Below are 523278 nucleotides of genomic sequence, written 5' to 3'. Positions count from 1 at the left end.
GGGCGGGGGGTCTGCCCCTTGGCCCGACCTGGGAGCCGTGCCCGGGGGAAAGCCGCTGGGGCAGGGGAGCAAGCTGGGCTGGGGGCACAGCCGTGGCCCTCGTCGTGGCAGTGGATGCAGTGTGCCTGTACGGGCACGGGGTGTGAGCCCCCCTCCTGCCCTGTCTGCGAGGGGTGCCATCATCAGACACCCAGAGCCTCCTGTTTTGAGGCTTCAAGATGTGTATAGCGTGTTATGTGAGGCAGTAATGAAGGGAAACTGCTTTGTGCCAAAGGACCCGCGGGTGCGAGCCATCAGCTCTTCGTGGTGTTGCCTGTGAGCTTCTGTATGTTCTTAACTTGGTATAATGGTTGGGGTGGAGGCAGCACAGTTGATACTATACTTAACCTCCTTCCAGGTTAATTAGTCCCTTCAGTGGGACGGCATTGGCGTGGAAACAGAAGCATGCCGACTTGGTCATATTGCCTTTGGTTCCAGAGCCAGCTCCTTCTCATAGCCTGACCTCTTCACCGTGCTTTACCAATGTTGTAAAGCTCTTGATTCTGCCTTTAGCCAGCTCCTGATTCTGGCTGCATTGTCATCAGTGGCCACTGGTCCATTAACAGAGCACAACCTTTCAGTAGTCAGGAGGGAAAAGCAACGTCTCCTCTTTTTTTTAATTGCAATTTTTCTCATGCCACCTGTTTTTCCTCTTACATTTCTTCTTCCCTTACAGAAACTGCTAGGAAAAGCGTGGACGCTTGAGGAATGCTGTGGGATTGTGTGCAGGTGAGAAAGCATGGATGGCTTTTTGTCTTCCCTCAAGTTCTTGAAACGAGAAGTGCAATCCATGGCCTAAGTCCTGCCCTTGTTTCTGTTGCAGTTAATAATAAAGCTCCAATAAAAGAAGGAGCAATGAGAAAAAATGTTGAGAAACTGAGTGTTTCCTAACTTTGTGATTTCATTTTACATCTTGCAATATTCTGATTTTTTAATAGTGCCATAACTACTGTGATTATAAAGTAAGTGAAAATCTTAGCTTTCACTCAAAAGCTAAAAAGGCTTATCATGAAAGCTTGAGAATTTGTGACACAAAGCATACATGACTCAAAGGCTCAAAAATGAAAACTCAAATACAAAATAAAATATATAAAAGTAATTTGGAGGCCCTGGATCCTGATAATTATATTTTTTAAATGGTGTGGATGGACAGTATTGAAGACCATATCTTTGAAGGACTTCAGAGAAAGTGAATTTAGGGAAGGGTACCAACACAGTTCTCTCCCTCAAAGTGATGAAAGAAAGTATAAACACTGAAGAAAACATTTCTTATGAAGAATTCAACATGATTTAAAAAAGCATTTAAGCAGTAAAAACTTCTTAAATAGATTGTCAGTTTTATAACAGAAATAAAATATTTTAGAGAACACAACTTTTGATTAATGTACTCTCCTGGTATTTCGGAAACACATCTGAGGCAGGAATGAATCAACAGTGCTGTAGAGTGTGTCATATTTTATCACTTCGTTTGAGTATTTGTCTTCTTGATCTTTCAAACCAACTGTTGCCATTTACTTGTGGGTAGTTTAAAGATAATCCAGGTTGGAGCTGATAGGACAAGAAAGTAGTGGGGTTCTGGAGCATTTGTTCTGTGGGACTTTGGATTCAGTTAGTGTTAGCAGTAAATGAAAGATCTTAAAAATTCTAAATGATCAGTGAATTTCGTGAAAGATAAAAATCATCTCACTTTCTCAGTGATGTGGCATTTACAGCAAAAATAACACTCTGGGTTTTGCCCACAGGAAGGAGTCAGTCAGGAAGCTGCTGTGGCAACAGGCTGGAGATGTGATCCAGTAAAGCACTGCACAGTGCAGAGCATTTAGGGAAATAATGGAAGCAAAGACTTTTGGGGAATAATTAATGTGGCCATAGAGAAAAAAAATAGGCAAAGAAAGAGACTTCTTATCCTTCCCCAAAATTTGCCACCTTCTCCTTTTTTTACAAGGGCTTGTAGGAAGATAACAAGGGGTAATGGATTAAAATTTAAGAGGGGAGATTTAGGGTAGACTTTAGGAGGAAATTCTTTAGTGTGAGGGTGGTGAGACACTGGCATAGGTTGCCCAGGGAAGCTGTGGCTGCCCCCTCCCTGGAAGTGTTCAAGGCCAGGTCGGATGGGGCTCTGAGCAACCTGGTCTAGTGGGAGGTGTCCCGGCCCCTGCAGGGGGGTTGGATCCAGATGGTCTTTAAGGTCCCTTCCAACCCAAACCATTCTATGATTCTATGAAAAGTCTTCTTTCAAAAAGCAACCAGGTTATTTCAAGGCATGGCAGGAAGAAGTCTGAACAATTCTATTCGCTAAAGGAAAGCACCCAGTCAAAAGCTGCAGGTTCTCCATCCAAGAAAATCCCAAGAATGTATCTCCTGAGAGCAGCCCAGACTACAGGACCTTTGGGTAAGTTTTTACTCTCTGTTGTTTGAGATGTTCCACTTTTCAGTTAAGTAGGGGAGAGAGGGAAAGAGTTAACATGTGGCCTAGTGATTTGGCTCTTATCTATGAAGTACTGTTATTTCATTAATAATCCATTAATTAATGAATTAGTTACTGGATAAAATATATCAGCATTTGGTGGTGTAAGGAATGGAACCCAATTCTCTGCTTCCCTTAGATGCCTTCATCATTGCTCATTCTCACTCTTTCTGTTTTTTCAGCATGCAGTCTTTCTGTCCCAGTGAAATTATTCCTGTGAAAGATGAGCCTTTGAATGTTGTAGTTCAGGGATTGAACTGTTTCTACTACTTTGGTGAATGTTCCAGCCTCTGGGCCACTGGACAGTTAAGATCTATGCTTCCGATCAAATTTCGTTCAATAAGGTAAGCACAGCAATATTCTTCCTTAGCATTGCCAGTATTGATAAAGGTTGCTTCAAAAATGGATGTCTAAACTGCAAAAGCAAGAATTATGTGTGAAAGAGCAAAAGGACTGTCCTTGGCTCAATGCAAATGCCAAACTTACACATGAAAGAAGGCCTTGGGGTGGGCAGGCTTACAATGGATTCGTTGGCTGTGCCTGGGTTAGCAAGCACCAAGGCTGGTCTGTAGATCAGAAGTGCTGTTGCTGAGGACCTGGTATCCACACCATACTCAATTTGTTGTGTGGATTTCTTTTTCCTCAAGAAAAGTTCTTATCTGGCCCCATAGACTAAATGCTCCTTAGTGGTTGTACCACATGCAAGATGCTGCTGGGATGCATATTCCCCCTTAGTTTCCTATGACAGGAGTTGAGTTTCTGTGCTCTGAGACTGCTCTGAGATGTGAACCAAAGCACAGTTAGTGGGAATGATCAAACAATTCACTTAATAGGCAGAGTCCTGACCTTCACCAAAATGCTATGTAGATGCAGCCATCATCTCCTTGCAGAAGGAGCTGAAACAGAGCACATGTAGCTTTTTGGTAAAGGACAGAAGTTGTTGAAGGCAGCGGGAACAGAATGCGGAGTCACTTAAAACTTTGGAACAAATTCCAGTTTTCTTCATCATTGTCAGTACTAGTGGAGATACAGAAGAGAAGGGAATGACAAGAGAGGTCTGCTCACAACAGATGAATTTGCAGTAGTACCCCTGTCAGTTACCAGACTGCAGGAGAAAGACTGGCTTGAGAATCAGGGAAGAAGTATTTGATCATGCCATGCAATACATTGCTGAGCTCTTGCACTGAAAAGTGGTACTGAGGATTTACCTGACAAAATTAACATAGCCCAACAGTGAGGTCAGAATGACTTATCAGAACCTTTTCATTTTCCTCTCTGACTTGTCTGTCACTTAACTGATTTTGACAAAGATCCAGCCTTATCCTGAAGCAAACTGTAATCCCAGAGGGTTCAGAGGTAAAAAAGAGAGAGAGACTGAAACGAAAAAAAGTAGGAAGAATTTCTGCTACAGCTGAAGTGGTGTCTTCTGAGGAACACAGGACATTAATCTTACTAGGCTGGGACCCATGCTGCTGCTTACCTATTCTGCCTTGCAGCAACTTTAATAGCCTGCTGCTTTAACCTGCTGAGAAGGTGTAATTAATAAAACTGGTTGGGCAAAAATCCACAAGAAAATGTTCAACTCTCATTTTTTTCCCCAAGCCTGACTTCTTTTTCCTTTTATAAATCAAAAGTGGAGGACCATTTTTCCCAAAATGCTATTGGACAGAAACTCAGTATTTCCTTCCAAAAGCTCAACTTTCTTACCTTCTGTCTTAAAGTGTCTCAGCAGAAGCAGAATTTTAGAGTGACAGGATGTTGGGGAGCAGATAACAGCATCAGGGCTTAGAGAACACTCTGCACTTTTGACAGTTTAATGCACTCTGTTTTGCCTGTTTAGATAATGAAGAGTGGTTCTTGGACATACTATGTGAGGAAAATAATATTGTATATATCTACTATGAATATTTATCTATATTGATATGTAATATGTGCTGATGTTGAGTAATACTCAATAGTTTATGCTGCACTTAAAACTGACAATGAGTTTATACTCATTGTCCCTGTTTCTGTCAGGCAGGTTGCAAACACCATTGCATGAATCCATTTGCTTTGATTGCATGATTTGCTGGTTTTCATTTAATTGTATAGAAATACTAATGTTGTTATATCAACAGTTCTGATGTTGTGGAGATTTAAATGTTTCAGTGGGCCACATAAAGAATAAGGTATTAATCAATATGAGTAATGGGGACAAATTTGCCTTTAGTAAGAGGCTTGATGCAAGTTATTTTGAACTGTTGTTTCATTTTGACATGGTTATTTTTCTTCATATTCAAGAAAATATAACAAAAATTTGCATTATCTGAATGAATTTTTAAAAACTATTCTTGCAAAATTCCATTCCTTATGCAGCAAAACCTCTGGATTATGCACATAATGAGTCAGACACATCAAAATAAAAATCCATTGACACTTTGGCAGAGGAAGAAATAATCAAGGCTCTTTATAACTCATATTTTTTCATCATAAAGATTAATGATTATGCACTGAAATAACACAAATACATTAGAAAAGCCTGTGGTGTTCCAGAAATACTATTCTTTAAGTCTCTGTCCTGATGAAAATATGGTCTGTTTAGAAACACGGACAAATAACTTGAGTTGCAGTTTTATTTTTCACTGAAACTGCAGTTGAAGAAGAACTATTTTACAAAGGACTTATTTGTTAAGAGTTTCTACATGAATGTTTTCATCTAAATTCCTTCATCAGGAGCATATTATTCTTAACAAAATACTATGCAGCAGTTACCTTTTTTCTGTAAATTTAGACAAAATAGAATGTTATTGTCAATTTCTTACTGGTTTAATATTTATTAATAACTTTATGAAAATCTAATTTGTGATAATTATTTTTAATGCAATTTTTTACTACAGCAGCCAGAATGCCAAGCCAAGACCCAAGCCTCATTGTGCAGGAGTGAAGAAGACAAGAGTGAGTTGTTTGAATTGCTTGTGTTTAATATTATGTATATTTAAAGGAAGATCAAGTCAGGATCCTAACTGATGCATCTGTGTAAGGACTAGCTAAGACACTAAGAGATCTTGGTTCCTGAAATTTTCATTTGAATGTCTCTTTGAATTTTAACAATGGAAAAGTAATAAGACAAAGAATAAACTGGTCGGAGGGAAGCAATTTATACATTCAAACACTCCCACATAAAACAGCATAAGCATTGAGAAGGAAGTGCAGTGAAATGATTTGGCACCAATCCTGATTTCCTAAGATTAGAAAAAAATTCTGGAAGTAATAACCTAGGGTAAAAAAGAACAAGCTATGGGTAAAGTGAAAATCTGATGTATGTCTTGCTCTTATCCTTTGAGTAGGTTTTTTTACTTGGTGTTAAGGAGTGCCCTTAACCAGAAACAGTCCATGAAAGATGGGGGGAAAGGAAACCCTTCAGTGTGGAGGTGTGTTTATATAGAGGCTGTATCCACAGCTGTGCACTGCCAAGACACAGCACCCTGCTGGTGGAAGTGCCTCTTAGTCTTCTTAAATGCATCCCCTTTTCCCAAGGATCTGCCAGCTAGCCCTTCACTCCCATTCCCCAAACACTGGCATCAGAAGCAGCCACAGTTGAGCTCATTATACACAGATCAAGATCGTGGGCCAAATTCTATCTGTGGAATAACATGTAAATTCAGCTGGCTGTGTAATTGCATTTCTTTGTTGTATGCACTGGATACAAAGGGAAATTGCTGTAAATAAAGGGAAATCATTCTTGGGTAAATACAGAATGTTGTGCATGACAATCTAAACGATTTGTCATTGCACCCTGAACTGAAAGATTACTTCGTGAAAAAAAATTAATGTTAATAAGAAAATAATATTAATAAGAACCGTTAACACTTTGAAGAGTTAACATTCCATTTACAAATAATATTTGCATTTTTCAAGTACTTTTAGTTACTTACCTTGTGTCATAAATTGCATATAGTTTTTTGTTCTCTTCAACTGCATTCCTAAAAAGAGAGAAAGAGAGAATATCATTTCCATGCCCTCTATCCATTGCCAAAACAAAACATAGTTTAGGGCCTTGAAGTTTTTCAGATCATCACTGGAGAACCTAGGGATGGGGAACAAAAGATCTGTAAATTGACTTGTTAATCCCTGACATGACAAGATGGTAATAATAATTTGGAAATTGTCTAAGTGGATTTTTAATTATAGATCCATGACTCTGTTGCCAAGAAATGAAAAAGGGAAAAAAATAGTCAACTGCTTTTGTGAAAACCACAATGCAACATTATGGCTTCACTACAGCTATGTGAATAATTTTCAGAAAGGGTTTCTAATTGAGCCAGATGAATGCTATCCAATTCAGTTATTTCATTATTTTTTTATAAGCCAAACTAAAAAAATACATTGACGTCTAATGCAGTGTATTCAATCTAAAATGAAATACTTTATATCTGATGTTTTGAATACTTTTATGTGTTTTTAGACATTGAGAGACACAGAAAAAGGCATATTGAAAATTTCCTATTTTATTTTTTTTTAGCTTTTTCAGTTGAACTCCATGTGTCTTTGTAGAATACATTTTGGAATATTTTTAATTAGAAAAAAGAGATATTTTTTTCTTCTACCTGAATTTTTTTGTTGGATTATTTCAGAACACATAGAAACAAAGGACTCTTCTGAAACAGTGCCACTGATTTAAGGGAGAGCAAGAGGAGAGACACGATACTGTTTGAATGTCTTGGCTTTGCTGGAATCAGCAATAAAATACAAGTTTTAGCTAAGTAGTTTCTGAGAGGGCGTGATGAATGGAAGGGACACTCCATAATAAGTATTGATTTGTATCTTCCAAACTGATTTATGTCTCTGTGCATTACTTTACCTGTCTGCTTAGAGAAGTTAAAGGGAAGCAACTAAAAGCATGGGGTAAATGGTCCTGAGTTTGAATGCATTAAGCTTCACTTACATGGGAAAGGTAGATCCTGGGTTTGGTCCCTGTTCCCAGAGTGGTTATGCATTTTACATTAAATATGCACTGGCTAGAGGATGTTAACAGCTGAGTATTGTGAACGCCTGACTCCCTTGTGCACTGGGTAGGGAACTGTGAGGCCTCTCTTATGTCTTGGATCCCCTGGAATTAGCCACCCATCTAAAACAGAGCTGTCAGGGCTGGATAGGGCTCAGCTGAGATGCCACCATCTAGTCCATGTGAGATGGCCTGAGTTACTTGAGACACTGCAAAGAGCTTTGAGTTACAATGTAGGACCTATGTCATACCCAAGCTCTACTGGAGAGGCAACTGGAGTCCGAGGGATAACTTGAAGCATCCCAAAAACGCAGGATACTTGAGTATGGGAACTGGGTTGAGCCCCTCAGCTCAGATTCCACCAAAGAGAGGGACCCCCAGCTTCCTAAACACTTTCTTCATTAACTGAGTTGTTTAGATCTCTGTTGACATAATGGGAGCTCCCAGTTCTCATGTAGACACCTGCATTGAATCTTCAGATGAATCCTCCTCCAGACTTCATAATATCTTATGTTAATAGTTCTAGGCATCAGGAATCACGAACCACATTGGTCTGGATTTAAACATCATAGTATTCCATGCTTGCAGTCACTCCTGAGCATGCTTCTTTGTGGTTTGATTGATAGTCCCCAGTACAGTTTCATCTAATGTCCACACTTCTTAGTTGTCTGGTCCTCTGTGACTCAGTATAGGTTTAGGGTAATTTCTGGAGTTCAGCAAAGGAGACAGAAGAGGAGGAAGAGCATCTGAAGCTTCAACACTGACCCAAATATATATCCCTTGACTACAGTCACATATCTCATATTGGTAGAGTCACATGGTCAATATTGAGATGAGAAGATGGCTGGGCTCTTTTCTGAAAGGCTGCAAGGTATTGCACTCTGTATTTGCAGAGGCTGGGTAGAGAGAGTTAGGGAGCATGCTCAGCCTTCGTCTTCCTTTGGGACTATGCTGCCAAACATAGCCAATGGCACCTGAGGGACAGATGCAGCTCACCCTGAAACCATGACAACTGGCATGGGATTTATAGCAAATTAGCTATGGGTGGAAGAGGGCACAACTTCCAAATGAACGTGTACAGTAGAGGTACAATAAGTGTCTGTTTTCAATCCCCTTCCCTAAGTATTTCCATACCTATAAAATTAACATAAATTTTCATATACTAACAGTTTCTTTTACTATATTTGCTAAAATTTTCAAAAGAGTGCAAAACATCTAGTTTGGAAACCCTGTGTTTATTACTTTTGGCATCCATCACCAAAAATGCCAATGGCAGGATAGAATTAACTTAGCTTACTTTTTTGGAAGAGAGATGATACCAGCAAAGGGAGACCAGGAAAACAGTTAGGCAAATGTAACAAGAAAGCATCAAATTTCATCTTTTAGATGTTGAAGTTTCACAATTGGCTTTTATTCATACTGATAATGCATACAATTTTATTCTCCTCTTACAAAAGTATAGACACATCTTGATGTTGAAATTGTCTTATTCAGCAGAGTGGTAAAATCCTTTGGTCTCTGCATTGAAAAATGCCTCCTTGTGAATGATGAATAAATGGAGCTCATTTCTTACAGAAGTCTCCTGCTGGCACCAGTAGAAGACACGTTTCTGAAAGTATTACAAAAGTAATTCCCCCATCACAAAAAGTGCCACATTAAAAGTACTTAGATTAAAAGCATTTTTTTGTATATGAATACCATTATATAATTGATTGTTCCCATTAAAATGCTTTGCATCCTTATCACAGCTTTAATAAAAGAACAAAACTGCTTTGAATATTATACATGCACTAGCCTAGAGCTACTATTAAGCAGAGAGGCTCTATGTGCAGCCAGGCAGTTGTTGATGGTAAATCAAATGGAGGGCATATGGTTTTCGTGTCACTGCTGGTGGAGTTTTTCTTGCTAGAAAGAACTAATATTTTGCATTTAGGATTATTAAAGTAACAAAAATAGTAACTCATCTTTCCCTCTTTTTTTTTTCTTCCCAGCTCTTTTGAAGACCCAATATAACACAGGAAAATATATTATGATTCTATGATTCTATGAACAACCCATACTGGTATGTTAGGACTTTCCTGATCTGCAAAATAATAAGTTTGTGTGCTTTTTAAAGCCTGCACAGTTTTGGGATGGTACAACTCAGAATGTCTCTGATTGGGATTCCTTGCTGATGTAAGCATCAGAAATTAAATGTGTTTGAGCCAGTTACCATGGGGTACACTAATAATGAGGATGAGGTGAGGGGGAAGCAACCTGAAGACTGAAACCCTAAAGGCTGAAAAGTAGTGTACATTAATCACTCTCCAGAGGTACCTCATCACTACGAATGTGGCCTGTACGTGGCTGGACATCTAACTTTTGGGTATGTGATACTGCATAAGATAAATGCCCTCCCTGATGATTTAATGGGAAGGAAGGCTAGATCTGTTTCAGTACATTGAGTCTATTGCCCTCCAAAAGCTTAACAGACCAAGATGTCTTATGTGTCTTTAGGTTGCAGTGCCATGAAGAATATCTCTGCTAATGGAAAGTGGACAGCAAAGAAGCAGGAAAGCTGCTTAGTTGGTACTGTATTTCTGGAATTGCTAGCCTTTTAAATAAATGTAAGTTAAATTTTAAACACTGACCATCACTTTGTGTCACACATTTAAATCTTACAAGATAATGTAGAAGCAGAAATTAAGTTAAATATCATATTCATTTGAAAATAATCTTTAGGAGAGTGAAATGTATTAGCTATTTCTGGCTTAAGGCCAGGACACAAAGCAATGCTAGTGAACCACAGAATGCTTAAGAAGTACTTGAGATGTTTTGTATCTAACAAAATGTTTCAGCATGAAAATGTAGAAACAAGGCTAATATATATAGCTTGAAAGATACTGGTAACAATAAGAAAGTGAGATATTTCGGCTTCAGTTTGTGAAAGCATCTGAACATGGAATGCCACTATTGAGAAACAATATGTGATTTTTCTTCCCTGGAAAGAACTCTGTAAACCTCACACAAAACATTTACAAACAGGAAGAAAAACTACTGTAGTGCTAAGTTCCTTCTCCATAGGCTTAGAGAACACACACCTCATCATGTCTGAGCCTTTTTAATTTTGAAGTTAAGAAAATACTTTTGTTGATTGACCCAACATACTCAACAGAGACCAAATTAAGTCCATACTACATGGCTTTGCTGCAATAACTACTGGTTGTGACAGCTAGATGCAAAACCTCAATATAAATTTTCCTCCCTGGAATAGCTGCTTCTGGGCTTCTACCTCAAGATTGCTCAACTCACCTTGCAAACCTTCCCTCTAGAATCTCCAGAAGCAGTGAGGAACCAGCACCAATGAATTAATAAAATTCACTTTCCTTTCTCCTAGGAGGTTTAACCCGTGCTAACCAAGTTAGGTATGCAAGGATATCATTGTCACACAGCATGATAGGCACAAACAAATTATTTTTAGTACTAGAAGCCTATCAAGAAAATAAGAAAGTACAGACTGAAATGCCAAATGCAAAAATGGGAAACTGTGTTTAAAACTCCCAGGATATTATAGATACAGTTATTGAATTACCATTGTAGATCTGCTGAAACCTCAGTAAACAGCAGATGATGGAAGTTTCTGCAATGAATATAAGATTCACATAGCTATCTCTTATATTTTTAAGTATAAATTAAGTGGATGCGAGCCAAGCTTGATAAATAATGCCAAAAATGTTTATGTATGAGAAGCTTAAACTATGTGGCTCTAGCTGAAATAAATGTTTCAGTGAACAAGATTTTAAACATGATTTATTCAAATGTTATGTTAAGTAAGCATTCAGTATGCTTTTATGTAATGCTGATGCCCAAGTTACATGTAATTATGATGACATTATAGCATCCTTGATCTTTCATAACCTTTCTAGAAATTCATTTTTCCCAGCATCAAGCTCTACAAATAGTATGGAAGTGACAATGTCACATAGGATAAACAGTTACCAGAACAATACTTTTCAGGTCCAATTCTATGAGAGCTAGCCAGTCTTGACTCCTTTTGACATCAGCCAGAGATGGGAAGTTTAGCATTGCTCAGAAACATGCCAAGGAATTAGCAAGTCTACAAACCTGTTCTTTGGCATTTAAGAGCAAGGTAGGAAGGACAAGGTGAGAATATGTCAAGACATGGACATGTATTTATTCACATTTTAAATCACTGATATTCTGATGTCTAGTTACTGATACACTGTATTATTACACTGATACTGAAGATGTCTAGTTCTAGTTCAGATGCAATAGGTTCTATACCATTATTTTAGTCCACTCGTTATTTTTTTCTTTTTCTTTTTTAGTGCATCCTATTTCCCAATATAAACAATAAATAGGCATAGGGAACTCTATCAAAATACACAAAACAGTGTTGGATAAATTTTCCATTATCCTTACAGTAAAGATCTCAGAGTCACTGCAGATAGTTCAGTGAAAGTCCCAGCTCTGTGTAAACAAGGTAAACAAGGGCTAAGAACAACCAGGGAATTTCTAGAATGAAACAGGATTTGTACAGTATTGTAAAAATCTGTGGTCTGCCCACATCCTGTAAAACTTCATGCAACTCTCTTCCATCTCAAAGAACTTGATAGCTTGGTAAAGGTATAGGGAAGAGCTACAGGGATGATAAGTGTGAAATGGCATTGGTAGGACAGAAGAGGCTTAGGCTGAGGCTCTTAAGACTGGAAAGCAGATGAGGGAGGAGAGATAAGATAGATGTATATGAACTCATAGACTGCATAAATTATTATTTATTATTGTTCATACTACAGAAAACAACAGAGCACTCAGATAATCAGGTGGTCTGTTTAAAGCAAGCAATGTGAAGCCCTTTTTCACACAATGGATGATTAAATTGTGGAGCTCATTGCCAGAGGAAGCTGTAGAGGCCAAAGTTATAAATGGGTTCAAAAAATCCATTAGACAAATGCATGAAAAGGAGCTCCATCAATGGCTATTAAAATCAATGTTGTGAATGCACCCGCTGGCTGAGGCAGTCCATAAACCTCAGTCTGCTTGCAACTGGAAGGTTATACCTGGAGAAGAATTACTTGCTATCTGTCCTGTTTGTTATGCTCCTTCCAAATTACGTGCCCATTGTCAGAGGCAGCAAACTAGACAGAAAACTAGATGCAACCTTGGCGTGATCCTGTACAGGAGTATTTAAGTTAAATGCAATCAAAAATACCTATTTCTGATTTACTGTGACTCTGGACTAAAATAATTTTCACATCTTAAACTGTCCTGCTGTTTTTATTACTATACTCTCCACAAAGAAACCAGTGATTTTGCTTCTCTCTCCTTAAGTCAGTGGTCCTTCAGAAAATCATTTAGTTGCATATTTTGAATTTCTGTTCTTCCATCCCCTAAAGCACTTGGAAAGAGGCCAGGGTGACGAAGTTGCTAGTGCCCCTGTTAACTGTCGTGAGCTACTGGAGTGCTGTTGCAAAACACACACGTTTTTTTCAGAAAGAAAAACTTTCAGATGCACTTAATGCTCATGAAGTCCTTTAAAAAAAAAACAACAACCTCTTCACACTTTCACAGACCAGAATATGTTTTCAACAAGTCTAGCCATATTATAAAAGACATGAGATCTACTTCTTGGTACAAGGATTGTGGACCCTTAATGTATTTTGGAGTGCATTTCCATTTAGGTGGCAAGAGAAATTAAGGCTTAGAAAGAAGCCTACTCTCAGCCTCTTCAATTTCTTTTTATCCTTTTCAGTATTTTTTCATTTTTCAGAATGAAAATTAATAGTCTGGGCAAAATTAAAAAAAAAAAATCATGAAGAATAATTGATGACACTTCTGAACGTCTCATGACTGAAAGGCCAGTTCCCCACAGAGGGATTTAGGTTTTTTATGCAAAGTTACATGGGAGGCAGAAAGGAGCCTGGAGTTGTCATCCTGGCATCCTGGTGGGCATTGTGTATGTTATCAAATTGCCTGTATTACAAAACGCAAGAGGTCACCTGGACCCAACATTGTGACAGTTTTGAATGAAAGAGGGTGTCACTGACTGTGAGGAGCCAGTCTTCAGGAAACCTCAGTGTAGCTACTTGAACAAAGTCTTGTTTGCAGCCCCAAATTTCTGCCTGAGAAGTTGGAGACAATGCTGATGGCCTGTATATGGCCTGTGGCCTGCATGTACAATGGCTGAGATAAAGACAATGATCAAGGTGTGGAGGGGGCAGAGCTCCACTCCAGCTGCTCAGGCTTATGACTCAATCACACATGCACATCCTTGCAAAGCAATAAAACAGGGGGCTGCAGTGGTGGGCTTGGGGAGCCTCAATGACACCAACTCTCCCTCGTTGGCTGGCCCAATGCTGGATCCAGGATGGGTGATTTTCTATTCTCTATCTCTCTAAATTTTTCTTCTCGTACTCTCTCTCTCTTCCTTCCCAAAATCATTAAGTAACGCAAGGCCTACCCACGATTTTTTTCCCAGGTTGTGCAGCTTAAACACGTATTGTGTGTTGTACTCTTGTGATCTAAATGCCAGCCTTTATGATCATGCAGCTTAAGATAATAATTGAAGTATCTGTATTCCTTCCATAGTTTTAATTGAACCTAATATTCAAATACAGACCTGGAGTGTCGTTTCACCTTAATCTGATCAAGGGGTATTGGACGGTCGAACATTTCCTTGGCCTGTGACATTTTAATCACTCTCCCTGGAAGGGCCAGGGCTGAGACACAGGTTGGATCCAGCTGCACCTGGGCTCCTTTCTGAGAAGGAGTTTAGAAAGCAAGGGGGTCCAATCTGAATCTCCCTGGGTTGCCCTCTCCAGGTCATGACACTGACATGCTCTGCACTGTAGGCAGCATGATGGTGGCACAGCCATGCCAATGAGCACGTCTGTTTGACAGGGCCCATGAGTCTGTACCCCTCAGGTACTTTTAGTGTAGCAATTTGACGTGCCCTTTGTCACCAAAGAAGTTAGGGTTTCTGTGGATCATTCCTTGGATTTTGTAGGCACCACAAAAAACCAAAACCAAAACCAAAACCTTTATTTTTTTAAGAAAACATATATTGGGGGGGTGGGGGGGGGGGGTGGGTGGGAAATTGAGAGAAGTCATTTCCATGAAATACTCAAGTATTTCAGTTATTTGAAAAAAATATAGCGAGGAAGAATAATTTATTGATTCACTCTAAACCTCGTTGTGAGTGTCTGGATTGTTATCCACAAAGAGATGGAATAGGGTTAGGAATCCCCCTGACACACACATCCTCTGACTGCCTACTTGTACAGACAAAACTAGTTTCCAAATTGTGCATGGATGAACAATTTCAAGATGGCGAAAACATGATCAGATTAAACAATCAGCTGGATATGTACATGGTAATACTTTCTCCTAGGTTGCTACTGCTTTGTAGGTACAGATCAAAATAATTATTCTAAGTGAACTTTAGCTCTTTTGGTTGTTTAGCTAGAAAGTCTTTATAAATTCAAAGGCTGTCAGCCCATAGTGCATCTAGAAACTTGAATTTAAGAGCCCAGCCCTAACTTTTACATTCCTAGGTTATGTTTCTGAGTTGGTTGTAGATGTTGAGATGTTGAGAACATTGCCTTTGGGACCTTTAAGAGCATTGGATCATAGCCTCAAGCTGTACTTTCTTTTATCCACAACTCTTCTTTGAACATCAGAATTTTGTATTTCAAAAAGAAACAAGCTGGGAACGGAGCATATGCAGCTCTGCATTTTCCTAACTTCACATCAAGCATGAGGCTGAGAGAACTGTAAAGTATAGTTAAATAGTCACAGCAGTCTATGAAAACTGGAAATGTGCTATGAATTGGAAAACACATAAATGTTCTTTGCTTTAAAAATGAATCAGGAGAACTAATACCATTTCTATTTTACAGAGTTTTGAGGTGCAAATTTGTACACTTAAACTATCCCGAATATACTGGGACATCCCACCATCTGTTGCAATAGTGCTTTGTTCTAAGTCAGTGCTTTTAATAGACCTCAGTGGAACTTTAGCAGCTAAAACATTTTTTTCTTTTTTTTTCTTTTTTAAATGCAAGAGGAACATCCAGTGACACTGGAATGCTCTTCGCTCTCCTCTTGACTTTGCTAAAAGAGGACACACAAAGTTTTAAAGAATGAAATTGTTTACATGGCTTTATTCAAGTGATGTTTCAAAAATCTCTCCATCTTTATTTTACAACACTGCGAAGTACTGAAGCATGAAAAAAAAGACTGCTGACAATCCAAAGCACGTTTCAACACCTCAGCTTATCACAAATTTTATAAAGACTTTTGGATAAGCCTGAAATACTTTTCTACTGCCAGTAAACAGCAACAAAAACTATCTATTCGTACTCTTTATTTATTCATATTAATTTTGTGTTTACTCATCCACTAGCATCTCCAAATTGCATGGCTTTGTTCATCATAATCTTTATAAATGGTGCTATGGATGCAAACTGGCTAAAGGGCTCTAATGTAATTTTTAACTCTATTTGGTGTTTTGCTTTCCAAAGTTCCCAAAAGTTGTGGACACATACACTAGACAATGTAAAACTGAGGCACCTGGCACCTCAGAGAAGAGAGTAGTTATTAATCTCCATTCAGAAATCTCACTTGAGGAATATGAGGCAAACACCATGGAATGAAATTATTTATCAATGTCATGCCATGAGTTCTGGTTCTAAGGTTTCCCTGGCAGGCAGGGAAGAGAACCTTAGTCTCCTAATACCCAGTACTTTGTTTTAACTTCTAGGAAATGTAAGTGGTGTTTTCCTCTATTGAAAGCAGCTCTACAGTCAATGGTGCTTCAGACAAAATAAATCAATTAGATATCAATTTTATAGTGCTTCAGACATTCTAATACTCTTCCTTCTGGCTTGCATAACTCTCACCTATAGATTTATTATACATGATTAAATATAAATTAACTTTTAACTCTAAACTGCAGATTGCTGGAACTTAGGAATTATGGTGGTGTTGACTTCCTACCGAGCCCTGGGTGCCAGAGAATGCAATTTTGGTCCTTTTACAAATGAGATACTAATTCCTCTACCACCAGAAAGTTTTTGATTATTCCCAAAATATCTGCCTGTATATTTTTTCCTTTCACTCTCCCCAGCCCCTTAAAATGTTGGCATGTGGACCCCAGGCAGAGTGGGGACTCCGACGGTGACCCAGAGCAGACTGTGACCTCAGCAGGAGAGACTGTAAGGCTGGACCCTCTCGTGGCCTTCCCAGCCCTTCATTGCTGCTTCAAGAGAACTGCCCTCTCTTTTTCTGGCTCCATAAGTATTTGTCCTCTTCTTACTCACTTTCTCTAAGTTCCTGTGAGGAATTGCTTAACAGGATATTTTGGTCTGATCCTGTCTTCCCATACTTACATGTTTATTTGCCATTTTGAGAGGTGTCTGTAGCAGTTTTAAATCGTAACAGAATCTCTCAATAGAAATGTCTGTAATGAATATAAGGTATAGTTTGCTGACCTTGAGATCCCTATTAGCTTTAGAAAACAAAGTCCTGCTGTGCTTTACAATTTTTCTTGCTTTTCAATATATCTATACAATCTAATAACTTTCAGAAAGTTTAAAACCTCATTCTTTAAAACAGTAGCAAATCGAACAAAACATATTTTGTCAATCTTTATTCCTTCCCTAATATGATCTCTTCAGTATTAAATTAAAATGCTGCAGGTCCACTGTAGTTGGTGCTAGACTGAAAGAGGAACCAGTGGAGCTGACAGCTTCTACATTTCAATATGGTATGGTCTGGTGTCTTTTCCAGTTTCCCTCCTGGAAAGATTGATCTAGCTCTTGCAACATAAATTATTTCTTTTAATGTCATATTTCTTTCTCATTATTTTTCGTTGATGTTTGTGCCTACAGTCTGCTTAGAGCCATAATTAAAAAGCAATAATCCTTAGAAAAAGAAAACCTTGTCCCCAGTAACAACTTCCTCTTTGTTTTTATGCTAAATTAAGGGGCTTACATGAAACTCTAGGCCAGATTGTGCCTCACACAAACATGCCTACTCTGGAGATTATGACAAACTGCACAGCCTGTTGGGAGCTCTGGAGCACCATCAGGCACAGCAGAGATGCACCAGATGCTGCACCTTCTCAGATATACAACGTGCCCTCTTCTGGGGGCTTGGCCAGGGTAGAAGATGGCTGGGTTTTATTTTCCTGTCTTGGAGAATGGTTGATAGAGCAAGAATGGGAGGGCAATGCAAACACCACCCTCAGTGACGTGCCCAGCTCTGCCTTGGAAGAGTGCAGGAGCATACACACAGGTATGTGTACGGCCCCACCTGCACAGACACACCTTAAGTGTTGCAGTCACCCTCCTTGGTCCAAGAGGTGGCTAGCATTAGGTCAGCTTTTCCCTTAGGAAGTATCTCATGGATGTTTATGGATGAATCCTAGTGCTTGAGATTACCATCAGGTTTAAACTGTGATCAAACCAGAGTGTTTACGGCTTTATCCACATGAGGGTGGCACCGTTTTTAAATTTGGTGGGACTTTATCTGTTGATAGTCGAAGAGCACCCCAAGTTAAACTGAGAAGTGACCGTAATGTTGCCCCCTTAAACCCAGAGAGCTGTGAGCCTGGGTAATGCCATGGAGTTCACTGCCAGATCTGGGGGCATGCCAGGCACCAAGTCTTCTCTTCTTGTTCTCTAAAATGTATTAAATGGCAGGGCATGACTTCTCTGCTGCATCCAGCCTCTGAGCTGTCACTTAGCCCTGAGCTGCTGCCCAACACTTCAGTGATTAGAAGGGTGCTTAGGTATGAAGATAGAGAAAACTCAGCAAGGAGGAGGGGGAACAGCTTGAGCACTCTGGCCATTCCATCACAGGGACCTGGGATGAGCCAGAGTAATGATATCCCAAGTGACAGATAATTTGGGGCAAGTCTCTGCAGCTCAGGGAAGTAGAAGAGGCCAAAAATATCTGCATAAGTCCAGACTTCAGAAGAGCCAACATGGAGGAGAGTGCAGTGATAGCTTAGCATGGGTACAAGAGCCATTTACCTAATTAATTCAATGGGTGAAAAAACTTCCTTTGTTTATCCTTTGGAAAGAACCCCATCATACTGTGGTACTGGGTAGCAGCATCTACCAACTATTTCTATACTACTGAAAGTAGGTTAGCGTGAACTGTGGGGAACCCCAGTCACCTCTGAAGACTCTGATGTTCCATCTGATATGGGACCTGGGTTATTTTCCTTAGGATTAGATAACAGGAAAACTGTATAACATAGGCAGCATGTGATGTTCTAGGGGTTTTATTTCATATATTCATTAGCATAAGTCAGAAGATTTTACCAAGAAAAGCATTTATCTAACATCTGGGACAGACAGTTTAAATTTTGTGCCTTATCAAACCACACAGCTATCCTTATTAATATTTCCCTCCTACCACTCAGAAAGACTTGACCACATTATAGGGTGTGGAGGATTAGTCCATTTGTTTTTGTAAGGTGCTTATCTATTTTCATGTGCAGATATGGATACCTGAGTTTGCTTTTTTCCCCCTTCCTACTATTCTGCTCTATTAGCTAGCTATGTGCTGGCACTATTAAAGAACATTCAATTCATGATAACTGACATTTTCATTAGAAGAGTCTTAAATAGGGAGTGGACAATTCAGTTTCCAGCTAAGAAAAAGAATAATAAATAAATAATGCTGAAGCCATCTTCTTGTTCGTCCCTAATGGGAGGTTAATCGTTAATCTTTTAGCCACTGGGGAAATAGATGTAAGGAAAGACTGGTAGGAAAATAGTCATAATAATAATAATTTAAAAAAAGACTAAAATTAAATTACCCATATCAGCAAAGTTACCAGTATCATGGAGTATCTACATGCAATAGAGGGAATGTCAGGGCAGGCTTTCATTTTCATCTGAAGGCCTAAGAACCATGTAGTAGCAGCCTATCTGGTTTGGGGTTTTATTCATATTTTTTTAAAAAGATAGAAAGTCTTCTGAGTGATTCAGGCCCTTTATAGAATATGGAGCATTGCTCAGGTTTCCATCCTATCCTAAGTCTGTCCTTCCAAATACACTCAACTCCCTCTGTGCATCTCACCAGAAGCACTTACACAGCAGAACTTAACAGCATCAACTCCTTTGCACATCAAATTGTTGTCTTTAAAACATAAACCTGTGTGCAGTCGTAGCTGGGTTAAATAAGCCACAATTGTATAGCTGCTGCTTACCACCACAGGTTTTGTTGAGTTTAGGCATTATTATTGCGATAACCTCACTTGCAGAGCTGGCTCACAGCTCTGTATTATGACTGGTCCTGGAGTGGTGGGAGGTGGTACATTCTCCCTCCATGCAGGTTTTTCCCTGGTCTCACTGTGTGACCTTTTCAAAGTACATTCTGTGATATGAAAGATGGCAGTGATCTCTCCTTCCCCTTAATCTCTTTCCTTGACACCAAGAAACAGACATCAGTGTTTCAGATTGGTTTTGATTACAAGCATCAGGGTGCTGTTCCAGGAAGATGAGAGTTTTCTGTTTAGCTCCAAGTACACCCAGGTTACAATCATTCCGATATATTTCAGCACTGGAATCCTGATAGTTAGCATGGTCCCTGCTGAAATTTGGCTTGTTCATCTCCTACCTCTCAGTGGTAGCATTATTTCAGTGGCCACGGGTTTTGTGGGAAATCATGGTAGGAGACTTTTTCCAGTGTCAACGGTGCTTAAAGAAAAAAGACATTTTCAACTGGCCTCTCTTTCGTGGTGGAGCCTACATGAAAACTCACATTTGGATCATCCGTCCTCAATTTACTTGGCTGTGTTTTCTAATACCTAGGTGTCTTTTGAGACGTCTTTGGATGTAGACCTAGCCAATAGGAAACACTAAGCAAAAGATACTAAAAGAAATTGAGGCCATCAGATTGTTTCAGACAATAACGCAAAGGGTGATGCACTTCTGGCAAACTTTTCCTGAGCAGCAACTGCTGCAGTTCCCAGCCAGCTAAAGATTTCTTCACTGAAATCTCTTTTACACTCATCCTTTTCATATGCAAACTATTTTTAAAATGTTTTCAATGTGCAAAAGCAGATGTTTAATTCATAAGTGACTAGAGGTAACTGCCATCCCTAACAATAATTCTGAGCCTATTGTTTGTATCCTGCTCGTGACTGGTAGCAACATTTGTAAAGTGAAAATAAAACCTGAAGGACAGAGTGTTTCAAACATTTTTCTACTGAGTTAATCACAGCAATAACTTTGCATATGGGTTCAGTTGCAATGAATTCACATGCTCAGAGGGGCACCAGAAAGAGGTGCAGCCACACAATTCCTTCTGAGCATGTGCCTCTACATTAAATAGTTGCCACTAATACATTCCCAGAAGTTGCTGGATCATCTGTGCCCTCCTCTGTTTCTTTCCCAACAGATATTTGAATTTATTGTGTGACTGAATCTCTTATTTTCCCTTTTTATTTTTACCTAAAAACATGGAAGAATTCTGCCTTTCACCTCTTCCTACTTGAAATTCTTAACTTCCTCATGAAGGTTTTCAATACAAAAAGCAGGAGGAAATGCTTTTAAGATATAATTTTTAAATATTCTTTGAGGTCACATACTGCTTTGTTTACAGTATATTCTTATTATGTCAAATAGATCTCACATATCACAGATGAGAATATCAAGTAAACATCTAGAAATGTGTGGAGTTAGAAAACAATAAAACATGCTCCTTTACTAGACACGTTGAAAGGCTGTTAGTATTATGCAGTGGATTCTTCCCTTTTATGTCAAGACTATTTAAATTATCACTACTCTAATTTGATATGCCCTAATTTTAAATCTAACATCACCAAGTGGGACGGAGATTCGACCAAGAGATCTGTGCATATTCTGTCTTGGCAGGGCTTAGATCTCCTTCTGGATAGAAAAAGAAGCATGACTACAACTATACTCAAACAAGCCCTGTCAGGGGACTGCTGCACTGACACATCATATACCCAGATACGAAATAGGGGATGACAATTCAGATCTCTGAACAATGTAATTGCAAAGGGACATTTGGCAGCTTGTTTGGGGGATTGCACATGTTTTTCGCAGATGCGATAGCAATGGTCTGATAAGCAGTTAGATGGCAGGGTAAACATGCTCAGACTACTATCATAAAGTTGGAGTTGAAATGTTAGCATACATGTGCAGTGGTCCTCATGGTTTTCCTTGTTGTTTTCAACAGCAAAAATCTGGTTGTTAAAAAAAAGGAGCCCTTTGGGGGGATTTTACTTGTATACAAAGAGAGAGCCACCATGTGAACAAACTGAACACATTTTCTACCCTGCAATTGATCTGAGAACCCAGAAAAATGCAATATAAGAATGGGAATATGTTAGCTTGGTCAGAACAGACACTAAAAAAAAAAAAAAAAGAGGGCAAGATTGTTTTCCCTGGTTTTCAGATGGAAGTAATGGCATGTGAAGAATGGATAGATGTGCACAGTTAAAATGCTGTTTTTTAGTAAAACTTTTATGGTAGGGTGCAAGCTATAAACCTCATGTGCCTGCACAGAAGAGAGTTGCATTAGTAGAACATGATGATCGTTGCCAAAATTAAGTGCTTTAAAGCTGGAAAACACTGAAGCCTAAATTCCTGTAAATCAGTATTAAGATTTTTTTCTTGAAATGTGTCTTTGCCTCTCATTTTTTCCCCTAGAGAGCCCTTTATCATTCATTACACAGGGTAAGTTGGTACTGATTACACAGTACCTACTGAATAAGCAGCTACTTAGAAAAGTAATCTTCACAAGCCAGTTAGCAGGGCCTTGTTTACTGCACATGCAAAGCCTACAGTAAATAGAGAATTATTCATTTTTTCATGGTCTTTTCTGGGCCACTCATCAGTAGTACTTGCATGCCTCAAGAACACAGATGAATTTATCACTGCCGAAAGATAGGAGACCATTATTATTATTCCCATTTTATAGCTGAAGAGATAGGGACTTGCCTGGAGCTACACAGTGAATTAGTGGCAGAGCAAGGATTGAAATTCATGGCTTGCAAACCCTGTGCACATTACTGGAGACCACTCTGCCTTGCAGTCAGAGGTGCTGAGAAACCACAGCTCTCACCAACTTTGTCTACCACTGCAAGTGCTCTGTAAGCCTTGGGCAGCCCAAGTTGGTCATCCATAAAAAAAGACACACAGTTCATAATCAGCTGCAAGAATATTGGCTTGATCATCACAATAAGAAGCTAAGACTTGAGTCCAGTGTTTATGGAAGGGTCTTGAATCTGGTTCACCCACACCTGGGTGGATGCTTGAGCTACTGGGTTGCTGGTGGTTCCAGAGTGGGTAATTTACTTTTCCATGGTGTAGATGCTGGAACTTGAAAAGCTGTGATAAAAGCACCATAGCCTGATTTCAACAAAATGGCACTTTATGATGAAACACATTTAGAGTGGAAAACTACCTGACAGGCTTAAGGTCTCTTTTCTTGGATTATTCACCTGCAACTCATTCCCTCCTGTGGCCTTGAGCATCCCCAGGGTTCTGCCCCAGTGCTCTCCACACAAAAACCATCTGATCAACATTTGATGGATCTCCTTTTTTTTCCTTTTTAGTAAACTGGGAAACCACTAGGAGATCAAACTGTAACCATTCCAGCCGTCACATTTTATTTAAGTTACTTTTTCCTCTTTGAAGCTAGTCTTTTGATCCTGTTCTGTGCACCTCGAGATGCTCTGTTCAATAACCATTCCCACTCTTTGGCTGCTAAAGTTAATATGGGCATTAGCTCCTTGGATCCACAGGTGATAGTGTTTAGACAAGCAGGCTAACTTTCTTGTACACAATTGACCAACAGCCTGTGATTCAAGTATAAACCCCCATGTTTGACACTAATCCACAAGTTTTCAGTTGCTGAAGGTGAAAGGCATGGTGATAAATCCAGTTCATCTTACTTTTGCAAGCAGCCTTGTTTCTCCAAAATGTGCAGCCAGTGGAATTGCTGTGGACTTTAAAGAAGGACCAGACACAAAGGTGCAACCTGGAGAACTGAACAGTGTGGCTGTTTGCTTCCTTTAGAAACTACAGCACAGGGAGTCAAGGAAAACACTGTTCCTGGCACTGACCTTGGATCTGCTACACCCTAAATATGCACCTTGGAGGTAGGATGCTTTCCATCCCTCCAGGCAAAGCCCCACTGAACACTCAATCACTTCTGTAAAAGTGGAAGAGTTTACGAGGAGAGAAAATCCATAGAGTTCCTGATGTCCAAAAAGGTAATGGCTGCCCATAGCTGAGAGTCCATCTGAGTCTCTCACAGCCAAAGAGAATATTGGAGCATGGGCTGTATGATGACTCCTCTCTGCTGTTCTTAACTCCTTCTACAGGTATATCCTCCTCTTCCCTCCTACTGACTTTCTTCAGAAATACTAAAGCCACAATGCTCAATATATCCAGTGTTTATCTAGTGATTTACTCAACAGTTTTTCCATTGACCAGTACAAATTGCCAATTTTTACCATGCTCTGCAGTTGTTTTGTGAGCAAGCCACCTGCATTTTTCAGCGAATAAATTACTTGCCAAAAGAAAAAAAAGTAAAAATTACCCTAATTAATAATTGGCCAAACCTCATTAATCAGATTCAAACAAACTCTCATTGACTGAATCATAATTACTGGGTCACACCTGAGGCATAACCTCAGCTGATGTATGGGCATAATTCCAGTGCCCTGTCTCAATTTATACTACATGAAGATCTGACTTACTGACTGATACATATAATGTATATTATTATTTTTATCCTTCTGAATTCTGCTGCACTGGGACCAACAAAAGGTTTTCACAAAAAGCTGCAGGACTAACATCACCTGCAGTGCTGGTATATTGCAGTGCTAGCTATAGTTCAGTCATTATTATTTAACATCCCATAGTGTTACATATAGATCATTGTGAAATCCCCATCAATATCTTTTCCAAAACAGGTAATTTTCAGGATATTTTCTTTTTCTTGTTTTTGTTTTTGTTTGTTTGATTGCTTATTGTTTTGTTTTAGTTCTGTCCAAATGTTAATTCTAGATTGAACAATTTTAAAACTTCTTTTTCTTGAAATATAACTCGAATATATGTTACACAAGTTAAATTTAATGGGATTTGGAACTGTTAAAAACATATTTGCCCCTAATCCTCGCCAATAAATTCAGCTTGAAAATCAGTATATTGCAGATTCTAAAAAAAAGGTAAGTTGTGTCTACAGTTTTCCAAAGGGTATGCATTAATGTATTTTTTTTTTTTTGTAGCAGCAGCTAATTATTATCATGAATCATTACAGTGGGTGACTTGAAAGCAGTTGTAAAATTATACAGAAAAAGAAGCTAATATTTGTTGGTATCTGACAGCTACGTGTGTTGATCAGAAACAGAAATGAGTTCTGTCAGGATGCCCAGCACACATATAAACAACAGAGAAATGCAGTAAATATGGAAACTATAGCAGCCAAAAAGACCTGAGTTCACCACAACAGCTTAAAATGTGCTAATCCAATCTTATCTTAGCCTTTATGTAGCCAGTTGAAGGGTAGCCTTGGTATGTACATAAAGATATCAACAGGCATAAACATTTCTATCTTATAATCTAAGAGTTAAGCATACAGATATGTGTATAACAAAATTCAAAGGTGTACTGTCAGATTTTGATACCTCTTGACTGTAACCCATTTCTGCACTTCAAATACTCTGTTGTTAACATCACTAAGTACAGTAGGTGACTATAGTCCTATACTGTCTATGGGTACACTCACATTCCACCCATGATAAATATTTGAATATATATTTAAGGAAGAATTTATCACCACCAATTCTTCCAGCTTACTTCAATGAGTTTCTGTGTTGTTCCTTCTAAGATTTGTTCTCTCCTTCCTGTGATGAAGGAATTGCATGTGCAGTAGCATATACATAAATCCTTGAATATTGATTACAGAACTTGCATGTTCTAGTTTAAGCCTGCTCATTCTTTCTTGATGAAACAAATGCATGAAACTGAATCACTGTGTTAATTCTCCACAAAGTGGATGCTTCAGAATACAGAGTAAGTGGGGGGTTTTTGCTCAATTATATCATTAAATGTGTGCTCTGTCCTGACAAGGAGTGCACTGACAGAAAAAAAAAGTGCACCCAAATCACCAGACTGAGGCCTTGAGGATGGTGGACAGTGCTCTCCCCATGACCCATTATTTTCAAATACATATATAACTGCCACTCTGGATAGCTCAAATACTGACCAGTAAATGTAGTCACTTTAAAAAAATTAACTAAAGGTATTTTATATATGATAGGATCATAAAGTTCCAGTTCAGAGGTTTTCTGAGCTGATGCCCACTTGTGTGCAATAAAACCCTCCTAAGTTTACACAGAAAACTGGAACATTTTAGATGTAAGCGGGTATCATCAGTGTTTAAGATAGAATAATCTACTTCAACACATTAGAACACTTATCCTTTATGTTATTATTTCTTCCTATGCAAAAGTATGGTTTATATATTCATGTTTAAAAGTTAAATTCTGGACAATTACAAGATCCACAGGCAATTGCTTGGGAATGTCAGGGTACAATGACTGCCACTGCTGAGTAAGCATGGAGAGGGAGAAGACAAAATGTGTTTCTCTTTGCTCTGTATAAATCTGATTTGGGCTTTTGAATACACCTGCTTCTCACTAGGCTAAGGAGCTTAAGTACATCTAGTTGCACTGTCATTCCCTTACTGTTTGCACAATGTCTATGGTTGCAAAGCAGGAAACCTGTAACTGGTCCAGCTCAGAGGTGGGCAAAGTGTGAACTTCACTTCAGTATCCATTACATCCATATAGGTATATTAAATCAATATGTTGATTTGACCCTGAACATCCAATCTAAGAGCTCTCAGGTTATAAACTTTGATTAGGTGACACCATTATTTTAAATCTCCTTCTACTTGCAAAGCCCATCTCACTAGTCCACAATCTTATCTCTGCTAAAAAAGCTCTGCCAATCAGGGAAGAAACCAGGTAAGGTAACAGCAGGCACTACTTTATGGGATATAACACTCATGGAGGAGGTGACTTGCTGCAGAGTGTATGGATACCCAGAAAAAAACCAGCCTGTATTCTCATAAGGCAAGAGGAAAGTGATCCAGAAGGTCACAGTTTCTACTGCTATGGAAAGCTGTGATGCCAGAGGGATTGCTGCTAGGTAGTCCCCTCCACCCCTTGAATATAAGACCATGATGAACTAGCAGTTCAGGATGTATTGCAAATCCCTTTGGCTTTCAGTTTTTACATCTCAAAGACAGACTTTGGTAGACTGTGCAGGGAGAGGGAGAAGATTTCACATCTGAATCTGGCAAGGACGTGCATAAACCCTCAGTTCTTCCATGGGAAAAACACGTGAGCAGGTTTGACCCCACGCTCTGACTTTGCATCCCTATCTGCTGGTGTGAAGGAAATTCTGTCTTCCAGAAGAGGAGAAAAATGCTATCTCAGTGGCAAGCTGAACTGATAGGAGTGAACTATTGAAAGCTGCCTGTGCACAACATTTTGCTGCAAAGGCACTCCAAAGGCAGTGCCAGGCCTGAACTTCACCAGCAGCCCTGGCCCTACACTCCTCACTGACCAGGTCCAGGCTTTCAACAGTTATACTCATCTCAACCACACAGGTGGAATTTAAACTGTGTGAATCTGGACCAGCTGGGTTAACCTGTAGGGAGGATAGGAACTAAAAGGGAGAAGGGAATTGTAGGGAATTAGACAACAGGGTGGGCTTGGGGAAGAAGATGGAGCCTCTGTATGTGTCTTTATGCAGAAAGACAGAGATGTCATTGTAACTAACAGACAAGTTTGCTTCAATGCTCTAACCCAAGCATTTAAAACTTTACACTAGACTGAAAAAAAATCTCAGAAATATTCTCCACTCCTTTAGATGAGGGAGGTATATCTAGATAGAATTTCCCTGGTCTAATGTGTAAAGTGTCTAATACAGATTGAAATTCATTTAAATTTCTTGCCAGCCTCTTCTGAGAAATGGGGCTGCCAGCACCTGAAGCTCTAATTTCAGAGTCGGGACCTCTGTGAGATGCCTAGAGTGGTTTCCAGAAATCCCATGAAGCTTTGAGTATGTTATAAATCCATTACAGCAGCGTTCAGACATACCCTCAGCATTCACTCAGCTGTTAGGCTGACAGGTGGGAATGGACTGAAGGTTGCCCACAATAGATAGGATGAACAGCCAAACAGAAAATTTAGCCTTTGGTTTGTTTCTAAACTGAAGATACGCAGAAATCAACCCGCTCAGGATTAGCTTTGGATGAAGTATTTAGACCTTTGAACCTGTAGATATGGGAATCACAACAAATAGCAGGCAGAAGCATCAATGTTGCTGGCTGAAGAAACCGATTTTCACAACCAGCTGGAATTTTGCTGGGACAGGGAGGACAGCCACCTGCCTGTCTCTCCTGGTGGCACCACCGATACAATCTGTGTCACACAAAAAGTGACCAGCTCCAGCTCTGAGCAATCCTTCTGAATATTACTCTGCCCCAAGCTGCCTTTCACAAAGCTCCATTAACTAACTTTCTGTTTCCACCAGGACACACAAACTACCAAAACACCAGGTCCTAAATGCAGCCCTGTGGGCAGCATGGCCTGTCAGACAAGTGGTATGCAGGTCACTGACCACGTTTTACTGTGCATGGCTTCCTAGAGGGGGCATGCATGAGGGAAAGAGGAGGTTTTTTGTATCACTCCTTACCATTCAGAAATGCATCAAGTGCTTCAAAATCGATCAGACTCTAATACATCTCAAATCAGCAAGGTCATTTGTATAATTTCACTACCAGATACAGTTGTGGAATAATTTGGAGAAAGAATCGTTTCACAGGATGACACTGTTTTCGTAGCTTGAAGGATCACAGGCAGGCTGAAGCTGGAGGACACTTCTGGACATCAGGTAGTCTCTCCTGCTCAAGCACAGTCAGCTACAGCTGGTTTCCCAGGATTGTTCCCCTTCAGGCTTCTAGTATCTCCACAGCTGGAGACTTTGCAACCTCTCTGGTCAACCTGTTACAGTGTTCTGTCACCCTCAGAAGTGAAAACACATTTTTGTGTGCTCAGACCATACTTGATGTTTTTTAATTTGTGCCCACTGTCCCTTGTCCTATCAGTGGGTACCACTGAGCAGAACCTGGCTCCTTCTTCATTCCCCCCCATCAGGTGTTTATACAGACGGATTAGGTCCCCTTGAGCCTTCTCTTCTCCATGCTGAGCAGTCCCAGCTCTTGCCATCTCTCCTCATAGCAGAGATGCTGCAGTCCTTTAATAATCTTCTTTGCCCTTTGCTGAACTTTCTCCACGTCCATGTTTCTCCTCCTAGGGAGCCCAAAGCTGAACCCAGCACTCCATGTGTGTCACACTAGGGCTGAACAGAAGCCTCTTGACTGTGATCTCTACAAATACTAAGAAAGAAGAGAGTGGAAGTGAGACTTTCACCCTTTGTTCTGATCCAGTCTCTGTACTGAGAGAGGCCAAGCTGGTGGTAGTTGATGGTTAGGGATTCATGCAATGACTGATTAATTCAGTCTGGTCTCTGCTGAAAAAGGATTTGTGTCACCAAATCCCTGTCCCAAGGGCTGCATTTTGTGGAGCCTCAGGAGGCCAAAGGCACAAGCTTTCAAGAAAACAGGCAATTGTTCCCACAAGGTTTCAGAAGGTAAGTGTTTTGGCAGAAGAGAATGCCTCTGGAGAAGTGCCTATGTCTTGGGTCAATACCCACAGTGCATCACACCTCCATGCAGCTTCATGAGCTTTCTGCAGATTTCCTGGGAGAAGGAACATCTTGGCTGAAGACAGAGATGCCTGGGGAACCAGGTGATTTTGCAACACCGAGTGTGACTCTGTTAGGACTTGGTGTGAATTTCCTGGTGAGCTCCATAGCGTGTAAGTACTCACACATACCACGGTGAAAATCATGGCACAACGTGCCTGTTCTGTTGGTTCAGTCTCGTGTAGAGGGTGATCTAGCTCAAATGCATGTATCTCTGCTAATAGGCAACATTACTTAACAATGCGGGAAGGAGAAATGTCAGAGAGGGACGATGCAAAACTTCTACCAAATATTAAAGAAAAAAACCCCAGTAAATTAATTCTGGCAGGCTATGTTGGCTTTTGCTAAGCTCCAGTGCAGAAAGCAACCAACCAGCCAACCAAAACTCTTCCTCGATCACAATAAAAAGCAATTGTTTCACATAGTAAATCCAACATATCCTTTAAAAACAAACAAGGAGGCTAAGAATACAAACAGTGCAAGTGGGAATTGCAAGGGAGTGCCTAAAAAACCACACAGCGGAGGACACGTACAGCACTGTTCCCTTCAAAGCCAAGATCTTTCTATCGCTTGTGGTAACTCCGCTGCCGCAGGTCAAAGCCACCACCCTGCAGGGCTCCGATCTGAAAAACGAGGCGATGCATGTCAGGCAAGCTCTCAAGGAAGCACCTCTGCCCAGGAGTGAATACCTCGCCTTGTGAACAACAGGTTTCAGATAGACTGCGCCATGAACTATAATTAGACAGCAAAAAAAAAAAAAAAAGAAAAGAGAAGCGGATCTGTACGACACCGCTCCCGTCCCGACAAGGCTACAGCAAGACAAGCCACCCGCCGCTGCGGTGGGGAGCATCCCCGCGGGTACCACCGCCCTCCAGCGCTGCCCCACACGCTGCATCCCCTCGACCCCTTGACTTGCGCGGCGCTTCGAGCGCCGCACGGCGAGCGCTGCCTTCACGGAGGCTCTCCCTGGCCAGCCTCTCGGGCCGCGGCTTGGCGGGACCCCCCCAGAACCCCCCTTTGTCCCCCGGGGCGGGTGCTGCGGCCCGCGGGCACCCCCGCCCCGCTCCGGGCGCCCCTCGGACCCCGCGCCCTGCCCGAGCCGCTTGCGTGGAGCTGGGCCGCCCTCTGGCGGCGACGGGAGGAACTGCGTCCTCTGGCCCAGCTCCCCGGCCCCGGCGACAAGTGACACGGCAGGGGGTCCCGGTGGGGCTCGTTTCTCAAGGGGAGCGCGGCTCTCTGTCTGGCCCTCAGGTGGGCTAGAGCCACAGGAGGACAGAATCGTTTTGGCTGGAAAAGACCTTTAAGATCATAAACTCCAACCGTTAACCCGGCACTGCCGAGCCCACCGCTGAGCCGTGTCCCTCAGCACCACATCTGCACCTCCTTGCATTACCTCCAGGGATGGTGACCACCACTTCCCTGGGAAGCCCTTTCCGAAATTCTTTATTCTCCTAAATATTTGTTTTCTTCTATTTTGTCTTTTCCTTGCTCCATCACTCCCCCCGCATCTGAAATGCTTGCTCCCTCGGATTCTGTGAAGTGGATCTCCAGCATATGGGCTTTGAAGGAGAAGATGTAGCAAGTCAGAGGAATCAAGGCTGGGTACTGCCAGCTGGAGAGCTGGAGCAAGCAGACAGTGTGCAGCTCTCAGCCTCTCACTTGGGAAGTCTAGGACAATATAGCTACGGCTTCCTTTTATAGAATTACTTGGAGATCACATATTTTTACAACATCACCTATGCGGAGATAGAAATAGTTCATAGTAGAAATCCAAGCACTGTAAAAACTCTTATTTAAACACTCCTAGGCAAGAATATTATCATGAGAAACTACTGGGGCTTCATACGACTTTACTCAGATATTTTTAAGCACTAGGAAAGCTATTCTGATAGCAACATTCATTCACAACTTCATATTTATTGATGTCACTGAGGAACAACGTGTGTCATTGGCTCTGCGTTTAAGATCATAAATCATGGCTGGAAAACCTGAATGCAGCTAAGCGTCACATCTCACAAAAAATAAGAAATAAATTGAAATTTCAAATTCATAAGGATTCACTTGAGTTCATTCAATTCAAACTGTGTAGAGCATGACCTAGGCACACGTCTAGCAGCACCCTGTATGGCAATATCGATTTCAGGAGGCATTAATTTCATAGAGCTTTCTTACGGATCTGGAAAAAGACAAATGCCTCATTGATCCATCACGTTGCCTGACAGACAGACATTACCCTGTTAGATCTGTTAATTTAGTAACTGAGTTTGGAGTATTATTTCATGTGAAGTATGGTCACAGCAGTGTATGTTGAAACCGTATTTATCCCGTGTAACAGGCGCCTGTCACAACATGTTGCACACCCTGCAAGGAATCCGCAGGACGATACAACACTCAGCTCATCTCTTGGAGAGCTCAGGATGCACCAAACCTTCCACACCTGCAAAGTTTGGACACTAGCAAGTGTCATACTCAAAAGAGGTACATCGCGTCTGTGAAGCAGTGCATCCCTGTTTCTGGAACAGCGCTACGCACAGCCAGAAGGAAACCTTGAAGTTAGCGCAGTTGTCCTGAAATGTTGATGAATACCAGTGCAAACCGTGCATGCCAAACGATGAGGACGCACAAAGAGTTAACGCTGCGGGTACAAATCCCCACTTCAGCATTTCGGAGTTACCACGCTTTAGCTCGCGGCCACTGGCTGCGGGAGAGGAGCACAGGCACGGATCTGCGCGCCTCGGGGTGTGTATCTACATGCACGCCTATCGGCGTGTGCCAGGAGGCGATCTAGCGACGAGCCTCGCCGCTGTAGGGGATGCCCTGCCCCACGCTCCCACCGCACCCGCACGGCCGGGCTGGCCCACGAGCTCTCCCCGCTGAGAGCCGGTGCGGGGGGGGAGGGGGTTGCAGCCGGGAGGCCGGTGCGGGGAGCCAGGGCAGCCCCAGCACCCTTCTCGGGAGAGCCCCTGCCGGCGTCCCCGAGGGGCGGGCGGGCGCGCCCCCGCGGAGCGCCCCGCGCTCCCGGCCGCGGGCTGTGCGCGGGGGCGGGCGCGGCGCTGCGGCGGGGCCGCGCCTGCCAGCGGCGGGGAGGTAGCGCCGCCGCTCCCGCTCCGCTCCCGCTGCCGCTCCGCAACTTTCGGGGGAACACCGCCCCCTCGCCCTCGTCCTCTCGCCGGCGGCTGGTAAGCGCCGGGCTCCCGTGCCGGGCCGGGCCGCCCGCTGGAGGGAGGGCGGGAGGGCGGGCGGGAGCCGTGCCCGTAGCCCCTCGGGCAGCCCCCGCTGCGCCCAGCGCCGCGCACATGGCCGCGGGAAACTTTGGCGGGCGGGCTGGGGGCAAACCCGGAGATGACCGGGGAAGGAGGGAAGGGAAGAAGGGGCGGCGGAGCGGGCGCGGGCGGGCAGGTGCCACCCTCCGCGGTGCGGTGCGGTGCGGAGCGGGCGACAGTCGCTGAGCAGGTGCGGGCGGGCCGGGGCTGTGGCTGTGCGGATGGGAGCGGCGGCCCCGCGGTGACCGGTGCGGGTCGGAGCGGAGCGAGCGGTCCTTTCGCCGCGGGGCAGCAGTCCCGGGGGGCTGGCTTTGGGTTCGGGCTTTTCGCCGACGGGGTGGGGAGAGTAAGTTGCGGAGCGGTGTGGTGCGGGGGGCGCGGGGTTCAGGTGGAACATGCAGGCAGCTCCCCTCTGGGCTTGATTTCGGGGGTAGTTTTTATGGGTTTTGTCGGGTTTGATTTGAGGGGGGTTTGGGGTGGGGGAAGGTGGATTTGTCTTTTGGGTTCTTTGGTTTGGGAGGACCGCGGAGGGGGGGGGGGGGGGGGGGGGGTGTCGTCCTTTTTAAAATTCTTTTAATAGGGCACAGAGGGAAAACATTAGTGCACAGTGTTGAAACTGGTGGTCTGGTCTCTGAGGCAGGTACCCGAATAAGTGGCAGCCACTGGAATAGCTCCATTCCTGTCGTTCTTCAAGCTAGCACGAGGTCTATGTGCCTTTGCAGGGAAGGTCACTTTTTACTCACCCCCCCAGCCCCCTCCATGCCCCCCCATCCCATCCTCTCTTTTGCTAAGCCGTGCCTCAGCAGCCTGAATTCCAAGAAGCAGTAGGTGTTTCTTGGCATTTCAACTGGGATTTTGGAAAGGGAAGACGGGTATTTAATGGGAAAAAAATTGCGGTGGAAGGAAAGGATGCGGAGGCTGCTCACAGCCCTGGGTTTGCAGGCGTGTGGAAGTTGTTGAAATAGGTGAAGGGTCAAAATTGGCAGTTGGGAAATGGTGAGTACTTCTTGGGTTACGTACATGACGGACAAGTATAAGGGGAAACTGGGCCACTAAGAATTTTTCCTGTTTTGCAGCTCGCTGTCAGCAGAAGGTGAAACATGTCCTTGAAGATATACAATTTTACATAAACAGCTGATGTTTACATAAGCCTAGATAAGTTTGCAAAAAGCACAGATAGCAGAAGATGCGGTGTTAGCTGAACTCGGCCATCCTGCTGTTTGCCCGTGTCATAATTTATCACTCTTTGTATTGTTGCAGTGTAAGAACAAAGTCAGCAGCAGCACCTTTACCAAAGCAACCACCTGCATTCCTCCTCTCCTCTGGAATGGACAATGGGATGGTCTCTGGCTTTATCATGATCAAAAACTTCTTCCTCTTCTGCATTTCCATGAGTTTAGCCAGCCACTTTGGGTGAGTTGCCAGTCACGTTAGAATTTTTGCTGTGGGCTTTTTAAGGAAATGAAAAACCTTGGCTCCATGTAGTGTGGAGCAGCTGAACAAAACAAGTGGGCTTTGCGTTTTTATCTTAACGTGCTGGTGTCAGGGGGAAGGGAGAGACTGGCTTTCCTGCTCATGTTCACTTATCAGTTCTTTATGCTGCAGCGGGCAGGCTTGGTTGGGGGTTACAGGGAGCTCAGACCAGGCCTGCAGCTGCTGAGTGCACTGACCTGGGTGCAGCAGATCCTGGGCTGCAGTGTTCCCTGTCTGTGTGGCTTGCACCTTCCTCTTCACCTGGGCAGTGCAGGCTGCAGGCAGGAGTGCACAGCTGCACCAGCAGGACCGGGTGCACGCTGCTACCTGGTACAGGCTTCCCTTCTGAGTAAGCAAAGATCGTGACTGCTCAGAAGGATGGCTGAGTTCTAAACTTGCTAGAATAATTAGAAATTGTGTTTCCCTGAAGCAAAATGCAAGGAATCCTTTTCCCTTATTTTTTCTGTTTTGGATGCTTTCCTGTTGGTGACGTTCTGAAAGCTGTATTGAAGAAATACTCCTACTATAGCTCTTAGGAAAAAAGACAACTCACAAACAACCCAAAACCCCCTTTTTTTATATGTTTTTTTCCTAGAGCCAGAGATCTTAAGAACTTTCCAAATTTAGGCTGTGCAATGGAATCTAGAAAAAGCATTTCGCAAGTGCTGTGGAAATGTAGGTTGATACTTTTTTGTGGAGGAGAACAATTATTTATGATTACACCAGAAAAAAAAAAAAAAAAGAATCCTCCCAACGTGCTGATTCACAAGCACACCTCTCAATCCCTTGCTATAAGAAGATACAAAATGGAGATGCAGATCAGTTTCTTATTTTAAGCGAAGTGATTTTTTTCCAGATTGGAACTAGGAGAAAGACCAAACATTTGAGTGATGACTGTCTATGCAGTAAACAAAACAGCCCTGACCCCTCCGTAGGCAGGCAGATGCCTGTGACCACAGTGGATATATAAAAGGTCATAGCATTGCACACTGCAAAAGACGCAAAGAGCTGCACAGTGATTTATTTACCTTGGAAAACCTTGATCTTGCTTTCACTGTGGTCTAAAGCAAAACTTCCTGGACTTTGTGGTAGAAATGAAGAGGGCTTAGATAGTGTAGGACTGGTTTTAAAGTTGCCTTGCCATGGCTGTAATTCAATAAAGTATTACCACGTTGAGAAAATCTTGAGGGCTGTGACCATATGTCCTTCCTGATTGTCCATCATTCCTGCAGAAGGCAGCATATTGCAATCATTGAGCATGACTTGTTTGGTGTGGGGTCTTTTTTAACTAACAGAAGAGTAGATAGGTGAGGCTGCAAAAGAAACCCAAACTCTCCCTTTCGACACCAAAGCAAACACTGAATCTAAGTCCCAGGCAGGAATCAGTGTGACCTGTAACCTGGCAGGTAATCAGAACAGGACAGTCAGAGGAAACTAGGACGCTTGTTTTCTGTGAGTTACTCCAAAAGGTTTTGTGTACTAAAATGAGGTAATAACCTCCCTCCTCTGCCCCTCATTTATCACCTAGTAATTTTATTCAGGACCTGCAGAGATAAGCAGCTCCAATTCACTGCACCATTTACACACTGCCTTAGGACTGAATTTTGACCCTGTGCAAAAGACAGAGGATGCTCCAGTGCTTCTGTTTCAGAGGCAGAAGCAGTTTCAGAGCGTAATTTGCTAAGTGCTTTGGGACTGACTCTTCAGGACAGAACGGTACAATATACATGGAGGCTGGTATATTAGCTGCAAGAATCTAATACTGTTAATACTTGCGATTGCTACGAGGTTTTTCTTCATTAGCTTCACCCATGTACGGCATGCACTGCTACGTTGCAATGTGTTTTGCAATGTGCTAGATAAAAGTGATTGGTCAAATGAGCAGAAATTAAAAAGCAAAATACTGTAGGATATTACAGATGAAAGCAGAGATTTGTCTATGATTCTCCATAGTAATTCCATATTTATATTAAATCATAAATACAGGTCTTGCTGACATAGCCAAAGCCACCTTTGGGAATTTTGATGCAAAATGCCTGGTAAAAGAAACAGAAATTATGTATCTCAGTCTCTTAGGCTACTTCAGAAATCTCAGCAAAAGTCTGTGATTAACATTCAACATAAATGGGAAATTACTACTGAGAGTTACCCATATCAATAGGTACTGTAGGCATAGTAGGTAGAAGTTATTTAAAGAAAAATCACTGAATTAAAATGCAAAGATAGAGAAGAAACGAGGAGGATGCAAAGCCCCTTGTTGGTGTAACAGTGTTACGAGTGTTCTTCTGCAGAAACGGTCCAGCATGCCTCAAGGCTTGTTCAGGCTTGCTTGAATTCGGCCTTGAGTTGTAAAATGCTCTAACAAGTTCTGGTATTTTACTGAAGTATTTCAAGGTAGTTCACACTTTTCTTGAAAATAAACATTCATAATAGAACTAGAGAATAATTAAGCATAACTGTGAGAAGTGAGACGAGGCTGATTCCTTCCATTTGTCTTATGTGAAGGATTGCACTGAATTCAGTCTTGATTTCAGGAGTGCAAGGCCCACAGGGTCAGCCTGACAAAACCAAGCAGAAGGTGGGTGCTCTTCTGGCTGGAGGTCATTAGAGAGGCAAAATAATTTGGACTCTGCACCCTTCAGACTGATGCCTGCAGGAGTGACTCTGTGAGGCTGAGTGCATCAGGCAAGGAAGGAAGTAATTGTATGCCAATGTCCTGTCCTGCCAGACTCTAGGGGTGCTGGGTTCTTGCCCAGCATCTTGCACTTTCCAGCCCTCAGAGAGCCCAGGCAGCGAGGGTCAGTGTAGTGGGTGACTGCCTACCAGACCTCCCTGAGAGAAGGTAGCATGTGGCCAGGCAACCTGACTGCATCCTGACTTTTTTGCAAGGTCCAGACTCTCCACTGGGACATCTTCAAGGACACACAGTCCCTCTGCGTTTCCATTTTAGACATGCAGTTTCAGAAATCTGTCTGAGAGCCAAAACCAACGGCAATGGACGCTGTTGGTGTAACCTCAGTGTAGTTGTCATCTGCTATTACTGTTTGTAGTAGTAGAAACACGTAAAACAGAAGATCCCATTTAAATGTAGCCAACACAGAACTTCTCTCTATGCTGTAAGAATTTGGCCATGGCATGTCTGTAGTTTCACATACTTTTCCACTATCTCACAGCCCCTTATCACTAAGACCATAATCCTGCTGTTTAGGCTAAACATACCTTTCCTTCAGGCTTTTATTTCAAGTTAGTATCTGCAACCCTAAGCTGGGTTACTGCTTTCCAACTACTTGCAGATGCTGCGGAGTTCTTCCTCATATATTTAAGACCAGTGTTGTAGGAATTATCATATGCTTATGCAGTCATGCTTATCTATTTTTTCCTTTTATTTTGGTTTACTTTCCTTCATGTCTCCAGATAGCTTTTGAACCCATTAGATGGTTTTTATAATTGGAAAACTAAGGGGATACCTAGAGGTGCTTGGAGGAGGCCAACAGACATCAGTCAGTCCCTCTGCTGAACAGAAGGCTGTGGCTTCAGCATCTCTGTTTTGCTTGGCCTGCTTGCTGACCACAGGGCAGGTGCATACCTGCAGACCACCCAGCCTATGCTTGGTGCAGGATCAGCCCTGGCACCTGTTGTCTCCCAGTGAAGCTTCAGGTTGGTGACTTGGGGAGCTGAGAGGACTGGGAGGGTGTTTAGTGACTGGGAGAATTCAGGATATTTAAAGAGGCGTTAAGGTGCAAGGGGGTGAGGATGATAATACTATGAGAAACAGGCTTTCATTGCACGGCTCACAAATTGCTTGTTCCCAGAAGGTAGTAAGATACTGCTCTTGCTAAATAAAATAATCAAATTATTCTATGAGGATCTGCCAAGATGATTAAAGTCTCATTATTTTCAGCCAGTCCTGTCCCCTGTCTCAGTCATGTGGAAGAATTGAATCTTCATTGCACACATTCACAAAATATCAGCATTTTAGTATCTCAAGAACCTGTAAGAAAGGGTTGGTAAGAAGTTAACTTAGAAAAGTAAATCCTTTGGTATCTGGCCAGCTGTTAACATCCAGAAGTATGCAAGTGCATTCTCCATTCTCTTTTCCACAAACTCTTAAATTTGCCTGAAGTTCTGGTATAATTCCAATCCTATTAAAGCAAGCTATTGGAAACTCTGCTTTTAAGAGAGAGAGTAAAAAAAAAATACAGCTTACACTGGCAAAATACTCCCCAGTTATTTTTCCAGTGTCTTTTTTTTTTTTTTGTTACAGTTTGGGAAAATCATGAAATATCTACCATACGTTTTCCTCTTATTAGAACTAAGCTATGAACAGTACCTGTCATGACTTTGACTAGATGGCAAAAAAAGACAGTGATGTTTAAAATAGCAAACGATGAACTCCTCAGAAGACGTAGCTGAGCATCTTTAGAGAGTTATTGTGTTTTACACTGATGTGCCTCTTCTCTGGCTTATGATTTTTTTAGTCACCCTGAAACAGCAATATTAGATAAACGTGATGAGAACTATTCCTGGTTGGTTTAGTTTATGTTTGATAATGAGCTTTAAGTGTAATTGTCTTTGAATTCTCTTAGCATTTCCTAAGGTTCTTTCCTAGGCTTATTTTTATTCATAACTGGAAGGATCTGCTATAAAAACATTTTTTGCTTGCAGAGAGGCAATAATGTGCTTACCTGCTAATGTGTTGATAAAACCTGGTGTTTAGCTGTGTGGGAGTGATTAGTTTAGGCTATCACCTTTTTTCTCTCTCGACATAGTGCTACAGTATCTAATATATGCAAGTGACTTTACAAATACAGTTTAAAGGTCTCGTGTCATCAAAGGTAACCTCAGCACTTACTCCAAAAACATGTATTTTACCAGCAATCTCAAAACCAGAAATTCAACACCAACTTTTCTGTGAAAGAAAAGGTAAGGCTTTGCATTAATGACAAACAATAATCTATCTACAAATGCAACTTCGCACAACACTGACATTTCAGCATCAGATGCCTTCTTTTTCGGGTGAAGCGATCTGCCAAATCTAAATTGGATTGCAGTTTTGCAGATGGAGTGCAGACTTTTTGTGAGTCTTCACCCTAGTTGTTTCTCCATCTTTTTCATCTGTCAGTTAGCTTTGCTTGTGGAGATATTCAAGTATTTCAGTATTTGAGGTGTGTGTATGATGCTTGTGAAAGATGTACATGGCTGAGATAGAAAGGAGCAGCATCAATTATTCTTGTTAGAGTCAGAGGAGCAGTTATGAGAAGTAAGTATATTTTTGTCCCATCCCCACAAAAATAGTTCAGTGGAAATCTTCCCTCTGAGTTCAGTTGGCTTTGAATTCAGCCATAAGCACTAAAAATAACAAGCTTTTTCAAGAGCAGAGAAACTAGTGAAGCTTTGAATCCTGTGCCCCCAGCACCATACCTTTGCAATAACCCTGGCTCCGCATTTGGCATCCCTTGTTCTCATCTCCCATTGCAACACCTACATTTTACCTCTGCAACCCTTTTCTCCCAAGATCTTTCCTAAGCACCCTGCAACTGTCCTCTATCTCTCTTAATTAGCAGAGGGAAGGTGGGCTGGTTTTGCTGAGGCTGTTTGTGAGCTCCATGTGTGCTCGCTGGCCCAGTCAGCGAACCAGAGGCAAGAGATGACTGCTGACCTCATATTTTTACTTAATGAGGCACTAATTTAGATAGCTCTCCCCTTGTCTAGTCCCTGCTTCTCATGAGACTTGTAAGAATGAAATGAAGTTTGATCTCTCTGCTTCTTTGTCAGATGCACTGGAAAATGAAAATGGGTTCCTACACTGATACAGTGAAGCAGGCAGACAGCATGATTCATATCTCTTTCTTACGCAAAGAAGAAGCTGAAGTAAAGGAGAAAAAATCTAAATTGTGTTCTGAGATTTTCCAATGCGTTAGTTCTGGTTGCTGCAGAGAAAGAAACTTTTTAACTTCTGTCTCCTGTTTGCATCTGTTAGGCTGCTGCTTGTAAATATTCGTCTTTACACAGTGAAACCCTTTGGTTACAATTGACAAAAAAACACTCTTTGGCCTTGAACAGTCTGACCTGCAAGGATGTCTAATGTTCCTGTAATCAGTTTGCATCTGCTGGATTAACTGTCTTTAATGATAGTCAAACATGTCTGCAATGTTTTCTGCCTCAGTTACTGGCTAGAAGTTGTGGTCACAGCATAGAAAACAGAATTGATTTGGTCCTTTGACCACAGAGAGATGGGACAGCCTGAAAAATGGATGAGATTTGGGGCTGTACCTCTGCCTGCTGTGAAGGAGAGCTCCTTGATGGCCTTGGGCTTTCCAGTATTGAGCTTGTTGAGGGTCTCAGCAGTGCTGAAGGCACTCATGCCATGAGGAGCTTCCTCAGTCAGCCATTTGCAGGTGCTTCGGTGTTCCTGGGAATTGGAGCTGTGCTCTCACCACCTGGCCTCACTGCCCTTTGCTGAGAGGCTTTGTCATCCTTTCCTTGTCCAGCAGAAGCACAGAAGCTGTAAAAGGAACAGGCGTGGGACTAGGGGGGCCTATGTCTTTCAGGGGCTACGGGGCCACCAGCAGCTCATCGTGAGCCAGGTCTGGTGTCACTGAAACTTCCAGACCCATTATAGGGGTGGTAGCAAGGTCCCATTAGTGTAAACCTTGCACAGATAAAACCAGATTGAGGTTCCTCATCTGTCTTCATATAAATCCTGTTCTGTTAGGTAAGCCCAACACAAATGGAAGAGGCATTCTGCAAGGCAAACTCTTCAGAGGGATGCTTTGAGGTTGTTTGTTTATTGACTCGTGTATTTCCCTGAGAACTGGAAGTAAATAAACATGGATTCTCTTTTTTTAAATTATTTTTTTCCCTCTGGGTGATTTGCTTACATAGGTTCAGGTTGTGTGAGTGTGTTTCTGGTCTGCTGGCAGAGTGCACAAGGTAAGGTATGGTTCCCAGTGGGGCAGTGTGTCCTGTTGCAGCTGGAACATTTGTTGGTGATTTCAGCAGTGACTGAAACTTGAATAAGCACTGAGCTTGAGCAGACTTACTGTTTTAGGAGATGATGCTCATGGCTTGCTGCAGGTGAAGCACGCTTATAGATAAACTTATGTGTCTGTTCTTTAGGTAAGCAAAGGCATTAGTAGGCAGGGGATTCTCCTGAACATTTTTAAAAGAAAATTAAATGGACTTAAAAATGCAAGTTAGAGTGGTGCTGTGAATGGAGATTCAGCTTCCTAGGTCTCAGCAATGGATGCCTGAGCAGACAAGTTTAAAGTAAAAAAATGAGTGATGTTTTTGTGGGCTGAAGGGACCATATCTGAAATACTTAAGTACAGAGAAACAGAGTTCAGAATAAAAACAAATACAGCCCAAAAGATACGGAATAAGGCCCATTAAACGTTGTTATTTGCATACTACAAGGGAGGACTATTTTATGCAAAAGAGAGAGGAGGAATGAGGAACTGTTTTCTGTACTGCAGTATGTTTTTTCAGATACCCCAGTCATCAGGGGTGGGATTTTTGAATGCAGTTGGAGTTTGTTATCCTCAAATGAGGTTAGAATTCATCCTTTGTTCTGGCAATAAATTACATAAACTGTGGAAATTAGAAGCTGTTTGGCATGTAAGAATTAAAGGGTACCTTTAGGCAGACTTGCAGCAGTGTCCCCAGGCAAACCCATGCTGCTCATGCAGCTCCCCTGCCAGCTGGTGCAGTTCCCAAAGATGGGAGAGCTAACTTGGAGACAAACCAGAAATGGCTTTTTCTGGCCCCATGAACTGACCTTGCTCCCAGTAGGGGTTGGAGACATGCCAGTGCCAGGGACGTGGTGGGGCTGAGGTGGGGCAGGGCAGAGCAGAGCGTAGGGATCTCCCTGCATCAGTAGGGTCCATGGGCTGCCACATCCCATGCTCCAGCACAACAGGGCTGTCCCTCTGCGACACGGGTCCTTCTTTGAGTCCTCCTCCAAGAAGAGCTATTTTATGATTGCTTATAGCAGTGGTGAAGTTGTTGCAGCTCCCTGTGCTGCTTAACTGGACCTTCAGGAGGGGGTGAGAAGCTCAGGGGCTCTGTCACAAAGCTCCCTTGAGCCTGAAGCCCCTTGAGGCTGGCATGGCTTTTGATGTGTTTCTTTCTGTTTGCATAAAATAGCTTCTCGCAGACGCCAACAGCATCAGGAAAAGAGGATGCCAATGATAACATCACTATATTCACCAGGATCTTGGATGGTCTGCTGGACGGCTACGACAATCGACTGCGCCCAGGACTGGGAGGTAGGATAATTCATTTGGTGTGGCCAGTCCCCCATTAGGCAGGACCATTGTCTACGTGATGGACTCTCCAACAGGTGCCTCCACTCGGGCCTTGATGAGGCAGTTGTGTTTGATTAGCTAAACAAAGCCCAGAAAGTACATTTGTCTCCTGGCAAAAAGGGCAGAATACAAAGGTCACTGAAAGTCCTCTTCTTTCAGTCCCTGAGGTCATCTGAGGTTGGGTTAGGAGAGCAAGTGTGATGCTTTTTTCTTTTTTTCCTGTAATTGAATACAGTTTGGGTTTCTTTTCTTTATGATGCTGCCTAAGCTAAGTGAGACAGGATGCTAGCAGGTGGCTGCAAGGTTTCCTCACTGGTCAGCATGTATAAAATTATGCTGGTGACAAAAATCTCAGTTAAAAACAGATCCCCAAACCATCCAGTTTTAGACAGCTACAGCAAATCTGTATTGCTATGTCATTTTGATAACCTCTACAGCAGCTATTTTAGAATCATAGCATGTGAATAGTTGCTTGCCATCCTAACCTTGTTGAGCCCTCCTTCAGCTCTGTATCCTCCAGATTTCTCTCATCTTCTACCCATGTGTAAACCATCTGTTATGTTTCTTCCTGGCCCTTTTTAAATCTGACTACCCCCCTCCCCTTCCTCTTGTGAGACCAACACATTGCTTTCATCCCTTTCTCTCCTTCTCCTCTCACTTTACACAGAGATGCTTGAAAATAGGGCTCGATGCTCATATCTTATGTAACAAACTTCTGAAATTTCTGCCCTTAAATTAAATTAGTCCTGGGTTTGAAAAGATGCCAGAAGGCCTTAGGGTCTCGAGGGTAGCATTAATTTCACCTAACTTTGGACATCTCTAATATAGTTATCTGAAGTTGGGCAGATCAGCCAAGCCAGCAGAGGGCAATAGGTCCTTCCAAGATACACTTAATCGCATCTTCTAGTGTGTATTGAAACCTGTCTGTCAGGGGAATCACATCTTCAAAAGGCCTGTTGCTTTCCACTGATAATAAGCAAAGAGCCTGGCTCCCAGAGGTTGACATCTGCCTTTGATCAGGGACTAAATTCCTCCTTAACGTCTTAATTTCAGACTTTTGTGGATTTTTGAATTATTCAGACATTGTTAATAGAGAAATGCATCAGAAGCACATGTTTGCAGTGAAGCAATTGCTAATGCAGAGCCTGTATTTATTACAGAGAGAATCACTCAGGTGAAAACAGACATCTATGTTACCAGTTTTGGTCCTGTCTCAGACACAGAAATGGTAAGTTTGAGCACGCGGCTCTCAACTCCATTGTATGTACTTTGCTGAAGTACTTTTTGGAGCCATCACTTCTATTCAGAGCCTGCAATACCTTGCCTGTTTCTTTGTGCCAGGAATACACAATTGACGTGTTTTTCCGACAAAGCTGGAAAGATGAAAGGCTGCGATTCAAAGGCCCTATGCAACGCCTGCCTCTTAACAACCTGCTCGCCAGCAAGATTTGGACCCCAGACACTTTTTTCCACAATGGCAAGAAATCTATTGCTCACAACATGACCACCCCAAACAAACTGCTGCGCCTGGAGGATGATGGCACTCTGCTCTATACCATGAGGTAATAACTGGCATCAGTTTCTTCTGATGCTGACTCCCAACTAGCTCTGCAAATACTTGTGGGGAGCACCACTTCCCCCTCTCCTAGTAGAGCCAGGCAACCAATCCCTCACACATATTTATGTAAATATCAAGAAAAATGGAAATCATAATCACTGCCTACAAGTACCAATTAATTTGCAGCTTCTGAATACTGCTAGTGCTTAAATATTTCCTTTGATTAAATGGAAGGCATACTCTCAACAGATTTGATGATTCAGTCCAGCTTTTTTATGAAGATCTGTTATCTCTCACTGTTTGCATTTGCAGCTGCATGCTGATTGCAGGAGAGCTGTCTCCAAGGCCAGAAACTGAGATCTTGTTCTGGGGCAGTCCATCTGGAACCCTTGGAGATTTTATTTTTATTTCACTAATAGTGCTGAAAGACAAATGATCATAGGAATAAATGAAATAAGCTAGCAGCACTGTGAAGCTGCATTAGCAAGTACTTTGCTGAAAACAAAGCTGGCACATAATATTGGCAGAAAATCCAATTGGTGGCTCAGATCTTCAGGGTCGTGCACCTCATCTGATTAGAGGATGCTGTCAAGTTTCATCATTGCATAACCCAGATATAATATTGATGATGGTAGAGCATTGTCTGAAATTCTTCTCAGGACAAATCCCATGCTGATGTACGGCAATTTGCTCATTAAATGTAATTAGCCTATAGTAATTAAGACTGCTGTCTATCTTCAACAAGGTTTTTTTTCTCCAAGAGCATAGTTACATGGACAACACTTGAAAAAAAAGATGAAAGGAAAAACCTACCTAGCAACAAAATGTTATTCTGAGCTTTTCACATACGAGCCTGGAGTTATGTCTGAGACCCAGCGTGAGCTGAGCTCCCACTGGTACCTTGTCCTGCTGTGGGGCTCTGCCCCACAGAGCTGAAAACCACCCAGTGCAGCATCTGGGGTGGGTGAGCCATGAGAGCGCTCCCGGAGCATAGTGGTTAAGGCTTGTTTGGACTCAAGGGGATTACACTTTCATATGCGGGCACCAGGAGCTTCCCAGGTTTAAGTTCCTATTTTCCTGACGTATTTTATCTATGTATTTATTTATTTTGGCCCTAGCCTTCAATCCCTTCTTCTGAAAGGAAAAGATACTTAGGAGAAGCAAGGTAACCTTACGGAAGTCTTTATAGTTGTAACTGCTCTAGTGCCAAAAAGACTTCAACGTGATAGAGGTTGTGTTTAAAAGAAGGAAAGTATCTTCTGGTCTTCTCTTCTGCTAAGTGTATTGCTGTTCTTAATAGCCCCAAGTTTGTGGTCTCCACAATAATAAGCTCCTGAAACAACGTGAGGATATGCATACATGCTTAAATGAATAAAAGTCAGCATAAGTGTCAGAGAAACCTGTATTTCACAAAATTACTGGTAATGTTGGCCTTGAAACAGTCTCACTGCCTCTAGAACTACACTAGTACAACTCCAGAGACTGCAGCAGAGGCAGTTCATAATTATCTGTATAAATTACCTGTGTAAGTAAAGTCCAGACCAGGCTAGCAGTCAGCCTGGGGCAAAGCACTACGCGGTGTGGCGGGTTGGCAGCTGGAATGCTGTTGCTGGGCAGGCAGTGCTGAAGGGATGCAGTGAAGCACTGATTCATGAGGCAATCAGCTGAACTATCCGAGATAGCAGAGCTGAACTCCTTGCCAAATCTGAGCTGCTCTGGGAAGGTACCTCTCTGGCAGGTATTGTCACGTTAGGTGTCACAAGCTATAGGTATAATGAGGAAAAGACAGTGCCCTGCTCAGCATGTGCATCTGGAGGAAAACTTGGGTTTCACACAGCCTTTCTCATCGTCCCACTCAGTCCCTTTTACCCTGGTTTTCATGGGAGGAAAGCTCTTTGGGATTGATGTTTTTTAGGCTACAGAAAGACACAGAATGCTTTTGTAACCTAAAAAAACCATGCAGCATAACTTTTTTTTTTTTTTGGTAGAGTATTGTATGTGGGTGTGCATGTGTGTGGAAATAAATTCCACCATGGTGAATGTGATAAGAAATGGAGCGCAAAGCTTTTTAAATAGCTTGCCTTCCAATACTGCAAGTAATAACCTTAAAAATAAAAGAATGTCCATGCTATTCTCTCTAAACACAAGTCAGGAGACTGCTTTTGTCACAGAAATGGAGCTGTGCTACTTTAAGGACAGCAGTTTTTCATGATGGGCATTTCAGCAGCATGAGTGATGCTTTGCCATGGCTTGAGGATTCAGTCCCAACCTGTGCAGAGGTGGCTGGGACATGCAGCCAGCCCCTTCAGCTGCTTTTGCATGTCCCAACGAAGGTAATAGCTCAGCAGTGCTACCTAGCATGGCTTTCTGTGAGAAGAAAGGCAGCATTGGGCTTTTTGAGGTGAGAGCTGCTTGTCTCAGAGGTGGTGGTTGAAGGTCCTGGGTGTTAGATGGGGCTTGAGCCCCATCTCCTGTAGCTCTCATTGGGCTTAGTCAGTGCTCAGGCTTTGGGGATGTGGAGACAACCCTCTGTTAGTTTTGCATTTCCCTCATTTCCAAGGAGGAATTGTGAGCTTCCCAGACTGTACGTAGGAGTAATCTGTGCAGGGAGGATTGGACCCTCTGTCATTGACAGAGATGCCTGAATTGCTTTCACAACCTTGCATCTGGCTGCCTGAATGAAGAGGAGGGAAGCAGCCAAGCCAATGCTGACCTTCCATCTTATTTGATTTCCAAATATACAGAGTATGATCAGCTGAGCAAACTTCCAGCTTTAGCACTTGTCAGTATATACATTTTCATGATACATATGTTTACTTCTAAAGAAAAATGTGTTCTTGGCATATTTCATTTGATGATGTGTTGTCTAGGCCAGAAGTTGATGGGATATACGTTGCTAGGAAAATCTGATAAGCAGGCCTCTATATACATCCAGTAATAAAATCTTTCTGCATTAATGTAGGAGCACAACATGCTCCTGTACTTGCAGACAAATTTCATAGGAAGCAGCGTTCTCTGCAGGGAACGACTTAATAATTCTGGTTGTTTTTCATTTGGTAGGCCCTAATTGTTTTGTTTTGCTAATGTGGTTTACAAATGATGCACTGTTGAATCGAATGTTGCAAATTCTGTTTCTGCCGCTAGAGGGAGGCACTGCCTGTATCTCCTGCTTTTAAATGAGTTTGTTTTGGGTTTTTTTTAGTAAGAGCAATGTGGTAAAAAAGCACTTGCAAATCTGCTTCTTATTTCACTAATCTGTATATAAAATAGCTTTGTGAATGGTGGCAATATTTAGATACTTTCCCTTTCCAAACTTTGAAGGTATTTAGTTTATCTTTTCTGAGCAATAGAAGAAGAAAGCATAAAATGCCATGAAACTATTCTGAAAAAATGGGGGCAGTGACTCATTCAAGCAACCTTTTCAGGCTAAGAAGAGAACCAACATGTCTCAGTGAGCTGCATTTTTTCACTCAATGGGAATTGGCTACAAACACAGAAGCTCTGATAAACTTTGCCGTAGAATGCCAGGAAAAAAGCTGCAAAGAAGCCAGAAATTGTGTGAAGTAGAGCATGCTCACTATATCTAAGCTTTTGGACCATACATTAGCTTTTTGCCAGCAGCCCATAAGCATTTTAAAATTATTTTCTACCAGCTTGTAGATACTGAAAAATCTTTCTGTGTCCTCACAAGGGCTAGATTCCTTAGAACCCCATTCTCACGGTCATTTTTAAAGAATCCCAAACCCCTTTTGCTACCACTAGAACTGCCAGGCATCTGATGTAATTTGAGATTTTAAATGTGACATGGTCTTATATCTGAAGAGTGTACAAACAGATTTTTCCCGTGGCATTATGACGACTGAGGGATTGCCAGAGAGTGGTTTTGGTTAAATCTGTCGCCATAATCTGCAAATGTATGATTTATCAGCTGGAGACTGCAGACATTTGTTAGTATAGTGTTAAGAATCTCCAAAATTTTGAGTACAGCCCTGAAATGCAGTTATCTTTACCGCTCCTGAAAGACCTTTGAAATTCAGCAGTGTGTGGGCTGGTTTTCCGCTTGATGGCAGCATAACCTCACTGCTTGCTGTTCTGCAGCGACTATGCAGGCTTGTCTGTGCTGAAAATACTGTTTCTTACATTAACGCTGAGCATTAAAACTGTATGTGCAAGTGTACACGTGTCCTGGGTGCATGTTAGCACAAAGTCTGGCCTTCTGTGAAGCACTTGATTAGCACGCTAACCAGTTATGCTGTAGAGCTGCTGATTATAAAACCAGCTGACTGCCTGATACGGGGCTGCTTTCAAGACTTCCATTGGGAAAGCCAGGTTATGTTTGCATGGGTTTTTTTAAGAGGAAATTATGCTATGAAAAATGTGTGGGTTCTCAGCACTGACTTTGCCAGAAGGCGGCCTTTCCCAGATGCAGGTTGGCTTGTGTGGCCCTGAGCAGGGAGTAACCAGCCAACCTATGCTTTAAAATCAACTTTTTTCAGTCAGTCGTCTAGATGGGAACATTTCTGTTCAATTTCAATATGTTGTTCTATTTCAAAGGGAAGGTTTCATTTATGCATCCATTTATATTTCCAGAAAGGGATCTGTCAATGCTTTTGGGCATTGTATAAACATAACAGAACTAATTAGGAGCTATCAAGCCATACAACTGTATACTTCCTTTCCCTGTGTTAGACTTGCTGCCTTTTCTTTCATATTCGAGCCTCAAACTGACTGAAGCTGGAAGAAAAAACCAATTTCTTCACATGGGGCTGAGTCTTGCAGAGGAATGAATAAGTGCCGTGGTGGCAAAGACTCTCAGCTGCTTTTCATCCATGCAGATTTTGACAGAGTGAAAGAAAATAGTGAAAGGCCCTTCCCTGAGGATAGCAGCAGGATTCTTGTTTCAACACCAAGCCTCTCAGTACCCGTCTCTCTGCTTTGATTGCACGTTGCCCCATTTCTCAAAAGTTATCCTTCAAGGAACCAAGATTTGTTGTTTTGAAAAATCCATGGCTGGAGTTACCCACCGGGAGCAAAAGGCATCAGAGGAGGCTGTGGTGTAATACATTCAAAACGAGCAATTATGGCCTGCCCAAATATAGTCCCTGTGTAGACTGCATGACAATAGCTTATTCTGCTGGTAATAAAAGTGGGCAGAGCCCTGCAGAGATCTCCATCACAGAGATGGAAATTCACACGGCAAGGGCAGAATTGATTAAAAGACAAAACCCAAACCAGAACCAGCCATCCTTAGATGAGAGAGATGCTTGCCTGGAATTTGAGGGGTTACAAAAGGTCCATCTTTAGTTCCAGGTCTGTGCTGAGCACAGACCACAACTTCATAAGAATGAACCAGCAAAGACAACCTGATGTCCCTAAGGGTTCATGGAGGGCGCAGGGTGATTGAACAGAAACCAGAGGGCCCTGAGGGGTGCAACCTGAGCACCCCCAGGAAAGCACAGCTGCATTGGCAACTCTCTCTTCACCCAAATCTGCAGACAGGTCCCAGCTTCTGCTGCTGGTGGGCTTCAGAAGTACTTGGTAGATGCTGAAGAATTGTTACGGCTACGCTATCTTTGTTTATTATCTGGGGAGGATAACATTAAAGTGAATTCCCTAGTCATTTCTCTTAGACCGAAATTAAAATCTTCATCCACCTAATCAGAAATACAGTCCCCTGAAGTACATTTATATTTGAGCTGAAAGATCAGAGCTGCAAATAAGTAATCTAGAATACACTGTGGTGGAGTGCAATAGGCAGGACAGGTGGCATTCACCTCAGCTGATTTTAGTTATCTGTAATGTTGGTGGCTGCAGCTGAGCCTCTTGGCTCAGAATTGCTTCTAGTGCAGGGGAGAAATGTTCTTAAGGAGTTCAGTGTCTACATTACTTCAGCTGTCTAGTTTAGTATGAAAGATGTCTTTTTCTCTCCACTCACACTTATGGGAGTTCCTGTTTTTTTTTCACTGTGGAAGAAAAGGAGCACAGGGTAACAGCTGTTACTGTTGATGTCTGTGTTTTGTTATGAGTCCCATCCTACTTACTTATTTCTACTGGTGTTTTCTACCCCCATACTTATGTAGTCTGGAGATGGGTAGTGTGCCAGCCACCTTAAGCAATGGACTGTTCTGGCCAGCAGCTGGTTCTGTAGCTGTATTTTGAAGGACTTGCACATTTTCCTTTCCATGAGACATAAAGCTCAAGGTTGCGCATGCATAGCACATGTGAGTGCACTTCAGTTGGGTTCAGTTCTCCACTTTTGTCTAGGTGGGTGTAGGAGGGAATATAGTGCACCTTAGGAGAAGCTCAAGAAACCCCAATAAATTGGAATCTGCCTGTGCTTGTTTAGATGAAAGAAAGAGCCTACACAATGTTGGTAAGGAAAGGGCTGTCTAGCAAGGGATTCCAGAGGCCAGGTAGCTGTTGGTGGGTGCTACGTACCTATGGCTGAGTCAAGAGTGGAGGATCAGGAAGATGCATTGAGGGCCTAGGTGAGATGGGATTTTGCAAGGGAATTGAGGTAGAAGGGTTTTGAGGAGCAGGATATTTGGTACTGATGATTGTCACTCAGGAATGACCTGATATAGATATCTGAAGCAGTCAGAAAGTAAAAGCATGAGTGTGAGGAATAAAGGGCTTAGGAAGGCTGGAGAGCTTCTCGAGGCTGCTTCAGAAAAGAAATCACCAGGAGCCTGATCTAAGATGCTTCGGAAACGTCTGATCCAATAAACATACCACGGTGGAGTTAGAAGTTAATCCTGGATTGTGTTATACCAGTTACCCTGTAGGAAGTTTTTTGCCTTCTCTGAACGTTTCATCTAATCAAAATACGAACATATATATAGCTGAGTAAAGTCGTGCAGTGGGCATGGACAGCAACAGCTGTCAGCCTGGAGAAGAGAAGGCTGGCTCTGTGGAGACCTTATAGTGGCCTTCCAGTACCTGAAGGGGTCTACAAGAAATCTGGGGAGGGACTTTTTGCAAGATCATATAGTGGTAGGACAAGGGGTAATGGCTTTAAACTGGAAGAGGGTAGATTTTGATTAGACATTAAAAATAAGTTTTTCACTCTGAGGTGATGAGACACTGGAACAGGTTGTCCAAAGAAGCTGTGGCTGCCCCCTCCCTGGAAGTGTTCAAGGCCAGGTTGGATGGGGTTTTGAGCAACCTGGTCTAGTGGGAGGTGTCCCTACCCATGGGAGGGAGGTTGGAACTAGGTATTACTCTAACATCCTTTCCAACCTAAACCATTCTATGATTCTGTGATTCCATTCCTTTCTTCTTGACTTCTTCAGCCCTTCTACAGGAAAAGTGTTTTGGTGTGATGGTGCAGATGAAAAAATGCCTTGTCATTTAATGAGTAGTCCTCTGTGCCTGCTTCTAGTCTTTAGTCTACTCTGTTCTATAGGAGCCTTAAGACACTGCCTTTGGATAACTCAGTTTCTAAGATATCCTATTACATTAGCTTATCTTATATTGATGTTCAGCCTGACTTATTCAATTTCCCACTGTAAAATTAAAATTTTCTGAAACCACATACACAAATTTGTGTCTTACAATCATATTATGTCATGCAAGAAATTCCAAAGTGTTATTTCCATCTAGTTGCTCTAAATTATGAAGCAGGTCTTTTTCACTAGGCTCTGGCTAAAATCCTGAGGTTGTGTCCATTATATGCACTATAACCAGTAGAAAACCCTAGGAAGAATTTCTGCAAGCAAGGCTGGCCTTCCCTGTGCATACTCCTCTCAGGGGTTTGAGCCAGGAAACTTCGGGACCAGAAGGGATGATAAAACCCTGGATTATTTTAATGTCTCAGTCAGACTACATAAGGTTGTCTCATTGCTCCACAGTCATCTTTTCAGTGGCTCATGCACTCAGATGCCTTGTCCATGTAAAAAAAAAAACAAACCCACAACAGAAAAAAACCCCCAAAAACTATGTTTTGACTTGGAGGTTCAGCTAAAATATAAGGAAAAATGGCAAAACCTCCTTAGTCAAAATAATAAATACCTACTATGTTTTCGCTGTTATCTTTGCATCCTAAAAACTTCAGCAGCAATTAAGCCACTATCTCTAGGTTTGCTCAGTCCAGTGTTAGAATACAGTAGAATACTTATCTCTCCTGTTCTACCTGCTTTTGCTTTCCTATCTCTTCTGAAGGTGTCACTGAGGTATAGACACAGCTTCAACCCTGTTTGTGTGCAAGGACACAGAGGGCATGCCCTGGGGGAAATTGTGCCCCACTGGTCTCGGTAGGAGCAGGAAGCTCCCATCCAGCTGCCTAACTGCGTCTGTGTCTTGGTGTGCTGGTTTGGTTTGGCGGGATCTTTGGTAGCGAGGGAAGGGCCCCAGGGGTGGCTCCGGTGAGAAGCTGAGAAGCTGCCCCTGCTCCAAACCCAGCCAAGAAGCCATTAGAGGGACAAGAGATGCACCTCTGCCATTAACATACGAAAGAGCTGAGATAACACCTGAGCAGAGAATGACTTAAGGGAGAAGAGCTGAGCTGGAGAGGCAGAGGTGGCTGGTGAGGAAGAAGGGGAAGAAGGTGCCCAAGCAGAAGTTCCCCTGCAGCCCATGGCGAGATGGCAGCTGTCCCCCTGCACTCATGGAGGAACGTGGTGGAACATTCCCTGAAGGTGCCAGGAGGGGGGAACTTGGCCACTGGACTTGGATGTTGTGGCCAGAGGATTTGCTGCCAGTGGACTCTGATTGCCCAGCTGTGGAAGACCCCGGGGCCAGGGGAGGTGGCTGTTCCCGAAGCAGCCCCTGACTCTGTGGGAAGCCCAGGCTGGAGCAGCTCCGGACCTCGTGGGAAGGACTCATGAAGGAGAGGTTGGTGGAGGACTCTCTGCCATGGGAGGGACCCCGTGGGGAAGCAGGGCAGGACTGTGAGGAATCCTTCTTCCTGAGGAGGAAGGAGCAGCAGGAACCACCAGCCTGTGAAGTGACTCTAAACCCCATCCCCTGTCCCCCTGTGCCGCTGGGGGGAAGGAGGGAGAGAAACTGGGAACAAAGGGATTTGGGCCCGGGAAGAAGGGAGGGGTGGGGTAACATATGCAAGCCCTGCTCTGTGTCCTGGGTGTGTTTGATCAGTGTGAAATTACATTATTATTTTTCCCCAAGTTGAGTCTGTTTTGCCTTGGACCTTAATCGGTGAAGAACCCTCCTTGTCCTTTGTCTTGATCCAGGTCTTTTTCCTCCCTATCCCAGAGTGTGTGTGGGGGGGTTAAGTGAGCAGCCTTGTGGCTGGTTCTTTGTTGTTGTGTTGGGCCCAAACCACAACACCTGGGGAGATTTGGGTGGAAAGAAGGAGCCAAATACATAGTTGAACATGGTTTAGTATGGGGGACCGTCAAATGTCACTCAGATTTGGACCTTCCTTCTCTCAGGTTGACTATAGCAAGCAGGTGCTTAAACCTGCAGCAGGTGCTAGTGCTGGTGGTGGTATAAATAGGAAACAGATGGTTAATTGAGGTCTGTTTAATGACCACTTATGGTGTAAAACAGCTGAGGGATCAGAGGGTACTTTGTCTGGAGCAGCAAGCACCTACAGCCTGCCCATTTTTCTGGGAGTTCGTGGCTGTATTGTTCAGGAGCTGTAGCATTTCTGAGGTAAGGCATAAAAACCAGACGATAATGTCCTGCTTGAATGGCTAAACAACCTCCTCCGCGTATCAACAGGGGTACATAAAATTGGCATGTGTATGTGTTTCCCTGTGAAAGAGAATATCGTCAAATTGTTTGATGCATGTCCCCTTCACTCAGAGGCGTGGAGAAGCATTGAAGTCACACAAAAGGCAGGAGATGTTGATGCCTGGTGATCTGGGAGGAAGACGTAGAAATGTGAAGTGAATAATAAGAGGTTGGGGTTAAATGCAAGTTGCTGAAAGGAAACTGGTGAGGTATTTTGGGAGCTCTAGATTGTTAGTCTGAACTGTGGAAAACAACCAAGGATCTCAGCTCTCTATTTAGGGTAGCCAGATTATAATTCTTCCTATGTACCCTCCCATGTCTTTGCATCCCAGTCTAGATGTGAGAGCCCTAACAGGCTGGTACTGCCTATCTGGTACCCCTTGTGCCTTGTTACTTTCTAAATCCAGCTCTTTTTTTCTCTGTAAAAAATACTGCGTGCAGTTTTGTGCCTGTCCACACAAATACAAAAGTTGTGTGAACTGGGAGGAGGGAGCAGGGAGGCTGTGCAGCCAGGTAACCCTCATCCAAGGGAGAATATATGCCATACTGACAGGCAGAAATGGAGGAAGAATAGCCCCTTTGGCCAGTCAGAAAACCTGCAGCAAGCAAATTGTCTAACAGGTGGTATCAAATGGAGGATGGGTTCACTGTGCTGTGTCCATCATAGTTCTTATCCTCCATTGCTGAGGGCGCCTGCAGGAGCTTCCTTTGCTCCCTTCTCCCTCATGTACTTGGGTTTTCTTCCACTGAAAGGGAGGGTGGATGAGCCTCTGAATGGGTGGCATTGCTGTTGCTGGCTGGTTCTGCCAGTAGCTGGGGCTGGTCTCTCTTGAGAGCAAAAAAGAAGCTCAGAGCTCTGTCTTACACAGCACTTCAGGGATAGTTGTATTAATGGCAGTTAGCACATAGTTGAACATGCGACCCAAGACCCGTGCTGAGGAAATCATAGTCAAAATGTGCAGCATGTGCAGACTCAGGGCAATATGTGGCATGGCATAATGAATTGTGACCTGGTTGAGATGTTGTTTCCCATTTTGCCTGCATGAACAACTGCATCAGCTTCTCAGCATTGCTAGTACTAGTTAGATTTTTGGTTTTTAGTTCAACAGTTTGGTAAAAATAAGAAGCTACTGCAGAGGAGAGATTTGAAGGCCTTCCTCATGGGGTTTCAAGGGCAGGTCATTATGTGTAAGAGACCAGCAAGGAGAGAAAGCTTGGAGAGGTTTTTTAATGAAACTATAAAATAGATGGGTGTGATGTTGTGCTATAGCATTTATAGCTGCATAGCCATATTGGTCTAAAGTTTCTTTAGGAAAGTAAGGTAGGCAGATCACCTCAAGAAGGAGTTTGGCTGCCAAAAGGCTTCGGTTTTTTACTGCACCAATTGGTCTGATAAGAAACAGAGTTTCTTCCAGCAAGTTTTACCTTGCTTTATGGACTTCCATTGAGGGAAACCACAGAAACAGCAGGGGGGCACTGGAACCCCTTTAAAACAAGCATTTGCAGGACAGAGTGCCTTGGGCTCCCCTTAAAGCACGCTTGCTGCAGGTGACTGGCTCCCAAACATCTGCTTTTAGTTCCTTGCCATGTCCTTGAATTCAACATCCTTGATTCTAACACCTCCTTCTCCCCCCACCTGTTAAAATGCAGCAGCCTCTGGAAAGCATTGTCTTACTTAATTCTCCAGTGGAAATTGTTGAAGGTGACTTTTCTGGAGTGAGGAACTCTTGCTGCTTGCATTGTGCTTTTCTTAGATGGGTATTCACTTACGTGTCTATAATTTGTGGAAACAGAACATCAGTAATCACTTTATGTTCTATGTAAAGGCTATACCTAACAAAGCTTTGATTAAACTTTCATGTTCAATTATGGATGATAATTTGTAGACTTAACTTTTTTTTCAGATACTTAAGGTATGCTATAGCATTGTGGTGGTTGATTAACATTTGGATAGCAGTTTAAGTGTTTGGAGCATTATGAAAGTGCAATTTTGTTGTTAATATTAGAGCAGCAGCTGTAACCAGGGTTTGTTACATATTTTAGGAGAATACTGGCCCCATTGAAGTCAGGGAGAATTTTGCCATTAACTTCAATAAAATCAGAGTTTCATCCTCCCGTTGTAAAGGACCTTTAACAACCACTTATAATCTTGTTAAAACCTCTGTTTGAGTGAGATTAATCCCATAGGGCTTTTATTAAGCAAGAATGATGGTGGAGGAGGGAAGCTTTTAAATGCTTCTGCTGGAAAGAACTGCAGTTTGAGACTGTCTCTAGCTCAGATAACTACTGCAGCAAGCACAGCAAGATCATTCTGGAGTGACCATATTAAAAGGATTGGCAAAGGCTGTTTGTTATATGCACGCCAAAACCTCCTTTCTCTCCATAAATGCAAACTGGGAGTAATTTGGTTATAATCAGCTGTGTCAACTAGGGTATGCAAAGGGTACCTAAGCTTTAACACAGTATTAAAAGCTAAAGTGTGCAAATATCACCCCAGGTGGGTTTGAAACACCCAGGTGGTGTTTGAAAGAGCAGACCCAGATACCAATGTCTTTGTGACTCCTGCAGCTATGATGTGAATATGTAGTTTGTACTCTGCACCTGGAAGCAAATCTGTGTGCAGTGACCCATGCTTCCAGCCCCCTGACTGTAAGAGATGGCTGCTGTGCTGCCTTTGTTTTTTTCTGTGTGTGCAATAGAAAATCCAGTCTCTTTGAACCAGGAGTCAGTTTAGTGACTCTGTTTTCACTCTGTCCTCACACACTAATGAGAAACAGCTACTCTTTGTCACAGTGAGCTCTGCAGTAATTGAGGGTGGTGAGATTTACATGGTGTATCAGAACCCACAGCCAAGTTTCCTGTTGTGTTGCCCACTGTAAGACACTCCACAAGCCTCAGGTAATGCACACTTTGTAATAAGTAGCTAGGAGAGTGTTCACTAAGCATTTTAAATATATGTAAGAGGCTCGGCTACATGCTTTTCAAGAATAGCATGTAAGAAATAGGTATAGGCAGTTCGTTTGTTCAGGGTGGCCAGACTAAGGGTGGCCCCAGGGTGGAGGCAGGGGGAAACTGAAGAAGCATGTAGATACAATTTATAACAAGCAAAAGGAACTTTTTCATCCCAAGAACTCATCCTAATGAAAAGAAAGGCTGAATCCAAACAGTTGCTAAACTCAGTTCTCTTTACCAGTAGGCTAGACCCAGAGGACTGCAGCAGGCACCATCCTTTTAAGGGATGTGCTGCCTTTTGCTGGATGAGGGATTCAGAGAGGGCACAGGAGCAGCCCTGGCACCACCAGGGTCTTTGCAGCTTCTGAGACAGGTAGTGGCAGCCAAGTGTCCTCCAGCTTTTTGTGCTACTTTTTCATTTAAGACAGGCAAAAATAATTTCTAGAGGGACTCAGTTAAATTTCACTAGGTCACAGTCACTGTGCACCTCATCTTCACTTCTCCACAGTTGAGGAATATCTACAGCCTTCCTCATTACACACAAAGGTTATTTCCAGAGATGCAACTGATAGGACAATTAGGTGAAACAGAAGGTTTTATTCACAATTCTGCATTAAATTGTCCTTCAGTTTCTTATTCCATAGCTGCTGCCTTGGTAGGATGGATATAGAGATCCTTCCTTTGATGTTTGCAAAATACAAGTATATGTATTAAAATGTTGTCAAACTGCAGCCTTTGAAACAACATACTTGAACTGTTGTTAGAGACAGGAGATGGACTGCAGTAAAACACACTGGCTTTCTTATGGCACTTTGAGCAAGGTTCCTGAATTTATCAAGAAGATTACATTTGAAATACTAGGTACAGAAAATATAATTATGTGTGGGAGAGACGGTAGCCTTTCTTTCAAGTACACATTAGAGTGATTTTTATGAAAAGGATGAAAGTTCTGGGCAGGATAGTACTAGAACCAGCTTGTTTAATTCATCCCTGTAGCACTCACAGTGACTGTGGCTTTGCTGGTTTTGGTGCCCAAGGGTAGCCCCTACTGCAGTCAACTCCATATTTTGGTGATTTTGAAATTTCTTTTACAAAAATAAAAGTTCAAGAACAGTTTTGCCTAAGGGCAGGTATTTCAGTCCTCACTAATTTGTTTTCTGTATTGTGAACTTCCTGCCTGTTCTCAACAAATGATCTCTGTTCTGAGCTGGATTTTTTTTTTTCCTTCTGCTTCGTACTGTGTATTGTCTTTATATTTTCTATTAGTCTTTAGGATTTGCCTTTTTCCCCTCTCTGTTTCCCAGCTCATCCTCATTATATGAACTCAAGCCATTGAATCTGTTGCATTTCTCTGTGCTTATTTTGCCATTTCCAGCTATTGGTAAAGCTCCAGAATTTCTGTGTGTTGGCAGAGAGTGGAGCTGTTTCCCCCAATTTATTGTCCATGTAGCTGGAGTGCCCCAGCAAGGCATCATTATGTTGTATTGAATAGGACTGGCTGAATGCTGTGCCATCTGTACACGTACAGATTTTTACTCTTTATGATCCTTTGGACAGAAGATCATGTAGCAAGAATACTCACTTTGGTGTGATCATAGGAGGTGGTAAGTGTATATAGATGGGGAGTATGGCTGCGTGTGCCTGTTGTGGTAGGAAAGGGTACTTTTGCATTCTGGTAGTAGAGTGTTATGGATTTCTTTGCAGATATTTGCCCCTCTGGGCAGCAGTTTGGTAAGGAACCAGGCTGCCCTCCAGCAGAGCCCTGCATCACCCCGGCACTGGGCAGTCTGTGAAGCTGTGGGTATCTCTGGTCTGTTGCCTCTGAGGCAGAATAGCAGGGTGAGATGAGGAAGCCTTGAGGGTATTCATAAAGTAAAATGGGATTTGCATCCTCACTATCCTGAGCAAACCATATATATTATGCAAGTATCAAAATGGATTCTGATTGTGGTATCTCTCCCTCAACTCTGCTCTCATGAGAGCCTGGAGTGCTGTGTCCAGTTCTGGAACCCCCAACATAAGAAGGACATTGAGCTGTTGGATTGCCTCCAGAGGAGGGCCACAGAGATGATCAGAGGGTTGGAGCACCTCTTCTGTGAAGACAGGCTGAGAGATTTGGGGTTGTTCAGCCTGGAAAGAGAAGGCTCTTGGGGAGACCTCATAGTGGCCTTTCCAGTATCTGAAGGGGCTACAGGAAAGCTGGGGAGGAGCTTTTTACAAGGGTTGGTATTGAGAGGACAAGGGGTAATGGTTTCAAACTGAAAGAGGCTATTTTTAGATTAGATTTTGGGAAGAAATTCTTTCCTGTGAGAGTGGTGAGACACTGAAAAAGGTTGCCCAGGGAAGTTGTGGAAGCCCCATCCGTGGAGGTGTTAAAGACCGGGTTGGATGGGGCCCTGAGCAATCTGGTCTAGTGGGAGGTGTCCCTGCCTATGGGAGTGAAGTTGGAACCAGATGTTACTCTAAGGTCCCTTCCAACCTAAGCCATTCTATGATTTATGTGCTGCGTGCACCTAGAAAGGTAAGCTTTGGCTCCCTTGGTGTATTTTATATCACTGTAACTAATACTGCCCTGCTCTGAAATTTACCTCCTATTTTAATTTGTGTTCAGCTAAATCTGCCAGTCATGCAGAACGTCCATGGGATGTGTCTATTTTTTTCCCAAGAGTTTTTCCTTCGCTACCCCTATGTCCACTATGGCTCAAGAATTTCTGGCAGGACAGTCCAGGATAGAATTGCTTCCCCAGGCAATATGCTGGGGAAAATGACCCTGTTGTTTTTTCCTGACAAGGTGCCCATGTAATTCACAGTATGTGAAACTGAAATGGTCTGCCTGGATACCATGTGATTTCCACAGAAACTAACTGTAGTGCTATATAAAGTAGTATATATATGTCATTGACTTAATATAGAGCTGTATATATCATTATATGTATTTATAGAATATACTTTTAAAATAAATAAATATTTTTGTATACTTAAATAGTTACATCTATATATAAAGTAAGTGCTGCTTTATGTCTGTACCAGTGCTATACTCAGGAGTCAAATTCCTAGTCCTGTTGCAGTATCTACAGCAAGTAGGTAAGTATAAGGTTTCTGGCAGAAGCTCCAGCAAAGAACTTCCTTCCCATGCTAGTAAGAAAGAGTGATCTTGCTGGGACAGGTTACATAAATAAAATCATTTAGCCTATCTCAGCATTACTAGATAAGGCCTGTGGCATTCACACAACAGTGGTCCACCTGGCTTCTCTTCAGTTTAACAGGGGGTTGCTGTGATTTCAGCAGGAGTAAGGAGCCTTTATGAAAAGCTTGCTTGTGTCAGCACTCATCAGAATGCCTAAAGGGAAGGCACCAGAAAAAAAACTAATGTGTTTTCTTTTTACTCTCCCACAGATTGACCATCTCTGCTGAGTGTCCAATGCAGCTTGAAGATTTCCCCATGGATGCACATGCTTGCCCATTAAAATTTGGAAGCTGTAAGTTCTCTTCTGAAATAAGAACTGGAAAAATCCATTGTTACCTGGCTTTTCATGTTCAGCCACATCTTGTAGAAATCGTTCACCTTTCCTAGCCCCTCTCCCCTTTTAACATTGCTCATTAGCACCCCCAGTCTGCCACCCCTGCCACTATCCTGCTCCTCATTTTCCATGAGTGTGCTTTATCTGGCACTGCTGCTTTTCAGCTCAGCTGATGGGTGATATGTCTTATTTATCCACATCAAGTGTAACAGCCACTATTAGGTGGAGCAGTAGGTACAGACAGCTAAGTTCATAACTTGGTTTTACATTTGTAGAAAAATGGAGCTTTCATTGGACAGTATCAGCTTGATGTGCTCTTGTGGTATTTATGTGACTCAGACTGCAGTGCAATATCTCTACACTGCACATTTTAAAAGAGATCTAGGATATTAAAAGAGGAAATATCTTTCCATTTGGCTTTAATATATCTAGTCCTGTATCTTGTTACATGATGTTCCATACACGTGTATATATGCACACATTATTCTAAACAAGCTGAATGATAATTTTTCCTCAATTCCAAGCCTGTAATCCACCCCACTGCTGCCTTGCTAGAAGATTACTTTAAAAATAACCTCAGGGGATCAAATAGTTATATTTAAATACAAAGCTCCTAATTAAAGTACAGATGAGACTACTACAATAGACATTTTCTTATTTCAGTAATCAAATCAGAGGTTCCAGGTGCAATCAGTGTCTCTAAAGACACTTAAAAATTACCAGGCAAGGCACTTTGCTAGTCCCCAAAGCCACCTAAGTTCAGCATTTTCCAATGTTTTTTTCAGTCATATCAATTTAGAGTCACTAATCCTAGCAAGATTAAGTTTTGCTTCTCGTCTGACTTAGCCCTGGTTTAATCCTGCCTAGGCATTGTCTTCTAGTGATCATACTAAGAAATAAAAACAGTATTTACATTTACGATTACCAAATCACCAAACTTGAGATGAACCTGATTTCACTGCCTTCTTCCAATAGAGATAGACCCAGTTTCATCTAAATAGCCACCAATATTTTCCAAGGTCACTGCAGGTTCAGCTGTGTCCATTTACTTCAACAACATTACAGCAAAGCCAATCTGACTTTACACTCAACTTAAAAAATGCCATGCAAACCATCCATTTCATTCCAAACTTAGAAATGGGAAACTACCTCTCAGGAAAGTATCATTATTTCTATACAGAGTTAAACAAAAGCTACTGCAAAGAATTACAATGAAGAAGAAAAATAAGTTGTTCTTCCTGGTATTACATAGTCTTTACTGATGGAAAAAGCTGAAGTCATACCTGTTGATCTCTAGTGCAGACTGTGGAACTGGGATGTTCTCATCCCTGGAATGCCTCATCCCTGGAAGTGTTCAAGGCCAGGTTGGATGGGGCACTGAGCAACCTGGTCTAGTGGGAGGTGTCCCTGCCCATGCAGAGGGGTTGGAACTAGATGATCTTTAAGGTCCCTTCTAACCCAAACCATTCTGTGATTCTATGATATGTTGGATAGTTTTATGAAATCTTGAAAATTATACAATATAAAACTAAAGATACAAGTTTAAATGAAGAGCCTGATGCAGAAGAGATCTGAAGCTCAACCTTAAATGGATGCTTCAGTGAGTTAGTAGATTAGGTGCTGTAAGGTGCAGGTTCCAACTTTCCGTATAGTAAGACACACACAAAAACCCCAAACATGCAAGTGCAGAAGATAACATTACTATAAAAGCTACAAACTTTTAGAAGGAGTACAGTCTTCAATAGTGTTGACAAAAATCCAGCAGTTTGTCTGAATGCAATTTTATGTTCTGCTTGGGCCAAATGTGTTACACATTAATCAGCTGTTAGGACACAGGTAGTTTTAACCCAGGGAAAAGCCAACATTTATAAGAGATATTTTAAGCATGTGAAGACTGAATATGCTTTTAGTCCATGCTCTTTGTCACACTCAGTATACAATCTTAGAGTATGTTTTGTAAGTTACTACAAGGCTAAGCTCTTCCATGGTGTATAGACATGAAGCCATTTGGCCTGTGCTAGTCCACACCAGTAGCCTCTGCAGTAAGTGAATATATAGGGGCAAGCTATAGACAATGTTTCAGCCTTGGCAATATCTGTGTTACTGATCTGACAGCTCATTAATAATTTATTATTATTTAATATGCAGATGTTTGCACAAGTAGCAGCCTGTAAGTCAGGGTTTCTTGAATTAGCCCAGATGTATTTTAGGAAAATAAAATATTTATTCCCTGTTTACAGCAATATGGATTTGCATTAAGTCATCTTTAAGCTTTTGCAGCAGGACAAAGCCTACAGGAGTATTTATACACGAGCACATGCCCTTTTTGCTTTAGCCTTCATCTCTGTCTTTCCCCAAAGGGTTTCTTTTTAACAGTCTGCGTACCAAGAAGGACTTTGAAAAGCCTCAAGGAATAGCATCAAAGTAAATGTTAAACACATTATCAATAGAGCAGGGAGGGTGGAGAGGGGACGAGTGCTGACAGGTCAGAGAGACAGGTGGAGAGAGCAGGGCAGTGAAACCAACCAGCCAGCTCAGGGGCAGACTGGCAGCAGGAAGTATGCCAGGAAGCGACCATCACAGGCAAGAGCAGTTTATTTTTCTGGCTGCAGGAGCGTTCACTGCACTTGGTATAATTTAGCAAGAAAAAGGGAAAAAAGCCCTGATGTTTTCCTCCAATATTGAAGAGAAGGAATGTTAATCTTGCTCACAGAAATGAAGGGAAATGTTGAATTCTTATGTCCCATTTGGCTGGTTTCTTGCTATGTTAGAACTGTGGGAGGTTTTACGGGCTTATGCGGCGTTATACATATAGCAACAGAATATTTTTTAGAAATAACTAAAAGCAAGGTCAGATACGGGAAAAGGGGTATAAATTTACATGCACACACCACCAGCCTAGATACCTGCCAAGCATTTAAAATGCCATCTACAGAAACAGTACTTCTTAGTGCCCTATGTCACAACATGAAAACCTATGCTGGTGAGAAGGCTGAAGTTCAAGGATGGCATCTGCTGAACTGAACAGAGCAGGCTTTAGTTGTCCTACTCTTAACATATAATGCCTCAGTGCTCAGAGATGGCAAGATCAGGTGGATCTGCTCCACGAGGTTCTCTCTCTCCAGGCTTGCATCCCTGCTAGTGATAAGGCCACCTACAGAAATTACCCTGCAGAAATCTCATGTAGAGGTACAAGGGAGCTGGAGATGGTGCAATAGGCTCCACTCACTTTGAATGGGGTGCCCGGTGGGGATGGCCGTGGCAGCCTGTGCATTACCTCGTGGTAGCATGGGAAGGATGTTGGTTTCTTCCACAGCCAAGCTTCAAATAAGCTTCCCATTGCAGTTCTGGCGCTGACCTGAACTCTTAATAAATTTGCTGATTAAACAGCATCTGATGAAATGTTCTAATGCCAGCCACAGTTTGGCTAGCAACATCTTAGCCTAAGAAATTCCTCCTTTCCCCCAAGCTATTTCCAGTGTTGGGAAGAGGAATTAGGTAAGACAGCAAGAACATTAAAACTAGGAAACTTAAATGTTACACCTTTTCCATTGATAGGCCTTAAAAATACAACAGAAGTATTGTTTGGTACATTTTCCAGGGACCCACATGTCACCAGATAGGTAAGTATCATTATCTCTAGGGCAGCTGAGGCAGAGAACTTAATTGACTTTCCATAAGGTCAGACAGCAAATCAATGTCAGAAGAAGGATTAGACTCAACTTCTTTGGTTGAAGAGACAGATGTCTAATCCACTAGACTGTGAAGACCTCTGCCCAGACAACTGACTTAACTCCTAAATCTCATTTTACTCATGCATTAATTGTATCAGTTTTACCTAGCTCACAGGATTGCCCTGAAGATGAATTAGTTAATTGCTTTTAGTGAATGTTAACCAATGCTTTGACAATGAGGAGTCTATTTATGGCAACTGTCTCTTGAAGGCATAGTCTTAGTATGCATAGTTATCATATCTTGTATTGTGGAACAGATAAATGCATGAATCTGCTGCCCACTAGTCCCTTGGCTGTGAAAAAAACCTCCTATTTTTAGAGTAAGTGGAGAGTCTAATGAATATTCTGAAAACAATGAGTTCCCCTAGCTCATGAGCAGGGGAAAACTGGGCCTGGTGTTTATTGCTGATTAATTTAATTTGGCTATGAGGATGGTGAAGGTTGATCACTGTCAGCCCAAAAAGGAGCTTCCCAGCTGCTTGTGAGAAAACAGCACTAGGTACAAGTTGTAGCATATGAAGAAGGTAGTTGGCACAGTTTCTGTACATCTTCCTTTTTGACAGCTGAAACTCAGGCACAATGCCTGCTGTGGTCTTTGATAAAAGATTTATCTATGGGGTATTTCTGTGGCAGGAGGCAGGCTCAAATTATTTTCCTCTAAGGTTGCTGGTGAAGTCAGATCAATGAGGAGACAATAACTTCACTATTATCCCAAGGTTTTATTGCAAAACTTAATATTAAGGCACTCACTGTTCACAAACTGTCCGTGCACCTGCAGCCACTGTGGAATTTCTCCAGAAAAAGTATTTTAAGAAAATTGCCCTGACGGTGATGTTTTCCTGTAATGCTGAGAATTAGCTAAGGTAGCACTGAGGTGAAGGCACCTACAGGTTTCTTGATTTTGTGCTTCCCCCCATTAGCACCTGTGAAGCTGCAGGAGAACTGCAGGCGTGGAGGGAGAACTTCAAAATAAGATCCTTCAAAACAGACTCTAATCTGGTTTAGTACAGTGTCATAAAGAATGTATTCAGCCTCTCAAAACCTGTGGGTAGGATTCTTGTCTAAGAATACAAATAAATGAATAATAAACAAAGAGAAATGTTAACTTTAGTAAAATTTGAAAGGGGGAAATGGCTCTTTGGTATGTTTTCCTGGGTTGCTCCCAGGAAGAGCTGGAACAGCAGTCTCACATGTACAGGCAGAGCTGTTCTCTTACTCATCTCTTATCAGCTGGCCAGAAGAGGTTCCTAAGCCCATCCCTCAGAGTGGAGACAAGCAGCATGGCTTGTTGACTTTGGTGGAAAAGTGTTAGTTCCCTCTTCATGCAAGGGCACGTGGAGGGAGTAAAGGACGTTCTCTTTGAAGTGCTGAGTGGCCAAGTTCAAGACTAAGTTGTTATTTTGCAATTTAAGACAAAAGCCAGGTAATATAGAAATTACAGGTTTGGCCTTTATGCAGTGTATTTAAGTTTTACTTGAAGTCAAGTGTTTGAGCTGCTCACTCATGTGATGTATCCTCTTACATTTTCTCTTTTATCTTACGTTATAGCTTATGTAGTCATCTCTGTTGCAATGGATATTGAATGACTAAAATAAGGTGAAGATAGATGAGTACTAAAAATCTGTAATCTTAAGATATTGGATGTAATTCTTTGGTCCCTCTTCCCTGCTACATTTGACCACCAGTTACTAACCACCACTTTGGTTGGAATTCTTCTCCCCTAATTTTTAGCTCTTCAGAAGACAGGTATACAAACATATTGAAAGAGATGCTTGTGGAAGCATCAGACAGGCAGTCTAGACAACTAGCTTGGACCAAGGGTGTAATTTTACTTAAGTTTAGCTAGCAAAGCATAGAGTACAACCCTTAGAGTTAGTGGAGGAGGTGGAGACCACCTAATGGTATTGCTGTTACTAGCCTCTATTTTCCTTGAAATTGTGGACACATAATTAGCCATGGAGCTGTGTTGTTTAAAAAATTCCATTTTTTCACTCTGAAGTTTTTAATACACAGACTGTTGACTGAAACATACTCAAAAAATCATAGGGATTCATTAGAGCCACAAGGCTCCATTAGACTCCTCAAATCTACTGCTGCTCTTACTTGTTCTGGGACATGGGAATGCTCTGCTGCAGAATGAACATGGTGGTTTGGCCCATATCAAAAGTCCTTGCATCAATAGTAAAGCCTTGGCAATTTTAGATAGATAGATATGTCACATTTAGTTATCTAGACTCTCTTTATGGCCATTGAAAGGAACTAAGTACTTTTGTAGTGTGGTTTATTAGAACTATTTTTGATACCTACTGAAGGATGAAATGAATCATACTGTAGAAGTTGCTATTTTTCTGCAATAGTAGCTCAGATTTAGATAAGTGTATTGTACCCTGGTCAGAGTAACTTGAGTCGATTTTTCTCAACATCACTAGCCCAGAAATACATACTTCCATTGTACTTTGTTCAGAAACAGTCACTGCTATAGATGAGTTAGGTGTTACATGTGTTGGTGGTGAGCTTTTGTATCTCTCCTCAGTACTATTTTAGCTATTTCTGCTGGAAGACCCATTTTTCAAAGGATCTTAATAAAACAGTCAGTAGAACTCTTCGGTATAAAGACTTCACCATTTCTGCAAGCATCTGGGTGTGAGCTGTGCTATTCCTCCTGCGTTGAGTGCAGTGGGTTATACCAATAGATACTCAAACTTCCTCACAAGTGGTTCAGCATAGCCTGGACTTGTTTCAGATGCGTATTTATAGCAATATGAGCACCTTTTTAGTTCAGTGTTTTGAGCAGTCAGTGCTGTCAGCAGCTTCATCCTTGCATAAAATCCTGTAGTCAGGATGGAGAAATGCAGCCTTGGAGGATAATGTCCCGGAGGGCAGGAGATTCAGCAAGCATGGTGCATTAAGTATTTCAGAGATCTAAGAAGCTTTCTCATTAGGAATCTACTTAAAAATTAAAATGCAGGGCTCTGGGCCTGAACCGTGTGGTGCAGGTTTCTGCAGCAGCTGTTGTTCTTGGACCCCAGTCTGCATCACAACATGGAGATGAAGAAGGACTTGGGAGTGATGGTGGACAAGAAGCTCAACAGGAGGCAACAATGTGCACTTGCAGCCCAGAAATCCAACTGTGCCCTAGACTGCATCAAAAGAAGCATAGCCAGTAGGTCAAGGGAGGTGATTCTCCCCCTTTATTCAGCTCTTGTGAGACCCCACCTGGAGTACTGTGTCCAGTTCTGGAGCCCCCAACAAAAGAAGGACATGGAGCTCATCAAGAAAGTCCAGACAAGGGCCACAAAGATGCTGAGAGGGCTGGAGCACCTCTTCTACGAGGACAGGCAGAGAGAGAGTTGGGGCTGTTCAGCTTGGAGAAGAGAAGGCTCCTGGGAGACCTCGTAGCAGCCTTCCAGTGCCTGAAGGGGCTACAGGAAAGACAAGGAGGGGCTTTTTACAAGGGTGTAGTGAGAGGACAAGGGGTAATGGATCAGAACTTTAAGAGGGGAGATTTAGGTTAGACATTAGGAGGAAATTCTCTAACATAAGGGTGGTGTGACACTATAACAGGTTGCCCAGGGAAGTTGTGGAAGCCCCATTTCTGAAAGTGTTCAAGGGCAGGTTGGATGGGGCCCTGAGCAACCTGGTCTAGTGGGAGGTGTCCCTGCCCATAGAGGGGGTATGCAACTAGGTGATCTTTAAGGTCCCTTCCAACCTAAACCATTCTATGATTCTCACTCATCTGGTGGGTTTCCCAGAGAAGAGATACCTTTTAGTTGGACAAAAAGGGAAAAGGACCCTTTCTTGAATCTCCCTAAAATTATCAGATCAGTCAGTTTTTCTTCACCCATTACAAAATGAAACAACTATTCAAGACTTTCCAGAAAAAGCTGGAGAAACTGTGCCAGTATCCTCTTTAAGTGTTTGCTGTTGCTGCCATTAAATTAACTTTTCAAAGACTGTCAAATATACATGGTTATTGTTTGCACTGAGATAATTCTAAAAATACATTAAAAACATGGTGTTTGCTACTGTCCAGTGGTCTGGGTGTGTGACTGCTTCCCTGTGAGACACTGTCCAGCTCTGGCTCCGCCACTTCCTACTTCTGGTTGCCTCCTGTTTAGAAACCAGAGATTTTTTTTCCCCCTTAGGTTCATAACAGAATGAAAAAGGGAGTTTGGAAACAACAATTGCTCACACAGAGCATTTGCCATGTGATCCAAAAAAGCTGTTGTCTTCGCCACTCAGCTTGCAGCCAGCACTAACCCCAGGCTTCAAACCCTGCCTGACATGCAGCAGGAAAGGGGTTGGCTCCCTACCAGCCTGGAGCAGCCATTGAGAAGGCAGGAATGCCTTTAATGAAACACTTTTTTTGTATCATGAGGGCACTGGTGGCAGCTTTTGCAGAAGCTGCTGGGAGCCCCTCGAGCAGCTGCTGTAGGAAGGTAGCGAGCGGCCTAGCCAGAGAGCATCCTTCTCACTGGGAGGTGGCCCACGTGCATCAGGCTTTTTTTTGGGGAAGCTCATCCTGTGCCATTTTCAAGCTCAAGGAAAGAAAAGTTCAGGAAGGGGAATGAATTGGAGATACTCAGTGGTGGGTGTTTTTTTTTTTCTTGCCTGAAAGAGATGTAGATGTAGTTGTGGCAGAGCAGTGTGGAGACCCAGACGCTTTGCTGATGGTACAAACATCTTCACGGGTATCCCACTCTGGAGATTTCAGCCTAAAATTAAAGGCTGTGCAACTGCCTGATTACAGGAAAACAGTGATGCAGTTGGAGTTGCCAGCAGTAGAAAGCAACACGCAAAGACTCTGTTTTTAATGTGTTTAAGCTTTCAAATGACCCCTAGGTGCAAACCTGCAAATACATTGCAGTGCCCATAGTGCCCCAAAAGGCACAGTGAGGGCTCATGGTTGCCAACCATTAATCATGGGTTTGTGCCACTGGCACATGGGATATTATTTATAAATGGGACAAATGGGTGAATACTGCTCCACTGCTTTATAAGCCAAGTTTTTTAATGGCTATTGTTTTCTAAGGTGGCTGTTTACATGGCTTGTAAGCATTTCATAAACGTCTCTGAAATCATTCTCATGGTGCTGGTATGAGGTTGGTAGGTCTCTGCTGCCTGCATTTTGCAGGTGGGGATAAAAAAAAGGCAAGAGCAATTACAGTCTTTTCTGAGCAAAGATAGAGTGGTTCATTACTTGCTTTTATTGCCTCTGTTGTTATGGGTCCCTAGGTTCAATTAGAGCCTCCCGGTGCTGCTGCAGTGCATTAATGACAAAACGACTTGCCTAGGGTTTGTTGGGGTTTTTCAGGGGGGAGGAGGGTGAAAGCTGCAAGGCTCTGCTGAAATTTGGATTTCAGTTTCCAGCCTGACAGCTCCTCCATGACACCTCACTCTCTGGTGGGCCAGGGAATCCTCCCTCTTCATTGCAAGATCCTGCATTAGCCTCCTCCCTTTACATAGAGATGTTAGTCAGAGCTGTGATCTAGCGCTGCTGCAGCCCGAGCTCTGCAAGCTTCTTGAAAGGAAACAGTTACTTTGTGTTGTCTTCCAGAAGGAAACATGAGGGGAGAAGGAAAGCCTGAAGGGCCTTCTGTTTTTCCCCTGTTCCTGCATCATAGCCACTGAAAGTCTCCTCACGGCCAGCCTAGCCGCTTTGCTGAAGGCATCCCAGCCATAAATCTGTCAGCAAAGCTGGGATTCCTCCCTCCTAAATTTATTTCTGCAGGGTAAATATATACAGCTGAGCCGATCGCTCTCACTCTCTTCCAGATATTTTTAGGCTCAGGTTAATCTCCTCCTAAAGCAGATCACTAAAATAGGTCAGCTGATGGCTGCAGCTAAGATGTTTTACTTTTGCACAGGGACCGTGTGCACCTTTGGCCATGGGTCTCTGTGACTGGAAGGGGCTGATTCCCAAGACTGGGGCATATACTGGGGTGCACAGCAGGTGAAACAGTGCCTCTGGTCAACAACAGCTCACCTCAGAGAGGCCTATTGTATCCATCACTGAGTTAGGGCAGCGTGAACTGACAGCCTCGGTGGGGTTAGTCCCCTTCTCTGAAATACGGGGCTGCGCTGCCACCCATGGCAGGAATCTATCACCCAGCTTCTGAGTTTTAGATGACTGCACCTCTGGGGTAGGGAATAAGTTCTAGTGCTTGCAATCTTGTTTGAACAATAAGAATATTTCAGCCTGCTGCCTTTACATACCTATTGATTACACGTTCGCACAGTGTTATTAATGTAACAGTACTTCTGAGATTTTTAAGTGTCTTTATTATTGAACTGAAACAAAGGTATATATTTCCTTCTGCAAGTCGTCCAAATCACTCTTAGCTGATTTCAGGTCATACTGGTTTATAAGTGAGGATGCTTTGTATGGTAAGCTCAGCAGACATGCTGACTATGATGGGTAAGTTCCTGGTGCCACTCTAGTGGGTGGAAAGTACGTCTGTTGATTACAGTGAGGTCAGAGTTTCATTCTGTGATGTGGCCAAAAAAAACATCTTTGTGAAGGCACACTCCACAACAAGATCAAATGGAGGGTGTCCTAAAATTCTTTCCATATCTCTCAGAAGAAACTCCAGTGATACTCCTGGAGAGCTGCTAACATTAGCCTTGCTGATATTAAGTGGCAGCCTGCAAAATGAGTGGACCACTGCAGTCAACATTGCTTAGAGAGGAAGGTGCTATGCAAAGTGAGTAATGGTGTCAGGAACACTTTGGAGGATACTTTTGTTTGCCTTGCAAAAAGTAAATTAAATCTCTAACATCTTCCTCATGACCATGCTGGTTTTTCTAATGAAGCAGTTAATATAGCTGCCTAATATTGTGACTGCAAATTTGAAGTTCATTAAATGGTAGTAGGATGCTCAGACTCACAGACTGATTTGGAATTACCCTACATCTGGCCTACAAAGACCAACATTGGGTCAGGAAGGTCCCAGGATATTCCTTATTTTTAAATGTCATCCTAGCACATCCTACTGCTCTGTTGCTTTAGTCCTCTTCATCAAGGTTGGAAAAGACCTTCAAGATCATCAAGTCCAAATTTACTTATTTATACTGGCCATAACAGGGAAAAAAAAAAAAAATAAAAAAAAATCAGAGACTGGAATGCCAGATGTTGACCTGTTTCATATGAAAAACTATTGTGTTGCCACCATTAAATGTGGTGTAAAATCACTTATCAGATTAGTTCTAGATTGAGAGAGCTACCACTAAATGTGAAAATAAAGCAAGAAACTGTGTTATAAACACAGACTTCAATGAGAGGATGAAATGGTAAGAGGTAAATGAAGGGAAGTATCACCTGCTCCCTAACACCTGCTCTCAGATGGGAGCAGGAGCATTGGGAGGATGACCTGATGCTGCCTGTTAATCTTGGAGCACCTGGATGTTAGCAGCAGACCTTGTTTAGTCACCCCTTTCACTCAGCTCATGGCAAGCATCCCGCAAGGATGGGTGGCACAGTTTAGTTGTTTATACCTGCGTGTCTATTGCCGTTTGAGGTGCTCTGGACTGCCAGTGGGAAAACATTTTCGTTGCTACTTTTATTTCTCTTTTTCTGAGTGGAGCCTGAGGATGTGCCATCCCAGAACACACAGCTCAATTTGGTGTGCTATGCCTGGTTTTCAGTTCAGGTGCCTATAATGTCAGATTTAACAGCAAGGAGTCAGTCCAAGTCACAACAGTCCCAGTGCTTGGGGAATAGATGCTCTGCTCTGATTGCTCCCTCATGGCCACTTGGGTGAGCAGGATGGGGCAGGAAAGAGCTGACACTGTCACCAGTGATACTGCCTGTGTGGTGGCAAAGATGCATCCCTCTTTAAAGGGCATTGCTCAAAATGCTGTGCTATCTCCACAGTCATCTTTGAGGGACGTTCTGAATTACTCTGCAGAGCTCCTAGCTCAGGGCTCTTCTTGAATTGTGTAATAGTGTCCTGTGAAGGTACTGTGTCTGAGTGGAGTATCAAGACAACTGTACCTTAGTATTTGTTTTACATTCATCATTGGTATGACTGTGATTTAGTGTAGCATCCTGCAAATAGTCAATTTATGGAATCAAAGCAGTTAGCAGCCTTACCTGTACTCATCATGAATCACACCTCCAGAATCACAAAGTTGCTTTCGGGCAAAATCATAAGGGTTTTATTTTCCTTTGTTTATATTTTTGAGCCCTAACTTAGGTCATGTTCAGAGTTTTCCCCCTCGAGCTGGAACTTCTAAAATTAAGCAGGACATTCCACCTGTTGCTTGTTTTGAAAAGCCAAAGAAAATGGCTTTTACAAAACTATGTCTCAAAATGAATCTCACAGGCATCTTTAGTACTGTGTGTCTCACCACCTCATGGGTACAGTCTGTGCTTCCACTTCATTTCCAAGCCATAGACACCTCTATCACATTCCTATTCCCACCTTTTCCTGAGGTGACTTATACATTGCATTTTGAAAGAGTCATTTTGACCTAACTTGGGGCTTTATTTTTTTTTTAGTAATGATTGGTATAGTGTATTAGTGTTGTTTAGTAATGAAGTCTCTCAAGACCTGTCTGGCACATTTTTCAGAACATCCTATTTTATTATCTGCAAAATGTGACAAGATCAAATAAAACTATGTATGAGGAAAACATATAAAATACCACCTATGTTATCAAATTATATTTTTATTGTAACCTCAGGAAGGACAGAAATTATAATTTTAGTAATTCTGAACTTCTTACTGCCCTTTTCAAAGCCAGTGATGTTCTCTTGCCTTTTGTCATCAGTTTTCATATAAAAATTTTTTTCAAGTCAATGATTATTTTCCTCTCTGTATGTCATCTGTTGTCCCATCTAGATGATGCTTTGCCATTCCAAAACTGTTTAATTATCAGCATTTCATTTCTACTCACACTGTCTCCACTAAGAAAAATATGGACTTTGTGGAGCAAGTCTGTCACAGCACCACAAAGATGATTTAAGGACTGGAGCATCTTTCATATGAGGAGATGCTGAGAGAGCTAGGACTGTTCAGCCTGGAGAAGAGCAGGTTGAGGGGGACCTAACCCATCTGTATGAACACCTAATGGGAGGGAGTGCAGAAGAAGGAGCCAGGCTCTGCTCAGTTCTGCTCAGTGACATGACGAGAGGCAATGGGCACAAATGAAACAACATTAAATTCCATCTGAACATGAGAAAACATGTTTTTCCTGTGAGGGTGACTGAGCATTGAAACAGGTTGGCTAGAGTGGTTGTGAAGTTTCCATCTGTGGAGATACTCAAAACCTGACTGGACACGGTCCTGGAAAACCTGCTTTAGCAGGGAGTGAGACTGGATGACTTCCAGAGGTGCCTTCCAAAGCAAACTTTCTGTGATTCTGTGTGATGCAAATTTGTAATCCTGTGCATTTATACATGTTACACTTGTCTGTGGCACGTATGTAAAATCATGCATGCTGTTTAACCATACACTGTAAATTCATGCCAGTTTAAATCATCAGTCTTAATTCCAATGATTTCAGGTTCCAAAAAAGCAATTTTCAGGACCCTCATATTCTCCCAAGAACAGCAGAATTCATCACACTATTGCAAAAAGTCTTCATTTTAGGCTCTTAATCATTAAATATGTGAATACATTTCTCTTAGTACTTAAATTGCTATTTTCATTTAATAACTTACTGTTATAAAAAGCTATTTCCCCCTAGACCCATGCATATTTAGTACCATGTCTTGTTATATTTATATTTAAAATTACACTTTTACTGGATCTCTTTTCCACTAGTTCATCCTGTAGAGTGATCTCATTTGTACATTGTTTCATTCTTACCAACTGCATTTAATGGGAAATTCCAATTACAGAGCTTAAATCTGGCCTCAGTTGCCTAGGCACGACCATTGACAGATGCCTTCTAAGGGGTTGGAAGGTATTGGTGCACAAAGCAGAAAAACCCGAGCCTGGCTCTTAGAATTCAAGCTGGTACATGATGGCTTAGTAGCAGCATTGGTTTACTGCCTGCAGAAATCTTTGAGGGGTTGTGATTCTGGATCTCTGTGGAGTTGTCCAACAGCCTCTAAGTGAGTCAAATACATTAATGGAGAGATAAGATTGAAAGATAGATATTTGTATGCGTATCCAGATTGTAATTAAAGCTTCTACAAAAAGCAGATAATTTATGCATATCTTCCACAACCAGCAGGCTTTGATGGGGATTAGCAATACTCCCAAAATTAGGCAGTCTGATGATCCAGTGGCATGTACTAAATATCATGATCATAAAGGCTAAGACTGTAACTGCACAAGTGTAATGAATAAAATAGAAAACAAGCCAAAAGTGATCTTTCTAAAGTATCTCCCTAAGTTAATTCAGCCCCTGACTAGCATCATGCTGAAAGAAAAGCTCCAGCCATGGATTGTGGATAAATGATTTGTTTGATTGTGAAATGCAACTCAAGCATTGGGTGGGCACCCATACACACAGATCCCATCTTTCACAGGTTGCCTTCACTTAATTATGCAGGCACTCTCTTTAGGGCTTTCTGTGAGGTCTGTCAAAGGGTTTGGGGGGTGTTTTGGAGATCGATTTTTTTTTTCCTAAGTGACTTGATGCCCTGTCATGCAGGTATGAAAACTTACCGGCAGACATCAGTGTTCATTTTTTCACATGGGTTATAGCTTAAAAAAAATCAGTTCTGGAAGTACATCTGGGTCTCATGAACCCAAGGTTTGGAGTCAGACATCCACATTTGGATTTATTTGATGAAAGGAGTCAAGAAACATGCTGCCTTGTGTTGGGGGCAGTGGCAGGAGAAGGCTCCCTGCTTGTGGGCTTCTTGTTGGACATACGGGAGAATGCTGCGCTGCTCATACTGCTTCATTTGCAAAAGAAAAGAGGGAAAACAGGGCACCCCTTAGTGCCAAGGCAAATGGCTGGGATCCTCCAACTGGCTGCTCTGCTTTGTTGGACTTTGTGATGATGTGTTTTCTCCCTTTGGCTGCGGTGGCTTCCCTGCCTTCTGTTCACTGGTGTAAGAAAGACCATGCCATGCTTCCCTTGCCAGATATATGAGAGTGGGAAGAGGGTAGGAGAAGAGCAAGGGAGGGAGATCTTTATCGTTTTCATAGTGTGTGGTGTGTGTTGGATGTTAGAATGCAGAAAAATGGATCTGCTCATCAATAAGCAGATATGAGAAGAAATTGCCTATTTCATCCTTCTGGTCACTGATAAGCCTACAGCCATTTATCAAATGTCCACTAGAAAGAAATGCTTGTCATCTTCTCACTTTTAATAACATTATACCTTTCTGTGATTTTAGCCATTTGACTCAGCTACTACATTTTCTTTTCTTTTTTGAAAGAGTGGACTTAGAAGAGAAAGAATCATTTAACAAGGCTTCCCCCTTTCTTTGGCAAGCCAGCAAAATAATTGTAAAGAGCACCAATTTAATTATTTGGATTCATAAAAACAGAAGCAGCCCACTTCCTTAAAGTAGAATAAACACCAAGCAGTCTGACTTGGATTTTTAGTGGCTTTGAATTTGAGTTTGCTTTTACAGCAACACCAGCAGCATTCTCCCAGCTTGCTGACTCCAAGCCTTTACCACACCTTAGTGTCACCCTTTGGGAGACTCCTGTGTGTACCAGGTAGAGGGGGTGGTGAGGGCCTTATTCCCTTATTAACAGTAAATCTTTCTTCTAACTCTCAAAAACACAAGCTTATTTCCACAGTCCATCAGAGAGCATGGCTGGTATGTAACCTACTGGAAATTTTAGTGGAGGAAAGTTTTTACACAATTTGGTATGACAGTGAATAATACCATCTCTTCATTAGCACTTGCTCTATCCCAAAGCAAAATAATTTTATTCTAGACTACTACACTTTCAACTTTCAATGTGACTGTGCCTGATTACACTGCATGGGTTAGTAGCAGCAGCAGAGCTGGAGCTTTTGGTAGTCAAGTTTGGGGTAATTGGAGTTTGAGGTTTCTGGAAAAACATGGCAGAAGGTTTGAGGTAGGAACACAACTGCCAGCTACAAGTACACAGGTTTATCTGCCTGGAGGTTTTTCTGTATGGCCAGAAAAGAGGTGGTGTTTCAGCTGCAACACCAGGGTGCATGGGGTGGCCTTTTTCTGTCAGAGCTGTAAGTTTCTCAAGGGTGTGGATGGACTGGGGGGGGGGTGTCTTTATCTTTTTACATTCACATTCATATTTTAATTCTCAGTTCTTCTCCTTCATCTCAAGGAGGCTTAGACACTCAGAGCCTTTAGTGAGGAAAAGAGGTGCTAAACTTTTAAAAATGCAGGCTGTCTTACCTTTGCATGAAAGGTAGATGAGAATCATACCGTATATATGCAATCCTGCCCAATAGATTATCTCTAGACTCTGGTAAATTCATACTATTCCTAATGTGACAGACATCTTTGGAGGGTAAGAAGTCACTGAAGGCTGCGTAGGTTTGGGTGGGCTCTGCAGGGACACATCTGTCACTGCACTGTGTCTTAACACTCTAGCTATAACCATCCTGTTCCTGAACAAGAACCTCTTCTAGCTGGGCTGTTCTCCCTTCTCCCATGGATAATCTGCTCCTGGCTAAGCACTGGCACAGCTTTCCATCTTGTAGCCTCACAACAGGTACTTTCCTGTGAGAGAGGACCTGCAGGCTGGAATCCTGCTCCCAAGCAGGGAATGGCCTGGAGCTCTACTCTTGCCTGCCTGAGTGCTCCTCTCACCAGCTGGCCTGGGACAGGCAGACTGCCTTCCCTGCCATGTTTTAAAAGAAAGCAGCCTCACAAGCTATTTCTTGGGCATACCTGCAAGAGCTGGGTGGAGTTCTGGTGCCTTCTGGCTTCTGTCTGAATTACAGATCATTTTTTACATGAGGAGGTGCTGGGTTTGTCCAGAGTAAGAGCCTCCAACCCTTTACTGGTGCATGTGTTGAAGTACCCAGTAAAGGCTGCAATTCAAAGCAGAGGCACTGATTTATTTTAGGACCCCCAAGGCTAGGCAGAGCACAGAACTAAGGCATCTGAATGCTTGTTTGAGCCTTACAGGCCTGTGTTCCTCTGTGATGGCAATTTCAGCAGAATTCACTTACAGTGCTCTTACTGGGAAATGTCTGGTCAGGCTGAATTATTACGTGTTGTTGGCAGAAAACAGGACAAACCCAATTATCCCAGCCTGGGATCCTTACAGTAACAGAGAGCTGCTGAGGTGGGATCTGGATCATCCCAGCAAGAACTCCAAATGCTTGCTTTTTTTTTTTTTTTGCTTTTTTGCTTTTCTTTTTTGTTTTCCTAGGAGGTAACATAGGTAAAAATAAATTTATCTGACAATATCAAATCTGCCTACACAAATCCCAAATTCGCTGGGGATATCAGCACATGAACAACATATACCAGACAAGAATTTAAAAAGAAGGGCTTTTCTACAGCACTTTTTTAATGGGTCCCACCTCCTCCTCCTCCTTGCCTTCTCCAGATCTGGCTTTGGAATTATTTACAGCACGATGTGAACTTTTAATCATCTCTGAGATGAGGAAGTATCTCAGCTCTAAAGGGAAGATGAAATTCCATCACCTTTTGTGATGCAAATATTTTGAAATAGGGAAGACATTCCTTCTTAGCCTTTCAAAGCTAATCATGAGATGTAATTACAGTAATTTTACCAAGCAGCTACAAATACAAGCACATGGAAGGCATGTGGGCAGCCCTGCATGGTTGTATGGATAACAAGGGATGGAGGATCTGTAGATCCCCAACTTCCAAACCGTGGATCAGCTCCAGCCCTGTATACAGCAGCAACAGCTGTCAAATGCGTGACAAAAAAGATTGTGTTCCATCATTATCCTTCTAGTGACAGTAGCCCATAGGTTTTTTTTTTGTGCAAAAGTTATCCGCTGTTTAATTACTCCCCTCCTTCCTAGTTATGAAATTGTGTTCCGTTCTTCATCTGAGTCTGCCTGAAACCATCTTTCAGGCACTGATTTTTTCTTTTCCTTTTGGTAGTAGTACAAGAAATTCCCCCTTGTTTTAGATGTCTGCGTGCAAGTATCTATACTCAGCACTTGAGTCATGTCTCAGCTTCTTGTCAGCTGAGCTCCTTCAGCTTCAAATCATTGCTTGTTTTCCAGTCCCTGGAGATACTTGTGACCCTCTTTTAAACTCTCTCTCCTTCTCTGCCCCCATTATTTCTGTATCTGTTCTGAGGTGTGGACAACAATGTGTGAATAGCCATAAACAGTCAGACCAGAGATGTATCTAGCCTAGTGTCCTGCCTCTGGCAGCACTTCCCATAGATGCCATGGGAAGATTAACAACACTACGAACAAGGTGCTACTTTCTTCCCTGCTACCTGCTCCAGCATGCAAGGGATCTTTAGCTCATTGTGATACTCACATAGGCTCTTAACCTGAATCAGGATCACTTCCCATTTTCTTCTTGTCGTTGCTGGCTGGATCCAGGGACTGCCTTAGCATACTTCTTGCCATTGCAGTGCCTCAGAAGCTCACACTGACCTGTTGTCTGTGACATTTTTTAAGTCCTCCATGGAGCTGCAGCTTTCCAAGAGAGTTTACTAGTTCTAGCAAGCAAAACTCACTGGCTGATGGAGCCAGTACATACAATCCTTAAAGCTAACCTCTTGCCCTTGACTCTCAAGTCCTTATCCAGAAAGCCCCATGTGTTGCATCCTGCACAGACTGCATTGAACTAGGATGTGAGCTTTTTCCAGAAGGAAACATTTGCACCCTGATTTACCAGTTACAGAGTGCAGAAGGTGAGATACTAGTATTTGACTTGAGACCGGTTTGACATCTACCTGCTTTTCACCTCCTATTTGGAGAGTAAGCCTTGCCTGCTTCCCAGAGAAGCCTACTGTAGCATGCCTGCAGTAATGTTACCTGAAAACTTAAAATCATCAAGCCATTCTAAAAGGTGTGACGGCTACTTAAATAAAACAAATATATAGCTGGCTCCTGGATTTTTTGAGACTGTCTGCATAGAAGGCTTAAAAAATGAAACCAGCATTGACTGTCTTCCTACAAGAAAACTGAGATTCCCTTTCAATAGCATAATTATTCCAGGTGCTAGGGCTTTGAAAATAACAGCAACATTAGAGAGGAAGGAATGAGCTGGCAGTACTGCCACCACTTTTGTTTCTGAGGACTTCCAAATTAATGTGAGAAATCTTATCACATTAATATCTCAAGGTGTGCAGGTGTTTCCACACCACCACCTGTTTGCTCTGGTAGGTGCAACTCCCCTCCTCCTCACTGCTCTCCTTTATGCAGTCTTGCCCCTGAATCCAGTCTCTGCTCCTCAGCATGACAGGCACAGGCAGATGCATCCTACCTTCTTTTATCTACAGCCCTCACCTGCAGGCAAGACCTACCCCCTTATCCATGTGTATATATCCCAAAGTCAGTGCACACACACCAGATCCCACACTTGCACAAGGTGTCACTTAGTATTTTATCCTGGAAACAGGATGAGGCACAGAGGGTCCATATTGTCCAGGCACTTAAGGTGCCCAGTTCCTTTGGAAGAGGGACATGAGCAAAATGCCTTTTGCAGCTTGCTGGGGTTTTAGGAGCTGCCAGCTAGGGGAGTGTAGGTCTGAGCTGCTCTTTCCTAAACTGAGCGATTGTGATGGATTATATTTATACCTCCACTGTTCCAGCCTTTGACAAAGCATCCCACACATCTGTTATATTAGAAAGCTCCAACCTAATATTTTTTTTTTAGCTGGGCATATGGGAACATGATTATATCATCTTTATTTGTTTTTCTCCATTCACTCTCACTCCTCCATTCTTCCCTCTTCCCACCATTTATCACTTAAGGATCCATTAGAATATTACACAGTGGTTTTTACTCATCGCTTTCTTTTTTCCTCCTTGTCAACAGATGCTTACCCCAATTCTGAAGTGATCTATGTATGGACTAACAGCACAACAACATCTGTGGTGGTGGCCGAAGACGGTTCACGACTTAACCAGTACCATTTGATGGGACAAACTGTGGGGACTGAAAACATCAGTACCAGTACAGGTGGGGAGAATATTTCCATTCCATGATTGCTAGTAGCTGGGAGATCCACAGGCCCCAGTTATTTTGCCGGGAGGCTAGGGAAGCATCTATGGGATGTGGGGTGCTAGGGAGATCCTGTGCAGGTTCCCAGCTCCTCAGCAGAGGCATTGAAACAGAGAGGGTTATACGCTGGCTCTTTGGTACATCACAAGGCTGTTCCTGAAGATGTAGCCAAGCCCCTGCTATCAAATGGGAGCACTGGAGGAGCTGCACACACACAGCTTCTTGGCAGCTGCCTTTGCTGAGGCTGCCAGCGCTGCCGCTGCTGGCTTATTTCCCTGTGGGAGGGACCACCGCAGGAGGCAAATGCCACCCACGCATTTGATCCTTTTCAATCATCGCTTTAAAATGATTTGCTTGATTAAACTGCATGGGGGGGCGGGATGGGGGTGGGATTGGGGGTGCAGGGAGCACAGGGCAGGTGGGGACTGTGGCATGGCTCTGCAGCGTGTCTGGGGCACCAGGCAGCCAGAGAGGAGGTGCAAACCTGGAGGATTCCCATTTCCTCCCGGGCCTGCGCGCGGAGGCGGCAGATGTGGCAGCATTAGGGAGGCAAAGAAGCTCTAATCCCAGTCCAGGCACCCACGTGAGCTGTGTCCTGCTGCTTCTTAAGGCTGCCACGCAAGGGCAGCCCTGGGCACGCATTGGTGGTGCTGCTCCCGTGGGGGGGTTGTGGGGTGTCCAGGCTGGGACAGAGGTCACGTGCGTGGCCTCAGCAGGACGGGGACTTAACCAGGTTACACAATGCACTCATCTGGGAAGCATTAGTGGCATCCAGTGGGAGGGCCCCTCAGCTTGGAGACAAAACAGTCTGCCCTGAGGGGAAGGGGGACTTCCACTGCCGCTGGTGGCGTGGGCTTTGGGGAGAGGGAAGGAGGCAACCTGCAGCCTGCAGCAATACAGCTGGGAGCAATTCCTGCTGGCAAAGGACAACAGAGTCTTCTGGGGGTGGACTGTGTCCCTGGCAAAAAATGTCAGGCTCTGAGCCTGAGACAGGATGGTAGAGATCAAGGTATAGATTGAGCTAGGAGCCTACTAAGTGTTGGCAGGAAATGTAGGAGGTGTGAAAACAGGTACACGTACACAGGCACACCAAGTCCCTTGGTCTGAAACAAGAAGGCACATAAAGCTTTCTGCACAAACAGTCCAAACATGGCAAATAGAGGGGGCAGATGGGCTTGCTGTTTGCTCTCCAAACAGGAGACAAAAGTGAGGGAAAGCTTGTCTTGGGGAGCAACTAAACACAACCACCACCTCCGTCCTGTAGAGCTTCACCCCCTCCCTTGCCCATTTCAGTAGACACAAAGCTGTTGCTAAAGCAAAGATATCTAAAGTCAAGGGAAGCAAAGAGACAGAGTCAGAGCACTCGCTGCTGCAGGAAAAGGATGGGTATACTATCTCCCATTAAAGAGCAAAGAAACCTTTTTCCTTACCAGTTTACCATCATAGCCGCGTTGTTTTCTGCAATGAACGGCAGCTCCCCTCTCACCTTCATCATTACCAAGAAAAAGATCCAGAGGATGTACTGGGGCATCTCCTACAAGCTCGTCCTGCTCTTTAGAGCTAGACAACCATCCAGCCCAGGCAGTGAGTGCTCCTGCGTGTCAGCTCCAGGCTACTTCCAATTTGCAGCTTTGCCTGTGAAAGCTCCTTGTACTTCTCAGCTCAAGGAAACGGGACTTTTCAGATAAATCCCAAAGTTTCTGCCCAATAACAAGCCCCCTCCTGTATCTTAAGATTTAGGCTAATAAATGCTTGTTCTCCAACGTCAAGATTTTATATTACTGTCCCAGGTTTCATCTGGGCTGGCTGGATTCTGATTGCAGGGTGGATCACAAAGAGCAGGACACAGATTGTAACTGGGGATTAGCAAAATACAAAAATCCGATTTTGCACAGGGAAAGCATCAGTCAGTGATGGATTTTCTGGACTTCATCAAGCTTGTAGGAGACCAGTAATCAGGGTTACTTAGGAACGACAGTCTAAGGCATTTCTTTGTCCTATTAAATTGTTGAACGTGAGAAAGAAAAAGCAAATAGCAGAATCCCTTGTGATTCTGCTGATTTTGTAGGCAAGCCACTAAGTTTAAGTGTCTTCTCAGAAAAGATATCCTGGCACTCCTAATTAAGCAACCAGTTTTGAAACTGGGAATGTTTTAGCCATGCCACAGAAAGTAGCTATGACATGTGCCACCTATTTGGGATTTTTTTTTGTGCTAGCATCCCCAATTGTCATTCCCCAAAAAGAGAAGATACTTGACTGCTCACACTGCTTCCAACAGGCCCAACATCTGTTGCATCCTGGTGGTGCAAGTGCTGAAAGCAATCAGATAAGGGATTTAGGTCCAAGTGGATCTTGCTGCTTCGCACAAATGGTTGCCCAGTTCTGTTCCCCATACCCAGAATCTCTCATCATTAGCTTAGGATCTGCAGTGCCACAAAACAAAACAAAAACCCACTCTTTTATCTTCTGCCAGCTGGAGCCTGCGTTCTGAAAAACCCAAAGTTTAGATAATAAAAGAAGCATTCAACCCTTCATCTTGCACCAAACAAATCTGATTTTCTCTTGAGATAAATCTTTCTCAATAATCACTATAAAAAGGCCACAGGCATCTCTCTTGGGCCAAAATCTTCTGGATGTCAGTGTGGTCAGGGACTCCAGTGTCACAGACCAAACATCAGGGTCTTACCAGAAGAATTATTCATACAGCTGAGCCCAGGTATACTCACTAAACAAACAAGCCTGGGAGCTGGTCCAGCCTCATTAAAATAGTTCACTGAATCCCAGCATAATGGCAATGGAAGAGTGCATATCTAGGGTTTTGGAAAATGTGTAAGCGTGATCTCCAAAAGTGGTTATCTAGATGCCAGAAAAATACTGTGGCAGCTTTTAAACTATTAAAAAACTCTGAAGACCACCAGCAGCACAGTAGCATAGCTCTGTGAAGAAGTGCAACCATTACCTCTAGGGCTTTTCATTAGTGCTAGATTTGCTATTAAAATTGGTTTGTGCAGTGATGAGCGGATCCCATCAGGAACAGGATTCTCTTTTTAAATGCTACATAAACCTATAACAGAAATTAGCTCTTCCTCAAGAAAGCTTATGGTCTAAGGATAAACACTGGCCTTACAAAATTAAATGGGAGCTTTGCGTCTCCAACAGAGTCAGAATTTTGTTCTATATAAACAAAACTCATGCAGCTTTTAGCTTTCCTTTAAGCCGTGGTCCTAGTGCATTGAAAATGAAGATGTGTGGTTTTCTTAAGCCCTAAGTCTGCTGGAGGAAGCATTCCTAACATAGGCATCTTTGAAAGGGACAGCCCAGGAAATCAGAGAAGACACCTGTTGGAAGAAGAGCAAGTGCAAAATCAAGGTGATAACATTATTTCAGTGGAAACGAGCTTGGACAGGTTAAAGAAAATGGTAAGGTAAAAATCAGCTGTGGAGTGCCATAAAAATAGAGGCATTCATTTTCTGAATTTTTAAAAGGAAAAAAATGTTAATCCTGTTGCTCTGCTGAAGCTGTGTAGATCTTTTTTTTATTTATTCCAAGCTCTAAAAGCATACTGTCAAAATCAATAATGCACATTGTCACTCCTTAGCGAGCAGGGAAACTGTGACTCAAACATAACTCAGTGCAGTAGCAATTCAGATTACAGGCACAGAGACCCTCCTACTTCTGGCATATTTTATGCTCCTAAATAAAGAGCAGGTGGGGTTCCCTCTGAGACCACAGCAGCTTCAGCATCCCTGGTTCAAAATTACACCAAATGGAAGAGAATTAAACATTGCTTCACAGGGATTTCCTCCCCAGTTTCATGGCATTCCCTGTCCATCTCCACATCTCTCTTCAGGGAACTGTCTCACCAGAAAATCAGACTCCAGAAGAAAGTCATAAAGGTTGAGGCAGGTTGTCAGGTTATGATATTTCTGTGCTATTCCAGTCTTCCAGTCTAAAATCCTCAGCACGAAAAAGGTCTGTAAACTTAATCCAAAATAACAGATCTCCTCTAGCATAACATATCAGTGTAGCTATACCTGCAAAAGCCCTTTCACTGTAGATCTGTTCTCTGCTAATGAGCCACATTGTGACTTAGAAATAATCTACCAAATCTAACAATGCTGGCCACAGCTCAACTGGGCTATTTGCTGAAGGCAGAATCTGTCTGTTATTTATTTTCCTTTTGTGGAGAGTTTATAGAGAATAGCAGTTACGTCTTGCAGCAGAGATTATAGCTGTATTTGTTTTATTCTTGGAGGACAATATATCTTTTGGAACAGGTATTACTTTGATTCATCAGTACCCAGCTGAATGATGCATGCTTTTAAATTCATTTTATATCAATATGAGTGGAGATCTGGGAGGGCTTGAAGGGGTTGTTTTTTATTCTTAAATTATTATTTTTAATCTTAGTTTTCTTAGATAAATAGCTCTGGTTTTAGCTAGCAGGATTTTGGCTTTGGGAAGCAGTTACCATCAATAAATAGCCTGCAGTAACAATGACATGGTTTTACAGGAACAATCTGAAAGAACCAGTTAAGTTTCAGTTTTTAATGAGACACTAGGGAAGATGACAGCTGGTCTGTCAATTTTGGAGTGGATCATTTTAGGCTGTTACGGAAATTCAGGGGACCTGACAAAAGCCAGATTAAGGCAATGCTGTGAATTTGGCATATAAAAAAAGACATGGAATTTAGCACTGCTGTGGCAGCTTGCAGTACATTCTCCATGCAGGCAATACAATATTCATTGCACAAACGAAAAAGACATGGCACAATGTCAATCCAGCAACAGGTTATCTTTCCAAGGGCTAAGGTGTACCAAATTCTAGGAAACCTGCATGCACTTAAAGGGATTATTTTATTTTTTTTTTCTGGAGGAGTAATTTGATGAGTTTGGATACACAGATCAGCTTACCTGGATCCACATGCAAAGCTGCAATTCTTGCTTCACAAACACTGGGACAGGCAGTCCCTAAAGTGTGGTGCAGAAGGAGTGTCTGGGCCTGTTCTCATTCTTGGAAACTGATGGCTCGGCCAGTCAACAGTCGCCCTAATGAGGTTAAATCCTGCTGCTAAATCAGGTTTCTAAGAGTAGATGGCCTTAAACATTACCCTGATAAGGTAGTTTGGAGGACTGAGTCAAAAACAGGCAGGTCTGAGGCACTTCTGGTAACTCAGATTTTTAAGCGTGTGAACATCAAGATGTCCCAAGCACATAAAAGGTTTGCAGGTTTTCAGTGCAGTAGGAACAGTCAGTCATTGTCTTCTGCTTTTGGGGACTGAATAAAAGGCTAGGATGATCTAGCAGCATCTCTGTCTCAAGTTCTGGTTTTCCAGACATTTTTAATGCACTTAAGAATGGCTGAATGGTATCCTCAAATGGGGAAGGGATGGGGAGGGAGCTGGCCTGCTTAAGTCCCTAAATCAGTAAATCTCCTTATTTTACCCACATATATATTTTTCTTCTTCTGTAGGTGAATATACCATTATGACAGCCCATTTTCATCTGAAAAGAAAAATTGGTTATTTTGTCATCCAGACGTACCTTCCTTGCATTATGACTGTAATCTTATCACAAGTGTCATTTTGGCTAAACAGAGAGTCTGTCCCTGCTAGGACTGTCTTCGGTAAGTATCCCACTTTCTCCCAGCATGCAGAAAGGATCAGTCTGGCTCAGGGAAGTGATTTGCTGTAACAAGATAACAGTGCACTAATGCTTGTTTCCGCTTGAGATGTTCTAAATATTCCCTTGTTCTTCTCCAGTTTAAATTCAAAATTCATTTAAAAACACTGTCTGGGCTTTGTTGGGAAAGTTATGAAAGAACTTACTCAAGAATCAGTTATATGAAGGTTAAGGACAGAAGACAGAAGAATAAGAGTGGTGTGATTTGGATTTTTCATTCCACTCAGGTAAAACACTTGAGGGTTTAGGGCAAAAAAACCCATACATATTATCATACTTAGAGTATATTCTAGCTAAGCATTTGAAATGGATTTCACTTCAAGACATTTTGTTTATCTCTGATTTTAAGATGTTTATCTGGGAAAACCATGTGGAAGCTAATTAGTGACAATTATCTCTATTAGCATCAAACAAATTAATATGATTTTGCATTTAGAAAATGTATCTTTACTACAGAAGTTGTCATGGAAAAATCCTTTGGGATCTCTTAAATTACTCAATTTATCATGAGAAGGTTGCAGAAAATAAACACAGTCTTAAGGGAAGGTTGATGAAATACAAAATTTTCACTAGATGAAAAACAAAGGGAGTGGCAACAGTTTATTATGTAAAACTTTGTTCAGCTGTTCTTAAAAGAGTCATTCTTCTGTACAAAACTACTGAAATCACTTGACAGCCTTGATGAAAAATCAGTTCAGGAAGCTGTATGGGGAGAATGCAGGTACCATTGCTGACTGATTGGTACCTGTTCTAGGTTTACAGAGCTGTAGCTGAGAGTTGAGTGTTGTCCTATTGAGGGCATCCTTCCACAGATGACAGTAGTGGCAGCCCTTTCATTTACTGTTCTATGGGAAAGGAGGAGCTACTGTCCAGAAAATCAGTAACAGCCAACAATTTCATACATCAAATCTCCATGTCAGAAAATGAAATCCACAGGCCCATTGTATTATGCAAGTTAGGGCTAAATGGGTTGCTCACTGATTTTACGTGTACCGCTTCATGAGGGACACTCCGTACACACCATGCATTGGTGTGCAGGGGTAAAATACCAGTAAGGCTTTGATTTATGGGTTTGTGTTACTCTGAAAAATACTTAGTTACACACTATATCTTGAGATAACCAGAATACCACAGAAGTAAACAACTGAGGGCAGAGGCTTGTATTTCTGTTTGATGAGCAAAGTGTCTTACTCTTCTGGACCACAATATGCGAACGCTGACTGGCTTCCTGTGGCCTTCTTAGGTATCATGCTGAATTGGGGCCTGCTCATAACTTGTTAGGGATTTCATAAGGACTACCAAACTTATCTTTGCCTCTTTTCTTTTTGTTTTTTTTTTTTCCTCCTTTACAGGAGTAACAACAGTCCTCACCATGACCACCTTAAGTATCAGTGCCCGTAACTCTTTGCCAAAAGTGGCCTACGCGACTGCAATGGACTGGTTTATAGCTGTCTGCTATGCCTTTGTATTTTCTGCATTGATTGAATTTGCAACAGTCAACTATTTTACCAAGAGGAGTTGGGCGTGGGATGGCAAAAAAGCCCTGGAAGCTGCTAAAATCAAGGTGCTTACCTCACATTTTTTTAAATACCCAGAATAAAAAGCCATTATTCAGCGTAGCTCAAATAACCGAGTGGACAATTTTTAGCTGCTTCATTAAAAAGATATTTCATTACCTCACAACATACTTTCGCCTTCCTAGAGAGGAATATTTGCAAGGAAATATGCCACCTTCTTTTCACGGAGACAGACTGTCAGTGTCCACCATCTGTATGGAGTGGAGTGTTTTCAGAAGGATATAGGGCTCTGACTGCATGTGCCATGGGATTTGAGTGATCAAACTTCTGATAATAGTGGACATGTACTATGAAATCTATCTCTGCAGAGCCCTCCCTATGCACTCTCCCAAATAAATGACAAAGCCCACATTGGGCTCCATGAGTCAGGGTCGCACCCCAGTATCCCAAATAAAAAAGAGAGAAATTCTGTGAAACACCAACTTCTGAGTTTCAAGCTGAAATTAAAATTTTGGAACACAACTGACCCTGAGCAAATTATCTCCTAGAGAGAGCTCATACCTGCAGGCATCCTGAAGGAGCAATACAAAGAGGAGAAGCTAGCAGGCAACAAGCCCTTCACAAAACTTCTTGCTGAAGGCAGGAGGGTGAGGTTCATGTCTTGGCAGCTGCCCACAGGGCAGCAGCCTCTACAGGTGCAGGACTGCATCACCCTGACAAAAGAAGCTGCCAAGGCACACACCAGGTGGGATCCGGGTCTGGCCAGCTGCTCTCAGACTTCTCTGGCATCAGGGAAAAGTTTCACCTGAGTAAGGGCTATAAAACTGAAGCAGGAACAGCTGTTTGGGAGTCAAAGTCAGAACAGCCAACAGGCATTTGTTAGCATGATTGATTACAGTACTTAAGATTTTTGGGTTAATATCTCAAGAACATGTTTCCACTTTGTGTCTCTGCAGTCTAATGTTTTGTTCCTCCCCTTGCAGAAAAAAGAACGTCAGTTGCTGGGAAATAAATCAACTAATACTTACAGCACTGGAAAGATGACCCCTGCACCAAATATGCCAAAGGACTCAGCCCCATCTGTCATCTCAAACACTGCACCTGCTCCAGTGAAGTCTGCAGAAGAAAAGCCTGCTGAAAGCAAAAAGACTTACAACAGCATCAGTAAGATTGACAAAATGTCCCGGATAATTTTTCCGGTGCTGTTTGGAACTTTTAACTTAGTTTACTGGGCCACATATTTGAATAGGGAGCCTGTTATTAAAGGTGCCAATTCTCCAAAATAAACTGAAGGACTCTAAAGCCACATGTGAGCCATACTCAAAAAGCAGATGCTACCAAGGAAAATTTGAGATCCAGATGACTTTCTACATTTGGGCAATATTCTTCAGGAAGTTTTTTTGCATGTTTAATAATATGTACAAATAATATTGCCTTGATTGTTTCTACATGTAACCTCAGATGTTTTGGAGACTTACAGCAACAGATCTTTCTAAAAGATGATCAGAAGACATTGAACATGGCTTCTTTGCTGCTGAGTATGTTGTGTGGATAGTTTACAAATAAAATAAGTTCTATTTTTTAACTGTTGGAGTGTACTACATATCGTGGTTTTTATACTTCAGATGTACAGTCATACAAATGTAGGCTTAACCTGGATTTTACAGAAGAGCTCCACTATCATCATCTGGTAGGTTACTGAGTCATGTCAGTTGTAAATGTGCCAAATTCCTAAGTGCAGGGCTATGTTTGAGCACCTTTCCTGGTTATAGGTAGCGCATCAATCCACAGATGAAACTGCTCAGCCCGGTTTTCATTAGAAGTGAATCCAATGCAGTAAATCCTAACGGGGCTGTGCTGATTTTCACTGTTTGAGCCTCTAGCTTGCAGTGAAGTAGCATACAGAGCAGGATGCTACTTGTGTAAATAAAGGTGGTGGAACTTTGCCCTTAAAGAAAAAGATGAAGTTTGTTTTGATTTTGCATCCCAAGGATTTTTCTCAAGTGATTCTCAGTATTTATTCCAAAAACTAGAGATATATTGCATGAAATTAACATAGATTAGGAACATACTTGTGCAAATAAAACTTTTAACAATGGCTGTAGACATTTTTATTAGGGTAAAGTAAATGATGTTTGGACATTTTCCCAAGAAGAAGATTGCATTACATTAGCAGAGATTAACAGTAAAGAATTACAGTCATTCTGAAGTAATGATTACTTGTTTCCCCCAGTGAAAACCGATCAGCCAACCCTAAGAAATGTGATCAGAAAAAAAAAAGATATGCTTCGTGACAGCAAGATGTTTCAGTGATAATATTGACAGAAAGGTCTTTGTACTGTCCATCTGAAACTTTTCTATGAAACGCCTTGCTGCTGCCAGTGTGTTTTGCTTTCACAATGAATGAGAAAATGCAATCTGACTTTTCAGCTCTTTCCTCCTTGGCATCCTTTCTCTGTTCCAGAAGCTTTTGTAACTTAATATGTTTAAATAAAAAAAAAAAAAGCATTCAACGTTTGATTGCAAAATGTCATTCTTATATTGGATATCCTTTTAAAGAGACCAAAAATGAACCAGAAGAGCTGGAAGAATTAATTGGAAAGTACACTTGTGCATACTTGATCACATGTGTATGCATGATGTATCCTCACTGTTGCCCAGCCCAAGGTACTTACTGAGTGAAGACTGTGAATTGGGATGTTTCAGAATTAAGTGCCATGTTGCTCTGGAGGATCAGGCCTATCTTCTATTTGGGACAGAAGGAGAGTCTATGTGTCACTTTCAGGTGACAGTCTGCTCCAGGACTGGGGAGCCTGTCTGGGCTTCTTGTGTGTCTTCTGTTCATCCTCTTCATTCCTAAACACTGCCAATTAAAACAAAAATAATCTCCCACAACTATTCCTTTTGACAGCTTTTCCTCTGATGCTGTGGAAGTAGAAATCTGCTCATTCTCAGTGGCCACAGAAAAGCCCCAGGACTGAATGGGTGACTGGAAGCTGGTAAAGAGGAGCAAGGGAGGGACATGCCCATCTGTTATTTATGGTGCTGTTCTGAGACAAGGTGAGGATTTGGATCTTTGTCTTCAAGCAGGTTTCCTATGTGGCTTTGAGCAGCCACACACCTCCTTGTTTGTCATTTCTTTGTTTTTAAAAGTGGGATAATGGTATCTGTATGCAATGAATCCATGGGGATTGAAAACAGTGAAAAAATGCAGAGCCTACTGGGAGGAAAAGCTTTATAATAAAGTCCTACAGCTATTTTTTTTTTTTTTTATCTTGCATGCAGATTATTCCCACCAAAAGACAGGACCCAACAAGGCCCCATGTTTTCTCAGTGAAGTGCACGTAGCTTTGCCAAGCCCAACAGGGATGCAGTGCAGTGAATTGCACGCACATTGTACTGGATGCACTGGTGACTGGACCTGCCATTGACACTCGTGGCAGATGGATGTGTGCTGTGTAACGTATCTGGGCAAAGCTTCTTGCTAGGAATTAATTTTCCAACAGCTTGCTGTTTCTAGTCTCATCAGAATAACAGATGACATGTATCTCTTCTACATCAGCCACCCAGCATAATGCACCAAACTAATCCTGTCTGGGGATGATGGGTGGACTGATGAAGACCCATCAAGACATAATCCATACGATGACTCATCTCTTTTTTGACCCCATGATGTTTCCATGCTGTTAGCACATGCTACTGTGTTTCAGGCAGCTGTGTGTCAGTATCTGTAAGCTCAGTTCTCTTCCCAACCATTCTCATGGCTTAGAGGTGACACAGGCCTAAACTTTTAATCACATGTTTTTATTTATGATAGTATTTGCAATTGGAAAAGGCACACTGGATTCTGTTCAACAAGACTCTTACTTAATCCTTCTTTCCCTCAAATACCAGACATTCTAGTCACATGAGAAACATGCTGGGTTTGGTTTTGGTTTTGATTTTGGTTTGTGTTTCCACAGGAAGATCAGGTAGTGATAAGGTTTTCAAATAAAAAAAAATATTGAACAATGATGTTCCAAAGATTTAGGAACTAATAGGACAGTCACTGACCAAAGCCAGGTTCTGTGCATTCCAGTTCAATCTGGAGAGTGGGACATTGACATAAATCTCTAAATAGATGGAAACCCTATCAGGATCCTGAGATGCTGATTGCTAGTAGAGTACTTGGGAGAAATACCATATACATACATCCTGTTCCTCTTCCCAAAACCCATCTGCTTCTGGCCACTTCCAGAGGAAGGATACTGTGTTATCCAGACTTATGTCCTGACCCCATACAGCTACTCAGCAAATGTTCTTCTGCAGGAGATGGCTGGACTGCAGGAATGCCTAGTCAGACCCTAGGTTACAGAGTACTTGTGAAAGTGGCACCAGAGTGTTCCTGGGACAATACAGAGGGCTGTACTTCCTACAATGATTAATCATATGAGCAATCTGTGAACCTCCAGAGGACACCAGGCATGATAAAATGATGTCTGAATACACATGAATCCCAAAACAAAAATCGCAAGAAGTTGCCTTTGCACTTTCCTCAAACTTCCACAAAAAGCCTCCAGTATGAGGGTTTTCCCTACATGAACAAGAAACTCAGAACCGTCTTTATAGCATCATATCCAGAGTCATCCTGTCTGCCTCAGAGGTTTTTCTGTGCTTGTTTTATTTGCTTGCACCCAAATATGGCTCTTACCCTGAAGGGCTCAGCATCATTTTTTTACCTCCATTGCAGGACTCTGTGCCAGGATCTCAAAATCTGACAAGTTTTACTTAGCTGGAGAGTCTCCTTGTCCTCACCGAATATGGAACTACCTGCAAACAGTGGAGTCACAAGGTCACAGGATCAGGCCCTTTGCTTTATTTTGGTAAACATTTTATTAGAATTTACCTGATGTGTAGAAGACCTGATAACTACCTGCCAAAGGCATGTGGCACCACAGACATCTGATACATAAATCACTTCCTCTTGTACTGACTGTTGCTTTTTGCCTTTGAAGGTAAAGGAAGAAAATCATTATTAGACCTCGTTCTTCATCATGGATTTGCTAAACCAGGTTAAAGTTTCCTGAAGAAACCATCTATTTGATGTTTCTAGGAGAATCCCACACACTCCTAATCCTTGCTGAGAACTGCAATGATAGAAAAAGCAAAAGCCATGTCGCACCGTGTGCTCCTGACTGAACAGTAGATGTCCCTTAGTTTGGGAGATGCTTCAATAAGCTGATTGATTCCAGGCTGGAATACTTAAATGCCACTGCCTCACACTACACAACACCTAACCATTTAAATCTCTCTGCAGTCGGTGGAACTGTTTGCGTGGGAGACCATTACTCATTGATGGCATCTGAACTGTGGGAGATGGGAGAATTTCCCAGATCATGGCTCAGAGTAAAACCTGAGCCTTCCTCTGCTCCGGGCTGGGGTGGTATCTGGATGAGCATCAACCGCCTCTAGTTTCCCCTGAAGGGAGCCTGGTCCTTAAGGAGTGGAGTGAGAAGTGTCACTATCTCCAGTCTGGGTGAGCTGGAACCCTGCAAGGCACATCTACTTCACAACTTAGTCACAGCCAAAGCCAGTAATAAATGGGAATTGCTTGTCATTGGGTTTTTCCTGTATGCTTCCATGAAAAGAGTTGAAAAGTGAATTGCAACAGCTCAGCACTGGAGAGTAAGCGTGTGCAGTTCTGCTGCCAACTTTCCTCACTTGCACCCATTAAGAATGAAAGAACAAGTTAAAGACAACAGAAAAGGTTTTTATTTCTGATATTTGAGCTGTGCCAGTTTGCTCCAAGGATGAATTTAGGCAACAATGTATTTTCTAAAGCTTAACCCTCTTCTGTTATCTCAAATTGCGTTCTGCTTTTTTTTTCTAAATTGAATATACCCTCCCTGGAATAACTAAACCTATTTGTACAAAACTGAGAAAGAAATTATTTTATGAAATAATCTTGCCTTTCAAAAATTCTTGCTGAACATATTAATTAACCTTTCAAGAAATGGAATACAACTGCTTTGCATTCAGCTTTTGCAGACAAGATGAATGTAGCACGTGCAGTTATTTGTTTTTTAAATCTGGAGATAATGCTCATTGTAATAAGGATATATTTCCCCTAACACCCTTGCTCCTCAGATTGGAATTGACACTGAAATCTTCAGGGGAACCTGAACTATTCTAATGGAGACTTTTATCAAATTCCTTGAATTCTTTCTGTCTTTTTGATATGGCCATCACATAGGGACAGTCTCAGGTGACATCCTCACCTTACCAATTCTGCATCTTCCACTGTTTTTTTATGGGCATTCTGTTCAATTGTGAGAAAGATGGAAAAAATGGAAGTTCCATTTTATGAAGCCCAAAGAACTTCTGAAGGACCTTTTTAGGATTACCACTAATACAGGCTCAAGTGTAAGTTTCCCAGTCTGTACTTCATTATTTACCTTTTCATTGCCACCCTCAAAAGCTATTATCACTTCTCACAGTCACCAGGTCTTAAAAATTGCTGTTTAAATTGACCCTGGGTGAAAACAAAATTAAAAGAAAATTGAGAATGTTGATTGAAGATACTGGCTCGTTTCAGTTTGATTAATTTGGAGACACTGAGAAACACCCATAGATAGCAATGCACTGGACCAACAATAAGTGGCATTTGTAGGTGGGAAACACTGATGTACTTCACGTAGGACAAAAAATATTGCAGAACTCGTCACATAAATAACACCAATCACTGGAACCAGCCACCCACAGCAGTCTTGGCCTTGGTGTCTCTGGGCTCAGTTCTCCTTTCACTGCAGGCTGATGATACCGATGTCCTCAGAACAACTGCCATGGGGTCATGCAGCCCCCAGAGGTCCAGGCCTGCCTGCTCTCAATGCCCATGCACCTGCCCAGCAAGGTGTGCAAAGCTGCTGAAGAACCACAGCACAGCAGTGTTGGGAGGGATTGTCCATATCCTGCCTGTAGGCCAAAGAGAGCAGTGAGCCTCATGCTGAAGGACAGAGCTGAGGGCACACAGGAAGCGTCTGGACCTCTGAGCTTCAACTTCCTACCTCAAGCCAGATTTAATTACTTGTACAAAGCAGTGTTTCCAGTGGGAGAAAGAGAGCGCTTCAGCAAATATAATTGGCTCTGCTCTCTAATGAATCTCTAATAAGCCTTCAGCTGGAGGACTCTATGAGCTGCAGGAGAAAGGTTTCAGCTCCTTCCCTGTTTGTCTCAGAGCACAGCCAGCTTCCTCCTATGCTGTTGTAGTGTAGGTGGCAGCCTCAGTCCCTGTGATGCCAGGAAAACCATCAGTGAGAGCTCTCCTTCAACATTTAATCACAGAAAAATTCAGGTGCACAGTTTCTAGAGCCTGTTCAGTGCTAGAAAGGGGGCATCCAGATCTAGCAGGTGAAGCACTTCATCTTTGAGCCCCACACCCTCCTCCCTCTGCATTTCCGCCCTTATTTATGCTAACTAGCTCCCGGCACAGCTGCTTTCAGGTGCTCTGACTGCCTCCTCCCGTACAAGAAATAGCACAAGGCTATCCCTTTGGTACCTCCGCGGTTGAAAAACGAGTTGTCCTCTGTGAAAACACAGCAAAAGGTAAATTAAAATGTGGATCCATTTTATTCCACTAGTGAATACAAACATTTTAGTATCATTACAGGATATGACAAAATGTTATTTTGTTTAAATGTGTGCTGGGTAACCATGATCCTTACCCGAACACACTACTTGAAAAGGCTCAGCAGAGGCAGAGAGTGTGCTTACAAGTAAAAGCATGTGAGTGTATAAAGAAAGGAGGGAAAGTAGAAAAGACCGAGGGATGAGGTATGACGAAGAGTAGTGCTGAACTATTCCTTCGGCATTAGCACAGCCCGCGGAGGACAACAGAACGAAAATCTCAGACGTCACCTTTTCTTTTTCCTTGCAGCCTGAGGAGAAGGAGGCGATAATTAATGAGCTGTAAAGCTGCACTGGAGCCTTGGGGCTTGCTGTCACGCTGCAAGGGAAGAGGGGAGCAGTCCAACACTGTCAGGGCTTTCCTGGTTGACTCGATGGCCACACCGCACCGGTAAAGGCATAGGGCAGGGGTAACCGCGCGCCCTGCCGCCGGCCGAAGGTGGAGGGAAGGAAGGGAGTGGGGTGGGCATCCCGGTTCCACCGCGCTTCCCGCAGCCGCCGCCAGAGGATCCCGCCGCCGTGGCAGGAGGCGGCGAGGGCGGGACGGGGCTGCCGGGCGGGGGAAGAGGCGGAGCGGCCCCGGGAGGAGCCGCCGCGGCGGCGGGGAAGCCGCCCCCGGCCGGGAGGGGAGGGAGCTGGGGGTCCCCGAGGCGCGGGGCTGCCGAGCGCCCAGCTCCCCAGCCGGGGAGGGCGGAGCTGGACCTCGGTTCGGCGTCTCCCCTTTGCGAATCACCGCCTCTGTGTCTTCTCCTCCCGCTACATCTGCCACGGTGCTGTCTCGCCTGGCCGTGCCGCACGCCCGGCGGTGACGGGGGGAAGGCAGCCCCTGCCGTGGCCCCGCCGCCCTCGCCTCAACTCGCCGCCGGCCCGGGCAGGTGCTGCCCGCTCCGCAGCCGCCGCTGCAGCATCTCCCGGGCAGTGAGCTCTGCCGGGCTGGGCTTTTACTTAGTCGGCTTGAGCGTGTGAATAGACGCGTTTACGTAAGTGGCCAGCGCGGGGTTAGCCGCCGATGGCAAAACTCTTCTCTATAAGGCAGAGATGCTCCCCCGTCTTTGCTTGCCAAAGGCGCAGGCACCGAAAGCCGGGACGCGAGTACCGCGACCTCGGAGTCCCAGTGGATGTTTCCAGAAGCACCAGCCTTCAGAAAACGTTCGGGACCTGGAAACGCTCTTAGCCGCAGGCGAGCTGGAGTGTTGCGGCCGGGACTCCCCGGCACCGGCAGGAGGTTTTTCCCCCCCACCCCCGATAGCTGAGAGGCGGTGGCTCCCCGAGCTCGCCCCGTCCCGACCCCGCACGCCCCGCAACGCCCGTGTTCCTGCAAACTTCCTTCCCACCGGCGGATCGGAGCGCTGCTTAGCCGGCCCGCCCCTGAAGAAACGACCACATTCACACAGCTATTCCAGGCAACCCTGCCGTTCTGTCCCTTCCCTCCCCTCTGATACCCTGGCCATTATTTTCTCACGACAGCAGGCGGTCTGAAGTCCACCTGCATCGCTCTGCTGGAGAGGGAAAAGAGCACAAGTCTTGTAACAAGTGATGATTAGCAATACACAGTAGCTGCAATTAGCCAAAGTCAACACAAAAGAACTGCTATATAATCTAGTAAAGAGACGTTTAGGTTGGAAAAAAAAAAAAAAAAAAAAGCCTGAAGTGCATGACTGGGAATAAATTGCCTGGCTCACAGCGGATTTTCCCTAAGCTGCCTCGTTCCTTCAATAAATAACTTGGGGAACAGAAGTCTCTCTAGCCAGCTCTCCTAGGTATCATGTAGGAGTTATTCTAAAAGCAAGATTGCTTTTTTTTTTTTTTTTTTTTTAAATGTAATGTCATGTCATAATTAAAAAGACGACTCCCCCAGAACTTGGAAGTTATGTCTAAGGTAGGAGGAAGCAAAGATTTCTGCTTCCGAGATTTCTGCTCACATTAAAAAGATCATTCGTTATACCTCTAGCAGAGCTTTTTGTTTCCAGATTACCGTTAGTATAAGTGAAAATTTGTCATTTCTGATTCTAAAAGCAAAAGGGAATATTCTTAAAACCCTGATGCCTGGTGCAGAGCTCCGCGCACCTGGAGAGAACTGAAGTCGCTAAAAATCACATCTGTGCCGTTCTTCCTGGAGTCGAAAGACACATGGTGTCCAGAACCAAACTCGTTTTGCCCTAAGTACACTTGGCTGCGATCGCATTTCCGAGTTCTCACGGCAGAATATCCTAATTTATTCCAAAGTTTCCAAGGTACACAAAAAATCCATGTAGCTCGATCTACCGCAGCTTTCTGTATGCTCTGTGTATGCATTTTACAGGCAGAACTTAGGCTTATATGCGTGTATCCACGCACTCGTACAGTGCATGCAAACTTCTACATATATACAGCGAGATACAGAGGCGTATGCAAATATTCTGTTGTGTATGTTTTTCTATCCGCCTGTGGAAGACTGTCCTGTAGGTCCCTCTCTCTAGCCGCACCGATTAAATGGATCAGCGCCTGTATGTACTTCGGGATGCCCGCGATTCTGACCACCCCGAGACCAGAAGTAGCGCAAACCCCTCTCCCTCCGTCTGAAGAGCACACTCCCAGCCATCTGGGGGCCCCACTTGGCAAGTGAGTGTCGGGTTTGGGGGTGAGAGCATCCCCAAAACCAGCGGAGGGAAGCTGCCGCCGGGCTCCGCTGCCCCCTTGGAGCCGCCTTCTCGGGGGGCACCGGGCTGATGATGGCGGGGAGAAATCCCCTCTGCCGGCTGGCGTCTGACTGCGGCTGGCGAGTTTCCTTGCCCTCCCCCTCCCCTGTGCCTGTGTGCGTGCCCGCCGGGGCGGGGGCAGGGTTCACTTCCCGGCTCTCCCCCACTGGGCGGCGAGGCGGGTACCTGTTGGGCAGGGAGAGGGGACGAGGTGCTCCCCCACGCGGGGAGACCCCCCCGGCAGGCTTCTCTGCTGCCGCGCTGCGGGGCTGGGCGCGGGCCAGGCGCTCCGCCGGGGGGGCGGTGCGGAGTGCACCCTTTCCCCCCCAGCCCGGCCCACCCCGCTCCTTGGTGCCGGGGGCCCGGCGGGGCCCGGGCTCCCCTGCGCTGTGCACAGCCCGGGGGGCACGGCCAGCGCCAGCTGGGGGAGCGGGAGGGGCCGCGTCGCTGCTCCCGGCAGCTGATTGCTAGGAAGGGGTGAGCGCCGCAGCTCGGTGCCCGCTCAACACCTGTCAGACCGTGGAGCCTGATTTATACCTGGCCGTGGCAGCCTATCTTCTGGGGATTTCCCATTCGTCCCACTTCTTTTTTTTTTTTTTTTTTCTTTTCGCCTCCCCCCTCCCTTCCTGGAACGGTGTGAAAGGGGGTATTTTCTTCAGGGTATAAAGCTGATAATACGGAGGAAGAGAGGCTAAGAGCTTCACCTCATTGCCTCATTCTTCCTCCCATGTGAACCTCCTGCAACATTGCCTTCATCCTGCCGCACCTCTCACCTGGCCAGCGCTGCTCAGATCATGTCCGCTAAGCTCCTGCCGGTCTTCTTCCTCCTCTCAGTGTTTCACGCCTGGTAAGTCCGCACTCCCTTTGCCTCCCTCCTCCTCCTCCTCCTCTCCTCTTCCCTCGCACCGGGGTTCGCGGGCTTGAGTCCCGCTCGCCGGAGTTGGCAAAATACTCGGCGCCCAGGAAGGACAGCGGGCTCTTCCCCCACTCCCCCGCGCCGTGCGGGGCTTTATTCCCAAACGCGGCTTCCCCCGCTCCCTCGGCGGGACCCGCCTGGCTCCCTGGCCAACTGCAGCCCCGCTACCGGAGCTGCCGGCCCCTTGGGAAGCCGGAGCCAGCCCGTGAGGGCTCTGTCCCCAGCCGACCCGGCAGAAAGTTTTCCGGCTGCTGCGGGGGCCCGGCACCTGGCGCCGTCCGGGATCCCCTCATGGCTTGCGGCGGCCCCCAGCCCCGGCTTCCCCTCCGCACCCCACTCCCGGGGACCCCGCGAACCGGGGCTGGCGGGAGGAAGGGGAGTGCAGGCGCGGGCAGTGTAAGCCCAGCCGCCGGGACCGGGTGGGGCTGCCGGGGGGTGTCCCCGTGGCAGCGGGTGGGGGCGGCTACCGGTAACCACCGCTCCCTCCGTCCGGCGGCCGCGGAGAGGGGCCGGGCCGGGGAACCCGCCGCGCTTGCCGCAGGAGCGGGAAGGGTCTCCCCGGCGGGACTCCGGTCACAGCGGGCTGTGAGGGGCCAGAGCGGGACAGCTGCAGCTGTGACCTTTTGGACTAGGCTCGTCTGCGGTCCCGGTGTTTGTCCGGGGGGCTAGGAAGGACCCCTGCCCCGTAACTGGGGCAAAGGTGTTACCCCAGCCTCCCCTCCAGGATCCACTACAAACAGGGCTGCAGGCATGCTCAGCAGCACTTTTCCCTTCCCTTCCTCCTTCTCAGCAGCCTGCCCCACACCCAAGTGACATCTCTCTCCCTGATCCCCACAGGAACTAGAGGCTGCTTCACGCCAGCCCCCAGAGCAAGCCCTGGGCACGTATGCCACAGAAAACAAACCTTTTCCCCACGACCTCTCAGGGTTTTCCATCCTTCACCCTGTGCAGTTGATGCACTGCCTCCTCTCTGTCTCCTCACCGGATCAAAACTAGTGGCTCCCGAGGAGTCTGGGGAAGGTGTGCAGCCTTTCCTCCTTCCCAGTATGAGAATGACATTCCCCCACACTTGTTTCTGTGGATAGCAGGAATATGCTGGGAATTTGGCAGTTACCAGTAAGGCTATGGGTGAAAATGCAACCTCAAGTGTCTCTAAGGAGCCTAGTTGTGTAAAGCCAAGCGAGGGAACTGAAATAACAAACTCTTGAGAAGGAAAAAAAAATGCCTTTCAGAATTTGCATCTAGTGTATTAGTCTGATTCACTATGAAACCTCTCACACTCCTAAGCTTCATCTAGAAGGCAAGTGGGAATTTACATCGTTCTAAGGTACTTTCTAGGAAACAAGCTGCTAGAGTGAGGGGATTTAAAAGGTCTGTCAGAACTTAAGAGTCTTACTAGTGCCTGGCTTTAAAGAAGCAGCTCCCTGAAATGGAAATCTTGATCCTACCTGAACTCAGTTCTCATTGCCACGTGCAGTCTGAATGCCTCCTGTAATGCTGTGGTGGTTGCAGCAGAAGACGACTTAAGGCTTGTGCTCGTTTCCTGTTGGCAACTGAGCACTGCTGCAGCTGTGAAATATCAACCATGTATGTTTGGAGACAGTTTCTCCTTTGAGGATGGTTCTGTAACTGCAGCATTAAAACACAGGGCTTCTAGTGAATCTGAAGGAGAGCCTCCCCACACCCACCCTGCAAAATGATAATAATAATTAAAAATATCCTCTTGGGATTTTTTAATGCTTATTGTGGGAATTACACAAAAAGGGATCAGGTTTTTTGGGTTTTTTTGAATGCAACTCCTGGAGGAGGAATGCTTGTTTAGTCAAAATTTCCCCTAAGTTTTCTCTACTTTTGCAATTTGGTTATATCAGCTCTCTCTGCAGAAAATCCTCAGGGGCTAGGCTTCAAAATTATTTTTGAAAAGAAATTGTACCTAGAGCGCTTTCAATTTGTGAGGTCATCTCAAGTGATTCATGGCTAAGCCTTGGGAACATATTGGCTGTACAGCAGTTTCAATTAAAAGTTTCATTAAATGCTTGAATGGTAGTCTACAAGCAGTGTTGAGGGTCGATGATGCTCTGTGAAGACATTTTTATACTTGTATTCATTTTTTCCTGTTACTATAAAGTGTCTATCAAGTCTAATGGGGATCTGAGATACTTTAAAAGACACTAGAATCATTAGGGAGAGGCGAGGGGAGAGAGAGAAAGGAGGTTGCTCTGACATGTGTAGCACATCCCGTGAATAAGCAAGGCTGGTGCTTCTGATTCTCTGTTGCTTTGCACCTTCATAATAATTGCATAATTATTGACATTCATGTAAAAAAGGTTGCAAAATGATATTGTATCACCAGGGCAGTTGCAAGTTGAAGCAACACATGATTACTGTAGGTTGTAGGTTCCACCACGGAGGTTGTCTTTTCTCCTGATAACTTCATCTCAGTTTCACTGTCATAGATCTTCTCCGGCAAGAGACATCAAACAGATTTGGTTTCCAAGATACCAAAAGATAAATCTTCAAATGAACGTTTTACTGTTCATGCACAAAAAGCAGCACAAATTAAATTAGTCTTGTGTGAAAACAGCTCTAGCTGTGATTTCTGGGCAAACTGTAGTTTTGCCATATTTGTATTAGTATACACTGGAAATAAAAATAATCTACCTATGAAGGAAAGAAGACACAACTCTTGTTGTGACAGTGTAGTATTGTTTTTTTAAAAAATGTCACTAAAACTGCAGGGAAATTTGAATTAATTTGTGTGATGTGTTTGTGTACTTATGAAAATCCATGTTAAATTCAAGAAGCAAGCTCTTAATTCTAAGCCTTGTAATACATTAAACTCTGAAATGCAGCCACTGAGAATATAATCATTTATTAATAGGATAAAATGATCAGAAAGTATTAAAAGATCTGAATTTTTAATACTCTTATTAGCCTTTGTGCAAGAGATGAATCAGTTGTCTCGATGTATTAATAAAATAATACTGCAGATATTTGCTGTTCGTAAGAGTATATTGTAAACTAACTAGTCAGGATAATTTGGTTAAGATGCAGGCTATAAAATACTACTCTAATAGCCACATTAACTCCCAGAGTATAATTTTTTGGGAAGACAATTTCTAAACAAATCTCAAGGATCACCCACCCCCAGATATTCAACATCCTGTTGCAAAAGCAGCCTAAGGCTGAGTAGATAGGCAAAGCCAACAGAGATATCTAAAACTTCTTCAAATATGTATGGAGACTTACCCAGAATGTAACTTCAGATTTTATTTATATAAAATAACATCTATTTGTTTGATTTGTTATTGCAGTTCTAGAAAAGTCGAAGAGGATGAATATGAAGATGGAACATCTAACCAAAAATGGGTTTTAGCTCCAAAAACACAAGACACAGATGTGACTCTCATACTAAACAAGCTGTTGAGAGAGTATGACAAAAAGCTACGTCCAGATATTGGAAGTAAGTACTCCTTTCTGCACAAGTGAGGAAAAGCATTTATGGATGCAGAAAAGACATCCTGTCCTATTTTGGTTAGTGTGCACAAATGGCTGGGAAAGTGGAGATGAAGGTTATTTTTGGCTGAAGTACATTTCTAAGTCAATTTAAAAAAAAAAGCTAATTCTCATAGGAAGATGTGGTGATAACTTAGGGTGCTAAACTCTGGTTTGCTCATCTAGAGTATGAGTAGAGATATGGAAGGGCTAGCTCTAAAGGATTCAGCAGGTCTTTGACAGAATTAGGAACATACTTATCTCTTTTGTCATCTAACCCATGCCTGTGAAAAACTCTCACTCTGAGGAGCGATCAAACACCCAGTATATTGAAAACAAAAAGTAAGACACAGCAAGAGAAGAATATTCATCTACTACTTTCAAAATGTGATCATTAACATTATGTTCCTTAATGCTGGGAAGAAGGCACTAGAATTTGCCTTTGTGTAGGGCAACTCTAGAGAGTTTCTTCCTCAACCCAGCAGGCATCCTGTCTACAAAAGAAATCTGATAGAATTGAAGTGTATTGTGGGCAGTACTACTACAGAGAATCACAGAATTATAGAATCATAGGGGCTGGAAGGGACCTCTGAAGATCATGAAGTCCAACCCCCCTGCTGCAGCAGGAACACCTAGGGGAGATCACACAGGAACACGTTGAGAGGAGTCTTGAAGGTCTCCAGAGAAGGAGACTCCACAACCTCTCTGGGCAGCCTGTTTCAGTGCTCCATCACCCTCACAGTAAAGTTTCTCCTCATGTTGAAGAGGAACTTCCTGTGTTGCCATGGTGCTATTTCCCCTCATCCTATCACAAGGCACTGCTGAAAAGAGATTGGCCTGTATACAATTTAGATAAGAGCCAGTAGATACTTGAATATAACTATTCTGAGCTATTTTTCCTTTATTGAATGAAGTTGCATGTTTCATACCAATTTTTTTTTACCTTTCGTGGTTATGTCCTGTTTGCATCCTTAGATCAGAATGGCTATAGCACAGCTGCCATTCAGTTTGTTCACAGTAAGTTTGTTTGGCAGAAATTGGAGATTATTTGTCATTTCCATTTAATGCACCTTGCATATACTTCAGAATGAAGTGAGAGTTGGGAAAATTCAAAACAAACACCACATATCATTTGCTTTTCCAAAATTTTTGCAGATACTAGAGGGAGAATTCCTAGCACTGATTATAAGTGAAACTACCCTTTGCTGATGGCACATGCACTTTCTAGGTGATCCCTTTGGGTGAGTTTAGAGGGAAGTAAAAGTGATCTGTATGTACATACCATTACAATTATTAGCATTTTATAACTACAGCAGTTCCAGAAAAAACTATCCTGTGCTATCAAAGGAAGTTTTGTTGGTTTTTGCTCTGTTGTTTTTTTTTTTTTCCATAGCTGTTACTTTGATTTTCCATAGTATTTGCAAAGATCATATTTGATAGATGTGTCTGTTTTTAACACCAAGTGACATTCATCTCTCTCTCTCTATACTTAGTTTGTCATACAGGATTTAGCTGATCTTTACTATCTGATGGAGAAGTGCTTTAATGTGGTTTCCCACCCATATCAAGATTTGGAAGACAATCTCAGATAATTTTTTTATTTTACCATATACTCCATGTCCTCAGTTCACTGACTTCAGGCAGAGTAAATTATGTTATGCCTGTGTGGGGCAAAGTAATCATTCAAAGTCCCTGTGTCAGTTGCCATAAAATCAGAAGAGGTCAGACACATCCTACAGCACTGGAAAATCACTGTCACCAAAATAATTCCTTTTGTCTCTCCAAAAACTTTCATAAATCCTGTTTTAGAGAAATTAGTCCCTCTTTAGAGAAAGAAAGCTCATATATTGTATCCAAATATTACAGTTCTCAAATACATTTATGTATTTCTATCAAGCATCTCAGTCCTAGGATGTTTTTGTATGTAACAGTAATTTGGCTGTTTTAGAACTTGAGCTTAGTGTTCAGGTGCTAGAGAAGTTAATTCACCTCTGCTTCCTTCCCTGGTCCCTCTTCCCTCCTCTCCTACCTTGAATGCAGATAAATAACATTGCCCTTTTGAAAGAGAGGAGATGCTGCATTTGTCAAGGAGGACATGAGGGGAAGGTTAGATGATCAGGCATTATATCTAACTCCCCTGAATTGCTGGCTGGTGCCTCATACACAAGCACATCTTCCTTTTCATCTGGGAGAATGTTATCCTCCAAACTAAGTGGTTGACTTTTCCTGGCAACTGAACTGTGTTTCTGCCCTGAAGGTCCCAGTATTAATACAAATCAGTTAAAGCATAACGTATATCACTTAAAGCACTAGGGAAAAAAAAGTAGTGGACCAGGTAACAGAGAGCGTGCAACAAGAACATTTATGGTTTGGAATTTATAGAAACTGTGGAATGAAGCAGTGGAGGAAAAAAGAAGTAATTCTCAGCCTGTAAGAGACAATGAGGGTTTAAATCCTGGATTAACATGCAGTCAGCTATGCTTTATAGCTTTAACACTTGTGCAGTGCTACCTCTAAGCAAATGAACTGTCCCACAGGGCAAGGAGACGCTCACCATTTCATGTCACGTCACTCTTCACTCAGTTTTCCAGTCCTTTCTTGCAAAGCCACTATTTCCAACAGTGGAAAACTTCAGTGATTCTCCTGAAGAAATTATTGTCTCTTGGAATGTGGTCAGAAAATTCTAGGAAAATGTGGACTTCTTTGCACATTCAAGGGGTTAGAATTGCAATTTTTCAATCACTTGGGAACACACTTTTGGAAGCCAAAGCCCATGGGAAGAAAGAGAAGACTGTCCAGCCTAAACCTCCCCTGATGTAGCTTTTGGCTGTTCCCTCTTGTCCTATCACTACTTACTTGTGAGAAGGGACCAACACCTGCCTCTCTACAATGTCCTTTGAGACAGTTGTAGAGAGTAATAAGGTCTTTCCTCAGTCTCCTTTTCTTCAGACTAAACAGCCCCAGTTCCCTGAGCCACTCTTCATAAGACTTGTTCTCTAGGCCTTTCACCAGCTTTGTTGCTTTTCTCTGCACCCACTCCAGCACCTCAATGTCTTTCTTCTACTGAAATGCCAAAATCTAACACAGCACTTGAGGTGGGGCCTCACCAGTGCCAAGTACAGGGGGAGGATCACTTTCCTAGAGCTGCTTGCAACACTATTTCTATTACAGGCCAGGATGCTGCTGGCCTTTTTCGCAACCTGAGCACACTGCTGGCTCGTGTTCAGCCGCTTGTCGATCATCACCACAAGGTCCCTTTCTGCCAGACACTTTCCAGCCACTATTCCCCCAGCCTGTATCATTGCATGGGGTTGTTGCAGCCCAAGTGCAGGACCCAGCACTTGGCCTTGCTGAAGCTCATATAATTTGCCTCATCCCATTGATCCAGTCTAAGTCTCTCCGTAGAGCCCTCCCTACCCTCAGGCAGATCAACACTCCCACCCTACTTGGTGTTGTCTGCAAACTTACTGAGGGTGCATTCTATCTCCTCATCAAGATTGTTGATAAAGATGTTAAACAGACATGGCCCAAACACTGAGCCCTGAGGAACACCACTTGTGACGGGCTGTCAGCTGGATTTGGCTCCATTCACCACCACTCTCTGGGCCTGGCCATCCAGCCAGTGTTTTATCCAACAGAGAGCATGCCCATCCAAGCCATGAGCAGCCAGGTGTTTTTTTTTCATGAGAATGCTGTGGGAGATAGTGTCAAAAGCCTTACAGAAGTCCAGGTAGACAACATCCACAGCCTTTCCTTCATCCACCCTGTGGGTCGTCTTGTCATAGCAGGGGATCAGGTTTGTCAAGCAGGACCTTCCTTTCATAAAACCATGCTGACTGGACCTGATCACCTGGTTATTCTGTCTGTGGTGCATAATGGCACTCAAGATTATTTACTCCATGACCTTCCCTGGCACTGACATCACACTGACAGATCTGTAGTTTCCTAAATCCTCCTTCCAGCCTCTCTTGTAGATGGATGTCACATTTACCACCCTCCAGTCCATTGCGACTTCCCCAGTTTGGCAAGACTTCTGGTAAATGATGGAAAGAGGCTTGGTGAACACATCTGCCAGCTCCTTCAGCACTCTTGGGTGCAACCCATCCAGCCCCATAGACTTTTATATATTTAAGTGTTGTAGCAGGTCCCTGACCATCTCCTCTTTGATGGAGAAGGCTCCATTCCGTCTGCTCTCCCTGTCCTCCAGCTCAGGGGGCTGGTGTCCAGCAAACAACTAGCTCTATTGGTAAAGACTGAGGCAAAGAAAGCATTAAGCATCTCATCTTTTGTCACTAAGTTTCCTCTGGCATCCAATGAAGGATGGAGATTTTCCCTAGTCCTCCTTTTGCTGTTGATGGGTTTATAGAAACATTTTTTATTGTTGTTAATAGCTGTAGCTAGCTTGAGTTGTAGTTGGGCTTTAGCTCTCCTAATTTTCTCCCTGCATAGCCCCACCACATCTTTGTAGTCCTCATGAGAGGCCTGCACCCTCTTCCAAAGGCCATAAACTCTCCTTTTGTTCCTGAGTTGCAGCCAAAGCTCTCTATTCAGCCAGGCTGGCCTTCTTCCCTTGCTTACTCGTCTTCTGGCACAAGGGGACAGCCTGCTCCTGTGCCTTGAAGACTTCTTTTTTTGAAGTATGTCAAGCCTTCCGGGACTCCTTTACCCTTCAGGACTGCCTCCCAAGGGATTTTGTCTGTCAGTTCCCTCGACAGGGAACTGCCATGATGGCAGTTTTACTGACCCCTCTCCTTACTTCCCCAAGAATTGAAACCGCTATCATTTCATGATTGCTATACCCTAGATGGCCTCCAGCCATTATTTCCCCACACAAGTTCTTCTCTGATTACAAGGAGCAGGTCCAGGAAGGCACCTTCCCTGGTTCCCTCACCGGTTGCATCAGGAAGTTATCTTCTACACACTCCAGGAACCTCCGGCACTGTTCTCTCTCTGCTGTATTGTATTTCCAGCAGATACATTGTATATCCAGCAGATACGGGGAGTTGAAGTCTCCCATGAGAACAAGGGGTAATGACTGTGAAACCTCTCCCAACTGCTTGTAAAATATTTCATCTGCCTCTTGGTCCTGGTTGGGTGGTCTATAGCAGACTCCCACCACCATATCAGTCTTGTTCGCCTTCCCCCTGATTCTTACCCATAAGGACTCAACCCTATCATCATTCTCATTAATTTGCAGACATTAATGTCTCCCTAATATAGAGGGCCACCCCACCGCCTCTTCTTCCTTCTCTATCCCTTCTGAGAAGTTGGTAGCCATCGATCACAGTGCTCCAGCTGCACGAGTCATCCCACCAGGTTTCTGTGATGGCAGCTATGTCAGTTTTCCTGCTGCACAACAGACTCCAGTTCTAGATGTCTTGAGAATCCACCTGTTTTTCTTTACTCCTCAAGTATCTTTATAACCTCCAGGGAGATTTCTGAAGATGAGAGCAGTCTCACAAGGAGCTGTACTACTCTTAGTACCTTGAGCAGGTTGGCACAATTGTAGCTGGTAGAAATAAGCGGGCTCATTTGTGTTGGCAAACACAGAAGACTAAGTTCAGTCTGACATGGTTTACTGTACTGGTATGGCAGGGTTTAACAGTAGTTCTCTTTTTAAGCAGTTAAAAGTTCTCTCTGCAACTAATTTAATCAGTCTCTCAGAGTATGCAAGGAGCAGATCTGTTGGGTGAGTGGGCACAGCTTTTAATCTGATGCTTTTAAAAGGAAATGTGCATTTTCAAGCACAATCCTAATGAAAACCTTGAGTTATGGAGCTGTATCACCACCTTTCTTCTGCCTTCTTAGCAGGCCACACAGAAACCAACCCCGAAGTGCACCACAGGCTATTATTACCACCTGTGGCTGTCAAGTTATTTTTGCCAGCTACTGATTGCCACACCTGATACTCTTCAAATTAGCTCCAGCAAGGTTTCCCCGCATGTGGTGACAGAGGGTTGCTCATTGCATCACAGATCAAAATATTTCCCAAATCACAGTGCAGAGAAAGCTGTAAACTGTCATAGGAGGTCAAATTACTACTTTCTGCCATACATTTTTCTTTGTGCTAGCCTATGAGAGACAGTATCAGGCATCTTGTACAGCAAGTAGAGACAGAGACACTTGTCACTTAGGGAGTGATTATAGACAATTGTAGCTGGAAAGCTGACCCGGTGTTTAAAGGTAGCACACAATGGGAAGGAGAGAGGGAGTAACTTCTGTTTGTATTATGACAGCACTCAGGAAGGGAAAGCCATAGTCCTGGTCCCAATTTCTGTGTGATTGGGCATTACAGAAGATTGTGGAAATTAGTCTAATTTAAGTTTATATAGAAGAAGAAACCTGAAGAGCCTGTTGGTGAGGGCGCGGGGTGCTGTGGCTATGAGTCAGCTAGGAAACAGGGCTGCATATAATTAGAGCTCAGGAACTGAATAAGACCATAAGAAAAAAAAGAGTACTGTTTTAATTGTTCTCATTGATACTTCCCTTTCTCTTCTTTTGGGAGAGGGAAGCGGATTGTCTGTATTTTAGAATTTTTTTTATCTGATTCAGATAACTGTCAATTTCCATGAATAAGACGGTAAATAGCAAGACTTTTCTTACTGTCAGTCATCTCCAATTATATATATATATATAATTGTGCATTATATATAAACACACCTATGTGAGGACAGGAATATAACTGAGGAAAGGGCTGCTATTCAATGCAAAGGAGAACAATCTCTGTTCTAGGTGGGTGGATAGAAGGGATTTCTTGATGGTTTGTATTTCTAATTGTCAAGCATTTTCAGTAATTAATTCCTTCTTCTGCAAACTTTGCCATGAACATTTCTAGAATATTAACAGCAAGGGTAATCATTGAGGAGTAAACTACTCTATGGCCACTTCAAAGTCCGAGTTTTAGATTTTGAACACTCTAGTCCCTGTTTGAGTTACAAAACACAACATAAATAAATAGGTTGGTTGCATCCTGAGCACCTAATCCTGGTCTGGTGCCAGCATAGTGCATCAGACACAGGCCCTTTAAAAATCTAGTATGGGAACATTTTTTATTCTGCTAAGGTCTTGACAGTGAGGTTTTTTCATGTGGACATTATGCTTTTCTAATCACTTAACCATGGAGCCGAGTAAAGGGGAATTTCTGAGTTTGGTTGCTGACCTGGTTTGATTCACAGCTTCTCAGCTGTCAGGGGAAACACTCTACTTCTTAAACTTCTCTCAGGTAAAACTCTTAATTTGCCATGCTGAAAGAAGATGATGATATGTGGGGAAGTTGTGTTCCAATACAGTGACCCTGAAGGCCTCAAATGTACCATTTCTGCTTTTTTTAAAAAAGTGATTTTATTTTTTATTATTTATCAAGTTTGATTTTTCCCTTTTTTTTCCCTTTTTTTTTCAGAACACCTAATTTAAATTAAATGCTGCAAAGCAGCACTTTAGTTTGAAGCTTACAGTAATTCAATTTATAGAAATTTCAGTTTGTTTTTTAAAAACTGATCTTTTAAATTAACCCAAATAATGCAGCTCTTTGCAGATGAAATTGTGATTTTGTCTCATACATAATGAGCCACTTGTATCTTTTTAATACTTCTTGTGTATGGTCTGTTGGGTTGACAAATATGTACTGGTTTTGTGTTGGAGAGAGACAGCTTTCATCCAAGTACTAAAAAAGAAGGTGCCTTATTATGTAACCTTCTCTTTGAGCATGTAATTAATATACTTACACAGGTGACTCTTATTTGGAGTTTTATTTCCTAACAGCGATTGTTTGCTGAAACGGCTTGATACAAGTTCAGGCTGAATTTTTTTCAGGAGAGGCACTGTAGGTAGGAAAGTTTGGTGGACAGTGCTTGCTAAACTCTTAAGCTAGACTGTCAGACCCAAAACTATATGTAGCAGCTGCTAGTTCTTATGTTATCTTATTTTCTGTAACTTCACCTAAGAAATCTGAGAGTAGGATGGTGTGCTGGTTTGGGTTGGCAGGATTTCTGGTAGTGGGGGAAGGGCCCCAAGTGTGGCTCCTATAAGAGCTCGAGAAGCTTCACCTGCGCCAAACCCAGCCAAGGAGCCATTAGAGGGACAAGAGATGCACCTCTGCCATTAACATACGAAAGAGCTGAGATAACACCTGAGCAGAGAATGACTTAAGGGAGAAGAGCTGAGCTGGAGAGGGGGAGCAGGTGCTGGTGGTTGGTGAGGAAGAAGGGACAGAAGGTGCCCAAGCAGAAGTTTCCCTGCAGCCCATGGCGAGATGGCAGCTGTCCCCCTGCACTCATGGAGGAACGTGGTGGAACATTCCCTGAAGGCGCCAGGAGGGGGGAACTTGGCCACTGGGCTTGGATGTTGTGGCCAGAGGATTTGCTGCCAGTGGACTCTGATTGCCCAGCTGTGGAAGACCCCGGGGTCAGGGGAGGTGGCTGTTCCCGAAGCAGCCCCTGACTCTGTGGGAAGCCCAGGCTGGAGCAGCTCCGGACCTCGTGGGAAGGACTCATGAAGGAGAGGTTGCTGGAGGAGTCTCTGCCATGGGAGGGACCCCGTGGGGAAGCAGGGCAGGACTGTGAGGAATCCTTCTTCCTGAGGAGGAAGGAGCAGCAGGAACCACCAGCCTGTGAAGTGACTCTAAACCCCATCCCCTGTCCCCCTGTGCCGCTGGGGGGAAGGAGGGAGAGAAACTGGGAACAAAAGGGATTTGGGCCCGGGAGGAAGGTGGGGTGGGGTAACATATGCAAGCCCTGCTCTCTCTGTGTCTGTGTCCTGTGTGTGTGTGTGATTAGTGTGAGGCTAAATTGTTATTTTTCCTCAAGCAGAGTTTGTTTTGCCTGGGACCTTAATCGGTGAAGAACCCTCCTTGTCCTTTGTCTCGACCCAGGAGCTTCTAGTTGGGCTTTTTCCTCCCCATCCCAGAGTGTGTGTGGAGGGGGAGCTGACTGAGCGGCCATGGGGCTGGTTCTGTGTTGTTCTGTTGGGCCCAAACCAGACAGGTGGGAGTACAGACTTTCGGGACACCTTGGATTGGAAGTTAGGTCAAGAGTCGTGAAAAGTCTGAGATATTAACACAAGGCAATTCCTTTATTTTGTCTCCTTCTTTCTGCAGTTTGCTAGACTGTGCTGGTTCTTCTAACGTGTGTATGTGCATATGGAAGTTCTGAGCAAGTATTTTTAAATTGGTCAAATGTACAGTGCCACACTCACTATTTTTAGGTTGTGGCTTAAACAAATTTTTCTGTCATCTTTACAGAAGGAAAACTTTTTTTCCTCACTGATACCTTCATAGAATCATAGATCAGAAGCATAGAATCATTTAGACTGGAAACGAACTTAAGGGTCATATGTCCAAGAGTAAAGTCTTAAAGGATTTTAATGGGATTCAAACTCTATAAAGCAGGACTACACAAATCCTATAGTTGGCCTGCATAGATATTTGTAATCAGGGCATTGTTCTAGCTGTTTCTGTGTTTTGTTGCTGTCCAGGCATACCTGACCTAGCTTTAGACTAATTCTGTGTTTACCTGGCCTCTCAAGTGAGCTTTGCTCGCAGTGTTGAACTCCCAACTCCTGCAGTTAGGCATCTTTTGAACTGTCTGAAGTTTGTAGCCTCATTGCACTGTCTTTGCAATGTGATAATCACAAGGCTGAATGGAATATAAACACTTTGTTTCAAAGCCATGCAAATAAGATCCGATGGGGTGTATTTACCTAAATATTGGCACGACCTTAGTTGTGTTTGCAGATACTTTGATTGGCTTGCTAGATCCCCTCCTGAAATCAGCACACCTGAAGATGAAATAGTTGTGATAAGCGGCTAGCTAACTGTACTAGCAATGTGCAGCAGCATAACACTGCAGTTATTTGGGCATGATTGTATTGCCTTTTAGGGATAGTTAACTACCATATATTAAAGAGTATTTCAGATCACTTTGATAAGGTTGGTACATTTGTTGACAACCTTAAATTGCTCTCCTGCATGTGATATACACATGGTTCTGCCAGTAAGTTTTCTAAGTCTCTGACATCTTTTTAGAATTTTGGGCTGGTGCCATCAAAATGGTACTGGAGCTGAGTACTCCTTTGTAATCTTAGCGCCAACATGTAGTGAGGTATTAGCTCTTCTGTTGTTCAATCAACAAGACTGTGAGAACTTTCTTAGTGCAAGAGAAGGGGCTCCATCTGCATCTCAGCAATTCCATGCATGGCTTAAATCAGCCCATGAACTGTATTCACAAGTACATGGAATAAAAAACATGATCAGCCTTGAAATAATTGCTAATGTAACTATTTGTGTCTTCCACAAAACTCAGTTTATTTTGAAGATTCATAGAAGGTGAGTTCTTTCTAATAAAACATGGTAACTTCAAGATTCAGTTATTTTCTTCTTTGATAAAGTGTTTTGGATAAAGTAATCTTAAAATTTTTGCCTCATTGTGGTTGGTATTTTGAATTGAAATCCTATGGTAACAAATCCAAAATCTATACCTGATAGTTCTCCGAGTTTTATCTATTTATATCAGTGAGAGACCATGTGCAACAGGAACTGTACTGTTAATGTCTTTTCTTTCAAAACCTGAACATGTATTTACCACACAGTTGTACTGCAGTTGTGTTTTCTGCCTCTGCCTAGGAAAACTAAATAGCATTATAGAGATCTTTCAGGCTTTTTTGTTGTAGCAGTGTAATAATAGCTTAGCTGTTTGGGATTTTAATTTATTTATTTATTTTTAATTTGAATTTTGCTGGGAATGTCTGAGGCTAGATGCTGATATAATTTGATATAGGCAATGGTTCCTGCTTAGTTTTGTTCTGTTTCAAGATTAGACCTTCAGTGTGAGTGAGATCAAATTCTCTTTAGTATTAACAAACAGTGCTTATTTTTATTTGTGCTGGAAGAGAGTTTGGCCCAGCACATTCAGTAAAATTACCATCTCAAAATCTGTTTATATACTTAACTGCAATGATTAAACAAAAATCAATTCCACGCACGGTGTGCTGGTCCTGAACTTTGTCCCCAGTCCTGACAAGATTCAATTGTATGCCAATTTGCATCACTAAGTCTAGTCCCATTAACGTTCACCTGAACTCCTTCATGTTGAACTTCTAGCTAAATATGTGCATAAGCCCTAAAAAGATTAGAGCCCTTTATTCCATGTATGCTGTCTTGCTGTAGTTCCCCACTATTACCAATTTCTGTGTAATGACATTTATTACTGCATTTTCAGGCAAGTCTCATTACCAGGAGCTGCTAGACTCCTATTTAGTTATTAGCTGGGTACAATTAGAGTTGCATTAATCAGTTTTGCTTGTTCAGCTGAGTTCAGATTTTCTTTTCCTGAAGGGAAGATGTAAGTTTATAAGCCAGTACTTCAGACAATTTGAAACCGTGGATGTTCTGACCATATGTAGCCAAAGAAAGGGTGTGGTGCTTAATGAATTAGCATGGATGTCTTCTTTAACCACTGTCTGTACCCACTTTAATGTCTGTTTTTTTCAACATTAGATCTAGTCTTCTTAATGGTGTGTTCATAATGAAGTCTTACATAACAAGCCCTCCTCCCTATTCTTTTTTAACTACCTAGTTTTTCAGGTATTTAAAACTCCTTGGCATCTTAATTTTAGTCTGAAATTTGGAGGATACAGACAAAAGTTATTCATCTTTACACGTGAAGATTCCTGTCTGCAGCTTTGTGCTAGATGGCTTCTTTAGCTTTAGTCAAATTAACTGTTACCCACCTGAGAGAAGCTTCCCACAGAACCATAGTATTTTATTGTTCCTCACTTCTCTGCTCAATAGCTAGCCCAAATAAAAGCTTCTAGTTTGGAGCAGCCGATGTACCTGCATTTCCTCATTCTAGGGGGTTTGGGGATTGGTGCAAAAAAATCACTAGTATAGTTCCCAAACTTCAGTGGTTTGAATTGCTCTCTGGAGATTTGTGAAGACCATGGAGAGTGTAAGATGCCTCTATGGGAAAGGGAGATGTCTAACAGAAGTTGTCCTACTAGGGACAAGTTTGCATCAATTCTGAATATGTAGCTTAGAATAGGATTTGTACTCCATTTTGGGTCAGCTAACCCCAGAGCACCGATTCAGATTTCTGTTTAGAGGTCAGTGTATAACCTGTGGGGTCAGAAGAGGAGGAAAGTAATTAAAAATACCTGTCTTTCGGTGTAAGTGTGACATTATTTTAGAATTATGCTATGTGACCAGTAAAAGTTATCTGAATAGTAGTGTCCAGCAGGTGCACTGACAGCAAAGATGCTAAAAGGAAGATAAATTCTAGTGGACTCAGCTAAAGAAGAACAGAGCTTGTCCTGGCCTGTTAAATCCTGGAAGTCTGAAAACATGGAGGATCTCATGAGAAACTTGCATTGACTAAACCAAACCACAAACCTTGGGACTAATGAGTGCAAAGATAGCAAGGGCTGAAAGGAATAAGTCTCAGCTGAAAGGAGAACAGTTGCTGAAGTTTAGCTAAATGGATTTCATAGTGATTTTACTCCAAGTCAGGATGATTTCAGGGCTGATGAGGTGAGAAAATCTGAAAAGGTTTTTTTGATGTGGCACAAACATGCTGAAGGACCTGCGTGTTGAGGCAATGGGAACAAGTGATATGTTGCATTATTTCTAGTTTCACATCAGTTATCTTAGGTTTTGACTTTGAGCCACTGTGCTTAGCACTGAAAGTTTCTTTAAGAAATTGCTGCTGAGATAAATGGGGGTCATAATGGTAAAGTGGTACAGGCTGTAATTTATTGAAAATTTTGTTGGGTAGGAGGAAAAGAACCTTGTCTTTCTGAAAAAAACAATCCATCTTTCTCAGTAGTTCTACCTGAAAAGTAGACCTTATAGTTACTGGGGAAGAAAATATTTAAAGTAATTGCATATGCTTGCTGCAAAATAATGTATATATTTTTTTTTCTCCACAGTAAAACCAACAGTTATTGATGTTGACATTTATGTCAACAGCATTGGTCCTGTATCATCAATAAATATGGTAAGTCACCTGTTAACAAAGATTTTTATCTGGACTGTTGGTCTTAGCATCAATACTAGCTTTTGAAAAAGGCAATAAATATCACTGGGATAAGTTGTTTTGATTGCTGATTTAGTTCTATTTTCAGCTATAGCTCTGCTTTTCAAATTACTCTTGTGTGTGTCTTCAAGAGAAGAACAAACCTACAAGCAGTATTATACTGTGTGTTTTCTACCACAAAATGCTGGTAGACCTTGAATGATAAAGCAGCCACCCTAGGAAAAAAGAAGTATGAAGCAAAGCTATTGTTAAGAAAATTATTCAATTCATGTTTCAAGAGTCAATTGAATATACAGAGCTTCCTAGTGTGGAGTTAATGAGAGTCATCACATATTATCAGTATATTTATTTGAAATACATAATCTCTTCAGTGGTTACTTTTCTTTCACTGAGTTATCAAAAATCTTTAGCCCTAAAAAATGATTTTGAAGAAGTTATACATAGCTGTTCTCCTTGTGTAAAGGCAGGAGAAACAGAAAAATCTGTGTGATACTGTGACAGTAGTGAACCTTACAAAACATAACAGTTGGTCAGTTGTTGTGGTCTTGTTAACTCCAGGACATTGCTCAGTTCTGCAGCAAGGCATTCAGATTTAGAAAGCCAGCTGGATGTTTATGTAGCTGTGGAGGTATGGATTACTGTGGCTGCTTGTGCAATTTCAAGGTTGAATTCAGCAGAGTATTTATCTTCTAATACAACTTGGAAATGGATGACCTGTTAATATCTTAATTTCCTTGAAGCTCTTATAATAACCTCTTCAAAGTAATGATTTGTTCACAATTACATTCAAAGGCTGCTGTGTACACTGGTCATAGAAGAATCTAATAACTACAGTGCATATATGTTTTACATGTTTTGAACAAAAGCTCCTGAATTTGAAAGGTGGTGATTTAGCCTGATTGTTTGGTTTTACCTGTGTGGAGGAGAGAATGTAAATTATTGCAGTGTGTCAAATACTGGGTGATCAGAGACTCCTATGCCCCCTGGCAATGGGAAATCTGGCAAGTAAAGACAGAACAAATAATGTGCTGGGAATAATTTATCCAAAGGGTGTGAAGTGTATTGGTCATATTTCATGTCAAGTACTGAATGTCAAGCAATTGGAGTACCTGCTCCATTCTTGAACTAATAAATAGCTCATTGTCTTGCCCTTTCCTGACTGTGTATCAAAATCACTTGTCCAGGGAATGATTTATCAAAAGATCTATTATTCTTGTTGTCCTCTGGCTTGCATTATCATATACTCTAGAATTGAGTACTCCATTGAAAAGCAATGGGGACAATGGTGATGGTGCTTACTTTTCAAAGACTTTTTGCTCTTTGCCCCTTTCAGTTACCTTGTAAGTAGACTTTTGAGGTACTGGAAATGTATGTGGAATAATAATTAATAAAACATTTGATTTGGAACAATTCAGGTAGGAAGAATGAAAAGGTAATAATAGAAGGAACCAGTGGTTCTTGGAAGATTATTATGGTGTAGTCAAAATATGACTAGTTTACTTATGCATTAAAAAGGGGAGACCTCACTGCCCTCTACAACTACCCGAAAGGACGTTGCAAAGAGGTGGGCACTGGTTTCTTCTCAAAAGTAGCTGGTGATAGAACAAGAGGGAGTGGCCTCAAGCTGCATCAGGGAGGTTTAGACTAGAAGAACTTTTTCACTGAAAGGCTTGTCAGACATGGGAACAGGCTGCCCAGGGAGTTGGTTGAGTCACCATCCCTGGATGTGTTTAGAAGTCGTCTGGATGTGGCACTTGGGAATACAGCTTAGTGCTGGACTTAGTAGAGCAGGTTTAATGGTTGGACTCGATGATCTTAAAGGTCTTTTCCAACCCAAGTGATTCTGTGATTTGTCTTGATGGTATCTTGTGGCACCAAGACAGAAAAATGCACCAAGATTATCAGTTTTAAAAATGCATACTGTATCTCTTTGATAGTAGATGGTCTTGTTTAGGAGAGTTAATTGGTGTATGGCATGGAGAGAATTCTTGGTTACAGCTGAAAAAAACAATGTTAAATCTGTAAGGACAGAATGATAAATAAAACAATGATAAAACATAACATCTAGGTACCTGAAGTTCTAAGGACCCAAGTCTGCTTAAAGCTATATTTAAATTTTTAATAGAAATGGACCTTGTTTCAGATATGCTTGTGGACAGTATATCCCACTGAAACTGAATCTGAACTAGCTAAGCACTTTCAAGTTTTACTTCTGTTCTCAAATCTAATTATAAATACAGGAGAATAACATTAGGCATTCAAATGTATCAAAACTTTTTCCAAAAGCTCCCTTTCTGCTTTGTTAGTTTGGAAGTTGTCCAAACTTACCGAAGAGAGTAGAAACAAGCCTCCAGTCTCAAATTTATAATGAAGATGGGAAACAACCCTACAAAGCTATGATTGGTGCTGTATGATAACTTGTCTCTGCAGTGGCAGAACTGACTGAGGAGCACTGACTGACTGACTTCCAATTTCTGTTACTTCCAACTATTTGCTTACAGTATATGGTAGCTCTGTGGTGTTTTACTGGAAAAAAACACCTAAATAAAAATTTAAACACTTTCTGGAATTAAAACCAATAATGTTAGAAATTTATCTAGTTTTATGTAAGCAGTTTTCAATTAGCCTGTGAACTACTGGAGCATGGGTGCACAAACACCTGAATAGAAACAGTAGCTGAAAATTACCTGTGGCAGAGGAAGAGGAAGGTACTGTTTTCAGTCTGACTTGCTCAGTCATATAGCTGAACCCTCAAAGGGAGAGGAATGTGTGTGAAAATTGTATACAGAATTAAGACTAGTATTCTGGGAAGAAAAGAGTGTTCTTGTAAGAATTTACATCTGCTGTATTTCTCAGCAGAACAGGAATTTTTAGCTTTTCACCTCTAAATTATTATTACAAGTTAAGGAATTCTGTCAGGCAACTCATCAAGATGGTAGTTGATTGAGCAAAAATAAAGATGATTACATTGATTTCCATCTCTTACATTTCAAGTGTGAGATCATCAACATGTATTAGGAGGACTTCCCTGCTGTGTTCTTCCAAACTTAGCCCTTATAGCTCTATCACTTTTTTCTTATTCTGCAGCACTTCTGAGTGAAAATCATGTGGAACTTCTCTGGGGATCAAACTCTGCACATGTATTTTCTTATGAGTTTTCATCAGCACTTTTCATCCTGTGGGTGAAACCTAGGAAGTAAAATAATTTTCTTCAAGTCATCTATTCAGTGGTGTTCAGTTGAATGTTCAAGCCAATTTTGTAGGGCAAAGCTTTTCAGATGTCAGTAATTTTGCTGTAATTATGATTAGACTTGAGTATGAATATTAATATCTTACTGTTTCTTTAACAGTCAGGAAAAAGACAGTCGATACCAGACACCTACCTACAGCAAAGATAACCTCAAGTGAATTGTATGTGAATACTTGTGGTCTTGAGGAAAAATAAATCCTCTTAGACTGAGGCTGGAAGTGTCCCGAGTGGAAGAAATGTTAGGGATGGCTTCAGAAAGGGTTACAGTCAAGGGAAAGGTAATACCCTCTGTGACAAAGATGGCATGATCCACAGGCGTATACATCTGCCCCTGCATTCCAGACTGTTTGAAGAAGGTTTATGGCACTTCCCCTAAAGGTCTCACCAGTGATTAATTTAATAGTTACTTTAAAAAAATATCTATTTAGAACCTTAAAATTTCCAGGAAAAATGGGAGTGACTGTGAGAAGGTAATGTAGGTATTATTCCATTAGAGGCTCATCATTATTACATCTGTATGATAACTATAGAAAACTGTGTTCTGGATAGACAGTGGTGAGTCTTCCTTTGTCTGTGATGTGGAAGATTTCTTTGGGGCATGGTCTAAAAAAAGCTGATGTTAAGTAGCAAGAAATAGGAATTGTGTAAAAATAGAGAAGTAAAAGCAGGCTGAATAACGAACTGTGTGATAGTAGGAAGAAGTCTCAAATGGCAGTGGCTTTGAAAACGAAAGTAGTTTCAGTGTTTTGGGCTATGGCATGATGTTATGAAATGATACCGGACAAGAGTATTTAGAGACTTAAAACTCAGGGATGTTTGAATGCCCATTCAAAAACATTGGGTGTATTTTTAGCAGATAAAAGCCATCTATTGTGTAAGTATGCTTGTCCTCTATAAAAAAAAAACAACAGGATGTGTTCTTGAACTGATTTAAAAGCAGTGTAAACTGGTTGTATTAAAAGTGAAGGGCCCATGGATGTTCCGAGACAAATTAAGTCTAGCTGTATGCGTGTTATAAGTAAGTTACAGAAATATGCAACTTGTCATTTCATGTAACAATGTCATTTGAGACCCTGACTTGTAGGGTGCAATAATTAGATCTATTGCAATATATAATGTCACTGGATTTTTTGTATTTAAAAAAAATGTTATATCTGTAATCACAGAATCACAGAATCCTAGGGGTTGGAAGGGACCTCGAAAGATCATCTAGTCCAACCCCCCCGCCAGAGCAGGGTCACCTAGAGCACATCACACAGGAAGGCGTCCAGGCGGGTTTTGAATGTCTCCAGAGAAGGAGACTCCACAACCTCTCTGGGCAGCCTGTTCCAGTGCTCTGTCACTCTCACAGTAAAAAAATTTTTTCTGATATTCACCTTAAACCTCCTATGCTCCAATTTGTATCCATTACTCCTTATCCTATCACTGGTCATCACTGAAAAAAGCTTAACTCCATCTTCTTGACATTCACCCTTTACGTATTTGTAAACATTGATGAGGTCACCCCTCAGTCTCCTTTTCTCCAAACTAAAGAGACCCAGCTCCCTCAACCTTTTCTCATAAGGGAGATGTTCCACTCCCTTAATCATCTTAGTAGCTCTGCGCTGGACTCTTTCAAGCACTTCCCTGTCCTTCTTGAACTGAGGGGCCCAGAACTGGACACAACACTCCAGATGCGGCCTCACCAATGCAGAATAGAGGGGGAGGAGAACCTCTCTTGACCGACTAACCACCCCCTTTCTAATGCACCCCAGGATGCCGTTGGCCTTCTTGGCCACAAGGGCACATTGCTGGCTCATGGTCATCCTCCTGTCTACCAGGACCCCCAGGTCTCTTTCACCTACACTACTCTCCAGCAGGTCAGCCCCCAACCTATACTGGGACATCGTGTTGTTCTTCCCCAAATGCAAAACTCTACACTTCCCCTTGTTGAACTTCATCATGTTTCTCCCCACCCAACTCTCCAGCCTGTCTAAGTCTCTCTGAATGGCAGCACAGCCTTCTGGTGTGTCAGCCACTCCTCCCAGCTTGGTGTCATCAGCAAACTTGCTGAGGGTACATTCTATACCCTCATCCAGGTCGTTGATGAAGATGTTGAACAACACCGGTCTCAGTACCGACCCCTGAGGGACTCCACTAGTCACACACCTCCAACCAGATTCTGCCCCATTGACTACAACTCTCTGACTCCTTCCCATCAACCAGTTCCTAATCCACCTCACTACCTGATCACCAAACCCATACCTGATCAACTTACCTACAAGGATGCTGTGGGAGACTGTGTCAAATGCCTTACTGAAATCAAGATAAACCACATCTACCGCTCTACCATCATCTATCCACCTAGTAATTTCCTCATAGAAGGCTATGAGGTTAGTCAAACATGATTTACCCTTGATAAAACCATGCTGACTGCTCTTGATGACCCCCATGTCCTTGATATGCCTAGAGATAGAGACAAGAATAAGTTGTTCCATCACCTTTCCAGGGATGGAGGTGAGGCTGACCGGTCTATAGTTACCCGGGTCCTCCTTCTTGCCCTTCTTGTAGACTGGAGTAATCATAATGAACATGCTTCCACTTCTGTTAGGGATCTTCTAAGGGAGTTTTGAAAATGTGAAAATTCATCTGTGATCTTGGTTTTATTTTGTCCTTATACTTTATGTTGTAAAACAGGGGTATGAATAATGTATCACTCAAATGTCTTATAATACTGTCTTTATTTTTTTTTTTAACACTTCCTATTCAAAATGGTGCCCAGAAAGCATTTGCTTCTGCATTAAAATCCATGCTCCAATTTTTGCCAACAATGCAGTTCTTTTTGACAATGACAAAGGTTTATCAGTTGCTTGATAAATCTCAATGGGGCTTACTCTAGCCTGGTTTTCTACAGATAATCAGTACTGTTTATAAAATAATCAGCCTTGTTTGTAAAACAACAGGAAAAGGAGATTATGTCAGTATGCAAAGTGGGAATCAGATGTAACTGATAGGAAGAAATAATGCTCTAGAAATAGTTTTGTGAGACAGAAATGTCGACACACTGAGATTACATAGATGATTACATCTCAATAGTATCAAAGTCTGTGTGTTTGTGTGCACACACATGTAGTCTTAACTGAGTAGCTACAGGAACCTAAAGCTGCAACACAAGTTGCTGGTGAAGGAAGAATTGTGTTACCAATTGGAATCTCATTTTAATGCAGCTGTACGGAAAGTATGTTGAAGAGTTAATGTGGGAATCAAGCTTATAAACTGTACTTGTCTGTTCATGAAACTATTACTTGGCTATCTACTGGCTATATGCTCATCTCTTAGTTCTTATGTAATGTGTAAAGATAATTAATAGAGTGTTTCTTTTGTGTGTTTCATCACTTCATTCTTTTGTGTCCACCCTTTAGGCTATGTCATATGTCTTTTTCCCTTTTGTTCAGTTAAGTGTTGTAGAATAAAAGCAACATTTACTCTTTTTTTGCCCCTTAATGTATTGATAGACTTATTTGAACTTCAGTTTCAAAGTCCCCACATGCTCATTTTGCTTCTCCACTAGACATGATAGGTATTTAAAAGAATAATCTTGTTGTGGAGACTTGTCTAAAATACTGTTCAGAGCTTATAATAAATTATGAATTTATTGCATATTTTTAGTCTCTGTTTACTTGATAGTCAAAACTAATATTGGAGCATCTGCAGTTATGGAAACATTTACCTGGTGAAGCTTTCCATAATAAGGCAAAGCTAATTTAAATCCAGATTTCATCTGTTTGTTGCCCCACTGTGTAGCGCCTAATATTTCCTTTACAGTCTGCTTCTGAAAGATAATGTTGTACACTATTTGAGAACAAACATGATATCCTGTTGTTAATTTTTTATTTGGAGTGCTTTTTTTCAAACTGTATCTGACTGTTTTATCTAATTTATTTGTAAAGCAATTATGTAGGAAAGTGGTTTCTGTTATTTTTGACAGGTGAGTTTTCCAGTAGGTGAGTTCAGATAATCTCTAAAATAATGGCATACCTGAAGATATTTTTATTTTTCCCTACAGATTTTGCAAGCTTCTTTTTTGCTCTGTCACCTAAAAGAATACTCAAGTCTCAGCTTAAATTTTAGTTTGTGTGTCTGCTCATTTATGGGGACTAAGATACTAATCATGAATTTAAACATTTTGCTAGATTATGAGCAAATTACTATTTTTGTTTATAGAGCATATTTTTATACTGTCATTAAGTTTGGGTAACTCATGATTTAAAAAGTATGAATTATAGGAAACTTTTAAGCTGCTTCTATCAAAATCACCTCACATACAGACTTGTTGCTTCAAGCTCCGGCAGTGAGTGCCTCGTTGTGAAAATGTTTCAATAAGCTGAAACTCGAGTCTATTTATGGTTTCTGTTCCACCATTGAGCTTTTGAGAGGCTAATATAATCTCAAAAATGAAACAGACTGGAAAGGAGGAAACTGGAGGGAAAAAAATTAGCATGGATTTATTTTTTTTTTTCACGTATCACCTTGACAACTTCTACTTGTGGTCTCCTCTAGAGCTCCACTTTGTGTAACTAAAATATGACCTAGCTGATAGATATTTGGATAAAGGCCTTAGGCTGCCTTTTTTTGAGGTGTAATGGGATGGACTAGCATCATGTTAATTTTTCTGTAATGAAGCCTGTGTACTGTGGTGTGTAGCAGCAAAATACTTATTGCTATAATTTAGTATGTTGTCAGGAAAACCAGTTTGCTTCTTGGAGGGATGATAGTTTCTGTCACAAGTCTTTGGTAATGGACTGATCTTCTGTCTGGTGGTCTGTTTTATCAGAGTCCAACCACATTGTCAAAGATGGATGACTTAGCCTTAGTGTTGTCTCAAAAGATGTATAACAAATGAGCAGTTTAATTGCAGGAGAAAGAAATGTCTGATCTGCTCAGTAGTGGGCTTGCAGAACAATCAGAGAACAGGTGGACTGAATCTTTTTCATAGCCTAACAGTGCTACAGTGTCTACCTCATAGAGTGAATGAATTGTCCTTTGGACAAAATATGGAAAGAAACTACTTTCCAGTGTGATGCCAGTTCTTATGCCCGAATTCTTCCACTTCAATAACCTAGTTCTTGGGCCTGAAGATCAGAGACTTCAGAGTAAGTGTTATGCATTGTTACAGTTTCTTTAGAAAGTAACAATTGCCTTCCTTGTCTATCCAATGCTACATAGCTTCACTTTATTGCCAATATTTGGGAAAGTTAATTTAGAAAAGCTATGGCTAAATTGCTGCAAAGTGTACTCAATTACTTTAGTGTAAATTAAGGGTCTCTTTGCCTCAATCAATTTAGTTTTTGAGTGGTCAAGCATTTATCAACTTTGTTTTAGAGCTTGAATTTTCCACAATTGCTCCATGAAAGAGTAATTACTTTTGTGTCTATCAGTTTATTAGATTCCTGCATGGCTTAGGAAGTCTGGCCTTCCTTAGCTCTTTCAGCGATGGATTTACCCAAGAAGAAAATGAATGTTGCTGATTGGATCTGTAAATAATAGAGCAGTCTTAATGTCAATTATTTGTAAAATTTCATAGTATGAAGTTTTGGGAAGGCAGACCCAGGCATCACAGAATCTAGGGTGATTCCAGTGGCATTATAAATATGCCTGTAGTTAGAAAGGAACATCTGAATACAACATGACTCCATATAACCCCTACTTGGGTCACAGAAGAAGTTTTCATGTTTCTGTAAGGTTTTTTAGTTGGTAAAAAATGAGTACTATTCATCAGTGTCATTTGAATATCAGAACAATACCCTTTGTTTTTCACACCATTCTTACAATGAATAAAACCTACATACCTTATTTTTTTTTCCACATGAGAGCTTGTCAGCAGTCTAATTGAACATAATTTCCTTTATTGTCTCATTGGTGAAAAATGTTTAGTGTATTGTATTTAATTTCCTTTCAAGCTTTTTCAGTGAGCGTGGTGTCCCTTGACTCTTAAGTATTCTCAGACATGCTTTTTCTGGTAGATACAAGGTATTTCTGCTGGGTGACTACACAGAAGTGAAGAATAAAATACATATTTTTTTTTTTCTGCAATTAAAAATCTACAGACTGCAGGGATGTATCTGTATCCCACAACCTCCATGCTTTTGTTAACAGGATACACTTTTCTCCTTTTAAATCTCTCTAGTCTCTATTTATTTTCTTGATCTGGAAAAGGGACATTTATGTGGGGAAAAAGAGATATTCTAGTTTTTTTTGTATGTTTTCATAGGCTTCTTCCTCAAAAGTCTCTCCACCTCTGTCTTCTTGAATATCTGATCTGCTTTCTGTTACACTTGTAAGATACACATCTTTCTGCTACATACTGTGTTGGACAAGCTGTTTTCTGCCCTAAAAACCACTATCTCCTCCAGAAACTTGTCTCTTTTACTACTTCCACAAGTGACATTTGCAGCCTTGAATGCTGAAGAAATTTAATGAAAGAAAGATATTTTTGTAACCATTATTAACTTTTTGCATACTGCAAAGAAGCAGAGAATTTTGACCATAGAGTTTTGGATGATCTTTAGTTAAACACCTTAGGTTTTACAGTGAAATTGAGTCACTCCATTAAAAATTGCAACAAACATTTTACTGAGTATTTTTTTTTTTAAATGTTAAAGATAAGGAAACTATTCAGGGTTCAAAGAGATTAAATTCTTAAGGTGGTTGTGAGACTCTTAAACCAAAGAAACTGCTACCTTCCTTTCTGTCTGTTTTGTGTGGTTGGAGCTTATTTGGGAAACTGCCTTCCTTGGGAGGCGTGGGAGCTGGGATGACTTATTTCTTTCTCTGACTTCCATTTGGCATATTTTGCAAGGAGAACTGAATTTTCCACAGTGCTTAAAGAAACTTATTCATGGGAGGTATTAAGCCTAGGTGTTGTAATTTTCAAACATATGACTTGACAAATTGAGGGCCATGTTCACAAAGGTATGAAGGTGTCAAGCTCTTTCTTACGGTGCCTAACTTACCTGAAGTTTCAACAGTTGATAAACACCTATGTCAGTCTGAGCATCACTGATATTTTCCTTGCATAGATCATGAATATGTGATTTAGGTGGGGCTTAGAAATTTTTAAGAAATCTGTGTATTTCTTAGTACTTTCTGTAAGTAATCTTCCATAGGAATTCTGGACTTAAAAAAATACATTATAATAATAGAGTTCTTGTACTTGTGATTTACAATTCTTTAAAAAAAGCAAAGGTTGAAGAAAGAAATTTAGTCCAGTTGTTATAAAGAATATCTGGAAAAAATGGACAAACTCTTGGTTATGCAGACACTTAATAATGTTTGACACAGACACAGTGGTGTTACACAGTCATGTAACCATGTTCCTGTGAAGACAGTATGGGAGAAATAGAACAAATATGATGCATTACACTGTAACAGAGGAGTAAACACAACACTAATTGGCTACTGTTTTGAAAAAATCCTGTAAGACTGACATGCTGTTTCAGATCTCTTGGTCTTTATCCTCAAAAGATATCACTAAAACCTTCAAGAGAAGCCTGCAAACTGAATTTCATAATTGTGTTGAATGTGGAAAAGCAGAGGCTTAATAGTGGTATTGGTTTTATGTCTCTGTACAACTTTTGCTCCTGGTAGCTTCTGCAAGTGTTAACTACTCGTCACCTGTCCTGTCTGTTGCACTTTTTCCTGATTCATTGTACATACTAACCTTTATCTCAATTGTCCTTTGATTAATGTAACTTATTTTTACCCAGAACATACTTACCTCAATGGACTTGAAGTCTGCAATGTCTCTCTCACATCAGAAAAAAAAGATTTTTGTGTTTCTTTTCAAGCTGTACTGTTTACCCAATAAGAATAAATTACCTCTGCTTTCAGACCTTGCATTTCAAAATCAATCTTGGAAACAGTAGCTAGTGGACTCAAGGGATAGTGCGCTCTGGCTGATACTTCATGTTTGGCAAAGTGTGTGTGGTAAGTGCGAGAAGAAATAACTGCCATCTGCTTACACACACTCCATACATCAGGCTCTGATAGTTGTGTGCTTTCAAATGGCTTTTCAGGTTGATATTTCCCTGAGGTGTATTTATTGCAGAGTGCACAGTATGCTTTTTTTCATTACCTGGAAGGCCTGTAGATTTAGGCTGAATTACAAAGCAATCAAAATTGTGAACTGTAGAAAGGTATGACCTTATTCTTTCGATTTATAGAGCGTATTATATCGTAATAAAACACCTTTTTGTCTAATAATGTCAGTTACTTAATTTTACTGCTTTTAGTAATTGAAGAATTGAGATCACCAAGCTGTTTGCTGGTCTTCCCTGCTACGAATCAAAATGAGAAATTTCATCCTATATTACTGATCTTCCTCAGTCTTCATTTCTCTGGGAGAAATTGTCACTTCATCACATGATCAATAAACATCTGGCCATCTTTAAGGCAATGCAGTTTCAGTTTTCCTAAATTGGGCTTCATGCATTATGCAAACATTACTTCATTAGACACTGAGATGAGCTATCAAGCTGTATTGTTTGGTCAGAATAATGTAGACTTGCCTCTCCTCTAGAAGCTGGTTTAAAATCAGACTAACAATTTTAGATAAACTCAGTTCATGCAATCATTCTTGCTTGTGATTCAACTAAAGCATACATAGGGATCTAGGTAAATACAGTCAATGATTTTGTCTGCTCCTGACTTATGTGTGAAACAGCATAACCAATAAAAAGAGCTAAATTAGTATCTCAGGAACTGAATGGAACCATGCCAAGCATAAATGGGAGCCATGTTCTCCTAAAATATTTCACACTGAGAGGCTAATAATAAGATCCAAAGTAACCCAAAGCTCATTTTGCTAGTAGAAAGTATTGGATCCTCACTGTCTTCTGTCTTTTCTTCCAATTTGTACTATTGTGGAGAGTGCAAAGTGAAACACCAGTAAATTGGGGAATTCCTTCTGTGCTTGTGGGAGCTGAATAAACAGGTGCTGTGTACAGCAGTGAAGAATCCATCTGGTGCCTAAGTATTGTGCTCTGAATTCCACAGGTGGTCTATGTGCTCACCTGGCATAAATGACTGACTTGATCAACATAAATTGAAATGAGCTGATATAAGCTTGTCCATAGGCTGCTGCTTTCATATTTCTTTTTTCCTAAGTACTTTTCAGTGGTTTTCAGATTAAATACTAGGTATTAGGAGGGTTATGGGGTTGTTTGGGATTTTTTGCATAATACTGTAATCTATTGTATCATTCTTCTGTACAGTGTATTAAAAAAAAACCTGCAAGTTTGTTTGTGCTCACCTGAAAGCTGCCAAGTTTATCTTCATTATTTTCCCTGCAGCGTGTTAGCTAACTCTCTGGTGTCTGAAACTGTATTTATGTAAATATGACTGAGCATTTCTTTGCCATCTGAGTGGTAGTGTAAGACTGGTATAAAGAAAGGTGAAGTGAAAAGAAATGTAGGGAGCCTTAAAAAGATAAATTCGGACCTGTATTTTGGGACCTGCATAACTGGACCAGCACACAAAGCTTTTGACAGATTGTGGCAAAGAAATGCAAGTAAGCAGATTAAAAGAATTACTTAGGAGCTTCTTTTGGATTTCCAAAGTCTGTCTATGTGGTATCATGTGAATTTCTAGCTAATGGGAATGATAGCTGATGTGCTGAATGGCCAACTTGTGCCTGTTCTTTGGTTTAGGCCAGATTTAGGCATTCAACTTCTGCTGACATAGCAGTGTTTAGGTCTGTGGCTTCCTTCAAAATACCTCACCAGAAAAGCCATCAGCTAGAATATGGAGTAAAAGCATTTTGCTCATAAAGCCCATGTTTGCTCATGGTGCTTGGAGAATCAGCATCTGGGTACAGCTCTTGAGTGCAGAAGTGCCAGTGCTGACAGTTGCATTTGCTGGCATTGTGTGAGTAAAACTGTATCAACAAGTTGAGAAGCTAAGCTTATTTAGTAGGAAAAACATAAACATAATATACTTCTTACACAGAATACATCAGCCCTTGCTGATATATCTTAGCCTGTACATATCTATAGGCTATGATTACAGATTAGCATTTCTCAAATGTTAAGCCCTCCGTAGGTCTAGTGTTACAAGGGTCTTTGTAAAGCTCTTTGAATAAAATGACAAACCAGCATTCAAAAACTTAATTAAATAAAAATGAGGGACATACCAAAAGTCTGTCAGCTTCTAAATAACTGACCTGATTTAAGATGAGTATCACATGGAAGCTGAAGTCAGGAACTGGGTTTGAAAATGTTCTTTTTGTGTCTTGATTATTTTTGTGTCTGATTAAGCTTTACAGAGCTCAGCTTTCATTTTCATTAAGAATCTGAAACCCTTCAATGAGTTAAATCTCCAGTTGTTTGAGTGTTTTCCGGGATGAGATGCAGGACTCATCACCAGTGAGTGTTTTAGGGAGACAGTGGGAAAATCTTGAGGTTGAAGCAGCAGAATGCTACACCAGAAGAACTTCTACCAAAGAAAATTTGGCAAGATGAGGGACAAGATGTTTATAGCAAACTTATCAGAATGACTATTAGCTGGATGTTCTTTGCTTTAAGAACCTACTTTGTTACTTTGTGGTCTGATATGTAGTAGTGCAATAGGTACTGAGCTGATGAGTGTTGAATATAAATCCTATTGCATTATGTATTACCTAAGAGAAAATACTCTGAAAAAAACCCCAAGAAAACATTTTTTTTTTGAGCACCTAAAAGTTCTGTGAACTTTTGTTTTAATCTCTGCCTCTGAGACTGAAAGTATGATGAGACTTTTCTGAAACTTCTTTTCTAAGCAAAAAGCTAGGCAGATGAGTGAGTATTAGCTCACTGAATATATATTTCTTGGCAGGTGTTAAGACTAACTGGATGGAAAGGACCTGAATTAAATTCTGGAGTTTCCTAATATTTTTTTTTTTACTGTAAACTGGCATCAGCTGCAACTTCATGGGCTCTTCCAAAAGAACTAGAAATTAGGGGCTTCCAGTTGGCATTGCTTCCATACACAGCTGAGGGATGTTCTGTCTTGTCCTCATTTTACTATCTTCTGTCTGCAGTGATGCATGATTTGGAAAAGCTTAATATCCTGTTTCTGTTCAAAGAAAGTGTGTTGATTTCTTTAATAGGTGAGTCCTGGGTTTCTTGGATGGCCAGTGAAAGTAGCTTTGAGACTTAAAAGCCATATTTCACTGGTACCATATCAAGTGCAACTGTAGTTCCATCATTGATGAAACGCTTGAATTCACATTAGTTTTACCACATAGCTTTTTTTAAAAAAAATCTGTGTAGAGGAGGCTTTGGAAATGTCAAGGGATCTCACTTTCTGGTGAAAGTTCTGTTTGTTTAATATAGAATCCACATACACATTATTCGACAGAAAGTTTCTGAAGGACGAATTGCCTGCGTGTTTTTTGACTGTATCTGTTTCAGGACTAGTTTAAAACAAACAAATGAATTGGACAAACTAGAGTTACCTGAAGCACACTTGAACACTACTGTGGTCAACAGGAGATGAACCTGCAAGAAGTGTAGCAGCCTGCTTTTGGGCAGAAAGGCAGCTGGATCCTGGGCGTGGGTTGATGAGAAGAGACAGATTGCTTTTTTGTTGTTTTTTAAATAAACTGTAAATTGGCATTTATAATTTTAAACCTGTGAGTTTCCAGTAACCTTTAAAAGGATTTCTTAAACTTGAAGTAGAAATGCAGTAAATGAAGAAATAATTAAAGACCTTTCAGCTGAAACGTAACAGAATGCAGGTGAGGTTTTTTGTCCTGCCTGGAAAACAAGACAAGACTTGAACTCAGGAGTTCTGAATGCCGCCAAAACTGGGTCATCAGTGGTTGGTAATTAGTTTGCTCTGTTGGGTTTTTTCCTACTTTGCAGTAATTTCCATGAACGCTTTGCACCCCTCTTAAATTATTATTGCAAATACTCAGATACGAAGGAGCATAACCTATTTACTAAAGAGACATAGTATGAGTAATTCACAGTCATGAAGAAACTGGATGAGGAAAGTAGCCAAGGTCATACTTTAAAGGAAGATACTCTGGTACTGCCCAAATAGTCCCACATCATCTATTTCCATATAATTTATGAAATAATGTTACTGGGAGGGAGAGAGGCAAAGGTTAACAGAAATCTTTATTTCCCACTAAATATTCTGATATAGTTAAGCAGCAAGCACTCCTTTAATAAAGAAGATAAAGGCTTAGGTGGAAGTTCAATGTAATTTGCTTGAAGGCATATGACATACAGTAGATTTTACATCACGTTAGGAGAATACAGCTGTTGGAAGTAAGGCTTTATGGCTTTTTGGCAAGTAAATTAACTCCCTGCTTGCTAATTTAAAACTAGTGCATTATGAAATCAGCCTGTAATTTTAAATGTAATTCCAATGAACGGCCACAATCTGTCAGTCTACAGTTGCACTCTTCTATTTTCCCTAGTAGGTGTCTTGCAGAAGCTTATTTTAATCAATGAATTATTGATTATAATACTTGCCAATAATGCTTGCTCATGTAGAACAAAAGTTTGAGTGTAACAAAGTTTTCTGTGTGAAATACTATTATTTGGCTTCTGTGTTTTTCTTTGGATAAACAGAATGGACAAACCTATCCAACCCATAGCTTAAAGAAAGGACTTGAAATAGAGTATGAAATACTGCTTCTTTTCTGCTCATTTTCTCAACAGATTCTCAGCAGATCAGTGTTATTTTTCTCTCCATCTGAGTAGTCCTCAACCCATTTTCTCCTCTCAAAAATTGTGTATATTTTTAGAAAACCTCTGAAGTAAATGACTGTGTTGGTTTGGAGGCTTTGTTTTCTTTAGGGAACAGTTGTGTGGTAAAATTGCTGTCTCCTTGGCTTGTTGCTCCCTTGCCTTGCTTCTCTTTGCCTCACCTCAGCTCGCCTCTGTCTTAGTTTTCTTTCTTTTCTTCTTTGCTTTATGGCTAGTTTATCCGTGAGCAGCATTAGTCATTATATTTCAATCTGTTACATGTAAATAATTAGGTATTTTCTCCTCTGTTGAGGAAAAAAAGAATGAATTTCCAGAATGAGATCATTGCTGTCTTGCTCTTCAAGAAATTTTTAATGGATCAGGTGTATGGCAACGTAGTCCTTTCTACCTCTATTATGCAAAAATGGTGTTAAGCTAACAGGCTCCAAGAGGCTTGCTGAGAGGATTTGTTGATTTGCCTGTGGATGTTGGAAGGAAATGACAATCACTTTGTACCCGCAGTCTTCTATCCCTTGTGTTGTAATAATCAATTTAGTGGTGCCAGTTATTCCTTCTGTAGTCTGTGACCATAACATTTTGTCAGACCTTTTGTTCAGCAAGGAAAAACTAGAGGGAACACTATGCTTAATGGCAGGTATGCAAGACACAGTACAGCCTTTTTAAATTATTCCAGCAGGGAGGTGTCACTGCTAACTGAGAGAAGTCTTGAATGGAAAAAGTATTTGTTGTTGTCCTAAATGTAATACATGTAATACTTCATGATGGAAGGAATAAAAGATGTACTATAAAGAAAATACAGTGTTGCCATTATTGTGGTGTTTTTATGTGTCTTCAAGCTAAGGGATATTTGTGCACCTTAAATGTTCCAATAGTCTTGGTTGGGCTTTCTGACCAGAGGGACCTTTCTATATCTATATCTTATAAAGATTATAAAGTTGTGGCTACTTTAATTTGTAACACACAGTTGCTGTCCTAACACTTGCTTTATAGACCACAGAATCCTATGTTTGTTTGTGACAGCTGTATATTGATTGGCTAGGTCCTTGTTGTTAATGTACACTGACTTGAAAATGTCTGTGCTTTTTGCAGTGCTTGGTACACTGGGAATACAATGCCTGCTTGAGATTTCTTGGTCTGAAGAGAATAAAAAGACTCTGGTACCAGCAAAGATGTTGAGAGGGAGCATCAAGGATGTAAAAGCAGTAACCAAAGCTAAATTAGTTAAAAGGGAGGAGAAATCGCTCAACAATTATAACTGTAAAAAATTTTGTAGGAGGGCATGATTGTAGACAAGGCAATGGATAGGTTTGCATAAAACCTTAAAGCTGTGCTTGAAGACACTATGCAGGGCAATAAAAGTCAGTTGTGTCCTTTGTCAATGAATTGATGCCATCATGGCATTGTAGCAAGCCAAGTAAGCTAGTCCTCTTCATGTATCGTTCTTTAGGCTTCTTACATCTAAACACTTGTTTTCTAATTCTATGGATTGGCTGACCAGAATTTTTAATTTAGATCATTCAGATGAATGCAGAGATAAGCATCTCTTTCTTCTGCTGGGCTAGTGAAGCAGCACATAATAGACAGGGTAGAATGGCTTTTCTTTATATTTCTTGAATTACAGGAGAGCATGAAATGTAGGCAGACAGATACAGTGTGCTGGATACAGTAAATGTACAGAAGAAGAGATAATCTGTACCAAGAAAAAAAAACAAAGTGGGGGGGAACTAGAGGGAGAATTAGTCACTTTCTGAGTTTTAATTCATACAGTGTGTCATTGGTAGAGGTGAAAATAAATCCCAGACACTCTGGCTTTCTGTCTTGTCTCTGTTTAGGGATACTGCTGCAAGCTGCTGGCATTGCATGTCTAAACATAAATCTGGTTATCTTTAAGATAAGATAAGCATATAATCAGAATACCACGTGGAAAGAGTGAATGGAAGAGATACTGAAATCCATTACTTATGTCATATCACAAAGGACATGTTCTACTCTGTGTTCCTCTAGCTTTGTTCTCCATCACTGTAATTCCTCTTTACTCCAGCTCTTTACTCCAGCTCTTTCTTAATTTCTTACTTTCATTTATTTTGAAAAGTCCTCTTTCTGCTTTTTCTTTTCTTTCCCTGTAGCTTATCCTTTCCTGACTCCACATCTTTCTGCCCTTAGTCTGTCACAACTGCAGGTTCTTTAGGACATGAGACATTCATAATAGTGGTAATAGCAGAACTGTAGTGGATTTTACCCTTTGTATAATTGGTCTCTAATAAATATGATTAATATTAAATGCCTGCCATTAGCCTAATATTCCTTCTGTACTAAAATTAAAAAAATACGACGGATACTTGTATAAATGTCAACTCTTACAGTTGTAACATTTTAAGATTGCAAATGTCAATGTATGCTATGTACTGATGTTTGCCTGTGTGTGAAGTACATTCTAATCACTGATGGATGAATCTTAAAATGTTCTAAAGTTCACACAAGTTAATCAATGTAAAGTTTAGATCCTTTTACAAACTACTATGTTTTTTTTTCGATGTACAAATGGAGTGGAAATCAAGGTGGGTCAGAATTAGCTAAGAAAACACCAAAGCATTCAAAATGAAAATTCAGATTCCAAGGAATTTGGGCACTGCTTAAGGTATATGATTGAAGATTCTCATCAGTTCAGACATCCTTAGGTGGTCATGGAAAAAACATTAGCAGTGAAAACCTCTCATTCATTATACATGCAATTACAAAAATGACATGTGAAAAGGATCAAGGGGGATGATTTTGACTAATCAGGGAGCTAGCTGAAAGATTCAGTTTTCTCATATTTATCTGTTCAATTTCTTTCTTCTTAAATGGAACTATTAAAATTGTGATTGCAAGAGCAGGGAGCAGTTCTTTCCACAGGCATGATTTTTTGATTTTTAATCCTGAGCTTTTCAGGTGATAGACCAAATATCAGAAACATTAAAAAATGGTGGTTAAAGTGAAGTTAATACCTAATGATTCCTTTAAATTTTAACACAATTTTGCCATTTCCTCTGTAGTCAGAAGAAGTCAGACTTGAGTCAGCAGAGGTACACATCTGGGTGGTATTCCAGTCTAGCATGCAGGGTGTTTCAGTTGCTGGGTCAGAATCACTGTCTTGTTTGTTATCATCTGCCACTCTGTCCATTTTGTTAGACATTTGATTTAAGCATTGCATGAATGCATTTTTGTGGATGTCCTTAGCATGAATGCAATTTGTGCTTTCAATCCTAAATTGAGTAGAAATGGGTGAATCAGCTGAACATGGGCTTAGTTTGAATGAGAAAAAAATGGTAGTTAAGCTTAAATACTTGTTAAATAAATTGTTGGTGTTGTTTTGCTTTGTAATTCACCAGAAAACAAAAACAAACTAACAAAAAAGGCAAGATAAAGCTTATGTAGCTACTGATGAGAAAAAGGTAGGGAAAAGTCAGTCTACAGTCATGCTTGGAATCATGGAATAGTTTATGTCGGAAGGGACTTCTGAAAATCTAGTCATCTGATCATCTCAAGATGCTTTCATCTAGTTGAATCCTTTAGTCCAAGCAGGTTGTTAGATCAGGTTGCTCTGGATCTAGCTAATGCAGTTTTGAGCATCTGAAAGGATGGAGATTCTGGAGCCTATCTGGGCAGCCTGTTCTAGTACATTTGACCACTACCATGGTTAAAAAAATGTAACGTATCTAACAGAAAATTCCTGTGTTCTATCCTGTGCCCATTGTCTCTTGTCCTGTCTCTGTGTGCCTCTGAGAAAAGTATAGCTCCATCTTCTTCATATACCCTCCTGTCAAGTACTTGAGGAGCTCCCCTTAGCCTTCACTTCAGGCTGAGCAAATCCAGTTAACTTCATCTTTTTTCCTATGTCATGTTTTTCAGTCTCCTGAAAATATTTATGGTCCCCTGCTGGACTTGCTCCAGTATGTCAAAATCTTGTACTGAGGAGGCAGAAACTGGTACATACTCCAGATGTGGTCTCACTAGTGCTAAACAGAGTCATGTCCTTCAACCCACTGGCTATGCTGTTATTAATGATGCTCTTACGTGGTTGGCCCTCATTTCCACAGCAGCATACTGCTGATTCATGGTCAGCTTGTCCACCAGAGTCCTCAAGTCATTCCTGCAAAGGTGTTTTCTAGCCCACCAACACCTAGCCTGTCCTGTTGCATGGAGTTATTTAATCCCACATGCAGAACTTTACATTTGTCTCTGTTGAGCTTCTGTCAGCTCATTTCTCCAGATTGTCAGGGTATTTCTGAAGATGTGAAAGAATATTGGCTTGAGCTATTGAACCCTAAGGGATTACACTGGTAACTAGCTGCCCGTGGAACTTTGTACCACTGATGACATCCATGTGAGCCCAGTGGTCCAGCCAATCTTCCCTCCACTCTATAGTCTACTTATTGAGTTTATCCATCTCACCAACTTGGCTATAAGCATAATATGGGAAAACCTATTCACATAGCATTTGTGTCTTGTGGCAATTCCTAGAATTCTGTTTATTCCTTTTAGGTTATTCACATTGCTATTAATCAGCATTTAACTATTCCTTTAATCCAAGCAAGACTGACATCCCTTAGGAAGTGCACAGTAGATTAAGGACACATTCTTAATAAGAAAACTTATTATGCTTGGGTCAGAAAATATGTGATGAATTCTGTGGCACAGTTGTCACAGTTTAACTCAGGATCGTAAAAAAACCAGTGACAATAATTTTAAACTAGCAGTGTGTGATTGGTTATTACAGGGTAAGACTGATCAAAACATGGAGAGCAGATGTTGGGCCTCATGACTGGCTTGACTTTTTTTGGACTTTGTATAGAGGGGCAAAAGATGAATGGGCACCTCTTCCTTTCTTGATATTTATGACAGTGGCTGGTTGCTGTCATGGAAGGACACATCTTAATTTATATACTTTAAAAGTTGATAATTTGACTGTAGCAAAAGTGAAATGTTAACTGTGCAATTCCTTTATTGGTTGAACTAATCTATAGATGAAAGAATACTTTCCTATTGGAGAAATAGGAAAGCTACTGGTGTTGCTACCAGTAATTGCAATATTCTCTCAACCCCGATTGATTTAATGTAGTAATCAGACAGAACACCAAGGAAGCTTCTTCACAGCCTCTCTGAGCTCTGATTTATCTTCATTTGGCTGGCTCAAAGAATGCTGACTATCTAATCCACATGTAGAGACTGCTCTATTTTTAAATCTGTGTCTCTTTGTGTCCAAGGCAACCGTTTGAAGCCAAGGAAATCCTAGTATCTGCAGAACTTATTCCACATATCAATGAGTCCAGCTGCAGCAAGCGAGCTCTGCGGGTCTGCCAGTGTATCACTAGAAACATACAGCAATGCAGATATCATTGATTTGTCTCCATGGGATTAGAGCTGGCAACAGCTGTTGGGGTTTAAGAACACTGCTGATGTTCAAACACAGAGAGCTGCTCTTTCCTTTCACAGTCATTTTTCACTTCCTTGAAAAACAGTTTGTTGTGTTTTTTTTTTTTTTTTTAAATTTCCTGGGATTAAGCTTTAATTAATAGATTGGTCATATAATCCATAGAGCTATTCTAGCTTTCACAAAGCGCTGTTATAGTTGAGCAAAGTGCAAATGTACATGCATGTATTTGGTCTAACTGGGCAAATCAGTGCTTCATTCCTGATCTTTACCATGCCTTTATGATCACCAAAAGAGCATCAGCAAAGTGTCCTAGAGGCATGTTTGGTATTAGCAAACAAGGGCAAGATAAAGTCCACAAACTTCTTGTCAAAATAATTGAAAGCGTTGTGAAGTACCTGCTTTACCAACCAAGGAAGGATTCACAGGCAAAACAACATGTTTATGTACTTCTGATTTTTTTTCCACTATATGTGAATCAAGGTTCACAGCAATCCTCCATGATCTTATAACCTTATTCCTCATGTTTTAAAGATGTGCTTGCTAGAGCTTGGAAAGAGAGTTTCATTAAAGCAGATTGCCTTAAGATCCTTCCCAAACCAAACTGGGGAGATTGAGGGAAAAGACCCCAGCACTCTTTGTCACTTATCATTACACACCTTGCAGGCAGCAGATATGTGACCACCTCCCGTTTTACATTTCCTTCATCTTACCAACTGCTCAGAAATGCTCTGTGTATGAAGATATTTCAAAACGAAATAAATCCCCCACGTGCTTTCCAGTTCTAGATGCACACCTTTGTCATGTTGTGACTTCAGTCTGGGAGCAGACCTCAGCCTGCCTCATCCTCAGCGTGCTTTCTTCTTCAAGGGAAGAAGGTGGGGTGCGTGGACAGGAAGGGATCTATGGACGACTGCAACTTTGCCCCATTGTGGGGATGGAAGGGTATTTCAAGATCAAATAGGCTTTGACTTGGCAATATTGCTTATATTGTGCTGAGGAGCTGAAAAAGGTAAACATCAAACTACCTTACCTATAGCAAGCAGCTTATTGTTACAAATGTTCTTATTTGTAAAGGCTTGCTTTAGATTAAAGCTATGACTGTATGTTATAACTAATATATCATGAGATAGATGATGAGAGCTGTGGGAGATGAAAGATTTCTTTCCAGAAGTCACCATAGAATCATAGAATCATAGGGGTTGGAAGGGACCTCGAAAGATCATCTAGTCCAACCCCCCCGCCAGAGCAGGGGGGGTTGATTTTTCTCTTGAATTCCACAGAATAGTGCAAAATAATTATATGGTAGGAAAAAGGTAAAAAATAACCCAACTTCTGGTTCCTTTTTGCCTTGCTAAACTGCATTGACAATAGCTTCTGAAGAAGTGAGGGAGGTCTACCTATTGCTATGGACTCAAACTTTTTCTGGAAACATTTGAGACCTTTTGGGAGGAAACAGTGGTTCCAATGGAGAGACTGGAAAATGATTAGAGGAAATAGAAGGGCAAGAGAGATGTTTACTCAACCTGTTCTGAATTCTTGTTAGTCACCTAGCAATTTATTGGAGTTGATTCTTATTTGACTTTCTCCTTTGAATAACTGTTGATTTTCACTTGTGGAAAAAGAATGTATTCTGTTTTGGAAGTGATTCTTCCATGCATCTGACATTTCCTTTTTTCACTATTAATGATAGTGTAGCCAAGAAAGTAGGAAAGTCCCATGCATTACATTTATCTGATGTTGAATTCATGAGAAAAACAGCAGTGTATGAAATTAGTGTTCTTTTAGTACTTCCTCTGATTTCTTGTGGTAGTTTATCTATGAGTACTATGGGTTTAGTTTTTTAGATCAGATTTTTTTTTTTTTCAAAGTAATCAGAAATAAGAATCTAACAATTTGGCAAACTTGACTCCTATTTCCTTGTCCTGCTCCTGACCATCATGAGTTAATTAACCCTTGATAATTCATGGAGATGTGACTATCATTAGCATGCAATGACAGAAATATTTTTTTTTAAAGGCAGTAGATTAATTTAAGGATAGGGCATAACAAATGGGGGTTTGAGTGTAAAGAGTAGCATGAAAGGTTGATAAAGCCTTCTGGATTATATAAAAAATTCTTGAAACTGTCTGAAAGAGAGGCTTTTGAAATTTGTAGGAAATCTACTGGTATTATTTTAAAGGTACCTTCAGATAATTTATGCAGATTTTTATCAGCTGTATTTTAATTTTATAGTTTCCATTGCTTAAGTCTGTTCTTGCTTAATACTATTTTGTTTTTCTGAAAGCAACTTATTTTACAGCTGTCTTATCCAGCTTTGCATGGAAAAATTGGTCTTCCTTCTTGTGTGGCTTTAGAAAAACATGCATGTCTAATAAATATTGCTATGTACTATACAATAACAATTTCATTAAATTTTCGAGATAGAAACAATTGGGTAGATAAAGGCTACAAGATACTAAATACAGAAATAGTGGGTTTTTTTAATAGATTTCTAAGAGTTGGCTCTCATCTAAATAGATTCTAAAGTTTGCAAGTTAGCTTGCAAGTATAGCCATATGGTTTCAGCAACTTAATTAGGAATAATTTAACATACTAATATTGGTTCATGTTCATCAAAATTACAGAAAATGAGAGGTCCTTTATAAAACATGAAACTGTGATAAAATAACATAAAGTGGTTAAACCTGTAGTCTTTTTAATTTGACTGATGATTTGCAAACCCAAGTATTAATTTCTGAAAGCCTTTCACTGTAATTTTGACCCAACTGCAGAGACCATATGAAAATGTTGTTTAATTTTGTAAATTTATCATATCAAATTGAGAAGATAGTATTGGGAAGGGACTTGGACCATTTGGATTGTATTTCAGGCTCATTACACAATTTTGATCTATTGATTTCTCTTCTCTTTACGTTATTTTTTCTTACCTTCCCTTGCAGGCAAGTAGAGACAACAGCTGTAACAAATGCATTTCCTGTATTTTCACCCAAATTTCCAATCTAGCTCAACCTTAAAAAGTAATGGAATCCTAAAGCACTAGTGCCTGGTACTGCATAGGCAACAGGGCTGTCCTAAGGATGTTATCCTCTACATACTAATTGCTTCTTCCAATACTGCTGTCCTGACAGCCCAGAGAAAGTGTTGCAGCAATGCTTTCTCTGGGGAAAATAGAATATTTATGGGTATTTTAATACACTGCATACTGACAGATTAAGGTGTTGTGGACTTGGTCAGTTAAACAGATTGATCCATTGGCTGCAAAACTTTCATTCTCCTTCAACTGATCTGATCAGCAGGATGCGTTTTCACTATCTAATCCTACTACATAGGGTCCTAATGGGATCCTCTATATCCTAATCTGAAACAAACAAGGTGTTTTGACACTCAGCATGCTATCAGGACTCTGTAAAAGATTCCTTGTATCATGGTGCAAAGTTACTTTTGTTGGTAGGAAAAAAAAATTACTTAAACTGAGAAGTCAAAATGAGAAGAGTTAGCAGATGAAAGAATTTCTTTTGGAGGCTTTGTTTGAAGAAGGTTCTTTTGAAATGTTGGATGTCAAAACTGTGGGACATGTACATGGTGAAAGTTTAGTGTTTTCCACAAAGCTGTTTTGTTGGGGTTTGGTTTGGCTTTTTTTCCCTTTCACAAAAGAGGTGATGATGGTCTCAAATGCAACTGAAATGTTGCTGCAGTCTCTAGAGTAGGCTAAAAACGGACTGAAAGTTTTGGGTATCACTAAAATATTTGCAGCTGTCTATAAAGGAAGAGAACATAAGAGATGGATTTTTGGATTGGGAGTATAATGTCCAGAAATACACAACCATGATGACAAAGCTAGAGAAGAGACTGAGAATGGAGGAAGAGATGGATATATTAGAAACAGAGGAGATGATGTCAGAACAGAAGCTGAGGCTAGCAATAAAGGCCAAAGAAAATATATGGGGGATTTTTCCTTGTGTGACAACAGGCAGAACTGTCATAGACCTGGGACGATGTACTTAGAGAACTGTTGGTTGAAGTGGAGACTTGAAAGATATGTGAAACCTCCCAGTCCTAAAATGGGCAATGGACTTCACGGTTCAGATACTCTTTTGACTAGTTATTCCAGGACTTTTACAAAAAACCTCTCAAGCTTTCCATAGGAGGCACACTGACTGGCATCAGTCTCTTCAGAACAGCACCCAACAGCTCCAGGGCTTGTCAAAACAGATGTCTTATGGAAGTGAGATATAAAAAATTGTCTAGAACACAAGTGCTGGTCGTTATGTCCTATTAAGGAAACATCATGTTGTAATAGCTATGGGGCAGCTCCATAATGATTAGGGCTGCTCACTACAGAAAAGATATCGAGGTACTGGAGCATGTCCAAAGAAGAGCCATGAAGCTGGTGAAGGTCTAGAGCACAAGTCTTATGGACAGTGTCTGAGGGAACTGGGTTTGTTTAGCCTGGAGAAAAGGAGGCTGAGGGAAAATAAAGCTGAGGGCCTTACTGCTCTCTACAGCTACTGTAAAGGAGATTGTATCGAGGTGGGGGTTGGTCTCTTCTCCCTAGTAACAAACAATAGGGTGAGAGGAAATTCATGCCAGGGGAGGTTTAGATTGGATATCAGGAAAAATTTATTCACTGAATGGGTTGTCAGGCACTGGAACAGGCTGCCCAGGGAAGTGGTTGAGCCACCATCCCCAGAAGTATTTAAAAGATGTGTAGATGTGGGGCTTAGGGACACGGTTTAGTGGTGGACTTGGCAGTGCTGGGTTAAGGGTCAGACTTGATGATTTTAAAAGTCTTTTTCCACCTAAATGATTCTTGATTTCAATTCTGGTTTACTTTTGTGTAGATCTGGTTTTTCAGGTTTAAATTTTTTTTCTTCTTTTCTTTTTAAAGGAACTTCTTATATAGGATATATAGGATATCCTGTATTTCATAAGACTGTTTTTTATTGTGAACAGAGATTTGTCAGAATAATGCTGTGAGAAACTTCTCTAGGAAGGATATCAATGTGTGAAAATAAAGATTTCCCATAACTATAATGGAAAATGAAATCGAGAACCCTAAAGTAGGCTTAACTATATTATTTAATTTGAAATAATATAGACAATTGTTTGAAGAAACAATTTGAGTGCCAAAGTATTGTTTAATGTTATTTTTTCTTTATGTAAAGTCAAGATGGTACAATCATATATGATTACTTTCTTGAAACTTGGTTGCCAGTTCAGACAAATTAGGTAAGATTTCTGCTTGTATAAGTACTTTTAATATGAATATTATTTTACCTTTTTTAACTGTTATTTTAATTGTCTTTAGTTAACCATGTTTTGCACCACCTCATTATATGTGTAGGATGTCATATCTGATATGACTCTTTACTTTTGCTTTCTGTGCTGTGTAATTAAGTTGTTAGCTAAAAAGAATTTTACTTTTTTTGCTGAAAAAATCTGATCAATTTTGGGCTTGTTATTTTCTCAGCTAATGTGTGAAGGTCAACATAAAGTTCAGTTATTCCTGGACATGATAGCAGTCTGACTTCTTAATAATTATTGGGCAAAAAACCTGTAGTATCTGTTTTTTTTCAAGTACTGAAAAAAATATTTTAAAAGCCCAACAAAACCTTTTTTAGATTAAGGGGTCGCACATCAGTTCAACTTAACTTGCAATGTAGACCTACTTTGGTTTTCCTTCCAACTGATTTATTTTAAACATCAAATTTGGAGAAATTAAGGGAATTATTTAATGAAGTCAGGTTGATTGCACTTCTCAAAAAATACCATGTCAAATTGGCTTGTACTTACTTCAAAGTTCTGAAACTGACTTTCATCCCATGCATAAGGAGGAGTGGGATGGAGGTGAAGGGATAATGAGAGGACTACAGAACTAGGTTAAATGGAATCAGGAGTCAACAAAGGGCCTGTTAAGAATGGAAAGTGGATTAATCACTGAAAAGCCACCATGTTTATCAAAAGAGCCTGAGAATAAAGAAATGCAAAAGAAAACACTTTCCAAAGAGCTCTAACGTTCCTAGTACTTTCGCTGCCAAATACAGATAGAATATGGGGCTGTTGTTCACAGGCAACGTGGTATGATCCCAACACTAAATGAATACCTGCTCAGTTGAATAAGAAGTTTGTGCAAAGAAGAAGAGCTGAAAGTTGGGTCAAGGGAATAGCCACTCTCTATATGGTGCATAAAACTGCAAATGTACCACCAGCAGGTAGGTCTAATGATACTGTACAGAGTGGAATCAGACTTCAGCTGAAACTCTTTAAGAAAGGTGAAATCAAGATGAGAGAGGTGCAGAGAAGAGCTACTGAAATCTTAAGGAGGGTGAAGATTTTACTTTGTAGGAAGAAAAATACCCACAAAAAACTCGTTAGACAAGCTGTTTTTGCAGCAGCTGAGCTTGGTTCAGCTCTGTTTGCGTGATGCTTATGTGTTATCTAGCCTGTCAAAAACCCTCCAGTGGAAGAATGTTTAACATTGGCAGAACTGGGAGAGGAAATGAGCTGATATATGATTATGCCATCTCATTTGAAAAGGTGGGGAAGATGATCTGGAAATGTATATTATGATATTTTAACCGAGAGCAACTCCATCAGAGCAGTACAGCTGAACAATGACTTGTTAGGTAAAATGATGTTTGATTGCCGATTATGTGTACTCTGAGACTAAACACCAGGGAGGAAGAAGTTCAAAGGACAAGGTGAATACAAATATGCAGTTATCGTTATGCAGTGATTCATTGCAGCCTGAAAATAATATTTCTAACTGTCAGAGCACTGAAACAAAAATGGTCTTCTCTATGGAGAAGTAAGTGGGTTGCAACAGGGAGCTTGTTAAGGGATTATATGTTGTTGTCACAAGCCACAACATAGAACTAAATATTATTACCCAATTCCATCATGCCAGGTGACAAAACCAATCACAGAATGATCAAATTACTTACAATAATGTATTCAATGAAATGTCTGTTCCCCAGTGCTTGCTTGTAGAGATCCAGTTTATATTTCTAGATTTACAAAGTGGTAATGTTCAGTATGATGTAGAAATGTACTTTTAACTTCAGGTTTTTACCAGTTAAAAATAGGACACTTTCTTAAATCCCTCAGCCTATCTGATTTATTAAATTAGGTCTACAGTCATCTGTTCATAGCTGTATCTGAACAGAATCTTTAAGCTACTTCCAGAAAAACCTAGGTTTTATTAGAGACTTGACAAATTCTTAAGAATGTTCATATGCCTTTAGTCAGGTTTTATATCTTTAGAACTTCTTTTGGGACTTTGCAATATATCTATCACAGTAATAGGTGTTCGATTCAAGGTTTCTGTTTAATGTTGATTCATAAGGGTTTTTAATGTAATAAATTTTGATGTAGCATAAAAATGACAGTTTGTTTCCCTCACATCTGCAGTAACTAGTCCTCCTTTGACACAAATAAGACATAAAAAAAAAAAGTGCATTACATCTTGCCATTAGTGTGAGCAATGGGGTTTAACTGACAGCTTCCGTATAAACAGAACATGGAATTTTTTATTGCTATTTCAGGTTGAAATTGCAGAGAGTTTACACCTAAATGTTACATCTTACAAAGTTCTTGAATTTGTTTTGGTTTGGGTTGTTTTTTTTTCTGTTTTGGTTTTGTTTGTTTGGGGTTTTCAGTGTTTGGTGGTTTTTTGTTTGTTTTTGATTTTTTTGTTGTTGTTGTATTTTATTTTTGTGTGGAGCTAGATACCAATGAGCCAGAGATGCCTTAGGTTTTCCTGCAAACAGGAGTGGGTGTTTCACACTGCATTTCTCTTGTGTCCTGTACCTTGGTAACAGGACGGAAAGTTTCATTCAAATCTGTTTTCCACATTTTGCCTGACCTACCTGAAACAGCCAAAGTACTGGAGAGGCCAGTATAGCAAACTACTGAATGTATGGAAGTTTGCAGGTACTGCTGTGACTGCACATCAATGTTGCTCCAATGTGTAATTCCAGATCAAAATATTTACCTGGTTCTTCATGCAGTTATTGCAAAGAGAGTAAAGGACAGTGTTTTTTAGAAAGACAAATTATTTACTGGGATCTTAGTATAGAGTTATGCTCTCATGGGAACCAAAATCTGTTGAACAGGAGGACACTTAGTCACTGTCCAGCTGGTGATGGGAGGCTCCATTGCAGAGTCCTTGCAGCAGCATCTTCATCTGGATTGAATGAGACTCCTAGAGCCACTGTGCTGCTCAGTTCTAATAATGCAGCTGGCTGTGGCTCTCAGTAACCACCCAGCACATGCATAATTCATTGCTATTGATTATCTTAGCTACATACAAAGCATAGTTTCTAGTGACTATTTGCACACGTCTTACCTCTGTACAATGCAATCCATCTTGCAGCACAAAGTCCTTAGAGGAGTCTGGAGGCAAAGGCCAGATTCTCCACCCAGGATGCTAATCAACACATTTGAAGTATCCAAGTTGCTCAGACTAGGCACAGCAAGAGCTGCCTGTCGAAAAACTCTAGAACTGCAGGAAGACTGCACCTAGAGAGGTCCTGTAGCAATCTGTCAAAGCATCCCTGTAAGCTTCTGCCATTAACTCCCTGGGTCATATGCAGGAAGGGACATGCCTAAGGTAACAAACAGACTTGAAACCTGGTAATTGCCTGAAAGTTCAGTGATGATGATAGATCAATGAATTTGTGGCCAGGCAAAGGCATAAGTGCATTTCAGCTAGAGACTGGTGCTCTTACAAGGTTGCTGAGGCAGGGACTGAGGCCCCTGGCCCTGTGGGCAGAGGGCACGGGGGGGGGGGGGGGGGGGGGGGTGTCCCAGGTGACACTGATTAGGACAAATTGTGGCCCTCATCTAGACATACCACAGACTTCTTAGACTAGGCAACTATCATTGGGCTGCCTAGGCTTGAGCAGCTCTGGAGCAACACTTAGAACTGAGGCAGGGTCATCCATACCAGAGCTTTGTGCCACAGTTAATGGTGGCATTTCTAGTACCTGTGATAGATCTATTGTCGTGGACCTATTCTTAGTCTCCTTGCAATCAAAACAATAATATAATGTATGAAAGTTTCGTTCCGTACCTCAGACTGACAATGATGACTTCTTTTGTGTGTTACATGCTACTCAGTTGTGCTTAAGTCGTTACTTTTTTTTTTTTAGCAGAGTTGCTAATCATTACTCTGATTACACAACTGTCTCCATGCTGCACTGTGGATTTCATAGTGTCCTATTAGAGCTCTGGTTAGCCAGCCGATCTGTCTTGCCACCAGCTGTAGGAAAACACTTTCAGAAAAGTGCACTCCCAGTGGGAGTTATTTAGATTTTAATGAGCAGGATGTTTTATAATCTTTGCTAATAAAAATGAAATGGGAAGAGCACTCTTTTGCCAGAATATGTTCTTCTCCATATTGCCAAAAATTGCAGGCTACGCATAAGCCGTTGTAATTCCAAGCATATTCTGTCAGAACATGAATATCTATTATTCAGTTAAGTATTACAGTATGACCATATAAATAGTAAGAATACTGTGCTGAGATGGGAAATCCCATCATGTACAATAATACCACCATCAGAACTGAATACTAATGTGCCTTCTTAAACACTCAGTGAAAAGTAGTTAGTGACCTCCCTGCTCAGCAGCCCTCTTCAGGCAAAAGACCTGAACTATTTCAGATTCTCTGCTTCTCCTCCCCAGCCCCTGAATTCCCAGAGGAACAGCATACATTAAGAGCTAACTGCCTACAGCTTGTGGGCTTACAAAATATCACTTCAGGTTTTTCTTCATGACAAAAGCTATTTGAAAGCATTCTTTCACTTATAAATAGAAATAGCCTCAATCGTTAATACTTGCTTTAAAATGTATTCTTGAAACGACAACCTGAGACAAATGCTAATGTAGAATTTATTCTGGCTGTTGAAAACTCTACCCAGCTAATAAATTAGAAAAATAATGTCTGAGATAGGGATAGATTTCCTTTTTGCCTTCCCTTTCCCAACCCCAAATAAAGCATGTTAAAAAAATTCTGATGTATGTGCTAGGGCCATATTCCCAGATTCTTTCTGAACAGAGTTTGGTTGATCCTGCTGTTGGAGCTAAGCCATGAGTCTTCTTGCTGCCTTGCCACACTGTCTTGGAAAACAACAGTCTGGGATATGGGAAGATAGAGGTCTCTAATACGCTCTGCAATTAGCCTATTAAGATGCTTTCCTGTATTTAAATCTTTACTCTCATTACTCTTTCTTAGTCTTATTTTATAAAACATAGTATATTATCTATCCTGGAAAAAGTTTGAGCACCTACCATCAGTAGTTTTCAGTAATATCTATTTATCATGCTTACTTGGGTGAATGATAACCTGTTATGATCTGGAAATTTTTTTGTGATGTTTGGCCTGCATCAAGATTTTAATAGTAAAATACCTTACAGCTTCTTGTACATTATATGTTTATGCTAGCACAGTTACCTGTTTTAGTTCCTTTTGCTGTTATCCAGAAAGTATGGTATGTTATCTACTAAGTAAGAAGACGTTTGACACAGTGTAGGATGTAAGATGGGTACAATTAAGGTGAGGCTATTAAAACCAAATTAGGTTAAGGTAGACATCATAATAATCTGTAAATAGGGAGGAACAAGAGCAACAGTATTTGTAAGTAATGAGGAAGTATTTGAGTGTTCTATATCCCTAAGTACTCTAGTGTTAGCCTAATGCTTCTTCCTCCTTATTTTCCTTTCCACACAAAGACTGAGTATTTAGCTGAAGGACTTTTCTGGTATTACTTGTTGATGGAATGTGTTTGTTAGAGCCTGCTTGGGTTTGGATTAGATTTTCAGTGTAACCTTACCTTAGTGACAGATTTTATTTCAATAATCTATATAGTTTGTTGTGGTATAGTGTGCTGGTTTGGTTTGGTGGGTTTTTTGGTAGCTGGGGAAAGGCCCCAGGGGTGGCTCTGGGAAGAAGCTGAGAAGCTGCCCCTGCTCCAAACCCAGCCAAGGAGCCATTAGAGGGACAAGAGATGCACCTCTGCCATTAATATACGAAAGAGGTGAGATAACACCTGAGCAGAGAGCAGTTGAGGAAGAAGAGCTGAGCTGGAGAGGTGAAAGGCAGTGCTGGGGTGAACATCCTGGTGGTTGGTGAGGAAGAAGAGGAAGAAGATGCCCAAGCAGAAGTTTCCCTGCAGCCCATGGCGAGATGGCAGCTGTCCCCCTGCACTCATGGAGGAACGTGGTGGAACATTCCCTGAAGGCACCAGGAGGGGCGAACTTGGCCACTGGACTTGGATGTTGTGGCCAGAGGATTTGCTGCCAGAGGACTCTGATTGCCCAGCTGTGGAAGACCCCGGGGTCAGGGGAGGTGGCTGTTCCCGAAGCAGCCCCTGGCTCTGTGGGAAGCCCAGGCTGGAGCAGCTCCGGACCTCGTGGGAAGGACTCATGAAGGAGAGGTTGGTGGAGGACTCTCTGCCATGGGAAGGACCAGTGGGGAAGCAGGGCAGGACTGTGAGGAATCCTTCTTCCTGAGGAGGAAGGAGCAGCAGGAACCAGCAGCCTGTGAAGTGACTCTAAACCCCATCCCCTGTCCCCCTGTGCCGCTGGGGGGAAGGAGGGAGAGAAGCCGGGAACAAAGGGATTTGGGCCCAGGAAGAAGGGAGGGGTGGGGTAACATATGCAAGCCCTGCTCTGTGTGTGTCTGTGTCCTGGGTGTGTGTGGTTAGTGTGAGATTAAATTGTTATTTTTCCCCAAGTTGAGTCTGTTTTGCCTGGGACCTTAATCGGTGAAGAACCCTCCTTATCCCTTGTCTGGACCCAGGAGCTTCTAGTTGGGCTTTGTCCTCCTCATCCCAGTGTGTGTGTGAGGGGGGGAGTTGAGTGAGTGGCCACGGGGCTGGTTCTTTGTTGTCATAATAGTTGTGTTAGGCCCAAACCACAACATATAGTAATCTGTATTGTGTTTTCTGGTTTTGTGTTAAGGTTGAACAATTCTATGCTGAAGTATGACATAGGAAGAGCTGCATACTGAGCAGCAGGATGTAAGGCCTTCCTTTTGAGGCCACCAATGGTGTCGATTAAAAGAGGTAGTAAGCAGGTGCATTTCCCTTTTGCTATGCTTGAACATGGCAGTGAGAGCTGAAGCAGCCTTAACTATTTAGAGAACCATCTGGGTGTTATGTGGGGTTTTTTTTGTTGTTTTGTTTTTGTTCTTTTTTTTAAATTGAAGATATATACCATGTTTTTTCAGAGTTAGATCAAAACAAGCTTGTATTTCCACCCTCAATTTGCTTCAAAGAAACTAGACCTAAGAAAATATCACAGCCTGGAAAATTTAATGTTAAGAGTAAGTTGATACACACTATCAAACATCTGTTGGAATCACATCTGATTTAGTATGCTTCATGGTGGCTCTAGGAACTTCATTTATTTCAGATGATTTACTAGATCTTCACTGTAGCATTCAGTGTTGAATAAAAAGTGTATTTAAAAATTGGACGTATTAAAAAATTGGATGTATTAAAAATTGTGTTTTCCCCACATTCATTTTTCTTAGGACTCTTCTGAGTTGGAAAGAATGCGATAGAACTGTAGAGAGGATGTTTTATTGTTTCAGCTCTTGCTTTGATCCTGTGCAGCAGAACACTGTTCTGCAGGTAGAAGTTTTGTCATCAGCAACTTGTTGATTAGAAATCTTCTCCAGGACGTGTAAATATAATTCCAACTGTTCAAAAGTCCATTTCTGTCTGTACTTCTGAAATAGTATTGATCAAGTTATCCCTTTCCAGGGAAGAAACTATCTTCAGCTCTTTCACTGGAGATGTTCAGTCTGTGGGAATGTGAATGCCTGAAAATTGCTTTATCTAACTCTCACAATCATGTTTGAGTATAATTCTAAAAAACAAGGGATTCAGACTTGAATCCTTTGATGGCAATCTTCATGTAAACCATCTGTTAACAACTGTGGATCAAAAATGTGCAATATATTCTACAGTGGTCCATGAATTACATGAGAGTTACTCTGTGTGACGTATTTTACTGAGCAACCAAAGGTAGAGTCATACTCATTACTTGCTTTAAATTGAAACTCTGTACCTAATGGAAGTCTTTAACAAAGGGAGCTCCTGTTCACATATGAGAAGAGTAGAGTCATGAAGAGAGAAGGAGTGCTGGAGTTTTTCTTCTCTGCATAAGGCTGGAGCTGAAAATAATAGAATTTTCCAGAAATAGAAGAGAGAACACAGTGATCTAGATGTAAAAGTCAGGAAATGATGAATGAACTGCTGATCATGGGATTAGGACAGGAGAGAGGAGCAGGTCGTGTAATAGAATGATCCAGCTTATCAGGCTGACTTGGTAAGGAAGAAGGAAATTGACTGAACAAGAAATGGCCTAATTTATAGAGGTAACAGCTAGATGACTCTCTGGAGAAGAAAAGAATATGAACAGACATCTTGGAGAACCTCTGAAAGCCCTGTGCTCAAGAATCGTTTGGGAAATTACTTGTGTTGTTCTCACTTTGCCTAGAGTCCCCTTTAACTATGGCAATAAAACTAGGGAGCAATTTGTATGGAAAACTCCAGTTAGATTTGGTTTTATTTTACTTTTAACAGCTGCCTCTGAATTAGTAGGGGTATTAAACAGAGAAATAAATGTTTCTGGGATGAGGCACAGTTTGATAAAACATAGACATTAGTTTAGGATAAGACCAGTTGCACCCTACAAGTGTGTATTTTTCTCTGTTGGTTTTCAAGGGAGACAGTCTTTTTAGTTCTGTGAGTCTATCTCCTTTTAGCAACTGCACATCCCATAGGAGTGAATTGTAAACCTAGACTGAGGATGGAGGGGAAAACATTAAACTACCCACTAATTATGAAGGGAAAGAGAGTACTAAGGAAGGTGGGAAAACAGCTGTTGTCCTGGCAGCCTAAAGACCTCATGCTTGCACAGGCACATTTGCATTGAGGGACAACAGAAGGTGTTTATGCCCTGAAAATATATCAGGGAAGCCTATGCTTCAATTTTGCTGGTTCTCACCAAAGGGAATTTAAGACTAAATGCATTTCTGTTCTCAGGTTCACATTTGAAGGCTGCTTGTGTGTGTGTGAGTGACTGTTCAGACCAGATTATTTTATATCATCCTCTGAAGAACTAGTGCCCCCCATAACTGAGTATTTTCTGTAACTAGAAGAAAAGGCAGAAATACCTTGATTGACCAAATCAAGCTTTTCCTTAGATCATTTTGTGGCTCCTTCCCAGCCGCTTCCTGCAGAAGCCAAGACCAAGGGGCTGAGAATTGGTCTACACTTGAGTCCTGCCTTGACATAGTCAAGAGAAAAGCATCTGTAAGTGCACATGGATGTAGGAGTTCAGCTGTGCTTCGCCTACCAGTGCTGACTTAGTCATAGTGAGTTGAATGGTTAACTGGGTGGGTCAGTAACGCTATGACAGACATGAAGTGCTTTTACATGATGATATGATGTTAGGGTACAGTCCAAATATTCTTTATTGTTTTTATTTCCCAGGCCCAAATACCAAACCCACTGTAAGACTTGAGAAAACCACACAGTTACTGTAACTTCAGTTGGATAAAAAGGTGTTGATTCAATATTTTTTTTCTCTCACAGTTCTCGGCCTCCTAATACCCCTTTGAAACACCACAGCCTTTGTGAACATGGTGTGCTATAAATGGTTTCCCAAAGTGATTACAGTAGGTTCTTCACCTGCACAAGCAAGCTTAATATTCCATAGAGACTGCACTGAGGTCGAGGTCATTACTTAACAAGTCCTATTGAGCCAGATGAGAGTCTCATCAAAGCAAAAACTGATTCAATTGATTCAAGATCTAACAGAAGAGGAAAAGGTCTGAATCTTTAACTGGAGACAGAAACACAAAAGGGATATTAAAGAGAAACAACCTCAGATTTTATTTTTTTTCAATTTAAAAATGTACCATTCCTACTAGTGCTCTGCAGGTGTTACCAGGTCATAATCAGGCTATATAAATGCACCGGACGCTCAGAATTAGCTTTACTAAACCTTTACAACTAAGTGAAAGAGATGTTGCTGTGTTGAGGTAGCATACAAATAAGAGCATCCAGGGCATCTGTATCTTTCAAAGAATGAAGATATTAAAAGTCTCTTTTATTTTTAAACCTTCAGAGTTGATCAACTGATGGATGTCATTGAGCTCAGGAGGCAACACTGCCCGATGAGGATGGAATATTTGGCTTATCCGTGGTGTCTTCATATTTTTTTAAGTTCCTGGTCAAGGAACTTGATTCATATCAATTAAGCAGTAACAGAAGTACTTTTTCGTTGCAGAGCACTTATTAGGATTTTGAGGATCTCAAAGAGATCAGAGAATATTTTGAGGAGTGCAAGCTGTGACAATATATTGACCTTTTGTGTTCTACATAGTAACTTAGTGTTGAGCAAGCAGTAAAACCCAGCAATATTTCAGCTACAGTTACCATCCCACACAAAAATGGGAGCCTGAGATGGCAGAGGAAGAGTGTTAACACTGAACTAGTTCCAAGCCATCAGTAAGTGCTCCTGGGTGCATTATGATAACTGCATTTGTTTTAAATAGAAATGATGCTGTGCAACTGTTTTTCTGGCAAAAATAAGCAGGGTGAAGATACAATTGTCTCCTTCCCCCAAAAACTTAAACTCCTTCATCTCCCCCTTCCCCTCTCTTTACTTCCCTCTCCTTTCCTTCTCTTAACTTCCGCCCCCCCCTTCCCTTCCCTTCTCCCTCCCTCAGAAAGTATGTAACAGAATAATAGTCTGCTCTGATAAGGTATGAGATCTGGATGACAAATAACTGGGGCCATGGGGAGCACTGTGGTGTGTGCTACTTGGTCTAGCAGAGAAACCTTGTAAGGTTTCTCATGCACACATGGTCACCTAATTTCCTGAGCATTAAGCATGCATGACACGTGTGCTATAGTTAGCTAATTCTTACTGTGTCACAGGAGAACACATGGTGACTTTATTTGGTAATGGAAAAAGACATTTTGTACACTGCTGTGTTTAATATTCCAAGGTCTGAACTACTGATGAATAAAAAACTTGAATTCTGTCTAATAGCTTAATGTTCTTAGTTTTATAGATTGCAAGGTACTTTTCAGACTAATGAAGCTATGATTTGGAGGGAGGATTCTTTCCTCCCCCTTCCCATTGTGGAAATTGCTGGTTGCACTAATTCTGCCAAAGAAATAGAATTTAATAGTTGGACACAAAGAAGCTAGGAAGTGTAGGTATATGTATGTAATTCTAGCTTTTTTTGAAGAACAACCTCTGAAAAAGCTAAACTGGTTACTGCTTATTCACAATACTTGTGTTTGATCATTTGCAGTGAGGCTCAAACTAAACACAACCAACAGATTTCCAAAGGTCATCTAAGAGTTTGAGTTCAGTGCTGTTAGACCATCAACATTAAGCTCCTTTAGATCAACTTCTCGAGTGTCCTCTTCAGGTTGAGAGTCCTGGGTGAATAAATACATCAATGCAAAATTGAGTAGCTTTTCTATATATTTTTTCTGTTACCTAAGAGGCAATATAGGTGCTAAAATTCTCAAGCAGCTGAAAGAAATTCCCCCTTACCTACTACTGTTGCTACATAATTCTGGGTAAGGAAGGGAGGATTATTTTTGCATGCAGAACTTTCAGCTACAAGCAATCGCTTAATATTCTCAGAAATCTCATTGGAAAGAGCTTCTCTCATTCTGAAAAGATGGCCTAAACGTTTTAAAGCATAAAATATGAAAAGTTTTGGATCTTTTTCAAGGTTAAACGATACATCAGAGGAGCATGGTACTGAATATGTTGCCATCTCTAAATCTTGGCTAGTAAGCATTTTAACTCATGTTCACTTCTGGTTGTAAGCCAGAAACAGTGATGCTGTGGTTTGAGATGAACAGTAATACCTTTGTGTTTGAATTAATATTTAATTAATCAATAAAAGATTGGAATTTGCTTAACTTTAAACATTTAATTCAAACATCAGTAAATAATGTTATCTAATTTAAACAAAGAGCATAGTCTATGTCCATATATCACACTGGGAAACTCTAAAACTAGAAGAGCTAGATTGAAAACATCAGGAGAAATTAAAGCTGAGTTCCTGAAATTCCAATGGAGACCATGTAAAAGCAGAGTAGTGTAGGAACACACAGATCAGGATCAATGGCAGATGAAGGGATGGAATCCTCCCAGGATGCTGGTCATGAATAAAGAGATCTTGGCCCTCATGATTCCTCAAATTTATACCAAGTATGATGCATATGGGATGGAATACTTAGTTTGGTCAATTTTTGTCACCTGTCTGGTCTGCTCCTCCCCAGCAGAGTGTCATAGGTGTGACCTCTACTCCTTTCTGGTTCTGGAGCATAAGATGTTTTTCAGAACCAGCGGCCTTGGTTCTGCACAGCATTCTCTAGCTCTGTGAACACTGAGAGTTATCAGTCCTAGAAGCAGACACTGACTGAACAACATACTGTTAATTTCAACACCTGCAGCTACTTAGAAGGGAATTAACTGAAAAACAAAATAGCTAAAAAGAAAATTGATTGTATGCTGGCTCAAACCAAGATAACTAGGATGCTTCTGGTGTATTTCTGCACTCGTTACCTAGGAATCCAGAGAAGAGAGTATTATAAATAATAAGCAAGTGTTTCTACTAATGTCTGCATTGTTTTCTTTCTACCAAGGATATAAAAATGTATAATGAGACAGCAGACTCCTACAGTACACATTTAATTAATAAATTTGTAAAATTACCTACTACTGTTATATTCAGATTAATTTAAGTATGTATCTGAAAGCATATAAACACAGCTGTGTCTGGGTCTTCTAAAAAGATTACCTAAGAATTCTGCAGTGCAAATGATGGATGGTTTCCTCCACAAACAGAAGTGTGTTTTTCCCTTTTTTCCTTTCTATTGACCTCTCCTAAAATACACCAAGTTCAGCTCTGAAAGGCTTGTTTCTCTTATAGTGCTGCCAGCTACAGAAGCATTTTACTGCATAACTTCGAACTCCTGAGCTTTCAGTGACACATATTGCTGCTACATTCTTTCCCATTGCTGTCTGTAATGAGGATATTTGTGCATCTGTAATAATTTTCTTTTACAACAAACAGAAACACTCACTTTTTTTCAGGGATCTTGCAAACCAGTGCTCTAGCTGTGTCTTTTTTCACCTTGGTAACTTTTGATGTGTCCAGCCAAACCATTTGCAGGTGAGTGCACTGCCATCCATTGAAGGCATGATTTGCTGAGGGCAACCTTCAGGATATTATGCCAAATATTTAGATAATGTAAGTTTTTCACTACTAGGTGTTTGATTAAATAGAATAAATTGTTTGTTTTTCTGTGGGCCTAACAATCAACAGGGAGATAGGACACACAGAACACACAGTTAAGACTAAAGATTAATTGAAGACCATAAATTATGTGCCTTGTCTCAATTTATTTATTATGAGAGTCATTTTCTGGGGCTAACAAGTGAGAAAGTTAGGCTTCTGCCTCTCCTTCTCTCTTGTGCATATGCTATCACCATGAAGGGAGACTTTGGACTTCAGCAATATTCACTGTATGTCTTTATTGCAGTCTCAAGAAAATACCTGGAAAATTCCCTTTAGCAGACAGGCATTCTTAGAGCCATGAAAGCTAGACTGCCAGAGAAGACTTACCTTGTTGAAGTCTGATACAAATTTAGAGCTGTTTTAGGAAACGTACTGAAAACTTTAGGCTACATCATCTTTTGGTCCTGCCAAGAAACTACACAAAGTTTGAGTGAGTTCCCTTCCAATCTGGCATTCTATGATTCCTAAATTACCAAGACTTCTAGCCTTGCAAGTTGCTAGTACTGAATTGCTTCCCACTTTTCAGAGAGTGTAAATCTTTTTAAACCCGGGACTGTTATACCTTGACTCCCTGTACTTTCTGTACTTCCTGGCTGAGGTGCCACTGGAGAAAAAGGCTGTCTAAAAATATAGCCTGTAGACTTTTCTATTGATTGCAAGGGTAAAACTGGCTTATCTTACTCCTGTTTTGCCACCTCAGTTTTTCACTTTTGTCTTTCATCTTTAATCTTCACATTCTGTTTTCTCTGGCTGGAGTTTCCTCAATTTGAAATCATCACATTAGGAGGCAGGTTATGGACTAATAAGGCATTCTTTCATGCTTACTTCCACCTATTGTGCATTCACTTGGAGTTAAAATATGAAGTATAAATCCCTCGGAAAATGCTCATACATACAACTAGTTGTCAATCACTTATCATCCCATGTCATTCTCCCCCAGGACCCCTGTGGTAATGACAAAACCTTAAAGAAATTGACAGTAGGAAAGTGATTGACACAAATCTCATTCTGGAAAGCTCGTTATGCTGAATAATAGCACCTGTTAGATATTTTGCAGAATTTATATTAACTATATTTGTAGGTTTGCTAGCAGGTGTCTTCAGTGTCCAGGAATGCCAGAGTGGTTCTGAGATATTTAATTCCTGAGATGATTAGAGAATGTATTCTGTTCTGTTGGGGTGTTGGTTTGTTTTTCAATAAAGTTTTCCCTTTCCTGTAACAGACGTAAATGCATGTAAGTCACATCTCATGAAAATTCAAGTCTATGCCATAGGCTAGTAGACTGACAGCAGATTAATTACCCATATGGGTTTGGACGGTCGAGTACTGGTAATTATTGGAATGTAATGGCCAAAGGGGTCTCTTGCAAAAATGACCAATAGTCATAATTTGGCTCTGAAATGTTTAGCTTACGGCTGTGACATAAGCTAAGCCTGAAAACTTCATTGATTAAAGCCAGTGGTGCTTTAAAAGACTGAGACAAATACCTCTGCTTTCTTTCCCTTGGAAAAAATAGAAAAACATTTTAATTTGAAATTGAGACATTGAAAAGGATTGCTCCTCCAAAATAAAATTCTGTATATTAGAAGATGAAGTATGTCAGAAATGTAAATGTGTGATACAATACACAGCTGTTTTCAAAAATGCTTTTCCCCAGGCACTATTATTTTTCTTCAGCTCATAACATTTCTTGGAAATCCATCTATTAGATTAGTATTGGACTGATATTTAATTCCTAGTGGAGTATCAACTTTTCTTTCAGATATTGTTCTTTCACATGGCAGTGGTGGGTATAGCACTTGATTTGGGCTCCAAGATGTGTATGACAATGACAATACGAGTCTGATTGTATATTCTTTGAAGTCTGGAAGGACTCAAGGCTCTCACTTTTCTAATTCTAGCCCCACAGGGCTTAATAGCAATTTACTGATGGAATATTAGCAATGAGTCAGTATCTTCCCAGGGGCAAATGAGGGAAAGGATAAGGAATAGTAATGCACACAAGTAAAACTACCATAGGATTATATTTCTTGCTAGTGCGTGAAGGACACCACTTATTGATCAATTTCAGACTTTAAGTGGCCTGAGACCATTTAGCATCTCAGCAAATGGGTTACAGCTACATGAAGCAATGTTGTTGGGTACAATTCCCATGAAAAAAAAATCACAATTTTATCAAGCACTTGCTATATTCTTCCTTTTCTTCTAATGGAAAAAAGTTCTGATAGCAATGTGATGTAAAAATATTGGAACTGGAAAAGATTGTTTAAGCAATTTACAGAAGGGAAAACATCAGACTTCCTTGGGGTTTTTTGTATTGTTGCCTTCACTGAATGAAACTCAGTTCTCATACTTGACAGAGGGGTACTGTGATTTCAGGTTAACCCTTCAAATACAAATTCTTAGTGATTGTGTGTTAAGCATCTACTGAACAGGTTCCTGCTTTAACCACAAATTTCAGAACAATACTTTTTTCTTTTTTTTTTTTTTCTTAACATTCAGTTTAAATTATGAGGAATGGTAAGTAGGAATAGTTCCCAGCTAAGCATCTGACCAATCCTTTAGCTTGATTTATAGGTGACATTTATTAATATTTTTGTGTAATGAGCTGTATAGTGGGTTTTTTTCTGTGTCTTTCTTAAACAGTGCTTCTAGCAATCCGTGACTCATGACTTTCTCAGACAGTGATGACACATGCCAGTAAAGTCTAAGAAACAAGAGAATCTGTCAGATCAGCCTAGTCCTCATTAGCAGGCAAAATAATCTGGTCAAAACAGGGGAATTAATATTAAAATGTAGAAAAGATAAACTGAGAATAAAAAATTATTGTAAAAAAAAATAAAAAAATAAGAAGCTTTATTCAGGGAAAAATAAGAAAGTTTGAATGTAGAATGTCACAGAGAAACCACTGGAGAATCAGTAATTCAGCCATAGTTGATGGTTTGCTTGCTATAAATAACGTTTTATGGAGGGTTAATACTCATCTTTTCATGGTCTGGCAGCTGTTTCTGATGGCTTGCAGCTACGTATGAGTACAGACATGGGAGAAGAAAATTTGTCAGCTAACAGCATATTTTCTTTGTAGCATTTGGGGATTTGAGTTAAAAGAGATCATCCAACCTTGTGATGACTTGGGGGAGGGGGTTCTTCTCAGTTTATTCAGTGCAGTTTAGGATGTGAAACTGTTGAATTTTTTTAATGCTCGTTACTGAGCCACCAGTCAACACAGCATTCATCACATACCATCTACCCTGTCAGAAGGAAGATTGAGACCTTGTCGGGGGAGTTAATTCTTACGGACTTTGCTCTATAAAGGCAATGAGGGTATCTGAACTGGGGCACCATCTGTTTAGCTGAGGTGATTTCTAAGCCAGGCTATGACTATGTGCTCTAAAGACCCAGTCAACATGAGTTATGACTCCAACTTATCCTAGCTGCATAGGTTTCCTTTCAAAAGATGCCAGGATTCAGGCAAGACTATTATTTTCTTGTGTCCTGCCCTGCTGTGTGTGTAGGTAGGATATATACCCAGACCCAGAAACTTGGAAGCATTCCCAGGCTCCCAAATCTGCATGTATTATTGGGCAACCAATAGTTTCTCTCTGCCAAGGCCCAAGCCAAAGAAGAGCAGAGCAGTGAAGAGGTTGCACAGCCCATTCTGGGGAGTTTTGACTCTGGTAACAATCACTGGTAGAGGAAATTGAGTGACAGTTTGTCTGAGGTGAAGGATAAAGAAGACAGAGAAAAAAACACAAAACAAAACAGACTCCTTGTTCTCAGAAAAGATACCCTTAGCAGGAAAGATTCTGAAGAAGGAGACCTTGACCAATGGAAACATGTCAACTGTATCTTATCATATTCCAAAAGAACATGAGCCCACTCTATGGAAGTGTTCAAGGGCAGGTTGGATGGGGCTTTGAGCAACCTGGTCTAGCAGGAAGTGTCCCTGCTCACGGCAGGAAGGTTGAAACTAGATGATCTTTAAGATCCCTTCCAACCCAAACTAGGTATGATTCTATGAGAGAAACTGAGACAAGGAATGAAACACGCATTCTGTTCCTTTGCCTAATTTTAAGCCACTCTTTTGCTGCTTGTAGTTCAGAGTTATTACTTTCACACCTCTGACAAAGATTATTATCTATGTGTGCACCATGTGAAAGGCTGTCCTTCATTGTGTTTTCTTGCAGATTTAAAGAGGGAAGTGTTGTGGCGCCTCAGAATGTTCACATTTCTTTTGCAGAATTTCCCATTCATTTTACAGAAAACTCAGTGCAGTCCATGAAAATGCTTCTCACTTTCTCCCCTTCCTTCTGTTTCAGTTTTTATCCTGAACTTCTTGACAGGTTTGGAAGCCTACCTTGGCAAGACAGTAGCAGAACACTCTATTGCTTTGGTGAAAAATCAAATTTTCACGTGTCAGTGGTGCCCCAGTATGCTTATCAGCACAAATCTCCAGGTGAAATACTGTAGTTTTTTGCAGGAAATGGGTTTTTTTTTGGGGTTGTTTTTGTTTTTGTTTTGTTTTTTTTTGGCCAGTTGCTAGGTATTTGCCATATTCAGTGCAAATTTGGTGTTGTATATTAGTTATCTTTTTGTGTGTGTTGGAAGAAGATGCTGATTTTAATATTCAGGCTTAAGTGGTGTTTTCTGTTACATTTATGCTAGGGTATATTGTAAGATTTACTGTGCTTTAAGAATGCGGAAAACAGCATGGAGCAGGCTATTATTCAACAGAAAACAACAGAAAAATTTGAAAAATTGAGATGCAGTAATTTGTCAGTACAATCCTGTGCTGATAGTGGGAAATGTAATCAGTGTATTGAATTTTTTCAGTGGCATGTCCAAAAAGGAACTGGCAGGTCAGCTTTTTGTGGCATTAGCTGGAGATGAACAGCCTTCTTCCTTGCACAGTGAAGTGCCAACTACTCTGTGTCACTGATGGAAACCCCCTGAATTTATGGATTTTGAAGACATGCACTTTTAAAAATACTTGTGCACCTTTCCACAGTAGTGACATTTCTAAAAATGGCCAATAGAAATATGTAGATAAACTTTTTTGTACCTTTTTTTTCTCTGTATAAATCTTAGTCCCTGTCTCTTCCTATGTGAAAGTACATTCCCTTCTTTCTGTAGATAACAAAAATTGGGATGGTAAGAATATAATAACTAAACTAATAAAAATAATTTCTGAAATGTCATTTTCAGTTTAAAAAGTTTTTTTTATTAAATTAGAGATATTAATAGCTTTTGGTTTTCCAGCTGACAACAATCTGCAATACAGAATCTGAGCTAATTGCTAGTATTTGTGGCAATTAAGTATTTCTGTGTTTGGGATATGAACTTCAAATTTTTCTAACCTTCAAGTTCTAGACAGCTGAAAATAAGTTCAAATAATTGAAAATTTTTCATAAAAACAACCATTAAACTTTACAAATGGTTTATATAACTTCTGACATAAATAAAACCCATTTTTTTTCCACAGAGAAAAAATGCTGACCACTTTGTTGGTCTGGTAAAACAAAACAAGCCCGACTCCTCTTACCACAACCCATTTCTGACTGAGTATTTAAATAATAATCCTAGCAAAGATTTTGTCTTATCATTTTAGTTTCAGTGCCTCCTCCTTTTTCTGATCAATGGGTCTATCTAAAAGAAGAATTATTTGGACTTCTATTTCTTGCCACAAGTTCATATAAGATAAAAAGAAATCATATGTTTTCAGTCGGGTGGAGTGGAGCACTGCTTCTTTCTCACTCCCAGTATGAAAAGATCTACCAGTGTCACTCAAGCCTGTTTAACAGAGGTCAAATTTCCAGTGATTTTTGCCAATTTCCATTCTTCATTGCTGTAGTTTTAAGTCCTCTTTGGTTCATCCAGAGACTAAACTGAGTATCTGGGACAAATGTCAGGAGAAAGAACAACTGCTTTGCCAGATAGAAACTTATAGTAAGCAAGAGGAAAACAGATTTTGAACAGAGTTAGATTTAAAGCTCAAAATGGAGGTCTAGGATTGAAAACTTTGGAAGCTTTGAAAACTGTTCAACTTCTTTAACAAGAAAACTAAGAAAGTCCTACTTTAATTTAGAGCTGTTCCTGCATAATGCATTTAATTGTATTTTGATCGATGCTGACTTTTCATACTTGCTAGTTAAAAAGATTTCCTCTAAACTTCAGCTTCTCCCTGGGTGTAATTGCAGCTTAGGAACATTTGCATTTAATATTAGTAGGTGATGTATTCAGCAGCATCAATGATAGCTAAAACTGAAGGAAAATGGTTTAAGGAGTAAATACAGTTTCAGGAGCTTTGGTAGTTGAAGCTCTTGAAATAGGCTGACTTGAAATGTTTTGACCTCCAGAGACTGAGCTTTGCTTATTTGTTTCTCTTCTGCCCCCGAGTAGAAATTAGCGAGAATCTTTCAGAGCTAAAGCTTTGGCCATTAAACACACATTCTATATTTGTGTCCATAAGAAAACTTTTAGATGTTTGCTTTTATCACTGAAAATCAATACTGAATATACCAATTGCAAAAAGGTTACACTGCTTTTGGATTTTGGTCTGGCTAGGGCTTTTTTTTTTTTTTTGATCCTCTGACAGTCTTCTAACATATAGGAATGTAATATGATGGATGTTTCTTACCTGTCTTAACTGTCTAAGGTTCAAATTCCTCTTTCTTATTCTTTACCTACTTGTTTCTCCTGCATTGTAGTCCTTGTGTAGTTTGTCCTTTATCTGCACGTGTTAGATTTCCATACTTGGACACTTGCTGCAATGCAGTCATGCTGTGGCAAAAATATGCTTATTTCTTCATCATTTCTGGTTTTCTGTCCTGGGATGTTATGGAGTTCAAAAAAACCTGATTTTTAACAGACTCCTCCTGAATGTTGACATTTTATCAGCAGAATAAAAAAAATGCAAGAATTTTTCAGCTGAACTGTGCTTAGGAGATGAACACACAACTTCTAAGGCATCATTACATTTGAAGTCACAGATGCCTGCTTTGCTGGTAGAAAAGAGGAAGTCTGTCACTGAGGGATGGTTTGGCTTTCCAGGTCAGGAACAGTGCTTGTTACTGCTGATGAAAACTGTCAGGGCAGCTGACATGACTCAGCAGTAGGTCCTTTACTGCACAAAGGAGCTTGTGAAATCCCATACAATGCTTGACCTGTCGGTCCCTGTCTGTGGGGAGATGTTCTTCTGATGTATTAGAAACATTATAGGAATGCTCCCTTTCTTCCCATGAAATGTGAAATGCACTCAAAATGCCCATAGCAAATTGATATCTCTAGCAGTTGCTGTAATAAAAAGATGTTCAAGCTGCACTTGAGCACACAGAGAAATTTGTGTTGGAGGGAAGTTGGGTTTTCAAACATTCCTGCACCACCAGCTTGCCTGCAGCTGGAGATGATGACTTGCAGTGTGGTGCTACTGCCTTTCACCAAGGAGAGGCAAATAAAGGCTTGTTCCTCCCTCGAAGTACCCTTCATGTGAGCTAGGGCTACTAGTAAGCAGCTCTGCACAGTAGGTGTTTCTTGATTAAATTTTACCAGAGTCCTCTGCATAGGACAACGTGATTAGTTCAGCCATAACAGGGGCATATAAAGAAAAACATAAAACATGGAACAAAAATGGGAGAAATACTGCATTTATTATAAAATAAAAATGGGCTTTAATTATATTATGAAAATAAAAGTACATCCTATAATACTACTTAGGTAAAAACTGGTGATGGAAGAGCATTAATAATATTTTTTGTGATTTTTGTTTTGGTTTAATTTGGAATTATTTAAAAACTAATATTTAAAATAGTTTTCAGGGTTTTTTTCTGAATAAATTATTCTCTTTCTAGATCTAGGTGTATGATTCTGCTAAGAAAGCTCCATCATAAATTCCTAGTAGGAGTTCTGATATTGTGGTAGGTTGTCAAAGGTATAGACATACCATTCTTTAATTATGAAACTGCAAGAGCTTCTAATCTTCCTAGGATTGTAATTATGAGATGTTGCAATCAATTTCTGTTGTTCTTGTAATCATACGTGGGATTTTAATTGGTAACTTATCCCTCCAACCACTTGAAAGGGAAGCTGGCAGTATGGTCAATTAAATTCAGAGTTCTATAAATTATTGCTCATCATTTGTGCAATCACACCTTGATGTACAGAGGCAATATCCTGCTAGGCTTTAGGGATGTGGATTTTAATCACTGTGAGTAGCCAAGGAATTTAATGATTTAATGACAAGTCCACCCATTTTAATGGGACCTATGTGCTAATTAATTAGTAGAGGTAGTTAGTCAGCTTTTTAAGAAACACTGATAACTAGGTTGCATTTGTCCTTTGGGGATGTGAATAATTGACTAAGTTTAGCTTCCAAATCAGTTGAATTGGGGGAAGTGGAAAGATTGCTGCAGATTAATAAAACTGCATGTTTTTTCTTTAATAAAGCAAAACCTCAGAGCTTTACATTCTGCTGAACAAAATAACTCCCTCATTTAGTCAAATCCAAATACTTAATTTCAGATATTAACTTAAAAGCAGGAGTGAACTAACAGGAAACAAAAGTATAAGTCTACTGTACAGTTACCTTGTTCCCTTTATTTAATAACTGAAGAGGTTAGAAATAAGGCTTGTGGAAAGACCCTTCCAGGGTCTGATGGATTTTGCAAAATGGATTTGGGAAGATTAACTAACTGAAAAGATACAGGAAAGCTCTGGTCTCCGAAACTCTCTACCAGAATTTAGAAGAATAATTTGCTGAAGGCACAAACCAAAGTTGAGTTGTAGCTCTTCCATGAAAATTAATTGATTCACATTTACAGTTGTCACCTCCACATACAGATCACTTGTTATCTATAGCTTTATTATCAGAATACAGAATATACTTGAAAACTTCCCTTTGATTTGCTTATTTTTTATAGAATAATTTTATTTGAATGTTTTTCTTCTGTAGTCATGTGCTTAATTCCAACACACCACTCATCACCTTGGCTAAAATTTTATGTTCTTTCTGAAATTTTTCTTTCTTTCATAGAATCACAAAATGGTTTGAGTTGGAAAAGACCTTCAAAGATCACCTGGTTCCAACACCCTGCTGTGTAGAGGGACGTCTTTCACTATATCAGCTTGCTCAAAGGCTGATCCAAACAGGGCGCAAGTCTTCTCACCTCTGACACTTGAATGGGTCTCCTCCATTTTTTTATTTTTCACATGGGTGTGTTGGCTGATATGAAGCTCAACATGAGCTGGCAGTGTTCATTTGCAGCCCAGAAAGCCAACTGTGTCCTGGGCTGCATCAAAAGTGGCCAGCAGGACAAGGGAGGTGATTCTCACCCTCTACTCTGCTCTTGTGAGACCCCACCTGGAGTGCTGTGTCCAGTTTTGGAGCCCCCAACACGAGAAGGACATGGATCTCTTAGAGCAAGTCCAGAGGAGGGCCACGAAGATGCTGAGATGGCTGGGGCACCTCTCCTAGGAAGACAGGCTGAAAGATTTGGGGTTGTTCAGCCTGGAGAAGAAAAGGCTCTGGGGAGACCTTGTAGCAGCCTTCCAGTACCTGAAGGGACCTATGGGAAAGCTGGGGAGGGATTTTTTATAAGGTCATAAAGTGATAGGATGAGGGATCACGGCTTTAATCTGGAAGAGGGTAGATTTAAGTTAGATATTAGGAATAAATTATTTCCTGTGAGAGTGGTGAGACAGCAGAACAGGTTGCCCAGGGAAGCTGTGGCTGCTCCCTCCATGGAAATATTCAAGGGCCAGTTAGGTGGGACTTTGAGCAACCCAGTCTAGTGGGAGGTGTCCCTGCCCATGCAGGGGGGGTGGGATCTAGATGATCTAGATGATCTTTAATGTCGCTTGCATCCCAAACCATCTAATGATTCTATGAATCTAGAAAAATTATTTTCTGTAAGGATTCCACTGCATTCTACTAAAAGTGAGTTCAAGGTGAACACACCAGTGTCCCAGGAGAAGAAATGGCCCCAGCACTTCCAAATCCAGTAGGATTCTTTAGCAAAAAGTGCTTTATATTCAAAGTTTTCAATCCTGATATTTCCAAGAGAGAAGCATTTTAAATTTGCTGCTATGCTGCTCTAATACTGAATTTCCAGTTGAAATCAGTAGAAAAAAACCCCTTACAATTTAGAAGAGCAATAATTTCTTTTTGTGTAAAGTTTAGCAAGAGTCTGAAAGGCTGTAACCTGAAGTCATTTGTGCTGCTACCTTGCTAGTTGGTTTGTTTGTAGTTTTGTCTGCCTGCTAAGAAGTTTGTTTGTGTAACTAGTAAGATTTGTTTGGTTTTCATGCAAATCACATGAAAGCATAAATATTCACTGCTTTAGCCTTGCTTTTATAATGGTTTGTCATTCAGTGCTGCAAGCAATGAAGATATCTATGATGGAGCAAAATAGAGTCTGAAGTAAACAAATAATAATAAAAAAATAAATTATATGTCATAGAGAGTCATCTCCCCATATTAGATAAAAATTAAAGCAATGAAAATTATTTGAAGATGGTGTTTTAATAAGAATGCATGTGGAATGGACTAAAAAGGGGCTTTGATTTTTTTTGTCCAAGCACCCAAGACAGATCATGTGTTACCTGAAGAAAACTAGGAAAGAGTCTCCATTGACCCTGAAGCAGTCCTGCTTGCTGAGTTTGGAAATACAAAGACTCTGCTAGTGTGGAGTTTATTAGTCAGGAATAAAATAATCAGCAAGAGACCCCAAGATTCTGATGATTCTGATGGAATCACCTTAAAGACCTGCTGAACATCTGCTGAATGACCTTAAAATGTAGCTGGTCAGTTCTTGAATGCTCAGTTTTTACATGTGTTGTATCACTTTCACTTTTTTGAAATGCAGTTGCCATTCATGCTCATTGGATCCTAGACACTGTTGCTGTCATTATTTTATTTTATTTTTTAAGATTCCACCTCTTAATTATACTAGCAAGCTGAGTAAATTGTTACATCAAAATATAAGTAAGCAGGATAATTCTTGAGGAAGAAGCAGTAGACAAATGTAGTCCTGAGCTGAGTCCTGAGCCACATCAACTACTTCTTATGAAGTCCTTTAAAAATATAAAAGTCCCAGTCACTCTTTTTGAAAAAATGTGCCTTGGAGTGTCACTTATAAAATAATAACAATAAAAGAAAAAACAGAAAACAACCCTCATCCAGTATGAGACAGTTATTGTTTCTCTGTCTTTCTGTCTCTTTATGTAGTATAGGAGCAATGCAGCTGCTTCAGACCAAGAGAGATAGTGGATCTGGTTTGACAAGTAATGAAGGTTAAATTATTTAAGTACAATCTGCATGATTTTAATTCTTTAGCATACAAGCAAAACCAGATCTGATTGCAGCCAGAAATGGCAAAATTCAGTACAGAAACTGGCTTTAATGGGAGCTAATGGTCAGCAATTTTGAAGTTAAGTTGCTTCATGTGAATGCTATCTCTGAAATTGTCACTCTACTTGAGTACAAGCTACTTTCCTCTGTTTTTTCAGTTTGTTGAAATTGTTTAATCTGGCAGTGTTTCCTCATCCATCTCACAGGGCTGCAAGAAGCTGGAAGCACTGGAAAAAGGATGAGTTAAGAAACTAAATGCTACCCTGCCTGTACTAGAAATTGTATTCAGCCTACTGAAGGCCACAAATGCAGCTAATAGGGAGTAGGAGGCTCTTTGCAAGAACCATGCCTTTCCCTATAAATCTGGTTTTACATGGTGCTTGTATCCTCAGCTCAGCTGTTCAGTGCTAGCCCATGCAACAACAAAGCAGAGAACAAGTAAGGCTGGAAGTCAGAGATCTTGTCCATCTTCACACTCACCATATCCGTGCCTGTTTTGTCACTGATTATACATACAAGGATGGAGATACTCCAGCCTACTCGCATTCTAGCTCTTCATACCCCACTCTCTTAGGACCTCAAATATCCATTGCTACCTTGGGCTTTGTAAATGTGAAGAATGAATTGTACCAGCCTCTTTATATATTTGAAGACTGTAAGGTTTTGTTGAGTCTCTTACTCTTCAAATTAGCATCTCTTCTCTCGTTCCCCAGCTCATTCAGTCTGTCCTAGTAAATTTTATCTATTCAGTTCCTGTGATCTTACTCTGTGTTGTCTTTGAACTTTCTGAGGGTTGATACCTTACTTGGTTTCGTGCTTGAGAGTAGGTCTCAAAATAATTTTCTAGGTGAGGCCTTAACGCTGTCACATAAAGCAGAAGGATTTTTCCATGTTTGTGTAGCTGACAGTGACCTACATCCCTAAGTTTACATATGTTCCACCAAATTTTCTCTAGTTTTCCTCCAGCACATTCTCCAACTTTCAGATTCATTCTGAATCCTCATTCAGTCCTTTAGCTGCTTAAAGCCACTCCCAGCTTGATGTCACTTGAATTCTCTGAGTGTATATATGTGTGTCTGTTTTATCATGGTTAATTAAATTATTAGATAATTCTGGACCAAGACTAGACCCCAATGGGACCTTGTCTGAATCAGCCTTGCGTTTTTTTTTGTTCCTATTCCACTGACATACATAATGAAGTACTTCTCCATTGCAGCTTTTTGTTACCATGTTCATATATATAATAATTCACCTTAGTAGAGGAAGTGTTAAGTGTTTAAGGGAAAAGGGAATGAGGTTCCCTTGTAGTCAGTCTTATTTCCTTCTCAATTAAAACCTCCTTATCTCTCTTTTCTCCAGCCTGCTATAGCTAACAGAGGATGCCTAACAGTGAAGCACACCTGTAGAGACTTGTAAAAGACTGGGAATGTAAGCTAGGGGAAACATTTTTTCCCTTTTCAACAGGCTAGATCTACCTGGGATATTTTTCTAATAATATTTTTTTTCAGAATTTAAAAAAATAAATTTGTATTTGTTTTGATACTTAATGAAAGGAAGCTATTCAGAAAAAATATTTCTATACAAAAGCATTTTAATTTGGTTAACACTTCCACTTAAGTGGAAAGGTCAATACAATTTGGGCAAAGAAGTTTCAATGCCTACTCAACCCATTAATTGTTGATAACAAACTTGTATGTAAGAGTTCTGTCTATGGGTAAATGCGTAGCATGCCACTTGCATAATTCTCTAGACTATGTATAGTTAAGTTCTATTCATATAATTCTAGTGTGCTTGTTGCCAAAAAATCTGAGATGCTTCCAGGAAAGTGACAGCAATATCATTTACCATCTGACACTTTTTTCCTTTTTTCTTCACAAGGAGAATCTTGCATGGCAGATTTTTTTTTAAGGGAAAAAAAAGTACGGTGTGCTATGTGAAAGCACTTTGTGTCCTCAACAAAGGCTCTGCATGCAGTTTAACACACTTACTGCCTAACTCAACTTGGTATAAATCTGTATAAGATGTCAGGGCAGTGTTGAACCTTCATTTATCAGAAGCATAGTGTTTGGCTTGGACAGCTGGACATGGAACCTTCAAATTTAATAAAGCGTTTCATTTTTTGCTTAATCTGAATTTCACACATGCTTCTCAGGCCCACTAGCCAAAATCAGTCTTGTAGAAGATTATCAGCAAGGATACATGTTTCCAAGCTAGCCCCTAGACATTTCCAACACTCCAGTTCTTTTAGTTGTAATACATCTGTCTCCTGCAGCCAGTCTGTTTAGTTGATCTGTCAACATGCTTTTTCAGTTGATCTAACTACTTATTTTTATGCAAAGTTTCCAAGTTTAGCTGTTCTCTGCTGATAGAGGGAAGTAATAAATGAGATTTGCTTTCCATTAACAGTTTACAAAACACAATCAGCCTTCTAATAGCACCATGTGATAAGCCAATTAAGCTAAACCTGGCAAACACAGATGTAACAAATGCTTTTTCCTGATGCTTCTGTGAACAGATTTTTGCCCAGCCTCATTCTTCTCTCTCCTCATTTGCTAGGAAACAGACTGAACTGCAAGCTCACCAGAGCCTATTTTTTAAAATCCTCATTTAATGCCTCAATCAAGGTAGATTTACTCCTGTGTATAAGCCACTGGTCTGAGCACTGTTGTGTTCATATTTATGGGGCAGAGTGAGGTTTTGAAAAATCCCACAACCCTGCTGCTCCAGCACCTTACCAAACTGAGTTTGTCTTTAAAAATGGAAATCTAAATATTGCCTGGGAGAAAGTTCTCCACATCCTCTTGCCTTGCAGACTGTTACTCAACATTGGAGAGAATTTTTACTGTTTTTCTTTTTGTCTTGGGGTAATCAGATTAGTAGAGGACAGCAGTAGTCTTCTGCTATCTTGGCCTGTAAGCAGAACATTACTGAGACTTGTGTGAAACTACTGGCCCATGCAACACAAATTTGGGTGTGTATATTTCAAGCTGTTTTAATTAATGCGGGATCACTGCATGTATGAATGCATTTTGGTCTAGCACTGCTACAAACTGATATGAGAGTGTAAGTCATCTTGAATCTGCTTCTGCATTTTATCAATGTAAATGGTTTTTAAACTGAAGCAGGCCTGTTCTTTTTTATCCCTTTTCCATCATTTCCAGATGGCTCACTTGAACTGCCTGTGGGGTTGTTGTGTTTTACAGTGCTGGGGAGACTTCTTTGCTGGAGATTTTTCCACATCTTGGTGACAGTGAGAAGACAACATAAGAAGGCAGGCTGTTCCTGTGTCACTTTAGTAACAAGAAATTCTGCTTGGAGAATGTTTGCTATTTGTAAAAACAGTCGTGTAGTGATCAGGGTCAGAATGTGTGGATAGCTAAGGTTTTGTAGCTGCAGGAAAGCTGAGGGTGGCTTGGAGAACGACTTAGATTTATGAAATAAAGCCTCCACAGTGCATCTGAAACAGTGAAGTGTGCTCATAGCAGGTTCCTGTTTCTTGTTGATCTTTGTTCACACTTATTGCATTCTTGCCTGTACACAGTTCACGAGCCATCTGTGACAGCAGTCATCTCCCTCTCTGCTTGCTTGTTAAGGCAAGAGTGCTGACTCTTTGGACAGGTTCCCTTCACACAGATGATGAGGGTGATGACGATTTATGTATTAGTTCCCAGCAGCTTGACTTAGACCACGATCAGAAATATAAGGCTTCTTCCAGGAGTTACTGTCATCCTTCCTGTCAGAAATGGGGCATGGCTGTGTGTGGCTCCACATTCCCAGGCAAAGGATGGCAAATAATTTCAAAACCCTCCCTGCAACTGAATGTTCTTGCTCTTCCCAGTACCGTACTCATCATGATGTGCTGCCTTTGCCTTTTCTTCCCACTAATAATCCATCCTTACTTATGGAGGCTAAACATGATTGTTGGAATAAAAAAGTTAAAACCAGCAGCAGCCAGTTGGGTCCATACTGATACAATGAAAACAATTTCACTTAAGAGATTGGAAGCATTGAAATGGCAGTTGAAGCAGCTCCAGACTCTGGGGCTTAGTTGGAATTCCAAATGCCCTGGTTTTGTTTTAGTTCTGGATATTTTTTTCAGAGGAGTGGAATATAAATGGCTTCTACTGGGAAAGCAATTAGAATTAACTGGTCAAATAAGTTGGAAGTAACAACATAAGTACAAAGCTGATATATTTTGTTACTGAATGGTCAGGCAGGAGATGGACAGTGGTTTATCATATCTAAGGAAACAAAAGCTACTGCAAATTAAAAGCTGAATTGGTGTAAGATTTTGGTTAGGTTTGTAGATTGAAATGGTCTGTGCTTCAAGACTGAATGTAAATCAGTGGGGAGGTGCATATGATTTTAGATCTTTAGCACACTTTTTCATGGCAAATAGTCTGTCATTTGAGCCAAATTTTAAAAGTCCATGAGTTCAGAAAGTAGGGAAGCAGCAAATGAATGAAAATGTCAGTGGATTTTCAATTCCCAGTGTTTCATTGACAGTTAGGAACTAAATATTAGTGGGAATCTGCATCCCTTTTCCAAGATCTAGGTGAGAGCAGCAGATAGACATCAGATCAGGACCACTCTTGTGTCAAGTGTGTGCAGGATTAAAATCATCCTGCCCTTACATCATGGCAGATCTTATGGTTTTAGAAAAAACTATAAATATTATAACGGTACTGAAGAAGAATGTCAGACTCTGAATTTCCTTATTTAGTTGTAGTCTGGGCTGGATTCACAGTGTCTAGAATAGAGGAGGGAAGTTATGAGACAGCATGTCTTTGCTTAGCTGCTTACCAGGGTGCTGTGTGTAAGTAAATCTACTTGGTGCTCTGTTGAAGACAATTCCCAACTCAGTTTATAAGTCTGGAATTGCCCCAACCTGGGTTCTTTCCATTTGCACATTTCTGCTTTTGTAGACATAAGAGGCATTCCACGCAGAAATGATGAAGTGGTGAAAAAGATGGCTGTAAAGTGAATCCAGCAGAAAATCCAAACCTAGTATCTTCACTTGCCCTCTGCTGCTGCATTTAGCAAACTCAGTCCTCAGCATTTTTACAGCTCTGTGGCCAGTTTCAACCATTGCCTGTTCCCATGGGAACATTAGCCGTTCATTTGCAAGGGAGAAGAGTGTACTATCAGAATTTGCTTCTCTTGTGATTTCCACCTAAATGGTACTCATGGGAACTTGGTCTCTCTGATCTTGCTCAAATAAGTTTTATTTTCCCATCTTATCACTATGCCTATTTAATTATTTATTTTTTTGAAACGTCTCCTCCTATTCTGGGTTCACTCTTAAATACAATTTTTTGTTTGTTTGTTTCTTTTATGGGCACTTTTAGTCCCTGTAGGAAGTTCTAACCAATTAGAATATAGCTGATAGGTAGAAGATTCTCCAGTTTGCTTCCCAGTGTCAAGAGAAGCAAGAGGCACCCTTGCAGGTGCAGTTCCTCACCAAGAGCAGCACTGTTGGCAAAGATTATAAGTAAAAGTGAATTCATAGTTACTCTTCAAGGATCATTACTAGATGCAATAACATAACTTGCCATAAAAATGCCAAATATAACTCAACTGTTATTTGCAAAAGTCAGTTTTGTCTCACTCCCTCTAGAAATATTAATGTGTAATCTTTTGTAAAGTATCTTTTTTACTGCTTAGTACTAAGATGTGCAATTAGTTGATTGCATGTGTGTCTGTTTTATTTTACAATCAGGAAATTAGTGTGATACAAAGAGAGAATTTTTTTTTTGGTCACATTGATCTATAGGTTAACATTTGCAGCAGAGCAGACTATAGGGGTTATTGGCAGAGGTTTTTGTTTGGTTTTGTTTTGTTTTGTTTCTTTGGGGTTTTTTGGGGGGTTTGGATTTTGTTTGGTCATTGTTTTTTTTCTGATACACAGTGTTAGACTATCTCACAGGTTTATACTGGAAAATTGAAAACATTTAAACCTACACAGTGTTGTTCCTGGTGATACTTGTGTGCAATGCCCAACTCCCCAGAGATGCAGTAATGTTTGGAAAGCAAGCTTTTGCTGAAATAGTATTACAGTTTGTAGGGAGCTATGAACAGTTTGATCAACAAAAGGTTGATCAACAAAAAGGTTGATCCACCTACCACTAATAGGTGGATCAGCCAGTCATTTAAATGTCTTAGGACTGCTAAGAATGCCTTTGTTATTATATGCCCCTGACTTTCTTCCTGGTGTACACTAGACCTTACCTGTGAAAGCTCAGGGTTTTCCAATGGAACGGAGGCCAGTGCAAAGGCATTCAGAGCTGTGTCAGTGTGTGTTTGTACTTTGGGTGGCACCATGAAACATCTAGCTCTTGCTACAGCTATTTTCTGTGACTCTGTGACTTCAAGAAGAACAGCCACTTTGAACTAAAATTAGGCCTGTGCTTAAACATGTACTGAATTGAAACTTAAAGCCAATGTTCTACACAAGTAACTGTATCCCAGTGAAATAATGACTCCTTCTTTTCAAATGCATTCACTCAGCTCAGTAGGAGTATTTCTACCTTTATCTTAGTCCATTTTTAGAATAACTTTATCTAGCAGTTGATTTTCATAATATGCTCATTGCTGGAGAATATGTGCTGATTAGAAATCTGTGACACTGCTTCTGGTCTCTGGTCTGATACAGGCTGTAAATTTCAGTGAGCCAAATGCATCCTGAAGCTTCTAAGTAGCAGTTAGAGTTCTGGTAATGTCACTTGTTAATAAGAGACAGGGGACAAAGATGTAGAATTAAATTATACGATTTACTGTTTCTTTTGTCATTCAAATTCCTGTTTAGTACTGACTTATGATTACTCAAAACTACCTCCATACTGTGGAAAGATGCTGATGCTTCCCATCTTCGAGTTTTCCACTGAAATGAAGTTAACTTTCAGACTAATTTTCAGGGCTTTTCTTGAGCACATGACTGTGAGCTACTAATATTTGTTGTTTCTAGAGATCTATTTTTCCAACAAACATTTTAAAAGCTTTTGTGTAGAGGTAGTCATCTCGGTATCTGAAGGTGCCTGGAATTTCTATAGTACTGTATTTGTTCCTCCACATTCTGTTGAATTCCTTGTATGAGGATTGGCCAGTCATACCCTCTCCAGGGCAGTGATAGTGGTGCTACCAACAGCTTTCTATCTTCAGCAAATGCTTTTAATAACTAATTACCATACAGATGTCTGTTAATCTAGTTAAGCATTTAACTTAATATAATAGTCTGTGCTAAAACCACACCTTCCTTACACTGTGGAACTGCTAAAGTACAAGCTAGGATTTTAACAACTTACAGGCAGTAACCAAAAACATATCTATAATGACTGAGTTCTAATAGTTCCTATTCTAGATGCAGTCTAACAAATGCCAAGGTAAGGAGGACACTTATTTTCTCATTTTACAAGCTGTGCTCCTGCTTATATAACCCAGGAAGTTTTTAACCCTCTTTTCTGCCAGGACACACTGTGTGCTCATGTTCAGCTTTCTGACTACCAAGACTCCTAAGTCCTTTTCCACTAAGTTGCTTTTCAGCCACCCAGTCCCCAGCCTGCATCATTGTCAGGGGCTCTTCCTTACCAGGCACAAGACTTTGCATTTGTCCTTGCTGAACTTCATTATATGTCTATGGGCCCATTCTTCCAGTCTGTCCAGGTACCTTTGGGTTACAGCCCTTCCCTTGAACATATCAACTGCTCCTCTCAGTTTGGTGTCCTCTGCAAATGTGACTAAAAGCAAGCTTTGTGTTCTGCCCCAGATTCTTGATAAAGATGTTAAGCAGGTCCCAGGATAGACTCCTGTGGTGCTCCAGTTGATACTGATCTGTAGGCAGAGTATGACCCATTGACTGTTACCATCTGAGCCCAATCATGCAACCAATTTGTTTGCTTTACTGATTTGGTTGTCTGCTCACTCTGATAATTTTTAACTTAGATGAAAGTATACTGTGTGAAACAGTTCTGAAATCCTTGCTAAAGTTGAGGTGAATGACATCTACTGCTCTTCCCTCAGCCTAGAAGTCTAGTAATTTCATCATGAAAGGCAGTCAGATTTGCTAGGCATGAACTTTCGTTGGTAAACACATGCTCACTGTTCCCAGTGACCTTTTCCTTCTTGTACCCAGAAATGTACTTGAAGAGGGCTTGCTCCATGTTTTTCCCAAGAATCAAAGTGAGGCTGACTGGCCTTCAGTTCCATTAATTGACTTTCCAGCCTTGTTTTAAAATGGGTGGCAATATTTAACTTCTAGTTGTCATGGATCTCCCCCTTTGATATCCTGTAAGTTGGAGTTATAGTTTGCTGTTTTCAAATAAGTAAAAGAAGCAATCAATCTGTTTCCAGCAACTTACCCTCAAGAGTCCACCCAGCCTTTTTCTGGAGTTAGAGAACTGACGTTAACATGGAACTTTTCCAGAACAAGAAGTATTTACCTCTGTTTTGATCAGATAGTAATCTGAAGAGAGAGATGTGTATCCTCTGTTCTTTTTTTTTTTTCTTTTCCCCTCAGCAAAAAACATTTCTAGCTTTTCCGTAAAACAACCCAAGGCTGTGCTTTTAAGTGCTCTATTTTGATATAGACCTCAGATGGAATTAATTTTTTTTCTTTGGTTATGCAAATGCAGAAATTAGGCCCAGAGAAATTAGAATCTTGCATTAAGCAAGCAATGTATGTTTGATGTAATACTTCATCAGAGACACTTGCATCCCAAACAGATGCTAGGACTTAAGGCTTCTGATGGCTGGCTAGTGCCGTGGATGTCTTGTTATGTAAAGCCTGGGGTGGAAGTAAACACAATTGCAGGTTGCACCTTGGCCATCCATCCTGGTTACTTCTGCAAGAACAACATTGTTTTTCAGAAAAAAAATATATTTCAGAGTAAGCCTGTATTTTATAAAATATATACAGCTGGACTTGATCTTATCATTGGACTCGATGATCTTAAAGGTCTTCTCCAACCTAAGTGATTCTATGATTCTATGGTTCTGCCGCAGTGCTAAGAAGAAGCTATAGTTCTTATGCAGGTTTCTTGGAGCAATGTCACTGCTTGTCTAGTATTTGTTCCATCACAAAATAACTTCCAGACCTACTTGCTGACACTGAATTAATACAACAGCGAAAAAAAGCTCAAAGATCTAGTCTCTCCTAGAAATGCCATAGAAATATAGAAATAGGTGTAGAGAAAAGAGGATAACTATACAAGTGTCCAGTAAGAAAAGAACTTATCTGTATTATTAGACACTAAGGAGTCCTTAATGAAAATCTTCAAAACCTTGGTAAGTTTATAATCTGACCTGAAAATCCAATCAATGCACATGTGGATGTATAGATAAAATCAAGCTTTGTTACTGCTTTATATGCAATTCCGTTTGAAATAAGATTCATGGGGTGGATATTTCTTTTAGTAAAAGCCCTGAAAGTCTTTACATACCATTAAAACCCCTTTGAATTAGTTGTATGCAAACAGTGTTGGGAATGATTTGTCCCCAAGAATGTTTCTGAAAAGCAAAAGTCTCTAATTCTTTAGTGTGTTCATGGAGACATTAATGATGGGTGTACCTGTGCTACCTCTTCTGAAAAGCTTTTGATTTTTTTCCCACCTTCTTTTATACATAGAAATGAATGTACCTAATTAGGGAGCAAAACTAATGTGATACAGATGATCACACTCTGTAGATAGCCAGGGTGTATTATCCTCTTGATTAAAGCTCCCAATGTCTTCTGTCGGTGCAGAGGCAGGCTTGAAGTGAATATTTTAGGAAGTCCAAATGCAGAAATCTGAACATTTGGCAAACATTTGTAAATAACAAAACCAATGAAAACAAAGCTGTTCTCAAAGGAAAAAAAAAAAGGGCTAAACTAATTGAATAAATACAAGATTACAGCAGCACATGTAGAACAGTAGATATAGGTTGTTTTGCAGTTGTTATCTGTTCACACGCTGGTGCTGCATGTTGTCCAAATCAGTGGCAGAGTCTAATCAGTATTAAGATCCTACTTATGCCATTCCACAGTTTTGGACCAGGGTGTGTGACTGGAGGCTCCTCAGCTTCTAGCTTCTGTGGATTGGAAATAAGAGAAACAGAAGTAAACAAAGAAGGGCTTTTTCTTCGAGCAATCTTCTCTGCTGCCTTGGAGCAGAATTTTCTATCTTAGGTAAAGCTGATCAGAAGAAAGACCCAGAATGAGAAATACCTCTGAAAATACTTTGGTAAAAACATTCTGGACTGATTTTAAGGTGGTGTTCACTAAATTGGGATATCTGAGATAATCAATGATAAACGTGGTGTGTAACATGTTACTATTTCTGTTCTGCCTTTGTTTCTGATTTTCTATTGGGGGCAAGGGAGATGCTGAAGAAGTAAGAAAAGAGACTATAAGACAGTCAAAGCTTTCTTTAGTTTCCAGTGAAACACCTATCAACTTCTGCTCTTGTTTCCACATGAACAATACCAATACTGTCTACACAGATGTGCTTCTAGGAGGTTATAACGATGTTTCTTTGAAAAAAAAGAGAAACCAAGAGCAGCCTTTGGAGAAGGACTTGAGGATACTCTTGGATGAAATACTGAACATGAGCTGGCAATGTGCTTTCACAGCCCAGAAGACCAGCTGAATCCTGGGCTGCATCAACAGAAGTGTGGCCAGCAGGTCAAGTAAGGTGATTCTGCCCCTCTACTCCACTCTAGTGAGACCCCACCTGGAGTGCTGTGTCCAGTTCTGGAGCCCCCAACAGAGGAAGGACATGGAGCTGTTGGAGCAAGTTCAGAGGAGGGCCATGAAGATGATGAGAGGGCTGGAGCACCTCTTCCATGAAGATAGATTGAAACAGTTGAAGTTGTTCAGCCTGGAGAAGGTTCCAGGGAGACCTTATTGGGCTTTTCAGTATTTAAATGGGGCCTATGGGAAAGATGGGGACAAACTTTTTAGCAGGGTTTGTTGTGATAGGACAAGGACTAATGGTTTTAAACTAAAAGAAGCTAGATTTAGGGTAGATATAAGAAAGAAATTCTTTACTGTGAGGGTGGTGGAACACTTGAACAGGTTGCCTGAAGAGGTGGTAGAAGCCCTATTCCTGGAACCATTTAAGGTCAGGTTGGATGGGGCTCTGAGCAAACTGATCTAGTTGAAGATGTCCCTGCTCACTGCAGGGGAGTTGGACTAGGTGACCTTTAAACGTCCCTTCCAATCACAACCCTTCTATGATTCTATGAATCTGTGATTCTTGGCTATCCAGCACTCTTGAAACAGGAAAATAGGTCAAAAGAAAAAGCTTGAAATGTGAACTGTACAAGGAAAAGGACTTAAATTAATTTCCACTTTGTCCTTTCTATCATACTATTAATTTGTTGGATCTCTTAAAGATCACTTTAGTTCTAACAGAAAATTCTCGTCTATAGAGAATTGATAATGTAACACACTTGCCTAGAGGTCTCACTGTTAAAATATATTCAAGGCTAGTAGAAGGTTCTTAGAATCGAGAGGGGATGGGCACTAAATAATGTAATGACTAGACCTTCTAAATTTATGGGACTTTATGATAATCTAGATCCATATTACTGACTTAGATGAGGGGATGGAGTGCTTCCTAAGTAAGTTTGCAAATGATACTAAGCTGGGAGGAAGTGTCAATTTGCTTGAGGGTAGGAAGGCTCTGCAGAGAGACCTGGACAGGCTGGGCTGATGGGCTGAGGCCGATTGTGTGAGGTTTACCAAGGCCAAGTGCTGGGTCCTGCACTTTGGTTGCAACCACCCCATGCAAAGCTACAGGCTTGGGGGTGAGTGGTTGGAAAGCTCATTGATGGAGAAGGACCTGGGGGTTTGGTTGACAGCCGATTTAACATGAGCCAGCAGTGTGCCCAGGTGGCCAAGAAGGCCAATGGCATCCTGGCCTGCATCGGGTATAATGTGACCAGCTGGAGTAGAGAAGTGCTCGTGCCCGTGCACTCGGCACTGGTGAGGCCTCACCTTGAGTACTGTGTGCAGTTCTGGGCCCCTCACTATAAGAAAGACAATGAGTTACTGGAACATGTCCAGAGAAGAACTACCAAGCTGGTGAAAGGTCTGGGGAGTAAGCCCTATGAGGAGAGGCTGAGGGAACTGGGATTGTTTAGTATGAAGAAGAAGAGGCTGAGGGAAGACTTCATTACTTTCTACAACTACCTGAAAGGTGGTTGTAGGGAGATGGGAGCTGGCCTCTTCTCCCAAGTGAATAATGACAGGACAAGAGGAAATGGCTTGAAGCTGTGCCAGGGGAGGTTTAGATTGGATATGAGAAAGATTTTCTTTGCCGAAAGAGTAGTTGGACAGGCTCCCCAGGGAGGTGGTGGAGTCACCATCCCTGGAAGTGTTTAAAAGAAATGTAGATACAGTGCTTAGTGACATGATTTAAGCACTGAACAAGTAGGTCAGGTTATGATTGGTGGATTTAGGTTATGGTTGGACTTGATGATCTTCAAGGTCCCTTCCAACCAAGATGATACTATGATTCTGCTAGTACCTTTATTCTTGTTGAGATAATATACATTATTCTGGAAGCCTGTTAGCTTTGGCAACAGAGCAAGGCTTGAAGTGCAATGACAAGGAAGTCTAGCCGTGGAAGATTTACCTAATGCATGGCACCATGGACTGAGAAATTTTACAAGAAACACTAGCTTGTGTTTTTGTTGATTGTATTACAGGATCTCAAGCATTCCCGGTGTCCTGGTACAGATCACCAATTAAAAAGATTTTGGCAGATTTCAGTTTCCAAAATGCAGATTATACACCAAGATTTTTCATAATATTGTTCTTGTAGTTTTTTTGAAAACCAGTCAGAAATACATTCAGCAGCCCTTCCCTTTGATCCCAAAAGATCAGAAGTGCAAACACCAGTTACAATGAATGTTCTCAAAATACTTACATCATATTAAATGAGGTCTTAATCATAAAAATCTCCAGGGTTACCAAAAACTATGGTATAAAAAGTTGCCTTCAAAGATGGACGTATGAAAACTATTGGTTCTTCTTGTGTTGAAGATGTATTAGATATTTCATCACTTCATTTCTAGTGAACTACAAGCATGCACTATCTTATGTTTTGCTGGTGAAGCAGAAAGAAACTATGTGAATGAAATTAGATGAAGCTACATAACTAAAGCCAAATGGCTGGAACATTTGCCAGGCAAAAAAAAAACAAACATGAAAGTGAAAGGAGAGGATGACTTCTATTACAACAAGTGGTGCAACACTTTCCAAAATGCCTTCCAAATCTCTCCCTTATATACCCATTTCTCATGCAGATTTCAGACTTGGAGAAAGCTAAATTTGCATGCGTAGTATAGTAATTCTATCTGAGCTATGACAATTTATAGTCATTCTGTCTGGGATAAAAATTCAAGCTCTTCTTGGAGTTTTTTCCTTTGAAACTTGTAAACGTGTTTTGGGACTGTTTTAAAACACTTTTGGTCTCTGAACAGTGAGCTCGTTAATGCTTGTATCTATCCATTAAACCTAGGAAAGATTATTCAATTGTTATAGGAGACTGGAAATGCAAATAAAAGTCATGGAAATGCTCTGCATTATGAGAGAAGTGTTTGAAAATTAGTTTAGAGAGAGGACGTGTTTTTGTCTGTGTCTTCTAAACGGAGCAGTAGGAAAAAGTCTCAACCTCTTGTAGACAGTATAAAACCCATTGATGTGGAAAGCAGCAAAGGCAGAAAATTGAATATGTCATAGATTGTAACAGACTGAAGTTCAAACAGCCTGTTTGGATAATAGACTGCCATAAATATATCTATGACATGGAAAGCATGCCAGCTGAAATTATAGAGGATTTTCTTAGTCTGAAAAATGCGTATTCCAAAGATGTTTTCTGGTCTAATGCTTTCTATTCCAGGCAGACTTAGGTGGTGAATTCAAAATAGATTTGCAGTTCCATCACCACTTTGATGTAGAATATTTTGCATGAGATATTTAGGCAGATACTTTATCTTTTTACAGCTTACTCTTGTCTTTTATATCTTTTTGTCCTTTGTATGTCCTTAAACGTTTGTTTGTTTTGTTTCTTTTTAAAATACTTTGAAAAGGTGAATTGGGTAGGGTCCTTGTGTGGATGAACTAGAGCTTTACTAATCTAAATGCCAGTATACAAAACTGAGAACTTTTAACTTCATTTTAGTTTAAATTATTCAATTTTTCTTTGTGTATGAACAATTATTCTCTTCCAAAATCAACTGAATACTGTCACTGACTTCATCAGCAACCTCTGCTTTCACAAGTAAGCATTCCTGTAGCAATGAGGATGAAAATAGAAACATTGCTACATATATCAATATAGTCTCTCATCACTTTCTCCTCAGATTCTGTGCACGCCTTTGCATTATCTCTGACTTTTCAGTAGCATGTTTAGAACGAGGGAACCAGAAGCCTCTGCAAAGTCATGAGTAATGTCCTGTTTTCCTTTGTGCATATGAACAATGGTCTGTCAGCATTTTTCTGCACCCTGAATGTCTGTTGCTTGTCCACCATGACCTGACCAACGTTCTTTGCAGTCACTGTTTCATGGGATAGAGTACAGCCTCAGCACAAGACATCTTCTGATAGCCTTTGGCTGTATGGAAATATGTTTTACATTTGAATTATCATAGCTCTTCATATGCCATTCTTGCAGTCATTGCTTGCCAGTTTCAACTATAATCTTTAAATGTAAAGGATAGGCTACTGTAAATAAAATGGTTAATCTATTATTGTTCACATGGTTTGACGGGAGATGAGCAGACCGCATCTGAAATTTTTAATCAAAGGACTCACATGATTGTTTTTATTACATCAGAGTAGTAAATACGGGATGAGGAACAGTGCACTCTTTTTTTCAGCCACAGTGAATTCCATACTTAGTTTTCTCCAGAGACTCAGATGGGGTAACAACAATTAAGTATGTCACATGCAGCCTCTCAAAAGCTAAATTTGGGGGTTCTAATGGTAAGTATTGTTGGAAATAAATAACACAGCAATCGCTGCTTTATTTATTTTCATCCTCTGTGCATAATATGACAGTGATTACATTTGCTGCTGGGTCTTTTAAGCAATGCTTTTTTTACATTTAAGCTTAATTTACCTCCAAAAAAAAAAAAAAAAAAAATTCATGTAACACAGATTTCTGTGCTAAGATTCAATAGACTTTGTGCTCAGTTGTCTCTGGGCAAAGAGCAGGACCTGCCTGCAGATTGCCACTCTTGCAGATGCAGTGATACATCATTTTCTTAAACTTTCTGCATCAGATTGTCCCTCTTCCACTGAAACACTCCTTGGGAAGAATTCCCTTACAAGGACATAGTTAAAGCTCAAGACTGACTGTTTTAAATGGAATCATAGAATCATGAAGGTTGGAAAAGACCTTTAAGATCACGATGTCCAACCCTCAGCCCTACACCCATTGCTGGATTACTTTTTTTGTAGTTAGGTAGGTATACTTACCACCATTCTAAAAAATGCACATGCATGCACACACACATAAAAGTGGAGTTCCCTCTTATGGAAGAAAATTACTTATAACCCATGTAGATGAAATCTTTCAGCAGACTAATGAATGTCATAAGAAACTCTGGGAACATGATTTAGTGCGTGAAAAATTAATCAAAAAAACCAAACCTGTGATGTTTTACTTGAATTTCACTGAGATTGTATATATGGTTTGCTAGGGTCTGAAATTATTTTTGCAGATAAAATACTGGGCAGAAGGCCTGGGGAGGATCTAGCTGAAGTAGCTCTAGGTGGCCTGCCCACTACTGAGAAGTGCTGCTCCTTGCAAAATGCAGGCCTCTATGGAGGACCTCCCTGCATGGAAAGGCTTCTGGGCACTTGAAGTGGAGGATGCTGCATTGCAGGGGGTCTGTGTGTCTGCCCTGTGTTGTGAGGAGCCACCACGTTACAGCCATGGTTAACGTGACCTTTTTCACAGGATGTCCAACCCTCAGCCCTACACCCATTGCTGGATTACTGTTTTTGTAGTTAGGTAGGTATACTTACCACCATTCTCACCTTTACAGTTCCTTTATGGCCTGGGTTTGAAAGAGGAAGTATTATACCTTCTTTAGTAGGTTCTTGTGCCTTTTGCACAGAGAGAAACATGTTCTCATGTAGAATATAGGAAGATCAATGTATGATAATATTGATTGAAACATGTTTTGATATTTAAAAATACTTCATAGATAATGACAGGACATTAGGATAAACATGGCATTGTTAAAGGTTCTGTGTTTTCATGTCCAATGTTTTAGACCTGGAATTTTATTATTTGAGGTGCTGATAGGCATTTCAACAAATAGCAATCACAAGTGATGACAAAGGATGTTTCAAAGCCAGAAACTTACTAGATGCTAGTGTAATAGTATTTTTGTTTGTTTGTTTTTAATTTAAATGCTTATTTTTATTTCTGGGGGGTTTAGAGACAAATATTCCAAGAGGTTTTTTTTTTAAATACTGTCCTGCTGGAGAAGATTTTTGATGTTTCTATCTCATATGTAATAACAGAGCTATGGAATGGCTGAGGCTGTAAGGAACCTCCTGAGATTGTCTAGTCCAACCCCTAACACATGTCCTGGTCAGCTGTGCAGGTTGCACAGGGCCATGTCCAGTTGGGTTTTTAATACATCCACAGATAGAGACTCCACAAGGTCTCTGGGCAACCTGTTCTGGTGTTTGACAAATACTGCAGTAAAAATTCATTTCCTTGTGTTCAGATGGAAATTCAACAGTAATCTCCATCACAAAGTGAACAAGCATAGTCTTTAAGTACAAGATTGCTTTGGAAAATGGACAATATTATCCTGTTCTATTAAAGGGAGTTAAAAAGATTTTTTCTTTCCTTTTTTTTCTCAAACCTGAATGACTTGTTTGTACTAAATTGAAAAAGTTGTCTAAGGAAATCAGAATGAATTCTCCATGGGAAGTATTTTAGACAGAATTTCAGTTCTTCGAACTGTGCTCAAATAAGAGTAACTTAGAACAGTTTAGGTTAAAAATGAATTGGAGTGTTCTTGGAAAAATTCATTTTGCAGGAGGATAATAGAAGAGACTTTTCAACAGCGTGCAGTGGTGGAATCTTCTCTGAGAAACTGACAGCAACAATGATAAAACATAGTTATTTGGATACTGGCTATGCCTATAGTATAAGAAGGATGTTTGAAAACCTGCTGAACTACTTTGAAAAGTACTGAGAACTAAGCAAGATGGTTTTTTTCTATTATGTGGTCTCCCAGGAAGGCAGAGCTTTTGTAAAGGTATTCACTTAGTTGTCTGAAAATATGTTATGGATGCTAAGCACAACTAACAAGTTTTTAAGTGCTGGTTTGTGTGAGTTTTATTTTTCAATGGGTACAGTGGCAGAAGATTGTTTGAATTATTGTGCCTTACGTGGAGCATGAGTTTTGGAGTCAGTGAGAATAATAGTGAAAGTAATCCTCAATGAGACCTTGATTTCAACCTGTCACCAAGTGAGAGAATGCATGAAAAGGTGCATGGTAGGAAATAATGTGTAACATTGAGTGATGGACAAGAGAGCGTGAGAGACAATTTCATCGTAAGTCTTTTCGATACCGGTGTCAAGGTGAAGAGCACATCTGACAATCCTACATCTGAATGAATTCAGTGTGTCAGAGTGATTCTGATTCTTCTCTGTGTCCTTGGATGGCACTCTTTCAAACTTAATTACCTGCATGCAGTTAGGCTTATTTAGACAGCTACAGAAAATAACTAACATGGTTGTTTGGAGGCTTTGAGTCCTGTAACTATTATCCCTCAAAGCTCTTTTACATTATATTTTTTCCTGTTCACTTGCATCAGTCCCATAAAGAGTTGCTTGAGTTCCTCAGACAAGACATTTACACAAGGTCCCCAAACAGTTTGATTATGTGTTTATTTATTGTTTACCTGGGTTTTCAAATTACAAAATGGAAGATAGATTTACTTAAAAACCCAAACCCCCACACCATCTGGACTGAATCAGGGACTTGTCAGTTTTACCCTTGTAGGAAATTGTTTTAATAATTTGCTCTTAAAATTTTTTTCAAATAGAAATTGACCTTTCTAGAGAAACCACTCATGTTTAGAAACCCAAGCCAGTATTAGGACCCTCTGATAGTTCCTATTGTCAAAAAAGATTTTGGAAATATTGACCCTTCTGCAATGCACCGTCAGCTGGGGAAGTTGGAAGGCTTCATGCTGACTTACAACAGCTGAAGTTGCACAAAATTATGCATGATGCTGATTTTCATTATCATATTTTATGTGGGTGGACTTGGCCCCTCAAGAAGTCCAAATAAACAAAACCCCAAATATGATAGTTTTGCACACAAAGTATGCAGAGCTTTGGAGTGGTTGTTTTATGTTTGTAAGTAAGTGAAAATTCCTTCTGAATTGTTATGTAATACAAAAGCCTGCTGACTTAAAAAGCAAACTGCATTACACTTTTCCAAATGATGCAATAAAGAATATCAAGCTACATCTTCTAGATCATGAATTTTAATACCTCTGCAAAGTTTTGATGTTACAGATTCAGATCACGCTTTGCTTTGAACACAGATTGTTTCTACCTCGTCTTGAAGGGGATGTCATTACTTTTACAGGTACTTTTAACAGAATTATCAAGAGGGGAAACAACGTATATCCAATAGGAGAAAAATAATTTTTAAATCAATAGTTTAGAAAAATCCTTTTTGATCTAAATAGTGACAGTAGTTAAAGGTCTCTATTATTTATTCTCCATGTAAAAAATTATTTAATGAAACTGCAAGCCAGGATGATATATATGAGTGAAACTTGAAAAAATCATATGGAAGTTTCCCTACTAAATCTCTATCCTCTATCTCTAAAACAGTAAGTGCAAACCTCCTTTGTTCTGTCTTCTCTAAGGCTCTTCAATCCATGTCAGGCAGGTCTAGAGAGAAATATTTCCAGCATTCATCATCAGGGTGCTTTTTACACACAAATTTCCACAAACAGAGAGGTCAGTGGGAGGAGGGACAGTAGCTGCTGTTGGAAGCTCCTAGAGAAGGTACCCTGCTTCTTCTGTCTTCAAATAAATATTTTACTTCCCCAGCTTCCCCCCTTTCCACTCTTATAACAAGAGATGAGACCTAAAAGAAGAAGCCATCGTTGGAAATAAAACCGGTTTAAAATGCTCTATGAATGGCAATGAGAACATATGCTGCATAGCTGTTGTATAGAAGTTGCAGTGTGTATTGCTTCTCAGACTGTTCCCCATACCATGCTATTGCCATGCCTTAGGTAATGACTAACATCTGTCCTATGTCTATTCTTTTCCCTATTCCCTCATGGACAAAGTCTGTGCAGTGAAATACTGTGTTTGTTTTATTTTATCAAATTTACCCTGCATATACTTCCTGTAAGTTTGTTATATGAAGCAGGGTCAGAGAAATGTTCTTTGAATGTGAAAGCTCAAACTGTTACTGCTTTTAGTCTTTTGAAAGGTCTCTCCATTGCCTTCAACCATCCCTAGAGAAAGCTCCTTTATCAATTACAAACTTTTACCCTCAGGGTAAACAGTTCAATTGAATGCTTAAACTAAGAAATACCAGTTTGTTTCAAATATTGTATTATTCTGTGAAATGACTGATAATAACACACATGCTCTAGCCAAGAGAATTAAAAATAAAAGACAGCATCTTGTGATAACTCAAATAAGCTTTATTTAAATGCAACTCCTAATAAAACTAAGCTCCAAAGTACTTGAAAAATAAGCAGAGGAAGAAGGGGAAAAAAAGCTTAATAATGGAAAGGCAGTCCTAAAAACATATTCAGCAAACCATTCTTTCCAATACCATATAAACCTTTTTTTTCTCTCTCTAAAGTTGCATTTTTGTACAGTATTTGATAAATAAAATAAAAATCTGTGTATGTAATTGGAAAATTTTCAGTACACAAATACCTAACACCACTTTTAAATACCTGATTTCAAAGAGAAAGTTGATAAAAACAGGTAAATAATTGTACTAAGATTAAAAGGTAAAACCCCTAGGAAGGCTGTTTATAATGCATGCTAGAACAAGGAGGACTGTCCTTAAAAGATGCTGTAATTCCACTGAAACTGAAAAATACTGCTGCTGAAAAAGTAATGTATAAAATTCTGCAAGAGACACTATCACTCCTAACAAAGCAGACAGAAGTAGAATAGCATCTCCTCCAGGGTTCATTAAACAAGCACTAAAACCCTCTTAACACAGGCTGGCAGGAATGAAAAAATAAGGTTGTTTTTCAAATAAGTGAAGTCACATCCTCATAAACTCTTAAGGTGATACAAGGTATGAAACAAAGTTGATGTTTTCTGGTTCTTTTCATGGAAGCTCATTGTTCATACAGCAGTGATGGTGGTTTGGAAAGTATGAAATAGAGATTCTCCTTTTAAATTCATATGAAGTAGAGTCTGTGTCTTGGGGAAGGAAGAAAGCTGGCCAGTGATCCACAGTAACTGTGTTGCTGAGTCTCCCACTGAAGTTTCTACTGATCTACTTGGTCTTTCAACAAGAATCAAGCAGGATAACTGAATGAGGTCCATACCCAGACTATCTGGTCTTATGAGAACCTCAGTGGTTTCAGAAAACCTCAGGCGTTTCTTGGTGTGTATGAGCCAACTTTCAAAACTTTTAAATAAAAGAAGGGTAGCAGGGGAGACAAAAGAAAGGATTCAAGCAGCTCCAAGTCCCCTCCATGTGTTTCCTTTTGTTACTCACACTGAGTATCTTCCTTGCTATTATGCAGGTGGAAAAAAGTGACAGACAACATGGGAGAAATTTCTGAACCAAAGTAATTTACCGTGCCTGAAAAACACCTCTTGCTGTGATAAATACTTACCCCAAACTCAACAGAAGCTTTTTCACTGGCTAATGCTCTTTGCATAGAGCGTGAAAAGGACAGGGGCTGAGTGAATTAAGTTCTTCCACCTTGTTTGTCAACTGGAAACAACTGTATTCTGGTTTTAATGGTGTTCAAAGACTACATTATGATATGTAAGCTTCTAAGTCATGCAGTCATGAGGATGGCTTTTTGAAAACAGCTTTGATTTTACTTTGTGACCTTGAGTTTTCAGTCATCCTCAGGCAATGAGCCTGAAGATGTGTTTGGGAATCAGAACACATAAAGTGGGTGCTCCTGTGCCCTTGGGCTCTTGAGCACTAATCAGCACACTGCTTGCTGACATCGTTAACAGACGTGTTGGCTCAGAGCAAGCAGGAAGTGGACTGAAATGGGGTAATGCAAAATAATACTTGGTAAATATTTGGTGAGGATGAGGGAGACTTTCAGACTTCATCAGTGAAGTAACGTCACTGTAACATTCCTGGTTTTGCTGAGGATGGATTGGCATGGTTTGGCCTTGCTGTACCAGAATCTTCCATTTCAGTTGGATGCAGCCAACACTGCCTGCCCTTTGCTGTGAGATGATCCCTTTGCAGTGGAGGAAAACAGGCAGTTCTAGAATGTGGAGCACTTTGAAGCCTCCATTTTTTTCCTGGCATTTCAAAGACTCAGTCATGGTCGTATGTGTTCTTAAATGCTTGAGTTCATAACCCTTTTTCTAATGTAAGTACAGTACTACAGTCATACTTGAAGTTGGCCAGCTATTTGGTTACCTTAATTAGTCCTTTTCCTGCCAGTACCAAATCTGCTTAATTTCTTACTTCTATTTTGGTGTGTGCATTAAGAAGCACTTCAAAGAAGCTCTTTCTTTGCTTTCAAAGGATTCTTTTGAACCTGTATAAAAGGTAAGCTTTTAAGTTGTAGACTTTGCACATAAAAACACATTTGTAGAGTACCTAGTCTTTATCTTTGCACCCTTCAGACTACTTAACTATCACTGTTGTGATATGCACAAATAAGCTGCCTTGGATGTGATGCTGTCTTGGGTTATTAACCTCTGCCACTGAATCTCTTTCACTTGTTTCTCAGGTGATTGTTGCATAATACATAGAAAACTGTGTAAAATATACCGATTGCCATAGGAAAATGGCTGCACTTATCCTTCAAAACTTTAATTATGTGTCAAAAGGAAAGGCCTAAAGATGATTTTTTTCTGAAAGTTTTAATAAGAGCTCTCTAAAGAGCTCATTACTCTCCTAGAAACAGTAGAAATCTGTAATAGTAAATTACAACATCAATTGCTATAGTATTCCCATCAATTAGGAATCAGTACATAGGGTTTTCATGCAAATTGACCCATTTCAATGTGATTTTTGACATATTGAAGTGGGGCATCATTTCAAAGTCATGGTGGTCAAAGCAAAGAGAGAACTTAATAAATAGTGAATAATTGGTTATTTCCATCTGCCCAACTCCAACCCCTTTCAGCTATGGAAAGGCTTAAGAAATGTACCTCAACATTTCTTAATTTTCTTTTTATTAAGATGGGAATGAAACACAGGGCAACAAAGCCAACTTCTCTGCTGTCATGATGTTATGGACTGGCCATACTTTATTTCATTTTAATGGTACATTCAGTTCCAGATTAGAGAAAAGCTGAGAGTGCTGAGTTCTTGACACAGTAGTGCTCTCCCCTATTTCCATTACATGGAATAAAAGAAGTGGCCAGTTATTTGAAAAGCTGGTAGTCTTCTCTCTCCCTCTCTTTTTATGCTGCCAAGGAGAACACAGGCTCCTGCTGGCTGATTTAACTGCCTAAAGAGCTCTGCTTTCTACACCCCTCACAGACAAGGACTTTCCAAACTTCTTAACTACCAGCCTTCATAGACCTCATGACTATTTCAGTATCTACTACACTTTGTGCATCTCCTTTCTATGCTTCTGTCTCATGTTGGGCTGCCTGCTTGGACTCTGCAGGAAGAAGGAGAAAGCAGGACAGGCTTCTCCTCTACCCCCTGCTCAGGGATGCTCTGTTACCACTACTCCAGAAAGAGAAAATACTCTTGAAAAGGGGCTTAGTGAGGATGGGCATTCTCACAACTTCACCCAGAACTGCCCTTCTCTTCAGCCTGCAGGTTTATTTCTTTTATGGCATTTGGATGTGGTGTTTGGTTTTCAGTGTTAAAAAAAGAAGACTATTATTTAGTGTGTCCTGATTGAGGAGGGGACTAGGCTGACTTACTGATTCTTTCCCATGTGAAAATTAGTGCTGCTGCTCTGTGAAGTTTCAGTCTAATGTGAAGTCATGGCAAAGCAACAGAAAGCAGGAGGACCACCTTTTCAAAGCACAGTGGGCCACTTGGTAAAGGCACATCCAGCAAATATAACTCCAAAGAGCATTTGTGTGCAGTATGGCCTGGTCACCAAACTCAACACTCTAGTTCCTTTCCAGGTGCATGTAGGGAGATGGTCTACTTGCTGTAGCCAGAGGTGCTGGAGAAATGCAGTGCTGGGTTCTGTACTAGCTACAGACTTGGGACAATACAGGGGCTTTAATGCTGGTCAGCGTTAAGGCGATAAAGACTGAGAATGGGTCATGTGCCAGTGATGCAATTTCATGGCCAGCTGAAGAAGGTAGGAAGTGCTGTGTGTCTGTGTCACTCTGTGGGAGCTTAGGGTCAATTGGAAAGCCAGAGGCACCTCCCAGTTGCTGACTTGACTGCCTGATACGTGAATTTAGGTCCTGTTATAGTCACAGAGTCATAGTTATAGATTCCTCAGGGTTGGAAGGGACCCCTGGAGACCATCTCATCCAAGCCCCCTTCTAGGGCAGGGTCACCTACAGCAGATCCCACAGGAACACATACAGAGAACTTCTCTCTGAGAAGCCTGTTCCAGTGCTCTGTCACCCTCACAGTAAAGTTTTTCCTGATGTTTAGGTTGAACCTCCTCTGTTCCAGCTTATGCCCGTTGCCCTTTATCTTATCACTGGACATCACTGAGAGGAGTCTGGTCCTGTCCTCCTGACACCTGCCTTTTGGATATTCATAAGCATTTATTAGATCCCCCCTTAGTCTCCTTTTCTCCAGGATGAACAGCCCCAACTCTTTCAGCCTTTACAGTAGCAGGAGCTCCAATCTCCACAGCATCTCTGTGGCCCTGCACTGGACTGACTCCAGTAGCTCCTTGTCCTTCATGAACTGGGGAGCCAGAACTGGACACAGTATAACAGATGGGAGCTCACCAGGACAGAATAGAGGGGCAGGATAACCTACCTCAACCTGTTGGCCACACTCTTCTTAATGCACCCCAGGATGGCATTGGCCTACTTGGCCACCAGGTCACATTGTTGGCTCATGGTCAGCCTGTTGTCCACCAGGACCCTGAGGTCCTTATCCCCAGAGCTGCTCTTCAGCAGGTCACCCCCAGTCTGTACTGATCCATGGGGTTGTTCCTCCCCAGCTGCAGTACTGTACACTTGCTGTTGTTGAATTTCATTCAATTTCTCCCTGCCCAACTCTCCAGCCTGGAGGGGCAGCACAGCCTGCTGGTGTGTCACCACCCCTCCCAGTTTTGTATCTTCTCCAGTTCACCAGTATATTACATCTGAAATAACAGGAGTACTATGTAGGAAGGTATTGCCAGCTGATGTAGGGACAGTTAAAGTAATATTACTTATACTACTTCCATGCATGCTTGCTAGTTGCTTTGCTCCTTTGAACATAGTCACATTAAAGGTACTATTGACTCAGAAGCACTGCATAGCTTCTTATTATCTGAGTTACGTTTGCATTGTATGCATTTATAACAGTTAAAAAAACCCCAAACTAATTTACATCATGGCAGAATTCACATTGATTTAAATAATTGATAAATCATTACTTTTTCACTGTGCAGTTAATGGAAATCCAGCATGTGATTTTTATATATATTTTTTTTCCTGTATTTTTAACTCAGTGAAAGTAATTGTGAAGGGGTGTGTGTGCAGGGAGGTAAGACAGCTTACAAAATCACATGGATCCATTTCTTTAAAACCATTTCTACCCAGATTAGAAGATACTAAAGAGGAAATAAGTTAACTGGTTACCCATAAAAACTACTGTAATGGAATAAAAAATTAATGATAGATGAATACCGTTTGCACATCAATGTCTTTTTATAAATAGATCACAGATACAGGAAGGAAAGGAAGGAAGTTATGATAGCTCAACAGAAAAAGCCATGCTTTCTGCTGTTTTGCTTAGCAAGTAAAAGCACAGTCCTGGCAAATTTATTTGTGACTCTTTGCACTCTTTGAAGGATGTTTTAACTTCCAAATATGCCATCCAGTTATTTTTGAATTACGAAGCAAGATGTAGACCAAGCAGAGTGAAACAATACAAAACATGGAAGATGTGTCATGAAAAAGTCTTGTGGCAAATGAAACAGGTGTAAATTCTACTATGAACTTTAGGTACCAGTTTATAACCCTTTTGGCACCCAAGAGCTTGGTTGTCTCTGTGCTTTGAGCTTTGCAGCAGCGCAGCCTCCAAGTGGAAGGATTTCAGACAGGCTAAGGAGATGGTCTGCACAGAGCCTGTTATGTGTTTGGATTCTTTTTGTTATTATTGTTTTTTGTGAAGAAGGAATTTTAGAGTTTTCCTGTGTACAGTTTCATTTAAAATAGCTAGAGGAAAAAAATCAAGTTCTTAGGATGACAGGGAATAAAAAAAAAATAATCAACATTCATGTTTATGCTCATGCACACATTGCTTAGGAATCAGGAAGAGGATGCATGTACATGTAGGACAAATTGCACCCCACACCTTGCAACACAGTTTTTCAAAGTGTGTTTTATTTTCTCATTTCTCTCAATTATATACTGCCTTGCTGCATAATGCCAGCAACTGTACGGGAGGTATGGGCAGAGCTTGGCAGGATTTGACCCAGGGTGGGGGGGGAGGAGAGATTGTAGAACTGCTTTCATCACAAACCTTTCTATACAGAATGAGAAGAAAACCCAGTTATGCTGAATGTTCCTACCTGCAGATGTGAAAACTATTTCATGACAATTAAAACACTGGCTTTACAAACACTGAATTAAAGGCAGGTGGTTCCCATAGTAGTTGTAGTGAGAAATAAAAAGGTTCAATCTTGAAAGAGCTTTTCATTTTTATTTTTTATTCTAGCTACCCATGAGAGTTGTAATGAGATCTCCTGTGCTAGACCTTTTGAAATTGTTTGTAGAAGCAGGTTATAATATGAAGATAATGAAGCTGCCAAAATGTTCCGGTGCTTTGCCTGCTGAGTATTATCTGTTCCAGAGTCCTCCAAAGTCTCTGGGCAGTTGTAAGAACTTTTGATGCCATTCCTCTGTGCTTTTTTAGAAGTAATGCTATTGTAAGGCTATGAACTGCACAGAAAACCGTAGTTCATACCACATAAAACCACTGACAGGACTGGAGAGCAGTGAGCGACTTACAGCCCAAGGTTGTAAAGGTTTGTGTATGCTCTTAAACCATGAACAGCAGCCTGAGTGCTGCTAATGACTGAGCTGTCTTTTATTTGAAGTTGTACATTATGTCATATTGGATTCTAACCTAGAGATGAGGTTAACCCATGCTTGTTTTTCAGGGTTGAATTGCTTGCAAGGTCAAAGAAGGTGTGAGGAAGCAGGCTGAATTTTTCCTTTCCTTTTGCTGAAAACGGGTCATCCAGCTGGTTGGTTTGGTAGCTGAGTATGAAGGTCCACGATCAGCTCTTTTCCAGCAAATTTTTGCTGCTATTTGAAAGGAGAAGGTTGGGTTTACTATTAATGACTTTTCATTTGGTTATTTTTTATTTTCTGGAGGCTGTTCAGTGCAGCTCGTATCTGAACATTTGCAAGGAAGATGTATTTAGGAAACAGTAAAAAGGAGAAGGGGCTCAGGTTGCATTGTAAAAGGAACAAGCTGCATGGCTTTCAACAGGCACTCAGGGAGGGAGCATTTGCTAATGTCAGGATAATTTGTGAGATAGCATGTAGTTTTACAATTGAAATTTGAGGTAAAACATTGAACACAAATACAATAGTTCAGAAAACAAAACCACAGTGACCTGACGGTGTTCCAGAGCATTTAACAAAAACAGCTGTGGCAGGACTTGTCAGCTCTGGAAATAAACCAATGGAAAAATGACTGCTTGAACATTTTGGCAGAGGGGAAACTGTTGGAAGCAAGTCTATATTTTAAAATGTTAAAAGACTTTCCAGTTTCCAGGAATTATAATTGAGTTAAGCCATGAAGGATTATCTTCTGCCTTTAATGACCCCATTTAGATTTAATTGTGACCAGACTGTCTGGTTTTGTAGTATCATTCTGACTGCAGTGTTGAGTAAGGACAGTTGGAAAAATGCCCACTGTTCATCTTCACATCAGTTTTTCTAGCTAATGTTTCCTTCCCTGTTTTTTATAGAAATGGGATATGTGTTTCAACTTGGCTATCTATTTTGCTAGCGGCAGCTTTTTATGAGTATGGTACAATGTCAGGCGTTTCACACTGAATGTGCTTTGCATATGCTATGCCCTTGAATTTAGGCTCCCAAACTTCCCCTAAGAAGTGGAAGAAAAACTCCCCACATCCCTCCTCTTGTTCTGAAAAACTTTTTTCAGGAGACTTGAAAGGCTTTTCATTCTGCATGGGCTCTTCCCCCCCACCCCCAGCCCCCTCCCCCTTTCTTTTATTAATTCTTTCATAGCCATCAATGCCACAGTGCTCCAATAAGTATTTCTAAAAATAAAATTTGCAAATTACAGGGCTTGGTTTACCACAGTGTTGCAAACTGTCATTAACAAACACTCTTCAAAAGCCCCTGGCTCTGCAAACCATGAGGTAGCTTAAGTCCACAGAACTGTATTGTTCTCCTTCAGCACTCCCTGTCACCCTGTATTTTAACAAGTTGGTTTTTATTAAAAATAGTTGCTGCTGCACTTTTTACAGCAAGGAATTGATGTCCTGTCTATCACTCCAGTCATTTTCCAAGGAAGATATGACTTAGAGGCTTCATAATCCTCAGGACATGCTCTTATTAAGGCTTCAGTGGAGCTTTGGCATTCTCTGCCTGCTGAGATTTAATGCTCAGCTTCACATAGCAGTGGTGTGTCCCCCCCTTGTCCCTCACTATGAAATCCAAGATGTGGTGATGCATAGCTGGCAAAGAAGTCAGAAATGTGCTTTTCTGTGTGCCCTCTTCTTCCCCACGCTGTATGTGAGTGGATATGCAAGTTATGTGTAGGCTGTTTTTCAAGCCTTTATTGTAAAGTTGGCTGACCTCATTCTGCTTATTTGGTTAAAGTCTGGATGTACTTGAAAAGGTGGTGTTGGTTGCTACCAGCTAACAACGACTTGGCCAAATTGCTCTTCAGCTTGGGGTTAAGATCACCCAGTCCCCTTCAGCAGCTGACCTGATGAACTGCTGAAGTGCTGGGAGTATGGAAGAGTTTCAGAGTAGCCATAGGAGCCCTCCACAGGAGACCTTTGAATTCAAGAGCATTCCCAAGATTTAAACACCCATGTCCCTACCCTGTTCTGTACAACTCAGACAGACTGTGAGATTTTGCTCTTTCTACCATCTCATCTCCCATCAACTGCTAAGGACTATTGGAGCCTTTTTAAGAGGGACCAGAGGGCACATGGTTGAATGCTGCTGACATTGATCATACAGACCAGCAAAATTGAGTGTGATTTTGAAATTCCTGCCTTGAAGACTGTTATTCACTACTTGGAAGAAGTCTTGTGGCTTGCATGCCTAAACTCTTTCTCAGTATACAATTTGTACATTGTCTTTTAAAACCAAAACTTCATTTTCTTCTGGGTCAAATTTTAGTCTCGTGCAGCAGAATCATTCTCCTAGAGATGTCTCTGACCTGAACTGAGGGAAACACAAAGAGAGGACAAGATAGCACTTAATATTAACTAAATGGGAAAGAAATAAATGAAATACATGGGACTCAAATGCCTATGTTGAAAAATTAGATCCTCCAAACTTAAAATTATAGTAAGTACTTTTTTGTTTTGGTAACAGCAGGATTTAAAAAGGAGTCCTTCTTCTAACCTTCTCTGTAGGCAATGCTCAGTCAGCTGATAAGCATCTTGCTGTATTACAGGAAATGCAGGTGTCTTAACACAAGGCAATTGGATCCACTATCTGGTCAGGTTGCTTCAAAATTAAGTATTTTGTTGCCAAAGTCCTGAAAAAAAATATGAAAAAGCAAATTTTTCTAAACTTTTATTGAATGATAAAATTATTATTCAACGAATAACTTATTGAATTCTTATGAACCCATACTAGTAAAAAAAAAGTGGAGTGGGTGATGAAATGTGGTGACACCAGGCAAACTATTTCCCTTGAGAGCTTTTCAAGTAGCCTTATTCCAAGAGGACACTATGAAACACACCTTTGTACTTCATCAGTGTGGTGTTCTCCAATCCCTAAAATATATTTCTTTAGAAATAGTACTTCATGATAAAACTGGAGAGAAGTATTCACTGATACTGCTTCTTGAACTTAGTAGTTTTTTGTCTTAATCTAGAAAAAAAAATTACTTTCTTTGAGTGTGCACATTAGTAGTCACTGTAGAATTTGACTTAGGAACTCATTGGAGTTATTTAATTAGACTTTTTATCAATACTGTATTCTGATTGTAATGTTTTTTTCTTTTTTGTGTAGAGGTAGTTTCTTACCTACCTTCACACTGTACATGCATTTCTATATAGATAATAAATAGCCACATAGGGTTCTACTGAAATAATAACATGGATTTAGGTAAAACAGTTGTGCTCTCTGAAATAATGACTATGTGATTCAATTAGCTGTGTTTTAGCTGGTGAACATCTAAAGCAAACAGATGTTTTCTAGTTCTGTGATTTGAACACCAACATGTTTTAAGTTCTAATGGATGTTATAGTACAAGATGCAATTTTGTTTGAATTAACATCTCTAAACTTATTTGTCTTTCAGCAAATCAATACAATGAAAACTTACTCCCCTTTAACATGAATGTTTCTTCACAAATTGCAGGCAAATTGACAGTATGAAATAATTAGCAAACTTGAAAGGCTACACTGCAATAGGGAAGATGACTTAAGCACATTTCTTATTACCCTAAAAAGATATCTAAATGTTGATGGCTCATTTTACATTAATTTGAGAATACAAACAACGTTATCTAATACATGAAACGCCACTTGCCCTTAAAAATTAAAATTTAAAATGAGATCTGTGAAGATAAATGTTACCCATCTCAGTCAATCACTACAATAAGTTCAATGTGGTAGTTGGAAAAAAAAAGCAATTATGAAGCTTCAAATATTTATTTGAGTGTTTTAGAGTAGAAAATGCAATTTACTGAGCCCAAAAAGTTTTGCTCAAGATATTTTGCAGATAGCAAGGCATCACCAGATTCAAAACAGTTATTCTTTAAATTCTATCTGAATTGTAAATAGATATTCTCTTTTTCAACTCATTAAACATATATGTAAAGACACACAAGAAAAAATTGCCTGAATCTCAGGTATTAAGACCTTGTAGCACAATATTTGAAATGCTCTCTGAATAATGAAAAATCCATGCAGTATATTTGACTTCAGAATTTTTGTTTTCATAAAGTTTCCCTTTTTGATTTTTGCATGAAATTAATGAAGACTTGTAATGGTGTCTTCAGGTTTTTCTTGGGTGAAAGAAAAGACTTGTAACCAGGTACAGAATGGTTTTCTAGTCTCCCACATGTGTGGCTTTTGAAGTACAGCTGGAGCTGCACCACTTGTAGATAGCTAGAATAGATAAGTTGTGTAAATGCAGAAGAGGAAGAAAACCCAGGTTCTTAGTGTTTTGCTGGATGTGAGGAAGTAAAGCAACTTGTTTTCACCATCCATGTGAGGACAGATGTAGACTCCCCATTAGTGGCTCACAGTGCAATGCACATCTTGTGCTGAGAAGTCACAGTAGCTGTGTTGATGGGAGTGTTATTGGGGGGTGGACACATGACAGTGGGTATGTCTATACATACTACTGTCTATATATTTGTCTATATTTATGTGATTCTGTGACATTTCATTATTTTCCTTTTCATCACTACTGTTCCATTAAAGCTAGATAGTTTAGTTCCCAGCTCATAAGTCTTTCTTGCTTATTCTCTTTCCTTTCCCTTTCTTGGTTGCTGGCCCAGCATGAAGCTGTGACACTTCCCCAGGACTGTAGCTTTGCATGGGGTTGTTGTGACCGAAGTGCAGGATGCAGCTCTTGGCCTTGTTGAATCACATTTCCGTCTGAACTGGTCCAGAACAGACATGTTCTGTCTTTTTTATTTGTGGTTTGTTGTTTTGTTTTGTTTTGTTTTTTTCCTTGATTTTTTTTTATTTTAGCTCTACACTCTCACTCCTGCTAATATATCTGTAAGCATTTGTGTTTTCACATTTTAAGCATCAGCTTACAATTATCATGATACATGTTACAATTCTAGAGGTGAAGATTAATGTTTGCTGTATTTCTACCCTGCAAAGTGAAAAAGAAGTGACGTTTTCAGAGTGGGGAGAGAAGAAACTGGGAAAGTCATATATTCTTTCAGAATACTGACTAGTCCTATTTATTATTTGTTCCACGACTAAAGAAGCAATACTATTTCTCTCTGTTCTGTTAGATTATTATCAGTTCTGTTGTCCTTCATCTGTTCTGATCTCCCCTGTGTTCTCCTCCATTCTGTTGCCTATTTTTTCCATTGATAAATTAATGGGTATTTTCGAGTTGTCTGAGTCCTTCTCATATGTGTGGTTTTCAAAAAGTGTTGTAACAGCACTGAGTACAAAACCAGAGGTGTTTTGGAGAGGAAGGGGAACATCTAGTTCCAACTTCCAGCTCCTACCAGGCACCCCATGGAGCTGCAGAATAAAAGCAGGCTCTCATCTGGAAAACCTGATTTTTTAGAAATTCTCCTCCAAACTCTGAAATTTTCAGGATTTTCTGTCAGTTCTATTACTTCATCATCATTCTTGTCCACTTAGTATGTGTTGTCTCTGAAAAATCTTCCTTTGTATAATATTTCTAAAGTGATCTTGCAAACACTCCTGCATATCTGTAGAAGTTTGGGTGTTATAATTATTATCTTCTGTCTTTCAAAACCCACTACAGAGAGTGGAGCCCAGTGGGCAGCAGCTCAGCCCTTGTGTAAACAGTTGTATATCCTGCTTGGTGAGGCTGAGAAAGTAAAAACCTGAACACTCCCTTTTCCTGGAAATGCCCTGGGTTTTAGAACAGGAAGCTTTTAGGGCAGCATCTCTAGATCACCTGGGACAAGGGCCTGATGCAGGAGGTGAGTCTGGTTGTCAGATTGACAAGACTCCATCAGCAGGGGCATTTTTTTCCAGATCCACTTATCTGATGTAAAGAATTATGCTTTTAAAAGGAGATAACATTATCTTCTAAATCTCAAATTATACTAATTTATCTGAATATACAGCAAAAGCAATTCTGTCCATTTTTTTCCCATGCTATTTCTCTGCCATTTGACAGTTTCAGGATACTCAATCTGATACATTGCTCACAAAATCTATTAGATATCAAATGTGATCTTCTGGACCTGGTGATAATTTCAAAGCTTTTTTAGTGTTTCTGGTGCAATACCTACTCAGGTTAAGAATACACTTATGTAAACAGAGATAAAAACTCACACCCGAAATCTTCAGTGTTTGTCTGTGTAATTGTGTGATCACTATTGAGTCAAAATTGTTAATATAAGTTTTTCTTGCAAATGTATATTTTTTTCAGTTTGTCTTGAATACTGTGCAGTCATTGTCATTGAAATATGGTAGATCTTAATTTTCAATATGGTTATAGATCTTAGTTTTCATATGGCTCTTTTCTAGCAGTACAAGCAGCAGGATAGCTTAGGGGTTTAGGGTATGTCCTGAAAGTGTAACTGGTGGATTTATATACATGAATACATTATTTACTGTATTTGAACTATATGCATGTTTGCCCAATGATTTCTATAGTTGTGTTCAAAAAGTTTCAGTCATGTGAATTTCTGAAAATATAGACAAGATCCTTTTTTGATCACTGATGTTAATTTTCTGGATTGCCGTAATTTCCTGGAAAACCGTATCTGCAAACCAGTAAGTACCTAGGAAAAAAATCTAGCTAGGTTGAAATAAATACTCTTGATAGTCTTTTCACAGTATTTCACGCTGCTGGTGTACCAGATAATGTAAAATTATAAGTAGTTCTCAAAGCTCTTAGATTTATTTTTTTAGAACTGTGAAAGCTGTAAAAGTATAGTCTATCAATTTTGACAAAGGCTGCTTATTGTAGTTATGGAAATGTCACTTTTCAGAGACAATGTTGGTCCTCTCATGGAGAAAAATGTTGCAGTGATCATATTCTCTCTTTTTTTTTTTTTTTTCCAATTAATGTATGTCTGACCTTTACAATTTCCCTTGATGAGAGAGGGAACTGTTTGAGGTGCATAATATTTAAAATGCAATGCATCCATGTGCATAACTCGAAAATACCCATTAATTTATCAATGGAAAAACCAGGCAACAGAATGGAGGAGAACACAAGGGAGGTCTGAACAGATGAAGGACAACGGAACTGATAATAATCTAACAAAAGAAGAGAAATAGTATTGCTCACTTGATAGAAAATATCCAGCATCCTTATCTTACTTTTATACTTAATTTTAAAGCAATCTTATTTAGATAACATTAGTTATACCTCTACTGTCTTTCAGTTGTTAGTATTTTCTGCAGAGTGGCAGAAAAAGCCTTTTTTAAGTGAAAGACAAGGCAAGGCATTAGCTCATTTCCCTTTCCTTCTCTTTGCAGTTGCTTCTAGCTTTTACATCACAGTTGTTAGGATCATACCACGGGACACGTGGATCTCCACAGTCCTCATCCTCAGGTTATCTATAACAAGAGACACTGGCCCACTGATAAAATTATGCTTGTTTTTTGATGTTTTCCATCTCATCTGGTGTACAGTCAGATCATGGATGCAGGTTACATTTGGAGTCCAGGTCCCTGTAATGGGTCTTAGTTGATCCCTAAGCTATCCATGCATATCAAAGATCATATAGCTCCTTCACAACAACTCAGATCATGTACATAAGTAGTTTTTCCCTCCTTATTTTTCCTTTGTATTAAGAGTGGTCAGTGTACTGGTGTAGTGGAAGTGGCACTGCTGTTGAGGAATTCTTAAACTGGTGGTAGTGGAAATCCTGAAAGAAGCAAATGGTCAAGTGTTTTCTGCTATAACATTTCAGATCCTAGGTAAGTTCAGGGCAAGCAATGTTTCTGTAGTATTATATTAATATGGGAGCATATTTACTCATGGTTATCTGGATAAAAGAAAATAAATATAATAACATGGCACTTAAATGAGGAGGCTGTTGATGTGTTATGTCAGAGTAGCTGCACTTGCTTCATGGTTATTCAAATCTTCAGAATTTTTTGTCTGAAATCATAAGGTATTGATGTTAGTACAAATATCCCAATTCCACCAGTGCTCTCTGTATCCTGTCAAAGTTTAATATTTTAATGTCTCTGTCTAAATTCACTGAATTACTTACGGTAGTGAAGCTACCCACAGCTATGCATTAGCAGAAGCAGGCTAAAATCCAAATTGCTAGAAGAAAAAACTGTTGATAAAATATTTTGACTGAATAGAGACTTAAAAAATGTTCATCTGAGAGGCAGAGGCTGTCATTAACATGTCAATGTGGGGAGAGCCTCATCCACAGTGATCCATAACACAGCTTTTATGAGCTAAGCAAATGCTTCATGCTTGTGAATAAAGCAGGCACTCTGTGGCCACTGCTTCTAGTAGTAGTTTTAGTTTTGATATTAATGGTTGACACAAAACTCTCCTCCACTAAAGAAGACTTTGATCACTTGGGACACCTTCCTGAGGTTGGGACCTTGTGCACTGCTTAAAGTGCAGATGTTCTTCAAGAACAAATGAATGGCCATTGCAGATATTTCCTGTGACTGCATGAACTTTCATGCACTGATTTGGTTTCGCAGAAATTCTATATAAATATATTGGTCTGCATATGCTCACCTAATGTGCATATATAAACATCATAGATGCCCTTTTCCCCTGCTTTGTATGTATGTGGTGCTTTCAGGATCTGAAAAGGACTTTGGAAATAGTAAAGGCAATTACTTTGCTATGAGATAATTTAGCTATTTTGTTTAATAAGGAATCTGAATAAAAGGTTACTACTTTCAGTGTTCTGTAATAAATATTTTTAGGATCTCTTAAGAATTAATTACAAAAGCAGGTGAACTTGAACTATATTAGTCTCTGTTCATTACAAACACAGGAAAACATGACTTCTGCTTACTTTATGAATAGAAGGCATCAATTGTTTATTTAAAGTTCACACTTTTTTGTTTATTTTTTGTGTTACTTGTGAAATGCACACTTAGGTTTCAGCCAATACAGCTAGTATTTAGAAGAATAAAGATAACTACATCAATTATATCTACATCAATTTGAGTGTCATTTTCAAAGTGGCAGCAAAAGTTCAAGGATTCCTTGTGATGCAGCAGAGCTCTGCTGCCTTTGTGTTTGTGCTAGAACAAAAGTTTTTTAAAGTCCTGCAATATTTTTATACTCTTCTTCTGATTGTTTATTTTTGTCTTTGTTAACTTCCAGCCTGCAAGGTTGTCCCTTTAATATTTTTGGCAATCAACACCAATAAAAGTGATACAAGTTTCTAAAGGAGCTCTGTTCAGCTTTGGGCTTTTTAAGATTCATGCCTCTTAAATCACATCTGTGGAGCTTTTATGTGTCTTGGTATGAGTCTGACAATCTGGTTCAGACCGAAGTGTTTGCAGACCTTGTCAATTACTTCTTAAAAATCCTCTAGTGCATAGGGGGGGTCCTCTTTTTTCCTTTGTAAACACCAGTTATATCCATTGTCTGAAGAATGTCAGCATCCATGCCTCCTAGCTTGTTTTTCTGTCAGCCACTCCAACCACTGTGGCATGTTATAAGCTTTTATCTGATGGCTGGATTTTCTTTTAATACTTTTTTTATGCTATAAAAGTGCAGACCAGGAGACTCTTTATCAGGCTTTCAACATCTGCTGTACTGGACAGCCTGGGAAGGGCAAATCTGAGACTGGAATGAGTTACTCCACCTTCTCCTTGTATATTTTCTCTCACATACTGTTACTGGGAGAATGAAAGTAATTTGTCTTTTTTTACAAATTGAAAGCAAATATTTCCCAGGCTGCTTTGGGCTTGGGGTTATATAGCACTGCACATTTCCTGGTAGATTGCTTGCTATGAATATATTAGTATCTACAGGCTTTCTATCAAGTGGCTGCTATCCTTACATTGCTTAATGGTGGGAATATTTTTGGTGCTGCAGTATGATAGTAATGTCTGGTCAAAACAACGTTGATTTATATTGCCTCTTTTGTCTTGTATATATTGTTCATTCTTACAGAACTGGTCCAACAGATCTCAAGTGAGCACCCACTTTATTTCTCACTTGCAACAGGTCTGCTAACTGCAGGTCTTCTACCTGCTCATAGTTTAAAAAAAATTAAAATAGCTTGTAGCCAATTTCCGATCATTTAATGCTGATCAGTTTAGGTTTGTTTGTTCAATATTTTCAGTAGTGAAATGGGATTCTCAGGGGTTAATGGAATTTGTTTCTTTTACTTACCCCTACACATACCTTTCTTCTGAAAATGCCCTCAGACGGTAGTTGGAAGTGCAAACCCATCTCAATCTAATTATATTTGGCAAAGGCATCCTGGCTTTCTCAGCATTAGGAGGATCTCTCCAGGGCAAAGGCAGATGAGTTTACAAATCTCACTCTTTTTTTTGTGTGGAGGTTGGCTCTACCTTGACTATACTTGCTATAGTATATTATTTTTGCTATAGTAGTCATTTCATTCAAGCTTTGCTCCAACAAATCTCAGTCACACACAGATATTTAGGGTCAAATTGTTCAAATCATTTCAAGTAAAGCAAGAGCAACCAAATGTATTTCTGACTTGGTGGTTAGTCAGACAGCAAAGTAAAGCTGCTTACCTTAGCATCCAAACTTCCACACAAATTTCCATTTAAAAAATGGGTGAATTGTAAACTGGGGTGGTTATTTTCCCCTTTGGGTAGAGATGGAACAGCAAACTCCAATTCAGAACTCTGACATGCCTTGTATGAACTCCTCCCAGCCACTCTTATAAATGCAGATTATATGTTATTAGTCTCTGCTTCTGCCAGAGTGTTTCCTTTGGACTATGAATTACGTTGCTACTGACTGTACCCTTAACTAAATCTATGTGGAAAATAGCTGGACACAAAGTCCCATGAAGTGCACAAATAAATGTGTAAGAATTGATGACTTTTTCTTCTCTGAGTTCATGTTTTAATCATGTTCAAATGTTACAAATAGAGCTAGTCAGCACACAGTTTTAATCTAACTATGGCTGTTAGTATATAGTGCTCTTTTGAACATTGCAGTCTTTTTTTTTTAATAAAAGTGAAAAAAAATCTCAGAATATTGAAAAATCTGAGTACTTGGAGGGAGGGAAAAAGATGGGCACTTTTTCTCAAAGGCAAATGATTGTAAGAGTCTCCAAAGCAGTACTTGAAATGCAACTATTTAACTTTTCTCAGACATGCTGCAATGGATGTGAAACAGTTTTTCATTACTTAAATGACACCAATAGTTAAGGCCAGTTAGAACCTTTAGAGGAAATAAGTGGATCTGCTCTGCAAACTAAAAATGAGTTGAGAAGTATATCAGCACAATGGACACTTGCTGTCCAACTTAAGAGGTGAATTTATGAAACATATCAGACCGTGAGTTATAGAATAAAAAACTACTTGGAAAAACAGAACTCATGCATATTGAATGAGATATGTAACATTAAGAACAATTAGTTACAGTTGTGATACTGGATAATCCAGGAAAGTGTATTCAGTACTTAAACACCACCATATAATGGTTGTGTCAGAAAAACAGAGGAATCTGTTGGAACCATTGAATGAACCATGGTGATGTTCATTCTGACTTTCAGCCATATTTTTTGATCCTTCATAACACAAAAACTTCAGTGCTTATTTTTGTCCAGAAACGGTGTTGTCACCAAACTAAATATATGCATATTTTCCCCTCTCTTTTCCCTACTGTTCTGGTTTGGTGGGGTTTTTGGTAGCAGGGGAAGGGCACCAGGGGTGGCTCCGTGAGAAGCTGAGAAGCTTCTCCTGCTCCAAACCCAGCCAAGGAGCCATTAGAGGGACAAGAGATGCACCTCTGCCATTAACATACGAAAGAGCTGAGATAAGACCTGAGCAGAAGAGCAGTGGAGAAAAAGACCTGTGCTGGGAAAGAGAGCGGTGCAGTGCTGGTGGTTGGTGAGGAAGGGGAAGAAGGTTCCCAAGCAGAAGTTTCCCTGCAGCCCATGGCGAGATGGCAGCTGTGCCCCTGCACTCGTGGAGGAACGTGGTGGAACATTCTCTGAAGGCGCCAGGAGGGGCGAACTTGGCCACTGGACTTGGATGTTGTGGCCAGAGGACTCTGAAGCAGGGCAGGACTGTAAGGAATCCTTCTTCCTGAGGAGGAAGGAGCAGCAGGAACCACCAGCCTGTGAAGTGACTCTAAACCCCATCCCCTGTCCCCCTGTGCCGCTGGGGGGGAAGGAGGGAGAGAAACCGGGAACAAAGGGATTTGGGCCCAGGAAGAAGGGAGGGGTGGGGTAACATATGCAAGCCCTGCTCTGTGTGTGTCTGTGTCCTGGGTGTGTGTGGTTAGTGTGAAATTAAATTATTATTTTTCCCCAAGTTGAGTCTATTTTGCCTGGGACCTTAATCGGTGAAGATCCCTCCCTGTCCTTTGTCTCGACCCAGGAGCTTCTAGTTGGACTTTGTCTTCCTCATCCCAGTGAGTATGTGTGTCGGGGGAGTTGAGTGAGAGGCCACGGGGCTGGTTCTTTGTTGTCCTGTTGGGCCCGAACCTCAACATTATTGGCGAGCCAGGCAGGAGAGAGACAAGGAACTATGACATTTACTGATACAAATTTACTTCCTTTCTGATTTCTTTGTCCATTTATTCTCTAGATTTTTTATGATAAAAGGAGGAAGAAGTCTTGTGATATCCATAGTATCTTGAAATTTTTCAACTGATACTTGCCTGTTTCACATGGAAGATATCTAGGGAATTGCTTACATTTTAAATTTACTTAAGGACAGCACTTTTTTTATGAGATCATGGTATTGATAAAAATATGCCCTTAAGGGTCATATTTACCACCAATCAACATTGCAAGTGTAGATCATCTAATTAGACAAAAGTTGTTCCACTTTCCTCTAGTTAAATTGGTAGAAGGTTAAATCTCTGCAAGTTTAGAATGGCCTTGAAAACACATCTGTGTATCAAGTGCTTGACAATCAATTGGCTACTGCAGAGAGTATGTAGGTTACCTTGAATATAGCAGAAAATGCTGTCCTGAAGTTTTCCACCCTATTCCCTAAAGGATAAAATAGTAAAATAGCTGAAAAGGCTCAAAATACAGTAAAGGGAAATGGTTTATTTGGAATCTGGGGACCAAACCAATTACCACAATCTGAAAGCTAGATGCAGCAAAGCTTAAAGGTTATTCTAATTGGTTATTAACCATACAATTCGACTGCCTCCATAGCTCCAGTGTCTGGAGCTGTTAATATATATTTTGATCTTGAGACGTATTTTGGTGTTTCAAAATGATGCAGCGTTCTCACAGAATATACTTACAGGGGAAATTAAATCCAAAAACAAGGAAAAAAACAACAACAAAAGCAACTTCTCCTGATAAATTTAAAAGTGTAAAAACATGGCTAAATCTATGCATAAATTCAGAGTGGTCCTCTGAATAATTCTGTATTTTTCCTGTCATTAGCAGCACTGTATGCCTTCTAGCCAGTTATGGGGTCTGATTCCCACTGAAGGTCACTAGTATAAATCTCAAATTCTAAAAAAAGTAATCTATGCTCCCTGGATATTCAAGGAAGAAAAAAACCAAGATGCTTCTAGAGTGTAAATAGTTTAAATAATCTGTCTTTCTCTCGGGTAGCTTGGGGTGAGTAGCTGACTGTGGACAGCTACTTTGCAAACAGCTAACGTTGAATAAGATTAATCCTACCTGAGAAATATACCTTCAGAGAGTCTTTTCTTATTCGTATTTCTGCTTTAAATCTACCGATGGATCAGTATCCCCTTCCTTCCTTCCTTCCTTCCTTCCTTCCTTCCTTCCTTCCTTCCTTCCTTCCTTCCTTCCTTCCTTCCTTCCTTCCTTCCTTCCTTCCTTCCTTCCTTCCTTCCGCCCGCCCGCCCGCCTGCTTGCTTGCCTGCCTTCCTGTCTGCCTTCCCGCCTGCCTGCCTTCCTGCCTGCCTTCCTGCCTGCTTGCCTGCCTTCCTGTCTGCCTTCCTGTCTGCCTGCCTTCTTGCCTGCCTCCCTTCCCGCCTGCCTTCCCGCCTGCCTGCCTGCCTGCCTTCCTGCCTTCCTGCCTGTCTGCCTGCCTTCCCGCCTGCCTGCCTTCCTGTCTGCCTTCCTGCCTGCTTGCCTGCCTTCCTGTCTGCCTTCCTGCCTGTCTGCCTGCCTTCCTGCCAGCCTGCCTTCCTGTCTGCCTGCCTTATTGCCTGTCTTCCTGCCTGCCTCCCTGCCTGCCTTCCTGCTTGCCCGCCTGCCTGCCTTCCTGCCTGCCTGCCTGCCTGCCTTCCTGCCTGTCTTCCTGCCTGTCTGCCTGCCTGCCTTCCTGTCTGCCTGCCTTCCTGCCTGTCTGCCTGCCTGCCTTCCTGCCTCCCACCTTGATTTCTTTGTCCTTTCCCAATTGTTCTCCTCTCTGTTGCCTCTGGTCAGTTGGCTTTTCTCTGGAACAGAAGTGGTGTCTTCTGGGTGTTCTCCTCCTGTAGCTGGAAAGTACCCATTGACCTAAACTGCTGTTTCTGGGGGCACGTGGCCCACTGTCAGCCATAGGAAAGAGGAGCAGCAGCATGGTTGGTGAAGTCAGATGGCACTGTAGGTCTGGCATGGTAAGTTGATAAGAAATCTATGCAGCACATTCCTTTGTACATTCTTTTTTGAATTCTCTACCAACAAACTGCCTGCTGTTTTGATGTTTACCTATCTTGTTTAAGAAAGTAGATTGCTAAAACAGATGCCAGTCAGACACTGGTGGAGTATTTTCATGGATTTTTACCTTGTAGTACAGTCTGATCCATGGAACATCTTTCAAACAACTGGATTCATGTGGATGCTTGGCAAGGTATTATGCCTTGATGAGACATTCATTTGCCTGGGGTAATATCCCGTCCCACTTGTGCCAGGCATTTATTTGGAGGGAATTTTAAACCTTTATCAGTGTGGTTACATACTGATCATGGCCTCTTGCCCTCATCTGTGATTAACTGCTACTTTGACTGCAAATGTGCACTAAAGTTCATTCATGAATATCTGCCTTTGTTGTTGAGAGATGAGAGTGTTGCCCAAGGAACTTTCCAGAAGGCAGATAATAGGCTACCATTGAGACATCAAATATACTGTCCTGTATAAAATTCTTTGCTAAGGAGATTTTCTAGATTGTCTTATAAAGGCACAACTCTAGCTCAGAGGTTTTCAGGTGTGCAAGCTTTTCCCACTCTGAATCTAAATCAGCCAGCTACTTACCTTCATCAGAGATTGACAAGACCTTCTGGGTTCTGTCTAAAAATGCCTCTGTATTTTTGAAAGAATTTTCATCAAGGCCTGTCCTGTTGTTTTGTTTGCCTTTATATCTAACAATCCTATGGATTATATGTTTTTTCACTGTTGCGTGGAAATGATGAAATTACTCTGTATTATAACTTTACATCCTTCTTTCATGAATCGTTTTGGGACAGAAGAGGCTGTCTAGTCTGGATATTGTTAGTTGCTCTTCTAGAAGTGGATGATTGTATTCTAAGAGACTTTCCCCTTCCCCCCCCAAAAAAAAAAAATAAAAAAATTGGCTATCTGTGATTTGGGTGGCTTCAGCTATTGAAGATGATTGGTGGACAGCTATGGTGAACAGGTAGAACCTACCGTTCAACTCAATTCTGTACTACCTCTTTGATTAGAAACTTGTCCTCTCTTTTGGTAGCAAGTCTTTGATACAGCAGCAACGTCTATGCCAGAAAACAACTTTTGCTGGCTTACTTTGCCAACCTTTTTCTGTTTCTTTTATAAAATATGTAGTAATGAGCTGTATATCCTTACGTAGCATTATAGTACCACCAAGCCTTTTCTTCTCAGTTTGAACTCAGCATGAGCTGTAACGGAGCCTTAGGATTTAGTACAGAATAACAAAATGGGTTGTATCTCATCAGCTTCCTGATAAATATTGTTGACTTGAGGATGCCAAGTGACTTTTAAGCAAATACTCTTGCTTTATATATACTTTTAAAAATTTCTTGCTCTTTCTAAGATTCTAAGCACTATCACCTCTGGGTCTGCTCTTCAATTTGCCTTAGTACAGTGTCCCCACTTACATCTGAGATGTTCAAATGGGCACTTACTGTGTCAGTATGGACACCAATTAAACAATTTCAATCTAAAATTTGGTGCTTGAGTAGACTAAGACCTTCTGCTTCACTATAAATTGACACACTATAGCAGGATAACCAATGCATATATATTTGCTCTTCAATATAGATTCCTCATTTTCCTTTCTGGCTGTAGCAATATGGCCTTAACTGAGTGTCATGAAGAAGTTTGCTTAACTGGTGACACATTGGCAATTTAGGCTTTGGGATTATTTGGACACTCAGTTGTTATTCATTGGAATACTCAAGCAAGATCCTGTGGATACTATGGAGAAGTGTAATGTGAAGACAACTATGTCAGAGTGTTTATAATCTCTTATTTTTAAGAGATGTCCATGGCTATATGTCGCTATAGACATGCAATATTATGGAGGATGACTGCATTTTTTAGAAGTACTAGACACTGTATTAAAATGAGGACTGCAAACTGTTATTCTCATTTAGTCTGACTTGTTTTCCTTGCATGCTTTGATGGGAGATTATGTAAGAAACTGATATTTTGGATTAGGCTCTTCATGTACATGTCATTTATCTTCTATCTTCCTAGAAAAGAGTTAAGGAGACAGCAGACATTACGTGTGATTTTTTTAAAGACATTTTACATTACTTTAATTAATAAAATCTCAGTAGGAGTTTGAGTTTTCTCTGTCTTCAAGTGGGACTAATTTATATTGCCAGGCTTTTCAGCTAATTGTGTTGTGATAAATTCCCACACCTTTAATATAATAGTAGTGACTTGGTTGTACATTAAATGTTAAATGCAAATCACGTATTGCTAATGTTTTGAAACTGTTTTCCATCAAAAGCTTTACTGAATTACAGCTATCAACCAATTCATAATTGCTAATGAAGATTAAATTAAGGCTTGGGGAGGCATGTTCAAAAATAATTCTACCCATGCTATCACCTGTATTTTGTAGCTACATCATGTAAATGGCTTATAAAGAATTCTGCAAAGCTGGAAGCCATGGTTAGGTGTTAGAAGGCAACTAGGGTGTATCTCAAAGCTAGCACAGTTTCACACCACTCTTCTTTCCTCCATTTTCTCATCTCTGAGATACCACTTCTTTGTGTTACAAATTCTGTGTAAATGGCTGATTAATCAAACTTTGGAAAGGCTCTGTAAATAAGGAAAGGCTCCGTGGCAAACATGGGACTTATATAAGAGAGAAAACTTACATAATGAAGGTTTTCTGCTGTGCTACTAGTCTGTCCTTAGCCTATTTTCACTCTTTTTAAACTAAAGTTTGGAAGCTGCTCTTGGGTCATTGAACTGCTTTTGTTTTCTGATTTTTACATGTATTTTTTGCCTTGTTTGGATGTTCTCAAACAGCCATGCTTACATTAATAGATTACAAGAAGAAAATTATCTTTAGACCATCCAGCTGATGTCGGATATTACAGTGACCATGGAAGCAATGCTTCTTGCAGCACTTTGAGGAACTAATATGGAACCTACTACTTCCAGCTTACATGATACTCTCCCCATTGGGATTCTGAGAACAGGCTTCATTGTTAGGTTCTCAAACCGACTCACCTGGAATACTGATAGTACATAAAGACACTTTAACCCCCAGGAATAGAGGTGGACTTGGTTAGCAGAGTAGATACTCATAAACTTTTAAATGTAACATTTAAAAAATGCATAAAATATTGGTGCCCTGGGTACTATAACTGCATCATCTTGCCGTACCTCCATCTGTATGTACTTATTTTTACAGCTACTGGCTGTAAGGAAACATTCAGAAACATCTGAATTACTGGTACTGTTCAATATTTTCACCGGTACTATTCAATATTTTCATCAACGCCCTGGATGAGGGAACAGAGTGTGCCCTCAGCAAGTTTGCTGGTGACACTGAGCTGGGAGGAGTGGCTGACACACCAGAAGGCTGTGCTGCCATTCAGTGAGACCTGGACAGGCTGGAGACTTGGGCAGGGGGAAACCTGATGAAGTTCAACAAGGGCAAGTGCAGAGTCTTATATCTGGGGAAGAACAACCCCACATACCAGTACAGGTTGGGGGCTGACCTGCTGGAGAGCAGTGTAGGTGAAAGGGACCTGGGGGTCCTGGTGGACAGGAGGATGACCATGAGCCAGCAATGTGCCCTTGTGGCCAAGAAGGCCAATGGCATCCTGGGGTGCATTAGAAAAGGTGTGGTTAGTAGGTCAAGGGAGGTTCTCCTCCCCCTCTATTCTGCCTTGGTGAGGCTGCATCTGGAACATTGTGTCCAGTTCTGGGCCCCTCAGTTCAAGAAGGACAGGGAACTGCTTGAAAGAGTCCAGTGCAGAGCCACAAAGATGATGAAGGGAGTGGAACATCTCCCTGATGAAGAAAGGCTGAGGGAGCTGGGTCTCTTTAGCTTGGAGAAGAGTGAGGGGTGACCTCATCAGTGTTTACAAATATGTTAAGGGGAAGTGTCTGGAGGATGGAGCCAGGCTTTTTCCAATGATGTCCAGTGATAGGACAAGGGGCAATGGATGCAAACTGGAGCATAGGAGGTTCCATGTGAATATCAGGAATTTTTTTTTTTACTGTGAGAGTGACAGAGCCCTGGAACAGGCTGCCCAGAGAGGCTGTGGAGTCTCCTTCTCTGGAGACATTCAAAACCCGCCTGGATACATTCCTGTGTGATGTGCTCTGGGTGACCCTGCTCTGGCAGGGGGGTTGGACTGGGTGATCTTTCGAGGTCCCTTCCAACCCCTAGGATTCTGTGATTCTGTGACCTGCAGTGCTACAAGCACAGTGATAGCCTAGGAGATTGCGCCCTCAAAATAGAAAATATTTTCCTGTAAATACTAATCCATTGATAGTAAAACTTGCTAAAATATTTCCATTCTAACAGCAGCTACTTGGGGAATTTTTTATTTTGTAGCAGGCAAAAGGAAAGAAATGCAGGATAATATCAGTTATCTGCATATTTTATATCTATTTTAATTATGCTTTAATACTATGACATTTGGAATAACCTTTACTAACTGCAGTTTTCTAGTTTTCTGAACAGCAGGTAGTGGCTGTATTGTTACTAAGAACAAAACTATAATTTAGTAAATTCCTTTCCTTACTATGTTATTTAAGTATTTTCATTTCCTTCACATTACAAAAGTCGTGGGCAGATAATATTTTACTGGATGGAGAAATAGGGACTTAAGATTTATTTTCACTCTCTGACGCAATCAATATTAAACTTGGTTCTCAAATGCATAGTTGTACCTGTCTGGTTTTACATATTAATGCAAACACTTCCTTGTCTTACCCAGGTAGTTTTACTAATAAAATGATTGAAATCATGTACAAATTGCAAACTTGAGAATTTTGTCTTATTTTTTAGTGTTGTGAATAAAGACTACAATTCTACACATCTAAATTTCTGGTTAGCTGGTGTAAGTCAGAACAAAATGTTAGCTTTCCTCAAACTTGCTAGTGTGATTTTAAGTGCCTTTGGCTTCCTTCATTTGGGTCCACAACATGGGACAAACTGAGTAGAGTGCAGATTTCTCAAATCCCTATAACATCTTTTTGATAGTCGTTGTGGGAGAATGTTGGTCCAAAAGCAATAAGCCATTTAAAATAGTATGTTCAGAAAGCCTGTGTTCTTCTATTTTGAAAGGTCTTGATAATGCTTACTTGTTTTTATGATTCTTAGTGTACCTCTGAACATTTTTATTTTCATCTGGCTGTATGTGTGGCATAGTGTACAGTCTCCTCCTCCCCAAACATCAGATTCAATATTTGATCTTTTGAGTAGCTTAATTCTGTATGCTCATGTTTAGCTTATTATATATCTATGTATTTAAAATTATAGAATAATTTAGGTTGGAAGAGAACTCCAGAGGTTATCTAGTCCAACGCCATGCTTGGGGCTGTGTCCAGTCAGGTCTTTAACACCTCCACAGATGGTGGTTCCACAGCATCCCTGGGCCTCCATCCCAGTATTTCACCACCCTCAAGGTTTAATATATATATTTAAAAATTAATAGTGATTCCCCATGTTCCAGCTTCAGTCCTTTGTCACTTACCCTGTTGCTGTGCACCATGAAAATGAATCTACCTCTGTATTCTGATCATAGTTGTAGATAGTGTAAAAGTCTCCCCCTGAGCCTTCTCTTCTCAAGGGTGAAGACCCAGCTGTCTCAGCCTCTCCCTGCATCTCATGAGCTCCAGCCTCTGACTATCTCAGGGTCCTCTGCTGGATTTGCCAACACCTTTTTTGCACTGGGGAGCTCCAAACTGGACAGTACTCCAAATGAGGCCTCCCAAGAGCTAAACAGAAGTGAGGAACCACATCCCTGCACCTGCTGGCTGTAGTCATGGTAATACCGTTATACAATATTAGCATCTGTTTATCTAGCTAACGAGCTGTATTTATTTCTGTGAAGTGACTACAGTTCCGTGGAACAAATTATATAGTAGGGCATTTTTAGGGGCATCTTTGTTGACTAACATCTCTCTCAACTATTTATCATGTGTGCACTCAAAAAAACTCACATTCCACATGAAATTAGACACATTTAAAATAATTTGTCCTCGCATTTGCAAGGTTGTGTCAGGAAATGAACAACTGGGGAGAACATGATCTTATCCACTGTGTTGTGGTGAACTGATTTTGCTCCATGACATGACAGTGACTGACTTTAAATATTTTTAACAGATTTTCTAGAGCATACCCACTTACTCCCGCACAGTTCTTCATGCTTTTTGTTATCCTTGCATGTTTAGTGTAATTTAAGAATGTATTTCTTTTGTGCATTGAGCAATAAGTTTATGTCAGTGGGTTCTTCCAAAAGCACTGAATTAAATTGTCTGAAAAATAAATTACTGTAGATTGTGACTATCAAAATTTGTCTTGTACAAGTTTTAAGAGCTTTTAAGATTAAGCCATGACATAGATGCACTGATCAAGCTACTTCTGTCAGCAGGGAGAATGCCAGAGTCCAGTTGTAGCAGAGGCTTTGAGCACTGCTGCAGTTCTACCTCACACTAACAGAACAGCAAAGGACGAGCTGTTCACAGCAAATTGGTTTTATTTTCTGTGTGTGAATCGTCTGCTGTCAAGCATTGCTTTTTTTGTGGATTTGTTGATTATTTTTTTGACACAAATTATTATACAAGACTTTTCACTCTACGTATTCCTCACAAATTCTTCTCTGTGACTGTTCTTGATTTGTTATTCATGCTGGAATTTCTCAGTTAAGTCACAGTTAGGCTTTTTCTTAACAGGATGGCTCCTAAACCCACCAAGAGCTGGTAAGTTAACTATGAATAATTTTGCCTTAATACTAGTGGGAAGTTTTGTATAAGCCTTAGCAGCCTCCTAATGCTTTCCCTGACTTCTTATGTAGATGAGCACTCCCAGGAAACTGGCTGCTGGTTGCATCTGGTTAAGAGGCATATCTGTGCTTTCTCAAGGGTTGGATGCAGCCAGGACGTGGCTTGAGTGATGACTGTGGTGTGGTACAGTGGCTGGCTTGTCATCTGACCTGCCTGCCAAGCAGTGTGTGTGGTGAGGAGAGTGCCATGGTTTCTTGTTAAATCCCTTCTGGGTCATCCTGAACAGTGCTGAGCATGATCCTTTTGTTACTGCATTATTGCCTTCTAAGAGGGAGTCCTTTCCATTCAGCTTTCAGATCCCTAAGGCTCCCATCAGTCTTGAGACTGTATAATTTGGGATATAGCGTACCTAATGATTATGCTGTTCTCATCATAATTCTGTTAATTTTCCTGTACAGCTTCCATGAACTTACACTATTTAAAACACAGATTTTTTTTTTAATTCTTTGAAAAATGCCATCTGTGAAGAATGTGGTTGATAATACATATGTACCATGTGAATTTTCTCTTATATATTTGCGTAGTCCACTTTTCAAAGATACTTTGTGAATCATAATACCATATAAAATAGTATATATCTATTACGATGAACTCTTAGTTCTCTTTGTAGCTTATTCTTTAGCTATAGCTGTGGAAAAAAAGAATGAAAAGCTGCACAGAAATGTCTCTGTATGTGCCTACTTTTGAGCTACTTGAATTAATTTACAAATATGAGTGGGTGCGCCAAGAAGGATATAAATCATTCTTGACAGCTGTAGAGTATGTGCCTGTAAGAGCTGAAATCTTAATACTAAGTTATCATCCTTTTGCAAGGTCCTGCACTCAGGGCAATCCCAAGTGCAAATACAGGTTCAGCAGAGAATGGATTAACAGCAGCCCTGAGGAGGAGGACTTCAGAATGTTGGTTGAGGAGAAGCTCAACATGAGCCAGCAATATTCACTGGCAGCCCAGAAAGCCAAATGTGTCGTGGGCTGCATTGAAAGAAGTGCAGCCAGCAGGTCAAGGAGGTGATTCTACCCCTCTACTCTGCTCTCATGAGACACCACCTGGAGTGCTGTGCCCAGCTCTGGAGTCCCCAGCACAAGAAGGGCATGGATCTGTTAGAGCAAGTCCAGAGGAGGGCCACGAAGATGATCCAAGGGCTGGAGCACCTCTCCTATGAAGACAGGCTGAGAGAGCTGGGGCTGTTCAGCCTGGAGAAGAGAAGGCTCCAAGGAGACCTTATAGCAGCCTTCCAGTACCTGAAGGGGCTACAGGAAAGCTGGGGAGGGGCTTTTTACAAACCTTTTTACAAGGGTTTGTAGTGATAGGATGAGGGGGAATGGTTTCAAGCTGAAAGAGGGTAGATTTAGTTTAGTTATTAACAATAAATTATTTCCTGTGAGGGTGGTGAGACACTGGAACTGTTTGCCCAGTGGTGGTGTGGATATCCCATCCCTGGCAGTGTTGGAGGCTAGATTGGATGGGGCTTTGAGCAACCTGGTCCAAAACTTAAAAGATTACTTGACCAAGATAACTGGCAAAACTTTTTCCAATATGTTTTCCTTAAAATTACTTTTAGTTAGTTGAATTCCTGGCATCTTTTAGAATCAGGGCTGATTCTGACTAAAAAATTAGTATCGTCCAAAGTTAGCATTAATAGTGTTGCAGGTGAACACTGCTTGTTTACAGCATAGCTATTTTTTTTTGTTACTCATTAGAGATGTGTGGTATCCTGACTAACTCAGAAATGATTCCTTGTAGTTAGCCATGTGTTTTAATAAATTACATAAACTTCTAATGCTCAATCTTAAAAGTACTGAAATGTTTTTCTCTTGTAAGTCCTGCTGGTGCTGTGGTTCAGAACCTTTTCTGGTGGTCAAGTTACTGGACCCATTGGCCCATCGTGCTAAGAAGAGTTATCAGTCCACTAGCTGGAACACTTGCTGCTAGTTAAAAGAGGGCTCACTGAAGGAAAAAAAAGATGCAGTTTCATACTAGATGAACTACTTTCTGATGTTTTATGCTGTCTCTGCATCTAAGTTCTTAAACTGTGCATCTTTGCCCCCCTTTTCAAGATCTTGAAGCTTAGTTATGTCCTCTGCTAATATTAAAATTAATTGGCTTAAATGAATACATTCATGGCTGTTTGGTATGATGAAGTCCAGCAACTACAGAAGTAACCTATGGGCCTAACTTAGGCTAGGCACATAGTTTTGCATTCAAACTGTACTGTGTTTCAGTCTACTGGTAAAACCAATATCTTCACAATTAGTACTTTACTTGGTCATACAGAAGTCCAGCATTCTAGCCCCTGAGAATCTTTTACACATCATTGTGTCTATATTTGTTATTTTCCATTATCCTGTGTGTTAGAAACAGGAGGTGAATGTCACATGATCTTCCCAATCTCCTCCCCTAGCACATAACTCAGGAGAGTTAAGCAGAATACAGAATACAGAAGGTTCCCAGAGAACAACACTGGGGAGAAGAAATGAAATGTAGACTTCACATATTACTTCCATTAATGCAGTCACTTTGCTTCCTGCAAGCATTTCCACTTAAAAATTGTTTTGTTCTGGTAACGTGGTCTGAGAAAGTAGATAAAAGGTGATCTTTTTCAGGGGCTGTGTGCTATACCCAGTGCCCAGTTGTCTCTACAGAGCTAACGGCGAGTACCATCTGTACCTCTAAACTATCCCATGACTAAATGCTAGGCTTTTAGTGTTTTGCATGATCAATGAAATGGCAAGAAATTCCATATCCCAAGTGGACTAATCAATTTCCTCTAATTCACACTACACTTAATTCCATTATTTAATTGTTTCCCCCTAAAAAGTAGTGATTATTTTCCAAGAGGCCATTTTCCATCTTTTCAGTGATTCCATTAGAAAATCAATATCATTAAAGGATATCTGCAATAACCTCTAATTCCTGAGATTTTTTCACCCCATTCAAACTTAATAATATTGCTTTGATATTACTTATATATTAATTTATAAGGAGGGTTAGCCTACATTAAGTTTGTAAGGCATTGTGTATGGGAATGAACTTCACACACATGAAGTTAAGGGTTTATTAAATGCTGAAATCAGCAGACACAATGGATACCTCTTATTAAAAAAATGTAGGTCAACAGGGTGTTTTTGGGGCTTACCCAGCTTTTCAACCTTCAGCATAAAAGTCCACTGATGTTCTTTGGATTCATATCAACCAGATGTCTGCCACCACCCCATTTTATAGGTGAGGGGATGGCTACAGAACTTTTTCTAGTTCTTGGTTTCTGGGTTGAAAAACATGGTGTTTTGGTTTGCATTACTGAACTTACAGGTGTGTAGAGAACCCTGTGCACCTGCCTGGGGCTGGGGAACTGATCATTACCGGTGTCTCCTGAGCTCTGAAACAAAGATTGGGAAGCCTTTGGGCATAATTGTCATGACAAGGAGGTATTTGAAGTCAGTGCTAAAGAGATGCAATTACAGATGAAGGTAAGGGAGTCTCTACTCGGTTATAAGAAAACTAGAGATGACACTTCACTTTCTTGTATTACAGAGAAGGGGCTAATACCTTGCTCAGAATTAACATCAATTTGCATTTCATTGTGCAGGACACCTGAGGAATGGAGCCACCAAGGACTTCAGTAGTAGCCAGGGCATCAGTGAGGAATACCACTCTTCTCAGCAAAAGGAAACCAATACCTCTTGAAAGAAAACATCTACACCTAGTCCAAAACTTTTAGATACCCTAAATGAAATTTTATCACTCAAAATTCATGTAAAGTGTTTTCATACGTGTCTACTAAATACTTCCACAGTGTTTGAATGTTACCTAGTGGCTATTTTGCTGACTAGACCCATGATCAAATGATTTGGTAAGAGGAATCTTCCCTCTTTCTCACCTGACATCTGCCACAATTCACTTTCTTGCTTCACCTACTTCTAATCATGCTGCTTTGCTGCTGTTATTGTAATATTCACATATTTCTTCCTCCCCTCACTTCCAAATGCTGTTTCTTTCAATTGCCTGCTGCAGGAATTTTTCCTTGCTCCTCACATCTGAGGGGCAGCTTTCCACTACCTGTCATCTCTCCTTTTGACATGTCAAATTTAAAAAATAAAAACCACATTTTAAATCCTGTGATGAGCAGGTAGAGCTAAAAATGAATTTGCTAGGAGATAGAGCTTGCACATTATCGGATCCATGTATTATAATACAGCCTGAATTTGGAAGGATTTTCATAATTCCCTATGAAGAGAGAGATTTTATAGTTTTCTACCCAGACATTTCTTCCTGGCATCAAAACCAGCAGTCAAACAGAAAGAAAAAAAAAAGATGTTTGGGATACGCAAGAAAATACGTTCAGGTAGTAAGGCAACAGTAATGTGAACCAGAGGATGCTCTGAACCCCTGAGGCTCCAAATAATTATTATTAAGCTGCATTTCTTTCACAGCAGACTTTCTGCAGGAGAGAAAAAAACCAGATGTTAAGGTACAGCGAGCCTTCCAAAGAGACAGGGAGCAATGAAACGATGATGTGTAACTAGATCTCATCTTGTTGTGCAGTTATAATATGGCCAGTGTTATCTACTAGGGACTAGACACTGGTGGATCCCATGGATTGTAACAACCCCTCACGCACTCCCATTAGGTGAGGTTTTCTCATTTATTTTGATTTTGTCCTGTATTTTGCACGGCATCCAGCATAGCATAAAACAGAGCTCGCTCAGAAGCCTCTAGTTCCAGACATAAATGGAAAGCTGAACAAATACATACTTCTGAATGCATGTTCTGCCATGATATTCACCAGTTCTTTAATACAGTCCAATTGGCTAGCAAAACAGCTTCATCAACCAGCACAGAAGAGTTCTGGAGCATTGCAGAATGTAAGCTCCATTAGTATTCCATCATCCTGAAATTAACTTACCCTGGATATTATTTCATCTGGTATGTAATAATAGACTCTAGGTTTATTTGTGTGATCAGCCCAGGCTCAAAAAAAAACCAACAAAACAACAATCAAACTCCTTTGCATTTTTGGTATCCCAGACTGACACAGGGAATATGGTTCCATAAATGGTCTGAATCAGATCAGTAACTGCTTTTAGGTTATATGCAGTGTACCTTTTCATGTCTTCCATCAATCAGGAATGTTGCAGTATCTCTCTGCCAAGAACAAACTCGTTATCTTTTTGCCAACAGTAAAGGAGGTGTATCCATTGCCAACTACAAGCCATTTTCCCAGATGGTTAGAAAAGCTCTCATACCAAATACTAATACAACAGCAGATGGGTGATATCCATGGATCTCTCCAGACTCAGGCCTGCTGTCATGCTAAAATGCAGCTACCTGTTGTGGTTAGCCAAGACTGCATAACTTCCTTCATTCAAGGCTTCTTTTTTGTACCTAGAAATGTTGTATCAAGAGCAGCTGAAATGGCTCTGCAGGTATCTAATCCTTTTCCCCTCCATTTCATGGTTATCCTCCTTCTGCTGCAGTGAATGAATGCTGCAAGGTCAGGTTGTGGTCTGGGACTGGTCTTCCATACTTCTCCCCAAACGATCTCTCACAGTGATCAGGAATACAGTGCTTTGTGTTTTTGTTGGTTAAGAAGTATAATTTTCAAACATCTACCAATCACTGTGCACTTAAAAGGTGTTTCAATAGGGCTGCATAAAAAGCACTAGCATAACTTAAAAATTAGCCTTCTGAACCTACTGGTTTTGTTGGTTGTGAGAGCCTTCTAATGTTTTATGCTGCAAAATGCTGTGGGGCAAAACCACATATCCTGCAAAATGCAGTTCCCAACCAAAAAGGTCTGGGATAGCCATTCACAGTGCTGATGGCTCACCATTAGGAAAGCAATGAGCTGAAGTCTTGGTTGTGGAAGTTTGCTCCAGAACATCTGATAGGTTAATCTTTGAACCAGAGGTTGCTGTGGGCCACCTGAGCTTGAGGCTTGTAGCTCAAACTAGTTTGGGAATTACTTACATTCTTTTCCACATCATGTTTCTCCAACTTATCAAAGATGATGCAAACCAGGTAGAAGGCCATGTATGCACACATTCACGTGAGTGCACAAAAATGTCTTTCCAATTGCTGTCTTTCTCTATAAAGAGCTCAAAACAGAAGCATGAGAGTTTACTTCTTGGCACATGAAAAGCTCTTTCTGCTAATAAACCAGCTGATTTAGGAATAATAATGTTGTTTTAGATAATTTTGTGTAGAATAAAATGGAATAATTTTGTTTCAGTGGCACATACAGTGTACTGCTGTCACTGATTTCCTTTGTTGTAGCATGTAAGTCAATATTCTACAGTAAACAAAATAATCCCATAAGAAAAAACATTCTTTGTCCTTCTAGATTCACTGTGAAATGCTGAAATTCAACTTCTTAGGAAGCATATCTCCAGTAATTTCCACAGTTCTTGTGGTATGCTAAACTTTGGCTCTCTGTTCCCTTTTTGATTTTCCTCTGTCATTTTATCTGTGGCAACAGAAGCATTGCTCTTTGTGTTTCATTGCTATTCGTTTTTATCACTAGACAAAAGAACATGACTGCATGTAAACTCTCTCCAAAAAGTGCTACAAATATGATCATGTATGCAAGAATAAAACCAAGGAGTCTTTGAGAAATATAAAACTGCAGCAACTTTCAAAGAGCCAATATCTCAACACAGTACAGAAAGCTGCTCTTGGTTCTAGCAAGCTTGGACAACTCAATGGCTCCAAAAAACTGTTCTGAGTCAGTGTAATGTGTTGACACTACTAAATATAAATAAAGAATGAGAAGCATGACTCTGAATCACTGTTTTGAGTGAAGTAATGTAGGTTTAGCAAGTCTAGCTAGCATGTCTGTAAACCCAGCTGATTTTATAATGGCTGGTACAACACTACCTATATTGTGATTTGACAAATCATATTCACATTATGGAAAACATTTTTTGAGGCTGTGGGGTTTTTTATTTGTTGGTTTAATGTTTATTTTTTAATGTAACCCTTCAAGTAACATGTTCCCATCTAGATGTATCTTACCTTGGATGTGTTATCCCGTCTTTTATCTTGTTTTTCCCTAGCTGTTGGACTCTTTCCCAGGACTCTGACATCTGGTAAAACTAAAATGGGAGAAAAAAGTGCATGTGGGCTCAATGGACAGCATGCTGAAAGGGTGAATTTCTTTTCTCCATAACTAGGCTTCAGTCAAACTGAAAATAAACCAACCCAACTATAAAGCTGCAGTTACCGATGTTAATGATGCAGATAAAGAGGTGCTCTATTAAAGACAAGGCATTCATTTGTTGAAAGATACCTTGAGCTGCAAAATGTGAAAATCCCTGGAAAGAAAAATCTAACAAAATAAAGACAAAGAACTCGTCCAACATTGTGACAGAACGGGAAAGGTCAGATTTAAATTAAAAGATAAAGTAAAGGACAAGCCTCAGAGGTAAAGAGGAGAGGAAAAAAAAGGACAAGCTTAAAGTCAGGGAAAAAAAAACATGAAGAGCAATCAACTAGAAAGCTTGACAAACACTGGGCAGAGTAATCCCCCAGAAGGCTCGAGATGTGGATAATTACTCTTTTATCAAAACGATGGGCTTGTTAGTTGGTGTGTGTTGTCAGGAAAGTTGCCAACCACTAGAATAAGTGAGTAAATGGGATCTAAAATTATTCTTGAAATTCTGATGCTTGCTTGTATTTAAAGTTAAAGAGGAAGGTGTGGCTGTGACTCTGAAGGGGTGTCTGAATCTGGAAGAGATGAGATCTTGCTCTTGTCAGGGCTAATAATAATAGCTGCTAGACTGAATGCTTGTCTGGGGCCATGATAGTTTCAATGCATCACACTGCTGCTTGTTCTGCAGCATGGCTACCTCTGTTGAAGATCTCTGATGTGCCCCTATTAGTGGACACAGAGAGATGTGTAAATTGCTGCAACTGCCTTCTGCCGTAACTTTCTGCTGCTGTATTTACTGCAGTGTCAGCAGTATCATAGTGCTGCTGAGCCTAAATTTACAGTAATGCAAAGCCCTGATGATAAATTGGGTACAGCTATTTGGAAACTGGGAGAAAAAGAAATACATTTGTCAAGCCTTTATAAACAGCAAATGTTTTTTCCTCAAAAGTAGCAATAAACCCAAGCAAGTCAACCATGCTTCAGTGGAATTGGTTTTGTTTCTTTGTTTGCATCCTTTTTGTAATGCAGTGGCAGTATTTCCTCAATTCCAATGATAATTAAAAAGGAATGGTTACTGATGCTATGTTGATGTTTATCAGGACTAATGGCAAAGGCAACAGACCTCCTCCTCTGTTTGAACTGAGGGAAAGCCGAGACTTCTGCTCTTCACTTTTATATCTGAGGAAATCAAATGGAGTCAAACTTTAGAAACAAAGCTTGTTGCACAATTATATATCCTTATACTTGATTATAACACTTGCTTTTGGACTTGCTTTGTGATTCACCTGTATAACTAACTACCCAAATCTCTTGCTGTAGGCTTTCCTCTTCTCTTGACATTTTCTTTTCAAGATCAATAGTCAGTACAGGCCTGAAATCAAACTTGTATCCTGAGAGATCAGAGGGAAATTACTTGAGAGCTTTTCAGATCTGGTTTAGAGATATCTGGCAACAGAATAGTATTTCATCCTGTTCCCTGACCTACTATACACTGCTTAATGTACTAACAGGAGGGATTAATTTATTTACACATGCTAACGTGTCTTCCTACACACAACTTTAGGTAGTATATTGTTTTAGTTGGAGAATATTCTGTCATTTGCATGAACACGAAGTATAGGCATGTTTTTGAAACTCTTGTTTAGATAAGAGATCAGTCTGGAAGCTGGCTAGACACATTGCTTATCTTGTTTTTTGGTTCTTTGGTATATTTAATGAAAATAAATCTATTTGCTAAGCAAATGGCAAGTGTTTCCTTTTACTAGGATTTTCTTTTCTTACCATATCTGAATGGAGGGGCAGCAAAGCTGAGTTAGGGTTTTGTAATGACACTGAGAATATTTTCTAGGAACTTGATTGATGTGACTGGCTGAGCTCAGAGACCAGCTGAGCTCACCATAGGTCTCTGTGTGCTCCCAAAAGACAAGACCACATCTTACATTAGGAATAAGCAGTCTTGTAAGGGTGCATCCATGAATGATATAGTCACATGACTCAGATTGAAACATAAGGTATATGAAAATTGAATTAAAGCTCAAGAATTGTATCATAGGTACACATATACAAAGTGTTCAGCTCATATTCAGAGGAAGAGGTAGGTGTCTTAAGCAAATGTCTGAATCTCAGGCAACTATGTACTCTGAAGTGTCTCTAAATTTTTTCTTCTAAAGCTGTCTTAGTTTAATTTTGTTTATTGGCAGCTTTTTGTGAGCATTCAAGGTCTGCATGTACTCTGTACCAGCTAGATGTGCACTGGTTTTGAATCAGAAACTCTGCAGACATGCAGCTTCTCTTGCTGTGTTTTGGATAATAATCTTGACACTGAGTTCAGACAGTGTGCTGTCATTGCCTGCAAAAGTCTCTGTAGATGTACTGAAAATATGACAGAAAGCTACAAGAGGGCTGTAATGAGTTGGATCATTGCAATAAAGATTTAATTCTACTTTTATGCACAGTAGGTATCTTCAAGGGAGGGGAAGGGAGAGACACCACAGTGTATGAATGTCCTAATGATAGTGTCCTAAGAGTACTTTGTGAGTAGGGTTTTGAATCTATTTTCCCCATATTCCAGTTTGGTACTTTTAGCTAGGGGAAATATATCCTTGTGTGCATATATTCATTGTCTTTACCTTTCATTGTCTGGACCTTATGCAAACTCTGAAGCCATTCATGGGTCTGCAGATTTAGAGATCGGAAAGTAAGATTATTCTCTTTGCGGGTTTCTGTTGAAATGCATGAAGTTTATTCCTGATGTGAGAGTGTAAGGGTTATGCCCCTTACCACAAAAAAATACATGTCTCCCATAAAACTGTTTCATCCTACGGATACTGCTCCTGCACGGTGCTTGTGGCACCAGGCACCATTCCAGATCTGAGGTGCTGGCTTTGCAGAGGGGGTCTCCCAGCCTCTGGGTGGTCTGTTCTGCCCCGGGACTCACGCGTGGCTGAGCCGGGGCTGACGTGCGGATGGGATAATGCCACCTGAAGCTGCGCTGGGTCACCCTAACCTGGAGAGAAGTCACCGGACAGTCTTCTGCCTCTGTTGAGAGGAGAGCGGAAATCTCTGGTAGCCCGTTTGGAAGACTACAGCCTGCCCGACCGTCGTGGGACCCGAGGGGTGAAATAAAGGCTGAAATCTAACTGTTCTTTTAAGAACAGAGAGCTGAGACCCCTGCCTGCTTCCAAAGAAGACAGGAGGGGCCGCCTGAGCTGGGAGCCGCCGCAGCAGGCCCGCTGCCTGGAGAGAGCCGGGCCAGGGCTGCGCGGTGCCTCTGCCTGGGAGCCCAGCCCAGCCGGAGCCCAGCCCAGCCAGAGCCTCGCAGAGCCCAGAGCAGCACTGTGCTGGAGCCCGGCACAGCTGACCGAGCCGGGTACCAGTGCCCCGAAGGAGCTGCTGCCCACGCTCTGCGTGTGTGTCTGTGCTGCCATCCAGTAAGTGCTGCCCCTGTGGTGCGTGCCTGCTGCCCTCCAGCCCAGGAGCCCTCACTGCTGCTCCCTTCTGCTACTTTCAGCGTGTCAGGGGTGTAAGAACTGCGTCCAAAAATCTTCCCAGCTTTCCTGTCTCCCTCTAGAGTTCACTCCCCGTTCTCACCCGTACAATGGTGACCCCAACGGGGGGGAACTGCCACGCGCCCTAAATTGCCTCCCTTTATCTTAACAGTCCTCGTCCTGTCCTTTGCACCCCGTCGGTAGCATGTGTTATATATGTGTACGCCTCTGTTTTGTTCATAAAATATCAGCACCTATAAACCCCTCGCTCCGTGTCCTCGTTCCATTTTGGAGCAGAAGTGCGTACTGCCCTTGCGGGGGGGGTTGATAGGTATCAAGTAAAGCCTACAGGGGAGGGGTTAACTGCTCGAACCAACCCTTGTTTTGTTTTTGAAGCCTTACAGGGAGTAGCATAAGATTAAGCATTTTTTAAAACAGAATTCAAAGGCTGGTTTTGATTATTTAGGTTTTTATGTCTCTGTTAACTTAAGGCTCAGACTGACTCTCGAACCCACACTTCGTAACGGGTTCATCTCTCTTGCCTAGATCTTGGCTTTTGCACTTCTGCTCATATTTGAGTTATTAAGGCTGCTGGTAGCCCCCTGTCTCACACAGGCAAGGAGATTACTGCAGTTCTAGTGATGCACTGGTGGTATTTCAGATGCATCTGGTGTTCTTGGAGGGAAAGAGGAGGTAGGACTGGATTCACTATAATAAACATCCCCTCTTGCCCCTCTCTGCTGTTCATTACTGAGGAGGTTAAACTCTCATCTCTTTAACCTTGAGTCTCATAACTCAATTATACTTTTATTGTGTTGTCCAGAGGTCTCCGGAAAGTCCTCTGGTGTTCTGTGATCCATAATAATTATGAATGCAGTGGTAAGTAAGTCAGCCAGCAGGTTCAACAGGCCAGACTACTTTGCAGCATTTCTTCCACAAGATACAGTTTTTGTTTGTCAAATGTCTGTCAATTTCCTGTTGGTGTGAAAGATCGAGAGGTGCCAGACAGAAGTTGCATGGGACTGATTACTTCTTTGCCCGGAGAGCCTTGTAAGAGAGCAACACATTAATAAAAAAAATAAACAACCAAACAGGTAGTTTGCTATCTTCTAGAAGAGTCAAGAAATGAAAGTAACTGCTCACCACCAGAATTAAAGGAGCAGGAGGACACAACAAAGAAAAGGTCATATTTGATATTGTCATTTAAAGGTGAGAGAAACATCAAAAGAGCAGCTGACTAGAAAGACAGCCATAATCATCCCCGGGAAGTTTACCAGAACATTTAAAGAAGAAGCATATTAAAAATCCTCCCCCATCATCTCTTTTTCCTTTTTTTTTTTTTTTATTAAATAAACAAGTGAACCAAAATTATAATGAGCCACTTTCATAATTTTGTTATGAGTTCTGTAAGTGTTTCAATACAGGAAAGATAAACAAATAATAGATTTTATGTAAATACTGGTTGTTAATGATGCTGTCAAGAGACTGGGAAGCAGGAAATAGGAGGAGCTGATAAACAGGAGAGGTTAATTGAACATGCTGTGCAAAGCTGGCTTCAGACGTGGCTTCTGGGTGAGGAGATTGTTGTATTCCTCCAGTTAATCCAGGCAATGAAAATATCTGATTATTTGATTAAAGGCTAACGTGCTGCAATAAGATGTAAGGAATAATGCGCCTAAGAGATTATGAGGAAATATACCAAAGAATTCTAGCAATTGGGATAAACTAAATTCATGGCCAAGGAAAATATACCTGGAAACCTAAGAAGCTCTTTTTGTGTCAAGCTGGTGATGTTGAGACTTTTTTCAGTCAGATACAGGAGGTCTGTGGTGTACCTTGTCTTGTTCTTCCTCTATAGCAGCTCCTTCAAGCCGTACCCTCCTACCACATTTTATCTTTTTCTGCATGTTTTTTGTAATGGAATTAGATAAATAGAAAGGTACTAGTGCCGTCAGCACCCAGGCCATGTTGAAATAAGTTGCAGCTTGATTTCTAGAAGGAGTAGTGCTGTTATCAAACAGAGAAAGGTGATAAAGGCAGTGATTGTGCCTGCCTGATTTTTATATTATTTTTTTTTTTCACTTGCTCTTGACTGTCAGGTCTTTCTAATTAGAGCAAGCACTGCTCAGCAGGTTTTGGAAAAATGGTCTGAACAAAGTTTCTGTACCATTGTCTGTATAAGAGGCAGTATTATTTTCTCCACAATTTTTATTGGCCATTTGGACACCTGTGCTATGCTTCTAATTGAGGAAAGGTGTATAATGACTATGTAGTTGAGAAATTGTTAGTTTTTTACATTATAAATGTGATTTGTGTTCACACATATACCAGTTTTGAAGTTAGATGGTCAAACAGCATTAATGTAGTTTTTTTGTAGTTTATATCTGGTTTCTAGGAATTAATTAAACTCCCAGAACAGAATTTGCTGATGCCTACAAGCAGCAGCATGTTCCTAGGAAAAGTGTGGTTTATTTGCCTCAGCTGCTGGGGCATTTCATCCAAATTAGTGCACAGTTGGGTCATGCTATTTAGCAGGAGTGTGATGAGTGATGTTTTTAGTTAACCTGTTTGACTTTTCTCTGAAACAGGCTTGAAATGTTCTCATGATAGGTTACAACAGAGAGGAGGTGGGAGGAACTGTTCTTTAATGAACCTCAAGTATCCCACCTTAAGTTTCTTGTGTTGCATGGTCGTGTTCTTGCTCACTACTTGGTAGCGAGTGTTTTTACTTCCCTGCAATAACTATGATGCAGATGCCAGCCTGTCACCTGGGATGGGAAGAAGCCCTGGTATGGACTGTTGTCAGTAGCTTTTTATGGTGACATGAGAATTTCACCCGAGAGGCTTCCACACCTAAACCCACCCAACTCTTGAGGGTCTTGCCCTAGCCCAGCTTTCATTTCCATGCTAATATGGCTTTCGAGGCTATGTGAACAGTGACACTTAGTGGCAACTGCCAGAACGATATTTTCAGGAGTGGAGGCTGTGTTTGATACTAGAAATAAATTGTGAAGTTGTAACATATCTAATAGGTAAATAGATCTAATTAATAAGAAAGGTCAACAGTGCCTATTCAGCTTGGCTTCCATGTGGACTAATTTACAGGCCAGTTAAACTTTGTCATAAATGGGAAAAAAAAAGAAGGAAAAGAGAACACTAATTTCCAAGTGCCATTAATAAATATAGGTTATGGTGCATGTATGTGTTCTCTTACATTGCTGTGCTCTGCTTGCTGTTCTCTTTACACTACACATTAAAATTATTCTTAGTACCTGAAAAAATCAAGAAGCCCTGGTACAGACACCAGATTCAATTACTTCTAAATCCCTTCAGTTCTGTCTGGCCTTTTCAGTTCACCTGCCCCTTTTTGCCCATTTATAGGTAGTGCTTTTATTGGCTACTTTATATTTAGATAATAGTTTGACAAGTGTATTTGACTAACTTGTACTTTTGGAAATTGAAGGATGGACTTTCTAGTCTTGTATTTTTGTTTTCCCCTTTTCTTTATTTTCTCCAGTGCGTCTTGCTTAGTGTTGCTGCTTCTCTTCATGGCTTCAGCAGTGCCACTGCTGAAAAACTCCTCTCATTTTGTAAGAAAACTATTAATTTCTATTGTTGCCAGTGATGTATCTCAAAAAGAAAAAAAAAGGGGGGGCGTGGGGTTTGTGTGTGGATGATTACCTGTGGCTGTCATTTCTCCTTGCCTAAATGGAAATATCCTCATTGTTGACTGCAGATCAGCTACACAGTAAGTGGGTGGGGAGTTGTCTTGGATATTCCATTGCACACAAGACAATGTGATCATGTGTATCATGGAGTATCCTGTTTCGTGGCACTGCTGCATAGGTACGTAGCCTGAGGGGTGTCGTGATGTGAAGAACAAGATGACCGAGGATAAGATAGAGACCTTCCATTTGACAGGCAGCGTTGCTAGCTGCCTGTATTGGTTATTATTTTTGGTGTGAGTGAAACCAAAGTGAGTGAAACCAAAGTCATGAAGGATCTGGAAACTGGGGATTATGTAAAATCAGAAGGTTTATGTTTGATTGTCTCACTTGCACTCTCCTGAGCAGTGTATTAGACAAGTCTCAGCTTCCCTCCCTGGTGGGGAGTTGGCTGCTGGTCTGGGAGGTAGCACAGAAAGTGGAATCAGTTTGTGTAGTGCAGCTGCCCAGCTGTTAGTGACCTGTCTCAGCTGGTAGTGACCAGGTCCCTAGGGGTCCCCTGCATTTGTTTCTATGCACCTCCGTCATCTCCATGATCTTCTTCCACCTCAGTGATCTTTCCTCCACTGAGGAACTTCACCTTTTAACCCTCCTTTTACTGGCTGGTCTCCACTTTTCCCAGAATCACAAGAAATGATCAGCCTCCTAATTGGAGGTCCTCTTCATTAACTGGAGGATTCAGGATATAGCACTTTTGTTTAGATATGGTGTTAGGAAATTTAGAACCAGCCCATACAGGTTGCAGAAAGCAAGTTGCACGCATGTATTTGTGAGTTCAAAAGTTCAGTTTTGAACATTTACCTTCCACCACACATCCAATTACCTGTTGTCTGTAAGGATTCACTCTTTATTTCTTTTGCCTAGAACAGTCTCAAAGCACAGTTTTAGTTTTATTTAGAGATATACCATCCACTTGCCTTTTAGCTGCAGGTAATTCAGTTCTTGGAGTATCTCTTCAGCTTTCCATTTGTTAGGTTCACACAAACTTTTAATTTTTACACAAGGATTTTTAATTTGTAACTTTCTGAAGTTTTCTGGAATTGCTCTGAGAACATTCTGGTTGAGTTTAGGTGAGAGCAGTCTGATTCAAAATCATACTAGTTTCCTTCTGGGGAAGTTGCATATCCCTATAATATGTAATACATAAACATGCATTTTGTGTAACTTGTGTTCTGTTGGGGAAAAGTGAGAAGAAAGCAGATGTCTAACTTTCAGCAAAAGAGACACTTAATTCCTCTCTAACAAAACATACAATTTGCTCTTGGATTTTACTGGAGATGAAGGAAAAAGGATTTGAATCCCGAAATCATGATGACTCATTCACATTAAGTTATCCCAAATGTTCAGACATTCTTAGAAAATGCTTATCTAAGGCCAGTCAAATCTTACATTGATTCTTTGAATTTTATGACTTGAGTGATCCTTACTGAATTTATACTGAATTTATATAAACAATTCATTCCCAGAGTAGGTATTTCTTCAACTAAACTGCAAATAGGACATTTAATAGCTGAAGCAAGGAATACGGCAAGGTAGGAGGAAGGATAATCAGGTTGTTGGCCAGGATTATGAAAAACAGACTAAATCCAAGCCAGAACCACTATAAATGGAGCTTATCTTCTGTTGGTGATTTTCTTCCTTTTTTGTTTTGAAAATGAAAGCCTCTTAGGATATATCTCACCAGAACCACAACATGGAGGTGTCACAAATACCTGCTTACTTTGAAAAACTTGGTGACTTTGAAATAAAATTAATTGTTGTTTCAAAGCAATAACAATCAAAACAGCAGAGCGGGCTCAATAAATTTTGAATAAACAGTATTCTGTGGAGTTACATGTTTTTGTTTTAATCACAAATGGTAAATTTATTCAGAATTCGGTATCAAGGGAAACTAGAAAACAATTTTCAAGCTATGTAGAAATGTCACTTTTTTCCCTGCTGTTTGGATTAAAGGAAACATGTTTAACTGCTTTGTACTGAAGCCTGCTGCAGTTATAGTTATGTCTAGCTTCTATCTAATAACCTCATATTGTAGAATTATTACATGGGCTGGAAAGGCACTCTGGAGGTCAGCTGATCTAACCCACCATTCAAAGGAGAGACAACTTACATCAGGTTGCTCAAGCTGTTGTCCACTCAGATTTTTAGTGTCTCCAATAGCCAATCTTTGCAGACAACTCCAGTGCCTGACACTCACGGTTGTTCTAACATCTAACCAGAAACTTCCTTGCTGCCACCTGTACTGTTTCTTCATGTTCCTCCACTGTACTTCCCTGAGAAGAATCTGGCTCCCTTTTCTCCAAACCCTGCCATACTTTGAAGAAAAGCTTTCCATCAATAAAAACAAAAGTGGAAATTTTTCTGCAGGCTTTTTAGGAGACCCTTTTCTTTTTGGCATGCCTGTGCTTAAAAAGAAGCACTCCTGATGGTTTTTGTGTGTTGTGTAACCCAAACAAGTATGGAAGAAACAAAATCAACAGATATCCTGAAACAAAAATAAGGTTCTGAATGTGTAGAATTTGTTACAGATTAGTAAATTGGTAGCACAAAGCCATATTTGAAAGAAGAACTTTGATTGTACACATTTGCATCCTGAATAGACATTTTCTATTTCAGAATATTTCTAAAAATACTAAATCTTGGAAGATGTAGAAACGTATTAGCATGAAATTGTTCCTTATATGTTTTTTCTCTTGATGTTGTATATATTTTAACAGAAGAATGGGTGAAATTAAATGATTCATCACTCCCCATTCTTCTGATGCTGAGCTGATTCACAAGTGCAGATTCTCAGTATATGTTACAGGGCAAAATCTGAGAGCCAGTATATGCTTTCAGTTCCTGACTGTAGAAGAATCCATGTTGAGATTCTTTCTGTTCCAACAAAATAGCACTACTTCTCAACTCCCATCTTAGTATCTGTGTTTTCTCTGTGCAGTCCTTCTGTGAACACCACATTGCTTTCACTTCTAGGTATTCCAGTAGTTGTGCCTTCCAAATGCAGGACCACGGCTTGATGTGATTGCTTGTTACGATCTTTGATAACCATGAAAGTGTGTTTCTAGCTACATCACCCCAGTGCTCCCCAGTCAAATACCACTTCAATTGGAGGGAGCTCTGCCATCTCCTGCCCATCATTTGCTATTGTTCTCTTCCACTGAAGAGAACACCTGTTGATGTTCTGATCGCCAAAGGCGTGTCATTTGATTTTGAAAAGCCTCCTCCTCGGTGAAGGCTTTGGGATATTTTCAGCTTGCTTTAGATTTGTGCATTTCAGTTTTAAATTGCTACTTTGGGCTCTATTAAACCAGTTTTCAAAAAGAAAATGTCAGGGTGCACAAACAAGTAATTGAAAATAGCACTGCCTAGGAGAAAATGCAGTTTCTTGCCGATTTCCTTAGCTTTTGTTTAAAAGCATCGCATTAGTATTATGCTAGTGGGTTGGATTTTTTTGTTTGGTAATAGTGCTAATAATGACAAAACGTCATTGGATTGGGTAGTTGTGTAACGCTTGTTAACATACCCATTTGAGCAGGAACACATTATTGGTAAGAGTTGTGGTGCACACAAGTCAGAAGTCCCAGGTGGTCGTCCATCAAACTCAGGAGACCAGTTCCCATTGATTTATGAATGTTTGTTATTATTTTACAACATAAAATACTTTATTCATTTCATCATGTGGGGAACGGTCCATCTTCTCTCCCCCCACATAAGACTAAACATACCACATTCAGCTTATGGTAGTCTAGTGTTGTCTATGAGTGGTAAAATAATATTCAGCATTCTATGATGAGAAAATGTTTTTATTCTGGAGTCACAATAAGTCTTTCAACCCTGGTGAATTGTACTGACTGCATAACACGTCTTGTGCCTTCTGAAGTAATTTATGCTAGTGCAAACAATTATGCATTGTTTTATCAATTTGCCTTCCTTTTTCACCTGTGGAAATAGTAAAAAGGCAACTGAGACATTCATTTAGCTTCAGTGTAAGCAGTAGAGGTGAAGGTCATAGGGAGAGCTTGTAGAACTTTATCAAAATTTTTAGAGAAGCATCACTACTTTCATCTTCAAAACATTATTTAAAAAAAAATAAATCCAAACCATTCTTACAAAAAAATCCAGTAGGACCAAACTGGTGTGTTTTGCCAATAATTTGCTCCTTGATCTAAGGTGGCTCTGTAGTTCTCTGTCTAGCATTTTCTTACTCCACATGTATCATTAATGGGACATTAGTAGTGAATAAAGCTTAGATTTCTATTGAATTCAGTAGGCCATTTAATTTATGGTACAGATGGGTCCAGGTCTACTATAAAGCACTGCAGATGCTTCAAGTACTCTTCTATATATCAACCAGTGCAGTGCAGCTCCCTGTATTACACAAAAAAAAGTATAAATGAATGATTCTACAAACTAATCTTTTCTGCTGGTCAGGTCAGCTCTGAGTCTTTCACTCAGTGCAGATGTACCTGGAAGTAGCAATCTACTTTGGTAGCAAGTGGTCTGTGTTATTTCATTATGTTGTCTCAGTCCTTTATGAACATGTACATTCTATGTAAAGGAAAGGAAACCTGTAAAATAATAGAAAACAAAAAGCAGATTTAAGTTGAAAATGCTGCAGATGCTACCAGGAAGATTTAAGGAAGACCAAGGAACTTTTATTGACCTAAGCATTTTGGAAACCAAAGTCAAACTGATTACGTCAGTCTGTGACATTCAATGGATCAGCTCTGAACTGTTTTGATAATATCACCCAGGACTGGCTGTTGGAAGGAAGAAGGCACATTCTCTGCTGCTCATCTCCTTCTTATTGCTTTAGACATTGTTTGATGTTTGTACAGTGCTAGAGTGGCTCTCCAAAACAAACAAAATGTTTGTTGAACTTCTTGGTCTTGAAAGATTTACTGTTGGTATAAAAAATTGGGAAGTTAATCTTTGGAGGTTTGAGGTATTGAAATTGTGTTCATTTCTAGTTAGTCTTTGTTCATTCACAGATGTTTCCCAGAGAGGGTAAATAATGCCTTTCAGTCAGTGTCTCTTGACAATTGCTTTTGGAATAAAAACCTTGCAGATGCATGTTGCCCACGTGTCCACCTGGGATCCGTCTGTTCTGTTACGCAGCAGCCTGGGAGGGAATTGGCACATGGAGCACGAGCTACATTTTGGGTGTATTTGACCCAAGGATTTGCCCCCTGGTTGTTCCTATACCGAAGCTAATGCCTAGGTGAGAGCAGTTTGACGTGGTCAGCTGGCCTATGATCATACGGGTTGTGGCTCTCGTGCTGCCTGCAGAGCAGCTGTGGGTTAAGGTTTGGTTTTGCTGGAGAGAGAGTCAGGAGCACTTGCTTCGTCAAGAAGAACTTGGAGGCAATTGAAGAAGAGGTGGCGTGTTGCCTTTCAGCTGTGACCATCAGCATGAGGCAGACCACCCAGGTGGCATTCCAGGCATCATGCAGGCTCCCATGGAAACCCTGTCCTCTCTCACACCTTCCTCCTGACCATCCTTTCTGTGTGGTTTGAGAGAGCTGCAGTGTCAGGAGCCATCAACAAGGTGCTCAGATCTGAGTAGGAATGGTTCAAAGCACCTTCTTTCCAAAACAGGCAGGCTTTTCTCGCAAGAGGGACAGCAAGGAGAAACAGTGGTTGTGTTCACATTTTAGATAGTACGAGGTACCAAAACTGTAGGATTGTTCCAAAGTCCTTTTATACTGAAAAAAAAAAATAATACTAGAAGACAGAAATATATTTATGATGCATAGGTGTAGACTAGCACAGTTGGGAGCACAATGGAGGAGGGAAGGGGCTTAGAGCATCTAATTATTACTATCCTGTGTGTAGTAATATCATAATTTAAGCTATCGTTTCCTCAGTTTGATTCTGCTCCTAAGCTATTACTCATCTTGACTGCATTGTGTATTATGCATTAAGACAAACTTAAACGTTGTGCAAGTAACATTATCTTGGGATTTCTCTTGTCCAATAGTGCACATTATTTAACTAAGTGTTTAGAGAACATCAGGTTGAATCTGAAAGGATTCTGTGTTGGTTTTTGTTTGTGGTATCTGTTACTCATGACACACAGAAACACAGTCACACACACAAATACAAGCAGAACAACCTGCAGGGGGAAAAGGGAAAACCCAGTCTTAAATTAAGATAATGAAAGCTTTTCAAAGGTAATATTGTCAAATACAAAAATGCGTAAAGAGTAGCAGGAGGAAAATATTTAAATGTAACTACATCCACTTTTACCAGCTAATAAAAACAGCATTTTCTTTGCTTTCTCCAGTGGGAAAACAGAGCAAAAGAACTTCCTGTAGCACTAGTTTCTATAGTGACAGCATCCTCAAAATCATCTTTGTACAGTAAAAAAAACAACTTGATAGTACAGTGTAGAAATGAAGCTGGATCAGAATTTTTTATCCTGCAGAAAACTGCTAGTGATCTTGTGGAATGAGCATTTCAATTACATGGAACATTACATTTTTCTAGTTTAGTAGCTGATTGTTTGTTTGCTCCTGCTAATGAAGTGAGAGATGGCAAAGGCCATCCTCCCAAGCCTCATAACCCCAACTGAGGTCTCTGAGACTCACCATGCTTCCGTGATTTGAGTCCATGCTGCTACACCTATCCATTCCTTCATTTTTCCTTGGTCTAGGTGCAACTGAGCTCTCTGGGTTTCCTTGGGGTCTGTGGCATTTCTTCTCAGCACAGACACTATGAAGCTGAACCTGACTCCAGGGACACTGGGGAGCTGCACAGCTCCCTTCTGATCACATGAACCCACCTTCACTGCTGGAGGTAAAAACCCACACCCCTCTCCTACCCTGGCAGTATCTCCTTCTGCAACTGGCATTGACTGAGAGTCATCATCTTTTTCTTCCTCCTCTCTGCAGTTGGTTTCTCTTTCCTCAGCTGCTCTCCAAGTCAAATCAGCAATGAAAGCATGTCCCTTTTCTTACCCCTCCTCTGTAATGAATAGAGTTTTCCTCTTTGGGAATTTTTCAAGTGTTTCCTACTCCATTCCTGTTTTCAGATCAGTACCAAAGTGGTCTTCTGTATTGCCTTTTTTTATTATTTTTTTTCCCCTTTGGTCTGACTGTAGAGTTCATCTAAACCCCAAATATTTCAGTTAACTTCTGTCTTTCATAATCTATGGGCTCATCTTCTAGATTGAGTGGGCAGTAACTGACAAAGGACTGCACTTGTTCATGGCTGATTCGTGGCACGCTGAGGCATTAAATATTGAGCAATTTTTACATAATTAACCAGAATTCCTAAACTGCATGCAGGCAGGTTCCTCAGCCAGTCACAGCTGATTATGCTTCAGTTACTGATGAACAGTAGCACTAAAAAAACAATCATCTTCTTCCCAGGATTGTTTTCACAGGCGAGTCTGTCTGTCATGATGCAGCAATTCCAGCAGTGTGCATATTTAGCTACTTAACTGATTTTACACTAAGAGGTGCAAGACACTGCTAGAGGAATGCATTTTCTACAAAGTTTAATTAAAAAGAACAATACTATTATGTTTTAATGTCTTCTTGCATATAAGGTTTCATTACTTGTCATGGTTTCTGTTATTTGTTTTGCAAACATGCAAGTTGAGAAATAATGATGAATAACGTAAAATGATCATCAAGTTGTTCTGTTCATGGAAAATCCCAAGTGCTTGAACAGTGAAAGCCACCAAGGTAAAATATGCCCTCAGCTCAAAATTTCTGACATGTCACCAGTTCTTCAGGGCAAAGAGGTGTAAACATTTTTGGGAGGTGTGTAATTGAGGCTTGCCATGGTCCTCTGTGGCTGGAGCCTGATGAGGGGCCAGGGGTGATGCTTCCTCCCTGTGCCCCTCCACTGCATATTCAGACTCTGCTCATGAGGCTGCAGTCCCTCTCCAAGAGCACTTGCTGGCAGCTATGCCTGGGGAAAGCCAGGGCCTTACTGAGTCTTTACATCTCTCCTCTCTGATGGTGCTGCAGATGATCTTCAGGACTGTATTGAGGAATATCAATCCTGACTGAAAGCTTTTAAAAAAATCAATCACTCTGAATAAATGCTGTGCCTGTGCACTGCTGTTTTGGAAGAGAAAACTCCAGTGAAGCTGCTGCAAGAGGCTTCTCTGCAGGTTGAGGCTTCCCTGCATTTTTTTAAAGGTGAGCTGTGACTCCTAGTCAGACTTTCTGCCTGATAGCCAAGTGTCTTGTCCTCTGGGTTGCCCTTCCTGCCTGCTGTGATGCAGCAGTGTCATCTGGGTGCCGTTCACAATGACTGAATGTTCACCATTATAATTTGACTCATAATATTTGCTGGGGGAGATACGGAAAGCAACCTAAGAAATTCTAATATTGAAGAAAATACTCATAAAATCAATCTTCTTAACCCTTCAGATTAGCATGAAATGTAAACACTTGCATGCAGACCTAAATTAGATAGCAGCCAGTCACCAGTGGTGTCCCCAGAGCTCAGTTTTTGGGCCAGTCTCGTTCAATATCTTTATTAATGAACTAGATGAGGGGATTGAGTGCTGCCTCAGTAAGTTTGCAGAGGACACCAAGCTGGGAGGGAATGTTGACCTGCTTGAGGGTAGGAATGTTCTGCACTCAAGTGCTGGCTCCTACACTTGGGTCACAACAACCCCACACATCGCTACAGGCTTGGGGCAGAGTGGCTGGAGAACAGGGAAGGGACAGTAACACGTGGAAGAGGGAACAAATATTTACAAACCCCAGTCTTCATGATTGCTGATATAAGGGTCCGAAAGTGGCAAAGTGAACTCAGGAAAAAGGTGCAAGGCTCTTGCCAGCACCCAATGGATTCAGATCCTGCAGAGGATGAGGAAAGCTGATGACAAAGGGCAGGAGCCTCTGTCCAAGACCTCCAAGTGCAGTGAAGAAGCAAGGAAGAAGAGAGCAGGAAGGGGGGGAACTTGCTGTCCTCCTGTTTTTTATAGGTTATGGCAGGAAATGGGAGGGAATATTGACCCTCTGTTCTGCCCCCCACATCCCATGGGGTCCTGAACACTGTCTCTCTAGATCCTCGTACTGATACCATAAACTCTGCCCCCTCAAACCATAACAGAAGTGTTGAAATTTGAAGTGCCTAGCATGATACTGGCATATGTTCAAATCAGAGATAAATCAATAGGATAAAAATAAACCAGACTGTTTTCTTGTCTTGAATATTGTAATCCATAGTATAATATTATTCCCTTTTCTCTGTAAGAGATCTGAATTACCAATGACCCAAAGGATTTTTATTCATTAAAATAATTGGTTTTACCTTTCTATTTTTCTAAGGCCAGTGAATTTAAAATTCTTATAGTTTTGCATAAATGAAAACATGTATTACGCAGTAGGGAAAAAAGATGCATATATGATTAGCCTGTGATTATCTTGCTGTTAAAATAAATCTAAACAAATTGGGTTTTTATTGTTCCAATGCAGACTATCTGGATGGTAAATTATTCTAAATTGGTCATAAGCCACAACCCATTCAAGTTTGTTCAGAGACCATAAGCAAATGTGTAGCTTATTATTTTTAAATATAGTTAGTTTTTTTCATTCTTGATGGCTTTTTCTGGTTATAGGTAATAAGTGCAGCTATATATTACTGCTTTGTGCACTTGATATGTCAGCATGATATTTTTTAAAGCACCAATGAAATTATTTCATTTTAATTTTTAATAACGGAGCACCTTGCAGAAGCTGCTGTAAGTAAATGATATTTAAAATTAGACACATACAGTGAACTTAGTGTCAGTTTGTCTTTGAACTCCAGATGCCTCCTGGGAGAGGCAACAGAGCATGACCATAGGGTAACTAAACAGTGGATGGTACTCCAATGATGGAGAAAGAGCAATGCATAGATAAATTTTTATACAAACACACACACAGATTAACTTCTTTTTTAGAAGATGTGAGTACAGACCTTCCTGAGTTTACTTGAGGGCACCTTCTTTGGGGAAGGTGAAGCAATGAAGATGCAGAGGCAGCAGCTTCAGCCACCTGAGCTGGATCTGGCACTGTTGCTGTGCCTTCCCACTAGCTGCTGTGCTCATACTGTGAAAGGGATCTGCATTCCTTCTTTTTGCAGGTCCATGATCCTGCAGAAGCAGCAACTGCTTCTCTGTTAAACCATCAGAACTAACTGGATGTCCTTTATTCAGTTGCCAGTATAGCAAAAAATAGTATTCTGCCTTCTTAAAAAGGTGACTTGGCTTGCTTTGCAGTTTAAAAAGTAGCTGAGCTGGCATGAGAAGCAGCAGAACTGAGGAGGTAAGGTGAGAAAGGGTGACTAAAGGAGAGCAAGCCCAGACCTTTTCAGGAGTTTAACAATTTACCAGTATAGCTTAATCTAGTAGAAATTATATCAAACAGCTTGTTACTAACTGGTTACTAATATTTACATTCTGCAGCATGTTATGATGCTTCTATAACCTCAAATATAATGATTTGTGTTTCGTTATCTTATTATATAAATTAGGGTTTTTTTCAGGGGGAGATGAAAACATAGCATGTGGCACTCCTGTAGTGTTCAACTGGAAGGAAGGGTGTTGTGCATGCTTAGAAGCTGCCATGAGGAGAAGGATCTTGGAGTCCTGGTAGACAAATTTACTGTCAGCCAGCAATGTGCCTTTGTGGCCAAGAAAGCCAGTGGTATCCTGGGATGCATTAGGAACAGTGTGGCCAGTGGGTCGAGGAAGGGCATCCTCCCCCTCTATTCTGCACTAGCAAGGCCACATCTGGAAGGCTGTTCAATTCTGGGCTCCTCAGTTCACATGAGACAGGGAACTACTGAACAGAGTCCAGAGGAGGGCAACAAAGATGATTGGGGGATTGAAGCATCTCTCTTATGAGGCAAGGCTGAGAGATCTTGGACTCTTTAGCCTGGAGAGGACTGAGATGAGACCTTATTAATGTCTATAAATATCTAAAGGATGGGTGCAAGGGGAATGAGCCAGATTCTTTTCAGTGGTGCCTGGTGACAGGACAAGGGGCAGTGGGCACAAGCTGGAACATAGGAAGTTCTGTCTGAACAGGAGGAAAAAACTTATTTACTGTGAGGGTGACAGAGCCCTGGAACAGGCTGCCCAGGGAGGTTGTGGAGGTATTAAAAACCTGCCTGACTGCAGTCCTGTGTAATGTGCTCTAGGGGATCCTGCCCTCTGCTGGACTCTCCTAGTAGTTCCCCATCTCTCTTGAACTGGGGAGCCCAGAACTGGACACAGTATTCCAGATGTGGCTTCACCAGGGCAGAGTAGAGGGGGAGGATGACCTTCCTCAACCCAATGCCCACACTCTTCCTTATGCACCCCAGGATATTGTTTCCATCATAATTCAGAATCAGATAAATCCTTGCCTTAAGATAATTAGAGATCAATGAGAAGGAAATGTGATGAAGGAATTTTAGAGGGAGCACTTCTACTGCCAGCATGCTGCTCTGAGAAGGTGTTGGTGTTCTTGAAACTGTGGCACAAAGCCTGAGAATCTGAGACCTGCATTGCTGCCTAGTGCTGCAGCTCCAGCAATTACGGTGAAACTTGGTATTACACTCCAGTGAAAGATTTAATGCAAGATGTTTCCTCTTTTGCCTTGAGAACCACACAGTGCTTGGAAAACCTTTTGGATTAGGTATGAATATACAGCTGACCTCTCTTACTGATGAATTTTTTGTTTAGAAGGACTAGCAGCAAGGACTTGTCACAGATTTGCAGACACAGCTTTCTTCATGAGGGCCATTCTGTTCTTCTGTGACTGACAGTTTAAGTAACCACAAGTAGGATCTTCTCCAAGTGCTTTTCTCCCTGCTATTGTCCTGCAAGCAAGGAAGCTTGCCTGGGCTTCCTACGGCAGTAAATGCTCCCACTGTGAATTCAGCTATTTCTAGTCATGAGTGAGAGTTATGAACATCTACCCTAATGAACAGGACTTCTCCTGCCTCTGGGGTGTCACACTATTCCATTTATTCCCCTGCTTCCCCCACAGTGCTGCTGTTCCTTGGAGAGCAGAGGAGCTTCTGGTTTATGATTCAGTTTTATTTTTCCCAGTGGGGCTCTCCCTAGCAATGTTCAGTGTTTTATTATCTAGCCTGTTTCATGCAATACACTTGCCACCTCTAAAGTTTATAGAGTTCTATGCCATTTGTTAGTCCAGCTGAGAGCTATAACCCAAAGAGTAAAATGCCTGGATGCTTTCTAGACTTCTCTTCATTCCCATATTCCAAATGGAGTACAGACAGTGAAGAAACACCCTGAAATATGTGCTTCACATGTAAAGTTAAGAGACTACATATGTTAATTCAGTGTTAAATAAACTAAAAAGGTATAATGTAGGGTGCCCAGACTTTGGCACATGACATCATATTTATGAAGTCCAGTCTTCAAACTTTTGCACCACTTTTCTATCAGTTGTCAGCAGTTGCTTCTCATGTGATGTGTCAGTGCCTCACTACTCTGAAAAATAAGATTCTTACGTAGTACTTAACTGCAGTTACAGGATGTAAGCACAGACAGCAAAGCCTGAAAACACTGATCACAGATTTACACTTATTTTCCAGAAAGTTAATAGGGACAATTATCTTTGCATCAAACAACAGTGTCTTGTTGGACAAGGGCAAATGGATCAAAACTGGAAGAGGGGAGATTCAGGTTAGATATTAGGAAGAAATTTTTCAGTGTGAGGGTGGTGAGACACTGGAACAGGTTGCCCAGGGAAGTTGTGGAAGTTGTGATTTCCCATCCCTGGAAATCTTAAAGGCCAGGCTGGATGGGGTTCTGAGCAATCTGGTCTAGTGGGAGGTGTCCCTGCCTGTAGCAGAGGGGTTGGAACTGCATGATCTTTAAGGTCTGTTCTAACCCAAACCATTCTATGATTCTATGATTCTGTGACTTACTTAAGCCCTTGTGTAGGGAAGAGTTTCAATGTGATAGTGCATGGCTCAACTTTCGTGCTATTTCCAGCCAATGCAAAATATCAATCAACTCTATGGTATGAGTAGCTTCAGTAATGTTTGTATTCCTATCATAGCAGCAGAATTTTTCCATCTTTATGGACAGAACTCTGTATAAATATTCTGCAAGAATGTTAACACCGTGGTCAGGAGGTCTGTATTAGGAGTTTTCACTCAAGCAGTGCTTCATTTTTAAGGCAAAACCAGTTTTTTTAAAATATATTTTTTTTAAATCCGAAGCAAAGGTCCTCCAGTAGAATTTTGGGAAAAAAGGCAAATTTGTATCATTTGATTGCAACCTAAGTATGCAGTCAGGTAGTTGGTACATGCAGACATTTTTAACTGGTGATACTCTGATGCTAATGATCTGTGTCATATTTGAACAAGTAGAATTATGTTGTGGGTGCAATGGGGGAAACAAGAACAAGGAAACCTTTTTTCTTGAACATATGAGAAGAGCTTGTGATACTACAAGAAATAAATTACTGTAGGTGAAAAAAGGCCAACTATTGGGGTACTGTTCAGAAAAATGTTTTTACACTGAAATGGTAATTTTGTTAGACAAAACTGGTATTTGTTAGACAAAAATGTAATTATATGATGCCATTAGTCATCTTGTTAATTCCTGCCCCCAGCTTCCATCTGCTGTGCAGAGCTCACAGCTGATGCTCAGGCACTCTGTGCAGTGAGGTGCTCTTCAGCCACAGGCTTTACAAGTATAGCACTGCTGCTGAAAAAGTAATAATGTGTAGGGTGATATTTCAAGGGCTCCTAATTGAAAAAGGAGAACTAATTTCCACTGGGTCACTCATATCCGTTGTGTGAGGGAGTTTGTTATAATGTTTTCCCACATAATTCTTGAGAGGTCTGTTAGAAAATCTCTGCCCTTCTTTTAATCCACCGAGGGCCCATAACTGATAGATTGGAAGGGCCTTCTGGAGACTGCCTCTTGCAGGAGAAGCAGACCTTTTATGTGATTAATTGATCAATGTGATAACAAAATTTTAGTCTGAGCTGGCAGTTCTGTAACAGAGCAGTTCTAATTTGTGACACTGAAGTGAATGCTTGGAGTAAACCTAAGAAGTGACACCAAGAATATTTATCAGACATTAACTGCTTCAGAGGTAACACTACCTTTGCAAATGCTTTAAACATGTGGCAATATTTTTACAAGGTGATTCAATTTGAAATTGCATCATTGATAATGGAAAAAAAAGGTCATGTTTGATTCTGAGCTGTTTTGTACTATAAATAGTTAATTAATGCCTACCATAGTGTTTCATTTTTTCTAAATGTACTGATTGATATCAAGATCTTAATCTCAGAAATCTTTATGTAGCACTTTGAAATTGTTTTACTTGTGGCATCAAAAATACATATGATACATGTAGAAACCCAAGACAGCCTGTCTCTCTCGCTTTGTACCAAACTGCCATCTCAGTAGAAATGACATTTTAAATCCTTTATAGTAGCATATAAACAGTAGCACAGCTCTGCAAAAAAACAAAAGAAACCAACAAACACAAACAAAACCCAAACCAATACATCTCAAGTGTAACAGCATCCTGCTTATGCTCAGTGTGACTCTTTGCTTTTGGACAGACGGGTAATATCACCATATCAACTTAGGGAAACGTTTCATGTGTTGGAAGGCTGTTTGTTGTTTGTTTTGGTTTTGGTTTTTTTAATTTTATTTTAGTTTTGTCACAGTTTGTGGAGATTTTCAGCATAGATAAAAGGAGTGTTTTCTAACACAAAGCTACACTTCTTGCAAACTTTGTGTTCTTGATCCAAGTCACAAGAACTTCTCTTAAGAGTTTGCAAGAGTATTATCAATACCATTAATTAAGGTGATGTTGCAATTGTAACTTCATACTCAGGAATGGCTGTACTTTTTTGACTGCTATAAAAACAATGATTATGAAGTCTGTCTGAATCATTTACTTGGCACCGATACTGCTTTTGTCACATTTCTGTAATTGCACAAGTCTAGTGACATTAAGAACCTCAACTACAATACATTAAATTCACACATTTTTATACAAAACCTCTAAATCACATAACAGAACTGCATTTCCTAATGAATGTATCTAAACTGGACCTTGTTTAACTCCCAGATTTTGAGCTTTTAGCATTACCATTCTGGGGATATAATTTAGACCAACGTTATGCTGAATTGCCCATGTGTTTCCTAATGTTCATTATAATCTTTCATTACCCATCAATGTGTAGAGTACAAGTCACTTGGGTGCATATATGAAAATATTTCTGGAAGAAGCAGAGGCTTGCTTGTGATTAATAGATTTAATATTTGGGTTTCTGATAGGAGTGGAGATGATGCTTCAGGTTATTAATATACTTCTAACATAGATGCTGTCTGTGGCGGGAGGTGTTATACTTTGATAATTTACTTCCATTTGCTTGCTATTCATCTTGATCAGTTTAGGCCATTTGCCTTTTGATTACATTATCTTTTATTCAACTTCAGAGTTCTCACCCACGTAAATGTATCTTAAGGTCACATCAGCTTTGTGCCCTTAATTCTAATTTCTTTAGTTTTCTCTGTAAAAAATATGTCTGAACTTTATAAAATATCAAGTTCTACTCAACTGGCTTGAATATTTTTTCAGCCTTTGTTGGGAGAAATAATTGATTTCCAAAATGTTGTGGAAACTTTCAAAGTGTGGTATAAATGTGCCCTTTTTCTGCTACATTTCCTGATCTATGTCAAATTGAAATTAGAGGTCTTCAGAGCTGTGGCATTCATTCCAGGCTTGGGCATTCATCATTTGTCTCTGGGAACGTAATCCATACCCTTGACTGCCTCCCAGCCCACCCAAACACCAGGAAAGTTCTGAGATTAATTTCCCATTTCATTATTTATAACAGGAACTGTTCTGAGTTCTGGGGTATGTAAATTAACAAAAACTACATTTGGTGGAAGAGGGCGTGCTTTGAATCACCGTCTTTTGCTTAGCCCTAAACACCTCTGTGAAACTGAAGTCATAGCCAGAAAGTGCTTTACTTAGCCAGGAGTGGAGAACTGAAATAGAAAGACAAACCTTTAGCATGTAATTTTTCTTTTCTATCCAGTAATTGTCTGGTGTGAAGGGCATAAACTTTTGCTTGTCTCTCACTCTTCAGCTACCATTGCCGGTAGCAGTAGATAGCAGACAAAGCAATCTTTATTGTCTTGTTCTCCTGGTTATATGAAACTTAACTTTCTGGAGATGCAGTGGCACATCTTGAACAGAAGGCCTGAAATATGCTGCTGTCCAGAACCCAATTCTCCCACCGTTTGCACCCAAAAATACTCTGTTCTGAAATGTGGGAGTTCAGAGTTCAAACCTCTCTGGCTATGACTTGTCAGCTCATCTATCACCTCAGGCCCTTCAGTCTGTCTCCTCAGGTGATTCACCTGTCACCTCAACTAACAAGGACTCTGATGAGCTTGTTCCATAGCGTATCTTTAGGCATTTAAGATGTCTGAAGCACCTCAGCAAATTTGGTCAGAGCTTTCCTGAGTTGTTCTCATGAAGTTAAGCTTCTTAGAGCTGTTAAAATTATTATTTGGATACATAAATGCTTTAAGGAATGTCCACCTGCTTTTTCTGACCCTCACCTAGATGAAGGCTGTCATGCTTTGGAAAAAGCAATCAGATGCAAATTTAGTCTTCATTCTTTAAAATGCAATCAGCTTTCTTTAATTTGAGATACATTGACCCAGCACTGGCAACTGTCCAGAGTTTGTGGCCTTGAAGCCTTTTTTTTTTTTTTTTTTATTTATAGAACTTCAACAGGTGTTTTTTTTTGTCATTACAGAGTTATTAGTGTTGGCTTATTATCAAAGAACGTAACATCAGGTAGAACAGTTCCCATGTTTGCTGTTGTGGTTGCTCATTCTCATTAATTTCTGAAGCACTCCTAAATCTATGTGTTGTAATAAGAACAAGATGAAAAGAACCTCAAATAAAGGTTCACATTAGTAAATTCTTTGGTTTAATATTTGATCGTTGATTTCTCCCAGTCTGAAAATGCCACTTTAATTGTGAAGGTCATTAAATTCTAATACCTGAAGTTGATGCAGGTGGCCATTTTGCAACTCCGATGAGTGTTCTTTATGAGTTTAGAGATAAACTGCATTAGGATTGCTCCTCCAGCTTTGTTCACTCTCATAACAGCTGACTTATATGTATTTATCAGCTAGGACTGATGCTTGCTTTTGAAAAAATGCATAATTAGAAATACACTTTTTTGATGCCACTTTCAAGAATTCTCACATTCTTTAGTATATTTTTCATGCAAATATTGCCTACAGAACAAGTTTAACCATCTTTTCTATGGCTTTCATTCCATATTTAAAGAATGAAAAGAATCTGTTTAGAACAATTTGTACTTTGTGTCCTTTGTTTCATTCTTACTGTCTTGCTAAGAAATTAAACAGTAAGGATTCACACAGGGTTCTGTTAGCAAAAAGTATGTCCACTTCTTTCATCTTGTTCACAATGGACTAGTTTTTGGTATTGAAACTGCTGTAATAACTTTTCCCTTTCGTAGGCAATTGAAATGTGTATTATGAATTGTCTCATGAAACTCTTTTAGCAAAACTTCACAGCTGGGCACTATGAAATTTATTATAGAGAATAACAGTGAAATAGAAAACTGCCAGAGAAAAGAGATATGCTTTTTTCCTGTCTTGGCATAACTTGTTGTCAAATTAGAGATGAGTTTTTTAGTCTGTTTAGCCTGAAGGAGACTGATAGGGGATCTTCTAAACACTTCTAAACATCTAAAGGACAAGTGAGAGGGTGGGTCCAGTCTCTTTTCCGCAGTGTCCAATGACAGGAGAGGGGGCAGTTGGCACGAGCTGGCACATCGGAGGTTCAAGTTAAACATAAGGAAAAAGTTCTTTATTGTGAGAGTAACAGAGCATTGGAAGAGGCTGCCCAGAGGGGTTCTTCTCTGGAGACATTCAAAAACCTGCCTGGACATGCTCCTGTGTGATCTATTGTAAGTGATCCTGGTCTAGCAGTGGTGTTTGACTAGATGATCTTCAGAGGTCCTTTCCAACCCTGACCAGTCTGTGATTCTGTGAAATTTAGGCACAACGTACCAGGAGTGCCTATGTTATCACCTATCTATATTACCTATGTAATTTCTAGTTAGACAGTGAAACTACACTGGAGAGAAAGTATTTTTCCCACACAAGCTACACCCATTTTAATCTCTTTCGTTTGATGACAGTATAGCCAGTTCACAAGTAGTAGCAGAATTACTTTTTATTCTTTCTAATACAGAGTAAAAAACAATATTCCAGTATCAGTTATTAATCCTGCAGTGCTAGAAGAAATGTTGAGTTAGGGAGTGAGTTTAAACTGTGTTAGGGAGTTTGTCTTACACATTATTACATCACTGTATTTCATTTCCCCTAATGAGCTTTGCAAGACAGATCTTACAATTTCCTGTTTCTTTCATTTTTTTGTGTTCTTTTTTTTAATGGTATCAGGTATTGAAATTTTCTGGTAGGCTTCTTTTGAATTTCTCCAACTGGAGGCTGAGGAGTTTGTGAGTATAAGAGGAATGTGCTCATTTAAAACTGATAGGAACAGCCTGGGCTCCTGGAATTTCTATCACTGAATGGCCCAGTGAATGGCAATCAGCCATCTGCTATTTCATCTGGTGCCACTTTTCGCCCAGACTAGAGAAAATGAAGTTACTGGTGTCACTAAGTGATTTAATGAGAGTCTGAAATGAGACTGAAATCTAGGGGGAGCTAGAATTTTATAAACTTTGCCTTGAAAAGTATGGTATGAAAGGGGGACAGCACATTTGAATGTCAAACCATTTAAACCGAGAAGGCTTGGTAGGAAACGACCTGGATGAGTGGAGCCTAGGGCTTACCTTGGAGCCACTCAGAAAACAAGAAAAATTAAAAAAAAATGCCCAAGAGGTGAAGAAACTGAGGAAGAATAGGCCTCCAGATGCCTACCCTATTGAAATGTCCCAGTGCTTGTGTTGTGATGCCTAGATGAAGCCTAAAGACATTTGCCTGCTGTATTTTCCTCTGAAGAGTTAAGCAGTGAACCAGAGGATCCTCAGCTTGGAAATGCAGGAAGGCTAGGCTCAGTCTGCTAAAGGCAGCCAGCAGTCTTAGGGGCTGTGTATTTTGAATATGGAGTCTCAGTCTCCTGTCAAAGCATGCTTCTAGTAATGCAGAAGCAGAGAAGGGTCTGGTTTTGTCTGAGCCAGCAGTGCAGAAGGGTGCAGGGCTGCCTTGGCTCCTCTGGAGGCCAAGAGCAAGAGAGGCTTGAGCCTAGCTGGGACTCTTGTTGGAGTGTCTCTCCAGGCCTCTGTGGTATAACAGTCTCGTTTTCATTTTTAGGGACAAACATTTGCATTTCACTCAAATGCAAATTAGGGGTTTTACAAATGAGCTTTTTCTACTACTGTGTGCACAGTTGACTTTTTTGTGCATCATTTATGGATACAGGATATAGTTCCTGCACTCACTGTTACTTATTTACTTGATTTATTTTTTTCTTGAATTTTTTTGCAGTCTCCAACCTCTTCTCTCTTGCTGTGCCTCTCAAATAAAACCCTTAATAAAACCTTAAATTACAGGTCAGAGTGGGCACTGTGCTGGCTCTGTCAGTCCCAGCAACATTATTTCTTGCAGCACCAATCTTGCTATTCTGATTAGCCTTTTGAGCTACAGTGCCCACCAGATAACAGTGACCATAAGTCAGCCCAGTGCCACATATCACCCGCTTGTACTTCCCCCACAAGTTCCTTGCTTGCTTTGGACATCTCTTCTTCTAAAGTAGCTCAGTTTAAGAGCATATAATTATGGCTCATCACAGACAGAGCTTCTCATCAGGCCCTGACTACAAGAGGGTATGTAGCCTACCCTTGACACATCAAGAGAAGGGGCTGTGGAAGTGCAGTTTTGGCATGACCATAGCAATTGAGATGTCTTTGGGAATGCTCTAAGAGAAACCGAAGACAAGGAGGAGTCCCAAAAATGGGAAGCAGTGATATTCAGGAAGAGCAAAGAGTCTTCCACCAAAACGGAAGAGAAGATAATAGATCTACAACTGGTTTTCTAAAATGGGATGCATTCATTCTAGTTAAATGCTGTGTTTCTGATGGTGGAATAGTTGATCAAACCAAAGAGGTTAATCCATCAGTGCAGAGTGAGGAAGAGGCATGAAGGGATCTCTGGGGATGCACCAAGACAATTATGTCCAGCCCTTCATTTAGCTGTAAAAAGTTACTTGGAATATGGCAGGACTGGAGCCAAAATAGGCACAGTGAGACAGATAAATGTTTTCTCAGAGAAAGGAAAAGCTACATGACAGTTGCATTTTTTAGTGTGAGGTTAGCTGTCTTTCACTCTTTTTAATAGCAAGAAATCAGTGAAATCATCTTCTAAAGCAGGTGGAAGGCAGTGGTATAGTGAAAAAGCAAACTTCCATCCTCCTACTCCAAGACTCCTGCTGAGATAAGATTTTTTTTTTTTATTATTTTTTTTTTTTTTTTACTCTGTGTCCATCTGTAGAGACAGTTGTGATTTCGTGCTGAAATATTTTGCCAGTGTTAACCTGAACAGCCTTATATATCCATGGGGACAATCTCAATGTTGACTTTGCTTCTTTCATTGTATTTTCTCCATGTTTCCATCATCCTTGTAACTTTATGAAAGTATCAAAGCAAATTCTCACAAAAGAGCAAGTTACTCTGAGTATTTCTAGACAGAAAGCAGTTTGGAAATTTTTCAAATTTGTCTTTTACTACCACTGTAAACCTAATTATTCTGTGACTTGTTTTGCATATTTATTTTAGGGGTCTTTTGAAGATATGGTCTCAATGCTGCTGGGTAAGGTAAACTCAGATTAAGAAAGGAAAAAAGCTCGGAAGTGGGAAGTGTTTCTTGAGCTTTCTTACCTCTGAGAGACTAGTAGTAACAGAGGTAGGAGGAGGAGCCGGAGCACAGAGAGTGGAAACAAATGAGGCTCATAGAGGAAGGGAAGGTGAGCCACAATATGCCGTCCCTAAGCCCCTAAACCCCAGTGTTGTATGTAGTGTAAAACAAATTACCCCCCATCTGGCTCCTGAGCAGCCTCTGAAGACATGAAGCTCCACACTGAACTTCTTCAGGGAAAGTTACAGGCACCCCTAATGGTGCTACTCCCAAGCTGTGCTGAAAGCAAGGCAAACTATCAGGACACGTGAGGTATGAGAAATACTGTCCTCACATAAGGCTTGTGTAGGTCTTGATGATACCACAAGGCTTTTGAACATACACTGAATTTGAAATACACTCTCTCTTTTACCAGGTTTTCTCCAGCAAGGTTGATTTATTTCTTTCTGCATTCTTTCCACAAAATAAGAGAATGTAGAATTCAAAATGGCTTCACCAGAAAATGGTAGATGATCCAACTATTTCCAGTTCCTTCCTACAGATATCTGAGAGATTTTTATCTTTTATCAGTTTTTGAGACTAGAATGAATTTCCACAGATGGTGCAAAACCAAGCAATATCTGTGGAGGAGTAATGCTAAGAGCATTCCAGAGCTCTCCTAGAATTGCCACAATTCCTGGCTTTTTAATGATCTATACACCACGCAATCTAGGGAACAAACAGCATACATCATGCAGCAATTGCTGTGGGATTATTTATTTCCATCAAGATCAAAAGTAGCCATGAGCATGGCCTGTACCTCTTTGAATGATGAAAAGCCTATTCAGAAGATGTACACCTAAACAAAGGACAGTTATCTCCTCCTTCTAGCCCTCTTACCCAGGGTAAGGTAGGACAAATCAGGGAAGCTAAAGGTGGGCTGTGTTCCCCGGAGTTACTCACTGTGTTTTGGTATCAGGCACGTGAATGTTCTCATTCAGGAACCACTCATCCTGTATCTCAGGGAGTATTTCTTCTTTCACTCATTTGCCAAGCAACTAAAAGGGTGACTGAATTGTTCAGAGAGCACTTTGCAGAGTAATCTTTGGCAATTCAGTTGTTGATTAAACTTTCCTTTTGGCAGTGAGTTAGGCTGGAAAAAATATTGTTTGATTGAAAATGAACTTCAAACTCTGAAAAGATTACCCTCTCAATGTTATTCAAGTGCACCAAATTGCAGAATAAATAAACAAACATGTCTGGTGTCACTTTAATGCTTGGGACATTTCCTATTAAAACCCAATTTAATCTGAGCATGACAAGGGCATAAAAAAAGAGTATTTCTGGGCATGTTCACCAATGGATTAAGGTTGAGTGCAGAAAGAGAGCGACTCCAGCCCTTCAGAATTTTACTGCCATTTCTGTCCTGTTTCCTTTAACAGCCCTATCCCATGTCCTAATATTAGACCATAATGCTTAATATTTCCATGACACTGCATATAAAGGGTTCTACCATAATTAATTTTTTAAGCATAATTCATACTGAATTGTTTGGACTGAAATATAAAAATGAAGTTTAAAACTTATTTCCAGAAGAGTTTAAAACTTCAAATAGGATTGCCCACTTTGGTGAAGTCAAGCTTTTTGGTAGCTAAAGGAGATTCTTATTCCTTACACAATTTATTAGACTAATTTCAGGCTTATAGGAACAGTGTTTGTGGTGTGTTGGCATGATATACAAGGGTTGCAGATGGCACAGAATGATAGTTATCTAAACTGGACTCTAATTTCTAGTTGATTAAATGCCAGCCACACAAATCCCAGCCATAAATTTAATCAAAGATGGTCTCACTCCATCACCAATCAAAATATAGACTCTACAATGAAAATAAATGTTTTGGAAGAGTTTGAGAAATAATTCTGAATTGATCTGAAAATACAGCAATCGTTGCCCAAAGGCTTCTAACAATATAGGAGAATGAAGTCGTGGGGTGCTGATGCATTGTCTGATAGGCAATAGTAAGAACCTGGAAAGTGTCATGCAAGAAATTATTTTATTTTTTTCTAAGGTCAGGACTCCTGACATTGTTGATGTTGTTACTGTTGTTGTGAGGAATTGTGAAAATGCAGACAATGAGAAGGTTGCAGCAGAAGCAACAAAAGCATACCATACTATTATCCACAGTAATTCAAATAGATCACCCCAATGTGACAGCAAATTAAATTATAGTTTCCAGGGTTAACCCACAGCTAAAATGATACATCATGCTCAGAGAAAAGCTTCATGTATTGCCAACACGACGCTAGCTCCTCTTGTGACTGAGAAAACAGTGAAAGACTTGGTGGAAAAAATGTGTTTTTCCCTGTGACTACAGATGCCTCAAACCATGGCACTTTCAAGGTGTTTCCAATCCATTCTTTCCTACACAGCTGCATAGCAAATAGTTCACTGCTGGATTGACTGTAGAATCATCAAGGCTGGTAAAGACCTTCAAGATCATCAAGTCCAACTGTCTGCCCTACAACCACTAGCCACTAAACCATCTCCTGAAACACCACGTCTACCTGTTTTTTTAACACCTCCAGGGATGGTTCCTCCACCACCTCCCTGGGCATCCTGTTCAATGCCTCTCCATGCTTTCTGTGAAAAATTTTTCCCTAATGTCCAATCTGAACCTCCCCTAGCAAAACGTGGTCATTTTCTCTCATCCTGTCGCTGGTCTCTAGGGAGAGGAGGCCAGCACCCACACCACTATAACCTCCTTTCATGGAGTTGTAGAGAGCAATGAGGTCTCCCCTCAGTCTCCTCTTCTCCAGGCTGAACAGCCCCAGCTCCCTCAGCCTCTCCTCAGAAGACCTGTTCTCCAGACCCCTAATCAGCCCAGCTGCCCTTCTCTGCACCCTCTCCAGCACCTCAGTGTCCTTCCTATACTACAGTGTCCAAACCTGCACACAGTGCTCAAGGTGGGGCCTCACCAAGGCCGAGTAGAGGGGCAGGATCACCTCCCTGGTCCTGCTGGTCACACTATTCCTGATGCAGGCCAGGATGCTGTTGGCCTTCTTGGGCACCTGGGCACACTGCTGGCTCATGTTCAGCCTCCTGTCAATCAGCACCCCCAGGTCCCTCTGCTGGGCAGCTCTCCAGCCACTCCCTTCATACTGAGGTGTAGACCTATTCTTCACCTTAGGGTTGGCCCTTATTTCTTTTCTAGAAGATCTTCTTTTTGGAAACGTTGTTGCTCTGAAGTGTAGATTCAGTTAATGCATTGAGACACAGTGTGAGTATGTGGTGTAAGTAGGAAAATCTTGAGTGTGTTTTGGTACATTGGCAAATTATGTGCCTGTAAGACAAGAAAACTTATTGTCAGAACATTTTACTGAACATTGGCACTATTTCATGGCATACACAATTTAACCTTTATGCTGCTGGGAAGATGTTTTATTGATAATGTTGAGGTTTTTTATTGCTTCTTGTGTTTGTTACAGTAATAATTGTTTACTGACAAAAATTTAAAAGGAAAAGAAAGAATCAGAAGGATATTAATAACATTTCTGGTGTGGTGGTAGAACAGAACATAAGGAATATCATTAGACTTCTGGGATTTTGTTTCATCTGGGTCGGAGTGTTGATCTGCCTGGGGGTAGGAAACCCCTACAGATGGATCCGGAGAGGCTAGATAGGGCCTAAGACAATTGTATGAGGTTCAACAAGGCCAAATGTCGTGTCCTGCACTTGGGTCACAACAACCCCATGCAATGCTACAGGCTTGGGGAAGGGTGGCTGGAGAGCTGCCCAGCAGAAAAGAACCTGGGGATGTTGGTTGACAGTGGCTGAACATGAGCCAGCAGTGTGCCCAGGTGGTCAAGAAGGCCAACAGCATCCTGGCCTGCATCAGGAATAGTGTGGCCAGCAGGAGTAGGGAAGTGATAATGCCCCTGCACTCGGCACTGGTGAGGCTGCACCTCGAGCACTGTGTGCAGGTCTGGGCCCCTCACTGTAAGAAGGACATTGAGGTGCTGGAGCAGGTCCGGAGAAGGGTGATGAAGCTTGTAAAGGATCTGGAGAACAAGTCATACAAGAACAGCTGAGGGAACTGGGGTTGTTTAGACAACAGAAGAGGAGGCTAAGGGGAAACCTCCTTGCTCTCTGCAGCTACCTGAAAGGAGGTTGTAATGAGGTGGGGGTTGATCTCTTCTCCCATGTAACCAGTGATAGGAAAAGAGAAAGTGGCCACAAATTTTGCTAGGGGAGGTCTAGGTTGGATTTTAGAAGAAACACTGGAACAGGCTTCTCAGGGAGGTGGCTGAATCACCATCCCTGGAGGTGTTTAAAAGATGTGTAGATGTGTTGCTTATGGACATAGTTTAGCACTGGACTCAGTAGAGTTAGGTTAATGGTTGGGCTCCATGGTCTTTTCTAACCAGGATTCTGTGGTTCTGTGATTATTTCACTGAAACCTGATGTCCTACCGGAATTCTCCAAGTGCAACCATTTCATAAAGATCTAAAATGGCAGATATTAGCTAGCAAATGAAAAGCATTCCTTTATCATATTGACCCATATATGAGACCAACAAAGAAACTTTTCTTCTGGCAGTTTCTTGTTGGATGTTGTATGTTGGAAATCACTGTACCTACTTTATGCAAAGCAACATAGGGGAGCTGTCAACTTCACTGGGAGTATCTGGTGTGAGTGGAGATAAGGGTGATTTTCTTCAAGTGTGCACAGGCTTAGCTCCATTAGAAATGAGGAACTGAGTGCCAGTTTTGAAAGTGACCTCTGTCCCTTCCTAATAGAGAGAACATACAAATTTCGTCCCTATTATCTGTGTGGTGAAGATTGAAGCAATTCCAAAGATTAATATAAAGGATGTGCTGATCTAACATTCACTTCCAAAAAGGATTAATGGCGAGGAAAAAAAGGATGAGATTGCAATTCAGATTTTAAATGGAAATGTACATTTATTTTATGGGGAAAATGTTGTTTTGTAGTTTGTGCATTCTGACTGAAGGTTGTAAATACTTTAAATAAAAAATTTGGGGTAGAGTGTTGAAAAAGTCAATGCAACTAATTTCAAACAACTTTGATTGACTTTCCCTATAAAAATGTTGCTTAGCTTTTTATGACCTAAGTTCACAGAAATAAAAATGCATTTTTTAAAGAACTAAATAACTCAGATTATCCGTGAACCATTTCATTTGAGTTGAAATGTTTTTCTTTTGAATGGAGTTTCAGTGGCCCATTGCAGAGATATTTTGAGTAATGACCTTGGTGGCATGTTCTAGTTAAAGTAATAAGTAAAGAAGATGTAAAATGGGAGTAGGACAGTGGTGTTAGCATGGCCTGGCTTCTAAGCTGGTGTTATCTGTTTCTCAGCCAGAGTATTTTACCTGGATGTAAATGACAGTGATAAATCTCTACTGCTCTTGGTGCCCACTTTGCTCAGATCTAGCTATAGTACCTTAGCAGGACACTGTATTACAGAGCTCAAGGTCTTTCTTTCCTTTCTTTTGGTAAAAATCCTAAATGTCCTAAATTCTAAAATCCTAACTGTCATCAGATAGGTGCAATATACTGGAAGGGAATTGTGGCTGCTTTTAAATTTAGTCAAAATAAAGCATTCACATAAAATAACCGAAAATATGAATATCATGCAAAAACTTGTCCTTTAAATAAAGACAGCTCTGTCATTCGTCAGCTGTGTACAAATGGTCTTTGAATCTATAAATACTGATTCTTACATGTGAACTAAAAAAAGCAACTCTACTCACTCAGCATTTGGAGAAACCCATAGACATGTCTGGCATTTTCCTCTCTACAGAAGATAAATGTGCCAAATTCTTGTCACTGGACTTTCAAGGGCTACAGTGATACAGGTGATTGTAAAGAGACAAGATCAGCACTCTTATAATCTTAAATCTGGTGAATTAAGGCTGTCCTTTTTGAATAATAAGGGGTATGCTGTGTACATCACATTGCATCCTTTAAGTGTGTGGAGATGTGCAACTGTTCTCACTGAGAAAAAAGAAAAGTCTCTTCAGCTTCAAATTGTCAGCTTCCCTGAGAAAATAAAGTTAATAATACAATGAAAAATGGCAGTGAGATTGGCTATGAAGAAAAATGGTTCTTAATGCCTTTGATGGGTGGGCTTTAATTCCTAAGGTGATCTGTTACCTGCTATTTGGATACATGCTGACACCACTTATGCACCTAGTGATCATTTGTCTTCTAGAGATGAGAGGCTCAGATTATGTTTTGGACTAGGACTACAGTGTCAGTGAATTAGATTTCCTGGTGTTACAGTATCAGCTTTGGAAGGGTGGCCTGCCAAAAATGTAATAGTGAGTAAGAACCAGATGGCTCTTAGCAAAAACCTTGTCTTCAGTTAAAACTACAAGCTCTTCCACCTATTAAAAAAAAAACACAACAAGCCCAAAACATACTGTTTGTATAATAACATTTTTTTTTCTTAAACCTTTCCTTTGAAAACTTGGAATGGAAAACCAAAACTAAAATAAAAACAAATCCAGAGTTGTCAATGACAAAGGCATGCCAGACTTTCCATACAGCCTTAATTGCCCTTTGTTCATATATACCAAGGCTGCATCTATCAGGGGGCCTGAGGATATGTTTTCCTCTGGATTATCCCCAGCCCCTGTATTCGCCTGTGTTGTAGAGCATAAGCTTTGTGTCACAATGGCAAGCATCCCTGTCATGGATGGGACCAGGCCTGTCATACTCGTCTTTCGTGACACAGGCAGATGGCCATTCCCACAGGGTTCACAGGTAGAGCCATCTGGAAAGAGGAAGACAAATATAAGCAAAGCAAAAGGGACTTTTCCCAGCCTCCAGTGGCTAGAATTCTCAATTTAAATACTGGTTTTTACACAGTTTCTTCCATGGAGTATTAAATGTAGAAATCAGTGTGTTTGTACATTGACCTATATAATTTTGTCTGATTTGTCCATGTGTATTTTAATTTCTCTGTTTACCTACTATGACTGCTTGCCTACAGAAACACAGCAGTAAACATGGAGTGAAAGAAAGGATGAGATTCATGTAAATGACAATATTAGCTTATTTAGGGCAATAAGCCTGTGACCGTTCAGCTCTTAGCCTTTGGAGTACATGAGCAATTAAAGCAGCACAAACATGCCTTTTCACTTCTGCTGTAGTGTCACCTAAAAACCAGTGGCTGAACAAATGGTAACAAACAGAACAATTAATTTACTGAATTTATACAACCTTCCCTACCCAAAAAATGCATTGCCACAATCAGGGGGGTTACCATTCTCCAGCTGATGTGTGTTGCTCCTGTTCATCTTTTATCAGTTTTCCCTTAGACAAACTGTGCCTTGTAGCTGTCACTTTTCAGAGATAATCAAAAAGAACACGTGAGTGCAGAAATTGTTTTAGCACAAGACCAAGGCAAGTGAGAAGTTTGGCCTGTTTTCTAAAGTAGCTAGAGGGGGGATAAAAAAGGAAAAATCATTATTTCCTCACTCAGTAAAAAAAGAAAACATAGCTTCATTGGCCTGAATGTATCCAGCTGTTCTACATCTGGATAGACCTTATCACACACCAAATAGCAGTGGGAATTTTGGAACTGATTTCAATTTACATATCATGATTTCATTGCAGGAATATCAAATTGATATATTTTTTGCCCAGACGTGGACAGACAGCCGTCTGCGCTTCAACAGCACCATGAAGATCCTGACTCTGAACAGCAACATGGTTGGCTTGATCTGGATCCCAGACACAATCTTCCGTAACTCAAAGACAGCAGAGGCTCACTGGATCACCACCCCCAACCAGCTCCTGCGCATATGGAATGATGGCAAGATCTTGTATACCCTCAGGTGAGCACTCTGTGAGGTGCAGGGCTGAAAGCTTCTCCTCCTTCTGGCATAGTAGCAATAATTTTCAGTGGTATCTTTGTTCTTCTCTGCTGTTTTTTTCCCAATGTTTACCTGGCCATGCTTGACAAATACTGAAATACTCAGCTGTAAATACTGCCACATTTAAAAACCAAAGTCTTGCCTTTCTAAAAAAGAAACATTGAGAATTGGAAAGAGGTCTGTCTAAATTGTAGAAGCTGGGTTTTTTAGTATTTATAATAAAATTAGGAGCACGTAGTCCCACCTGCCAGAAACCTTTCTAATCACAGTTAGAGGCAGGAATCTAGATTCATGCTAATACCACGACTTCATTCTTCAAATAAGTAATGCTGAAAGATAGTCATCACATCTCATCACAAGGGTGAATTGCCAGAGGAAAGGCTTTTTGAGTTTTCTAATCTTTGTGATACCATCAGCTGCATGGTACTAGAAATACTGTATATATTTGCATTTTAAAAAAAGCCTGTGGAAATCAAAATGTGAGTTTACTTACGGAAGAGATGAGGAGCTCAGAAGAGAGTTTTGCCATGAGCTGTATTCTACAGGGCAAACTTTTTCAGAAACATCCCTTTCACACTACATTTTCTTCAGTGGTTGTGTTCAGCCCTCTCAGTGCAACAACATATTTTTGTCATACTTGTAATTGCAGTTGCACTCCAATAGCAAGTCTTTGGCAAACAATAAGAAATAAATCAAACAGCTGGAAATGCTACTGACTTTTTTAGTGCCCTTCTCTTAGGCTTGCTCCACTGTGACAGAGCTCTTGCTTATTTCAGTAGCCTTTAGCTAAACACTTTGGTGATTAGGATGTCAACTCCAATACCTTCTTGGTTGGGTTGTTGGGTTTTTTCTTATTTTTTCCCTTAAGTCTTTCAGTATTTCAGGGCAAGTTAAGTATCTACCTCATAGTAGTTACACTTACGTACTGATGACTAAATAAACTTTTAGTTGCATGGACTACAATTTTTTTTGTCTAAAACAGCTAAAAAAGGCTTAATTCTTGACCCAGTGGATTGTTTGAATCATAATTTTTAGTTTTTGAAAGATGTTTTGAATCCTTTTGACCCACTCAGATCAGCCTCCTTTTTAACATAGAAGGAGCTGTTAAAAGGATCATTATTCATTGATTAACGTTGTTTAATTCAAAAACAATTTATCTGACTTAAGTGAGCACATAGAATTGGTATCACATGGGAATGGTAACTACTGTAGGTCCTGGTAGCGTCAGGTGTTGATGAGTGTTCTGTATTGAGGAGAAAATGTGCAAGATTCCATCATGCTATGCCTTTCCTTCCTTTTCCCTGCCTGAAGGCACTCCTATTATATAGCACTGCAAATCCTCTTCTAGTGTCAGTTCAAAAACACTGTTAAGTTCCTCACTGGTGGCATTCTTCAAGACAGTGGTTTTCTCTGTGCCATCCTAGATCTGAGACACAAACCTTTCCTCATCCAGTTTGTCAGGTTTGAAATTAGTTTAAAAACCAAAAGCAGAAAAAGAAGCCAACAAAAAACCCTCATGCCCCACACTTGCTACATAAATTCAGGCATGCAATTAATTGTCAATGTCCTGAAAAAGAATGTATAATGAACTAGCACTAAATGGCATCTACTTCAGTAAATAGATTTACTTTGTAAGCTATCAGACTGAAGAGTATCCATTTTTTAACAGTAAATTTAAAATCAAATCCGTTCATAGTGTCCTTTTTGTTAGGGATATTACTTAAAACAAGCTTTCTGCTGATCTGTTTGTTACATCTATACAACTGAGAATGTCATACAGGCATTTATTAAATTTTTTAGAGACAGCCTAAAATGACTGAAAGATTTTAAGTTTGCACTATAAATGAATGAGGAGAATGTTCCTTATAAGATTCTTTGTAAGATTTTAGTTTTGTGGACCACATCAACCATATTTCCTTTTGTTTTTCTAAAGAGCAGTTTTTTCCATCCCATGTCCTTCAAGACTGAATTGTCTAGAGAAAAATACATGCACAGATTTCTTTGCATCAAGAAACTCTTAATGATGTGTCTAAAGTTGTTTGTGTTTTTAGATAATTTTTATTGGCTTGGATCAAGCTAATGTACAATTTTCAAATACAGTCCTTTCTGGCCTTACTTAAGAGATGTCAGGGTGCTCTTGCATGATGCCTAAGGTTACTCTGCCTCCTCCTCTGACTGTTCATTGTGCAGATCTGTAGTAACAGACACTTGGTTTCTCTCTAGGCTTACCATCAATGCTGAGTGCCAGCTGCAGCTGCACAATTTCCCAATGGATGAACACTCATGTCCTCTGATATTCTCTAGCTGTAAGTAGTGCTTTGATGCTGTTTTGTTGTATATTCTGATTTCTGTCAGGTTGTTCAACCATTCCACAACAGGTATAGAAGTTTAGTTTGGCTTAAACATTCAGGGAATTGTTTATTTCCTCTTTAGCACTCGTGGACAACGGACTTATGCCATGTAGATTTACCCTGTAATTTTTGTCAGAACCAGCTGTTTTAGTTGATGCTATAGTCACTCTCTCATCAGGAGCAGATACTTATAGCAGTCTGTGCTATGTTAATCTACATAATTATGTGACATGCAAATGAGAATAGAAATTGCCATTTTCTTGTGGAAGTGCGTAGTTTGGGGACAAGCCCAGCAACATCTGAGCATCTGAGTTTATAGCAAGCGACATGGTTATGCCTCTCTGTTCCATAATAGAAGTAAATGGTGTGGCTACTGTAAATCTCATTTCCCTTTTATTGCTGAGCTTGTCCAGTAGTCTCAGTGTTGTATTGTAGGTAGTGCTGTTGGTCTATTAAAACCCTTTCTCATAGGCAAATCAAACACATCAGTGAAATGGATGGAAAACAGAAGTCAGGTGAGTTAACCCTGATGTCCAGTAATACTGTGGGGAAAAGTGATCTTCATGATGGTTCATTTGAAAAAGCTTCAGTATATGGGTACACCTGCAGTTCTGTCATTCAAAATGACACAATGCCAATGTTTTACAAACATTTTCAAAGAGTCTGCACTAAGGATTTTCCTTTTGATATGCTCAAAGTCTGAGGACCTGTGTTTTCCAAAACTGAATGAGAAATGTATTGTTTTGTCTTTCTGTGTTGAAAATAACATTTTCTCCATCATCTCTTAAAAAAAGACAGAAGAATAGCATCATTTAATATCTACATAACAGATATGCTGTCTTTATATTATGGTATTGATTTCCATTTATGAATAGTATACAGTGAACCTCTATCAGAAACCAGATTTGTATTTCAGCTGATCAATGGTGTGTTCTTATTTTTCCCCAGGAAAATGTTGTTTTGTTATGTTGTTGTTTTTTTAAATCAGTCAGTGTAAACATCTCCCTTTCCTCCAAAACACAGTCACTGCATGGGCATTTTTTATGATCTATGTACAGAAGTGAGCCTGGGCAAAAATACATAGTGTGTGCTTAATTCAGGTATGTGGAATGTTTTCATACCCAGCTGAACAGGAGGCAGATAACTCCTGAATGAGCTTTCCTGCTAACAAACACTTGTCACTGAACTGTATGCACCTCAGCTATCTTTAGTTACTGCGTAGAACTGCTCTCACCTTCTGGCAATCTGCTTTTGATTTGTTGAAGTACTGGGAAAGGAGTTTGTGATCTTAAAAATTAAATGCCAATCCAGAGATCCTAAATAAACCTACTATATACATTTGTTAGGTCCTACAGGAACAATACCCAAATCAAGTGGGCTAATAGGGAAGTAATTTCAAACCTTACACTCCCTAATAGCTAGACAGTTGCTGAATGCAAGTAAGCTATGCTGTGTTTTTCACTTAAAGAGAGAGGATATCAATGTGAACTTCAGAAGGCCCAACTCCATAGCTAAGTCTTCAATGCAGCTTGATTTGCAGAGGTTCCTCCTGTTTTATAGCTACTAGCTCAGAGCCCTTCTACTGATGAAAACGTACATGTGTTACCATCATACAGATACTAGCATCTGTGGATATGGGGATTACATGGGATCGAGCAGAAGCTGAATGTGTCACAGTTTCTCTGTGCATTCGTTATAGTTTCTTGCCAGAAAAATCCCATAGAGGAATATTAAAATAATGTTTTATAGTTTTGTCAACTTTCTTCACTGGTTTGATAATGAGAGTGTATTTCTTTAGGTTCATACTGAATTGTGTTCTTTTTCCTTGAAGACTTTTAGCCGTACTATTATAACAGTAGGACGTCTCCTGCACAATGTGTTTGTTTCATAACAGTTGTATTTTCAGTGTTACATTCATAACAGTCTCAGAGGCATTCATGGCACTCAGAGGGACCTATGAAGTGAATGGCTGAGTGAATGCATGAATGATTTCTTGCTGCCTGCTGGGACAAGTTTCTGAGGGGACAAGCTGATCAAGTATTCCAAGATGTATGCCTTTGCATAAAATAAAAATGGTTGTAAAACTCACAGCACAGCACTGCTTCCTTCTGCATCCCTTTCATTTGTTCTCTGGCAAACAGACAAATCTTCACAGTTGTAGGCAAGCACAAAAAAGGACACGTTTCAGAGAATATTCCCTGCATCTCTACACAGGCAAGAACAAGGTCAATATTTGAACTTTCTTATTTTTTGTATAAATTTCCCTTGATATTTCAGTAATGTGAAACTAATCTCAAATAGTCTTGAGATTCTTTTCCTCTAGTGACAGCAAATTCATACCCTAATGCTGGTGTTGATCTGGGGACAGCTGGTATTCCTTGGGTGGGAATACTGAGCTCTACTTGGTCTGGTTGCCAGGATGAATAAGGAGAAAACTGTGGTTTATAAAAAAGGGACCATCTCAGTGCGATAACAGTGGTTACTAAAACCTACCTACTCCTTCTTGTTGAAAATCTTGTTTGAGTACTGTTCCTGGAGCTCTCTAGTCTCTTTTATAGTAAATAATTTGAAAGCCGTTTAATCTCTGTGCAAGTTCTGTATGTGGTTCAGGTGACATGATGAGATGACTGATGTGGCATAGTAGGGCATGCAGTAGGTATGTTGCTGTCCTCATGCAGATGTATGCCTAACACACTCCATATGTGAAAACTTGAGCCAAATGGCATAGTGCAGGGCTGCTGTGCAATGTGGCTACTCTTTCCCACTCAGTTTACCGGACTGGTTTGATCAACCATGTGTGGCAAGCAGGATTTCTTTACAAACAGGTGCTACGATATTGGCCTGAATGCCAGTGCATGGTACAAATGTGTGCTTTGCTGTGAATGTGAAGAAAGAATCAGTGCTGTGGCTTGATCCCAGTGTAGCAAGCTTTGATGGATTTTGCTCTATGCAATCACCTTTTCTTCATATGGTTTTAAAATACGAGATACAATTGCATTAAAATAGTCTGACAGTTTGGTTCTTCATTTGGGTTAATTTATCCTCCTGAGCCAAAGAAAGCTGCTGTGCTAGTTTTGGTACTCAAGGAGCATATTAAACTGTCTTCCTTAACTATTCAGCACTGATTTGAGCATTGTGGAAATAATTTCAGGATTCTGCCATAAAATTTGGTTTATTGAGGTAGTTAGGATTTACATAAACATCAATAAGGAAGAGGAGGTATTCTGTCTGAAGGATGATGTCAGCACAAGAATAAACAAATAGATACACGCAGCAAAATGCAGGCTGGAAATGAGAAGCTGAGCACAATGAATTGTGGAACTCCTACTGTAGAATACTGTGGGTGCTAAAATTTTATAAGGATTCAGAAGTGCTTGGACAAATTATTGGAAGAAAAAGGCATTGGGAATTATTAAGCATAATGAATTCAGTCTGTAGTAATGGTCACTATATTTATTTTTTTGTATTCTGAGGGAGAAAGAGCATTTCAAATTAAAGAGTAGGCAAAAGTGGCTGGGTGGCTAAGCTACTTGAAGGAAGGCTTTTCCATTAGAGTCATCATGTGACTGGTTTCCAGCTGGCCTACATGGTCTTGGTTTTCCTTTGTCAGCCACTGGTGGGACTGTTGAATGTTCTGGATTTTCTGAATTAGGGAGGAAAGTAAACATGTTTTCTCCCACACCAGTTCATTGTTTGAGGTGTTCATCTTTGCAGCCCAGCACAAACCTTCACCTCCTCTCCCCATTAATGTGCTAAAGATTCATGACACTCCTTCAGGTGACAGCATATGACAGCAATACCAACATGAAGCTGACAAACCAATTGCACCTTGTTTAAAGGATCTGGTTAACTAACTTAAATTATGCACAAGAAGCTCCATGGTGGGAATCTGTGCTTGCCATGTACCTGAGGTCTGAAAGAATCTGTAAGACCATGCTTCAGGCCTTACCAGATAGATAGAAATGATGACATCTCTTGTAGCCAATTACTTACCTTTTCCCTAGTGAGAAGGCCTACAGTGTCCTGAACTGCCCATTACTGCAGGAGTCATAGAATCATAGAATCATCAAGGTTGGAAAAGACTTTCAACATCATCAAGTCCAACCATCCACCCTACATCCCTTAACCACTAAACCATCTACTGAAAAAACACATCTACCTGTTTTTTTAACATCTCCAGGGATGGTGCCTCCACCACCTCCCTGGGCAGCCTGTTCAATGCCTCACCACTCTTTCTGTGAATAAATTTTTCCTGATATCCAATCTGAACCTCCCCTAGCAAAACTTGTAGCCATTTCCTCTTGTCCTATCGCTAGTCAGTAGGGAGAGGAGGCCAAGATTCACCTCACTACAGTCTCCTTTCAGGCAGCTGTAGAGTGAATGAAGTCTCCCTTCAGCCTCCTCTGCTTGCTGCAAGGCAGGACAAGGTAGGCATGTCTGGAATGCTGTTCTTACAGTAAACACTAAAAAGACACACAAAGGTTCAGAAACAAAGGTTTTTTAGCAAAAATTTCCAGCTATTGATGGTCCAGTGTACTCAGTCATACCACTTTTAGCTTTCTAAAAATCAAGATTTTGTTTGCTGTGGGGTTTTTTTGTTAAAGTGACATAGAAAAGCATGCAAAGTATTGCAGAAAAAAGGAAGGAAATATGAAAAGCATTGAAAAGAAACTCATCCAAATCTGACATAGTGCTTGCAGGAAACATATTCTGTCTTTCTAAATATAAACTCAGTTCAATCAAACGTTACCCCTTTGAACATGAAACCTCTTATGGATATGCAATCAGTACTTTGAGCCTCATACCATTAATTTCCTAACAGAACTAGCTGTCATCACCAATTTTAATATGTTCCTGCTAGCCTAGAAAAGTAAATGCTGTTTTTGTGGAATGAGCTGTGCTTTGTTTCATCTCATGTATCATCTGCAGAATCATTAATAAAGTCTGAATTTCACTTTTGCTGAAGAGCAGGCCAGAAGGAACACAGCTTAATGTTCATATCTCAAGAGGAGCTTCATTAAAGATGCTGGGAAGGCATTGCAGTGTGCAGAAAGAGCCTTAATCCACATCTGACCTTCCCATCTGTGCTTTCTGTTAATGGGCTGAACCAGATCATGGGACATTAATGGAACTATTGATTCAGAGGGGGTTTTTTTGTGAGCCTATTTTGGCTTTTGTATCTTTTTTCACTCCTGGGAAGGTAGAAATTAACATACCAGGATGCATTCATCCTTATCTTCAGAAGGCTGTCTTTTTCAGAGAATAGTCAACCTAGATGTCTTACAGAGAAGGAAAAAGAAATATATTTATGGAAAATATGGCCTTTGAAGGTTTTCCCCCAAACCCTGTATTTAGCATATGACTTGTATCATATATGACAATTCATTAATACAAAATGTGAAGCACATCTGTGATAAATCCCTCCTCCTACTCATCTGCTGATCCCTCTAATTCACAGCATTTTCCATATCTTCTTACTTCTGTTGTCTTTTTAGACTTTACTGTTAATTACACATTTTTTCAAATACATTGGCTGGTGAGCAGAGCAGTATTCAAAGACAAGTTGATGATTCCAAAGATTTATGAGGAGTGCCTGATTCTGTAGGGATCTTCCTTGCTTTTCTTAACCTGTAAGCATTAATATTTCTAATATTTAGTTATTTTTCTGAGGTACTCACAACATCACCTGGATATAGTGAATATTACGTATGTTATAATCTTATGTGAGTAATTTTAGTTTTTCATTCCAGTAGTCATCTGAGTGTAATCTGCTACTACATTGTTCAGCTGATAACTCTCCTGAGGTTTCCCTAAAATTCCCAGCAGGTGTTTCCTTTACATCTAATGTATTGTTTCTTAGAGAGTCAAATATAGATGTAATTCCTTGGCTACTCACTACTGACTAATTCACTACTACTTTTCTGTATATGACTCATTTCTTAATACAGAAGAGACATTGCATTATGTATCTTTAACATCTTTTATAAGTGATTTATTTTATACTTAGTTGACATTGCTCCAGTATGATGATAGGAACATAGAATCACAGAATCATTAAGGTTGGAAAAGGTCTCTAAGATCATCAAGTCCAACTGTCGACCCAAAACACTGGTATGCCATCTAAACCATGTCTTGAATAGATATGTCCACACATTTTTTTTAACACCTCCAGGGATGGTGACTCCACCACTCCCCTAGGCATCATGTTCCATTGCCTGACCACTCTTTCAGTAAAACTATTTTTCCTAATACCCAATCTGAACTTCCCCTGGTGCAACTTGAGGCCATTTCCTCTTGTCCTATCACCAGGTATGTGGTAAAAGAGATTGACTCCCACCTCTCTACAGCCTTCTTTCAGGCAGTTGTAGAGAGCCATAAGGTCTCCCCTCAGTCTTCTCTTCTCTAGACTAAGCAACCCCAGTTCCCTCAGCCATACCCCATAACACTTGTGCTCCAAATCATTCATCAGATTCATTGTTCTTCTCTGGACATGCCACAGCACCTCAATGCCCTTCTTATAGTGAGGGGCCCAAAACTGAACACAGTACTGGAGATGCAGCCTCACCCATGCCGGGTACAGGAGAACAATCACTTCCCTAGTCCTGCTGGCCACACTGTTCCTGTCACAAGCCAGGATGCTATTGGCCTTGGCCACCTGGGCACACTGCTGGCTCATATTCAGCTGCTGTCAACCAACAACCCTGGTCCTTTTCTTCTGCGCAGCTTTCCAGCCACTCTTCCCCAAGCCTGTAGGCATTTTTGTGACCCAAATGCAGGACCCAGAACTTGGCCTTGTTAAACCTCATACAATTTGCCTCAGACCATTGAGCAAGCCTGTTCAGGTCCCACTGCAGAATCTTCCTACTGCCAGGCATGTCAACACTCCTGCCCAATGTGATATCGTCTGCAAACTAACTGAGGGTGCACTCAATCCCCTCATCCAGATTATTAGTGAAGATATTAAGCAAGACTGAAATATGTACTATATAGCTATGAAACAGGTCAAACTCATCCATGGTGTAAGCACATCCTCTGTAAAATTACACTTTCTAAATCTAATTTATTGCTCAATCAGAGACAATTTTCTAAACATTTACAACTGTATGGTTTAGTGCTGGCTCTAAATTTATACAATATGTTGTGATATAAGAGTAATAGACTTCGAACAGTCTGATAGCCACCAGTACACAAATTATGTTTGTGTCATGGAAAAAGCAGAGAAACTTCCCTGAGGCTGAGGGTTGTCCATTGCCTCCCTGATGATCAGGGGGAGTTGATCACAATGGTTAATTCATGTATTATCCCTTGCTTTTCTATTCCTCACAAAGAGCTAAGGTTTTGGCCTGGTAGCAGACCAAATGTCTCTCTCCTTTTATACTGACTCTTGAGATTTTTCGCCATGAGATTGAAGGCTCCTCTGGAGAGGCAGCAGCTGCTGTTACTTCCAGAAAAAATGAGACCCTAGAGTAAAATTACAGCAAGTGCCAATTAGTAAAGCCTAAAATGCTTAACACATTATAACTTGGGTCCAGCAAACTCTTCCTGAGACTGTCTGGATTAATGGCAGGCTATGCCAGGAACCTGGCATCTGTCCCAGTTTTACAGAGATCTTCCCAGGATACTTGTTTTCTCCATCTACCCTGCCACGTTGCCTGAGGAGGATGGGAGGCCCGTGCCACAGTGCAAACTCTCTAGGCAGTTTGCTGCAGAGCCAAAAAAAAATGCTCTTATTGTAGGATATGAAGATTAAGGTAGTTGAGAGTATTTCAGGGATAGGAACCTCCAGCTCTGACTTCATTTAAACAAGGAGACTGGAAGTCTCAAAAATCCCAAGTGCAGTCTGGCTTCTCAAAGCTTCTCAAAAAAGTATCAAAAACAATTTTAGAAAATACTAAACCTGCCTGTGAGCCTTTTGGGGGGGTTTTTTAGTGTTTTTTTTTTTCCCCCCTTGGCAAGAATATATGTAGCTGACTAAGTTATGCTTATGGTGTCGAGAAAATGCTGAAACAGGACAGGTGGCTGGTTACATGTCTGACAGCTGAATGTATCAGCAAATGGCTCTGGAGTCTCTGCCATGTGACAATCAGTGTTAGTTCCCATGATTTTATCTCATGATATTTTGTAGTTTCTGGAAGCCAAAACCCCTGTAAGTATGTTACCACGTGGCAGTATGAGCTTTCTTTTTTTTCTTTTTCTTTTTAACGAATGTTTGACAGTGTGACACAAATGCACCACAAGCAGGAAGAGAGTAACTTTCTCCCTCAAATGTAATATAGCACCTATGATATACTGCACATTTATATTATTGTTATTTGCTTATTTAGTTAGGTGATAGCTGATTTGCAAATCAATCTGATCTTTATGGAGATGAATAGTCAGTAGTGCCCAAACACTTAACGGTGCTGTGCATAATGCAGTCCTCTTTGTGTTATGAGCAGATTATGATATTTGTTGTCTTGTTCCTTGAAGAAACTTCATAAGGCATCTCCCAGGATGCATCCTCCATTGTTTGTGCACAGTTGTTACCTCATATGCTTCTCTGGGGTTCCTTTCTTCTGGAGTGTTAGATTTTTGCAGATGCTGATAGAACTACATGCGTTGATTCCTTGGAGCCTCCTTTGCTGTAACTGAAATGTTCCTCACAAAATATAACATAAAAGTACAGGTCAAGGTAACCTACTGCCAGGCAATTTTAAAGCTGCAGCAGGTCCCTTCTCCTATCCTTATTTTCAAAGGCAGGACACAACCTTTCTTGAACCCAGAAGATTCAAGCACTGTTAGGTCAGTAGTAGAAAATGTGGCATATTTTTAAAGAAAAAAAGAGCATATAGTTTTCTGATTACTTCAGCTGTTTTAATAAGCAGGTTTAAACAGAAATAAATTCTAATATTGTTTGTATTGCTGCCTTCCATGGCCGCCTCAATGGCCACACTGGAATTTGTACTAATGCATCTCCCAGCTGTGAGAACTGTGCACTTGAATTCCCTAGTAACTTAAAAGAAATTCAGAATTACTGCAGAATTTTTTTCAGGTGTAGAAAAAGCATTCGGCACTTTGGGAACCAAGTATTGATCAAGTGTCAGAACCAGAACAAATACCAAGTAAAATAATTGAGAAGGAGACAAAAGGAGAATGAGAAGAGACCAGAATTGCCAAGGGCAGCCAGATGAACTACAGTGCAACACAAGTTTTACAAGAGCAGTGACTATTGAGTCTCAGATTAGATGCATCTTGGCTAGACCCCAATCAGTACACTTTACTTTTGCTAGGCTTGACTGACCAATGATAATGAGGTTAGTAGAAGCCATCAAAGGTCATAATAAACTCAAAAAACAGGCTGAAAATACCGAGTCCTCAACTCTTTAGCCTTGTCTTAGCCATTTTATTTACCTTTAGCAGAACCTAAAAAAACCAAGACAGCCTGGAAACAAAAAATGTTACCATGAGAAATGGCCCCTCCCCTTTCCAACTTCTGTAAAGTTAAGGGGAAACAAAAACTATATCCCTAGTGCCCACAGAGCTAAGAAAGAGAAGGAAGTAAAGCAGTCATGCAGCTTTGAATGCTGCTTTGCTGACCGTGCTAGAGGAACTCAAGAAAATGTCCTTTATATCTCCTCTTGTTAGGAATATGTTGCTGAGGTCTGCCTGTCTATACTCCTTGCTGTGAAGGGCATGTCTGATTAACTTTGTGTAACAGGCCTGCTCTATGACAGATAATAAAACTTCAATCCTTTTTCATAGTTGAGTAGCATGTATGTCTGTCAAAAGAAAAGATGCTGGGATTATGTCTCTTGCTAGCAGATAGCTCCTCAGGCAGACAAACAAACGAATGATGAGATTTAGATGGGAGAAAGCTGAAAAACAAATGGAGGAAACAATTTAACTTTTAAATCAGTATTTTAATATTATCAATTGATTATTCTTTAAGAATCACCATAGTTTTGTACATCTAAATGCAGATATTATTTCTGTGCAATGGACATTAAGTTATGATTTCATGTTTGGGTTAGCCATGCATATCATAAAGTAATTTCTTTTTTCCTAATTTTATCTTTCGTAGTGTGACTACTGGTAGTTATACCACTAGTGTGTTAAAGCTCAGGAATAACGGACTTTTCCACAAAAAGTTTCCACCCATAAGAAAGAAAATGCAGATTGAACAAAAAGTACATCTTATTCTGAGCTGATTGGCTAAATCAGAGAGCTTGTGCAGGAGACATTGAGGATCCTTTCTAGCTCCTTCTACTTGTGTTTCTTTTCCAGGCAAAGCAAGGCAGTATCGGAAGGGCAGCCTAGTGATTTTATGATGTCCTGAGGGGGAGTGGGAGCATCTAGTAGCTCAGAAGTTCTCTCAGCTCTGCCAGTTGTGATGCAACCGTAATCAGAGTGCTTGTCTCATATTGTCTGTTGCTTTTGCTGTCTCTGGCATTGATACCTTTTGGTGAGCACTGGTGAGCAAGTTTAGCTGCATCTGTCTCCTCTGCTTCCTCAGCCCTGAGTGCATCAGTTCAGGGAATGTCCTAGTTAATGTCTGTTTTTTCACTTGGGCAGCCTGATTTGACATCTGTGGTTCTTTCCTTTTGAAAAACACCACCAGTGAAAAACCAAGAGCCTCATTAAAACAAATCTGATTATCAGGAAGTGGAATGAATTGCAGTTCACAGTATTGAGGTCCTTCATCAGTATCTTTCTATTTTCATCCTTAGCAACACAGATCAGTAGAAAACCACCTCGGAGCTGTTTCATGGGCTTGACGTGGGCCTCTTAGACAACTAAAAGATGAACAAAGAGTTCATGATCTGGGTCCATAAACTCAAAGCATTACATACCATGCCCCAGGGTTTATTAAAGCAATCTAAATTCCTAATTGGAACTGTTGCTTTACTAGAACTGAAGAAAAGAAAGGCTGATGGTCTATTTTCTAAGATAATCACTGCAGATGAAGGACTAACTTCACAGCAGCCTTTCACACAACAAGAAAGTATACCAAAAGAATCACTACCAAAAGAATCTCTGTTCTCTGTCTCTCACAGGCAGGCATCCTTCTGTACCCACCCACTCACAGGCACACTCAAGAAGAATGAGAAAGGATGAGAAAACAGAGATGTGATAGTTTTCAATCATCTCATTACTGGCAGGTGCTTAGCTACTAAGGCAACAAGCAATATGCAAGAATCTGCATAGAATTAAACAGCATAAAGCAAAAAGAAGAACAAATCCTGCTGTGAATCCTCTGAAATGGACAAAATAACTGCCATTTAACTTTTCTTAATGGAATATATGTCAAATTTTTAGTTATGGCCCAGAGGCTCTCTGATGCTGCTATGCTTGTTAAGTCTTCCTTTTCTCTACATTAAATGATTTGACATTTGAATGCACATTTTGTATAATTGTGCTCTAAAAAAACCTATCTGTTGATATTGTAGTCTCCATGGGTTGCAATGATATGCTCTGCATATCTCATGTCATTTGAGCTGATGAACGCTGAATGTCAAGGATGATGAGAGTTTTCAAGGGAAACTTTTTCAGAAAGTGTCCACCCTACAACAACATCATGAGGCACCCAAATCCTGAATGTGTGATGCTTAGTTTCATATCTTGTCTTAAATCAATAATGGATAGATTCTCAAGATACTTTTTCGTTTTGCCTATGAGTGGCCTGACCACACACTGGCTGTTTTACAGTTTTTGAATAATTTCTGACTCTCTGATTCTTTCGCTGCAGAGGGTGAGTTCAATATGCTCATTGTATTTAGAATATAGCACCTAAAGGAAAAATTGCAGCTATTTTGTGCTTAGAATACTTCCTGTGGGGACAAAAAAGAAAAAGGAAAAGAAAGCAAAAAGTAATTTAGAGCAGACAATATTGTCCACATTTTAATTCTGGGCAGCTAGTTGCTCTTTTTGGGTTAAAAAGAAGAAAAAGTAGCAAAAACTGCATGTTTGCAGCTTATAGATATTTTCTTCCTTTATTGATTTACTTCAAATGAAGCTGCTGGACCAAATGAACATGGAGAAGTTTGTCTGCAAGTGATGACTTTCAACAGAAGGGAATTTTGTGGTCTGAAGCATGTATTTGTTCACAGCAGTTGTCTGAAAATCAACATTTCAATAAGACAACATTGCTTGCCTCTGGCAGCCAGAGAAGGAAGCCACAAACTCTTGGAAAAATGATTAAAAGGAAACAGAGATAACCAAGTGTTTCATAACACTGCATTTCCTTTCTTTCTTTTTGTCCCAAACACTTTTTCCTAAGGTCCATACCTGAGATCTTTAAAGTTTTTCTTGTCTAACCAACACAAGACTGCAGAGAGGAAGATAAAAGACTGCTCCCAGCAACTTGCAAACCTGAGTTGTCCAGGAGATTTGTACTGTAGGTTTCCATTGATTTATGTGCAACCTACAGCAGCATTTCTTATGTCACGACTTAGCAGAGTTGGTAGCCAAATATCCTGGTCTGTGATACTATAAATTTCAAAAGCAAGCTAAGACTGCTCACGACTTGCATAGGTGTTTCAGCTGGAAAACTGTGGTGTTTCTGTGATTCCTGAATGGCATAACTGCATGTACCAAAGCAAAACACATTAATGGTCAGTGGATGGTAGTATTCTTTAATGTTTAAATGCTGTACTGCAGTGCATGGTGGAGTAATGCAATAGTGGTCATTACCTGAAGCAGAGGAGGTTGTGACTTGGTAGAAGGAAAAGAAAAATCACCAAGGACAGTCAAGCTTTGGAGCAAGTTGTTCAGTGATATTTAAATGTCTCTGTCCTTGGAGGTTTGCAAGACACAACCTTATAAAGCCCTGAGACACCTAATCTGAATTCAGTATCAGCCCTATTTTGATGTGGATGTAAAGACATCCTGAAGCTCCTTCCAGTCTGACTGACTCTATCATAACATCTTTTTCACATCCAAAACAAGATTGATGTTAAAATATTGAGTCTTCTATATAGAGCAGTTTGTTCATATTCAGAGATAAAAATCTAAGTTTGTGAAAACCGTCTTTCCCTGAAATCTTTTTAAGATAATCGGTTTTCCATGTTGCCTTTCTTAAGGAACTCCCACAAAGGGGGGAGGATGAGAAGAATTGAAAATTGTTGCAGCTTCCTCTTCGCAGTGTATTTTTTCTGAGTGACTGAATATATGTCCTTTTGGAAATGTCCGGGGTTTTTTCTGTATTTTTTCATTGTACAATGGTTGTTACCAGCAGCAATCACTAATACATTATTTGCAAGACCTGGTAAACTTTTGTTGATCAAGACCTGGGGAATCTTCTGAAGATTAGTACAGTCAGGCAGTATGTTCCAAAGTCAAACAGGATATATAATTTATCCTTTTATTTCCCTAGAGCTGCTCACACTGTCCAGATTCGAGGAACTGATTTTCAGGTCCCTGGCATACTGCTGTGATGGCTCATTCTTCCAGCTGTTGGCTTTCACACAATAATATGCAAGGATTCTGACTGACACTGACTCCAGCAGCTCCTCCCACTCTGCTCAAATTTGACACTGCTTCTGATTCTCCTCGCAGGTCAGACATGAGATCTGTTTCCCCTCTTCTCTGCCACCTAGTCAGTCTCTACAGAATCATCGTAGAATCACAGAATGGTTTGGGTTGGAAGGGATCTTAAAGATCATCTAATTCCAACCCCCCTGCTATGGACAGGAACACCTCCCATTAGAGCAGGTTGCTCAAAGACCCATCCAACCTGGCCTTGAAAACTTCCAGGGATGGGACATCCCCAGCCTCCCTGGGAAAGCTGTTCTATTGTCTCACCACCCTCACACTAAAGAATTTCTTCCTTTCCCCCAAATTGCCTTTCTTCTCATTTTCCCTTTTCCCTTTCCCTCCATTCTATTTTTTCCTTCATCCTATTGTCTTCTATCCAGGACTATTTCTGTTCCTCAGGTCTGGCAAGGAAAAATGTTCCTTCCAGCTTCTTCATTCTTGGGCAAGAAACAGAAAGAGTTGAGAGTCTGAGCTCCACCTGTGAAACTAATAAAAGTAACACCTAGAGAGTATCCTTTGCTTGCGAGGTCAGGGTGGCCTCTGCATAGGAGAGACAATTCCCAGGTGACATTCAGCTGGATAATTACATGCAACGAAGGAGGGAGAATTTTAAAGAACTGAGAATAGCCCAGGAACAAAAAGAAGGAGATATAAGGACAAGATTTATTGACTATAGAATATTTTGTGATGCAGATGTTGATGGAGGAGAAAAATGGATAGTCATGTCTGTGTTTGAAAAGGCAAATCTAAAAATTCAACGATAAAAGCTAAAACCCACAGAGAAATAGAAAACTACAACTGACTTTTAGGATAAGACATTCACAGTGACAAGAAGCTTAGAATTAGGAAGTAGAAAGAACATAGAGAGCTAGTATAGAAAGTAGACCAAGATTATAAAAAACCACAGCAAAACACAATGTGTAACTATTCTGTTGTTCAGGACTCAAACATTAAAAAGACACAAAACTGTGCCATATACAGACCTATCACACAATTCCTACAGTTTCTGTGAATTTGTTGTTCTGTTTCATATGCATCAGCTCAAATAATTAACTGATCTGAAATATTTGTCCTGTACTCAAACTGACCAGCTTTTGCAGTTCACAAAAACTTCTCAGGATTTATCTTTCCAATAATTTTTTTCTCCTATACTTTTATTTTTCATTTTAATCAGAACTTGGAGCAGAAATGCTGGAATACTGTAAAGAATATTCTCATAATACTCATGCAATAGAGAAAGGCAGGGTATAGCAGAAGCTTCTTGTTGGAGGTTTCACCTTTGTAGAATTTCTGGATGACTGCAATAACTGAATGTGAGAATGAAATATTGTTCAGACATACATACTTCTTAGTGATGCTCAGAACAAAACCTTTTCAATTTCTGGAAATAACTCATCATACAAATACCATTGTGAATGACTGACTGCAATTCCAAATCTGCTTCACCATTTTCATCTTAACTTCAGTTTAAAACTGTTACCCACTGCAGGCTTGAAACACTTTTGAAACCACAGGAAATCTAATACCTCTAGTAGTCAGAAAGTTCATAATGACTGTTAGAAATCTCTCAAGGAGTTATTTGAATGTTCTTTAAAATAGTATTTAGTTTTTTCTCACCTCTCAACTCTAGTTTATTAATTAATATTTCTCCAAATATATAAGGCCTTGAGAAACTGAAGAGGCCTTTGTTAACTGACTTAAAGTACTCCATTATAGTGCTTGGTGTTCTCAAGGTCTTTTCATTAAGCCATTCTGTCTATAGAATATGACTTTCTTTTCCAGCCTTGGAGGACTTTAAGATGTTCAATACCAAAGTTATAGAAATTTGATACCTAGCAAGATAATTAACATTGAAAGAATTATCTTAAACTGTACCAGTAATAGTGTGTGCATAGGATATATTGCAATCACATTAATAGAATAGTCAGATATTAAATTATTATTTCTGATGTATTTTAATCAACAGATCAAGGGAAGTTGTTTTTCACAGTTCCTTATTTTAATTTTAATGAAGAAGTCCCTTTACAGACAGTTTTGGGTTTTTTTTTATGGAAAGCCAGAAATTGGACAGTTGTAGGGAGTTTGCCTCTATAACTTATCGACCTTTTAGGTGATGACAGATTTTTACCTAGACCAGAGTTTTATGTCACTTTTGGAGTATTTTTTTTTACTTTCTGAAGTGTTGCCTGTTCTTTTGTTCTTATACCATGGTGAATGGCATGTGATCTTATAAAAGTAAAAAAAAACCTAGTAAAAAAGACAGAGGTCTATCAAAGTGCATATAAACAAATGGAGTGTTATGCTCCAACAGGGTGTGACACCTACAAGTGTCTGAAACCCTCAACAGTTTGATGCTGTAAAGACTTAAGGTTATTAGGTTGGAGGAGTCATCATGGTATGTTGCAAAGCAACCCAAACCTCATGTTCTGTGATGATGTAGAAACAGAAAATTCACATGCTGTGATGGCATAGAGATTCTTCTTAAGATGCTTAGTTCTGTGGAGATCTTGTTGGCTGTATGCCATAGGAAATCTGCCAAAAATCTTTGAATGCCACACAAGCTCAGTCCATACAAGGCTGTCACTGAGAACTCAGTGCCTTTCCTTTTGATGCTGTAGGCATTGACTAATTAGTTTACTGTGAACTGCTGACACTAAATGTAAGAAAAGTGTGCCAGGTACCTAAACTATCATATGAGAGGGGACATTCCAGTGGATTTCTGTAATCATTGAGTCTTATTTTCTGCTGTCTTCCTGCAACTGTGAGACTTGGAAACTTGATTTGAAAATGGCACACTGGGAATGTACATGTTCTTCTTGTTTCCAGGAGCTGGGTTTTTTAAGTGAAATAGCATCTCTACCAAGAGGGTTTTTATTCAGCATGCAGTTGGAGTTGCCAGATAGTAAAGGAAGAACATGGGATTTCTCGGTATTTTTGTTTCCTTAATGTATTGAGTTTTCTAGTTATTAGGAAAGTGAATCTGCCTTTCAGTTGGAAGAAAAACATCTCAGCCAATTACACTTTCTCTTGCGTGTTGTTCCAGCCTAGGATTCCTCTCAATATTGCCTCTGTGCACATGATGTAGGTTATCAAGTGATTCCTAAATACATCAGTGTATAAGTTCACGTGAACTGCTGGCCTATACAATAAGGAATGACTTATTTAAATTCATCATTAAATATTTAAAGGCTGATAGTGCCCTGAAATAAATCTGGGTGTCTGGTTGTGGGTCAAAACTTTTGTGAACTGTTAAGGTGTAATAACTTACAAATAGGTACCACAACCTGTACCCTCTGTGAACTGAACACATGTTCATCTAAAACATTGAGGCTGTATCTGTACCACTAAACTAAACTAAGCCTGCCTGTATTATTCGATGCTGCAACGAGATGGCATGACTGGATTGTTGGAGCAGCCCCTTGGCAGGGTCCTGTTCTTTGCTTACTTTCTCCCATTTCCAGGCATGGATTTGAAAGGTGGTTGCACTTCATGTAAAGGAATAGCTTAAATGCATGGAAGTCTGCTAGGGATTGAGAGACAAGCACCTTGAGATCTTATGGCTAAAGATCAGAAGACAGACTAATTTGAGTGTCCTCATGTCAGGTATCTGATGCAGATCACCTGATCAGGAAGATGAAGTTTGTAGTTAGTTGGAAGAAGATGCTTGATCACTCATGGAGGACATGAAGCACTCAGATACCTGTTACAAGGGCGGTATGGTTGGACACTAGCATTCCAAGAAATTTCTACACTGTGTTGATGACAGTTTCTTAATACTCGTGATTGACATAGAGACTAGGACATCTGGTGTACTTATTACACACAAATAAGGAAGAACTGTCAGGGTATATGGGAGTCAAAGACAGCCTTAGCTGAAGCTAACATGAGGTGACACAGTTAAAGTCTTGTGAGCAAGACAAATAGTGGGATCACAACTCTGGAGTTTAGGAGAGCCGGCTTCAGCTGACCTGCCTGGCACAGTCCCATAGGGACCGCCATGCATGGAAAAGGGGCTGAGGAGAGCCCCTTGACTTTCAAGATATGACTGCTCAACAAAATGCTACAGTGGAAGTAGATTTAAAGAAGGTGGGCAAGAGTAATGAGCTCAGGGAAGGATGTGAGTGATGAACGCCAATTATCATCAAGATATCTGAATTTATCTGGACACAGAGGGGACTGGAGGTTGACCTTTGTTTTAGATATACAAAGTTGTGACTGTGTAATCAGCCTTCTCCGAGGTAATTAATAGAAAGTAATGTTTTCCTGAGCTAGCCATACCAGCACTGAGGGCAGAGAATCCCATACGTGACAGCCCAACGTAAAGTGAAAAAACTGAACCACTAGCAAACATACGTGAAGTATGAAGGGCTTGAGCTGGCTTTAAGACATATTTCTTCTCAGTGACTGGGAAAGCTCAGCATCACGGTGGTGGAGCATATGGAGACTAGTAATGGGAAATAATGTTTTAATTGTGATTCGACTGCATATTGCAATTGCTGTATTGTGCTTGTGTTGTCATTTCAGTACATTGCTGTAGCACTCTGCTAAATCAAAATCCTGTGTAATGTCAAGTGCCTACAAATAAGTAAGCCTGATATTAAGCACTCAGCCCTCCTCATGTGGAGCAGAGACTAATGGACTCTGGCATCAGGGCAAAAGAAGAGTATGCTCCAGCATGCAGGAAGTCAGCATGGATGAATGGGGAGCCCCTGATGGAGCTCAAACACAAAAAGAAAACACACAGAAGTGGAAGTAGGAAGAAGCTACGTGGAGTCGGAGGAGTATAGAGGCATTGCTGAAGCATGTAGAAATAGGAAAACTGAAGAGCTGCTAGAGTTGGAACCAGCAAGTGATGCAACAGCAACAGGAAGAGCTGCTGCAATTACCTTGGTGGTAAAAGGAAGCTAAGGCAAATGTAGGTCTCCTACTCAATAGGGCAGTGTTCCTGGTAACAAAGGACATTGAAAATGTTGAGTTACTCAATGCCTTTTTTGCTCTTGTTTTGACTGGTAAGGACTGTTCCCACATCCTCAAGCCTATTGGCAGGTTCTGTGGATTACACTCTGAAAGACACACCTAGGAAACACTTAAACAAGTTGAATATATACAAATCCATGGGACCAGGTGGAGTGCATCCAGCAGCCAACATAATTGCAAAGACACTTTCTATCATCTGTTAAGGATCAGGGTGATTTACAGACCCATGTCTGTAAAAATACATTACACCTGTCTCCAAGAAGGAGTATCTAACTACAGGCCTTTCAGCATAACTCCAGTCCCTTAGAAGGTTACTAAGCAAATCCTCCTTCAATACCACTCCAAGCAAGAAGGTACAAAATGTTGATTGGCAGCATCCAGCATGGATCTGTCATGAGCACATCATGGCTGACCAAACTGGTTGCCTTCTGTGATGGGAAGTTTGGCTTTGTGAGTAAGTGGTGATCAGTGAATCAATGATGATCAATGGTGCAGAGTCCAGCTGGAGACCTGTAATTAGTGGAGTCCTTCAGGGATCAGTGATGGGTCCAGTCCTGTTCCACATTTTTATCAATGACCTTGATGAGGGGACAGAGTGTATCCTCAGCAAGTTTGCTGATGGCACGAAGCTGGGAGGAGTGGCTGATTCACCTGAAGGCTGTGCAGCCATTCAGGGACATGTAGACAGACTGGAGAGCTGGGCAAAGAGGACCCTCATGAGATTCAGCAAGAGCAAATGCAGAGTCCTGCACCTGGGAAGGAACAACACCATGCACCAGTACAGGCCGGGAGCTGACGTGCTAGAGAGCAGCTCCGTGGAGAAGGACCTTGGAGTGCTGGTAGATAAGAAGTTCTCCATGGGACAACAATGTGCCCTTGTGGCCACGAAGGCCAGTGGTATCCTGGGATGCATTAGGAGCAGATCAAGGAAGATTCTCCTTCCCCTCTACTTGGCCCTGGTGAGACCTCACTTGGAGGATTGTGTCCAGTTCTGGACTCCCCAGTTCAAGAGGGACAGGGATCTACTTGAGAGGGTCCAATGGAGGCTTTGAGGGTGACTAAGGGACTGGAACACCTGCCTTATGAGGAAAGGCTGAGAGACCTGAGGCTTTTCAGTCTGGAGAGGAGAAGACTGAGAATACTGAGGGGGGATCTAATGAATGGCTATAAATACATGAGGGCTGGGCATCAAGAAGGCAGGGACAAGCTCTTTTCACCTGTGGCCTGTGATAGGGTGAGGGGCAATGGATTCAGACTTGAGCACAAGAAGTTGCACCTGAACATGAGGAAGAACTTCTTTACTGTGAGGGTGACAGAGCACTGGAACAGGCTCCTCAGAGAGGTTGTGGAGTCTCCTTCTCTGAAGAGTTTTAAGACCTGCCTGGATGCCTTTCTGAGTGATCTGCCCTAGTTGTTTGTTTGGTGTTTTGTTTGTTTGTTTTTGTTGGCTTTGTTTGTTTGTTTTGTTTTTTGGTCCTCCTCTGGCAGGGGGCTTGGACTCCATGATCTTCAGAGGTCCCTTCCAACCCCTAATATTCTGTGATTCTGTAATAAGGAGAGAATAATGGATGTTGTATGGGCTTTTGACAGTCTCCCAAAGAATCCCTCTAACCAAATTATTGAGATATGGGTTGGATAAGGGGATTTTAAAGTGTGTGGAAAACTATCTGTGCCATTGACTTGAAGGATCCATGGTACAAGATCTACCTATGGCCAGTTACTAGTAGTGTCTCTCAGGGAATAACACTGTTTAATACCAGGATAATGAGACAGCATGATCTCTCAGCAACCTTGATAATAAATGATACCAAATTTAAGGAAGAGTGAAGTAGTATACTGGAGGCCAAGGCTACCACACAAAGGAACCTTATAAAAGCTGGAGAAATTGGGTGACAGGTATCTTAAATAAAGAGAGGGAAGTGCAAATTTCTGTATCTAGGATGAAATAATTCCGTGTAACAAGGGGTTACAGGCTGGGGGTTGACTGGCTAGAAGCAGCTTTGTAAAGAGGGACCTGGGTGTCCTGTGGCACATTCTGTAGTTGAGGGACACTCAGTAAAAGTCATAATGTGTCAGTGGGGACACAAGGGTGAAATAATTTGAAAAAATATTGCAGAATGGGAAAAAAAGCCATAAGTTTCCAAACTTAAGGAAGTATTTATTAGCAATCTAAAATTGAGCAAAGTTATTTTGAGAGCCAGCATATGAATGTAATATTTAACAAGTAATACCAGTGAAACAGAACAGGGTGGGCAACGTGATTTTTGTTTTGAAAGTGGAAAAAGTGTAATCTTAATATCTAGATTTAGATTAATTTGCAAATCAAATACTCCCCATGAAGGCACACAGTATTTAGAAGAGGATTTGAAAACTAGAAATTGCTTTTTTATTTCTTTTTGGCTAGCTTTAATAATGTATATCAAAAAAGTTACATTAGCTATTGTTTTTATGGTCTCTATACAAATTAGATTCCCTATATCTATCCAACAAATTAATTCAGCTATTCAGTCTTCATGAGTTGTGTTATCCTCCACCTCATTAACCAAACAAGACAGTAAAGGAGGGAATCAGGAAAGAAAATCTTCAAAATTGATTCTGTTATTTCTGTAGCAAAAATATTCCTCACATTTTCAGTAATGATAGTATGGAAAGGGAAGTTGAGAAAAACACCTGATGATTAGTAAATACAATAGAGAATGTCAAGATTCACAGAAGTCTTTGCTTCTGTGGATCTGCATAATGCATTTTTTTCCTATTTACTGAGAACATTCTGTAACAGTGTACAATGCAGATAATTGTTGATAAGACAGAGAAGACAGGACTCTGGGGAAAAAAACCAACCCCACAACAAACAAATGAGAAATTTGGAAAAAAGTTATGTCACTGAAAAGGTCTGGTGGAATTTTTTCCCAGTTTTTGTCCCTAGGGAATGTAGACTCTCCCTCAAGATCCCAGGCTCTGCAGAGTGACCTGGACAGGCTGGGTAGATGGGCCTAAGCCAATTGTATGGGGTTCAACAAGGCCAAGCGTCATGTCCTGCACTTGGATCACAACAATCCCATGCAATGTTACAGACTTGGGGAAGAGTGGTTTTCCCAGAGGAAAAGGACTTGGGGGTGCTGGTGGACAGCCAGCTGAACATGAGCCAGCAGTGTGCCCAGGTGGCCCAGAAGGCCAGTGGCATCCTGGCCTGCATCAGGAATAGTGTGGCCAGGAGGAGGAGGGATGTGATTCTCCCCCTGTACTCAGCATGTGGTGAGGCTGCACCTCAAGTACTATGAGCAGTTCTGAGCCCCTCACTATAAGAAGGACATTGAGGTGCTGGAGCATGTCAAGAGGAGAGCAACAAATCTGGTGAAGGAGCTGGAGAACAAATCATATGAGGAGAAGCTGAGGGAACTGGTGTTGTTTAGGTTGTTTAGTCTGAAGAAGAGAAGGCTAAGGGGAGACCTAATCGCCCTTTACAACTCCCTGAAAGGAGGTTGTAATGAGGTGGGTGTTGGCCTCTTCTCCCAAGTAAGTAACAATAGGACCAGAGGAAATGGCCTGAAGTTGCAGTGGGAGACGTTTCGATTGGGTATTAGGAATAATTTCTATACTGAAAGAGTGGTCAGGCACTGGAACAGGCTGCCCAGGGAGGTGGTTGAGTCACCATCCCTGGAGGTGTTCAAAAGTGGCATAGGTGTGGCACTTCAGGACATGCTCTAGTGGCCAAGGTTGTGGGGTATTTTGTGTTGACTGTTGGACTCAGTAATCTCAGAGTTCCTTTCCAACCATGACTATTCTGTGATTTTGTGATTCTTGTACTCTCATTAGAACCACAGCAGTACGCATTTTCTTTCTGCCTTCCTCCCTTCCCTTCCCTTCCCTTCCCTTCCCTTCCCTTCCCTTCCCTTCCCTTCCCTTCCCTTCCCTTCCCTTCCCTTCCCTTCCCTTCCCTTCCCTTCCCTTCCCTTCCCTTCCCTTCCCTTCCCTTCCCTTCCCTTCCCTTCCCTTCCCTTCCCTTCCCTTCCCTTCCCTTCCCTTCCCTTCCCTTCCCTTCCCTTCTTTTTTCTCAAATTCCATGAATAAGAACTGATAAGTAAATAACTAGTTCTTCTTGTCAGGTTTGTCCTTTCATTTGTACAGTATTCTTCTGAATAGCAAGCAGAGGCAAATCTCTTTTCAAAACACAGACCAGAAGACAAAAGCAAGAACAAAACTTGTGTATGTATGTATGTATGTTCAGGTAGAAAAGACTCTCCTGTCCTCATTCAGGTAGAAAAGACTCCTGTCCTCAGGTCAGATGAAGTGCTGTCTGACATCTATTACTTCACCTAATTTTAGACAAAGTTTTTCTCATTTGGTCGCATATTGAGAAGACCTTCAGCCGTGGGATCCATGCAGTCAGAGATTCTTCAATCACATTCCTCCTTCATGTAACAGTTGCCTAGTTACTACAGTTTCTCTTTTCTGTCTTAATGAAGCCTTAAAGACTTAAGTGAGAAGTTGCATAGGGGAAAGGTATTAACTCACAAAGCTCATACCTGGAATTCCACTTATTTTGTATTTATCCTAAAAGAATTGCTCACCTCATTTCCATTTTTTCATTAGTGTCTTTTGATTTTGTGTGTGTGTGCCTCGTTGCTGTATTTTATTTAGTTCAATGGGATGCATGTTGCAAGTGCCACCTTGACATCAGGAGATGCATGGACCAGGGCTGGCACAAGTCCTCCCTGAAGAGAGCCACCAGGCATTGCCTCCCACCCTCTCAGTCGCTTATGGTTTTGCCAGGCTTCAAGTGATGGGGGTTTGGTTTGATAAGTTTCTTCCTTATGTCTATTCTAAATCTACCCACTTCCAGTTTAAAGCCATTACCCCTTAACCTGTCACTACAAGCCCTTGCCAAAAGTCCTTTCCTGCAGCCCCTTCAGCTGTTGCAAGGCTGTTATAAGGTCTCCCCAGAACCTTCTCTTCTCCAGGCTAAACAACCCCAACTGTTTCCACCTGTCTTCATCGGAGAGGTGCTTCAGCTCTCTGATAGTCTTTGTGGCCCTCCTCTGCACTCACTCCAACAGCTCCATGTCCTTCTTATATTGGAGCCTTCAGAACTGGACACGATATTCCAGGTGGGTTCTCAGGAGAGTGGACCAGAGGGAGAAAATCACCTGCCTTGACCTGCTTGTTCACATTTGTTCCCATTGTTTCATGTCAACCATATATTATGGCTTAATCTAGCCTTAGGGAATACTGTGTTCCTGATCTGCTGTAGAGGTGTTGGTTTTAGAAGAGCACCCTCCCCTCCTCCCCCCAAGCACACACATGCAGCAGCAAACGTAAAGGACGTAGCAGTAGTTCCTCTGTGAACTGTGAGAAGGAGTGAAATATAATGCCTGTTTGTCTACATGGAGCAGTGATCTGGTGATAACCCCCTGTGGCTCACAGGGACAACTCAGCCCAAGCCTCATAAACCTTATTCTGTGGTAGTTTGTGGATAAAGAAAGTAAAGTAAGGCAGCCTTTGATCAAACTGTGTGAATGTCAGGGAAGTGCCTATGCATTTAGGTTACTCATAGAAAATAGTTTCCCTGTAAATCAGTAATTTTTATTTTTAAAATTTCATTAGGTTTTTGAACAGTATTCAACTGTGTATTGATTAAACTGCCTCAAGAGACTTTTGACGTTTCTCTGTTGAAATTAAACAAGGATGAAAATTACATCTCTGTTAGGCATTAGCTACCTAGGCACAGCTTTAAGTTCCACTGTCCAGAAGGACAGTGAGGATGGGTTAATTGTCTAAAACTAGGTGAACTGTAATCAAAACTGGTTAATTTAGACTAACTGTTTCCAGAGGCCAGCTCATCCAAAAATGAGGATAAACTGCTTTAGTTCTGAAGTGAAGTATTTTGTATTGATTTTTAAAAAATCTGTATATGGAAAATGTATTTTTAAAATACTCATTTGGGCAAAAGATGTTCTCAAAATATGTAATGCCAACTTCTAATTCAGAGAGAATTCATCAGGTAGTAAATGTGATTGTAGTTAATGTAAAGAAAATAATATACTGGTATGAAAAACAATTCACATCAATCAGGGCCATCAGGGTTCTTTCCTCATTCTTTGAACTCTGCCTTTTACAGATTTAGTAACTTCAATAATAGGATTTTTTAGATTATTTTTTAACCTCCTTTTCATCTTTCACTGCAATTTCCTTCCTTGCCATGAGTGAGACACCAGATTTTCTGTATTCTGTCCTTATAGAAGGTCTGAAGAAATCCTGACCTTCAGCAGCAGTAGGAAGAAACCTCAGGAGTGAGTGTGGCTGTTAAACCTTTTTTCTGCTTACTTTGACAGTTGAATCTAACCTGTACCTACATGCTCCAGACTGGGGATTTCACTTTTTGCCTGAGCAAGCTGCATACTTTTTCATGTGTGACACTATGCTGAGTGGCCCTGCCTGTTTTCTACACGAAGACCAGGCAGAGTTGCAGAAGGGAAAAAGAATGGCAAGAGATTTGAAGCTCTGTTGCTCTTGTGTCACTGGACAATTTGTGTCACGCTGCTGAAACGGTCTGACTAAGGTCAAACTTTGCCACCTTCTCCTTTAGAAGGTAATTTCATACATCAGCATGTGGGTTTTAATAACCCAGTAGATAAGGGACTAGTCCTGCTGCAAGTCAAAAACACTGTCATCCTGTTCCCATTTAGCCATTTATCAAGGGGCTTTCTTCCCTGTGGCTGGCAGTTTGGTATAGTCTGTGGATAGCACAGTGTTAAATGGCTTTTTTTAAAAATAAAGCACATAAACTGGAGATTGAAATCTGTCTGATTTAGGACTAAACAGTAAAAATCCAAAATTAGATGCAAATGAAAATGGTAGTGGCTATACCTTGAGCAAATATTTATCATCTGAATCTTCTGATTATTTTTTCCTTTTGTTGATGTTTCATTTTCTTATTATCCTGATTAAACTACTTGTCATTTCAGATTGGGAGTAGAAAAATATCATTTAGGTATTTGTGATTGGATTTCACAGTTTCCAGAAGTAAAAAGGGTGTGTGTCTTAAACCTTTTGTGAGCTCTCTTTGGGACATCTTCTGTTTTCCATAGTCTGACAGATAGTAACATTTTAACACTTTCCCCCAATATGTACCTGTCCCTGTCTTCTAAAAGCTTCTCTTCTAGGGCTGCTTCCTATTTTTAGTTTTATTTAAAAACAAAATAAAAACCTGGAGATTATTGCTATTAGTAATATTATTTGCAAAACACATGTTTTCCAATGACACTGTCCCCTGAACTCTGTTTCACTCATTCTGTGCCCTGTATGAGAACAGTCATGTTTTCTTTTTCTCAAGTCAGGCACAGTCCATGGCAGCTCTCACAGGGATGGTGGTTCCTCAGATCACCCACACAGTTTAAAAAGTTTCCCAACAACATACAAACAAAATAATGAGATTATAACTTCTCATCTTATTCTGAGCATGGATACCCATGGTATCATTCTGTGCCCTAACTATACATAAGTGCATGCATCTCTTTTAATGATTTCACCATTGATGGCAACTTATTCTATTATGGAGTACTAAATGCCCTAACAGAGGAAACAAGGTGTCTTTCTCTTACTCATCAAGTATCTGAAAAGAAAAAAAAAATTACTCTTCTGAAGAAAATGGAAAACTCTTTGGCATCAGTAAAGTAAAAAGAAGTTACCTCTCCTGAAGTCCTCTGACATTCATTGCATTTGGAGGGACATAAAAATTGTAGCTCTGGCTTTGTTTATTATTGGGGTAGCATAAAATGTTAATTGTATGTAAGTTACATTCAGATTTGCAGGCTATAGTCTGGTGGTCTAAAAGCTTTATGCCTTGCAACATTACATGAAGAAAATGTGTTTCACAGTTTCAGTCTGAAATCGTATATATATATGTATTCCAGCTTCATTACATGTATATATTCAACTTCAGCCTCTGATAAGAGATGTGCATGGAAAAGTCAACATTTTTCCTTTGAAGGAAATTCATTGCTGACATTTTATTTTGTGTTGCTGTGGAAATCACTGTGTTTCTGCAGGGAAGCTTGGTTCACTGACACTGTCTTTTCTGACAGAAAAATGTTCAGGTAGAAAATTTGCAGTTCAAATATCACCACTTACAGAGAGTATTTTTATGGGCAAGCCCCAAATCTTATTTTAGCCTGAATCGGTGTTTATTTTTTTAATTACCTTACTGCCTTTCAGCCTCTCCAAGGATAGCCATGCAGTTTGATAGGTGGTGTCCCCATCTTTTGTATCTCCACTTACCAAGGGAAGAAAGTGTTGCTGGCTGGAACTGGAAGCATCACATGAAAAAGTGTAACTTATGTTTTACATATGTTTTACATTTGAAATTATTTAAAGTATAATAAAACCTTTTCCAACTGGATATTTTCAATATCATTCACTGATAGGCTTGAAATGCTGAAGTCTCCTTTAGAAACTGGTATTTAAAACAGTGGCATTGAGTATCTGAAAACATTAGTGGCTTGAATTATTTGGGAAATGAGTAATACAGTTAGGTTATTGAAGATTTACAAGGTGAATTCTTTACAAAGTTTGACTATAAGTAGGAGAATTATTAGAAGAGATCATCTGACTGCTACAAGTACTGTCGCTTTTTGCAGTGTTTTAAAGGCCAGGTTCTGATTTGTAGAACCTTTTAAAATATTAAGTGCTGAGATGGGACAATAAAACAATAGGAAAGTGCATGGTATAAAATGTAGTTGAGATTGTTTCTTTTGTACAAGTCTTTGGTAAAAAGTAATTTCCTAATTTACAAAGTTACTCTCTTAATTTATGTGTACTTCTTTCTTTAAGAAAGTGCCTTTAAGACTGTTCTGCATACCCCAGTATGACATCTCTCATTCTTACTGTGTTCAATTCTGTGCCCTAGTCCTTCATGCATAGAAGTAAAAAGGCACAAGTAGGACATTATTTTTTTTTCCCTTAAGTATTCTACTTAAAATTGTGTCCTTATTCATTCCACATCTCTCAGAGTTCTGGGTGAGAGAGTCAATTATTTTGTTCAGCTTCCCTTCAGTTATTAAACTGTATTGTTTCTTGTATTAGTAATGACAATGTAGATGAAGCAGTAAATGCTGAGAATGTTCTGTGGACTTTAAAATACATTATTCTGCTGTTCTTCCATTAGTGCATCCTCTTGTAAAGTGTTTAGGGATAAGATGTATGTATGTGTGTATGTGTGTATGTGGAAGAGATGGAGGAAGAGAATGGGGAGATTTGCATAATCTCCAAACATCTGAGCCATGACTCCCAAGGCAGCAATGGAGAGAGATTAGCTCTTCAACAGGGTGATTCAGACCACCTGAGCTAGGCAGGCTGCTTAGAGAGACTAGAAATCAGACATTTTAAGTTAGATGGTATAAATAATCATTCCTCCACCCCCACATGTTAAATTTGCTATATTTCAAAATGTATATTCACGTCTGGATAGATGCAAAATAAGCTTGTATCATAATCCTAATGTGTTTCAACTAAGTATTGTTGAGGTAGATACTCAAGTAATTATTAGTCATCTGTTAACCTCCACCCATATATATATTTCTCTATTATCTCACAGAATGCAAACAGGCAGAGGTATTGCTAAAAAGAAAATAAAATTTAATAGAATTTATATCAATTTACCTAAAAGTTGCATATTCCCTTGGGATATTATGGAATTGAACTTATCCCTGTGGAATGCTGTGAAAAATACTGCTCTACCATATCCTGTGGTCTCATCATGCCATTAGTTGCCCTCTTCAGTGTTTTCCATGTGCAATTCTCAACGGAATTTGGTCATAACAATTTAGGTGGTAGTTTATCTCCTTTTTACTTCAATTGTGCAAACACTGTAATGGACAAAAAAAATCTGCTGGAAATGAAGAAACCACATTTCTCTACTAAGGTCTTTTCCTTGAAGTGATAGATTCTGTAGTCTCCCACTTAGGAAGCAAAAAGAACTAGCACTGCATTCATCATGACCTTGATTTTATTTTCAAAAGGAAGTGTATGAGCCACTATAACACTCCCAGTCAAGTATATGACTTCTGTTGCCTTACAACTTCACCCTAAATATTTGGCTTTATTAGCTCAGACTTCGTGTTGCTCATATTAACACCCCACACTCATACTGAAGACTAAGAAATAAGCACTTGTAGAGTTAGATGATTGTGCTATGAAATTCTATACCAAGCATTCAATAAGCTGTCTAGCAAAGAAGCATTGGACTGCTTGTTAAGCCATTTTTAGTAGAAAGCCATGTTAAACGAATTCAAAGACAGTCACTGTTATAGCAAAATTCCATATAGACTAGTGCAATGGAACATAATAAATAATGTTGTTTTTGATGGATATAAGGCTATTATAGGTGTATGGAAGTCCACAGGAAAGGACAGATCATACTTTGAATAGCAATTATAGAGATTCGAATACTGTTTGGATGACCTTACAAGCCTGGCTAACTTAAACACCTAATAAGAGGTCACAAAACTGCTGCTAGTTTTCAGTGTGCGTTGGTAGTCTTAGTTGTCCATTTTTTCTGCTTGTTTTAACAGCAGAATAGTTGGTTTATAAGATTATACATGCAACCATTATTCCAGCTTTTAATGTAGTCAGGTGAGATCTTTGATTACATTGTTTCAAAAAGGTAGTAAAATAATTGTATTTGAATTTTGGACATGCTGCAGTTCTCCCCTAAAAATACTCAATAGAGTATATCAGGCATGTGCTAAAAAATGATACACTTTTTTATGTTTCAAGTTTCTTTCAGGCTGATTTATAAATATATACCAGTGATGTCCAAGATTTAGATGATATTTACTCTTAATATGCCAGAATATTTTGTTAAAAAGTCCAAATTCAAGGAAGCCACTTGATAACTTAAGTCCTAGTTTATAAATGACACAGTAACTCAGTTTGACACTGTTGTTATATACATATTACATCCAAGAGAGCTTAACTTATTTTCTGAAGATTTTATGAAGAAATTTCAGGTATAAGACACAATGGCCCTGGCACCAGTTGAAAGAAAGACAGGGGCAAGTACAAGCAGTCAAATGGAAATTTAGAGAGAGAGATATTTCACTATGTATTCTAGGGAATTATGATTAGGTATGTAAATGTTATGCATTAAGCAGTTATCAAAAGAAAATGATAAAGATTATTTTGGCAAGTTAAATATTTAAATAATACTTAAATATTTTAGTTATAGTAATAATAGTATACTATAGCAATAATTTTAGTTGTAGCAATTGTTGTTATTATTATCATTCTTGTTATTACTGTTATTATTTTATTTGCTATTTGGTTGTTATTATAAAATACAACCACCAAGGAAAATATGTTCTCGTATTTGCAAACAAAGTAAAACAAAAAATGTGAAGCTTTGTTAATGGAGATGTGTTACAACAATTAACCACAGTAGTGTATTTAGTGGTAGAAACACCTCCTCTTTCAGATTAAGTGCATTATTGAGTGATGATGGTTACGGGAGTGAGACCTTAGCAAGAATGACTGGATGAGCTAAAGCAAATCAGGCACAGATTTCTAGACTCGATTTCTGGCTTGTGAGTTTGAGAGTGTTAGAAATGAAACGTAGTGTTGTTTTTGCATCCTAGTATTAGAAGCTTAGTGTTGGGTTTAGTGTTGTTTTCACATCCTAGTGTTAGAAGCATATTGTTGGGGTTTTTATATATATATATATCCTAGTGTTAGGAATATAATAGTTTGTTTAAGAGAAGTGAGATATCTGGGCATTCCAATGACACCTGGGCTGGTTTACGGTCCAAGAAACTGAGGGACTTAATTGGGCTCCATCTGGGGGATCTGAACATGGAGCAGGATTTATGGCCAAGATAAGACTGAGCAAAGCTACTTCTATCTTGCTCCTTAGGGCAGGATGACACCAGTAGGTATAGATAATTTTGGTGGTTGGGAAGACAGCCAAGGGGTCAAGAAAGGTCAGAATTATACCTTAAAAGGTAAAAGTAAACTGCTAGAATGGAATGTGTAAACAGGGGCGGGAAACTTATAGGATAACTAGAAGCGTTGGATCGGCTGTGAACTCTGGACTGCCCAGCCAGTGGGGAAACAGGGGAGGGAACTTTGTGTCGGGAATAGGGAATATAAACAGTTATTCACCTCACTGTCAGGTGTCCCTACTTGTTTAGGTCATCCATTCTTGCAAGAGTGTAAATAAAATGCTGCAATGAAGGATCTGTTTGGGCCTGTTCGTTGGCGCCACAAACGCTTCTCACAAGAGTTTGATCCTACCTATCTTTCCTGTACCAATATCCCATCAGATATGTACTATCAACTCTTATTATCAATGGGGCACAAGTAAAACCAGATTACTTTGTAATACAAAATAATTTGTAGCTCTCTATTAGAAAAAGCAAACCATATTTACAGATGTTTCCAGAACAAAACATCATTGCTGTATTTCATCTGCAGGCATTATTTTTTTTTGCCAGGAGCTAGAGATAATCTATTTAGATTTGGCAAATTTTCCGCATCTCTGAAGCAGAATGTTTTCTTACAGTAAGGCTGTGGGTAAATGCTGTGAAAATATGATTTTAAGTGGGTTTTTTTGTGAACAAAGCTGAATATTTCGTAAGAAAAATTTCTGAACTTCATCCACCCATTTGACCACATATTACACACTATTAAGCAAATTAGATGACAATTAAGGCATGTATACTTACAGAAAGCCAAAATAAGGATTTTCCCTAAATTCCTGTAAAATTTAATGGAAACTGTGCTAAATAATGTATTAATATTTTAAAGATTAGGAAAAGCACAGTAAGCATAAGTATCTAAAATAAACAAGGATAAATCTGACTGGTTTTCTATGTAATTAAGGATTTTGTAGATGGAGGCGGTGTAACTTGGAGCATATTTATTAGGTATAATTGTATTAGCCATACTAGGTTTATGTGAAATGTATTATCATGGAATCATACCCCCTTGAATGAGCAGGGACACCTGCCATTTTCATTCATGCTTGCATGGTCTTAAAGAAATTTTCAAACATAGAGGGTAACTCCAAGCGTGATTTTAAGCTGGCTATGAAGTGCAGTCAAAATGTTTGGGGAAAGGTTTGTGCAATACTTAAACCCATCTAAAATAAAAATGTAATTTCTCAAGTGCAGCAGTTTGAAAGTTTCAAGGAAGGGAGGCAGTGTATTATTTATTCATCCTTACCAACAAAGGTTTAAAAAAATGAGTGCTTTATTCAAATTGTTTGTAGATAACCCTTAACACTTTTTCTGAATTTATTACCTTTACCATGTCCATGGAATTATAGTAGTGACTAATGCTGTCAATAGGTTTCTCCAGCTACACAATTACACCACCTCTGAGCTCATGATCCAGTCATATTGTGGAACTCTTCTGAGCATATCTAGTCTCAGGACAAAAAAATGTCATGTGTGATCTTTGTGTGTAAAGTGGAATCTTAAATTTAGCCATCTGCTTCCTGGACTCGAGTTCTTTTAATCTCAGTTCATGTTCTCAATGAGCTAAGAAGGTGGGAGACCAGTCAGAATAGTTCAGTCTGACCACAGCTTTTCCCATAGACTTTTCATCTCTACAGCTGAAAAAGATGTGGTTATGATGATCGAATTGGGGGTTATTTGAATAAAAATAATTCTGATTGAAAGAATAAAACCTTTTAGTTCCACATCATATGGAATGGGTCGCTAGATTTATTTTTTTTCTTTTTTTTGGGGGTGTATTTTGAGTGGTATCTGATAGGAATTTAATAACCACTTTAGTGGATTTCTCTTCTAAATGTAATACTTGCACAATCCAAACATTTCTTGATACTGTCAGCTGCTTCAGAGAAAGATCTTTCATTGAACTAAAATGTCAAGTCTAATGTGTTTTTAAAAGAGTCTTTTTGAGCTTTACATCTATTGCTAGATGAATTCTAACTTCTCCAATCATAGAGATCAGTACAGCAAAATGCATTAATCACAGCTTTTGGAGTGTTCTAATCATCAGTCTGTGCTTAATACACAAATTTGCAGAAAGACAATTAAATAACTAATTTCAGCTCCTGTGCCAAAGATGAACTGTAATAAGCTTTAAGTAAATACTAAGTGGAAAAGATTAACATTTCATGAAGCTGAGCCTTAAGCAATTAAAATTCCAGGAAATAATGTTGAATTTATACAAGCGATCTAATCACTTACCCATAAGTATGTCATCCCTGTGACAAGAGGGTAGAACAAGGATAGGGGTCAGGTTTTTATCTGCTGCCTTGGTTTATTTCATGGCCTGAAGTGGCAGTGTGTTTCCTGTGGTACCAGGACTGGAGACTCACTAATGGAAGCAATGGTGACAGGGCACTTGTGTAGTAGCAGATCACTGTGTCACAACACAACAAAGTGTTTTGAGCTCCTAAAAGCATAGCTCCTTGGTGTACAAATGTTACAAAAAGAATATTTATAACACAAAATAACATCTTACCCAGGTATGTCAAATGGTTATAAATGCATTTACTCAAATAATTTAGCAGGAACGATAAAGATAATAATGTTGTGCAGTTTGCATAACTGTAACCAAGAAACCCCCTTGCATTTTTCTGTTTCAAGATCTAAATGTTTGCTAGTGGGAGAGGGGTTTATTTTATAATCTATGCAAAGGTGTCCTGTACATCCGAAAACAACCTTATTTGGACAACTGACATGGAAAACTTACTCTTTAGAGAGTGGGAAACAAAAACTAAAAACCAAAATCTGAAAATCAGAAGTGGTTGTTTCTGAATAGCTACAAAGTGTGTGTCAAGTTTTCATGAACTGTAATTTAACCGTAACTTATGACAGGAGATGAGAGAAGTCTTGATCCTAGCACAGGATTGTTTATACTGAATGTTGGAGTTTATAGAAAATAAAATTTTCCAGATTCAGCTGCCACAGTGCTGTCAGAATAGCTACCTGCTGGTTAAGGAAGAGTGAAAGGTGGAACCTCATCAGAAGGGCCTTTATTCACTGCAAATAATGAAAAACATGCACAAGACTTCACCATAACCTTCCAGCTGACAAATGTGAAATTTTACTTTATTCATGCATTTATATAGGAAGGTGTTCAGAAAGGGTGATGTCCTTCCCACCCTGATTTTCAGGGACCTTCTGTCTCATAATGGTTTGTCAAAGGAATGGCTACACAAAGACTGAAGGAGCACCTAATAAAAAGCTGAGATATTAAAAAACGCCCCCACAGACCTGTGAATATAACTGTTTCTTCTACAGTGATGACATGTCTGTTATTGCTGTCTCCCAAGAAAATAAAGAACTGAATGGGTCAAATTCTGCTCTCCTGTGTTCATATGGCTCCTCTTGACCTCAATAAGAGACTTGTTATCACATGGATCCATTATCTGAGGCTGATAACTCAGTGAACAGTTCTCTATCTCTCACTGGGTAAAACAGGAAGGCCTCTGAAGTGGGTATGAGGCATGGGTAAAATACACGAGTGTGTACTTGTGTGCCAGAGGTAGTTCTGCTGATGGAGCAAACCATCTGGCTGCGTTATGTAACACTGTGTTAAGATACTTTTTGAAATACCATTAATAAAACATTAAAACTTTACCCATGAGTTTAGTATGGTGATGGAAGTTAAATGTTAAGGTTCCCTAGACAGTCTGCCTCCAGCTTGATATGTATCAAATGAAGACTCACTAACTTCATCTGAGCTCTGATTTTGGGCAGTACCTGAGGGCCTGCTTGCTTTCAGCTTATTTTCTCCCACATTTCTAGTTAGAACTGAGATTTAAAAAAAAAAAATAATAAAAAAAATAGAGTCACTTCACCAAGAGTATCTTCGCAGCTCAAAGAGAGGGTAGAAGAGAGTACAGAGCAGACACATCCTGATCACACTTCGTGCTATGTGATGCAGAGGGTGTGAATAACCAGTCTTTTGGAAGGGGGGATAATTATTAACTCTGAAAGTCAGGTGGGTTTTCCTGTAATGTCACAGTGCTTGCAGCCATGCATGTCAACACCAGCCAGCTCAGTGTGCCTGCACATATGTCTTGTAGGTGAGATAGGTGACGCTTTCACGTGATGAAACCTTGAGCAGACCAAACCAGAGTAAGAATTTCCACATGCTCCCGCTCCTAAGCTGCCTGTCACTTCTGCCTTTCTCTGCCACAGCTCACAGGCCTCTCTGCTAGTGCACAAGTACAGGTTCACCTCACTGATCAGGTTTGGAGTGTGAACGCCCTCAGCCAGGGAGGTGTGAACAATGAGGAGAGAAAAAGCAGAAAGAAGAAACAAGCTTTGTCTGTGCGGCAGAAATCAAAAGCGCATCTGCAACCATAGGTAGTGTCTGCAACTGTATCTCTGGTATTGCACTGCAGATTAATCTGTGGAAGCAGCCTAAATAAACAGCACACACTCCCTTTAAATGATGCTTTTTTAATTTGAAGTAACATTCTGTTTATTTCTGGTTTTGAAGATATTTAAATCATGTTTGTGCCAGTCAGCGTTAAGTGTTATATGTACTGGAAGGAAGCAAAATGCTTTGGCAGAGTTAAGCAGAGAGGATGAGTTTTGAAGATCAAATCATTCTGGCATCAGTTTCACTGCCTGGGAACTTGTGTTTCTGTTGAAGTTTGGCAGAAGGTCAAAACTGAACCCTTGTCAGGTATAACTGCTCACATAATTTCAGAAACAAGGTTCTCTTCTTCTCTGGGTTATCCACCTTATTAAATTCAACATATCCTTCTTTTCTAGTTAAACTGAATAGAAGCCAGAAAAAAGGAATGTTTATTTTTGCCTAGTAATGCAGTATTTTAATTTGATATGCAAGGAGATCTGAATTAGTTGCCCTGAAATCTTGGCTAGGATGGTCTGATATAAATTGTTCAATTAGCTAAGTGGAAATAATATTTCATTTCTTCAAGAAAAGGCTTATGCTCAGATTTAGAACAGATTTTAATAAAGCTTTTTTCTGTGTAAAACATATTTGAGGCATTTTTATTTAAACACTGTAAATGCTTGCTTTGTTTACTTAAAATTGAATCAAATTTCCCTTTAAATACAGCTTGATGCAAATCACAAGTAAAATATTATGAAGTGTGCCCAGGAAACTGTTTAGACAAGCTTTATGTTTAGCACACAGCAAAAGGGAGTCCCTGTCATGGTATCCAGACCCTTAAAGTCAGAAGCCTGGAGTCAGATTTGGTCTGACCTGTGCTTACAGTCAAGGGGGAGCAGTGTCAGGAAGGACCTTATCTTCCTTTGTCCCATGTCTGCTGAGCAAAAACCACACAAAGATCTGGACTTCATACACGCTGGAGAGTGATTACTACTTGGTCTTTGCAGAAATGCTCTGTCTTCAGTCCAGGTTTGTCCCACCAGGGACATATTCTCTCCGTCTGGATGCAAGTACACTAAGGGAATAGTCATAATGAGATTATTTGATGACTTTTGGTTTTACTAACCTCTTCAAATTTCAGAAGAGTCCTTGTCTCTGAACTGTGGCATTTCATTCACAGCATATTGGGGCATTTTACAAATTATATTTCCATGACAACAATATTCACCGTTATCCTAAACTTAAATACAGTCACCAAACATAAAAGACACAAAGCTGAAATATTGAATACTCAGGTTTCCTTTTTTAAAATCCTTAGCTCTAATATTTATTTGAAAAGCCATGTTCGATCTCCCACGTATTGGTATAAAAGCAGTCTCAGCAGTGAATTGCAAGTGGCACTTGAGCTTCTCTGTCTTAGCTTTTCGAGCATGTGGAACAGTGTCATTCAAGTGTGCTTCTCAGCTCTAGAATGGTTTGAGTCTTCTTAGTGTGCAGGAAAGATGAGGCTAACAGTACGATAGTGTTTATACTTGAAATGCCTGCCTGTTGCTCCAGGCTGAATTCATCTTTACTAGCGAGTCGGTGATAGCGGAGTGCCTGGTCCTCACCATCACCAGTTCCTTTTCAGGGCAGAAGGGCAGAACAAATTAGTTTTATTTTAGTCCTTCTTTTGAAGGAAGGAAAGCCAGAGTTGGCCCTGGAGAGGTGCCATGTCATGCCTGTGCATTCACACTTGCCCAGTGCTCAGATACCGCCATCTCTATCAGCTCTTTCTCCAGGATTTAGGCCATGTGTAGGCCCCAGTTTGTCTCTCCAATGTATAACATCCATGGTAACATCTGAAAACATCTGAAAAATAAAAAGAATAGCACTCTGGAGACTTAACAGTATACTGGAGTGTGAAGTGCCAATTCATCTTCTGTTACTATAGCTGTCTTAAACATATGCCTTTCAGCAAAGAGCTGACAAGAACAATCCATCAGTTTGTTCCTCCCCCGTTATATTATAATGAGTTTGGCTTTTTTGCTTGTTTGCTTTGTTCAAAGTTGGTTTATTTTGTTTTTTCAAGTATTTATTGCTTAAACTTGTAAAACAGGAAAACAAGCTGCCCTCTCCTGTAAGTGAAGCACTGCAGCACTGAGCGGGGAACTGGCAAGGAGGATGCATTTCCTTCTTCTACACAAGAAACAAAATGAGAGGTGCAAACTTACCATAGCTCCCACTTATGGAAGAAAATGGAGGCAGAGGGAGCCTGCGAGGTCCAAAGTCAAGCCCAACCAAGTGTGTGCTGTCCACAAGAACATACCTTATGCCTGTTGTTCAGAGCTTCCATTGCAGGAGGCTGGAAGGCCTCACTCTTAGGTTTTGTTGAGTATTTTCTGGAAACCTGACTGAACTCTTCTAGTGCAACTTAAAGCTGTTATGCTTTGTGCTACCCATACAGTGGAGGGCTTTCTTTGTTTTATATCAGTCTTTCTATGAAGTTGAAAGAATTACCTAACCTCCTTACGCCCTCCATAATCTTCTCTAAACCTTTTTTAGTCGTTAGACTGTTCCTGCTATTCCCTGGTGTCTAATTAGAAATTTTTAAGTTCAGGTAAAAAAAGCAATTTTCCAACTAGCTCAGAGTGGAACTTCACAGGTTCAGCATTTGTGCTGCTTCCCACTGAACTATGTCCTGTTTTCCTCAAACCATTGCTCGAGTTTGTTTAGTTTTCTTTCAATTTAATGCCATTTGAAATTTTAATTCAGGCTTAGTTCTTTTCTGCTAGTAAAAATACTGAGTAACACTGTATCTAGGAAAGATTGCTGTGGAACCCTACCTTCTGTTTTGGCAGCAAAATACTGATAAGCACAATTGAAGGATTCAGTGTACTGTCCTTGTAGTCACTTTTCTGTTGGAGAACCAGCACATCAGCACATTGCTGGCCTGAAATTATTTCAATTCATGAGCTTTGCATAGGTGGACATCTAGCTGTATTGCAGTGCCTGCTATGTGACTGTACCAGCTCTAGCTGCTGATGCTTTGGGGTGCTGGGACATAGGATTTTGTAAAGGAATGTAGATCAGAAAGAAAGAAGAAAGTTATTTTGCAAAGTTCTTTGAATAAAAATTCTGTGCTGGGACTCAAACATTTTTTAATGACTGCTACAATAAATGAGAACATGCATGAGCTAAGAATAGAGTTGATGTGGTTATAATTAAGCTGCTTTCACAGTCATTAGGTATTTTGAGCTGTTGAGCCATTTTTCCAGCCCATTAACTTTATTTAGACATAATTATATTTTTAATATGTTAGTCCAGATGACATCTTGATCATGGTTTTACATATGCTACAGCACAGTAAACATACTGCACAATGAGGTATCTTTCTTTTGGGGTTTTTTTTATAGTCTCAGGTATCTGATGGTGAGTTGTTGTGGGATATTTTTTTGAGGACAGGTGTAAGATGCTTTGATGTGGTGGCAGGATTTTGTTTTGTTTGCTATTTACATTTTTCTTGGGAGTTTTTACATTCTTTGTCACGGCTGTGATTGCTTCTCAGATTGTTGCTTTTTTTTTCTTTATTGCCTGCTGTAATTACACTCTAGCTCTTGTTTCACAGTTGGCATCCTGTTTGCCAAAGATGATGGTGTTACATGGAATCAGTCCAGAATTAAGAGAATCCCTGTTTTGCGAAGTTTGTGGAATTGTTGTGAGATTTAAAGCTTAATTTACTACTTGGCTTCTGATGGCTTGAAAAGTTTTAAACAAGAAGAAGCCGAGTGGTTTCCCTGCACAGATGTAAACCTCAGACTTTCAACCAGGAACACCCTTGTTTGATGAATAGAGATAGTTTGGTGACTTTAAAATACGTGTGCCACATGATAAGGAAAAGCAACATGTTTTGCCTGTTAAGAGGATGTTAGGAAATCTCTGCCTGTTGACAGGAGTCTCTTAAGGAAAGTTGAGGTGCTATATTTGGAGAGTTTCACACAAGTAAAGATTTGGGGACAGTTTTATGAATTCCTTTTTGCTTTGTGAATTTATTTGAGTTTAAAATGAGGCAGCTTATATCCCACAATGGAGCTCAGAGCAAATCCAGGCTATTGGATCCCCCATGCCAGTGGTGGGGGTACTTCAGTAAAGGCTGATAGGATCCCCATAGGCTGGTACTGGGAGCTGAAAGCTGCTAGGCAAAGCAAGGATAGGGATGTTTAAAGACTGCTTCTTTTTCTAGTCCATAGGCATTTTAGCCGGGGCTTCAGAAAATGGCTGCTACTGATGTTCTGGAATCTCTTTTGAATTAGGTCTAGGGAACTTAATCTAGGGTTTGTGCAAATGGTACAGAACAAAAATATTTTCATCCCTAGCATGTAACAGCTTTTGCCCCAGAGGTGAGAAAACTGGGCTCTGCTCCTTCTTTAGCTTTAAATCTCCCCACACCAGGTAATGGTGACAGTGGAAAAATACAAAAATAGGGAACAAAGATCAAAAGAGTCCTAACCAAAGGCCTTGCTCTTGATTGATCCAATGAATCATGGATTATATTTGGTCTGTCCTTACTAGTACACATGGATGTCCTAGTCTATCTAATCCTGTCTACAACATAGGAAAATCCTGCAGTTAGTGGATCGTATGGATTTGGATCCCCAAATTATCTCCTAGACTAATATTAAGTGAATATCACATCCCTCTAGTCTTACTTAAATGCCATCTGAATCTGACACTTTCAGCTGGTATGGTTTAGGTGTGATCTGGAAATGTCCACCAAAATGAGCTCTGAGAGACAAGGTGTTCCCCTGCAGAGGTTTGGAGCTCCAATTAGGTTGAGGTGTTGTGAGTCCAAGCCACATTTTGGTCACAGATAGCCTTGTAGTGTGGATTAAGGTCAAGCAGAGAAGTATCTCATGAATTCAGATACTTCTCACTCTACACAGGCATGAGAGAAGGCTTTGAGGGGTTAGGAGTGGAACTGATCCACTTCCATTCCTCTTAGCACTTTGGTAGATTTCACTATTTATGACTAAAGTGAAAATAATAATCTCAGTTATAAAGATGATACTCACTGATGAAAAGTGGGTAAGCTACACTGTTTAATTAATGGGTTTAATTACTGCATCTAATCATTGTGTTTAATTAATTACTGTGTCTAATTAAGATAACATTAGCTATGAATAAGCTATGTTGGTCTGGATGGAAAACCATTTCTCTACTACCAGCCTCCCAGGGAGAATTTGCTGTTGCACATTGAACTGACTCTGGATATTGCATTCTTCCTCCCATATGAAGCAAGGAGGCAGACTTGGAGGGTGAGCTGGAGCTTTATCTGCAGTCATGTAAGGCTTGTGCTGCTTTACACCTTTGAGTCTCTCGCTTGTTTGTGGATTACAACTTCACTCAGCTGTGATGATTTCACTGCTGAACTTCAAAGGTAGCCACATAAGACTCCTAGGAGTCAGGAGTCTGGATTAAGTATCTGAGAGAAAAGGTACCTGTGAAAGGTGCTGTCCAAACTTCAGGCACTTCAGTAATGCACAGTATTTTGCATTTCTTTCTTATTTTCTATATTGTGCTGCTGTGCCTGTAAATACTAATAATATTTTCTAAAGGTTCTTTTTCATGTCAGCATTGGAAAGAATATGAGTGTGTGTTTTGCAGACCACCAAAATTGTATTTATATAGATTACAATAGAGGGTTTGTATTGCATGGCCTGGACTTGACATGGGAATGTGTAAGGAATATCCAAGGACATTGTTTCTGGGGTAGAGCTGGAAGATTGTAATATGGAAAGAGATGGCCATTTATCCATATCATCTGCTAGAAGTGGTCCCTGGAGTGAATAAAATCCAGAAGAGTCCTAGATTTTTATCTCAGAGGACATTAGTAGTTTTACTTCAAAGGGGAGTTTCAAAGTAAACACACACAGTATGGACAAACAGGAGTCTGACTGGTGGGAGCTAACCAGAGAGCTTTGTTAACTACCAGTATGTGTATCCTGAGATTGCCTGAGGTCACCTCTAAGCAAATGGAAGAGAAGGTTTTCAGGAGTAGTCAGCATGGATTTACCAAGAGCAAATCATGCTTGACTAACCTGATAGCCTTCTATGATGTTGTGACTGAATGGGTAGATGCAGGGAGACCAGTGGATGTAGGCTATCTTGACCTTAGCAAGGCTTTTGACACTGTCTCGCATAACATCCTTGTGAGCAAGCTCAGGAAATGTGGGGTGAGATGGATTAAGAACTGGCTACACAACAGAGCCCAAGGAGTGGTGATCAATGGTGCAGAGTCCAGCTTGAGACCTTTAATTAGTGGAGTCCCTCAGGGATCAGTGATGGGTCCAGTCCTGCTCAACATCTTTATCAATGACCTTGATGAGGGGATGGAGTGTATCCTCAGCAAGTTTGCTGATGGCACGAAGCTGGGAGGAGTGGCTGATTCACCTGAAGGCTGTGCAGCCATTCAGGGAGATCTAGACAGACTGGAGAGCTGGGCAAAGAGAACCCTCATAAGATTCAACAAGAACAAGTGCAGAGTCCTGCACCTGGGAAGGAACAACACCATGCACCAGTACAGGCTGGGAGTTGATGTGCTAGAGAGCAGCTCTGTGGAGAAGGACCTTGGAGTGCTGGTAGACAAGAAGTTATCCATGGGACAACAATGTGCCCTTGTGGCCTAGAAGGCCAATGGTATCCTGGGGTGCATTAGGAGGAGTGTCTCCAGCAGATCAAGGGAGGTTCTCCTCCCCCTCTACTTGGCCCTGGTGAGACCTCACTTGGAGGATTGTGTCCAGTTCTGGACTCCCCAGTTCAAGAGGGACAGGGATCTACTTGAGAGGGTCCAATGGAGGCTTTGAGGATGACTAAGGGAGTGGAACACCTGCCTTACGAGGAAAGGCTGAGAGACCTGAGGCTTTTCAGTCTAGAGAGGAGAAGACTGAGGGGGGATCTAATGAATGTCTATATGTACATGAGGGCTGGGCATCAAGAAGGCAGGGACAAGCTCTTTTCACCTGTGGCCTGTGGTAAGATGAGGGGCAATGGATTCAGACTTGAGCACAGGAAGTTGCACCTGAACATGAGGAAGAACTTCTTTACTGTGAGGGTGACAGAGCACTGGAACAGGCTCCCCAGAGAGGTTGTGGAGTCTCCTTCTCTAACGAGTTTTTAGATCTGCCTGGATGCCTTTCTGAGTGATCTGCCCTAGTTTTGGTCCTGCTCTGGTAGGGGCTCGGACTCAATGATCTTCAGAGGTCCCTTCCAACTCCCAACATTCTGTGATTCTGTGATACTCTGGTTTGTTACTAGATGCTGGTTCGACTCCTAATTACCACAGTTGAGGCTACCCCAGCAGCTGCTCTGCAAAAAGTCCAGCTACATGACAGCAGAGATAGAAAATCATTGTGAATGTGAGCATTTGGATACTCTGTTTAGGAAACTTTGATTTCTTAAGATTTGTTTGGTTTATGTGTCTTCCAGAGCATTTCTACTGAGAAGAGGCTGGATCCTTCCTAATAATCTGGGTTTTTTTCTTGAGAATCTGTAGTTTCGTGTGCATAAACTTAACTACCTCTTTAGCCTCTCCTCAGTAAGAGACATTTATATACAATTTTAGTAACTCCATCATCTATGGAACTTGCCACCTCTACACATCCAGCACTAATCTCCCCTTTTGAATCCCCAGGAAAACCATAAAAGTTATGACAGTCATCTGTATATGGATCTTGGGCAAAGACAGAAACACACATCTCTGTGCTTTTTGGATTTTATGCATAAACTGTATTTGGACTAATTTTTCTCTAAGGATGAATTATGCATCCTTCAGCTAATAGTCCTCAGAAGGCAAGGGTATTATATTATCCTTTTGTTTCCAAAACGCAAGGATTATGTCCAGTGGTAAGAGGTCATTAGTTTTCAGAGGAAATGGTATTTCCTCTGTTATTTCACTCAAGTTTAAAGACAGCCTTGTTTTGTCAGAAGGTACTCAGGTGAAGGACGGCTGACTAAAGGAAGCTGGCAGCTGTTATTTGGTGAAATCCTTTAGTGTTTGTTGTAAAATCTAGGATCCAGCTAAGCAAATAATGTGAAGAAATAGAATGTGTAGAAGCTGAATTTCTCTCGCATGTTCCCAGGGGAATTGCAAGCTTTGAACAGAACAGGTATAAAGACTGCTGAAAAGACTGTGGTTCATTACTTCTGAATTGTCTTTGAACAAAGCAAAAAAGCAAAAAAAAAATCTGCAATTATTTAGTCTAATAACTGGAACCAGTAATATTGGTCTGTCACTTATTTCTGTAATGACTTGCGGTTTTCACATACAGCCCTGCAAGTATAAAGTTACTGTTTCAGTTAATAATATTCTTTATAGTGTTTTATTTATTTTTTAAATATCTAGAGGGTTTCTTATATCGAATTCTTAGGGAAATAAATTAACAGTTCTGGTGCTGTTATACCTCTCAGCTTTTCTTGGCTGATTTGCATCCCAAACAAATGCAAAACTTCTTCATGAAAGCAATCTGCAGGAAGACTGTGCAGAAAACATTCATTAAGGGTCACAGTAGAGACAGGAACCAAATTAGAACAAGATCATTGGCATCGCTATGCATGTTTAAACTTGACAGGCAATGAGAAGAAACACAAACACAAATGCAATGTCAGTCAGTGTCTTTACTTGCAGAGAAATGGCTGGAACAGAAATCTCATTTCATTCCCTTGTGTTTACAGCTGGGAGAGAACAGTCATGTCTCTCAGCCTTTATAGTCAATTGTGCTTTAAGGTGAACCACTACCTATATTGATTATAACATGGGATCAGAAGTATGGCTGAGGCTGTTTCCCTGTTAAGTGGACAATAAGGATAAGAAATGGCTTCTGTGGCACAGTCATTCATTGGCTGTTGGAGGTGAGGGAGACAGAGAGCAGGGGAAGAACATAACCATCCAGTCAGTACCAGCACAGTGATATCAGATACTTCCAGCTGTGTATTTGGGGCTTGCATCTTGCAGTTCTGTGCTTCTTCTCAAACTATTTCTGAATTTCCAGCTAAAGGCTTAGTTTTCTGCCACTACCATGCAGAGGCACAGATATCTAAGGATCTGGTCAATCAGCTTTCAGGAGGGTGAGGCAAGTTTTGCTGAAGCAGAAGTTATGTATGGATTCCTTGAAAATTGCCTTTTATGTTATTTGAATCCTTTTGCATCAAAACACTTGCATCAAGTCTTCCTCATTAGGGAAAGCTGCAGTGCCCCCAGGATTTTGGTTGCTCCGTCGTCCAGGAGACTTGCTTTAACAGCACATGGAAGTCCTCTCTCAACCCATGGGTTGTTATGTTTTTTTCTGAAAACTTGATTACAAGTGGGGCTGGTGATCTTGGCCTACTGTGAAGATGTCACACCGTGGGAGCACAAATGCAGGTCTGGAAACCTGAAAGTGTCCCAGCGTGATGCATATATAACTTCACGGGTATGAGGAACTCAGCTGTTACTCTACGGAGTTGCTCAGAAGAGAGACACCAAAATGCCTCCACGTGTTGAGGGTTAGTCCCTTTCCCCACAGCCCCTTGTGAAAGAACCATTGCTCCTTCTTGTCAGAAGACAGGCCACCTCAACACCATCCTTGCAGTGCTGCTGCTTGTGGAGTCCAGCTCCTTTAAAACAGGCAATGCCTGCTGGAAATCATCTCCAGCCTGGTTTGAGAATCCCCACCCTGATTTTTATGTCCTCTGTCTCATAGGTGAACAACTATATATTTTTCATTTGAGAGACAGCATAAGTGAGTACATTTATAATTTCTTCTATGTGTTGTTAAATAAAACTGATAGTTTTTTGTCGGAATTTCTCACTGTCCCCTAGATTCAGCCACTTGGAGACTGCTGAGAATGAAGGTTTAACATTTTAGGTAGAGATGTTTTCAATTATTTTCTGTTGCCTCTCAAAGTAATGTTCTAGCTGGGTATTTATTTTTCAGCTGGAGATTACTGTTACAGTCCTTGGATAATTTATTAGCTGATGATGGTTCTTGCTGGCTTGGTAGAGAGATTGCCTAAGAAAACAAATATGTTAGCCTTCCTACTGTATTAAGGACTTCAAATCTTTTTTTCACATTTCAGCAGAGTTCAAAATGACATAATTTGTTTCCTCCTGAAATTGAAATCAGCATCTCTTAAAGGAAGTTTAAGTGGAACAAACCTGTTGTACTGTGTTTCCCCTTCTTGCTATAAAAACAAGCATATTAAATCCAGTCTTAATTTCCCTATCACTTACCTAAGGAATGTTATCTGACTGTATCTGACTTACATTTTGTTTGTCACATTTCAGGATTGGAGATACCACTTAGATTTTTTTAAAGCCAGTCTAACAACTCAGTGATAATTGAATTGTTGTATCAGCCTGGTGAATGCATGTTGCTTATTAAAGTATGTGCTGAAGGAAGCATAATGAAGTACTTGAGCCACTTTAAGGTGAAAAGAAATTGGTAATTCCCATCATTTTAGCAAGTTCACTTTTCCCTTCCCTTCTTTTCCCCTGGACCTTAAGTTCTTTATGATTACAGCAGAGATCTGTGTTTACCAAACTGTTGCTTCCAGGACTGGCAGCTGTTAATCTGATTATCAGCAGGGCACACATGTATGTTGGGATATCCCTTTACCTTTTAGCAGCCCTATTTGTATTGTTCATAAACGACATTTCACCTGAAAGCTTTAGGGCAAGCTGTGCCTCACAGATGCAAAGGAAGAAACTCCTCACTCTCTTCCAATTTTCACATTTTCCTCTCAGTGTGAATGTGTGAATGTATGTTATTTAAAAAAAGAAAAAAAAACACAAAACCAACGACTGAACAACAAACAACCAAGCGAGAGACCACTGGTTTTTAAGAGACCATTTTTGTTTTCATACTTTTGACCATACCTTCTCATTTTTTCTTCTAATAACTTCTATGTAATTAGATCTGTGGGCTCTGTTTGATGCAGCCTTGTGTTCTATCCTTTCCATTGCCCAAATTTCAGTGTCAGGAGGACACTGGGTACTCTCATCCACTGGATAGCACAGATTTTGCAGTACAGCCCTTACAACCTGACTGGTCTCAAATTCGGAGACACAAGAGGAGTTGCCTGACAGATATTGAGTGTTGTGAATGGCATGTCAAAGAAATTCTTATTTTCCTCCATCTTCCAGTGCTGTGCAAGCATAAATAATTACTGTAAAGCTTCCACATTAGGACCTTCTTCATTAGATGTCCTCAGCAATCACGCAATCTGATACTCACAATGTGCAGGAGTAGAATTTGTGGACTAGAGTGATTTTTTTTTATATTAAAGCCATTTGTGAGTACAAATATTAAAGCATGTGTGCATACATATGTCTTCTTTGAGTTACCAGCTGTCCATGGTGTAGACATGCTTGCTGGCATTTTGGGAAAAGCTGAATAATTTTTTAAAAAAATAAATAATTATGTATATACTCCAGATCAACAGGCATCCTCAGGCTTATTTGAAGTTAGTGAATGCATGTAGTCTCTGTGTCCTTAATAATATATTAATTTTTCGTTATAATTTAATGACAGACAACTGCTTGATTGCTGTCTCTCTCTTAAGAATCCCTCCAAGTCATACATCTCCAGTGGGATAATGAGCAAATATTTTTTCGTGTCTGGTAGGAGTGTTCCACAGGGGAATACCACAAGAGGTGATTTCCAAGTAGAATTCACTAAATAGCTACATTAAACAGGGTTTTTTTGCTTGGAGTTTTGGTTTTTTGTTTGCTTGGTTTTCTTTTTTCATGCTTTGTTTGTTTATTTCTGAGCTATGATGGTGAGTTGTCCAGGTTTATGCTTGCTTTTAAGGAGCAAATACCATAAGTACCTGTATTTGTGATGTAAAATAGCTGTGAATGACTGCACTGCACCATAGAACACTTACTACTAGAGAAGAAAAAGCATGACAAAGCACCGATTGACCACCACCATAGACTAGAACTTCTAAAGGCACTGCTGAGCTTTCTACCACAAAGAATCACAGGGAACCAGGAGAACTACAGGATCTTATGGCATCAGATAAGCATGTCTTCTTCTCTAAGTCACTTTTCCAGCGTAACTAACTCGTTACCAAAACTGATTGAATGCCAGTTTTATGCCAGGTTTCTTTTAGCTGGAACAGAAAAATGTGTGTGTAAAACCCTAAAGTAGCTTCTACTCTTAAAATGTGTATTGCTGTCTCTGAAGCCTTATGATACATTAGGGAAAATAAGAGCTAAAAAGCAAATGTTTTAAATAGCAATCTATCACTCCCTCTAGCAAATGTACAGTACTTAGGTAGCTAGTTATATTTTTGCAACTGCCCATGCTGTTCTGACAGCTATGTTAACGAATTGTTCCAATGAGACAGGGAGCTAATAAGACCTCCTTTTTAAAAAAAATAAACACACCACACTTCATTCTTTGTCCCTAGCAACTACAGTAACTTCAGTTTGTGCCCCAAATCTTAGGGCATACACACAATGGGAGATACAGGCTCACTTGATCTGGGTGCACAGGGCTCAGCCAGCCATGGAACTGTAGTTGCTACTGACTCATGAAACCTGTGAAAACTTAAAATCTTTGATGTTCTTTCATGGTTTTTTTTACATTTGATTGAAACTGGGCTGTGGATGGATCCATAAGTCAGTGGGGAAGGATATCACAGAACAGCTGATTTCTTTGGAAATCAGACTAGCCTCATAAAGTTGTCATCTATTTTATTTCTCAGTACATTCCCCTTCATGGTTTTGAAGTAAAAATGACTGAATTCTCAAATGTGCTTTCTCCTGCTTTTCTATGTCTTTACAGCACAGGCATGAATTCTGTTCTTCTGATTAATCTGGTTCCAGATAAATGAAAGATCTGACCTTATATAGGTTGTTTATCCACAAATTCAGACTTCATCAAGGTGCTTAAGTATGTACTTGTATTAAGCAGTTGAGTAGTCCTGGTGACTCCAGTTGTAGATACTTAAGGGCCTTGATGAGGAAGTTTATGATAATGTGGATAAAGATCTGGTGCTTTCCCAAAGTTAATGAAGGACTGAGCTGGGAAATACAAAAAAAATAAAGGGGAAGAAAAAAGAGCTGGCTCAACTGAAAAGAGGAATTTTGTGGTGAGGGTAGCTAGGAATAATTAGCTGCTTGGTAGCTCATTCGCTGACCTCAGATGGATTGTGAGGGTTTTGGCAAACAATTAGTGGCAAGTTAAATTCAGATGGCTGAAACCCCTCGTTGCCCACCCTGCATCTTTGATGCCCGGAGTTAAAGCCATCTGATCCACCTCGGAAACAGCTCCAGCCCCAATTAACTTTTCATCTAAGTATACTAAAATGAATCCAAATCAAGGACAGAAGCAGTAATAGCGACATCAGAATCATTCCAAACCAGGAGTGAGCTCTATTTTCTAACAGATGATTGCCACTCGTAGTCTAGGATAGTTTATACCTTGACTGCTAAACATATAATCCCATTGCTTTTGATTAAGTGCCTTGGAAACCACTGTCTTAAGTGGGGCTTCAGTTTTGAAACTAACAGCATCATTAATCTCAGAGGAACAATTTGCAGAGCAAGATACTACTCAGCATGAACAAGGTTGTGCATTAAGGAAAAGCTGGTCCTACAGGGGAGTTGAGTTTAGCTCCCCCTGTGATTAATCATTTGCCTCCCAGCTGCTGCTCAGATTTTTTTAATACACTCCAAATGCAAACAAAGGCATAAATATGCCTGGAGCCAAAACTAGCTCACAGCTTTCAAAGTTGTTTTTCAAACACAAAACCAGACACCATTCTTAAACAGAGATATTCCTACTGTTATTTGCTTCACTATCACTCAATCCTTGCCCTATTAGATAATCAACTGACAGGCCAAATCCATTCCTTTATCACACATAAAATAATAGGATGTTTCCTTCACCTCAGTGGACCTCGACAGTGCAGCACTTATGTAATCTGCAATTAAAAGAATAAAAATGAGACTTAGGTAGGTAAATGAAACATAAAATACTACTTCATTGCAATTTTCCATTCCTATTTTCTCGTACACTCACAAGACCTATTTGCAGAAAACCTTATGGGTATTTTTAGGTAGAAGATTCTAGACATGTTTACTGGAAACCATTCTGGGATTAAACTGAAGTGTGTAGGGGAAGCTGGATGTAGCCATGTGTCCTTTGCTAGAGGCTAAGAAGTAGGAAACAAGCAATCATATTGCGAAGTGCCACAACAGGAGAGGTTAGGAGTAGGGTCTCAGAGGGAGATCTAATGCTAAACACATTAATAAATGACTTGGAAAAGAAGATGAATAATGAGATTAGAGAATTTGTGGATGCTACCAAATTATTTGGTATTATTAAAAAAAAAAATCATAAAGACTTGTGGAAGGATATCATGACAGATTTGGATGGGTAATTGGACGCAGGTTTTTAACAGAACATTTACTTTCCGTTACCATGCAATTTGATTTCTAAACTGTCACAGGTGTTCTGCAGACTACAAATATAAATGGTTCAAAAAGCACTAAACCATGCATCTAGACATGGAGGAAAACCCATTAAGAGTTATTAAACATCCAAAAAGAGGGATATAAAAATAGCTGTCTTTAGGGAAATGCTCTCACAGGAGAAGACAATCTCCAAAAATCCACAGGAGTTAAAGTTTAAAAGAGAGAAGAAAGCATTTGTTAGGAAGAATAAAGGAGCTTGCTATTATTTTTCACGAATTATTACTCTTTTGCCAGTTCCAGGCCCAAGATGAGCCTTCATTACTGATAAAAGCCCCAGTGTTTTAAATTTCCTTTCCTCATGGTTGTTCCACTGGTCCTCTATACAGGGAGATGTTAGTCTGCCACTGGGACCTGGCTACCTCCTGTTATGGCCTGTTGTGGTCTGCATTTCTTAGCATCCTCAGAACTGAACTAGCCGTACCAAATGTCATAAGATGGTGAGAGGATAATCTTTTTACCATTAGACTCAGTGTGATGATTGTCCAACTGACAGCCAAGGCAGAAGAGCCACAGCTAATAGGGATCATGTACCTACACGTGGAGAACCACTGGCCCTATCTCTGGACTGATCCCTGCATGAACACTTCGAGTACAGAATTTGCCATGCTGAATGAACCTATCTGAACTCCATCTTGGGGAGTACAGTTAATTAGTTAATTATCAATTAATGATCAAATTCACAATTATCATTCTTGTGTCCAAAGGCCAAATTTTATCTTTAATCCACAAAAGTGTAAAAGTTCCTCATAAATTTTCCAACCCAAGCTACAGGTACTTTTTAGCAGAGATGCTAGTGAGTATGAAATGAGCCTGTCCTTTGTTAAAATCAGTTTAGCTTTTAGTTGTCCAAGGATGTGTTTTCTGCCCATATTTCTAAAGAATATGGTAATTCCTTTTGTAGGGAGTATCACACACCATTTTTAAAAATAGTCTAGCAAACAGTTTTGGAAGAGGTGATTATCATAGGCTTTCTAAATCTAGAGAAACCTCTGCTCACAAAGTTGCTTTTCCCAGCTGTGATGAGACAGTGACCCTCAGACCCAGTAGCCTCCCCAGTACTGTGGTGGGTTAGGCCTAGACCTGTCACACTTCTGACATTCATAGGGAAACAGATTTGATGCTCCTCTTTCTCATGGGCTGGATAGGCTTCTCCAAAGTCTGCCAGCAAGAAGCAATGTAGCATCTTTACTCACTATCTCCCTTGACAAAGTCATCTAGAGAGTAGGTGAGCCCTGAAATCAAGTCTCTCTTCTGTTTAGGAGTTCCCTATGCCCTGCCTATGGGAAGAGAGGAGTGGAGTAAACTCTTCCAGGGACTTTCAGTATCTTGACTGGCATACTTCCATTGTCCCCTTCTTAGTCCAACATTAGTGTGAGAGAGGAAAGGAAAAGAAAACACTGTAGATGTAAACTTTCATTTCCAAAAGTCCCATTAAGGAAGTTCAAGAGTTGAGTCAATTCCTGCATTTGGTCAGGCTTTGTTACTTGGTGAATATGACATTGGTCCAGAGAAAAATTAATAACTTCATTAGCATACCATGGGAGGGTGTTCACTTGGATCTGTGTCTCTAACAAGACAGATGAACCCACAGTAGCTAATGAGTGGAATCTTCCTTTCAGAAAGCTTTTGTAAAAAGTATTGCTTAACTTAGGTTTTTAGGAAAAAAAAATGTGGGGACTCTCAGTCCTTCAGAGAACCCCTAGTGAAAGCAGGTGGCTTCTCTTATAGCAGAGAAAACTGGCTAAATCCAGAAAGGCAAGGCTGAAAAGACAAGTCTTCTCTGCAGGATTTCTCATTGTGACTCTCCATTCACTGTTAACCTGATTTTCCTGTGATCCTGTGACAGGATCCTTAGCTAGATCCCCATAGGTCATCTTGGACTGCAGGTCTTGTTGTGTTGGCAAAAATATTTTAGTGAACTCAGGCATGTTTGTTCTCTCAGCTGGAAGGCTTTGACACATTGTGGATAAATATCTTCTCCTACCTAGTGTCCTGCTCTAGATGGACCAAAATGAAATGTCACCATTAGAGACCTATGGCACAGAATTAATACAAAACCCAAGAGCCTTTAAAACTCTCTGGATAATTGTTATTTTAAATTCTTCCATATGAATGTACTTGTGAGGTCATAGTGTCAGAAATATTAAGTTCTGTATTTTATTATTCATGTAGAGAAGAAATATTTGCTTTAAGTATATATTACTTGCATACAAAACAGTAAAAAAAAACCAAGAAACCAAAACAACAAAAACCAAACCACAAGCAAAAAACCAAAGCCAAACAAGAGAGGCTCTTGGAGACTTTCTGTTAGCTAAATTAAGCAGGTTTAGGTATGATTTTAGAGGCTTATTAGCATTCAGTGGAGAAACCATAGAATTTCCAAAGTATGTCTGTATTTTTTCTTGGATGTGCGTCAAAGACAAAGGATAACCTATAGAACAAAAGCTGCAAATGCAAGGTAGGGTGCTGCACGTGTGGCCCTTTGTGAAAGGGCAAATCTTCTGTGTGATAAGGAAGACAACAGCACAGTATGTTCTTCACTGTGATGTGAAGCCTTATGAGAAATATCCAGTTTATTTTTGGTAGTCACTGAATTCTGTTCATTTTTGGTAACCTGTAGTGAAAGTGTTTTAAAAAGAAGTGTGATATAACACTAAAATTAGTCACTGAATTTCGTGTTACGGGAAGAAATCCAGTTTTACAATACACAAAGTTTGAAGTGTGTAACCAAGAAAGACTACACTCTGTTCATGTTGCAATGACATCCCTCCGACTCAGTGTTAAGAAGTTCTTGCTGACTTAGCGCAGGAGGTTAGAGACAGGCTGCTCCTCCTTTCCTTCTCAGGAAGTTTCTTCTCTTGTGTATGTGGTTATCCAGTTTATCATAAGACTTTTGTAACCTCTACTGAAGCCTGGAGTTGTTGATTTCACTGGGCTGCTGCTCTTAAAATACTGCATTCTCTTTGTTTAATCAGTGGGATAAGCAGTTTTGTCACTCAGCTGAATTGCTCTCTTAGCTTTAAAGAAATTGATTACAGTGCGTGCAGTGACACAGCATTTTTTTATAGACTTCAGAGCTGCAGACAAGCCCCTTCAAGTATCTGGCTTCTTCTTTAACTTTGTCCTGCAAAAATATGCAATGAACAAATGTATCTCATCCTGGGGCCCAATGCATTTAATGTGGATCCTCAACCGTGAAACTTCCAAAAGCTTCCTGTGAATTCTTAGCCCCTTTTTTCCCCAGTTAATTCTCATCCTTTGAGTATGTTTGATGAGCTGTAACACTCTTCTATTGGTATAGTATGTATACTGCTCCTGGCTTGCATTTTCAGTGAGATGAGGGAACATGGCAGACTCCAAACGCTGAGCAACAGTGTCAAGAGCTGGACCAGCCCCGACGCTGCACCAGTAGAAAGTGTCAGAAGCAACCAAGACAATGATTTCAGAACATCCTTGAGATGATGGTGACTTGCCAAAAGGGCTTGTACCTACAATGGAAAGGTGAATTTCATTCAATCATTTGCTAATAATTATTCACCAAGCTCTCACCTTCACTTCATGGGAAGTTGAACTAAACCTAGTGACCTTCGGAACAATTTCATTGATGCCTGACTGCTTTGCAAAACAGTTTCAAACCTGATTTAGTGAGGTAATATTCTCTGTTCTTGTTTAAAGGGAGTCTCTGAGGTCTGTTTTTAATGAAGGGTTACAGAGCTCTTGGAGATAAAGCCAGAACATGCAGTATGTGAAAGACTTTCACAGAGAATATTGAGAGTAATTGTGTCATCTTGTGTTTAGAGAAAGTTGTCAGTCAGTTGCAGTGGTTTTCACTAGGCTTTTTCTTCTGATCTTGCTTGGGAAAAATCAAGGTCTGTCACTTAAGCAGGGATATTCCACACATTCTGAAGCTCCTCTTCAAGGTGTATGTGTGGTGATAGTGGGTGTGCTCTTGTGTTTTGCTTCCCAGATATTATATACTAGGTATGTTTTGGAAGAAATGTGTCCCACAGATTCAAACACTGGAGATCACAAATTAATCTGGTACCTAGCAAAACAATAAAAACAACCTGGTATTCTGTGATTTCTATGGCTGAATTGTAAAATTAAAAACACAGTGCAAATTAACACTATTTGCAAGAACAAGCAAAATTGTAGATTGTGTGATTATGACTAGTTTAGGCCTGTCTGCTCTGGATTATTCCAGTCTTATGCTGCTGTAAAGTGATTAAAATTAGCGTAGTTAAACTGGTTTTAAAATGAAAGTATCACAAAAATGTATGCATGAGGCTCCAAGGTGATTTAGAGTACCATTTCTGTACTGATACATATTTTTTCTGAAAGGTTAACAGTTAAATCTGCTTAACACTAAAGCTTAGCTGGAGACCCTGCAGGCTGAATAGTATCAACATGTTTACGAGACAAGAAATACTTACCAAATGATCCCACAGGGCCACTGGATATTGGAGCTAAAAACGTAAATAGTTCCCAAAGTGTTAGTAGAGCTTTTGTTTATGTGGGTGGTGTTTTGCCACCATGTTTTCCAGTTACCATGGAAACTCTGCCTGGCTGCCAAAGTCCTACAAGGCATTTTCACTCCTGCAAACACAAAACCTGGTCCGCTGGCTACAGGGATGCTGGCACACTGGGGGCACACTTTTGAATAGCACAGCCTGACTATCCCTCCAGGGATTAGTAACTGGAGTGGCAACAAACAGTCATCCTTGCCTTGACTGTGGTTACATCACATCTCTTATGAAACAGGAGTTATCCCTAAGATGCTTTGTTCCGGTAAGAAAGGTTTCACTGCAGAGATTAAGAGGGAGAAATACTTTCTTAATCAAAGTAGTCAGCTTTACCAAGCTTTTCCCCATTGCAAATTCTTACTGTTTTAATAATGAAACAGGGAATGGCTAGGTAAGAATAAAAAATATATTCAGAAAAAAGTAGCAGAAAAAAAAATTCTCTTGCTACTTACAAAAGAATGAATTATTTACCTCTAGCAACAGTAATGTGGTTAATTCAAATGCCAAAGATCTCCTAGCAAGAGACCTCTGATAACCACTCTTCAAACAAATATTACCCACTGAGGCAGTATCTTATGAATTGTCATGATACTTAGCAACTTTTTTTTCTCCCTGAAAAAGCCTGTATCAGCTTGATTATACTCAAATGCACATCGGAAAAGAAAGATTTTTTTTTCTCTCACCATTGCTTTTAGTGAACTTACTTCAGAGGAGGACTGAAAAACTAGCATCCATTAAGTGGCTACTTCTATAGGGACTTCAACAGGTGTCTGTGTCCCAGGAACGTCACCTTTTCATAGCTGGAGAGAGGTACTCCTGATGGCATGGAGACTTTGAGAGTCCCCAAGTCTTCATTCTTTATGAAGGTAATGGTGCTTCACATCACTACAGCACAGAAAAGTAAAAGTGGAGAAAATGTCAAGAGGCCATCCAATACCCTTTGCATTTTTTCAAGGACACCTACATCAACCTTAACAGTTCATTTTAACACCTATAAAAAACTTGGGAGGGGAAACTCTGTAGGCTATGTAACTTTTACTAAAACTTTAATATTTTTGTTTTCAGAACTAAGCAAATCAAATTCTTCCATCATTTCCTCCTGTTTCTTGAACATGTTTTCACTACTTTTCTGAAGGACTCTCTGCAGCTTGTCTTCTTTTCTCAGAAAGGGTGGTACACTGAATAAATAGACATAGGCCTTGAATGGTGTTCATGTCTTCCTCTGCAAAGCTGCTGAACAGCCATTGCACAGCTGCAAAGTTCATACATTTATTTTTATCAATTTGCATCTTGTTGAGTTCAGACTCTACTGAACCTACCTCCTAATCATCTGTATAATTTGAACTCTGATCCAATCCAGAGTATTTGCAGCTCTTTTGAAAGCTGATGTAATTTACAGAATTTGAGAGTGGGTGTTTTTTTTCCATTATTCAAGTAATTACTGAAAATATCAAATGGAAGCAGATCTGAAAAACAGTTGTATCAGATCTTGTTTGAGATTTCTCCCAGGGATCCTTACAGGCATGCAGTAGAGTAAATCCTTTTTTTTAAGGTACACTTCAGTAGGCTGTGCTGGGACACAGGGTGTCACTGGCAAATCAGAGCATTTCAGGGTCCCAGGCATGTATGTGTGTAGGGGTCTTGTTCCTTGAAATTCCTGTTAAAAGTACATTCCAAGTGGGCTACCAGAACAGAGCCAATACTCTTGTAGAACACATGCGTGTAGCTGGGGCAGGAGAAACCAAGCTCCCCTGACCAGGTGTCCAAGGTGGCAAACTCTGGTGTGCAAAGTGGATGCCTGAGGAATGCAACATGCGTGCACTAGCATGGCCTGCTCCCCTGCTTAGGTGCTACCCTACAGGAAACATTCAGGGCTGCATCTATGGGAGTGTTTTTTGGTTTGGAGCAGCTGAGCTTTCCCTTCTGAAGTGGATCTCCCAGTTGTCTTCCCTTTTGGTGGTTTGGTTACACCATGGGGTGGTCTCAGAGCTCACCAACCACATTGCTTTCAGATGAAGATGAACTGGAAGCTGTTCTTCAGCCATATGCCAGAGAGACACACTTAACTGCAAAAGGGGGCTTAATCCCAGGACCAAACTAACATCAGCGAAGAACAAATTATGGGTATGTTCACACAACATCAACGTGTTTTGCTGTAATCCTTAGCACTGCTGTAGCTCCTAGACACGTTTCCTGTGTAGATCCTGCTGTATTTCATGCCTTTCTGCAGCAAACTGCATTGTCAGAGAACAGTCTGGTACAGAAAATACAGGGTTGGGGGATTCTAGCAGGTTCTGAAAAAGGCTTTTTTTCTGACTTGGCTGTCATAAGACGGATCAGCTTATAAAAGAGATCCCTAAATTGCATTTACTCAAGTCATCCTCTTGTCACAGAATGGGATCAAAGAGCAGCTAAAACCCAGAGCGACTGTAAAGCTCAAAGTACTTTGGCAGGCTACTGTTGAATCCACTGGATTGAGATTCTTGATCCTACATAATTTGGGCACTCAGATCGCTGAACTACGGGATTTTTCTTTTTAGCAAGTAGGCTTTTCTTTTCCATAAAACAGAAAACTATGGAAGAAATGCTGATGCTTTAAGAAGTACTTCCACACACCCACAAAGACAGGATGTCAAAGCTAGCATGGAATAGGGATTTACTTAATAAATAATGCATTAGTGGCTACTCTATCAGCAGTTATGTATTAAACAGAGATTTCTAAAGCCAGTAGGAGGTTTTTGAAAGCAAAGTTTTGGGAGAAATGGAGGAAAAAGCAAAATCAAATTGTTTGTTGACCCAAACAAAATTACCTATGCAGATTTCAAACATGTCATCCACATGGACACAGCAAAAGCTTTGTTATTCTTGTAAAATGAGACTTATTTGAGGTGAAAGATCCACCAAGACTCAAGGAATTTGTGATTGCTTAAGACATGTATAATACTAGGAAGGATTGTCATGTCAACCAGTAAGCACTTGGAAGCATAAGTTAACTGAAGTCTTTTCAGGAAAGCTTTGCTATTTCTAGCCCACACTCTCCCTTATCTAAGAAAACAATTCATTTTTCTAATCTGAGTATGGCTTTCTTTTAAAACTGTGTAACAGTGGATACTATTTTTTTTTTTCGTGTATAATTCCTTAAGAATTTTTTTCTTTGTGGATCTTCTTGACTAAAAGAAGCACGTGGTGGTTGCACCATGTGTTGACACACCCTGTTCAACAGTGGGAGATACTGTAGGGGTTTTGTTTGGTACCCATGTTACCCAACAGCATGAGTGACTATTTGGCATAGATGATCAACTCTATAAAGGTGGAAGAAGGTTCAGAACAAAAGATTCTGTGCAGGATCCTAAATTTCACAGGTTTGCTGTTCATGACATGTAGATGATGTATACAGGATTGGCCGTAAAATATGACATGCACAGGGACTAGGATATCCTTCCAAGTAATTTGAGCTCTAGAAATGCAGCTTTGTTATTCTTGGTTTTGATGCTGTATTATAGTTAACAGCTTGCATGAGAATGTAAGAAATGCCTCACAGGGCCAGTGTAGAGTTCTAGCTCTATGTCCTGTTTCTAACTGTGGTCAAGAGCAGACACTCAGAGAAGGGTATAAAAATGGAAAATTTTTAATACTTCTTGTGCATTCTCCTGTTCTTTATATATCTTCAGCCCAAGGACATCTTGAGCTAAAGATGGTATCTTTGTGTTCAGTAGCTTTTATGCATTTTCCTTCCATAGTTTTTCTTGTGGCTTTTTAAACTTTATGTAACCTTTCAGCATCTCCAACATTCTGTACCAATAAATTCCCTAGTTTAACTGTATTTTGGGGAAGAAATACTGCCTTCATTTTGTGTTGGAACTGTCACCTGCTAGTTTAATTTAAAACTTCCCCATAGAGATGTGTAAGACGGATACATGGATGGATGGATGGATGGATGGATGGATGGATGGATGGATGGATAGATAGATAGATAGATAGAGAGATAGATAGATAGATAGATAGATAGATAGATAGATAGATAGATAGATAGATAGATAGATAGATAGATAGATAGATAGATAATGGGGTGGCAATCAGATAAACAGTGAGCAGTCACTCCAGCTGCTCTTAGAAAATACTTTCAAACCTTGCTGAAGCTCACTGACAGCTGAGTGCTTGAAGATGCTGTTGAAAAAGTGCATCTTGATTTTGTCAGTATATGTATAAAGAAGGCTTTACCTTACTTCTTAAGGAAATATGAGTCACCATGTAAAAGCAACTGGTTCTTCCTGAAGCAGAGCACAGACAACCAGCTACTAAAGGTACCAGGATTCAGGCAGCCCAAAATTGCAAGTGCTTAGACAAATGTAATCTTGTGAGTATTGCTGAGATTGTTTTGATCTCAGTGTCTCCTCCTCTAATACCATTTTAGGTGAATACATCACTTCTTTAAGCTAGGTGGCTGAGAAATTCAGCTTCCTCTATTTCCCTGTTTCAGGTGTGACAATATCCAGGAGAGAGATGATATGGGCATGTATGGGGGGAAATACCTCCAGCTCCATTGCTATGATTCTCCAGTTGGTATCTCTGAGTATAAATGCTTCTCTCTTCCTCACCAGTGAGGCCAGTTCTGGGCACCTCAGTACAAGGCAGATGTCAGCAAGCTGGACAGACACCAGCTGAAGGCCACTGCTGAGGGAGCAGGGCTCATTCAGCCTGGAAATGGAAAAGCTAGAGGGGAACGTTTGGCTGGGGTTAAACTTGTCTCAGAAACACACAGAAAAATGGCCAGAGCAATGATTAGAAGTTCTGGCAAAGGAAACCCTGGCTAGGAGCGAAGGAAAAATATCCCTGACAGAGTACCTAAATACAGGAACAAGTGCTGTATGAGAGGCTGTGGGATCTCAGTTCTTGGGAGATTTTCAAAACTCAGCTGGATCTAGACTAATCTTAACTTTGAAGCTAGCAATGCTTTGAAGAGGGACCTTGAACAGAAAGAGGTTCCTTCCAATGTTAATATTTCTGTGGCTTAATGAATATGGCTTCTTTGAAGCCACAATTTCTTCTCTTGATTGTATGGCCTGCAGTCAGGTTGCTCTATTAATATTTAAACAAATTAAATAAAAAGGCAATATTCTTCATTCTTCACACCCAAAAATCCCACTGCAGTTAATGTGAGCTGAGGGAAAATTTCAGACTACTATAAGTAAGGCACTCCAGCCACGAATATGGAAGGTTTTACATATAAAAATGAAACTCTCTTTCTTTTAGCAAAAGGTTTGATGGGGTTTTTTTAGTCCTTCAGTATGATATAGCATCTACCATATATGACAAAGGAGAAAAGCAGTTACATAGATAGGTCATCAACCAAAAAACAAATAGTATGTGCATTTGCACTGAGACTCCAGCCCACTTTCATAACTAGATAAAGCCCTACCATCTCTAGAAGTTTTACTTTTTTTTCCTTGTCAATAATTTTGAAGTGGTTTTTTTAATAAGAAAACAAGAAAAACTTTAGTCTCCTCACAAGCAGTGCCCCTTCACTTCTGTATTCCATTATGTGAAGCAACACAGTAGTCTATTGTAAAAATTACTTCTATGTTGTTAAAGAGATGTTGGGAGTGTGACATAACTCCTCCAATGAAGAAAGCTCAAAGAAAACCCTTGTCTTCTTGTTCCTAGTGCAAGTTAAAAGTATTATTAGCTGTACAGGTATGAATGCCTCCAGGAGTGTTGTGCAGATTGAGAGGCTGCTTAGCTGGCAATGTACTCAGTTCCTCAAGTCACTAATATAAAGGATTTAAAACATTTCAGTTGGAGAAATGTCCAGACAAAAATATTGCAAGAGGCTGTCAAGTGTATAACAACGGAGGTAATAGTACACAACTTTCAAATTAAGATAGATTTTCTTTCAATTTCAAAGCCAACAATCTCATCTTGGCATCTAATCCAAAATATTTCTCTCTTACTTTTTTTACTCTCTCCAGAAATGGACCCTGCAAGAATTCAGATTTTCAGTACCATTGAGAAATGGAGTTGGAAACTGCTAAATTATTCTGTTGCTTATGGTAGAAAACCCAGCTCTATCTCTCCTTTCCATGTGAGATTTACTATGCTATAGGGAACATGCATTATTAAAAAGTTATTTGTCAGTGAAGCCAATGGAAATGAGTTTGAATCTCATGAGGACTGTACCTGTTAAGCAATAAAGGCCTTTTCTTTTCTTTTTGCACAGTAGCATCACACACAGAAACTAGTGAAAAGTGCTACTTGCTCATTTTTACCATAGGGGAGTGCTGTCTGTCAGAGATAGCTGTGTGCTTTGTGCAAGGAAAGGATCAGATCTACCCTTAGACAAAGTTCATTTATGACCAAGGCATTCTCGAACTTTTTATACAATGAGTCCAAATGCTTCAAAGAGTATTACTTCTAAAAACCAGCGTACTGACCCACATCCAAACCACAGTCCTTGGAGTGGCTGCTCAAGCTTCTATTTTTGCTTTGAATTCACAAAGTTCATGTGGAAGAGCAATCTTTATGTTCCCTTCTCAGAGTGCAGGAGCCTGTTTTCTATCTGAAAGCTACAAAAAACATTGCCATGACAACATTTGTGCACTGTGACTTTCTCTTCTCCCACAAAGCATGCAGAGTTCAATGAATACATGAGTGTTTTTTTCATAAATATGACATTTTCCTGAAACATCCCTTAGCTGGTATTTAAATAATTAATGCAAGTGGCTTGTTGCCTTAAATACTTACCAAGAGATGACAGGCAATACCTGAAAAATACTGTGACTTTATTTGGTGAAATGATCAAAAAGTTCCCAGAAGAACAGTCCTAGAGAAATTTCTGTATGGATTCTGTGAAGATATCTCAAGCTGTAGTTAAAGGTTAGTTATAAGAAACTTAAACTGAGACTTTTTTTCCCATCAGAATAAGAGTCCAAAAGAGTTAATGAAGAGATCAATGCAGGTACAAATCCCACAGGATATTTTATGTAGCATTTCAGTTTATTAAAACACTGACAGAACTCCCTATATTGCCTATATTTTTTGTATTACTTGGTATATTAAAAGATAATTTATTGCAGAAACACATACATTTAGGCATGCAACAAACTATAACATCTTCATGGAATGAAAATATGAAAACTAATGCACTTAAAAAAATAAAATTTCATAAAACTCATGGTAAAGGTTTAGTTTGGAGTTTGATGGCTTTTTTTTCTGATCCGTTTAACTTTCCTGGATGTCAGTTTATGACTATGTCCCAATCAAATATCACCTGTGGAGCCGTGTTTCTTCAGAAACATTGTAGATTGGCATTTTTTTTTGTATCTGACATTTTTAATTCCCAGCTGCTCGATAGTACTCAATAATATGAAGAGTCAAAACTTATTAGTGGGTCACTAGATTCTGCAGTATTCACAAGCAGGTTTATCAGTGGTTCTCCACAGCTACCTTCTTTGAACGCAATATAACTGCAGTGTGAATGAAAGCCAGATTGGTTTCTTGATCTGATACAGAGCAGAAGAAAAAAAAAGGTTTTAAGTTGGTGAACAAGAAGCCATCCTCTTCCAGCAAGCAATGTTTCTTGGTACTGCACATAGTTTAAATTTTACTTAATAGCAAATTTTCTTTCACCATTGTGAACCTCTGCCAACATTCTTCCTTTTCTAGCCCTTCCTCTATTCTCCTGCAGACTGAAAAAAAACACATTCTGCTTTCTGGCAGTAAAGGTGTTGAATGTTTTTCTCTAGCGTGGCATTCCAGTTCTGAACACAATAGCGGATCGTTTCATCATAACAGATTAGACGCTTTGCAAATGTTGGCTGATCAACAATGGGTAAATTACATGTATTTCTGACCAAAAGGTAGACTAATTGGCTTACAGAAAGAAATATAATGCAGTACTGATGCAGACATCTGTATCTCCATAGCAGTAGATAGGCAGGTGGATGGTTGGATGTATGATGGATGGGCATGTGTCACCCAGAGTAAAGCCATCCACACTGCAAATGCCATTTCATCCCACCTATTCTACAGTAACACTACTACTCCCTCTACAGTGACTATGATAAATGAAGCCAAATCAGTGTAAGCAAAATTACTGAAATAGAGCATTAAATGATGCATTGCAGAGCTGAGTATAAAAGGGATTTATTCTTCATACAGATTGTTCTTCTTTGGCTTTTCTACTAAAATCAGACATAGCGCTAATTAAAAAAAAGTAGTTGCAGGCAGATTGTTAACAAAATAAACAGCCAGGGAATAAGGACAGCAGGAACAAAGAGATAACAGAAAACCCACTGCAAAAGGTGACACAGAACATGCACCTTCTGTCTCTTCTGTTCTCTCTCTAATTAAAAACAGAAGCAGGAAACAAATTAAACATATCAAGCTTCCGCTATGTGCAGTTCTCAGACCAGATGAGGCATGGGTACCTCCTGCAAAAAATGGTGGTTGGCATCTGATGGGACTTTGGGTCTTTTTTCATCCCATCGCTGTAGGACTGTGGGACAATGCAATACTGAACTAGTAGGTGTACTTATACTGGCAGTTTGGTTTTCTCCATGTTTTGCTCCTGGCCCTGATTTCCAACCACCTGTATTTACATACATTAGACTTCGCCTGTAGGCTTCAGTCTGCAGCACACCGGGTTGCTATAGAAGTGTGATAAATCCAGAAAATAAAAACAAAACCAGGTGATTATTTGCTCTAGGGTCTCTTTTCCCTATCTGCAGTATTAAACGTGAGACAGTCCACACCAGTTAATATGCAGACCAAGCCTCACTCACTGGCACCAAAACCAATTCCTCTTACCAGTACAGCTCTACAGAAGTACATCTGAATCACTTTGTATCCAGCACTGTCTCCTATTCTAAGACAGCACAGGCAGTCCTAGCATGAAAGTAAAATAATTAATGTACTGTAAACAAACAGGTTTTTATTGTCATTGATTTTTATTTATTCAGAGGAGGGGTCCATCTCATCTACTCATAAATGGAGGAAAATATGCACCTCCAGAATGTGATTCACATGATGCATGTTAGAAAGCTCTTAGGATGTGCTGGATCATCTTCAAAAGCACACAGAGAAATATTGTCTGGATAGTCTAGAATGACTAGCTGAGAATTTTCTCTCCTAGTTTTGGATGCCTAAATTGCCTAATTTAAACTTGAATGTATTTTCTTTTGTCTTTTTTAAACATAGAAGTAGCCAATTCAGTATATGTTAGTGCTAATTCCTTTCTGAAGATTATATTCTGAAAGCAGACACATAGACCCATGTCAGAGTTACTTTCTGTCCTTTCTACAAATATATGGGAATTATGCATGTCCTAACTCACCTACATTTGTATTTATTTGTGAACAGATGAGCTTACAAGGAAGGGACACCAGCAGCTAGGTTAAGGTGCCTCCAATTTTGATAAAATTGTGTAAAACAAAAAGAAAGTAGCAAGGTCATTTGAGGATTTTTTTCCCTACAATATAGTGAAATAATGCAAAAAATGGGATTTTGAAGTCTGATATGAAGTTCACTTTTAAGAAAACTGAAAAAAAAGTTCTGTAACAAATGTAACTGTCATAACTCCCATCTTGTTCATCATATCACTGACTGAATAGGAGACCTGAAGTTGAAACTTGAACCCCTCTACTGCACTACATCCCACTTGGGGCTGGAATCACAGAATCACAGAATCCTATGGGTTGGAAGGGACCTCGGAAGATCACCAGGTCCAACCCCCCTGCCAGAGCAGGATCACCCAGAGCACATCACACAGGAACATGTCCAGGCGGGTTTTGAATGTCTCCAGTGAAGGAGACTCCACAGCCTCTCTGGGCAGCCTGTTCCAGGGCTCAGTCACTCTCACAGGAAAGAAGTTCTTCCTGATATTCACATGGAACCTCCCGTGCTCCAGTTTGCACCCATTGCCCCTTGTCCTATCACTGGACATCACTGAAAAAAGCCTGGCTCTGTCCTCCTGACACTCCCCCTTAACATATTTGTAAACATTGATGAGGTTGCCCCTCAGTCTCCTCTTCTCCAAGCTAAAGAGACCCAGCTCCCTCAGCCTTTCCTCATCAAGGAGATGTTCCACTCCCTTCATCATCTTTGTGTTGTTCCTTTGGCTGTTGCTACTTCAGTCGACTCTACGCCAATGAGGACCTGTAGTGTACACATATTCCAGGTTACGTGAACACCCTTCATTAGTGTTACCAGAAGTTAATAATCCATCATATAGATAAGCTCAGGATCTACGTTAAAATCGATGTTGCTTGCTCATAGATGCCATGTATCTTCATCCACGTGCCCTGAACCATTTGCACCCTTAACCAACACATTATGACACACAACACCACAAAATTTTTCTCCTGCTTGCTAGTGAGATCAAAAGATAAAATCCTTAATCCTTAAATATGAAACACTCCTTTATTGTTTTCACGGATTCTTAGCTTTAAAAGGTTAGCACATTTTAAAGAGAGAAACTGGAATTTATCTTCATTTTTCACCTAGACCAATACCAGCTAAGTTCCAGGGAAAAGGTAGATCAGAAAGTGAAAATCATAAATATTTGGTAAAACCTGAAGGGTAGATCTTGTCAATCCCTCTGTAGGTACCATAGCCTGCCACATTAGAGGAGACCATGTTAGGGCAAGATCAGCTGTAGCTCTGGCTTTACAACACAAAATGGGACTAGCTGCCTCTCTGCTTCTACAAAGCACAGGTATTGAACCCCATGAGGGGAGAAACCTCTGAAGGGGAAGACTATTGAAGGAGGTTGTCTGTTACTAGTTAGGAAGACAGACCACACGTCTCAGTGATGTGCAGAAGCAAGCTTATTTCTTTGCATGCTTGGAAAACCGTCTCTGCAGTTCCAGCAGCCCCTTACTAGAAGCAAGACATTTATAACATTGGATCCTAGGCTAAAGACCTACACACATAGCCAGCAATACTGTAGACTTTACACTCATGTATGGAGCATGTTAATCCATAGAGTATTTCTTATCTGACCTTCCAGATGTTCTTCCATATTGCAAATACCCTTGAGAGTGTATAGCACATTGTTCTCTGGATGTCTGCAGTCATAATGTTCTCATGTAGTTCCATGCGTATCTTTCTCAGTCAACTGGAGTCAAGTGTAAACAAACAAACAATGGGTTGGCCACTATCATTATCACTGTGCCACTGATGTAGTTTTTGCAGGTGACAGAGTTCTGAAAAGGAGAAGCTGTTGCTCTATAATACTAGTTAAAAAAAGGACCTCATCTGCAGAAGGGTGTTACTGTCCAGGGTGCACACAGAAAGCTCTGAGGTCAATCTAAAAAGCTAGTGAAACTAGAAGTTGTAAAAAACTCAATATGCCTGGCATGTATATTGAGGAAGTACTTCTGTCCTTGGTCAAATACTGAATAAAATATGAAGCTAGAGGCATTTAGTTTAAAATAATCTGTTTCATAATCCCCCAGCTTCCGTTTCTTACTGTGCTGTTTTCAGGCCTCTCTCAGGGATGTTGTGGCACATCAGAAGAGTATTACAGTGTAAGTCCTGAGGTACTTCATTCTGTTGTTTTATGGGTTATTATCAGTTTTCAGAATATTTGGCCCAGGAAACTATTTGTAATGGTTGCATAGCAAGAAATACACTAGACATGCTGCTCTCTGGGAACATTCTGTTTAGGTAAGAAATTGAAAGATACAGAAACTTAGCATACACTGGAAGCTAATCTTCAATGGATTATTTTTGCATGAAAAAAAAAAAGAGTTCACAGCTGCAAAAATAATCATGTAAGAATATTTGGGGTTCAAGACTGGGAGAATTTGCAGACCAGTGGACTGGAAGTTTAAGCATGTCTTTAGTTCCCTTGCAAGTGCTCTGTCAACTGCACTGCATAAATGATTTTCATGATTTGGTGACACCAAATTTTTATATATATATATAATATATAATTTTATATTTATGTATTTATATAAGTACACACTTACTAAAGGAGGTTATATATGTCTCCTTACAGCACAGGGAAGTTCTACTGTCACTGGAGACCTCCTGGGATGAGGAGTGTGTACCCAAGTTCATACAGTTGTTGCACTCTCCCATGCAGACTGTAGTTATGTCTACCCCAAATATTGCTTTCTGGGATGTTTTTTTTTTTACCTCATCTCCACTTCAGATCCACAACACCTTTTTCAGTGCTAAGCTGGAACTTTGAGAAAGAGATTCCATTAAGTACAAATACTTATTTTGTGTTGCTGTTTTTCTCTTTGTATCTCAGTTTCCCAAGCCACTGAAACCCAACCCAGTATGGCTTCTGGAGTGTCAGTTGGAAAATACACTTTCCTGATGACTTCTTCCTCATTAATAATTGATTCCTGGCATTTTTAATTTTTTTTTCCTCCTGCAGCAGGTGTCATCTTACAAAAGTCTCTGCAGCAGTTAATGAAAAAGTGGAATATTCTGGGAGTTGTAGTCTTTCAAACAGAGCTTTGCAAGGACATACCTGTATTGGAACACTACAGCTCCCTGAACTTCCTCGCGTCACTGCCTATGAAACGTCCTGCAACGTGACTAGTTTGGGGGGTTGGTACTCATGGACATCCAGCACTGCAAATCACACAACACCTTGTATCCATGTATGAGAGCGGTTGGGAGACGGAATGGACACCTGTGAACCAGTGTGTGTTTAGGGTGGGGAACAAAGAAAGATGTCTGGTCTGAGGCGACATTATCATTTGAAATATTTCACTTTAGAAAAATACTCAACCAAATCTCTGCCTTTACCACAGAGCCCTGCAGGAATCCAGCCACTTGGGCACTCTCCAGACACCTATATTTTGGTCAAATCATGTTGCACTCAGATGCTTTTACACTTGTCTTTGAAGTAAATGACTTGAGGCACTGGTTGTTTTCTTCTCATCTAGCCTGTGCCCTGTGAACACGTTGTCTGTTTGCAGTCCCTGCGTAGAAGAAAGACCCCAGGGCCACTGCTGCACTCCCATCCCCAACTACTTAATTGGTAAAAACTTCTTAACCCTCTGAGAACTATTTTGCAATTTCTTTGTGGTTTTTTTTTTACAGCTTAACTCTCCATGCTAGTTCATGTAGACAGTCACAGGCTTTGGAGGAATTACAAAAGAAATCACTCTACCTAGCTGGAGATACTTAAAGATCTAAATAAAAATATTACAACTATAAAAATATTAAAACTATAAAAGCACTTTTCTTACCATTGTTTATTTTAGCAACTCTTTGGCCTTATCTCCCACTTGCCTAAGAAGCCCAGACTAAATCAGACCCACATTATTCCTGATTTGAGAACTTAGGAGCAAGGTACATATTCCCTGACAGCATATGGCTGGCTCCTGATGTAGACTGTATTCATTAACAATTGGAAAGCTTTACTAGAATTTTTCCAGTTATCATAAACAGGAGTTCCCCAAACATCATGCTCATCGATTTGTCAACCTATGCTGAAATTTCTGCAGCAGCAGCCGTGCTGTGCTGTGAGCACAGTTGGTTTCTGCTGCTGAGCACATGGTGTTGTGATAGCCTCTTTCACTGCCTCTGCTTTCATCATCCTAGCTGGAGACCAAAAGGTGGGAATAAGCATAAAACTGTAAATAAAGAGATAGAGACAATAATACTTTCTCCCCAAGGGTTCAATTTTAGCTTGATTTCTGAGCAGTTGTTTTGGGAAGTCATATTTTGGCTAAATAGCCTGATGCTCCATCTAAGTCACAGTTTTGGTTTATCTGTACTAACACAAACTTTCAGTGGCTCTGCTGTAGAAAAACACATTTTCAAGTCACAATATTCCTTCAGACTATTACACCATTTAAATTGCGTGGAATAACAATATGCACACATTTGTGTAACCACCTAAATATTTGGGAAAAAAATATTTTCATTTGCAAAAGAAATATACAGGCCCTGATAAGAGAGGGAAAAGAAATGGAAGCTGAGGGAATCGGCTTCCAAAGAGGTCATTCACTTCATAAGAGGAAACTTCGATTAGTTGAAAAATGTTAGGAAATACATGAGAAAAGTACATACTATTCAAGTTAATGACTAGTTGTATGCTTTTCAGTCTTTGCCCTACATTCCATAAAAATCCAATGCTTAGATCTGGCAGAAGATGTATTCATAATTAATGTCTTGTTGGACTGAGTGATGCTCATTTGCAGATTTCACTAATAAATAGCATGTTTAACACATTCCTAAGGAATGCCAAGAAATTAATGTGAGGTAGAAATTTAACTGTATCTTGCGGGCTTTAGAGAAATTGCAAAAATACAATGTGGTCTAGGCAGCTCTCTTTTACCAGAGGAAATATACTTTCTGATTTTCTAATATATGCTACTACCTGGTATAACAATGAAAAAAGACAAATGTGGGGTTTTTTGAGGTGCAGTCATGGAAAGAAAAACAAACAAACAAGGAAGAAGTAGTGGTAGAATAAATTTTAGTTAATACGTTCCTGCAGAGGATAAATATGTTTTATTATGTTTATTTTAAAATAATTTCTGAATGTTATGTGGCTTGCTATTCTTCAAAAAGCAGCAGGTTTTGATATTATAAACTCCACCAACAAATAAAGAACAACAGATGCATTTTGTCTTTGGTAAAAATATAATTCTTTTAAAGTCATCTGGAATAAGGAACACTTGCATGAGCTCAGATGCTTTTCAATATGACTATCCAAGTTAAATGTGAGGTTATGCATCAGCTTAATTAAAATTTATTCCATGATTTATCCTATTATTTGATTCAATGAATAATGGATTTGTTGATTTTTACTTTTAAAGGTTTGAGATGTCCTTAATCAATTAATGAACCAATACATCAGTGTAATTAATCAGGGGCTGCACTAGAAATACAGTGTGAATTTTTCTTTTACTGCTTACACTGGATGGAGTTGCTGGTCCTAAATGGGCTGTAACAGACCTCTTTGGAGAGTGCTGCTATCACTCCATGCTACTTGCTATCTAAAGACACAGAAAATAAGGAAATGTGTCATCATAGTAACAGCCTCTCCCTCCCTTTGAGGGCAATACTGAACAGTGAAAAATTATTGCCACGATTCAGTCAAGACTCTACAGGCCGGGTCTTCTCAATCAGTCCTTGGTCCTAAGCAAGGGAGCTACTTCCCAGGTCAAATGTTTCTCAACAGGAATAGTGTTGGGTCAGTGTTCCAGAACCATTAAGCTCCAAATTTGTCCTCATCCATGCCTACATGGCATGGAGTTCAGGACCAGCAATAGCCATTAGAGTAAGGGAAGGTATCTGTTTACCCAGTAAAATTCAGTGTTTACTCGTCAACATTGATTTACTGTTATCAGACATTATGCAACTAGTATCGGTGACATCTGAGTCTGCTGCTGTTCTTTGCGGTATCCTGGATTTATACAGCCAATTTGCTAGGTTAGGGTTAGGGTTAGTGTTGGTGTAAATAATACAGCATTTATTTACATTCCTTGTGTTTTTGGACAGTACAGCAAGAAAAACGTCAGTAAGCACTATTAGCTTTTTGGGCAGCAAACCAGAAAAATGGATATTCTTGAATAAAATTAACTTAAAGATTTCTTGGGAGATCTAGAATCATGAACCAAGGGTAAACCAAGACAGAAGACTCATGTTGACCTTTTGAAGTTATAGAGTGGGACTTTTTTTTTTTTTTTTTTTTTTTAATTTCATCACTAGAAAACTGGAAACATCAATATTAATGTAAAAAAGATTCCCTACATTTCAACATGGCTTTTGCTTTTAAAAATAATTAACACATTTCCATTTCTGTAAGTAGGCTACTTGTAATAATGGATGAATCCTTTGTGCTAATGGACATAAAAGGATACTTTTACCTGGGAAAAACTAACTGCAAATGTTTCTTTGTACATGGCCATCTCAGCATTGCTTTTTTTTTCAACTGGATGCCAGAAAATCACATAATAAATGTCAATTCTAGCATCTCAGCTCTAACCCTTCCCATTTGTATGTGCACCAGCATTAAGCTTTTATTGTTATACAAACAGAATTTGAATATAAAGATGTTACTCATATTTGTGTTTCGGAGAAACAGACAGATTGTGTTAGAAAAATCACAGAAGAAAATTGAAGAAAAATTCCAGACCTATTTTGTGCTTTATTTTGAAATGCCAATTAAGTGTACTGGTTCATGTCATTAGTCTCAAAGTTTGCTGATAATCGAGAATAGTTTATTTATCAGAACACACTAAAATATGTTAAGATGTTTTTCAAGTATTTTTATACATTTGCATAATTAGTATTTATTCATAAAAGTAATTTGCAACTCATTATGTGTAGGAAGCATTGTGAATGTCATCAGTTCAGTGCTACCTCTGATCAGTGACTCTCTTGAGCTCTGTGTGGCAGAGAAAAGACCACCACCCACTGAAGCTGGTCTGTCCCGTTCCAAGGGCAAGTTCTAGCTTTTAATTATTCCACAGTGGAATCTTTGCAAATCTCTTCCACCTGAATTTTGCTTTGTGACACAGACAAATGTGTTCCAAAGTCTTTTGGACTTCTGATTGACTTTGAGGCTTCCAGAGACCTCATCTGCTGAAAAGGAGATATATGCTGAAGTTTTCTTTCCTGGGAACTATGCATGTTCAAATACTTCACTATGTTAGCATTTAGTTTTTATACTTATTTCTAATACAATTTAGAACATCTACGAATCAAAATTATTTTATTGAGAAGCAATCATGTTTGCATTTTTTTTTTTTCTAAAAGAGCTTTCAATTAATTTTATTAATTTTTTAAAAATTATTATTTCCCCAAAACTTTTAAAGAGGTGTCTTTAATACTTGCTTTGCATTAAAACTAAGAAACACCTGAAGCCTAAATGTAGTTGCTGTGGAAGTTTTTTTTCATTAATATCTGCTGAAAAATAAGCATCAATTTTATACAGACTGTACTAAGTGTCCAGGTGCTCCTCATTTACTACAGCCTTTTCCTCCTGGAAGTCCATAGGATGCTTGGTCTCTGTAAAAACTGTGACATTGGTTAAAATTGTTCTTGTTCAATGTTTTGGTATAGTTTTCTATATGTAAAATTAAGCTTATCCAGAGAGATACTAAATGTCCTGTATTTTTTTTCCTCTAAACAGAGTAGGTGTTTTGTATATATAGACAGAGATGTAGAAAATTACAGCATTGCTGTGTTTCAGGCATCTCCACTTGCCAAAACTACACTTAAATCTTGTTGGTTTTGTCCTTGTATCACACTGATAAGAACAGCAGACTGAAATGGTCCAAAAGCAGCAGAAATCCAATCACTGATGTAGTCAGTGTTACTGGCAACAGTAGATTTAGGCCACAGTAATGCATTTTTTACTTCATGTTGTTCTATGCAAAGTTATAGTACCAATGAGAACTATAGTTTGTTGATCTTGTAAGTATGATGTGAAAAACATGTAAGGTCATAAGAACTTCCCATGCCAAATTGTTGTCCATTCACTCAGTGAGAAGGTCGATGTGTGCAGGAGGCTCTGTGGAATGGCAGGTTCAGCTCAAGGAAAGGACATGAAGGGAGATGAGGACACACATCATCCTTCCTCTACTTCTGCCTTTTCTTTTAGAGTCAAATCTGATTTTGCCTCCTTAAGAAGATACACAGGAAACATTCAAACACTTAAATTGCATTTGATTTTCCCTTCATGAGTATCCGATCCTGTACAGACTCTCTCACCCTGCAATTCTCACGCCGTTGGTGTGATACTGTTCCACAGCATAAAATTATAAACTTATAGCAATTACAAAGGTCAGGTTTTATCAGACTGGTAGCAGCACAGTTGATGTCTTCTTGACATCCTAGCCACCTTCTGATTTTCAAAGAATAGACTTATTTCCCCCCTCTCCTATCTTGTCAGTGGTAAATAATCTAGAATTCACTGAAATGGGTAGTTTTTCAAGGATCATTTCACATACAGGGAGGTGGAGACAATCTTTAGTCATAGCTCGGGTTGGGGTTTTTTAGATATGCAAAAACATACTGTGTATGGGAGAGGGGAAACGACATTGGTTTTACACTGATTTTTAGTCGTACTGAAAGCTACTTGGCTGACAACAGGAGAGAATTAAATCCTCTGCCAGCCATAGAATTAGTATAGGATGAGCACTGGAGCTTTGCTATGCTGCCAGGGGTCTAACTTCCACCTTGGTCAGAAGAAAGAAGGCCAAAAATCCAGCAATGACAAAGAAGTCACTGGCATCCTCACAGCCACCACTGTCCCCACAGCCCTGCAGAATCTGGCAGACAAGGTAGCTGGTACTGTGCCAGCTGTGAGGATGCAGAAAGCAGATGGGAAGGACTGATTCGTGTGATGGACCATATACCCAACAGTCATCAGAAGGGAGCACAGATCAGTCAGAGTTTGACCTCTATTTGAACCAGTGATTTACAAAGGCAAAAGGCTCCATGTGCCATTATCAGTTCCCAGAATCATTCAGTCCTCTAATGGAAATTAAATTTTTTCTTTATATGGCATTCCTGAGCCCTAGATGAGAGGGCAGCAGAAATCAAGGCTGCATGCAAGCTTGTCTTTAAATTTATCTGTCTCCTGAAATCTGAAGGAAGAGATTCATCACCAAGGTTTAAAGACAGAATTAGAATTTGATTTTTCTCTCCAGCTGCTTTATGTGTTTATGCTTATGAAATATTTTATTGAAAAAATAATTTAATACTTTTGTAATAACTGCCTTTCTCAAGAAACATGACATTGCTATGCCAGAGCCCTGCTGTGTTCTGTAAACTTTGAATTCATAGTGAAGGACAGCTATCAATACTTCTTCATTATTTCAGTATCCTTTTGCTCTGAAATTATCACAGAGAAAGAAGTAGGCCAGATGTCATTTGTTTTCATTGACGTCCAAAGCATTCGAACCTCTCTCATGAAATTCCCAGAGGAGACCTTACTCCTTGACTGGTTTTGGTTTCTTTGGAACCAAAATGTAGAATTTGCTTCATCATTTCAGGGAGCATGTAGGAAAAAGTAGCACTGAGAGGAAATCTTACATTTTTTACCCTGCAAAAATAAAAGTAGTAGGGGGAACTAAGCTCTTCCCTTAAACTGCTGTAGGTAGAAACGATGAACCAAAGCCCTGGGATGAGCAGCAGCACCAGTGGTAGCAGCTGTTACCAACCTTTCAGTGAGGTCTCAATCCCCAATTCATATTGATATGACCAGAATTGGGCTGTGTCCTAAAGTATTTAGACACTCTGGAGTAAATTGAGTCATTTAGCTAAGTGTCTTGAAAATGGTATTGTCCACAGACAACATCCTGAAAGGAGCCTGGAGGTGCCTGAGTATGCCCAAGTGTCATAGTGCCCTTGTGTTCCTGGAGGAGGTTTCAAAGTGTTTGTTCTTTCATGCATTGTCTCACCTGAAGGACGAGGGGAACATGGCATCTGTTCTTGGTTGTCCTGCTACTAAATACATTGGTTGGGTTATTAAAGAAACAGGTAGAAAAAGCTGTGATGAGAAAAATGTACTCTTTGCTTTTCTTACACTTAATGAAAAAAAAACCTGTCAGCAAGAAATGCCCAACTACTCCACATGTTCAGTTTAGCCATATATATGTGTTGGGCAGTGTGATGAAAGAGGATAGGTAACATTATTTATTTATTTATCATGAGTGAAGTTTAATTTACTATGTGTTACCATTATGTAAATCCCTCAGATTTAATAATTGCAATGGATGGCAAAAGCCTACGCTTTCCTTACTGATACATCCATTGCATTTTGAGATATCCTGAGCTTAAAAATCCCCACTGTTCTATCGAGAAAGAAGGGTAACAATATCGCTTGGGAGTGAGGGTGATGCTGTCAGCTGTGGCCCATTAAGCTGGTTTCTAGGCCTTGTGCAGAGTTACCAAGTTTAACAATAGCCAAACAAACTGATGTTTTCAAGGCTCTGAGCTTGAATGTCTAGAGACCAGGATAGTGTTTCGACCTTAAAACAAGCTTGCCCTAAGAAAAGGAACATTTTGTAGGATCATTGCAAATGTGCAGCAATATTTTTAGAAACCATTGGGATAAGCAGAGCAATGTAGCAGATGTGGCTGGAGACACCAGAGTTCCCCAGTACTTCTTCTGACTGTGTGGTTGGTCTTGGGGGAAGATCTGCAGCTGGTCACTTCTCCTCTGCATTACTTCCCCTGCTAGTCTGTGTCCAAAGCAGGGAGGAGGTCCCAGGCTGGCCTCCCATGTCCGTGCTTATCTGCTCTGCCCCTCTGCTCACCTGAGAGCAAGGTTGTTGTGAACATTACCATAACACAGTGCCACTCCAGAAACTCCAGAAAAAGTAACTTGGCAGTTACCTCCCAAAATCCTGAAGTCCTGTTCTTCTGCTTTGTGCAGCTTCATATGTATAAAGTAAAACTTTGCCTCTGTTCTTCTGTAGCAGATAAAGAATTCAGTCTTGGGTTCCAGATGCAAATTCAAAATTGTGCAGTAAGGACACATTTGCATTACCTAAGAAGTAAATTTATAAGCCAGGATCAATGTTATGTCTGTGAAAGCTTTAATTTTTTTTTTTTTTCCCCTACATATATTATTGTTTAATACTAGTACCAGAGATGAAACCACAAGACAGCTGGTCAATTTTTCCCTCTCTGGGACCATAATGTAGAGTGAACAGTACACTGGTTAATGATAGTTCTGTCTGGTGCAGAAAATGGGTGGTAGCCACCTCCTACATACAATGCTCAAGGGCACTGTGATTGTCAGCCCCTTTATACGTAGCAGCTTTATAGTAATCATCATTTCAGCAGCAATTGACCTTGCAAATATAAGGTCCCAAGGCAAAGAAATTATTTATATCATAGCTGCTGGAATGGTGTGGAGAGCTCAGCAGAAGTGTAGCAGCATTTAAGACTGATGACAAAAGGGGCTATGTTTGTTTTCCAGATAGAAACAGCAAATGCATGATCAGCAAAGTGTGAAGAACACTAAAAGAATTAGCTTGTCTCCAAGCTATTTTGGAAAAGGGCTCACCCTTTTAGCTCTACTTAATATTGCAAGGAATAAAATTATTTTGGCTCACACCTCATGAGTGTTCAAGGACAGCAGAAGTGGAGGATTTTATTAACATAAGTACTCAGTTGTTAAAAACAACAACAAAAAATCAGAGACCAAACTGGACCCTACATCTGGTCCAGCACCTTGTTCTAGCAGCACATCATACTTGAAATTTCTGAGAAAATCTGCAGGAGAACATAAAATTATTTTGTTAATTTGGGAATCTACCTATGTGAAGTTTGGGAATTCTGCATAGGTCTGATTCAGACCAAAACTCCAGTCAGATCACAAGCTGATCTGTGCTGGCTCTTTGTCTTACTTTTGCTTTAAATTACAGTTCCTGAAGGGTTCTGGAAGATGGCAAACTTAAGTTGGTTGTTGCTGCCACAGATACACAACAGAAATATGAATAGCAATCTTCTTTGGGCTGCCAGGCAGAGCTACTGTGACAATGCGATGTGTGTCCCCTCCCTTCAGTGGGCTTAAACACTGGGATGCCTCCTGCAGCACCATCCTGCTGCCCAGGGCTTCTCATGGGCTCCTGAGCCCCTCTGCTCCCAGCTACCAGGCTTGGTCACCTCTAAGCCAGTCTGTCTGCAGAGCCTGGGTGGTGCTTTGACAGCTAGGTCAGGTTTCTCTGCATCATTTCCAGGGCCAGAGAGCACTGCTAGGTCAAGTTTCTCTCTTTTTGAATCTCTATTTAATTTTTTAAATTCCCAATGCATACGTGCTGGTGTCATGTCCTAACTGTAGGCTTGTTTAGTGTTTGGGGAGTTTTTTAACAATAGCTTTGATAATAACCATCAATGGACAATAAACTTTATTGTCTGACTGTGTACTTCATTGAAAAATAATTCTACATTTTTTAATTTTCTGCCCTCTGCATTTCATTTCAATCTCTTTCCTAATTGTATTCTATGGGGACACATCTAGAAGCACTCATACCACCTTCTTGATGTCATGCATTATTTTGAAAGCCCTTGTCAACACTTCTTTGTAATTTTTTTTCCCCCTAAAATAAACTGTCCCAAAATTATCGGTCTCTCTTCGTGCAAATGTGGTTTCTGATTCCATTCCTACCATTAATGTCTTGGCTCCCTCTGTTCTCAATTTTTTAAAATAGGACAGCTAGAGATGAGCACTGTGTATCAGGTTGATTTTCCTATTCTTGTTGGTTCTAGCATTTAATTTTATTTGGATTTATTTGCCAAATGCTGCAGCCCTTTGGATGTGAGGGTTTTCATTGAATAGACATTGGAATGGACTGCCCAGGGTAGTGGTGGAGGCACCATCCCTGGATGTGTTCAAGGACAGGCTGGATGTGGCACTTAGTGCCATGGTCTGGCTGATGTGGTGGTGTTGGTCATAAGCTGGATTTGATGATCTTAAAGGTGTTTTCCAGCCTTGGTAATTCTGTGATTCTGTGGTTCCTGGAGATGTTACAGCTTTTAGCCTGGGAAGCTGTTTGAATAACTCAGGGTCCTCCACCCACTGTGCATTACTACACCTGTCAGCACCAAAGAAGTGACAAGGATCTACCAGCCAATTATTAGTTGTTCCAAGGAATCGCAGGTACCGAATAAGCTCATGGTGAGTCAGATGCCTTAGAGTAGGGTAGATGTGAGATGGATAAAGGATTTAAACTGCCTTCTGTTTCTGCTGTATCTTCCTTAAAGGAAAAGGTCTGGATTATAATAATTATAATAATTCCACGTGGCTGAACAGCAACTCTCATTGTTGAGATCTGCTCTTTGGGGAAGGGGCTTAAGAAAATGAAAACTTTGATAGACACACTGGAGCTGGATGGGATTGCATTGTCTTGGAGAAAAGCCATTCTGTCCCAAGGACAATTGATTGTCATAACAGGCATGGCATTCTGCTGCCTGGCTCCCAGGCTCAGTTAAATCTCATCAGGGACTAGGTGTGAGACATCTAGTCTTGTAAGACATCACATCCCACTAGATGTGAGAAAACTCAAGCAAAATCAGACCTTGAGCCTACAGATTATAGACCCCTCAAAAATATCTGCTTATCTATTACAGAAGTGTGCTTTCTTCTTAAAAAGTGGTTAACACAACGGCACATTACAAGGGGAAAACAAGAAGTCTCTCTCCAATCACCTAGAAGCTTCAATTTTTTGAATCACACCTAGCCATAATGCCAGGCTATTAGTTTCAAATAATATCTGACATATTATTGGAACAAGCTGTTGTGCAAGCAATAATAACCCCTTCAAATATAATGGAGTTTCTGAATTTAGTACCATGCATCTGCATTGCCATCTCATCTTTTTTTCAAGAACAAAGATTGACAAAAAAATACAGGAAGGGGCACCTTTTTGACTCAGAATACTAATCAGGATGTCAACCTCTTTGAGCAAAGTACTGCATTTTGAAGATTTAAAAAGTGCTGTCTTTTAGTATTGTTTAAAATACAGTAGGTCAGTTAGATATCTAGTGAGATGCAAATACAAGTAAAAAATTAAATAATCATGTACAGTTCAAGGACATAAGGGTATAGAAAAATTATTAGAGAAGTCTAATGTGTTGTCTATGGACCTTTTTGTTGCTATACTAATTTGGTATTACACATATACCAAATATATAGTATATATAAAAGTAATGCTCTTCTACTAACTCCCTTTTCTTGGCAATGTTAATCTTATACCCATGGAAGGGAATCCAGAAGCCTGTGCTCGTGCTGTGCGTGTTATAAATATCAGCTACCATGGTGTTTAACTTCAGCTGCATGTTTTATAGACCTCATTTGGAGTATTGTGTCCAGTTCTGGGCTCCCCAGTTCAAGAGGGACAAGGATCTACTTGAGAGAGTCCAACGAAGGACTACGAGGATAATTAAGGGACTGGAACACCTGCCTTATGAGGAAAGGCTGAGAGACCTGGGGCTTTTCAGTCTAGAGAGGAGAAGACTGAGGGGGGATCTAATGAATGTCTATAAATACATGAGGGCTGGGTGTCAAGGAGGCAGGGACAAGCTCTTTTCACTTGTGCCCTGTGACGGGATGAGGGGCAATGGATTCAAATTCTAGCATACGAAGTTCCACCTGAACATGAGGAAGAACTTTGTTACCGTGAGGGTTACAGAGCACTGGAACAGGCCCCCCAGAGAGGTTGTGGAGTCTCCCTTCTCTGAAGAGTTTAAGACCTGCCTGGATGCCTTTCTGAGTGATCTGCCCTAGTTGTTTGTTTGGTGTCGGTTTTTGTTTGTTTGTTTGTTTTGTTTTTTCCTGCTCTGGCAGGGGGTTTGGACTCAATGATCTTCAGAGGTCCCTTCCAATCCCTAATATTCTGTGATCCTGTGATATTTCAGCAATCAGAAGGATCATGATGGTGTAGTTTTGATGAGCATGTGTCCTTCCTCTGCATCAAGCCTCTGTATCTACAGAGAGAACCTATTGCAGCCCCTGGAAATGGATGCTATGTATATGATTTGCATGGTCATCCAAACTGAGATTGATGTCAGGCTTCCTGGGCAAGTTCCATGCAGAAGTAGGGAAGCAGAGAGAGGGAGAGCAAACTCAGTGTAGCCAAGTCTCTGTATTCCAACCCACTCTGCTTTCTTGCCCACCAACAGTGTTGGTGTGTCAGAAACAGCAAGTTCCAGTCAGAAGTATGTGTGGCTGCCTCCTCAGGCACAGACCAGGGAACTGGATCACGGTGACTCCCCAGCCCTGGCTTTGGTACAGCAGAGTCAGATGCTTCCTTCTCCGCATCTCATAACAAAGTTGTAACTAAGTCTTAGAAATCTCCTGTGGATGAGCTGCATCATCACTGTGAGACCTGTAACTCTGCCATTAAATATCCTCTGCTCCAGCCACAGGACGATTTTAGTTTTGCAGCTGCACTTGCCTGAAAGTGTTCTGAATATGTATTTGCTTTAGAAAGAGTGCAAGAAATACACAAGAGACACATTTCCTCTGATACTTAAAAGCAGACATTGAAGTCAGTCACTGCTTTTAAAGTTGTCAGGCTTGTGAGGTTGTTTGGATTTGTTGGGGTTTTTTTTGTAGTGGTGGTTTTGGTTTCTTTTTTTTAAAATAGAGTTTTAATTGAAAATCTAGCAGTATTTGGCTGGCTGGAAGGAACTTCTCTCTTCTGCCCTTCTCTCCTCATGTTCTATACAAACTGCTATAAGCAGTTTGCATTGAAGGTTGGACTTTGAGGTTTCTTTGCAGTTCAAATGTAACTCATATTACACTTACATATTGCACTTAGCTAAAGCAACCTGCAGGGCAGCCTATGCAGCAGCATCAACATCTCCCTCTCCATATGTCATAACTCAGTTTCAAAATGGAACAAGTTTTGAAGGGCATTGCTTGGCCTCATTATAACACAGATGAGCTGCAGGTGCCAGCTTATTATAAGATAAAGAGTCTGAAAAAGCAAATTTTCACCCTTGAAATTCTCTTGAATTCTGTACAGTTATAAAGGAAACCTGCCTCATGAAATGACCTCTTCAAAGCATCTGTAGCCTTTATAGCCTCCTGTAAATAACCCTCACCAATATTTTAATCTCACAAAAAAGTATAGATAAATATAGGTCCAAACTAGTTCCCTGGAGACCAAATGACAATTTTTAAACAGAAGCAAATGAAGAGGTCTCTGAGCACCAGAAGCATCTGAACCACCAGGGGAAAAAAAAAAAAAAATAAAAAAAAATAAATCTATGACTGCCTTTTCACATAAAGGGAGCACATTTGTACAGTGTCCTCTCACATGTGCCATCTTGTTCTGAAGTGAGGAGTGCTGCAGCTAATTAGCATCTCTGGCATGCTAATTAGCATCTCGGGAAACATGAGAAATATATACTTTTCTTTTACTACTACAACTGCTTAGAGGCTCAAATTATTTGAGTATCACAATAAGAAGCACTGCCAAGCAAATGGCCGTGTATCTAGAGCATTCAGGGAGAGAAGAAGATAATTAAGTTTCATAAAGGTGCCAATAAACACTTAAAATATTGGGCACCACTCATTTTCTTGCCAAGGTAAACGAAGCATAGTGAGCATCCAACCTTCTCTCTACCACTTCTGCACAGCATAAGGCAGAGGCAATTTCTCTCTCTCATTTAGTTCCTCAGTGTGTCATTTCTCTTGATTCTTTGCACCCGGATATGGGGGTGGTGAAATGAAGGGCGAGTCAATACATGTTATAGGTTTCTATTGATTTAAAAAAAACCCAGAACACAAAGACCAAGAATGAGAAATATAAGGGGGAGGTAGTGCTTTCAAGAGATGATACTCTTTCATTCAAGCCTACTGTGGAAAAACTCTGTGTTTTCTAAACTAGAGCAACTGGTTTCATATGCCAGTCAAATTTGCCTGAATGTGCTGCTGATAGCACTGATGGACTTCCGTCCCATTTTCTCTCCTGACCTAACATATAACCTTATCCATAGAAGTTCAGTGAACCTTTTCCAGTTTTACTGATGAGAAAACCTTTACCTCATTGCTGGGAGTGCTGCCACGTTATTTGCCTTGCTGAGCAATAGCTTTACAGTTGCTGTCATTTCCTTCCTTTGAAAGTTTCTTTCGCCAAACCAGCTGAAAAGCCAGGACAGTTATTATTCTGTGCATGTGTTTTAGGCTGCCAGGTTAGCAGACATGGGAAACTGCAGAAAGGATTTGTCACATACAGGCAGATTATTTCATTTCTGCAGAAGGTGTGGAGACATTTCTGTGAAAGGTGTGGGGACCCTATGCAAGCAGTCCTGGACTTCAGTAACCTCTTTCAAAAGAAATAGGAAACTGTTGACAATTAGGAAAAGGAGGTTTGTACAACTAGATACACTGCTGTAATGAGCGGGTGGTGGAGCTGCTTCTCCTTTCTTTAGCTGAGAAACATGGTTTTTATTCTTACTAGAATTGAGCCTGAAGAAGAATTTCTGACCCATCATTCAAGAAAGGGAGCTCTTACTTTCACAAAAGTTAATCCTGTCTTGATCTGGCAATCTTGTAACAGGTTTTCAGTATGTTCAGGTTCCAGACTGAACTTCATCCTGTTCCTTTCTCAGTGAGGTTCACTTCCAAAGTGGAAAGATATGCTGCTCCCAGTGCCCATCTCACCTTATATTCTTCTAGTTGTTCTGGTGTGCAAAGTATAAGTGAAGGAGCATATAGATTGGGCTGTAAGGCTCTCCTTCCTCTCCTCTTTCACTTGGGCAATAATCCTTGTAATCTTGACTTGCTTGCTTTACAAGCCTGCTCCTGCCAAGCAAGGAGAGGCAGCACCAAGAAAGGCAAAGTCAGCAGTAGTTTGCAGTCTGGAGCAGCAGTGTGTATGTTTCTGCTGACCCTTTTGCCTATGCCAAAGCCTTCCAAAGCTTTTACAAGACATAAAGACTGAGACCAACCATCTGATCCCCTTGCATTTGAATCTCTTTACCCCCTGTTTCTGTGAGGGTTCTCTCCCTGGGACATGTGGTGTGTGTTTTGGAGACAGACTTCCCATCCTGGCGACGTTTTGAACCACACCTGCCTTTAACACCTTCAGCAATCTGTCCTCACTGAACAGGCAAACAGAATGAAGATTGCTTGCAGCGGGATTTTAAATACCCAGAAGGAGACAGATGGGGAAAAAGGAGATTATTAAAACATACACTGCTCCCAAAATACTTTAAAGGAAAGGCAATGCTATAAGCTGGAAAGAAAATCCAGGACTAAAATTTAAGATAAAGATTAAAGCCTGGAAAGGAAGGTCATGGAGAAGAGTTAATGTCAGCAGTCTGTTGGAGGCACATTTTTAATCCTCTTCAAATAAATATAATTGGTATTAACCAAAAGCGCTTGATAGCAAAGTCAGCCATTGCAGCTGAAAAATCTCTACTTGCTGAGAAGCAGAAAGCAGTGTCCACGAAACCCCCTTGATGACAGATTTTTGCCTGCTGGTAGGCTGAAGGATGAGATCCTTTGGCAAAGCCATTTGAACTAAGGCCCAATTAAACCTAATATCTGCCAAATCACTAAGTGGTAGTAGGGAAAGATCTTTTGGGAGAGACGCTAAACTAAGTAGTGCTGTTTGAGAAATGTGTGGTGAAGGCAACACAAAGGAAATTATATACTACAGACATCATCAGGAGACTTGTTGAGACTCAAAGCTGAGACTTTGAGCTCCACAACTGGACTGGATGAGCCCATATATGTATTTTTAAGAGCAGGTACTCTGTTTCCCTCCCCTCTTTGTGGGACCAGTCCTTTCAACCCATCAGAGTAGTGCAGTGTTTCCAGCATCAGCAGCATTTTTGATTGCAGGAGCAGTGAAACTAATGAGGGCAAATATCACAAAAGCATACGACTTGAGGATGAGTGCCTGTGGCCTTTCTGTGACCCTTAATAAGGCTGCAGCCTTTTCCTCCTTGGGAGACATTATTAAGAAATGTCTCTCGTGTTTGGGAGCTTCTTTGTACAGAACATATATAATCTGAGGCTTAAGTTCTTGTGTCCAATTTAAAACAAAATAGTGAATGAATGCAAAAGTTATTGAAGCAATTAGAGGTAAAACACATGGACAACAAATACAGTTACATAAGCCCCATTTCCTAAGCAAACCAAGCTAAAAAATATTTAATTACTGTAACTTGGCCCAGAAACACATCGAGAAAAGCTGATGAGGTTCTAATTTTCTGACTGGAGACTTTTAAGACTATTTTTTTTAATAGTTGTCAGTATGATTTATAGAGAGCCTGAGACAGCCATGAAATGGCAGCTGTGCACTTTTCAGAAGAACAGCGTTCAGAGTGGTGCTGGGATATGAGGAGTAACAAGAGTGCAGAATAATGGGGAACATGGGAATAAACTGAAATTTGACCTCTCGCAAAAATTCAAAAAATGCAATTTTCACAGCTAGGATTGTGCACGGAGTCTCACTGTTTTATGACTATTTTTCTAAAGCTAAACACACAGCAAACATTTTGTAAGAAGGGTTTTCTGTGAGTTGGATATGCAGCTAGTATTTTCTTTCAGAAACATTGGCATACATTTTCCAAGAACAAATTATTCTGACAGAACCTGACAACTGCCTTGTGAAGCTGGCATTGTTTGCCATTGTATCTGCTGGAGGAAGGGCAATTTCACTGTTGTCATGGTTTGACTCAGGATCAGCAATTGAACCAGCGACAACAACGCTCTCAATCCCCTCCCCTGCCCACCCAGGTAGGGAAGGAGAGAGAGAATGAGGGGAGAGAGACTCCTGGGATTGAAAACTAAACTAGACAGCTTTAATTAAATACTAATGATTAAAGAAATAAGTACAAATATATACAAGTATGTTCAGGAATGTGCAAAGCCCTGTTGCCTCCCCCCAGCCCCAGCAACTCCCAGGGCATCTCCTGAGCTGGGAGCAGTTCCCAAATGTCCTGGAGCTGCTGGAGAGAGCGGCAGAGCAGACAGGAGCTGAGGGAGAGTGAGGAGGGTCAGGAATGCACAGACCTGGGGATCAGTGTTGATGGAGAGATGGAGTCCTCCCTGCGCACTGGCCATGGATGGAGGAGAAGAGAAGAAGAAGCAGAAAGGAAGTTGGCTTCTGTGATCCTTGACCTTACACCGAGCTTACGTAGATATATGGAAGGGATTATTTGGCCAACTTTGCTGTCCATCTAGTCTCCTCCTCCCTATGGGAAGGCTGCAGATATGATTCTTCTGCTCCTGTAGCATCTGAGGTGCAGATTCAACAAGTAAAGCAAAGTGACCATGGCATATCAGCAGTAACATAAACATTCCAGGGTTATCAGTCCACTAGCTGGAACACTTGCTGATAGTTAAAAGAGGGCTTTCTAAAGGGAAAAAAAATCAGTAACAGGAAAATTGGCTTCATCCTGGCTCAAACCAGGACAGCTGTGAATCAGACAAGGCTCAGAAAGCACCTTTGTCTGGGACAGGACTGTAAGGCTCCCAGGGCTGCAGCTTAGAGTACCCTTGCAGCAGTTACATTTGCGGGTTCTTGAGTGGTGGCAGCTGCCTGGTGTCCTGGAGGGATGTGGGGGAGCCATAACATATCACAGGATCACAGAATTGTCAGAGTTGGAAGGGATCTCTAGAGATCACCTAGTCCAACCCCCTGCTAAAGCAGGATGCCCTAGAGCACATTACTGAGGGCTGCATCGGGGCGAGTCTTGAATGTCTCCAGAGAAAGGGACTCCACAACCTCCCTGGGCAGCCGGGTCCAGTGCTTTGTCACCCTCACAGGAAGAGGTTCCTTCTCATATTTAAATGGAACTTCCCATGTTCCAGCTTGTTCCTGTTGCCCCTTGTCCTGTCCCTGGGAACTACTGAAAAGAGTCTGGCTCCATCCTCCTTGCACCCACCCTTTAGATACTTGTAGGCATTAATAAGGTCTCCCCTCAGCCTTCTCATCTCCAGGCTAGGGTCCCAGCTCTCTCAGCCTTTCCTCATAAGAGAGATTCTCCAAACCCCCAGGCACCTTTGTCACCCTCCTCTGGACTCTCTTTAGTAGTCCTCCGTCTCTCTTGAACTGAGGAGTCTGGAACTGGACACACTATTCCAGATGTGGCCTCACCAGGGCAGTGTAGAGGGGGAGAATGACCTCCCTTGACCTACTGGCCACACTCTTCCTTATGCACCCCAGGATTCCATTTGCCTTCTCTGCAGCAAGAGCACGTTGCTGGCTCATGGATTATTTACTATCTACTAGGACTCCCAGATCCTTCTGCTCAGAACTACTTTCCAGCAGGTCCCCCCCTTAACCTATATTGGTGCATGAGGTTCTTCCTCTCCAGGTGCAGAACCTTATACTTGCCCTTGTTGAACCCCATTAGGTTCCTCTCTGTCCAGCACTCCAGCCTTCCCAGGTCACACTGGATGGCAGCACAGCCCTCTGGAGTGTCAGCCACCCCTCCCAATTTGTTATCATCAGCACACTTGCTGAGGATACACTCTGTCCCCTTGTCCAGGTCATTGATGGATATGTTGAACAAGACTGGACCAAATATTGACCTCTGGGGGACACCACTGGTTACAGGCCTCCAAGCTGACCTTGCTCTTTTAATCACTACCCTCTGAGCTCTGTCACACAGGCAGCTCTCAATGCACTTCACTGTCCACCCATCTAGTCCACACTTCTTCAGTCTCCTAATGAGGACGTTATGGGAGATGGTGTTGAAAGCCTTACTTGAAGTCAAGGTAGAGGATTCAGAGCTATTGGAGGCAGTTGTGTTTGCTCATGCACAGGCACAATGTTGCTGCTTTAAATCTTTAGCAGGTCACTTGAGGTCAAACTCCCTTTCTGGAGACCTGGGTGAGGTCATCTGGGGTCAAGCAGTCAGACCCTGGTTGTTACTTGAAGTCAAACTCCCTTTCTGGAGACCTGGGTGGGGTCATCTGGGGTCAACCAGTATGGTGTGTATTCTTACTTCAGATAGTATCTTGTTTTGAAACAAGGTACTGAAGAACTTGAACTTAATACCTCATAGTTAAACACAGGCACAGACATCTATGAATCTAAGAGCTGAGGAATGTTGCACCACAAAGGAAATTGCAATGTATGAGAGAAGTACAGCTGAAAAAATATTAGTAAGTTGGCTTCTTCAGCCTCACCTCTACCAAAGCGCTTCAATTCTTGAGCAACTGCTTGTCTGAGGAGATTTAGATCATGATCAGCATCTGGCACCTTAAATTGAGAAAGAAACTACCAGGAGACTCAGAATTTACCCTGCACTGTAAGATACTGAGATTTACAGTCACTGGGGATACCTGGGGAGTACAGTAAAAGAGCACGACTCCTCAGAAGCTTGAAAAAGGATGTTTTAGCTGACCTGAAGTAAAGCTAACCACAGTTTCATGTGCTTGAAATAACATGCCTGGACAAGAGATGAAGGCTTTGAGTTATACAGACACATCACAGAAAGATGGCTGTGATCATCCTTGTCCTTCAAGAGGTTACTAAAGGGCATCAAGAATACTTAGCCTGGTGTACTACACAGGAAGATCATTTAATTTCTATCAGCAGTATCAAAGAGCAAATGAGATTCAGATACTGGAGTTTGAGGGAAAAGAAGGCATTAACTGGAGAAACAACAGCATTGAGAGTCTTGGAAAGTAAATGACAAACCAAGACATCGATAAGTGCTTCCAGAGGAAAGAAAGCCCAAATACAGTGAACACAAAATGAATGTATTCACCAATGCATCATCACATTGTTGCTAATATTTAATTAAAATAGTGCAGTGCTCTAATTTAATTGGATCACAGACTTACAGAATGGTTTAGGTTGGAATGGATCATCTAGTTCCAAACCCTGCCCTTCCTCCCCCATACCCCCCATCATGGGCAGGGACACCTCCCGCTAGACCAGGTTGCTCAGAGCCCCATCCAGCCTGCCCTTGAACACTTCCAGGGATGGGGCATCCACAGCTTCTCTGGGCAACCTGTGCCAGTGTCTCACCACCCTCACACTGAAGAATTTCTTCCTAATATCTAACCTAACTCTCCCCTCTTCCAGTTTAAAGCCATTCCCCCTTGTCCTACCACTACCTACCCTTATAAAAAGTCCCTCCCCAGCTTTCCTGTAGCCCCTTCAGATATTGGAAGACCACTCTGAGGTCTCCCCGGAGCCTTCTTTTCTCCAGGCTCAGCAACCCCAACTCTTTTCAGCCTGTCTTCATAGGAGAGCTGTTCCAGCCCTCTGATCATCCAGCCCTCTTCATGGCCCTCCTCTGGACTCACTCCAACAGTTCCATGTCTTTCTTGCACTGGGGGCTTCAGAACTGGACAGAGTACTCGAGTACTGGAGTGGAACTGTAAATATGTCAGACTCAATAAAGTGTCCTGTCCTGAAACTTTGTTTTGTCAGATAATTTCTGATGAGAAAATCCTTGTTTTGGGACTTCCTTCTCAGACAGCAGTACTTCTCTTTTCTTCCTTTCTATTTTGAAGGCTCAAAAGATGCACTGATGCCACAAATTCTTCCCAAAAGCTAAGTTGCCATTTAAGGAATCAGTGAATTGTGTCAGCATCTTATCACTTCTCATATAAATCAGAATTAGTCCTGAGTAAAAAGATAATTGAGCAGTACTGTTGATGATGGTGACTGGATCCTCTAGTTCTTAGCCAAAGTGATATCATCATCATATTAAAGGACATTTTTAGGTAGAAAACCTTTCTTTTCAGTAAGAGATGTATCCTTTGACTTCAAGGCAGTGTTAAATCCATTATGGTGCTGTCATGGTTATGTTGCTTGATTTTTTTAATGAGCTCATGTTCTGTGAATAAGGTAACAGTGACCAATGCAAGTAAACAGGGCAAAAGTAATGTTTATAATTACTCTAGTTCTCACCTAAGTGCACGTGTCTTCAACAGCTGAAATAAATCACTTCAGGTTCAAAGCTCTCTAAAGCATTAATGTTTATCTGGTTTTATTATACCTACCTTTTAAAATACCTCAATAGTTTCCCTCTTTTGTTGTTGTTGGTTTTGTTTTATTTTGTTTATAATCAGTGAGTGAGGAAAAAATCTAGTCACATTCATTTGTGGATACAGAGAACTCAATATGCATTCAATTATGAGTATTTTCAATTATGATTATTGTTTTCCATAGATCTTAAGTAAACAAGTGAATGTCTCCATTCTCTTTTCGTACTTCTTCAGTCTTCCCTGCTGGGTTCCTCCTGAACATAATGAACGTTCTATACCATCTGATTTTTATATTTTTTTTTGGGGGGTGAACTTCCATTTATAAGCACACACACCTTCTGAGACCAAAGACTGGAAAGATACAGGAATAGATCACTGAGAAACCTCTTCGTCTGAAATGCTAAGAAGTTTGGATTAAGAATGCAGTTTGCTTACCACCAGTGAAACATTTACAAAGACTGCTAAGAAGAAAAAGAACCCAGGCATGATTTGTCATCCTCAGCACAGTACCAGAGAAGGATGCATTTCTGGACTTCATTATCCTCATATGGCTGGGGCTGTGTTGACAGGGGTCTCCTGATTAGCCTGAAGAAGAGTTTACTGAGGAAGCAAGGTGTGTCTGGAAGCAGCTGGCTGTCAGGTGTGAAGGGCTGCTCATCAGCTGCCTTTAATTGTGCTGGGACATCCTCCCTCTCCTGACCACCTTCAGCAGCAGTAGTCATATCTACTGAGCTCTTTCCACACCTGTGGTTCAAACTCTGACCACTAACTGATGGTGACAACTTCTCTTTCAGATCATGCTTTCTCCTGATTTTAACTATCTAACATGCTTGGAGAAGCAGAACCTTTGCAGAATCCAGCTATATATTTCAAATATATTCTTCTGTCATAAGCATCAGCCTCCTGGCAGATACTTAACTGAATCCTTTCTGGCCTGCTTCTCCCGCCCCCATTTTCAGCTTTGCTGCTGCTTTCATTAACTCCTCATCACATGCCCTGGGCATATATATTTTTCCAAGGCTAGGAAGGAGAGATGAGCGTCCTTGTTGCAATATTCCCTCTTACACAAGCTGGGTCTGCCTGTGTTATGTTTGGATACAACTTTGAGTACTAAATGTGGGGAATCAGCAGTAAAATAACAGGGAGGGAGTAGGAGGAATATGTCTAAAGAGATGAAAGAGACTGGGTTTTTTTATGTGTTTTTCTCTCTTTCCATGTCTTGGATACGTTTATAAAGAAAGTTTTCTTGACAGAAACCAGTGTTTCAAGAAGTCTCTGTCATTTTTGACATGGCTCCCTTCCTGCCATCTTCTTCCTATCTTCCCATCTCTACTCACTTCCTAAAACAGACCCATTGTCACAGGAAAGAATTACAGGATCCTCATGGTTGGAAAGGACCTCTAAGAGCACTGAGTATAATCATCAACACACAAAAAAACCAAACAAAAAAACCAAAACCAACCAACCAAATCCAAAACAAACAAACAAACAAAAAACCCCACAATAAACAAAAAAACAAACCGAACCAAAAACAACCTCATCCACTAGAGCATGTCCTGAAGTGCCACATCTACACTTTTCTTGAACACCTCCAGGGATGGTGATTCCACCACCTCCCTGGGCAGCCTGTTCCAGTGCCTGACCACTCTTTCAATATAGAAATTATTCCTAATACCCAATCGAAACCTCCCCTGGCGCAATTTCAGACCATTTCCCCTGCTCCTATCATTATTTACTTGGGAGAAGAGGCCAACACCCGCGTCACTACCACCTCCTTTCAGATAATTGTAGAGGGCCTCGAGGTCTTCCCTCACCCTCCTTTTCTTCAAACTAAACAACCCCAGTCCCTTCAGCTGCTACTTGTATAACTTTTTCTCTAGTCCTTTCACCAGCCTCATTGCTCTCCTCTGGACCTGCTCCAGCACCTCAGTGTCCTTCTTACAGTGAGGGGCCCAGAACTGCTCACAGTGCTCAAGGTGCAGCCTCACCAGTGCTGAGCACAGGGGCACGATCACTTCCCTACTCCTGCTGGCCACAATATTCCTGATACAAGCCAGAATGCCGTTAGCCTTCCTGGCCAACTGGGCACACTGCTGGCTTGTATTAAGCCAGCTGTCCACCAGTACCCCCAGGTCCCTTTCTGCTGGGCAGCTCTCCAGCCACTCTGCCCCAAGCCTGTACCACTGCATGGGGTTGTTGTGACTGAAATGCAAGACCCAGCACTTGGCCTCTTTGAACCTCAAACAATTGGCCTCAGCCCACTGATCCAGCCTGTCCAGGTCCCTCTGCACAGCTTTCCTACCCTCAAGCAGATCAACACTCCCACCCAATTTGGTGTCATCCGCAAACTTACTGAGGGTGCAGTCTAGCCCCTCATCCAGATCATTGATAAAGATACTGAACAAGACTGGCCCCAAAACTGAGCCCTGAGGGACACCACTGGTGACCAGCCACCAGCTGGATTTGACCCCATTTACCACAACTCTCTGGGCTCAGCCATCCAGCCAGTTATTTACCTTGTGAAGATGACATTTGTCTCTGCCATCATTAGCCACCTTCTGCAGGAGAATGCTGTGGGAGATGGTGTCAAAGGCCTTGCCAAAAGTTTAGGTAGACAACATCCACAGACTTCCCCTCATCCAAAAGGTGGGTCACATGGTCACAGAAAGAGATCAAGCTGGTCAAGCAAGACCTCCCTTTCACAAACCTATGCTGGCTGGCCCTGATCCCCTGGCTGCCCTGCACTTGCCATGTGAGTTCATTCAAGGTGAGCCTCTCCATGATCTTTGCTGGTACCAAGGTCAGGCTGACAGGCTGTACTTCCCTGGATCTTCCTTCCAGCCCTTCCTGTAGATGGGTGTCACATTAGGCAGCCTCCTGTCATCTGGGACCTCACTTGTTGACCAGGATAGTTGATACATGATGGACAGAGGCTTAGTGAGCTCATCCACCAGCTCCCTCAGGACTCTAGGGTGGATCCCCTCAGGCCTCATAGACTTGTGCCTGTCCAGGTGCAGAAGCAGATCATTAACTGCTTCCTCCTGGTTGATGGGGGGGTTGTTCTGCTCTCCATCCTTATCTTTCAGCTCAGGAGGCTGAACACCCTGGGGGGAGCTGCTCTGACTATTAAATACAGAGGCAAAGAAGGATTTTAGTACCTCAGCCTTTTCCTCATCCTTGGTTGAAACGTTCTGTGCTGCATCCAGTAAGGGATGGAGATTCTCCCTGGGTCTTTTGTTTACTGTTAATGTATTTATAAAAGCTTTTCTTGTTGTCCCTTATGTCGGTGGCCTACTTGAGCTCCAGCTGGGCCTTTCCCTTCCTAGTTTTTTCTCTGTGTGACCTATCGAGATCTCTGTACTCCTCTTGATTTGCCTGTCCCTTCTTCCAAATGTGGTAAACCGTCTTTTTTTTCTAAGTTCTAGCAAAAGCTCCCTGTTCAACCAGGCTGGCCATCTTCCCCACCCTTAAGGCTAGAGGCAGTATGCACTAACAGGCATGGATGCATCTATTGTTGTATTACAGAAGTTGCTGATTTTCCATCAGTGTTGATTCCTGTAGTAAACATGCTTCAGGGTCACTTGACACCAATTCTCACAGTTATCTTGTGATTGCATATGCCTCTCATGCAGACTGGAGATGGTTTTGGCCTTGACCCTTTTTTCCAACAGTTTGGAGGAGATTTCTGCGTATATGAGTCTCCACAGAAAGTGAAGCAAGTGAAGTTTAAATATTTTTAACCTTTCAGTTATTAATTCTGTGGTGGTGCTTTGAGAAGATGTGGTAACAGGAGTTCAATTAGTCCAGTAACCAAAAGGAAATAAAACAAAATCCACAGAATTTCACAGGTTGTCATGACAATTTGGGTTTGTGTTAGAATAGGTTCACCTCCAAAACTGAAGAAGTGCATTTATTATTTATCCATGGTTTTGAAGTTAAAGTCAGGGGTACACTTTGGAAATGTGTATGTTTAAGCCTGTGAATAGAGAAATAACTTCAACTAAATTTTTTCTTGATTTAATCGTACAAAGGCATGTAGTACCAGTGTTATAAAAAGCCAAATGGTCAAGGTACTGTCTAAAAGTCTTTGACATGGTAGTATATCAATCTAAAATCTTCTGAAGATTCTAACAGCTACAGAACAGTCTACAGAATAATCATCAGGTCAAAGAATAGGAGAATTTAAAGGCAATCAGATAAATGAATAGGGAGGGAAGTTAAGGTGTTGATACAGACTTTGGATGAGAAGCTCCTGAGTTGCAGGTTGCCAGCACTTGGATGGCTGTAACACAGAGCACACTCTTGAATGTCTTGGTTGTCTTCTTCCTATTCCGTGTCCTTTCCCAATTTACCAGCATCAACTGGAAAGCCTCCAGGACCTCCTGGAGCCTTGCCTTGATGCAGTGTGGAGATTCTTGCATAAGCCACCTGACAGGGTAAATGCACTTGATAGCAATTTGTTTAGTGTGGATGGCTTGAAGCCACAAGGTCAAGAATGTTAAGTAACTTAATGCTATTTGTCATGCGGGGGATGTGAAAGAAAACAGGCATTTCTACAGATAATATACTCTTAGTTGTGTTGTGGGCTGGGCAGCAGAGGTTGCATTTTTGTGTGGAAGTACTAAAGTCTCCAGATCTGATCTTTTCTAAAATGAAAAATTCAGAAGGCTAGAAGCAGTTAGGTTGTATACAAGAAAGACTGGATATCACTGAATGAAGAACCATCATGAGTAGTCCATGCTGTAAGTTCAATGAATCCTAGAGGTGATATACTGCCCAAATAGGTGTGTCATCATTCTGTAAGAAATATTGTATCTTTTAAATAAATTGAAAAGTGAAGTCACATGGCACTGGAGCAGAACTCAGTAGCAGTTATTTAGCAGGTTGAAACAACTCCCATTAAATCACTGGTGCAGATCTCCTTTGATGTTAAGTACCTCAACCATTATAAGAGCAAATGTCAGAAACTGTGGATTAAAGGGACTGCTATTGAAAGGGCATGATGGCCTGTTGCTTACTCTTTAATGACAACAAATAATAGCAAAAGTAGGTATTCTGAAATTGAATCTGTCTCCTCTTAGTCAAAAATATAGGCAAAATCCTGAAGGATGGGAGTCTCATGAACTTGTTTCTGACTATGTGTTGCTCATGTCAAACTAACCAGCTATGCCTTGGATAATATGATAGCAAGCTTCCAAGCTTACTGACAGCTTAATGGATTTTTGGTGGGGTGGACATGAGGTGAAAAACAAAGCCCCGTGAATTCAAGACTAATTGACACAACTTTTTCATCAACACTTGGAAAAAAAAAAAAAAAAAGAAGCAGCTCATTTTGGATAAATTTAAAATATTGTATTTTGTAATTTTTTTTAATTATTTTTTTTGCTTCCAGGGTATTTGAAACATTTTTACTTGTAGAGGTTTCTTAGAACTTACCTTCCTGTTCAGTAAACATGGTGAATCTGGTGTTTAGTTTCAATGTGCGTGACAATTCAAAATTAAGCCGTGTGGGCTGGTTTGCTTCTTCCAGTCAGTCTTCTGACCAGTGTTTGAGTGACTTGCAATGATTATGGTGAAAATTATCTGGGAAAAGGGACCCCACCTACTGCCTGATACAAAATAAGCAAATTAGCACTTTGAGCCACAAGTTCTGCAGTGGGAACTGGTGTTAAGACTGCAACAGGGCAAGGATTTTCCCTCTTCCACATCAGGAGAGCCACAAATTCTGAAGTGGGAGCTCATGTCAGGACTGCAACAGGACCATTGCTAACAATTTATGGGTTTAGGACAAGAATTAGATTGCATGCTCCAGAGATAATGTAATGCTAATGGGACAAGTAAGTTAATGCTTGCATGACATAAGGTTAGTAGTACATGCAGTAATTGTAGGAGCATCCCTGTATTATAGGGGGTAGAGGGTGGTACGTCATGATGTGAGGACTACATGTTTCTGTGGTTGAAGCAACAACAGCGGCTTTTCAGGCCATAGGTCTTGGAGAAAAGCCAAGTAGGAACTTCTATGACTTATTGTTTTTTTAGCAGTGTGTTTTGTGTTGGGGGGATTAGCAGTTGCATCTAACCCCTCTCCTTATTATGGGGTGGTTGGTTTGGCAGTTGCCTCTGTTTTAGGGTGTGGATGATTGATGAGCCTTGGGCTCTTTTCTGTGTCATTGTTTTTTTTTATAGTGTGTTTGGGGGGAATGTTGGTGGTTTTTGTGTATTCTGTGTCGTTGGCAGCTGACCCTGTTCCTGAGACTTGGGGGGATTGATGTGTTATAGGGTATGGGGCTGGGTTTGTTTTAGTGTTGGTTTTGTGGGGGTGGTGGTGGGAGGTTTTGTTGAGGGATGGAAGTTGGGGGTGGTGACTGTTGATAGTAGGGGGATGTTCTCTGGTCGGTTGGATTTCAGTGGTGTGGCTATGTTCTATTCTTGGGGGGTGGGGATGTTTTTGGGGGGTGGGTGGGGCTTACTGTTGACTCTGTTTGTTGTGTTGGAGCTTGTGTGGGGGCTTTCTCGTGGAGCAGTTCGGGCAGTTAGGTGGATGGTCAGAGAATAATTTAATGAAAAATGCCAGCTTCGGGAGTTGGAGATAGAGGTTTAAGCCCTTTTTTTCCAATGCTTGGTTTGGAGAAACTCTTAAGAAGGGGTATAATCTTCATTCTTTGGTTTACAAGACCAGTGTTGTTATAAACTATTAGAATATTTTAGTAGTTGAGTATCTTTTTCTCTAGAGCTCCGGTAAGGGGCAAGAGGATTAGGAGGATGATGAAGTAGGTGAGGGAGGCTAGTTGACCGATGATGATAAACAGGACAAGGATTCCTCCACAATCAGGAGGCCAATCAGGAGGCAGGATTAGGACCCAGACTGCATTGCAGCTCCTCTTGTGGCCCTTATACTGCTTTGTAGGGACGGGGTGGTTCTGCCACTGCTGACATGGAGGCCATCTGATGCTTCTTCCCTCCTGAACTCCAGATAAAAGATATGAGAGTCTCCATGAATTAAGTCAATCTGTGAAGGCTTCTGAGAGCCTGTTTAACTAACCTGATCACCTTCTATGACAAGATCATCCATTTAGTGAATGAGGGAAATGACGTGGATGTTTTTACTAAAGTCAAGTCAGTGACACAGTTTCCCACCGCATTCTCCTGGAGAAGCTGTGAGGTCGTGGGATGGACCAGTGTATGCTTCACTGGATAAAAAAACTGGCTGGATGGCCAGACACAAAGAGTTGTGGTAAATGGAGTTAAATCCAGTTGGTAGCTGATCACAAGCAGTGTACCCCAGGGCTCAGTGCTGGGGCCAGATTTCTTCAGCATCTTTATCAGTGATCTGGGCGAGGGTCTTGAGTGCATCCTCAGTAAGTTTGTAGATCAACACCAAGTTGGGCAGGAGTGTCCATCTTCTTGGGGGGTAGGAAGCATGTGCAGAGGGACCTGGACAGGCTGGATCAATGGGCTGAGGCAAACTATGAGGTTCAATGAGGCCAAGTGTTGGGTCCTGCACTTGGGTCACAACAACCCCAGGCAACTCGACAGGCTTGGGGCAGAGTGGCTGGAAAGGACATGGGGGTGCTGTTGACTAAGAGCCGGTTGAACACGAGCCAGCAGTGTGTCCAGGTGGTGAAGAAAGCCAAGAGCATCCTGGCTTGTATCAGAATAGTGTGGCCAGCAGGAGCAGGGAAGTGTTTGTCCCCCTGTACTCAGCAATAGTGAGGCCACACCTCAAATACTGTGTTCACTTTTGGCCCCCTCAATACAGGAAGGACATTGAGTTGCTAGACCCAGTCCAAAGAAGGGCAGCGAAGCTGGTGAAGGTGTCCCAAAAGTAGAGTCAAGTCACCTGGGGTGCAAGAAGCCGATCCACACACAGAGTTGAGATATTTGCTTTAATATCCAGTTCTACACTGAAAAGGGAGCAGAGTGGTATTCCACAAAACAAGCTCAGTTTCCTGAAACACAAGTGCTACTTTTATAGCCAAAAACTTGAGAAATAACTTTATCCCTAACATTATTCTATCATTTGCACATGATTGGTCAACTCATTCCTTCCTTCCATTTAAAGTGGCAATGCTCAAAAATTTCACTGAATGCTCAAAGAGCGAGGGGCTGTATGTCAGTAGGGGTCCCTCTAGCCTATGGGTGGGTATTTTAGTATGCTAATAGCTCATTAATACATTAATGTTATGTTAATATGGTGAATCCAATTACTCAGTGTTTTCTACCAGCGCTCAAGGCTGTAACCAAGATAAGCTGTGGGGAGTGCTTCTCTCCATCCCTTTCATCTGCCTTGCAGGTGTCCTGCAGGCCTGTCTCAAGGCTGGGCTGTTGACTACTTGGGATGTGCTTTTCTCTAACAGGAATCTTATTATTATAATTATTGCTATTATTATAATTATTATTATTATTGCTTATTATTATAATTATTGCTGCTTCACTGTTACCCAAGCCCTATTTTTATTCTGCATGTCCCTGATGTTCTCTTTTATATGATTTTTCCCCAAATGTGGTTTTTCCCCAAAGTTTTACTTATTTCAATTAATAACTGACATCAAAGGGTCTAGAGCACAAGTCTTATGAGGAATGTCTGAGGGAACTGGGGTGGTCTTTTTCTGGAGAAAAAGAGACAACAACTACCTGAAAGGAGCTTGTAGCAAGGTGGGAGTCAGTCTGTTCTCCCACGTAACAAGTTATAGAACAAGAGGAGATGGCCTCAAGATGTGTCAGGGGAGGTTTAGATTGGATATTAGGAAAAATTCAGTGAAAGGCTTGTCAGGCACTGGAGCAGGCTGTCCAGGGATGTGGTGGAGTCCCCATCCCTGGAGGTATTTAAAAGATGTGTAGATGCAGGGACATGGTTTAGATGGACTTGGCAGTGTTAGGTTTATGGTTGGACTTGATAATCTTAAGGGTCTTTTCCAACCTAAATGATTCTATGATTAAATGTAGGACTTTCCATTAGAGAGAGACCTTGTTTGGTCAGAAATGCAATCAGAGGGCTCAGTCCTCTAGGAGCAAGGCTTGAAAAGATTTCAGAGGATGTTGGGCTAAAGCTCAGAGGCCCTGGAAATCCTGACTTCTCTCACTGTGCCTCTGCATCGCCTGACATAATCAGCCAGTCAGGAAAAGTTAACCTTTAGATCCATCTCACAGACTAGCACAGCAGAATTGGCAGCCGAATCTGCTTGGCGGGAAGAGTTCTTGTGGAGAGCGGCAGAGCTGGTGTTTGTTACTCAGCTGGGTCCTTCATCCCTTATTGCTTTATTTACATCGATGGGAAATATATGAGCATGGCATTCTAAATTAACACATGGTCATTTTCTGCAGATTGAAACTGAGGGTCTGGAGAGCACTTTTCATGCTGTGTTAGTGTGAAGGATAAAAGAGCCTATGCATACCTTACAGGACTGCCCCAGCAGGGTGGAACCTTAAACAAGACGAAGAAAACACTCATAGGAGTAAAGTACCAAGAAAATAGCACCATGACCAGAAGTTGTTTTGTAGTGCAAATATAAAAATTTATCAGTATCTAATGAAAAAAAATATAATTAAAAAATTGCAGCTGAGACAGTTTTATTAACTGGCTGTTGTTGTTGTTCGATTTTTAATTTGCCTTGTAATCTACATCTACTATATTAATTATTAGTTAAATAGGCATTTATTGTATTATGCCTTAGAGAACAATCTAGTTTCAACTAGCTTGGGTGTGCTGCTGTTTTCTAGGTGGTCTATTATTATGGTTTGGGCTGGTTGGAGATTAATTGTTGGACTTCTATTGGAAAATGCCATTCTCAAGCAAAAAGGAAATTAAATATTGGCATGAGGATTAATTGTGACTACTAAGTGCTAAACTGATAAAGGAAGACTTTCAGAAGCTATTTCTGCTGTAGAAATCAGGTGATGTCTCATTAAATACCACAGCCTTTAGAAGTAATATGATGGCATAATCACTTTTCAAATCCCCTACTAATTAAAAATTTGCTTTTTTGCACTGCATTGAGCTCATTTCAGAAGTACAGTAGCACACACAACATTAGAACTATTGTCACTTTTAAAACAATCTGTTCTTTCCAATTTCTTACATCTTACACTGATATCTCCCTTTTTTTTTTACATTCTGTTGGTCTGCACAATTTATTCAGGTTGTATGTAAAGCAGTATAATGCTGTGCATGGACCTCAAGTTAGTACAATCAACTGCATCTCTGAAGAGATCTGCTTCTGATAGAACCAATCTGAATTTTCTCTCTTGGGAAAGAATAATGATTGAGAAAAAGAATCATTTTGCTAGTATTATTACTCTATTTTTGTGTGCCATGCAGCTCTTTAGCTGAATTATACCATCAAACTCTCTGGGAAAGCATCAGGTCAGAAATTTAAGTATTCCTTCATAGCTCTCAGTCAGTGAACAGATACTGTTTTGCAGGACCTTTTTATTAAATGCAATATATATGTCTATTTTTAATTTCTAGATGGCTACCCTAAAGAGGAAATGATTTACAGATGGAGAAAAAACTCAGTGGAAGCTGCTGACCAGAAATCTTGGAGACTTTATCAGTTTGACTTTATGGGTCTGAGAAATACTTCAGAAATTGTGAAAACCTCTGCAGGTGAGAATGATACAAATGGCAATGCTTGTTTTGGGGAGAAAAAAACCCAGCCAAAAAACCCCAACAAATATTTGTTCCAAGTCTCATTCCAGTGCAATTTGATGTCAATGTGTACCAATGTTCAGATTAAAACCTTTAAAGTGCAGACTTCAAAGCTATTGACTTTGTCTAGATTTTGATAACTTCCTTCTCTTCTCTACTCTGTAGGTAATTTCACAAATTGAGGAACAAACACTAACTTGACTTAGCTATATATACCTGAATTTACCATATGATTTTCATGCCTCAGTTAAGTTTATTAAGCCATTTGTGCTTGAAATATGTTTCCAAGGGATATTTGGAGCACAATGGTATGGTCAATGAAATCAGAAACTTTCATCATTCAGCCACCAGTTCAGTTTTTTTCTTAATATTTCAAAACCAGATTTGCTCAGCTGATAAATGCCTTTGCTAGTGGCCTTACCAATTGATTGCCATTAAAATGTAATTATGCCTGGTTTATTTCTTCAGAAATCTCATTGTTTCTTGCAGTAACAGCAACAAAAGGAAAAAAAAAAGTATAAATAGAGTACATTATTTAAACTGCATAAATTCTCATAAAGTTCAAGCAATGTCTAAACTTTATAGATGACTCTGGAGCAAGCATTTGGTAAGTCTTCTCCCAGCTGCAAGATGAACCTGCTACACTCAACCTTCTGCTTAACTGGTGATGATTTTTTTGAAAAATCCAATTTATTCTTTTTTTTTCAACTGTGAGCTAAGCTGTGGTATTCTCTTGGAAACTCTATGGCTAATAGTAATAATAAAAAACTTAAATCACTGCAAGTACAGCTGTTGGGTCATGGACCACCCAATAACATCAGTGACGTTTTCTCAGGACTGGATAGCAATTTTGCTAACAATGAAAAGCCACCAAAGCTTTAGTGAATATTTTGGGTTGGTAGTTTACCGGAGCAAAATGTTGCAAATAGTGCACATGTAAAAGTTCATTTCTGTTACAGATAGAGATCATAGAATGGTTTGGGCTGGAACAGAACTTTAAAGGTAATCTAGTCCAACCCCCTGCAGGAACATCTTCAACTAGATCAGAGCCACATCCAACCTGCGTGTTTCCAGGGATAGGGCATCTATCACCTCCCTAGGCAACCAGTTCCAGGGTTTCACCACCCTCATTGTAAAAACACTCTTCCTAAAATCTAGTCTAAATCTACTCTTTTTCGATGTAAAACCATTACCACTTGTCCTGTCACTATAGGTCCTGATAAAAGTTTTGTCCCCTTTTTTTCTTGTAGGCCCCCTTCAGGCACTGGAAGGCTGCTATAAAGTCTCTCTGGAGCCTTCCCTTCTCCAGGCTGAACAACCCTGGTTCTCTCAGACTGTCCTCATAGCAGAGGTGCTCCAGCCCTCTGGTCATTTTTGTTGCACTCCTCTGGACCTGCTCCAACAAGTCCATGTCTTTCCTGTGCTGATGACTCCAGAGCTGGGCACAACACTCCAGGTGGGGTCTCATGAGAGTGCAGTAGAGGGGCAGACTCACCGCCCTTGACCTGGTCAAGGGTCACACTTCTTTTTATGCAAGCCAGGAGACTTCTGGCCTTCTGGGCTGCAAGCCCATATTGCTAGCTCATGTCTAGCTTTTCATCCACCAGTATCCCCAAGTCCTTCTCTAAAGGGATGCTCTCGATTCTTTTATTCCTCAGACTGTACTGATGCTGGAGATTATCCCAATACAGGTGCAGGACTTTGCACTTGGCCTTGTTGAACTTCCTGAGGTGACACGATCCCACTTCTTGAGCTTGTCCTGGTCCCTTTGCGTGGCATCCCATCCCTCAGACATGAACTGCACCGCTCACCTTATTGTCTGCAAACTTGCTGAGGGTCCACTCATTCCCACGGTCTATATATTTGATGAGGATATTACACAGTACTCCAATTTAGAGAGAAGGATGTTGTAGGGAACCATGTCAAAAGCCTTACAGAGGTCCAGACATATAATACCCGTAACTCTTCCCTTCTGCACTGATGTAGTCACTCCATCATAGAAGACCACTAGGTTGGTCAGGCAGGTCTTGCTCTAGATAAGGTCATGCTGGCTGTGGTGAATCACCTCTCTGACCTCCATGTGCCTTAGCACAGCTTCTTGGAAGATTTGTTCCATGGTCCTCCAAGGCACAGAGGTGAGGCTGGCCGATTGGTAGTTCCCACGGTCCTCCTTTCTTCCCTTTCTAAAAATGAGCACAATGTTTCCCTTTTTCAAGTCACCAGGGACTTCACCTGACTGCCATGATTTGGCTTGCCAACAACATCAGCCAATTCCCTCTGCACTCTGGGAAGCATCTTATCAGGTCCCCTAGATTTATATTTATTCAGTTTTCTCAGGTGGTCTCAAACTTGATTGTCTCTTACAGTGGGAGGGAATTTGCTTTCCCAGTCCCTGTCTTGCAGTCCATCCACTCAAGGGGTGTGGGAAGAGAAGTTGCTAGTGAAGACCGTTCTGCACACCTGACGTAAAAAGCCTCAATGCATTCCAAGAGTCTCCTTGGTTGCCTGCAGCTCACTGTGCTAGTTTTCCAGCAGATGTCAGGGTGATTGAAGTCCTCCAGCAGGGCAAGAGCCTGTGAGCATGATGCCTCCTGTAGCTGGAGTAAGAAAGCTTTGCAAGTAGACTCCCCTTGATCAGGTGGCCTGTAGTAGGCACCAACCACAAGGTTCCTGTTGTTGCTTCAATCTCTAATGCTTACCCATAAAATCCTTGCAGTCTGTAAGTTCCTCAGGAGTGCAATTTTCTCAGGTGAGTTAGCCATAAATTGAACCAGCAGTTGGTGGACAACAGTCAAGTGCTAAACATCAAAGTATTAAAGTATCCGTGTATCTGGACATGGAGCTCATTGGAAGGGATGGTATAAGAGGAGAGAAAGCCCTGCTTTTTCTGCTTTGCTAATATCTGGAGTGATGCCATCCTGAGTTTTCATCAAGAACTGCAAATACATATGAAAGGAGAATGACCAAGTCAGCCATATTAAGATGTTGACAGTGTCTTGATAAACAGATCTATTAATCTGTTCCTTTGCACAGGATAAAGCCATTTTAGAGAGGTCTCATCCAAGTGAGTAAAAGGTTTATGTGGAGCAAGGAAAAATGTATTTCCTATGCTCTTCTTACTCTGTGCCCTGTTTTTACTAAGATGAATGAGCTGACAGTATGTTTTTCCTATTCTTGCTGTTGCAGCTTCTGCCCACCCATGTTTATGAGTGCAAAACCCGATAGCAGTGTTGAACTGAACCTACTGAAGCCATCATGACATTTCTATTCTCCCAAAGGTATCACAGTAGCAGAAAAGCTGTTGGTGAAATGGAGTTTATTCAAACACTAAAAAAACAGCTCTCAAAACTCAAACCAACCTTATCAAGAGGTTGTGAAAACTAAATTTGCAAGGAACAAAGTAACATGTATAGGTCAGATTTTAGATAGAAGAAGGAGTTGTGCATATGGCCTATTTATTCTGGCCAGCAGACAGCTGACAAGGGGCTCTCGTTCCATAAATATGTGAAAGATGTGAACAGTAAAACCCTGTGTTTGCCCATGGACCTGAATTTGCATAAAATAGACTCTCTGTTTGTAGGCTCAAGACAGAAAGGGAGAGCAGCATAGCTCAGAGTGCTGCACAGGGAATCATTCAGGCTAATGAGTTAGGAGAAGAGAAGCAGGCAGGTTGCCAATTGCACCTTCCTGGTAAGGACAGGTACTAAACATCCTCTTTTCCTCCCAAGGGAAATGATGTTAACTACTATTATATGGGTACTTAAAAGCAGACTAGGTAAAATGTGCAAAACTGTACTGCAGAGAGCAGCCCACCTCTGGCAGGAGGTGGATTTAAAGCCCTAGAGTTGTTGTGGATTTTTTTTTTTTTTTTGCTTCTGACTTACACCTTTCTGCTGGTTTATGACACTATTAATTCTCACTAAATTGTGTGTTCATCTATAATGTGAAAACTACTTGCAGTGTTACCTACCTGTGTCTAGTTCAGGGCTGCCTTTTTTTAGCTCCTTTTCAGCAAGAGAGATAAGACTGACCACCTGGTAATAGGCTGCTGTTCTTTTAGTATTTGCATAAGCCCTTTCTTGGTAGACAATTTTCACCACAAAATCACTTGATGTAGTACTCAGCAGAGTTCTGCAATTTGATATTCTTTCAGTCTTTCTAAATCTTCTTCACACATGTAAATAACCTTTATGTTCATCTAGGGCATTTTCAGAGGTCCACAAGTAGGAAGCCAGCTATCACAAAGAGTGTATTTCTGAAACCTAAGCAAGATGACCAAATGTTGTCATCTCTTGCCTTGAACCACCAGTGGCTTCAAGCATTGCCACACTGGTGTGCTCTAGTCTTGCAAGAATACAATAATCTGGCAACCAGAGAAATTTCTCCATTGCCATCTGGAAGGGATGTTCAGCTTTTTCTTGAGGATGTTTTTTTAATTTCATGCAAAGATGCAAACACAACTAGATAAATGTCTACTGCATATGGTGATTAAATGGAATACACAGCAGAAATTACTGTGCGGGTGCTGTGGTCCTGAACCTTGATCTTATACCCCAAGTAAGCTCTTGCTGTCAGGTGATACCAGACTGATTCACAAGTACTAAAGAATTCCTCTGTTGCCATCTGGCAAGATACTCCAATGCTGTAGCAAGAGCAATTCTCTTGCTACAGTGTCAAATAAGGCTGACAAATCTAATGAAAGTACAGGGAATACTAAGCCACCTGGCATTGAGCTGTTGAAAAGAAGGAACTGCACATAAGAAGAAAATGCTTGGATTTTAAAACTGCAGTGGAAGGGTGAGCAGGGTAACAAGAGAGAGAACACCATCCTTAAAAGCAGCCAGTGTGTGTTTGCAGTAAACTTCAGGTGTCTGAGTCCCAGCCTTTCCAAGTATGGTTGAGGGGGGAGAAAATACCACAAAAAGACAGGAAAAGAAAGGGGAAGGGGAAGGGGAAGGGGAATGGAAAGGAAAGGGGAAGGGGAAGGGGAAGGGGAAGGGGAAGGGGAAGGGGAGAGAAAGAAAGGGAAGAGGAAGAAGAAGAGGAAGACGAAGGGCAAGGGCAAGAGAAGGGAAAGGGGAAGGGGAAAGGAAAGGAGAGGAAAGGAAAGGAAAGGAAAGGAAAGGAAAGGAAAGGAAAGGAAAGGAAAGGAAAGGAAAGGAAAGGAAAGGAAAGGAAAGGAAAGGAAAGGAAAGGAAAGGAAAGGAAAGGAAAGGAGAAATGGAAAGGAAAGGAGAAATGAAAAGTAAAGGAGAAATGAAAAGGAAAGGAAAAGGGAAAGGAAAGGAAAAGGGAAAGGAAAGGAATACAAGAGTAAAACTCATGGAGTGAGCTGTAGTCTTGCTTGCAGTGCTGATATGTCCCCCAAGGAAAGTCTGTTCATTCTTTTTTGAACTACTAAATTTTTTACATTGCTGGAAAAACACAAAGACCTCGTAGCTACTAAATCTAATTTTCATTTACTTGAAAACTTTGCATCATGCAAATCCTATTTGTGTTTTTCCTCAGAAGCCTTTAGCCTTAGAGATTTTTGCAGTCCAAAGGAGCCTTTGCATACATAAATTCAAGATAATTCTTCAGAAATAGAAAACACCATAGAAATGCCCTATTAAAAAACTTTAAGAGCTGGTCACTAAAAATGAAATATAGAGAACCAGAGAGAAAGTATCATCTCATAATGTCTGAATAACCCCCCTGCATCCATACTCAAACCCAATAAACAGCCATACCTACCACCACTTTTGCATACATACAACTGATGGGTGACTGTTAGTGGAGCCTGCCAGTCATATGACTTCTAAACTGTGCTTAATATTTTGAAATAGCTGTTTCACTAAGTACCTCAGCTTACGTGATGCTCTCAGCCCTGTATCACAGGACTGCAAATCAAGGTTAATAACTGTTGTCACAGATTCAGATAAAGCTCTTTGAGACAATACTAATAACAACACAAATACTTTGTTGCAGAGGTCTCAGTAAGTAGCAAGTGAAAAACTACCCTAGAACAAAAATAAGAATGCTTGTCTTTAAAGAAGGTGCAAAGGCCTACATAAATAACTATTGGCAGAAAAAGGAAGGACTAGAAGTATTTTTATAGGGAGGCTAGATTTCATTGGGTCATCCTCCCTGAGGGCCAGGGATGGATCAGGCAGAGACAGGTAATAGCTGATGTTCCTTGCCTTTGTCAGAAGACCAGCACACTCCCAGCGATTTATCCAGGGGAAAAGATGCTCATATTTCTAGCTCTGCTTCTTGGTGAGCAAAGAACAGCTGGCTTCAACTGTGCCCTTGTGGCTAAGAAGGCCAATGGCATCCTGGGGTGCATTAGAAAGGTGTGGTTAGTAGGTCAAGGGAGGTTCTCCTCCCCCTCTATTCTGCCCTGGTGAGTCTGCGTCTGGAATATTGTGTCCAGTTCTGGGCCCCTCAGTTCCAGAAGGACAGGGAACTGCTTGAAAGAGTCCAGTGCAGAGCCACAAAGGTGATGAAGGGAGTGGAACATCTCCCTGATGAGGAAAGGCTGAGGGAGCTGGGTCTCTTGAGCTTGGAGAAAAGGAGACTGAGGGGTGACCTCATCAGTGTTTACAAATATGTTAAGGGGGAGTGTCAGGAGGACGGAGCCAGGCTTTTTTCAGTGATGTCCAGTGATAGGACAAGGGGCAATGGGTGCAAACTGGAGCATAGGAGGTTCCATGTGAACGTCAGGAAGAACTTCTTTACTGTGAGAGTGCCAGAGCACTGGAACAGGCTGCCCAGAGAGGCTGTGGAGTCTCCTTCACTGGAGACATTCAAACCCGCCTGGACACGTTCCTGTGTGATGTGCTCTGGGTGATCCTGCTCTGGCAGGAGGGTTGGACTGGGTGGTCTTTCGAGGTCCCTTCCAACCCCTAGGATTCTGTGATTCTGTGATTCAGAAACCATTACAAAATCAACATTCTCTTACTTTCCAGTGTTCCAGAGTGCCTAGCTGTAGGCACAGAAGGCCCCTGAGGAGCACAGATATAAATGGCAGTATGGGGTTCAATCAGCAGTCCAGCCATCACCTATAGGTACATGTTGATGAGGCAGGACCATCACCCAGCCCAGTCATTGGGTTGGCAGGGCAAGGCCGGGGTCAGCAGCAGGCAGCTAAGCTCTTCAGCATGGGGAAGGGGTTTAAGGAGGGTGGCAGAGAAGGGTGCTCACAGGCTGATCAGGGCAGCTGGAGCCTGTTGGTGCATGCAGGGCCGTGACAATGAGTGTAAAAAGATGCACAAGATGTCATAGCTGCAGAATATGGTTGTGTTTGTGCATGTTTGTTTTTAATGATCTGATTCAATCACACCCTCTCCTGTGCTAGCTAACTGATCTGAATACATTTATTTAATGAATATACATGAAGTTCTTTTGGTTTTTAAAGTCATTGAAATTTTTAATGTCCCACTGAGTCCTGATGGCACATCACAGGATGCTTGTCATCTCTGTGTTCTTCCAAGAAAAAATGTGAGTTTTTTTTTCCTCAAATACTAAATTCAGTGGTTCCAGCACACATTCTCTCAGCTGGCTGTGCTGCACAGACTGTGTTTAATCAGATGGCATCCTGAAGCAGACAAGTGGAGCCTCAGACAAATTCACCACATTGTTTGAAAACAGTGCCTGTTTTTACTTGTCTCACATCCTAAGAGCTTTGCCTCTTTCAGCCAGGGCATCACTTAATCTCGTTTCCTTCCATGGTTTACATCCCTCAGCAAACGTCTGCTCTCAGTTCCTATGATTCCAGACTGTGTCCTCCTTCCAAATACTGTTCCCTCCTCCCATTATCCTGTCCTGCCTGACTCCTAATGTGAGTGCAGAAGGAAAGACTTTGCCTTTTTTGTTTGTTTTTTTTTTTTACCTGGCACAAGTGAAGAGGCAACTGGATTCCAGCACCCCAGAACCTTCTTCCCCCTAGTGCTAGACAATATCTTCTGTGTGGCCAGCATGTGTGTGTGGAAGAAGCCTGTCTAACACTCTCCAAAGAGATAGAACAGAAAATGGTTTTGGTGGAAGAATTCTCTGTTGCTTTGGTCTCCAGCTCTTGAGGTTCACAAACCTCCCCTGGCCTTTTTACACTTCTAGATACATCCCCTTCTCATGGTTATTGGTCTTCCTTTGTGTCAGGTAGATGTAATTATGCTCATAGCTGTCCTTGGCTTCTCGAAATGTATAGTCTTCCCTATCACATTTCTTTCTGCTTTCTCACCTTACCCACACAAGCACACACATACAACTTCTCAGAATCCTTGTGCATCTTCTACACCCATGGGCCCTCATCCCCAGAAGCTCCAGCACTGCCAAACCAGTGGGTACCAGGAATGCACCCTTCAAAGCCCTTCTTGCCCGGCTGTCCAGCTCCAGAACTGAAGATACGTCTGCTGTCTTCACGCGGGCGGATGTGCACACCATGCTAGCAATTGCAGCCTAGTTTTCACTCATCTTTTTTTCCTTATCTGTATCTTTCTCCACAACATAACTTTGTCCTGCATGAAATCCATCCAACCTTGTGGAAGAATAGACTTCAAATAGATTGAAAACTCTACTTAGTACTCAAAAATAATACCTAACATTCACCCACACCTCACAGAACTAACCCATGGCATATATAACAAAATCACCTTCCTACTTTTTACCTGCTCATTTTTCATAGTTCATTGTAAAATATTACTCCAATAACATCTTTAAATCCAGAATGTTTATACAGCTTAAAATTACTTTATGTGCAGCATCAAATACACAACCTGGATTTGAATTGGCTGTCATTCTTTGCCTCCTTTAAGAGTAACAGAATAATACTGAAGGTCTTTGCCACTGCAATAATCTCTGTAATGAAGGAATATTGTATGACTTCTTTTCTGACAGTAAACACCAATTTATGTGAAAACAGAAAACCACCCCAATTATAAGAGGATTTAGCAATAATTGTTTTGTTTACAGATTTTATCTCTGATGCAGCTTTTGCAATATATCAAATCCATTTAGTAGAGATGATCCACAGTGGCTATATTGACTTTAAAAGATATTCATATGTCAAATGATAATTGATTAGAATGATTTTGAATAGGAGAGAATTTTTCATTTTTTTTAACAGCACTTCATCTTCTACTGGTATTGTAAACTCCATATAATAGATCCTGACAGTTTTCTTGTTAGCCGGTCAAGTTAGAAATACAATAATTAAATATGTAATTACTAACAATACTTCTATTATATTAAGGTGTTTTCCTATGTTGGTTACACGTTTGACTAACACTTAAAGGAATCAAAACTTTTATGTTGCCCTGCAAACCCAGCACTTACCTTGTCTTTTTACAAAAATGTCTCACAATGCTCACAGCAAGATATCATCTGAAGAGAGAGTGATTTATAACTTGACCAATAGCCTACTTCAGTTAATAGAGCTCTTCCCTGATGCTGGCCTGGGATCTGACCCTGAAATGTAGTAGCCTGAAACTGGCTGTTTATTTTTAACAACTCTTTAGTCACTAAAAACTAGAGAATGCTTAGTTTAATGATATACCAGTGGGCTAAGAATAACATGCTCTAAAACATGTTCTTTCTTCTGTTTACAGATAGTACAAAAGATTATTAGAACAAGAGGAATGTATAACTGGTTTCATTCTTATGCTTTGCTTTATGGAGACAAATGCTTAATGTCCTTTGTATAGTCCTTTACTGCTACAAATGGGGAGAGAGATTAGAAATAAAATAACTGTACTTTATGGTAAAAGCTGAAGTAAAAAAAGAACAGACAGTGGAAAACTCAGAGGCAGGTCTTCACCTGCATTTTTTCTTCAGGAACAACTTCAGTAGGAAGCAACTTTGCCCTAAAAACAATAAATCCAGTTGTCCTCATGAAAGGTGTTCAAGATATCCTTTTTAAAGGTTTTCTTACTATATGGAAAACAAGGCACAGCCTTTTCCCATGAGGTTTTTCTTCAGCTGAGGTTTTTATTCTTATTTTGGTTCCATATTTTGGAAGTTTTCTATGTGTCTATATTTTAAGATGTTCTTGAATGATCTCATTCACTCATCCATTGGCAATTTTGTGTATGTTGCTCCTCTTTGTATATGAAGGACTGTTCTCCTGCTGCCTTCTTCTGGACGTACATCACTTTCCATTCCAGGATAATTCACTGGGACAGGAGGACAACATCATTGAGTTTGTTCTCCAGCTTGGGGTTGTTGACCAGAGCTCTTCTCTAAGCTTGAAAGAGTGACTGAATTTTTAATAGCAATGCAAAGAACTAGGTGAACCACCTCAGAGTTTAGCATGAAGGCTAGCCAAACCATTCAGTTGAGAGGTAGGGAATTTGGTCTCCTATGTGCTGGTCCTTTAATAAAATAAAAAGCAGAAGGCTGGTATTGCTTCAGTGTTTCACTAGGAAAATGGTTTGGGTCATTAGTTCAAAAGAACAGCGTTGTGAATTCTTCACAGCAACATAAACCTTTTCAGCAGCCACCTCTCCCCATCTGCACTTTTTCCTGCCCAGCTCAGATGCCAGCATGGCTTTCATGGATTAATTCCGAGATACCCAGCCCTCCCACTTACTGCAGGCAGCTGTTGCAAAATAGGCTCTGTGGGAGGATTTTGTAGCTAGGCATTGCCAAATGAGAAGTCAGAGTGCCATGTACAAGATACCCAGGCACCTAGAGGTACAACCCCTGGTCTGATGGGCTATGTTTATAAAGGTAGTAACATATTGTCTGTGGTGGTAAAAGCAGTAAGGAGAGAGACAAGCATTTCTATAGAAGTGACACCATGACTGCAGTCAGAATGGATTTTCAACTGTCTTTAATACACAAAATACAAAGCAGAATTGGATCAGTAAGTTGTATTTACTTCTAAAAAGGTACAGAATGTAGACAGATTTTTTTTACTCAAATTGCAAAAATATATTGAGATTTCCTGGCCTAGAATGCAGATGGACGATAGATTTCTGGTATTAATATTCCTGTAATGGGGGTGGAAAGAACTATGAGCCTCTTTGCATTTGTACAACTGAGAACAAGTTTCTAGACTCTTGCTATTCTAGCATCTCTGGCTTTTAACCTAGTTCTGTGTCATTTCACCACTCTATTCATGATTTATGGTTGGCTCAATCAAAATTTTTATATTAATGCAAGCTGTGAAGGCTTGGTCTTTGCCCAGGGTTTCTACAATGTTATCTACAAGTCTTTCACAAGCAGCAATTATACTTAATTTTAAACTCACAGTATTCCACAGGGTATTTTTATATTTTATTCACTGCTGAATCTACAGTCTTAATGAGAAGTTTAAGATACAGAATGGTATGACTATTGACATGTTGCAGAAAAGTGTTAAGTGTCTTTTCAGATTTTAATTTGCCATGCCTTAGAAAAAGTGCAGCAGAGACTAGCTATGTGCTAGCAGGATATCTCTAAATTTAGCCTTTACTCTTTCACATTTGGGTCATGTTTCCAGATTGCTTCCATGCAGTCCTGGAGGCTCTTTTCCCCTGGAACCCTTTTCTGTAGCTGATATTCACAACATTCAGGTCTTGTTCATAACAACAACAAAAACTCTGTTTCAGTCAACACCTTCTGTTCCCTAGTTATGATGGCAAGAATCAAAATGTCTTCTATGATTAGTTGCCTGCTGCTGGATTTATCCACCACCCACTGAAGCCAACAGGCATCTTACTATTACCTGCCAGACACCCTGGCAAGTGTGAGCTCTGCTCTCAGATAGACAGCTGAGGAAGTTATACAGTACAAGAATAAGTGTTTATCAAGTTTTCAAACGTTTCAGCAAATACAAACAAAGTAATGATGTGGGGTAGCACTCCTGAAATGTAAGGAGGCTTGCCATAGCCAGGGATAGCACAGCATCCCACAGAGAACTAGAGGTGAACCCTCAGCATGGGGCTGTGGCAGTTTGGCAGGGACAGAAATCTAGGCTGGTATCAGTCATGATGCATTGCAGGGTTGACAAAAGAAGTTTGGCAGAAGACCCCAAATAGGCTGTCACTCATTACATCAGAGAAAGTTAATCACAGTCAACTGGAGCCAAAGTGCCACACAGTTTGGACTACAGTTTGTGGACTACAGTTTCGTTGCTTCATATAAATAAAATACATATTAAAAACAGTAAAGGAAGGTACTATTAGGCCAAGGATCTCAAAACACTCAAGTGACTTTTACTAAGTTCTGCCAATGTCCTTGTGCTTTTGAACAGATGAATCCCCTGGAATCCATTGCCTTCACAAATGAGTCCTGCAAGTCAATCTGTGTAGTCTTTTATACATTGTTATAGCAGAGTGGTAGAACTATAACAGTAGATCATATTATTAATAATTCTGCATAATAATCAGGCATTTTCTTGTCAGACCCTCTTTCAAAACTTCACGCTGTTCCGCAGGATTTGCCATCTTGTGTTTATCTTCAGTGGGGAAGAAAATTAAAACTGAATTAAAAAACTAAAAGTTCTCTTTAGCTTGTACAAATCTTTCAAGTCTGTCATGAATTCCCCTTCCAACACCCCCTACCCCACTGCCCCTGTCCTGAATAAAACAATCTGTGATGTTGTACATAAGTAGAACAGCTTATTTTTAGATAAGTATAAAATACAGATTTTCATCTGAGAAGTACAGAACCACCACCCACATTCTGATTCAAGTCAGTATCAAAGTTAATTGCAGGCCTCCTATAAGTAGGAGCAGTTAAGAGTGAAGAGTTTTCTGCTCTTTATATCCACAGCTTCAGGCATGTTTCTGCTTATTATAAAGAGTGTACAAAATTATTCCTTCAGTGCTAATGGTTCAAAACATAAATTTTCTTATAATAACTAAGTGGGAGAATCATAGAAGAATTATAAAGCAGCTTGAAGAGAAAAAAAAGAATATCCATCTTACACATTCTCCATTCTATGCAGTTTGCTGTGAAGCACATAAAGATGTTAAAAATGTATTGACATTGCCATACATCTTCCTGCTGTAGTTGGGCACTTGTTGAAATAATGTAAATCTTTAGGCAAAGCTGAAGCCAAACTTGCAGAGCATAGTTTTACTCTGTATCTTGGTCCACTCTGGTTTGAATTTCTCTCCCTTTAATCAATTTTTTTACAAGGACATCTTCCAGGAAAACCAAACAAAACAGACAGAAAAAGAAAAGAACCAAAATCAAAACCAAACAACTGTTCAACATATGTCTATTAGTATCTATTAATATAAAACATTGGCTAAAGTGTCTGTTGTAGTAATACCAATTTAGACACTCCCACTCCAAATTCTCTACTTTTTCATTATTCTTAAATTCCCTTGCTGAGTGAGAGTGTCTGTTTGTTTTGCTTCCTTGGAAAGGATGAAAACTTGTCAAATGTTGCCTGTGTTAAGACAATAGATAAAGAGAGAAGTGCATTCAAATGTGAAAAAAAAGACTTGTTGCAGCTTATTCTGATTTATATGAATAGGGAGATTAATTTCTAAGAACACATCCTGAGCAGCATGTTTGAAAAAACTGAGTCCATGAACAGGTTTCCACAGTGCTTGAAAGAATCCCCTCAGCAAACTCAGACCTCTGGCTTACACAGCTTGGAATTTAGGGTTTTTTATGTTGATTCAAGCTGCCTCCAGGCTGTGTTTGTTTTTGGAACAGGCACCATCAGAAACCTTCAAGGAGCAATCCTGGGCTATCTTTTTCTCCTTGAAGTCCACCAGAAACACTGGAGAAAGAAAGCTGCATAGATTGTAGATGTAGGATGGTGCTGGAGCCTGTCCAGAGAAGAGCTACCAAGCTGGTGAAAGGTTTGGAGAATAAGCCCTATGAGGAGAGGCTGAGGGAACTGGGGTTGTTTAGTTTGAAGAAGAGGAGGCTGAGGGGAGACCTCATTGCTCTCCACAGCTACCTGAAAGGAGGTTGTAGGGAGGTTGGAGTTGGCCTCTTCTCCCAAGTGAATAATGACAGGATGAGAGGAAATGGCCTGGAGCTGCAGCAGGGGAGGTTAGGCTGGATATTAGAAAGAATTTCTGTACTGAAAGAGTGGTTGGACAGGGAGTCAACCATCCCTGGAAGTGTTTAAAAGAAGTACAGTTATAGTGCTTAGTGACATGATTTAAGCACTGAACGGGTAGATTAGATTATGGTTGGTGGATTTAGGTTATGGTTGGACTTGATGATCTTCAAGGTCCCTTCCAACCAGGATGATTCTGTGATTCTAAGATTCTGTGGTTGGTGGGACCATCACCTTTGTAATGAAGTGCGTCCTTGAAGAGTGCTCAATGTTGGGCTGACAAAAGCTCCATTAGGAGACACTGGCTTCCTGCAGCAGCAGACAAAGTCACTGGCAGCCATTTGGGTCTTGGCATTCTACACTGTGACTTACAGGTGTAGAAATTTTGGGTTTAGCCAAAAGCCAAAGGCATAACAGAAGGTCCTGTAGCTCAGTGGTAGCCTCATAACTCATTGCAGGCCAGTGCCCATTGCAAATGGTGCTTAATCCCATCTTCTAACATGATGTGTTTAAAACTCAGATCCATGGTGAGATGTGCAGAGAACAGGATTACAGGATGCTAATAAATACCCTGTCATCTAGGAACCTAGGACTTCCAATACAAATTGTTCCTATTGTTGCAACCTTAAATGGTGCTTGAATTTGTTTGTGCAAAACCTGACAATTTTATGTCAAAAGAACTTCTTAGGAAAGGGGAACTCCATAGACGTTCAGAAATTATTAAATATATTTTTCATTGCTCTTTTTTGCCATAACTTTTCATTTTCTCTCCATATTAGGATGCCAATATACCCTCTTTTTTGCCCTTGACTCAAAACCATTTCTAAAATATGAGCACTGCTGGCAGATATTCTACATTCAGTTAGAATCATAGAATCATAGAATGTGTGGGTTGGAAGGGACCTTTAAACGTCATCTAGTCCAGCCCCCCCTGCAATGTGCAGAGATTTTTTTTTACTAGATCAGGTTGCTCAGAGACTCATTGAGCCTGGCCTTGAATTTTTCCAGGGATGGGGCCTCCACCACCTCTCTGGGTGACCTGTTTCAATGTTTCATTATCCTCACAGTTAAGGATTTCTTCCTGATATCCAGTCTGAATCTACCCTGATCTAGTTTAAGGCCATTGCCCTGTTGTCCTATCCCTACATGCCCTTGTAAACAGTCCTTCCCCAGCTTTCCTGTAGGACCCTTCATGTACTGGAAGATCACTATAATGTTTCCCCAGAGCCTTCTCCTCTCTAGGCTGAACAACCCCAGCTCTCTCAGCCTGCCTTCACAGGAGAGGTGCTCCAGCCCTCTGATCATTTTTATGGCATTTCTGTGGACTCTCTACAATTGGTCCATATCCCTTTTGTGTTGAGGACTCCAGAACTGGACACAGTATTCCAGGTGGGGTCTTATGAGAGTGGAGTAGAGGGTCAGAATTACCTCCCTCGACCTGCTGGCCCTGCTTCTTTTGATGCAGCCCAGGATGTGATTGGCCATCTGGGCTGTGAGTGCACATTGTTTGCTCATGTCCAACTTTTTGTCCACCAGTACCTCCAAGTCTCTGTCTGCAGGGTTGTTCTCTATCATATTCTCATCCCCCAGCCTGTATTGTTAACAAGGTTTGCTCCTACCCAGGTGCAGGACCTTGCACTTGTCCTTGTTGAACCTCATGAGGTTCACACAGGCCCACTTCTCTAGCTTTTCCAGGTCCCTCTGGATGGCATCCCACCCCTCTGGTGGGTCAACCACACCAGTCAGCTTGATGTAATAAGCAAATTTGCTGAGGGTGCCCTTGATCCCACTTTCTGTATCATTGATGTAGATATTAAACAGTATGGACGCCAGAGGGACACCACAGTTCTTCATCTTCCTGAGGAGGAAGAACTCATTCTTGTAGTTTTTTCTGAGATTGTACCAACAATAACTTCCTGAAACAGCTTCAGTCCTCTTAAGCATTGCATTATCAGATAACTTATGCATAAAACAACTCTTAGACCTGAACATTTTTCTGCAGTTCCCAAATTCATTTATAAATGCCCATTTTCTTCCACTGCTTCCCAAATTATTTAAGAAATTGACAAGAAAAAGTCAGATCTTAAGTGGTGCAGCTTCTGAAAGTAATCATTTCTTGAAGAATAGTGAACACTTATCTTGGCATACTTAAGGACAGTTAAAGTTTCCACTTCTGAAAACAAACAAACAAATAAATACATTTTGAAAACTGCAGTCCACCATTTTTTTTTTTTAGGTAATCTCTTTACCTTAAGATTTTTGTAGAATTCTGTAATTAATATTTGACAGTGTTTTTTTAATGTTGATACTGGGGGAGGGGGGGGGAAATACAGAAAAGGAACTTATTGTCTGCTTATTGAAAGCTTCCAGCTGATGCTATAAAGTAGATGTGAGGTCCTGTGATAATTTTCAGCTTTTCTTCAGAAAGCTACTCTGAAAGGCAGTGACAGTGAAGTACTTTAGCATCACATATTTCAGAAATGCCTCAATCTCATATTATCTTATCTGCATATCTATAAGTGAAGAAGGCCATAAGTCATTCCAGAGTAGAACTGAGTACAAAAATTAGAATAATAAAGTCAGAGACTTTTTAAAATTGCATTAACGTTCTTGATTCATGTAGTTAACAAATCTTTGAGCACATTAACACATGGGCTTGTCATTTTTGTTACTTTGGTTTTGATTTCTTCTGAAAGTCTTTTGTTACTCTCTCATGTAGGAAAGCTGTCATCCAGTTAAGTCTCAGACAACACAATTTTAGTCCATAAATCAGAAAGGGCTTTTTAGTAATATAGTTAAAAGATTTATTGAAGCTATTAAAAAAATACTGAACAAATAGCAACAAATCAATTTGGCGATACTCAAAGTCAGTTTGAGAATGATATGTTAATGAAAAAAGGGATGAAGTCTACTTTAGGCCATCATGTTACTTAATTATCATCTTAAAATTTTAACCATGGGATGTGCTTCAACAACAATACAGTTGATGGCTCCTAAAATTGGATCAAAACCACCACAGACACACTGTAAATGGTAGCGATCACTTATAATCTCTCTGCACTAGTTCAGATGTGGTCAAAAGTGTTGGGTTATCCCTGCTTTGACCAGTTTTATGCAAATTCTACTGCGACTTGTTAAAGCCAGCTTGCCTTTCCATGCCTACCCTTCAGGCCTTTTTTCATCTTTCTTTTTTTTCCCTCCCTCTTTGTCCCAAAGACCATTTTCTCTCAGCACTACTTTCTTTCCTTTAATGCAGGGTTGGGGCTTTGCTTTTATTTTCATTTGAACACATGCTGGAATAAGAGCTTTGTTCTTCTTTGACCATTTGCTACAGACGTCTTTCTTTGCTCCTGGCTACTGGGTTTTTTAGCCCAGATCTTGCTGTTCTCCCCCTACTCAGAGGCGTGACACCATCACTTAACAAGGGTCATGCCACATAAGACCCATGTGTTCTATCTGCCACCCTCCAAACTGGACATGGACAGAGATAATGGGTTTAACAGGACTCTGGATTGTTCAGTAACCCTCATGGGCAACACATTAATATGGTTTATTGCAACTTTTCTGCACAATCCAATATGAAGATTTGGGGAGCTGGAGCAATGCAGGACTAGGACTCTGAGGGCTGTCTCAAAGAGACCACACTCATTAACTATTAATGAAAGGCTCCCACTTTAGTCTTTGGAATGAGGAGTCATATGATTCTGAGAAAATAGTTCTGGAATGCAACAGAAATACTTTGTCAGAGTATCTAGTTTTCGTAAAAAACTTAATTCTACTATTTTTATGAGGAAGGGGGATTCATAGATAATTAGCAGTTATTTGTGAGAGCAGGGACAATTGCAGAGACTGAGTAAGTCCCCCGGAATCATGTCCCTGTAAAGATCAACTCTTTTTAGTATTTCAAGAAGAGTGGGGTCAGCAGATTGCCCTCTCCTTTAGTTCTGTCCTCCATGTGGAAATGCCAACCAAGGACTTCAGGAATAAGAGATGTCACCTTTTGAATCACATACCTGGCTGTTGTCTTTCCAGATACAATCCGCTTGCACTCAACAGAGTGATGACAGTCAAGCATTGCCAGTTCCAAACCCAGCAATGCAGATCTCTTTCAATACTTGGCATTATGTTCCCCTTGGACATCTGCTACATCAAGTAAGAGTTAAGGTTAGCACGGATCTTCATGAATCATAGAATCATTAAAGTCGGAAAAGACCTCTGAGATCAAGTCCAACTGTCAACCCAACACCACTTTGCCCACTAAACCGTGTCCTGAAGTGCCATGTCTATATGTTTTTGAACAGCTCCGGGGATGGTGATTCTATCACCTCCCTGGGCAGCCTGTTCCAGTGCCTAACTACTTTTTCAGTAAATAAATTATTCTAATATCCAATCTAAACCTTCCCTGATGCAACTTCAGGCCATTTCCTCTTGTTCTATCACCTGTTACCTGGGAGAAGAGACTGACACCTACCTCTCTACAACCTCCTTTCAGGTAGTTGTAGCCTCCTCTTTTCCAGATGAAACAATCCCAGTTTCTTCAGCCATTCCTCCTAAGACTTGTTCTCCAGACCTTTCACCAGCTTCATCACCCTTCTTTGGACCTGCTCCAGCATCTCTGTGTTCTACTTGTAGTGAGGGGCCCAGAACTGCTCACAGTGCTCAAGGTGCAGCCTCACCAGTGCTGAGCACAGGGGCACGATCACTTCCCTACTCCTGCTGGCCACACTATTTCTGAGACAAAGCAGGTTGGTGTTGGCCTTCTTGGCCACCTGGGGACACTGCTGGCTCATGTTCATCCAGCTGTCAACCAGCACCCCCAGGTCCTTTTCTTCTGGGCAGGTTTCCAGCCACTCTTCCCAAACCTGTAGTGTTGCCTGGGGTTGTTGTGACCCAAGTGCTGGAATGTTGCCATTCTTGCCTGGATTTCTTCCTGCTCTGATGGTTGTTCTTCCCACATGTTGCAGCATAGCGGTTCAGTTTCCTTCTAGACTGACTCTCATCCCTGCCCTGCGCAATATCCACGGTGCATTGGACCATCATATGCTTACTCTTTTGTGCTATACATGGACCATACAGAAACTTGGTACGTTTTCATCACCACTTTAACTGCAAGCCTCAGTAATGTTGCTGTATGGTTGCATGACATGTACATGCAGTACAGGAAATAAAGTGTTTTACTCCTGCAGCTTCACCTACTCATGGCATCTAGCAGTCAATGAGACTGTTTCTATTTTGATGTTACAACTTCAGGGCTGTCTTGTTTTTTCTTTCCTCCCGCTGCCTTGGTTTGATTCCACAATGCACAAAGTTGTTCTTGTAATGATTTAACAAACCACAGCACGAGGGTTGTCTTAGACCCATTTTTGATGCATAGTGACTTTTTAACTTAAGAAAAACAACTTGGTGACTTTTGCACTAGAGGCAACATGGAATTACAGGATTATGTTAATTTTGAAAGGATTAATGGGCATGGACAAAAAAATTCAATGTGTGGTTCCTTCTACTTTAGAGAGAGTTTCTGCTGTAGAAGGAAAAGATAAACAAAAGCAAAACAAAGTAAATGTTGCACAAGATCACAAAATGTTCATAAAATTGAAAAGCGAAAATGAAATGTGTTGCCCATAAATGCAAGTATTCAACAAAGGGAAATTCACTCTAGCTTTTGTGTCCCCTGTGTGTATACCAGGTTTCTTCTGAAACCAATCCTAGTGAGGAGATAGCCTAGTGAGGAGTTAAGATTCAGTTAGGTATTATGCATCATGAAAGACTTCCCTCTCCCAGTGTAGAAATTGTGTTTATCTTACTTACTTTTCCTGGCCCTCGTCCTCTTCTGCTGGTGGACTTGGATCATGGGGTTACTGCTATTCTGAATCAGAACTGACTTAAGCTACTCCCAGTTTGACAACAGATAAAAATAGCAATATTTCAGTCTGAAATGCTTTCCTCAGGAGACTGATTTTCCTCTTGCCTGCCCTGCTCCCCACAAATTCAGACTATGAGACATACAGGAATCAAAACTAGATATTTAAATAACTTTCCTCTCAAAGAAATGCAAACCTATTTTTAAAGGGCTACATTAAAAGTGAACTTCTAAAGGTTTTCTTTCTTGCCCTTTTTTTCTTTATTTTTAATCATTATTTTTGTTTTCTGACACCTGCAGATTTTCATGCTGTAAATTCAATTTGGCAAACTGCTTAAGACATAGATTGTCTTGTATGTTCAAACTACTTACAGGGACCTTTGTGGACTGTGATCTATGGATAGATACATGCTATAGGAAGACAACTAGAATCAGGAAAACAAGAAGAAACAGGGTATTTGAAACATTTTCTCTCTTCCCTTGAATCTAGTGTGATAACTTATATAACTAATAACTAATCAGTTTAAGGGGAATGTAATGCTAACAGCCAATCAGTACATAATATTTAAAATTATTTTTCCTAAGTTTACTTATAGAATTTAAATGTGCTGATTTCCTTCTATAGATATATTTAACCTTTTTTTTTTTTTTTACTGTAGACAACTGAAAATGAAATAATCTACATTAGGATCTATGTAAGATCCAAAGAAAGAAAGAGAGAGAGGAAAGATTTACTTGTTCAACTACAATACGTAAACTTTGAGATTTGCATCTGGTTCTAGTTAAATATGCTTAAAGAAAACATAAAAATAAACCCAAACCAAAACACCAACAAAGCCAAAACCCCCCAAAAATCCAAAAACAAAACCCAGGAAAACCTCTTTATAAGTGCCTGTGGAATAAGACATGTACTGGTTTTATATATTATAATTCCATGTATTCTATGTATTTATACAATTCCAAGTAAACGCAGCTTCAAGCATTAGTATTACAGGATCTCTCATCATTTCCAGCTTTGATTTTCCAATTCAGAGCTTTTACTAAGTTGACAACCTTAGCATGAATAATGAAAGCAGCAGTTTTATTAATGAAACATATTCAGCTACCAAAACATCATTGAAACTTGATATAATCTTAAAGTGCAAATAATTAAGCACCTGGAAACACTTTAATGAAATATTGACTTAATGGTAAGTGAAGCGTCAAGTTGATATTTAGCCCTCTGCTCCCCTTTTCTTTAAATATATAACCCAAAAATGTAACTCCTAAACAGGCCTACCCTGAGAGTTTTAAGACTATGGTTCAGTGTCCTGCCTGTCCATTTAAGTAGCTAAATTATAAGCAGCTTTAGTCAGTTAAACATTTTGTTTAGTTCTCTGTTTTAAGCTCCCAAATATTTCACCCCATAAGTAAAACAAGAAAGAGCTGAAATACAACAAAATTGTGAAAACAGATTTATATTTGAATAAATAATTTTGAGAAAGAGAGCTATTTAAGTTTAAAATGTCCTCACTCCCCCTGTGTGATGTCACCCTGTGAGTTAAGGCATGCAAGGAAGAGCTTGTACCTTAGAGTTAATAAATCCAATATGACAGCTTTCTGAGAAAATCCCTTGCCTCATTCTGTGTTTGAAGAGTTTGTGGACCCAGTCCAGAATCCTTCTAGTCAGGAGATAACACTGAAAGAGAAACATAAAAATGCCCTGTAGTTACAGGAGGAAAAAAAAAATCTTCCAGGTCATATTTTCTCCAAATTTAATTGACCTAAAAACTTGCCTCATTGGGGGATTCTGCCTTATTGCAGGTCATTAATACACTCATCAAACAACCTTAAAAATTTCCAAAAGATGGCACTGGGAAGTGATGAGAAACTGGAAGCTTGGATCAAGGGACTGGAACTGGTTGGACAGGGGCACTAATGCCTAGGGAGAAGTGGGACAGACAGGATTAGAAACCGGTGAGAGGAGGAAAATAAAAATTAGAGAAGGAGCTTGGGCAAGGCTGGACAAGAAAAATTGTGTGGTAGGAAACAGAGCCAAACAGCACAGAAAGACTGGGGCACAGGGGAGAAGGGAGATGGCTGGAAGAAGGAAGTCGGGGCTGGGATGAGAAGCTGGTGAGCTCATGCTGGAGCTGTTTGCATATGACTACTAGAAGGGCAGAGTTGTGAATGAGAGAAAGTTTTGGACAGAGTTAGAAGATATTAAGATTGTTGGAAAGACTACATGGCTGTTCAGAGCCTGGAATGGAAGTCCTAGACCTTCCAATATCACAATTTCTCTGCTTTCAACAAAATGTATTTGAACCCATGGCAAAATGTCTGTGTTTTGTCCTTTTCTGGAAGTGGGTGCTAAATTCTCATGGACAATGAGTCACTGAGCTCAGGTATCTGTAGTGCTGCAGGAAGGCCGGCAAATAAAAATAGAAAATGTTCAGGGGAGACTTTTTTTTTTCAATTGGGTAGTGGTTAGATGCAATAGAGGCTATTGAATCTAGCAAAACTTTGGATGAAAATCAGGAAACGAGGCTGCTTATTTTATCACAAACAAACAAATTCCTAAATGCAAGAACCAAAAAAACTTTGACCATTTTGGCTTTTGTCATTTATCGCTATCTGGAAGGGACTGCCAAAAATGTAATATTTCTTGCTGGCAGGGCTTCGGGGTTTATGAGACTTGATAGGTTCCTGCAGGGAAAATCAAAGCAATCTGTACTTAAAGATCCTTACAAAACACAGGGGGAAAAAAGGAAAGTTTCAGCTCTTAACATTGTAATTTTCTGGTTTTGACATGAACCTGTTTAAAAAATTACCGTATACAATCACTGTGAGAGAACCTGAGGAGGCCCCTTTAGCAGGACACGCTAACACATTTCTTCAAGAAAAATCTTACAAGTGAAAAGATGTATGGCCAACAGCTGAAAAAAAACCAAAACCAAACCAAAAACTACTCCTGCCAGATTTAGACAGTTTTATATTTAGATTTAGAGTTGTTCTTGGTTACATCCATCAATTTATTTTATTACATGAGAAGTGTCATATGTAGATTAGAAGCTCCAGATCCTGGACTGTCTGTAGTAAGGAAGAATACTGACTGTCTTGGCCTCCACCTTATGTTTTTTCGTTTTAAATCTGAATGATTATGGCATTGTATGGAAATCTATTCAAGGATTCAATAGAGGTAAAAATATCAGTTATTGCTGAAGTTCATTACTGCAAGGTTGAAAAGGTAGGATGGCAAGGAACAATATATATGTATATATATACCCAGTTTAACCAAATTATAATCATGCAGTCTTGAGCTGTTAAGTTCATTAATTGTTTCAGTCCTAAGAGTTACCTTTTGTGTTCATCTGTTTTCACATCTGTGGAAGTGTATCAGAACTGGCTTTACAATATTGTCTACTACATTAAATAATTCAGGCCTTATTTAAAACCACTTAAAATTAAAAAATTATAGATAATATCATAAAAGATATAATGAGAGTAGGAAGATATTTCTGAGAGCTCATGGGAACTAATTACGTTTCCAATTTCTGATGGAGACAGGTATGTTATTTTGCAACAGCATAGGTCACTCTGGTTGGCATTTAGATGGCAGCATTATTCATCTCTCCCATTGGTTTAATCAAAAAGTTGGGGTTTAATGTTTCTTTTTAAAGAACAAATTGCATTTTCTGCCGTTAAAAGTCGATGTATAGAAAACTCTTGAAGGGAGAATTTCCAAAGCAATTAGTAAACTAAGAGGGAGCATGCTAGAGAGAAAAAAAAGAAGTGTGATAAGTTGAGGTGGAGCAAAATTGCATATATATCTTTGCTTAAAAAATGAAAAAAGTCATAGTAAGGAAATAATGAAATAGAAATCAAGACTGCCTCCAGGATAGGTAGCTCCAGCTGAAATTAGCCACGTAGAAGAAGGCTGATTCAAGGAGAAAAGCAAGGAGGAAGTGGTTAGAGGGTCCAGAACTGAATGAATTTGAAGCTATTCTCAGAACAAGAGCAGATTTGGTAGCGTGTTTTTTTTTCTCAGCATATTAGTTATTTAAATGTGCTATTTGCAAAATAGCCAAAGCAATTAGTTTAAGTCAATCATTAATTACAGTACTTGCCAAGAAATATCTTTAAATTAAAAAAGGTAACAAATTGTGCTAAGAGATCTTTACCCTTTTTTTTTTAGGATAATCTTTCTGAAAGTTCTGAAAGTAAAAATGCTCCAAGGTTGCAGTATTGTTTGCCAAAATTCAGTTCTGAAGACATTTTCACAGATGGCTCATTCATCCCTAAAAACCCTGGGAAATGCTGACCAAATGCAGCTTTACATAAAAAAAAAACAAAACAAAACACAACAAAACAACAGAAACTTAAGGCACTGGTCATAGGTGATCTGTCATTTTCAGTTGGGTATGTGTCAGTATTGTTGTCCTTATCCTGAAAATACACCTAAATATTAATGAAAAAGCAGCCTACTTGCATCACAAGTGACTCTTCAGGCTCTTCCAAGCACTTGAGTTTTAACAGTGTCTCCTGTTCATTTTCAGACAGTTTAAGAAGGTTACACCTGACATTAACATCTCATTAACATTATATTCATGTACAAACCCCCAAAGTTTGCCATAAGTGATTTGCAGTGCCATAGAAAGCTACCTCCAAGGCCTAAACCGTGTAGGGGCTTAACATAATAGCCTTTCATCCAAGCAGCTTACAAGTGTGTTTATTCCTGTTATTTCTATTGCAAACTTACTGCACAGTCTGGCACAAAGTGGACATAATGCCCAGCAGAGGTCTAGACATAAGAAAAAAATGACCAGTAGTCAAGGCTTAAATTATGTAGTCAAAGAACATGTTGAGTGAAAACTAATCTTAATATTGAAATACTCAAGCTATTTGCCTGAAGTATTAAGTCTTCCATGAAGCATCTTGTCATAGTCAGATTCCTCAGTAAATGCAGCAGTAATTGATCAGTTTTACCTCAGTTCTGGAAGATACTTCTCCTCCTATGAAGTACAATATGCACATAGGAATAGGCTGTCTTTGGAAAGAGCAGTAACAGCCAAAAAGAAAAACCAAAAACCAAAACAACAACAGCAAACCAAACCAAACCAAACCAAAAACCAAAACGAAAACAAACAAAACCCACAAACAAAACCAAAACCCCACAAAAACCCAACCTAACCAACAAAAAACAACAACAAAAACAAACAAAGGAGAAAAAGGGGTAGACACAATGTCTTAGCCCTTCCCCAGCTGTTTTGTTTTCAATGCACTTTTTATTGGAACAGATGTAAATGGCAAACTTTATGCCTTGTTGAGGGAAACTTCTTGCACACCTATTTACACAAGGCCTGGTCTAATCTAGACCAAAGCCTGGTCTATCCTGGTCTAATCTAATGTCCTTCTTAAATAGTGTATAGGTTGCAAAACACTGAGCTGTCAAAAGCTGACTTTCAGTAAGTATGTGCTTCCAGCACAGATCCAGCCATGGCACTTGTTTCCTGCACCCTTCACAGAGTAAAACTTAAGACTAGTCTTCTTCCTTCAGCTGACTCTTCCCCTCAGGATGATGCCTCCTGAGCATCATGAATATTAAATGTTTTGCTGTGACCTGTGAGCTACCTGTGTCAATAAGGTACTTCATTCTCAAGTCTGTCTGGTGCTTTCTAAAATCAGTAATATTATTGGCTAGAAATATGAAAAAAATCGTTTATGCTTCTTTTCAAAAGTGGGCTGTTGCTCAGGTAGCTCTTAGACAATGTAGGTCTCAAATGTGGTGGCTGTTCTGTGTGTGGTCAAACTGCAAAAGTGTGAATGTTATTTAAGCAGGACCTTAACTGTTTCAGAACTTCCTGATTTTCCTTCTCACAGGACTGAATCTTATTTCCCCAGATGGTTATTTCTAACCTGTTACCATTTTGTGCATGTGTTATTTTCTCATGTTGGCTTCAGATACATCTGTGGAAGCAAAGCACAAGGCAAAGACACTGCTGGCTATGAAAAAAAAAAAAAAGAAATAAATCAGAGGCTTAAATTAAGACTGGCAGTGAAATTTTTTTGGCTGCCCCTCAAGTACCTCATTAAACATCTATGTAGTCCTAAGCCTTTCAGAAATGGATACATTCCTACACTTTCTTCTTGGGAAGACATAATTTGAGTTAAATGTAGAGAATGAAAGTCCCACACTCTTTTCATTAGATGACCAGTACTGAGAGATTCTGTTTATGTATTTAAAACTGATACATCTATACTCTGAAAAGTGCCTGTTGGACAATCTGTGGTGTGCATAGAGTTATGAGGGACCTTGCAAGCTGCAAGGTGCCTGGTAGCAGTGGTGCCAAAGTGACCCCACTAGACTGGCAATTCATCAGTATGAGCAATGCTTTCATATAGTTGCAACACGGGCTGGTGCCAGAGCACGCTGTGCATACAGCCTTCCTCATGTTCATCTGATTACCTTGTAAATATGTGGCCTAAGTGACTTCCAAGTATGGGTTTCTAAACCCATGCCTCACTCATTTCCAACAGAGTGAAATGCTTTTCAAGTGCTACCACTGACATTTTGGCTGCAGAAAGCAGATGTCCACTGGGCTAGAGTTCACACTAGTTGTTTAATGGGAGGGTGTACAGAGGAACTTAGACTGGACTGGGAGGCTGAGGTGAACTGTATGAGCTTCAGCAAGGCCAAGTGCCGGGTCCTGCACTTGGGCCACAACAACCCCATGCAATGCTACAGGCTGGGGGAAGAGTGGCTGGAGAGCTGCCCAGCAGAAACAGACCTAGGGATTCTAATTCACAAGCAGCTGAACACGAGCCAGCAGTGTGCCCAGGTGGCCAAAAAGGCCAGCAGCATCCTGGCCTGTAATAGACAGTGTTGCAAGCAGCTCTAGGAAAGTAATCCTCCCCCTGTACTTGGCACTGGTGAGGCCCCACCTCAAGTGCTGTGTTCAGTTTTGGGCACCCCAGTACAAGCAAGACATCAAGGTGCTGGAGTGGGTGTAGGGAAGAAGTCTTATGAAGAGCAGCTGAGGGAACTGGAGCTGTGTAGTCTAAAGAAAAGGTGACTGAGGGGAGACCTTATTGCACTCAACAAGTACTTGAAAGAATGTTGTAAAGGGGCAGGTACTGGTCTCTTCTCACAAGTAAATAGTGATAGGATGAGAGTGAATCACAGAATCACAGAATCCTAGGGGTTGGAAGGGACCTCGAAAGATCACCCAGTCCAACCCCCCTGTCAGAGCAGGGTCACCCAGACCACATCACACAGGAACATGTCCAGGTGGGTTTTGAATGTCTCCAGAGAAGGAGACTCCACAACCTCTCTGGGCAGCCTGTTCCAGGGCTCTGGCACTCTCACAGTAAAAAAAAAATTCCTGATATTCACATGGAACCTCCTATGCTCCAGTTTGCATCCATTACCCCTTGTCCTATCACTAGACATCACTGAAAAAAGCTTAACTCCATCCTCCTGACACTCACTCTTAACATATTTGTAAACATTGATGAGGTCTCCCCTCAGTCTCCTTTTCTCCAAACTAAAGAGACCCAGCTCCCTCAGCCTTTCCTCATCAGGGAGATGTTCCACTCCCTTCATCATCTTTGTGGCTCTACACTGGACTCTTTCAAGCAGTTCCCTGTCCTTCTGGAGCTGAAAGGCCCAGAACTGGACACAATGTTCCAGATGCGGCCTCACCAAGGCAGAATAGAGGGGGAGGAGAACCTCCCTTGACCTACTAACCACACCCTTTCTAATATACCCCAGGATGCCATTGGCCTTCTTGGCCACAAGGGCACAGCTGAAGTGAATGGCCTAAAGCTACACCATCTACACCAGCAGAGGTTTAGGCTGGACATCAGGAAAAATTTTTTGCTCTGACAGGGTTGTCAGGCATTGGAACAGGCTGCCCAGAGGTGGTTCAGTCACCATCCCTCGATGCGTTTAAAAGTCATATAGATCTGATGCTTGGGAATATGGTTTAGGGGTGAAAGTGGCAGAGTAGGGTTAAAGGATGGACTTGAAGGTCTTTTCCAACCTAAATGATTCTATGATTCTGTGAATGAGAGCAGAGCCTGGTTACAAGGCTCTTGCCAGCAAGGCCCAGCAACAAAGGCTGTTCATGCAGAAGGCAAGCAGTGTGACCAGAGGTATGCAGGAATTAGGAACATCCAGCCTCCAGCTTTTCCATAATTATTCTGTTCCACTGCTGTAACTCTCCACATTTTTCACTGAGTCTGTTCACATGAATTAAACAGACTTGGCCCTTTCAGTCAAAAAAACAGGAAAATTTAATGTTTTAAAGACATTTTGGGAAAAAAAAATAACCTTAAATTGAGCACTCAGTTTCTAAGTGCAGACTGAAGCTGCAGCCACCACAGGAGCACTCATTAAATAGTTAAAAAATGAATAGATTCTCCCATATTTAGCCATTCCCAAATTATTCTCCTCTTATAAATAGTTAGTTGAAGATGCTGAATTTTCATTTACTTTTTAGTGTTATTGTCAGCTAGAATTAATCTCATGTTTCCTTCTAATTTACATGTATCTGACATAGAGTCCTTTTTTACACAGACCCATGTGAATAGAGGATTAATGGTGATTCATACACGGAAGTGCATCAAGGCGACTCTATTCCCTGCAGAACTCACACATTTTTAGATAATTGCATGGGTTTTTGAGGAAAAATGAAACCTATGAAGTAATAATAAAAAATATTACCATATGCTCATCAAAAAGTTCACAAAGTTGAAAGATAAATCCATTGCTTGGTCTGGCTTTGTTACATGGAAATGCTTGTGGGTTTTTTTTGTTTCCCAAAACCTAATCAACTTTTAGCATGAGTGGATGTCAATCTCATCCTGCACTATAGTTGCTACATTCCACAATTAACTATGAATTGTGAATGAAACTGATGTTTCATTCGTGTCTGTCACTGAACCACTTACCTTGCTCATCCCTGTCTTCAAAATTTTACAGGAGTCGTTGCTTCTCACTGCAGTTCTTTGTGGTCACTCTTCCTTTTCTGGATCATGCAGGGAAGACATAGGAAGACATTCAGGCTCTTGCCCACTACTGAAGAGAATGATTAAAAGGTGTAGCTGAAAGGTATTCAGGGAAAACAGCTCTATTTCTTAATTTCAAACAGTGATGGCATCAGTTGTTTTTCAAACACTGTGTAATTTAACAGAATCCCTTTAAAAATTCTGTGCATGCTGTTCTGTAATTTAAATACTTCATGCTGCAGAATGTCAGATAAAGGGAAGTCATCAACAAGCAAAAGCAATTCCCTAGAGACAGCAAGGAGAGCAATACCAATAGACTTGGGCTAAATCTCTGAATTTATCTCTTTAACCATTTTAAGCTGATACTATTTGCAGGTTAAAGCTAATTTTTATTGCCAGTTGAAGAAGAAAATACTTCTGATGAAAATAAGTTAAAAGTTTGAGCATGGAGTTCAGAAAGGAAAAATATTTCTCATAAACGGAGATGAACAGATGAGAAGTAGTTGGATTTAGATGATATTTAGATTAGTTTTTCCATTCAACACAAAGGAACTGAGAAGTACTGAACAGACTGACTAAATAATCCAGAAAGGCAATACACTAAAGAAAAAGGGTGAGTAGAAATGGGGGAAATGGGAGCATTTATTTAGCACAAAATTAATTTATTTACAGCTCATTGCAATCAAGACAGTAGGGGATGTGAAAGAGAAAACATTATATCAATACCAGAGATACATGCTAAGGAAATTAATAAATGTAATAGCCATGGCTTGTTTATGAATCTATATTTGAAAAGGTGGTATCAATGAAATTTGAAGAGACAAAATAGTAATTGTTAGGAATGTAAGAATGACTGACAATAATCCAGTTAGAAAGGCTTAAGTAGGCAAAGAAGGAGCTAAAATAACACTCAGTCAGAAGCAGCATTACCTTCTCCCAGCTGTCAAAGGTTTTGGATGTAAATAAAGGTGAATCCATGAGGATTAATATTTTTATTTATTCTACTAGGTAAAACAGCACATAGAATGCAAGCTTACATGTCACAGACTGCCAAGTAGCTCTGTAGAAAAATAAAACATACCTACCTATAATGTGAGTTGAGAAATAGCTATGCCAGCCACCTTTCATCTGAAAGACTGTGCTAGAAAATTCCTTCTGCAAATACTAGTATTCCTTGGAATTTCTTAGCCTTGCCCCTTACAGTTTCTCAACGCAAAAGGCATTCTCTCTATCATGCAGGATTTTGGTGTGAGACAGAAAGTTTTAGTGTAAAAGATAAATTAGCTATCGGAGATTTTTTGAATGCAAGTCATCACTTCCCAGTTTTATGTGTGGAAGATAGAGAACACAACCTAAGAAGGATGTGAAGCTCCTTGAATGCATCCAGAAGAGGGTAACAAAGCTGGTGAAAGGGCTGAAAGGAATTGCCTATGAGGAGTGGCTGAGGGCTTTGTGATTGTCTAGTTAGGAGCAAAGGAGGCTAAGAGGTGACCTCCTTGCTCTCTATAGCTTCTTGAGGAGGGGAAATGGAGATGGAGATGCTGAGCTTTTCTCCCTGGTATCCAGAGATAGGATGTGTATGAATGGTTCAAAGCTGCAGCAGGGAAGGTTCAAACTGGAGAAAAGGAAGTATGTCTTTACCGAGACATATGGCCGAGATGGTCGATGTCCCAAGCCTGTTAATATTTAACAGGCATTTGGACAATGCCCTTAATAACATGCTTCAACTTGGTCAGCCCTGAATTGGTCAGGCAGTCAGACTAGATGATTGTTGTATTTCCCTTCCAATTGAAATTTTCTCCTCTTCTGTTCTGTTTTAATGTTACCAGCCACTTCCCCAGCACAACCTCTTCATTAAGTCCTTCTTCACTTAACATAGCCTTTGATAACTTGATAACAACATTTTAAAGAGCTGTCCAAGGATCATTACTGCCCATTTGTAACAAGTCCTCAAGGAAGTCTTGAGGGGAAATAAAGGATTTTTTTCCCTTTGTTATTGTTGTTTTCTTTTTCCTCCCCTCACTTCAAAAAAATATTTAAAAATGGCCAAAGTAATTACAGGCTTTTCATCCTGGCATTGGTGTAGAGCAAAGTTATGGAAAAGCTAATCCTGAAACAGTTTAATACAAATGTAGAGGATAATATAATTAACACCAATAAACATTAATTCTTAACTCCTGTCAAACTAGCTCAATATAATCTTCTGAGCTTATACATTTGTGGTGATATAATGTACAATTGCAAGACATCTCATTTCATGCAGTATGACATTTTGATTAAGAAGCTACAGTGATAAGAAAAGCGTTGTGGCACATGCCAAATGATTACATTTTAACTACCTGGTAAGATTCAAAACATAGCTAGAAAAAACATTATTTATCAGGACCTTCTGTTCATAATGCTATGTCTTCTGGCTTAATGCTATTTCATATTTTTTGTTAATGATGGAGAGCAATCATAACACTAAGACTCAAAGGGGTTATAGCTGACAAAAAGGCAGAGGGACTGGATAATAATAGATATAAGTCAGGGTAGAAAGCAGTTCAGATAGCTTTGTAGCCCAGCTTTAGGTGCCAACAGGCATTTCTGTACTTCAGGATATATATTCAAGATTGAAGCCTATTTAGGACTGAAGCCTATGGATTTTGCTTTCTCAGAATTGGAGACCTGCCCTTCTGGGCACTGCAGGTCTAAAGGCTCTGGGATACTTCTTGTCAATTAATTGTTATTTAAAAAATATATACTTGGTTTGAAAGGATGGCCAAAATACCAAGCACAGGTTTTGGATTTGTATTCAGAGAAAGATTTTTTTCCTAGGAGGAGGGCATTTATATTATCTCTATATGTTGTGCTTATGCAATTGCTATTAAAATAAGATCTAGTTCTGATGGTTGCACTTCAGGAGTTATTTTGAAGAGCTGTGGAGTTCACAAAAGAGCCTGAAGACTTCTCAGAGACTGAAAATAATTCCTTATGTTAAGAGACTGGAAGTGTTTATCTTGAAGGATAAAAGGTAGTTGCTTACCATCTCTAAATACCTTCATGAAAAAAAAGAAAACTAACTATGAAGGTTAGAAAAGGTGTGTTAAGACTCGAAGTCTGAGTTGATGCTAGATGACTGCAGACAAGGTAAAACACACCTGTTTTTCACAGTGAGAATTGTTAGGCATTGAAAGGACTACAAGGACTAACTACATTGCAGCACTACTGCTAGAAATGTTTAAATAAAGACAAAATGCCTTTCTAAAAAAGTTTCTTTTTTATCCATAACTTCTTGGTTTGCAGCAGGGATTCAGAAAAATCTCATACCATGCAGAAAATGAGACCAGATAATCACCATAGTCTTTTCCCGAATTCAATATGATCAGTGGGGATGGTTTTCCAACAGTGAGATACTATTTAATGCTTTGGAGTGATTATAGGGGAAATTGGGCCTCAAGAGCATATGTTAGGGACAGTTGAGTGGACTAGATGTCAGTATCGGTAGAAAGAAACAGGTTACATTACAAAAGATATGATTTTATTTGAAAATGCTGAAATGGGATTTTTTTAGTACCTGATTGAAATCTGTTTCAACTGGCTTTGGAATTACAAGCTCACCTAATCCAGCCCTGCAGGACTTCATAGCAACCTTCAGTCCAAAGGGGCCTCTTACCACAAACAACAGCTCTTGTGGATAAGGAATTCAGCCCTAGAAATAAATGAGAAGTGTTCAGCATTGAGAGATGACATAAACCTGGGGGTTCCCAGGCATGATTTGGTGCTTATTAAGAGCAAAAATGAACGCAAGAGTCATTAGTATTGTGTATTCTCCTACAGTATTTGGGGCTCTGTGAAGCATGAATAATGTTGTGCTTGAAAAGCATTGCACAGCTCTCCATCAATAAACCTGCAAAAGAAGATTCCTTTATAAATGGCATTGCCAACCTGCATCTGCTTTCACTGATGTAGGCAGCTACAGTAATTTACTGCTTTTCTTCATCATTGTTCACACGAATTATTCAAGCACAAAAGCAAACCTATATGTGGTAAAGAGAAACGCTTTGTTGAAATAATGAGTAATAGATCATGCATGCTGCACTGTGTTTGTATATTGATTTTCTCTCAGATTGATGCATGAATGCAAATGGAGATTATGTGGGTAAATTTTCTACTGTTAAGGCAGAAATCGAACTGGACTGGTAATTATGAATCAAAGTCTTGCTTATGCTATTACTCATTTTTACTCCCATTATGTGCCTTGATGAAACTGTAATATTTTTTTGAGGCTTTTCCAATATTACTTGTACCTTACAACAGCCAAATTAAAAATCCATCGTTTTCATTAGTAGCCCATTTGAAAAAAACATATGAAGTGATACTTCATGTTGTAAAATGAAAATGTCATTATGCCTAAAGATAAAAAGTCTGAACAGCCTGAGAGAAATTCTGATGCTTGTAGTGCTGCATAGATTAATAAGATGCTTTGACTTCACATAGCTTTTACTGGAGGACAGTATTATATGCAGCAGTAGGACTGGGAAGACAGAACAAGTGTATCTGGCAGGACAGCTTGTGTAAGTATGTAAACACATAAGTATACAATTAGCAAAAAAAAAATCTTGATCATGCCACAAAATGCTATAATAATTTAATTTTTTTTTCCTCAAGGCTAATATTTTTAATTTTGAAGGTCAGTTGTGTTCACAGATATTGAGCCATCTCCTGAGTTTATTCAAAGTATTCCAGACACTTAAGAGAAGATAAGAACTACAGCTACAGACAGTGAAATTATTACAGCTGAATCAAAAGTAACTGGTTTTGAAAGTGCCAGTGTGGCATATCATTAATTGATTGGATCACAAGAAATATTGACTAGTTGGTTTCAAATTACTATGGAACACAAAAATTTAAATGTTGAAAAAATGGGTCTTCTGTTTATCTAATTTCAGTTCTTCAGGAAGTTCCAGTAATCAAAACCAAAAATCAATACAAATAAATTAGATCTTTGAAAAAATGCATTGGTTTTCCAGATTTAATACTAAAGGCCAAAATCAGAGGATGAAATAACTTCACGTGCTGGAAACACAGACTTTAACATTCTTAAAGGGGCATTAGTTCATTTAACAATATTGTCATTTTACACAACTCTATTGAAAAAGCTGCTTTCATGAAAGAAAATAAAAATTCTCTCTCTAGGAAGAAGAAACAAAATAAATACCGAATTCTTGATGGTGATGCAAAAATTGACAGCTTCAAGTAAAAATATGTTCCTCAATATTCTATTCCTCTTGTTGATATACAAGAAAAAAACCACAAAAAACTTAATGTAATTTGCTTCTAGTAAGTTAGGACAAAGCCTTGGTTTTACTTGACTTCAAAAATTCTGTTGTCTTCAAACAGCCTTGGATCTGGTCTTTGCTTTTCACACTCTGCTCTGTCAATATTTGATCTTTATTATGCATGCTTATGAATATGTATGTGCTTATAATTGAACATGATTTCTACAAGCACAAACAATGCTTCTGGCCTTGGGTTTGCTGGGTTTTTTTTCACTCTATACTAGTGTAGTAATTTGTCTGTTCTAATGGAAAACTTAACCAAGGCATTCACACTCGGGGTGTGCATGTGTTTCTGGATAATTTGCTTTTCAAACCTAAGTGCTGAAAGGCAAACCTGGGCTACATTGTACTTGTACATGCATGCACACACACAGAGACACACCCTGATAATGCCAAAGGCAATTGTGAGTTAAAAACCAGAGATCTTTAGGACACAGAAAGCTTTTTTTGTTCTCTGTTCAATATGTAGCATGTAAGATCCTTGCATGTGACTGGGTGTCTCATAGCTAAGACACCAATAGATTGGGGGCTGGACTAGATGATCTTCAGAGGTCCCTTCCAACCCTGACAACACTGTGACTGCACAAAAATAACACCTCTGAAGATATGTGTGCATTTCTTGTGTGGTTAAACACAGAGTTTATGGAGAAATATTGTATGCAATGAGTACCTGTTACCTCACCTAGAATGCCAAATTTATTTAGGATGAGGTGCAAAAAGAATGAATGGCAGGGTTAAATATGGTCTTCTCTTGGCTTCCATATAAAAATAAAATATTTTTTTTTTAAAGTTTAGGTATGTAGTTTACTCACTGTTTAGTCAATTTGATTTATTGAGATAATAATGGAGATGCCTCAGTGTACCAGTGTACCCATGTACCAGTACAGGCTGGGGGCTGACCTGCTGGAGAGCAGTGTAGGAGAAAGGGACCTGGGGGTCCTGGTGGACAGGAGGATGACCATGAGCCAGCAATGTGCCCTTGTAGCCAAGAAGGTCAATGGCATCCTGGGGTGAATTAGAAAGGGTGTGGTTAGTCGGTCAAGGGAGGTTCTCCTCCCTCTATTCTGCCTTGGTGAGCCTGCATCTGGAGTATTGTGTCCAGTTCTGGGCCCCTCAGCTCCAGAAGGACAGGGAACTGCTTGAAAGAGTCCAGTGTAGAGCCACAAAGATGATGAAGGGAGTGGAACATCTCCCTGATGAGGAAAGGCTGAGGGAGCTGGGTCTCTTTAGCTTGGAGAAGAGGAGACTGAGGGGTGACCTCATCAATGTTTACAAATATGTAAAGGGTGAGTGTCAGGAGGATGGAGCCAGGCTTTTTTCAGTGATGTCCAGTGATAGGACAAGGGGCAATGGGTGCAAACTGGAGCACAGGAGGTTCCGCTTAAATATCAGGAAGAACTTCTTTCCTGTGAGAGTGACAGAGCCCTGGAACAGGCTGCCCAGAGAGGCTGTGGAGTCTCCTTCTCTGGAGACATTCAAACCTGCCTGGACACGTTCCTGTGTGATGTGCTCTGGGTGACCCTGCTCTGGCAGGGGGGTTGGACTGGGTGATCTTTTGAGGTCCCTTCCAACCCCTAAGATTCTGTGATTCTGTACTCTCTGTGGTTTCAACAAAGAAATGCTGGTAACACACTGAGTCTTCATTTTAATGAGCAGGACTTCTTTCTTTCATGAAACTTTTATAGCAACATGGATAAACTCTGCCACTCCTCATTACTCTGCAGTTCTAGTGATGGAAAATTAGCTTCTACTTTCACTCACATGCTGAAATTGTTGTGTGTATGCATTGTAGTTTCATATTGCAGTCTTTGTGAAGGCATTCTTTAACTTTTTTTCTAAGATAATTGGGATTGTGGTGCCTGTTAACTGCAGAATATAATGGGAGGATAAATGAAAATGTGTGGTAAGATAGTATGGTATGGTTTGAGTAAATACATTATTTACAATACATAATTTTATATTGTTAAAAGGTTTCCTTAAAATGAAATAACCAATTGCATTCTGCTCAAACCTTGTACCTTTAAGTGAGCTGTTCTTGGAACAATGTTGGCAAAACTGTGGCAATTCAGTCAACCATACCATGCCCGTAGTCTGCCAAAGACAAAGGAAATGGGCTATAGTTGACATTGTTCCTTAAAATCCACAGCAGTTATTCCTCTAAAAATCATTATTGTTCTAAATAGTGTCCTACTTTCAAAGCAGAAAGTTAAAACTACTGTAAGTCCTATGGGTCACAGCCAGCAGTCATTTGTTTTCATGGGAAGCATTTGCTACACTATTGCTATTACTCCAGATTTGCTGCCTCAAGATGCATCTTTTGCTCTCATTATAGAAAGCTGGTTGGGCACTATTTTGCCTCAAGGTAATTTTCATTATTTCAGTGAACTGATGGTCTGATGCTTCAGTCAAAAGTTAGTTTTCCTTCCTGGAAAATGATTTAAGCTGGTAAAAAGTGGTATTCCTCTCTGAGTTTCCAAGTGAAGTTTCCTGTTATTATGTATTCCAGCAGTCCCTAGCCAGGCAATCACTGTGTGATTACTTTTAAACCAAGTACACTGATTTAATGATACGCAGTTTGGAAGGAGGTTTTTTTTTCCATTTTGTCTGCACTGCGGGGCTTTGTTGCACAATCAGCCACAGCTCCTCTTCTATTCATGGCAGTCATGGCAGGTGGAGCTCTGAAGGCTGTCGAAGGAGCAAGGAGGCACTGTGCAGAGTGCTTGAAAGCTTTTTCTGTCCTTTGAGTTCTTTACTTGTGCCTTCAGGACATACAGAATGAATTGTAGGTCAGGTTTTTTAGAAGAAACGAGAGTTTCTTTGTACAAATTATTATTATGTGTCTATAGAGAAAGTCAGAAATGTATGTACCATGGGTACTTTCCTTGTAGCTGCAGACAAGTGCTTTTAGATACATAGAGAATAATCATTTCTGAAAGGAGTAATTGAGACTATAATAATAAGAATAATGCAGTCTGGAGTAGTGCATTGAGGAAAGTAGCCATACCACATACATGTTGGCTCTTCTGGATGCAAAGAGACAATTCAGGAGTCTCAACAGAAGTCTACTTGGCTGAGAGCAGAAGAACTGAAATAGTAATTTAGTTGAAAATTGTAATTCACTGTAGCTATTAAAGAAAAAGGCATCTAGTACATGCTGTACAGAAACATGCTTGCCTTCAACAGCAACCACAACACTGGTGCTTCTACCTGAAGCTCTGCATTTCATTTCAGCAGTGGCAATTCACTAAGTAGTGTCATCAGCATTTGTAATCTATAAACTGTGTCCTCTCTAAAGAGTATTGTAGGAGAACCAGCAAATTGTCCTCTTAATCCCACTTTGCATCACTAATGCCACTGAACTAAATTGTTCTTCCCATCTCTTGGTATGTTTCTTATCTGTCAGCTTATTCCTGTGAGAGTGTAGTATAGAAGGGACAGTATGTGTGACTGGGTCAGCCTTCATCATAGTGAGAATTTTCATATGGAATTCAGAGCTGAAAACAGGTTAGGAGAGAAATGAGTGCAGCTAATCATTATCCTAGGATTTCCCTTTCTTTCATTGGATGCTTGTTAGATATCTATGGGTCTCTGTTGGACACTTGATGATTTGCAGCTCCTTGTAAAATTTGACTGAGTCATGGTTCCTTTATATTTTTTTTAGCTTGCTGGAAGGATTTTTGACAGAGAAGGGGTATCTTGACAGGTTTTAAATTGGGATAAAGAAAAATTGAATAGTTGTGTTGTAATAAAGAGCAAGGGAGGGAAGGAAGCAAGGAAAGAAGCCAGCCAGCCAGCAGATGAGCAGACAGAGAAGGAGTTTTGCCTGTCCTTCAGGATGAATGCATCAAATGTAACCACAAAACAAGGGAAGGAAATAACTAAAATGCCCTTTAAAAAGTTAAGAACGTTATAATATTTAAGTAGAATAACCTTAGCACCCTCATAGAAATAGCTTGATGTAGCTTTCACCATGGAATCATGGGATGTGATTGGCTCCTTGAATCATCTGCAAGTGTCTACAATGTCTTTGTCCACATCTGAGCTGAGCACTCCCCTTTTTTAGTCATTGGAGAGAAATGTAAAAGTTTTGGGCACATTCATCTCTTTTTGAAGTGAAACTCTAAAACAGATTAGACAAGCTATATGGTAAAATACAAATTTATCTTAAGTATAGAACAGAGGTCACAGTGTACAGGTCTGTGAAGGTCTGTAGAACTGACCTTCTAGATCTCTAAAATCAAGCAAAATTAATACTACCTGAGAGATACTGAATCAGCTTGTGACTAAGTGTGAAGATGATGGACTCTGTATTGTTTAATCTCTGCCTCAGTTTCTGTCTGCAAAACAGTATAATTTTCCATAATTTTGTCCCACTGTTTATCAGGCTTCTTTCAGTAGAAGACCTTGGAAGCAGGAACTCTGCCTAACTAACCAGTATCTTTCTATCTGGTATCTAGCCCTACTCTTGTCCGCTCTGCTGGGTAACATGGTGATCCTGTTCAGAGGAGCAATGACCTGTGTGTGTACTTGAGTTGTACATATCACAGTCACAGAATCTTAGAATCATAGAATCGTAGAATGGCAAAGGTAGGAAGGGACCTTAAAGATCATCTAGTTCCAACCCCCCTGCATGGGCAGGGACACCTCCCACTAGATCAGGTTGCTCAAGGCCCCATGCAGCCTGGTCTTGAAGACCTCCAGGGAGGGGCCATTCACAACCTCTCTGGGCAACCTGTTCCAGCATCTCACCACCCTCACAGGAAAGAACTTTCTTCTACTGTCCAACCTGAATCTCCCCTTTTTAAGCTTCAAACCATTACCCCTTGTCGTCTCACTATACACCCTACCACAGCTTTCTTGTAGACCCCCTTCAGGTACTGAAAAGTTGCTATAAGGTCACCGAATCTGAAGATTGCTTTGCTTTTTGCCATTCTCAAGCAGCTTATTCATAGACACACAGTTCTAGATACAATAACTGAGTAATGGAACATTTCAATACAATAACTAAGCTTGGCACATTTCCTACAAGCTTTGATTTAATTTTTTTGGTTCATTCTTCTGCCGTGACAGACAATCTTTGAAATATTATCAAAACTTGTTGAGTCGTTTGTGCCTGTTAGAAACAGAACTTTACAAAGCCTCTCCTTAATCCCGTATCTGTGAAATTACTTCAGTTTCTGTGTTGTAAATCTTTCTTTGGTGAGGCAAACTGGATTTGGGAGCTGATGTAGTCTAAAAATAAGCCAATAAATGGTTACTCATCCACATCAGTTCCCTTGTGCCATTCGCTGCATGGAGAAAGGTGCTGGAGATTAGTGGAATGAGAATAACCCTTAGGCAGTGAACAAGGCTCACTATGTCCTGATGTACTGCAATACTTCCTACTCATAACAGCAGCAAGCTCCTTCATTAAAACTCTGTCCCATTATGACAAATACACAAGGCTTCTGAAATGACTGTCCAGCTTCTTGGAGTCACATCCTTTATATGGGCACAGTTCTCATTAAAATGTACGTGATCATCTGACAGAGGCATGATGAAGTACCCACAGGTTTATCGACCTCTTCCAAATATGTCTGTCTCAAAATGATGAACTCAACACATAGAAACTTTCCCTTTTGACTCATCATTCTAACTTTCTCTCCCAAAATCCCACCCTCAGATTGTCATTTGCCTTTGACTTTTTAGCTGATGGTAGCTCACTCATTTTACAGTGGTGTCACTCTTTGACTCAGGTCTGACAACAACGCTCTCAATCCCCTCCCCCTCCCACCCAGGTAGGGAAGGAGAGAGAGAAAAAGAGAGAGACTTGGCTGGATTGAAAACTAAACTAGACAGCTTTAATTAAACACCAATGATATAAGAAAATATATATACAAATATATACGAATATGTTCAGGTATGTGCAAAAGCCTCTCACCTCCCCCCACCCCCAGCAACTCCCACAGCATCTCCTGAGCTGGAACAGTCCTGAGAAATCCTGGAGCTGCAGGAGAGAGCACAGAGTGATGAGGGTTGGGAGAGCTCAAGCCTGGGGGTGGATGGACGGAGTCCTCCCTGGACACCAGCCATGGACAGAAGAGAAGGGAAGGAGAAGCAGGAAGGAAGTTGTCTTCTGTGATCTCTGACCTTCCTCTGAGCTTACGTAGATACATGGAATGGAATATCTCTGGCCAGTCTTGCTGTCTGTCTAACTCAGCCTCCTACGGGGGGGTCATAGATCTCCCCATAGTGTCTGAGCCGGCAGAGCGAAGGTGCAACCTTGAAGCCCCAGGAGTTAGAAAAACATTCCACTGTCTTATCAGCTTTAGTTAGAACAGACTGTTGCTAGTTAAAAGAAAGGTTGCTGAAGGAAAAAAAAAAAATCAGTAAAAGGAAAATTGGCTTCACCCTGGCTCAAACCAGGACAAGTGTCCTTCCAAAATTCTTTGAGTGGAAGTTATTTTTACTAAATTAATTTATTTTCTATGTAATACTGAACTATAGTAAAAATACCCACTGTGTTAAATGGTTTTGTTCACATGCTGTCTCTGTTGCTAGAAGATTAAGCTTTAATTTGTCTCATTCCTAATTAATCCATTGTGCCTCTACTTGGGTGACTTGTACATACATTCCTTTGGGAGTAATCCCTCTGTGCTACCAGAGGGTAGCAACTCCATGTCTTCGGTATTCTGATGGTTTGCTGTAACAGGGCAGACTTACCTACCTGTTTAAAATGATGCCTTCTGTAAATATATTCTAGAAATTCCAGATTTGGAACAAAAAGCAATATAATTTATTGTGTCAAGTCTGATGTAGTCAGACACAACCCCATAAAAGTTCTCAGGCATATTAACACTTCTTCACATCTGAAATGGAAGAAACATGCTTCAGGCAAAGTGTAGAAATTGGTCTCAGTTCAGTTTTATTACTGTTAATCACTGTGGCTGAGAGAAAAAGATAGTTAACATCTATGAAGCTGAGGGAGCTGTTAGTAAGGAGAGAGGTGATAAGGTCAGTAGCCTCTACTAGGAAGAGAGAGAGTGACAGATTATTATCCCCCGTGGAGTCTTGAGGGTTAGCAGAAGTGATACAGTGAAGAAAATTTTATCATGTGAGATCAACTAACCTTCTTACTGAATCCTTGATTTTATGAATCAGAGCAGAATAATAAAATTCATATCCACATTCTGAAAGCTTACAGATACAAATAACCACAACTGCTTTGAAATGAAGGAATGCTGACAAAAAGAGACTCGATTTTTTACTGATGAGTCCTTTAAAAGCATGCAGTCTGACCTCCCCTGACAGCACTGAGGCTCTGGTGTCTATAAATGACTTCTTTTGTAAAGGCATACTCATGTGCATGCTACACTTGCCATAAAGCCCTCTACTGCTTGATTCATATCCCAAAATAACAGAAGTCACTCAAACTTGAAATCAGGGCAGGGAAGACACAACTTGCAGAAGGTGGGATTTCGTGTGGCTTGGTTACAGAATCTGGTGAATAACAGTAGCTTCATATTTGTGGTCATGGAGCCACCCAGAAATATCAAGTCTGGAAAGCCAAGGTGCTTTTCAGACATTTACTCATCCAGAATGATTACTGAGAGCTTCTGCCTGTCCAAATAAGACACCATTTCCACAGAGACCTAAAACTCAAGGAAATTAGAATTGAAAGGTTTCTTTGAATTCTATTTCTTGTAGGCATTGCTGCACAGATGCTCTCAAATCACTAAGAAATATTTCATATGCAGTATTTTTATGAAGCTTAAAAATTAGCAGCTCAGTCAACAACCATCTGTATCTAACCACAATGTCAATTTTTTTTTCTCTCTTCTATTATTGCAGGTGATTATGTAGTCATGACTATATACTTTGATTTAAGTAGAAGAATGGGATATTTTACTATTCAAACATACATTCCCTGTATATTAACAGTTGTGCTTTCCTGGGTATCCTTTTGGATTAAAAAAGATGCCACACCAGCAAGAACAGCATTAGGTAAGTTGTTAGTAATTCCCTTTTCTTTGCATAGTTTCTACTACATTATAATTTTAAAAGGTCAACTTCCTTTCAAAGAGACCACTAACTCCATGCTTTGAATTATTGCTACCACATCTTGCAGACCCACATCCACTTATCACTGAAGCCTCTAGCTTTCTGCCTTTAACAGGGTAATTAAAAGTAAACTACCTTGACCCTTGGGAATGACACTGCTGCCTATTTTGCATAATATTTTAGAATTAATGTCTGTTGCCTTGTTCTCAGTATGATATTTTAGTGACATTTTTAAAGAATAAATTAATAGTATTGCTGGCTTTCTTCCCTTCTGAAACTCTCCCCCACAGGGCATGATGTCTTATATATGCAGAAAATGGTGACATACAATAATACTAACTCATGCAAAGTGTTTTAGCTTCTGTGCTTGAAGTTAATCTCCACACTAGCTGTATAGATGTTTCTCATAGGTTATGGAGATTTATGCTGGTATAGGTTTTCCAGTAGCTCAGTTGTGTCAGGAGCAGCATGTGCATTTTGGCATTCTGCTTTATGATACACTTAGAAATGCTAACTGTTTATTTTTAGGTCTGTAGGAAAATCTGCAGGTTTTGCCAGCACCAAGGGCATAGGGCTGTATAATAGCCAATTATAGATATGCCTCAGAACTGCAAGAAACCCAACATTTTACTCCATGCTGTGATTGCTAGGACTGCCAATGTTAACTGATTCAGAAATCTACCAGTCTAAGAAAAAAGGGGAGGCTTTGTCAATGTTTACATCTCTGTTTTCAAGCTTGGAGGTTATCATAACCAGTTATTCTTTGGTTGCTTCTGCTGGAGTTCATTACCATCTCCAGTTAACCAGCCCGACTCTCTAGATCATTTCAATTTGAAAGAAGAAATCATAAAAAAATGACTTGCTTAATTTTTTAGACTGATGTCAGACAGAAAGCAACTGAGTCCCCAGGATTAAAAGGATGATACCACTGCACGGAAAGAGTGGAGGACAAGGGCTGTGAACAGGCTGCACCTTCTTGGAGGACACATGAATGCAGCCTGCAGCAGGCATGGTTTTCTCAAGATCTGCTGAGTGCTGACAAGTCTTTGTTCAAGCCCAGTGTATAAGAGGCCATCTGCACAAAACACCTCTGTCTCCTCCTCCCCTAAACAGCCGTTCAAGGGTTGCCAGTACTCCTCATCCCTTTTCTTTCAAGTAACTAGCAATAGTGCTTACTTATATGTGAAACCATTTCTGCCAGCTCTCTTTCAAACACCATGGAGAAGTGCTCTACTCGATCTAGGCAAGAACACACCTTGTTTGATGACACAGCCTTTATACAGTTGTTAAAAATGACTTGTTCTGTTTCAGCCTGTCTCTCTCCTGCACTAATAAATCTGAACAACTACCAGTTTTGAGGGTGGTGTGGTTTCTAGCATAAAAGCCCTGAAGAGGAAAGTAAAAATTTAGGTGCTAAGGAGACTTTGAAACCCATTCAGTCTAAATGAGATTTCAGCTGATAAGTCTCTTGAACTTGTCCCTAAGTCTGATCCTGCTTATTAAATCCTTCACTCATACAAAAAACTTACAGTTACAAAGATTTTCCTCCCAAAACTTCTAATGCTTCAATAGCTTAATAACTTTCAGCTGAATGATAGAAGGAATACATTACCAAAAATATCCTCTTAAGTGTAACTCCCTCACTAGCCACAGCTTTATTTAAGCAATTAAGCTATATGCCAGCCAGTCCCACTATCAGTCCTTAGACATCTTCTTAAATGAGATTGTACCAGCTTTAATTCTTGTGAGGACCATCCTTTCAAACCAAGAGCAGCTCAGTGACATCAACCTATGCCATGGGACCAGTAGGAAGAGAAGTTCCTGAAAACTTACAATAAGACAACTGCAAGCTGCCAGCACTGGTTCATGCTTTACAGACAATTCTGTATTAAAACCAATTTTGCATGAGGTCAGCACAAGACCATAACCTGCTGGATTTGCCCCAGGAGTTTGTAAAATTAACAGATGTAGCACTTCTGACTGATGCAAGTCATGTGGCGTCATGTGGGTCCAGTTTTCTGAGGATGTTTTCCAAGCAAGGAGTATTCAGTCCTTGCTCCCCTCATGTGAGTGCCAAAGTGCTTTTACACTGGGGCTTCAGAAACATGACAGATTGTAAGACTTATGGTATTTCTGTGACCCCCTCCAACTCCAGAGTAGTTGAAGACAATACATACATAGGTGAAGACAGAACAGCTGTATGACTGTCAGAGTTTGGTTAATGCTCTGTTTCACTTATACCCTGTTCCTGAGGAATGTTTCCCACACCACACAGCTGTTTTCCAAGTAATTAGACACATAAGTAGGTTGCATCAGTAGCCACAACAGTGTGACTTTCCCTGCCTCATCCCCTCAGCTAACAGGAACTTCAGACAAAAATTGTATTCATGTATTGAGGTCATGAATTTGAAGTAAAAGCATAAAAAAGGAGATGTTCCAAGGCTATATTCAATGGCTATTGTGACTAACTCCTAAAACTCTGATGAAGAACTAAATTACTAGGCTAAAATATAGCTGTGGTTTTGGGTTTTTATTTTAATAAATAAAGTCAAATGCCAAGAAGATAATATAAATGAGTCACCTCTTTTTGTGTGGAGTCCTGTTGGTCCCAAATTGGCACTGGCCTGTTGGCTCTTGGGATAGAGTAAGCAGATGTTTCCAGTTTACTGTAGGTCTGCTGGAATAATGCAACTTACAAATTTGTCAGCACACATTCACATTTGAATAGTGACACATGGCTAAATTGAGAGTAATACAGCCAAAGAAAAGCCACTGAAACTGTCCTGCTAATTAGTTGAAATGGATTGTAGACTCAGTGTACCAAACCTTTCCCAAGTATAGCTGCATTAATGTAAAGGACTAGCATCAGGGAAATATTTCAATCTCTGGAATCAGTGGGTAATATCCTAAGCTATTGTCAACCACTCAGTTACATGAAGGAGAGATTTTACCTCTTTCTAAATAACACTAAGTAATAAGCTATTTCTGTGCTGGAAAAAAATAAATGCAATGTGGGGATTTGCTTGTGAGGGGAAAAAAAAAGACCATAAGTATACTTTCAGGAGAACTGTCCAGAGATATCAAAGTGCTAATAAAAACCTTGGCATTGTAGTCCCTTTTTCACATCTACTTTGAGGGGCTGAGGCTCATCATGGCAGTGTGACTCACTCCAGGCCTCTTGAAGAGTCAATGGCAAACTGGAAATAGAATTTGAGTGTTGGATGAGAACTGTGTTTTGTGATCCCAGGTTATTCTGCCCTCCATTCCAAGAGAAAATAAATGTCCCTTTGCTGGTTTTGCTTGTCTCTAGTAATCAAAATTATCTTCTCCCAGTGTTCACAGTCAAGAGCAGCCAGCAAGGGTCTGAAAAAGTTATGATCCAGAAAATAATAGGTTATTTTTTTTGAAGGTGAAGGGAATTAAGTTAAACTGAAGCTTTCAAGCCAATTTCCCCCTGCTTTATCAAAATGGGTGTAATATGCAATAGGACAAGGCAGTTACTACAGAGCAACTTCAAAGTGCATTTTTAAAAAATTCAGTGGGTATCAAGGCCAGCAATGTGTTGGTGTAAAAGAAGATACTGTTGATGTTGAATAAAAGATGAACATTGCTCTCTTTGTCATTCCTTCTTAAACTCACTCAAAATACAAGCAAGTGATCAAAACAGGTGCCAGACCACAAGGTGGAAAAATTAAGTTTCTAAACAACTTCTAGCATGGGTAAAAGCAGCTCACCCTTCCTCCAGTGTCCCATGTCCTCAGGAAAAAAAAGAAAAACGAGCCTCACTGACCAAACTGTTTCTAACACTGAAGCTCCTGCTACCTCACTTTGCATACTGTTTTCAGTAAGGAGCTTTTAAGCAGTAATAATTTTCGATAACTGCTTAGGCCAATGGTCTAAAGGTTAAAGTGTTCTCATGCATTACGTATCACTGCATCATTTGATCTCTCAGACAAAGATTTATCATTTATCAAAGAGCATCTTTGGTATAGAATTTGCTCAGAGAATATGAATGCCACAAACCAGAATTGATACACAAGCTTGTAAGCTCCCACTTACACCTGTCTACCTGAGAAATTTGAAGCTGTTACTTCAGAGCTGTCCTTGGCTATTAAAATGCTGTTGAAAAAGGCAGTTCAAGAGCACTGTGAATTTTTGCAATGCTCACTTTACAGTATGGGCTTCCCAAAGTGAAAGACTTAACAATTTCATCTGGTAAGGTATTGCAGTTGAAATCACTCAACAATGTGAATTTGCTTAACATGAGAGATAAAATGAGCTAAGTATGGAATCTTATTCTCTTTGGAAATAATGGGTGCTGCATTTTATTCATATAAGCATATCTCTATATTCTGACTTGTAAATGTATTGGAATACAAAACAGTATCATGTGGCACACATCCTTTCTCTTTGCTCTCTGCATGTATTCCCCTAAGACTCATTTTAATACTTCAAAACTTGTGCCCATGTGTCAAATGTAAAATTGATACACTGGGTAGTGTAGAATTTTTTATTCTTTCAAAAGCTACTTGCTTGCTTACAATGTGAGGTGGGATCCAAGTTCAAGCCTCAGCTCAAATTAAGAATAATACTTTCCTGTTGGATTTCATATAATACAAAATATTTTGCATAAATAATAGTAGCAAAAATATGTTTGTTTTACCTTTGGATGTTTCCCTCTACATGCTCAGCAATCTTGTCATGCCCTTGCCACAATTTGAAGTGTGATATATAATCCAGAACTATGATGGCTTGTGATAATGTTGAACTTCCTGTAAGGTTTTATATTCCACTGGCAAAATATGATTAGTTGTCAAAGAGACTGAGGATAGACTGTTTAATACCTTAAAACCAAAATAGATCTCACACCATTGCTGTGTCTATATATTTAGCGGAACCTATTTTGTTTCAATCAGCTAAAATTATTCCACAGCCACCCAAAACACAGATTCTGTATCAGTGGGGCATTTACAACATGATTTACTGGGCTGCTTTTGCTTAATTCTCATCTAGAGCTTCTGGGTCTTCACAGTCTCAAGCATGGTTCAGGTAGGCATTTCACATTCAGGCTTAAGGCACTGATGTAGGACTGGGTTGAGGATTTCCATCCTTAAGTATAGGGGCTAATGGTAATTTTTCCTTTAGTTCTCTGCCTTTCTATCCATAGTCACTCTGGCAACTGATGATCATTACAGGTACCTGCACAATGCTTCTTGTCACAAATAATACAAAATTATGTATCCACTTCAGCAAAAATAGAAGAAAAATAGTGTATTGCCAATACAGCATTCAGTAGAAACAACACAGACCTTTGTAAAAAATGGTTTGGAGCATTGAAAGCTTTTTCCTTCTTTAATTCCCCCCTTTTTTTTTTTTTGCCTTGTAAGTTAAAAAGTGTCATAAAGTAATTGAGTTCTTATCACAGGATAAGTGGGAAAAAACCCTCACCTTTGAGTCCAAGTAAAAAGGACACTGAATATTATACCTGAAGAGGCCTGCTGGTTTTAAGAAGTTTTTTAGAGGTAGCAAGATACCTGAGAACTCATACATGTACATGTGGCTTTGAAAAGGACAGATTTGTGTTTGAAACCTAAACGTGGGTTAGCAAGTGTTAAAGAACTTCATTTCATATAGTAGAGTATTTCATAGTCTGAATGCAATTCTTCTGAAGTTAGTGACTCCCAAGGTCTGAGTCATGGTCACACAGGAAGTTTAATTAACAGACAGTAAGGGCCATATCATGGCTAGTGAGTCAATAGCTTCTGCAGATGGACATCTTTGCTGTTGACTACTGTGATGAATGGCTGAGAATGGGTTTGTGTCTGGAGCTTTTTCAAAGCATCAGCTATCTACAGTACTGTTTCTGAAAGGTCCACAGAGTTTATTGGATCATGTCAGCCACATCTGCTTATCCTGGGATGTGGCACAGTTGACAGTAAACAGAAATATTTCCTAGCAGCCCTCCTCCAGTCCTCAGGCACCTCTCGTGTTCTCCGTGACCTCTCAAAGATGATGTGGAGTGGCCTAGCAATAACATCTGCCAGCTTTCTCAGATCTTGTGGATGCATCCCATCAGGCCCCATGGATTTATGGATGTCCAGTTTGGCTAAGTGGCCTCTAAACTGGTCTTTCTCTACCAAGGGAAAGTCTTCCTCTCTCCAGACCTTTTATCTTACCTCCAGGGTCCAGGATTCAAGAGGGTCAGCTTTAGCAGTGAAGACTGAAGCAAAGAAGAAGTTCAAATAAGGCCTTCTCTGTGTCTTCAGCCACTGGGGCACCCATCTCATTAATCAGCAGGCCTACATTTCCCCTAATCTTCCTTTCTTTGTTGATGTACTGAAATAAACCCTTCCTGTTGTCCTTGATACCCCTCACCAGGTTTAATTCCAAATGGGCCTTAGCTTTCCTCATGGCATCCCTGCATTTTCTGACTACATTCCTGTATTCCTCCCAAGTAGCCAGTCCTGTTTTACACATTCCATACATTTTCTTCTTCCATTTAAATCTTTTCAGAAGATGGTTATTCATCTCTGCAGGTCTCCTACCTCCTCTGCTTGATTTCATCCTCACAGGGATGTAGTTACATTTAGTTATTGTTCCTTGTACAAGAAGGTTGAAGCCCAAGCAATAATCTGCCTTCAGGCTCTTCCAGGAGCTTTCTGACAGTTTGAATCAGGAGGGTTATTCTTGTGAATTGCTATGGTTTCTATCAAATGCTAGAAATCAAAGGTGGCCATTCCTTCATAACCAGGAAGTATTCAAAAGTAATCCACAGATACTTCTTTCTCTCCAGAGTGCCATTTTTGGGAAGTAATTTTACTATAAGGCATAATTTCAGTCATCCCCTGCCATTTCAAACATTGTGTACTATTGCAGAATATCACTTTAACTATAAAAAGAAATATTACCTTATGGTTATGGGTTTTTTTTAGAGCACATTCTCTCTTGAGGCTTATTTGAGGGAGAGCTCTATTTTTCTTCCCAAGACACTGAGGTGGTGTATTTTTTATTTCAGAAGGCTTGAGGTTCATAACAAATGATTGAAAGCATCAGTCCAAAGTGGGAATGAAAGAATTCATTCTCAGAAATGAAGAGAAATTCTGTGAATTACCAGAAGCCAAATAACTGACACTCCATAAAATTCATTCTAGGATTGGTTTTATTGTTTCAGGATATTTTCCACTAACCAATTCTCATTATAGTCATTATTACTGAATCAATCTAAGATGTAATACTTTGTATAAATTAAAAAGCCTGTTTCCATTAAGGTTACATCTGAAGTTTGTATGAGAGTCTATTTTCCCTTAGTCAGAAGGAAAACAGCAGTGGAAGACTTCCAAAGAAGAAGCAGTGTGAAAACATCTTTTCAAAATTCATGGCCAGGACTTTGTTGCAAAATTTCTTCTCTTTTCTCTTCCCCTAATCCCCACCCCCACCCCATTTTTTTTCTTTTTGAGCACAAGTTTTTTCATGAGAGCAGTACTGCTGTGAAAAAGACCTTCATCGTTCTCTAGGTTTCTTTTTTTATTATTTTTTCTGGATTTAGTATCTTTCCTGCTTTATAGTTTCCTACACAAACGTCTTCATTTCCTCCTTGACCCTCACGCCCATCTCCAACCTGACTGGGACCAAAAAAAAAAAAAGGAAGAGATGAAGAAAAGTATATTGAGAGGCATGCAAATATCACCTTTGCAAGGATTAATAGATATAGCTGAAGAAAGCTTTGGTTATGGCTCTACTGATATAATCTTCCATGATTTTTTAAACTACAAAATGAAATTAATAAATTATTTGGGTACACTTTGGATTTCTGTTTTGTACTTTTTTCCCCCAAAGGGTCTTCTGCACCATGGAGAAATCACGTTGCATGCAATTAAATCAAGTTTCTCTCTGCAGGCATCACTACAGTGTTGACCATGACAACACTGAGTACCATTGCAAGGAAATCATTACCCCGTGTGTCCTACGTCACCGCTATGGATTTGTTTGTGACTGTGTGCTTCCTGTTTGTCTTTGCTGCTCTGATGGAGTATGCAACCCTCAACTACTACTCAAGTTGCAGGAAACCAAACTGTACTAAGAAGAAAAAGTCGGTAAGATGGGAGAATTTCATTTCTTTCCTAGCACGTGTTTGGCTCGGAGAGTAGAGAATCATTCGGTGACAGCCTATAATCCCATGATATACCACTCCTCCAAGCTCTTCCCAGTTTGTGGTGTGATCTGCCCTGAAAACTGATGGAAAAAATGACCCACAGTAACAGTAGAAGCAGTTACGTGCTTGTTGAGTGAGACATGCTCCTAACATGGTCAGCCTGCTGACCATGAAGCTGCAACCCTGCCTATGTGACTTTGTTCTCCAGTTGCTGTGCTGGTAGTCATAAGGGACTCCCAGTGCAGCAGACTGCATAGCTGGTTATACAAATATATGCACTTTAATGTATATTCAGATGCATCTGCTATTTCATGGCTTAGCAGGTCTAGAAATATTGATGAATTTTGTAACTGGCATTTCAGTGCCTCCACTGGGAATATCACTTGGTTTTAGCACTATTCACAAGGGAGCTTTTTCCTAAGTACAAAAGGTTTTCTATATGGCTGCATTTTTGGCCATAAAGACACTTTCAGAAGTAATACCCAGACACACACAAAAGCTGTTTATTTAGAATCAATTAAAGCAGTCATTCAGGAAGCATTGCCTGGTGTGTTTCGTAACTGACTACAGGAACAACAGGGGGCCACGTAACAGAGAAAAAAATCTCAGTGTAAATATAGGGAAGTGGCAGTGGGTTGTTCACTTTAGATCAGTGGAAAAGCTGATGAATTTGAGATCAGTAGCTGGAGATGTTGGATGCCATTTTATGTAATGGAGGGAATATGGCCATTTGAAAACAGAAATACAAAGCCAACTAGTAAAAATGTGAAGGAGGAAACCAAAGAGAGGGAAGGCTAAACTCAAGGAATAATAGGTCACAACTGAATGGAGAGCTATAGCAAATGATTGAATGAAGAAATAATGAAGGAGAAGCTGAAAAGAGTATGGAATTAGAGAGAGAGCCTAGAAAGCCATAGACTTAGTCAATGAAAACTCCATTAAACCTCTAATAGCTTCTTGTAAAAATGCATTACACTCAAAAGGCAAGAGTGCTAAACAAAATAAATGTACAAGAAAATAAAACTGAACTTGCTACTGATCAGACAAAAATTGTCATCCTGTAGAAAGGCAGAATGGAAAAGTAATGAGTATCTTGGTGAGTAGGATGTATTTCCAGACATGTGAATGTAGATTATGGAAAGCATGCAACGTTGATGAGATTCAATTACCTCAAGAACAAATGCTCACTTATCTACTGTGTGCTAAATAAATAAATGCAATGGGTTGAATAAAGGCTTAAAGTAGATGGAAACTAGGTGTGCATTCTGCTGATGTTTCATGCAGTTTTAAAGTGTACAGAATGTTATGCTGAATATATAGAACACTCAGCAGGAAGTGTTTTATGGACAATTGCATTTAAATGTTTGGTTTACGAAATTATATTGAAAAGTAGATGCCTATGAAGCAATAAGTATGTTTTCTTCTGAATATTCTTTTGTTATCTTTATTTAAGCTACCTGATGTCAGTTTTGGTCATGTGATGGTGAGTAGACTATTTTATTCAGTGAGAACAAGGAGGCATGAATGTATGGTTGACATTTGCTTGCAATAATTCCTGACAAAGCTGTAACGTGATGTTATGCTTTACCCTGAGTTCACTATAAAAATTGTTCTGCTTTTTTGTTGAAAGGTCATTTTGTCCTTAGGTGTGGCAAAGAAACATAGCTGCCTCTTTCTATAGGGACCTTTCAAAATACTTTGGAGGGAGGAGGGTCAGGTGCAGAATATTGTTTGTTATTTCTACCTCAGAAATTTTGTGTGTCTGCTTCACATAATGCTGCAATTTCTCAATACAATTTTTTAAAAGGTAACAAACACGAGTTATATCATAAACGTCTATGGATTTTTAACTGAGTTTCATAGAAAATTATTCACTTATGCATATCTGTAGTCTTTAGCAAGCTTTAGGGTGGGTTTTCAAATAAGTTAGGCACAGAAGTTTAACATAGTTGGCTGTGCTGTATCTACAAATGGAAACAATTCTATTCCCCATACAACTATTTTTAGACATACAGCTGTAATAAAGTTGAAACAGCACAAAATTGTGTCTCTAAGTTGCATGAAATCTGAAACTGAAATACATACTCTCATATGTATAAATATCAAACATTCAGAGTGCCAGTTAATCAGCTGGTTGGATGGCCTGCTTTCCAGCTATCAGATGCAAATAAGAAAAAAGGACAGAACTGAACCATTGCTATTACTGTTCTTGATTTGGATATGCTAAAGTTTATAATTGACAAGTTTTATTATTTATTCATCATTTATAAGTTTATGCTGAAGTTTATAATTTACAACTGCTAGCTCCCTGCCAGGCTTGAGAGGTGGGCCCATGTCAGCCTCATGAAGTTCAATAAGGCCAAGTGCAAGGTCCTGCACCCAGGCTGGGGCAATCCCAAGCATAAATACAGGTTGGGCAGAGAATGGATTGAGAACAGCCCTGAGGAGAAGGACATCAGTGTTGTCTGAGGAGAAGCCCAACATGAGCCAGCAATGTGCATTTGCAGCCCAGAAAGCCAAACGTGCCCTGGGCTGCATCAACAAAATCATGGCCAGCAGGTCAAGGGAGGTGATTCTCACCCTCTATTCCACTCTTGTGAGACCCCACCTGGAGCGCTGTGTCCAGTTATGGAGCCCTCAACACAGGAATGACATGGAGGTGTTGGAGCAAGTTCAGAGGAGGTCCACAAAGATGATCAGAGGGCTGGAGCACCTCTCCTGTGAAGACAGGCTGAGAGAGTTGGGGTTGTTCAGCCTGGAGAAGAGAAGGTTGTTCCTGTATCTGAAGGGGGCATGCAAGAAAGCTGGAGAGGGACTTTTTACAAGAGCACACAGCAATAGGATGAAGGGGGAATGATTTCAAGCTGAAAGAGATTTAGATTAGCTATTAGGAAGAAATTCTTTACTGTGAGGGTGGTGAAATGCTGGAAGAGGTTGCCCAGGGAAGTTATGGGTAACCTATCCCTGTAAGTGTTGAATGCCAGATTTTTAGCAACCTGGTCTAGTGGGAGGTATCCTTGCCTATGCAGGGATGCAGGGAGTTTGGCACTAGATGATCTTTAATGTCCCTTCCAACCCCAACCATTCTATGAGATGTTACTAGCTTACCTTTTACAAATAGTGTTATATACAGGGGGTTTTCTGATGTTTTTTAAAAAGCTCACAAGGCATTGACAATCTGTTCATTCACAATGAAGGGTTTACAGCAAGCATACTGCCACCAATCCTTGGGCAGACTTTTCTGAAAGATTAAGTGAATAAGGCACATTGAATGGGTAGCAGGTAGTGGCACTTTCCTTTTCTTCAAATAAAAATAATTTCAAAAGGAAAAACATACTGAATTAAAATGACAGTAGGGTTTAACACTCTTTGTCTAGGTCTAGTCAGTTTGATCTGATCCACAAGTATCTTTTTACTTTTTTCACTATAAGACATATATTGAGCAATATCTTTTTTTATACATAGACAACTCCCTTGTTCTATTTGTAGCATAAACTGAATAAAATAAGCAGTGTCTCTGACTCTCAAGATATCTGGAGCACTCAGCACAGGAAAGACATGGACCTGTTGGAAAAGGTTCAGAGGAGGGCCACAATGATCAGAGACCTGGAGCAGCTCTGCTATGAAGACAGGCCAAGAGAGTTGGGGCTATTCAGCCTGGAGAAGAGAAGGCTCTGGGGGGACCTTATAGAGGCCTTCCAGCACCTAAAAGGAGCCTACAGGAAAGACAGAGAAACTTTTCACCACAGAGTGTAGTGATAGGACAAGGGGTAATGGTTTTAAACTGAAAGAGAGTAGATTTAGGTGAGACATTAGGAAGAAACTCTTCACCATTAGGGTAATAAGGCAGGTTGCTAAGGGAAGTTGTGGTTGCCCCTTCCCTGAAGGTGTTTAAGGCCAGGTAGGTGAGGCTTTGTGCAGCCTGGTCTAGTGGGAGGTGGCCCTGCTCGTGGCAGGGAGGTTGGAACCTGATGCTAGGTCATAGGCTGGACTTGGTGATCTTAAAAGTCTTTTCCAGCCTTGGTGATTCTGTGACCTTTAAGGTCCCTTTCAACCTTAACCATTCTATGATTCTATGACTGTCTTTTCCAGCCTTGTAGTGATGCCACCTTAAAAGGTGAAATTTATTAATCTTAGTAAATCCATGTTCAGGTAAACGCACTCCTTGTTTTTCCTCCTAGAGAACACACTTATACCTTATCTGAAATCATTTTATTAAGCATGTTTAACACTGCATCTGAACTGCCTTGTCCAAGGCACCTGAGAAGTGCCTTACCTTGCCAGACTGGAAGTACTGACAGGACTCATAGGACACAGTGGTTACCATCCAGCTTCACCTGGTATCTAGTCATTTTAGGAGCCCTCCTAGCTGACAGAGATTAAAGCAACCAGATAACTCTCTGTATTATCAGGGCATTTATTTTTTAATTGTGTTCTGAGCAGACAGTTGATTAAAAAAAAAGAACAAGCAAACAAAAATACCCAACAAAACAAATCCCAAAACCCAGGCTATTGATACATGAGAAAGTTTCTTTTGCAGAATGAGGGCACTTATTTCTCTTCACTTACAAAAATTGTCAGGAGAGATCTAAATTAGCCTTTCTTCTTTTTAACATAAATTTTGTAGCCAGGCATAGAAAATTTCAGTCCCTGAGTAGGAAGTTCTAATAAAGGCCTGCAAGAAATGAATAATATGTGACACCATTATATAGCAGAATTCCATGTGTACTTTCGTCACAGCTCCTTTTTTTTTTGCCTTTTTTTTTTAAAACAAAAAGATTGCTTGCACAATAATCTTAGACCTTCTCTGTGTGGCAACACATTGTAAAAGGTGAAAGTCACCTGGACTGGTCACCTGGAACTGTATAAATGACAGAGAAGACCACAAAGGCACATTTTGTGTCATCTAACCTCAGAGTTAAAGTCTTTCAAAACAAACAGATTTGCACTAGCCTGCTTCTAAACCACAGCCTGTTTCCAGTCCACAGCACAAGCACCTGAGAGATTTTAATCATCTACTTACAATGAGATGAAGTGTGTCCTAGAAGTGATTGGCTGGATGCCATTGGGCAGCTGCTCAGGTCTAGTTATCTATGCTGAGGATGCCAGTATCTACACAGAGGGATGCCACATCAAGTTCTTAGCTCAGGGACTAGCATTTTTAATGAGACGGGCAATATTATCATTACAAAGCCAACAGAAAAAGGAAAATTTCCCCTGAGGCACATCAGTCATATCACTGATCTGTTTCACATACAGTGTGAATGTTTGCAGATGTGCCCCAACACCTCCCACCCGAAATGTTGTGTATTTTGCACAGCGAGTGTGGAAGCAGGGGGCCCAGAGCACGCTCCAGAGTGCAAGCAGGTACAATGCCTAGCTTGTTAGTACATCCCCAGCACCATCCTGCAGGCAAAGGCAATGCTCAACACAACCACAGGCAGAAGGTCCCTCAAGGTGGAAACAACAGTCCTGACAGGGCTGGAGCATCCTTGCTTTGCAAGGGTGGTGCAGACAGGGCAGTGAAGCTGATGGGACCTTTCCTAGTGATACCAACAGAGGAGGTGACATTTGTGAGGACAGAATGGGTGGCTTGGTGAGAGAGGAGACTCTTGTGAGAAAAGCAACTTTCATGAGAAGGAAAAGGCACAACAGAAAAGCTGACAAAGCTTAAACAGGGAGTGCATTGAAGAAGGAGACGTTTGTAGGCGTGAGTGGTATTGTGGGGATGCATGTTATCCAGGTGGTCTATTTCTGAGAATAGTTAGTGTGATAAGTATTAAGGGGACTCACCTAGGGATGGCATTTTGAAATCCTCACTATCTGTTGCTGACCATACCTATTTTTAGAAGTAAAGAGGCAGTGAATGCCACTATGCTAGATGGAAAATGTTCCATACTGACGTGGGGAAGGGGGTCGTCTCCCTTGTTTTTCATCATCTATTCTGAAATGTAGTAGCTGCAAGTCTTTAAAGCAACTTGCAATTAATATTCTGACAGGCAAGTGAACTCCTAAGTGTGCAAAAAATTATTACTGGGAAATATATGCCTGAGTTACCCAAGTAGAATGCACCTAGAATTATTTACCTTTACACTCCACAATCGCATCTTTTGAAGAGCAGAAAGATAATCTCTAATTCTAGACTTCCTCTACTATGAACTGTTTAGTCCCAGCTCCTGTGATTTTTCCTCATGATTAGTCACTCTGGTCTGCATCATCCACGGAAGCTTATCAAAGTGTTGGTTTCTTTTTCTCTCCTCAGAATTATTCTGTACTTGATATGAGGCCACCAACGACAGTCATCACATTGAACAATGCCATGTATTGGCAAGAATTTGAAGATGCATGTGTCTATGAATGTCTGGATGGGAAAGACTGCCAGAGCTTTTTCTGTTGTTATGAAGAGTGTAAATCAGGCTCATGGAGGAGAGGACGGATTCACATAGACATCTTAGAACTGGACTCTTACTCTAGGGTCTTTTTTCCTACATCCTTCCTGCTGTTTAACCTGGTCTACTGGGTTGGATACCTCTATCTTTAAATGTTGCCTGTAGTGGTGAAGACTGCTTCACACTGTGGAGGGATGGTGAAAGTGCAGAAGAAGTGAAGGACCTGGTCAGTGTCATCTCAAATTGCAAAGTTCACCTGAACCCTCACCATCACAGAGCCTGATGAAGAATTTTCAAATGTAATTGCCTGAAAAAGAAAAAGGTGGAAGAATTCCCTCCTTACTGCTGTTCATTTTAAGGAAAAGATTCTTACTGAATTCAGCTGAATTTGTGTGTAAGCAATGTTTATGAATAACTTGTATATTAGAATCTTTACTATTCTCCCTTGGCATAGAAGCTATACACAATTCAGGCAAAGGTTAAATATGTCATTTTTATTCTTCATTCCCATACTTCCTTCAAAATGCTGCCATATCCCTGAGGCTCAGAGCAACATACACTGGCACTGGCAAATAAGCCAAAGCTGAAGAAAACCACTCCTTTGTATTTAAACTTCCTTGAGCTATGTCCCATAGGTTTTGGGATATATTTCATTTAGAGAAACCACCAAAAGACAGAAAGAAATGTCTTTGGTGGGATCAAAACATGAAGTTACTCTCTAAGTTCCTTTCTGTAAAAGTCTGGGATTCATGGCATTAGTCACTTATATACACATATTGGTTTTAACTTTAGGTGAAAAGGCAGAGTTACAAGAAAGCTAATATTTTGATATGAATGAAACACTTGCCTATCTCTGAGGGACCTGTAGGCATAACTTCCACAGTTTTTCAAGCTTTTAACTGTCTTTTTTTATGACTGGTTAAACACAGGATTGTCATTGATTTCTAAAGTACTCTAAGCAGGACAAGACTCCTGCTTGTTTGTGTCATTGCAGCAGATCATAGTTGATAGGCCATGAGTAAAAATGACTACATAATAGCACTACGAGTATGTGGCATTGGATTGTAGTTTACTAAAAAGTGCTTTCGTGCATTCTTATTTTTCCTCAAAGTTATTTTTCCAAATCCATAAACAAAGGACATCTTTTCCTCCTTCCATAAAGTTAAACATTGCAGTCTTTGCTCATGACAATGGTTCAAGACTGAACACTTTTGACTTGAAGAGTGCATTGCAGGAACTCAATTATCACACTTGGATTAAACATGGAATAGTTGTCACATGTAGAAAAAGAAAAATTGTTTTGATTTTTTTCCTAAAGTGCCAACTACATTTTACCCTAAAAAGCTATTTTGTATTTTTCAAGCTTTTGACCATTACATTCTTAAAGTCCTCATTTTTTTCCAAAGCTACTTTTACAGTGTTAAAGTAAATTACATCTTTTACAGACTTTCTCAGTAATTCTTATTAAGCAAACAAAACAGATTAAAAACTAAATAGCAATGACTTTTCACTACCCTTTGGATGAAAAATGGTTACACATTATTAAAGTTAAAACATACTTAAAACCAAACCTCTGCTTTTTTTCTTTTCTGGAGGATCTGATAATTTTTTTTCTTAAGTCTGTCTCTTCCACATAGTATTTGATAAAAAATGAATTATAGACATGATTGAAGAGCAGTTCCTTTTCTCCTCAGAAGGAAAATCCTGCAAAAGAAACCCAAAAACTAATGCAGTGGTAATTCTAAATGAACAGAAATGCTGTCATGTTCCTTGAAACATCACTGTCTGTCACTGCTTTTTCTCTGTGTTTCCAGTGAGTTTTTATTTGAACAAAATGAGGAACACAAAAGTTAGCCATACTTATTCAAAATACTTTTCAGTTTTCATTTATCTAAAATATTAGAGGCAGAGAGCTAGGTTTAGGTGTGTGGGGGTAATAACTTCTCCTAGGACTGACGAAATTCAGATTAGAACCACGGAGAAGAAATATTTTGGGGCAGAATCAAAACTTGTATTTTTAGCAAAAGCTGCCCAATCTATTTTCTTCTAAACCAGTTGGGACCTTTTGATTTCAAAATACGTGTTGAAGTTGTGCTAACTTCTAGTAGCAAATTACTCACTATAACCTGTCACTCTGTGTTCTGCACTTCGAAGTCTGTATTTTATTTAAAGATAAGGGTTATATGTTCAGCAGTGCAAGAAGGCAATTGAATTGAAGTTGAATATCCTAGTCTGCAATTATGAATTCATGTACTCTAGCAGCTACCCTCAGCCATATTTTGAGCCTAAATGATGGAAAGTTATCCTTTAGGGACCTGATCCTGCAAACCCTCTGCACAATCAATTTATTTTGGTGGGAATGTTGAGACAGATGAGGCACAAGAACGTTCCTTCCACCATTAGATTCTGAACAGGTAAAGTGAGATTTCTCTAGTAATTACATACTTGAGTGAATGCCCTGGGATTAAATGTGGAAGTGGAATGTTCCCCTTTTAGGTTATGAGCATATGGTTTTCTTACACTTCTGCTCATAGCTTCCTGCTAAAAGCACCCAAACCCATCAGTTTCTTCCTTGGAAGACTGATTCTACAAAATCCATTCATATTGAGTGCTTTCATGAACAGAAGTGGGAAGGATAAAATTCCACTATTTTCCACAGGCCTAACCATGAAAGAATCTGCAGCCACTCCTGGCTTCTGTTCTTATACTGACAGCAGGGGACATATTCTACATTGTAATGTATTCAAGTCTGGGGTTATGTACAAAAACTTGATTTGTATGTAAGGTGAGCAGCCACAGGCTGGCAAGCTCCAGAATGCATTCCTCTGCTTATTCCTAGGAGCTGGGTTTACTTGCTCTACTTCACTGCTGTGTGCTTTGGCAGCCACTGAAAAACTGTAGAGATCAAGGCAGATAAGCTTTCTAGGCTCTGCATCTTTCAAAATGCAGTTATTCTAGACACCTAGATAATGTGGTCTGTATATATCCATAGCCTTCTGTAGTAGGAAGAATATCCTTATTAATCTCCAGGTATTATTCTTCTGCTTCTTTCATAAATTGAAAAAAAAAATAACACTTCTCTGTCCCATAAGAAATGTAAGAGCCACCTTTTAACATTTTAGAACATTTTCATACCAGATAATTTAATGTTCAAGACTTGCATCTATACTTCTTTTTACCTTTCCAAGAAAGGGAAGGAAACAGAAGAAGGCAAAAAGAATTACTAGTGAAGCGAACACATTTGGGTATGTATGTAAACAAAAACAAGAGTCTTCACATTACATCCCTTCCTTTTTGATGTTATAGAAAAGATAATGAGGGTTTGTTTAGATAACCAGCTTTTCCCAGGAGGATCTAAAGTCAAACCTCTTATTGTCCCTCTTCAATGAGAAGTGAATGGACAATGTTTTCCTGCATCGAGAGCAGCATTTTTGAGGCAATCAAGGATGTGTAAAAATACTGTTCTGCTTAATTCAGTCTTCTCAGTTCTTCTGGCTCAGATGTCTCACATACTGATGGCTCCTTCTTTCATAGCCATCGTTCCATGAATAGGTGTATAAAACTTGCATGTAGTTGATCCTGCCTCCATGTCCAGCAGTAATGTGGAATTCAAGTAGGCCAGACAATTTCAATGTAACTTCCTAATCAACAGGTACAGCTATAGATTAAAACACTTCAGGCACTTTGATTATATTTTCTTCTCTTTTAAATGCTCCTTTTCTCCTTCATCAGCTCTCAGCTGTATATTGGTATATTGTACATATCAATAAAGTGACTAAAAATTACAACAGGAAGGCTCAAAAAATCCAGAACTGTCTTCACAGAAGTGAAGCTAAAAAGAGGAGAATTTTTTTTTTGTTTTTTTTTTTTTTTCTGTGCAGTCCTTATCTGCCCCACTTCTCTTATTCAGTTCTTCCCACCGCCCACCCACAGATCATTCCAAATCATCCAGCTGGCAGTTTGCAGATTCGTCACCTGGAGCAGCAGTGCCACATGAACCTGTAGCTGCTAGGAAATTATATTTCTGGAATTGCAGGCATACTGACAAATAACTCAGATAGATGTCTATCTCAAACACTTATTGCAGCACTAATGTGTCTCAGAGTCTTAACAGCTCACATTGCTGCATGAATTGATCACAACTCACCTTACTCAGTCATATAATGAAGAGTAGGATGCTTTCTTATTTTAACACCAAATTTCACCATACATATAGAAAAATAACTCTGCTCTGCCCATGATCCAAGCAACCAGGTGCAAGGACAGCTCTGGAAAGACCACAGTTGCTGTATTGCTGACTTTGTAGGAAGGGAGACTTAATATTTTAAGGCAGATATCATTAGCCTCACAATCTGGACGGTTGGTGTTACCTTCTAAGCTTTAAATCAAAGCTCCCACTGTGACTTGTAAAGGCTGTCCGTAACAGACTGTACTTTCCCACTGGCTGCTCTTTCTTGGCATCCATAAAGCACTAAGAAAAGGCAGATCATATTGCAGTCTTAGCTGCCTACACAATAGATTATTTTTTCCAAGGTATATTCTTCTTCCTGCTTACAGTGATATCCTTCTGTCTCTTTAGCACTTCCTGATATTGAAGGGTGTACTATTCCTGGCCTGAGTTTCAGAAAGAGGGACAATTACTTTCCTGGAATTCTTCCTTAGCACCACAGTGTGTGACCAATACTCTAGATGTTTTCAAGTTACACATTGAACATTTGTCTGATTTTTCTTTATTTTTTAAATAGTTTGTTGGTTTCTAAGTAGCAAGAAAACTGCAGTGGGATATCAGCAATTCAGCAGAATCCTTCCTTCTTCACTCAGCAACTTCATTCCGCCAAGAGATGCAGAGCACAATCTTTAGGCTGATGTTAACCTAATCCAAGTCACTTCCCAGAAGACTGTTTAAAATAGGCAAAAAACAAGCTATGCACTGGGAATTAATTTCCACAGCTGAAAGGTGAGGCTCTTTCTCCTTTAGAGCTTTTTTTTCTTTTTTTCTGAGTTAATTTTAGATCCTGCCTCCTTCCATGTCTCCTTCACCTATACAATTGGCAAGCACAAAATCAACTCAACTTACACTTACATACTGAAAACTTACATTGAAACTTACAGTTATATACTGGGGGAAAAAAGAATAGTGTCATTAGTCTTATACTTTATTTATATGCCTACAGACCTCTGTTCACTGCATTTTCTTCTTGAAGGCTTCTAATATATATGAGAAAAAAGAAGGCCTTCCTTCAGTGTTTTGTGGCCTTAAGAGTTTTGCCTTTTCCCCTGGGATCCACGGTTTGTTTGGACAGTAAAAAAATAGAGAATCTGCTTTCCTTATAATTTAGGCCAGTGTTTTAGAACTAAAAACAAAACTATGTTTTATATCTAAAGTGAAATGATGTTATAATAGAAAAAAAAATAATCTCTGCTTGAACTGCATTGCTTTGACAAATTAAAAAGTGAATTTTTGTACATCTTACCTATGGTGGATGACTCCAAGAGATATGCTACCCTATAAGCTTGTCTAGGAGTAAGTCCTAAATTAAGGATAACTATTGTTCTGATAATCCAATTTACCTAGCAGCTGTTTATTTGAATGACTTTGGATTGTGATTGACTTTGAGCACTTGGTTAGTGTCCAAAAATATTCCTCAAGGGCGATATCCAAGTTTTCTGATGATGTATTCCTTTCTATAAACTTTAATTTATTTTCTCTTTTGTTGTGGGTCTTCAAGTCAGTGTCTGTATGCATCCGGAGTCCTCAAGGGTTTTCCTAGAATATATGTGAAACTAGACAACAAAACTCATCATGAAGTTCAGTGCTTTAGAGGTGGACACCTGAGAAGTCCCTATTTTCTATCAGAACATGCATTTTGATCTTTGAATCATTTGCTATTTATGAAAAGTAAGACAGAAGAAATGTTGTGTTTATTCATATGTCTGGGAGCAGGCTTTTCTCAAGGACTGAACCAGGCAAACCAGGCTCTGATACAGTCAGTTATTTGCTAGGTATTCTTTTATCTAGGTAATGAATGGAGCTAGCCAGAGGAGCCTCAACAGCCTGTTTGGTGCCATGGAAACATTCGTGTAACTCAGCTTTTTACCTGGAGGACTAAGCCAGCCTGCAGAGCTTCTTATACAGGAACATACAAGAACACACAGGAACCCAGGTGCTCTCTTTGGTGTTTAATACCATGCTCAGCACTCTCCTAATGCCTCTTTACCTTCTTGCAGTGCTTGGGAGAGGTGAAGCTGTACTGACACAATATATTATAAACCACAAATAATGACATTTCCACAGGGAAGCTGGTGACTGCTTGTTATTGAAATGTTACGATGACAAGTTTTAAAGACAAGGCCTCTAATTATGAGTCCAAAACTTCCTCATCAATCAACATCTTTGACCAGAAGAGGTGTTTATATAAAGTACCCTTACAAGCAATCAAGAAGAGCTTGGGATCATGTTCCAGCAGGGTTGACTAGGCATTGATTGGCTTCAGACCTCGTGGAGAGCACATTTGTAACCGAAGTACTTAAAGTGTAATTTACACACTTCAAGTGAGGCCTAAAACAGGAAAACATCAAATTTTCTAAATGCTATATGAACAGAAAATGAATGAAGATACTGATATTGATGACATATTAAAAAAAAAAAATAAATAAAAATGATAAATTGATGTGGAATGGAGTATTCTTCACTCTGTTCCATGCTTACAGACCACATGGAATCTTTAAAATGTGAGCTGCTGTTGAACTCATGGAAAGCTGGTAAAATAATTGCATCTGACCATATCACATAAGCAGACTACAGAAGTGTGCCACTGCCACACTGCCTGGCTGAGTGCTCGTTAGAAAAGAAAAGTTCAGAATTATCTTCTACAAAAAAGTAGTGGCAAAGCTTGTGCAGAGAGATTACAGTGTCAGTCCTCCATCTTCTCTTTTGTAGTCATTAAGGATACCTGTGACTTCACTGTCATCCACCCTCACCTGTAATACCACCCATAAATCATGTGGCAGCATGTGGCTGTCACAGGGAGGAACATTAGGCTGGAGGGAATCTGAGCCCAGTCTATGTCTATCACAGGCAAACATCACCTCAAACAATCCTGTTTCAAACTCTCAGTGTACTCCTCTCGAAACATTTTTTTCCCGACATGATAACATATGGATTATTTGGGTTTAAATTTAAGTGAGTGCAATTTTAGGATTCGTATTCAAACTGCCAACTATGTGCCAAATTGAACTTTCTTACAGAAGACAAATGAAATTTTAGATTTCTAATTATCATTCCTAAATTTTTTATTAGGGGTGTGTGATTTCTTTGCTAGCAGTGCAGCTTGTGATGTCATAGTGAAATGAAAGTACAATTATGTGCCCAATGTGCCTTGAATAATACAGGTAGCACTAGTACCAGTATGTCATTCTAAGTTAGATAGCCATTCTAGTGATCCCCCAGACTGACCTAACCAGAAATTCAAACACCCATGTGCTTCATCTCCTGGAGTTCTCAGACGATGACTTTCCCTTACCAACCACATCCATTCCAAGTTACTTTGTGTTAAGGAGTAGGGCTGTGCGTCTAGAATACTATTTATATTCGTATTTTGATCCCAACATTTGTATTTCTGGATACAAATAAATACACATTATCAGAAAACGGAAGTATCGTGTGCCTATATTGGTGGCTGGGTTTTCTTATGAAAACTGAGAAGTTAAAAAAAGAGAAACAGACATGCATACACTAATAACAAAAGAACTAGGGAGAATCTCCATCCTTTACTAGATTCAGGGGGAAGTATAGTGACAAAGGATGAGGAAAAGGCTGAGGTGCTAAATGCCTTCTTTGCCTCAGCCTTTAGCAGTCAAACTGGTTGCTCTCTAGACACCCAGTCCTCTGAGCTGGAAAATGGGGACGTGGGGCAGAATGAGACCTTCATAATCCAAGAGGAAATGGCCAGTGACCTGCTACACCACCTAAACTTCCATAAGTGTATGGGGCTGGATGAGTTGCACCCAAGAGTACTGTGGGAGTTGGTGGTGCACTCATCAAGCCTCTTTCCATCACTCACCAGCAGTCCTGGCTAACTGCTAACTGGGGAGGCCCCAGTGGACTGGGGAGTAGGAAATGTGGTACCCATCCACAAAGGCTGAAAGGAGGATCCAGGGAACTACAGACCTGTTATCCTGATCTCGGTGCCATGGAAGGGAAAGGAGCAAATCATCTTGAGTAGCATTACACACCATATACAGAACAACCAGGTGACCAGGTCCAGTCAGCATGGGTTATGAAGGGAATGATGAACCTGATATCATTCTATGACAAGATGACCTGCCTAGTGGATGAAGGAACGGCTGTGAATGTTGTCTACCTGGAATTCTTTAGGGCCTTTGACACTGTCCCCCACAGCATTCTGATGAAAAAAACTGGCTGCTTATGGCTTGGATGGGCATATGTTCTGCTGGGTAAAACACTGGCTGGGTGGCTGGGTCCAGAGAGTGGTGGTGAATGAAACTAAATCCAGCTGGTGGCCTGTCACAAGTGGGGTTCCCCAGGGCTCAGTAATGGGACCACTTCTGTTTAACATCTTTATCAAAGATCTTGATGAGGAGATAGAATGCACCCTCAGTAAGTTTGCAGACAACACCAAGCTGAGCGGGAGTGTTGATCTGCCTGAGGGTAGGGAGGGCTCTACAGAGAGACTTGGACAGACTGGATCAATGGGCTGAGGTCAGTTGTGTGAAGTTCAACAAGGCCAAGTGCTGGGTCCTGCACTTGGGCCACAACAACCCCATGCAATGCTACAGGCTTGGGGAAGAGTGGCTGGAGAGCTGCCCAGCAGAAAGGGATCAGATAATGCAGAAACTTCCCAGATTTCTCATGATCCTATGGTGCAATACATATTTCCCTATCTGAGCTTCTTGTATTTCTACTGTATGTTCCTACCACTAAGTCACTTTTTTTTCCCAAAAAAATTTTCTTTCACAAACAACAATTATACCTAATTCTTCCATAGTATTTCATTATGTTTTCACTAAGAAATCTTCTTCTTTCTGCAACTCTGTTTTCACTTATTAGTTTGACATGTAATTCATGGTTTATCCACATTTGCATTCTGATAAAAGTAGGTATCAGTACTGACTTGTCTATTAAAAAGAAATAAATGTAGATTCTGGCCATTCCTTCCTCTAACAGCAGCTGACACTTGTTATACCAGTGTTCAACGTGCAGTAACCACGTAGATGTTATTATGCCCTGCTCTCCAGAATAACAGATAAACAATTGTTGTCACGACTATTTGCCTTCTACATATTAGTCCTTAATGCACACTGTTGTCACAGTGTGAAAACAACACCAGCTGTTCTCCCTTGCAGAGCTTAACCTGGAATGCCACCTGTATTCTTGGAGCTGTTGAAGGGTACTGAACATGAGTTGAGCACTTCAACCCTTCCAGAGTTTTATGGTGCTCATTGTGTCAAATTCAGAAGGCTCTGAGACATCTTCCAGTTTAATAACACTTCCTAGCCAGTAGGTTTGAGTGTGCAATAAACTATGATGATGAATCGTGCCAATAAGTTCTGCCTTTTTATGCTACCCTCTGTCTCACCACCACAAATCCAGTTAAGAACTGAATTACTGCTTGGCAATTTCAGTTAAAGTAAACTCAGTCTGTGAAATGGAAAATGAGTGAAGCTGAACATCAGGGACCTATCCAGAAAGTAAGGAATAAACAGAATAGATTCTTTCCTACTGACTGATATTAGAAGACCCCTGTCAGTTATAGCCATAGTGGAAAACCCTCACATTTTTAAAGCTGGTTTAGAAATAAAAGGCATCACCATCAGCAGGGCAAAATGATTGATATATGCAAAAGTTTAACATACAACAACATGTTCCAGTGGGATTTTTCATCTATCAATGTGCATATTTGCTTATTTTTCTTATAATTTATTATATGTTCCTCCAGGCTGCCACAGAACTGGCCTTAAAAAAAAATATTTCTGTAAACACAGTCTGGGCAAGTGGGACTTTCATTGGCCCATCCTCTAGTTTTGTGCAAGCAACACACATCATAGACACATATTTTTTACATACTAAAGTGGCTTCAGCACCTGGATTTTCAGAAGTCACATTATTTTTTATAGAGCAAGTCGTAGTCTAACATCATCATGGGTCATAGTACAGCTGAAAAAAGTAACCTTTGCTAAGGTGCAGCTAATTTTTCTTGGGTTTTGTAGTTGTCAGGTAGGAGCAAGTGGTCTATCAGAGCACAAAAATAAGGCAAATAAAGAAAAAAGCAAACTCTCACCCTTCCTAGGTAAAGGAGGGAGCCCTTTCTACCCTGTATATATTTTCACCTCTAACATCCATGTTTTTCCCCTCCATGACTAAATAGCATTGCTTGAGTTCACACTCAGTGAAAACCTTACTTCTTCCAATGAGATATTCTGTTTCCAATATTTTTTTCCCCAGGAAATACTGTTGTTTTAAAGATACTCATGAATTTTCTACAAAAAAAAACAACAACAAAACAAAACCAAACCAAAAAACAACAACTTGGCAAATGTCTAATCAAATACTTTGACAAACATTTTTATATGGAAATCTCCACTCCAAACAATTACAAGTTAAAAGCAAAATTCCCATTGACTCCTCTACTTTCTAGTGGCCATGCTAGATGAAATGTAAATGAAAGCTGTAATGCTTCTCATATATTATATAATTTATCATATATATGATATATTATACAGAGGATCTAACTCAGAATCCCCCAAAGACTTGAAGGTTTCATACTACATGTATGCTGTCATTATTACAAATCAACAGTGCAGCTCACAACATCTCTCTGAATATCTTTAAAATCCAGTGATCTATAAGCCATTCAGTGGTCCACTCCTGATACTTAAGACAGAAACCTCATGTATTTCAGTAGGAAAAAGCTGTACATTGTACCAGAGCAGACAACCTCTCTCCATCAATACAGACTCATAACCAGCTGACAGAGCAGAATGAGAAGCCAGTGAAGATTTCTGCAACTGCCAGGTTGAATGTCAGGTAACAATGAGGGGACCAGGACAACTGGCCACAGTCAACTGAATGGCACCAAAGGAATGCCACCAACTGGCCACTGGACACTTCTAGATTGTTGACTTTCCACTGGGACAACTGTATGTCAATCAGCACTGTGAACAGAATCTCGGGGAGCAGGTGGTTCTGCTCACAGTGCTCTGATTTGGAACATGACAAATTAACAAGATAAATGCAACTCAATCAAACGTGAGAAATGAAAAATTAATTATGGGATAAAGGCAACTCAATCAAACACATTGCAAATAGCTCGTTTCAGTCTGCAGTCCTCACCATCCCCTTTAAAACTGGCACTGTTTTTCAAGTGCATTTGTTTCACATTATTTGTTGAAAACATCTCATGTTTGATCGAGTTGTCTTCATCTCGTAGTTAAACTTTTGTGTTACAGATTGCATGATTCATGCGCTTGAACTCCCTACGTATACACAGTTTCCTTGCAAAAATCAGAGCACAGTGAGAAGAGCTGCCTGCTGCCCAAGGTTGTGGTTACAGTGCTTGACAAGTGCAGCCTGGTGATAGGCAAACAGCTGTTCCAGTGGTGTGGAAGTGTCCAGCCTTGAGTTGGTGGTGGCCAGTTGGCAGTGGTCAGTTGTCCCTTTTCCCACAGTGTGCTCTCATCACAGCTTATCTAGCTCTAGAAAGTGCTATGCTATGACTGTGTCCTGAAGATCAAAGGAATTTGACATACTGTGCCTAGTTTCAGCATGTCCTCCCCACCCAGATGGTCAAGGGGGATATGAAGAAACTAGAGGACACCTGCTGGGCAGCTGCTAAGATGATCAGGAGACTAGAGCAGAGGAATTGTGAGAATCCGAGTGAACCGAGCTCATCTGACATGACAAAAAGCAGGCTAAGAGATGTTCTAGTTGCAGACTACAGCTACTTGAAGGATGGTTACAAAGACACTGGAGCCAAAAGCTCCATCTCTTTGCAGTACTGCTACAATATAGCAAGGGGCACAGGTTTCACCTCAGGAAGCTCAGGTTGGAGACAAGTGAAAACTTCTCCACCATGAAGTGCTGCAAGGAAAGGGCTGCCTGAAGTGGCTCCCTCCACAGAGGCTCTCAAGACCTAACTGGACAGACCTTAAACCTAATGGCAGTCCCCCTTCAAGCACAAGGCTGAACCTCCAAACCCCCACAGTCTAATAAATGTGCATATGATTCTATAAAAGGATTATTTTTTTCCATCAGTTACCTCTTCATAAATATTCAACTAGATCCATAGTGAACAATGACATAACTAAAAGCAGCATGCAGGCTATCTGCTTTGGCATTGCTGCTATTGTTCACTCTCTGAACAATTTATCTTTTCATATTGCACATAAGCCATGTCAAGAATCACATTATGCTTTCCTAGTGAGACTTCTCAATGCCATCTGGATAAATGCATTTTTTTATGGCTATGTAAAGTCCCAGTGTGAACATGTCATTTAGGTGAATGATTTTTTTTTCCCGTGTATATTGCTGCCCCAGTTTTGTCAAAAAAACCCATTTGTTTATTATGCAACTTTTTAAAAGAAGCATCTGATACCAGCCTAATCTTATTGTCCCCTTGCAAATTGGTAAATTATACGACTTAAATATTATGTTGCACGTTGGAAAATCCCTAGTTGCTTCTAGTGGGCAACTTAGGTGCTAGTAGACCATCATGGGTATGCATGCTAGTATGCCCACAGGTATCACTACCACTTCAGCCCTCCCCCCATCAAAAATTGGCCATAACTCCACCCATGGTGTGAGAGTAGATCAATGACAACAGGAAAAGAAAGGACACTTCCAAGAACTGTGGAGCTGAAGTTAGTTACTTTTACTAAAGGTGGCTGTGAGGTAAAAATAAATCCTGATTTCTGTATTGTGAGAGTCCAGTCAAATCAAATCTCAATGAAAAAAAACCAAACAACACAAGAAAACAACACCAAAAACCACAAGCCAGCAATCTACTGAAGGCCCTATATATGTGCTAGTACATGCGATAATTGTTTTTTCTACACAAATCCAGTTTGCAATAGGCAGCTTTGAACATTGAAATGTGTGATTGTGTAATAGGTTCAGTTTTACAGAGGATCTACATTGTGATTCAGCTGTGTCTGTAAATGTAAGAAAATACTTCAATGTATGAAACAAACAAACATCAAACAACCCCCCCAAAAAAAGATAATTCAAGCTTAGAGGAAGGTTGAGGGCTTGAGTCAGTGAGCACATTTCTAGCTAGTATCTTTGGCCCAAGGGTTTCTGCTGTCTCTATGCTACATGACTACAGTAATTTGTCTAATAAAGGCATTTAACTGAATAGTTCTGCACATGTGGATCAAAACTACATTGAAAATGATTATAGTGTGAAGATCTTTCCAGTACAGATATTATTTTTATGCAACTATGGAGAAACCTACCAAAACAGACAATCTAAGCTTTGTGCAAATCAGATCACAGTAGCATCTGATATGCAGCTGATTTTAGGAAGGGAGTGATTTACACAGTTCATTCCAGGGAAGCAGTATTCAAAATATCAGGGTGAAGGGCTTTTGGCAGTAGGATCATTCAATGACCTCATCACATGGCACTGGGTCTCAGATGAGTCAGGGTAGCAAGGGAGATATCTGCACAAATAAGATGGTGCACAATATATCCTAAGGAGAGATGAATTCACAGCATGAGCTCATCTACATTGCATCTATGTAAGCTACTGAAAAGCAGCTTAGAGTCACAGAGTGGATTCCAGCACACAGACAAAACTCCCAGAAATACAAAAGCCAGGAAGAGCCTGAACTGTAGGCACTTATTTGATCTGTGAAGTGCTATCAGCTTTCCTGTCAACACGCAGGGCAGGAGAGACCTGCCTGCTACAGCTCTATGTAGGCAACTGGGAGTGCAGTTCTTGCACCACCACAAGTGCATGTTGGCAGAGAGCAAAGCATGGCAGACAGAAAGTGGGGTCTTCAGGTTTAGAAGTGGTGAGTATCCAAAACACAGACAATCCTAGGAGATAATTTGTGTATTCAAAGGCTTTGTGCCCTATTCTACAGACCCACAGGTATCACTACCACTTCATCCCTCCCCCATCAAAAACTGAAACCCCACAACTCTTTCTAAGTGGTGAGAGTAGATCCATGAGAATGGGAAAAGAAAGGACCCTTCCAAGAAATGGGTTGCTAGAGTTACTTTTACTGAAGGTGGCTGTTAGGTAAAACTAAATACCTATTTCTCTATTGCAAGAGTCCAGTCAAATCAAATCTCACTGGTAAAAAAACACAACACACAAGTCAGCAAGATACACAAAGCAAAGTTCATCTGACCAAATACAGATACAAACATTGCATACACAGTCACTGGAGTTAGTAATCTAAATTCCCTGGCACAATATGCTTATGGAACACAACTCATCTTTAAGTAGACATCTGAAATTGGAGTCACATAAATCACACTATAAAAGAGTTCATTTATTTTTCAGCATCTTTAAAGGGAGTCTAAAGGGAATCTAGTCCACCCATAAACATTTATGATTATGGAAGATAAATCCCACCCATGTTATCTCTTTAACAGCAGAAACAGGGATGCTGCATCAAGGAATGCAGAACAAGAATAACACAAGGAGTATAAGCAATAGTGCAGGTATGAGGAACAGATCTGGTTGTGGGGATTTCCATGTTCTTTGTAGGACTAAAGGAAAATAACAACACATATATATCTACAGTACCAACTATACTATATTGCACAGGTTGCAGCATCATAGCCCAGGCTTCTTGCATAAGCACAAGGAGCTTTTTTGCTCTGGCAGCATGGACATGTGCATGAGATCACTTCCTCTACTGTGCAGGGAGCTTTGGGCTAAGTGGTTAGGACTGTTTCTTTAATTCAGGACTACTGAAGAAATTCAGCTCAAGTGTTTTTAGATTTCACTACAGTATGTAGGAGTTTCATATGCAAAGTTACTTATATAAAGAAGTAGATAGCAGAGTGGTCTCATAAGAGGTGATCGTCAGCTCACTGAAACTGAGCAACCAAGTGTCCCCACTCTCTTTCCAGTTGCATTCTAAAGTATCTCAAGCTTTTCTAAAAAGGCTGAGATCAAAAGGCAATAAGAAGTAGGAAAGCAGGATTACATGGTACAGGAAATAATTGTATTGTGGAGCAATTGCCTTATGCTTTTCTGTTACTGCTGCTGGGCTTGGAATGAGCTCTTCTTCATGAGGGACCCTCAAATACACTGAGGTGCTGCATGTCATACAGCACACATAAGTATGTACCAAACCTCAGAGGAACAATTTCACAGTTCTGTCATTTTTCTACTGTCATTTTGGAAGTCCATCATCAATCATTTCATATTGTGCTTTACTAAATGCTGTCCAGGAAGATTGCCCTGAGCCATTCAGTCATACTGAATGTTCCTGCCAAATACCTGCTTGCATTAAAATAACTGCTGAGAATACAGACTTGCTAGGCTACAATGCAGTATTTTAAATATTTCACTAATATGTTGTTTGTGTATCACACAAACACTAGTAGAAATATGCTGAGGACCTTGTGTGTGGCTATGCAGCAGCATCCTTCCATGCGTAAGGTCCACGGGTCCTGATGGGTTACACTCAGAAGTGCTGAGGGAGCTGGCAGAAGTCATTCCTGGGCCACTCTCCGTTAGCTTTGAAAGGTCCTGGAGAACATGCAAAGGTGCCTGAGGACTGGAGGAAAGCTAGCATCACTTCAGTCTTCAAAAAGGGAAAGAAGGAAGACCCAGGAAACTACAGGCCAGTCAGTTTCACCTCCATCCCTGGAGAGATGATGGAACAGCTTGTTCTGGGCATCATCTCAAAGCATGTGGAGGAAAATAAGGTTTTCAGAAGGAGTCACCATGGATTCACCAAGGGGAAGTCATGTTTAGCTAATTTGACAGTCTTCTACAATGGCATGACCGGACGGAGATGAGGGGAAAGCAGTGGATGTTGTCTACCTTGATTTCAGCAAGGCTTTCATCACAGTCCCCCACAGCATCCTCTTAGGCAAGCTTAGGAAGTGTGGGATAGATGAATATACAGTGGGCTGGATTGAAAACTGGCAGAAAGACAGAGCTCAGAGGGTTGTGATTAGTGGCACAGAGGCTAGCTGGAGGTCCTGTTCAATATATTCATTGATGACTTGGATGAAGGGACAGACTTAGCACGTCTGCTGATGACGCAAAACTGGTAGGGGTGGCTGACACACCAGAAGGCTGTGCTGCCATCCAGCATGACCTGGACAGTTAGGAGAGTTAGACAGAGAGAAACCTGCAATAAAAGGAAGTGTAGGGTACTACACCTAGGGAGGAATGACCATACATATCAGTACAGATTGAGGGCTGACATGCTGGAGAACAGCTCTGTGGAAAAACCTCAGAGTCTTGGTGGACAGGAGGATGACCATGAGCCAGCAATGTGCCCTTGTGGCCAAGGTGGCCAATGGCATCCTGGGGTGCATGGCAAGCGGGTTGAGGGAGGTCATCCTGCCCCTCTACTCTGCCCTGGTAAAGCTGCATCTGGAGTACTGTGTCCAGTTCTGGGCTCCCCAGTTGAAAAAGGACAGGGAAATGCTGGAGGGGGTACAGCAAAGGGCTACAAAGATGATTAGGGGACTAGAACAACTCTCTTATGAGGAAAAGCTGAGGGACTTGGGTATTTTTAATCTGGAGAAGAGAAGACTGAGGGGGGATCTTATCAATGCATAAAAATATTTAAAGGGTGGGTGTCAGGAGGATGGAGCAAGTCTTTATTCAGTGGTGACCAGTGGCAAAACAAGAGTTAACAGGCCCAAACTTGAACATAGGTAGTTACATCTAGATACCAGGAAAACTTCTTTACTTTGAGGGTGGCACAACACTGGAAAAGGCTGCCCATAGCAGTTGTGGAGTCTCCCTCTCTTGAGACGTTCAAAACGCGCCTGGATGCCATCCTGTGCAGCCCATTATAGGGGAACCTGATCTGGCAGGGAGGTGGGTTGGACTAGGTGATCTCCAGAGATTCCTTCCAACCCCTAACATTTTGTGGTTCTTCTTGTCGTTGTACTTCACTCGTGTCACTGAGTTCTCACATTTTTAGTAGTGTTACTGGGACAAAGGGATAGAACTTATTGCCACAACACGCTGACTTACTGTCCCTGTGTGTTGCTGTCCCTGTGTGGTTAAATAGTAGACATATCTCAAACCCCTGCATAGTCTCCTCTGCTGTTGAATAACGAACAATCAATCTTCCCAGGAACACATTCCCAACAGCCAACAGGGTATGCCTGTGTGTTGTGCATACACTGTCATATTTTAAAAACACCTGCCAGTGACATGTGGAGGCAGAGATCAGGGTACACAGCCACAGAACATGCAGGTTCTCATATCCATGTGGTCTGTAATGAGAGTTAAACTGTCCTCCCTTTTTTCTTTACTTGCATCTCATCCTGTACTTGGCACAAAGGGAAGAATAACTAGGAGCTGGCAGAGCCATGTGAATCCTAGCTGGGATGGTTTTTCATACTTCTCTCACCCACCATCCAAGTGTCTTTTGCCAGACACTTGCCTTTGTTCACAAAGGGGGATGTGGTCATTGTTATCAGCATCAAAGGGAGTAGGGCTGCACTCCTATTTGGCCACGACTGTTACAGAAATGGTGTAAGACAGAGAGTGGCCATTGCTGCTTGAAAGCTGGTGCAGTGTGACTCACCAGAGGCAAACAGCTGCTTTACCTTACCCTGGGAGCTCACCTGCCAAAAGGGTGGCCCTGCTGGGCCTGTTTTCCAGTTCCATTGTAACTCTTTCCCTACCCAGCTGCAGCAGGGCTGTTTTCTACTTTTGTTCCTCTCTTTTTCATAAAGTCAGGAGACCACGGCACTTAGCTTGACAGTCCTCTGGAGGAAACAAAATAGGGGTTAATTCCTTCTGTTTTGAAAAACAGTAACACTGCTTGTTTAAGTAGTGCTCCTCAAGGATTAATCGTCTCCTTCGTTTCCCTGGAGGGAGCAGAATTCCTTTCCTGTTCTCATTGTTATTTGCCTATTCTCTACATGAAATTGAACTGACAGACAAAAGTGAGGGCATGTAAGTACTTGTTTCTGCCAGCTGATCTGGACTTGTTTCTGCCAGGTAGGCATCAAACATCTGCTTCTTGGCTAAGTCAAGAGATACCCAGGACTCTCATTCTTCAGTTCAGGTTCTTCAAGGCAAACTTGAGGCATATGGCTAGAATGCTTTGGAGCATTTTCACTGTTGTTCTTCAGCTCACACGCTGTTAATGGTTAAGAGAACATAAATCCAATACTTCTGGTAATGTCAGAATTAATTTGAAAAGACTACATTCAAAGACACAGTGGGTACTTTTCACACAAAACCTACAAAAATGTTAAGTACTTCAGCTCTTAGGAAAGTTTTTCAAAACAGCATATGTGCATTTCAGTGAAAACATTCCTGGAAGTCAAGTGCTGTGAGTGTATTGAATGTGCTTGTCCATGTTCTTTGATATTCTCAGATTTGCCAGACAATAGTGTAATTTCATTATTCAGTGAAGTATTGGACCGATTTTCAGATGTAGTGCTACCCTGAAAGGTATTTTTCCTTCCTATTGTAATATCCTTGTTCTGACATTATAGGGTTTTTGAATCAGGCATTAAGACAAGAAAAATTTATTCTAGCCCTGTCATTAATCCCACAGGATGTTTAAATTATTGAAATATGTTGCATATTAAAAAGCATTAACTTTTTTAATGCTACATTTATATTGCAGATTTAGTCATATACTTTGTAACTTCGTTGGTTTAATATGTAAACAGACAAAGAACAATTTATGTAACAAATATGCATATTACATCTCATAGCACAGCACAGCAAATGGCACAGCAAATGACACAGCAATATTGCATATATTGGGAAGCCTCAACAGGTTTTTTGTAATTTTAAACATATTTTTTGCCTTCATAACACTAAATACTGATCTTGACTTATAAAACTCCTATGTTCTTCCACACTCCCAGAACAGGGCACATTTGCAGAAGCAGATAGATGGTATTTTTAACAAATTGTTACAAAAAACTCTGCAACAAAAGCTTTCACACCCAGGGTGGGATTGATCTCGGTTTCTGGTGCCTACATCTAATCTAGACATCTAACTCCCTTTGTAATTAATGGAAATAAGTAAAAATAAACCTCTTTACAAGTTTTACTCTTTTGCTCAGGCATAGCATGCAAATCCTTTGCTCACACACAAGCACCCTGTGCCAATGTGGGTAGAGTAGAATGTCCAGCCTTGCCTCCAGCTACCTCCAGATGGGCACAGGTCTCCAGTAGGACCTGTATCATACCTGGTAGACCCAAGAAAACTATAGATAATCCAGGGAGTCTCAAATGCCATTAGATATGTACATATGAGCAACTGAATCAAGCCGTAGATGTTCCCATTGGAACAAGATGTCCTAGAAACACCTTCTTCTGTCACCTCATATAAATGGAATCGAGACAACTAGAGCTTCACTACCTGGAGAACCCACATCAATGACAGACAACACAAGACATAAGGGATGCCTGTGTTCACTGAAATAAAAGCTGAGAGGAACCATGTTATTCTGTGGTATCTCCTTTGTCTCTGGAAAGGTCATTTAGGGCACTTGACTGAGAAGCTAGTGATTTGGACACAGAAATGGATTTCAGTCACAGCACTCCATTTTCAAAGGGTGGCCTTTGTCCTTGAAGAACAGAGGTTAAGGCACAGGCTTGAGCTTTTCTTACAAACTAGCCCATGCTGTCATGAAGACCAGTTCAGGTGCAAAAACCTTTGCTATTTATCATATAAGGACTTTGTCACCCAAGTCACTGTGTGAAGAGTGCTTCCAGAACCAGGCTTTTAGACCTACTCTTCAACTCTTTGTGGAATTGGGGCCATCAGGTTGCAAACCTGTGTACTTAGCAAACTGCTTTAGCCCTTTATGTGTGAAATGAAAATAATGGCATTTCCTTAACTCAGAAGCACTGTGAAAAACAGCACAATAAAAACTGTGAAGAAATAGGGTAGCAAGGCCCTTCTAAGTAGCACAGATGAAACTTCTTCTGTTTATTCTGGGTGCTGAAGAAGTGTATACCATCACACTACATTTCTTTTATCGTGCTGACCACAAACTGCAAAAAAAAGGGTGAAATCTGAAATAAGAAGTTAAAACTAGCACTGCTTCTCTAGGTCTAGTCAATCTGTGAATGTAATTATCTATTTGCAAAAAGTCATTTTTGCAAATAATTAGTAATTGGTGTTTAGACATAAATTAATATCAGACAAGCTGTGTGAGTTTTGTTCTGTCGTTCATTTAAACAAAAATGTCCTACATTGTATGGTGTGAAAATGAATATATGCACTGTAGGTATCCTAAGAAACACTTCATAGCACATGCACTTCTTTCTCTGAAGTGCTTGAATATCATGGAAATTAATACCAAAAAACTCCAATAAAAAAATTCAGTCCAACCTCTTAAACAAGCTGAATTCGGAACCTTTATTGTGATGTTGTGTAACATTGTAAGAAGTTGTTCTGAGAAATGTCAGCCTTAGTGTATCAAAGGTGCTAATTAATTATCAGTCTTCTATTTATTAATTTCATCATTCACACTTCATTTTTAATTGCTTCCAGTGCAGTTACAAGTTTTCTAGTTGATGGCTCAGGGATCAAAATTACCTCCTTACCTACTGAATTGTCATCTGTAGCAGGACGCTCCACCTCGACATGCCTGCTTCAGTTTCCCTCTACAATTCAGCTGCGCTTTGTCTGTCATTTTGCAGGCCCAGGCCTGCAGTGAAAGGTTCCCATGAGAAGGGAAAAGGCCTAGCAAACTCTGAGCTGGTAACAACCTTGAAAGGTACAAACAAGAGGCCAAGCTGATGTTCATAACACCAGCTGCTCTCTGGTGTTGAAAAACACGGAGCCCAGCCCAGCCACAACTAGGCCCAAAACTGAGACAAAGAACAAACAAACAAATAGATAAACAAGAGTTTTCTTAGTGAGAAGAAGGCCTTTGTGGTTTTTTCTACTATTTTCTTTTTATTCTCCAATAAGAGCTGTTGGAGGTATGGCTAAATAGTGAAATGACAGCAGTCAATCCACTGTATTCTATAAAAGCCTGGTCCCATCTTTGATGGGTGGACTTCCCATACACTTTCCCAGGAGGTCAGCTGGACATTCTCCATGCCAGTGGGGAACACCTCCCGGAGAGATTAATTCTCAAGAATTAAGACCTACCCAGGGACACCTAGCTGTTGCTGGGCAAGGCTGAGAGATATTAACCCCTTCTATTGTCTTTATTAGCAAACTTAATGTTAAATAATTGTCATCATTAATTTAAAAATGCATAGAATCCTTTAAAATTGAGAATTAATGTTCTTGGCCTAGTATAAAACTTGATAATAATTAAGTTGCTAACATTTTAATGGTTAACCTTTATTGTCTGATCTAACTACAAGTAGTAGATTTTATTGTTAGGATACCTTCTGCATTCCAACTTCAACTTCTGTTCTGATCTCCCAATTTCCTTACAATTTGACTGTGCTTGTGCCTTCTACTTTAAGGAGTTAAGACCTCAGTGTTATATGCAATAGATCTTGATCTGTGCATATACGTCTCGTCTGCTGTCTTGTCCCATTCAGGAGATCATTAAAAGGTTAATGAAACCTTTGGATTTCTTAGCAGGGGAGCAAGGAGTAGAGAAGCGATAGGAGTGTTACAAGTGCCAGAGAAGTCTCTACTGGAATAAGTAATGGGACAGGGAGAGATCTTCTTGATCATAATCAGATTTGTCAACTATGTAATCCTCATTCATCTCAGAAGCCAGCCATGACCCTTGTTAAAATAAGATATTTTCTTCTTTATGTACTTGGAAGGTGGTTCCAGGCTATAAGTAATTGGATATTTTCTCCCAGGACCCACTCTAAATTCACTGAAGAGCATCCAACTGTTTTGTCTGAAAATTTAGTGTGAAATTCTATTACTCACAATTCAAGACAGTGCATAAACATTGGATTAAAAAAGCCAATAAGATTAGCCAAAGTATTGACATATGCTTTAGAGTGCCAAGGTGGGATTGACTGCAAAAAAAATCCCATATGGCCAGGTCACACCTACACAACAATTTTGTAGAGATCTAAGTTTCTCTAGGTGAATAAAGGAGATTTATCTCTTTACCTTATCCATGAGAAGGGAGGAGAGGCCTGTGTAGCAAGGGAGATTTGAATGGGGATATTTCCTGTGCTGTCCAGCTTCAGCCTAGCAAGTCAGGGACAAAGCAAGCCCTTGAAGAGGGGATAGTATTCCAGGCCACCAAGAGGTGCTGGGAAGTTGTGGCATTTCCTCTGTCCAGGCAGACAAAGACCCAGACATTCATGGGCTAAAATGGGAAGGAAATGTCAGCTTTTCTCCTAGGCTCCAGGCAGCAGTCTCACAAGTCTCAGGAGCTCCAGAGGGGGACCAGCACAAGGAGGTACCTCAGGCACTGAGGTGGATCTGCAGGGTGTGAGCCAGCAGCACCCAGATGTCTGCCTGATTCCTGAAGGTGTGGGGCAGGCCTTGGGGACCCTGAGTGTATCTCTGAAAAGGCACTTTTTCCAGCATCACAATCCTTCTCCTGCCAACACTGTTACACCACACAAGGAACCTGCTTCCTCTGCCCTCCAGTGACCCTTCCAAGTGTCCTCCCAGAGGCAGGTGAGGACATGGAGGGCTTACTTATGCCCCCTTTCCCCTACTGTGGGTGCTAGAAAGGAGCCAGAGGCTCTGCCTACAGGAATACCCTGGGAATTGCATGATATCTGTCCCCTAGGAGCCTGGGATACATTACTGACTCACAAATGGAAAAGGGCTGCATTTGCCCTGCTACTGCTACTCACACATAAGAAGTGAACCTCTCAATAATCAATTGAACTAGAGATTTGGTTGCCAGTCAGCCTTCTCCAGGCTTTTTAACTTATCCTTCAAAATCTGCTGTCCTGCTATATCCATTCTGCTTTCTTTATATGCTGCAGGTCTGGGCAGGAACAGGAAGAGATCATGGTACCCTTCTGTCTTCTTCTTCCTCACTCAGTCACACGCAGATTTCTGACATATCTACATATATATATATGTCTATGATTTATTTCTGTTCCAAAGGAAATAGGCAGTCAATCAGAGGGTGCTCTGAGTTCAGGGGGGTATGATGTGTTAAACAATCAGTAAAAAAACAATCTCAAAGCAATGTGAAATGAGGTCAGGAATTATGTAATGATATAGAATGCCAGAAATGGCAGCCACTGTGTATGAGACAGGAGGTTCCCATTCCAGGTGGTAAACTGGAAGGGGTGGCAGGTCCTGCCAGACAGTCACAGGTCTGTCTGTGAACGTGGAGAACATGATGTCAAAAATGGTTACTCCTTGCTTTAAAACTGCTGTCAGAAACCAAATGGTGGCCCTCATGTATGTAGTGGGAAAGGTCTTCCTGCTCTGACGTCCTCCTGGGTAATTGGGAGGGACAGCTGGCAGCCAGTTACAGGGCTGGCTGTCAAGATATAGGGTGTGACGTATCACACAGGGGAGACCCCAGGGACAACAAGAGTTGGAGGTAGCAGGGCACATGACCAGAAGAAGGGTGGGACTGCCAGGGCGAGTGGGTGGTGGGGCAGCCTTTGTGGTGGGGATACAGCTGAATTCTTACTGTTGGCCTCCAGGTACCTGCTTCTGCACTTTCTTCTGTTGGATTTCACACTGTCCCTGTCAGACCAGCTGATCCAATTTTTATTGTACTATGGTCAAGTCCTCTTCAGCTTCAATAGTACCTCTCTAATTTTGTTTTTCATTGTCAACTTTTTCCTAGTTCTGCCTAGAGGTCAAATATTATCCACAGCAGGGATAGTTTCAAGTCTGATCCTTAAGGAGCACTTTTTTTTTTCAATCTTCTTTTTTTATCCTGATGATTCTGCTCTATTAACCTTGGTTTCTCTTTCATTGTCACCAACAATTTCCTATGAACATCAGACAAAGTGCTTATTTAAGTACAAATAGATCAGCTCACTGCATTACCTGTCTCTGAAAAATCTGTTATCAATAAAGAAGCATTTGAGAAGACTAACAGCTCTGCCTTTGGTTTTCAGCTTCGTACTAGACTCCATGTCTATATCTGTGTAGCTTTTCTTTGAAATCTCTTCCAAGATTCATAAAATACTGGTGCCAAAGTAAGGCATCTCTACTTCTTGACTCCTTACTTCACTCCCACACTTTTACTTCCACTTGCTACTACTCTCCAGGTATCAAAACAGTCCTGAAATAAAAGATTCAGAAGAAACAAATAAACCAAAACAAACCCAAAGATAAATTTTGCTGGCTTTGCAGTATCTTGTGCCAATTCTTTTCACAGTCTAGGGCAGAGGTTAACAAAACTAGGTGCTATTATATGCTTTGTAATGCTAACAGAAGTAAGATTTGCTGATAACCTCCAACATGGGCTTTTGAACTATTGTTCTGTCCTAATTTTTTCCACAATTTGGAAGTTATGCAAAAGAGGCCACTCATAAATTTTTTTCATAAAGATTTCATAAGTTGTATTCTGGTATAGTTTGGAAAACTAATTTCTTCCTCATGAGTCTCAATTCTATAATTATATTCATCCTCTTTTCATACATGTAGCTTCAGCATCTGTGTCTTTTAATTATCTGGCTCATTCTTTCCTTTTTTTCTGCCTCTCTTGCAGACTCAGTCTATTTTCTCTCCAAACTTCTGGGCATATGTTGACAATACTTTTAAATGGTCACAATCTGAGAGGAACTATTCTGAAATGCAATTCAGTTGATTGTTAATAGTAGTCATCAGAATACTTTGTAATTATTCCTGTGAGAATACTTGTATAGATTACATGAAAGGATGATTGCAGAGGCAAATAATGGCTGTCTTGAGTGCCTGTTATTTATCTGGAAAGCATTTTTTAATAAAGGAAAACTTTCTGGCATACATTAAGTAAATGTTGCATTGTTTCAAGTCCTTGTTCTTAGCTTCTCTCCTATCCAATTTTCTAAAATACTTGCCTTTGTTTTTGAGTGCCACCATATCTAGAAATTGAGAACTCTAGCAACTGGGGACAACTGCTGCTACTGGAGAAAGCATTACCAAGTGATCTGGGAACTCGATGTACGTAAGCTATTTGGCTTATCTCTTGCCATAAATTAAGAATACATGTATTTCTTTCATGTTTCAGTCTGACATATGAACACATATTCCCACAGAATTCCCCAGCATTAACATGAGTGGTGGATGTTAACAAGCTAGTATAGAAAACCTTCAATATTTTTAATTACTTGATGTAAGCCTAGAAAATGAAAATCTATAGTGTCTATTTTTTAACTCTTGGAACATGACCTAATAATACCTTATTTTACAGAGAAGTTCTAGAACAATGACATAATCCTAGTGGGACTTCTACATACTTCCTCATCTCTATTATTATATGACTAAGGGGTAGGGTTTTTAATGACATACCATGCAGAAAATTTCATATCCACAACGCAGACTAGGAGAATGGATGATCTGGTGTGGGCCCAGCATTAAGCAATGGTGGTGCCTCTGCAATAAGAAAGAGCAGCCTGAGAATGAAGGTTCTCACCTGTTCTTCTGCTGTGTTAAATGTTCTGGGCTTTTTGGTGCTGATTGCAATTTATGAAAGTCTTACTCTTATATGATGAGCATTTCCAGAATGGAAGGAAAGCTGAGCTTTGGAGAATTTTGTAGATTAGGGATGATGGTTGGACTTGGTGATCCCAAGGGTCTTTTCCAACCTGAATAGTTCTATGATTCTATGATTCCCACATCTACTGTCCTGCAGGTCCACTGCTTTGGAACTTCTCTCTTGTGCCATTTACCAGGGAGTAAAAAGAAGCTGGCGTGTCACTTCTGTTCTTTTATGCCACCCATGCTACCTGATGAATGCCTGTGTCTGACTTGCTCTGACACATGAAGAAGCACAATAGAGGTTTACAGGGAAGAAAAAGGAGTAGGTTTACTTCCATGTGAATCCAGTTTCATTAAAAGACCATTAAAAGAATCCCTAATAACAATATCTCAGCTTTGGTGCCCATGGTTTTTCTGGCTTACTTGAAAATATCAGCCTCAGCGTATTTGCATGTAATTAGTACATGCCCCTCCTTCACTCACCATCACAGCGCTGCCATAGAGCTGAGCTACAGTTCCTGCTCATCCATAGGTGATTCTGCTTTCTTAGTCTTTTTCTCCTGTTTTTTTGAGATGGGAAGAAAATAAATTCTGACCTGAAATGTGAAAGACCAGAGGGGAAAACAACAACGACAACAACAACAACAACACATCAAGTGAGTACATACCAGAATGAATAATAATTTAATCTATTTTGGAGTTATCCACTGATTGCAAATAAATTATCAGTTAGTAAGTTAAGCCAGTAGGAAGTCCTCTACAATGTTCTATATTATTCTTCTATCTAGTTCTTTTGGGCTTAAAGAAGTTTAGCAACAGCTCTCTCGTTCTGAACAGAGTTACATTTATTTCAGTCAGACTTAGTCAGCTCTCACTTCTTTATCTGATTACCCTCAGGTATGTTCTGGGGTTCAACTGGACTTGGAAACAATAAATGTAACTTTTATCTGATATGAAAGAATTGGCTTCTATTCACCATTCCCACTCTGGAACCTGCTACTGCTGAGTAAATCGGGCTTGCATCTGCCAATAAAATAGTCAGCCTGCCCCATGGCTAAATATGGCACTCAGAAGAGCCTGAATTATCCTTAGAACATGGCTATTACCAAGGTACAGGGAAAGGTCCTGCTGGTTTTCCTCCTTCAGACCTCACTGTAAACTGAACAAAAGGGGTGCATCTGTGTGTGTCTGTGTATGTGAATGAGGTTGGGGAAGAAGGGGTTGGTCCTCAAGCAAATGGGATCCTGCTCTGGTCCAGTGTAATTCCTCTGACTCCTGCAAGACTCCAGCTAAGCACTATGAAGTCCTGGATAAATGATATAGCTGGCAAGGATATCATAAGCTTCACAAGTAAATATGTAAATGAAATTAAAACTTAAACCACAATTATGTATAATCTTGTACCTCTGCCCCTTGTATCTTCATGTTTAACAAGTCAGCTTCTTTTTAATGGAGGAAGAACAAGTCTGACACATTTTAGGTGACCTCATGCCCACAAAATCATCAAGAAAAAACTAGGATCTACCTTCTTACAGAGGACTGCTTATACCTTACATCTTTTGTGGGCAATGCCAGCTGTGGCCAACGGAGTTAAGAACACTTGCCATTGTAAGGTTTCTTTTTCACTCTTCAAGTTTTAACTGCCTAGGCAGAAATTTTCTAGATACCTCGGTGTGGCAGTCTGTCTTTAAAATTGAAGAAAATGGTTTGACTTTTTCTTGGGGTGTGGCATTCTCTATGGTTGGGAAGTCTGATACTTTGTCAACATTTAATTCTTACAGTACTTCCACCCTTTTTTCCCAAGATGCAAGAGACGTTTCCTGCTTTGGGAGAGCTCTGGGCAGAGACAGGAAAAGAGATGTCCTAGTATCTGTCACAAACATGCCATCTGGGCCATTTTTGGCTGGCACGCATCTCAGATGGCAAATTATCAAGTGACACAGAATGTGAAAGTTAAGTTCTTACATGCAGCATGTGCAGTGACTGTGCTGCAACAGATTGTCAGAGGAGTGGAAGGGCAATTTGCTTTTGGCCCTCCTGGTGGAGGCTATGACTGTTGGGAAAGAGGACACACAAGTGGGGAATGGGAACCAGGCATGCAGATCTGGGAAAGAAAGGAAAACAGGGCAGAGAAAAATATAAAGGTGAGGAGATGAAAGGGCTGGTGAGAGGGTATAATACATATGACTGTGTAAAAGAGAAGGATCTGACCAGGAGAGAAAAAAGCCTGTCAGAACAGTCCTGGAACCAGAAATACCAGGATGTAAACCACAGTCTGTTCTCAAACAGTATCTGTGAAACATTGTGGTGAACAGCCATGGAAACTGTCCAGAGGAATATCTAATTGCTGCTGCAATTAGCTCTAATGGCAGAGGTGTGTCAGAGAACTAAAAACTGTAATCCTTCAGATGTGATCTGCCAAAGACAAGCACCTCAGTTGCTGTTAGTGAAAGAAAGGCAACAAGAGTTGACAGTCAGTCAAACAGATGGTGCCAGGGCCCTGGCAACTACCTTAGACATACTTTTGGGACTTTTTAACTTCAGACTAGCTGTAGGTCTGTGTATGACTGTGGTGTGTTATGTATGGACATGGAGAACACCAGGCTGATAAGTCTGATGATAAAACAGGTCTCCTGTTTATGCTTTGTGACACATCTCCACAATGCAAACCAAAGCACAAAAGATGGTGCTGTTCAGAAATCCAACAGTAGCCAACAGATGACTGGGGAGCAGTCCCAGCAGAAACAATGGAACTCCTCATTGTTTTCTCTTCTATGAATTTGCTAAGCTGGTTTTGGAATCTACATAAGCTTTTAACAGTTTGTGCAAAGGATTTTAGCAAGTCAGATACACAAAGCATGAAGAAGCATCTTTCTTTGCATGTTTTGAATCTGCTACATGCCACCTATTTCTTGTTTTGGAAGAGACACTGAACCCTTTTTACATATCCAGTCTTGGAACATGATGATTAAACCTCTACTGTATCCTTATTCATTTATCTCTAAGCAGGGCTGGCATCTGCCACAAAAGTGAGCTGGCCTTAAAAGCTTCACCTCAGTTTTTATATATTCTGAGTTTAAAGGCTTGATTTGTCAGTATTAAAGTTTCTTTTAATTAGTTTTTGAATGTAATTATTATTTTTATTACAAGAGCCTCCACAACACTAAGTCATATCAGAGTTACAGCACTTAATTCATCCTCTGTGCCTGAGGAGTGTATAGAACTGCACAGTCCTAGCTCTGAAACACTCACTCTCTAAAGCAGAGAACTGAAGAAAGGAAGCACCAATGATTTGCAGACTGCATAGACAATTTGCCCAAGGTCAGGTGGAGAGAGGTAGAGCCCAGAATGGAGCTCCACCTGCCAAGTTAATGTATGGCCAAACTTGAGTTGTTTTTCTCAGACAGATAGTGCTGATAAATCCTGTGGACAACAGAAATAGATGTAAGTACCCATAGAAACTAAACATCCTTTCTTACCACTGAGTTAGTTAAAAATAATACATGAACTCAATTTTTCTGGATCCATGGCTCAACTTCTCCAGATTTATTGACTTCTACCAGCAGAGATTTAGTGCATAGATTCCAGTGCCTGTCCTCATAGTCACCACATTTACAAAAGCCATGTCAATTTGTCTTCACAATATGTGTCAAGGGAACATTTTATCTGAATCTGAAGAGTCAGTAGCTTTTATTGAGCTGTTTGTTTAAGGAAAAATAAATAATAAATGAATACTTTAATGTTCAGGTTTGTTACGTGTTGAGGATAAATTTCCTAAATAGTCAGATCAATCTTAGGCAGGGGAAAAAAATCTCTACTTGTACAAGGCCTGTATATCCCTACAGTCCTGACTTCCCAGAGATAAGGAAAGATTTTCAGGGGCTTATGGATGTGGCTGCCTACCTGTTTCCTTTTTCAGAAGCACCTTACTCATGTAGGTATGTCAAACTTACCTGTCTGCTCAGGACCACTCATGGAGCAAAGTGCGGCTGAAAGGCAGTGTGAGAAGTTGTCATCTCACAGTGCCTAGTGCCCCAAAATGGAAACACAGTTCTTGAGTGTAACTTAAGACGGGTTTAGCAAGTGCTTAACATGTTGTCAGTTAAGGCAAATGTGACTGCAAATCTAATTTGTTAGCAGGCATGCTGAGAAGGATCCTATGACAGTGAGTGCAAAATCCTCTCCAAGTTGACATACTGAAGTGACTTACACACAGATGTCTTGTAGGCTTTTGTCAGGGGATAGTCTTTTGTAACTGGGACTGGAAAAGGGACAGACAGTAGAAGCTGGTCACAAAGGTCTGTCATGAATGGAGCTCCCTCCTTGCCAAGTCTGATGCAGAACAGATCTTTCCTTACCCTTAAATAAGGATGACGCTCCCATCACAAAGAGAGTAAAACTCTTAATACGTGATCTGTTCCCATGGTGTTTATTCCAAAAGGAGAGAAATGGCATATTTAAGCTCCCCAAAGTGTGGAACTAACTATTCTAGTCTAACTTGGTTTATTTTCCTTTTCAGAGAAGTGCACAGCTGGGTGACAGAATGTACTGGTGACATTTATGTATACAGAGTATTAAAGTCAAGGTCTGATGGAAAGAAACTGCTGGAGGACCTCGAGGACCAGTACGTGAGGGAGAAGGGTTGAAAAAAGAAGAAGAAGAAAAAAGGCAGATAAAATTGAGTGTAACAAATTCACAATAATGTAGAAGGATAGATGGATCCAGGCTTCACATAGAAAATTATGGAGTCTGAACAGACCATTACTCTGTAGAGGATTAACATAAAATCTTTATTTTAAAGATTATGGATTATCCAGTTCAACAGAGCTATCATCATCTGAGTCTGTGGTTAATTATCCACTGGAGTTTTTAATATTTGCTTTCTGGATATGGATTCTTTCAGCTCCAGATCATTTTTTTTTTTTTCCTCCTTTGTCTGCCTCTGTTACCAAATATTTCTTTCCCACCTTGTTAGCTGTATGAGCAGTGACCAAATAGTCACCTCACCAGGCCCTTGCCCAGCAGCTGAGGGGCTCCTGGATCCCCTCACCATTCCTCAGGGCTGCTTGTGGACCACCCCTGATGGCCCCTTTGCCCAGCCACAGGAAGCTGAGTCCTACAGGTAAGAGCATGGAGTCACCAGAGCAGAGGCAGAGAGGAAATACAAAAGGAGGTGCAACTGTAAAGGGACTTTGCCTGGTGAAGAAACCCACACTGCTGTTTTTTTCCTCAAACTCCACTGCCCCCTTATATCCATTCTGCTTTCTTTGCCTACTGCAACCCAGGCAGGAATGGGAAGAGATGATGGCACCCTTCTGTCTTCTCCCTCCTCACTCTGACACTTTCCAGAAGGCCGTTAATGGCCCAAGCATAAGGAAACACATTCAGCACCAGTTTGTATCCTGGGCTATGATCTTACAGGCAGCTGTAAGCTCCCCAGCAGCTGTGGGCAAAGGGAGCTTCCCCTCCACTCCCTGGCAACGTCTGCATAAAACTTTCCTCAAAATACAGTTTCTGATTGATGGTCCCATGAGCCACTTCTTCTGGTTCATGTGGTCCTTTCCAGGAGTCCCTCTGGGGCTTTTCCTTATTTTCTCCAGGCACACTTTATTCTGAAGTTGGCATTTTCTTCTGGTTTTCAGTTTGTTTGTTTACCGTGTAGCCCTTGAGGTTTTTTTGCTGAAATAGTTCCTTGTCTCTGGGAAGGTGGCTTTAACAAAGGAAAGCCTTGCAAAGACACAGAAAGAGTTGAGTGATTCTGAAAAACAGGTTAAAAGCTGCTTTTAACATCTGTACATTTATTTGCTATTTCCTTTTGCAATTTGTCTAAGATGGTTATAGCTGAACCCATGACCCTGATCGTCATACACACCTCCTGGAATGAAGAGGAAACCACAAAGCAGAAATCTGGGCATGAATCACATATTTAATAGCTGTAACATTTCTGTAATGAGGATGTAATGATTTGACAAGTCTGATATAGATGCATTAATGAATAGGAAGAACAATTGTGGGCCTGAGACTGTTCTGAACTGGTGATACGTCATCCATGCCACGATGGGTGCAATCATCTCCCAGTTTGTGTGCAGGCTGTAACATAAGGCATGCATATTACTTCCCTATCTGAACTGCATCCTGAAAATCAGCCTGTAACAAGATTTAAATCAGCTGATGCTGAATGACCTTTTTTCTTTTGGGTCAAAACCAGTTTTCCCAGCAGTGTTCTGCCTGAGATCTCAAAAGAAAAAGACATAAGGAAATGAAAAATAAAAAGTTTGCCTTGAGAATCACAGAATCCTTATTTAAACAAAGCTTTCTTTTTTTGTTTTGTATCATACATTTAAAGTGTCTCAAGAAGTGGGGTCTGCAATGCAGCATCAGTTCTGTACAGCATTACTCTTTGAGGAACTATAGATCCAAATCCAGCTTGGCATCCCATGTCCCTTTCAGGGCTCTTATCGGTGACATTCAGATGCCCTAAAGTGCTGGCCTTGGTTGATCTTGGCAGTGAAGCAGCAGTGTCAGATAGTTAGTCGTTACCAGATGAATATGATGAGGAACCACACTCCAAAAAAATCATACAGCAGGAATAAACAGAGGAAGAGAAAATTAAAAAGATGAAAGATGTAAGGAGTTTGTCTCACAGCTGTCAATTGCTGCTGTCTGTCCCAAAGACCAGATAGCAGTGCTGCAGAGTCACTGGCAAGCCATCAGAGGCAGATCAAAATCAATGAAACTTAAAATAGAGAAATAGAAATTGCATATTCATGGACAAAAAAATAATTGGCAGAAGTAGAAGACTGGAGATTGCTGTTTAGAAAAACAGCACTGCAGAAAACCAAAGCTGGAGCTATAATAAATATATTTTAAAAGATCTCAGAGTGAATTGTCATTGCAGTGTAAATAAATGCCAATCTGTGTTGCAAATAAATGAAAAAAGATCTCTTCTAAGACAAAAGAGGCAACCATCATTCTTCTCAGTCCATCTCTGACTAGAAGCTACTTATAATATAGTTTCATTTTATATCTCTGTGTTAGGCCCTGAGGTGTAGTGTATAAACTAATGGCACTGTTGCTTTTTTAAAAAAAGATATAGTAGGGTCATGTATATATGTACATATTTATGCCTATATATACTCAATAGTATGGCAGGGAAAAAAAGGCACTGGTAGAACTGCAAGCTCTTCTTTGGCAAAATTCACAGCTGACTTTATGACAAAATTATTTTAAGGGCCAGTGATATTTCTCTTCTGCAAATTTCAAATAAAACTAATGTACCAACTCCTTGTTTAACATAAAAACCTGTAACAGACAGTCAAGGAACTGGTGACATTTAGGCTTTTTATCTAATAGTTCTGTTTTAGTGTCCTGATAAATTGTGTGGAATTAATCAGTCAAAGATTAGCAGAATATATTGCTATTGAGTTTCCCAGGTATCATTAGAAGGCAAAGAAACAGATATTCACAGTAAGCTCCTGAGGTTTCATGCCTTCCGCGTGGCAGATGGGACTGAAAAACTTTGTAATCATGGTGAGCAATCCTGCCAAAAAAAGGATTGTGAGGCAGAATCTGAATCTGAAAGAATCTGAAAAAGCATCCTGATACTTGTACACTTTGTTAGATGTTAGACAGGGATTGGTGTTAATGCAGAGGTTTGTAGATGAGTACCCAAGGTCTATTCTTTCTGCTTTTTCTACACTAGCCAATCTGATGGCAAAAAGTGTTTGGGATTTGTCTGCAGAGGATTTCATCCCAGTGAAAGTCCTTCTTGCCCATTTCTGGGGTCCTGTATGCACAGCTGTTCCTTCCTGGTGCTTTGCATGGAAGGAAGAGGAACATTGTCACCAGGGGAGGGAAAAAGGAAGAGTGAGAATACTTTTCCTCACCTTTGTAAATAAATACCCCATGGAAGCAGCACCAGCTCAAGTGATGGACATGGGGAGAAGAGGAAGAAGAAGGAGCCATGCAGTGTACAGTGAGGCTTCACTAGGTGCTATGTCATAAGTATGGGAGTACCAATAATACTAGTAGTACCAGGTACCTCAATCTCCATTAGTATCTCATGCACTTATAAATATCAGTGGAGAGGACCATTCACAAATAATTTTGAAAGAAATATAAATTTACTTTCATATAAAAGTTTTCACACTATACTTTGACACACATAACTGTGTCAGAATGTGAAAACACCCCTAGGTAACTACATGCCTACACCAAATCCTATTGAACTTCCTATTAAAAACATGATTTCTAGGCTTTGTTTGATCCAGTCAGTATGTGTAGACAAAAACACTTGGAGAGTGAATGAAACCTGCAGCTTAACAAAGATGTGGCATGAACGATAAGAACCTGGCATTTTCTCCACTGGTGTTGACATACATATATATCTGGATTATTTAGCTGGATCTCATCATGTTGTTCTGCTTGTTCTACCAAAAAAGCTATTGAATAAAACTGAAACAGAAATGGACTAAATATTCTTCTAACATGTTGCAACACGACTAAACAGTTTTTCTTCATAAAAGGATGAAGTATTAAGGCAGTGTTACTAGAAGTATTTGATAGACATCACATGACAATTACGTGTAAGGTCACTTAATTTTCCAGAAGGCATTTATCATTTTCTATTATTATTTAATATATAAAATCACATATTTCCCCCTCTGAACTATGACATCTAAAGTTTGCGGGGTTTTTTTTTCCCCAGTGATTGAACTTGGTTCTCCTTGCATTACTTTTTTTAACATAGCAGGGTTGCAGTGACATGCAGAAGCATGGAAGCTCCAAGAAATCTTTTTCAGGTGAGGGTTTTTGCCCTGAACATGCTCATTCTCTCCTTCTCATCCTGTGTATCTTTTATTCTCTGTTGCACTGTGCATTCAGCTGAGCACAAAGGGTTGCCTCTTAACCTTCTCTGCAAACATTTCCAGCAGTGTCTTATAACACATAGGCAGGCAAAAGCTACAGTCTTGTCATGAAGATGTCAAAAAGGCCAGTGAATTCAGTTTAATGGTTTCAAAAGAGAGGTGCAGACAAGGAGTTAACCAAGGTGCAGAGTTCTGACTCCCAAGTGGAAGTAAGCACTTTTGTTCAAGTGCCTGAGGTGCAGGAAGAGCAGGAATTCAAATGCATTTCAGCCATTTGTTGTGAGGATATTTCAGACTGTCTTTATAAAAATAGTTATCATCAGTTTCATAATCATTATCAATCCATCTTTGCTACTTCATTTTTAGAGATCCCACTGCCAAACATCCTTTTAGATGCACAAGTTGTTTCTTTTCCTTCATATGTTAATCCTTGCTGTAGTTTTGGCATCAGGAATGGGCTAATTGCAGATGTCCACGGTGAGAACCTCTGCCAAGGTGGTCACTCTCAGGTCACTTTCTAGTCAGTGGTATGAAAAAGATCCTGCTGGGGCATGATTTATCTGCTTTACTCTACGTGGCTGCTTTGGAAAGAAATGAACAGCAGTTCAGAAACACCCATTTATCTCTGTTGCCAGTAACAGGAGCCTAGGTAGAGACACATAGATTAAGTCATATGAATCTCACTCCACGGTATGTTCCCAGTTACTTTGTACAGACATGAGCACAACTCTGTGACTGGTATTTTACCAATTTACACTCAGGAAACAAAAAAATTAACAGTGGATTGTTCTTCTTAAGAGCACGTGCACTTAATGTCTGCTCACGTGGCTCCAAATGACTGAAATATGCCACTTTGTGTAGGTGATGACATTTTCAGTGGTGGGACAAAGTTCTGATCAGATGAGAAGTCATATGTTGCTGGTCTGTAATAACTCAAGACCTGTGATTGTGTGAACTTAATCTTTGTTAAACAGAACTTGCAGAACTGATATAACAATGCCATATGTCAACTACTAAAATTAGGACTTGCATTTTATTTCTGCTGGTTTCCTCCTCTATTTTATGCCCTCCTTGGAACAGCATACCCAAAGTTTATTCCTTTTTAGAGTATATTGGATTTATTATTTTAACAGAGGCTGATTTTAGCCTTCTTTTTCTCAAGTGATAGTCTTTATGCTGACCACAGTAGAACTGACATGAGCACATCCTACTCCATATGGGTGCATTCCAGAAAGCTAAAACATTATATTTGGCCTAAATAATTTTATAAATTAAAAATATACCTCTCACCTTCAGAATGGAGAGTTCTTTCCAAAAGAATACAAATACCTAGAAAAGGAAGGTGTGTGTACATTAGAGGAGGAAATCTTTTCATGTGCTCAGGAAAAATATGAAACTTCTGTGTCAAATTTCTTGTTGGCACTGTCTTGCCTCTCATCTCCACTGAAAATTTTTAATAATAATATGCAACTTCAGCTATCTAAGAGCTACTTGTCCACTTGTCCTAGTTGCTCAGAGCTTTTTTTGCAGTCAGTGGAGAGAGCTGCTGCCTGCAGGGTGGAGTCTCCAAGGCCTCTTTCAGTTTATGAGGAATTGCCTCTTGAAAGTGCCTCCACTGACTGTGGAAGGAGCCAAAGACTGGCTGAAAATATGTGGGAGGCCCACCCACTGAATTCCACAGGGATTTGATAGGTAACAACTCATTCTTAGAAGCTCACTGCAAATTCAGAGGAAGGCTTAGTGGTGATAGAGAACAAAGTCAGACACATAATATTTTTTGATCCACTAAAATCACTCTCTCGATTTCCTACTGGTCTTGTCTGTACTGCAGAGACAGAAGCAGGCTGCCAGGACCCGAGGACCACCCACTTCTATGATTATCACCTGTGAACATTGCATCCAATTTCATTTTGCAAAAAAACATGAGTCAGGAATGAAATATCCTATAACCCCATGTTAAAGTGAATGTAAACAGCCATTACCAAAGACTGTCCTCACTTGAGATACCTTGCAGCATCTCATGTAGGCTGAGTTGGAATAAACTTGAAGCTGCCGCAGTTAATTGTCCCAGACTGGATGAGGGTGTTTGGGCTCCCTCAGTTCAGTTAAGCCTGGTTAAATTCCTATTTTGAGTTTGCTGTCACCTATGTAGCTAGTGGGCAGTCAGATCTAGAAACACACACGTTGTGTCCCAATTTTGTCTATGTTTCTCTGAACTTTCTCTTTTTGTGCTTCTCTGCTTTATAAGTAATAATCAAAACTGTGACACTGTCATATGCCTTCAGCTATTTGTAGAAGTATATAAGTATGAAGCTTCATGCAGTTACAATGCTGGGCTTAGGAGAGTTTCCAACTATATTTTTGAATTATTTTTTTCCCCTCGTATGTCAGTTCTCAAACAAATAAAATACTTTTGTTTTCTGCTACTGCAAGCCCAGTGCTGTTCACATCAATTATTAGTCTGATGTGCTGAATTTCTTCTTTATATGATGAGCAGAGAGCTAGACTTGTGGTGTGTGAGAAAATAAATGAAGTTTGGAGAGGAAGATCATAAACACACTCAAGTGACTTGCAGCTGGGGTGCTGAAAAACACATAGATCATACCAGTCGTGGCTTAGCCTCGTGTGTTGGACAAGTAGAACATCTGTGTTTAGATAACATGGGCCTGTGATAGACTTGAAAGGACCCTATTGAAGATGCTTGAGATTCCTGCCCTGCTGTGGGAAAGACCAAAGCCCGGTGGTAAGTGATGGCTGCACAAATCTCAGATATACAGGCAAAAAGGGCAGGTTTGATGATCCTCTCTAACATGGAATGAGCTCCACAGAGCCTGTGTCCCTGCTTGCTGCCTCTGCCCAGGTGCTGCTTCAGGGAACCCCCAGTTGGTGAGGTTACAGAAATACATTTCCTTTTTGCATTGCATCTGTTGTTTTGTGGTTGTTCCTGTGTCCTGAGTACCCAGCTCATACATGGAGTACTTGCTCCTTCCACCTGTCCCTTGTCTACCCTGTTAGTCTCAACGAGTCCAAGGTGTCTTTTCATTACCTGGAGTCCAGAACAATTGCCCTTGCTGCTGTCCCCCAGAAAAGCATACCAAACATAGTTCAGGTTGCACCACTGATGAACATTAACTCCCCAGAAATTATTTCTCTCACTGCTTGAGGAAGGTTTTGTAATTAGTTAGCAGTTATTGGCATGAGAAACAATGACCAAATGTAAGGATAGTGTACAAGGAACAATTACCCTATGTAAGAATGTCTGAACTCATAAAGTGGCATTTACCAACTAAGCACCATGCAGCCCCTTGTTCACTTCCCCCTCGTGGGAACTTGTCGGTTGAGACAAAGACTATTTAATAGGTAAAGCATAACCACATGTGCATGTGAAAACAAGGCATTCTTTCACTACTTCCACGGGCAGGCAGGTGTTCAGCCATCTCCTGAAGTGCTGGACTGCAGAAAAAGAAAAGGCCTTACACTGTGCAAGCACTGCTCAGCAGTAACAAAAACATCTCTGCATTATCAGCACTGTTTTCAGCCCAATCCAAAACATCGCCTCACACTAGCTACTATGAAGACAATTAACTCTACGTCAGCCAAAAACAAGATGAATGGAGATGAAGCAGGAAGAGCAGCTATTGAGGTAAAAGAGACATTATCACACTCAGAAAGAACTGGAAAATGTTTAAGAACTGACAATACCGAAGACCCTGTGACCACTGTGGACTTCTTAATCCTTTGAACTTAAAGGAGCCGAATCCGCAGGAGCCTTTATGTACAGCAGGTACCTGAGATCCCAAGGTTATCTGCTGAAATCTTATTTATAAGGACTACAAATAAATGCTTTGTTCTGCACAGTAGTGTATGTAGCAAGTGGAGCTCTTCTATTAGAGGACAGACTGTCTTTGTCTCAGCTGCTGGCAGCCCGACTGCTTGCTACCCAGATTTATCACTTTGGCAACAGAGCAAGTGCTGAAGAGTTATCCAAGCATAGGTTATTTGCTCATGGTTCCCATTTTCCCTTCCCCATTTAGTTTACAAGAACCAATTGAAATAACTTAGCTCCTCTGGATAATGATGGTTTTTTTCTGTCTTTTGGTGTGATATTTTAATTTAGCCATTCAGTACTCAGGATCTTTTTTTCCCCATCACCAACTTTCATACGAGTGAGCTGAAGTACATGAGTAGCTATGGTTCACTTGTCTGTAGCTTGATTCCCTCTCAAGCAACGTGTACAGCATGGGGAGAGAGTGCTGCATAAAGAATATATGAGCCCTCATGAGCTAAATACATTTTAAGAATCATAGACCTCTCTCCACTTTTTCTGTTAGTCTTGTTCGCTGTGTTCTTGGATTAAAGAATTGCTGTAAGTGAGGAAATCACAATAGGAAGATAATTTTCCTTTATTGCTGAGGTGTTTTCTGAAAAACTGGAAACCATCTTAGATACTCTGAAAAGCTTCAAATCAATTAGAGTGTATATACTTTGGAAATTGAATTTTTCCTAGTAATTTTCCTGCCTTTGTCATATACCTGAATTAATACACACACTTTGTTCAGTTATATACCTGAAGTGCCACTGAATTGTTGTACTCACTCTTTTAGCTTACAAGGCAAGTTTCAAATTCAAAAAGAATTTCTCATCCTAGTTCCAAGCTGTCACATGTCAAGTAGGGTGCTACCTGGACTTCCAAGTTTAATATTTTTTCTTCCCTCAGAGTTAAGAATTAGAAGTTAAACCATGAGTTGCATAGACTGTAAGTCCTTCAGAATTTCACAAAGAATTAGTTGATGTTATGTGAAGCTACGTTACATCACCAGTTGCATGGAAATATGGGTGACATACTTCTGCAAATGCAATCTATGGGTTTTTATCCTAGCAGGACAAATTCTGAAGTGAAATAGGAGTGGGAATACTTTGGTGTCACTGTTTAATGCTGGGCTGCAATTAAATGAGTGACGGATTGCTCTCTATTAACCCTGCCCCAGTGTCAGACACTAGAGCATGCCCTGAAGTGCCACATCTACACATTTCTTGAATACCTCCAAGGATGGTGACTAAGCTACCTTGGTTACCCTGCCTGTCTCATGACAGTGTGCTCAGCAAACCTGCAGACACATGTGAGGCTTCCCTTCATGTAAAAATGTCATAGAACCCTAGAATGGTTTGAGTTGGAAGGGACCCTAGAGATCATCTAGCTCCAACCCTCCTGCATGGGCAGGGACACCTCCCACTAGACCAGGTTGCTCAGAACCCCATCCAACCTGCCCTTGAACAGTTCCAGAGATGGGGCATCCACAACTTCCCTGGGCAACCTGTTCCAGTGTCTCACCACCCTCACACTAGAGAATTTCTTCCTAATGTCTAGCCTAAATCTCCCCTCTTCCAGTTTTAATCATTACCCCTTGTCCTCTCACTACAAGCCCTTGTAAAAAGTCCCTCCCTGGTGAAATAGGGGGGAAAATAATCTCTGTCTAGTCATTTAACTGTCTCATTAGTCCACGCTTCCCTGTCTCCTAAAACATTTACCTGAGTCATAAGAAAGATCCACAGATCAGATGTGGTTTTGTGTGGCAGTGGCTAAGCTGAGAAGGTTTCACTTTATGCTCTAGGAAACCTTACCCATTCTCTACCACCTGGAAGTACTTCTCAGAACCAGATTGTCTGAGATTAGAAGGGGCATGGTCCTGGGGATCATCTAGTCCAACCCTCTACCCAGGAAGTGTCATCTACAGTAGATGGAACAGTTGTTGCCTAGTCCCTATCCCAGAAGGAGCAACCTTTGCTTGGCACATTGATACACTGCAGGGCAATAAGGACAAAAAGAAGTAAAGATATAAAGGCCCAATGGAAAATGATTAAATATGTAGAGCTTCAAATTTAACATATGGAACAAAAATTTGAAAGCAAGAATGATTCATCACTGTGAGAAGACCTTGAAAGAAGTAGCAATGTCTTCATCTTTTGAAGGCTTCACTTGAAGGCTTGATGATAGTTCTCTTTAGCTGTTGCAAGCTATTCCTCTCAGAACTGAGGGAAATGTATCATGTGTAGTACCTGCATTATTCAAAAGTCAGGCTAAGTGATCTAATGATGCCTACTGGCTTTAACTATCTATAATTGACATTGAGCTCTTGCTGATTTGCAGCCATTAATAGTGTCAATGCTCCACAGTTCCCTTAAGCTACAATGAGAATCACCCACACCATCTCTTCCTTGCCTTTATGGAGAAGAAAAAGAAAAAAAACAAAAAATCATTCTAGTGGGCAAAGGAAATTGTGAGTAAGACACTCATGCACTGCTAAGTCCTCCCTTGATTCACAGAAAAAAAACCTTGTTCTATATCACCTGGAACCTCTGACATAATATAAAAAGACTTGTAGCATTTTCATCATGCATGCATAGCATAAGATGTGTTACATACAACAAGAGAGGGTAGTAATGACATTATTAGGAATAAAAGCTGAAAAACACTTTGGTCATTTTTTTTCCCAAGATTTTTTCTAATTCTACTCTTGGTTGTGCTTTGGCAAACAGAGAGCAATTCCAGCCATATGTCTTGCTTCTGTTTTAAGGCACTGACATGAAAGCAAAAGCAAAATTTACATATTCAGTTCAAAGCATGTATACCTATATAAATCTGGTCCACAGTGAGTTGCTAATGCTCATATTATATTTACTAATATGCCTCTAAAGCTCTAAAAGTTTTATCTCCTGTGCTTGTGAGAGATACAACCTATCCCATCTTAGCATTCCATCAAATATGTAAAAATCCACTATTGCAACTCACCTTTTGCCAACAGAAATACGTTTGACAGCCTCCTGTTCTCACATCCACAAAAATTACCAAGTTTTTATATAGTGAGGAGAACAATTACAATAGTGAATGATTTTTTGCTTCATTTTACTGTGGTGGAATCGGATCTGAAACATCAGGTGGAGTTTGCTAGCTGCAGCTCTTGAATGAATAGTGTTTATTGATGTTTTTTGCATGAGTGAGCAGTCCTTGTATCAGATTTATCATTTAATGCTGCAATACATAAGTTTATCCCCAGTCAACCTCTGAAGTCCAAAAATGGAAATGCTAGTAGAGGTGCTTGCAAAGCAGCAATAGAAAGATCGGTCTTCTCCTGATGCAAATAATTGTCACTATTAACCAGAAATGCTCTGTTACAACTTTGTTTCTAGCATAAATCCTGCTTCTTTGGAGCATGCAAGAGAAGCATGTTATCTGCTGAAATTCACCAAGTACATAATACTGAAGTGGCACAAAATATTCTCAGCTGTGGTCAGATGCTGAAATTTCTACAACATAATTAACTTTAGTGGTAACAGTCTAAGCTTATAGCAGTTTAATCTTTAGCCAGTGGCTGGAAGAACATAGTCAAGCTTCCAGAAAGGCCTCTCTTGACATTTAAAAACAAATAACAAATATACTATAAAGCACAGATTGAATTCTATGGGCAATTCATTTATTCAAAAAAGAGTTTGTACAGAGAGCTCAGAAAAATGTGATGATAATGGAAGGTGCCTTCAGCAGTATTAATGAGTTAATTAATTAACTGTTTAAAATAGTGCACACGTTATGACTGTGAGAACGACTCAACAGAAAAACAAGGGTTCAGTAAAACCAATGGTAACAACAGACCAGTTGTATTTTTTCTCCCTATTCTTTATTATTATTGTTGTCACTGCCTTGTTATTATGATTCACAACAAATTTTCCAATGAGGAATGGGCATGAAAAAGCCAATGTGAAAAGCTGTTCCCAGATCAGGATTTCCCTCTCTGGGGATACAGAGCACTGAGGTTTCCAGAGGGAGCAGGCTCCTGCCTGCAGCCTGGCAGGTGATGTGCTGGGACTGGGGACCAAGCAAACTCTGGCTGGCACCAACTGAAATTCATGCAGTTCTTCTCAGTCCCCTTGTTACTAAGCACTGAACCCAACAGAAAGGAAATCCACTTCATTCCACAAATGCTGCTGGAGCCTGCACAGCTGCTGAAGCCCTCAGCTCAGTCACAATTGGGTGGTTAAGCTGGGCACAAACTCCTGAAGAGAACAAGCCTTTCCTACTTACTTCAAAGCATCAAATTCAGAGCATTCAAAAAAAATCAAAGAGTAATGTTTTTGTTTGGTTTGTGTTTTTTTCCCCCAGAATTTTTCACCTCACTTTACTCTTGACCAAGCCACTGAAGCTGCCAGTCAAATGAAGCTTGAGGCAGTTGCATTTTCTAGCTCATTAGTGATGGAAATAAGTGTCTTCTTGGGAAAAACAATTTTTCTGAAATGTTGATTACAATATTTATCCTTTCACCAACAAAATTTATATAAATGTCCCTTCATTGCTTAATAAAAAGCAGTCATACAGGGACTTATAAAGAAGGAATATCTTCTTTAACTTCTGATAGTCTTAGAAGGTGGTAACCTTCATGTGAATGGGCAGAACTGGTTCATTATGAATATCTGCAGCATGAATGACCTAATCTTAAATGGCTAATGAAGGAATTCTGTGTTTCACAAAGATGAATATCACAGGAAATATATGTTGTCTTTCACAGCTGGAAATAGAGAGGCATGCTCTGGAGTCCTGACGCAGCTCAGGCTGAAGGGTTTTCTCCTGTTCTGTTTAAGATGTTGTACACAACCCCAAATAGTATTTTAGCACCTAAATACTAACGAATCAGAGTGAAAAGCCACTTTCCATAATACAACATTCCTAATGGGGAAATGAAGGGGAAAAAACCCTAACAGCACAGAATATATCTATATCTATATCTATATATATATATATGTATCTATATTTGTTTATTTATTTATTTGTTTGGGGTTTTTTGTTGTTTTGTTGTGGTTTTTTTTCTGGTTAAGAAATCTACCTAATTGAAGACTTGCAGTCTGTCTCTCCCATCTTAAAAATTTTGGGTTTCTTTGCCTCTTTATTGTCTTCATATGCTTCTGGTACAGCTTAAAGAATCTGCACACAGTCCCTGTCCTTCCTCCAGCATGAACGTTCTGTGCCAAAAATGTTTATTTGCAGCAATCCACAGATCCAAAGAGGAAGTTTTCCTCAGTGCACATCAAGAGAGACAAAACAGTAAGTGCACCTGATTGTCTTGCCCTGTGAAATGCCCAGGGGTGCACAACTCCCTCCAGTGACCTGCCTGCCCTGCAGGAGAGCTGCTTTATGCTGGTGCCAAAGGGATTCACAGCACCACAGACCTAGCAAGTCTGCTAGCAAGTAAACACCTGTGTTCTCTGAAAAGACTCATTCAAAGCTTGATGTCCCCTGCAGTTAATCATAGAAACTTTACAAGAAAAAAAGTAGACAATTGCCATGACTGGCAGATTTTCAGGATCCTGCAGCACTCAAACGACTCTTGTCCTGTTTTGAGACTGTGTCGCTTGAAGCTGGTAGAAATACTTGAGATATGGCACTTCAGTAGGAGATCTACCTGCTACCCCCTCTTTTTGCCAACAGCAGAAATCTTGGGGATTTCTTTGTTTCCTCTCAACAAGAGACAATTTCTACAATTATGTAATATTGTACCATTATCTGGCATATAGAGGAAGACTGCACTAAGTGTCACAGATGTTTTGTGGATCTTAGCATGGTCCAGATGATGCTCACTTATCTTTTTATTTTCTTTAGATTTGTCTTATGCCTTCTCTTTCTCTCTTCCTTGGCTATATGATTAAGGTTAGCTACCTTTTAGCCCCAAAGGCTCAAAGCATTGTTTTTGCTATTGTCAAGTTAGTGTTTGTGTTTTTTCAGTTCATTGACTTTGGTTTTGGGGTTTAGTTGCACTAGTAACTCTCCCCCTGCCACAGTAGACTAGACATACTAAGTAACCCTATTCACACAATCTATTTATTCTTTCTAGGAGATAACAAAAAAGTGCAGACATCCTTTCTGTTTGTTTGTATACAGAACAAATTTCTCTGAGCAGGTATTGGTTGCCAGAAATTGTAGCCCAGATTGAGAAATCTCAGTTAACTATTGCTTTCTAAAAGGTGTTGCTCAGCACTTTCTCAGGATCATGACTGTCAGATTATCTCTTTAAGAAATCTCATTTTGAAACTGAAATTAACAAATCCATTAAGAAAAAAAGAGATCTGCTCAGGTTTGTTGAGATTATTTCATTATTATTCCTCAAGCTCCCTGGAAAGGTACAGGAACCACAAAAGCTGTCCTTGGATGTTCATACATAAAGAAATGTATAATGCCTTTCTCAGTTCTGACAAATAGTTGCAACAAACACTGCAGCAAGATTAAACACCAACTAGTTGGGCATTTTGACTGGCCTTAAAATTGCAAATTTAATTTTCTGCAAAGATAGCAAACAACCTCCTGAACACTTATTTAAATCACATGAAAGGCTATAAATAAATGACAGATATAGGCAACCTAGAAGAGCATATGCCATTTTACCCTTCTAATTTTTAGTTAAATGATAACAATAGTTTCTGTTTCAGGTGTATCTTAAGTTCGGGGTTTTTTTCCTAAGAATATTTCTCTAAGAAGCCTCCCAGAAACATCCATCCTTCAAAGATATTAAACAGATAAAGCAGGACTATCAAGGCAAAAATCAAAATCAGAGTCAACTTGAAAGTGCCAGTGTTCTGCATGACAGTCTCCAACATACCAGCTACACTTCAAGATTATTTTATTAGAATAAAATATCTTTTAGGGAGAAAAACAGCATTCACATGAGCTTTCACTAAAGTTAGCCTGATGTTCTGTAGGACTGATGGGTCAGACAGACCAGCATTTGTCGATTGTGCCATCAGTTCAGTGCGTGAAATCAATTTGCTTGCAAGAAGTCCATATGTTGTTAGCATTATAAGTGCTACAAGAAAATGACTTTTAAGGCACTACATAGCTAAATCACTAGAGCAGAAGTGATCAATAAAACAGTCAATAGGAAATTGTTTTGTCCCATTTTATTAATGCTGTTTGAATTCATGCGCTTTCCAATCTTGGGTTTATATGCACATTATGAGAGAAATTTCATGTTGTGCTGCAAGTTTCATCACAATGACACAGATCCCATATATAGTTGACAAAAACTACCAGCTGTCTAAACCAGTAGGTGTCTGAGAAATCAAGATTTTTTTTTTACATATGTGAAATTTAATAATTTATGAGACTCTTTGCTAGCAGATCTGGTGAGACAGAAGTCAGATTTAAGGGGGTCTTACCAGATATGAAAGAATAAATGGCATATGTAAGGATTACTAGGAGGGATGAAGGCTCTGCAATCAACAATCCTGAAGCACCCCAGAATTACTACCTTCAGATTTCATATTTGTTAGCACGATGGAGGTCAGATTTGTTGGTGACTCTTTTTTCTGTATGATTAAATGGCTCCAGTGGTTTTGATTTTCATCCAACAGAATCACATTGATTGGAATTGCAGCAAGTAAGATTGCACATTAAAGTCTGCACATAGGCTCTGACTATATAAATTTGCAGTTACATTATATTTGCATCTGGGGAGAGCCCACATACTATTTTTTTCTACAGTGCAGCTGCAAAGTCTTCAGAGCCCGGATGCGGTGGCTGAACATCTGTCCCTCAGCAGTAGCCTGTTTTAGATCTTTGAAAATGGTAAGGAACTGATTAGTAGATGCATGAAATACTTCTGTGTTTATTTGTAATTCTAGCCCTTCCTCTTCTTCTTGTTGAGCCATCATTTCATATTAGGATTGAAATCCTAATTTTAGTTGCATTTAAAGGCAAAGCACTGATTTAGGAAGAGAGATTTTAAAAGTCTGAATATGATGGGGGCAAAAAGGTGATAGAATAGTTAGGCAAAAGGAGCGTATGATAAAACCCATGAGTGTATATGAGTATTTCAAGAGCTACAAGATCCTGTGAGATAAGAACATAACAACATACTACTTCAATTATGAACAGAGAGCTAGTTAAAGACAGATGAAATAGAACAGAAACCAATGCACAACAGGCAGGATGCTGAAGCAAGTAGGAAAAATGTTTAAAACAGCTGCTCAATGGTTCTACCCAACTTAAAGACCAGAAGAGTGTGTTTGTGAAAATAACTGTGCTGTAGAAATGAACCTTAGGCGGATTCAGGCAGTCACAATGGAGAGCTGCTGTGGCTTTTACTCTACCCTGCAGCATCAGAGGATACAGTTGTCGAAGATACAGGCCCGACATGACAACAAAGAACCAGCCCCGTGGCCGCTCACTCACTTCCCCCACCGCTCCACCCCACACACACTGTGGGATTGGGAGGACAAAGGCAACTAGGAGCTCATGGGTTGAGACAAAGGACAAGGAGGGTTCTTCACCGATTAAGGTCCCAGGCAAAACAGACTCAACTTGGGGAAAAATAATAATGTAATTTCACAGTAACCACACACACCCAGGACACAGACACACGCAGAGCAGGGCTTGCATATGTTACCCCACCCCTCCCTTCTTCCCAGGCCCAAATCCCTTTGTTCCCGGTTTCTCTCCTTCCCCCCAGCGGCACAGGGGGACAGGGGATGGGGTTTAGAGCCACTTCACAGGCTGGTGGTTCCTGCTGCTCCTTCCTCCTCAGGAAGCAGGATTCCTCACAGTCCTGCCCTCCTTCCCCATGGGGTCCCTCCCATGGCAGAGAGTCCTCCACCAGCCTCTCCTTCATGAGTCCTTCCCACGAGGTCCGGAGCTGCTCCAGCCTGGGCTTCCCACAGAGTCAGGGGCTGCTTCAGGAACAGCCACCTCCCCTGGCCCCGGGGTCTTCCACAGCTGGGCAATCAGAGTCCACTGGCAGCAAATCCTCTGGCCACAACATCCAAGTCCAGTGGCCAAGTTCATCCCTCCTGGCACCTTCAGGGAATGTTCCACCACGTTCCTCCATGAGTGCAGGGGGACAGCTGCCATCTCGCCGTGGGCTGCAGGGAAACTTCTGCTTGGGCACCTTCTTCCCCTTCTTCCTCACCAGCCACCAGCACCCTCTTCTCCTCCAGCACAGCTCTTCTCCCCTAACTGCTTCTCTGCTCAGGTTTTACCTCAGTTCTTTCATATGTTAATTGCTGAGGGGCATCTCTTGTCCCTCTAATGGCTTCTTGGCTGGGTTTGGAGCAGGGGAGCTTCTCAGCTTCTTACCAGAGCCACCCATGGGGCTCTTCCCAGCTACCAAAAAACCCATCAAACCAAAGCAGAACAATAGCATAAATGACTACGAAAACCTAGGTCATAACATCTCTTAGTCCTTAGTCTGACTTTCCACCAAAAAGAAGTGAAAAGTCATTCTTGGAATCATTGGAAAAGAAACCAGATAAACCAGTAGAAGATTTACTATTAGGGAAGAAATTGTTTAATAGATAGTTCCAAAGATTTTTTTCTGTCCACTCTCTTCTCAGATAGAACAAGTTGAAAAGGGATTTCCATTATATACTTTCCAGATAGGTCATTTTTGCAAATAAGAGAAACCAAAGGGAACAACATTGTATTTCTTGTATTTGGTGAATAAAATTAATTGGGAAAACATAGTAAAAATGTAATATTGTATAGTAAATAGCTTTAAGCTTTGCCATGTCTTTAGCAAGGGCTTTCTGAAGGTGATTGTTGTCTATGACAGGGCTGTAGTTTCTCTTTTACCCATTAAAGTATCTTGTTTTTTGTTGAATTCAAATTACATTGTCACTCTTCATTTCATTTTACGTCAGGTTTTAGACATGAAACAGTACCATGTTCTTAATTGCAATACAGCCTGAGAAGCATAGGGAGCTTTAACAGAATGGATTTACTGGAAACAAATTCAGAGCTCAGCAAAATGCTGATACACCAGATGCAGGTGCAACATTAAAATGGCTTGCAATTCTCAAATTATTTCAACATATTGTCATCATTGTAGCTACTAATTTGCGTCTTCACTTGTTGATAGTTTATACATCTTCAAATCAGTCATTACTGCTGCACATCACGTGGCCTGATGAAGGCTGATCATGTCCTCCCAAGACAGACAGTCCCCTGGGCCCTCTGGGTTTATTCCGCCTCCCGACCACCATGCCCAGCAGGAGGGTATTGCCATGCTGGGGGAAGAGCAGAGCAGCAGCTTAATGAGCAGCAGCTTAGTGCTGCTTCACTCCCTCCTCTTATTCCTGAGTGTTTACTATATGAAAAACAGTGACAAAAGAGATATTGGTCAAGAATAAGATGGAGCATTTAATATCATCAGGCTTTTGCAGTGAACCTTCCCACCCCACAAAAATCTGTGACCCGGGGAGCTCCAATCAGAAGTAGTGGAGCATTTGTACTTCATACCGTTCTGTGGGATCTTCTCCTACAAGTTCATTTAGTACTTCTTTGAAGACCTGCAAGCTAGTACCCCCAGCACTTTACTGTAATCTGTGCTTTAACCATGTATTATCTGAAGTTGCTTCCTTTTCACTGTTTTGGACTTCTGCTGGTTTACACGGAGCCTGTCTAGCTCTTCTCCTGGCATTGTTTCCCACACCCCTGCCCCATGTCAGCAAAGATTGTATGGAGCTGTATCACATGTACTTTGTCGGTTGTCTCTTTTCCAAGCTGAACTCTCTATATCTGTTCACATTATTCCTTGCACAGAAGCCATCCTAAAGCTTTCATCATGTTTTCTGTCTATTGAGTTTCATCTGCTATTTTATCACCGATGTCATGTCATTAGGGTCTTCTGGAGCTATTTATCTTTATGCCTTACCTTTACCCTTATCTTTTTTACCCTGAGTAACTTCCTTCAGTCATTACTTCTTTCAGCTTGAATCCTGAGCATTTATTCCCCTTTCTTTTTATTGTTGTGGGGGCATGTTCCTTTGTTTCATGCTACCTTCTTTAAGAGCTTTTGGTGAGGAATCATGTCCAAATGTTTTTAGAAAGACAAATACATGCAGCAATCAGATCATCTTTGTCCATTTTCTTCATGTCAAGCATAATGTAGTAACTTTGTCAGATGGGACTTGCCTTTACAAAGTCTGTGTTGATTATTCCCAAGTAATTAGTATATATCCATGTCATTGTCCTCCTCATATAGGCTTATTGCTCAGTATTTCATTGCATCCAATTTGGAATCCTTTCCAAAAGTGTTGCCACAGTGGCCTGGTACTATACTATGGAAGCAATTATAAGTTTAAGGTTGTGCATGAGTCCAGCTGTTCCACATTCTGAGAGCTCTTGACTGGAGAGCATTAAGACTTGCAGTTTATTAATATTAGTTTTGTTATTTGTTCCCCAATCTCTTTCACTGATATTTTATTCTGAGTGAAAGTCTCCACTGTGTTTCCCAAAGAATCTAGGTGTGGAAACCTTCCCAAGTTCCTCCATAATCAAGGTAAATTAAAAAAATAAAATAAAATCATTCAGATTTTTTGGTATTGCACCTAGACCAGTTAAATAATATGTTCTCAGTGGGGCTTCTGATTATTGTAGTCTCTGTTTTACAGGGAACACACCACAGCTCTTATGGGTGTGAGACTCAGGAACTCTACAAGCCCAGGTTTGCAGACCAGCAATAATATATATATATATATATGTATGTATGTATGTATGTATGTATGTATGTATGTATGTCTCCTGGCCCACCTGATGCTTTTTAATATGAATCTCTGTGCAGCAGAGGTTGAATATAAATACTTAGGTTTACATATTAGTCAACACCAGATTCCTCAGCATTATTATCTTCTTTTGTCTTCAATTGACATAAGGAGACTTACGCCAACTCAGGATATGTTCCTAACTTTAAAAATTGTTTCCCACTTCAGTGCAAAGGTGAATGTTAATATACTTCTGCTATTAACTTCTGCAACTATTCTCTGGTGTAACAATATATATACACCTCTAAATAGCAGTCAGACAGCAGCTATCCAAATAATAGCCAACAACATGGTGGCTGCAAAATTAATTGGGGAACCACTGGTCTAGCAATCCATTACCAAGACTGGATTTTATAGTTTCCTTTCTGTTTTATCTCCACAGGAAGCTCACTTAAAGACAATTTAAAGGCTAGATGCATCCTTAAACTTGTGTAGCTGAGAGTTAAAAAATGTTGAGGAGGAACTGTGGCTTAAAATGACTGAGCAATACCAAACAAGCATTTTCTATCTCTCTTTCTACAGAAAACTATGTCCAAGTGCTACTATAAAGTTGATTGAAATGGTGAAGGAGGTTTCTAATACGTATTAATGGCTTCATACTATAATACCTTTTCTTGTAGCAGTAATACTTTCCAAACCACTGTGACTAGCAGTCCTTTCTTCTATCATTGATCAAATAATTGTTTTCTTTCTAACCTAGGGAAAAGGTTGCACTATTTAGTTTTCTTTATATTCCTAAGTATTCAGACTCAGTATGGCATGGAACATGACTCTTAGCAATGATACCATTTACAGGCAATGGTTATAATAACTAGACAAACAGTATTTACTGGTAATTAAGGCCCTTAATTAATAACATTTTAGACATCAAGACAATCTGTTAATTACACATTGCAGTAAACCTGTTCACAATTCATGCTATATTTTCAGATTTTACCTGCAGTCATTGCTCTGCTAACAGGTCTCACCCATCTCTCAATTAAATTTGACAAATACAAACTGCTCAGCCATATAGTTAGAAAAAAAACACATATATTTTAAAGCCTGTGGCGATCCAGGCTTTTGAATTTACATCCTGGTTAGCTGGTAGCTGCATCACTAGTTAGCCTCTGTTGCATCGTGGCAGAAGAAAGAAATGAACATGGCTGTTACCACCCAGGAGACTATGACTTAAAAGGATTTACAGCATCTCCTTACTACCTGAAGCAAGGACAAGAGCAGAAACATCTTCTGGATGTGTCCTGGTTTGGCTGAAGGATGAGGAACAGCATCTCAGTGAGCGTCAGCCACTAGGAACCACAGCATTTCTGGGGACCCATAAACTTCTAGTGAGCTGGGACTTCACTGTGGTGACAGATCATGGCAGGGAGAACCTAGTGGAGAGATGACCTGAAGCAGCTCTAAGTGTAGATTTGTGTCAGGTTGTGCTGCATAGCTCTGTCAGCTAAAAAATAGGAACTGTTATGGAACACTTGGTAGCTGAAGAGGATCTTCTGGGGAAGCTGAAAGAATTGCAGTTGCTGCTCTGCCCACCTGTGCTAGCATGTTCCAGCTAACACGACAGGGAAGTCTGGCCTCTGGCAAAGCATTCCCACTTCTGTTGGTGTTGCAGAGGTACCTGTCACATCTGTCTCCCGCTTCAGATCACTGTAATTAGAGGATATCACCCTAGCACTGAAGACTGATTGGGTAAGTACTAGAAATCAAGCCAGAAATGGAAGTCCAGCTGAATTAAGAAATGTTTGCAGCAGAAAGGTCTGCCTCACACCTCTAAGACTGCTACTTTTCCTTGTCTTTTTCTACCAGAAACCTTTTCTAGGTAAGTAATTACAGCTTACAGTTAAGATACACCTTAACCTCTCAGGTAAGTGCCAAGTGATTTTTCCATGCCTTATGACAGCTGATGCTTTTTTTAGAAGTCAGGAGCAAGCAATCATGTTTAAATTAACATCTGGACAGTGCTGGATGGCATTCATCTAAGCTGGTATGGCAGGACTGGTTTTTTCCTTTGTCTGTGTTATTCACAAAGATGGGACACTTGGCATTTAGAGCACCTTCATTTCATGACAACACTGCAGTATTATTTTCCCACATGAACCCAGTCATTCTGTTCTTAATTCAGGTAATTTCTGTAATGGACTGTGGGTCTTGGAAGTTTCAGCTGAAGTCTTGGTGCAGGAAAACATGACTAAAATACTACAGAGAAAAAAATCACTTTAATTTTGAGCAGAGCACCAGGACCTGTCTTTAAAATTATTATTCACTCAAAATATAAGTTCATAAAAGAGTTTGAATATTGTTTTCTATGGCCATCCTTATGTTGATGCTTTGGTAAATTTTTTATTCCAACTTTTCATTTGTAGCCACCTTGAGTCAGAGCCAGACTTTGGTGCCTTTAAGTTACCAAGTTTAAATTTTCAGGTGCCTGAGTCTGAGCTGTAGTGCAAAACATTTACAGCTCCTAGTGAATGCACAGAGGGCACATTAGGTTGGAGGTGCTTGAAAAAAATTTAATGGAAAGCAGAGAAAAGCCTATAGCTAAATGCGAAATCCTGGAATAAGTCCGAAATTTTTTGTTCCACTCCAGAGCTTCAGTATATGAATTGGGACTTCAAGGTATCATTCTTGTGTCATTCAAAACCCAGAACAGAAAACCCAATCCTAAGTGGGCCTGGACAGAATGGGGAGCTGCTGTTTCCCCCTTATCCACAGTAGCCCACCCCTTAATGCAGAAAAGTTTGGAATCCTCATGAGCTTCACATCAGTCACTTCCAGTATCAAAATGGAAAGAAGATAAATTAAAGGAAGTTTGATGAAGGAGCTCCACTGATCCAGCCTATTGGTAGCTGGCCATTATACAAGTAAAAATAACAGGATTTCCAAGATTCAGAATTCTCAGGAGGGCAAACAAAATGGAATTGTGTCCAATGGTTAGGGCACACAGTAATGGGAAGAGAAGAAAAGGCTGGTCTCTACCTGCAGAGTTTGTTTATATTAATTCCATAATTGCAAATTATTTACTGTAGCTAAACCAAATCTGGGCCAGCTATGCTCTCAGAAATTATACAATAGCAGTGAAAAATGTGAATTTGGGAGAGAGGAAGCTTTGGATGTACATCCCTGCTTCTGGCATATCATGGGAGGGAGGAGATGAAGAGCAGGCTGATTAGCATCTGTTCTTCATGGTGAACTCCCAAGAAGTAGGCTTTAATTGTCTTCTGAAGCTGTCATGTAGATTTATCACAGAATGTTAGTGGTTGGAAGGGAACTTAAGAGATCATTGAGTACAACATCTCTGTCAGAGCAGGACCAAATCTAGGGCAGGGCACTCAGAAATGCACTCAGATGGGTCTCATTTGGTTCTTCTTTGCCCAGCTCTCCAGCCTGTCCAAATCTCCCTGAATGGCTGCACAGCCTTCAAGTGAATCAGCCACACCTCCCAGCTTCGTGTCATCAGCAAACTTGCTGAGGATACACTCTGTCCCCTCATCCAGGTTGTTCATAAAGAGGTTGAACAGGACTGGACCCAGCACTGATCTCTGGGGGACTCCGTTAGTTACAGGTCTCCAACTGGACTCTGGACACCATTGACCACCACTCTATTGTGGGCTCTATTGTGTAGCCAGTTCTTAATCCATCACATTGTACATTCTTCTATCCCACATCTCCTGAGCTTGCTCATAAGGATGCTATGGGAGACAGAGTCAAAAGCCTTGCCAAGGTCAAGGTAGCCTACATCCACTGGTTTCCCTGCATCTACCCATTCAGTGACAACATCACAGAAGGCTATCAGGTTAGTCAAGCATGATTTCCCCTTGATAAATCCATGCTGACTACTCCTGACAACCTTCTTATCTTCCATGTCCTTAGAGATGACTTCCAGAATGAGCTGCTCCATCATTTTTCCAGGAATGGAGGTGAGGCTGACTGGTCTGTAATTTCCTGGGTCTTCCTTCTTGCCCTTTTTGAAGACTGGAGTGATGCTGGCTTTCCTCCAGGCCCAAGGCAATCCTCCTGTTTGCAATGATCTTCTGAAAATGATGGAGAGTGGTAGAGCAACATCAGCCAGCTCTCTCAACACTCTTGGGTGCATCTCATCAGGGCCCATGGACTTGTGCACATTCAATTTGCATAAATGATCTCTGACCCACTGTTCATTGACTAGTCAAGACTCTTCCTTCCTTCTCTATAAGGCTTTCTCTCTTATATCCAGGATCTGGGATACACAAAGACAGGTCTTAGGAGTAAAGACTGAAGCAAAGAAGTAATACAGTAGCTCTGCCTTCTCTGCATGTTCTGTTACCAGGGCTCCCACCTCATTCAGCAGTGGGCCCACATTTTCCTTATTCTTCCTTTTACTACTGATATATTTGAAGAAGCCCTTCTTGTTCTCTTTTACTTCCTTTGCCAGTTTTAATTCTAAGAGGGCTTTGGCCTTTCTTGTTGCCAGCCTACATAACCTGACAACATTCCTGTAGGTCTCCCAAGTGACAAGTGCCTTCTTCCACAAACTGTAAATTTCTTTCTTCCACAAGACTTTCTTCAGGAGCTCCTTGCTCATCCATGCAGGCCTCCTTCTTCCTCTACCTGATTTTTTACTAAGACAAATGCACCTATCTTGGGCTTGGAGTAAGTGGTATTTAAAAATTGACCAACTTTCTGGGGCTTCCTTCCAGAGTCTTCGTGCATGAGATTCCTGCAAGTAGATCTCTGAAGAGTACAAAATTAGCCCTGAGGTAGACCAGGGTTGTAATCCTACTTATTGCCCTGCTTCTTCCTTGTAAAATACTAAACTCCACCATGTCATGGTCACTGTCGCCAAGGCTATTCCCAGCTTTAATGTCCCCAACCAGACCTTCTTTATTCATTAATACAAGGTCTAGGAGTGCACCTCTCTTTGTTGGTTCCTCCACTACCTGCATCAGAAAACTATACTTGATGCAGTGCAAGAAGCTTTTGTATTGAATATGCCCAGCTGTGTGGGCTTTCCAACAAATATAAGGGTGACTGAAGTCACCCACAAGTACTGAGGAGTATGATCTAGAGGCTACTTCCATGCTTTATGCTCATTTGCTTTTTATGCTAAAATATTTACCCACCAAGGTGACTGTGTTTTGTAACTACATGAAAGGTTATCTCCCTAAACTTCTTGCTTTAGGGTTTAGGAGTGATTATTCAGTGTTGGTTTCACTGTTTTGAAGGTTCTGACTAATCTGAGGATTTACTGCTAGTGGTGCTGAAAATCGTTGCATTATTTTGTTTTTACCATGTTTGGTATTTGCACTGATTAAGTCCTAACCCATTGAGAAGTATTTATAGAAGGCTTAACTTTTGTGTCCCCGTTAAATTGATTCCTACTTATTTATCACTTTTTATAAAATACAGGAGAAACATATTAATTTACTTTTTCTTCAATACATGGTTTCAGATGAGCCCCTGAGACTCAACCAATTACTTTCATATCCCTTCAGCTGATGCTGGGTGATTTAATAAGACAAACAGGAGGGTATTATTCAGTATCAATGAGTGAATGGATAGTAGTTTGAAGTGCTTGGCAACTATAGGCATGGCTTTGTAAAAGCAGAGATGTTATTAATTTCAATTTTACTCAGACTACTCTTTTCCAGTATCATTTCCTGCCTCAGAATGGCCAATAAAACAGAAGTTTCAGTGAACAAGAAAGTTTTTGACATATGATCTTAATTCAAATCAGATTAAAACCAAATTTTATAATAATTTCCTATGAAGCAGAAATTCCCCTGAGCCAGCAACTGTACTGTGAAAATGATATCCTTGTCAGTTTGACTAAAAATAACCATAACATTGATTTATGGGAGCAGTTATAGTGGGTTTCAGAGTTCTCCTGCCAGGATGCTGACCCTGATGCTCCCAGGATCCATAGCACAAACCTGTTTTGGCTCTAGTGGAACTGTGCTGAATCTGAGATGCTTTGCAGGAAGTATTTCAGGCTCACTGAGCTACTGGCTCCAAGCAGAAGGTATTCTCTTCACAAAATGTCTGAAACTCCTGAAGACAGTTACGAGTTGCTAAAATGTCCTGAATTGTCTTGCAATCAACTGAAACAGCACAGTTTGTAATAACTCTCAGTTGCACATCTCCCCCCTGGGCTGGCCTGATTACATTGCAGCCTTTACTTTGCAAATTAATTTTCAAAATGTGTCCCAAATTATTTCAAAGACCTCTTTTATTTTTCAGCCTAGCCTTCAAAGACACTGAAACAACAGCTCCAAGAGCTGAAGTTACCCTTCTGGTCTCTTTTGGAAGGTGAACTGGAAGAGATGGAAATCCACCAAGCCACGTGTTCACTGGACCATTAGAGCAGAGAATTTCCTGCAATAACAAAAAAGAGCTGCTGAGCCAGCTGATCTCTCTGCTCCCAGCTGTCCTCCTACCTCAACAGAGAGGAAAACCCAAGTAACCAACTACTGTCTGCCAGGTGAAGTGTCAGCACATGCTATACTGCAATGGAAAATACTCCTGGCTTCTTAATTCAGCCTGCAGTTGACCCTCTGCATCTGCAGAGCATGGAGAACAGGGGAATGGAGAATAGAGCACCCTAGTTTTTCAAAATGGAAATATTTGTCTTCCAGAGCAATAACCTGCATTGTGAGGAGCAGAGACCTCAGGCAAACAGAAGTGGTGGAGGAGCAGGGAACTGCTCAGTCCATTCAGAAGAGATCAGCCCTGGTGCTCCTGTTAGCCAGCTTCTGCAGAGGAAAACAAAAGAAAAGGCTGAAGGTGGGATTCAGATTCAGATTCAACCCCCTAGGTTTAGGTTTCAGTCATGTCAGCCTACAGTGTATGAACTAGGATCAGAGTTAAGCTACTAAAACAGAAACCTAGTGTCATATGATATGCCCCAGACCATCTGGAATATTTGTGTGTGAGTAGTGGATGTGAAAAAGGGCTGGAGCCTTTGGGACAATATTTGGAATCCCAGTGGGATTCCCCATAGTTCCTAAAAAGATGCTAGGTGACTATCTAGCAGCAGGCAATGGTTTTATACCATAAATTTTTAAGCTATCATGATAGCCAGCAGAGATCTCAATTCATTTACCCACATCTGGTGCCTTCAGAGTTGCTCTGGAATGAGTGCCTGAGACAGCTGCAAGGCATGGTCAGGCATCACACAAGTCTGATTAGTGTCACACAGTTCCTGGAAGGGCATCTAGAGATAAGGTAGGATGTCTCAGAGCTGCCCAAATGGCACTGGACTTCTACAAGTGAGCACTGCTTTCAACTTGGAAATAAATCACTATTTGTGAAAGTACAGAGACATGCTCAGCTCACTGGAGTTAAAATCACATTTGCTGAACTGAACAGTTCTCCAAATGCATTACCTGTGTCCCCACTGTCTGCAGAAATTAAAGATCTTGTTTAGAAGGTTCACCTACATTTTTAGGCATCTGGAGCTGGAATGTAGTATGACACAATATTTTAAAAAATAGTAATTCTTGGCTTATGTGTCAGATGCCAGCAAGACTGTGGTTTCCAGTTTTAAAAGTTCCTGGAGCTCTTACAGACAGTGACTGTAGTCCCAGGTAGGGCTGTTTTATCCAGGTGCACTCAGTCCCCCTGTTTTACATATGAATATTGGATACTCCAGCTGGATGACTGCTTCTGCAAAGGCTGGCACCTGAAGGTCAGATGTTGCAATGTGCTGCACCACAATGCTCCAGTGTCCACAGTGAATCTGAATGTCTGCTTGTATTTAGGACCTTAAGCAGTTTTGTAATTTCTTCCCCGATGGATTTAAAGAACCAGACAAGAGATAAAACTGAGCTTCATTTTTCCCAAATTGTGTAAACCCCAGATGCTTCATATTTAATAAAAGGTACCGTTTGATGTTGGCTTCCTGTGGTCCTTTTTATTATGTGTTACTTTTCAATGCACCCTATGAGAGAATAATAATAAGCTCTGCCACACTTGCTGCACAGAACCCATTAAAAACATCATCTGTCCTTGCCCTGTGAAAATGTGCCCCCTGAGAGGTAATATGAGCATTGATTTTCAGAAAATAAAGAAGAAAATTGCCAGCCAAAGAAGGCTCATAGTTCACCTTATGTAAAATGAGAAATGATTTTTAAAAAGAGCAAGTCTAAATTTCAGAGGTCACATGCCCCATTGTGGTACTTTGGCCACCACATTGCAAAGTATGGTGATAACTGAAGTAACCTGAATGGTACACATCCAACTGAACATTCAAATGCCTATTTGAATGCTTTCTGATTTCATAAAATGGGACACAATGTTGTCCTCCCTCGTGTTCTGATCAGAAACTCAGAAACTCTCCAAAGAGTCATCTGAAAAAAATAAATTAGTTCAGAGCACAGGAAATTTCACCTTTTAGTGACTCTGAACTGGCCTGGGAGAATGGTCCAAGTCTGTCATTGTTTCTGTAACTGATCTGGTGAATAACACTGGGAAAATCCTCCTTCTCCTGGTGTTGCTCTGTTCACAGCTGCAGTGAACAGTGTTATGTTTAGTCACAAAGAGCCTTCAGAGCTGCAAGTTCAGCTCCAGGATTTTCAGATCTTAGACTATTCTATTTCCAACAGAAGCGATGGGGCCAGAGTCACAACAGAGTCAACCTGGCAACTAGGTACAGCAGCAAAGAAGTAAAAAGGGTGCAGGATTTTGAACTGTGGTTTTTGTCTGCTTTTTCCATGGCAAGGACTACCATTAAAAATCTTGAAAACTCATACTAATCATGCAGGAAAGGAAGAAAATGTAAACGGTTAAGGCTGTATTGAGATGAGGTATTAAGGAAGGCTTTTACCTTAATGATATCCTTAATCCTCTTTTATTTCACTGAAAAGTTTTCTAATAAAAGCTCTCGTATGACTATATTTTAGGCTACTGGAAAAGACTATTTCAGGGGGAGAAGCAGCTTAGACAGAATAGACCTCCAGTTTCTGCTGCTAAACCTGCTTCCTTTGGAGTCAAGCAAGATCAGCAGTGTAAGAGAGAGCAGCAGACCTGCAGCTCTTTGGTGAAGGCCACTTCTTGCAAGCTGCTGTGGTGCAGCCCTCACTGAAGGCAGCTCCTCAGTCGCTGTGCTGATGTGGATGGATGCCACTGCTGTCCCTGTACCCACAGCACTTGCACTGCTGTGCTCCCTGACCTGCCTCGATGTGCTTGAGCCTCATGGCACCACTGCCTGTGACCACAGCACTTTGTAGGACCATGCTTTCTGAGTCCAGCTGGCTCTGGTGGCACTGAAAGAAGTGAGGTGCTGGTGCTAGGTTGCTGCCTGCTGAAGAATGTTATTGGAAGAGGTAACAGTGCTTCGGCAAAGACTCCAGAATAGGCTCTTAATGAACTTCTTCCAGGACTGCAGGCAAAAGCACCACATGACTGAATTCAGTTTACAAGTCTGTTAATTAACTCAGTTGAGGCCAATTAGCACAGCACCAAATTGCCACGGCCATGTTCCTTGCAGGGCCTGTAAGATTTTATTTGCCCAGCTGTATAACCTGTGTTGCTGCCTCACTGCAGCTCCACATGCAAACCTCTGCAGCTCCACAGTATAACCTCTGCAGCTCCACATTCAAACATGAGAATGTCTCCCTGTTTGGCAGGGACCAGGCAACCTTGGACGACCTGGAGTGCCCATGCAGTGGGCAGGTCCCTGCAGTACTTAGGGGCTGAGTGCTCAGGCTTCTCCTGCGTCTGTCCTCAGGCCAGTCACACCCACCATGTGTTATATCCAGTTTGATGTAAAAGACCAAGATGGATTTTGCTGCCTTGAAAACTGCTAAGTACAGACCATTCATAGAAGAGATCAGACCTCTCAGTTCAATCTTTCTGCTCATTGTGCACAGTGATCAATAAACACAGGTTTTGGTGTTCCAGGCTGAAAGACTTATCTGCTTTTCAGCTGATTCTAGTGTTTCTATCTTTAGGTAGTGACTTACATTAGCCTGAGTTGTGAGACAGTGTATCATTCCTGTATTAGTCATAGTATAGTTCCACATTTCTGCATAATTTTAATGTATGTCAAATATGATTCATCTGGGATGCTCCTTCTACTATCACACAGCACTTACCCAACTGACATTTCAGGATAATGCATATCTTGGGAGACCCTTAGAATATAAAACATTAAAGCACCAGAAGTAAAAAAAAATGTGGGAAAAAGTCACAGCAAGCTTGTGAAGGTGAAGGCTGTGACTAAAAAAGGACAAAGAGGTGCAAACGAGCAGGTGCTACATGTGCAACTCAAGAATGTCAGCCAGCAAGGTCCATCATCTGGCATTCCACAATACTAACCTGTGGATACCTGCAGAGAGAAAATCACTGCAACTCAGGACACCATCCAAAATAACTAAGAAAAATTGCCCTCTTCACACACCTTTTCTCTCTCTTTTTTTTTTCAGTGAAGTGAGTCCAGACAAGTTGCATTTTCAGAAGTCAGAAGTTCAGCAGAAGAACCCCACTTACACTAACTCAAAATGGAAAGAACAAAGACATAGGTTAAATCCCATTCCTAGCTGAGGCTTTCTTGAATGCTTAAAAGCTGTGGACAAATAGCACAGGTGCTGCTCAAATCCCTCTTCTTCCTCCACTAACTGGCATACCAGGGAGATGCACAGGTGGCCACCAGTAACACTGCTAATGAACAAAGCAAGCTTGAGTCCTCTGGGAGATGCATGAGTTGGAAAAATCATGAGGTTCAATGACGCCAAATACAAGGTTCTGCATCTGGTTCAGGGCAATCAACAGTATCAATGCAGGCTGAGGGATGAATGAATTGAGAGCAGTCCTGCAGAGAAGGACTTAGGGATACTAGCGGATGAAAAACTGTACATGAGCAACTGAAAGAGAAGCTCAACATGAGCAGGCAATGTGCACTTGCAGCCCAGAAAGCCAACTGTGTCCTGGGCTGCATCAAAAGAATCATGGACAGCAGGTCAAGGAAGGTGATTCTCACTTTCTACTCTGCTCTCGGGAGACTCCACCTAGAGTACTGTGTCCAATTCTGGACCCTCCAACACAGGAAGGACACAGAGCTGTTGGAGTGAGTCCAGAGGAGAGCCAAGAAGGTGATCCAAGGGCTGGAGCACCTCTCCTATGAAGACAGGCTGAGAGAGTTGGGGTTGTGCAGCCTGGAGAAGAGAAGGCTCTGGGGACACCATATAAGCAGCCTTCCAGTACCTGAAGGGGCATACAGAAAACCTGGGGAGGGACTTCTTATAAGGTCATGTAGTGATAGGACAAGGTGTAATGGCTTTAAAATGGAAGAGGGCAGATTTAGGTTAGATATAAGGAAGAAACTCTTTAGCGTGAGGATGGTGAGACACTGGAGCACATTGCCCAGATGATTTATTGATGCCCCATCCCTGGAAGCGTTCAAGGACAGGTTGGACAGGGCTTTGAGCCACTTGGTCTAATGGGAAGTGTCCCTGCCCATACAGGGTGTTTGGAACTTGCTGATCTTTAAGGACCCTTCCGACTCAAACCATTCTATGCTTCTATGATAGAGGTTAGATTTAGATTGGAGAAAAGGAAGTATTCAATGGTTGCTTTTGAGCAACCTGATCTAGCGAAAGACAATCTAATTGATCTTTAGAGCTCTCTTCAACCTAAACCATTCTGTAATTCTATGCACATACACAAAGCCCCGAGTCTCCCACCTCAGTGATGTGTGACTGATTTCAGAGAGGAACCAGAAATTCCTGAGGATTCAAATGCCCTGCTTCTCCAGAAGAACAAGCCATTATCTACCTAAAGCATTGCTGAACATCTCAGACCATCGCTTGGCAGCAAATTCTTCAGTTGTTGCTATATGGTGTCCACAGAGATGCCAGAAGGCAGGCACTGACCAACAGTTTAATATACAAGTTTTTTAAAACCAAGCACTGTCACAGCTCCTGAAATCTCCAAATATTATTAAGCCTTCCTCTGCCTATGCTGCCACAGGGATGAGCTTTCAGTGGCAATGACCAGAGCATGTCTCAGTCAGGGATATTTCATCTACAGACTGAAGGCCAGCACCACATTCCTGTAAACAAATGGCAGAAGGGCAAAACATATGTCTGTGTAGATTGGTGGATAGATACAACTCAGTTCAAAAGGCTTCTCTTTGATTTGAGGGAGGGACTTCAACATCCCTGTGCATTAACAGAGCAGCAGGATTACAGATTCCTCTCTCTCTTTCTGTCCAAGTGAAAGTTGAATTCCTGATGCCATATGTGATGCTTCAGCAGGAGGCCCTGAAAAAGTCCCCATCTAATACTCAGTAACCAAACATAGAAGCAGATTCAAGTTCCCATTTTGACTCAGACAACACAGGGATTTTGAGCCCTCCAGCTGCGACTCCATCAACAAGGAAAGATGTGGTGTGTGGGGTTAAGAATGCAGGCACAAGCACCCAAAATGACTGCTAACACTGTTTCAATGGGAAGCTTTGGAGGACAAATATTTGTGGAAACATTAACAACTGCTTGTTTGTTGTTTTTTTTCTTTCAAATAAAGCCCAAAGTCTCTCTTTAAAAATGGACTGCCTGTGACAGCTCTACTGAAAAACGTGACCATGCCTAGCGCCATTAATCACAGTGTGACTTGAACACCTGAAAATTAAATCAATCCAAAATAATTGAAGGCTTTCTAAAGATCTGACTCAGGGTCTTGCATTGATTCTGGTCATGTCCAGCTGAGATCAGATGAGGGAATGATGACTTACTCAAATTATATATCTATTTTCTTAATCAGCTCAAAAAAAAAAATAAGGTACGTGTGCTGACAGTTACTTATGGTTGAAAATCCTGCTTTTAAATAGAAATAGTTAAAAATTGCACCACCAACAATAAATTAAAATCTTGGCCTTACTCGATATAGATACAGAGCTATAGCTCACACACTGTGGGACTGGAAAACAGATCACTCATTCCCTCTCCCTCCCCAGGGTAGGTTCAGCTATACTTATGCAAGTCCTGACAGATGTTTAGACTTAAGACTTTTTGGGTTTTTTAACAGAAAACATAGGGAAGACCTTTTTCCCTTTGTCTTTATAGCTAACTTTTTGAATTGTGATCTCCTGCCTACCTTGAGTTATTTCTTTTCTAGATGAAAGAACTCCAAGCCTGCCTTTCGTTTTTCCTCATTCAGTGTTTTCTAAATCATGCACTTCTCTCAGCTATGCATATTTTATTGAAATCAGGTAATAAACACTGCTCACAGGTCTGCTGGTGTATTACCAGTGTCAAATAAGAACAACTATTTCATGTCCCTTGCACATATTAGCCCTGTTTATACCTCCAAGGACACACCTTTTATTACAGCAGCACAACATTACTGCTTTGTGCTTGCCTTGTGTACCACTGTACTCCTCTGTGCCACCCACAGATCTTCTGCCTGGTCAGTTGTTCTGCATTTGTGGAATCTACAGCTTCTGCCTGAAGGTCATGCTTGGCTCTTGCTCTCGGGGAAATGTGCTCTATTTGGGTTGCACCATTTCTTCAATGTGTTGTGATGAGCTGGAGTTCAGATCCTACCTTCCCATCACCCTTCCCAGTAGGTGCAGTTCCTCACCCAGATGACTCATGAGGATACTGGAGAACAGCCCAGATAAGACCCCTGTAGATCTCCCTTCAATTAATCCTTCCCACCTGCCAATGAACTTTCAGTACTTATACTCCCAGAATGTATTTTCCAATATCAGTCCATCCACCTAAGAGCTGTGGTGTATTTTCCTAGTCTGCATTAGATTGTTTTGATACGCATTTGATAAAATATATTTGTTGAAAGTTTTCTTTCTCTTATCATCTAGATATTCACACAAGGTTTCCTTCATTATATGTCTTTTTTAAATTATTTTTCTGGAAATTGAAAGTGTCTAGGCTCATAATACTTCGGCTGGTGGGAGAAGGGCTTCCTCTTTTAAAAAGAGAGGCATTTTTGTTGTCTTTCTCCAGTCTTCTGGAAGCTTAACTGAGCTTAAGCTCCTTCCGATTTTCAAAAATAACTACCTGCAGTTTTAAAAGTCCTTCAGTCACTCAGATGATGTAGGGCAAATTTTTGTGTTATCTAACTTGTGTTTTTTAAGCTAGCCACCTGATTAAAATCAACCTTTTCAGCGAAGCCAGGCATCAAAAAGACAATGAAAACTCTGACCTTCTTGCTGTCACCTGCAAAAAGCTTTCCTTTTCTACTGAGCTGTAGTCTGATGCTTTCCTTGCATTTTTTCTCCTCAGCTAATTAACTTTCTAAATACCTTTCTTGTCATTCTTTGCCTAGGTTTTGCATTTTCTCCCTTTATCTTATGCTCATCTATTAATGTTTTGCTTAAGTTCCTCTGCTTTGGCAGGTGAGGGAACGGGAGGAAGAAAGGGATGCGCTTTTTTTGTGGTCAGAGAAGAACTAATGATTTAGTCAGGCTTCTCTCTTACACCACTTACAGGCTCTGGACTAAATTGTTGTGTGGTGATAGGGTTGTGATTTTGGTTCTTGTGTACAAAGTAGCCGAGGTGGCTACTGCTGCATAACAGTAACTGAATATTTTCGTTACATTTCCTTTCATCACCAGAGAAATGCACAATTCTCTGACACATTGTGTATGCAACAAAGAACTGCCCTGAGATTACCTAGGGGATAAAACAACAGGTAAGCACAACAAACAGTAAATATAAGGGAGCAATGCCATTACAAAACAGCCTGTGTGACTTCTGGACTGAGCAGCAACATTGACATATTACCTATCACCCCGACACAGATCTCACTTTGGAAAAACTAATCCCTGAGTGGATAATCAGTGATTTAAGGCACCAATAATTCCACTATCATTTTTGCACTTCCAAATCACCCAGAAAAGCAAATTTGGCCTGATGAAAAATATATAGATAGATAGATAGATAGATAGATAGATAGATAGATAGATAGATAGATAGATAGATAGATAGACAGATAGATAGATAGAGTCCTGGTAGCATGAAGATATATGTTACAGACATAGAAACACAGAATGGTTTGGGTTGGAAGGGACCTTAAAGATCATCTAGTTCCAACCCTCCTGCATGGGCAGGGACACCTCCCACTAGACCAGGTTGCTCAGAGCCCCATCCAACCTGACCTTGAACATTTCCGGGGATGGGACTTCCACAGCTTCCCTGGGCAACCTGTGCCAGTGTCTCACCACCCTCACACTAAAAAATTTCCTCCTAATGTCTAATCTAAATCCACCCTCTTCCAGTTCAGAATGGATCTCCCTTGTGATTTCAAATTTGTCTTTAAGGCTACACAGCAGGCATATTTTTCAAATGTAATTTGAAACCACTTGCAAGTGGTTTTATTATGTCAGTTTATGGACAACATGACTTTAAGACTGATGAGGTCCAAAGCTATATGAAAGGCAAGAATGAAGATAATGAATGAAAAGGAGTGTGAGGATAAGAGAGGGCTAAAAAGTGACATAAGTAAGTGAGGTTCAGCATGCACGCACTCCTTAGTGGTCAGCTTCTTTCCAAAGGCATTAATGTAAATAACAAAGAGACACCTGGCACTGGGGAGACCTCTGTGGAGTCTGCCCTACTCAGTATCTCCTTCCCATTCAACCGTGTTCTCTGGGAGTTCATTTTACTGTAACAGGACAATACCTCTGTATGCTTTTTCATATTTATGGAGGTATGGATACATGTGGGATGTATCACACGTGGAATGTATTACACGTGGGATGAGGGGTGGATATATGTATACATGTGGATGGTGTAGACAGGCACATGCTCTTCTGCCCATGTCTGTTCCGAGCTGGCCAGGTACAAGTCAGTTCTGACACAGAAGTCACACAGTGTCCTGCAGAATCCATGTCAGCAAGACTAGACTGATTGTCTCAGGCTAAAAACTATACACATCTAGAGTAGATGTGGCTCCTTCCTAGACAGCTCAGAGAGTGACAGCTCAGGCTACACTGAGCCATAGGTCTTCCCACCGTGTGTAAAGACTAAGTGATGTCCTTTGATGCAGTGCAGGAGCTCATCATTACCAATCCCTGTCTTGCCTGCATGGGTAAACCGGCACATGCAACCAAACCTCATGCATTTCTCCACAGCAAAAGACACGGCCTCCTGGAATCCTACTCTGCAAGGCTGGGCTCCTAATAAGCTTCAAATTGCCTGAACAGCAAAGGTGCAGCCCTCACATAAATGAATAGAAGCAATATTGTTCCTATTCATGATAATCCAGTTAACTTTTGTTGATGCCATGCCCCCATATCAAAGTCTTTTCAATGAAGAGGAAAACAGATGGTAAGAGAGCTTCCATTTTGAGGCCTGTTTCTTGCTTCTTCGTTTCACCATTCATCATCACAAGACAATAGTTGCCAAGTTAAACAATCATTGCTTGTATTTGTTCATCTGAGCGTAAAGACACATTTCTGTGGTCTTATACAGCTATTTAATTATTTTGAATAAACACAATAAGAGTGACAGTAACTGCAAAGAAGTCAGTCAAAGCATATAATTTCCATCCTTTTCATTGCTGAACTAATAGTGCATTGGGACAAGGTCTAGCAGATGAACCAGATAAGTTTCAGGCTTATTTTGATCTCAGAAATTTCATCCCCATCACTCCATCACTCTTTCATTTACTGTACTGGTATGTACACATAATGTAAGTCTTAAGTTGTATCACAAAGGATACAGGCAAATAGACTATGAGGGGTTTCATATTTATCAGAGAGTGAGTAAGGACCTAAGAAACATCTCCCAGTTACACGGTGTCTTGCCAGCCCTGTCCCCCTTTCATCTCTACCTGTAATACCTACAGAATATGCACTCTCTGACTTTATCATACTGAGACAGACCTCCTCAGACAGAGACTGGTGTCACCTGAGGAAAAGGACCTGACAATGGAATCCTCATGGATTCTGCAGAGGTACACATAAACACTTCTCATCCATGTGAATTACCCACACTATTCAAATAATGCTGACTGGAAGGCCAATCTGTAAATGGTGCCTCTCCTGTGATACAATACAGGTCAGAATAGGTGTCCTGGGAATCCCCTGTGGCCTAAATTCAGGAAAAAAGTCTCAATATCACAGAATACCCTCTACTGAGATTCTGTACTGCCATGAATTTCAAGTCACCATGTCCATATTTACATTTTTACACAGGGCAATTATTACAGATAGAATTACAAAGTCATAGAACATATAAAGCCCTCTGTTGTGGTTTGGGCCCAACACAACAACAAAGAACCAGCCACAAGGCCGCTCACTTAACTCCCCCTCCGTCTGGGATAGGGAGGAAAAAGACCTGGATCAAGATAAAGGACAAGGAGGGTTCTTCACCAATTAAGGCCCTGGGCAAAACAGACTCAACTTGAAAAATAATAATGTAATTTCACAGTAACCACACACACCCAGGACACAGACACACACAGAGCAGGGCTTGCATATGTTACCCCACCCCTCCCTTCTTCCCGGGCCCAAATCCCTTTGTTCCCGGTTTCTCTCCCTCCTTCCCCCCAGCGGCACAGGGGGACAGGGGATGGGGTTTAGAGTCACTTCACAGGCTGGTGGTTCCTGCTGCTCCTTCCTCCTCAGGAAGAAGGATTCCTCACAGTCCTGCCCTGCTTCCCCACGGGCTCCCTCCCATGGCAGAGAGTCCTCCACCAACCTCTCCTTCATGAGTCCTTCCCACGAGGTCCGGAGCTGCTCCAGCCTGGGCTTCCCACAGAGTCAGGGGCTGCTTCGGGAACAGCCACCTCCCCTGGCCCCCGGGTCTTCCACAGCTGGGCAATCAGAGTCCACTGGCAGCAAATCCGAGTCCTCTGGCCACAACATGCAAGTCTAGTGGCCAAGTTCACCCCTCCTGGCGCCTTCAGGGAATGTTCCACCACGTTCCTCCATGAGTGCAGGGGGACAGCTGCCATCTCGCCATGGGCTGCAGGGAAACTTCTGCCAATTTTGCCAATTAATATTGCCAATTAATGTGTTTACTATGCTGTTTGTCAGATAGCCATTACTGAAGCCCTGTGAGAAGGAAACTCTGTGAAGTGATAATTTCCTTTCTAAAAATGAGATTTTTAAGTAGACTACATGGAGATTTTTGTACTTCTATAAGTATTCCTAATCTAGAGAAGAAACAAAATACAGTATGTTGTGTGTTCTTTTCCCAGACTGTATATAACTTTCTTATTCATCCTAAGTTTTGGAAAAATAAAACCTTTATAACTCTTTAAAATATTTAAAAGGCTTCTAGGTGTTGAGTGTGAAACAACTACACTGAACCTGGTTTATATATTCAAAAGGCCATTTCTTGTGCAACCTATGGAAACTGGAGATCCTTTGAAGTACCTCAAATTGGCTTTCACAAATTGAGACAATATTTTTGAAAGTTTTGACTATATATACATCTCTCCATTAAGAAAAAGTAGATGTATGCTCTGAGGAAAGATCTCCAGCCTGATCTTGCAAAACCTTCCATGCACAAATCATTTTAACTCTTGCTACCACGTATGTGTTATTTGGATCAGAGTCTCAGTGGTGTACAAGTTCTTTCAAAGACCTTTTCTTTCTTTTCCAATACAGAGATGTCCTGCTAATCACACCTTGGCTTTCCAATTGCCGAATCAGCTTATGAATGGGGATCACAGAGTCTCTGTTGGTGCGATACTGTCGTCTATGCGCTGTTGAAGTGGCAATTGGCACCTGTTGGTCTTCAACCTCCAGCAACCCTACTACAGAAGGGTCATCTGAAAGGCCAGACAAAGTACGCAGCTGTTCAGTGTCCTCAGTCTCTACAGCTGCTATACCAAAGGCCCACCGGTACCCTTTCGGGTCACAGAAGTATCCTTTCCTGAGATAGTCTATGCCAAGGATGCACGGAGCACCTGGGCCAGTCACTATAGGGTGCGTTTGCCACTCCTTACCAGTGAGGCTCACACCGGCCTCCACAACAGTCAGTTGTTGAGAACCTCCTGTCACTCCAGAGATAGTGACAGGGTTTGTCCCTTTATGATTCGATGGCATTAGAGTGCACTGTGCACCAGTGTCCACCAAAGCTTTATATCTTTGTGGTTCTAATGTGCCAGGCCACCAAATCCACACAGTCCAATAAACTCGGTTGTCCCTCTCCTCCTCCTGGCTGGAGGCAGGGCATCCCTAGGGTTGAGCACTAGAGCTCGATGAACCATCCTGGTTGTTGACTGGTGCAACCTTCCTCTTGGAAGAACCATCTCCTGGCTTTGTTCTGTTTAGAAGCTCTTGCACACGTAACTGGAGCATATCAGTGGGTTTCTTGTCCCAGACTCTCATGTCCTCTCTAAAATGATTTTTCAAGAGAGACCACAGGTGGCGTCGCAGTGAGTCCTGTCTTCCTTGCTGCTGTCTCGTAGCAGGACGTCTCTTCTTAATGGCTGCAACACGTGACCAGTTGTCTCTAGGAAGAGTCTGGAGTTTACTTCCATTTGGCATCTTATACTTCCTGTCAACCATTTTCTTAACGGCTGAGGTTTGGAAGTAAAGGGAATCAGAGAGGATGTCTCCATACTGTCGTGCTTTAACAGTTACTTCACGTACAGTTGGTCTTTCGTAACCTTCAAAACATCCCATGAAGGAGAATATATGGGCATGCGCTGCTGGTACAGCCTGAACAAACTTCCGGAACATTTGCGTGTCACACTCAACATCATCAGGATCTGTGATTCCATCGTTATTATAGATTACTTCTCGCACAGCAATCTCTCTCAAGTAGGTGATGGCTTTCTCGAGAGTGGGTGTTCTGCTTCGGCGCCATCCGATGTCACCCTTGTGGAGGTATCTCTCTCTCACAGCTGAAAGAAGTCGGTCCCACAGGGTAGTAGTTCCTGTCTTACTACTAAGTGCTCTGTCAATACCAGCATCTCTGGCCAGGGATCCCAACTGCTTGGCTTCTCTCTCATCCACATTGTAGGTCTCAGCACCACTATCAAAGCATCGGAGCAGCCAAGGAAGGATTCCCTCACCATCAATGCGGGTGAAGTCCTTTCTCATGAGGCGCAGTTCTTTCATAGAGAAAGGGTGGGCAAGGTCATCGTCGTCATCTGATTGAGGAGGACCTGCTGTTCTTTTATTTGCTTGAGAGTGGCTTGGTTTTTTATCTGTCTGAGAGGTACCTGCTCCATCATCTGATTTAGAATCCTTCCCTTCCTCACCGTCAGCCTCTGTCTGAGAGGTACCTGCTCCATCAACTGTATTAGGATCCTCTTCTTCCTCACCCTCACTTTCTGCTGCTTTTGTCTTTGCCTTGCTCCTAGTCACAGGGTTAACTAGCTTGGTTCGCGATGGATCAGGCTTTTTCTTTGTAGAAGCAGTTGTTTTTGTAGCAGCAGGAGTGGTGGTATTGGCAGCAGTGGTGTTGGCAGCAGCAGTGGCAGCAACATTGCCTGTGGGGGAGTGGCAGTGAGCAGAACAACATCTGGCCCTACGCATCCACAATATATTATAAACATTCAGCAAAAACATCCCCACTGCAACCATACTATTCACATCAAGAGCTGGGAGATTCAGCTTGAGAGAATATGGAGAGGTAAAATTGAACCAGCTATTGCTGTTACCAACATGGACCATTCTATTCACTGTAGGAGTTGTACCAGTAGGACTAGCAGTGTAACTGTACACATACAGTGACCCCATAGAGAACAGTATCATCATCCCTAGGATCACTAGGCTGGTAATGATACGGTTGACCATGGCTACAGTTCTGTCAATAAACCACAAAAGAATCACAAGAGCAGCTACAAAGAGCAGAATGCCCTCAGCTATATACCACATGTACAATTGCAGGTTTGGAAAAAGATCCAGTAGATTCATTGCAGCAAGTGTCTGTTCAGTTTTCAATCCGTCAGAACACTCAGCAGAATTATTGCTCATTGCTATCTGAGGGACTCCTCCCCTCAGAGATGGAATTTTGGACACTCCCAATTGATGAAAATGTGTAATCTGGGCTTAAAATCAAGCCCCACGTTGGGCGCCAATTAAATTGTTGTCACCGTTTGACTCAGGTCCGACAACAATGCTCTCAATCCCCTCCCCCCCCCCACCCAGTCAGGGAAGGAGAGAGAGAAAAGGAGAGAGACTTGGCTGGATTGAAAACTAAACTACACAGCTTTAATTAAAACACTAATGAATCACACAAGAAAATATATACAATTATATACAGATATATATTCAGATATGGGCAAAAGCCTCTCGCCTCCCCCCACCCCCAGCAAGTCCCACAGCACTCCCCTGAACTGGCAAGAGTCCCGAGAAATCCCGGAGCCGCTGCTGGAGAAAAGCGGAGAGTTATGAGGGTCAGGAGAGCTCGAGCCTAAGGGTCGGCGGTGATGGATGAGCAGAGTCCTCCCCGGACGCCGGCCATGGACGGAAGAGAGCGGCGAGAAGAAGGAGGAAGCTGTCTTCTAAGATCTCTGTCCTTCCTCTGAGCTTACGTAGATATATGGAATGGAATATCTTTGGCCAATTTTGCTGTCTGTCTAACTCAGCCTCCCACGGGGGGGGTCAGAGATCTCCCCGTAGTGTCTGAGCCGGCGGAGTGAAGGTGTAACCTTGAAACCTCAGTAGTTAGAAAAACATTCCACTGTCTTATCAGCCTAGCAGAACACACAGTTGCTAGTTACAAGAAAGCTTACTGAAGGAAAAAAAAATCAGTGAAAAGAAAAATTGGCTTAATCCTGGCTCAAGCCAGGACAAGAGAACAAGTGTTATTGTGGAATTACTGATGAGCACTCAGATAGCAAGCAGTGACTCATTTGCACTTAGCATGATCACACTGGTGCACTTGACCTGTACGGCTAAACAAAACAATACAATTCAACCTAACAATGTTTAAGTTCAAGCATAATTTTCCTGACCACATTATCTGAAAAATGTCTTATCCATTACAGAATGAATCATCCAAAAGGAAAAAAAACTTCACAAATATAAATAATTAACTACAATCTACTTATGCAGGAAGAAGTAAACAGCAAAATCTTTCTTTGGAGCCTTAAGGAGGTTAGTGATGCAGTGAGCTAGTGCTTGAATGAGTATTAAGGCTTAGTCCTGGAAAGACTTATCCCACAGCCACTTGCAAGCATAAGATGTAAGCCTTTGGAAGTCAACAGACATGCCTATGCATGTGGAGATAAGCCCCTGTACTAATTCACGTGACTGTTGGGAGAAAAAGATGTTTTGTTGTGAGGTCATCTGTCTGAGACTCCAAAGTCAGGATTCACTTCCCAGCTTTGCTATCAATTTGCTTGTTAATTTTCCTCAGTACCAAAGCTATAAAGTCAGAGTAGTGGAACTTCCCTAATACATGGGATTGTTGTGATGAAACAAATAAGACTGTTGGGTAGTTATGTACAGAGGTAAATACTAAAATGCCCTTTGAAAGCAGCTGACAGAGGAATCTAGTAGTCAGAAAGGCTTAGGGAGAAACCTGAGCAACTCTTTTGTAAAACTTAAGTATTAGTAAGGTTAAAAAAGACACTTTGCATAGCAGGTTGCATACTGAACTCTTTCTTATTTATTTTGAGAGTGGTTTTTGTTTGTTTGTTTGTTTGTTTTCTCTTGGCCACCAACAGGAAACGTTTCTGTGGTCATTACTTGAGTTCCCACTATACTGATGACCCATGCAGGTTGTTAGCCATTTGTGAATGTGCAACACTGAACATGTTACAAACTTCATTAATCTTCTCTGTCAAGTAATTCATGTCAAAGTGACAGCATAGATTTACATGCATGCAATTAATGTAATTATAAATGGGGGAGTAAGAGAAGGAAAAAACAGCAAGCAAAGTAAATTAATTCTGCAGAACTCCAGGGAACTAAACAGTAACCTTTAGTTGCTTGTACAGGGGTATGTGAAGCTTCCTTCTTCAAGAGAACATGAACACAAAGTTTACGAAAGGGTAGGAGGGCATGACAGACTCCAGAGGAAAGTAATGGACTCCAAAGCAGTTTCCCAATTAGAGCACCGAAATAAAAGCTCTGTTAGCTTTGAAGGAATGCAGAAAGCAGAGGACAATAGAATTCTCTGCTATGTCTCAAATACAGCTTCTGTCACCAATGAATTTGAATTTTAGATCTAATTAACATGATGTATCAGACACTGCCTTTGTTATTTTCCTGGTGTTTACCCAGTGAAATATAGGGGATGGCTCCAGCACAAACAGCAAATGCTTCTCAGGAGGAATTCCCGTAAGAATAGAGACAAAAGCAGCCTCCATATGCCCTTTCTTTAGCTATTGGTGTATAGAAGATTTTTCTGAGTAGCAAAAGGCAAGGATGTAGTGTGTTACACTCAACAGCCAAGTCCTTATAACGGACTAATGCCCTGTTGCTGTAGCTAGGTGAAATTTTAGAACTAGTGCAATCTAACTTCGGATAGAGAGGGGCTTTAACTTGATAATTTGTCTAAACACAAATTCTTCAGATTTCTAAGGTTTGAATGACCTTGTGAGGAAAGCTTAATGGAGCATCAAGCACCACTTGGCTTTTAAACTGGAGTGTTTGGCTGAAGAAAGGGATGCTGATTATAAATAGAAACAGAGTTGCCTGCAGAGTCCTGGATGTCTTTCCTCAGCAACTAAAAACAGTTGTCCTGTAAGATGTAGTCCCTGGAGCTATTGTGTTATACCCTTATCTAGGCAACAGTCATCCCACAAGAAGAGATCAGAAGGACACTGTAGAGAGAGAAGATCCATGTGTGCTTTGAGACTCATGTGGTATTAACTGATTAAGATGCATCCTCCATCAGAGAAGGGTTTGTTTACAGTGAATGGCTTGACCTCCTTGAGTTGCGCTTACATTGTGATTTTGCGTGTTTCACTCCTTCCCAAACTCTTTGTACCTCTTTCCTTTCAATGGGGAATTTTGGAGAATTTCTCTAAAGAAACAGTCTGTACAAGGAAAGAGCTCTGGTTTCCTCAGTGACACCTATCATATAAGACAGTGAAAAAAGCTCTAATTAGAAGCAGTGGAAGCTTTACTATTTGTCATATTCAAAGGAGATACAAACCACAGGAGCAGATCTGAAATAATGAACCATATTACTGCAAAATAGAAATTAATTAGAAAATACAGTAGGAATTTTTAATCAATAAACTTTATGATTTTTTGCTCAGAACACTAATCACCTCTGACTTTCAGTTCAATTGCAAAAAAAATCATCAAATCCATGTGACAGAGATAAAATTTCTCATGGAACTCAAAAATAACAGAAGTAATTTAAAACTCTTAAGATCTTTACACAAGTGCTTGTTATAGTTGAATTTCTCTACATTATTAATGAAAAGAAAAAATAAAAAAAGCAAAACCAAACAAACAAAAAAACCCACCAAAAAACCACAACTTTCCAGAAAATTGTTGTGTTTCCCTTGAAATTCCACTCCCTAAAACTTTTGTGTGACATTCAGGTCACGATTTGAGGTTAGTTTTTAAGGCCAAATATTTCATTCAGCTTTAGAATGTCACCAGAGATGTCTGAAGATGTCTCCACTGTGAGATGGAGATAAATGACTCCACTGGATAAAAATAAAAATATATTCAGATACATACCTGCATCAAAAACTCTATGTTTATTCCTAATGTACATGCAGTAGAAATATCCAAGCACCCTGGTAGCACTGCCATATTCCACTGTTGTGATGAAACATACAGTACAGAAAAAAAAATGCAGCTTGAGTAACACAATACAGACCCCCAATCATATTAATAATTATATTTTTACCTTCTCACTATTCTGTTATAGAGATTGTTATAGTGATGGATAACAATATAATTTTACGATTTATTAACTGTAAAACCAACTAAATAAATATTGTAAATGCAAATTTGTGAAATAAATTCATAAAATAAATAAAACCACCTCGATTAATCAGCAATTTATGTAACAAAAAAAGCACTGGGAATCACAGGGACTAATTCTGAAATGAGCAATCCACAAGAATAACTTTCCCTGTACAAATGTCATTGCTTCAAGGCTCAAGAATTTTGCTAATGCAGATTAATCATCTTGACATTGGTCAATTTTCTCTGGAATAAGCTGGTTATAAAGAGACTAATTGCATACTTTTTAAAGGTAGTAGAAATATCTCTATTCCCCGCAAGATGCATTGAACCAAACTCTAAAAGTAAAAACTGGCCTAGGGTATTTGGTAAGACCAATAGTGATCTTGAAAATTGGAAAACTATAACAAAACAAAAAGGTCTAAAAAAAATGATGTGAAATGCAATAGGGTCAATTCCAAAGTACTCCACCTGGGCTGAAGGGTGAACAATTGCAGGGTAAGCAGAAACTCTACAAAGAAAGCTCTGATGATGGCAGGGATCCCAATAACTGATGTCAAATCATCAATCAAATGTTAAATGATCACAGACTGAGCATATCTGGCCCTGTTTTATTTCAGGAGTTGAGCTATCCATGCTACAGCACGAGTCATCCTTCACAACTTCTGTTGCACATGAACCCGTTTCAGTTAGTGTTCAATTTGCATCACATCCTAGCAGTGTATGTGCACAGAGCACACCCAGAAGAAACCCACCCTGCCCATCCCACATTTATCTAGTGGAATTTCTAAAGGAAATCTGGATGTTTGCTGCCGAACTTTCACTGGAGTCTTCTCTGGTTCATACAATACCTTTCTGGTTCATACATACCTCACATATACCTACCTCACGTACCTTATTTAGAGAAGGAAAATATGGTTGTGTATTCTGCTATTTCAAAGTAAATTCTCTTCAGGAACTATGGTCAATTTTAACAAAAATGCTGTAAAAATAATTTCAGGTGTTTTCTAGCTTTGGATTCTACGCACCCATTTCTTTGAGCACATATTTGAAACATCTTTCCTAGTTCAGAAGTGTTATTATCCTTCACTGTTGCTATGTGAAGTATTAATCTGATAAAGAAAATCAGCTTCAGGACCATTCTTGCAAATACAAAAATGAAAGCTAAATACTTACAAATGCATAAACAAGTTTTTAAAAAATGAATGCTATTTCTGCAGTCTCAGACAAAAGCTTTATCTGTGCAAAAGACTTCAGTATGCAGATTTTGAAGTATTTAAAGTGGACAAATGTTCTGCTTTTTTGAAAGAAGTTATTTATTTCCTTGTTTTTATCGGCTTACAGAAAAGCTACAGCTATACATCTATCTCTGAAATATGTTTTTTTAATTATTTTTTTCCAAGCATATGTCCTAATATGCATCCTCCAGATAAGTGCTCTTTGCTTTCCTTTTTAGATCCTTCTTTTACTGCTCTGCAAGTGTTGTCAATTGGGCTCTAGCTTCATCTTCTCATTTTCTACACCTCCCTTTATCAATGTTTTGTATGTTTCAGTCAAATACTTCAGTCATTTCTATGGCAGCTTGTGGAGAAAAAACAAATCATGACATGTTCGTTATGAAACAAGGTCTTTGTATAGTAGTAAAGAGCTATCACTTCAGCTCTCAGCGCTCGTTCTTGTTTGGCCTTTTAGTTATTCTCTTCTGACCTTCCCTAACATTTTGCAGGGATTTAGAATTAAGAATGTGATTTTAGTCCCAGCTGTGCAAACACGGTACCATGACCAAATCTAGAAGAGATAAATAAATGTTGCTTGTGTCAAGTGATAATGCAGAGTAAAAAATATCTTCAGTAGGCCTATGCAAGTAATTAATGTTTCGATTTCATGGTCACGCTGGAGAGAAAAAAAACAAAACACTTGGATAATTTAAAACGTTTCAATTTTTATGTGACCTAAAATGAAATATTTCATTAGTAACCCAGAGTGGTCAGTCATTTAGCTGCAGGTCACCTCAGTAAGAAAATGCTTGCAGGCAGCACAAGCTGTTGACAGGACGTCAAGGCCTGGATTAATATTAATGCCTAGAAAGATGACTACTTGTGTTACTGAATGATGCCATTTCCTGAGGCACAAAAATATTCTTTGAAGAGAAAATTTCCAGGTGAAGCAAGAAGCCCTAACTTATTGCAGGACAACCGGATATAACAGTGACGGCTACAAGGTCCAGCAAACCCCAGTCAGGAATCTTAACAGCAACAAAGCTGAGAGCAGCAACTGCGAGCAGTGGTAGCAGAGAAAGCCAGAAGAAGCAGATGCTTTGGAGGACACAAAGGAATCCAGCTGAGTAAGAACTAGGTGGAGTACTGAAAGCACAAATGCACCACCTATTACCCACTCTGCCTCTGAAAAGTAATCTGTTGTCAAAAGTTAAGATCGAGCCCTCTCCCTCTAGTAAATGAATTGATGAGCAGCACATAGCTTTTAAAAATACTGAGCATAGAGCAAAGGACCCTGATCTTCACAGACTGGTGGGAAGTGATGCAGAGGAATAAGTGCACTGCAACTGCAGGCAACAGTGTCATCTATTTTCTTTGACACTGTAAAGAAACGTGTCTTGCCCATGGCTGTCCACAGTAGAGAGGATGTCTCAGCAGTGTGTATCTTCTCACAGATGGAGATCAGAATGTTGGTGTAGCTGCCTCTCTTCTAGTGTATTGCTCTGATTCAAACTTTCCTGCTTTGGCAGGTGTGCTCTCAGAAAAGATGGAGTCTACAAAGCACCATGGCATGCTGTAGTGGGTTACTGTGCTGTCTGTGTGCAGTTGATGTGAATGCATAAAGATCAAAGCCTCAACTCCATCTCATCCTGCTTCCCTCAGTCTTTCAACTCCTTAGCTTTTCTTGGCAGAGGCAGCTTCAGTAGTTAATTTTGAACCAGCAATGGTCTGTTTTGAAAAGGATGTTGAACCTTCTCTTTGCCATGTTGCTGGCTGAATTAGGGATAAAAAAGATCAGGCAAAAACAGAGGTGCACCACGGGACCTTTCAAAGGGTGCTGTGGAGTTGAGAGGAACATGGTTGCCAAGGGAATGATGATCAAAGAGTCTTTGTTCCAGGTAGAACAATGGGTCCTTTAAGCCCACAACACTAATTAATTCTATTCTTTCCCACTTGCATGAGAGTAGTGTTTATCCAGAAGCAATTTCATTTCTCCTTATCTATCAGCGTGGGCAGCTGTCAATGTGTACAGCAGGATTTGGTAATGTCCAACAGTTTCCAGGTGCCCTGCACAACGAGCCCTGGCCTCGTGGGCATAGGGTAGGAGGAGGAACCCCCACAAATGCTGGAGCACTGCTTGTGCTGGACAGACTTGTATGTTTGATAGACAGTACATTTAAATTGATGGATTTTGTGAAATAATGAAATCAAAGGCATGGAAGTAATCTGTACCCCCAGTACCCACTGATCCTTTATTTTTGACTCCAGGAGATCCAGAATATTACAGACTAAATTAATCAGGAGACTATGGGGAGGATTCATTTAAATTAACAAATTAATGGGTTTTCTATCCATATTAATCTCTCTATTCACCCTGAAAGAGAGATTTCTAATAATTACTGTATTTTTCAGTGCACATACAGTACTGCAATCACATGATAACAGCACAGTTTGATTATCTGAAAACAAAAATTTTGTTTAAACGTTAATCATTATTACTAGGGGAGAAGTATAAAAAAGAGCACACAATTATTAATTAAAAAGTATTGCTTACCTCATCAGGAAAGATCCAGCTACCATTGACTTATATATGTGAACAAATTGTCCCAGCTACTGCTGCAGATTTTGGTAAAGACTTGTCATTTCCACTGCCAACATGGGTACAGTTCTCCTCAATATAAGGGCCTGGCTGCTCCTCTACTGCCAGGGCTTTGTTTTAGATTTGTGAAAAGACAAAGGTTTTGAATCATTGCACTTGGTTGCTTTATAAAGCTACCTGGCTTTCCCAAAGCAGCTAGGCAGCTCTGTTTGTCAGGTCACAGGTGGAAAGGAAGGCAAAAATAATTACTGAGGATAGAACTACACTTACAAGATAGGATTCATCTGACTTCATTAGAGCTTCTATCCCCAGCTTCTCCTATAGTCAAAGGAAAAAATAAAAGAACTCCTCTAAATTACTAAGTTAATAATGCCACTGTCTTAAATAAAATGCCTGTTCCTCATCATCAGCTACAAGGGGAATAAGCATTAGGGTGAGTAGTTCAGATGGAGACTATCTGTAATGCCAAAGCATAAAAATTTCGATGATCCTTGATGGTTACACGTGCCCATGATGAATCTCATTTTCTCTAGCTTATAGAGAAAAGTGTTTATTCCTGTGTTATACAGTACAGACTAGTCTTTTATGATGACACGGCTGATCTCTGCAGAGGTATCTGCTACTGGCAGAACTAAAGATCACACAGAACTTTTCAGGGATGCATCATTCTACAGGAGAAATACACTGGGAACTTTTTTAAAAAGAGACAGGGAGGAAACTGAGAACTTCAGGTCTTTTTGCTTAATAAAATTTTTTGTTTAACTTGTTCACAAATTCAAATGAAAGGCAATTTTTAATGCAGGAGAACAACTTTACTGTTGCTTTCAGCAGTCTGAAGCTTCGTGTCAGGAGAGATATTTCATTATTAGAGAGTGATGATTCTCATGGAAAAACAAATTGCTGAAACTCCCATCCAGCCATCTACTTCACTGCCAATCTATTACCCAAGAAGAAGGTCAACAGCTCTCTGTTTGTACAGAACAGAGAAATAGTAGTGATGGTATACACTAGATTTTACATAGGTTAAAACCAAAATAAGACCTTTCTATCACTGTGTATCAAATAAATAGTTCACAATCATGGTTCTGAACTGAGGTAGTTGTCATTGTCTTCTGGATAAAACCATGCCAGTCAGTGTCCCAAACAACTTTGTCTGTAGGAATTTCAGTGAAACTCAAACAAACCTACTGGGAAACCCATGGAGAAGATCCTACTTCAGATATATTGTAAACATCCATAGGATACATCAAAATCTGAAACAAGCCACCTTTTCCATCTAAAAAGAAATCAGAACCAGAGCATATACAGATGTACCACGGGGAAAACTGTGATAAGTCAGACTGAAGTTTCATCTAGCCCAATATCAAGTACATAGCAAGGAGTCTAAGGAAAGAACAACAAAATATTTTTTAGTTTATAAGAACAGAATAAACATTTTCCCAGAATAGTCATACTATCCCCAGTTATTTGTGGCTTGGGAACACTGAAGTAGAGCTAATCACAATGGACTCTTCTACTCAGAATTTATCAGGCTGATCTTTAAATCCACCCAAATTTAAGAACCCACTGCTCTGAGGGAGGATGTTCTTAGCACTTTGTAAATGTGGATCATGAAATATGAAAAAGGTGCATTTTTTGCCTGTTTTGATCTCAAATGTTCTCCCTTAAGATACCCTGAAAGCTATCTGAATTAAGAAGCTTCTATGTTGAAGGAAGAAAGACGTTTATTCTAGCACGAATGAACTTTCTTCTAACAGCAACTTCCTCCTAAAAAAGAAATATTCCTTTCTTTCCTTTTTGGATATTTTCAAGCCACCCAATCCATGTCATACTGTTGAAGTAGATAGAAGCCATTTCTGAGAGAACTTTTCAGTATTCTCCAACCTAAACATAAGTGTGTCTTTCTCAGAGACTTGTCATTGTAATCATAAGGCAAATGACTTTTTTTCATGTTGGTATTTTAGGGAACTGCACACACATCCCAGTTGTGTGGAGCTTTGGGAACCTGACACAATAACTGTATTTTACATCTTTTGGTTTTTAGGCTTAATTACCTTTCAGTTGCTGACATCATTCTCTTCATTAAGTTCCACAAATTCAGGAAAGTTTGTTTCTTTCATTAGAACTGTCAAAAAAAGTTCTCTTCAGTGCTCCAGTCTTCGATCTATAAATCACAGCTTCAAATAGTCTTTCAGAATTCAGTTTTACCTACACAAAACCATGTGCAGAAAGAATTAACATTGGAAGACAGCACAGTTAATTGCACACACACATGCACATGAATTCAAATCCATAGGGCATTTTTCCCTCCTATGTGTACTGCATGTGCACCCTCTTGATTGCATTTGGAAAGTTTTAAACATCTCATGTGAAACCCTGTTTTCATTTAAATCGATGACAAAAATCTTCCTAATTAACAGAATCAGACCTGGAATTATGCCTCCTACTTTTATTAGTTTCATGTACAATTACTCGATGGAATGTAATGAAAAATGACACTTAAATTCTACCCATATTGAACCAGAAACCTTGATATTAGACTATTTTCTTTCTTCAATATGGCTTAGACCAAGAAAATGTGGTTTTATTTTGCAAAAATTCTCCCAGAGTCTCCTGATCTTCTCTAAACTTCTACCTGTTCCATAATCCTTGCTTAGCCAGTGACATCTCCAATGATCTGCCACATGTTCATTCAATCAAAAAGTGAAAAAAAAAATAATTAAAAAAATCAACACAGCATTGGTCAGAATGAGTCTAATTTCAAATGCTGTGGCTTCATTATCTACCACAAAGCACTCACAGAAAGTCACACAGTAAAGAAAGGGGTGGAAATGCCACAAAAATATTGTCAGGTAATAAGAAGTAAATTCATGAGGAACACAAAGAGGAAAATTGTGGCTTTGCCATTGACTTAATGGGAACACAACCAAAAATGTAAATTTTTACTCTGACTTACAGGATTGAATCTAGTTATGAAAAGCTTCTAACTAGAAATGGAACTTGTATGTTTTTTAGCCAAGTCAAACATTAGTTTTATTCTAAGTCACTGCCCTTCTTAGGCAGTAAATTAACCCAGTACTATCATTGCAAAGTAGAGGATTCTGCTACAATAGGACTGTATATAACTGATGTCACTTGCCTAAATTGATCAGATGAATGTACTGGTGCTTTGAGATAGGAAAGGTCTCTGCACAATAATCACCAGAAGTGTCAGTCAGAAGTAGAGTGATTAATTTCCTGTGACCCCAGTATCCAGCAGCCTTGTTTGTCTATCTCTCTGTATAAGTGATGCAGAAGAACATTCAGGCCTCAGTCATAAAATTGTGTTCTTCTCCCCCTCCTGAAATTTTGCAGCTAATTCAGGGTCCCTGGCATATGATTCTTTCCATAAAGCAGCAGTACCCCAAGTAATTGTATACAGACCTAATAGGATCATGGAGCAGGATCAGCTAGGAGCTCCCGATCCTCTTATGAGCAGGAGTAATTTGGCTAGTAGGATTAATGTACATAATTCCAATGTCAATTCCCTAGTATTTCTTCTCCTTTCTCCCTCCCCTAGAAGTATTAAGCCTTGAAAAATTAAGTGTCATCTACTGAGTATAAAATGGGAGAAAGGGGAGACTATTCTAGCTATTCAAGGAGTTAGTAGGTCTCCCTGGGAAACAGTCCTTAGGGAGGAGAACAGAGCTGGCAGATCTTTAAGGATGCTTTCCATAGAGAACAAAAGATCTTAATCCCCAGGAGTAAGAAATCAAGTAAGGAAGGGAAGAGAGCAGCATGGCTGAGTCGAGACCTGCTGGCCAAACTAAAAGGCAAGAAGGAAATGCACAAGCAGCTCAAGCAGGGACTGGTATCTTGGGAAGAGTACAGGGACACTGCCTGGTCATGCAGGTATGTATGGGGTCAGGAAGGCCCAGGTGCAGCTGGAGCTGAACTTAGCAAGGGATACAAGGAGTATCAGAAAGGGCTTCTACAGGTATGTCAATTAGAAAAGGAAAGTTAAAGAAAGTATCCCCCCCTAATGAGCAAGCATGGCAAACCAGCAACAACAGATGAGGAGAAGGTTGTGGTTCTCAACAACTTTTTTGCCTCAGTCTTCCCTGGCTGCCTTTCTCCTCATGCCTCCCAAGTTAAAGGATCTCAAGATGGGGATCAGGGGGACGAAGTCCCTCCCACTGTAGGTGAAAACAAGGTTCCAGATCACCCAAGGAACCTGAACATGTGTAAGTCTATGGGACCTGATGAGATGCATCCCAGATTCCTGAAGGAATTTGGTTGATGTAGCTGCCAAGCCACTCTCCATGACATTTGAAGAATCACGGCAGTCAGCTAAAGTTCCTGGTGACTGGAAAAAGGGAAATATTACACCTCTTTCTAAAAAGGGTAGAAAGGAGGACCCTGGGAACTACCAACCTGCCCGCCTCCCCTCTGTGCCTGGGAAGATCATGGAACAGATAGTCCTAGAAGCTCTGACAAAGCACATGGAGGACAAGGAAGTGATTCAAGATAGCCAGCACAGCTTTATTAAGGGAAAGTCCTGCCTAAGATGTTATCCAGAGGGACTTGGACAAGCTAGATAAGTGGGCCTGTGTGAACATCATGAGGTTCAACGTGGCCAAGTGCAAGGTCCTGCATCTGGGTAGGGGCAATCCTCACTATCAACATAGGCTGGGGGATGATGTTACAGAGACCAGCCCTGCAAAAAGGAACTGAGGGGTACTAGTGCTCAAAAAGCTGGACATGAGCAAACAATGTGTACTCACAGCCCGGAGGACCAGTCATATCCTGAGCTGCATCGAAAGAAGTGTGGCCAGCAGGACGAGGGAGGTGATTCTGCTCCTCTATTCTGCTCTTGTAAGACCTCACCTGGAGCACAGTGTCCAGCTCTGGAGTCCTCAACACAAGAGGGACATGGAACTGTCTGAACAAGTCCAGAGAAGGTCCACAAAAATGATTTTAGGGCTGGAGCTCTATCAGCCATTTATTGTTTCTATATAATGGACAAATGGATATTTTTGCCCCCAGATTCATGCTACCTTTGAATTATTCTACAAACTTTTACATGCCATGACCTGCAAAAACAAGAGATCTCAGGAGTTTCAGTCTATCATATAGCTCTCATCATAAAGAAGAGGGAGAAATTGTGGTGGGTAATTTCAGGCATTTCAAATAATAATGATCTCATTTAACTCTGTGGGCAATTATATTAAAGGCAGCTGCAACTGAGCTGTTCTTCTAAACTTCTGATATAGCCAGCAGAAAAAAAAAAACATTCGTATGTGTGATCCAGATAACCAATTTTAGACATCTGCCTTCAGATGAGATTAATGTCATCCCAAAAATGTCTCTTTATCTCTGTCAGTTTCAGTGGGAGTCTAGACAAGCAGCCCAGATACAAGGATCTATACTGTACAGCCTAACAGTGACTTGACTTTCACGTTTTCTTCTTTACCCAATTACAAAAGACAACTTCACAGAGGACAACAGAGAGAAACAACCTGAATCTGAGCTCTGCTAAAAGATTTGGAAAGGTTGCAGCCTAGGAAATCTTGGCTACAAAAAAGTCTAGAAAGAGAAGCTGCTGAAAGAAGATCATAGGACTGACAGGAAAATTTGGGTTTAAATGGTTCTTGGGATGTCATCTAGTTTAAAATCCTGCCCAAAGCACAGTCAGCTAGAAGATCAGACCAGGTTGTTCAGGGCTTTACATGACTTGAGTCTTAAATATTGCAAGGATGGACACTGCTCAGCCTCTCTGGGTAATCTGCACCACTGCCTGACTGAACATTTCTCTATTGTTGTTTCAGCTTGTCCCCATTGTGACCCTCCTGCCTTGCACCACTGTGGGGAGCCTGGTGCTATCTCCTTGATGATAGGGGGAGCTGGGGGAGCTGTTAGGTGTCCCCAAAACCATCTCGTCTCCATGCTGAACAATATCAGCTCCCCCAGCCTGTCCTCATGTGGCAAGAAATTCAGTCCCATCACCTTTCAGGCCCTTCACTACGCTTCCTCTAATTCATCCATGTTTTTCCTCATTTGGGGGACTAAATTGGGCACAATATCTAGATGTGGTCTTTGCCTTTGTTCTTGTTGAATTTCATGAGGTTTCTGTTAGCGCTTTCTCCAACTTGTCTGGTCCTTCAGGATGGCAGCCCTACCCTTGACCGTATCAACTGTTCCCCCAACTTTGTGCCATCTGTAAATTTGACTAGAACACAATCTAACACCTCTGCCAAATCACTGGTAAAGATGTCAAACAGGACCAGCCTGGGACATACCCCTGTAGTACTCATCACAGGCATCCATGCAGGGCACAACCTATTAACCACTGATAATCCAAACAGTTTTTACCAATTTAGCTGCCAACATATCCAGACCATTAAGTCCTAACCTGGATTCAGATGACAACTGCTTCTTTATGTTCTCAGCTACAGAGATGTCATCTGATTGCCCACCAAGGAGTAGCCTCATCCTAGAGTCCCATTTGGATGTTAATTCTGTCATTAGTGTAGGTGAAAGGGACCTGGGGGTCATGGTAGACAGGAGGATGACCATGAGTCAGCAGTGTGCCCTTGTGGCTAAGAAGGCCAATGGCATCCTGGGGTGTATTAGAAAGGGTGTGGTTAGTAGGTCAAGAGAGGTTCTCCTCCCCCTCTATTCTGCATTGGTGAGGCCACATCTGGAATATTGTGTCCAGTTCTGGGCCCCTCAGTTCAAGAAGGACAGGGAAGTGCTTGAAAGAGTCCAGCGCAGAGCCACAAGGATGATTAAGGGAGTGGAACATCTCCCTTATGAGGAAAGGCTGAGGGAGCTGGGTCTCTTTAGTTTGGAGAAAAGGAGACTGAGGGGTGACCTCATCAATGTTTACAAATATGTAAAGGGTGAGTGTCAAGACGATGGAGTTAAGTTTTTTTTCAGTGAAGACCAGTGATAGGACAAGGGGTAATGGATACAAGTTGGAGCATAGGAGGTTTAAGATGAATATTAGGAAAAATTTTTTTACTGTAAGAGTGACAGAGCACTGGAACAGGCTGCCCAGAGAGGTTGTGGAGTCTCCTTCGCTGGAGACATTCAAAACCCGCCTGGATGCCTTCCTGTGTGATGTACTCTAGGTGACCCTGCTCTGGCAGGGGGGTTGGACTAGATGATCTTTCGAGGTCCCTTCCAACCCCTATGATTCTATGATTCTATGATTCTATGATTAGAACATTTCTTCAGTGCTTTTCCCATGGGAGATGAAAAGATCGTGTGGGACTAGTCCCTTGGTGAGTTTGCCTGGGACTATGTAATTGTTTGCTCTATATGGAAGAGGAGATTTAGTTAATTTACCTTCCATGGACATGCACAGTCTTGCTTCCAAATCTGCTCTGCATACCAAATGAGTTGCCAAGGCCTCCTCTCCAGGATGGAAGATAGGTTCAGCACTCCTAGGACCAAGACAGGATGAGGTCTTTGGAAGGTCTGGAAAAATCCCTCACAGGCTTTCTGCCTCTATAAATTATCCTGGAAGGTGGAATACTGAAAGTCAATGCCGACATGGAATAAGCATGCATGCAACTTGTCAGTAAATATCTCTGCTGTTTACAGCTGGCTTCAGTGAAGAAAAGAGGCCTTCTGGTGCCTGATCTCCTAATCTTTCCTAAGATCTCCTGATCTTTCCTAAGAAAATGAGATACTGTTAGAGAAGGTCATACCTTGTCCAAAACTAATGACTGTCTGCATCTTGACTGTTCTTGTCAAGAAAAGATGGTAAAAATTATCTTTGGCCTCACTGGAGAACTGTGAAGCAGGAGGTCGAGCACAAAAGCTTTACAGTTATTTCACACAGTATCCCCTAGCATCCTGCTGAGTTATCATTTTCTTCTGTAGGTTTAAAATGCAGGAGCAAAAGCTACTAACACGACATCTAAGACTCCCACAGAGGACTATGGCTTTGCTCAGCTGGACATAATGAATCACTTGCTCTGCTTATCTAGCACCTTCTGTGAATTACCAAAGCAAGTAAATCATCAGTTGTGTTGTGATCACCTCCTCCAAGCAAACAACCAGTTTCTCCAGGGCTGATCCAAAGCCCATGGAAACACAGACAGGAGATTTAAATTAATTTTATGACACACATTTTCAAGCTAGCTTGTGACAGCCTCCTTCAGAAAATTCTGCAGCATCCTTGTGCAGCAGAGAAAAATCAAAAAAAGAGCAATGCACAATAAACAACGTAAAGAAAAAACCCCAAACCAATCAAACTACAAAACAAAAAAAACAGTTGAGCAGAGCTGATGATAAAATAAGTACTAAAAGTAAATATTTTTCCTATTTTTCACTGGTGTGAAAACCACCACCACTTGAGATGCTCCTAATTACAAACAACTATTGGAAATCATCCCAGGCATCCCAAGACATTCAGCCAGTTCCTCATGGAATAACAGACTGCTAGCATATACATCAGAAAAAAAAACAGACTTTGTATGCATAAACTGGAAACCCACACTGATCCAAAGTAAAAAAACACACAGTTACAAACACAAAGCATGGCACTAACCTAACCTGGCAAGGCGTTTTCCAGCTCCAGCTGGTAGAAGGAAACAAACAAAATGTTGCCTCATGCAGAATTCCCCAAACTCTTTGTTCCCCAAGCTTTCTTGTCAAGGTTTTCTGTTTTCAGAGCATATCTATTGGTATAGCAACAATCTGACATATACAGTAAGATATTTGTCAAAGGAACATGAGCTCACCAAAGCGGATGGAAGGACAGAATGATTCCTGTGTTTGGGGGATCACAGGAACACTTAGATAGGAGATAAATGCATTTTGTTACACAGAGTGCTTACAGAAAAAGGGAGTTGTATATCATATAGTAACTGTTCCCTAAATATAACCTTCCATAAGTGATTTTTTTTCCATTAAACATTCTGATTTTTCCCCATTAAAAGGGAAAAAAATTGTGTACATATTCATTAGAAAGTGTTTGGATACTCACAAAAAAAAAAAAAAAATTGATTAAATGATGAGAGAAATCTTTAACTTGAATTACATTTGTAGCATATCCAAAGTGTTCTTCTGTGTGTAGAAAAGATCAGTCTTATGTACTTCCAGCTCTAATGTACGTTAAAGACAGTCGTAGTACAGATCAGAAATATCTCCTATTTAAAATTCTTCTTTTATACTAAAGAGGAAACTTTAATAGCATTACATGGGGTTTCTGTGATATAAATATTTTGTCAACATGTCACATCTTTACATCATATTTACAGATGAAGGTTTCTTCAAGAGCTTTATGTACTTTTTCTGCTTCACTACTGTTATTAGTAGATACAAATTTTGCAGATGCCTAATTTTACACTCCAGTTAAAACAGTAATTGCTAAGGAAGAGCTAGACTCAAAATTCAAGCACCACATAATCCTTCACATACAAGCTAGGAAGTCACCCAAATTTAGGAGATTTTAGTATCCACACAAACCTCTGAGAGTGGGTTCATTCAAAACACACTCTAACAGAGCTTCACCTCATAACAAAATAAACCATGCATAGTTTTCTAAGATAACTCTGACTTTTACAAAAAACAGAGGGGGCAGGGTTGCTTGTTTCACTTCAAATTAAGAAAAGGAAGACAGGACAGGGACGGAGAAGGGGAAGAGAAAGGGGAGCGGGGAGGCGAGGAGGGGAAGAAAGGAGAAAGGAAGGAGATAATAAAAATAGATTAAAAGATAATATTTAACCAAAAATCACCTCTTTGAAAACTTTTCTGCATTAAAAATATTCTTACTGACCAGTATGCTGCTAAAATAGAATTACAAGCTGATGCACCTACTGTATTTTAATATTCAACTAAATTGGAACAAAGCTTACTGTAAATTAAATGCAAAATATGGTATTAATCTACTTCAATACAGATACTGCATCTCAGTGAATTACTCTATTCTCCCTGTATTGTCAGTGGAACTATTTCTGTGGTTCACTTCACCTCATCCTATCTTAAGCACTTCCATTTACCAAAACAACTGTTGCTCTAAACAGATAACATTCCCCATCAAGAAGTCCACAGGGTGCTACCTCAGGTCTCTACACTGGAAAAATCTTAGATAGAGTGAAAGATTCTCTATCACATCAGCTGAGAATTACACAAATCCTGTACATTAAGTTGACTTGGATGTCCCAGAAACTCAGATTCACTTGGTCAAGTCAGCCTACTACCAGCTTGTCTATGTCTGATACCTATACTACACTACAAGGAGTGCAAAGATTTTCCCATCTCAGAAAATAAGGTGTCGGGAAATAAGAACACACATCTCTCCAACTTAGAGACAAGGGTGCTGTACAAGACAGTTTCAAAGTCTTTACACAAGTCCAGGTAGATGACACCAGTTGCTCTTCCCTTATCCACCAGCACTATAACACTGTCTTAGCAGGCCACCAAATTTGTCGGGCACAATTTGCCCATATTTGAAACCATGTTGGCTGTCACCAATCACATCCTTATTTTTCATGTTCCTTAGCACAATTTCCAGGAGGATCAGCTCCATGATCTTGCTGGGCATAGAGGTGAGACTGACTGGCCAGTAGTTCCCTGGGTCTTCTTCTTCTCTCTTTTTAAAAACGAGGGTTATGTTTCCCCTTTTCCAGTGAGTGGAAACTTCACCAGACTGCCACGACTTCTCAAATGTGATGGATAGTGGCCTGGCAACTTCATCCACCAGTTCCCTGAGACGTACAGATGCATCTTACCATGGACCTGTGCACCTTCATGTTCCTTAGACGGTGTCGATCCTGATCTGCCCCACCTGATCTGCCCTTACCATGCCTCTTCATTCTCCCAGTCACTTTTGCCTTCTGTGACTTGGGCAGCACGGTTTGAGCACTGAGGCAAAAAAGTCATTGAGTACCTCAGCCTTCTCCATATCCCTGGTAACCAGGTCTCCCATTTCCTGCTGGAGAGGGCTCTCATTTTGTGTCACTGATGCGCCTATAGAAGCTTTTCTTGTTGCCCTTGACATCCCTGGCCTAATTAAATTATATCAGTGCTGTAGCTTTCCTAACCTGATCCCTGCTGCTTGGACAATTTCTCAGTGCTTCAGAGTGATGCAGAGCTGATTCACCCCAAGTGACTCATCCTCTTAAGAACCTTCCTTAGTTGTGGGCTAACCAGAAGCACCAGAGAAGATGTAAGGTTTGTGAGCAATGTAAATAACTGAAAAAAGGACTGCTCAGAACTCACAGAGTTGTAATTTTGTAAAGAGTTCAGTCAGTTCTGTTGGCACAGCTGCTCTTGGGATGCCACACTACAGGCAAAATGATAAAGGCTAATTCAGGCACCCAAATAGTGCTATAGTGGGGTGGGGAGGAGGAGAACAGCAAATACAGAGCATTTTGACAGGAACGTACCTACTGGGGGGAATGGCCTGTATAACAAATATGTGGGAAATCTCAATTTTGTACATTCTGCCTAATGGGGGGGAAGAGGAGTGGGGGATGGTGAGGGTGACAACCTTTTCATTTGGCCCATTATCAGCAAGAAGACAGGCACCTGCATACAACTTTGCCAAGGTAAAACCAGAGAGCACCCACCTCGTTGAGCAATTCATTCACAGAGCAAGCACAACATGGCACTAACAGATACCTTTATCATGAGATTATCTCATTTCCATCAGGGTTTAATGTTTTGTTGTGGTTTTTTTCCTTTTTCTTGTCATAGTTTTTACAACTTTTGAATTTCTCAATTAACTTTAATTAAACCCTATTTGAGCCTAAGAGCTCTGAGAGCCCTTGAACTTGCTAATTCCGCAACCTGCTTGCATTTTTTTTTTCTTGGACTTACCACTTCATTTTCAAAGCCTACATTGCAGAGATTTAGACTGGATTTTTTGACTATCCAAATCATGATTTTTTTTAGATAAAACGTTGCTTCACCTCTTCCCAGCTTACAGCCAGTTTTTCTTGGTAGGAAAGGTTTTTTCTTTAAAATAACATTTTTTCCCCTGCTCTGTAACATGAGCAGAAGATTTAAGGCAGCAATACACTGAGAGTTCCTCCATTAATCCAGAAAATGAGAAGGAGTGAGCACTGTAGTAATTTGGCTACAGATTGGATTAATCAAGTCAAAAATTGACTTTTCACAAAACCAGTTCAGAATTACTGTTGGGTGTTAACCATTTTTAATTGAATAAAGAAAAGAAAAAAAAAAAAAAGCCAAGAGAGGGGAAAAAATAAAATAAAAAAAGAACAGCTGGCATCATCCAGTAATTTATTTATGTATAAAAGGCTGGATGTGATTTTTTCTTTATAGGAACCACATTTGTTTTCTACTAGTAGCATATGTATTGTACAGTTTGAAGCATCAATGACATTAACAAAATCTTGAAAGTCATAGAACTTCTGTTCTGCCTGCTGTTGCTCACCTATTGTTCTGTCAGAAAGAAGAATATATTACCCACTTCCTGTGAAGGAACAGCAGTTGTTTGCACATGGAAGATTAGCGTTGCATGGGATGCTTCCCTGCTGGAGTGTAGAAGGTGTTAATAATCTAAAGAGTATGAACAGCTGTTATCCTTACAGTAATTAGCATAATATTTCCTGATTGACTATACTATGCATTCTCTTCTTTTTTTCTTTTTTTTTTTTCTTTTTTTTTTTTTTTGGTAGTTGAAGCTGCTATGGTAGTAATTAATTTATTCATTTTCTGGGATTGTTTCCAATTTACAGACTGAGAAAGTTCATAAAAGGAATATAAAAATCAGAAAACAGATATAATGACTCGTAAGTTCTGTTTTCTAAGGCTCTATATGCATTGTCTTCGTACCAACAGTGTGGATGATATTATTTTAAAACATAAAGGACTATATCCACAGAAGACCTCATGAAAGGACGAGAGCTGAAAAAAATTCATTTTTAAGCCTCCCACTTACCTGTGGAAACCTAAGTACCAAGTTTGGGAGCCCGTTCTCTAAGCAATACAAGAAAAGGATTAAGCAAATTCCCAGACGCTCACATTACCTGGTAGAAAACACAGAAGACACAAGTGGATTCAACATTAGACATCCCTGAGTTAGCTAAATGTCCAATTTCAAGCCCAAGGGGCCCACTTTTGCAGCTCTTATTCTTACAAGGAATCCAGTTTATTAAAGCCCTTCATTTCCTCAAATAAATAATTTTAAAATAAGAGATTAAGAAAAAAATGTAGATTAAAAAGCCTTCTTACTATTTATTGTCATTAAAAGTGTTTGTAAAAGGGTTCAATTTATTCTGGTTGGTTTTCCAAACTGTAATTAAGTATTAGATAGTTAAGGTGCATCTACGCTAACATTTATTTTGTGTCCAGGGACTGCTTTTGAAGAAAATCTGATTGCCTTGAGGTGCAGCCAGAACCATGCAACTTCAAAAGGGGGAAAGATTATCACAGGTCTCATGGGGAAGAGCAAAATTATTATAGGTTACTTAAATGAATGGTTGGAATACTCAAACCTCCAAAAGGACCAAACGCAGGAAAGAAGGGAATAAAAGTGGATTGGAAGAACAAAATGGAGAGGAAGGGGCATAAAAGGTGCCAGCTCCATGCAAGCAAACTGCTGATCAGCACAAACCCTGCCTTTGGTCACTGTAGTCTGCCATGTCATCTTAAAATACCCTATTCTCAACTATTTGCTCTGTTACCCTGTTTTCCCTTCTCTGTGCATGTATCTGTGTGGTGCCTGTGTGGTTCCCTAGTGACCTTAAAGGTGGATCAACGGGCAAGTAGAAAATAATTTATTTGGATTACTGTCTATTTCCTTCTCTGCCAAAAAAAGAGTGGCTGGGTTTGTTTTCTTACACTTTTACTGTGTTATTAAGACACTTACTCAAACATACGTATGTATAAACACATTTTTAAACATATCAGAGTAAAGTCAATCCAGCCACACCATTCTGGGTGATACAGAAATATAATCTGAAGTGAATGCAGTGATCCAGACTGCCCATAGGAAGGGCCTAGAGAGGACACTTAACTTCACAGCATTCAAACAATAGCCATCATACTAGTTGTGGTGGTAATACAGGAACTAGGAGCTCTATCTTATCACTATGGTTCACTGTAGTCATGCTGGCATTTCATCTGTCTCAACATCTGCAGGCATGTTCAGCATTAATGTCTGTATCTGGGCAAGTCAGCTTAACTGTCCTTTATAGCTGGAATGTGAATAATTTCATCTGTGTTAAAACACCTATAACAGAGCATGTGAATGTTTCTGGTCAGATTAAATGCACAGTTACCATTTATTCTCTGTTGACAGAAGGGGGAGCCCAGAGTGACTGGCTTAGGTGTGGGCATCTGCATAGGAGGTATCCAACATGAATGGTAGTTTAATATTCCCTTTTATCAATTAACTACCATGATCAGGTGTTCCCTGTGCGGTGCCTACAGGAACAGGCTTCCCAGCAACTCGGAAGCATGGCAAGTTGCTCATCAGCTGCCTGAAGATTGCCTGTGCCAGGGATGGTCTGCTCCACTAGGACTGCATCAGCCACCAAGAGAGAAGCTGCAGAAGCTCTGCAACACATGTTTGCCATAAAGCTGAACCTGTATTAATTGCTTGTTTAGGAGACATTAACCTCTGCTTGATCTCCTGAACAGCTAGAGGGAAAAGATTAACTGGAGAACAAGCAGATATACTGTGGTGAGTTCTTGCATTCTTCTCAGCTGGGGACAACGCCTAGTAAGTGGTGCCAACTGTGTTCTAGGACAGAAGGGCCCTGGTTTAAATATTAAAGGTGAATCCCAAAACAACAGAGGACAGAATTACTCTCTATTACACCCCCTCCACCCTCCCAAGGGAAGATAGAAGGGGAATAAGGAAGAGAGACTTGAACTTTGGAAACTGAAACTAGAAACAAACTTACTACAACACAAGGTAAAAGAGTAAAACATGGGGGGAGAACAGGTCAGTATTTACATACAACATTGCTCTCGATGATGCAGGGATATGGGAAAGGCAGGGCTGCTCCAGGGGAGAGGTCCAGGGCTCCTCCCAGCACCCGGTGCAGTTTGATTCTGGAGCAAGCACGTGGGAAGCCACAGGAACCAGCAGCAGCCCCGGCAGGGAGAGAGGAGCAGGAAGGGAGAAGGAACCGGCTTCTGGCTCTCCTGGCTCTTAACAGATTGTGACAGGAAGCGGGCGGGAACACTGACCCTTCCAATCCTTCAGGGGCCTAAGGACCCGCTCTACAGCACCGTGCTGGGGTCTCCCAAACCATAACAAGAAGGAATACTGATATTTTCTTCTGTAGATACACATCACGAAAAATGTCATAATCTTTCTTATTTAAAGGCATCTAATAAAATTTGCTATATGATCAAATATTCTATTTATTTATTTCCTTTATAATGATGTTACCTGAATGTGCTTGATGCAAACGTGTCCATAAATATCCATGTGGCCTTACAAACAGCTTACGTGGAAAAAGAAGGAGCACTTCTACCCATAAAGAAAAAAAATTATATAAAAAAAATTCTAGAACTTAGTCCCTAGATGGACAAATTAGGAAACATGCACGGATTATACCAGAGTTTCTGTGCAGCCTGCAGGCTCAGCTTTCCTTCTGTTAAGACTGAGGCACAGCAACTGGGGAGGCAGTGGGGGAAAATCTGACTAATGTTCATTATACTGGAATACAGCAATTAGGTTAGACATTTGCTTTGTGATATGGCTGCAAGGTATCTAGAGTGTCCATCTGGATAGGGGCCTAGCTAATAATGCCTGAACGAGCCTTTGCACAAAATGTATTTCCATCAAAATAGATGTATTTGTTGAAAGCTACTGTGTGTGTTTTGAGGGACACTTAAGAGGAAGTACCGGAGCCCAACTTTTACAGTAAGTGCCATAGGGTAGTTGAGAATGTAACACAGAAACAATATGCATGCAGAAATCCTAGTGAATGATATTCCTCACTCTGTGTTTCTTTTATCAATTAATTAAAATTCAATGCTGAATTACTACTGCATTGTTGCAATAGGTTGGAAGGTTGTAATCACTGCTTCTCCCTCAGTGATTCATGTTACTGCTCCTTATTCTAAATAGCTAGATTTTAGGTGGCAATTTGCAATGTTCTACTTTTCTTCCAAGCAATCTTTGAGTCTGATTGTCCTGAAAATGTTTCCTGTTTAGTACCTGGTTGCACAAAGCATGAATCATCAGGTTAGGTTTTCAAACCTGAGAATAAATCCATTTACTCCAGCTGGAACCGATTGAACATGCACAGTGTGTATTTTGAGTGCTGTACTGGAAATGGCAAGGAGTAGTTTCTCTATTTAAAGATGAGAAAATACTAACTGTTTTTCCCTTATATTTTTTCCTCACCCATCAGCAATAACCTACCCCTGCTCTGGTTCATTTTTATATTCCAGTTCATCTTTTTAATTTCACAAATGATGAACTTCTTACTTCACCTGCCCTCACTTCACCGTATCCTTCCTCTTCTTGGTAGCTGTGCCTTGAATTACACTAAGAAGCTCCATAAATCTTGTCCTATCTTATTGCATCCCCACCTGGCATCTCGCCCATAGCTCCAATTTGACTTGAGAGCCTGAGCCTGGAGCAGTTAGTACAATTTCTTTGGTGATATTTTGGATTGCACAGCATGGAAGATGACAGCAGAACTCAGCACTTAGGAATCAGCCAGCTCTAAAGTAACAAGAGAGGAAGATTTATTTCAGGAGGCCCACAGGTATTACAAAGCTCCAGTCTGCTCTCACTGAAGCCAACAGGAGCCTTCCCTTTGATATCAATAGGAGCTGGATCAGTAGAGAGAATGAAAGGAGAGCTATAATTTCTCACAGTAATAACCTTCTTTCCCTTGTAAGGATAAACCATTCAGTCTTCAGACTCTCTGTGCACCCTTGCAGGTCTCAGCATTGTCACTAGCTTGAATGGCATCTCTTTTCATTAAGTGTTGTATACAATGAGCAGCCATTTGATTTTTCATTACCACAGCAGTATCAATAATATAATTGCTCATATGAGAATATAACCAACCTGCACAGAATTCAAGCTGATGACAGGCAGGCATACTAATGTAAAAAATGTATTTAATTAAGGATTCATTTATGTAGGGACAATCTGGAGACAAAATACATTAACGCCTTAGCTTTAAGCTAATAAAAGGACATTTTCCAAATCATGTATCTTCTAATTGACATGAAAATATTTAATCTAATCCTAGAATTTACTTGACATTGGTATTTGCTCAGCTTCTTGATGATTTATTCAAATGATCATATGCTCAACCTGGATAAACTTCAGTGTTTCACTACAGCTTTGGAACAGATTTAGGCACACTCATCAGTGAGAAGAGTCGCAGAATGTCTTCTTTACAAGCTAACTATGTAGTGCTGCAATAACTAAAAATCAGAAGAGACTGGAATAGGAGGTGTCAGGGGACAAACTGCCATGGTACTTTCACTGATTGAAATGAAATTACATATAATTTCAGATATAAAAAAGCAGTTGTTGCACTTCTTCATACTTCAGAGAAAAAAATTCATTGCAGAAAATCAGAAAAAAAAAATAGGCAAATGTGCTGTCATTATTATTTATCTTAATGTTTCTGCTGAAGTTAAGTGGCACACTACAGGAAAGAAAGCAGGTAATTGGTTCTGGTAGGTTGGGTGTCTTCCTTCTGACATGTTAATTCATAGGCTGTTTACCCTACAGCCATCTATGACTGAGAAAAAGGACTGAATCATTTGCTTCAACCATCTTAGTCAATCACTGATAGACAAATATTGACCTGTGTTGTTTCTAGACATGTAGGAAAATGCCCAGAAACTTTGAAGGCCACAATGCTTGTGAACAAAATCAGCAAAGGCAGCAGATCAACAGAGCTTTCTTGCTGAGGTGTTTTTTGTTTTTTTAGTAAGAGTATAACAATGATGCAATTATTTTCTTAAAGAAAGTGAAAAAGCTTCTTAAAATATATATATATATATATATAAAAAGGAAGCAAAAAGTCGCCAACAACAATTAATGTCAATGTATAGACGTTACAGCAAGAGACAAATATTTAAATCAGAACCTATAAAAAAGTCTATATTCATCTCAACAAAAGATGATCATTAAATGACCTTTCCAGCTGAAGCAAGTTGTGTGTATGGATGTGACACATTTGCCATGATTCATGTCAGTCCATTCAGTAAGCACAGAACAAGAAGAAGACAGTCACATACTCAGGAAATACTGACAGATTCAGTTCCACAGAAGCCTCTGTTCAGTAAAGTATTCAAAGATGAGATTAACTGTCAACATGCAAATAGACTGCCTCCAGATTTACAATCACACATCCAAATGAAGGCATTTCCATCTGAAATAATGTAAATTATTTGTTTTGCCACTGAAATGTAGATAGATTATGTGAAGAAACATAATAAAATAGAAGGGAATCCCAGGACTCTCTTGCAGTGATTTTATTGGCCACATCACAGTATTTGACATTTTACTTGAAGGTCTGGCTAATAAACAATGATAGTGTAGCTTACTATGAGGTGTTTCTATACATGTGCTCATGACTGTAGTAAGTAGTACTACGTAAAATATTTAAGTAACACAGGCTCTTCAGCCTACCAGACAGACATGTTTATGTATGTGGAGCCAACACGAGCTCTGCTTATGAATTCCATCTCATTAAAAACTATTTTGAAGAGCTGAGAGACTTCAGGAGTGCCAAATCCTTGGCCAAATCAGGATTACTTTAATTCAGAGTAAGAGTACATTGACAAAATGGGATTATTCAAGACTTCTGTATCATTTTGTCAACCCAAACATACTTGTGATTGCATTAAATAGTGGTAAGAATTGTTCACATAGACTCAAATAGAAAGAAGAAGGTTATTGGCTGAGAAAGAAAATATTTTAAGTTACGCCTACAGTAATAACGGAATCATACATCTCTTCAGTTAACTTAATTTTGGCAGTTGGTCCAGTGAAAGTGAAAAGATTAATTTTCCATAGCAGAAGAAAAAGTAAAAAAAGTAGATATAAACAGTGTTGAATATGTTAAAGCCTTTCAGCTGATTGTATATTTCTTCAATAATATAAAGCTACTAATGATACATCAAATAAAAAATATAACTCAATCATAATCATCCACCATTTTATTAGTTATTGTAAATTAAACAAACTATTCAAAGTGAATGGCCTATTTTATGTGGCCACACACAATCCTAGCATGTACTTGCATTTCTCACAGATTCATAACACGGTGACAGGTATTAAATATGTCTGGGTTCTGTTTAAGCTTTCTAGTTTCATGTCTTTAGGTTAGCAAAATTTGTTGAGGTTTCATTTTTACATGATGACCTTTCCAACATGAGTCTTGCATTTGTAGTCTGGAGAGATACTGGCTCACTCCTGCTGCATGCTCCCTTTCCATTACAACAGAATCTTTAAACACATGTGTAGCCTTCCTGTAATTCAGATAGTTTGGACCAAGGCTAAGTTCTTTTATGATTTTTCTTGATTTGGGGTTTAACTTTATACCTGAATTGAAGATTAAACCCTTCATTATCATTGTTGTTTGTCACTCAAGAAAGAGGAACTGCAAAGCTTTTTATTTTATGTGTATTTCCATCTTATCTCTAGTGAATATCCACAAGCCTTGAGTTGCTGGCAGTGCTTAAATTCAGGTGTCTCATTTCAAGGTTCACTGTCAACTTGCAGTAATAATCTGCCCAGTGTGGATTATTTACTGATTGAGTATAAGCAACAGTACAAAACCTAGGCAAACTCAAATTCAGTCGTAACAGTGTGTCTAAAAAAAACAAACGAGGCTTCACAAGACTTGTAGGACTGGCCTGTTCCAGGCAAATTTGAATATCCAAACCAATTTGTCCAAAGCAATCCAGCCACAGTATCCAGATGTCAAACACGTGCAGGGTAAACCTGACTGCTAAAATGTCTGAAATAACGTTGAGTGCCCACATTAACTTGCTGAAAGCAAGTCTGGCAATCTTACCCTAACAAGCCATCCTCCTGTGTAGCTGGGAGCAAAGCCATTGTCAACCTGAATTTCATGTCACTCAGGAGCATGAAGAAGAGCCAAATAACCCCCTTCTTTTTGTGTTCTTTTTACACCAACCTCATTCAAGGGACCCTGGTAAGTCCTCATAAACTCACAGTGACCTAAGCAGGTGCTCACTGATGAATAATGACTTGGAATCATATTTATGTGTACCCGTGCAAGGGCTGACAGACATGGGATAAACAAGTGATGTGAAAAAAACACACTGGAGTTTATTTGTGAACAAATTATGTGTCTGTTGATTCTCTGATGACAAAATAATGGACATGAGGGCTTTCCTTTAGCTTTCTCCCATGAGAAAAACAAACTAAGGGCTCTGTTCTCTACCTGAGTTGCCTGTTTTCATAACTGTAGGAGACTCTTCCAATTTGTCAGCTTGAATGAATTTGATCCATAATTTAGGAGTTATCCAGATCACACACAGACAGATACACACCATAGTCTTTTAAGCCAAATTTCTTTATAAAATCAGGCTAAAAAGCAAACTATAGAAGTGTAAGATACTAAATTATCCAAACCAATCAGAATTTCTGCTTTGAACAGCACTGATAATCTCTTTTCAGAGCCATTCCCACTTTGAATGAATCAGTGACAACAAATTCACTATTTCATATTTGTGTTATCATTTCACTGGTGTCAGAAAAATGGATAAATTTATGTGGGCTAGGAACTGGCTTCACAACCTCATTCATTTCTGATGAAGAGCAGAATGTGTGCCTGAAACAAGAGAAACCATGGTGTTTGGGAGGAAAGCATGATGGGGGTATAGGCACCTCAGTGCAGTGGGACACAGTGACTATGTAAGCCCCAAACTTTTTGAGTTTTGATGCTTCTCCTGACTTCCTATGGACTTCACTGCTTCTTCTCCATTTAAATAAGGATATTATTTCTGTTTTGCTTATATTAGAGTATTATAATCTGTTTTTATATATGTATATATGTTGTGCTGCTCAAACAGTAAAGCAGTTCAAAGACTTGTTATTCAGTTTCCCTTGTGCAGCCCCGAAACCATATCCCAGTTGGGCATGAAAGGGTTAAATGCAAAACTCTATACTCAGACTGTTTATCTTTCTGTTCTCCTACTTGTCCATAAAGATAGTTTTAATTAGTACTTGCCTGGAAACAATTTGTTGTATATATTAACTAAAAAGTGTAATCAGTATGAAGAGAAGCTGATGAATGGTTATAAAAATAGCATCCAAACATCAAAGTCCCTTTCATAAGACAAATATTTTTAATCTTTATATGAGATAGTACAGAAGTGTTGCCATGTCACTAGGAAATGCTCTATCTGCATGTCACATTAACATGACAACAAGAGCAGTGGTCACTTCATATTCAAGATGCATTTTCAAGAAGCACACGGGGCAGGCAGAGCTAAGCCTTATGTCTCAGTATGAAATTTTGCTTCATCTTAAATTTGTGATCTATTTCTGTTATACTTGCCCCATTTCCCTAAGTAAAATAAAATAAAATAAAATAAAATTGTGTCATAATTTTTGATAGTTGCATTGTCTTAAACTCCTGCTCCTACCTCTAAATGATCTAATAATAATCTAACAAAATAGTTGTGTTTTTTTGTTTGTTAGCAAGTTTCTTGCCTTTGGTTGGGTAAATATTTGAATACATGAAATTGTATTCCTGAAAGAAAAAATAAAGATAAAAGATATGTAAAGAAAATATTTAATAGGTATAGGAATATCGTGCATGTATGTTTAGTAACCTTATAGAATCATAGAAACATAGAATGTGTGGGGTGGGAAGGGACCTTTATATATCATCTAATCCAGCTCCCCCTGCAGTGTGCAGAGTTCTTTTAAAACAGATCAGGCTGCTCAGAGCCTCCTAAGTCTGGCCTTGAATGTTTTCAGGGATGGACCCTCCACCGCCTTTCTGGGCAACCTGTTCCAGTGCTTCACCACCCTCATTGTAAATAACTTCTTCCTAATGTCTAAACTATATCTACCCTGCTCTAGTTTAAGACCATTGCCCCTCATCCTATCACTACACACCCTTGTAAAAAGCCCCTCCCCAGCTTTCCTGTAGCCCCTTCAGGTACTGGAAGGCTGCTATAAGGTCTCCCTGGAGCCTTCTCTTCTCCAGGCTGAAAAGCCCCGACTCTCTCAGCCTGTCTTCACAAGAGAGGTGCTCCAGCTCTCTGATAATTTCTGTGGCACTTCTCTGGACTCGTTCTAACAGTTCCATGTCCCTCTTGTGTTGAGGACTCCAGAGCTGGTCACAGTATTCCAGGTGGGGTCTTATGAGAGCAGAGTAGAGGGGCAGAATCACCTCCCTGGCCCTGCCGGCCACGCATCTTTTGATACAGCCCAAGATGTGATTGGCCCTCTGGGCTGCGATGCTCATGTACAACTTTTTGTCCACTCTTACCCCCAAGTCCCTTTATGCAGGGCTGCTATCTATCACATCATCCCCCAGCCTATACTGATAGCAAGGATTACCCTGACCCAGATGCAGAACCTTGCACTTGGCCACGTTGAACCTCATGATGTTCACACAGGCCCACCACTCTAGCTTGTCCAGGTCCTTCTGGATAACATCCCATCCCTCTGGTGTGTCCACCACACCAGTCAGTCAGTTTGGTCTTATCCTATCCTCAAGCAGAATGGAGTACTAATATGGGGGACTGTGAAAACTGCACGTTATCGAACACTAGTCCAAGTGCATCACCTAAGCCTACTGCCCTTTCATCTTCCCCCCAAAATAATTTTTAATAAGGGGGAAATTGTAGCAGACAACATCAAGTAACAGGGAACAGGGAAGTGAACTAAGATGACCATGGGAGGTGAACAGAGGTCTTGAGCAGGAGGATAAGAAGTGACAACACAGAAAGGTGGCCTAGAAAAAGACACAGAAAAATTTGTGCCTGGTTGGTAAAACAAAGGAGAAAGGCAAAGTGTGAGCAACAGACAGGGTATGAACACTCTCTGCCCAGACTCTCTGCCAGGCACCAGTGCTTGAAAGAGTCTATGGTATGTTTAGACTACAAATCTGAGACTCATAAGCAGCTGGCAAGTGGCAGAGTACCAAAGCAAGACCCCCACCCTTCTCTGCTAGATAAAAAAGCTAAAATTCAAAGAGCTAAAATCTTTTGACTCATAAAATAATATATATACAATACCCACTGAAAATAATATATAAGTTATTAGCACCTTCTTTGAGGCATGTGGAGAGTAAGCTGGGTAAAGTGAAATGGGACCTAGAAGATCAAAATGCCATTGCATTGAATTATACCCTGCCTTTCTTCTGCTTGAGGGGAATTCAGGACAAACTTGCATGGCTGTGAAGATTAAGTGAAGAAAGGCACTCCTAAAGAACTACAAAACAATTATTTTAGGTTTCTTACTAGAAGTCTGGCACTGATAAAGGGAAGAAGCATATAAAGGAGGTTTTAGTGAGGTGGGGTTTGGTCTCTTCTCAGGCAGAATCACAGAACAGACCAAGTTGGAAGGGATCTTGAACTGATTATCTGGCCCAACCTGTTTTGGGAAAAGGAGTTTAGATGAGATAAGCATTCTGTCTGATTACATCTTGAAAACCTCCAGCAACGGGGATTCTACCATGTCCCTGGGGAGGTTGGTCCATTATAATGTGAATATTATATTCCCAGCTTTTGTTCCTCTCTTTTACACATTTGTTCCTCCAAAGAACTTGGGCATCACTCTGTATGTATTTTTAAGTATTGGATACTCTTAATACCACAGTCAGACTAATTTCTGTGACATCTGGCATCAAAGCCAAGTAAACAGGGAATTCCTCTTTGTGCAGTACATGGCATCTTGACAGTCCTTGTATTCTGTGTGATGACTTCTGCCTTCTGTACTTCAGCATATGAAGAGATATAAAATGTGCTGTTTTCTCTGGACAAAGTGTTACTTCTGTGTTTCAAATACTAAGCCTCTGTTTTATGCTTGAGTAGCACACTTAACTACAGTAATTTTCCCCAATAACAGGCAACAGGACAAGAGGAAATGGACTCAAGTTGCACCAGGGGAGGTTTAGATTGGGTATTAGAAGAAACTCCTTCAGTGAAAGGGTAATTAAACACTGGAATAGGCTTCCCAGGGAGGTGGTTGAATCACCGTCCCTACAGGTGTTTAAAAGATATGTAGATGTGGTGCTTAGGAGCACGGTTTAAGCACTGGACTTGGTAGAGTTAGGTTCTTGATTGGTAGAGTTGGGTTATGGTTGGATTTGATGACCTTAAAGGCCTTTTCCAATCAGAACAATTCTGTGATTCTGTAAGTCCCAAGGGGTAGAGACATCGGCTTCCTTCCACAGGCAGTCTGGGTTAATTAATGCCTCAAATTGTGCCATGAGAAGATGGGAGAGGAACAAAATGACCTACCTCCAACTGCCTACTGCTTTTCACAAAGGTAAACTGTTAAAGGGAGGTGTGGTACTGGTTCTGGTCCAATAGCTGCACCACAGTGTTAATGCAGCACTGTGCTTGAGCTAGTAGCCTGCAGAGAAAGCACATGGTAAAGCTGAAATCAGGTCAAAAAGTTAAGCATTGCATTTATATTAATAAGATGTTAAAGCTAAGATAGCAAGTAAGAGTTGATTTTGTGTAGAGACAACTTGGTTGCTAATGCATCGTGCTCCCCAGTGCATACTGAAGTGCCTGCTGCATACTCTAAGGAGAATAACATTCTTATCTTAAAATATGTGCCTAAAATGAGATCCTGACGAATGTCCATTCCTATACCCAGCTACAGAGGAAATCTGTGATAACAAAGTGAGATGCAAATGTGAGAGGAAGCCCACTTTTCTCTACACTTAAAAATGAACAAGCTGCTACCGTGCTTTGAAGGAAACATAGTCCCGACAAAGTCCTTCAGACTTTGCTAAAATTCAATATAAATCTGATGAAAAATCATAGTCTTCCAAGTGTTTGCCTGACCATTCTCTGTCATGTAGGTCTTGCATTAACAAAACTTATAGGTGTCATTTTGAACTCCCATATGAGAAGTCCCATATGAGACTGGGCTTTTTTTTTTTTTTATCAGCCTCTTCTTAAATTTAATCACATGAAAACATTTTGTTTTCCTAAGTATAATGAGTAAACTTGTTTTCCTGGAGATCAGACACAGCTCAGGCCCAGTCACTCTTTCATTTACCCTCAAGTTTTTCACCCTGTTGAAGTTGTTGCTGATGGCTTAGGAAGCCCAAGGAGAGAGAGAGTGCTGTAATTTCCATACCAAAATCAGACTTTTTCTCCTTATAGGTCACTTTATGCTAGAATTCTTTGACCCCCTGTGATTGACATTGTCTATGGGTAGAAAGTGTTTGGCACAGATGATGTGATCCATCTGGGTTCAACAAATGCTGTCCGACGTCTTTTGCTATATCTGCAAAAACTTGTTCAGATCCATTTTGTCTGAGGAACCCAGTTCCCCCTACAAATCAGTGATTTTGATGGGATTTCCTCTTGATGGCCAGTAGGTATACATCTGACAGGGAGAAGCCATGCTCAGCCCTGTTAAACTTATAACCTATTGGCATGCATAATTTGTGCTATAACTGGGCTGCAAAATTATTTTTAGTTACTTGGTTTGGGTTTTTTTTTAGTTCACAGTCCCAACATTAACTCTTCCATTTATGTCAAAATGCCTTTTTGGTCTTGCAGAACCGAACAGCTATCCAGCCTTCCACTTCAAACATACAAGATTCAAGTTGTTTAATAACTCATGCTCTTAATTTTTTGGGGTGAATTTCTTTCTACCAAGTGCATTGTGGACTTTGAAATCCTAGGGAACTTTAGGAAACCTGTAGTGGTTGCTTTTTTTTCTTATTCCTCAGCCTTGGCCATTTCCTGAGAAGGTCTGTGACTATAGCTTCATTAGCAAGCAACACAGTGCAGAAGAATAGGACCCAAAGACAGTTGGTAACATGTACTTGACAACCCTGCTGCATCCATATCAGAAGGGTTTTCTTCAGACTAGCTTAGACTGTTCCTCTGAGCTGAAGGCCCATCAACAATTAACAGTTGGGCATCCTTTAGTTTAGTTTCACTTGAAAGGAATCCAGTTTGTACATTTGCATTGTTCAAGGTGAACATAAATGAAGGTGAACAGTGATTCTTTAGAGATTTCTCTGAAAAGAACATTGGAATTCAAACAAAATAATTAACCTAAAACCTTTTTTTCAGCTTTTACCCACTATAGAAATAGCACGGGCAAACTCTATTGAGTCTTGCGCCCTTCTGAGCAAGAGTAAAAACAGCATCATCCCCAATTCTTTCTCTGTCCAGGTGTTCACTGTGTAGCTATAACAGCATTGCTGACATTTTAAACCGAACATGTAGGTCTTATAAGGGTGGATTTCAGTAGTTTTCCCCTCACAAGCTCATAATACACTAAAATAATGAAGTCATGATACATATCCTTCTGATCTCACATTGTCTTCTTTGGAGAAATAATTTTCTTCTGAATATGAATACTGGGGAGAAATACAGACAAAATTTCCTCTGGACACAGTGCTGTACAGTCAAAGACAGGAAAAGTAAAGTTTGCTTTAGAAACAGATTATAAAAGGCACTGAATTGCAGAGTATATTAAGCATGATGAACAAATTGGATGACGCAACATAATGATAAGTTATGTGCCAGCTGCTTTTCTGGATTAGCAATTCTTAATTGATTTTATACTTTTATTATAAAGTAGCCATGGAGAACTAGTAAAAAAGTAGAAAAGCATTATAACAAAGCATGTGAATGTGGTTAATCTCCTAAACCCCAAACGAATCTAATTCTACAGTCCCTTAAGCTGCCCCATAAATTCTCACCAGTGTGAGAATTCTCACCATAAATTCTCACAGGATCTGATTTTACAGGCATGTTTCAGGGGTGACAGACAAAGGTTACAATTAAACTGTTGCTTGTTTCAAAATTTTAAACAAGCTGGAACCTTAATCCAAAATTTAGGGCACCTCTGAGACTAGAAGTAACTTGGTTTTCCTGCACAGTTCCATCTCCACTTAGCCCTTGAGATCACTCAAGCATTCACTTCACACAAAAGTATATAACCATTTTAAGTTTTCTTAGCAGATGAGCACTGAGCTGCTAAAAACACTTTCTAATTACAGTTCATTTGGTTTGGTGGGGAAGCTAGAAATAAGAATCAATGTGTGCTACAGACTGCAATGCGATGGTCACACCATCCAAGTTAGAGAAGGCAAAGGCATAGACTGTGAAAAGGAAGATCTCCCCACCGTAGGAGAACAACAGGTTTGTGACCAGCTGAAGGACCTGAAGGGGCACAAGTCTGTGGGACCTGACAGGATTCATCCACAGCTCCTGAAGGAACTGACTGATGAAGCTGCAAAGTCTCTGTCCATCATATTTTAAAAGTCTTGGCAGTCTGGTGAAATTCCCACTGTCTAGAAAAGGGGAAACATAACCCCCATTTTCAAAAAGGGAAAAAATGAGGACTCAGGGAACTATAGAACAGTCAGTCTCACCTCTGTGCCCAGCAAGATCATGGAGCAGATCCTCCTAAAGGCTCCGCTAAGGCAGGTGGGAAACAAAGGGGTCACTGGTGACAGCCAACTTGGCTTCACCAAGGGCAAATCCTGCCTGCCTAATTGGTGGTCTTCTATAGTGGGGTCATGACACCAGTGGACAAAGGAAGAGCACCTGGGTCAGGGTAGTCCCAAGCACAAATACAGGCTGGGTGGGAAATGGATTGAGAACAATCCGGAGGAGAAGGACTTGGGGGTATGGTGGATGAGAAGCTCAACACGGGCCAGCAGTGTGCGCTATATGATGTGATATGATATGTCCTAAGCAAGCTTTGTCAAAAGTAGTACATTGCTTGCATCAACAGCTTCTCACAGATCCTATGGCTTTCAGGAGTTTTTCTTATCCTTGCCTTGGTGCTAACTATTCACAAACTGTTTGTACTCTCGTCTTAGCTGAAGAATACATTGCGCTTCATTAAGGTGCTCATTATGTGTTTCATAAACACAAGAACAGTCTTTCCCAGCTTCTGAGCCAAGGAACTCCTCAACCCCCTTGCACAACTTCTTCATTCACAGTCAATTAAAACTGAGGCTGAACTTTGGATTCTTACTAATCTTTTGCAGGCTTCTCTTTTTTTTGTTTATTTCTGTGCATTGGACGTGTGCGTAGATCTATTTTAGAAGGGTGAAATTCCTAGCAGTTTTGTAGAACATCTTATATTGTCTCTCAATTCACCATTGTCCTGAGGTTGAGTGACACTTCACTAGGATCCCAAGAGATCCATTGCCATCATAAGCTCCTAGTAGGCAGGTGCAGCATTTCCAGGCTACTTAGCTTTTCCCTAAAACACTGTCATATTTTCTAGCCTTTCTAAGATCTCTATCACCGGTTTCCAGGTCTTTCCCCACAATCCAAATTTTCAATACATCAAAGGCTCTTGGTTTGATGCCTCAAACAGGCATTCTTTTAGCCAAGATTCTGCTTTGGTTTGCTGCCTTAAGGAATTATCTGTACACAAGGTAATCTTTTTGGAAGGGTACTAGGGGGACAGCCAGATTCCATTGCCTTTTGAATTTATGGGGAACTTCCTCTCCAGAGTTTCTCCTCTTTTGAAGTAATAAAGCAGTTAGAATGTACTTTGCTGACAGCTTCCTCATCCCAGCTCTGTAAGATGCTGCTCATCATATATGAAACCATTCAAATTTGATGCAATTCAATTACCCAGGCTTTTCAGCTCTTGAGCATAATCATTACATTCATTCCAGAGGAAAAAGAAAGCTGTTTGCTTTTCTAAAAAGAAATGCTGCAAAATGTTACAAAACATACATGTAAATTAGCCTGGTTAGACTTGATGTATTACAGACAGTTTTGCTTACCCTCCATGAACTGATAGATTTTGTTAATATGGGAAACTTACAGATTTCTGTGTTCCTGTTTTGTCTTCTCATTAATGGATGTGACAAAGGAACCCCAGACCTTGCAACGGTATGGAAACAGGCCACCCCACTTAGCAGGCAGAATGGAAAGTAACTGCTTAATTAAAGAAAAAAAATAAAAATCCCTCCATCAGCTAACTTGGATGATCAATAAAAGTCAAAAGCTCTCTTAGGGGGCCAGTTTATAGATCAGGGTCAAGAATCTAAAATACAGATTTTGCACTCTTTCTCTGAATTTACTACTTGGACTCAGTACACTCATGGCAACCTGGAAGAGGTTGTTATTTCCCAGAATTTCCTTTGCACCACAGCTTGTGGGGTGCTGGACTATTTCAAAGACAGAATATTTGATATAGCTAAAATGACATAACAGTCTTTTTTTTATTATTTTTTTTCAGCAAACTTCCTTTCAGAATTTTACCAGAGCCATCTTAGTAAATATTTGTCCCCATTTCCACCAACACATATTCACATGAAGTAAATTTTTTTCTAATGTAGGGTGAAAATCCCCACGGTTTTTTTTGGCTGTGAAGCCTTGGAGGCTGGTGGCATTGAATGTGCTTGTTCAAAGATTCAGCCCAACCTGGAAAGTTGAATGGTATGGTGCAATTTTGTGTCACTGCAGACTGTCATTAATACACTAACAAAAGCAAGGTCTGCTTCTTCTTTCTCTTGCTTCTTTGTTCTTTATTACCTAGCTCTGATACATTCTCAAAAAAGAGTGTTAGATTGAACAGAAACACAGCTGTCTACAGGAAAATATGCTAAAAAACAGGAGTAGGTCTTTTAAAGTAGGCACTCGGGTACTAGGAAATGCCAATCACTATCTCCAGCAGTCTTTACAAATCCTCCTGTTTTGTTTTTCAATCATAAGAGGGTATGATCTGTTAAGAACCCAAGAATTTTGAGTTATAATCCTGTTCCTCCCAGGCAATTTCCTCTGCTGCTGTCCTGGGTCACTGAATTCCTCTGCTCTGTTTCTCTCTGCATGAATTATGGAGAGTGATAGTTACCTTTTGTGCTTTAAAAGGCTGTTAGGGGCTTGATCAGAATAATATTTTTACAGCAGCATGAAGGGCAATGGTATCTGAGGTAATCCCTGATTTTATTGGCACTTTAGTCATGCATTATTTCCCTAAGTTTATTCGCTTTCTTCCCAACATTAGTTCAATGTCTTATGATTTTTGCTGCTCCCTTGTGCTCAGTGACAGGTTCCTGTTTGTTTCTTCATGCTCGCTGCTCTCTGGTGTTTCATTCACATTTATTTCTCCACCTGATAGGCATTTCTGATTGGTTAAGTGCAAAAATGATGTTAAATTATGTTACATTTCACACCCCTCTTCCAGCAAGTTCCCAACAATAGCAACACTGTAGTATATCTGTCAGAGGGAAGCCATGGAAATTCTTTTTCCCTCATCACTCCAACAATTCCTTTTGCCTCTCTAGGTACTCAGCAGCAGTTGTCCTGTAAAAGGTCTGAGATTTGCAGTGTTGTGTATTAAAAACAGAAGACAGTGCTTAACCTGATCAGAAGCTTTGGCTTTTCAGTCTGTAGTGGTTTACTCTAGGAAGTTAAATTCACCTTTGCAGTCCCATGGAATGGCATTAATTGACAAAGAGACATTAATTAACATAGACATGTATCTTTCTTACAGCCTGCAGAAGTGACTGTCCTGCTTACTCCTGAGCAGCCCAGGCTGAAGAAGAAAAA

At 40.5% G+C, this 523278-nt stretch overlaps 2 protein-coding genes across 7 annotated transcripts; both read left to right on the top strand.

Moving 5' to 3' along the window:
- Positions 1-32043: 32043 nt before the first annotated feature.
- GABRA5 (gamma-aminobutyric acid type A receptor subunit alpha5) lies at positions 32044-89611 on the top strand. Of its 4 annotated transcripts, none has more exons than XM_051608624.1 (10): positions 32044-32062; positions 33847-33999; positions 42205-42326; positions 43526-43593; positions 43707-43927; positions 59965-60047; positions 79713-79856; positions 85372-85524; positions 86933-87144; positions 88081-89611. In XM_051608624.1, exons 2-10 carry the CDS (start codon positions 33914-33916, stop codon positions 88381-88383), a joined length of 1392 nt encoding a protein of 463 aa, XP_051464584.1. In that variant the 5' UTR covers positions 32044-32062; positions 33847-33913; the 3' UTR covers positions 88384-89611. The 4 variants fall into 4 exon arrangements, with proteins under 4 accessions (XP_051464584.1, XP_051464580.1, XP_051464581.1 ...); XM_051608620.1 differs by lacking the exon at positions 32044-32062 and adding an exon at positions 32417-32502; XM_051608621.1 differs by lacking the exon at positions 32044-32062 and adding an exon at positions 32712-32776.
- Positions 89612-97606: 7995 nt separating this feature from the next.
- GABRG3 (gamma-aminobutyric acid type A receptor subunit gamma3) lies at positions 97607-415556 on the top strand. Of its 3 annotated transcripts, XM_051608625.1 has the most exons (10): positions 97607-98284; positions 101668-101816; positions 114767-114834; positions 256581-256801; positions 259064-259146; positions 356910-357047; positions 399073-399225; positions 407179-407375; positions 408888-408917; positions 413697-415556. In XM_051608625.1, the coding sequence occupies exons 1-10, from the start codon at positions 98232-98234 to the stop codon at positions 413973-413975; spliced, it is 1371 nt and encodes a 456-aa protein (XP_051464585.1). In that variant the 5' UTR covers positions 97607-98231; the 3' UTR covers positions 413976-415556. The 3 variants fall into 3 exon arrangements, with proteins under 3 accessions (XP_051464585.1, XP_051464586.1, XP_051464587.1); XM_051608626.1 differs by lacking the exon at positions 408888-408917; XM_051608627.1 differs by lacking the exons at positions 407179-407375; positions 408888-408917; positions 413697-415556 and adding an exon at positions 400158-400614.
- The last annotated feature ends 107722 nt before the right edge of the window (positions 415557-523278 follow it).

The sequence above is a fragment of the Apus apus genome, chromosome 1 (genome assembly GCF_020740795.1).
Source record: "Apus apus isolate bApuApu2 chromosome 1, bApuApu2.pri.cur, whole genome shotgun sequence".
In the NCBI taxonomy this organism is placed as follows: domain Eukaryota; kingdom Metazoa; phylum Chordata; class Aves; order Apodiformes; family Apodidae; genus Apus; species Apus apus.
This window is presented reverse-complemented; position numbering and strand designations above follow the sequence as displayed.

What these genes read in the sequence shown, in the direction of transcription:
- GABRA5 (XM_051608624.1), top strand. Translation starts at nt 33,914, where the DNA reads ATGGACAATGGGATGGTCTCTGGCTTTATCATGATCAAAAACTTCTTC. An exon ending in AGTTTAGCCAGCCACTTTGG is followed by an intron (nt 34,000 to 42,204) that starts GTGAGTTGCCAG and finishes TGCATAAAATAG; the next exon opens with CTTCTCGCAGACGCCAACAG. An exon ending in CCCTGCTAGGACTGTCTTCG is followed by an intron (nt 85,525 to 86,932) that starts GTAAGTATCCCA and finishes CCTCCTTTACAG; the next exon opens with GAGTAACAACAGTCCTCACC.
- GABRG3 (XM_051608625.1), top strand. Translation starts at nt 98,232, where the DNA reads ATGTCCGCTAAGCTCCTGCCGGTCTTCTTCCTCCTCTCAGTGTTTCAC. An exon ending in CTCTCAGTGTTTCACGCCTG is followed by an intron (nt 98,285 to 101,667) that starts GTAAGTCCGCAC and finishes TTGTTATTGCAG; the next exon opens with TTCTAGAAAAGTCGAAGAGG. An exon ending in ACCAGCAAGAACAGCATTAG is followed by an intron (nt 399,226 to 407,178) that starts GTAAGTTGTTAG and finishes TTCTCTCTGCAG; the next exon opens with GCATCACTACAGTGTTGACC.